Source organism: Delphinapterus leucas, chromosome 7 (genome assembly GCF_059928025.1).
Source record: "Delphinapterus leucas isolate spDelLeu-1000000601 "Yukka" chromosome 7, BTC_Dleu_Yukka2, whole genome shotgun sequence".
Taxonomy (NCBI): Eukaryota; Metazoa; Chordata; class Mammalia; order Artiodactyla; family Monodontidae; genus Delphinapterus; species Delphinapterus leucas.
Window position 1 is genome coordinate 54,015,159 of NC_143135.1, and position 532,954 is coordinate 54,548,112.

Genomic DNA, 532,954 nt, shown 5'->3' on the forward strand with positions numbered 1-532,954 from the left:
CCTGCGCCACCAGGGAAGCCCAATAATCCTATTTTTGTAAAAATAGATGGATGTGTCTATATACAATTTTTTTTTAAAAAACTGAAATAGTAAACATAAAAATGTTAAAAGTGATTATCTCTTGATGATGAATCACAGGGGATGTTTTACTATCTTTATGTATTTTCCTCATTCCTTCGTTGGGAACAAAAACAAATATTACTGCTCTGCTATGTCCTCTGCTATGAAGATACGGATTCTGGACTGACAGTCCCTTAGAGCAACGCCAAAGGGTCTGAAGGTACTTCTGCCCCCATGTGTGTGCCCCCCACCCTGGGTGTTCTGACCAGTGAGGAAGCAGCCCCTTGTGTCTGGGCAGCGGCTGAGTGGCTGCTTCTCTGGGTCCTGAGTGGCACAATCCCTCTTGAGTCTTAGACCCTGGTCCAGGTGGGACAGAGGCCACTAATGAATTGCATCAGGATCTCTGGCTTAGGAGGATGCTGGGGACTCCTTCCAAGTGGGTGAGGAGAAGGACAAAGGAAAGATGCTGTCGAGCTGGCCCAGGAGCACATGACAGATGTGCAAGAAAAATACTGAATGAATTAATGAAGGGGCAAGATCAACTTTGTGAATCTTTTTGGATACATTGAGAATTCTTTTTTTCAGACGATGAGTGAATCAGACAGAATTATAAAGAAATTAAATCATCAAGTACGAGTCACTGTATATTAGCTGCCCCAGATTAGTAGAGCTCAGTCCTAGTAAAATCTAAAGGGTGAGAGACACCACTGACCCCTCGAGATTTCCCTGAGCTCTGGAGCAAGAAGGTCGCCTCTTCTCTCATGGTGGGACCCAGTCCATGGGGTGTCCAGTTACATTCCACTAAGTGCAGAGAAGGGGATGGAACCAGGGGTCTCACTAGCTGTGTCTTGTCACCCCCCTGAGCTCACTAATCTCTCACTATTCCCCCCCAAAGGTTCTGAACACACAGGATGTCCTTGGACACTTGACTGAAATTGACAGAAAGCCCCTGACCTTTTTCTAGTGAGAGCATTATTCATGTCCTCTGATTAGAATGACAGCCCATTGCTTTTTTCTTCCTTTCCTGAAAACCTATTCATGGAGTAGCGTCTGGGGGGTTTCAAAGCTGGACATGACCTTGACAGCTTCTCTCCCGCCACTCTGCCTGGGGAGCCCTCAGGCATTCAGTGGTATTTCATGGGCTCCTGTGAGCCTCCCAAGAAGTTCCACAATTTCTAGGCTAATTTCCATCTAATCACTCTGACGTCTTCTGAGCAGATGTGATTGCCATTTCCTGGCATTTACTCTTTATCCTGCCTCCCTCTGTTGCACACGGCTGTGATTTCTGCCCTCCAGCGTTGGCAGAGGTTTAGAATCAAACACTGGGGATTTCCCTGGTGGCGCCGTGGTTAAGAATCCGCCTGCCAATGCAGGGGACACGGGTTCGAGCCCTGGTCCGGGAAGATCCCACATGCCATGGAGCAACTTAAGCCCGTGCGCCACAACTACTGAGCCTGCGCTCTAGAGCCTGTGAGCCACAATTACTGAGCCCACATGCCACAGCTACTGAGCCCATGCGCCTAGAGCCTATGCTCCGCAACAAGAGAAGCCACCACAATGAGAAGCCCTTGCACTGCAACGAAGAGCAGCCCCCTCTTGCTGCCAACTAGAGAAAGCCTGCATGCAGCAACGAAGACCCAACGCAGCCAATAAATAAATAAACACATTTTTAAAAATACCATCAAACACTGAGTCAAGCACTCATGAAGGTCAGAGGTGGGGTGGTCCTTGGAGGGCCTTGTGTCCAATCCCCTCACACGAGAGTTCATTTCAGTTCTTTTCATCCATCATTACCGAGCTGCTCCTCTGTGTCTGGCTCAGTGCCAGGCTCTGGGGGCTCAGCGCTGGTGTTCTTCAGTCTCCCCAGCAGCCCTTGAAGAATTTGTTCACAGTCTGAGAGTAGAAACGGATGGTAAACTTGCCAAATTCGCTCATTAAGATAAGGCTTCAACAGAGGGCTGGATACAGTCCCGGAGTGGGGTTCAGAGGAGGGAATGGGCAATTGAACATGGTGAGGTCAAAGAAAGCAGCATAAGCAGAGGTGATATTTGAAATTTAAAAGTTGACATTTTTAAGGATAATAGTTATGGTTTTTTTCAGGAAGATGAGGGAGTAACAAACATTTCCAGTAGAAACAGTAGCCTAGGAATTCCCTGGGGTCCAGTGGTTAGGACTTGGCGCTTTCACTGCTGTGGGGACCTGGGTTCAATCCCTGACCGAAGAACTAAGGTCCCACAAGCCATGTGGAACAGCCACAAAAAAAAAAAGAGAGAGAGAGAGAAAGAAACAGTGGCCTGATGGTGCACAGCCTGGGCTCTGGAGTCAGACTGGCTGGGTTTGAATCCACCTCTAACCAGCAGTGTGACCCTGGTCAAGTTATTTATTCATCCTCTCTCAGCTCAGCTTCTTCAGCTGTAAAATTCACAGACACCTGTAAGCAAGTGTGTCCCACGCAGTCATGCAGCATGTCAGGGTGCCCTTCCTAAGGTCGTGCTCTTCCCCACTGAAAGTTGTATGTTTGTTATAACAATTTTCCAGTGGATGGTAGTCAAGTGCTTGCTTTCTCATAATATCATGACACTTTGTGACAGATGCAAGTTAAGGGTCTTGAGGAAGTGTGCCTTTTTCTAATTTGCACAAAGACACCAAGTGGGCTACAGGTGACCTGATACTCATGGTGTTTTTCTTTCTCCTTTCAAAAGTGAAACTCTTTCTAACAGGCAGGGGTCAGAGGAGCTTCAGTCCTCTTGCCTCTTAAACTGTCCACCCAGGAGCACTCCTGACTGTTTGGGCCACTATCCACTGGGCTACAGGTCTCTGCCTCGGGACCTGGGCCATAGCCCCCTCAATAGGACGTGAACACCTTTCTCCACAGAAGCCCTGGAGGAGATGGGAAGGAACGGGGCCCCTTTCCCCCCTTTTCTCTGCCCCTTCAGTCCCCCTAATTACACATCCAATTGGGCAGAGGATAAACCTTTCTGCACAGAAGGATTGGGACAATCTTAAAAGGTGCTACAATGTCCAAGGGGAAGGTCAAGGCTCTCCCTCTCTTGACATTTCCCAGCATATGGAAGGGAAACCCTTAGGATTTTTCATAAAAGAGAGGTTCCCACAGGGCATACCCCAGTTTCTAACCTCCCCTCACTTGCTCTGAGATTCACACCTCTTTTCCTCCAAAAGCCTCCTCTCACAAGCCTCTCACCTGCCTCCATTCCAGTCCCACAGAAATCCAGTCCCCGCCACAGTCACCCCCAGATCCATCTACTCAGTCCACCCTGACCCAAGACCTGCTGAATCAAGTTCCTGGGGGGGTGAGAACACGTATCTGTGCTTTTAACATGTTTCCGGGTAGTTTTTAGATCCGTTGAGGCTTGGAAACTTCTGCCCCTTGGTTCTCTCCTTCAAATGAAGGAGGGGCTCAGATTGACCATTCTAATAAGGATTTTATTCAATACTTTAGTTCTCTTCTTGATGTATGTGAGGTGGGTATGTATGTGAGGTTTGTGCGTGTGACGTGCATGCATGTGAGTGTTGTGGAAGTATGTGAGAGTGTGTGTTTGCGAGTGTGATATATGTGCGTGCGCGCGTGTGTGTGTGTGTGTGTGTGTGTGTGTTGAGGGCAGCAGGCAGGCAGGGGGAAGGTGGATCTTAATAGCTATTTTTCTTTTGCTTTCTCTGTATTTTTCAACTTTCAACAAGGAGAAGTTGCTTAAGTAATAATAAGAAATGTTTTTAAGGAATATTGCACTGTCATCCATCTTGAATCTCTTAGTCCCAGCAAATCCTGTAGGCACCCACTATCCCAGCCTGATACGTCAGTGGGTGAGATCTGACGGACTGCTTTCAGAAACTAAGCTGTTCGTAGGAGCCTTCTGGAAATGTGGACTCCACCCTGTTCTGTCATCCAGGGCTTGCCCAGATGGCGTAGTAGGGCCTTGGCAGGGTCCTGAGCGTTTGATTCCCAGGGCTCCTGGCAGCTTTGGAGCTGGATCCAGGCCAAGGTAGGGTAACCAGGTGCACGTTCCAGCTCTGAGAGAGGCCTGGCGAGAGCCAGGATGGCACAGAGCAGTCCCATCCAAGAGCTGCTCTAGCGCCTCACCTCCCAGTCATGGATTATTCTCCTTGTATTGTTTTTTGAAGTCGGGATGTGTCTGAAAATTTACATGTACGTTTAGTGAAGTGATATTTCTTGGTTTCCCAAAAGGCTCTTATTAAATCTGCAAGTTATACACAGAATGGAGCACAGTGCCTGGCTCATAGTAAAATGTCTGTTAATAAATGAATACACATATGAAAAGGAAAAACTAATATCTATTTTCTTGTAAGAGTAATATGCCTCCCACTCATCCCAAAGTTAGTGATGTTTGTTTTGGGGTCTCTCTGGGGCTTGATTAGCTGGACACAGTCTCCCTGGGAACGTCAGAGAGATACAGTGACCTGTGAGCCTGCCTGAGGAGACAGGCATTTTCCTTCATGTTTTCATACACACAATGCTCCTCGATCATCTCCCCAAGAGCAGGTGAAATTTCCTGGTACAAAGTTGAAGTTCAGTGCAGGGTTCCACCGTGTCCAGGCCGCCTCCCATCTAAGGCACGTGGAATTCCTGTCTAGAGCAGGCCTTTTCCTTCAGGAACACCTCTGCTCACAAAAAGTAAGGGATGGAACTGAGCAGCCACAGCGTAGCCAGATGTTAATTTAAAGCAACAGGCACAAAAATAATTAATTTTTTTAAAAAAGCAACAGGCACCTCCTACTCCTATTGCAGGACAAAGGAGTGGCAATGCTTAAAGGGATACTAAAAAAGAAAAAGGGGATTTATTCCACATGTAGACTATTTCATCACTACAAGAAAATTAAGTGTCTTGAATGATTATCCCTTTGGCCTCAGAAGGGAGTGGCTGAGTCCAGTGGTCTCTAAGTGGGTGCCCTTGGTGGGCTGGGCACCTCCTCTCCCATTCTCTAGCTGCTATTCCCTCCCACCCCACACACGCACGCACACTCTAAACCCCCCTTAGGTGGAAGTGGACGGGAGGTGAGATCCTAGCAGCCAAAGTCAAACTTGACAGGTGCAGACATAACTTGGCATTGGGGCCTTCTTCAAGATAGCTGTCCGATCATTGGCATTTGTCTTGTGGGAGGGTCCATGGGTCCCTCACAGCCCTTCCCCATCCCTGGGGATCTCCCACCTATGGCACCTTGACATGGCTTTGCCTTTCTGACTGACAGTTCAGCTCCCATTCAAACCCGTCTAGGGGTCACCTTCCCTTCTAGAAGGTCCTCTTAACCCTGCTCCTCTCCATGGAGACACACCTGGCCCTAGGAAACAGCCAGGCATTGTTGCCCAGCCTGAGTCTGGGCCCTTCCCAAAGCACGCCATCTCACGACTTGGCCACGAGCGGGTGCTCTAGCCAAGCCCCTCACCCATAGACGTTTTCAGGTGTGGGTCAGGGACTAGTTCTACACCCGTTAAATGTTAAGGCACACAAAACACATTCTCTGGATGGTTCCCTGGAAGCCCCCTCAGTTGGTTTAAGAAAGGAAAAAGTTCCCCTTTACCCTTCCCACATGGGGGTCGGGATTGGACACAGACGGGGCAGAGATGGACAATATTGTCCACTCTCCAATGGAATCTTCATTTCTTCTTTTTCTGTCAAAGTCTCAGCTTTCGTGTATCTTCACAGTGGTTGTTTTAGTCTCTTAGCTTGTCACGGGTAGGTTGTCTTGCCCTTGGTCATTGGTGCCTCCAAGAACACGCCCAGACAAACAGGAAGCTGTCTCAGCCCTGTCAGGCTTCATTGATTCCAGCAGCCCTTAGATGCACACGGAGTCAGTGGGATGTGGATTCAGATCCCAGCCCTTTGCTTAACAAGCCTCTGGGGCAAGTTACAGAACTCTTGGCTTCAAGTTCCTCAGTTGCAAATCAGGTTTAAAAACCCTCAGTTCACAGGGCTTGGGAGAAGTTTAGGGAGATAATATTGCAAGGCATTTGGCACGGTGTCTGGCTTATGATAGATGTACACTAAATAGGAATCGTTATTCTCACAGTCCTGCTGAGATGTGAGCTTCCTGCTCTCAGCCTGGGAGGCATTCAGGCTTTCAAGGGCTGTTCTGCAGCAGAGATAACCTCGTCCATTTTGCTGCCAGTTGCTAGTTTGGCTCCCTGAAGCGCTGGGGAAAGACCACAGGGGTTATCTTCACACAAGGCCTGGTTCCCATCCTGCCCTATCACACCTCAGCTAGATGACCTTAATATCCCCGAGCTCCAGGTTCTTCCCCTGAAAAGTGAAGACAACATCAAACTGTCTTGGAAGTAAACCCTCCTTGGCTTCACTGGGCCGTTGTGACGATGAAATTAGGTGGCATATGGCAGGTGTCTGGCACAAGGCTTGTAGCCTGGGGGCTCTCAGCAGTGGATAATTTCATCACCCTCCCCACTAAGGTGGTATCTGTCACCTACATGTCTTAATCCACAAAACTATTGTGAAGTTTGAAGAAAAGACTATGCCAGAGGGACTTCCCTGGTGGCACGTTGGTTAAGACTCCGCGCTCCCAGTGCAGGGGGCCCGGGGTTCGATCCCTGGTCAGGGAACTAGATCCCACATGCGTGCCGCAGCTCAGAGTTCGCATGCCACAACTAAGGAGCCGGGGAGCCACAACTAAGGAGCCTGCTTGCTGCAACTAAGACCCGGCACAACCAAATAAATAAATACTAAAAAAAAAAAAGACTGTGCAAGAGTGTATCTTATAAAGGGTCACATGCGTTGTAGAGGATGCGTGGGCTCTGATTAGCCCGAAGAATGCAGAGGCCAGAGGGTCTCTGAAAACTTTCTGAAGAAGAAACCACTTTAAATTTCCTTCCTCAAGGAAGATTCAAAAGAGTCTGTTCTGCTGAAGTGTGTATTCCTTTCATAGGAATAGCACACACATGATTGGTAAAGGGGATACAGTGTCCATATTATGTGGAAGTCATATTGATTCCTATGCAGTATATTCCAGCCTGTACATGTTTTGAAGCAATTAGGAGCACACCTTCTCACCACTGAAGAGGAAGTTGTAGCATTTTATGAAGACCTTAAAAAACATGGAAAATCCTGCAGAAGTGCTTTTCTCTGGTACAAGTCGTCACCGGTTTAGTGGCTTCATGAACCACAATCCCTTCCAATGTTAGGCTCTCTGGGGAAGTGGAGAGTACAGATACTTCCTCTGGTATTTAAGAAAAAAAATTTTGTTGTTGTTTCTGAAGAAGTCTAAACCTTAGATTTTGCACTTTGGTGGACCTAGCCTCTGTTAGAGGCAAATGCCGTAAAGATCTTATATCTGGGCAAAAAGAAAAAACCTCAGGTTTAAGTCTGCTAGGACAAAGTGACCATGAGTCTGGGAGCAAATGCTGCTGGTGATTTAGCCCCACTGCTCTTTTATTGGGATCGGTGCTGAGGCTTTTTTTGTTTTGTTTTGTTTTGCGGTACGCGGGCCTCTCACTGTTGTGGCCTCTTCCATTGTGGAGCACAGGCTCCGGATGCGTAGGCTCAGCGGCCATGGCTCACGGGCCCAGCCGCTCCACGGCATGTGGGATCTTCCCGGACCAGGGCACGAACCCGACCACCGCGCCACCAGGGAAGCCCTCGGTGCTGTTTTTGTTAGAGCTCTGCCTACAAAGACCCATAGGTTTTAAATGATCTGCTCCAAATTTGTTTGTTAAACCCTTTCGTATTTACACCATGTGATTTTGCAAAAGGATTTTGTTTTACTTTGTTTTGTTTTGTTTTCAGGATCATATATATGGCATTGTGGCAAAAATGCCCACATCAGGATCTGATCAGCAAATCAGAATTACCTCAACCTCCAAGAAGCAAAACTAAAGTGCTTTGGGGGTAGTTCATTTCCCCTCACCTACACATTTTCCAGGTTTGATGAAAGTCATGTTACCAGGGCAAGAGAATATTCCTCACACAGAAAAAAGTGAAACTCAGATATAACCTCCTCCAGGAAGCCCACCCCCGCCCCCCATGCAGCCAAGTTGGTCTAGGTGCTCCTTCTCTGGTTCCCCAGCTTCCTGTATTTCTCTGTCTCTGCTCAGATTACATCGTGTGGTCATTGCCCATGTCCATATCTGTCCCCACCCCCTAATGTGATGTCACTAGTCTTCCAGGGTCCAGGGCTCAGCATAAGGCCAGCCGCTGGGGTGGCATCAGGAAACATTATGAACTGAACAGAATGATAGAGGAGCACAGTTGAGGGCTGGTGAATATAGTAGTGTAGCTCTTTGCCTGTACGTCTAGCCTTTGACAATTTATTTCAGAGTTTACCATTGTAAGCCAGTTGTAAGCCTGTTGGAACACTTTTTATAAAGCTTGCAAAGTATTTCAGTTTTGTTTACTCGCTCTGGCACAGGCTTCCTCGCAGCCTAAATCTCCCCCTGGGCCTCGGAGAGCTGTGTGGATGCATACAAAACCAGGGACAGGACCCAGAACGCTGCGTGTGAACAATGAATAAAACCAGGGCAGTAGAGAATGGGAGGGGGGTGATAAAAAAGCCCGGGGCTCTAAGTTAAGCCCATCTCTAAGCCACACTGCTATTCACACACATTGTGTGTGAGAGTCACTTTGCCTCCCTGGGCTGTAGTTTCCTTCTCTGTGGAATGAGGGTCTTGGAGTAGGTCCCATTATTTGTTCAACATATACAGGTCTTCAGGACCTGCGCAGTCCCACAGAGGAAAAACTGAAGACAAGGCTGCCCTCGGGAGGTCACAGCCTGGAGAGTGAGACAGGCTCGTGCCCACAAGTCCCTGGGTGGACGCAGGAGGAATTAGCATTTACTGAGCACCAGCTGTGTCCTCAGCACTTTATATCTAGTGTCTAATTTAATGCCCCCTCTAAGGTAGCCATTATTGCCCCCATTGTATAGTGGGAAAACTGAGGCTCAAGAGGTTAAGTGACCACGTGTGCTAGCAAGCAACAGAGCTGGCATTTGAACCCAGGTCTGCCTGACTCTAAAGACCAAGATGGTTCCCACCCAATTTGAACAGTCTATGACTTCATGATTAAAAAAAAAAAATTAATTCAGGAGAATGTATGTTCATTTCCTTCCTTAAATTCAGGCTTTTAACTATTTAAATTAAAAAAAAATTTTTTTTTCTGATTCAGGAAGTGGATAATGTCCTGTTTTAGATTATATGTTACAAAAAGCTGAAAGATGGCTCATTTGTTCATTCATTCATTCACTCAATCATTCAACAAATACTTATCGAGCGTTTACTATGTACTGACCACGCACTGCTCTAAGCACCGCATATACCATGATGCACAAAGACAGACAAGGCCTCTGTTCCCATGGAACTGACTTTGTACTCGGAAGCAGAGGATAAAGATGAGAACAACTAAATAAGATGATGTCGGTTTATTCTAAATTCTAGGAGAAATGTAATCTAGGAGAATTGATATGGTAAATTTGGGTTCCATCTAAGTTAAGGTAGTTAGAAATGGCCTGAGGAGATGAAATTTGAGCTGAGGTCAGGTTGAGAAAGACCTAGCCAAGTGATGATCTAGGGAAAGTGCTTCCTGGGCTGAGGGAATAGTAGGTGAAAAGGCACTGAGGTAGGGCCAAGTGAGAGTCTCTGAGGAACAGAAAGGAAGCCGGTGTGTCTGGAGTAGATTAACAATAGGGAAAGTGGCAGAAAATGATGTAGGAGGGAGATGGGATCACACAGGGCCACGGCACGGAGTTTAGACAGCTAGAGAAAGTCACTGGCGAAAGGTAAGCAAGGTAATGACATTCAGCCTTAGAGATGAGAGGAACAGTAGAGTCATTCTGACCCAAGCATCTCACCTCACATTGGTCCAGCGGAAGAGACCTGCCCAGAGACTAACAGGGTCAGTGAGTGGGAGAGCCAGGAGTTAGTGGGAGACCCCATTCAAGCAGAGCACTCAGCCAAACCACTGACTCCCTGTAATGCAACTGCCCAGCCACTGCCCTGGCCCAGGCCACCAGTGTGTCTTTCTCCTGATCTATTGCACTAACCTTCACTGGTCTTCTGACTGTCACCCTCACCCTCCTAAGGTTTATTGTCCACACAGCAGGCAGAATGAGCATGGTAAACCTTAATTTAGATAATGTCTCACCTCTGCGCAACCCCTCTGACGTCCTCCCTGTACCTGTTCATTTGTCTCCCCACCAACCCAGAGAGCAGGCCCTTGTCTTAAATATCCTTGGATCCTTGGTGTGCTGGATAGAGGATCTGGCACATAAAAGGCACTCAGTAAATGCTGAATGAATAAATAAACATGTAAATATAAAATTTGCAAATAAGCACACTAGGTGATTTAATTTCTGTCTATGTAGGGGAATCTATCTGGCTATTATTTATGGATAGCACATTGGCTAAGAGCATGGGCTTTGAACTGGACCTCCTGGGTTCAAATCCTTTCTCATCCAGTTACCAATGCTTTGACCTTGGATAAGTCATTAACCCCTTTGAGTCTCAGTTTCCTTGTCTATCTAATGGGGATAATAATAGTATCCAACTCACAGTGTTGTTACAAGTATTACACTAGTTGGTATACATAATAAACCATCCTTGGTACCTCTCAACTATTAGTCATTGATATCATTGTTGATATCTCCATATGCAGTGAGGGAAACGAATGCCAGAAAGGTCTAGATGGCTTCAGTGGAGACTCCTGGTATAGGAGACAAAGTGCTGTCTTTGGAAGTTTCCCCTAATGCGCTGGGGCAACCTTGGGCAAGTCACTTCATGCTTCAGAGTCTGTTTCCACATCTGAAAAATGGAGATAATCTTACTCCAGCTGTAGCTTTGAGATTAAGTATATCAAGTTTCTGGCACAGTAACTAGCACCTAATTCCAAAGACAACAAATGTTTCCTTTTGCTCTTCTCCCCACTGGCCTGTGAGCTTGCCAAGCACAGGATCCTTGTTAACCGGGCCTGAATCTGCCCACCCGCTCATGCCTAGCACGGAGTCTGGCCCTGTGAACAGACAGTAAACAGTGAATAGAGAATTAATACTTGTGGACTCCGAAGTGGGCTCCCTTCGCCTGCTTCACACATCTGTCCCTTCAGTTTTGTTTTTTCTGCCAGAAATCTGGTCCAGAGAATCATCATCTCTCACGGTGGCTATGCCAACAACCACCTACTGATCTCCCCATTCAGAGAAGGGCTTGTCCCTCCAGCTAACTGAACATGGTGCCAGATTTGTCTTTCTAAAGCACAGACCATGTCCCTTGCCTTGCGCAGAAGCCTTCGTGGCCCACCAGAGCTGCCCCCCACCCCCAGCTCCTTAGGCTGGTGTTTAAGGCTCACTACAGACCACCCCTGGCTGCCCCTGCCATCATGTCCTCTCCCTCTGCCCCTCTAACCTTACACACACACACACACACACACACACACACACACACAGAGGCACCAGACTGAATCATAGTTCCTTGGCATCACTGTGCCTTTGCTCACATTGTGCCCCCTGTCTGGAGCGGCCTCCCAAGGCACCAAACCCCCATATCCCAAGGTCCCACTCTAATGCCACCTCTTCACCTGGCCTCACCCACACGCACAAGCTAGAAGTGTCCCTCCTGCACCTAAGTTCCCACAGTGCTTCATGGTGCAGCTCCTTGCCCACTTGCTGCCACAGATGTTGTATTGTGTTTACCTCTGTGCCTGGGCTAAGTGGGCCCTCAGTGAACGTGATGGACGAATGCGGTTGGCCTCCCCTCTGTAAGGGTAGGGATGTGTCTCCTTCATCTCTGCACCTTTCCTCTCTCTCACACACACATGTTTTCCTGAACACAGCAGGAGCATGATGCATATTTAATAGATGAGCCACCTAGCCTTGCTGTTCTAGTGGGCAAAGGTGTCTTGAATTGGTCTTTGTTCCTCAGTCCTGCTGACGGCCCAAGGTCAGACCACACCGTCGTTCACTTGGACTGTTAGGCCCCTAGCAGTGTCTCCCTTCTTTCCTTTTGAGCCTGCACAGACTATCAGAGTGACCCTTCTCAAACAGAAATCTCATCATGATGCTGCAAACCTTTCATTAGCTCCAAGTGCCACAGGATAAAGCCTCAGCTGCCTTCCCCTTCAGCCTAGTCTTCTGCTCCCCCAGGTTCCCTTGCCCCCCGCCCCACATACTTCCTCGCATTCCTCCAGAGCTACTGTAATACCATGGCAACGCTGTGTTGTTTCAGGCCTCTGTGTCTTGACATACGCTGTTCCCTCTTCTTCAAATGACACCCCACCTCCACTCACCGTCCCCCAACATCTGATAAACAGCTGCCCATGCCTCAAAATCCAGTTCTGACAAAAGCTTCCTCTGTGAAGGAGGAGGTGGCTCACCACATGAATAGCCCCCAACAGCCATACATCCACCCCACAATACTGGGCATTCACTGTGCACCAGGCATCATCCCCTCCAGGCAGCTGCTGCACTGGCCAGATTCCTGAGGTTGCAGTCGTCACTGTGTCGACATGAACTGTGCTTGTACCTGCCTCGTTTCCTCGCCCGGAGCCCTGAGGTCCGGGCTGCTGCCGGCTGTCATCACTGAGTGCCCCTTGTCCCCTAGTGCTCGCAAGGTGCCGGCACACATGGAAGACCTGTAAATGAGCCACACTGAGGGCAGGGGAGTGGAGGGGAGGAAGTCAAGTGGGGAATAGGGTGGGACAATGACAAAGGTTTGACCCAAGGCTGCCAGGGCCTCTCGAATCTTATTTCAGAGTCCAGGATCCTCCTGGTTAATAGCAAAAGATGCTTCAGCTTCGGCTGTCCTGGGGCTCCTGCTCAGGCTTTGGGTGAGTGGTTCTCAGTGGCAAAGTCCTCAGGAAATTCCCTGCAACCCCCAAAATGCTAGGCCAATGAACAGGTCCCACAGGCTGCTCACAGCTCAGCACAGTGCGAAATGCGGCAAGAAATAAGTCAGTCTGGCATTGGCTTCAACCATGCAGACCCTCAATGTGTCATTCTTCTCTTTAACAAAGCTTTGCCGATACTTGCTTTGTGCTTGGCACCGAGCACAGAGACAGAAATTAGATGCTTCCTGCCCTGGAGAAGCGGCTTGTCTGGGGAAGCAGGCTGTGTGATCCAAGACACTTCCTGGAACAAGTAAGTCACCACGTGGCTAAGTCCCAAATAGCAGGTTCCTGAAGGAAGAAGGAGTCTGGTGCATTCCAGGAACTGAGAACACAAGTGGGGAGCACCTGGAGATCAGGGCCAAGATCCCAAGGTGAACCTGAAGAGACCCTGCAAGGTGGAGGGAGGGAGAGGGGCACAGCCTTGGAACTATAATAACAGCTAACATTTGTGTGGCACTCGTTATGTGCCAGGCACTCTTCTAGACATTTTACATGTGTGAACTCCTTTAATTGTCCCAATAACCTGTAAGGGTAATAATTGTGATTATTATCCTATGAGTCAAGGGAAGACATTGAATGGTGTCAAGCAGGGAAAAGAGATCAGATCTGTGTATGAGAAACTTCCCTCTGGCTCTGGTATGGAGCACTGAAGGGGGTCAGAGTAGATGCCAAGAGACCCATCAGAAGGCCCACACTAGTGGTCCAGGGTGGTGCTGGGGGGCGGGTGGAGAGAAGGGAGCGTACCTGAGAGCTGTTAAGGGGGAGAGTTGACAGAACTGGTTAGCAGTTACTCATTAGCAGTACTCAGCCGAGGTCTCTGACAAACCTCCCCTCCTCCTCTAGGCAAGTTAAGGCCCCTCCCCCAGGCTGGCCCAGGCCTTGCTTCCTTCTAACAGTCCTGATCGTACCCAACACCAGACTCCAGGTCAGTTTTCCAACAAGCAAATCACAAAAAGTCAGCTGCCCAAATGAATAATTCCCCAAACCACCACTTTGCCAAATGGCTTATAAGCCAGAAAATAATTCATCAAAAGCCAAATCATTCAAAGTTAATTCCCTAAGTTTGCTTGTTTCTTTTGAAAACTCTTATGCAATTTATAGCAGTTGGTATTAGGTGGGATAGACATTTTTTTGTATTAATAAAGTAGGCCAAAAAGAAAACTTATAAAATATGCATAAAGTATTAAAAAATGATACAACAAAACTCCTGCACCCAAAACCAGTTTTTAAAAATGAACACTACCAAAAACAATTTTTATATTAGAAAAATGAACATTACCATTACCTTGGAAACCCCCTGAGTGCCCCTCCCTCATCCCATCGCCTTCCTTCTCATCCCGGAGATAATCACTCTCCCAAATGTTCTGCCTTTCTCTCTTGCTTTTCTTTATAACAACATAATTGTATCTTTAAAGACTATCGGTATTTTTGTTTTTGTTTTTGTTTTTGTTTTTGTTTTTGTTTTTGTTTTGCAGTACGCGGGCCTCTCACTGTTGTTGCCTCTCCCGTTGCAGATCACAGGCTCCGGATGCGCAGGCTCAGCGGCCATGGCTCACGGGCCCAGCTGCTCCACGGCATGTGGGATCCTCCCGGACCGGGGCATGAACCCGTGTCCCCTGCACCGGCAGGCAGACTCTCAACCACTGCGCCGCCAGGGAAGCCCAGAGTATTGTTTTTTCAGTTTTGCATGTTTTTAAACTTTATATAAAAGGAATTAGAGCACACCTATTTTTCTGTGACATTTTTTTCATTCAACATTATGTTCCTGAGATTCATACTTGTTAATGCATAGAGTCCTGATTCATTCGTTTTCTTGGTTGTATAGTATTCTGTTTTATGAATACATTATAATTTATGTATCCATTGAGTTGAGGAAAACTTAAGATGGTTCCAGTGTTTTTCCATTACACATAGTGCTAGTAGGAACATTCTTGGATATGTCTCCTAGGGCACATATGCTATGGAATTGATCTAGTTCATTTTTTTTTTTTTTTTTTTTTGCGGTATGTGGACCTCTCACTGTTGTGGCCTCTCCCGTTGCAGATCACAGGCTCCGGACGCACAGGCTCTGCGGCCATGGCTCACGGGCCCAGCTGCTCCACGGCATGTGGGATCCTCCCGGACCGGGGCATGAACCCGTGTCCCCTGCACCAGCAGGCAGACTCTCAACCACTGCGCCACCAGGGAAGCCCCGATCTAGTTCATTCTTTACAACAATCATATGAGGTACATATAATTAGCCTCATTTATAGCTAAAGTAACTGAGGTGCAGGAAACTTCAATGACTGAAGATAGGAGTCTAATAAGAAGTGCGAGGCTTTTATATATTGAGTCTCCCTACCTCATGAAGTGGTCTCTCAGAGGAGAAACCCACCCTCTGACCCATTCCCAAAGCAAAGAGTTGCTCTCTGGACAACTTCTAATCCCTGCCCCCTCCCCCCACCCCCTATCCCATTCCTCACAGCATCCCACCAGTCCCTCCCTCCAAACCTCATTTCTCCTTGTCCCCTCCCTTTCTATGCCTAAACCCCACTACTGTCCAGGTTTCAAATTGATGCTGACCACCCCCTGAGTTAAAACCAAGAGCCAAGGACCTTATCTCCCACCTACTCTTCCCACCTTTCCTATCTCTCAGCCTCTTGCCCCCAGGTAGGCATCTTCCCTCCCCTTCTGACGACGACACACACCTCTTCTGCCCTACTCTGAGAATCCTGATTACTCTGCCTAGGATGCAGCGTATCCCTCTCCCAGATGGAGTTCTTTGAGCAAGGGTCTTTCATGTCTATTTCCACAGCAGCTCCAGAGGACTTCTCTAGTGATATTTACACCTTATATCTCCTGTTATTAAGGACCTGTCTTATTCTCCTTTATCTCCCCTGGGCCTTGCACAGAGTGAGGGACAAATATTGAATGAAAGGATTGATTTTCACCCAAACCACTTCCTGTGCCATGCCTGGATTAATTCCAGTTACTGTTTACTGATCTGCTTTAAAGTACCAAATGCTGTGCAAAGCCCTCCTGCTCTGAGCAAGCCGAGTCATTCTCTCCATCTCATCTCTCCAGGCTCAAGCAAAGGGCCTACCCTGCATTTGCATCTACACTACCTTGCTGGCAACAGTCTCCTCTGAGATATCCTAAAGCTCTAGCCCCTAACAAAAAGCACTAACATTCACATAGCTCTTTCGAGTTTAAGCAGCACTGTCAGACGCATTTGATCTGTCCACCCATTCAGTGCTACCGGTGTCATGATCTCCATTTTGCAGATAAGAAAACCGAAGTCCACAAATATCAGGTGACTCACCCTGATCCACACAGAAAGACTACAGAATTGAAGCCAGGTTTTCTAATTTGAGAGCCCTTGCCTTTCCACTATATTTAGCCATCTTCGCCATGAAGCCTTTGTCAAGGCAATGGAAATTGACATGGTAGAGTGGTGTGGTGGGAAAGGATGCCAGCTTGGGGTAAGTCGGCCTTTGAGTTTGAGTTTGAGCTTCGTCGCTTAGTAACTGTGTGACCTTAATGAGGTCACCAACCTCCCTAATCCTGAGTGCTTCATCTGCAAATGGGGCAGTAGCACCTACCTCACAAAACTACAAGGATTCAATGAAAAAAATGTGTGTGAATTGCCTTACATGTAGTCAGGGCTCAGTAAATCTTAGTCCCTTACCTGGCCCTTCCCCCAAACTCTATGACAATAATCCAGTACTCCAAATTCTGAGCCTTTTATGTGCATGCTGGGGACTGCTCACCCACAGAAGATGGAGACACTGAGTTCAGCACAATGGACAAATGCATAACTTCCTCACTCTTGGGTCCTGGTCTTTTGTGTTCCTCTGGTTGGTTGGTTGCCTTTTGAGACTTTTGAGAGCATATATGTTTGGGTTTGCCCACAGCTTTACGCAGCGTGGTTTAGCTACAGAGCATAGTCTTAGCATTCCTTCTCCCATAATGAACCCTTCACCCTGCCCAACAGCTATCAAGCCACAAAGGAGTTTGTGGTTCCTTGAAGCCCACATCACCTTCAGGGGATTTTTTTGTAGCTGCTTTTCATCTCAGAAATTATCCCCTGGGCTTCCCAGGTGGCGCAGTGGTTGAGAATCTGCCTGCCAGTGCAGGGGACACGGGTTTGATCCCTGGTCTGGGAGGATCCCATATGCCGCGGAGCAACTGGGCCCGTGAGCCACAACTACTGAGCCTGCGCGTCTGGAGCTTGTGCTCTGCGACGAGAGGCCGCGACAGTGAGAGGCCCGCGCACCGCGGTGAAGAGTGGCCCCCGCTCGCCGCAACTAGAGAAAGCCCACGCACAGAAACAAAGACCCAACACATCCAAAAATAAAAATAAATAAATAAAACTTGTACTACATGCCAGACGCAGGACAAATTTAAAGGAGAAAATTAAGAAAAAGAAAAGAAAAGAAATTATCCCCTTCCACACAGATGGTCGGTCTATCAGTCCATTTCTGGAGACTTAACTGTGTGCCAGCTCATGTACCACACATCAGAAATCATTACTATAATGACTGAGGCTGCCAGTCACTGGGCATTTATATGTGTGCAATAGCACTATGTGCGTTATACACATGATCTCATCTAATCTTAATAAAATATTGGGATGGGTGGTTACTCCATTTCAAAGATGAGAAAACTGAGGATTAGAAAGGCTTGGTAACCTGTTCAAGACTGCACTAGTTGCAGAACTATGGTTCAAAACCCTGTCTGATTCCAAAGCTCAGAGTTCTTTCCCTGCCATAGGAATCTCCCCAGTCTCTTAATGGGAGACAGAAACCCAGAAACAAACACCTCATTCGTTGCAGATAGCCCTTTGTTTCTGATTATGAAAACTGGTTCAGAATATAAAGCCCTACTCTGGGGAGGAGGGTTAAGAAACTGGGGTGAGAGGAAGACTTACTTTTTGAGTACTTTTTTGTACTTGGTGAATTTTTGAACTGTGTAGTTACTTTTCTTTTAACCTAATGACGGGAGGCGGGGAGGGAGGCGGGGAGGGTATGCCACCCCCAAACGTGCCACTTTGGCATGTGGGTTATTTTGAGCTGAAGGCAGTCAAGACCCAGCACTTAGGAAAAGCTTTTTACCTCTCCGTTAACTGCCTAAAACAATTTAGAGTGGGGGCCTGTACCAAGAAGACAGCTGTTAGCAGAGACAAGTATTTCATCTGAGAGACATATCATATCCGCATGGCAGGGCAAACATCTGCTCTTCTCACCTTTCTGTGAATTGCTTCCCCCTTTTTGAAGACCCAGACTCCTATCCCCTTCCTTAGCTCAGGATGGTAGATAAACCTCAATTGCCTGGTTGCCTTTGAGTCTCATATATTTGCAGAAATTTGTTTTTCTTCTATTAATCTGCCTTTTTATTATGAGGGTGGGACGTCTCAGCCAAGAACCTAGAAGGGTAGAAGGAAAATTATTTTTCCTCCCCTACACCAGTTTTTTTAAACCAATTAAAACATAGTAGAACATTTTGAAAATACAGCTAGTAATAAAAATCATTCCTAACCCCACTTCACACAGATACTCATATCTGCCTTTTTCGCTAGGCACACGCTAAAAAATGGCATTATATTTACACATGCCGTTTTTTGTAACCTGCTTTTTTTCTCATAATACTATCTTATGACATTACTTTTCATGTCTATGAATATAGATCTAATGGTACTGATGCAGTTCAGGTGGCTTCCAAGCCCCTTTATATGTGAGAATGCTGAGATGAATTTTGAACGGGAGTTTGCAGCACCCTGTCACAGCGGGAGGCAGGGACAGCGGGCTCACCGCAGGGCATGCTGGGCCCTGTGCTGCTGGCTCAGGGAACCGAGAGGCCAGGGGCGGGGCCCGGGCCGGGGGGCGGACCCGAGGGTGGGTCCGGGCCGGGTCAGGGCTGGTGTCCGCTGGTCTCTCCACTTCAAGCTCACTGGCGTGGCTAGAGTTGAGTGGAGTAGTGATCGAGCTGCGGAGGTTCATGGCTGGGACCTGCTCCTGGAGGGTAACTTTGGTTCCCCTCTGGCACTAAACTCGGTGGCACCGGCGGGCAGGCGTCCCCGCCGGGGAGAGTTGCAGACTAGGTTACGCGAGTGCCCAGAGCTTGCTAGACTTCAGACCTGCGGGCGCCCATGGCGCAGGTCAGTCATTTTGACAATGAGGCCCCCAGGCAGCCAGGAGGCTTGCGGAGGCGACCCACTGTCAGGGATGGTGGTGGAGTGGCCCAAGGGGAGATTTAGGACATTTCTGGATCCCACAGTGTCTATTCTCCGTGTTCTTAATGAAACCTTTTAAAAATTAGGAAATAAGACATACACAAAAATAGAATAATATAACCAGTCTCTATGTACTCATTACCCAGCTTAGTCACATCTTAGTATTTTCCTATATTTGCTTCAGCTGTTTTGTTCTTTAGGCAATGAAGCATTAAATATACAGCTGAATGTCTCTGTGTAACCCTCCCTAATTGCATATCCTTCTCTCCCTGTAGGTCGTTGCCATCTTGAATTTGGGGCTTATCAATTTATCAACTCAATGTGTGTTTTTATGCTTCTAGTACATACGTATTTATCCACAAAAATAGATGGCATGTTTAGCATGTTTTAATCTTTATATAAACGGTATTCTCCTGTAACTATTCCTGAATTTCCTTTCATCCCCCCTTAATATTTTTGAGATTCATTCAATATAACTGCTGTATATATTTCATTTTGTGATTACACTCCAGTTCATTTAAACATCCCTCTGTTCAATAAATAATCACACAATGAACATTCTTGGACATGCCTCCAAATACACAGGTGTGATAATTTTTTAGGATATATTTCTAGGAGTGTACTTGCTGAATCATGGTGTACGCACAGCTTCACCTTTGCCAGACAGCGCTCCCCAGTGATCATAAATCATTTTACATTCCTACCAGCAATGTATAAAAGTTCATATTGTTCTATGTGGTTGCCAAACTTGATTTACTTTAATAAAGCTTTAAAAAGTTTCTTTTTTAACCAAGTTCAAATTGCATCTCTTCTCTTTGCTCTCAATTATACCCAGTATGAATTATTTTACCTCTCTAAGCCTGGGTTCTCTTATCTGTAAAATGGGGATAATGATACTTACCTTGCTATGATGAGTAGGAGGATTAAAGAAAATAATGCATATAAAAATGCATACTCAAGTGCCTGGCTAGAATTTGATAGGTACTCCAAAAATAGTAGTAGGAGTAGGAGTAATAGTAGTAGTAATAATAACAATAATAATAATAAATGGTAAATTTGTAATGAGTTCTTGCTATGTGTCAGGCGTTGTCCTAAGTGCTTGAAGCTCATTGTCTCAATTACTTGTAATAGCAACCATATGAGGTTGGTATAAGTATTAGCATAGTTTTTCAGGTGAGGGAGCCAAGGTGTATATAGTTCAAGCAAATTGCTCAAAGTCACAGAGATAGTAAGAGGTACTGCTGGATTCAAATCTCAGGTTTGTCAGAGAGTTTGGACTTTGCAGACAACGGAGAATCACTGAAGGAGAATAATTCATTCATTTGCCTGACAGCGGTTTGTGCTACCCTATAAATAGTGATCATTATTATTATGTTGACGAGGCAGTGTAGAGAGGAGGAAGGAGAAAAGGTTGGAGTTAGATGACCCACTTTGTGCCTGGCTCCGTGCTAGGCATTATGGATGCACTAGGGACCAAAACACTTTCCTTGAGGTTGCCTGGAGTCTGGTTCAGTGTTTCTCAAGACCTGGTTCCTGGACCATCTGCCTGTCAATGACCCTGGCTGCCTGTTCAACATGCAGATTCCCAACTCCCCCCTCCCCAGAGATTCTGATTCTGTAGGTTTCTGGAGAAACATTATGAGCAGAGATTCTGACATTCACATAAGTTTGAGAGTCACTGATCTTGCTGGTGAGGAAGACAAGTAAACAGATGGCTACAATACAGAATGATAAGAGTTACAAAGGCAGGTCCTGGAAGAGTTTCTGGAGGAAGTCTGGTCTAAGCTGAGACCTGTCAGATAAGAAAAAGCCAAGGGGGCAGAAAGGAAAGGGTAGATTCAAGCTGAAGGGAAAATGAGAGAAGTGGCTCTTTTAGAGAAGAGAATTTTAAAGTATTTTAGTGTGACTGGAGTGCAGAATGAAGCAATGAGGCTGCAGAAGTGGGCAGAAAAGTCACAAAGGTCACAGAGCCTTGCTGGTCATGTCAGTGAGTTTGGACTACCCTACAGGGAGTGGGAAATTTTTTTTTTTTTTGGGAGAGGGCATCGATAGTTTTGAATTTAAGAAAGAACCCTGTGGGGACTGCCCTGGTGGTCCAGTGGTTAAGACTGTGCTCCCAATGCAGGGGGCCCAGGTTCGATCCCTGGTCAGGGAACTAGATCCCTCATGCCACAACTAAAAGCCCGCATGCTGCAGCTAAAAGATCCCGAACACTGAAAGGAAGATCCCGCAGGCAGCAACGAAGATCCCGCACGTAGCAACAAAGATCCCGAGTGCCGCAACAAAGACCCAGGGCAGCCAAATGAATAAATAAATAAATAAATATTTAAAAAAGAAAGAACCCTGTGGTAGACACAATGTAAAGAATAGGCTGCAGGACTGGAATAGGGCAAGAATTTCCTCAGGGTAATCAGGAAGGGAACAGGCACTACTGACTAGGACTGAGACAATGGCAGGGAGAGAAGGTGGGAAGTGGACAGATACCGGAATCCATACGGCTGATAACTGATTGGATACGGCTGGATGCGGATAGGAAGGAGTTAAGACTTTCTTTAGCAAACTGGGTCAATGGTTGTGAATTTCATCATAGTTAAAAAAAACACTGGAAGAGAAACCAGTGTGGAGGGAAAATGACAAGATCACTTTAGGACATACTGAATTTGAGATCCTTATGAAATACCCAAGTAGAGCCGTCCAGAAGATAGGTGGAAATCCTGCTAGTTACTCACTCCCTATCCTCTCCCCCTTCTTCTCTCCTAACAGAAGCCAGCTTTGTTTGGGACAGTGAAGTGTCCAATTAAAACATTCACCCTCCTAGACTCTCTTGCCAGTCTTCCCAGACTCTCTGTGGTTGGTTATGAGATCCAGTTCTGACCAATAAGCTCTAAGTGGACATCCTCCAGTGGAGGTTCTGGAAAAGCTATTGTTTTCCCGATAACAACGTACAGGCCCAGGCGGCATTTGCCCTTCACCCTGTCCTTCCCGCTTCCTGCCTCAATACGGTTGCGATGCTTGGACAAGATACAACCATTTTGTAACTTTGAGGATGAAGGCTTATGCTAAGGAAGGTAGAGGAGGGAGACAGAAGGATTTGGACATTATGGAGCTGTTATATGGCCCTGGGCTGTTTACCATCTGAGAAAAATAAACCCTAATTTAGTTAAGCCATGGGACTGGTTTTCTGTCACCTGCACAAAACATGATCTTAATTGATTCAAGGGCGAAAGCTCTGGAGACCGATCTGGGTTAGAGATAGCGATTTAGGTCAGCATCTAGATGGTAACTGACAGTGTTTGGGTCGATACAAGAAAACCAGGCACCCAAAACGCACAAAAGTAAGAGATTCTTATGGGTTAAAGGACAGAGAGGGCTCAGTTTGTGGGCAATGTTGAAAGGCGGAATTCCTGTTCACAGGGCAAGTGTCTTTAGGTTACTTTTTTGTTGTTGATGTTTCCATAACCTCATTCAAAACAAAACAGTCCATTTACAGCTATTCAATTCATACTCAACCCACCTGAAATCTATTTTGTAACAACTTTCCAGGTGCTTAAGCAAGGGCTGATGACTCTGGTCATAAGTGTGGTGACTTACTTCCCAGGGTGTGGCATGTCTGGGGCTCGAGAGCTGACTTGGTAAACCTCAGCTGTCCTCTGCTTTTCCTGGAGCAAGTACCCCTGGAGTTCCTTCTGGGAAGGTTGGTGCGAGGGCTGCTGGCCCAGGACCTGTGTTGCAATTTAACCAGCCTGTCCTATCTTTTGTCACGATTATTTGTCACAGTGTCCTAACTGATTAAGAAGCCAATCAGGCTAATTTTCCTGATTCCTCACTTCTCTCCACCTTGCCCCCAACAAAAGAAATCTCCAGGCCAAAAATCTATTCTCCCCAACACATGGAAACATGTTATTCCCTCTCTTGAACACTTGTGGTCTCTAGGATAAAGCCCAAATGCCTTATTACAGCATATTAAGCCTCAATCTTTCCATCCTCGATCCCTGATAATTGCCTCCACCACTCCCCCATCTGTGCACACATGGGCAGCCACCCTGAATGTCTCATTCTGCCCACATTCCTCTTGCCCTTTCAAGCCCTTGCAGGCTGTTTTCTTGCCCAATAATGCTTTCTCCATCTCCTGCACTGACTGCCTACCCACACATACTCATTGCAGCCAGATTCATTTGCTGGTCTTCCAGCAGCCAGGAGTAGCTGGAAACCCAGGAGCAGTCCACTTCCTACTTCTCCCTCAGTCCCTCTGCCCCCCATCCCCAATCTCTCTCCAACTCCTGTTGATTCTATCCCCTAAACATCTGTAAATTTGTCCTCTCCTCTCTGTCACTCCTGATACTAACCAAATCACTGCAAGTCTCTTTAGGAGCCTCCATGTCTTCAGTCTTTCCCAATTCAATCAATCCATCCTCCCCTCTGCACATTTACCCAGGTCGATCTCTTCCTTAAAACCCTCTAGGTCCCTAAGGGAATCGTCCCTGCAGAACTCTCAAGCCTCATTTTCTACGTTCCAGGAGTTGAGAAAATTCAAATCCAGTGTTGTCCACAGTCCTCTCTGTCCTGCACAGCCCCTCTTCTGAGCTCCTGCAGGACCAGCCTAGCACAGTACTTAAGAACATGGCCGCTGGCACCAGAGTGCCTAGATTCCAGCCTCTGCTCAGCCACTATTAGCTGGGTGCTCTTGGGTGAAACCTCACCATGTCAGTTTCATTATTGGTAAATGAGAGCTAAAGGTAGCCCTCATTCATGGGGTTGTTAGAAAGATTTTAGAAGGTAATGTTGAAAAGTACTCAGAACAGGGTCAGGAACAGAGTAAACATTACATAAGCGTTAACTATTATAATTGTTTGTTACACCTCATTTCTATGCTTGAAATGTGTCTATTTTGTCCTCTTCTATTGTCTAGAATAGCGCCAGAGACACTGGCAGCAGATGGCTGTGGCTAGAGTATGGGAGTGGGGGACAGACTGTGAGAGGAAATACAGGGAGACTAGGGGCCAAGGAAGTTTAGCTACCTCAAGGAGTGTGAAATTGGCTTTTTGTTTTCTGTAATCCAAGTTTCATCTTAGTTTAGAAACAGGTCTTATGGGAAAATCAGGCCCAAATGTTCCCCAGTATCTTCCCTGTGCCTAGTGGACAGTATGATTCCCTGTGCTTCACCAAGGACGCTTTCTCCTCCCTTCAGAGTAATAATACCACAATACCCTGAGATGTACTGACCTCATTCCATTTCCAGGTACTGTATTTAGCAATTATTTTTTGAATTTAATCTAAACATGAAGTGGGTACTACTGCTTCCCAATTTTATAGATGGGGAAACCTTAGAGAGGTTAAATTACAGCTTATTAAGAGGTGAGTTTGGGATACAGGTCATGTTTGCCACTTTCCAAAGCCAATACCCTTAACTGCTATTCAGGTTGCTTCATAAAAGTGGATTTGTCACTTAATCTGAAAAATATCTGCAGATTTGCTCACACGCTAGACCCAGTTCTGGGCACTGGGAACATAAATTGAATATAGGATCCTTTCTCTCCAGGAACTCATAGCTGCCTTGTGGGTACAAACTAGTCAACAGGCAATGAAGCCAAGTGTGGAAAATGCACAGGGATCTAGAAAGCAAGGGGAGGGAAGCACTAACTCTGCCTGAATAGTGGGGCTTGCGGTCCAGCCATAGAAGTGGCAGTTAAGTCTCAAAGTTTGGGATTGGGAGTGATGATCACACTAATGATGTTTCTGGAAACAAAAGCATCGGCAGGTGCATAAAACATTTATTCTTTAATGCTTATCATGTACTGTAAGTGACAACAGGAAGCTCCAAAATGATCTGTATTATTTTATTCTATTTTAACAAAACAAATACATGTCTATGGCTTAAGAAAACATACACACATGGGCTTCCCTGGTGGCGCAGTGGTTGAGAGTCCACCTGCCGATGCAGGGGAAACGGGTTCGTGTCCCGGTCTGGGAAGATCCCACATGCCGCGGAGCGGCTGGGCCCGTGAGCCATGGCCACTGAGCCTGCGCGTCCGGAGCCTGTGCTCCGCAAGGGGAGAGGCCACAACAGTGAGAGGCCCGCGTACCGCAAAAGAAACAAAAAAACATACACACACACAGAAAAATGTTTGACCAGTTATATACCAAAATATCAGTATTATCAGTGGTTACTACCAAGTGATGAAATTTCAAGTGATTCTTTATATATACATTTTTTATTGTGGATTATATTTTTATTTGTATAAATACATTTTATATTATGAAACATAATTTTATTGTAGAAATGTAAATTGGTACAACCACTTTAGAAAACTATTTGGTGTTATCTAATAAATTTGAAGATGCAAAGACACTTCCATTCACAGGTAACATGTTAAAGAAAATTTGCACATGTCTATCAGATTTGTAAAAATGAAGGTTCAGGGTAGAATTGGTTATAATAGCAAAAATGGGAAACAACTTATATCCATGTCAGGAAAATGGATAAATCCACTGTGGCTGTCATACAAGAGAAGACTTTTTTTATTTTTTATTAAAATTTTTTTTTTTTTTTGGCCATGCTGCTTGCGGGATCTTAGTTCCCTGACCAGGGATCGAACCCTGGCCCACAGCAGTAAAAGCACAGTGTCCTAACCACCGGACCGCCAGAGAATTCCCCGGAAGACTTATTATAAAAGACTAAAAATGAAGAAACTACAGATTTATGGAATAACATGGATGACTCTTAAAAGAATAATGTGGAGCTTAAAAAAGCAAATCTCAGAAGAATACTTATTATATGAGTCCACTTTTATAAAATTCAAAAACATACAAAATTTATGCTCAGGGATACATTCATGTGATAAAAGTATATAGAAAAGTAAAGGAATGATAAAAACAAAATTCAGGAAGGTGGTTGCTTCTGGAAGGAGGAAGGTGATGAGATTGGAGAAGGACACACAAGGGCTTAAGGAATCGAGTTCTATCCCTTAAGCTGGGTGGTGGCTATATCAAGATTCACTTCATTATTATTCTTGATACTTTATATATAAGTGATATATTATTTTATATATCATGTATTTCATAATAAAACTTTTCCTCATCTATATTGTTAATTTTTTCATAATGAATGTGTATTGCTTGTTATATTAAACAGAGAAAGTAAATAACAAATGTAGTAACACTTTAAAAATTCTTCTCCTCTTGTACCTTTTCCATCCTTGTCTTTTTATGTCATTCATTCACCACATATTCATTGAGGACTTAATCTGTATCAAACTGTATGTTGGGGATACAGTGGTGTTACATGATGCCTGTACTCGTGGAGCTTACCTTCATGTGTGCCCTCCATATTCCTATAAAATTCTCAGAGTTAGGCTTCATTCTCAATATTTTACAAATTCATTAGCAATTTTTCTTAACATAGCTGTTAAACACCCATGCTCTGAAGCTAGAATGCCTAAATTCAAATCCTGGCTCTGCTGCCAACTAGTCATGTATATTCAGGCAAGTTACTCAACCTCCTTGTACTTTAATGTCCCTAACTATGAAATGGGGAAAAGAACAGTATCTAAATACCTCATAGGGTTGTTGTAAGATTTAACTGAGTTAATGTATATAAAGGACTCAGAACAGGGCCTGGCCCATGGTTAAATGTTTAATAAATGTTACCTTATTATTATTATTGTTCTATGACTATTCCCTGAGCACCAATTCTGTGTCAGGTCTAAGTGAGGGACTGGAGGGAGATACGGAGGTAGAATGCGACAGGGGCTGGACACCAACTCCTAAACAGACTACTGTGAGGGGTGAGAAGGGCTATGGTGGAAGGAAACCCAAGGGCTGCAGGAACATAGAGAGGCCCCAACCCAGGCTGGCTGTCAGAAGACTCTTCCCAGAGAGGCTTGGGGCTGTGTCCCCAGGTTGCAGTCTATTGCATTTGGGTGATGCTCTAATATCCCCTATGAATGGGGGCTAGGAAGTGTTGATAGGCTGCCATGACTGTGCCTCACTGTTAGAGAGGCCAAGAGGTAACTTGTAGATCATAAGGTCGTTTAATCTGTGGTGAGCCTACACACTCAGTCTTGGTGGATTCAAATTTTCCTTTGCAGTTATGAAGTTATGGCGCAATGTATCTCATGTGGAAAAAAATGGATTACAGCTGGGATTTCTTTAGTTGTTTTGGGAACTAGTATAAAGGGTTTCCAGTAGGAATCTGGTTCAAAGCTTTCAAATTTGGGTTCTCATTTGTTAGTTGAAAAATAAATATAGGCTTTGGAAATAACCTAAAAACCTAGAAGTAAGGGAGTAGTAACATGGATATTTAATAATTAAGTAAATGGTGGTTTATCTATAAAATTGAATATAACTATTAATATATTTACAAGGATTCTTTAATGGCATGAGAAATGTTTATGAAAAATATGCTGTACTAAGGCATTATTAGCTCTATCATGTGAAAAAGAATCCATAGATAAAATGCTTGAAGAAAATATACTTAAAGGTTGACAATGGTTATTGCTAGTTGGTGAGATTATAGGTGATTTCCTTTATTTTTTACACTTTTTTGGATATTTTCTAATTTTTCCAACATGAGAATGTATTTTAAAGAAAGCTTTATTAAGACATAACTCACATACCACACAGTTCCACTATTTAGAACATTTAGTGTACAATTTAAAGTACACAATTCAGACTTTCCTGGTGGCACAGTGGTTAAGAATCCACCTGCCAATGCAGGGGACATGGGTTCGAGCCCTGGTCCCGGAAGATTGCACATGCCATGGAGCAACTAAGCCCGTGAGCCGCAACTACTGAGCCCATGAGCCGCAACTACTGAGCCCATGAGCCACAACTACTGAGCCCACGTGCCACAACTACTGAAGCTTGCACGCCTAGAGCCCGTGCTCCGCAACAAGAGAAGCAACCACAATGAGAAGCCCCCGCACCAAGACCGCAACTAGAGAAAGCCCACGCACAGCAACAAAGACCCAAAACAGCCAAAAATAAAAATTAATTAATTAATTTTAAAAAATTATACAATTCATTTTTTTTGTTGTTGCATATTTACAGAGTTGTGCAACCATTACCACAAACTAATTTTAGAACACTTTCATCATCCCCGAAGAAACCAGTGTGTGCCCACTAGCAGCCACTCTGCATTCCTATTCCCTCTCTCAGCCAACAACTGATTTATTTTCTGTTCTATAGATTTGCCTGCTCTGGATGTTTTGTATAAATAGAATCATACAATACGTACCCTTTAGTGTTTGACTTCTTTGATGCAGCTTAGTTTTCTAGGCTCATCCACGTTGTAACATGTATCAGTATTTCATTTCTTTTTATTGCCAAATAATATTCCATTGTATGGATATTCCACATTTTATTAATTCATTTATCAGTTGATCGAATTTGCTTTGTTTCCACTCTTTGGCTATTGAGAGTAATGCTGCTATGAACATCCTTGTACCATTTTTTGTGGACATATGTTTCAAGTCTTTTGAAGTAGAATTTTATATATATATATATATATATATATATATATATATATATATATATATATACCTAAAAGTAGAATTGTTAGGTCATATGGTATCTCCACTTAGCATTTTAAGGTACTGTTTTTCAAAGTGGCTGCATCATTTTACATACCGTCAATGTATGAGTGTTCTAATTTCTCCATATCTTTGTTAACAATTGTTAGTTTGTCTATTTATTTATTTATTTGGCTGCACCTGGTCTTAGTTGCAGCGCGCAGGATCTTCATTGCGGCATGGGGAATCTTTACTTGCGGCATGTGGGAACTTTAGTTGTGGCATGTGAACTCTTAGTTGCGGCATGTGGGATCTAGTTCCCTGACCAGGGGTCAAACCAGGGGCCCCTGCATTGGGAGTGCAGAGCCTTAGCCACTGGACCACGAGGGAAGTCCCGTATTGTTTGTCTTTTTGATTATAGCCATCTTAGTGTGTGTGAAGTAGCATCTGATGGTGGGTTATTTTTTTTGAATTTTAATTATTTTTTATATAGCAGGTTCTTATTAGTTGTCTATTTTATACATATTAGTGTATATATGTCAATCCCAATCTCCCAATTCATCCCCCCCACCACTTTCCCCCCTTGGTGTCCATACGTTTGTTCTCTACATCTGTGTCTCTATTTCTGCCTTGTAAACCGGTCCATCTGTACCTTTTTTCTAGATTTCACATATATGTGTTAATACACAATATTTGTTTTTCTCTCTCTGACTTACTTCACTCTGTATGACAGTCTCTAGGTCCATCCACGTCTCTGATTGTGGTTTCGATTTGCATTTCTATTATGGCAAATATGAACATCTTTTCATGTGATTATAGGCCACTTGTATATCTTGCTTGGGGAAATGTCTATTCAGTTGCTTTCCCCATTTTTTGGGGTTATTTTTCTTTTTTTGAGTCATAGAAGTTCTTTATATATTCAGAATATGTCTCTTATCAGATATATGATTTGCAAATGTTTTCTCCTATTTTTGGTATCATTTGTATCAAAAGTTTTCAATTTTGTTGAAGTCCAGTTCATCTACTTTTTCTTTTGTCACCTGTGTTTTTGGTATTTATAAAAGAAACTATTGTCTAACCCTAGGTTACACAATAGATTTACTTTTATATAAACTTCTAAGAGTTTATAGTTTTAGCTCGTACATGTAAGTCTATGATCCATTTTGAGTTAAATTTTGTTTATTATGACAGGAAGCAATCTAATTTAATTCTTTTGCATATTGATATCCAGTTGTCACAGCACCAGTTGTTGAAAAGGCTATTCGTTCCCTTGGCATCCTTGTTGAGAATCAACTCACCATAAATTTACAGTTTTTATTTCTCGAGTCTCAGTTCTATTCCATTGATCTACATGTTTATCCTTATGCCAGTACTACACTGTCTTGATTAGTGTAGGTTTGTATTAAGTGTTGAAATCGGGAAGTTTAAGTCCTCCAATTTTGTTCTTTTTCGAGATAGCTTTGGCTGTTCTGGGTTCCTTACATTTCCATGCATTGCATTTATACTGGCGGGGGGTAGTTTTTTAGAAAAGAGAGAAAGGAGGACAGACATTGCTGAAGGACCTATGAAATACATTTGTGTTTTCTGAGTGATACTACTGCAGTGCACCTTTTGCCTTGGTGAGAAAAATTAATTTTTCTCCTCTAAATTTTGTCCTGGTCATTGTAGGTCCCACCTCCCTGTAACTGTTGATGTGACAAGGTATTAATTTAGCCAAGACCTCATCCCCTGCTTTGAGTCATTTGGCTGAGTTAGGGGTTCTTTCCACATAAGGGCTCCCGCAAAACCTTAATTTTTGCTTTACTCCTAGCAAGTATTATCACAGTCTACAGTTGTGGTCTCTACAGTTTTTATTGCACCCTCATCAGCAAATCACTTTTAGTATGTATTTCTGCATATTCATTATGAGTGTACAAATATATGTATATTTATTCATTTATAAATTATATACACTTATGATTAATATACATATTAAGAATACACATGAGACAGAAATTTTAGAGAACAAGATAAAAAATGACTAGAAATAGAAGTTTTCCCACAACTCAATTTTATTCTCTCCGGAGACTGCCATCTTGAATCTTTACTGTTGACCTCCATGTGTTCCTAGCACTCAGCCAAAGGCAGGGTACATAGCAGAAGCTCAATGTCGGCTGTTCAAAAGAAAAATTTCGATATCCCACTATTTCTATTAAAACACAGCCTCTATTCCTAGGATTTGCACCCTGCAAGTAAAGGTTCTGCCTGTCATCCGGTAGGGTCACTTTGTAGAGAGGCTGTGTGGGTGCCTCATCTCTCGTTTTTTTTTTTACCTTCAATTACACCTTAATTGACTTATTTCTTTAGAAAATAGCAGTTGTGTCACCCTTAACTATACTCTTCATTTCAAACTGCTTGGTCAGGTGGAGTTCTGGGTGTTAGGACCACAAAGAATGGAAATCAAACTTTCAGATCAGGATGTATCTATCACTGGAGGATGTGAACAAAGGTCAAGGGAGCTCTTGGGGGTGAGAGTCAGGGAGGGTTTCAGGAAGTTGGATTCTAAAGGACCAGTGGAAATTAGCTAAATGGAGAAGAGAGGAATGCAGGCAGTCCCAGCTGAACTGCAGGAGCAAAGGCAGGAAGATGGGAGTGGACCCTGCACATTCTGAGCTAGGGAAGAGTTTGGTGTAACTGAACACAAGGGGCAGGGGGCGGTTGCATTTGTGTTTTAAAAAGATCCTTCCAGCAGCTCTGTGTAGTATTAGGGTCTTGAGGCTGGTAGTAGGGGAGGCTGTTGGTTGCCTTAAGAGTAGGACACAATTATAGGTTGCTAGAAGGTAGAAACTTCTAAGCTTGGAAGCCCAAACGGAAGCAGGTAAACTCTGCTTTAGTGCTCTGGCTGCACTGTTTTTTAGGATCCCTAAGTCCCCCCCCCTCCTTCTTTTTGCTCGGTCCGGGGTTTGTTGCCCTTTCCCTTTGTTCCCAGGTGACACTTATTACCTTTATCAGAAAATTATTATTTCCTGGGAGTCCCCAGTGGGGCTGGGAGTTTTCGGTTTCTGAGCTCCTTTTCAGGCCTGCGGCCGAAGAAAGACACTGTGGTGCCTCTCTGCACTGGTTTCATCAAGCCAGGGCTTGATTGAAGACTTCATCCCACCCCCGCCGCAGTAAAATCAACCCCCCGCCGCACACACACTGAAGCTCAAGCATCCAGATAGAAAACAGCCTCGGGGATGTCAGGAACGCCCAACCCACAGTCAAGGGCGTGTCGAGGCGGGGCCGGTGGCCCAGCTCACACCCCTTCCCTGGGAAGGAGGGGGCAGGGCAGTCCCGGCGCCCTCCGGCTGGGCCCTGCGCCGGCCGCGGTGGGCGGGGTCTCCGGCCGGGCGGGTCTCTGACGGCACTGGGCCCCGCCCCTCGGGGAGGGAGAGCGGGTGGAGCGCGAGGTTAGCGCGCCAGCAGGGCCAGAGCCGGCCTGGGAATCCGCGGAACCAAGCGCAACGAGCGGAGCGCCTGGGCGGCGGCGGCGGCGCACGCTATGGCTCCGGCCGGAGACCGCGAGGGCTACTGGGGCCCCACGACCTCCACGCTGGACTGGTGCGAGGAGAACTACACGGTGACCTGGTACATCGCCGAGTTCTGTGAGTGCGGGTGCCGGCCTGAGGCGGCAGCGAGGGAGGGAGGGCGCCGGTCTGAAGGGGAGACGCCGCGTGAGGAAGGGACAGGGCGGACCTGGCCGCCGGGGGAGGCACGGGGCCTGGCCGGGGGAGGTGGCGTGGGGAGACCGGGCCAGGGGACAGGAACGGGAATGCTGCGGAGGAAGGCAGCAGCTAGGGGAATCCAGTGTGGCGGGTGAGGAGGGCCGGTCTGGACGGGTTGAGGGGGGCCTCGAGGTTGGGGGGCGGAAGAGATGTGGAGAGCCCCTGCTGAACCTTAGGGGAAGCCTGAGGGGCAGGGTTGGGAATGGGGATTTCGCTGCCTGAGGGGCAAGTGGGGGCTGCCCGAGTAGAGCTTGGGACAGTGGGGGACTCTGCTAATTTGAATAAGGGCCCGGGACACCTGCGCCTACTGTTGCTGCCACCACCTTCATCGCAAGGGCACAGGAGAAGGGAACAGGTCCTAGCTCAGTCTTCCCCCAAATACGTGAAAACGCGGTCTTTCCCTTCCTCGTTCTCTGTTCCTGTGAGTCCTCCTTCGGTCACCTCCAGGGAACGGTTTCCCCGGTCTCAGATACCGACCCCCAACCCTTAACCGCCAGCCCAGTCTCACCCAGGATATCTTCGGGTACCAGCGATCACCTCCTTTCTGAGTACGATCATTCAGCTGTCTCCTTGCACCAGGAGTAGAAGGCAGCATCTGGTCTGTACCTTCCGGCTCGTGCCAGGTTCCTAAGAGCACAAGGGATCAAGTCCCTACTCCACCCTGCCTCCTCTCCGACTACCTGACGAAGGTTAAGGTTCTTCTGAGGACGCTACTTGCACTGGTTACACCTTCTGAGGACTTGGGGAAGAATTCTCCTCCAGCTGCTGCCCCTGACTGGCCCCTTGGGTGCTGTGTGTGTGTATTTCCCCAGATGATTGTTCCTTCCAGGCTAGGAACAGGAAAAATCTGCCACTTCTCTTTCTGTAGTTTACTGTGGTCAAGTTTTGAGAGCACAGCATTTGATCCTTCTTCAGGTACCTGCTTCTGGCAAGGTACAGAGGATATTTTTTGACTCACTATTACTGCCTTCTTTGAATTGGCTCAACTTTCTCAGGACATGAAGCAAAACTCTTTTTTAGCTAACCTTTCCATTGTTGGGTCTTTGTCCCAGACATGTGTTTGGCTTTGTAGGAAAGAGGCAAGACTTTCATGCCAGCTGATCCTACTTTATTGCATTCCCAGTAATTGGCTAGGATTAAAAAAGAAAAGAAAAGAGAACTCTTTTGGTAGTTTTTAAGACTTTCAGTACTATTCCCTTTAAACTGTGATTTAGGCTGGGAGTTACTTTTCCTGAACTACTAGCTTAAATTAATAATTTTTATATAATAATGGATGAATATGGGCAAAGGGGTACATTCGTAGTATAATTACTCGGCAGCTCAAATGTTGGCAAAGGAAGTGCTTTATCAGTTTGCTGTTAGATCACATTGGCAAGCCCATACATGGTCCAGAGGAGGTCCACGAGAAAAGGGACTTAAAACTGTGCTTTCTGAACTAGAAATTTGTAATGTGGAAGAGTGAAACTCAGGGTTCTTAAAATGTTGAATGGGCTGTGATATAGAGCAGTTAAGCTTTCTGTATTTCTCTAGAATGTGGAATTAGAGCCTATGGGTGGAAACTGCCTGTAAGGGGAGAGATTTTGCTTCAACGTAAGGAAAATTTTAAAGTTATAATCGTTGAATGGGTTGATTTGAGAGGTAGAGGGCTTGCTGTCACTGAAAGTGTTCAAACAGACCTTGCTCAACTAACTTACATGGATATTTTAGGGGGAATTAATTGTTTGGTAGAGAAAAGGGGTTGGCTTTAGTTGGCCTTTAGGTCCTTTGCAGCTTTATGGGTCAATATAGGTAATAATGACTCTTAGTTTAGAATGAAGGATTAGAATCAAAAGAGAAAACTGGGATTAGAATCAAAAGAGAAAACTGACAGTTAAGTCATGTGAGTTATGAGACAGCAAGATACTACTGTTCTGACAGATAGCTCTGAGAAATGGGAAATGGCTTTAGTTCTTAATGACCTCAGAAGAGGAAACTCTGAGCAGCCGGCAGGGAGGGTTTTGACATAGCAATCAGGGGTTGCAAGAACAGGATGCGTGAGTGTTGGCAACCCTTTGCACTTGTACCTTGGGAGAAAATGATCTGGAGGAGGTTGAGGTCAACCTTCTCAGCCAGCAAGTGGTGTGTGTCTATCATATCTTTGAGTAAGAGACTTGATCTTTGAAAAATAGGCTGATTAATAATGTGTTTAAAACAAATGCAACTTTATCATCATTATAATATTTACAATAATGATAGAAATATTCAGAATAATAATAATGGTGATAATAGCTATATCTAAGTGCTTACTATGTACCACACTTTGCTAAGCACTTCATATATCTTATCTTTTTCGATATTTACCATAATTCCAAAAAGAAGGCATTATTATCCTTATTTCACAGATTAGGAAATTGAAACTCTAACAAATAATTTATCTAAGGTTGCAAAAAGTGGGGTAGAGGTAGTATTCAAGTTGAGGCCTGACTCTAAAGCTACTATACCATATTACTTCTATCACACATTCATTGTTTTGACCCTGCCTGCAGGGGATGAAGACAAGCATGACTAATATACTATCACAGATGACAAATTGAATAACTATTCAGGAAGCCTATCTTTCAGCATTGGGGTGTGTGTGTTTTGGGTAATCTAAGGACAAGTTTGGGGAATTGCATGTAAAGATGGCAACAGTTCTCAGTCACTGAAAAACCTGAAACGCTGTCTTCTTAACGTCATCCAAGATGAGCTCATATTCCTTTTTTGCTTGGGTGGATTGTAAGAATGAGGGGAAAAGGTAGCCAGTTTCTCTTCAGTTGTGAAATACTAAGTGCCTTGATGTGCCAGAAGTTACAGGTACTTTGCATGGTAGTATGGGACAATACAAATGACCATGCAAGTTAAAACCTGGCAAAGAAATCTTCATAATCAATGAGAGAAGTTATGAGTATTCCGTGACCTTTACACATTTTTGTCAAACATTGTAAATCCTCTTATTGTTAGTCATAAATATATGGAGAAATGAAAAAAATGTTAAAACTAATATTTAGTACACTGTAATTTAAAACATTACAAACATTGAGAATTAAAATGTGTTATTTCTTTGTAGAAGAACTTATCTAGAGTAATTTGAGTAGTACTTGCCTTCTTGTCATGTAACTTATCATATGGAATGAGTATTTTTTTCTATGCCTTGGTGGATTGTCATGCTCCTTTCTAACTTTGGATCAGGTTCCAACATTGCATTCTTTGCACTTTCAATATTGTGAAATATTTCTGAGAGTTCCTTTAATGCGGAGTTTTGCTGGTTCACCTCTGTTCCATCTTCATCCTTTTCTCACAATCACTTTCTTCATTTGTGTCGGTAAGTTTGCCTTCACTAAGTTCCTCTGGCTGCATATCTAGTCTCTTGAGTGGCAACAGGGTCAACATTATCATGGTCAGTTATTTCTTCTATAACTCCATTTATGTTTGATTGGGGTTTTATTTCCAACACTATTACTTTTTTTTTTTTTTGCGGTACGCGGGCCTCTCACTGTTGTGGCCTCTCCCATTGCGGAGCACAGGCTCCGGACGCGCAGGCTCAGCGGCCATGGCTCACGGGCCCAGCCGCTCCGCAGCATGTGGGATCTTCCCGGACCGGGGCACGAACCCGTGTCCCCTGCATCGGCAGGCAGACTCTCAACCGCTGCGCCACCAGGGAAGCCCACTATTACTTTTTAAAAAAATTTTATTTTATTGAAGTATAGTTGACTTACAATGTTGTATTAATTTCTACTGTAAAGCAAAGTGATTTGGTTATACATATATACATTCTTTTTCATATTCTTTTTCATCATGGTTTATCACAGGATATTGAATATAGTTCCCTGTGCTGTACCGTAGGACCTTGTTGTTTATCCATTCTCTATATAATAGTTTGCATCTACTAATCCTAAACTTCCAATCCATCCCTCCCCCACCCCCTTAACACTATTACTTTTTGTTTCTTTGCTGCACTTTCATCATTGTTGGCCTGTTCCACCTTTCAATTATCCATTTTTGTAGCATGTCACATACATTCATCACCAGGAGACAAGGAAGCAACTCAGCTACATGCTTTGCCGTCTGTACATGAACTGAATAACAGATGTGCAGTGACTAAACACCAACAGACTTTGCCCTGGTGTTTTATCTGTAGTTAGAAATTTAGGCAGAGGGATATTTTTCTGTCAGCACTTTGAAGATATTATTCCATTGTATCCTGGCTTTTACTGTTACTGATAAGGAGTCCACCAACGGCCTAATTGTTGTTCCTTTGCAATTTATTTTGTCAAATCCACCAACAAACTTTAAAAGAAGTGACTTGGTTAGTCACGGATCGTGATGTGCTTCTATTATTTACATAGTCATTTGTGGATTGAAGATCTAGTAGTGAAGTTTGTACTTTATTCAGTTATTCACAGTTAATATACTATGGTAACTGAAATTTGAATTGTGTTGTCGGGGAATCGGTATTGTTTAACGAAACTGTGGTAACTGAAATTTGTGCATATTAGAGCTCTGCAAAGTGAAGACTGCTTGTGTATTTCTAATCCTAGTAACATTCCTAGTAAGTAGGTGGTGTTATCCCCATTTTATAGGTGAGAGAACTGAGTCTTAGAGAAGTTAACTTGCTCAGTGTCATATAGCTATTAAGTGGCAGAAATGGTATTCAAATATAGGTCTGACAACTCTTTCTACTAAGAAACACTGTAACAGGAAGTGGAATTTCAGGTGCTGTCGTTTTTATGGAAGAAATATTTCCTAAAGGGAAGCAGAAGGGAATTCTGTGTTTTAATTATGGCCTCAAGGGAGAATTACCCGGTTAAATTTTTTTTTTCAGAATGTTTAATTTATTCAGCAAGTATTTATTGAAAACTTATTTTGTCATTGACTTAAAATACAAAACTATACAAAGACTGTCTCTCTGTTTAAGGTAGCTAATAAGCCAGTAGAGGTATGAACAGATAAGTTCAAATAGGCATTTCCTACTTTCAAGGGAAATGCATTCCTAAAAATGTATTTGAAAGAAGAATGTTTAAAATTTGATGTATTATAAAGGAGGGTTTATTTATCAGAAAGCTAAAAAATATTTTTAAATCCTAATTATGGGTTTCATAGGAGCTACTTCAGTCTGAGGGGGTAACCTGGCTAGTAAGACTTTCATGGATGGGGAGAATGGATGGTAACTTCTGGTAGGACCATCTAGCTATCTCCCTTTTGTCCTTGGGCTAGGATGATTCAAGCTAGGTAGGTGTTGTCTCTTCTCACAGGTTTGCTGCCCCTCTCCCCATCCTATTCATAGGAATTGAGCAGAAGGGAAGCAGGGCAACCCTCAGTCTTTACACCTTCATGATGGGATTTGCTTAGATGGGATAAAGGAGTCTGTCTTTCATTGCCAGGGCAGCACAAGACTAGAGAGGCTTTAATCAGCTGCCCCTGCCGTACACATATGCCACTCAAGGCATCTAGCTGCTTGTACCTCCTTGCACCCTTTTCCTTTCGTTTTTTCGGGCCCCTTCCCACTATCTTCTCTGAATAGTAGCCTCAAGGAAGTGAGCGTGCTTCAGGCTTCTTTCGGCCATGGGGTTCTGTGGGCTGGTGGAGTGACATCCTGTCACCTTAAGGAAGATAGTCTTTTTCCTGAGGGTTATTGATGAGCAAGCATCACTGCCTCTGACTCATAGCTCAGAAACACCGTAAGTCCACTGAAGAATGAAGGCCAAATGAAGGGTCAAATTTAGTGTACCAAAGGGTTTAGATTTAATTTATACAGTCAGAGACTGCCAGTAAATTGTTCCGGGTGCTATGATGGACATATGTATATGGTGCTTTGGAATGCAAGGAAGGGGTGCTTATTAAAAACTTAAAGCATAAAGGCTTTACAGTGTTAGTGCTGGAAGAACTGCCATACCAGCTCGCTAGCTGGTTGGTTGTGTATTTGTTTATTTATCAATCATTGTGGAAAGACACACATAACATAAAATTTACCGTCTTAACCATTTTTCAGTGTACAGTTCTGTAGTGTTAAGTACACTGACACTGTTGTGCAGCCAATCTCCAGAACTCTTTTCATCTTGTAAAACTGAAACTCCATTTCCATTTAACAACTCCGTATTCCCTCCTCCCCCGCAGACCCTGGCAACCAATCTGCTTTTTGTCTCTATGAATTTATATAAGTGGAATCAACAGTGGGTTTTTTTGTTTGTTTTTGGTGACTGGCTTATTTCACTTAGCATAATGTCCTTATGTAGCATTTTGTAGCATGTGTTAGAATGTCCTTCTTTCCAAAGGCTGAATAATATTTCATTGTATGTATACACTACATTTGCTTATCCATTCATCCATTGATGGACACATGGGTTGCTTCCACCTCTTGGCTGTAGTGAATAGTGAGGCTGTGACATGGGTGTACGAATATCTCTTCAACCCAAAAGTGGAATTTCTGGATCATATGGTGACATAGTGTCTATTTTAACTTCTTCATTAGAAAGAAGCATTTTATTATTTTCTGTCATGGGCTCCATGAATTTATTATTATTTTTATATAAATTGTAACTTATTATTTCTACATAAATTATAATTATTAATGTACTTTATCCCCATTTCAAATAATCAGAGGCACATGTGACTATCAATTAGAGGAGATCTAGTCACTGTTACTACACTGTATTGATCCATATGAGATATATGAGATAAGGTAATGTATTACCTTAATATATTGATATAATTCTAGTCCAAAGCAAAAGAGCATAATAATTTCATTGCAGCCTTATTTCAGATAAATATGATTTTTGAGATACTGAAAATAGCCAATAGAAATAATAAAAGCTAACATTATGGGACACTATGTGCAAAGCTCTATGTGTATATTATCTTATACGAACCCTTATTATAATCCTTATAAGAACTCTTCTAAAGTTTAAGACGTTTAAGTAACTTGCCCTAGGTCAACACTATTAAGTGGCAGAGCCCAAGGGACCCAAGGGCCATTTGATTCTAAAGCTATGCGCTGAACTATCATACTATCTTGCCTCCCTCCGTTACTACTTTTTCAGACCCCAGTGCGTCCAGGGACCTCAGGTTGGTAACTAGTGGTCTAACCTTCTCATTTTACATGCAAGGAGAAGGACCTTGAGAGTTGACACGATTTGCTCAAGATTATCTTGCCAATTAGTTGTGAAACCTAGACCAGAATCCACGTTCAGTAGTTTCTCAGTATGGGAAATAGTAGAGCCGAGGAGGATGATGTCAGATATTGTTGATGTCATATTGTTAATGGGTTACCAGGTCATAGGGCTTCCTCAGAACAACAAGAGCTCCTAATTAACTATTTTTTTTTATGGTGAAGATACCTAACGTCTGTAGAGTGCTTTATAGTAGTTCTGCTCAGATTTTAATGTGCATGTGAATTCCCTGGAGGTCTTGTTAACATTCATATTCCAGTGCAGTAGGTCTGGAATGTGGCCTTAGATTCTGCATTTCTTATAAGCTATGAGATGACTCCAGTGCTGTTGGTCTGGAGATTATACTTGGAGAAGCAAGACTTTATAGTTCAAAAAACACTGTTAATTCTTTTTTTCCTATGCGGTGTGAGCGTTATCACTGTTTCTATGTAAGGAACCAGGTTCAAAAGGGTAAGTGACTTGTTCAGGATCACAGGGCTGGTACTGGAACCTAGGTTTCTAACTTGAAAATCAAGTTAGGTGTTGATCACTACCCCCCTCCTCCACCCTGCTCCCAGCAGTAACAGGCCAAAAATACTGCATGTGAACTGAAGTTTGAAAATGATTGTTCTGGGTAATGAGCTAAATTGAATTTAAAATTGAACATGTTACATTTTCATTTTAGAAACAGTTTTCTTTCCATTTGTTCCCAATACCTAAGCGAAGCTCAAACCAAACTATCTTTCAGACTTTGGTCTATAGTTAGTAATTAGTTGTAAGTGGATCTGCACAGTTCTAGCCTGTTTTGTTCAAGGGTCAACCGTATGTACTGTGTTTTTTCCTATATATACATACCTATGGTAAAATTTAATTTATAAATTAAGCGCAGTAAGAGATTAATAACAGCTAATAATAAAATAGAACAGTTATAACAATATACTGTAATAAAAGTTATGTGAATGTGGTCTCTCTCAAAATATTGTACTGTACTTACCCTTATTGTTGTGATAATCTGAGATGATAAAATGCCTACATGATGAGAAGGTATTGTGATCTAGTGTTAGGCTACTATTAACTTCTGATTATGCAGAGAAGGAGATTCATTTGCTTTGGGTGATCCTGGATCATTGAGCCGTAATGATGTGGATGGTTGGATGTCGGGAGCAGATGATGTTGACGGCTGAGGATCCTAGGTGGGACAGAGCAGGACGTTGCAAGATTCATTATGCTGCTCAGAACAGTGCACAGTTAAAACCTTATGAATTGTTTATTTCTGGAATTTTCCATTTAATATTTTCAGACTGCAGTTGACTATGGGTATTTGAAAGCTTGGAGAGTGAAACCGCAGATTAGGAGAAACTACCGTACTTGAAGGCTAAGTACAGTTTGAAGTCTAATCTTGATTTAGCATTTACCCAGGTCATCCAAGATTTTAACTAGGAAAAATTGTCCTTTGGTAGCACATGTTGGAAGAAATGATTTATTTTTATTTTTTATTTTTTTGGCTGCGCCGTGCAGCATGTGGGGGATCTTAGTTCCCTAACCAGGGATCGAACCCATGCCCCCTGCAGTGGAAGCGCAGAGTCTTAACCACTGGACCGGCAGAGAAGTCCCTATTTACTTATTTTAGTGGAACAGTAATTGATGTATGGGTAAATAAGGAGAACAAATACCTCAAATTGTAATTTGGGCAACTTTACTAACTGGAATACAGAGAATAGTAAACATTTAAAGTTTTGTCCAGTACACTATTATTTCAGGTTGAAATTTTAAGTTGTTTATTTGATTTTGGGGTTCTACCCTTGTTCCTTTGCCAACTGTTTCATAGTGGGCGGAAAAAAACACTCACCCGGAGAGTTTTCGGTAGTGCAACAAAGAGTGTTTTATAATAAATACGTAAGGGCGGCTTCCCTGGTGGCGCAGTGGTTGGGAGTCTGCCTGCCAATGTAGGTGACACGGGTTCGAGCCCTGGTCTGGGAGGCTCCCACATGCCGCAGAGCAACTAGGCCCGTGCGCCACAACTACTGAGCTTGCGTTCTGGAGCCCGGGAGCCACAACTGCTGAAGCCCACCTGCCTAGAGCCCGTGCTCGGCAACAAGAGAAGCCACCGCAATGAGAAGCCCGCGCGCCACAGCGAAGAGTAGCCCCCGCTCGCCACAACTGGAGAAAGCCCGCACGCAGCAACGAAGGCCCAATGCAGCCCCCCCCCACAAAAAAAAAATAAGGGCATGAAGAAACATTTTAGGACCCAGAAAAATGATTGAGCCCAAAAGAGACAGCAAAAGCAGTTTATGGTGACATGAAACCCTACATGCTTTCCTGTGGGGAAAGTACCTGACATAATGACTTGAAGTCAGAATCAGAATCCTCTCTGAACTTTGCTCCATTGAACATTGTGACTTTAGGCAAATCACTTAATCATTCTTTGTACCAGTTTATTTTCTATAAAATGAGAACAATGAATATCTGGTAGGGTTGTGAGAATTAAATGGCATGATACATGTGAAAACGCACAGGGAAGTGCCTGGCAAATACTAGGTGCTCAATAAAAGTCGAATTGGAATCTAGTCAAGATAAGTTTAAAAAATAAATACTACTTTGTTATAGTTGTGACCTTCTTATCTGTGATGGTTAGTTTTATGTGTGAACTTGGCTTGGCTACAGTATCCAGTTACTTAATCAAATACTGATCTAGGTATTGCTCTGAAGGAATCTTGTAAATGTGGTTAACACCTACAGTCAGTTGACTTTAAGTGAAGATTACCCTCAATAATGTGAGTGGGCCTCATTTAAACAGTTGAAAGGCCGTAAGAGCAAACACTGAGTTTAGGGATTGGGGTAGGGAAGTTAAACCTTTATTTGGGGAGGTCTCCTATCTGACCCCTCACCTTGGTGGACTTCCCCTCCCTTCACCCCTCTTCCCTTTCTTCCTTCTTTGTTTCATTTATTTGAATATTTTGAATATACCAGAATTTTTAGATGTTTTCAGTGGAAAGGTCAGTTGGAGTATCTAGTGTGCCGCACAACCTTAACCTGATTGCTTTTGCATCTGCTGTTCCCTTGTCATTTGTAGCTGCATTCCCAGTCAGTGGATACCTCTTTAAACCTTGAGTGATTACTCCTTACAGAATTAGGTGCTTCTTCTGTTTCCATTTGAAGATTTTCTATTGACTGAAGGACAAAGGCCAAATAGCAAATATGGCATGAAAAGCCCCTTTTTTTAATGAATATTTTCACATGTACAGCAAAGTTAGAAGAATTTTGCAGTGATTATCCATTCACCTATTGCCTAAATCCTACCAATAACATTTTAGTATACAGTACTTTTTTTAATCATATATCTATTTATCCATTCCTCTATCAATTCATTTTATTTTTTGATACATTTTAAAGTAAATTGCAAACATCTGTATACTTTCCCTCTAAATATTTCAACATACATATCATTAAAGTTCAATTCTCTGTTTTTTCTTTGGATGTAAAATTTGTATTCAATGTAAATGCACAAATCGTGTGTATTTGCTGAATTTTAAGAAGTGCATTTATATGCATAACGAAAACCCCTATCAAGATAGAGAACTTTACCTGTCAAACATGAAAGTTCCTCATGCCCCTTCTCTGTAATTCTCACCTTCACCTTCCCTCTTGTCTCCAGGGCAACTATCTGTTCTGATTTTTTTCTTCACCATAAATTAGATTTGTTCATTCTAGGACTGCATGTGAGTAGAATTATATAATATTTACTATTTGGTGTCAGGTTTCTTTCACTCACATAGTATTTTTGATATTCATGTTGTTGCATGTGTTGGTAGTTCCTTTTTATTGCCAATTAGTATTCCATTGTATGAATGTAACATAGTTTATCTATTTTCCTGTTGATGCACACCTGGCTGTTTTCAGGTTTTGGTAACCAATAAAGCTGTGATATACATTCTTGTACAGGTCTTCTTGTGGATATATATTTTCATTTCTCATAGGTAGATACCTAGACATTTAGGTTACTTCCATGTCTTGGCTGTTGTAAATAGTGCTGCTATGAACATTGTGGTAGTTTTTGTCTTTTCTGGATATATGCGCAGGAGTGGGACTCTGGATTATATGGTAACCCTATTTTTAGGTTTTTAAGGAACCTCCATACTGTTCTTCTCAGTGGCTGCACCAATTTATTTACGATCCCGCCAACAGTGTAGGAGGGTTCCTTTTCCTCCACACCCTCTCCAGCATTTATTATTTGTAGACTTTTTGATGATGGCCATTCTGATTGGTGTGAGGTGATGATACCTCATTGTAGTTTTTTTTTTTTTTTTTTTTGCGGTACGCGGGCCTCTCACCGTTGCGGCCTCTCCCGTTGCGGAGCACAGGCTCTGGACGCGCAGGCTCAGTGGCCATGGCTCACGGGCCCAGCTGCTCCGCGGGATGTGGGATCTTCCCGGACCGGAGCACGAACCCACGTCCCCTGCATCGGCAGGCGGACACTCAACCACTACGCCACCAGGGAAGCCCCTCATTGTAGTTTTGATTTACATTTCTCTAATAATTAGTGATGTTGAGCATCTTTTCATGTGCCTATTGGCCATCTGTATGTCTTCTTTGGAGAAATACCTGTTTAGGTCTTCTGCCCATTTTTTGATTGGGTTGTTTGTTTTTTTGATATTGAGTTGTATGAGCTGTTTATATATTTTGGAAATCAAGTCCTTGTCAGTTGCATTGTTTGCACATATTTTCTCCCATTCCATAAGTTGTCCCCATGTACACACATGCTTTTTTAAAGTAGATGTGAGGGCAGTCTGGCTTTGTTGTCTGATATTCTGTTGATCTGTTGATCACTGGAGTTGATTCAATTAGGCTTGCCAATCAAATGGATATTCTTTGTTCTCACTATTCTAGGAATGTCCAATTTAAAGCTTGACAATTGAAGAGAATTATGACCTTGATAAAGGAGGACTATTCTTTGGTTAAGAGCAGCCATCATTGGGTAAACATTCAGCCCCCTATGTGCCCTTCCCTCATCCCATCTTCTTTCTTTTTCTTCAGAGATAACCACTATCCTTAATTTAGTGTTTCATTTCCTAGTCTTTTACCACTTAAGCATTCCTAGAAAATACAGTTTAGGTTTGCTTGTTTTACATTTTATGTGAGTGGAATTTTACTATATATACGTTCTTCTGCAACTTGTCTTTTTCCACTCAAATTGTGGTCCTTAGTATCATCCATGTTTCTGAGAATTATCTACATTGATAGGTTAGGTAGTTCATTTTTTTTCTTACTGTTGTTTAGAATTTCACTGTATGAATATATTGATTTATCCATTCTTCAGTCGTTGGATGTTTTGCTGTTTCCAGGTGTTTGATATTACAAATAATGCTATGAACATTCTTGTACATCTTCTGGTACACACAAGTGTAAGAGTGTCTGTATATATTTAGGAGTATAATTATTAGATTGTAGAGCATGCCTATATTCAACTTTTATTAGATCAGAGGTTCTCAGACTTTTTGGTCTTATGACCCCTGTACACATTTAAAATTATTGAGAACCCTGGAGAACTTTGTGAGTTAAGTCTGTTGGTATTTACTATATTAGAAGTTAAAATTAGAAACAAATCTTTATTAGTCCATTTAAGATTCGTGTCTATGAGAAATGAGATTTGTCCTGCTGTTGAATCAGTAGTTTGTTCCTTTTTATTGCTGAGTAGTATTTCATTATATGAATATACTATAGTTAGTTTATCCATTTACCTATTGATACTAGGACTGTTTCCGTTTTTGCCTATTATGAATAAAGCTGCTATGAACATTCTTATTCAAGTCTTTTTGTGAACATATATTTTTCATCTTTCTTGGGTAAATTCATAGAAGTGGAATTACCAGGTCATAGAGTTAGTTTATGTTTAGTTTTTTAAGGGACTGCAAGACTTTTTTCCAAAGTGATGTAACTTTTCATTCTCATCATGGAAGTTTTGGGTGCTCCACACACTCAAGGACATTTAGCGTTGCCATGCTTTTTAATTTTATCTATTCTGGAGTGTGTATAGTGGCATCTCATTGTGATTTTTTTTTTTATTTTGTTGCGGTACGCGGGCCTCTCACTGCTGTGGCCTCTCCCGTTGCGGAGCACAGGCTCCGGACGCACGGGCCCAGCGGCCATGGCTCACGGGCCCAGCCTCTCCGCGGCATGTGGGATCTTCCCGGACCGGGACACGAACCCGCGTCCCCTGCATTGGCAGGCGGACTCCCAACCACTGTGCCACCAGGGAAGCCCTCATTGTGATTTTAATTAGCATTTACTGATAACTAAAGATGCTGAGCACATTTTCATGTGCTTCTTGGACATTCGTATATCTTCTTTTGTATATTGTCGTTTCAGATCTTTTGCCCATTAAAAAAAGTTGGGTTGTCTTTTTATTTTTTATTTTTAAAATTAATTTTATTTTTGGCTGCGGTGAGTCTTCGTTGCAGCACGCGGACTTTCTCTAGTTGTGGTGAGCGGGGCCTACTCTTCGTTGCAGTGTGCGGGCTTCTCACTGCGGTGGCTTCTCTTGTTGCGGAGCACAGGCTCTAGATGCGTGGGCTTCAGTAGTTGTGGCACACGGGCTAAGTTGCTCCGCGACATGTGGGATCTTCCCGGACCAGGGCTTGAACCCATGTCCCCTGCATTGGCAGACAGATTCTCAACCACTGTGCCACCAGTGAAGCCCGGGTTGTCTTTTTTTTAAATCTTTTTAATTAATTTATTAATTTATTTATTTTTATATTTATTTTTGGCTGTGTTGGGTCTTCGTTTCTGTGCGAGGGCTTCCTCTAGTTGCGGCAAGCGGGGGCCACTCTTCATCGCGGTGCGTGGGCCTCTTCACTATCTTGGCCTCCCTTGTTGCAGAGCACAGGCTCCAGATGCGCAAGGCTCAGTAGTTGTGGCTCACGGGCCTAGTTGCTCCGCGGCATGGAGGATCTTCCCAGACCAGGGCTTGAAACCGTGTCCCCTGCATTAGCAGGCAGATTCTCAACCACTGCACCACCAGGGAAGCCCCCGGGTTGTCTTTTTATTATTGAGTTGCAAGGTTCCTTATATATTCTGGACATAAGTCCTTTTATCAGATGGGTGTTTGGTGACTGTTTTCTCCCTGTCTATGTTTTGTCTATTCATTTTCTAAAAAGTATCTTTTAATGAGGAGAAGTTTAAAATTTTTATGGAGTCTAATTTATCTTTTTTTTATATAGTTATTGCTTTCCTTATCCCGTTTAGAAAAACTTTTGTCTACCCTCAGATTATAAAGGTATTTTCCCATATTCTCTTATAGAAGTTTTATAGTTATAGCTTGATATTTAGGTCTATATCCATCTCAAATTCATTGTATATATGGTATGAGGTAGGGATTGAAGTTTATTTTTTTCTCATATGCATGTCCAGTTGTTACAGCGTTATTTGCTGAAAAAACATTCCCCCCCCCGCCATTGGATTGCTTTTGCTCTTTTGTCAAAAATCAGTGAGCTGTACATGTATGTCTATTTCTGGGCTCTCTGCTCTGTTGATCTATTTGCATATCCTTATGCCATTACCACAGAGTCTTGATATATATAGCTTTATAGTGGACCTTGAAATCAACTACTATAAATCTTCCAACTTGGTTCTTTTAAAATATTGTTTTGGATATTTAGGTCTTATGCATTTTCATATAAATTTTTGAATCAGCTTGTCTATTATGGTGGTTTTAAAAGATGTGCACTTTGCTATTTCTCTGTAGAACTTAATTACCTTCCCCTTGAGTGTGGTCCAAATTTAGTACCTTGCTTCTAATAAAATAAATTAGAAGTAATGTGATGAAACTTTGGATACTAGGTTATAAAAGGCATGACTGCTTCCCTCTTGGCCTCTTTCTTGGATCACTCACTCTGGGGGAAGACAGCCCTCATGTCATGAAAGGTCTATGTGATGAGGGACTGAGGCCTCCAGCCAACAGACAGGTGAATTAGCCATCTCGAAAGTTGACCTTCCAGCTCCATTTAGGCCTTCAGATGACTTTGGAGCTGGCCAACATTTTGACTACATTCCCATGAGAGATCCTGAGTCTGAACTGTTTCCATATTTTTGACTCTCAGAAATTATGTGACATAATAAATGTCTGATGTTTTAAGCTGCTAAGTTTTGAGGTAATCTGTTATATAAAATAGATAATACATCAATTTTTATTTTAAAAGCCTACTGGGATTGTATCATATTATAGATCATCTTGGGGAAACAGACGTCTTAAAAATATGAGTCTTACAATCCACCATGTTATATTTCTCCATTTATGTAGGTCTCCTTTAATTTTTCTCAGTAGTTTTCATTGTAGAGGTCTTAAACATCTTGTTAAATTTATTTCTAAGTACTTTATATTTTTTGATGTTCTTATACATTATATTTTTAAAATTTCATTTTTCTCATTGTTTCTCTATTGCTAGCATAGATATTTAAATTGATTTTTGTCATCATCCTTATATCTTCTACCTTGCTAAACTTATTAATTTTTTTGTCACTAAGTAAATAATCATGTAATCTATGAATAGAAAGTTTCGCTTCATCCATTTCAGTAATCTTTATGCATTATTTTTCTTCCCATACTGTACTGGCTAGGACCTTCCAGTACATTGTTGAGTAGAAGTGATATGAGCAAACAGCTTTGCCATTTTTATTTTTATTTTTTAATTTAAGGAGGAAAGCATTAAATATTTTATTATTAGATATGATGGGTTTTTTATTATTAGGTAAGCTGTAGATTTTTTGTAGGACTTCTTGGTTGAGGAAATTCTTTTCCTGACTTGCTTGAGTTTTATCATGAGTGGGTATTGAATTTTGTCAAATATTATTCTATACCTGTTGAAGTGATTTTGTCCTTTCTGTTAATATGATGAAGTCAATTGATTGATTTTTTTAATGTTGGACCAACTTTGCTTTCCTGGCCCATTTGGACATGCTGTATTAGCATCTCTATCTCTCCTTCTCTATCTCTGTCTATGTCCATGTCCATATCCATATCTATATCTATAAATCTATATCTGGGTTTGATTTGCCAGTACAGTTGCCCCATGAACAACATGGGTTTGAACTGTGCAAGTCCACTTATACAGGGATTTTTTTTCAGTGAATATGTGCTACAGTACTACATGATCCATGGTTGGTTGAACCCACTGATATGGAGCCCATGGGTGCAGAGTGCGGAGTAAAGTTATGCTCAGATTTTCAACTGCTTGGAGGGTTGGCTTCCCTAACCCCAGTGTTGCTCAAGGGTCAACTGTATTTTTGTTAAGGATTTTGTATCTTTGTTCATGAGAGAGACTAGTCTATAATTTTGTTTTCCATTATGTTTCTTTTGTCAGTTTTTTATAGGTTGTATTTTTCAAGAAATTTATTTTATGTAAATTGCTGAATTTTCTGATGTTCTCTTATTGGTCTTTTAATGTCTGTAGACTCTAAGGTGATCTCTGCTCTTTCATTCCTCATATTGGTAATTTGTGTATTCTCTCTTTTTTTGTTGATTAATCATCTTAGTGGTTTATTAAATGTTATTAATCATGTCAGAGGTACAACTTCTTGCTATGTTAATTTTCTCTACTTTTTTCTTATTCTATTCTTTTTTCTTTTACTTATTTTTTATTCAATTTATTATTTTTTTAGTTTCATGAGATAGAAGCTTAGAACACTAATTTTAGACCTTATTTTAAAAAATTAGAATCATTTATAGTTATAAATTTCACTCTTAGCACTCTATAGCTGTGTGTCAACACATTTTAATATGCTTTATTTCCATTCTTCCTGTGATTTCTTTTACATGACCCATAGGTTAAAGAAGAAATCACAGGGGAAGTAGAAATAAACTATAGGTTATACAGAAGTGTGTTGTCTAATTACCAAATATTTGGAATTTGCAAGGTATCTTTTTGTTAGTGATTTCTAGTTTAATTTCATTATGTTCAGAAAACATATTTTTATTTTTTAAGAAAGTATTTATTTATTTAATTTTTGGCTGTGTTGGGTCTTAGTTGCGATGTGCGGGCTTCTCTCTCTGGTTGTGTCACGTGGGCTCTTCGTTGCGGTGCATGGGCTTCTCTAGTTGCAGTGTGCGGGCTCAGTAGCTGCGGTGTGTGGGCTTAATTGCCCTGCGGCATGTGGGACCTTAGTTCCCTGACCAGGGATTGAACCCGCGTCCCCTGCATTGGAAGGTGGATTCTTAACCGCTGGACCACCACGGAAGCCCCTCAAACATATTTTTAATTTAAATTCTTTTAAACTTATTGGCTTGTTTTATGGCTTGTCACATGTTTCACTTGGTGAATGTTCCACATGGATTTGAAAAGGATATATATTCTGTTTATGCATGTAGTATTCTATAATAGTCAGGTCAAATTGGTTGCTAGTGTTGTTCAAGTCTTCTGTATATTTACTGATATTTCTGTCTATTTCTGTTAATTATTAAGAAGAGTATTGGATCACCAATACTATACTACAACTTTAGTAGTATATTTTTCTATATCTCCTTTCTATTCTTATATGTTTTGATGCTACATTCTTAGGCATATACACTTCAGGATTGTCATGTAATCTTGAGGTATTCACCCTTTATCATTGTGAAATGTCCTTCTTCTCTGGCAATATGCTATGTTCTGAAGTCTCTTTTGCCTGATATTAATGTAGCCATTCATCTTTCTTATAATTTGCATTGGCATAGTACTTCTTTTTTATCCTGTTAATTTTAACTTCTCTGTATCTTTACATTTAAAGTGCTTTTCTTGTAGTTGCTTACAGTTGTCTCTCTCTCTCTCTCTCTTTCTTTTCTTTTTTTCTTTCTGGTCTAGTCTGACAGTCTGATTTCTTTTTTTTTTTTTCAATTTTTGAATTTTATTTTATTTATTTTTTTATACAACAGGCCCTTATTAGTCATCAATTTTATACACATCAGTGTATACATGTCAATCCCAATCGCCCAATTCATCACACCACCACGCCCACTCCTGCCCCTTTCCCCCCTTGGTGTCCATACATTTGTTCTCTACATCTGTGTCTCAATTTCTGCCCTGCAAACCGGTTCATCTGTACTATTTTTCTAGGTTCCACATATATGTGTTAATATAAGATATTTGTTTTTCTCTTTCTGACTTACTTCACTCTGTATGACAGTCTCTAGATCCATCTACGTCTCTACAAATGACCCAATTTCGTTCCTTTTCATGGTTGAGTAATATTCCATTGTATATATGTACCACATCTTCTTTATCCATTTGTCTGTCGATGGACGTTTAGGTTGCTTCCATGACCTGACTATTGTAAATAGTGCTGCAGTGAACATTGGGGTGCACATGTCTTTTAGAATTATGGTTTTCTCTGGGTATATGCCCAGTAGTGGGATTGCTGGGTCATATGGTAATTCTGGTTTTGTTTTTTAAGGAACCTCCATTCTGTTCACCATAGTGGCTGTATCAATTTACATTCCCAACAATAGTACAAGAGGGTTCCCTTTTCTCCACACCCTCTCCAGCATTTGTTGTTTGTAGATTTTCTGGTGATGCCCGTTCTAACTGGTGTAAGGTGATACCTTATTGTAGTTTTGATTTGCATTTCTCTTATTAGTGATGTTGAGCAGCTTTTCATGTGCCTCTTGGCCATCTGTATGTCTTATTCGGAGAAATGTCTATTTAGGTCTTCTGCCCATTTTTTGATTGGGTTGTTTGTCCTTTTCTTCCAGGTTGTCCATTTTATTGGCATAGAGTTGCTTGTAGCAGTCTCTTAGGATGCTTTGTACTTCTGTGGTGTCTGTTGTAACTTCTCATTTTTCATTTTTCATTTTATTGATTTGAGTCCTGTCCCTCTTTTTCTTGATGAGTCTGGCTAATGGTTTATCAATTTTGTTTATCTTCTCAAATAGCCAGCTTTTTGTTTTATTGATCTTTGCTATTGTTTTCTTTGTTTCTATTCCATTTATTTCTGCTCTGATCTTTATGATTTCTTTCATTCTGCTAACTTTGGGTTTTGTTTGTTCTTCTTTCTCTAGTTCCTTTAGGTGTAAGGTTAGATTGTTTATTTGAGATTTTTCTTGTTTCTAGAGGTAGGCTTGAATAGCTATAAACTTCCCTCTTAGAACTGCTTTTGCTGCCTCCCATAGGTTTTGGATTGTCGTGTTTTTATTGTCATTTGTCTCTAGGTACTTTTTGATTTCCTCTTTGATTTCTTCAGTGATCTCTTGCTTATTTAGTAACGTATTGTTTAGCCTCCATGTGTTTGTGTTTTTAACGTTTTTCTCCCTGTAATTCATTTCTAACCTCATAGCGTTGTGGTCAGAAAATATGCTTGGTATGATTTCAATTTTCTTAAATTTACTGTGGCTTGATTTGTGACCCAAGATGTGATCTGTCCTGGAGAATGTTCTGTGCACACTTGAGAAGAAAGTGTAATCTGCTGTTTTTGGAAGGAATGTCCTATAAATATCAATTAAATCTATCTGGTCTATTGTGTCATTTAAAGCTTGTGTTTCCTTATTTATTTTCATTTTGGATTATCTGTCCATTGATGTAAGTGAGGTGTTAAAGTCCCCCACTGTTATTGTGTTACTGTTGATTTCCTCTTTTATAGCTGTTAGCAGTTGCCTTATGTACTGAGGTGCTCCTATGTTGGGTGTATATATATTTATAATTGTTATATCTTCTTCTGGGATCGAACCCTTGATCATTATGTAGTGTCCTTCCTTGTCTCTTGTAACATTCTTTATTTTAAAGTCTATTTTATTTGATACGAGTATTGCTATCCAGCTTTCTTTTGATTTTCATTTTCATGGAATATCTTTTTCCATCCCCTCACTTTCAATCTCTATGTGTCCCTAGGTCTGAAGTGGGTCTCTTGTAGACAGCATATATTTATGGGTCTTGTTTTTGTATCCATTCAGCAAGCCTGTGTCTTTTGGTTGGAGCATTTAATCCATTCACGTTTAAGGTAATTATCGATATGTATGTTCCTTTGACCATTTTCTTAATTGTTTTGGGTTTGTTTTTGTAGGTCCTTTCTTCTCTTGTGTTTCCCACTTAGAGAAGTTCCTTTAGCGTTTGTTGTAGAGCTGGTTTTGTGGTGCTGAATTCTCTTAGCTTTTGCTTGTCTGTAAAGCTTTTGATTTCTCCATCGAATCTGAATGAGATCCTTGCCGGGTAGAGTAATCTTGGTTGTAGGTTGTTCCCTTTCATCACTTTAATTATATCATGCCACTTTTTTCTGGCTTGTAGAGTTTCTGCTGAGAAACCAGCTGTTAACCTTATGGGAGTTCCATTGTATGTTATTTGTCATTCTTCCCTTGCTGCTTTCAGTAATTTTTCTTTGTCTTTAATTTTTGCCAGTTTGATTACTATGTGTCTCAGCGTGTTTCTCTTTGGGTTTATCCTGTATGGGACTCTGCGCTTCCTGGACTTGGGTGGCTATTTCCCTTCCCACGTTAGGGAAGTTTTCGACTATAATCTCTTCAAATGTTTTCTCGGGTCCTTTCTCTCTTTTCCTTCTGGGACCCCTATAATGCGAATGTTGTTGCGTTTAATGTTGTCCCATAGGTCTCTTAGGCTGTCTTCATTTCTTTTCATTCTTTTTTCTTTATTCTGTTCTGCAGCAGTGAATTCCACCATTCTGTCTTCCAGGTCATTTATCCGTTCTTCTGCCTCAGTTATTCTGCTATTGATTCCTTCTAGTGTAGTTTTCATTTCAGTTATTGTATTGTTCATCTCTGTTTGTTTGTTCTTTAATTCTTCTAGATCTTTGTTAAACATTTCTTGCATCTTCTCAGTCTTTGCCTCCATTCTTTTCCCGAGGTCCTGGATCATCTTCACTATCATTATTCTGAATTCTTTTTCTGGAAGGTTGCCTATATCCACTTCGTTTAGTTGTTTTTCTGGGGTTTTATCTTGTTCCTTCATCTGGTACGTAGCCCTCTGCCTTTTCATCTTGTATGTCTTTCTGTGAATGTGGTTTTTGTTCCACAGGCTGCAGGATTGTAGCTCTTCTTGCTTCTGCTGTCTGCCCTCTAGTGGATGAGGCTATCTAAGAGGCTTGTGCAAGTTTCCTGATGGGAGGGACTGGTGGTGGGTAGAGCTGACTGTTGCTGTGGTGGGCAGAGTTCAGTAAAACTTTAATCTGCTTGACTGCTGATGGGTGGGGCTCTGTTCCCTCCCTGTTGGTTGTTTGGCCTGAGGTGACCCAACACGAGCCTGCAGGCTCTTTGGTGGGGCTAATGGCGACTCTGGGAGGGCTCACGCCAAGGAGTGCTTCCCAGGACTTCTGCTGCCAGTGTCCTTGTCCCCTCAGTGGGGGGACAAGGGAAGCCCATCATTCTTTTTTTTTCTTTTCTTGTTTCTCTATGTGCTTCAATTTGTGTAGTTTCTATTTCCTTAGGTTCAAGTTCACTGATCCTTTTTTTACAATACATACAATGAATTTTTAAACTTTAAATTTTAAATTTCAGATACTGCATTTTTCAGCTTTAGAAGTTTCATTTGATTTACAAAAATAGTTTATAGGGCTTTCCTGGTGGCCCGGTGGTTGAGAGTCCGCCTGCCGATGCAGGGGACACGCGTTCGTGCCCTGGTCCGGGAAGATCCCACATGCCGTGGAGCTGCTGGGCCCGTGAGCCATGGCCGCTGAGCCTGTGCTCCGCAACGGGAGAGGCCACAACAGTGAGAGAGGCCCGCGTACCGCAAAAAAAAAAAAAAAAAAAAAAGTTTATATATTTCTCTTTGTTGTATTCATGTTTTTCTTTAAATCCTCAAACATATTTTTAATAGGTATTTTAAATCCTCATCTGCTAGTTTTGCTCTTTTCTTCATTTCTAGGTCTGATTTCTTTCCCCTTGTAGTAAGTCACATTTTCCTGATTCTTTGCATGTAGAGTAAATATATAAATATATAAACATTTTTATCTATAGCTGTATCTGCTTTAGTGAAAAAAATATTTTGAAAGCAATCTCCAATGTAAAGAATAGTTTCAGGTACAGGACAAGTAACTTTTTCTAAGCCATTTAAAGTAAATTGCTGATGTAATCCTCTGTTACCCTTCATATTTTATTGTATATTTCCTTCAAACAAGGATATTGTTCTACATAACCACAATACAACCATTAAAATCAGAAGATGAACATTGATATATTACTATCATCTAATCCTATCATCCCATTTAACGTGTTTTGGTTGTCCCAATAATGCCCTTAATAGCAAGAGTATCCAGTCCAGAATCACATGTTACCTGTAGATTTCACGTCTGTTTAGTCTCATTCTATCTGGAATAGTTCCTAAATCTTTTTTGACCATTATGACCTTGACAGTTTTAAAGATTATAAACCAGTTACCTCGTAGAATGTCTGCTAGTTTGCTTGCAGTCTGGGGACACCTCCCCTCACTAGGATTGGGTTAGTTGTAATTCTTGCAAAGGAAAAAAAACTCTTTCCTTCGATCAGATTAAGATTCTACCCTGATCAGACTCTCAAAACCAGAACCCTAGAATTTCAGGGCACAACCCAGATAGTCACTCTTTTAACTCAATACACGTACTATGCATCTTAATAATCAATAGAACCTCAAGATAACTGCAAGAGGAAAACCATGTAATTCTGTTATGCAGTTGCCTTGGATACCTTCTGATAACTCTGAAGATTCTTTCAGTATAAACAGTTTGAAGTTCTGAACAAACAGAAACAGTGTAGAAACAAACTGTAGAAACAGGCAGGCTTCTCCGTGGGACCCCAGTGAAGGTCATTTTTACCTTTCTCTGCCAGCTGTTATCTGAGCCCCACCTTGAGTCATTATTCTTCAGTTGCTGCTCTCATATGGGTTGGTCTAGGCACTAATTGTTGAATTAAATGAACAGCAACCCTTAAACTTTTTAAGTAGGAAATCCATTAGAGTTACAGTTTTATTTTACTTTTAAGTATGAAAGGAGAAGGAAATTCCCAAAGCTCTTGTAACAAAGAAATATTGCAAGTTTTTATCTTTTTAAAAACAAACAAAACCCTGAACAGATAACAATGTAAATATTATCAAAAGGGCAACAGCCTATCAGGTTTACTGCGGTTAATATGGCCAGGTGTGGGTCTGCCATTTTATTATTATTTTTATTTTAGTTTTCTCTGTTCTTTCTTACATTAAAATTCTTTTTGACTATTTTTGAGAATTCCATTTTAACATTCCTATTGGCTTTTCAACTGTATTATTTAGTTAGTGGTTTTTGAGGGATTACAGTATCTATCCTTAACTTTTCACAGCCCACTTCATGAAAAATGTAGAAGCGTGCAGAGTAAGACAGCTGTATAGGTCCATATCCTACTTACCCTGTTCTTTATGTTATAGTTGTTATGTTACATCTACATATGTTATGTTCACAACAGCTATGTGTTAAAAGTAAATAAGTTATAAATAAATTTAAGGAAAACAAAATAATTAACTTTTGCATTTAATTGGGGGTTTACCATTTTAATGCTCTTCTTTCCTGTCTGAGGATCTGGATTTCCCTCTGGTATCATTTCCCTTCAGCAAGTTGAGAGTCTTATATCTATAAATTTCTGCCTTTAAGCATATTTTGGGAAACTTTGTTCATTCTTTAAATATTCTTTTCTGCCTTAGTCTCTCTCTTCTGTCATTTGTTTCCAGTTACAAGTATGTTGGACTGTTTGTTGTCATGTAACAGGCCTTTTAAGGTCAGTTCATTTTACAAAAAAATATATTTTTATCTCTCTGTGCATGTGCAGGTTGGATAATTTTGATTGATCTGTCTTCAGTTTCACTTACCTTTTTTCTTTCTGTCATTTCCATTTGTCTGTTAAGTCTATTCAGTGAATAATTTATTTCAGATACTGTATTTTTTTCAGTTTTAGAACTTGCATTTAGTGCTTTTTTATCATTTCTATTTTTCTCCACAAATTCCCTATCTTTTCATTATTGTTAGCATATTTTGTTTTAATTCATTGAGGATAGTTATAATAGCTGCTTTAAAGCCCTTGTCTACCTGGGTGATCTCAGGGTCAGTCTCAGTTGACACTCTTTTCTCTTGAGAATGTGTTTCATTTTCCTGATTCTTCATATATTGAGTAATTTTAGATTTTATTCTAGACAGTAAGAATGTTAGGGCTTCCCTGGTGGTGCAGTGGTTAAGAATCCACCCGTCAGTGCAGGGGACACAGGCTCGAGCCCTGGTCCGGGAAGATCCCACATGCTGTGGAGCAACTAAGCCTGTGCGCCACAACTACTGAGCCTGTGCTCCAGAGCCCACAAGCCACAGCTCCTCAAGCCCTGGCGCCTAGAGCCTGTGCTCTGCAACAAGAGAAGCCACCGCAATGAGATGCCCATGCACCACAATGAAGAGTAGCCCCCGCTCACCGCAGCTAGAGAAAGCCTGCACACAGCAACAAAGACCCAACACAGCCAAAAATAAATAATAATATATAAGAAAAAAGAATGTTAAATTGTGGAGATTCTGTTCTTCTTTTTTTTTTTTAACATCTTTATTGAGGTATAATTGCTTTACAATGGTGTGTTAGTTTCTGCTTTATAACAAAGTGAATCAGTTATACATATACCTATGTTCCCATATCTCTTCCCTCTTGCATCTCCCTCCCTCCCACCCTCCCTATCCCACCCCTCCAGGCGGTCACAAAGCACGAGCTGATCTCCCTGTGCTATGCGGCTGCTTCCCACTAGCTATCTACCTTCCGTTTGGTAGTGTATATATGTCCATGCCTCTCTCTCGCCCTGTCACAGCTAACCCTTCCCCCTCCCCATATCCTCAAGTCCGTTCTCCAGTAGGTCTGTGTCTTTATTCCTGTCTTACCTCTAGGTTCTTCATGACATTTTTTTCCCTTAAATTCCATATATATGTGTTAGCATACGGTATTTGTCTTTCTCTTTCTGACTTACTTCACTCTGTATGACAGACTCTAGGTCTATCCACCTCATTACAAATAGCTCAATTTTGTTTCTTTTTACGGCTGAGTAATATTCCATTGTATATATGTGCCACATCTTCTTTATCCATTCATCTGATGATGGGCACTTAGGTTGTTTCCATCTCCGGGCTATTGTAAATAGAGCTGGAATGAACATTTTGGTACATGACTCTTTTTGAATTTTGGTTTTCTCAGGGTATATGCCCAGTAGTGGGATTGCTGGGTCATATGGTAGTTCTATTTGTAGTTTTTTAAGGAACCTCCATACTGTTCTCCATAGTGGCTGAACCAATTCACATTCCCACCAGCAGTGCAAGAGTGTTCCCTTTTCTCCACACCCTCTCCAGCATTTATTGTTTCTAGATTTTTTGATGATGGCCATTCTGACTGGTGTGAGATGATGTCTCATTGTAGTTTTGATTTGCATTTCTCTAATGATTAATGATCTTTTTTGGTTTTTTTGTTTGTTTTTTTCCTGGTGAGTGTTGTTTCTTTGGTTTCAGTTGACAGTTACCTTGACTGACTTGACTTGAACTGTAAACTCTGTTTTTGGCCAGCACCTTTTTTGCCTTCAGCTGAACTCCTTTCAATCTGTCATATATACATGCATGGGCCTCTAATGGTAGAGACATGAGCAGACAGAATTTGGGGGTACCTTCTCTGTCTTGTTCCCTTTAAGGATTTCTCCATTCTCTTCAGTGGTCATGTTTCTTCTGACTTCAGTTTCTTGTTTCCCCAGGCTAGAAAGCCTGTAGTATTACATTCCACTGCTCCTTGTGTGTTGTACTTTGCCCAAGGCTGAAAGCTGTGAAAATGGGAACCCAGTTTGTATAACTCCCCTTCTTCAAGTATGTGCTTTCCATTGGAGTCTGTCTGCTTCTCTTTTACTCTCCAGTGCTTTCACATAAAATCTCTTTTTGTATTATTCCAGATTTTACCTTTTTTTATGAGGGAGAATCAGACAGTAGGATCTTACTCTGTCATTACTGGAAGCAGAAATGTATTTTGTCTTTTTAAATTTATTCCATTTTTCTCTTCATTATTTTCATGTTTTTCTTTATGTTCTTGAACATAGTTATGATAGCTGATTTAAAATCTTTGCCAGTTTCACCATCACTGTCATTTCTGGGTTATTTCTTTTGACTGATTTTCTTGCTTTTTAAACTTATATAGCCATTTTTGTTTGGATGTTGGAATTGTGATGTTTGTTGAGTGACTGAATTTTGTTGTCTTCTTTTAAAGGATGTTTGACTTCTTTTTTGGCCAGTGATTAAATTTCTGGTCAGCTTATCTCTCATGGCTTGTTTTAAAACATGTTTTTGGGTGGGTTTAGAGTTGTTGTCTTTATTCTCTTGCTAGTTTTGCTTCCTTACTGAAATGTGACCTTTCTGGGATCCCTATTGAATGCGCCAGGTGTTCAGTGTGATCTGTATTCTGTCTGTGTGCTGTGGTAGTTGTTCATTTTACAGCTCTCTAGTAGCTTTTCTCCCCAGTACTTTTCTCTGCCTAATTGAGTCTTATTCTGTGCATGTGCAGCTTAGTATTCAACAACAGACTCAAGAGGATCCCTTTAAAGTTTTGGACCTCTTTCTCTGCAAAGCTACCTCCTTTGGTATTCTGTCCTATAAATCTTAATGACTCAGTCTTTCTGAAGTCTAATCTCTGTCTCCTCAATTTAGTGAGATGGCTGTGCTATGTTTGGATTCCCTTTCCTTACACCAAGATCTGGAAAGTGTGTCCTCTAGAAAACTGGGGTAATCATATCGCTTACCTCATTTGCTTTCCTTTTCTCAGGGGTCACATTTCTGTACTACCTTGTTGTTCAACATCTGAAAGGAGGTTTTTCATATCATTTGCCCTCTTTTCTAGTTGTTGACAGCAAGGGAAAGTCCAGTCCCAGTTACTCTATCATGGCTAGATGTGAAAGGCCCTCAGATTATTGTAGTGTCCTTATGTCTATTAGTGCTAATGTTTATTAGTTCAAGCCACTTGTGGTGTTAAAATCTTCTGGAACCCTGCTGATTTGGGGCTGGGGGTGGTGTGGAGAGGAGAATGGGGAAAGTTCCTTCATATTTCAAACACTGAGATGGGTATGTTGATGGATATGATTACTTTCCCTATATTATTCTGTTAGTTTTTGCTTTAAGTGTTTTGAAGCTATGCAATTAAATTAGATATGCATGTGATTAGGGTTATGATATCTTCTTGGTGAATTGGATCCCTATTTTTGTAATACTTTTTATTTTAAGGTTGTTTTTTGTCTGATGTTATGATAGCTATACCAGTTGTTTTTTTCTGTAGTAGTTATAGATTATCTTTTCATTCTTTTATTTTCGACTTTCCTGCATTTTCATATCTTATTTGAAACTCTTATGAACAGAACATATCTATTTTTTATTCATCCCTGTATCTTTAGTACTTAGCATGATAACTATTTCTTATTGGGCAAAGAATACATGTTTTACAAATGATTCAATTATTAAAGTGTATTGAAGAATGATATAAGTAAACTCAGTCATGCTAGGAACTGAAAGGAAACAAAAGGAATTTATTCTCCAGGTGATACATTCAACAATATTTGTTGAGCATGTACTTTATGCCAGGCACTTATTTTTTTTTAATTTTTTTTGCGGTATGCGGGCCTCTCACTGTTGTGGCCTCTCCCGTTGCGGAGCACAGGCTCCGGACGTGCAGGCTCAGCGGCCATGGCTCACGGGCCCAGCCGCTCCGCGGCATGTGGAATCTTCCCAGACCGGGGCACAAACCCGTGAACCCGTGTCCCCTGCATCGGCAGGCGGACTCTCAACCACTGCGCCACCAGGGAAGCCCCAGGCACTTATTTTAAAGGTACCTGGGATTTGTTTAATTAGGTATGATAAGACACACAAACATGGAAATGATTGCCATAAAGGAAGAATTTTTTATTACTGTTCCTCAGAAGCAGGAGGCATAGCACACTGTGCAGTACCACATGGGGAAGCGCCAGGATCAGTCCATGGAGGGGAGATGTGGGTGAGAGCCTTTATTGTGGCTTCTGTGGAAAGGAGTGGGCAAGGTAGGGCAAGCAGGCCTGGGATTGGTTAGTTTGAATAATTTCAGTGGGCTCTGGGGCTTAGGGACTGTCTTTAGTTGTCTGGTACATGGCCCAGAAGTGATTAGGGCAGGGGAATAGTGGCCTAGAGTCCGATAAAGGAGGTAGCTGGGGTTATGGGCTGTGATTGTTTGGTTTGCATATGAAGGGTGTGCTTACAGGCAAGTAGTATGCGAACTAGCTAGCCCTGGGAAGAACAGTCCCACCAAGGTCAGCAAGACCCCACATGTCAAAGCAGAAATTACAAAACCCAGAACACATGGCTATTACAAGTACTGTTCTAGGAGTTTGTGATACAGCAGTGAAGAAAATAAATAAGATTGCTATTGTCAAGAGATTGCATTCTAATGAGGGAAGATGACAAATATATAAGTGAGTATATAAAGGCTTCTAATTTTGATAAATGCTATGAAGAAATAAAACAAGGTAATATGATAGAGAATGGTTAGAGGACTTCTTTAGATAGGGTAATTAAGGAAGGCTTCTCTGAGTTTGTAGTATTTGGCATAATATCTAAAGAGTGAGAAGGAATTACCCAGAGATAATCTGGGGTAATGATGTTCCATGTAGTTCTGCTTATGGCCCTGAGACTGGAATGGACTTGGTTTGTTTTTAGGAGCATTAGGAAGGCTAGTGTTGGAATGGGTGGGCAAGAAGAATAGTTAGAAGAGGAAGGCAGAGGTCGATTGTGTTGGCTTTGTAGTCCATGGTAAGGTGTTTGGTTTTTATTTGTGATCAAAAGCATTTGGAAGGTTTTAGCCAGAAGAGTAAATCTTTCTACACTCAGTTCAGAAAAAGTCAGTATAGTACCAATGACAATGACAGTGTAACGCTTGGGAGATATATTAACATGTTAAAATTATGTGATTACAAATGAAGATGTTATTAAATTGGGAAACTTTCATGAAACAGCCATCTTCTAAGGAAAATATTGATCATGGGGGTTGACTAGGATTGATGAAGAACGAGGATGAAATTTGAAAGGAGAAGAATCCAACAAAGCAGGCCTGTGTACTCAGGTACCCTCGCTTTTTAAATGTAAGAATTTGTTATCAAGAAGGACATATAGATGAAGTTTAAATTTTAAGAATGGCCAAAATAAATGATGAGAGAAAGGATCTATAATATAGCTATATAGATCAGAGAAGGCCATTGTCCTCAACTTTCTATAAAGTATTTTCAATAAGAGATTGGGGGACTAAAGCTAAATTAGTTTTAAGAAAGGATAAAGATTATAAGTAGGTGATGAGAAAGCAAAAGAAAACTCAAGGCGAGGATCATGGGGTTGAGTTTCGTGGTTGTCACACATCTTTTTATACTTCTAAGTGAGGTAATTGTTTTTATTGTTTTGTTTGTTTGTTTTTTTGCGGTACGCGGGCCTCTCACTGTTGTGGCATCTCCCGTTGCGGAGCACAGGCTCCGGATCCGCAGGCTCAGCGGCCATGGCTCACGGGCCCAGCCGCTCCGCGGCATGTGGGATCTTCCCGGACCGGGGCACGAACCTGTGTCCCCTGCATCGGCAGGCGGATTCTCAACCACTGCGCCACCAGGGAAGCCCTATTTGTATTTTTTGAATATATAACAGCTTTCTTGTTTGTCTGGGCTAGTGGGTACTTTTCTACTTAACTTAGCTACTGACTAGGTAGTCTCTCAAGCATTTTAGCTTTATGTAGATGATCTCAGATCTAATTCCCATCCTTGCATGGTCGAATGCCTCATCTGCTATTCCTGTGTGAGCATTGAAACTCAACCTCCTATGGTACTGAGTCAGGCATTTCACTGCCCTACCTTTTTCCCTTGGTAGGAGAGTCATACCCAGATACCACATTGATTTTCAATTTACTCTCATTTTTCCCCCTCTGGGAATTACCTTTAGTCTTTCAGGAGCTCAACTGTGCATTTAAAAATAAACGTATTAAATATTATCCAGCATATCTAGGTGTTTGTAAAGAGAGGACTTCTGGGTTGTCTGCCAAATTGCCCAGTAGGTATTTATTCTCTTTTAACTAAGGATTTATATATTTCAAAACTGGAAATGTTGTTTACTATGTATACATATAAATATGTATACTTACATATATGTAAAATAAGAACTTCAGATAATCAGTATAGGCACACATGGAATATAGAGTTGAGAAGTATAGTGTATGAAGACTTTCACAATCTAGCCCTTGATGACTTTTCTGATGTAATCGCTTTCCTTTTTAAACACTTGCACATTATACTTCAGCAGTATAATTCAGCTTTTATTTCCTTGAACACAGAATGCAGCTTCATGGTTTCATGTGTTTGCATACACTGTCTTTTCTGTCTGGAATGTCCTGCTTTCTCCCTCTCATCTCTCTTATTTGGTTAATTCAGCCTTATTTTTTTCCCTCCTAAATTCACTTTTTGTCTTTAGTTTGGTTTTTTTTGTTTTTTTTTTTGCGGTACGCGGGCCTCTCACTGCTGTGGCCTCTCCCGTTGCGGAGCACAGGCTCCGGACGCGCAGGCTCAGCGGCTGTGGCTCACGGGCCCAGCCGCTCCGCGGCATGTGGGATCTTCCCGGACCGGGGCACGAACCCGCGTCACCTGCATCGGCAGACGGACTCTCAACCACTGTGCCATCAGGGAAGCCCTGTCTTTAGTGTTTTTAATTATTATATTTTTTCATTTCTAAAGGTTCTGTTGTTTCTTTTTCAAATCTGCCTGATGATTTTTGATGATTTTTTTTCTTCTTTGGTTCTTTTTGTTGCTTTCATTTCTTTAAACATATTAAACATACTTAATACTCTGTATCCATTAATTTCAGTATCTTTCATCTTTGCATATTTGTTTCTGTTGCTTATTCTTTTACTGATTCATTCTTTATGGGTGCATGTTCCCTCATGTGTTTTTGTGATATTTGACCATGAGTTCATTTTTCTGGAGACTTGGGAAGTCTTTGAGGCCATGTTAAATTATAAAGTCTATGAGGGCAGGGACCCTAGAGTTTTGTTCATTGCTGTATCCCAGGCTTGTTACAGTGTTTGTTACATGAGGCTTTCAATAATATTTACTGAATGAATGATGTGTGTACACTTCACACAGTGTTGTAATTATTTATATATGTGTCTATATTCTCCACTATATTGATAATGCCTCAAGTTAAAAACTTTTTAACTCTAGCCTTGTATCCACAGCACTTAGCATAGTGTCTAACTTGGATTAAGTTCTCAGTAAATGTTTATTAAACCAGTGAGGAATTGTTTGGCATATTCTGCCCATTGTAATCTGCAGAATAAAAAAGATTTATTTTGCCTGGTTGTCATTCTGAAGCCATTTTGATAAAATGGAGAATACTAGAGAAATGATGAACTCAGATAAACAGTAGTGTGTCTTGGTCATGATCGATTAAAATAGAACCATTTTTCAAACTGAACTCCCAAACCAGAACTTTAAGACCAGTGTCCCTGAAGGATAATCATATCATTAGCTATTCAGGTACTTACCGATTTCAAGGCATTGTGAATATACAAAGTTTTCAGCAAATATTTACTAAATACCTACTCTATGTGTATTACTTTGCAGTGCTGTATGATGGATTTTTTTTCCCAATAGGTTATGTGCTAGCTAGTATATAAACTTAAAAATGTGAAAAGATAAATAGTACAAAAGATAAAGGATTCATTACACCAGTGAAGGAATTGTTTTTAAGACAGTATTGTTTCTTTACTCTTATGGATTACAAACGAATAAATTCTGTAGAGGTTCAGATGAATCTAGTATAGTTGCCAGAATTATATGGTTTGCTTCCCTCTTAAGAATTATTAGAGGGACTTCCCTGGTGGCGCACCGGTTGAGAATCCACCTGCCAATGCAGGGAACATGGGTTCGAGCCCTGGTCTGGGAAGATCCCACATGCTGCGGAGCAACTAAGCCCGTGTGCCACAACTCCTGAGCCTGTGCTCTAGAGCCCGCGAACCACAACTACTGAGCCTGCGCGCCACAACTACTGAAGCCCGCACGCCCTGGAGCCCACATGCCGCAGCTGCTGAAGCCTGCACGCTCTAGGACCTGTGTGCTGCAACTACTGAGCCCGTGCACTGCAACTACTGAAGCCTGCACACCTAGAGCCCATGCTCCACAACGAGAAGCCACCGCAATGAGAAGTCCGCACACGGCAACGAAGAGTAGCCCCCACTCTCCACAACTAGAGAAAGCCCGTGCACAGCAATGAGGACCCAACACAGCCGAAAAAAAAAGAGTAAGGCTATTAAAGTTAAAAAAAAAAAGAATTATTAGAGTAGACCAATGCTCATGATTCTGTCTCTTTTGTCCTTTTTCTTCTCTTTTGCTTTTTGTTTTTGCATGATGTGGTAGGAGGACCACAGCTTGTTAAAGAGAAATGGTATGAGATTGAATGTAGATATTTCCATTTAGGAGCAATATGACACTGGGCAAGTTTCTTATTCATACTGTGTCTCAATTTCCTGATATGTAAAATAAGAATGTTAACACCAGCTCACAAGGTGATAGTTTGTATTAAGAGAGATTATGTAGGGCTTCCCTGGTGGCGCAATGGTTGAGAATCTGCCTGCTAATGCAGGGGGCACGGGTTCGAGCCCTGGTCTGGGAGGATCTCACATGCCGCGGAGCAACTAGGCCCGTGAGCCACAACTACTGAGCCTGCGCATCTGGAGCCTGTGCTCTGCAACGAGAGGCCGCGATATAGTGAGAGGCCCACGCACCGCGATGAAGAGTGGCCGCCGCTTGCCACAACTAGAGAAAGCCCTTGCACAGAAACGAAGGCCCAACACAGCAAAAATAAATTAATTAATTAGTAAACTCCTACCCCCAACATCTTCTTAAAAAAAAAAAAAAAGAGAGATTATGTAAATAAAGTCACCAGCATGATTCCAGGCATACAAGTTCAATAGATTTTAGTACTCTGTTTTATTCTTTTTCTTTTATTATCTAATTTGTGTGAATTTTTTCACTGTTTCATTCTCTTTATTGTTTAATATAAAATCAAAACCAAGTTTAAAAAAGTGAATAAATTAGTATTTAGATTAAAGGTTAATGGGAAAGACGATAGAAATATTCCAGTTATATGTGTGTATGGGTATAACAGCACTGCTGTTTTATTTGGATCACAGAGAAACCACTGTTTGCTACATGGCACACTTGTCTTGGCTGGCCTATCTCATTTTCTCTGGCTTTCTTTAAAGCAGGTTTTTTCAGACCTTTAAAAGCTGACACTTGGGCAATGAATACCCTGGAAAAAAGACTTGTTCCAGTGGAACTTGGCCCAAAGGGTTCAGATAGAACTAGAACAGTTCATTTGAGAGATCTGGGAATTAAAAAAATTTTTAAACTTGTGTTTTACCGTCTTTAGTTTTTTCCTTACCGCTTAGGAATTTAGCATTAACACTGTTTAAGAATTTAAGTTAAATGAATTAAATTCATAAACTTATTTTTTACTTAATGTATTCTTTTGGAAAAAATATATTTAGTTGCTTACACTGTTCAAGAATGAGATACTGTTAAACATTAACAACTAATTATACATTTTCCAAAAATTCTGCAACTCAGAAAGCTTTTCATGTTTAGAAAATACATATCTAAATTTAGTTATTTGTTTTCATTATATTGATCTGCAGGCTGACTAAAAGAAATGAATGATTTTTATTTCATTTACCAAAAAACTGTTTAAAACTACCCAGAGGTTAAAGATATGTCATTCAATACGTGTTTAAGAAACATATTTAAAGAAAATGTGGCACATATATACAATGAAATATTACTCAGCCATAAAAAGAAACGAAATTGAGCTATTTGTAATGAGGTGGATAGACCTAGAGTCTGTCATACAGAGTGAAGTAAGTCAGAAAGAGAAAGACAAATACCGTATGCTAACACATATATATGGAATTTAAGAAAAAAAATGTCATGAAGAACCTAGGGGTAAAACAGGAATAAAGACACAGACCTACTAGAGAATGCACTTTAGGTTATGGGGAGGGGGAAGGGTAAGCTGTGACAAAGCGAGAGAGAGGTATGGACATATATACACTACCAAACGTAAGGTAGATAGCTAGTGGGAAGCAGCCGCATAGCACAGGGAGATCAGCTCGTGCTTTGTGACCGCCTGGAGGGGTGGGATAGGGAGGGTGGGAGGGAGGGAGACGCAAGAGGGAAGAGATATGGGAACATATGTATATGTATAACTGATTCACTTTGTTATAAAGCAGAAACTAACACACCATTGTAAAGCAATTATACTCTAATAAAGATGTAAAAAAAAAAAAAGAAACATTTATAGCCATCAGCTAGAAAGAGAAGTAGATCAACTATACTTCAATTAAAAAAAAAAGAGAGCAGAAAACCATCACTAGGACATTTAAATTATTTTACTTTAAATTCTGAATTATTAATAATTATCGTGATAAGCAAATGTTTTACTTAGTGATTTTCATTTTATGGATTTTTAAAACAAAAAGTGAAATAGCACATTTAAATCTAAATCAACATAAGAATAATAGAAGTATAAAGTAGAAAGAAAATAAATTAATAGTACCCTTGCATTTGAATCTTGACTTTGCCTTATACAAGCTATGTGATTTTGTATATATTAGGACAAATTACTTAATTTTTATTTTCACTTTCCTTAGCTGTCAAATTGGATTAAAAATGTCTCAGGTTTGTTTTGAGGATGAAATTAGGCAAAGTAATGACCTTATACACTCTAAAGTACTATATAAATGTTGTTTAATGACTTTCTTAAGAATTTAGAATATCAGATTATGCACTTAAATTCGAACTTTCTTTTCATCCATGAACTGAAAAGGTATTCATTTTTCTTCTTTAAAATGTCTCACTTTTTCACTAAAACTGTAAATTCTACCTAACACAGTGCCTAAGCCCTATAATAGGTGCTCATATAATTGTGGAGTAAAGGGATTAATATGTTCAGCTTCTTGATATCAACATTGTATATTACTATTAACCTCTTTAATCGATGAATGCAGATGTCTTTATGACCTGTTTCAATAAACTTTATCAGGATACAGAGATATTACCTTAAATCCTCAAATTACAGCATAGGCGTGTACAATTGACCCTTGAGCAACATAGGGGTTAGGCTGCCGACCCCTGCATACTTGAAACTCCCTGTATAACTTTATACCTGTGTACAGGGTTCCACATCCACAGATCCAACTAACTGTGGATCGTGTACTACTGTAGTACCTATTTATTGAAAAAAATCAGTGAGTAAGTGGACCTGCGCAGTTCAAACCCATGTTGTTCAAGGGTCAACTATGATTGCTGCAAACACTGGGGGCAGCCTAGTACAGCTGAGAGGCCTAGACCTAGGCTTGAGTCCAGTTCTGCCCCTAACTGGTTGAGCTACTGTGGACAAGTCATTTAATGTTTTGAGCCTGAGTTTTTCTAGTAAATGGTGAGACTACCCCTCTACAGGATTACTTTGGGAATTTAGTGTTAGTGGATGTGAAAGTATTTATAAAATGTAGAAATTTTTGTTTTATTAAGATTGACACAGATATGAGCTGGGTCATGGGGCTTATTTTTACATTCATGAAAGTGTGTAAAGTGTGTAGAAAGTATTATTGCAAGATTTCACAAGTTTGGATAGTTGAAGGACTCACAAATCTCCATAGAGCATATTCACCTAAGGCTTTTATTTAAAGGCAGAGGAGGGGGGCTTCCCTGGTGGCGCAGTGCTTGAGAGTCTGCCTGCCAATGCAGGGGACACGGGTTCGTGCCCCGGTCCGGGAAGATCCCACATGCCGTGGAGCGGCTGGGCCCATGAGCCATAGCCACTGAGCCTGCTCATCCGGAGCCTGTGCTCCACAACAGGAGAGGCCACAACAGTGAGAGGCCCGCGTACCGCAAAAAAAAATAATAATAAAAAAATAAAAATAATAATAAAGGCAGAGGATATGGTGCAGCAAGAGAGAGGGCAGACAAGCATTGAGGATGTGGGGAATGTTAAAGGAAAACTCAGGATCCTAATTTGCACCCAGGTCCCTTTCATCTCTGGATTGAACCACCAAGATCTGTGTAATAAATAAGTCTTGCGTTCAGGAGTGCTCAAGGCAGAAGATCCCAGTGGGGTATTTTTTTTTTTTTTTTTGTGGTACACGGGCTTCTCACTGTTGTGGCCTCTCCTGCTGTGGAGCACAGGCTCCCAACGCACAGGCTCAGTGGCCATGGCTCACGGGCCCAGCCGCTCCGTGGCATGTGGGATCTTCCCGGACCGGGGCACGAACCTGTGTCCCCTGCACTGGCAAGCGGACTCTCAACCCCTGCGCCACCAGAGAAGCCCCAGTGGGGTATTTTTATGTCGCTCTGGTCATGTAGTCAAGGTAGCCTCGCTAATGAGTTCTGTCAGGTGAAAACCATCAGTAAACACAGATTCAGAGGCCACCAGGGCAGTTTTGGACTCTAAACAGCACATCATAAATCCAACTGACCTCATCTTGTCAAAAGCCAGACATCCAGGTGTCTCCAGAGATAAGGATAGAGCTTTCCTAGTCCAACTATAAATTGACTGTATCCTACACAATTATATTGGAGCACCTACTGTGCACAAGGTATATACTATGACCTTGGCATACCAAGAGGAGTAAGACCACTAGAGAGATCAGAGATTAGTGAAGAAAAAATAGAAAATCAACAAAGTGATATTGGCATTTAGAGGAATAAGCAGCTAACTCTGTTAGGGTGTCTGGTAAAGACTTATTTAAGGCTTCACAGAGGAAATAACAATTTAGATGTATTCAAATGATGAATAGAATTTTGCCAGTGTCTAGCACAAGTGACTGACATTCAATTAATATTTGATATATTATAGGTCACCTAAAGTAGGGAACAATATGTTCAAATCCATACATGATGAAAGTGCAAGCTTTTCTGGGGAACAGATAATATAATATGATTGTGCATAGAATGCATGGTGGTAATGGAAAAGTGATTTAGGAACAGATTATTAAAGCTTTTATATCACATCTTAATAAGTTTAATTTTATCTTATAAATAATAGTTTATCCTATAGACCAGCAGTTCTTTCTTTCTTCCTTCCTTTCTTTCTTTCTTTCTTTCTTTCTTTCTCTTTCTTTCTTTCTTTCCTTCTTTTTCTTTCTTTCTTTCTTTCTCTCTCTCTCTCTCTCTCTCTCTCTCTCTCTCTCTCTCTCTCTCTCTCTCGCTCTCTCTCTCTCTCTCTCTCTCTCTCTCTCTCTCTCGCTCTCCCTCCCTCCCTCCCTCCCTCCCTCCCTCCCTCCCTCCCTCCCTTCCTTCCTTCCTTTCTTCCTTCTTTCCTTCCTTCCTTCCGCACCGGGTCTTAGCTGTGGCATACAGGATCTTCGTTGCAGCATGTTTAGTTGCGGCATGCAGGATCTTTAGTTGTGGCATGTCCGCTCTTAGTTGCAGCATTCAGACTTCTTAGTTGCGGCATGCGAGCTCTTAGTTGAGGCACGTGACCTCTTAGTTGCAGCATGCATGTGGGATCTAGTTCCCTGACCAGGGATCGAACCCAGGCCCCCTGCCTTGGGAGCGTGGAGTCTTACCCACCGGACCACCAGGGAAGTCCCAGACCGGCAGTTCTTAAACAATTTGGTTTTGGAACCCCTTATACTCTGAAAACTTAATTGAGGACCTCAAAGAGCTTTTGTTTATATAGGTTGTGTCTATCAACATTTGCCATATTTAGAAATAAACATATCAGCTCACTTCTCCAACCATAGTTGCAAGCTGCTTTGAGTTGGCTCTGTGCATGCATAGTTCAGGGGTCTACCAGAGACTTGGGTAGAGTTCATATGCAGAATTTAGGGCTCCCCCATCTGTGTTTCTCCCCTCACTCTCAGGTGGCAGTGGTTGCCCTGGGCTCTACTCCCTGGTTCCTCAGGCCAAAGTGACTGTAGGCTTTCTCTCTGGAGGTTAGCTGCACGGTTAATGACTGTGGCTTGCCCTTAGGCCAAACTGCAAAATTAGGAAATTCAGTTCATATCTGTCCCTCTGTACAGAAGGATTCTTGCTTTTAAATGTTTGAATCCTTGAAACATGTTTTACACATATACCATCCATTGTATCCTTACTGTCTTACCAAAGCCCAAGTTCTGGAGCTGCATCTGGGGTTTTCATGACATTTTATTCTTCCTTTTTATCCTTCCATACAATGGTTAAGGGGAATAAAGAAGACTAGTAGAATCCTTCCTTCAGGGTTTCTCACTACCGTCCCACTAAGTGGAAATCTTTGAGACAGCAGTGCATTATGGGAACTTGGCTAAAGGAGACCTCCCCGACCTCAACTCCCAATTCTAGCTGTTTCTGAATAGAAGATTGGCTTGGGCTAGTGCTGTTCTCTCCTGTTCTCAAACTTTTTGCTTTCAGAACCTCTTTCTACTTTAAAAAATTAAGAATCCCAAAGAGCTTTTATTTATATGTGGGTTTTATCTATTGATATTTACCATATTAGAAATTAAAGGTGAGAAAAAATTTTAAATATGTTTTAATTTATTTAAAGTAATATATCTATTACATGTTAACATAAATAACATATTTTTATGAAAAATAGCCAAAAAAACAAAATTTACTGATAGAAGTGGCATTGCTTTATGTTTTTGGGGGGTCTTTTTAAAGTATGGCTTAATAGAAGTCATCTAGGGCTTCCCTGGTGGTGCAGTGGTTAAGAATATGCCTGCCAATGCAGGGGACACGGGTTTGAACCCTGGTCCCGGAAGATCCCACGTGCGGCAGAGCAACTAAGCCCGTGTACCATCACTACTGAGCCTGCGCTCTAGAGTCCACATGCCACAACTACTGAAGCCCGCACGCCTAGAGCCCATGCTCCGCAACAAGAGAAGCCACCGCAACGAGAAGCCCGTGCACCGCAACGAAGAGTAGGCCCCACTTGCGGCAACTAGAGAAAGTCTGCACACAGCAACGAAGACCCAATGCAGCCAAAAATAAATTTAAAAAAAAAAGTCACCTGGATTCTCACTTCTGCTTTTGCACTTAATCTCTTGTAATAATGTTTTGATTCAAGTGTATAAAGAAAATCAGGCTTTAAACAGACATATGTAGCTGGAAGAGGGAGAATTATTTTAATAATAGCCTTTACAGGTAATTGTGGATATTCTTCTTTGATAGTGTATCAAAACTTGACAAGTGGCCGTCCTGGGGTTAATTGGAATGTGGAATCTGAGGCTGTATCATTGAACTTTTCTTAACTATGTTACATTAAAACTCATTGGTCTGTCTTGCACTTTGAATGGACTTTTACCCATGCATGATTTTGTAGCATCATGCATCATTGGTCTTACGGAAAATATTGGTTCACTGTTGATGCTGATCTTCCAGATGTTGACATATTTCTTTATATAATATCAGAAGATCACATTTGTTAATATATCATCTCAGATTGCATTGGAAGGTCTTTTAAGTATTGGGAAGCTATCAGACTCACAATGGCAGATGCAAATTTTTCAAAATTCTAATTTTTGCCTGAAAGCTTGAATTTTATCACTGGCAAAAATACTGTTAGTTGTTTTTCTTGAAGTGACAGGCTCATGTTACTCATTTTTAGGAAAACGTCTTCCAAATACCCCAAAATGAATAATCATAGTTTACCTGTCAGTTCTTTTAAAATGGTGTTCTATGGAAAAAGTAGCTAATTGAGATCACAACTCAAAACAGTCACACAGAATTTCTAGAGATGACCATCATGCTTTAAAATCTTCAGTTCTTCATGCAAATTCCCATTTTATTGCAGAGAATATTAAAAAATTGTCTGCTCAAGAGTTGAGATTTAATACAATTAGTAATTTTTATTTTATCAAAATAAAAAGCATTATTTAAAGTCTTCATCAGAATGAAAGCCTTCATCAAAGGCATGGCTGATTGAAACTGCTTTTTTTATTTTAACACTTTTTTCCCAGATTTAATGAGGTATAATTGACAAATAAAATTGTATATATTTAAAGTTTAACATGATGATTTGATACTCATATATACTCATATATATTGTGAAATGATTACCATAATCAGACATCACTTCACATGAAACTGACTTTTAAAAAAACTTTGAATATTCAGTGGTAGGGAAGAATACAATGATTATAGTATAGTTTGGTTGCTACTGCCCTGATTTGCACAAAGGTGCCAGCATTTGTACCCAGAATTACCTTCGTGCCATCAGTGCAAATGTCAATACAGTGAATAAAGTAAATAACTCTCAGCATTATGAAAATAGTTTTGACCTCAAGGACCCCTTGAAGAATCCACAGACCACGTTTGAGAACTGTTGCTCTAACCTACTAAAAAAAGATTTATACACTTGCACATAGTATTTAACATTTCGCTTTTTGAAGTCTAGTACTTCGTAGAAGCGTTTACATGGAGTAAACAGGAAGTAAGAAAATATAATTAATTAGTCGTTTCAGATAATGGGCCCTACTCTATGCATAGACATATTTAAAATGCTCATTGGTAGCCTCCCTACCACTGCTAAATAGTTTGATGTACTTCCTGTTCTATTTAAGGACTCTTTCAGTGATTAGATCTGATGTAATTCCTTATGCCCTAGGCAGTAGGAAGGATTTAAATTCTGAGAACTCAGGCCAGTATTTCAAGGAGGAATCACTATTTGTTAAATATGCAGATGTCCAGGGGAAAATGAGTTCCTTTTGTGGCCTTTTCGATAATATTAAAAACAGCAATATTAATACAGCAGCTCATATTTACTGGCACGCACTGTGTGCCAGCCACTATGCTAAGCACCTTGTTTAATTATAATGAAAAATCTGAATAGGATATATTAATGATGATGGCCCTTCATGTTTAAAGTTATTTCCTCCTTCTATGGAAAGAAAGCAGGTAACTTTCTTCACACTTCTGACATTTTATGAGGTTTTTACATACTTGCATGTTTTTATTTCCTTTTGCATAATCAACTGGGAAACCAATTGGGAGTGCATTCTTTCATTATAGAGAACTCCCTTAGACAAATTTATGCCTACTCTTCCGTTTTCCCCATCTTACAGCCGTCTTAGTTCAAGCCCTCAGCATCACTTATTTGGACTATTGCTGTAGTGTCCTCTTTGTCCCCTTCCTACCATAACCAGTCTGTCAGGCTTATCTTAAAGTTACTTGTCTTTCTGTCATTCTTCTGCATCATTTGCTCTCCATTTGCTCCCTCTGAGATAGAGTTCAAATTTTTCAGTGCGATAGATCACAAACATGTTACCCATGTTTATATTAGTTCTAGTTTATCTTAGTAGCGTTATCTCCTTACACAACTTGCGTGTTAGACATAATATAGGTTATTTCTTGTGGTTTCATAGGCACACCGTGTTCTTTCTTGCTTTTGCATATCCATGTTTTATCTCTTCCCTGAATACTGTTCTCTGCACTTGTCTAATTCCTGTTCACCCTTTAAGGCATACACAAATATCTCTTCTGTGAAATTTTCATCAATTATACCAAACCAAGGTTTAATTAATTGATAATATTTTTTTATCAACCTCCATTATGGTATGTTACATTTTTTTTTACAATTTTATTTTATTTTTTTTGAATTTTATTTATTTTTTTATACAGCAGGTTCTTATTAGTCATCAGTTTTATACACATCAGTGTATACATGTCATCCCAATCGCCCAATTCATCACTCCACCACCCTCACCCCCTGCCGCTTCACTCCTTGGTGTCCATACGTTTGTTCTCTACATCTGTGTCTCAATTTGTGCCCTGTAAACCGGTTCATCTATATGATTTTTCTAGGTTCCACATATATGCGTTAATATATGATATTTGTTTTTCTCTTTCTGACTTAACTTGACTCTGTATGACAGTCTCTACATCCATCCACGTCTCTACAAATGACCCAATTTCATTATTTTTATGGCTGAGTAATATTCCATTGTATATATGTACCACATCTTCTTTATCCATTCATCTGTCGATGGGCATTTAGGTTGCTTCCATGACCTGGCTGTTGTAAATAGTGCTGCAGTGAACATTGGGGTGCACATGTTTTTTAGAATTATGGTTTTCTCTGGGTATATGCCCAGTAGTGGGATTGCTGGGTCATAGGATAATTCTGTTTTTAGTTTTTTAAGGAACCTCCATTCTGTTCACCATAGTGGCTGTATCAATTTACATTCCCACCAACAGTGCAAGAGGGTTCCCTTTTCTCCACACCCTCTCCAGCATTTGTTGTTTGTAGATTTTCTGATGATGCCCATACTAACTGGTGTGAGGTGATACCTCATTGTAGTTTTGATTTGCATTTCTCTACTAATTAGTGATGTTGAGCAGCTTTTCATGTGCTTCTTGGCCATCTGTATGTCTTTGGAGAAATGTCTGTTTAGGTCTTCTGCCCATTTTTGGAGTGGGTTGTTTCTTTTTTTAATATTGAGCTGCACGAGCTGTTTATATATTTTGGGGATTACTCCTTTGTCCGTTGATTCGTTTGCAAATATTTTCTCCCATTCTGAGGGTTGCTTTTCATCTTGTTTATGGTTTCCTTTGCCGTGCAAAAGCGTTTAAGTTTCATTAGGTTCCATTTGTTTATTTTTGTTTTTATTTCCATTATTCTAGGAGGTGGATCAAAAAATATCTTGCTGTGATTTATGTCAAAGTATTCTTCCTATGTTTTCTTCTAAGAGTTTTATAGTGTCTGGTGTTACATTTAGGTCTCAAATCCATTTTGAGTTTATTTTTGTGTATGGTGTTAGGGAGTGTTCTAATGTCACTCTTTTACATGTAGCTGTCCAGTTTTCTCAACACCACTTATTGAAGAGACTGTCTTTTCTCCATTGTATATCCTTGCCTCCTTTGTCATAGATTAGCTGACCATAGGTGTGTGGCTTTATCTCTGGGCTTTCTATCTTGTTCCATTGATCTATATTTCCGTTTTTATGCCAGTACCATATTGTCTTGATTACTGTAGCTTTGTAGTATAGTCTGAAGTCAGGGAATCTGATTCCTCCAGCTCCGTTTTTTTCCCTCAAGACTGCTTTGGCTATTCGGGGTCTTTTGTGTCTGCATACAAATTTTAAGATTTTTTGTTCTAGTTCTGTAAAAAATGCCATTGGTAATTTGATAGGGATTGCATTGAATCTGTAGATTGCTTTGGGTAGTGTCATTTTCACAATATTGATTCTTCCAATCCAAGAGCATGGTATATCTCTCCATCTGCTGGTATCATTTTTAATTTCTTTCATCAGTGTCTTATAGTTTTCTGCATACAGGTCTTTTGTCTCCCTAGGTAGGTTTATTCCTAGGTATTCTATTCTTTGTGTTGCAGTGGTAAATGGGAGTGTTTCCTTAATTTCTCTTTCAGATTTTTCATCATTAGTGTATAGGAATGCAAGAGATTTCTGTGCATTAATTTTGTATCCTGCAACTTTACCAAATGCATTGATTAGCTCTAGTAGTTTTCTGGTGGCACTTTTAGGATTCTCTATGTATAGTATCATGTCATCTGCAAACAGTGACAGTTTTGCTTATTCTTTTCCAATTTGTATTCCTTTTATTTCTTTCTCTTCTCTGATTGCCGTGGCTAGGACTTCCAAAACTACATTGAATAATAGTGGTGAGAGTAGACAACCTTGTCTCGTTCCTGATCTTAGAGGAAATGCTTTCAGTTTTTCACCATTGATAATGATGTTTGCTGGGGGTTTGTCATATGTGGCCTTTATTACGTTGAGGTAGGTTCCCTCTGTGCCCACTTTCTGGAGAGTTTTTATCATAAATGGGTGTTGAATTTTGTCAAAATCTTTTTCTGCATCTATTGAGATGATCATATGGTTTTTCTTCTTCAATTTGTTAATATGGTGTATCACATTGATTGATTTGCATATATTAAAGAATCCTTGCATCCGTGGGATAAATCCCACTTGATCATGGTGTATGATCCTTTTAATGTGCTGTTGGATTCTGTTTGCTCGTGTTTTGTTGAGGATTTTTACATCTATATTCATCAGTGATATTGGTCTGTAATTTTCTTTTTTTGTAGAATCTTTGTCTGGTTTTGGTATCAGGGTGATGGTCCTCATAGAATGAGTTTGCGAGTGTTCCTTCCTCTGTAATTTTTTGGAAGAGTTTGAGAAGGAAGGTTGTTAGCTCTTCTCTAAATGTTTGATAGAATTCACCTGTGAAGCCATCTGGTCCTGGACTTCTGTTTGTTGGAAGATTTTTAATCAGAGTTTCAGTTTCATTACTTGTGATAGGTCTGTTCATATTTTCTGTTTCTTCCTCATTTAGTCTTGGAAGCTTATACCTTTCTAAGAATTTGTTCATTTCTTCCAGGTTGTCCATTTTATTGGCATAGAGTTGCTTGTAGCAGCCTCTTAGGATGCTTTGTACTTCTGTGATGTCTGTTGTAACTTCTCGTTTTTCATTTTTAATTTTACTGATTTGAGTCCTCTCCCTCTTTTTCTTGATGAGTCTGGCTAGTGCTTTATCAATTTTGTTTATCTTCTCAAAGAACCAGCTTTTCGTTTTATTGATCTTTGCTATTGTTTTCTTTGTTTCTATTTCATTTATTTCTGTTCTGATCTTTATGATTTCTTTCCTTCTGCTAATTTTGGGTTTTGTTTGTTCTTCTTTCTCTAGTTCCTTTAGGTGTAAGGTTAGATTGTTTATTTGAGATTTTTTTTGTCTCTTGAGTTAGGCTTGTATAGCTATAAACTTTCCTCTTAGAACTGCTTTTGCTGCATCCCATAGGTTTTGGATCGTCGTGTTTTCATTGTCATTTGTCTCTAGGTACTTTTTGATTTCCTCTTTGATTTCTTCAGTGATCTCTTGCTTATTTAGTAACGTATTGTTTAGCCTCCATGTGTTTGTGTTTTTTCCCCTGTAATTCATCTGTAATCTCAAAGCTTTGTGCTCAGAAAATAGGCTGGATATGATTTCAATTTTCTTAAATTTACTGAGGCTTGATATGTGACCCAAGATGTGATCCATCCTGGAGAATGTTCTGTGTGCACTTGAGAAGAAAGTGTAATCTGCTGTTTTTGGGTGGAATGTCCTATAAATATCAATTAAATTTATCTGGTTCATTGTGTCATTTTAAGCTTCTGTTTCCTTTTTTTATTTTCATTTTGGATGATCTGTCCATTGGTGTAAGTGAGGTGTTAAAGCTCCCCCCGCACCGTTACTGTGTTACTGTTGATTTCCTCTTTTATAGCTGTTAGCAGTTGCCTTATGTTTTGAGGTGCTTCTATGTTGGGTGCATATATATTTATAATTGTTATTTCTTCTTCTGGGATCGATCCCTTGATCATTATGTAGTGTCCTTCCTTGTCTCTTGTAACATTCTTTATTTTAAAGTCTATTTTATCTGATATGAGTATTGCTACTCCAGCTTTCTTTTGATTTCCATTTGCATGGAATATCTTTTTCCATCCCCTCACTTTCAGTCTCTATGTGTCCCTAGGTCTGAAGTGGATCTCTTGTAGACAGCATATATATGGGTCTTGTTTTTGTATCCGTTCAGCAAGCCTGTGTCTATTGATTGGAGCATTTAATCCATTTACGTTTAAGGTAATTATCAATATGTATGTTCCCATGACCATTTTCTTAATTGTTGGGTTTTTGTAGGTCCTTTTCTTCTCTTGTGTTTCCTACTTAGAGAAGTTACTTTAGCATTTGTTGTAGAGCTGGTTTTGTGGTGCTGAATTCTCTTAGCTTTTGCTTGTCTGTAAAGCTTTTGATTTCTCCATCGAATCTGAATGAGATTCTTGCCAGGTAGAGTAATCTTGGTTGTAGGTTGTTCCCTTTCATCACTTTAATTATATCATGCCACTTTTTTCTGGCTTGTAGAGTTTCTGCTGAGAAACTAACCTTATGGGAGTTCCCTTGTATGTTATTTGTCATTCTTCCTTTGCTGCTTTCAGTAATTTTTCTTTGTCTTTAATTTTTGCCAGTTTGATTATTATGTGTCTTGGCATGTTTCTTCTTGGGTTTATCCTGTATGGAATCTCTGCACTTCCTGGACCTGGGTGGCTATTTCCCATGTTAGGATGGTTTTCTACTATAATCTCTTCATATGTTTTCTCAGGTCCTTTCTCTCTCTCTTCTCCTTCTGGGATCCCTATAATGTGAATGTTGTTGCGTTTAATGTTGTCCCAGAGGTCTCTTAGGCTGTCTTCATTTTTCATTCTTTTTTCTTTATTCTGTTCCACAGCAGTGAATTCCACCATTCTGTCTTCCAGGTCACTTATCCGTTCTTTTGCCTCAGTATTCTGCTATTGATTCCTTCTAGTGTAGTTTTCATTTCAGTTATTGTATTGTTCATCTCTGTTTGTTTGTTCTTTAATTCTTCTAGGTCTTTGTTAAACATTTCTTGCATTTTCTCGATCTTTGCCTCCGTTCTTTTCCCAAGGTCCTGGATCATCTTCACTATCATTATTCTGAATTCTTTTTCTGGAAGGTTGCCTGTATCCACTTCATTATTTGTTTTTCTGGGGTTTTATCTTGTTCCTTCATCTGGTACGTAGCCCTCTGCCTTTTCAACTTGTCTATCCTTCTGTGAATGTGGTTTTTGTCCCACAGGCTGCAGGATTGTAGTTCTTGCTTCTGCTGTCTGCCCTCTGGTGGATGAGGCTATCTAAGAGGCTTGTGCAAGTTTCCTGATGGGAGGGACTGGTGGTGGGTAGAGCTGGGTGTTGCTCTGGTGGGCAGAGCTCAGTAAAACCTTAATCTGCTTGACTGCTGATGGGTGGGGCTGGGTTCCCTTCCTGTTGGCTGTTTGGCCTGAGGTGACCCAACACTGGAGCCTGCAGGCCCTTTGGTGGGTCTAATGGCGGACTCTGGGAGGGCTCACGCCAAGGAGTACTTCCAAGAACTTCTGCTGCCAGTGTCCTTGTCCCCACAGTGAGCCACAGCCACTGTTCGCCTCTGTTGGAGACCCTCTAACACTAGCGGGTAGGTCTGGTTCAGGCTCTATGGGGTCACTGCTCCTTTTCCTGGGTCCCGATGTGCACACTACTTTTTGTGTGCCCTCCAAGAGTGGAGTGTCTGTTTCCCCCAGTCCTGTCAGAGTCCTGCAAGCAAATCCCTCTAGCCTTCAAAATCTGACTCTGTAGGAATTCCTCCTCCCATTGCCGGACGCCCAGGTTCAGAAGCCTGACGTGGGGCTCAGAACCTTCACTCCAGTGGGTGGACTTTTGTGGTATGTGTTCTCCAGTTTGTGAGTCACCCACCCAGCAGTTATGGGATTTGATTTTATTGTGATTGTGCCCCTACTACTGTTTCATTGTGGCTTCTCCCTTGTCTTTGGATGTGGGGTATCTTTTTTGGTGAGTTCCAGTGTCTTCCTGTCAATGATTGTTCAGCAGTTAATTGTGATTCTGGTGTTCTTGCAAGAAGAGTGAGAGCATGTCCTTCTACTCCACCATCTTGGTTCAGGCTCCACAGTTTTCTCGTATGTTAAATTTTAAAAATTGATATTGTGTCCATCGACTGATGAATGGATAAAGAAGATGTGGGACATATATACAATGGAATATTACTCAGCCATAAAAAGAAAAGAAATTGAGTGATTTGCAGTGAGGTGAATGGACCTAGAGTCTGTCATACAGCGTGAAGTACGTCAGAAAGAGAAAAACAAATACCGTATGCTGACACATATATATGGACTCTAAAAAAAAAATGGTTCTGAAGAACCTAGGGGCAGGACAGGAATAAAGATGCAGACGTAGAGAATGGACTTGAGGACATGGGGAGGGGGAAGAGCAAGCTGGGACGATGTGAGAGAGTGACATGGACTTATATATACTATCAAATGTAAAATAGTTGGCTAGTGAGAAGCAGCCACATAGCACAGGGAGATCAGGTCAGTGCTTTGTGACTACCTAGAGGGGTGGGATAGGGAGGGTGGGAGGGAGCCGCATTGGGAGGGGATATGCGATGTATATATACATATAGCTGATTCACTTCATTATACGTTTTACAGCAGAAACTAACACAACAGTGTAAAGCAATTAAATTTCAATAAAGATGTTAAAAAATTTTTTTTAAATGATAAAAATTGATATTATGTTCATATGGATATTCTTTGTGAAAACTTTTCTTTTTTTCTTATTAGAAAGTAATTATTGCCCTGTTGTAGAACATTTTTAATTAGTCAGCAAATATTAATTGATTGCTTTCAATATGCCAGGCACAATGCTAAGCCTGAGAGAAACAGTGGTAAAGTCTTTGTGGAGCTCATAGTAGACTTGGGGAAGTATTCAAACAAACAAATACTTTAACTCTTCAAAATATTGTGAAGGAAAAATTAAAGAAGATATAAAGAAGCAGAAAAAGAAAATGAAAAGCACCAGTAATCACTCTGCCCAGCATTATGTTATAAAATGAAATTGGTAAATATGGGACCTGACCCAAGCAGGTCCATGATGCACAATTAAACTGCACAAGCAGGTGGCTTAGATTCCATGGTACCAGCTCCTACTGCTTCACCATCCCACCCTCATCCCATACCTGTGGCCTCATGGAAAACTTCTTAAGACCAGTTAATTATTTGCTATAAATTTTCCAGACTCTTCTATTTCTGTATGTATATACACATATATTTTTTTAAATAAAAATATGATTATGTAATATTTTTGATGTGATTTTCTCACTTAATGAATATAATGAACACTTACATGCCTTTAAAAAGTAATTTACAAGATAAGCTCCTATAGAATAAAAAGAAAAGTTTAAATTTAAAAAAATTGAACCTAAATTTCTCTATCAAAAGTGAAACAATATCTTTTGACTCCCTGCTTGTAAAATAATACTCTTAGCATGCATTGTTCTTTAAGTTTTCACTTACTTTACTTTTTATCATACAAGTCAAGGTAAAGGCCTGAAGTATGGCAGTGACAGTGAAGATGGATGTAAGGGAACTCTACTCCAGTGAGCATTCTCATCCTTTGTCCATTGACCTTCTGCCTCCTGTGATAGCTAGGACCCCTTTCCTCTTTTCCTTTCCTTCTCCCCCAACCAGAAAGATTCTTCCATATGTATATAAAGCATAAAGCAAGACACCTGTATAAATGTACATAAATAAGGATTTCACCGAAATACTGTTTTATAGAAAAACATAGGAAACAACCTAGAATGTCCATTGGTATGAGAATAGATACATAAAATTTGTTATATTCCTGTGATAGCATACTATACAGCAATTTAAAGGAATGATCTAGAGCATCCTTTATCTAATGGATCTCAATTATAATTTTTATTAATAAAAACTATTGGTGGGGCAGGAATATACAATGGAGAAAAGACAGTCTCTTCAATAAGTGGTGCTTGGAAAACTACACAGCTACATGTAAAATAATGAAATTAGAACAGTTTCTACATTGACACATCATAATCACCCAGAGTCCATAGTTAATCTTAGGTTTCACTCTTGGTGTTGTACATTCTCCGGGCTTGGAAAAATGTATAATGACATATATCCATCATTATAATATCACACAAAGTACTTTTACTGCCCTAAAATTACTCTGTGTTATGATGTGTCAATGTAGATTTATTTCTGGTAAGAACTGTACCAGCCTAGTGAGCAATGTGGATAATGGGGGAGGCCTTACATGTGTGGGAGCAGGGAGCACATGGGAAAACTCTCAATTTTTTTATAAAACCTAAAACTGCTCTAAAAAAAAAAACAACATTCCCTAACACCATACACAAAAATAAACTTTAAAATGGATTAAAGACCTAAATGTAAGACCGGATACTATAAAACTCTTGGAGGAAAACATAGGCAGTACACTCTCTGACATAAATCACAGCAAGATCTTTTTTGATCCACCTCCAAGAGTAATGAAAATAAAAACAAAAATAAACAAATGGGACCTAATTAAACTTAAAAGCTTTTGCTCGGCAAAGGAAGCCATCAACAAAATGAAAAGAAAACCCATAGAATGGGAGAAAATATTTGCAAATGAAGCGACCGACAAGGGATTAATCTCCAAAATATACAAGCAGTTCATGCAGCTCAATATCAAAAAAACAAACAACCTAATCAAAAATGGGCAGAAGAGCTAAATAGATGTTTCTCCAAAGAAGACATACTGATGGCCAAGAGGCACATGAAAAGATGTTCAACATCACTAATTATTAGAGAAATGCAAATCAAAACTACAATGAGGTATTACCTCACACTGGTTAGAATGGCCATCATTAAAAAATCTACAAATAATAAATGCTGGAGAGGGTGTGGGGAAAAGGGAACCCTCCTACACTGTTGGTGGGAATGTAAACTGGTACAGCCACTATGGAGAACAGTATGGAGATTCCTTAATAAACTAAAAATAGAGCTACCATATGATCCAACAATCCCACTCCTGGCCACATATCCGGAGAAAACCATAATTCAAAAGGATACATGCATCCCAGTGTTCATAGCTTCTCTATACACTTTAAAGAAACTCCCCCACCCCCACCCCCAGTGATGATACCCTGAGGTACAAATTCAGGAAACAAACATTCTTTAAAATACATTGGGCCAGGAACCAGTTATTATGAGAGATACCAATACTCCCTGTCTAGCAACCTTTGTGTTATTATCCAGTTATTTCTTCTACACTTGCAAGTCTTTGTGTAAATTACAACTCACCAGACACTATTTCAAATGAATCTATTGTGAAACCTGTGTTATTTAGCTAACTTGTTATTAGTGGACTTGCTGCTGGTGTGATTATGTCTCTGTTTCTGTGGTTACCTCTTTCATATTGTTGGCAACGAGGGTAGCATACTCATCTGGTGAGTTTCTTGAGTGCATTTATTTGTTTTCATCTTGATTTTTAACTGTTCAGATTTACAAGATTTTTTTTTTTTAATTTAAAATTGTTTTTCACTGTGTAGCATGCAGGATCCTAGTTCCCCGACCAGGGATCAAACCTGTGCCCCCTGCATTGGAAATGCGGAGGCTTAACCACTGGACCACCAGGGAAGTCCACAAGATTATTTTTGAATCTAAGGAAATAATACCACAATGTCCAGTTTTATAAAACTATTGTTGCTTATCATGGTATACAAACTATAATTTTCACAGATAACCATTTTTTATTCTTTTTTTTTTAAGATTACATGTAATTCCAGTGAATCTATTACTGTCTTTTTTCTAACAAATGATTTATAGTTGTATATTTTTCTAAACTCTTTTACCTTATTAGAATAAAACTGTTTATCTTATTATAGAATAAAATCTTAGGAAGGGAACTAACATTTATTGTATACCTACTCAGTTTACTTTTGCAGTATTTTATCATCATAGCGATAGGTATTGAACCTAATCTACATATGAGAAGATTAAGCCTTAAGGTGGTTAAATAAACTGAATAAACATTTCATAAAATATACTATTAATAAAAAGAAAAATGAATAAACATAAAAGTAATTCAGGGGCTTCCCTGGTGGCGCAGTGGTTAAGAGTCCGCCTGCCGATGCAGGGGACACGGGTTCGTGCCCCGGTCCGGGAAGATCCCACATGCCGCAGAGTGGCTGGGCCCCTGAGCCATGGCCGCTGAGCCTGCGCATCCAGAGCCTGTGCTCTGAAACGGGAGAGGCCACAACAGTGGGAGGCCCGCGTACCACAAAAAAAAAAAAAAAAAAGCAATTCAGTAACCCAAAGAAATATAATGATACATAATTTTTCACCTCTTAAATAAGACATTATATTATTCAATTTTAGGGTTATACTGTGAGCCACTCAGCCTTACACACTGCTAATAGGAGAACGCTTGTTCCAACCATTCTGGAAAGCAGTTCGGTTGTGTTGTGTAATGTACCCACAAGTAAAATGATTAATAAAGTGATTATCATATGTTGGAACATTATACTGCCATCCAAATTATTATTTTCAAGATTATTAATTTACATGGATGAATACTCACGTAATAATGTTAAGTACGAAAATTGGCATTCAGTACTATTGAAGTTATAGTATGATTCTAAATTATTGTACAATTGTAAATTTATTTTAATTAGGTGGAAATACATAAAAATATTAACAGTATGGTGGAAGGCTTATGCATGATTTTGATTTTATATTTCTGTGTTTTCCAGTTTTTTTTCCAATGGACTTATAGTGCCATTATATTCATAAAAGCTATTTTTAGAGCTGTAAAGTTCTTTATAGTTTTTAAGGTTACTCTCTACAGTGTCTGCTACTGTATGGTGTGTCATGTCTGCTACTCTCTGCCCATCTGCCGTTTTCCTCAGAACAACTTTCTCTGCTTCATTATACACTTTGCCTAAATATGGATGTTTTGACTTTAGCTTTATGCTACCTTTCAGTACAAGTATCCAAAAGAGTGTTGCTTTTATTTGAGTCCTAATTTTAATTTTTCAGTCAAAAAGTCTGGAATTTGTGTGAAATTTGTCTGGGGATGAGGGAACGGGGGAAGATCTTGTAACCTCCCATTACCTACTCCAGAAGGGGCTAGGGAGCCAACACTAAAAGGAAGCTGGACACTTTCTCCAAGAGAAGATTCTACTCCTAGAAATTCATCCTGTGAACTTAATAAAATGAATAAACAATTATGTTCAAGGTTGTAGTGGCTTGAAAGGTATCTCCCCGATGTTTATGTATACCCGGAGCCTTGGACTGTGACCTTATTTGGAAATAGGGTCCTTGTAGATATAATTACTTAAAGATCCTGAGATGAAGTCATACTGGATTTAGAGTGGGGTCTAAGTCCAGTGACTGATAGTTTTATAAGAAGAAAACACACAGAGACAGAGAGAGAAGAAAGCTGTGAGGATGAGGGTGAGATTGGAGTGATGTGTCTACAAGCCAAGTAACGCCAAGATTTGCCAGCAGCAGCCGCAAGCTAAGAGAAAAGTATGGGACAGATTTTCCCTCAGAGCCTTCAGAAGGAACCAGCCCTACTGACAGCTTGATTTCTGACTTCTGGCCTCCCGAAGAATAAATTTTTGTTGTTTTAAGTCACCCCGTTTGTGGTAATTTGTTATGGTAGCCCTAGGAAACTAATACAGATGTTTACAGCATTTCTGTTCCGAAGTAAAAACCTGGAAATAACTGTCCACCAATAAGGGATTGATTACATAAATTATAATATATCCATAAAATGTAATACTATGTGATCATTTGTTAAAATGATAGGTCTCTATTTATAGATTAAAAATTGTTCATGTAATATTTTTTCTTTATTTTTATCTTCCAGTTTTATTAAGATATAATTGACATACAACGCTGTATAAGTTTAAGGTATACAGCATAATGATTTGACTTCCATACCTCATGAAATGATTACCACAATAAGTTTAGTGAATATCCATCATCACATAGAGATACAGAATTAAAGAAATAGAAAAATTTTTTTCCTTGTGATGAGAACCCTTAGAATTTATTCTCTTAACAACTTTCATATGTAATATACAGCAGTGCTAATTATATTTATCATGTTGTATGTTACATCGCTAGTACTATTATAGTACAGTTATCGTATAACTGGAAGTTTGTACCATTTTACTACCTTCATCCAATTCCACCTCCCCCTACCCCCCACCTGTGGGTAACCAAAATCTGATCTCTTTTTCTATGAATTTGTTTTTGAAGTATAATTGACCTACAACACTATGTTAGTTCCTGGTACATAACATAATGATTTGATTATTTCTAGACATTTCAGAATGATCACAGTAAGCCTAGTTACCACCTGTCACCATACAAAGGTATTACATAATTATTAGCTGTATTCACCACACTGTACATTTCATACCTGTGACTCATTTATTTTGTAACTGGAAATTTGTACCTCTTGATCTCCCTCAGCAATCCCTCTCCCCTCTGGCAACCACCTTTTTGTTCTCTTATCTATGAGTCTGTTTCTGTTTAGTTATGTTTGTTCATTTGTTTTGTTTTTTAGATTCCACATATAAGTGAAATCGTACAGTATTTGTCTTTCTCTGACTTATTTCACTTAGCATAATACGCTCCAAGTCTGTCCATTTTGCTGCAAATGTCAAAATTTCATTCTTTTTTTATGGCTTAGTAGTATTTTTGTGTGTGTGTGTGTGTGTTTGTGTATATGTGTGTGTGTGTGTGTGTGCGCGTGCACGTGCACGTATCTCACATCTTATTTATTTGGGCTGAGCTGCTCAGCTTGTGGGATCTCAGTTCCTCAACGCAGGAATTGAACCCAGGCCACAGAAGTGAAAGCCTGGAATCCTAACCACTAGCCACCAGGGGACTCCCACATCTTCTTTGTCTATTCATTTGTTGATAGACACTTAGGTTGCTTCCATATCTTTTCAATTGTAAATAATGCTGCCATGAACATTGGGGTGTGTGTATCTTTTCAAATTAATGTTTCCTTTTTTTCAGATACATACCCAGGAGTGGAATTGCTGGGTCATATGGTGGTTCTATTTTTAGTTTTTTTGAGGAACCACTATACTGTTTTCCACAGTGGCTGCACCAATTTACATTTCCACCAACAGTGTATGGGGGTTCCCTTTTCTCCACATCCTCACCAACATTTGTTATTTGTGGGGTTTTTTTAAAAATAAATTTATTTACTTATTTATTTTTGGCTGTGTTGGGTCTTCATTGTTGCACACGGGCTTTCTCTAGTTGCAGTGAGCAGGGGCTACTCATTGCAGTGCTTCTCTTATAGTAAAGCATGGGCTCTAGGCACACAGGCTTCAGTAGTTGTGACGTGTGGGCTCAGTAGTTGTGGCTCGTGGGCTCTAGAGTGCAGGCTCAGTAGTTGTGGCACACGGGCTTACTTGCTTGGCGGCATGTGGGAATCTTCCCAGACTGGGGATCGAACCTGTGTCCCCTGCGTTGGTAGGCGGATTCTCAACCACTGTGCCACCAGGGAAACCTTTTTTTTTTTTTGATGATAGCCATTCTGACAGGTGTGTTGGGTGATATCTTACTGTGGGGTTTTTTTTAAAAAAATAAATTTATTTATTTATTTTGGCTGCATTGGGTCTTCGTTGCAGCGTGTGGGCTTTCTCTAGTTGTAGCAAGCGGGGGCTATTCTTCGTTGCAGTGTGCGAGCTTCTCATTGTGGTGGCTTCTCTTTGTTGCGGAGCATGGGCTCTAGGCGTGTGGGCTTCACTAGTTGTGGCACACAGGCTCAGTAGTTGTGGTGCATGGGCTTAGTTGCTCCGCAGCATGTGGGATCTTCCCACACCAGGGCTCGAACCTGTGTCCCCTGCATTGGCAAGCAGATTCTTAACCACTACGCCACCAGGGAAGTACCTCACTCTGGTTTTAATTTGCACTTCTCTGATGATTAATGATGTTAAGCATCTTTTTATGTGCCTCTTGACATCTGTATGTCTTCTTTGGAAAAATGTCTATTCAGGTCTTCTGCCTATTTAAAAAAAAATTTTTTTTTAATGTTGAGTTGTATGAGCTGTTTACATATTTTGGATATTAACCCCTTGTAAGCCATATCATGTGTAAGTATCTTCTCCTATTTGGTAGGTGGCCTTTTCTTTTTGTTGATGGTTTCCTTCGCTGTGCAAAAGCTTTTTAGTTTGATGTAGTCCCATTTGTTTATTTCTGCTTTTGTTTCCCTTGCCTGGGGAGACATATCCAAAAAACATTGCTGAGACTGATGTCAAAGGGCATACTGCCTATCTTCTAGAAGTTTTATGGTTTCAGGTCTTACATTTAAGTCTTTAATCCATTTTGATTTTATTTTTTTATATTGTATGAAAAAGTAATCCAGTTTGATTATTTTGCATGTAGCTGTCTGATTTTCCCAGCACCATTTATTGAAGAGGCTATCTTTTCCCCATTGTATATTCTTGCCTCCTTGGTCATAGATTAACTGCCCTTATATGTGTGGGTTCATTTCTGGGCTCTCTGTTCTGTTCCATTGAGCTATGTGTCTGTTTTTGTGCCAGTACCATGCTGTTTTGATTACTGTAGCTTTGTAATATAGTTTGAAATCAGGGAGTATGATAGCTCCAGCTTTATTCTTATTTCTCAAGATTGTTTTGGCTATTCAGGGTCTTTTGTGTTTTCATACAAGTTTTAGAATTATGTGTTCTAGCTTTGTGACACATGCCATTGGTATTTTGATAGGGATTGCATTGAATTTGTAGATTGCCTTGAACAGAATGGTCATTTTAACAATATTAATTCTTCCAATCCATGAGCACAGTATATCTTTCCATCTGTGTTGTCTTTAATTTCTTTCATCAGTGTTTTATGGTTTTCCAAGTACAGGTCTTTTTTTCCTTAGTTAGATTTATTCACAGGTATTTTATTCTTTTTGATGTGATTGTAAATGAGATTGTTTTCTTAATATCTCTTTCTGATAGTTCATTGTTAATGTATAGAAATGCAACAAATTTCTATATATTAGTTTTGTATGTTACAACTTTAACAAATTCATTGATGAGTTCTAGCAGTTTTTTTGGTGGTGTCTTTAGGATTTTATGTATAGTATTGATATTATGTCAGTTGCAAACAGTAACAGTTTTACTTCCTTTCCAACTTTGATTCCTTTTATTTTTCTTGTCTTAATTGCTGTGGTTAGGACTTTCAATACTATGTTGAATAAAAGTGGCAAGAGTGGTTATTCTTGTCTTTTTCCTGATTTCAGAGGAAATGCTTTCAGATTTTCACCCTTGAGTAAGATGTTAGCTGTGGGCTTATCATATATGGCCTTTATCATGTTGAGGTATGTTCCCTCAGGGCAGTGATACACTGTTAAAGAAAAAGGTTATAGCACCCTGATCACTCTTTGGGGGAGGGATACCTGAATCTTGATCAGAGTAACTTGGAGGTAGTGTAACAGTCCAATTTTTTCCCCCTTGTGCCTAATATATATGAAAATGAGCTATTTTAAAATATTTTTTGCATGTTTTAAGGCAGTTTGGGATTTTTTTTATGCCACTGGAGAAAACTTAATGAAAATAAATCATAAAAATGTGGACAGTGTCTTTGGTGAGATTTTAATAGTAATAAATAGCTTGCATTTTTATTAAAGTTAATTTAGTCTAAAATTTTAAATGTACTTTACAGGACTTGTACATTCATGATGTTTAAGTGATGTATTTCAACTCTAAGTAAATGAAGGGTGAATGAAAAATTATAGTGAAATTAGTTTGGAGTGAAGGATGAATCTGTTAAATTAATTTCAGAGTAAAGAATGACTCCAGGGCTTCCCTGGTGGCGCAGTGGTTGAGAGTTTGCCTGCCGATGCAGGGGACACGGGTTCGTGACCCGGTCCGGGAAGATCCCACATGCCGCGGAGCGGCTGGGCCCGTGAGCCATGGCCGCTGAGCCTGCGCGTCCGGAGCCTGTGCTCCGCAGTGGGAGAGGCCACAACAGTGAGAGGCCCGCGTACCGCAAAAAAAAAAAAAAAAAAAGAATGACTCCATTATATCATAATTGAACTGCATCTAAAATAAAGTCACTTAGGTTTTAAATATCTTTACTGTTTTGTAAATTTGATACTAGTTTAATTTGCATGAGGGCAGAGTCTTCTGTTTTCCTTTGTATTCCCTAACATACAATGCCTTTCAGAGTAGATGCTCAGTATTTGCTACTGAATGACTGGATTAATGTAAGGCAACTGCTCTTAAGAAGTTTAACTTAAAGAGATAAGACATAAATATCTATACTCTGATTTAGTGAAAAGAGAGCTATCTGTGGAAGGCAATCTGTGCTAAGTGCCAGATGAGAGGTTAGAATAAGTGCTGTAAAAAGAGAGTGATCATTTTCGGTAGGGTGATTAGGCTAAACTAACTTTATTTAGTTGGGCCCTGAAAAGAACATTTTAATAAAAATGGAGAGAAAGTAGAAATTATAAAAGATCTTGATTTCATCAAGTATTTCTCCAGGGAGTTTAAGACTGTCTTATTTCCCTTTTTCTGACTCTTGTCTTCTCCTCCATGTTGATCTGTTATTCTCACTGTTCAGCTCTCATCTTTGAACTTTCTTCAAAGTAGTATTATATACAGGTAATGCTCTTTTTGCTATGAGTCTTTCCTCTCCCCTATAACCTCCGTCTGGTTAGGCTAGAGTTTACCTGAGCCATAATTGATATGGAGCTCCCAGGTTCTTCTCTTATCTCTTTACTGCTATGTATTTGGCCTTTCTTCCCAAATCTAAAATGTACTTCCTCTTGAATGTAATATGATCATTTCTATTTTTACAATATGTGGTCTTAAAATATTTTTGTTATAACTTACATGCAGTATAAGTGCAAGTACATGCAAGTGTAACTTAGATGTTTTTTTAAAATAATGTGAAAAACCAGTTTTCATAAATTAAATAATGTTTTTGAAGCTACTTTCTGTGCTGCAGAGGAAGTAGGGTGCTTCTTGTATTGATAGTGAGAAAGACTTCTTATCTTTCCCTCTTTCAAGGCACAGCTCAAGTGCCACCTGCTTAATGAAGCCTTTCTTGGGTTCCCTTCTTCCATATGCTGTTTGTGCTCTTTGGTCCTGCTTTTCTCCCTTACTTGTTGTTTACCTGTCTGTCTTTTCTACTACATTGTATATATACTTTCTCAGGACAGCAACTATGGTTGCTAACCTTTCTTCCTATCTCCTGATTCAGTGCCTTGCCCACAGAAAATTCTTAATGAATGTTTGTCAAATTGAATTGAATTTGTGTTTATCGCTTTTTAAAGTAAGACATACCTATAATAGTTTCCTGTTTTTATTCTGATATCTATCTTAATTAAAAGCTGCTAAGGAGCTCCTAGTACTATAACATGCATGTATATCATTTTGTTTTTTAAACTTAGTGAATAAGAGTACTCAGCTTTCCTTGTTATTGGTCTGGATTGGAAGACAAACTTTCTCCCTTGTGACAGCTGTTGAGCTGATCCAAGTACCAAGGCAATTCCCAGGCAGCACTTAATTCTTAACATAGCAAGACTGTGGAAGTTCCTATATAATGTTCAGTGGATCTTTCTCATATCAGAAATAATCTTTACATGTGTTATTTGGTCATATTTATTTTCATCATTTTAATTATTTTAAAAGTATTTTTCCCCTTTTTATAGGTCAGGAAACTAAGGCTTAAGCATAAATAAGTTGCCCTCTTCACACAGCTAAAAAGTGGTAGTAGGTATGAACCACAGTGTTGCCTTCTATAATTGAGGAGATTAAATTAGATGATCTCCCTGTCTTTTTCTAGCTCCAAAGACTCTGAAGTTCTGGGAATCTTTAACATTATTTGAGCACTTGCATAAACAGTAAAATATTTGACAAAATGAACTTGCTTTGGGGAAAGTACTCAGTTGCTTTCAGGCTCAAATCAGTTAGTTACTGCTTTCATCTAGCTCATTTGCTGACTGTGCAGGAGGGATCCTCACAGTGGCAATGAAGCAGTATAGATCACTTTTTCAGCTTCACCAGGTTTTAATGCTACTATTTTTGGGGGTGGTGGTTACACAATTGTAAATACAACTGAGCTCTAAATTGTCTACCTGGTTGCCCCAGGGCTCTGTATTTTGCCAAACTTGGGAGCACTTTTAAGACTGCTGAGCACACTAGCTCCACCTACTGTCAGGCTGAGGCAAACATCTTCCTACTGTACCTTCATTCAGAGTTGTTTCAAACTTACTCTTTAGCACATTACCTTTTTCCCCTGACCTTCTTTCTTATACTTTTGATATTTGAGTTTTCTTTTCACGTGCTAAAAGATGGCTTTACCTGTTAAGAAGTCTTGAAATTATTGAAATGTCGTCAGCTTCGTCCATAATTTGTACTGAGGGGAGAATTCAGAGATATTGTGTTTGGGAGTATAAAAATATGGTTTTCAGATTTTTTTAAAAAATCCCATAAGTCCATATCAAAACAAGATTCCCTGTAGAAAAAATAGATTTTTCTTACTTTAAAGTTTTAGTACACTACTGTGTGGTATATGAATGAATCTCTAGTTTTCATTTCTGGAAAAAACCCTGTTTTTTTTTTGTTTTTTTTTTTGCGGTACGCGGGCCTCTCACTGTTGTGGCCTCTCCCGTTGCGGAGCACAGGCTCCGGACGCGCAGGCTCAGCGGCCATGGCTCACGGGCCCAGCCGCTCCGCGGCACGCGGGATCTTCCCGGACTGGGACACGAACCCGTGTCCCCTGCATCGGCAGGCGGACTCTCAACCACTGCGCCACCAGGGGCCCACAAAAAACCCTGTTTTAATTGAATCTTCTAGAAGCACCCCAAACTCAATTAAACTCTTATAGAAGAAATTTAGCCTTTATTTTCTATCATTCCCTTATATTATTAATATTTTAATTTTAAATTACAAGAACAATATAACCACATTGTAGAAAATATGAAGAAAAGAGAAAAAGCCATCACTTTACCATCTTAAGACTCTCTTATTTTGGTGCTTGGGGAACCCTCATCAGGCATAGTTTGGCCCAGCAATGATAAACATACATGTTTTGGTAAAAACAAGTTTTATAGTTGTTATCAGTAATAGTTATCAGTTTATTCCCTCTCTGCTCCAAATTCGTCATTTATCTCATGCTCTGTGAAGATGGACCTGGGCCCTTTAAATTTGCTTCCTTTGCCAACTAGCCGGATGTTAAGCTTTGTCAGTAGAGGGCGCTGGAGAGACGTTGCAAGAGGAAGAGTTTTCCTTCGTGGTTGTTGTGTGCTGGCTTGGTGGCTTCTTAAGTGCCTGGCTCTTGCAGTGCCAGTGGTTCATTCAGCCTCTGTCTCATACAATGCCCAGATCCTGAAGTTTGCTCAGCTTCTCCAGTGGCAGCTCATGCATTACTGCAGTCAGCAGCACCCAGTGGCCAGTAGCTCCCCACTCCAGGTGATCAGTTTTCCCCCGCATCCCAGAGGGCAGATTAAAGACAAGTTCCTAACGGTGGATTTTCACTGAAGTCAGCAGGGGTGGCATCACAGCAACTTCTCTGCTATTTGTTGAGCTGTGGTCATGCCCTCTCCCACAGGGTCCGCATCTCTGCCCTGGCTGAGGCCTCTTCTTTTAGTGTTCTGTCTCCATCTTAGGAGAAGTGGCTGTTCCTTACATCTGCTCTTCCTATATTCTGTAGAGTTCTCTTTACTTACTACTAGACAATCTCTCATTACTCCAGTTCCCTCTTATAGTTAATGATTCCTTACAGTAAACTTTTCCTGTTCAAATTACTCTGTGGCTTATCACTGCTGATTGGACCCAGGCTGATAGCATTTTTTAACCAAAAATTTTCAGCCCATGATAATTTCTTGTGCATTCTTTTTGTTCAGTAAAGTTAAATTAGCTAGTATGCATATATCTCCTTATTTACAAAGCAATTTTGCATCTATTTTTCTTTAAATCCACTTTTTAGAAAACAACCTTTTGGGCTTCCCTGGTGGCGTAGTGATTAAGAGTCCGCCTGCCAATGCAGGGGACACGGGTTCAAGCCCTGGTCCCGGAAAATCCCACATGCCGTGGAGCAACTAAGCCCGTGCACCACAATTACCGAGCCTGCACTCTAGAGCCCCCAGGCTACAACTACTGAGCCCACATGCCACAACTACTGAAGCCTGCGTGCCTAGAGCCTGTGCTCCACAACAAGAGAAGCCACCACAGTGAGAAGCCCGTGCACTGCAATGAAGAGTAGCCCCCGCTCACCGCAACTAGAGAAAGCCCACGCACAGCAACGAAGACCCAAAGCAGCCAATAAATAAATGAAAACAACCTTTTATTCTCCTTGATTTTATCGTCTTAGCTTCTTGACATTTCTAGTCTTTTTGCTTTTGTGGTTCATCCTTTTCGTGTCCTATTGAAAAATTCTTTGCCACTCCAAGGTTGTGAAGATGTTCTCCCATGTTTTCTTCTAAAGATTATACTGTTTTACCGTTCACATTTAGATCTGCAGTACATCTGGGATTTATTTTTGTATAAGAAGTGTGAGGTTGGGGTCCAGATTCCTTTTTTTCCCGTGTAAATATCCAGTTGATCCAGTGCCCTTTATTGAAAAGACTGTCCTTTTCATACTGCATTGCAGGGTCATGTTTGTCGTAAATCAGGTGACTGTAAATGTTAGTTTGTTCTTGGAATCTTATCTGTTCTACTGTTTTGTTTATCTGTCCTTCCTAATAGGTCTTGATATCTAGTAGTATAAATATTCTAGTTTTGTGCTCAAGATTATCTTGGCTCTTCTTGGCCTTTTAAATTTTCATATAAAGTTTAGAGTCAGTTTATCAATTTATACCCAAAAAACCTGTTGGGAGTTTTATTGATATTAGTATTATGTCTTGCACATCTTTTGTTAGATGTGTATTTAGGTATGTGACATGTGTTGAGGTTATTGTAAATTATATGTGTAGCATCACAGTGGCAGTTACAGGTTCAAGTTGTTGGTCTGACTTGAGTAAAAAATGTATTTAATACTATATTTACTTAGCTTTATATAGAGATAGAGTGGATATAGCATCTCTCTTATCTGGATGCCCAGTGGCTACTCAAATACACAGATTCAAGTATAAAGAAAGAATTCATTGGGAGTGCAGGCAAAAAAGCAAGTCATCTGCAAGGGAAAAGTTCAGACTAGCTTCTAACTTCTTCATAGTAATAGTCAATCTGGAAGACAACAGCACAGTACTTACAAACTTTTGAAAGAAAGAGAGACCCCAAAATTTTATAGCTGAGTTATCTTTTGAGTATAAAGGTAAAAGACAATATCCTCGTGCACTCAAGAAGTCAGGGAATACAGCACTTATAAATCCTTGAAAAAACTGTATGAAGATGAATGATGAAATCTAAACAGGTAAAACTTGGTTTAAAAAAAAAAAAAGCAAAATGGAAAGAAAAGCCATGGGGAAAAAGACTGGAGTTTGGCACTATATCCATTTAAATAGATACCTGAGACTAAAAACAAAGATGAACATAGAATCATGATATGACCCAGGAATTCCACTCCTACGTATATACTAAAGAGAATTGAAAACATGACCACACAAAAACTTGTATATGAATGTTCATAGCAGCATTATTTACAATAGTCACAGAGTTGGAAACAACCCAAATGTCCAACTGATGAATGTATAAACAAAATGTGGTATATCCATACAATGAACTCTTTGTCAATAAAAAAGAATGAAGTTCTGGACACATGTATGCTACAACATGGATGAACCTTGAAGATGTTATGCCAAGTGAGAAAAAACAAACACAGAAGCCTACATATTGTGTGATTTCATTTATATGAAGTGTCCAGGATAGCCAAATCCAGAGACAGAAATTAGATTAGTGGTCACCAAGGACTTCGGGGAGAAGAGATGGGGGAGTGACTGCTAATGAGTCTGGGGTTTCATTTTGGGCTGATGAAAATGTTTGAAAATTAGATAGTGATGATGGTTGCACAAATCTGTGAGTACATTATAAACCACTGAATTGTACACATGAAAAGGGTTATTTTTACGATATATGAATTATATCTTGATAAATCTGTTATTTTTAAAAAACAAGGGTGAAAAATGTGGTTTGCAGAACTAAATGTAAATCCTTGACAATGTGAAATATATAGTCCTTGAAAATGTACATATGACTAATAAAACTCAGTACATAGTGGAAGGAAGGTGGGAGGAAGTTTAGGAGTGTGAATTTCTTTGTTTCATGGCAAGGATGCATATGCTATAAAAATTAACCATGTGGGGCTTCCCTGGTGGCGCAGTGGTTGAGAGTCCGCCTGCGCATGCAGGGGACACGGGTTCGTGCCCCGGTCCGGGAAGATCCCACATGCCGCGGAGCGGCTGGGCCCGTGAGCCATGGCCGCTGAGCCTGCGCGTCCGGAGCCTGTGCTCCGCAACGGGAGAGGCCACAACAGTGAGAGGCCCGCGTACCGCAAAAAAAAAAAAAAAAAAAAAATTAACCATGTAAAAATCAGGACTCTAATCTTTCAGTCGTTTCATACTCAGTTTTACTTTCTTTTGTTAAAACATTTTTATAAAAGAAGAGCATGTCTAATAGCCTTTAAAACTTTGTCTTTTCTTTCTTAATTCCCATCCATTCATCTCTCTCTGTATATGTAAAACTTAGCAATTCTTTTTTTTTTTTGAGCTGCGTTGGGTCTTAGTTGCTGTGCACAGGCTTTCTCTAGTTGAGGCGAGCGGGGGCTACACTTCGTTGCAGTGCACGGGCTTCTCATTGTGGTGGCTTCTCTTGTTGCGGAGCATGGGCTCTAGGCACACGGGCTTCAGTAGTTGCAGTGTGCAGGCTCAGCAGTCGTGGCACATGGGCTTAGTTGTTCCGCGGCATGTGGGCTCCTCCCGGACCAGGGATCGAACCCATGTCCCTTGCATTGGCAGGCGGATTCTTAACCACTGCGCCACCGGGGAAGTCCCTTAACAAATATTAATGATGATAATTACTGGGTGTTAGGATATTTGATGATTTAATTTTTTTTACACTTTTCTGAATTGTTTAAATTTTTTTACAGTAAACGTTTGTCACTTTTTAAAAAAGAGTGAAGTTATGCTAAAATAAACAAGCTACCATCTACTATAACCATTGTTAAATCAAAAAAGTAAGAAACACATAATTTTGTGAATAATACCAGGGGATAGAAGGAGAAACTGCTATCCTCAGGTTTCAGTAAGCATGCATGTATGAATTTATTCATTCTACCAGACTTTCCTGAGTGCCTGCTCTGTCCTTGGTATTGTGCCAGTCAAAAGCATACAGATATGAGTAAGACATGGTTCGTCCCTGCCCAAAAGTTCATAGTCTTGTTACTTTTTTTTTTTTTTGGACAGCTCTAATTTTAGAATGTTTTGCCTTGTATTGAGCAGAAATATGCTTCTCTGTAACTTCATTGAATTTAATTTTGATGTTTTATAGCCATAGCAAGCCTCATTCACCTTTAGTTTAACATTCCTTTAAACTTTGAAGTTGATATTTGAAGACAGCAGTCATGCCATTCCTCATATGACATGTTTTGTTTATTAAGTAAATGATTTCTTTGTTTTAGTATCTCTCTCAGTACTTAGGATCTCTGTTTTGTTTAAAGTAGGGTTCCACAAATACGTAAGCATTCCAAAAAGAAGCTGAATTAAAGCAGAGAGAAGTAGGATGGTCACTATCCAGCTCTTTCCATTTTTACCTCTAAGTATTGCTTTGAGGTAGTATATTGAGATTTTCCCCCCAAGAATAGTGTGCTGTCATCTTTCTGTCTTTGGATCTTTCTCTCAGAGTTGTCCTTATTCTGTCTGTCACAGTAGCCTGTATTTGTGGTCTGCAATTCCTCATTCTAATTTGTAAAACTTTGTGTTATCCTTAATTGAATTTAATGTAGTTTGTGGGACCGTCCCATATCCTCTACCTTTAGAAATGTATTTCTGACTTCCAGAGTATTGACATCTCAGCTAAATTTAATATTATCTGGACCTTTGGGCATGTTTCATTTCCTTTATCTCAGTCAACAATAAAGATTTTCATTAGTTTGAATCCTAGGGCTCTCCTAAATGGCATAATATTCAACATCTTCCACAGGTTTACTTAAAGTTATTGATAACTGCTGTTTGGATATATATCTTTCAGTCTGCCTGGCTCCCCACCTTATATTTTCACACTTCACCTAGGCAAATTACTTTGTTATTTGTATAATCTGGAATTTACTTAAAACATTTTTAATAGAATACTCTTTGATATAATTTTTTAAATGTTAATAAGGGTCTTCTTTGTGCAAACACTGTGCTAGTGCATTTAAGGAGAGGAACATTGGCTGTAAGGACAAATAGACCTGGAATAAAATCTTGGCTCCACCATCTGATTATTGTGAGAATTTGGGTAAATTATATAATCCCGTAGCTTGACTTTGTTTGTTTAATTGGGCGATAATATTTCACAATATTGTTATGAAAAGCAAATGTTAGCACGTGTAAAATGTGAATTCCAGTACCTGGTTCTTAATAATAGGCTCAGTAGATTTTATTGTTCCTGTCTCTCCTTTCAGGTCTAGCTCAAATCTTATCACATCTGTGAAATTATCCCCAACTATTTTATTCCCTTTCTAAAAGTTTCTTTAATTTTTATTTTATTAAAGTAATGCATTAAAAATAGATAAAAATCCAGCCTGTGCTAGAAGACTTGTAAGGAAACCAGAAAGCAGTGCCCTTCCCTAACTCTTTCCTCTCTACCCTCCAATTCTAATCCCCAGAGGCAAAACTTTTTTTTTAAAAAAAACAGATTTATTGAGGTATAGTTGACATGCAATAGAAAGTGCCTATTTAAAGTGTACAAATTAAGTTTTGTCATATGTATACACATGTGAAACCATCACCACAATCAAGACAGTGAACAGATCCATCACCTCCAAGTTTTCTCATGTCCCTTTGTAAGTCCTTCTCCATCCTGCTCTCTCTTCTACCCCAGCCCTACCCACAACCACTGGTCTGCTTTCTAACACTATAGTATAGGTTAGTTTGTATTTTCTAGGCTTAAATGAAGTGTTTTAATCCTTGTCTGCCAATTCTAACATTTGTATCAGTTCTGGGTTGGTTTCAATTGAGTATTTTTTGGGGTTGTTTTTCTTCCTTTTTGTATGCCTGGTAATCTTTTTTTTGTGTGTGTGTGGGGGGGCTGTGCCATGCAGCTTGTGAGATCTTAGTTCCCTGACCAGGGATGGAACCCATGCCCCCTGCACTGGAAGCACAGAGTCCTAACCACTGGACCACCAGGGAATTCCCTGCCTGCTAATCTTTTTTTGTGTGTGTGTGGTATGCGGGCCTCTCACTGTTGTGACCTCTTCGTTGGGGAGCACAGGCTCCGGACGTGCAGGCTCAGCGGCCATGGCTCGCGGGCCTAGCCACTCCGCGGCATGTGGGATCTTCCCGGACCGGGGCACAAACCCGTGTCCCCTGCATCGGCAGGCAGACTCTCAACCACTGCGCCACCAGGGAAGCCCCCTGCCTGCTAATCTTTAATTGGATGTCAGATATTGTGCTTCTTACCTTGTTGGGTCGTGGATATTTTTTGTATTACCATAAATAGGCTTGAATTTTGTTCTAGGATTCAGTTAAGTTACTTGGAAATAGTTTGATCCTTTCAGATTTTGTTCTAGCTTTACTGAGGTATAATTGAAATATAATATTATATAAATTTAAGATGTACAAGCCGTTGATTTGATACACATATTCATAAAATGATTACTTCCATAGCATTAGCTAACACCTCCATCCCGTCACATAATTTCCATTTCTTTTTTGTGTTAAGAACATTTAAGATCTTCTCTCTCAGCAACTTTTAAGTATATAATACAGAATTATTAGCTGTAGTCACCATGCTATTCATTAGATCCCCAGACTTGTTAGTCATGTAACTGGAAGTTTGTATCCTTTGAAAACATCTCCCCCATTTCCCCCACCCTCAGCCCCTGGTAACTGCCACTCTATTCTCTGTTTCTCTGGGTTTGGCTTTTTTAGGTTCCACATATACGTGATATCATATAGTATTTGTCTTGCTCTGGCATATTTCACTGAGCGTAATTCCCTCAAGTTTCATCCAAGTCGTTGCAAACAGCAAGATTTACTTCTTTCTCATGGCTGAAATGATATTCTGTTGTATATATATACCACACCTTCTTTATCCATTCATCTGTTGATGGACACTTAGGTTGTTTCCATATCTTGGCCATTGTGAATAATGCTGCAATGAACATGGGAGTGCAGGTGTCTCTTTGAGGTCCTGTTTCATTTACTTTGGATATATACCAAGAAGTGGGATTGCTGAATAATACGGTAGTTCTATTTTTAATTTTTTGAGGAAACTCCGTACTGTTTTACTTAGTGGCTATACCGTTTTACATCCCACCAACACACGTTTTACAACCCTTTTCTCCACATTCTTGCCAACACTTATCTTTCTTAAAAAATTTATTTTATTGAAGTATAGTTGATTTACAGTATTATGTTAACTTCTGCTTACAGCAAAGTGACTCAGTTATGCATATGTATATATATATATATATATATATATATATATATATACACATATATATATATATATATTCCTTTTCATGTTCTTTTCCATTATGGTTTATCACAGGATATTGAATATAGTTCCCTGTGCTATATAGGGGGACCTTGTTGTTTCTTCATTCTCTATATAATAATTTGCATCTGCTAATCCCAAACTCCCAATCCCTCCCTCCCCCACCACACCTACCCTTTGGCAACCACAAGTCTGTTTTCTGTGTCTGTGAATTTGTTTCTGTTTTGGTAGATAAGTTCATTTTTGTCATATTTTAGATTCCACATATAAGTGATATCATATGGTATTTGTCATTCTCTTTCTGACTTCTCTTAGTATGGTAATCTCTAGGTCCATTCATTTTCCTGCAAATGGCATTATTTCATTCTTTTTTCTGGCTGAGTAGTATTCCATTGTGTATGTGTATCATATCTTCTTTATCCATTCATCTGTCAATGGACATTTAGGCTGTTTCCATGTCTTGGCTATTGTGAATAGTGCTATTATGAATATAGGGGTGCATGTATCTTTTTGAATTATAGTTTTGTCCAGATATATGCCCAGCAGTAGGATCGCTGGATCATATGGCCACTCTATTTTTAGTTTTTTTTTTTATTTTTTAGAAGATGTTGGGGGTAGGAGTTTATTAATTTATTTATTTTTGGTGTGTTGGGTCTTCGTTTCTGTGCGAGGGCTTTCTCTAGTTGTGGCAAGCGGGGGCCACTCTCATCGCGGTGCACGGGCCTCTCACTATCATGGCCTCTCTTGTTGCGGAGCACAGGCTCCAGATGCGCAGGCTCAGTAGTTGTGGCTCACGGGCCTAGTTGCTCTGCGGCATATGGGATCCTCCCAGACCAGGGCTCGAACCCGCATCCCCTGCATTGGCAGGTGGATTCTCAATCATTGCGCCACCAGGGAAGCCCTATTTTTAGTTTTTTGAGGCACCTCCATACTGTTTTCCATAGTGGCTGCACCAGTTTACATGCCCACCAACAGTGTAGGAGGGTTCCCTTTTCTCCACACCCTCTCCAGCATTTGTTATTTGTAGACTTTTCAATGATGGCCATTCTGACCAGTGTGAGATGGTACCTCACTGTAGTTTTGATTTGCATTTCTCTAATAATTAGCGATAAGGTGTGAGATGATATCTCACTGTGGTTTTGATTTGCATTTCCCTGGTGATTAGTGTTGTTGAGCATGTTTTTCATGTGTGCTTAAATCTTTAATCCAGTTTGAGTTCATTTTGTAAAATAGAGGTTCAGTTTCATTCTTCTGTGTGTGGTTATCTAGTTTTCCCAACACTATTTATTGAAGAGACTAACCTTTCCCCAGTGAGTGTTTCTGTGGTATTAGTTTTAATATCCTCTTTCTTTTCTCATTTTATTTATTTGAGTCCTCTTTTTTTGAGTTAGTCTAGCTAAAAGTTTGTCAATTTTGTTTATTTTTTCAAAAAATCGTCTCTTAGTTTCATTATTTCCACTCTGATCTTTATTTCTTTCCTTCTGAATTTGGGCTTAGTTTGTTCTTTTTCTGGCTCTTTGAGGTGTTATGTCAGGTTGTTTATCTGCGATCTTTTTTCTTAATATAGGCATTTATTACTATAAACTTTCCTCTTAGAACTACTTTAGCTGCATCCCATAAGTTCTGGTATGTTGTGTTTCCATTTTCATTTGTTTCAAGATATTTTTTATTTACCTTTTGACTTCTTCTTTCCCGCATTTGTTGTTCAGGAGTGTGTTGTTTAACCTTGACATATTTGTGAGTTTCTAGTTTTCCTCCTATTGTTGATTTTTAGTTTTATGCCATTGTAGTTGGAAAGATACCTTCATATGATTTCAGTTTTCTTAAATTTTCTAACACTTGTTTTGTGACCTGTTATATCATCTGTCCTGGAGAATGTTCTGTGTGTGCTTGAGGAAAATGTGTACTCTGCTGCCTCTTGGATGGAATGTTTTGTATATGTCTGTTAGATCCATTTGGTTTTAAGTGTAGTTGAAATCCAACTTTTCTGTGTTGATTGTCTGTCTGGATGATCTATCCATTGTTGAAAGTGGGGTATTGAATCCCCTACTATTGTTGTATTGTGGTCTATTTCTTCCTTCAGATCTGTTGATATTTGCTTAATATATGTAGGTGCTCTGATTTGGGTGCATATATATTTACAACTGATATATCCTTTTGATGAATTAACCCTTTATTATTACATAATGATCTTCTTTGTCTTGTTACAGTTTTTGGCTTAAAGCCTATTTTGTCTGATATAACTATAGCTACCTTTGCTCTCTTTTGATTTTTACTTCCATAGAATATCTTTTTTAATCCATTAACTTTGAGCCCGTGTATGTCTTTAAAGCTGAAGTAAATCTCTTGTAGCCAGCATGTAGTTGGGTCTTGTTTTTTTATCCTTCCAATCACTGTATGCCTTTTAATTGGAGAATTTAACCCGTTTACATTTAGAGCAATTACTGATAGATAAGGACTTACTAGTTTCATTTTATTAATTGTTTTCTGGCTGTTTTGTAGTTCCTGTATTCCTTTCTTGCTGTTTTCCTTTGTGAATTGATGATTTTCTGTAGTGGTATACTTCAATTCCCTCCCTTTTCATTCCCTCCAGCAACAATCTTTTGTTGTGTCTAATGTAGGTTTTTGCTTTGTGGTTACCATGACGCTTACATAAAACAACTTATAGATATAACTTTTTTCCACACTGATAGCAACCTCGCATACTAAAACTCTACCCTTTGATTACACCCTTTTAGGATTTTGATATCACAATTTACCTGCTTTTTATTTTGTATTTATTAACAAATTATTGTAGCTGTAGTTATTTTTAATACTTTTGTCCTTACATCATTGTACTAGACTTAAGTGATTAATACACCATCATATTACAGTATTACAGTATTCTGAATTTGATTATGCTTAGCTTTACCAGTGTGTTATACATTTTCATATATTTTCATGTTACTAAGTAACATTCTTTCATTTCAGCTGGAAGATCTTAAATATAAGCACTTATAGCTGTAAATTTCCCACTCAGCACTGCTTTTACTACATCCCATTAATTTTGGTATGTTGTGTATTAATTTTAATTCATCTCTTAAGTATTTTCTAATTTGATTGGTGATTTATTCTTTGATACATTGATTGTTTAATAATATTTTGTTTAATTTCCACAGGTTTGTGAATTTTCCAGTTTTCCTTCTGTTATTTATTTCTAACATCATTCTTTTGTGGTTGGAGGAGATATTTTGTATGATAGTTTATATCTGCCTTTTTAAGTCTATTGAGACTTAATTTATGGCCTAACATATGCTGTATCCTGGAAAATGTTCATGTGCACTTGAGAAGAATGTATGTACTGTTGTTGTAGGGCAGAGTGTTTTTTATATGTCCATTAATTGATATTTGTCCTGATATTAGCTCCTATGTTGAAAATCACAAATTTGGAATTTTGAATGTTTTGTGCCACTATATTCCCAGAATAAATGTATAAAATACTACCCAGAATCAATATACAAAATAGTTTAGCCATCTTTTTCCCCATTTTACTATTTATTTCTGCTATTACGGTTTCTATTGTTTCTTTGCTATTCATGTTTCAGCTTTGTTTTTGTAAAGAGAGGATCAAAAATCAGATCAAGATCCGTGGCCTTTTGTGTTTACTAGAAACAGAAACTAGGAACTAAAAACATTGCCACAAAAATTAAAGTTTAAGAAGAGATGAAAAATGCAAGCTTTGATTTGTTGTCATTCCTTTCAAGAGACAAATTTACTCAGTTCTGTATTTTATCTTATCATACTGTTATCCATGGACCACCCTTTCAGTAGCATTGGTGTAAACTGCTTTTTCCAACTCACTTTTTGCTTATCTTTGAGGTTCTTTCTGAGATACTTTTGCTTTTTACCTTGAGAATTTAGAAGTTCCTTTAGTGGATGTTCTGGTTGAAAATTCTTAGTTTCATTTGTCTGAAGGTATCTGTATTTTACTTTGATTTTTGTAAGAAATTTTTGTTGAGTAGAGAACTATTTTCCTTTAGCACCTTGTAAATACCTTTTCATCATCTTTCTAAGAAGACACCTACTTAATTTTTGCTAAGGGCTAACTGTGTACATCTTTATTTAAAGTAGTATTGATTAATCTCATTATCTTCTTGTGTGTTTTTTTTCTATAGGGAATACAGTGAGTAACCTGATTATGATTATACCTCCAATTTTTGGTGCCATTCAGAGTGTTAGAGGTGGACTGGAAAAGCGGTACATTGCTTCCTATTTAGCACTCACAGGTATGTATAACACTTCATCTAAAAAATGATGTGAAAAAAAATGATGTACCATATTCAGACAGACTGTTTTTCTCATTCTTCCCTAAAATTGTTTCTCAATTTTGTGTTGTTTATTATACAACTTGAGCACATTCTGAAACTTCTGAATTAAAACTCCACAAATCTTGCCAATATTTGAACTGTATTTTGAATAAATTAAAAAAAACCAAGATATTTCAAGCATCCAGAAAAGAACAGGGATAATATAACAAATATATCCATGTATCTCACCATCCTTCTTTGTCAGATCTTAACACTTTGCAATATTTGTCTCAGTTCTTACTTTTTCTTTTTTAAAGAAATAAACTACTATAGATAAAGTTGAAACTCCCTTTCTACTCCTGCTTGATTTTATTCCCATCTTCCTCCCAGCTCACCCTGCTAGAGTTAACCTCTATACTGAATTTGATTATCATTTTCTCACATGTTTTTGTATTTATACTATATATGTATGTATCCTTAAAAATATGAAAAATATCATTCACATATTTTAAAACTTTTTGTAAAGGATATTCTACTATATCTGATCTTCTGCAACTTACTCCTATTCCTCTACTTGTCTGTGAGACAGGGACCGCGTCTTAGTTATCTTTGTATCCCTATTGCCTGGCAAGTTAGTGGTTCTCAGTAAATGTTACATGGAGGGATGAGTGAACTTTACCAGAGCCTAAGATGGGAAAATCACTCTTTCATGTCCTTGCATTATCATCATAAAGACAAAAATAGCAAAGAAAGTAGATTCTAGTTTGCTTCTTTTATGTAACTTTCTAAATTAAACACAATTTCTTTTGTTTTAGTTCAAGGTAGATATTATTTACACATGGGCAGAAGGGACCTCTAATTACCACAAAACTGTAAGCTGTAGTATATCATATCAGATTTTATATAATTATATTAGTCATTGCATATGAGAGAGTTTAATTTCTGAATCTGTTTCTCATATGTGTGGTGTTGTGAGGAAGTTACTTCATTCATCTTCAAAAGGAATACTTGTCCACAAACTTAGCCCTTTGCTTTAATTCCTGGGATGTTTTAAGAATGTTTATAAAATACCAACAAATCACAATCAGTAATAACAATAAGAATAAAAAGATTTGAGGGACTTCCAAGTTGCCCTAGGATAATACTGACCTCCTGAGTTAGAATTTGTCCATTCATCCTTCTAGAAAACCATACAGATTAAGAAGGAAAGTAAATAAAACCACACTTAGCCCACATTTTCAGCCTTACTAAGGGAAAAAGAATACCATGAACGTCAAATCATTTTTAAACAAGTAATAAACACCACATTCTAGCAGAACTGTCTTTAATATTTTAGACTTGGGGAGGTTTGAAAAACTATATGGAAAAGAGGAGAGAAGAGTTGAGGGCTTAATCTGACAAAACACCAATAGAAAGAGAAAGCTTCATGATAAATGCAAAATTTCTGAAAACGTTATGAGACCTGGTAAATCATAGTACTTGATAAAGTACACAGTACTTTAAAGTACATAGTAAAGGGCTTGAAAGTGTACAAGACCTAAAGTGGCAGTTTGGGAAAGGTATTACTTCTGGGAAAGAAATAACTAGAAAGAGGAAGATAGCCATTGGAAATGTGTAAGTGTAGGGAAAGAAGGAAGTTAGAGTGAGGAATTAAGATCCTACTGAAACAACACAATTATAAAATACATTAGACCTTTCTCCCTGCACCCTGCCCTGCCACCAAAACAAATAAATGTATATGAAAAAGGACACTAACCGTTACTATTCAGAAGGGGGCAGGCTTGAACTTGAAATCTTTTAAGCCACCCCAAACCTTTACTCTTTCCACAAAGTGGAACCCCCGCAAAATCAGTCTACATCCATGCAAAGCTACTGTAATAAAAAAACAGAAAATGAGAATCAATACCTTTTGGCTCATGGATGTTCTTTCCCCACAACTAATTATAAAGCAGAAAGAAACTGCAGCACAGTACTCCTAACTGAATTAGCCTCAAACCAATAAATGAATAAAAATTTAAAAACTAATAACACCTATAAAAATTAATTTAAAAAATTAAAAGTAATAACAGAAATAGCTTCCTCACCCCTCAAAAGAAATAAAATTAGAATTGATTAAACTTAGGAAAGAAATTAAGCCTGAATTACAATGTGTTGAGTATTTAATAAGGGCTATTTAAGAAAGAGAAACAAGCAAGAGAATGAAAATGAGATAAAGAAATAAAAAGGGTCAGAGAGAAAGTGATTGAAATGGAAGACAGACAAAGAAGATTCAATACAACTGTAATTGGATTCCCTGAGGAAGGAAAATAAAACAATGAAACAGATCTTATATTTAAAATTGTAATTTTCAAATTAATTTGAAAGAAGACTTTTTGGAAATGGAAGAAGACCCAAATCTAGATATTGAAAAGTCCATTTTTGTCTCATAAAACTGACTTGGAATGGTCAACTCTGAAAGAGACTAGTAAAATTACTGGATTTTAAAAATGAAAAAAATCCACACAGCTCCAGGGAAAAAGACCAGAATACTTATAAGGGCAAGAAAATTAGGCTGGCACTAGACCTCATCAGCAACATAAAAAGAAAGGCATCAGTGGAACTGCATTTTTAGTGCAAACCAAAGATTTTATATTCCAACCAAATTGTTTTTCAGTTATCCAGGTTATAGAAAGACAGTTTTAAACATACAAGTACTCATTGAAAACTGTACACATGACTCCTTCCTGATGAATCCATGAGTACTGCTCTCTCTGATTTAGTACCTGCTAGCCAAATGTGGTAATTTAAATTTAAATAAATGAAAATTAAAATGCAAATTTCAGTTCCTCTGTCACACTAGCCACGTTTCAAGTGCTCAGTACCCATATGTGGCTTATGGCTACTGTATTGGGCAGTGCAGATATAGAACATTGCCTTCATCACAGAAAGTTCTACTGACTGCATTGTACTAGAGAATGATGTTCATCCAACTAAGAGAAGACTGGGCAAACTTGGGCAAAATGTCTGATGATGAGCATTTAACACATTTAACTATAGATCTAAGACTAAAACAGATGTAATAAGGACTGAAGAATAGTATATGGACATTATATGGTCTGGTAAAGTAGAGAGAATGCAGTTTTTTAAATGGGAGAAGGAAAGGGCAAAGTAGAATAAGTTCATTGACTATTGCCTATGTAGTAAGTTGAGTATTGAAGAATATGATCTAAAAGTAACAAACTAGATAGTAAAAGGTTAAGAAAAAAAGGGGAGAACTCAGGGTTCTATAAAAGGCATAAGTACAAAAGTAACCCCTAGGCCAAAAAAGCCTCTTTTCTAAATACCAAAAGAATTAAGTACAAAAAAGACATTTCACTTAGAGAAATACATTAAATATAAAGTAATATATGGAACTATTTTAATAAAACAATATGACAGAGTTGAGATTAAACATCAGTCATATGAATCAAAATGAATCAGCTTAACTTAATATCAAAAGAAAAAGATTTTTGAATTTCATCAGCAATTAGGATTGAACTTTATGCTATATACAAAAGACACATCTAAAACTAAAGCAAAGTGATTCAGAAAAGTTAGAAACAAATAATAAGAAAGCAGGGGTAGTGATCCTGATATCATATAAAGTGGAATTCCCTTCAAAAAGCATTGTGTGACAAAGAAGGATGTTTTTAATGTTGAAACCATGATTCAAAGTGAAAATACAAGTTTTTAATAACTCTGTACCAAATAATACAACCACCACTATTATATGGCAGAAACTACAAGAGCTACAAAGAGAAATAGATAGAAACATATGAATAATAGAAGATTTTAATATGCCATACTCAGTACAAGACAGATGAAGTGAACAAAATATATCAATAATATCTGGAAGACCTAAAGAGCATAACCAATAAAATAGATCTTATGGCTTTATGCTGAACTTTACACCCTTATAATAGAGAATATACCTTCTTTTGAAGTATACATAGAACATTGATAAAAACAAAACAGTAAGTTCTATTAAGTAGAAATATTAAAACAACATCCTCTGGTCACAGTGCATCCATGCTAGAAATTAACAACAAATTCAAACCATAAAAAAGCTCTTCCTCTTTGAAATTTTAAATCTTCTGTTAACTCTTGGTTGAAAGGGAAAATAGAAATGGAAATTATAGGAGTCCTAAAATACAGTTGTAACAAAAAGTCTGCATATCAAAATCTATGGGGATTTATATAAAGCAGCCATCAGAGCATAATACATAGGCTTAAACAATTAAATAATAATAAAAGATAAAAACTAAAGGTAAAAATTAATTAAAATCCCAACTCAAAAGGCAAGAAAAAGACTGCAGAATAAACCAAATGAAAGTTTAAGGGAGGAAATTATAAAGATAAAAGCAGAAAGTAACAAGATAGAGAACAGAAGAACGTTCTAATTAATGAATCAAAATCTATTTTTTTTAAGAAAAAGTAGACAACTAGCTAACTTTAGAAAAAAGGAAGCAAACATAAACATTAAAATAAGAAATGACAAAGAGGAAATATCCACTGAATCAAAGGAAAAAAGAATTTAAACCTCTATGTAAATAAATAAATTGGATAATTTCCTAGGAAAATACAATTTGTCAAAATTGACCCCAAAGATAGAAAGCTTTAAACAGACCAATTTCTGTATAGGAAATAGAGTAACTTATTAAGGAATTCCTCCACAAAAGTACTGGGTCCAGATAGTTTCACAGAGAGTTCCAATCAACCTTCAAAGACCTGATAGTCCCAATGCTACATAAATTTTTTCAAGCATAGATAATGAAAGAAAACTTCCAAATTCTTTTTATGAGGCAAACAACATTGCTATGTAAACCTAATAAAAATGCCATAAAAAAGAAAATTAAGGACTAATATTGTGAATGAATATCAGTGCAGATATACTAAGTAAATTATTAGCAAACAAAAAGGAATGATACTTTTTGTAAGTACTACTGATACATGTAACAACATGGATGAACCCTAAAAGCATTATGCCAAGTGAAAGGAACCAAAAGACGCAAAGGACCACAGATTATATGACCCTATTCATATGAAATTTCTAGAAAAGGCAAAATTATAGAGATAAAAACAAATCATTAGTTACTTGGGGTTTAGAGTGGATGTTGACTGCTAATAGGCATAAGGGAACCTTTGGGGGTGATGGAATTATCACAGAACTGGATTGTGATGATGGTAGCACAACTCTTTAAATTTACTAAAACTCCTAAAACTGTACACTTACAATGAGTGAATTTAATGGTATATCTCAGTACTTGTTTAAAAAATAAAAACCAGGAAATGGAGGAATGTGCACACTATCTGAAAGAAGGAGGGATATTTAGTCCTTACATCTCAGAGGTGGTGTTGAAGGAAGAAAGAAAATAGTAGAGCAGGAAAAAAAAAAAAATATATATATATATATATATATATATATATATAAATATGTCAGTGCTAGCATGTATAGGTGCTATAACTCTTCCCTAGTAGAATACAACTACTTTCCTTGTCAGGTAGAATCCAGGCAGCCACTCCTGATTGTTCAAGATAGATGAATCCTATTTGTCACTCTGAGGATTTTCTGTTCTCTCTTAACAAGGATCTGGGTCTTATTAAGAGATTTCCTTTGCATGTTAAAGACCTAAAGTTATTTTTTGATCTTATACAGATACCGATGATTTGAGAAACTATTCCACATACAGTAATCTGCCCTCTTCTAATATTCTTGTGAATATATGGAGGAACATATTTTCTAAATTATTTTTTCCTGTAACCTTCTTCCAACTGAAGAAAGTTGGGGGATATTTTTTAGACAGGTCTCTTTGTATCAGTATCTCTTCATGGAAAGTCATCCTTATAAAGTTCATTCTCTGAAGTTCAGAGAAAGCCCTTGAGCTCAATTTCTTTCTTTTAATGTTTTCCAGTTACATCACTAATATACATTAACAAGTCCTTATCCAAATCCTTGGGACCAGAAGTATTTCTGAACTCAGATTGTTTTTGAATTCTAGAAAGTTAATAGACTGTGTTTGCTATAGTATACTAAGCCCACCACAACCTGGGACAGCACCCTGTAGGTGAACATATCCATATTGCTGCTTAACGTGTGCATATTCACAGTAACTAGGCTAAATAATCACTATAAATAGCCTCATGTCCAGTTAGGTCAGGTTTTGCTGTCAGATGAATTTGTGCCAAACTTAAAGGACAAAACATCTTTCGGTTTTAAAAGATTTTTTGGGAATTGTATTATTAAACAAGATATGTAAATTTATCTCTCTGTTTTCTTCTTTTAAAAAGTAGTAAACAGTAAACAGAATCTAGTTCGACATTAGGGAAATAAAACGGTTTGTGCCCAGAATGGAAGACAATTCAAATTTAGGAGATCCATTCATGCAATTTACTATATTAATTACTTTAAGAAGAAAAACCACATGATTATCTCCATAGATGCTGTGAAAGCCTTTGTCAAAATTCAGCAACCATTTCTGATTTAAAAAGAAAAACTCAAGAAAACAGAAATTCACAAATCCTGTCTTAACGTGCTAGTATACACACATCCGTCCTAAAGCTAGCATTTTACTCAGTGTGGAAGCCCTAGAAGCATTCCTATGAAGGTCAAAACAAGGCAAGTGTGTCTGTCTCCACTGCTATTTAACAAAGTACTGGAGGTATTAATCAGTGCATTTATACCAGAGAAAATGATTAAGGACTGGAAAAGAAGGAAAACTATCTCTCTTTACAGCTGTCATGGTATTCCTGAAAACTCTAGCCTAGAAAATCAGTTATCAAGCAAACAATTATTATTCAAACAATAAAACTATTCAGTTCGGTATTAGGTTTAAAATGATCACAAAAAGCAATAGCCTTCATATATACAAACAATATCCCATTAGATATATAATAGAGAAGAAAATCCCATTTAAAATAACATCCAAAAGGATAAATATCAAAAGATAAGTTTAACAAGATATGTGTAAAACGTATATTAAGAAAACTTAAAACATTTCTGAAAGACATGAAAGGAAACCTGAACAAATGAAAAATTGTTCTTGAATAACTTAAGAAAACTGAAAGATGTCAATTATATCTAATAAATAATACTAATAAAAATACCAATAAGTAGGGGGCTTCCCTGGTGGTACAGTGGTTATGAGTCAGCCTGCCAATGCAGGGGACATGGGTTCGAACTCCGGTCCGGGAAGATCCCACATGCTGCGGAGCAACTAAGCCTGTACGCCACGACTACTCAGCCTGCGCTCTAGAACCCACAAGCCACAACTGCTGAGGCCCGTGAGCCTAGAGACCACGCTCCGCAATAAGAGAAGCCACTGCAATGAGAAGCCCGCACACCACAACGAAGACCCAATGCAGCCAAAAATAAATAAATAATTTTAAAAATCCAATAAGTATTTTTTAATTAAACAAGTTGATACTAAAGTTCATATTAAAATATAAACATGCAAAGATATCTAGGCAGTCTTCAAAAAAGAAGAGCTAGAAGGATGTACTAATCCTCCTATATATTAAAACATACCGCAAAACCTGCCTCAGTAAAATAGTAGAGTACAGATATTTTGATAGATAATACAGTGGAATTTAAAAGAAAAAGCATAAATAGACCCAAATCCATATTAGAGTTTAGTGTATGGTGAAGATGGCATCTCTGAGCATTGGGGCAAAGATGAATATTTTAATAAATGATATTTGGAAACATAAAAAAGATGTATACCCTACATTATACATGTGAATGTGTTCTAAATTGATTAGAGACCTAAATGTAAAAACTGAAATCTTGTGGGACTTCCCTAGTGGCGTGGTGGTTAAGAATCGCCTGCCAATGCAGGGGACATGGGTTGGAGCACTAGTCCGGGAAGATCCCACATGCCGCAGAGCAGCTAATCCCGTGTGCCACAACTACTGAGTCCGCATGCCACAACTACTGAAGCCTACGCGCCTAGAGCCCGTGCTCTGCAACAAAAGAAGCCACCTCAATGAGAAACCCGCTCACCGCAACGAAGAGTAGCCCCCACTCACCGCAACTAGAGAAAGACAGCATGCAGCAACGAAATAGATTTAGACAACGCAGCCAAAAATAGATTTAAAATCTTGCAAGTACTAGAAGAAAGCATGTGAATTATTCTATATTTAGTGTGTGGGAAAGTATTTATAACTATAATTCAAAATCCAGATGTAATGTTGGCTAATTAAATAAAACCTTTGGCATGGCAAAAAATACCATATGCAAAGTCTAAAGCAGAAGACCAAATTGTGAAAATATTTGTGACATACACTAAGGATAGAGGTTTAATATCCCTGATACAAAAATGACTTTTAAATATTGAGGATAAAAAGGACCAAACATCCAATAGAAATAAAGACAGACAGAACATTCTCCAAAAAAGGTACTACAGAATAGCTAGCATATATAAGAAAAGATATCCAGCTACACTGATACATTATTTTTCTTTTATCAGATTGACAAAAAGTGAAACACTTGACAACACACTCTTGGCAAGGCTGTGGGAGAAATAGGGACTCTTCACACATTGCTGGTGAGAATGCAAAATTTTTGTAGGTGAATTTGTCAACATCTAACAAAACTGTATATGCGTTTACCCTTTGACTCAGCAACCGCATTTAAAAAATTTTTCTGTGAAGATATATCTCCTGTAATTCAAAATTAAATGTGCGCAAGATTGTTTATCACAGAATTATTTTTAATTACAAAATAATGTAAGCAACCTAGAAGCCCATATGTTGGAAATTGGTTGAATAAACTGGTGAATCTACACAATGAGTATTATGAAGATAACAGAAAGAGTGAGGAACGTCTCTGAACTGATATGGAGTGATTTCCAGGATTTATTGTTAAGTAAAAGATGCAGCATGTAAAAGTACGCGTGTGTGCGCACGCGCACACACACACACACGGTATATAATTTTTTTTCTTGGAGGAAGAGGGGAAATAAAATATACATACATCTGCTTAGTTTTTCAAAAAGAGACATAGAAAGCATGAACCAGAAAAATAATGGAATTAGTTTCTACAGGGGGTGGGTAGAAAGGCTAGAGGAGGGAGTGACAATTCTCTGAGTAAACCCTTTTGTATTTTTATTTTTGCAACCTTGTTATGATTTCACATATTCAAAGAATATAATTAGATCAACCAGAACAGGAGTTGGGGAAATGAGGAAGACAGACCCTAAAATTGAATACAAAGAAAAACAAATGGCAAAAGACACATCGGATAAAGGACTGTTAATCCAAAATACACACAGAACTTTTTTGTACATAAAATATAAATTTATACTCAATAATAAGGAAACAAACAACCTGATTGAAAAAATGGACCAAAGACCTTAACAGACACCTCATCAAAGAAGATACACAGATGGCAAATAATATGAAAAGTTGTTCCACATCATATGTCATCAGGGAAATGCAAATTAATACCACAATAAGATCCTACTGTACATCTATTAGAATGGCCAAAATTCAGAACACTGACAACACCAAATGCTGGCCAGGATGTGGAGCAACAGGAACTCTTACTCATTGCTGGTGGGAATGTAAAATGGTACAGCCACTTTGGAAGACAGTTCGGCAGTTTCTTACAAAACTAAATGTGTTTTCACCACACTATCCAGCAATCACTCTCCTTGGTGTTCACCCGAAGGAGTTGAAAACTTATGTCTACACAAAAGCAGCTTTATTCGTAAAGCCCAAACTTGGAAGCAACCAAGATGTCCTTCAGTAGGTGGATGGATTAGGAAACTGTGGTACCTCTAGACAATGGAATATTATTCAGTGCCAAAAAGAAGAATGTTATCAAACTGTAAAGACAGGGAGGAACCTTAAATGCATATTACTAAGTGAGAGAAACCAGTCTGAAGAGGCTACATACTGTATGATCCCAACTATATGACATTCTGAAAAAGACAGAACTGTGGAGACAGTTAAAAGATCAGTGGTTGCTAGGTGTTGGGGGGAGAGAGATGATAGGCAGAGGACAGAAGATTTTTAGGATCATGAAACTATTGTGTATGATACTATAATGGTGGATATATTTTCCAAACCCATAGAATAGAAGAGTGAACTGTAATGTAAACTATGGATTTGGGGTGCTAATAATGTGTCAGTGTAGAGTCATCTGTGGTAACAAATGTACCATTCTGGGGGAGTGGTGTTGATAATGGGGGAAGCCAGAGGGTTGGGGGGGTGAGGAGGACAGGCATTATATAGGAAATATATGTACCGTCTGCCTAATTTTGCTGTGAACCTAAACTATTCTAAAAAAAAAAAAAGCCTTAATTTTTTAAATGTATTGTACTCTTTATCAAACAGAGAACATCACCACATAAGAAGAAAGTATTAATCTAGTTAACTTTGAAATGGTTTTCTCATATACCCAATTTGAAAACAGAAAGAGAATTCAGTGAGATATTGAACCTTACTTTACTAACTTTATTTACTGTGTATTTATTTATTTACTTTTTATTGTCAGTAATGGTATGAATATAGCAATTCTGAAGTTATCTTTGCATTTTAGGATTAAGCAAATGAGGAAATATATTGATATTGTTGGGGGCTAGGGTTCTCATGTAGAAGAAGGAGATACAAATTTGGATGGAGGAAGGCAAGGAAGAACCCTGAAAGAACATTGAAATCTGAGGTATCAGCATGATTAAAAATAAAAAAAGATTTCACATGTTCTATCCTCTGAAAGGGTCTGGAAGCAATGAATCTTAAGTAGCAATGAACATACCTAGTGCCCACACCTTGGTTCTAAAAATCTTTCCTCACTAAAAGGAACTAAGGCTTCTTGGAGCAATGCCTCATTTCTGGGATAGGGCAGGGAAAGCGTGAGATGAGTCTGGAACATCTTATCACTCCAGAAAGTAAGAAAGGGCTGAAAAAATGAGGGAATAATGTCAAAATGACACAGAAGACAGTTTGGCCAAACTGAAAAATTGAGCTTCCAAATGGAAAATGACTGTAATGGGTTATGTAACACATGGTATAAGAAAAGAATGCACAAGCTCATACTGATACTAACAAACAAATGGTGTGAGAAGCAGAAAGCTTTTTTTTTAAAGAGTAGAATTGCCAACTAATAAATGTAGACAGAATGATAGGGTTTTTTAAAATCATCATTTTGCAACCATCATCGTAATAATTGATTCAGGAGTCATCAGTGAATGCTAAAAATATTGGGTGAAAATGTTTGGGAACATGATGATTACACAGCCTGAAAGTATCTCCTGATGAATTACTTGCTCATTAGTTACAGATGGAAAAATGGTAACAACACAGAAATCTGGCAGATACCACCTTATTCAAGTAATCAATCCTAACATCATTAATAACAGTATAAACTAACAACTGATTCTTCCTGATGTGATGCACTGAAAAGGAAACAACATCATTTATACAATATGATTGCCAGAAGTGCATGACCTGAACCAAATGATGAGAAAACAATCAGAAAAACCCAGTTTGTGAGGGTTATTTTATAAAACAACCAACGTGTTGTGGGTATTTTTTTTTTTTTTTTTTTTTACAAATGTTAAAGTCATGAAAACAAAGGAAGGCTGAGGAACTGTTCCAGATTAAAAGAGACAGACAACTACATGCAATGTCTTCATTGGATCCTGAATTGGGGCACAAGGAGAAGGTCTAAAAGGCAATATGGGGCAAATCAGCAAAGTTTGAATAATAATGGTTTTTAAGTCTGTCCCTTCTACAAGACTAAGCTTTGCTTCCTGAAAGCAGCTGAGTTCTTACTCTTCTGGATTTCTGGCATTCAGCAATACCTGGTGCAAACCAAATACATGAGGCTGTTTGATGAATGAATGGATACTTTATTTTAAACAACAGGAATTTTTGCTAGGACTTCTTTTTCATGTACTTGTTTGAATTTTTCACTGAGATAAGTCTCCCCACCAAAAAAAAAATTTGTATGTGTGTGTGTGTGTATGAGAGAGATTCACATATGCACACACACACACAGGGAACGAACTTTATCTGGAAACAGATTCGATTAACACATCAAGGACATTTACTGAATACCATATAAGATTTTTCAGTATCTTAATTTTATGACCAAAAATTTATAATAACTACTTAGTTGATACGAACTTTTTGGAGTTGAGGGAGATTTTGCAGAAGGAATTGGAAATTTTGGCATTGTGTAGAAATATATTAGGAACAGATTGTTAGTAATTTATGAGAGTTGTCTTCTGGCTTACAGCCTAGATTTACTAAGAATTTAGTCATTTTTAAATTCATTCAACAAATTTTTACTGAGAATCAGTTATGTGCTAGGTCTAGCTCTCAAACCATTGTTCATTGGAGCTTAGAGTTTAGCAGGGGAAACAGAGATTAATCAAATAATTTTATAATTAAGTATGCACTAACAGTGTGGTAAGTGTTATAAAGAAAAGGTACCAAGTACAATGAAGAAGAATTAGGGAAGTTAAGAGTTACAGACATTACTTTTAAAATATTTTTTCCCATCCCATGTCCTTGAGCAATTGCCAGTTCTTCCAATAAGCCTGATTTCAGTTTAGTCCACCTGCCCAGTTATAGCTGCTTTGGAACCACCCAGTTCCTTTGTCTAATATTTTTCTCTTCCTCTTTGTTTATTTTTATCCCAAATATGCACATTTTATGAAAGGAAGAGATGCTCATAACGCATCAATAGAAGAACCAAAAATGTCTTCTCTGATTATTTTTCTAATAGGCCTCTTAGTAAAACATGCTATTAAAAGGTGGGAGGAGCTTCCCTGGTGGTCCAGTGAGTAAGACTCCATGCTCCCAATGCAGGGGGCCAAGGTTCGATCCCTGGTCAGGGAACTAGATCCCGCACGCACGCCATGACTGAGGGTTCGCATGCCCAACTGAGAGTCCGCACGCTGCAACTAAGAGGTCTGCATGCTGCAACTAAGAAGTCTGCATGCCACAATTAAAGATCCTGCATGCCGCAATGAAGATCCCATGTGCTGCTACTAAGACCTGGGGCAGCCAAAATAAAAAAAAAGGAGGGGGGGATTAAGAACCTAATACTTGTTTTAAGTAAACATTTTTAAAATCAGCAAAATTATTTCTGCTTAAATATAGAGAAGGACGATAAAGAATTCAAATGAATTTAATACTCCTTGTCCCATAATAAAACTAGGAGAATAAATTGAAAAGTAAAGACAAGTTATTTGACGCTAAATTCCGCCTGCCTAGTTGCTATTAGTATTTGACGTTAGGACTCTTAACATTTTCCAAGCTTCATGTGGTATTGGCTTAGTCATTACTTTTTATGAGGTCATAAAATTTGCTGCTAATGTTGGTGGAGTTTAGAGAGATAATAGTAATTGTCATTCATAGGGCATTTATTATATACCAGGCTCTGTGGGAAGTACATTAAATTATATTATTATGTCATTTAAAATTCTCTACAATCTATGAGGAACTCTTCGACTTCATTTTATAAAGGTAATATTTGAGAAGAGCAGTAACTTGACCAAGATCACACAATGAGTAAATGGTAGAGCCATACCTTGAACCCAAATATATATGCTTTTAATCATTATGCCATAAGACAGTTATTTACAACTGTGCATTGTGTAAAATAGAACAAACCAAAAGAAGCCCTTGCATGAGATTTGTTTTTTCATGAAATTTAATTTTTCTCTTTACTCCCAAAGTCACAAATTGTTGTTTATCCTACTCCTTTAAAATAGGAATAGGTTCGCTTTCCTTTACAGATAATTTTGAGTACATACTATGTGCCAGCATAAAAAGACAAAGTCTGTCCCCAGAGAGCTTATACTACATTGAGGAGAGATGAATATAAACAACAAAATCTATTTGTAGTTGTACAAATGTATTTGTTATGCAGTTATCTAAATGTGTAGGTAATTGGCAACAAGAAAAAATGAGTGGTAAAATAGTCAAAACATTAATAAGGTAGAGCAGAAAAAGTCTGTTGAAGATAGACTTCAGTGCTGAAATAGAAATATCACAAAGTCATTTCCCCATGGAAAGGACCACTGGAAATTCTTTGCATGGAGTAGCCTTGGGTTTAGTGTGATCATACTTACAGTAGTCACTGCCATACTGAATCAAAGACATCTGAAGTGATCTTAAGAATATTATACCATTTGTCAAGGGGAAAGTGAGTGGACTGCGTACTAGACTAATAACCTTTTAGATTATAGCAATTACACTTAGCAGTAAAACAGGATAAAATCAATATGCTGTGGAAAGGAACTTCAGAAATCATTTCATAACTTGTTTACTAACTTATTTATTCCCCTTTATTTAGTCCCAGTTTTCCAGACATTGCCAGAAACATCAATGGTCTTTTTTTCTAGTTAGTGGAAAAAGTAATATAGTAACATGAAGACAAATTTGGAAGACAATGCAAAATACCCATAATCCCATCACCCAACAGAAATAGTATTTTCTTTTATTAGTTAATAGTTCCTAATCTTTGTGCATATGCATTTGTGGTTTTATATGGGTTTATTTGTGGGTTTACTACACTTTGAATAAACATGCCCAACCTAGAAGCCAAAACCCAGGGATAGGTTCAGCCAGAGAAGCAGGAACCAGTTAGCTAAGTAGCCTGTGTAGTCAGTGAACAGGAAGTGAGGAAGTGAAATGGCCAGGAAAATAGCCTGGTAGAAAGTAAAAGTAGAAAGGTAGAAAGCCAGGTAGAAAATAGCCTAAGCCAGGAAGCGTGAGCTGTAACGGCTCTTCGTCTGCTTCCTGTGGCCTCAGTTGTGGTTTATGTTTCAGTGTTTTAGGCTGGAGCCAGAATAAGACAATAATTGAATGACAGTTATTTTCTAAGAAAATAAGTATAAAATATCATAATGTCATCTCATTTCTCTTATTATTATGTCTGTTATTATTATTGCTCTAGCTCCATTCTCTTTAACATACCTTAGGCAGTCCAAACATTCCCCTCACTTGGCTATAGATATTCTTAAACAGAATTATTTTGGTTCTCCCTTCAATTACCATATTCTGTCTCATCCATTATTATCGTTGTTATTTTGTGTTCTTACTTTTCCTCTACCTGTGGAACGTTTGCTTGTTACTAACTTAACCTGCCTGAAGGCTTGGATAGAGTTGTTTCAGAACCAGTATGAAAAGTACTAAAGCAAATCACTTAAGGTGGGAATATTTTGACAGGCAAAGTATATTTGGAGCATTGCATGTGAAAGTTTCCCCCTCCAAATTCTTTCTTTTTTTAAATTGAGGTGTATTCCGTAAACAGTAAAATGTACAAATCTTAAGTATACATACAGCTCAATGAGATTTTGCCTGTGTAATCGCCACCCAGATCAAGATACAGAAATTTTCAGTCATCCCAGAAAGTTCCCTTGTGCCCCTTCTCAGTCATCATATCCCCAAAATGATAACTGATATTCTGACTTCCATGCCCATAGATTAATTTGCATGTTCTTGAACTTTATATAGATGGAACCACATAGTATGTACTCTGGCATCTGGCTTCTTTCATTCGATGTAATGTTTTTGACATTCATCTATGTTGTTTCTATCAGTTCATTCTTTTTATTGATATATAATATTCCATTGTGTGAGTATAATTCATTTGCCCATTTTTCTGTTAATGGGCATTTGGGTTTTCAGTTGAGACTTTAATGAATAAAGATTCCGTGGATATTCTTGTATATGTCTTTTGATGGACAGTTGTGCTCATTTCTTTAGGGCTGTATGTCTAGAAGTAGAATTGCTAGATCATAGGGTAGTCTGTGTTTAAATTTATTAGAAACTGCCAAACAACTTTCTAAAATGTTTCGACCATTTACACTCCCACCAGTAATATCTGAGAGTTCCAGTTATTCCACATTGTCATCTATACTTGTCTATCTTTTTTTTTAATGTATTTATTTATTTATTTGGCTGCATTGGGTCTTCGTTGCTGCACGCGGGCTTTTTCTAGTTGCAGCAAGCAGGGGCTAGTCTTCATTGCGGTGCACAGGCCTCTCATTGCGGTAGGTTCTCACTGCATAGCACTGGTTCTAGGCGCACGGGCTTCAGTAGTTGTGGCACGCAGGCTCAGTAGTTGTGGCTCGCAGGCTCTAGAGCGCAGGCTCAGTAGTTGTGGCACACAGGCTTAGTTGCTCCGTGGCGTGTGGGATCTTCCCAGACTGGTGTTCAAACCCATGTCCCCTGCATCGGCAGGCGGATTCTTAACCACTGCGCCACCAGGGAAGTCCTATACTTGTCTATCTTTTTAATTTTAGTCATTCTGGGTTGCTATGTGGTGATGTCTCACTGAGGTTTAAATTTGTATTTCCCAATGAATAATGATGCTGAGCACTTGTTATTGACCCTTTGGGTATCATCTTTTGTGATGTGCCTCTACAAATCATCTGCCCATTTAAAACTTGGGCTGTCTTTTTCTATCTGATTTTTGTACCACATTTTCTATATGTGAGCCTTTTGTTAGATATTATATGTATTGTGAATATTTCCTCCTAGTCTGTAGCTTGAGTTTTTACTTTACTTCAGAATCTTCAGATAAGCCAAAGTTCTTAGGCAAGAGTTTTAAGAGGCACTTCAGGTACCAGTTTATTAACTAATAAACTAGCCATCTGTTAGTAATTGTATTGGGTTTCTACTGCTACTGTAACAAAGTACCAAAAGAAGGATAAATTTATTATCTTGCAGTTCTTTAAATTAGAATTCTGATACAAGTCTCATTAGTCCAGGTGTTGGTAAGTCTGTGTTTCTTTCTGGAGGCTCTGGGGGAGAGTCAATTTCCATGTCCTTTCCAGTTTATGTGGCTGCCCACATAATTCCATATTTTCCATCTTGACTTGGGCCATTTTCCTCCATCTTCAAACCTAGCAGTTTTACATCTCTCTAACCATTCTTCCATAGTGACATCTTCCAAAGGTTCCTGCTTTTGAGGACTCAGATGATTAAATTGAGCACATTGTAATAATCCAGGATAATCTCCCCATCTCAAGGCCTTTAATTTAATCAAGTTTGCAGAGTCATTTTTGCCATTTTAGGTAACATATTCACAGCTTCCGGAGATAGGACATAGACATCTTTGGGAGCCATTATTCTGTGTACCACACTAGTGTAGTTAGTATGATAGCACAAGAGTTGCTAAAGTAATGTGGTAGCTCATCTACTACTAATGTTGCAGCATCCATATTGGGTGTGGGGAGAAAGTAATCCAAAATACATTGATAAGGCTAAGTAGGATCTTCTGGCGCATGTGTGTGTGTGTGTGTGTGTGTGTGTGTGTATGTGTGTGTTAGTATAATAAGATTATATACTGGACAAGTGGTAGATTAGAAAAGGGAGTGAGTGATCACTTACCTTTAGGGTAGGTGGGGAGCAATTAGAAAAGTTCTTTTTTAATACCCTAAATTGGCTTCTTATCAGCTTAGGGATAAAGTCCAAACTTCTTAGGACAGCTCTCCAAAGCTCACACTTTTAATTACTACATTCTATGACCTCTCTAATATGAGAGTGCATTTTGTTTCTAATGTGAATGCTAGCTTCACCTGGAAAGAACAGTCATGCATTCCTGTAATTGTAGCTGGCATTGTTTTGACACCACCAATAATACTAAAATGAACTCTGAGTTCATAGGTTTTAAAATAATCACACATTACACTATTAATGCCTTTGATACTTTGGGGTAATATGCCCTTCTCCTTTTTCATTTATTCTAGGTCCCTTCTTGTGCATCATGGTAAATCTTGGTATAATTTAAAAGGAACTCATAGTATTTCTTGGGCCTTTAAATTTGTGTTGTGGCTACTTCCAAAACCTAGTGATTCCATTCTCTATGTATGTGAAATTTTTTTCGTAGACTGGAAAATAAAACTTGTTGATACCTGTTGTATGCCAGGTGCATGCTAGATAATCCTCACAGCAGCCTTTCATGATAAACATTTTTATTTTACAACTGAGGCAGCTGAGTCTCAAAGAGATTTAAGCAACTTGCCAAAGTTGATAAGTAATAAGTAACAGATTTGGGATGCTAGTTTAGGTCTGATTCCAAAGCCCTTGTACACTCTTTCCCCAGTGTGGTCAGTCAAATGGATCAAAATAAATGTGTATCAGAACACATCTGTATTCTGTTGTAACCTTGAAAAAGTTTGGTAGCATGCCAATACCAGGCTCTTCTCAGTCTACTGCCTACAAATCATGCCAGTCTTCTCACTGGATGCAAGTGTTCATGGTCTAAGCCAAGCTCCTTTACTTCTTTGAATGCACTACCTTGCCTCTATGTTAGATGATCCTTCTACGTAGGATGATCTCATTAAAAAAAATTCTTTTCACCTGGTTAACTCAGTTTATTTTTAAGTCCTAGCTTATGTGTTACTTCCCCTGATAGCCCTCTTCTGACTCCCTAGACAAGGTAGTAACTGCTTTGCAAGGTAGTAGCCCCTTTGCATAGCTTTGAAATGGCACCTCTCATATTTTTAGTGGCTTGCTAAAAGTTCTTAAGACAGGAAACATATCTCTCTTGTTCACTCCTTTATCCTAGTGGAAATGCTTGGAACATTGTTAAGAGCCCAGTAAATATTTGTTGAAAAGGGAATGAGGTTGTGGAGCAACAGGAACTCTCATTCATTGCTGGTGGGAATGAAGAATGGCACAGCCACTTTGAAAGATCAGTGGTTACTAGGGTTAGGGGAGAGGGAGAGTTGAAATGACAGGGCACATAGGATTTTCAGGGCAATGAAACTATTCTGTATGATATTATAATGGTGGATACATGTCATTATAAATTTGTCTATACTCAAGAGTGAACTGTAATATGAAATATGGACTTTGAGTGATAATGATGTATCAATATGGGTTCATCAATTGTAATAAGAAATGTACCACTGTGGTGGGGCATGTTGATACTGGGGGAGACTATGTGTGTGTGTGGGAGTGGAGATTATATGGAAAATCTTTGTACCTTCTGCTCAATTTTGCCATGAATCTAAAACTGCTCTAAAACATAAAGTCCATTAAACACACACACACACACACACACAGTGAGACAAATCTGAAATGTGGAACATTTAATAAGAAAAAAAGAAGGGAATGGGGTAATCACTAGGGCAATGCCAATCAAAACCACAATACCACTTCAATCCATTAGGATGGCTATAATCAGAAAGACAACCAACAACTAGTATAGGGAGGATGTGGAGAAATTCATATATTGCTAATGGGAGTATAAAATAGTGCAGTCACTTTGAAAAACACTTTCACGGTTCTTCAGAATGCTAAACATAGAGTTTCCATATGACCCAGAAATTCCATCCTCAGTATATACCCAAGAGAAATGAAAACATATGTCTGCACAAAAACTTATACATGAATTCTCACAGCAGCATTATTAATAATAGCCAAAATGTAGAAAAAGCCTAAATGTCTCTTAGCTCAAACTGCCATAACAAAATACCATAGACTTGAACAATAGACTTTATTTCTCACAGTTCTGGAAGTCCAAGATTGAGGTGCTGACTAATTCCATTCCTGGTGAGAGCCCTCTTCTTGGCTTGCAGAGGGCCACCTTCTCCCTGTGTCCTCATGTGGCCTATCCTTACTTCATGTAGGTGGGGAGAAAGAGTGAAATCCTGTCTCTTCTTCATATAAGGACCCTAATCCCATCATGGGGGCCCTACTCTCTTGACCTCATCTAAACCTGTTTATTTCTCAAAGGCACCATGCCCAACTACTGTCACATTGGGGCTTAGGGCTTCAACATGTGAATTTGGAGGGGACACAAAGGTGCAGTCCTTAGCAATGTCCATCAACTGGTGAATAGATAAATAAAATGTAGCATGTTCATACAATGACATGTTATTCATCCATAAAAGGAAGGTATTATTGATACATGCTGTAATATGAATGAACCTTGAAAATATGCTAAATGAAAGAAACCAGACAGAAAAGACTGCATATTGTATGATTCCACTTATATGAAAAGTCCAGAACAGACAAATCTTTAGGGACAGAAAACAGATTAATGGTTGTCTAGGGCTGAGGAGGGAGGAGGTTTGAAGAGAAATAGGGGTGACTGCTAATAGGCCTGGGGTTTGTCTTTGGGGTCGTGAAAATGTTCTAGTAATGATAACGGTTGCACAACTCTGTGAAAATATTAAAAACAATTGAATTGTATACTTTAACTCTGTAGTTTGTGAATTACATCAGTGAAGCTAATAAATTTTAGCAAAAATTGGTAGTTTTCTTTAAAGTGGCAAAATATAAAATACTGCATGGTGAAAGGTGATGTTCTTCTATTACATTTCTTTGCATTCTAAATGGAGCGTTGAAAGGAAATAAACTGTAGAGATTTTTTAAAAATCAGACTTTTAATGCGATATAATAAACAGTAACAAGAGGACATTTGGAAAGGTTTGGATAAAAACAGTTGTTGAGTGAGACATGAATTAGTGGCCAGTCTACCTTTCAGGATGAAGAGTCATCCACCTCATTTTAAGTTTTTTACTTTATAGTATATTATGTGACTTTAAATAACTCACAGGGTTTGTTTTTTTCCCCTTCTTCCATTAATTTATTCTACTTTGCACCTTCTAATTTCTCCTTTGGAAAAAAGACAGCAACCATCTACTTCCTCACTTCTTTAGTAAGATGAGTGCAATAACTCTTGACTTCTCTCATCTCATTTTGAGCAGTAAATAATGTGATAATGTCTATAATGATTTTTTTAAAAAGCAAGAGTAACAAAGAGTTTGAAATTTTTCTCAAGTGGCTTCATACAAATGATTTGGTAACATCCACATTTACCATGTTTGTTGGGCTGACTCTTACATCCTTGAGGCTAACTCCTCTGACGTCATTTTTGCTTTCTCTGACTTCTTTCATAAGTCCCCTCTTCTGTGCTCCTATAGTACTGTATGCATATCTTTTTTTTTTTATCATATCTCCACATACCGGCATCTTCTATTTATCTGCCTGTCTCCTCCATTAGCTTATAAACTTCATTAAGGCCAATGACTGGATCTTATCTTTGTACCTCAGCATCTGTAGTTGAATTTGGCAAATAGGAGGTATTCAGTAAAGGCTTGTTGAACTAAACTTAATCATAGTAGAAACTGTGTTATCAGATGTGATAGGGAGTGATATTTAGTCCGTTAACTTTTAAAGAGTCAAAGCCATAATTATATTGAAAAAAATGTATACCCACCTTCAAGTTTTATTTTAATTAACAAATAGTTGTATAATCTTTGACGATGATTTGATGTAGGGCGTGACCTTTGAATATGGGACCCTAATTATAGTTCTACTTAGTCTTTCTTGCATTGAAAAACAAACAAAAAATTTTAAACCCTAAAATGAAAACAGTTTGTTTAAAATGGAGGCACTTGGAAAGAACTTTGAGACATGAATACAGAATCTTTAGATATTTACTGTTTTTCCCAATCTATAATAGATATCTTATCCACAGCTAATTCAACAGCAATTTTTATTAGCAACTCAATTCTATTGAGTCTGTTTTAAACATTTTAAACAGTTTTTGTAGAAACAGTAGCTCTCTTTTTGCAGTCATACTTCTGATAACTAAACACAGTGGCATTAACAAGTTTAGGAACAAACAGAAGTGACTGGCTCTTATTAAGCATCCACCTCAGCTATTTGGATTAGAACTAGCTAATCCAAAGGAAGTACTGAAGAGTAGCTAACAAGCTATGATCATTAAAGCTTACCCTGAGCATCTGTAATACATTTTATGCAAAAGAATGGAGAATATTTATTAATCTAATAAATCACTTAGTGGAGGAAATTTACGAGAACTTGTTTATTTCTGTACCAAAATTTTATCAGTTATAGATAGAGCTTAAGCAGGGTCTGCTATATCCTGCCACAAGATTTCATAAATTTGTTCTAAAACTCAGTGCTTTGAAATGTCTTACTGTCTTCTCAAGTCACTCTGGCCACCCCCAAAGAATTTCATGCTAATTGTTTTTTTTTTATTTGTTTGTTTTAATTTCAGTGGTAGGAATGGGATCCTGGTGCTTCCACATGACTCTGAAATATGAAATGCAGGTCAGTAATGACAAAATTGACTTAAATGCTTATTTCTCTTAATCCAGAGACACTTCAAGTTTGAGGAAAGAGCACATTACTAGAGGATGATATTGAGGCAAGAAGAAAAAAAAGATGGAATTTGTAATCCCTGGAGTTTTTTACTTCAGGCCAAAGGATCCAGGTTGAGTAAGTGAAGAGGCAAGCAAATAAGTGTCCATAGAGAAAACAAGCGAGAGCTGAATGGGTTTTTGACCACCTCTGTGCAGGCATGTATGACTTTAGAGTAGGATTAGAAAGTAGAGTCTCATGGAGACATCTTAAGAAGATAAAATCAGTTCACCAAAGTAATGTATTCTTATTCTTGGCTGCCTACATCCCCTTATGTCTCTCTTGTGGCATCCACTTGAATGGTCTGGTCCCTCTAATAGCAAGGTTTTAGAGCTATGCAAGGTTTTTTATTTACTGTCTTTGCTCTAAGGGGGCCATATAGCTAGTCCTCAATCTTGTAACCTCTTTGTTCCCCATCACTAGCCCAGAAACTTCTAGAATAGCACTGTCCAGTAGAAATATAATGTGAACGACGTATATAATTAAAAATCTCCAGTAGCCACATCTTAAAAAGCCACATTAAGAAGAAATAGGTGAAATTAATTTTAATAACATATTTTATTTAACACAGTATATCCAAAGTGTTACTTCAACATATAATCAGTATAAAAATTTATTAATGAAATGTTTCACAGCCTGAAACTGGGTGTATGTTTCACACTTGCAGTGTATCTCAATTAAGATTAGGTTTATTTCAAGTGCTCAATAGCCACATAAGGCTAGTGCCTACTGTGTTGGATAGTGCGATTCTGGAAGGATCTATTTATACAGTAGTCTAGGAATTATTAATTACAGCTATATTAAAATGTAAGAATTAATTCTTAGAATTGATTTTAATATTCAACACATACTTATAACAAGGTGTCATGTTTCTTGTGCATGCCATGCTTGACATGGAGAATACACAAATGAATAAGACACTGGTCTCACTTAATCGAGCATAGAACACATTTCTTACACTCTCTGGCTGGGAAAGAAGACTTATAAACAGTGATATAACATGGAAATTATTTATTTATTTATTTATTTTTTGCGGTATGCGGGCCTCTCACTGTTGTGCCTCTCCCGTTGCGGAGCACAGGCTCCGGATGCGCAGGTTCAGCGGCCATGGCTCACGGGCCCAGCCGCTCCGCGGCATGTGGGATCAATCTTCCCGGACCAGGGCACGAACCCGTGTTCCCTGCTTCGGCAGGCGGACTCTCAGTCACTGCGCCACCAGGGAAGCCCTGGAAATTATTTTTAAAGAAGTGCAAATACGCTATGGCAACACAGTGGAGCTTAGAAGAATCTATAATCGTTAAAGACATTTAAACAGAACCTGAAAGAATTCAGTTGAAACTTTTTAGGTAGTGAAAGGTGAAATGACATACTGCACTTGCATTATGACATAAACAGAAGCAGGGAGTCATTACAATGGTGGTGTATCTGACAACAGTGATAAAGCTAGAACAGTGATAAAGCTAGAATGTGTTTGAAGAAATGACAGGAATGATATTCAAAAATTTTTAACTGTATGGCAAGAATACCAGCAATCAGAATGGTGATACCAGTGAGCAACAGCTAAATAATAACCCTGAAAATAAGGCTTTGCATTTTATCATACTAAAAAATAACTAGAATTTGTCCAGCTCTAGCAATCATTGAATGCTTCCATATATACTATCTTAGATAGTTATTACTCATGTTTTATAAATTCTAGTACTTGAGCTGAAATAGGCTAGTTGATTTGACCAAAATCATTCAGTTTATAAATGATATATACACACCACATACACACACACACACACACACACACATGCATGCAGATTTCTTTATGCACACATACACACACACACACACACACATCCATGCTATTCTCTGACTCTGTCCATGAGAGGACTTAGGAGCTGGGAACCCCAATACCAAAGAGCATACCTATCATCCAGATCGTTCGTCATTAAAAGGAATCTGGCTGGATTCTGACGGTTGGGGCAGAAAAAAAGGACAATATGAGCCTGAAACATCTTTTTGTGCCAGATGGAATGGAAATGATAAAAGAATGATGGGAGGGCTTCTCTGGTGGCGCGGTGGTTGAGGGTCCGCCTGCCGATGCAGGGGACACGGGTTCGTGCCCCGGTGCGGAAGGATCCCACATGCCGCGGAGCGGCTGGGCCCGTGAGCCATGGCCGCTGAGCCTGCACGTCCGGAGCCTGTGCTCCGCAATGGGAGAGGCCACAGCTGTGAGAGACCCGCGTACCGCAAAAAAAAAAAAAAAAAAGAATGATGGGAAGATGTCAAAAGGACACCGAAGGCAACTTGAAGGGCTTCTCTCAAATTTGAGACAATTTGAGCATCAAAATAAGCAATGATAGTAACAGATTATAACAGTTATTAAATCCATTGAAGACACAACCCACTGAATAAAATGGGAAATCATGAGTCCAAACTAAAATAATACATGATATAATAAATGAAACAGTAAGTGATTATGAATAAGTGAATAGATTAAAAGTTTGATGTTGAATTTGCATTGTTTCAAAGTACATTATTACAAAATTATAAAGGGTAAAAGGGTAACTACAGTGGAGGAGACTAGCAGACACCACCTTAATCAAGCAATCAGAATGAGTATCTTCATAATGGGACAAACCAAAATTGTATGCCACCGGAGGATGCAGTGGCAAAAACATAGCATCACTTCTCTGATATTCTTGCCAAAGATGCATAATCTGAATCTAGTCATATGGAAACATCAGGCAAAATCAAATTGAGTGACATTCTACAAAACAACTGGCATGTAGTCTTCAAAAGTATCCATGGTCATAAAATTAAAAGATTGAGGAACTGTTCAAGATTGAAGGATACTAAAAAGATATGAGAAGTAAATACACTGTGTAATTCTGGGCTGGATCCTGTGTGTGTGTGATATGTGTGTGTATGTGTATGTGTATGTGTGTATGCTTATACTTATTATATTATTGTGACACTTAGAAAAACTTAAATGGGGTCTGAGGATTACATGATAGTAATAAATCAATGTTAATTTCCTGATTTTGTTGGTAGTATTGTGAATATGTAGGTGAATATCTTCTTTTAAAGTTGTAATTCACATATCATAAAATATACCCTTTTAAAGTATACAAATTGTTTTAAGTATACTCACAGAATTATGGAACCATCACCACTCTCTAATTCCAGAATATTTTCATCACTCCATAGAGAAATCCCATTCCCATTAGCAGTCACTCCCCATTAATCCCTCTACCTTGACAACCACTAATCTACTCTTTCTCCATGGATTTGCCTATTCTGGACATTTCATAGCAATGAATCATACCATATGTGGCCTTTTGGTTCAATTAGGCTGAAATATTCCAGTGTTTGGATACAGCACATTTTGTTTATCCATTTATTTATTACTGGATATTTGGGTTGTTTATGAGTTTTTGGCCTTTATATATAATGCTGCCATCAACATTCATACACAAGTTTTTGTGTAGATGTACGTTTTCAGTTCGCTTAGGTATATACTTAGGAGTGGAATTTCTAAGTCAAAGGGTAACTCTATGTTTAACCTTTGGAGGAGCTGCTAGACTGTTTTTCTAAGCGACTACACCATTTTACATTCCTGCTGGCAATTCTCCATATCCTTGCCAATACTTGTTATTGTCCGTCCCTTTGATTATAGCCATCCTAGTGGGTGTGATATGGTATCTCATTGTGGTTTTGTTCTGCATTTCCCTAATAATAAGTGATCTTAAGCATCTTTTCATGTGTATATTGACCATTTGTTTACCTTCTTAGGAGAAATGTCTATTCATATCCTTTTGCCTATTTTAAAATTGGGTTATTTGCCTTTTTGTCATTACATGGTAAGAGTTCTATATATATTCTGAATACTAGACCCTTATCAAATATATGGTTTTCTAATATTTTCTTTCATTCTGTGGGCTGTTTTTTCACTTTCTTAATAGCATCCTTTGAAGCAAAAAAAAGTTTTCAATTTTGCTGAAGTTCATTTTATCTATTTTTTCTTTGGTTGCTTTTGCTTTTGATGTTGTATCTAAGGAACCATTGCCTAATCCACGGTTATGAAGATTTATACCTGTGTTTTCTTCTAACATACTTAGAAGTTAGCTTTATAGTTTTAGCTCTTACATTTAGGTCTTTGGTCCATTTTTAATTAATTTTTGTATGTGGTGTGAGGTACAGGTCTAGCTTTATTCTTTTGCATGTGTATATCCAGTTGTCACAAGTCAATTTGTTGAAAAAACTGTTCTTTCCTCATTGAATTGTCTTGGCACCCCTGTCGAAAATCAATCAATTATAAATGTATGAGTTTATTTCTTGACACTCAATTCAACTCTCAGTTCTATTTCATTGACCTATATGTACCTTGATTACTGTAGATTTGTAGTAAGTTTTGAAATTGGGAGCTGTGAATCCTCCAAATTTATTCTTTGTTTTAAAAACTGTTTAATCTATTCTGGGTCCCTTGAATTTCCGTATGAACTTTAGGATCAGTTTATCAATTTCTGCCAAAAGTTAGCTGGGATTTTGAAAGGGATTGCATTGAATCCATACTTTGGAGAGTATTGCCATCTTAATATTAAGTCCTCCAATCTATGAACACAGGATGTCTTCCCACTTATTTAAGTCTTTTTAATTCCTTTCAGTGATGTCTTATAGTTTTGACTTCTTTTGTTATTTATAAGTATTCTTTTTGATGCTATTGTAAATGAAATTGTTTTCTTAATTTCACTTTCTGATTTCTCATGCCTGTTGTATAGAAATACCAATGATTTTTGCATGTTGCTCTTGTATCCTTGCTGAACTTGTTTTTTACCTCTTACAGTTTTATGTGTATGTGTATATAGATTTGTTAGGGTTTTTTGTGTGTAAAAGATCATGTCATATGCAAACAGATATAGTTTTACCTCTTCCTTAGCAATTGGATGCCTTATGCTTATTTTTCTTGCCTAACTGCCCTGACTAGAACTTCTAGCACAGTGTTTTTTTTTAATTGAAATATAGTTGATTTACATTATTATTTTAGTTTCAGGTATATAGCATAATGATTCAGTATTTTTGCAGATTATACTCCATTATAAGTTATTACAAGATAATGGCTATAATTCCCTGTGCTATGCAATATATCCTTGTTGCTTATCTATTTTATATATAGTAGTTTGTTAATTCCATACCCTGATTTGTCCCAGCCCTCTTCCTCTCCTCTTTGGTAACCACAAGTTTGTTTTCTATATTTGTGAGTCTGTTTCTGTTTTGCGTATACATTCATTTATATTCTGGACACTGTTGAATAGAAGTTGAGAGAGCAGACATCCTTGTTTTGTTCCTGATCTTAGGAAGAAAGCTTTCAGTTTTTCACCATTAATTATAATGTTAGCTGGAGCTTTATGTAGATGTCCTTTTTAGACTGAGGAAGTTCCCTTCTATTCCTACCTAGTTTGTTGAGTGTTTTTATCAAGAAAATGTGTTGGAATTTTAAAATGTTTTTTCTGCATCTCGGGATGATCATGTGGGTTTTCTTCTTTATTATATTAGTAAGGTCTGGTATGTTGATTTATTTTCATACGTTGAACCAACCTTGCATTCCTGTGATAAATCCCATTTGGTCAAGGCATATAATGAGTGAATATCCTTGAAGGAAACACGCACTAAAGTACTTTGGAGTAATGGAACCTCATGTCAGCAGTTTACTCATATGATTCAGGGAGAAGAAAATTATTTGTATTGTACTTCTAACTTTTCTGTAGGTTGGAATTGTTTTAATAGTTTCTTTTAAACAGAAAAGCAATATACATATCCTTTGACCCAGTAATTGCACTCGTAGGAATACTTCCTAAGACAGTAATCAGAGACAGAGAAAAGATTTTCACAAGGATGTTTATCACAGCATTACACGTGATAAAGACTTTTAAATGATCTAAATGTTTTAACAATAGGAAGATTGTTTGGGAATTCCCTGGCGGTCCATTGGTGCTGAGGCCCAGCTTCAGTCCCTGGTCAGGGAACTAAGATCCCACAGGCTGTGAAGCATGGCCAAAAAAAAAAAAAAAAAAAATAAGGAGATTGTTAAATATACTATGATATATCTAAATTAATATTTTGAAGACTATTTACATGGGAAAATGTTATAGAGACATAAAACTTATGTAATATGACATCAATTTTATAAATAATAGTGAAAAGACTGGAAGGAAGTACATTTTGCCTCACTTCTTTCCCCTTTTTACAAAGTTTGCAACCTATGGCCCCAAATTAATTATAACTCTTAGCCACCCATACAGATATCCTTAAAGCCCTTGCCCCTTGCTTTTTGAGTATTATTCAGCTCACATCCAGCTCAATTATCTGCCTATTCTGTGCCTGAAACTGAGTAGCGAAGTATTGCTCATAGAAATTACACCCCTTTGTTAAATTATCTCACTTTTAAATTATTGAACAGAAATCGCAAATAAGCACTCAATGCCACGAGGCAGTGCCATTACATTTCCCGGATAATTTCACTTCCCAGAACTATTATTTCACACCTGTTCCTTTCTTTAGATTTCTTTTTACATCTCTTTTGCCTCATACCCCATTCTCCTTGCTGATATCTTCTTCAGTATTTCATGAGAATATAGACAGAATCAGCCAAGAACTCCCTCATCTTTCTATCACCTCCTTCTTCCTCCTATTATTATGGAAGAAATGTATCAAATCCTGTCAAAGCCAGTGTCCCCTTCCCGGGGCTCTAAACTTACCCCCTCCCTCCTACTCAAAGACTTCACCCCTGCAGTTACATACCCCACCGCAGTCTCTTGCTCTACCACAGTCTTTAGGAAGTCACTACATTCAGTCACTGCCATCTGCATCAGACATGCTCAAACAGTTCCTATCTTAAAAATTATTCCGCCATTGACCTTGTGTCCAGCCCTAGCTCTTGAGTCATTGTTCAGTTCCTTATCACATCAGAACCATTTGATTATCTCCTCTCTCTCTCTCCACTCACCTCCCTCTCTTTCCCTCCCATCCCAGTTAGGCATCTCTTCCCTTCACTTCACAGAAACTGCTGTTGTCAAGGTCAACAGTGACCTTCATCTTGCCAGATCCAATAGACTCATTTTTATATTCTTCTTATTTGACCTCTCAGTAGCATTCCACACGTTGTTTGCTTTTTTCTTCATGAAACATTTGTCTTGGCTTCCCGGTTTTCCTTGTTTATGGAAAAGGAAATTCCCCTAGCTTTCTTCCTTACCTCACTGGCTACTCTTTTGTCCTGGGCTACCTTCTCTGTATTCTCTCCAAGGTGATCTTATATAATCTCATGGCTTTGAATGTGATCTATATACTGATGATTCAAAACATCTATCTTCAGCTCTGACCTAACCTTTTAGCTCTAGATTTGTATATCCAATTGTATGTTTGACATATCATAGAAATCTCAACCTTTAATATGGGCAATATATAATTCTTTATTTCTGTTCCTTCCTGGTGTTCCCCTGTGATGCCATCACCCACCCATTTGCTGAAGCCAAAAACCTAGACTCATCCCTGATTTTTTTCTTTCCCTCATCCCTCACATTTAATCTGTTCTTCTGGTTTCACTTTTAAAATATACCTGGATCTGCCTACTCTCCCTGTTTTTACTACTCCTACCTTAGTGTAAGGCATCACCATCCCATTTCCTGACTACTGCAGTAGTCAGCCATTGCCTCTGCAATCAGCCAAGGTGATCTTTGAAACTTTAAATCAGGTCATGTCATTCTCCTGCTTAAAACTCTCCAAGGGGGACTTCCCTGGTGGTGCAGTGGATAAGAATCCACCTGCCAATGCAGAGGACACAGGTTCGAGCCCTCCCTGGTCCAGGAAGATCCCACATGCCACAGAGCAACTAAGCTGGTGCGCCACAGACCCTGTGCTCTAGAGCCTGCGAGCCACAACTGCTGAGCCTGCGTGCTGAAGCTACTGAAGCCCGCACGCCTAGAGCCCGTGCTCCCCAACAAGAGAAGCCACTGCAAGGAGAAGCCCACGCACCACAACAGAGAGTAGCCCCCACTCGCCATAACTAGAGAAAGCCCTCCTGCAGCAATGAAGACCCAATGCAGCCAAAAATAAATAAAATTTAAAAAGATAAAAACCACTCTCCAAGGCATCCATTTGCATTAAAGTGAAATCCAAATTCTTTACCATGGCCTACGTGATCCAATCCAGCTCTAGTTCCGCAGCTTCAGTTTTTACAATTCCTTTGCATTGTTCACTACATTCTAGCCACACTGGCCTTGTTGTTCTTCAGACAAGACCTCATGCCCTTTGTAATTGCTATTTCCTCTGCCTGCAATACTTTTATTGCAAATTTTTGCATGTCTGGTCCCTTCTGACTCTTCAATACAAATGACATCTATTCAGACACGCTTTCTCTGACCATTTTATGTAAAGCAATCCCTTCCGTGAATTGCTTTTACTTTATGTTTTTCATAGCACTTGTTGCTATTCGAAATTATCTTATTTGCACTTTCTCCTACTAGAATGTAAACTTGAGAGCAGGTATCTCACCTCTCTTAAATACTGCTTTATCTTAGCATATAAAATAGTGCTGACATATGCACGATAAAAACATACATGGAAGGGAGGAAGGAAGGACAATTAATCACACGAGTGAATGACTAAAGAGTTCTATTGAAATATTAAATTGTAGTTACCCCTGGTTTGTGGGGTTACAGGCAATTATATTTCTTTCTCTCTGCATTTCTATATTTAGCAAGTTTTCTACAATAAATATGAAGTATTTTTATGATAAGGAAAATACATGTTTATGTTTGTTATAAAGAAAGGAGACTTTAAAAGACTCAAAAGTTTCTTTGGAGGAATAGTAATACTAATAAGCCAATCAGAATACCCTTCATCCTAAAGCAGCCTGCCTCCTATTATTGAGGATATTTAACTCAGTTTTGAGTTTTATTTATGTGGCAAGATTATTTTATTTTCCAAAGATGTTCACACCCATATATCCCATCCCACCTGCTTTTCTTACAAGGTGACACTGACTCTCCTCAAGAGGTGGAATCTCTTGTTTGTTGCCCTTGAATCTGGGCAGGATTGTGACTAGAGTAGACCTGAAGCTATATGACATCCAAGACTGAGTCATAAAAAGCAGTACAGCTTCTGCCTAGTCTTCCTGGGACATTTACCCTCAGAACCCCGCACCATATTGTAAAGAAGCCACTTGGAAGAGCCATGTATAGGTGTTCTTGCTACACCTCACTGAAATCCCCAGACTTCAGCCAGCATCAACTGCCAAAAATTTGAGTGGGTGAATCTGTAGATGATTCCAGTTCCCAGCCTTTGAGCTGTCCCAGCTCACAGTGAGTGAAGTAGAGATGGACCTTCCCTTCCCAACCCTGCTTTAAACACATATTAATGAGTAAAGTAAATATTGCTATTTTAAGCTGCTGAGTTTTTTGGGGGGGGGTTTTCATACAGTGACAAATAACCAGAAAAATTTACAAAGCTTCTAGTCTGATTCTGTGCATGCAGTATTCTCTGATATTCCCTTAACACATGTTTTCTAAGACTTAAATTTTATTATTATTTATTTTTATTTTTATTTTGTTTTGTGGTACGCGGGCCTCTCACTGTTGTGGCCTCTCCCGTTGCGGAGCACAGGCTCCGGACGCACAGGCTCAGCGGCCATGGCTCACGGGCCCAGCCGCTCCGCAGCATGTGGGATCTTCCCGGACCGGGGCACGAACCTGTGTCCCCTGCATCGGCAGGCGGACTCTCAACCACTGTGCCACCAGGGAAGCCCTAAGACTTAAATTTTAAAATCTCAAGCATCATTCTTGCTGTCCACTAGTTCTAAAATGTTTACCCTGGAAGTTAGTGTGTGTCTCTTCCATACATGAGGAAACCGCTGGATCAATGTGCTGATACAAGCTGTCACGCAAGACTAGGCATCTGAGTGAGGCGGGCGGTGTGGGGGGGGGGGCGGATAGACTCCCCTGCTGTGCACTGATCAGATCATGACAGGAATATTGCATTCAGGTCTAAGGCCTGACCTGGCTATGTATTCAAATGAGAGACCCCAGAATGGTGAAAGAATTAAAAATCTAGTCATGATACCTGACTAGGGGAAGGAACTGGGAATGTTTAGCTTGAAGAAGAGAAGACATGTTCAGTTACCCCCACTCAGCTGTACACACCAGGCTTTCTCTCCATTCTAGTTTGTCCTTTAAACTCTCAGGCCGAGTGGCAGCTCTTCTAGGAGGCCTTCCATGGCCCCAGGGTGGCATATGTACCCCTCATGTGTTCTTCCATATCATGCTCCATGTATCACTATTACTTGCCCTTATCAGTGTTATTTTATGTATATTTATGTGTCTGACTTCTCTATCAGAATGTGAGTTCCCAAGGAGCAGGGACTCTCTCTGCTTGACCTTGGCGTATCCTCTACTTATCCCATGGGTCTGGCATATAACACAACATAAATGTTTTACAAATCAGTATTTAAGTGTTGACACGTCAAAGAGGACCAGGTTTATTCTTTGTGGTCCTAGTGGGGTTAAAGACTAAGAGACATCTTGCTCGACATAGGGAAAAATTTTCTGAGCCCATAGATAGTAAGGCCTGCCTTAGAAGGTCTGGAGTCCTCTGTCCCTGGAGGTACCCAAGCATAGGCTAGACAAACACTTTCATTAGTTCAATAAAATTTTTTTGGCATCTGAGTAACAGTTATGCATAGGTAAAGATTATATAATCCTTCTTTCAAGGAATCTGTGGTCTAGAAATGAAGATAATATGCTAGTGAATACAGTGATTGGAAAGAGAAAGTGATTATTAGGGTGGGGAGGTCAGAAAAGGGGTTTCACACAGAAGACTCAGACGCATGTTTGAATTGCACTGTCGAAGATGAATAGGAATTTGCCAGGCCAACTAGAACACACACAGTTGTGAGAGTACGTTTGGCTTCTCAGAGCCCTGCAGGTAGTACATTATGGTTGTAGCCTTGGAGTGGGAGGATGTGGTGATGATGGTGACAGTTCTACCAGTAATAATAGCTAACATTTGTTACATTATTGAGCAGGCAGGCAATGAACTAAGTGGCAGGAGTTGTTGTTTGGGGAACTAACCACAGGCGCATCAAAGCCTCATGGACTTTATCCCCTGTGAACCATTATTTTAACCTGTATTTTGAGCAGAGGTGGGACACACTTTGATTTGCATGTAAACTTAATAGTTGGCAAGATTGTCACCCAGATAACATAGCATTTGGATGGACAAGATGGCCTTTGATCCTGAGATCTTTGACACTGTGCTTTATCATTATTATCATACTGCTTTATCAACTTCATGGACAAATTTTACACATGCCTTATTTCATTCCCCCTTTGGTCTACACGATGGTGGTTTTATGTGCTTGCCTAACGTGGCAGAAATGACGCTTGACCCATTTTCCCAATGATTGAGGAGGAGGGGGGAATCATCAGTCTCGAAGGATTTCTTTAAATAGCTTCTCCATTTCTTTAATCTAAACATAACATGATCGTGGATATCCCTTGCAGGTTCCCTGTCCTGTCTCCTTTCAGGATAAATTTGACTCAACAGTGTTAGGCCATCATTTGTTACACACAATCACTGAAGCAAAGTAAGAAATGGCAGTGTTGCCACTTACCTGCCTCTGGTGGTCCGTGAACCATTTCACCAGCCTGAACTTGGCTTGTTGTAGCTGTAGAGAAATTGGAGGCCTGTTATTTATTCCTGCCTAAACTGAGCACAAGCAGATATTAACAGTTCTGTCTTCAGAATGATTTGGAGCTTGAATGGTATTTTCATCAGATTTATTGTTCCTAGGTGGCTGCTGCATGGGTTCCAGTTATTTATTTATTTATTTTTGTGTGTTATGTGGGCCTCTCACTGTTGTGGCCTCTCCCATTGTGGAGCACAGGCTCCAGACGCACAGGCTCAGCGGCCATGGCTCACAGGCCTAGCCGCTTCGCGGCATGTGGGATCTTCCCAGACCGGGGCACGAACCCGTGTCCCCTGCATCGGCAGGCGGACTCTCAACCACTGCGCCACCAGGGAAGCCCCTCCAGTTCTTATTCTATCAGTTTACTGGCTATTTGAGCATAGACATGCCACCTAATCTTGCTGAGCCTTAGTTTTCTCATCTGTCTAATGGGTCTAATATGCCTGTAGGAGTATTATGAGGATCAGTTGATTGGCATATGTGAAAGGACATCCTTATTTAATAGGATCTATTAAATAAGTGTTTAATAAATGTTAGTTTCCTTCCTTTTTCTTCAGTCAGTCAGAATGTTTGAAACCACCATTATTGACTCATTGCTAGTGATTCATTCCTGTAAGTAGTGTTAAATTATGTGTGCCCCTGTGGAGGGTAACATTTTAAGCTATTACTAACTCCTTTCTCTTGATTAATGTGTCACATTCTTGTGGCAGCCAGCCAAGAGCAATACATTTGGGAGTGAGATTGAGGACAGCATTAGAGAAGGGGTAGAGATAACAGGAGTGAGCAGACGGCCTTCACATAAGGGCTAAAAGGTACCAAAGAACAATTTAGAATCATAGAACTTTAATATTAAAAGAGATTTTTGAAATTTAGTCCAAATCTATAAATTTTATAAATGGAAGAACAGCCCAAGAGAGGGAGAGTGATCTGACTAGAAGTTAGGAACAAGATTAGGACCCACATTTTGTTTTGTATTCTTTTGTTGCCTTTACCTGTTTTAGGATTTTATCTTGCGTTGATGGTGGTAGGAACTTTAAGTTTTTAGGAGACTTCTCCCAGATTTTCTTTTCATCTATTCACTCATTCAACTCATTCTTTTTTGCTTTCACTAACTGATATATACAGTTATTGATAATCACAGGGAGGGTAAAATTGAAGGTAATTTCTTAGTTTTTTCTTTCTGTTTTTCTGTGTATTCTATACTGAGCATGTAATATGTTTGATGTTAGGAAAAAATGCTAGTAAAAAAAAAGAATGTATTCATGTATTTCTCACAAGTAGAAATAAATATATTTATCCTAGAAAATAAAACCCAAAAAACTGTTTTGTTCACTTATAACTTTATTTATAATACAGGAACGAAAATAGCGTAAATGTTAGGTAATGTAAGCTAAGTCAGACTTTATAATGTTAACAGCAGATGTTCTGGTTATAAATACTACCCTTCTTTCTCCTTTGCTCCCTACCTCAGGAAATGAAACCAGCTTACACCCAAAGCCCAAACCAGAAACCCATGATTCATCTCTAATTTCTCCTACTTTTTTCACCTCTACAAACTCTTGATTCAACTTCTGTAATAACTCTTAAATACGTCTACCTCTAGCTGTCTCCACTGCCACTGCCTTAATCCAGATTCCTGTAACTGGTTCCTAATTGGTGTCCCTGCCTCCCCTATCCTTTTGTCACGCTGGAATAGAAATACTCTTCCTGTTTTCATTCTTTTAGCAATGTTTGCTAGGCTTTGTACGAGTGTTGGGGATGAGTTGCATAAATACAGTCCCTGCTCTTCAGATGGCATGTCACTTTTTAAACCTCTTTAATACTTTCCAGAGCTCAAGCGCATGAATTTAAACCACAGGCTTTGTGATCTGGCCTCTGCCTACCTCTCCAGACTCATCTTCAAACACATACCCCACCCCACTCTAGACCTCTGTGTTCTTTTACCAGTCATAATTTTGCTAGTTATGGTTCTGAAATAAGACTTTTGTATTTATATTAACCAGATTTTAAAATCCATGCCATTTTAACATATGCTTAATTCAATTTAGTTTCTTTAAACAAATAAACAGAAAAACAGCCAACATCTGGAGTCCAGACCTTTCTTCTCAGCTACAGATCTGTATTTCTAGTTGTCTGATTGACATTTCCACTTGGCTGTCTCACAGGTACCTCAAACTCAACACGTTGAAAATTGTTCTTGTAATTGTCTCTGTTTTCACAATCTCAGTAAACTATGCTTACCATCAACTGAAGTGTTAAGGCAAGAAACTTGGGAGTCATCCTTGAGAGTTTGTGCTGCCTCACCTTTATGTCAAATCAATCACAAATCTCTGTTTATTTTACTTCCTAAATATTTCTCAAGTCTGTTCACCGAGGTCTATTCCCAATTCTGTTACCTTAATCCAAGCAGCAACTTTGCTTAGTCTGACTTCTGGAACCTCCTAGCTAGTCATCCCACATCCGTGTTTTTTCCCTTCAGAGCACTCTCCACACGTACCTGATCTGGCACCAAATATTTACTACTTTATTGGTCATCTCGGGCTGCCATAACAAAATACCATAGAGTAGGTGGCTTAAACAGTAGACATTTATTTTTTTCATGGTTTGGTGGCTGGAAGTCCGAGATCAGGGTAACAGCATGGTCAGGTCTAGTGAGAGCTCTCTTCCTGGCTTGCAGGCAGCTACCTTCTCACAAGTTCTCTGGTGTCTCTTCTTAGAAGGGCATTAATCCCATCTGAGGGCCCTACCCTCATGACCTCGTCTAATCCTCATTACCTCCCAAAGGACCCATCTACAAATACCATCAGATTGCGGGTTAGACCTTCAACATATGAATTTGTGTCTGACACAAGCACATTCAGTTCATAACAACTATATTATCTTATGTATCTTTTTATTTTTACATCTTTATTGGAGTATAATTGCTTTACAATGGTGTGTTAGTTTCTGCTTTATAACAAAGTGAATCAGTTATACATATACATATGTTCCCATATCTCTTCCCTCTTGTGTCTCCCTCCCTCCCACCCTTCCTCTCCCACCCCTCCAGGTGGTCACAAAGCACCGAGCTGATCTCCTTGTGCTATGTGGCTGCTTCCCACTAGCTATCTATTTTAAGTTTGGTAGTGTATATATGTCCATGCCACTCTCTCGCTTTGTCACAGCTTACCCTTCCCCTCCCCATATCCTCAAGTCGATTCTCTAGTAGGTCTGTGTCTTTATTCCTGTCTTACCCCTTATGTATTCTTGATGTTCTAGCATCTGGGTCCTCGCTGATTAGTGAGAGACTGCCCCTCCCAGGGATAGCCAGTTCTTAGATATAGCAAACAACTCAACCTGGTCTGTGCCTTTCATATGCAAACTAACCAATGCAGAGCCCATTCTCTAAACCACATCTTACACTCCAGGAGGCAGTATTCCTCTGCTCTAATCACCCCAGAGCCAGGTACCAGATAACAAAAGATAGCTCCTATACCCCAGGGCCCCCTGAAGTTATTCAAAGTAGCCAGTTCTAAACCTGCTTACCCTCCCTTGCCTTGCCTTGCCTTTCTTAAGGAAACCGCAATAAAGGGTCTTGCCCATACTTTTCCTCTTGCTCCTTCTGCCTCCTGACTGACCCTGGTGCTTTCCTATGCTGTCCTGAATTGCATGGCGTGCCCCCTCCTCTTGGGAACTGTGAATAACACACTATCTTTTTTTTTTTTTTAAGGGGGAAAGTTCCCCCTTAATTTTTACCTCCTATTTTGTTTACTTCCTTGTTTATTTGTTTTGGCCATGCCACATGGCTTACGGGATCTTAGTTCCCTGACCAGGGATCGAACCTGGGCCCCCAGCAGTGGAAGCATGGAGTCCTAACCTCCAGGGAATTCCTTTTCAGTGCCAATCATCATCAGATCTGTTGGCTTCACCATACTTGAATAATAATAAAATTTATATTTTGAAACATGCTGCCACACTTCTGTGGACTGAATTGTGTCCCCTCAAAAATCACATGTTGACTGTTTGCAGTTGACATGATATATTACACATAGAAAATCCTAAAGCAACATCAGAAAACTGTTAGAGCTCATCAGTGAATTTGGTAAAGTTGAAGGATACAAAATAAATATACAGAAATCTGTTGCACATCTATACACTAACAATGAAGTATCAAAAAGAGAAATTAAGGAGGCAGTCCCATTTACTATCTCATCAAAAAGAATAAAATACCTAGGAATAAACCTACCTAAGGAGGCAAAAGACCTGTACTCCAAAAACTATAAGATGCTGATGAAAGAAACTAACGATGACACAAACAGATGGAAAGATATACCATGTTCTTGGATTGGAAGAAACAATATTGTTAGAAATGACCGTACTACCCAAGGTAATCTATAGATTCAGTGCAATCCCTATCAAATTACCAGTGGCAGGCTTCCCTGGTGGCGCAGTGGTTGGGAGTCCGCCTGCCGATGCAGGGGACGCGGGTTTGTGCCCCGGTCCGGGAGGATCCCACATGCTGCGGAGCGGCTGGGCCCGTGAGCCTTGGCCGCTGAGCCTGCGCGTCCGGAGCCTGTGATCCACAACGGGAAGGGCCACAACGGTGAGAGACCCGTGTACCACAAAAAAAAAAAAGAAAAAAGAAAAATTACCAGTGGCATTTTTCACAGAACTGGAACAAAAAATTTTTAAATTTATGTGGAAACACAAAAGACCCATCTAAAGTTGTTTGATGTAAAGTCATTAGATCCTGGTTCAAAACTTTAAATAAAGGAATCTTCTGTATATCATAAAACTGGTGGTAGATTTACCTGCAGTAAGTCATGATATTATACCAGTTTTTTTGAACATTTAAAGGTGATTCAAATGAATGGTTTTGGAGGCAATATAATATAGAGGAGTCCGTCAGAAATTAACACAACATTGTAAGGCAATTATACTCCAATAAAGATGTGGAAAAAAAAAGTTACTTAAGCCTTGTAAGCCTCAGTGTTCTCATCTTGGAATGTAGATAATAGTTCCTACCTTAGAATTGTGAAAATTAAATGAAATAATAAATGTGACACATTTAATTATAAGACCTTGCACAAATGCTGTCATTTTCATTCCAATAATTTACTAGAATATATCACTTTGCATAAATTCTCTTCCTTCCTAGAATGCCTTTCTCTGCCATCATTTCATTTCCTGCCACCACCTTTTCTGGCTTCTTTGTGACCCCTTTTTTGGAATCTTTACTGTGTATTTATTCACGTTTTTCATTCCCTCTACCTCACTAGACTGTGAATTCCCTGAGGGCAGTGATTATGTGTTGTTTTTATCATATCCTCAGCCCCTAACATGTTGCCTGGCACATAGTAGATATATTATTAAAGAATTCATCAAATGCATATCTAGTGAATAAATTCTATAGGAATGGTTTAAGTATTAGAAATACCCTATCACAACACGTGGCTGGACAATTAGTGTCCAACTTGTAGTTTAATATGTAATAGCTATAGCTGTTATTATTGCTGATAATATTATTTTTCAGAGAGAGACATCACTTAGATTAACTGACTTCCCCAACAATTTCTATCTCTTTTTATGTATATGACTGAACATTTTATTTATCTTAGGTGCTATAGGATGGGGGGAAAACGCAAAAGAATACCGATAGGACCTATCACCTGTAGATGGTGGACATCATTCTTTCCTGGAGGCATGTTATCATGGTTTATGATACTGAATGATCCAAGTTGACCAGTGAGTCAGGCATCCTACTTAGGTGTGTAGATTAGGACAGATGGGTGGGTAAGCTTCTTTGTTCAAAAACAATAAACTAAATATACACACTGAGAATAAATTAGATGATGATAAATATATGAGAATTAGTAAAAGATATCAGATAATAAGAGGTGACCATCTTAATCATTCTGATGTTTTATTTTGGATTCGCATAATTGCAGCTCTACAATATTCAAGTCCTGTTACCTTTGTTTCTTACAGCTATTGGATGAACTCCCAATGATTTACAGCTGTTGTATATTTGTATACTGCATGTAAGTATTTATGTTTAAAATTCATATGCTTGATATATTTTTAAATTCATGTTTGCTTCATAGGGAATTATGTGATATAACTAATCCAGTGGTATTACTGGGAGATTGTAACAGTGTAGAAGATTGTAACTTTTGTGATTTCAATGTAGAGTATAATTTCTGGAAAGTTATAATAATATTGTTTATGAACTTGTTTGATCTCAAAACCTTATAGCCAATTTAGATAGAATCTTACTTAAATTAAGTAAGATTAACTTACACAATTTGCCTTTCCTCGAGTTATGAATATATAAAAATTTAGGTAAAGATTTTATATATTATGCCATAATAACATTTCTCTACTTTGTACCTGTAATTGCGCTGGGCAGCACACGAAATCATCTCTAAATTCTCACAGTTGTGCAAGATAAATAGGTATTGTCCCCATTTTATCTAAGAATATAAGCAGAGCTTATGCTTAGGTGACTTGCTTAAGGTCATGCGGTTAGTAAGTGTCACAGTTGGAAATTGAACTACAAGTTTAATAAACTTAACTTTTAAAATATACCTTCTATTTTCTAGTGTTAATTCTTGAGACTTCTCTGAACCTCTTCTGTGATGGTTATCTGATTCTTTTCAACAGGATCATCATTGCTAGCTCAAGAATATCTTCTAAAGATACATAAAAATAAAAATAGTTTGAAAAAATATATTATTTAAAAGAGCTCATCAGAAACTTCTTCTGTAAAGGGCCAGACAGTAATTATTCTGTTGCAAGTCTTCAACTCTGCTGTTGTAGTGTGAAAGCAGCCATAGATAATATGTAAACCAATGGGTGTGACTGTCTTCCAGTAACTTTTATTTACAAAAACAGGCTTAGGTTGAGAAATTGGTTCTTGCACTGTAGCTTGCCACCCCGATCTAGAAAAATATTTTCAGGTGACTCTTCTTAATAAGTCATCAGCCTATCACAGTCTGCATCTGTGACAAGCAGATCTGGGCAGTTAGAAAACAAGATCAAAAACAAGGAAATCCCATGCACCATTTTCTGAAAGCTGTCCTCAAGACTGAGGCTAAGGTCTTTGCTCTCCTTGACATTGTTTACTGATCTATCTTTTCTGTCAAAACTATATTTATTAAAAGAAAAATCAAGTAACAGCGAGCACTGATATGCTAATGTCCTGATGTACCTGTACCTGCATGAGACAAAGCTGAGAGCAGATACTTAAAAAGTACCCAGACAAGTACTACAAGAAAGGGAGAGCAGAAAGCAGAAGATGACTGCTTTCTTACCTCAGTTAATGTTTTGTTCCAAAAACATCCCTCTCAAATAGTCTGGTTATGTGTCTCATTAAATGAAGCAATACGGTAAAACCGTCAAGCACAACATGCACACACACACAAAGTCATCAAGTCACACAATTTAAAGGTAAAAGAGGTCTTAGTGCTAGTAAGACTTCTCTGAATCCTTTACGCGATGGTTATCTGATTCTTTTCAATATATGATCGCCATTACTTTCCAGCCACCTTTCTTTACAGATAGGGAAATAGGAGTTGGGTCCAATTCCGTTAATTAGTAAACTGAGAGAACTCTCCTGCTGCTTATACAAAACATAGGTTCAAAGGTTGGATACTTAGCTGATAGCCAAATATATGTTCATATTTACTTATTCACTGAATGTTTCCTGTGTCAGACTTTCCTAGTGACTAGGTATATGAAAAAAAGATTTTATCCCTGCACACAGAAAGTTCACAGTCTGGTTGGGGAGACAGATAAGCAAAGAGACAATTGTGATAGAGTGATATTTCCTGTGACAGTGTGCATTAGTCAGGGATCATTAGTTCCAAGATGTGGAAACCTACCCAAGCCAGTTGATTTAGGAGAGATTTATTTACTGTAAGGACATGAGGGAATTATATGGCATAGCAGGAAGTCCAGCTCACCAGAACTGGAAGGGCACCTTCTCTCTCCCTCCCTCTTTTCTCTATTCCTTCCTCTCCACATGGCTTCAAGTCTTTGTATCTGCTTTCTTTTTCTCTTCCTGCAGATCACTTCTCTGCTCACTCATCTACTTCAAGTTAGTTGCCCAAATATAAGCATCAGACCTTGAGTCCACACAGCTTTATACATTGATTCTCTATACTTGATTCAGTCTCTGGCTCCCAAATTCCAAATTTTCGGAAGAGAGCCTCTCACTGGCCCAGTTTAAGTCAGGCATCTACTTCTGGTCCCTGTAGCCTCTTGGAGGCTGTAGGTAGTGTGGGTTCTCTAAGATGAGTGTGTGGTTGAGAGGAAATGATGGGGATCACTAGACCCAGGGGCAAGTATACAAGTGGTAAAACAGTGTTCTATTTGTTTTCCTAGTTATATATTCTAACACAAGTTTCTTTCTCTCTCTTTTTTCTTTTTAAGGTTTGAATGTTTCAAGACAAAGAACTCTGTAAACTACCATCTGCTTTTTACTTTAGTTCTGTTCAGTTTAATAGTAACCACAGTAAGTCATATTTTATTTCTAACAGATTAAGCAAGTAAACTAGCCATTTATGGAGTTTGGTACATTTTGCTTCTAATATTTGCTTCATGTTGTTCAAACTGAAATATTTCTACACAAAACTTACTTATAGATATTGCCCCTTTGTTTCCTGTTTAGGTGTTATTTCTCAACAAAAAGTTGAAACAACTTTTTTAAAAATCTGGGTTTTTTTGTGTTTTTTTTACAGAAGGGGACAAAGTCAAAAGGCAAATATTTACTAGCAGTGGAAAACAATTAACTTTTCTTCATGGATTCACATATTACCTCCTATTTGTTAAAAAAGGAAATTGGTTCTGCTCCGTAGGGCCTAGTGTGACTCTTTTAATGGTTAACCTTTTCCAAATAGGTTGAGATAGCCAATCACTTCTGATCCTACCCTAGCGCTTTTTTCCTCAAGTGAATTACATTTTGTATTAAGAGATATTAATTTCAACAAGCTTTTATCACAAATCTACCATATCAGGCAGTAGAAAATACAAAGATGACTAAGAAGCAGTCACTATGCTTGAGGACCGCATTCTAGTGGGGAACTTAAACATGTAAACAAAGAATTGGATTGAAAGATGATAATTGCAGTCATACAGGTAAAAACCAGTTATATGATGATGAGATAAATGAGGATTAATGAATTGCTTGAGTGGGTCAAAGAAAGCTGCAGAGAGGTGTACTTGAGCTGGGTTTTAATTGATTAGGAGTTCACCAGGCCCCTGGCTAAGAGTGTTATGAAGCACTTCTAAATAGACCATTATGTTGTCCACAGGCCTAGAATCTTGGAACACATAGTGAACTATCGTTTTTAAGTGCTTAGTATGTGCCAGATACTCTACTGAGTACTTTACATTTATTTTCTCATTAAATCATCACTGTCAGTGGAATTGGGAGAGATTTAATATGACTGGATCAAAGTTAAGTGGTGAGGAGTGAACAAGTGTAGTGAATCAGACAAATATCAGATTATGAAGACTCTTATATACCATGTTTAAATTTGGATTTTTATCCTCAAGGTAATATGGAGCCATTAATTGGTTTAAAGTAGAGGAAAAACATCAATAGATACATGTTTTAGAAAGACATGATTATGGATGATGGATTAGAGGAGTATGAGCCTAGACCTAGGGATTTTTGCATTTGCTTAGGCAAGATATGAGACTCAGACTGAAGTAAAATAACTGTCATAAGTAATCCATGGTACTTGTGACCCACTAAGTAGAAAGGGGTAGAAATGGAGTAAAAAGAAGGAATTGTCTACAATGATTCCTCAGTTTATGGCCTGGTCCTCAGAGTACGTAGTAAGTCCTTAACCAAGACAGGCAACTTGGAACAGGAGCAGATTTTTCAGGAAAGATAATGAGTAGGTTTGTGTCATGGGGTAGGGGTAGATAAGTTCACTTTGGAATGTGCTGAGATTGAGGTGCCTGACATTAATGATATCTGAAGCTTAACAGGTAGGTTGGGCTAAAGATGTGGATTTGGTAGTTGTCAGGTTATAGGTAGAACTAGAAATGTGGGAATAGATGAACTGGCACAGAGATAGCATAGACCATTATGATGACCGAAGATACAACCCATGCGGGGGACCTTCAAGGTGGCGGAGGAGTAAGATGTGGAGATCACATTCCTCCCCACAAATACATCAAAAATACATCGACAGGGCTTCCCTGGTGGCGCAGTGCTTGAGAGTCCGCCTGCCGATGCAGGGGACACGGGTTCGTGCCCCGGTCTGGGAAGATCCCACATGCCGCGGAGAGGCTGGGCCCGTGAGCCATGGCCGCTGAGCCTGCGTGTCCGGAGCCTGTGCTCCACAATGGGAGAGGCCACAACAGTGAGAGGCCCGTGTACTGCAAAAAAAAAAAAAAATACATCGACATGTGGAACAACTCCTACAGAACACCTACTAAACGCTGGCAGGAGACCTCAAGACTTCCCAAAAGCCAAGAAAATTCCCACGTACCTGGGTAAAGCAAAAGAAAAAAGAGAAACAAAGGAATAGGGACAGGACCTGCACCTCTGGGAGGAAGCTGTGAAGGAGGAAAAGTTTCCACTCACTAGGAAGCCCCTTCACTGGCAGAGATGGGGAGTGGGCAGGGGGGAAGCTTCGGAGCCATGGAGGAGAGCACAGCAACAGGGGTGCAGAGGGCGAAGTGGAGAGATTCCCACCCAGAGAATTGGTGCCAACCAGCACTCACTCAGAGCTCGTCTGCTCACCCGCCAGGGCAGGTGGGGACTGGGAGCTGAGGCTCCAGCCTTGGAGGTCAGACCCCAGGGAGAGGACTGGGGTTGGCTGCGTGAACACAGCCTGTTGGGGGCTAGTGCGCCACAGCTAGGAGGGAGGGAGTCTGGGAAAAAGTCTGGACCTGCCTAAGAGGCAAGAGACCATTGTTTCGGGCTGCCCCAGGGGAGGGGATTCCTTCCCTGTCTGCACACAGAAGGCAGAGCACTGACTAAACGAGGTCCAGAGATGGTGCGAGCCGCAGCTATTAGCTCAGACACCAGAGACAGGCATGAAACGCACAGGTCAGTATCCACATGCGCCGTCCCCCCCCAGGAGCCACTGCCAGGGTCCCGACACACAGCGCGTCTCAGGCTGTTGCAATGTCATGCTGGCCTCTGCCGCCGCAGGCTCGCCCCACATTCCAATGATAACTACCATACCCCTCCCTCCCCGTGGCCTGAGTGAGCAAGAGCCCCTGATCAGCTGCTGCTCTAACCCTCTCCTGTCTGGGTGGGAACAGATGCCTGCGGGCGACCCATATGCAGAGGCAGGGCCAAAACCAAAGCTGAACCCCGGGAGCTGTGCGGACAAAGAAGAGAAAGGGAAATCTCTCCCAGCAGCCCCAGGAGCAGTGGATTAAATCCCCACAATCAACTTGATGTACTGCATCTGTGGAATACCTGACTAGACAACGAATTGTCCCAAAATTGAAGCGATGGACTTAGGGAGCAACTGTAGACGTAGGGTTTGCTGTCTGTAACTGACTTGTTTCTGATTTTTATGTTTATCTTAGTATAGTTTTTAGCACTTGTTATCATTGGTAGATTTGTTTATTGGTTTCGTTGCTCTCTTCCTTTTTAATTTTTTTATTTTAATAATTCTTTTTTATTTAAATAATCTTTTTTTTTTATTTTAATTTTTTCATTCTTCTCCCTTTTCTTCTGAGCTGTGTTGCTGATAGGGCCTTGGTGCTCCGGCCTGGTGTCAGGCCTGAGCCTCTGAGGTGGGAAAGCCAAGTTCAGGACATTGGACCATCAGAGACCTCCCAGCCCCACGTAGTATCAATCGGCGAGAACTCTCCCAGAGATCTCTGTCTCAACGCTAAGACCCAGCTTCACCCAACGGCCAGCAAGCTCCAGTGCTGGACGCCCAGTGCCCAACAACTAGCAAGACAGGCACACAACCCCACCCATTAGCAGAGAGGCTGCCTAAAATCATACTAAGTTCACAGACACCCCAAAACACACCACTGGACATGGTCCTGCCCACCAGAAAGACAAGATCCAGCCTCATCCACCAGAACACAGGCATCAGTCCGCTGCACCAGGAAGCCTACACAAACCACTGAACCAACCTCACCCACTGAGGGCAGACATCAAAAACAACGGGAACTACGAACCTGCAGGCTGCGAAAAGGAGACCCCAAACACACTACATTAAGCAAAATGAGAAGACAGAAAAATATGCAGCAGAGGAAGGAGCAAGGTAAAAACCCACCAGAACAAACAAATGAGGAGGAAATAGTCAGTCTAAAAAAGAATTCAAAGTAATGATAGTAAAGATGATCCAAAATCTTGGAAGTAGAATGGAGAAAATACAAGATATGTTTAACAATGACTAGAAAACTAAAGAGCAAACAAACGATGAACAACACAATAAATGAAATTAAAAATTCTCTAGAAGGAATCAATAGCAGAATAACTGAGACAGAAGAACGGATAAGTGACCTGGAAGATAAAATAGTGGAAATAACTACCACAGACAGAATAAAGGAAAAAGAATGAAAAGAGGAGAGTCTCAAGAGACCTCTGGGACAACATTAAACACTCCAACAGTCGAATTATAGGGGTCACAGAAGAATAAGAGAAAAAGAAAGGGACTGAGAAAATATTTGAAGAGATTATAGTTGGAAACTTCCCTAATATGGGAAAGGAAATAGTCAAGTCCAGGAAGCACAGAGAGTCCCATACAGGATAAATCCAAGGCGAAACACGCCAAGACACATATTAATCAAACTATCAAAAATTAAACACAAAGAAAAAATATTAAAAGCAGCGAGGGAAAAGCAACAAATAACATACAAGGGAATCTCCATAAGGTTAACAGCTGATCTTTCAGCAGAAACTCTGCAAGCCAGAAGAGAGTGGCAGGACATATTTAAAGTGATGGAAGGGAAAAACCTACAACCAAGATTACTCTACCCAGCAAGGATCTCATTCAGATTTGACAGAGAAATTAAAACCTTACAAAGAAGCAAAAGCTAAGAGAATTCAGAACCACCAAACCAGCTTTACAGCAAATGCTAAAGGAACTTCTCTAGGCAGGAAACACAAGAGAAGGAAAAGACCTACAATAACAAACCCAAAACAATTAAGAAAATGGTAATAGGAACATACATATTAATAACTACCTTAAATGTAAATGGATTAAATGCTCCAACCAAAAGACATAGACTGGCTGAATGGATACAAAAACAAGACCTGTATATATGCTGTCTACAAGAGACCCACTTCAGACCTAGGGACACATACAGACTGAAAGTGAGGGGATGGAAAAAGATATTCCATGCAAATGGAAATCAAAAGAGAGCTGGAGTAGCAATTCTCATATCAGGCAAAATAAACTTTAAAACAAAGACTGCTACAAGAGACAAAGAAGGACACTGCATAACGATTGAGGGATCAGTCCAAGAAGATATAAGAATTGTAAATATTTATGCATCCAACATAGGAGCACCTCAGTACATAAGGCAAATGCTAACAGCCATAAAAGGGGAAATTGACAGTAACACATAGTAGGGGACTTTAACACCCCACTTTCACCAATGGACAGATCATCCAGAAGATTAATAAGGAAACACAAGCTTTAAATGATACATTAAACAAGATGGACTTAATTGATATTTATAGGACATTCCATCCAAAAACAACAGAATACACTTTCTTCTCAAGTGCTTATGGAACATTTTCCAGGATAGATCATATCTTGGGTCACAAATCAAGCCTTGGTAAATTTAAGAAAATTGAAATCGTATCAAGTATCTTTTCCGACCACAATGCTATGAGACTAGATAACAATTACAGGAAAAAAACTGTAAAAAAATACAAACACATGGAGGCTAAACAATACACTACTTAATAACCAAGAGATCACTGAAGAAATCAAAGAGGAAAACAAAAAATACCTAGAAACAAATGGCAATGAAAACGCGATGACCCAAAACCTATGGGATGCAGCAAAAGCAGTTCTGAGAGGGAAGTTTATAGCAATACAATTCCACCTCAAGAAACAAGAGAAATCTCAAATAAACAACCTACCCTTATACCTAAAGCAATTAGAGGAACAAGAACAAAAGAACTCCAGGGCTTCCCTGGTGGTGCAGTGGTTGGGAGTCCGCCTGCTGATTCAGGGCACACGGGTTCGTGCCCCGGTCCAGGAAGATCATATATGCCGTAGAGCGGCTGGGCCAGTGAGCTATGGCCGCTGAGCCTGCGTGTCCGGAGCCTGTGCTCCGCAACGGGAGAGGCCACAGCAGTGAGAGGCCCGCGTACCGCAAAAACAAACAAACAAACAAAAAAAAAACTGCAAAGTTAGCAGAAGGAAAGAAATCATAAAGATCAGATCAGAAATAAATGAAAAAGAATGAAGAACACAATAGCAAAGATCAATAAAACTATAAAAGCTGGTTCTTTGAGAAGATGAACAAAATTGATAAACCATTAGCCAGACTCATCAAGAGAAAAATGGAGAAGACTCAAATCAACAGAATTAGAAGAAAAAGGAGAAGTAACAACTGACACTGCAGAAGTACAAAAGATCATGAGAGATTACTACAAGCGACTATATGCCAATAAAATGGACAACCTGGAAGAAACGGCCAAATTCTTAGAAAAGCACAACCTTCTGAGACTGAACCAGGACGAAATAGAAAATATAAACAGACCAATCACAAGCAGTGAAATTGAAACTGATTAAAAATCTTCCAACAAACAAAAGCCCAGGACCAGATGGCTTCACAGAAAAGTTCTATCAAACATGTAGAGAAGAGCTAACAGCTATCCTTCTCAAACTCTTCCAAAGTATAGCAGAGGGAGGAGTACTCCCAAACTCATTCTACAAGGCCACCATCACCCTGATACCAAAACGAGACAAAGATGTCACGAAACAAGAAAACTACAAACCAATATCAGTGATGAACATAGATGCAAAAATCCTCAACAAAACAGTAGTAAACAGAATCCAACAGCACATTATAAAGGATCATACACCATGATCAAGTGGGGATTATCCCAGGAATGCAGGGATTCTTAAATATATGCAAATCAATCAATATGATACACCATATTAACAAATTGAAGAATAAAAACCATATGATCATCTGAATAGATGCAGAAAAAGCTTTCAACAAAATTCAACACACATGATGAAAACTTTCCAGAAAGTAGGCATAGAGGGAATGTACCTCCACATAATAAAAGCCATATATGACAGACCCACAGCAAACATCATTCTCAGTGGTGAAAACTGAAACCACTTCCTCTAAGATCAGGAACAAGACAAGGTTGCCCACTCTCACAACTGTTATTCAACATAGTTTTGAAAGTGTTAGCCGCAGCAATCAGAGAAAAAGAGAATCCAAATCGGAAAAGAAGAGGTAAAGCTGTCACTGTTTGCAGATGACATGATACTATACATAGAGAATCCTAAAGATGCTACCAGCAAACTACTAGAGCTAATCAATGAATTTGCTAAAGTAGCAGGATACAAAATTAATGCACAGAAATCTCTTGAATTCATATTCACTAATGATGAAAAATCTGAAAGAGAAATTAAGGAAACACTCCCGTTTACCATTGCAACAAAAAGAATAAAATACCTAGGAATAAACCTACCTAAGGAGACAAAAGACCTGTATGCAGAAAACTATAAGACACTGATGAAAGAAATTAAAGATGATACAAACTGATGGAGAGGTATACCATGTTCTTGGATTGGAAGAATCAACATTGTGAAAATGACTATACTACCCAAAACAATCTACAGATTCAGTGCAATCCCTATCAAACTACCAATGGCATTTTTCACAGAACTAGAACAAAAAATTTCACAATTTGTATGGAAACACAAAAGACCCCAAATAGCCAAAGCAGTCATGAGAAAGAAAAAGAGCGCTGGAGGAATCAGGCTCCCTGACTTCAGACTATACTACCAAGTTACAGTAATCAAGACAATATGGTACTGGCACAAAAACAGAAATATAGATCAATGGAACAGGATAGAAAGCCCAGAGATAAGCCCACGCACATATGGTCACCTTATCTTTGATAAAGGAGGCAAGAATATACAATGGAGAAAAGACAGTCTCTTCAATAAGTGGTGCTGGGAAAACTGGACAGCTACATGTAAAAGAATGAAATTAGAACACTCACTAACACCATACACAAAAATAAACTCAAAATGGATTAAAGATCTAAATGTAAGGCCAGACACTATAAAACTCTTAGAGGGAAACATAGGCAGAACACTCTATGATATAAATCACAGCAAGATCCTGTTTGACCCACCTCCTAGAGAAATGGAAATAAAAACAAAAATAAACAAATGGGACCTAATGAAACTTCAAAGCTTTTGCACAGCAAAGGAAACCATAAACAAGACCAAAAGACAACCCTCAGAATGGGAGAAAATATTTGCAAATGAAGCAATTGACAAAGGATTAATCTCCAAAATTTACAAGCAGCTCATGCAGCTCAAAAACAAAAAAACAAACAACCCAATCCAAAAATGGGCAGAAGACCTAAACAGACCTTTCTCCATAGAAGACATAAAGACTGCCAACAAACATGAAAGAATGCTCAACATCATTAATCATTAGAGAAATGCAAATCAAAACTACAATGAGATATCACCTCACACCGGTCAGAATGGCCATCATGAAAAAATCTAGAAACAAAAAATGCTGGAGAGGGTGTGGAGAAAAGGGATCGCTCTTGTACTGTTGGTGGGAATGTAAATTGATACAGCCAGTATGGAGAACAGTATGAAGGTTCCCTAAAAAACTGAAAAGAGATCTACCATATGACCTGGCAATCCCACTACTGGGCATACACCCTGAGAAAACCATAATTCAAAAAGAGTCACTGTACCAAAATGTTCATTGCAGCTCTATTTACAGTAGCCAAGAGACGGAAACAACCTAGGTGTCCATCATCGGATGAATGGATAAAGAAGATGTGGCACATATATACAATGCAATATTACTCAGCCATAAAAAGAAACGAAATTGAGCTATTCCTAGTGAGGTGGATGGACCTAGAGTCTGTCATACAGAGTGAAGTATGTCAGAAAGAGGAAGACAAATACCGTATGCTAACACATATATGTGGAATCTAAGGAAAAAAATGTTATGAAGAACCTAGGGTTAAGACAAGCATAAAGAAACAGACCTGAAAAAAAAAAAAAAAAAAAAAGAAACAGACCTGGTAGAGAATGGACTTGAGGATATGGGGAGGGTAAGGGTAAGCTGTGACAAAACGAGAGAGGGACATGGACATATATACACTACCAAACGTTAAAATAGATAGCTAGTGGGAAGCAGCCGCATAGCACAGGGAGAACAACTCGGTGCTTTGTGACCACCTAGAGGGGTGGGATAGGGAGGATGGGAGGGAGGGAGACGCAAGAGGGAAGAGATATGGGAACACTTTTGCACAGCAAAGGAAACCATAAACAACACCATAAACAAGGCAAAAGGACAACCCTCAGAATGGAAGAAAATATTTGCAAACGAAGCAACTGTCAAAGGATTAATCTCCAAAATATACAGGCAGCTCATGCAGCTCAATATCAAAAAAAAACCCCAATCAAAAATGGGGAGAAGTTCTAAATAGACATTTCTCCGAAGAAGATATACAGATTGAAAGGATGCTCAACATCACTAATCATTAGAGAAATGCAAATCAAAACCACAATGAGGTATCACCTCTCATGGGTCAGAATGGCCATCATCAAGAAATCTACAAACAGTAAATGCTGGAGAGGGTGTGGAGAAAAGGGAACCCTCTTGCACTGTTGGTCGGAATGTAAATTGATACAGCCACTATGGAGAACAGTATGGAGGTTCCTTTAAAAACAAAAAAATAGAACTATCATATGACCCAGCAATTCCACTACTGGGCATATACCCTGAGAAAACCATAATTCAAAAAGAGTCGTGTACCACAGTGTTCATTGCAGCTCTATTTACAATAGCCAGGACATGAAAGCAACCTAAGTGTCCATTGACAGATGAATGGATAAAGAAGATGTGGCACATATGTACAATGAAATATTACTCAGCCATAAAAAGAAACAAAGTTGAGTTATTTGTTGTGAGGTGGATGGACCTAGAGTCTCATACAGAATGAAGTAAGTCAGAAAGAGAAAAACAAATACCGTATGCTAATACATACGTATGGAATCTTAAAATTGTTTTTATGAACCTAGGGGCAGGACAGAAATAAAGACGCAGGCGTAGAAAATGGACTTGAGAACACGGGGAGGGGGAAGGGTAAGCTGGGACAAAGTGAGAGAGTAGCACTGACATATATACACTACCAAATGTAAAATAGATAGCTAGTGGGAAGCAGCTGCATAGCACAGGGAGATCAGCTTAGTGCTTTTTGCCCACCTAGAGGGGTGGGATAGGTAGGGTGGGAGGGAGATGCAAGAGGGAGGGGCTATGGGGATATATGTATTCATACAGCTGATTCACTTTGTTATACAGCAGAAACTAACACAACATTGTAAAGCAATTATACTCCAATAAAGATGTTAAAAAAAAAAAGATACAACCCTTTGTAACACTGGGCTTTTTTTTTTTCTCAGTAAAAACAAAAGAGTATACATTTATGGTATTATACCCTAAAAGTTACGATTGGTTTGTCTGTTTGACATTTAAAACCTGTCAATTTGCAAATTCTTTTTAAGGGGGAGGGATAGATTGGGAGTTTGGGATTGACATGTACACACTGCTGTATTTAAGGTGGGTAACCAACAGGGACCTACTTATAAAAGAATAAAATTTAAAAAGATAAGATAAGAATGTCTCATTTTGTAATGTCTAAGGAATTCAATAAGAGTCAACATTTTAAATAAAAATTTAAATTTATACATTTAAGGTGTACCACATGATGATTTAATATACATAGTGAAAATATTACTACAGTCAAGCTAATTAACATATCACATAGTTACTGTTTTCTGTGTGTGTGATGAAAGCACCTGAAATCTACTCTTTCAGTAAATTTCCAGTATTCAGTCCAGTATTATTGACTATAGTCACCATGCTGTACCTTGGAACATTGACCACTTGAGGGTCAAGTGAAAGAGGTAGAGCCAACAAAGGAGGTAATCAGGTGTAGGAAAACCAGGAGAGCTTGATGTCACAGAGTACAAAGAGGTTTCTAGAAAGGGTACCAGTTGCCTCTGAGAGGCTGAATAAAATGAAATTGAGGTTTGACCCATAAAAAAGACCAAGTAACCTTAATGAGGGTACTGTCCACAGCAGATTGATGAAGGCAGAAGGTAGATTTCAGTGCGCTGAGAAGATGAAAAAGAGATTGAAAGAGCAAAGATATTGTATTTCCTTATGTTTCTACATTGCCCTGTGTAGTCCTTTGCATACATACTTGTTAATCAGGAAAGAGTCCTAGAATTTCAGAGGTGAAAGGAAGTCTTGTTACTATATAAAAGAAGAGACTAATGTCCAGAGAGTTTTAGTGACTCGCCTGACCAACCAAATTTATATGGAGAATTGGTGGTAGAGTCAAGACAACTTATCTTTGTAAGCTAAGAGCTGATGTGGCTGAAAACTTAGGCTTGGGAGTCAGTCATATCTGAGTTTTGACCAACACTGTTACTTAATAACTGTGGGACTTTGGGTAAGTTACTAAAGAGAGAGGTAACTCTCTCCTTTAGTTTTCCTCATCTGTAAAATTAATAATAGCATACAGTTCACATTAGTTGTAAGAATTAATACCTGGCACATAGTAAGGACTCCATAATTCTTTTGCCTTAAAAAAATGCTTTTAAGAGGCATGCCCTTCTGCATTTCTTTTATTAGTAACAATGAGAATCTGAAATTATGTAAAGGAAAATTCGTATTTTGAAATAACAAATTTCAGAGATTAAAAGCATTCTGCCTTACTGAATTTAGAGTTATATAAATGTTCCTACACATCTTACTTAATTTGTTTTTTTTAATGTTTGGCTGTATTGGGTCTTCGTTGCTATGCACGGGCTTTGTCTGTTTGTGGTTAATTGGGGCTACTCTTCGTTGCGGTGCGCAGGCTTCTCGTCGTGGCTTCTCTTGTTGCAGAGCTCGGGCTCTAGGCACGAGGGCTTCAGTAGTTGTGGCTTGCGGGCTGTAGAGCACAGGCTCAGTAGTTGTGGCTCATGGGCTTAGTTGCTCCGTGGCATGTGGGATCTTCCCAGACCAGGGCTCGAACCCGTGTCCCCTGCATTGGCAGGTGGATTCTTAACCACTGCGCCACTAGGGAAGCCCCTACACATCTTACTATTAAAGCTCTATGGGTGCTTCAAGGAAATAATCTCTTGCTGTGGTGAGGGAACTTCCTCCAGGAATGAGAAGTTCTATAGACAAATGATAAAATTACATAAAATTTATGAGATCAGCACTACATTAAATGAGGCTGTAGAGATACATAAGAACCGTCTTTCTGTCAAAAAGATTATTGCCTTGTAGAGGAGAGAAACAAACTAATAAATGCCGTAAAGTTTATATATGGACAGTCAGGTAAAAAGGATGAGTGATGGACTCTGCTTAGCAGAGAAGGAGTCAGAAAAGATTTCAAGAAAGAGGTATAGTTTGAGCTGAATCTGGCAAGATGAGTGTTTACCAGCAGGGGGCAATTTCTGAACAAAGTAAAGCACAGCATGTTTAAAGATACAGAAGCATGAAACTAGCATATTTGTTGGAGCCTAGGATGAGAAAGAGACAAGAGGAGAGGAATAAGACTAAGCAGAAAGGCCGGAGCAAGATTATGGAAGACTTTGAAATTTGGACTTTGTCTCGCAAGTGATGGGAGTCATTTCAGGGTTATGATTTAAATTTTGACTTCTCTCTACCATGTCATTTTAAAAGTGCACTGGTTTTCGTTTTTTTAATTAATATATTTTTGGCTGCGTTAGGTCTTCGCTGCTGCGCATGGACCCCTCACTGCGGTGCCCCTCCCGCTGCGGAGCACAGGCTCCAGGCGCAGGGGTCCCAGCAGCTGTGGCTCACAGGCTGTAGAGCAGGCTCAGCAGCTGTGGCACTCTGGCCCAGCTGCTCCGCAGCATGTGAGATCCTCCCGGACCCCAGCTCGAACTCATGTCCCCTGCACTGGCAGGCAGACTCCCAACCACTGCGCCACCAGGGAAGTCCCTAAAGGTGTACTCTTATAGGGCAATAAATGCATGCAATAAAGAGGCATTGAACTTAATCACCCACATGACACTGGAGCCTAAAACTAGGGCTTGTGTAACTTTCGTGTATCTGCGTGAATGAATTAGAGGTTTTCAGAAGCAGAAGAAAGGACAAGAAATTTGTTTTAAATGTTTTAACCTATTAGCACATGTTATGTGCTAGACACTTGCACGTATTTTGGCTTATTATTGCTCACCACTATTATTCCCATTATCCAGATAAGGAAGAATGAGTCTTTTGGTTAAGTGACTTGCTCAGGCATGTAGCAAGTAAGTGGCAGTTTGAAATTTAGCTCCTGTCTCTAAGTCCAGCGTTCTTGCTGCTGTAGAATAGATCTGCTGCAGGGATTGTCAGCATAACTTCTTCAGCCCTCATGAGTTATCCACGCATCTCTGCCTCTCCTTGATGCTGATGCAGAGGCCAAGAGGCCAGAGTAATCCACAACAGCTTTGAAACATTTAGTTTACCATGATGAAATGAGCCCTGGGGCACACCCACCTGTAGGTAACAGCCCTTTTGTGGCATGCCACCTAATCTGATTGGTTTTACATGGCTGGAGTCAGATCTAAGAAGCAAGACTAGGGAAGCAGGAGACGTTTGAAATTTGCAGAGTAGCAGGAATAGGTTTTCTTTCCCCTTTGTAATGCACTTCATTTACATGTATTTCTTTTAATATTTTTCAGGTTTACCTTAAGGTAAAGGAGCCTGTATTCCATCAGGTAATTTTTAAAAATTATTACACATTTTATTATTTAACCTGCCTTGTGTTTTCCTTTTCTAGTAAATTATATGCATATACAACTTCAGTAAATGAAATGGTAGATGTTTTAGGAAAGAACAGTGTTTAAAACAGAGATTACAAACAAGTTCCCACAGAAGCACATGTAAGCAAAATAGGAATATACCAAGAATAGTCAATGCCCAGGCCGCACTGGCTATCGGTAGATAGTCATGCAGGTGCAACATTGCTCTTATAAGCAGAAAAAAAACCAGGAAGCATTATACACATGCACATGTAAACAGTCTTTTTTATGACATTATTTTCTAGAAAAGATAAGGGGAAAATACTCAAGGAATGTTCAGTCTAACATATTTTAAGTAGTTTTTTGAGGTGGACGATTATTTATATTGAGGGAAACAAACATAGGAAACTTTGGTATAAGAAATAATAACTTAAGTGCATCCTAGAATGAAACCAGAGTAAAATGAAGTATCAGACCCTAAATAAAGAGAGCTATTATTTATTGAGTGCTATGATGTGCCTGGTCACTATGCTTATTACTACATAGACCCTAATCTCCCCAGCAGTCCTACAAAATATGAATTACTGTCTATATTTTAAGGGAAATGAGCTCAGAGATACTAGGTAATTTGTCCCAGAGTTACACAGTTATTAAGGGACAGAGCCAGGGCTGTAACTAGATTTATTTGACCCCTGTCATCCTTCTTTTAACAAAGCGTGTAGATAGATAGATAGATAGATAGATAGATAGATAGATATGATAGATATGATAGGTAGATAGATAAAGGATAAATAACTAAATAAGCATGCAAACAAGCACACATTTCAGGAGGATTAGAGGCCTTGTACTTTTAGAATATTTTGTGCTTATATAAAAAGGTAAATGTTCCTATAATCTTTTAAACTTAAACTAGACAATATCACCTGAAATCTGTTTCTTGAAGAAATAAATTCCAAATCCACGTTATTGTGCTTTGCTTTTTTCCACAGGCCAGCTGAAAGTAGATGTACTAATGTAGATATTATGGGGGGTGGGGCATCCTCACTTCCCTGTTTATTATAGCTTGAAGTGATGTCATTATATATTTACCCCTTTATTAGAAATATTTATTGACACAGTGTAAAAAATGAAGTTTATTTACGTGAAGAATACTTCAGTTTTTATAATCTTCTTATTTGCCTTTATAAGAAAGAAAAATAATAACCACAACAGAACAAAATTTGGAAATTTTGAGTTAAGTTTTCTAAGTTTATTACCATTCAGTTTTCTGTTTTGTGTTTTTGACTTATTTGACACTGTGTTTATGAAGGAACAAACTATTCATATAACTTTTCATGCTGCAATTTCCATGTGTTTTTCCAGTAATAAATATTTTCTTCTCTGTGTATAGGGAAGATACTTAGATATCTGTGTATGATAGGAAGGTAGGCAGGATGAAAACTTATAGCTATGGCTTATATCCTAGGCTTAGAGATTAAAAATCAGGATAGGGAAGTGAAGAAGTAAAGGAATGCTAGGGTGAAGTAGATAAGCAATCTGAAGGTAAGACATTCATTCATCAGGTGTTTACTGTGTACTTTCTCATTACCAAATTCTGAGCTGGAATTTGGAAATAAAGAGGCAGTAGAGCACAGACTTTTAAGATCCAAAGTGAGGCAGACCTGGATTCAAACTAGTCTCTCTGCTTATTCACAGTATACTCTGGATAAGTTACTTAACTTCTTTGAGCTTTGGTTTCCTCGTTATTCAGCAAACACTTTTTAAGTGCCTTCAGTATGCCCAGTGCTGTACTAGGCACAGGAGATGTACAAGTGAGTTAAATAATGAGGTCTCTTGCTCTTATAGAGCTCATAGGCCGCATCTCTAAAGTCGGTATAATAATCTCCTATAGTTGTCTGAGTATTAAATGAAATAATGCATTTAAACCTTAGCACATAGTAAAACACTCAGTAAATGTTAACTAATATTAATATTCTAAAGCACATAAGACATGGCTGCTGGTCTCAAAGAACTCACTATCTGGTCAGGAAGATTGACTTGTAAAAACGTATTTGTAGTATATACGTTTTGTAATAAACATGTAAAAGTAGTACTAATGTAGGCAAGGGCACAGTCTGTCTGTTTAGATGACTCAAAATAGGATTACAAAATACACCTAGTGCGTGTAGCTAAACTATTACTCTAGTACTGAAGAACAAGTTAAGGAAAATAGCCCACTAGTTTGACACAATAGTATTCCTCGCTGCTTTGTAAAGTTTTATTTAAAGAGACCTTTGCTTCAAATGTCTAATCTAATCCTATGCTGGTCTGTAAAGTAATTAGAATTGATACTTTCTATTGATATTTATACTTAAGGCTTAAAAAAAAATCTTTCCCTAATTATTTTCTGGGTATCATTCTTAAGAAAAGAGAACTTTTTCTGAGAATCTTCTAATTGTCAAAGTTTGGAGTATTACTCTCAATTCTTTCAGGTAACTTGATATTTTTATGTGTAGAAACTTAGAAAAATTGTTTTAGAATTTGTAAGTAGAAAATTGTTTTGAAATTTGTGACAAGATTTACAATATTTTTCAAGATCTTAAAAATAATGGAAAAGGAAGGAAAAGCGATGTGGTCTAATCTAAAGGAGCTCTGATTAAGACTGGAATCTTGATTTCTTACCACTTTGATTTCTTGAAGTTCAGAATCTCTATTTCTTGCCATTTTGTTATCCACCGACAAATTTCTTGCTGTACCTATTCTTCAGTATCTTCATCTGTAAAATGTTCAAAACAAGGAAAGGTACTATTTCACAAGGATTATATAAAAATAATTAAGGTAATGCAAAGCACAAGGCAATAAACATACTAATACTGTGTGATACTAAAAGTACTTAGTAAGATGTGCATAAATTTCTGCCTATGATGATCATGGAAAACTTCTAAAAGGAGATATTTGAGTTGAGCTAGAGAGATAAGTAGTGACAGTACAATTAAAAGTATCTGTCACAACAAGGATGATTGTCTTACTAACCAGATTAGCTTCCCTGAGGGAGAATATACTGATAACAGTTCTACTTTACTGTATTAAATCCAAGGTGATCCAAACATCTCCAAAAGAGAGCCAAATGCCATTTATTCATTTTGATGGCCTTGTAAAGGATAATACTCAGATCACATAGCTGTCACATTCAATAGAAACACCAACATATCTCAAGAAAGAAAACAAAAAGAAAAGCATACATGAGAATAGACTAAAAGAACATTTAAGAAGTTATTGAACCCTCTTAAAGTAGCTAATTGACAAATCAGTAGTTGAATATCTCAGATGAGATCTCATCTAATGTCTCAAAGAGTACTGTTGCTTAAAATCTTTTTGCCAAAGTAGATGTCTCTGAAAGATTGTTTCTAGACGTGACATACCAGTATTTTATTAACCGTTCTAATTTGACCTTCAAGATTTGCAAGAAAGAACACTATGTAAACAATTTGAAAAACAGGAACTTAAGTAGATTTTTAAAAATTCTATTATGTTTCATTTGTGCCATTTTATTACAAATTAGGGTAGAAGGAAACACTGTATAAGCACACTTGGAAAAGAAGATGACGTTTTTTAGTATCTACTATGTGCTAAATATTATACATTCTTTCATATAGTTTATCTAGATTGACTCACTCATTATCTTACCAAACTATCAACAAGCCTGTTTAGGAATTATCTTCATTTTATAGGTAAAATAACTGAGAGTCAGAAGGGGTTAAGTAATTTGCCCAGTGTTTCTCAACTAGTTAGTGGCAGAACTGGAAATGGAAACCAGGTCTTTTTTTTTTCCCCCAAAGCCCATATTGCTTTTATGATATGATATGTCGTTACAGCAGATTACTTTGGAATCTAATTTATTGTCAGATGTTTTTCAAAACAATGAAAAATACTGTTTAGATTTTTGTGCAATAATGAACTTGGAAAAATGTGAAGACTGAATATGTAAAACTTAGGTATAGCTGTGGTTTACTTTAAGTAAACCTCAATTCAGTTATCAATTCAAAAAACTGCCCGAAGTCAAATATAAGTGAAGTACTTTGGGAATAAAAAGAGATTAAGTAATTTTTATAGAAGGATTTCAGGAAGGCTTCACATAGGAAATGACATTTGAGCAGGATTTATTTGACCATGGAACCCTTTTTTATTGAATATTTCTTAATATCTCTCAGCATGGTGGTATTCTGGGGGACTGTTTGGGAAATCCTGTGCTAAATACGAGATCCTGCAGAACATGAGAAGAGAAAGAAGGCTGGAACCAAACTGAATCACTGGCTGTCATGCTAGAGTTTGAAACTTATGATTTTGCCATTGACAGAGGCATAAGATTATAATATCTGTTTCAGATAATTCTGGCAGTTGTATGTAGGATGGATTAGAAGGCTGTATAGTTTGGACAGAATTAAGATTTTAAACCAGTTCTGAATATACCTACAAAAACTATGTTTTTACCAATAGACCACATTGCCTTATGAGACTTATGAAATTGTTTTATAGTTAAAAAGTAATATCTACATTTAGCTTACTACTATTTAAACTATCCTCTACGTATGTAGGAAGCACCAACCTTTTAGCCTTATCATATGAGAATAAATTTATATATTAACTCCCAAAATAAAATGCCTCTTACATCCCTATTTTGACTATGATTATAGAAATATGAAACCATAGTCACCTAGTTCAGTCCCTTCATTTTACAAATGGGAGTCCAAGGCTAAGATAAATGAAGTGACTTATTCAAAGACATGTACTGAGGCAGTAATGAGGTGGTAGAAAAATCTAGAATCCCCCAACTGCAGCCCTTGGCTTTTTCTGTTAGAGGTTCTCTTTACTATGTTTGGGCAATTGAATGAGTCCATTACAAACTGCAAATGCCGAAATCCCATTACCTATTACCACCATAGGTTCCCACTCACTGGGGCTTTATCCACAAATCCCTACCTGATCTCCCACCCTAATAAACTGTTCGTGACCACAGGTGAGCCGAGTGCCTTTCTCCTAGAGTGAAAGACTTGAGCTCCCTCTGCACATTCGATGTGAAGCTAATAATTATTCTAGCGGGTTAGTATGGAATTCTTTCTTCATCTTTTAAGTATCTTTTATTCTTAAACAATATCAAACTTACAGAAAAGCTGCAAGAACGATAAAAAGAACTTTCCCACCTGAACCACTTGAAAGTATACTGTCAACCTGTTGGAGCATGATGACTTATGATAGTGTCTATTAGACTTCTCCATTGTAAAGTTATTCTCTGTCCCTTCATAATTAATAAGAACTTTGTAGTAAAGTACTCTGAGACTTACGAAAATGCTCTTAATTATTAAACTTTGAATTTATTTTTATTTCTATGGACTCTCTCGTATTCCTATTTTATTCAATGAGTTATGATGTTACTATCATGGTTTATTTTGGTGTAAATAATTGTCTCAGATTTGGCAAGTGGAGCACTTTCAGGCCGGTGTCTGTGTCCTTTTGACCTGTTCCCATCGTTCTTTGAATATCTCTTACTTTTTGACACAAGAAGATGTTCTTGGCTCATCTTGTTCTTTCCCCGCTCCAGGCCTGATCTCCATGGAGGCTTGGTTTCTTTGAGTGGAGAATGGAATTTAGAAACCAGATCCACGTACTAGATATGTGATTACATGTGTCTCTCCTTTATTAGACTGAGCTCTTTGAGGTCAGGAATAGGGTGTCTTTTCATCTTTGAATCATGAATGAATGTCTCATCCAATGGCTGTCATTCGGTCGGTGTTCAATAAGTATTGGATTGGCCAAAATGTTTGTTCGGGTTTGTCTGTGAAATCTTACGAACGAACCCGAACGAACATTTTGGCCAACCCAATACTTGCTAGAAAATAAACTGGTCAGTTATTTGGAACTCCTTTCCACGTTTTGGCTTAATCCAAGGAATAGACCATAAGGAATGAGTCTATTCCTTAGTGGAGAATGTTAGCTCTGAAGAAATATTGTAAGTCAGTCTCCCTCATTATCAAAATAATTATTGTATATCTACAGTTTCCAAGGTCCCACACTACAGCCCCATCCCACTTAATTTGCCCTCTTTACCTCTCTGTTTCATCTATCTTCAAATCTTTCCACACAGGCATCTTAATGCCAAGTCACAGAACAAAAAATTGTTTTTCTACTTTGCTCAAGATACTTTTCTTTTTACTGATAAACAAAAACACAACATGCTTTTTTCCTAGGCTATAGGCTCCTTAAGGATAAATACCAGGTCTCAGTTTACACACAGCATATTTCTATGATGCTTTAGCAGGGAGAAAACACTAATAATATTTTTATAGTCTTTGGAGTTTGAAGATCGAAAAAATTATTAAATATGGAAAGACATGAAAATTCCTTGTAAAAATATTTTAGATGAAAATTGCAGGGAGTGGAAATGTATGTATTCTATTATCTTTTTATTTAAAAAATGACTTATCTTAAAATATGCATAGAAAAAAGGTTATGTGGGCACCTCTAGCTTCAAGAAAGCCTGGGAGATCAAGATTTTATAGCTGGACATATTGCCAGCCTAATAAAATCAGTCTTCTATAAAGACAGAGGCAAGAATACTGAGTAGGCCACTAGCAAGGTCTGCTTCAGATTCCTAGGGGAGAATCAGAATGTATAGGGTCGAGGTGCTTGTGAAGAGAAGAAAATTCATTTGAAAAATCCCCATTGCACTTCCAGTGCATACGTTCTTATCCAGCATTTGTTATGTTTAACATACTCCCTGAACAATCCGTTTCTTTTGACTTCTCTATGCTGATGAGTCATAAATCTGTTAATTCAGCTCAGTTTTTTCTTCTAAGGTTTAGACCCAGATATCCAACTCCTGCTGGAGATCTCCACTTGGATATCTAACTGGCACCTCAAACTCGAAACATATCCAGAAATGAAGTCAACATTTTTATCCCCTGTCTTTCTTTTCATATTATTCTTTAACACAATAAACAATTTCACTATGCACCCAACTGCCTAAGTCATAAACCAGGCTATCATTGATTTTTCCCAACTTATACTAACTCACATATCAAATTAATTATCAGTCTAAGCCCTAAATATTTCCCTAATCTATCCATTTTTCTCCTTTCCCAGTAACACTACCCTAGTTCAGGCCCCATGTCTCACCTAGGTCACTGCAATACTTTGTCAGTGGTCTGTTTTCCATCAGTCTTGCCTCCTCCTAATTCATTCTCCACCGAACATGACAGGGACATCTTTCTAATACATGAGTGATCATTTTGAGCTACTGCTGAAACTTACATTGACTTTGCATTGTTCTTAAGATAAAGTCCAACTCCTTAACATGACTTGAAAAGCCAGACTTGACCTCTGCTTACCTTTCTGACTTCATTTTTCCCACTCTTCTCTCCAACAATATATTCTAGACAGCATTAATTTTTCTAGTCCCCAGAATGTAAGCTATGACCATTACTGTCTTCCGCCTTCTCTTAATGTTTGTTATTATTAATAATGCTTGTCCTACTAATACTTCAGTTATAAAATTAAACATTAAATCCTCCAAAAAGTCTTTTTTTTCTTCCAGTTTTGTTAAGACATAATTGACATACAGCACTGTATAAGTTTAAGGTGTACAGCATAATGATTTGACTTACATACAACATGAAACGATTACCACAGTAAATTTAGTGAACATCCATCATCTCATATAGATACAACATTAAAGAAATTTTTAAAAATGTTTTTTCCTTGTGACAAGAACTCTTAGGATTTACTCTCTTACCAACTTTTATATATAACGTATAGCAGTGTTAATTATATTTCTCATGTTGTACATTACATCCCTAGTCCATGGAAGTCTTTCTGATCTGCATAAGTTTGGATTAGGTGGCCTTCCTATGTGCTTAGAAAATACTCTGTTCAGTCCCTGTCAGAGTTAAAATACTACATTTTAACTGCCTGGTTACTTATACCTCTCTTTACTAGATTGTAATTGCAGTGAGGGCAGGGATCGTGCCTTTCTTGTTCACGATTATAGCAGCATGGCTGCAATTATTGATTCAGGTGGGCAGCCAGTCTCTAATAGGCTTTCATCTAATACTGTGTTTACTTAGCTTTATTGTAGAATACTAGGTCGAGGATACAGCAAGTGTAATGTTTTCATCTCATCAGGAGATTCAGCGCTATCCTTATACACAGCTTCTTTTGCCCTCTCATCCACATAAGTTGTGTACATCTGCCAGGGATGAGAGCTAAGTGTAGTGGAAGTCACTGTAACATGCAGAAGCTACAGCCCCTTTTTTATTTCTTTTTTTTTTCCCCTACCATTCTTTATAATAGGCATCTTTTATACTGTTCTAATGCAGGCCCCAAGCCTGCAACCTAGGTGCAATCCTTCACAACAACTAAAGCAGACACAACATTCCCCATTTATCTTAACTGTTGTATTCAAGGCTGGAAGACTTGAGGTCATACGCAGCCAGGCCTACATCATCCCAGGCTGGATATTAGTTAACCCTTTACTCAGACCATGATGTCCACAGGGTCTAGTACAATGCTCAATACATATTTCTTGGATTCCATTTAATAGAGAGACCACAAGTAGTAGGCAGGAGTCATAGCAGGGCCTTATAAGAGAGTCCACCTAAAACATCAGGGTATAGAAAGATTGAAGGTGAAAGTATGAAAAAATATATATACCATGCAAACACTAAGCAAAAGAAATATGGTATAGTTATTTTAATAACAGACAAAATAGACTTTAAGGGGAAAGTATTTCTATTGATAGAGAAGGATTACTTTGTAGTATTAAAAGTATTCAATTCAGAAAATTGTATTAATTTAAAACTTGTATGTACCTTTAATATATATAATACCTCAACATATATAATGAAAAAAATGACTGAACTAGAAGAAAAAATAGAAAAATCTATAATCTTTGGGGATTTTAATACACAACTCTCAGTAACTCAAGAAGATATAGAAGATTTAAACTGCTTGATTAAAAAACTTGACCTATAGAGCAAATGTAAAATACCGCACCCAACAATTACAGAAACACTTTGTTTTTCCACATTTACAAAAATTGACCATATACTTGCTCATACAGTAAGTCTTAACAAATTTCAAAGGACTGTAATCAGAATATAATTTCTGACTGTAATGCAATTATGTTAGAATTTAAGTAATATAATTTTAAATAATATAGATCAAAGAAATATAGAAATTTCCAATCATAGAAATTGGAAAATATTTTGAATTGAATCAATGAAAATAAATACATGTTAAAACTGGGGGGACCTTCTGGTGGTCCAGTGGGTAAGACTCCATGCTTCCAATGCAGGGGGTCCGGGTTTGATCCCTGGTCAGGGAACTAGAACCCGCATGCGTGCCGCAACTAAGAGTCCACATGCCGCAACTAAGAAGTCCGCATGCCACAACTAAAGATGCCGCACACCTCAACGAAGATCCCATGTGCAGCAACCAAGACCCAGAGCAGCCAAAACATATATATATATATATATATATATATATATATATGTATGTATGTATATAAAAGAATAGCCACATTAAAAAATGTAGCTATTGGATTCAGCACAATTCATATTTGGAGGGAAATATCTAGCCTTAAAATGTGTGTACCAGGAAAAAAAGTCTAAAAAAGGAAAGATACAGCATATATTTCAAGAAGTGAAAGATAAAAGCAAAAAGGAATACAATAGAAAACAAATATACTATGGGGGAGAATCAGCAAAGCCAAAAATTGCTTCTTTAAACAGACAAGTAAAATTAACATACCCTTGGTGAATTTGATCAAGAGGGGAAAAGGCAAGCACAAACAATATCAGATATGAAGGGACTTCCATGGTGGTCCAGTGGTTAAGAATCCGTCTTGCAGTGAGGGGGATGCCAGTTTGATCCCTGGTCGGGGAACTAAGATCCCACATGCCATGGGGCAACTAAGCCTGCGCACCACAACTACTGAGGCCGTGCATCACAACTAGAGAGCACGCGTGCCACAACTAATCAGCCCATGTGGTCTGCAGCCCGCGCACCACAACTAGAGAGCCTGTGCACCTCAACTAATGAGCCCGTGCACTGTGAGATCTCACATGCCACAGCTAGTGAGCTCGTGCGTCACAATGAAAGATCCCACGTGCCGCAACTAAGACCTGATGCAGCCAAAAAATAAATAAATATTAAAAAAAGAAGAAATGAAAAAGTGATATCACATCAAGTCCTGGCAACATTAAAAAGTTAATTGAATATTATGAACAACTTTATGCCAATAAATTTACATTTTTCATTTTTATTTTTTTAAATGGACAAATTCCTAAAGAAAGTATAACCTGTAGAAACGTACAGAGAATACAAAACCTGAATTGTCCTATAACAATGAAAAGTGGTTCAATAAGTAGTCAGAAATTTGTGTGCAAATATGACTTTGCTAGAATGTTTACCACACATTAAAAGAAGAAATAATTCCAGTCTTACACAGATTCTCATAGTGAATCGAACAAAAAGAAGAGATACTCTCCAACTCATGTATGAGACAAGCAAAACTTTCATACCAGTAAGGAGAGTTTGAAAGAGTTAAAATAACAGGCAGAAGTCCTAGGCAAAATATTTCCAAACCAAATCAGCCAATATAAACAAAAATAGGATAATGACTAAATTAGATATATCCCAGGAGTATCAAGTTGGTTAGACTATTAATCAGTATTAGAAAATTATATTAAAAGATTAAAGGACAAAAATTATATGATTATCTCAAGAGATACAGAAAAAGTATTTGATAAAATATATTAATTCATGATTTTTAAAAACTCTTAGCAAACTAAAAATAAAAGAGGGCTTCTTAATCTGATAAAGATTATTTAAAAAAAATTTTTTTTAATCCTACACTCAATGTAACACTTAGTGATGAACCATTGAAAGCTTTCTCTTTGAGACTGAGCATGAGATAGCAGTACTTGTTATCACCAGTTCTATTCATATTGTACTGGAGGACCAGGCCCACTCAGTTAAGCAAGAAAAAGAAATTAAAATTATTGAATTAAAAAGGGCGAGACAAAACTGTAAATATTCACAAGTGATATACAAATGTATATAGGGAAAACCTAAAGACTCTACAAATAAATTATTAGAAGAGATTTTAAAAGGTAAAGTCACATTATATAAAAGCAGTTTGCAAAAAAATGGTTGTATTTATATATAATAGCATCAAACAGGTAGAAAATGACATTTAAAAATTACTACTTATGATAATCATCTAAAAATATTTATGAAGTACCTAGGAGTAAATCTAGCATAAATGTCTAAGACCTATATATGGAAGAAATTATAAAACACATTTACAGACATTAAAGAATACCTAAATGAATAAATATCTATACCATTATTACAAGACACAGACAACACTAATTTAATCTTAAAATTAAGAACTTACGGTCATAAAAAGACACCATAAAGAGAGTGAACATATAACACTATAGAGTGGAATAAGATATTCACAACACGTATAATCAAGCAAAGACTAGTATATGGAAAGACCTCCTACAAACCAATAAAAAAAGTAGGAGACCCAGTAGAAAAATGGATGAGACATTTCACAAAAGATTATATCCAAATGGCCAATAAACATACAAAGTGGTATTCAATCTATATTAGTCATCATGGAAATGAAAATTGAAAACACAATGAAATACCACTACGTACTCAACAGAATGGCTAAAATAAAAAAGACTTTATAGTACCGAGGGCTGACTAGCAAGGCTACTAAGCAACACTCATACACTGCACGTGGGAGTGTTAATCGGTATAACCACCTTGGAAAAGAGTTTGTAAAAACGACTAAACTTGAGTTTATGCATACGCTATGATCCAGGACCTTGGCTCCTAGCCATATGCCCAGTAGAAATCCCTGAATGTGTACACCAAAAATTACATACATACACACACACACACACACACACACACAGACACATATATTTTTTAACATCTTTATTGGAGTATAATTGCTTTACAATGTTGTGTTAGTTCCTGCTGTATAACAAAGTGAATCAGCTATATGTATACATATATCCCCACAGCCCCTCCCTCTTGCGTCTCCCTCCCACCCTCCCTATCCCACCTCTCTAGGTGGTCACAAAGCGCCGAGCTGATCTCCCCATGTGATGCAGCTGCTTCCCACTAGCTATCTATTTTACACTTAGTAGTATATATATGTCAATGCTACTCTCTACTTTGTCCCAGCTTACCCTTCCCCCTCCCCATGTCCTCAAGTCCGTTCTCTACGTCTGCATCTTTATTCCTGTCCTGCCCCTAGGTTCATGAGAACCATTGGTTTTTTTAGATTCCATATATATGTGTTAGCATATGGTATTTGTTTTCCTCTTTCTGACTTACTTCACTGTGTGACAGACTCTAGGTCCATCCACCTCACTACAAATAACTCAACTTCGTTTCTTTTTATGGCTGAGTAATATTTCATTGGATATGTGTGCCACATTTTCTTTATCCATTCATCTGTCGGTGGACACTTAGGTTGCTTCCATGTCCTGGCTATTGTAAATAGTGCTGCAATGAATATTGTGGTACATGACTCTTTTTGAATTATGGTTTTCTCAGGGTATATGCCCAGTAGTGGGATTGCTGGGTCATATGGTAGTTCTATTTTTAGTTTTTTAAGGAATCTCCATACTATTCTCCATAGTGGCTGTATCAATTTACATTCCCATCAGCAGTGCAAAAGGGTTCCCTTTTCTCCACCCCCACTCCAGCATTTATTGTTTGTAGATTTCTTGATGATGGCCATTCTGACCCGTGTGAGGTGACACCTCATTGTGGTTTTGATTTGCATTTCTCTAATGATGAGTAATGTTGAGCATCCTTTCAGTTGAAAGACTGGTGCCTTTCAACCTGTATATCTTCTTTGGAGAAACGTCTGTTTAGATCTTCTGCTCATTTTTGGATTAGGTTGTTTGTTTTTTTGATATTGAGCTTCATGGGCTGCTTGTATCTTTTGGGGATTAATCCTTTGTCAGTTGCTTCATTTGCAAATATTTTCTCCCATTCTGAGGGTTGTCGTTTCATCTTGTTTATGGTTTCCTTTGCCATGCAAAAGTTTTTAAGTTTCATTAGGTCCCATTTGTTTATTTTTGTTTTTATTTCCATTACTCTAGGAGGTGGGTCAAAAAGGATCTTGCTGTGATTTATGTCAGAGTGTTCTTCCTATGTTATATATGTTTATAGCAGGATTATTATAAATAGCTAAAACTTAGACCCCAATGTCCATCAGCAGTAGAATGGATATATAAAATATACATATTTAAATAATGGAATATCAGATAGTAATGAACACTGATGTACCACAGCTCGTATAACAAGTTGAATGAGGCTCACAAGCACAATACTGAGTAAAAGAAGCTTGACACAAGTTTATATAACAGAGTTCCATTTATATTGAGGTTCAAAACAGGCAAAACTGAACTCTAATGTGAGAAGTCAGCATAGTGGTAACCCTCAGCATAGAGAAGGGTATAGAACTTGAGAGCAGTATGAAGTTGATTTATGGTATTCTGCCAAAGTTCAGTTTTTTGACCTATGAAGTCAAAAATTGCAAAGATATTTGTTTTGTGATAATCCTCAAACAGTGTTTATGTTTTGAGCACTTTGTGTGTGTGTGTTATATTTTAATTTTAAAAGTTTTTTAAAGTTGAAACAGGAACAAGTAAGAAAATGACAGACAACCGAATTAAAAAATAGGTTTGAACAATAGCACATATCAATTGGCCAGTGAACATAACATACAGTGTTCAACCTGTAATCGGAGAAATACATATTAAAAACCACATAGACTTGACAAAATTTTAGAAGTCTGACTATATCATGTTTTGAGTATGTGGCATAAAAGAAACACTCAGAATACACATTGGTTGTAGTAAAGGTTGGTATAACCACTTTGGAAAACAGCTTGACATTTTTAGTAATTTTGATAATAATATACCCTCTGACCCAGCAGTTACATTCCTAGGTACATACCCTGGAGAAACTTCTGTATGTGTGTATTAGAATATATGCATAAAAATGTTCATAGAAGTGAAAACTGGAAATAACCTCAAAATGTCCATCAACACAAGAATTGGTAAACAAATTATGGTATTTATTTATGTGATATCAAAAATGAATGAACTATGACTACGTATACAGCATAATTGAATTCTAAAAGAAAACAAATGTATGTAACATTATTCTATTGTAAATTAAAATTTTAAAAACTTATTTAGGAGTGCATATTTAGGACGCCAGTTTAAGTTAGTAAACACGTAAAGAAAAGCAAGAAAATGTGTTTATTTTAAAAGTCAGGAGAGTGGTTTCCTCTAAGGAGTAGGGGAGAGGGTTGGACTGGGAAGAGATAACATGTGTCTTGACCTGAATGGTACTTTCCCAGTTATTGGCTTTAAAAATATTTAAGTTATACATTTATATTCTATGCAGTTTTCTTGTATTTAATATTTCACACTTTTAAAAGTTAAATTTTCCCACTAGGTTCAGGTTTCCAGGTAGTAGTACCTATCCAGTGCTCAATATAGAAGAGAAAGAGGTTAGTTGTTGGAGCCAAGTCTGGGAAGATGTGGGAGCATATAGAATAAAGAACACAGGGGAGTAGATTAACCTCGGTCAAGAAGAAATGGGCACTTCTTTCTTTAGAAACTAGGAATGGGAGAAAGAATGCAGGGAGAGGATGCATATGAATGCACAAACACTTGGGAGGAGAGTTTAAAAGAGTTCAGATTTATAAGATGGGAAGTAGAATCATTTGTTGAAAGTGAAGCTAACAAGAAGGAAAGGATCTCTAGGGAATATGAGGCAAAAATACAGCATTTGTTCAGGTTTTAGCATATATTTAAAATTTCATGGAACCATTCAGAATTAAAATTGACATGAGACTTCTGATATTGATTATTCACAAGCAGGCTCTTTCCACAAAGGTTAGTATAACTCTTCATTATATAAGTATACATCTGTTCTTTAAAATGTAATGAAAGATAATAAATGTTTACATTTAACTGGGAGGACTATTTTTGTAGGCAAAATATACTTCCTTTGCCAAAGAATCATGATTTTACTAACTTCATTTTCCCTTTCTTCTTCAGGTCATGTATGGAATGTTGGTCTTCACATTAGTAGTTCGATCTATTTATATTGTTACATGGTAAGTAGTTTGGATCATCAAAAGAGTACACTTAGGTGGTAAATCTGTAGCCTAAACTGAAATAACACATAAAACCCAACTCCAGAAGGGATACTGATAGAAAACTTATAACCCAACATTTATTATGGTATATTGCAAGAAATACTAATTCTTTAAGTAAGTTGTTAATAGGCATCACATGAAACCAAGAGTTCTAAAATTAAAGAAATTTGAGGAAAGATGTGTGTGATGGCCTCCTTTTGAATATTTATAATGTACATGAGTTTATTAAAGGCCTTGAAAAATCCTACAGTAGAAAAGAAAATAGTTGTTTTTGTGTTTCTCAAACTACTTAATTAAGGAACCCTTTCTGCAGAACACCCCTCAAGGAAGACTATTAGTGTCACAGAGAAACAGTATTCCAGAAAGATCATTTAGGAAATAGGCATAATATTTATAGAGTTCATGAAAAATAAAATAAGAAATATTTCATGTGAGTACCTGACATAGGGCCTGGCCATATAACAGATGCTCAGTAAGTAAATAGTATGATTTATGGGTTTGTTCCTGTTTTTTTCTTTTTTAATTAAACTTTTTGTTTTGAGATAATTGTAGAAGCACATGCAATTGTAAGAAATATTAGAGATTGTCTGTACCCTTTACCAGTTTCCTCTAGTGATAATGTCTTGCAAAACTATAGTACAATATCATAACCAGGATTTGACCCTGACAGAGTCAAGATACGGAACAATTCTATCACTACAAGGATCCCTGTGTGGTCTTTCTGTAGCCACACCCAATTCCCTCCTACCCTGTTTCCTTACCCCCTATGCTTAACCCCTAGCAACTACTAATCTGCCCTTCATTTCTCCAGTTTTTCAGAGTGTTATATAAATGGAATCACACAGTATATATAACCATTGGGATTGGCCTTTTGCACTCAGCATAATTCACTGGAGATTGATACAAGTTGTTGAGTGTATCAGTAGTTCACCCTTTCTATTGTGAGTAGTATTCCGTGATATGGATGTACCACAGTTTAATCATTCACCTGTTGAATAACATCTGGATTTCCAGTTTTTTATTTCTAGTTTTTTACTATTACGAATAAAGCTGCTGTGAATATTTGTTTACAGGTTTTTATGTGAATATAAGTTTTCATTTCTCTGGAATAAATGCCCAGAGTGGAATTTCTAGGTTGTATGATAATCATGTTTAATTCTTTTTAAAACTTTCAGACTGTTTTTTTTTTTTAATTAATTTATTTTTGGCTGCGTTGGGTCTTTGTTGCTGCACGTGGACTTTCTCTAGTTGTGGCGAGCGGGGGCTACTCTTCATTGCGGTATGCGGGCTTCTCATTGCGGTGGCATCTCTTGTGGAGCATGGGCTCTAGGGCACACAGGCTTCGGTAGTTGTGGCTTGCAGGCTCTAGAGCACAGGCTCAGTAGTTGTGGCGCACGGGCTTAGTTGCTCTGTGGCATGTGGGATCTTCCCAGACCAGGGCTCGAACCCGTGTCCCCTGCATTGGCAGGTGGATTCTCAACCACTGCACCACCAGGAAAGCCCAACTTCCAAACTGTTTTCCAGAGTGGCTCTACCATTTTACATTCCCACCAGCAGTGTATGTGTGACCCAGTTTCTCTGCATCCTTGCCAACATTTGGTGTTGTCACTATTTTTTATTTTAGTCATTCTTACAGATATGTACTGATATCTCATTGTGATTTTAATTCTTGTTTCCCTAGTGGCTAATGATGTTGAACATATTTTCATGTGCTTATTTACCATCTGTATATCCTCTTTGGTGAAACGTCTGTTCATGTCTTTGCCCATTTTCTAATGGGATTGTTTCTCTTCTTTTTATTTGAGTTTTGAGCATTCTTTACATATTCTAGATACTCTTCATCAAATATGTGGCTCACAAATATTTTCTCACAGTCTGTACCTTGTCTTTCATGCTGTTCACGGGGCCTTTCACAGAGCAAAACTTTTTAATTTTGATGAAGTCAGTTTATCAACTTTCCTTTTACGTATCGTGCTTGGGCATCCAGGCTAAGGACTCAATGCCTAACCCTAGGTTTTCCCATTTTTTACCAAAAGTTTTGTATAGTTTTACATTTAAGTTTATGATTTATTTTGAGTTAATTTTTATGTAAGGGGTAAGGAGTAGGTTGAGGTCCATTTTTTAACCTACAGAGGTCCAACTACTCCAGGACCACTGGTTGAAAAGGCTGTTTCTTCACTGAATTGCTTTTACACCTTTCTCAAAAATTATTTGGGTATATTTGTGTGGATGTATTTTTGAGGTTTTTTATTCTGTTGCATTCATTTAGGTGTCTATCCCTCTACCGGTCCTACCCCCTGATAATTGATTACTCTACCTATAAAATACCTCTTCAAATCATATAGATTGTTTCCTCTCACTTCTTTTTCAAAACTGTTTTTGCTATTTGGGTTCCTTTGCCTTTATGTATAAATTTTAGAATAATTCTGTCTATATTTAAAATCTTATTGGCATTTTGATAGGAATTGCATTAAACCTGCATATCAATTTGTGAAGAATTGACATCTTTACTATGTTGAGCCTTCCAATCTATGAACACTGTGTGTCTTGTGTGTCTCTCCATTTATTTAGATCATCTTTGATTTCTTCCAATAGCATTTTGGAGTTTTGATTTTCTTCTTTTTAATTTTTGAATTTTATTTTATTTTTTTATACAGTAGGTTCTTATTAGTCATCCATTTTATACACATCAGTGTATACACGTCAATCCCAATCTCCCATTTCATCACACCACCACCACCACCACCCCGCCGGGGAGCAGCACGCAGTATTGCTTTAAAGGGTCTGCATGTACTCACCCAACCTCACCAATCCTCTTGGTGTCCATACATTTGTTCTCTACATCTGTGTTTCAATTTCTGCCCTGCAAACTGGTTCATCTGTACCATTTTTCTAGGTTCCACATATATGCGTTAATATATGATATTTGTTTTTCTCTTTCTGACTTACTTCACTCTGTATGACAGTCTCTAGATCCATCCACATCTCTATAAATGACCCAATTTCGTTCCTTTTTATGGCTGAGTAATATTTCATTGTATATATGTACCACATCTTCTTTATCCATTTGTCTGTCAATGGGCATTTAGGTTGCTTCGATGACCTGGCTATTGTAAATAGTGCTGCAATGAACATTGGGGTGCACGTGTCTTTTTGAATTATGGTTTTCTCTGGGTATGTGCCCAGTAGTGGGATTGCTGGGTCATATGGTAATTCTATTTTTAGTTTTTTAAGGAACCTCCATACTGTTCTCCATAGTGGCTGTATCAATTTACATTCCCACCAACAGTGCAAGAGGGTTCCCTTTTCTCCACACCCTCTCCAGGATTTGCTGTTTGTAGATTTTCTGATGATGCCCATTCTAACTGGTGTGAGGTGATACCTCATTGTAGTTTTGTTTTGCATTTCTCTACTAATTAGTGATGTTGAGCAGCTTCTTGGTCATCTGTATGTCTTCTTTGGAGAAATGTCTGTTTAGGTCTTCTGCCCATTTTTGGATTGGGTTATTTGTTTTTTTTAATTTTGAGCTGCATGAGCTGTTTATATATTTTGGAGATTACTCCTTTGTCCGTTGATTCGTCTGCAAATATTTTCTCCCATTTTGAGGGTTGTCTTTTCATCTTGTTTATGGTTTCCTTTGCTGTGCAAAAGTTTTAAGTTTCATCAGGCCCCATTTGTTTATTTTTGTTTTTATTTCCATTACTCTAGGAGGTGGATCAAAAAAGGTCTTGCTGTGATTTCTGTCAAAGAGTGTTCTTCCTGTGTTTTCCTCTAAGAGTTTTATAGTGTCCAGTCTTACACTTAGGTCTCTAATCCATTTTGAGTTTATTTTTGTGTATGGTGTTAGGGAGTGTTCTAATGTCATTCTTTTACATGTAGCTGTCCAGTTTTCCCAGCACCACTTATTGAAGAGACTGTCTTTTCTCCATTGTATATCCTTGCCTCCTTTGTCATAGATTAGCTGACCATAGGTGCGTGGGTTTATCTCTGGGCTTTCTATCTTGTTCCATTGATCTATATTTCTGTTTTTGTGCCAGTACCATATTGTCTTGATTACTGTAGCTTTGTAGTATAGTCTGAAGTCAGGGAATCTGATCCCTCCAGCTCCGTTTTTTTCCCTCAAGACTGCTTTGGCTATTCGGGGTCTTTTGTGTCTGCATACAAATTTTAAGATTTTTTTGTTCTAGTTCTGTGAAAAATGCCATTGGTAATTTGATAGGGATTGCATTGAATCTGTAGATTGTTTTGGGTAGTAGGATCATTTTCACAATATTGATTCTTCCAATCCAAGAACATGGTATATTTCTCCATCTGTTGGTATCATCTTTAATTTCTTTCATCAGTGTCTTATAGTTTTCTGCATACAGGTCTTTTGTCTCCCTAGGTAGGTTTATTCCTAGATGTTTTATTCTTTTTGTTGCAATGGTAAATGGGAGTATTTCCTTAATTTCTCTTTCAGATTCTTCATCATTAGTGTATAGGAATGCAAGAGATTTCTGTGCCTTAATTTCGTATCCTGCAATGTTACCAAATTCATTGATTAGCTCTAGTAGTTTTCTGGTGGCATCTTTAGGATTCTCTCTATATAGTGTCATGTCATCTGCAAACAGTGACAGTTTTATTTCTTCTTTTCCAGTTTGTATTCCTTTTATTTCTTTTTCTTCTCTGATTGCTGTGGTTAGGACTTCCAAAACTACATTGAATAATAGTGGCGAGAGTGGGCAACCTTGTCTTGTTCCTGATCTTAGAGGAAATGCTTTCAGTTTTTCACCACTGATAATGATGTTTGCTGTGGGTTTGTCATATATGGCCTTTATTATGTTGAGGTAGGTTCCCTCTATGCCCACTTTCTGGGGAGTTTTTATCATAAATGGGTGTTGAATTTTGTCAAAATCTTTTTCTGCATCTATTGAGATGATCATATGGTTTTCTTCTTCAATTTGTTAATATGGTGTATCACATTGATTGATTTGCCTATAATGAAGAATCCTTGCATCCCTGGGATAAATCCCACTTGATCATGGTGTATGATCCTTTTAATGTGCTGTTGGATTCTGTTTGCTCGTGTTTTGTTGAGGATTTTTGCATCTATATTCATCAGTGATATTGGTCTGTAATTTTCTTTTTTTGTGACATCTTTGTCTGGTTTTGGTATCCAGGTGATGGTGGCCTCATAGAATGAGTTTAGGAGTGTTCCTTCCTCTGAAATTTTTTGGAAGTTTGAGAAGGATGGGTGCTAGCTCTTCTCTAAGTGTTTGATAGAATTCACTTGTGAAACCATCTGGTCCTGGACTTTTGTTTGTTGAAAGATTTTTAATCATAGTTTCAATTTCATTACTTGTGATTGGTCTGTTAATATTTTCTATTTTTTCCTTGTGCAGTTTTGAAAGTCTATACCTTTCTAAGAATTTTTCCATTTCTTCCAGGTTGTCCATTTTATTGGCATAGAGTTGCTTGTAGTAGTCTCTTAGGATGCTTTGTATTTCTGCTGTGTCTGTTGTAACTTTTCCTCTTTTCATTTCTAATTTTATTGATTTGAGTTCTCTCCCTCTTTTTGTTGATGAGCCTGGCTAATGGTTTATCAATTTTGTTTATCTTCTCAAAGAACCAGCTTTTCGTTTTATTGATCTTTGCTTTTGTTTTCTTTGTTTCTATTTCATTTATTTCTGTTCTGATCTTTATGATTTCTTTCATTCTGCTAACTTTGAGTTTTGTTTGTTCTTCTTTCTCTAGTTCCTTTAGGTGTAAGTTTAGATTGTTTATTTGAGATTTTTCTCTTTTTTTGAGGTAGGCTTGTATAGCTATAAACTTCCCTCTTAGAACTGCTTTTGCCGCATCCCATAGGTTTTGGATCATCGTGTTTTCATTGTCATTTGTCTCTAGGCATTTTTTGATTTCCTCTTTGATTTCTTCAGTGATCTCTTGCTTATTTAGTAACATATTGTTTAGCCTCCATGTGTTTCTGTTTTTTATGTTTTGTCCCCAGTAATTGATTTCTAATCTCATAGTGTTGTGGTCAGAAAAGATGCTTGATACGATTTCAGTTTTCTTAAATTTACTATGGCTTGATTTGTGACCAAAGATGTGATGTATCCTGCAGAATGTTCTGTGCGCACTTGAGAAGAAAGTGTAATCTGCTGTTTTTGGTTGGAATGTCCCAGAAATATCAGTTAAATCTATCTGGTCTGTTGTGTCATTTAACGCTTGTGTTTCCTTATTAATTTTCTGTTTGGGTGTTCTGTCCATTGGTCTAAGTGAGGTGTTAAAGTCCCCCACTATTATTGTGTTACTGTCAATTTCCTCTTATAGCTGTTAGCAGTTACCTTATGTATTGAGGTGCTCCTGTGTTGGGTGCATATATATTTATAATTGTTATATCTTCTTCTTGGATTGATCCCTTGATCATTATGTAGTGTCCTTCCTTGTCTCTTGTAACATTCTTTATTTTAAAGTCTTTTTTATCTGATATGAGAATTGCTACTCCAGCTTTCTTTTGATTTCCATTTGCATGGAATATCTTTTTCCATCCCCTCACTTTCAGTCTGTATGTGTCCCTAGGTCTGAAGTGGGTCTCTTGTAGACAGCATATATATGGGTCTTGTTTTTGTATTCGTTCAGCAAGCCTGCGTCTTTTGGTTGGAGCATTTAATCCATTCATGTTTAAGATAATTATCGATATGTATGTTCCTTTTACCATTTTCTTAATTGTTTTGGGTTTGTTTTTGTAGGTCCTTTTCTTGTCTTGTGTTTCCCACTTAGAGAAGTTCCTTTAGCATTTGTTGGAGAGCTGGTTTTGTGGTGCTGAATTCTCTTAGGTTTTGCTTGTCTGTAAAGCTTTTGATTTCTCCATGGAATCTGAATGAGATCCTTGCTGGGTAGAGTAATCTTGGTTGTAGGTTCTTCCCTTTCATCACTTTAAGTATATCATGCCACTCCCTTCTGGTGTGTAAAGTTTCTGCTGAGAAATCAGCTGTTAACCTTATGGGGGTTCCCTTGTATGTTATTTGTCATTTTTCCCTTGCTGCTTTCAATAATTTTTCTTTGTGTTTCATTTTTGCCAATTTGATTACTCTGTGTCTCAGTGTGTTTCTCCTTGGGTTTATCCTGTGTGGGACTCTCTGCGCTTCCTGGACTTTGGTGGCTATTTCCTTTCCCATGTTAGGGAAGTTTTTGACGATAATCTCTTCAAATATTTTCTTGGGTCCTTTCTCTCTCTCTTGTCCTTCTGGGACCCCTATAAACACATTGTTGTGTTTCATGTTGTCCCAGAGGTCTCTTAGGCTGTCTTCATTTCTTTTCATTCTTTTTTCTTTATTCTGTTCCACAGCAGTGAATTCCACCATTCTGTCTTCCAGGTCACTTATCTGTTCTTCTGCCTCAGTTATTCTGCTATTGATTCCTTCTAGTGTATTTTTCATTTCAGTTAGTGTATTGTTCATCTCTGTTTGTTTGTTCTTTCATTCTTCTAGATCTTTGTTAAACATTTTTTGCATCATCTCGATCTTTACCTCCATCCTTTTTCCGAGGTCCTGGATCATCTTCACTATCACCATTCTGAATTCTTTTTCTGGAAGGTTGCCTATCTCCACCTCATTTAGTTGTTTTTCTGGGGTTTTATCTTGTTCCTTCATCTGGTACATAGCCGTCTGCCTTTCCATCCTTTCTAACTTTCTGTGAACATTATTTTTGTTCCACAGGCTGCAGGATTGTAGCTCTTCTTGCTTCTGCTGTCTGCCCTCTGGTGGATGAGGCTATCTAAGAGGCTTGTGCAAGTTTCCTGATGGGAGGGACTGGTGGTGGGTAGAGCTAGCTGTTGCTGTGGTGGGCAGAGCTCAGTAAAACTTTAATCCGCTTGTCTGCTGATAGGTGGGGCTGGGTCCCCTCCCTGTTGGTTGTTTGGCCTGAGGTGACCCAACCCTGGAGCCTACCTAGACTCTTTGGTGGGGCTAATGGCGGACTCTGGGAGGGCTCACGCTAAGGAGTACTTCCCAGAACTTCTGCTTCCAGTGTCCTTGTCCTCTCGGTGAGACAGAGCCACCCCCCACCTCTGCAGGAGACCCTCCAACACTAGCAGATAGGTCTCATTCAGTCTTTATGGGGTTACTGCTCCTTCCCCTGTGTCCCGATGTGCACACTACTTTGTGTGTGCCTTCCAAGAGTGGAGTCTCTGTTACCCCCAGTCCTGTCGAAGTCCTACAATCAAATCCCGCTAGCCTTCAAAGTCTGATTCTGTAGGAATTCCTCCACCCATTGCCGGACCCCCAGGTTCGGAAGCCTGACGTGGGGCTCAGAACCTTCACTCCAGTGGGTGGCCTTCTGTGGTGTAAGTGTTCTCCAGTTTGTGAGTCACCCCCCCAGCAGTTATGAGATTTGATTTTATTGTGATTGTGCCCCTACTACTGTTTCATTGTGGCTTCTCCCTTGTCTTTGGATGTGGGGTATCTTTTTTGGTGAGTTCCAGTGTCTTCCTGTCAATGATTGTTCAGCAGTTAGTTGTGATTCTGGTGTTCTTACCAGAGGGAGTGAGAGCATGTCCTTCTACTCTGCCATCTTGAATCAATCTCCGGAGACTTCTGCTAGGAAAACCACTGACTTGGTACTGAGAAGGAAGCGAACTAAAGCTTTGATTTTCTTTTTAAGCAATTGTAAGTGGTATTGTATTTTTAAATTTTGGTGTGTACACTTTTATTGCTATTATGTAGAAACACAGCATATTAATAACGGTACCAGAGAGATCAAGATGGCAAAATAGAAGGACATGGAGCTCACCTCCTCCCACAAATACATAAAAAATACACCTACATGTGAAACAGTTCTCACAGAATAACTACTGAACACTGGCAAAAGATCTCATACAACAAGAGCCGCAAGAAAGATCACCATGTAACTGGGCAGGGTGAAAGAGAAAAAAAAAAAAGGAATTGGTGTTCAACCTACACCCTGGGAGGGTGCTATGAAACAGGAGAGGTTCCCTCACCCTGGGAACCCCTGTCGGTGGCTGGAAGATCAGCCAGGACAGAAAGGGAGCGTCAGAGGTTCAGAGGAGAGTGCAGCAACTGGCTTGTGGCAGGCAGAATGGAGAGAGACCAGCACAGTCATGGCCACCTTGCTGCATTCCCCAGCCTGAGACATGCATCTGCTGGTCTGTACAAGGGCTGGGTGCTGAAATTCGGGCTTCAGAGGACAAACCTCAGGAGAGGACTGGTGTTGGCTCTGTGGAGACAGCCCGAAGAGCCCAGGGCACAACTTGGGGTATGGGCAGAACTGAGCCCAGGTATGCCATAGAATCCCCATTGTTAAGGCACACGCAAAGGGAGGGAAGGGACCCCGCCACAGCAGCCTCATTTTCCTCATTGCTCACAGCAGGCACAACTCCACCTCTACAAGCTCTGGGAGCTTGCAAGTCCTGGCAGTTGCCCACACCCAGAGGCAGGGCTGAAATCTGGGCTTGCAGCTTTGTGACTGATGGATTTACAACACTGGTACCTTTATTAGCTCAGTGCCTTCTGGCCATCTCAGTGGACTACTGGTGCTCCTGAGCCTGGGGTGGGTCCAGATTTAGCACCTGTTGGCTTTGCGGGCATATGCACACAGAGGCAGGCCAGGGTCTGTGCTGATTCCATAGCTCCCATGGCAGGTCCCTGTGTCTGACTTCGGCAGGTCTGTGCCAGCAGCTTTGTGATCACAGCAGCTGAGGGACATTCAGGCCGATTGCCTGCATTCCCTTGACTGAGACGGGGCCGAAGGCAGTACCAAGCACAGTGTACTTTGTGAGCGCGCACAACCGGTGACAGATGACACCACAGAGCTCACTTTCTGGTGGACAGCTCCTGCGGAGGAATACTTAGTGGATCCTCTTCCAGTGGAAGCGCTCCAGTTCCACCTACCCAACACTGCACTTAAGAATTGGATTTGGGGGCTTCTACTCCAACAGCTGGGGAGAGCAGATCCTGCCCCTGACAGGGCTGTGACAGCCACAGAGCAAAGAGGAGGCCCCACGCAATATCCAGTACGGGCTCTGGTCTCCACAACACAAGTCACACCCCCTGTCAAGGGGATAATGGCCAGCACACGCTAAGGAAAGAGACAGCAGGCATCCATACTAAAAACAGCCCTCACACCAAAAATATTAGACTCACGCAGGCTCCACAGGAATGTTTCCACATACAAACAGCCCTTAAAGACCACAGTAGATAACTGTTTCTCCTAAATTCATAGAGTCAAAGAAATATAAATAAAAAGAACCAGAGGAAATAGTCCCAATTAAAAGAATGGGAGAGGGCTTCCCTGGTGGTGCAGTGGTTGAGAGTCCGCCTGCCGATGCAGGGGACACGGGTTTGTGTCCCGGTCTGGGAAGATCCCACATGCCGCGGAGCAGCTAGGCCCGTGAGCCATGGTCGCTGAGCCTGCGTGTCTGGAGCCTGTGCTCCGCAACGGGAGAGGCCACAACAGTGAGAGGCCCGTGTACCACAAAAAAAAAAAAAGAATGGGAGAAATCCCCTGAAAGAACAATGAAACAGACCTCTCCAGTCTACTAGATCCCGAGTTCAAAAAGGAGGTAATAAAAATACTGAAGGAATTAAGAAAGGCTATTGACCAGAAATACAGATCACTATAACATGGAACTAGAAACTATAAAGAGGAGCCAGTTAAAACTAGAAAACTCATTTGCTGAGATGAAAGCCAAGCTGAAAGCAATAAATAGAAAACTAAATAATGCAGAAGAACGAATAAGTGATTTGAAAGATAGAATAATGGAAATCACCCAATCAGAACAGCAGACGGAAAGACAAATGAAAAAAAATCAAAGCAATATATGAGACCTATTGGATAACATAAAGTGAGTCAATCTATGCATAGTAGGAATCCCAGAAGGAGAAGAAAGAGAACAGAGGATTGAAAGTATATTTGAAGAAATTATGACTGAAAACTTCCTAAACGTAAAGAAGGAAACAGATATCCAGATACAGGAAGCCCTGACAAGATGAACCTGAACAGACCTACACCAAGACGTGTTATAAGTAAAATGGCAAAAGAGAAAGAGAAAGAGAAGATTCTAAAGGCAGCAAGAGAAAAAGAGTTAGTTACAAGGGAACCCCCATAAGTGTATTAGCTGATTTCTCTACAGAAACATTGCAGGCCAGAAGGGAGTGGCAATATATATTCAAAGTCCTGAAAATAAAAAGCCTGCAATCTGGGATCCTCTACACAGCAGGATTATTATCTAGAATAGAAGGATAAAGAATTTCTCAGACAAGCAAAAACTAAAAGAATATAGCAATACTAAACCTAACCTAAAAGAAATATTGAAAGGTCTTTTCTAAATAGAAAAGAAGTAGGGAATTCCTTGGCAGTCCAGTGGTTAGGACTTAGCACTTTTACTGCCGGGGCCCAGGTTCAATCCCTGGTCAGAGAACTAAGATCCTGCAAACTGCGCAGTGCAGCATAATTAAATACATACATACATACATAAATCAATAGAAAAGAGGCAAGAATCTATAGGAGGGCTTCCCTGGTGGCGCAGTGGTTGAGAGTCCACCTGCCGATGCAGGGGACACGGGTTTGTGCCCCGGTCCAGTAAGATCCCACATGCCGTGGAGTGGCTGGGCCCGTGAGCCATGGCCACTGAACCTGCACATCCGGAGCCTGTGCTCCGCAACGGGAGAGGCCACAGCAGTGAGAGGCCCGCGTACCGCGCAAAAAAAAAAAAAAAAAAAATCTATAGGAAAGGGAAAAATCACAATTAGAAAATAAATCCCTTAAATAAGGCAGTACGTAGATTAAAAAAAAACTTTTGTGTGTGCAAGCAATGGTAACTATGATGAACAGCCAATGTATAAACATGAAGATGTTAGAGAGGACATCAAAATCATAAAATGTCAGGGAGGGGAGTAAGAAATTGTAGGGGTTTTTTTTAGGGTGTGTTTGATCCTATATGACTACCAGTCTAAAGCAACTAGTTATAGTAATGGGTTATCATACTTGAAAAACAGGGTAACCACAAATCAAAAACATATAGTTGATTCACAAAAACCAAAAAGTGGAGAACTCAAGCATAGTGCAAAAGAAAAACTTCAAACTACAAAACAAAAAACAGAAAAAGAAAGGAACAAACAAGAAATACAAAATCCACTGGGAAACAAGGTTTAAAATGGCAATAAATACATATATATCAATAATTACCTTAAATATCAATGGACTAAATGCTCCAATCAAAAGACATAGAGTGGCAGACTGGATAACAAAACAAGAGCCTGCAATGTGCTGCCTACACATAGATTGAAAAGTGAGCGGATGGAAAAAGATATTTCATGCAAATGGAAATGACAAGAAAGTGAGACTTCCAGTACTCATCAGACAAAATAGACTTTAAAGCAAATGTTATAAAGAAAGATAAAGAAGGACACTATATAATGATAAAAGGATCAATACAGGAAGAGGATTTTACACTTATCATCATATATGCACCTAATATAGAAGCACCCAAATATATAAAACAAATACTAACAGACATAAAGGGAGAAATTGATGGGGATACAATAATAGTAGGAGACTTTAACACCCCACTAACATCAGTGGACAGATCTTCCAGACAGAAAATCAATAAGGCAACAGAGATCCTAAATGATACATTAGAAAAGTTAGACTTAATTGATACTTTAATTTTGATACTATGACATTACATCCAAAAAACCCAAAATACACATTCTTTTCAAGTGCACATGGAACATTCTCTAGGATAGACCACATACTAGGACACAGAACAAGCCTCAACAAATTTAAGAGAACAGAAATAATTTCAAGCATATTTTCTGACTACAACAGCGTGAAACTAGAAATGAACCATAGAAAGAGAAACAAAAGAATCATTACTAAACAACATGCTATTAAAAAACCAGTGGTCAACTTGAAATCAAAGAAGAAATTTAAAAATACCTTGAGACAAATGACAATGAAAACACAACCATACAAAATCTATGGGATGCAGCAAAAGTAATCCTAAGAGGGAGGTTCATAGGAATATAGGCTTTCCTCAAAAAATAAGAAAAATCTCAAACAACCTAACCTACCACCTAAAAGATTTAGAAAAAGAAGAACAAACGAAAGCTAAAGTTAGCAGAAGGAAGGAAATAATAAAGATCAGACAGAAAGTAAAAAAAAAAAGAGAGAGAGATTAAAAAAAACAATAGAGAAAAATCAGTAAAACCCAGAGCTGGTTTTTTGAAAGGATAAACACAATTGACAAACCTCTGGCCAGGCTCACCAAGAAGAGGTCCCATATAAACAAAATAAGAAATAAAGGAGGAGAAATAATATCTGATACCTCCACAGAAATACAAAAACTCATAAGAGAATACTATGAACAATTATATCCCAACAAATTGGACAACCTAGAAGAAATGGATAAGTTTCTAGAAACATACAGCCCACTAAAACTGAATCAAGAAAAAATAGATAATTTGAACAGATTTATAACTAGAAGTGAAATAGAATCTGTAAAAACAAAAACAAACAAAAACAGAAAAACACCTCCCTGCAAACAGAAGTCCAGGACCAGATGGCTTCACTAGGGAACTCTACCAAACATACAAAGATGAACTTATACTAATCCTTCTTAAAGTCTTCTGAAAGATTGAAGAGGAAAGAAGACTCCCAAAGTCACTCTATGAAGCCACCATCACCCCAGTACCAAAACCAGACAAAGATACTACCAAAAAAAGAAAATTACAGGCCAGTAGCACTGATGAACATAAATGCAAAACTCCTCAACAAAATATTAGCAAACCAAATCCAGCAACACATAAAAAGGATCAGACACCATTATCAAGGTGGATTCATCCCAGGGTCCCAAGGATGGTTCAACATAGGGAAATCTATCAATGTGATACACCACATCAACAAAAGAAAAGAAAAAAATGACCTCAATAGATGCAGAAAAAGTATTTGATAAAATTCAACATCCATTCATGATAAAAACTCTCCCCAAAGTGGGTATAGAGAGAACATATTTCAACATAATAAAAGCTATTTATGATAAATATACAGCCAATATAATACTCAATGGTAAAAAGCTGAAAGCCTTCCCACTAAAATTTGGAACAAGACAGGGTTGCCCACTCTCACCACTCTATTCAACATAGTATTGAAAGTCCTAGCCACAGCAATCAGACAAGAAAAAGAAATAAAAGGTATCCAAATTGGAAGGGAAGAGGTAAAATTGTCATTATATGCAGATGATATGATACTATATATAGAAAACCCTAAAGATTCCACACAAAAGCCACTCGAACTGATAAACAAATTAAGCAAGGTAACAGGCTACAAGATTAACATACATTTCTTTACACTAACAATGAATTATCAGAAAGGGAAAGTAAAATAACAGTCCCTTTTAAAATCACATCAAATATATATATATATATACACACACACACACACACACACACACACACACACACACACACACATATATACATATTTACAAATAAACTTTACCAAGGAGGTCAAAGACTTTATATGCTGACAACTATAAAACGTTGATAAAGGAAACTGATTCAAAGAAATGGAATGATATCCCATGCTCTTGGATTGGAATAATTAATATTGTTAAAATGGCCACACTACCCAAAGCAATCTACAGATTTAATGTGATCCCTATCAAACTACCCATGACATTTTTCGCAGAACTAGAACAAATAATCCTAAAATTTATGTGGAACCATAAAAGACCCAGAATTGCTAAAGCAGTCCTGAGGAAAAAGAACAAAGCTGGAGACATAACCCTTCCAGACTTCAGACAATGCTATTGATGCAAATGTACAATAATCAAAACAGCATTGTGTTGGCACAATAACAGACATGGATCAGTAGAACAGAATAGAGAGCCCAGAAATAAAACCACATACCTATGATCAATTAATCTTTGAGAAATGAGGCAAGAATACACAATGGAGAAAAGAAAGTCCCTTCAGCAAGTGACGCTGGGAAAGTTGGACAGCCACATGTAAATCAATGAAGTTAGAACCCTCCCTCACACCATACACAAAAATAAACTCAAAATGGATTAAGGACTTAATTATAAGACATGATACCATAAACTCCTAGAAAACAAGATAGGCAAAACATTCTCTGACATAAATCATACCAATGTTTTCTTAGGTCAGTCTCCCAAGGCAACAGAAATAAATGCAAAGATAAATAAATGGGACCTAATCAAACTTATAAGCATTTGCACAGCAAAGGAAACCATAAACAAAGCAAAAAGACAACCTACGGACTGGGAGAAGATATTTTCAAATGATGCGACCAACAAAGGCTCAATTTCCAAAATATACAAACAGCTTATATAATTCAATAACAAAAAAACAAACTAATAACAAAAAAAAACAAACAACCCAATCAAAAAATGGCCAGAAAACCGAAATAGGTATTTCTCTAAAGAAGACATCCAGATGGCCAGTAAGACACGAAAAGATGCTCAGTATTGCTAATTGTTAGAGAAATGCAGATCAGAACTACAATGAGGTATCACCCCACACCAGTCAGAATGGCCATCATTAAAAAGTCTACAAATAATAAATTCTGGAGAGGATTTGGAGAAAAGGAAACCCTCTTACACTGTTGGTGGGAATGTAAATTGGAGCAGCCACTGTGGAAAACAGCATGGAAGTTCCTTAAAAAACTAAAAATTGAGTTACCATAGGATCCAACAATCCCACTCCTGGGCATATATCTAGAGAATTGATGGATGAATGGAGAAAGAAGATGTGATATGTGTGTATGTGTGTATATAGTGGGATATTATACAACCATAAAAAAGAATGAAATAATGCCATTTGCAGCAACATGGATAGACCTAGAGATTATCATACTGAGTGAAGTAAGTCAAGCAGAGAAAGACAAATATCATACGATATCACTTATATGTGGAATCAAAAGTATGACACAAATGAACTTCTTTTTTTAAATTTAATTTTATCTTTGGCTGCGTTGGGTCTTCTCTAGCTGCAGTGAGCAGGGGCTACTCTTCGCTGCAGTACATGGGCTTCTCATTGTGGTGGCTTCTCTTGTTGCAGAGCACGGGCTCTAGGCACTTGGGCTTTAGTAGTTGTGGCTCGCAGGCTCTAGAGCGCAGGCTCGGTAGTTGTGGCGCACGGACTTAGTTGCTCCGTGGCATGTGGGATCTTCCCAGACCAAGGATCGAACCTGTGTTCCTTGCATTGGCAGGGGGACTCTTAACCACTGCGCCACCAGGGAAGTCTCTGAACTGTTTTTCAAAATAGAAAGAGATTCACATAGAATACAAACTTATTGTTACCAAAGGGATACCAGAGGGATAAATTAGGAGTTTGGGATTAGCAGATACAAACTAGTATATATAAAATAGATAACAACAAGGTCCTACTGTATAGCACAGGAAACAGTATCTTATAATAAACTATAATGGAAAAGAAAAAAATAAAAAGAAATCAGTGAAATTTATTTTAATCCTATTATATATAACCAGTATGTCAAGATATCATCAATTCATTGTGTAAGCAATATAAAAAATATTGAAAATGTTAAAAAAAATTAATGCCTACTTTGTGAGGTTCTTATGAGGTTTAAATGTAGTAATTCATGCAGAGCATTTTCAGCTCTATGAAGAATACCCAGAGCATAGGAGGCAGTCAGTAAATATTAGCTTAAATTTTAAAAAGAGAAAAAAATACGATTGATTTTTTTACCTTGTATTCTGCCACCTTGCTGAACTTAATAGTTCCAGGAGACTTTTGTAGATTCCTTGAGATTTGCTGCAAGTAGAGACAGTGGTTTATATCATCCTTTATAATGTATGTGCTTTTAATTTCTTCTTTTGCCTTATTGCCCTGACTAGAACTTCTAGGACTATGTTGAATAACAGTGGTGAGAGCAGCTATCCTTGCATTGTTCCCAGTCTTAGGGGAAAAGTATTCAGTCTTTTACCATTAAGTACAATGTTATCTGTATAGATTTTATAGATGCTTTTTATCAAGTTGAAGAAGTTACTCTCTATGCCTAATTTTCTGAGAGTCTTTATCCTGAATTGTGCTGAATTTTGTCAGATGCTTTTTTCATATCACTTGATTTGATCATATGATATTTTTCCTTTTAGTATGGTGTATTACACTGATTAATTTTCAAATACTGAACCAACTGTGTATTCTGAATGAACCCTACTCAGTCACGGTGTAAAAATCTTTATATATTGCTGAATGATACTTATTAATATTTTGTTAAGGATTTTTACATCTATATTCAAGATAGATATTGGTTTATAGTTTTATTTTTGTACTGTCTTTGTCTGATTTGGATTTCAGGGTAATATTAGCTTCATAAAATCAATTGGGAAATGTTCCCTTTTCCTTCTGTTTTCTGGAAGAAATTGCATAGAGTTGGTGTTAATTCTTCTTTAAATGTTGGGTAAAAATTCTACACAGAAACCGTCTGGACCTGTAGTTTTCTTGGGAGACCAGGATATGGCCTTTCTTGGCATATGTTCCATATGTGTGCTTGAAAAGAATACGTATTCAGCTGATGCTGGAGGAACTTTTCCATAAATGTCTATTAGATCATGTTGTTTGATGGTTGTGTCAGGGATCTCCAAGACCACACTCAGGTTCAAAGATTTTCTAGAAAGACTCACAAAGCTCAGAAAAAATGTTATACTCATGGTTACATTTAACCTGAGGTTAAACTGATACAGCGTGGCCCAGCACCCTAAGCAAAGAAACAAACAAAAAAACAGGCATTTACTGTTAGTCACATTATTAGTGTAAACTTTATGGTGTGGCCCTAGGTGTCAGGTATAAAAAGACAGTCTTATAGAACAGGATATTTGAAGGAATTAGGCATTATCTCCCAGGAACCAGTCAAGGGCCAATCCTTTCTTTGGGATGTACAGTATTTGCACAGCCCAACCCCAATGAATTAACCATTTGCTGCACAATGGTGTCTTTGAGTTTTTTTATATCCTTGTTGATTTTCTGGGTAGTTGTTCCATCAGTTGAGAGGGGGGTGTTGAAGTCTCCAAATATACTTGTGGATTTATCTATTTCTCATTCATTCTATCAATTTTTGCTTCATTCGGTCATCTACCCTATTTTGCAGTTCTCTTGTTTGATGCATAGACATTTAGAATTCCTATGTCTTTTTGGTGGATTGTCCCTTTTGTTATCATGTAATGTCCTTCTCTGTCTCTGGTCATTTTCTTTGGTCTGAACTCCACTTCATCTCTCATTAATATAGCCATATCAACATAGATTTCTTTTGATTAATGTTTGCATGATACACTTTTTCATACTCTTGCTTTCAACATGCCTGTATTGGTATATTTGAATTGAGTTTCCTTTTGGATATCATACACTTGGGTAATGATTTTGAATCCACTTTTCCAGTCTCTTTTAATTGGTTTATTTAGATCATTTATATTAATATAATTTTTATATTAAGGATTAATTCTACTATTTTATGTTTTGATTTCTGTTTGTTCTATATTTTCTTTTTCCTGCCTCCCTGTGAGTTACTTGAACATTTTTTAGAATTCCATTTTAGTATATCTCTAGTGTTTGTGAGTCTTTCTCCTTGTATAGTTTTTTTAGTGATTGTTTTTAGTATTACATTATATATACATGATGCCAAAATCTCACCCTGTGTACACTGGTGCCAAGTCAAATATCAGAGACAGAGTTTTGGGTGAAGTAGAAAAGAATAGCTATATTGCTTTCCCAGGCAGAGGGGGACACAGCGGGCTCCTGCCCTGGAAAACTATGTGTCCCAACCTGGGAGGATTTGATGAGGGGTTTTATAGCAATAGTTCAAGGGTGGGGTTGCTGACAAGATTAGGGTGTGTGCAGCGCTTGCACTCCCTTCATCTTGTCTCAGGTGGTCTCCTAATCTTGATGAGCTTCTCTGGTCCCTTTAATCTTGCCTCAGGTGGTTTCTTGGCTGCTCCTCCCTTGATTAGCAACTGTTGGAATCTGCCCTTTAGAACTCAGGGAAGGTCATGGAGGCTGGAGACAAAGCAGGCCTCCATGCCTGGGAACCCCACAGGGCCCTGCTCGGTTTCATACATAACATCACAGTCTAATGGTGTTAACATTTTACCAGTTCCAGTGAAGTGCAGAAATCTTACCTTCCCTTTACATACCTATATTTGTTTCCTAGGGCAGCTATAACAAAACACCACAAGCTGGATAGCTTAAAATAACTGAAATTCGTTGTTCTGGAGGCTAGAAGTCCAAAATCAAGGTGTCAGTAGGGCCATGCTTCCTCTGAAACCTGTAGGGGGATTCATCCTCACCTCTTTCTAGGTTCTGGTGGTTTGCTGGCAATCTTTGGCATTCCTTGACTCTTATCTGCATAATTCCATTCTCTGCCTTTGTCACGACATGGTGTTCTCCCTGTGTCTCTGTGTCTTCACATGGCTGTCTTCTTACAAGAATTTGAGCCATATTGGATTAGGAGCCCATTCCACTACAGCATGACCTTATCTTAACTAGTTACATCTTCAATGACCCTATTTCCAAATAAGGGCACATTCTAAGATACTGGAGGTTGGGACTTCAACATATCTTTTTTGAGGGAAAACACTTCAACCTGTAACACTGCCTTTTTCCTGCCCCATTTAAAATATAATTATCTTAAGTATTTTCTCTGCATGCATTTATAACCACATCAGATAGTATTTTGATTTTTGCCCCAATCATAAATCATACTTTGGAAACTCAAGAGAAGTAAAATGTATTATAATCTAACCAAATTTTTACTCTTTCCATTTCTCTTTCTTCCTGCCTAACATTCCAAGATTTCTTCTTTCATCATTTCCTTTCTGTTTTGAAAACTTCCTTAGCCATTCTCTTAGGGTAGATCTGGCAACATATCCTCTTAGTTTTCCTTCATCTGAGAATGTCTTGATTTCTGTTTCATTCCTAAAGAATATTTTCACTGGATATAGAACTCCAGGTTGACAGTTCTTTTCTTTTAAAACTTGAAAAATGTGCCACATCCTTCTGGCCTTCAAGTTTTCTGATGAGAAATCTGTCATTCAGATTGTTTTTTGCATATGGTGTAGGGTAAAGTATTGTTTCTCTTACTGCTTTTCAACATTTTTCCCTTGTCTTTAGTTTTCATAAATTTGCCTGTGTTGTGTCTTGATGTGGATTTCTTTGGTTTTAACCTGTTTGACGTAGATTTAGCTTCTTGAATCTGTGGGTTATAGTGTTGTTGTTTGTTTGTGTTCGTTATGTGTGTGTGTATGCCAGCTTTGAAAGTTTTCAGCCATTATTTCATGAAGTACTTTTTCATTCCTGCCCTCTTTTTCCTCTTCTTCTGGGACACCAATAACATGGATGCTAGATCTTCCTTATAGTCCCACAGGTCCCTGAGTGCCACCTCATTATTGCCAGGTACTGGTAGGAGTCCAGGTTCTTCCTTGCCATCTCTTGACACACAAATGGGGGAAAGAGCTCCTCATTACTGCTGAGCTGGGGTAGGAATTTCCACTCTCTACTAGGCCTTCCTGATACCACCCTGCCTGGGAAGGGCAAGAGTGCCTAATTATTTCTCACCATGTGGCCTCCACTGACAGCTCAGTGGTATGACCTTGTTACCTCTGGTCAGTGGTAGAAATTCTGACTCCCCAGTAGGTCTACTCTCATACCACCTCGTTATTACCACATGAAGATGGAAGTTCAGGCTCTCCATGTGGTCTCCACTGACACTGCAGGAAGTGGAGAGCTTGTTACTGCTGGGTGGGGAAAGATCCAGCCCCTCTCTGCTTGACATTACTGTGGCAGGAGGTTAGGGCACCTTCTTAAGGCCTGATGAGGAATGAAGTCTAGGCTTCCCACTCAGGCTTTGAGAATGGATGGGGGTGAGGCCACAGTTTTTTCTGTATTGTTTGGCTGTAGAGTGGTTATTATGTAAGTTTTCTATCTTGCTAGACTGCCTTTTTCCTGGTTCTTTGGAGAGAGAGCAGGCTTTTGTTGGGCTGTTTTTTGTCTGTGCCTAGTGGTGTTTCTGGTTTACTAGCTTCTTCAGTTCCAACTCTCGGGTGTCCGAGGCAACAAGAAAACATATGGAATTTATCACAGTAGCATTACTCGGGTCCCAAAGTCCTGAACCAGTCTGCCTCCTTCTCTCCACCTTTCAGAGTCTTCTTATGTTTTTTATATATAATGTTCAAGGTTTTAAATTGTACTTAGTGGGAAAAATAGGGAAGATTATGTTCGTTTCATCTTCCCAGAAGCAGAAGTCTCCAGTTTTTAGTCTAGGCACCTTAGGGAAATGTAAAGAAGCATATAAAACACAGTTCTTGCCTTAAATTCAAGTCTGATAGATAGGGTACCAATACTTTTAGAAATAAATGATGGACCTATATAAAATGGAAATCCTATGAAATAAAAACGTCTTTCTTCCATCTGCTTTACCACAGCTTCTTTCTTATATCTCCATTTTGTGATCATTTTGTACTGTTCATTATTTACTTATCTCTTTGCCCAACTGGATTGTAAGTTTTCTTGAAGTCTTAGTTATCTTGATAACTCCTGGAACTCAGAATAGTGCTTATCAGTAAAGATTTTTTAAATCAAACTGAAACTCTGAAACTTCTGTTTCTTTTATTATGTCTGAGAAGATATGTGAAAATCTCTCCTGTAACAAAACATCTAGAAATTCCAGATAAAATACAATAGATGTTCTTTTAAATGCATAGCTGAGCTCAAAAGAATGTAAAGAAAATTCCAAAGCATTAACTCCAAAGGTGGAGCTGAAGACTAGACTGACAAATGATCATGACAAATCATGATCAACTTGAAGGCATTTGCAGATACCAGGAAATCAGAACTTTAGGTTTGAGATTGAAGGTAGATAGAAGACAAAGCTTAGGGCATGTTTAAGATGAGCAATTGGAACTCCCTCTCCGCCACCACACACACATGTACACATAAAGTCAGGACCATCATAGAGATACTGTCAGTGGAAGCCTGGGCTAGAAAAAAATTTGCCCTTCAGTGACAGAAGATGACAAGGCAACTTGTCTTTCAGCCTCAGTTTTAGGTAGGAAATATTACTTCCCTGAGAATCTATAATCACTAGTATGCCTTCACACATGTTTGAGATTCAAATGTACATAACCTTCATTGTCTGGGAAACCTCAAGATGTAAAATTAATTCAAACTGATCCACCTTTCATAGAGTCCCAATGTATCTAAGAGAAGCAAAAGCAAATTAACTTCAAAGAAATATACCTTAATGTAGGCCCCTCAGGATTTCCACAGATTGGCGCTCAAACATATGCGCACAATCAATAATTCTAAGACCAGAATAGGAAATAAGCTACCATAAGCAAAAGTCAGGAGAAACAGAACAGCAGAAATAACCCCCGCAAATCAGATGCTGAAATATAAAGTAACTATTTTTTAAATATTTAATGAAAAAATAGAGAAAATTAAAATATGACCAAGGAACAGGAGATTATTAAAAATGAAATTACAGATTTGAAAAAGAATCAAAGACATTAAAAATAATCATTGAAATGAACCTATCTACAAAACAGAAACAGGCTCATAAGACATAGAGAACAGACTTATGGTTGCTGAGGGGGAGAGGGAGAGGGAGAAGGATGGACTGGGAGTTTGGGGTTGGTAGATGCAAACTATCACATTTAGAATGAATAAACAACAAGGTCCTAATGTATAGCACAGGGAACTATAGTCAATATTCTGTGATAAACCATAATGGAAAAGAATATTAAAAAAGAATGTCCGTGTGTGTATAACTGAGTCACTTTGCTGTACAGCAGAGATTGCCACAACATTGTAAATCAACTTCAATTAAAAAAATCATTGAAATAAAAAACTCAATGGATAAGTTAAAAGTAGATTAGACAGTTGAAGAGAGAATTAATTAAATGGAGAGACAAGTCTAAAGAAATAAGCCAGAAAGCATCACAGAGAAATAACATGTCTAATTGCAGTTGCAAAGAGAGAGAATAGCAAAAATGGGGAAAGAAGAGATATTCAAAGAGATAATAGGTTATTATTTTCTAGAATTGGTAAAAGACATAACTCTTCAGCTTCAAAAATAATAATTCCCAAACAGGATAAATGAAAGAAAATCTTTCTCAGGTATGGCAGATTTGATAGATTAGCTCATTCAACGTTGTTTCAGCCTCTTTCAAGTAAGCCTTCCTGTAATGTAGATGCTAAAAAGCTAAAACCTCTATTTCCCATCTTACCTTTGCAGGTAAGTTTTCAGGTACATTCAGGTGTTTTGCCAATCACATGTATTCACATGAGTCTTGAATTCAGAACCAAGTTAAGTGGGAAGGAGAAGTGGTAGTTTGTAGGCATCCATTTACTTATATGGATCTAGGGTGTGCATCATAGCTCTGGAACAAACAGGTGTGATGGCAGCTTCCTGACTGTGAATTATAGCTAAGATGGTATGATGCTGGATGCAGCAGTTGGTCCAGAGGCTTTCCAATTCTCCAGCTTCATAAATGTGAAAAAGAAAAATATTCCTTCGGCAAGATAATTCTGTAGTAGTGTTCGTAAGTCATTCCCAGAGAGCCTAAATCTGTTGAGCATTTCTTTCAGAATTGAAACTATTAAATTATTTTCTGCTTTAGATAAAGGTATTATCTGCAGTTGAATCCTGATTGACACCTGTTTTCAAAAAGCACACTAAAATTGCTGAAATCCAAAGACTAAGATCTTAAAAACATCCAGAGATAAAAAACATATTACCAATGAAGGCATAACAAATAGTCTACAGCAGGCTTAGCAGCAGCAACAGTGGAAGCCAAAACACAGTAGACTATTACCTTCAAAGTGCTGAGAGAAATTAAGCATCAAGTCAAGAATTGTATACCCAAATATCTTTCAAGAACAAGGGTTAGGTGAAAACATTTTGAGACAAATAGAAATGATGAAATTTTACTAGTACACCTCACTAAAAGACCTTCTAAAAGATATTCTTTAGGAGGAAGAGTTGAGATACAAGAAAGAACAGTGAAGGAGAAAAAGTGAAAAACGTGTGGGACTATCTGAACAAAATATTATGACTTTAATAATATCTAATTTGAGAGATTTTTTGTTCTTTTAAGGAACTAAAATGATGACAAAGTAACACGTGAGATACAAGAGAATAATCTTAGTCACATAGTTCCTAAGGCCTTTCTTATTTGGGGATAGGGTACATTCAGTGATTAATTTTGGATTTTACATGTGCTTTTTTGGTAACCACTAAAAACAGTAATTGATTTCACAATTTCAATTACAAAAACATGGAGTAAATGGGATTATAAAAACCGAATCCAAAAGAAATCAGAAGGGGGAACGGGACACAGAGAAAAGTGAGGACAAATACAAAGCAAAAAATGAAGGGGTAGAAATAATTCAAAATGTATCAGTAGTCACAGTAAATATAAATGAACAGAGCTAAGCAATTAAAAGACAAAGACTCAAATAGGGAAAAATCCAGGTATCTACTGTTCATAAGAAGCATGGTTAAAATATAAATACATAGTAATTTTTTTTTTTTTTTTTTTGGCATTATGCGGGCCTCTCACTATCGTGGCCTCTCCCACTGCGGAGCACAGGCTCCGGATGCGCAGGCTCAGCGGCCATGGCTCACGGGCCCAGCCGCTCCGCGGCATGTGGGATCCTCCCGGACTGGGGCACGAACCCGTGTCCCCTGCATCGGCAGGCGGGCTCCCAACCACTGCACCACCAGGGAAGCCCAATACATAGTAATTTTGAAAGAAAAAGATACATGCCATACAAGTATTGACTAAAAGAAGGCTGGACTAGCTATTTTAATAACAAAGAAATTTAAGGCATTATTCATAACAAATGTGTTTATTACATTGTTATTATAAGATTCAATTTACCACAACCCAAAACAACTCTAAACTTGTATGGAAAATTTTAAACAAAAATTGACAGAATTACAAAGGAGAGATAGGTAACTTACTCTATCATGATGAGATATTTTAACACAGTAACTCAGCCCCAAAAATATGAATAAGATTGATAAAATTTGAATAACATAAAATGATTTAATATACTCAACAATTAAAGGATGCATGATCTTCTCACCCATGCATGGAGTAATTATTAAATCTGCCAATATTAGCTTTAAAGCAAAGTTCAACAAATTTTAAAGAATTGGTATCATGCATTGCATGTTCTCTGACAATTAGTTAAAACAAAACAGGATTAGTCAAAATAGCCCATATATTGGGAAACCTAAAACTATACTTGTAAATATGAGTTAAAAAAGAAATCATAATAGAAATATTGAAATACTTAGAATGGAATCATAATGAAAATACTATAAACCAAAGTAAGATGTAGCTAAAGTGGTTCTTAGAGGGAAATGTTTACATTAGGAATAGAGAGGCTGAAGAATAATGAACTAAGTATTCAACTTGAGTAATTAGAAAACAGATGAATAGAATAAACCCAATGAAAAATGAAGAATGACACTGATAAAAGGCAGAAATTAATTTAAAAAAACAGGTACAATGTTGAAGATCAACAGGTATCTAATTTTGTTCCTTTCTGGAACCCTAAGACTACAACAAAGGAATTTATTTATAAAGCATAAACCCACAAGGAGAAGACTCAATAAAATTTTAGAAGCTAGAAAGTAAATGGATTACTGCTAACTGCCTTAACTAACCCAAGAAAGCCAGATTCTAAGTCAAGAATCTCCAGTTTACATCAGAGAATTGATTCTTGAGTATCAGGCATTAGCAGCAACAGGCAGTTTGGCAAAGGAGATGGAGGAGGGGTCTAAAATAAAGAGGTTTGGTTAAAAGCTCTAAGAAACTGTTAATTGCTTAGGCTCTGTCACCCAACTGCATGCCATGGAGCAACTGCAGAAGTCTGCAGGTTTATTCTCTGGAAAGGGTGAACAGTATCTCTAGATTGGATTTTGCCAGGCACAACTGAGCATGCAAATACCGTACTGAAATCAGGTAAATTGGGTGACCTTATGCTTTATGAATGCTGAATGCAAAGACGTCTAGGCAGAATATTGAAAGAATCTTCTTATAGAGAATATGAGCAGCCTAAAAGACCTGATGATACTGGGGGTTCCCTAACAATTGGCCCAGAAAAATAACCCTATGGTGAAGGTTACCAGTCTAAAGCCCTCAACCATATGCTTAGAGCTTGTGATCACCTTTTTAGTTTTCTACTCTAAAAATGAGGAGGGGCTTCCCTGGTGGCACAGTGGTTGAGAGTCCGCCTGCCGATGCAGGGGACACGAGTTCGTGCCCCGGTCTGGGAAGATCCCACATGCCGTGGAGCGGCTGGGCCCGTGAGCCATGGCCGCTGAGCCTGCGTGTCCGGAGCCTGCGCTCCGCAACGGGAGAGGCCACAACAGTGAGAGGCCTGCGTACCAAAAAAAAAAAAAAAAAAAGAATGAGGAGACAGTGCCAGACATATGATGAATGCATTCAGTATGAAAGAGGCCAAAACAAATAATAAGGGAATAAATCAGCTTAGAGTGAACAAATTTTGCATGAAGAAACTTCAAAAACAACAAAATGACAGCAAATATTATAATTCATTAATATTCCTAGATATATACTGTATCTATGAAGAGTAAGATGCTATAAAAAAGGAACATTCAGAGAACCCCCCCAAAGAGGATATTAAAAATATGATAAAATGAAATGAATGGTTTGAAAGGTACAGTTAAAGAAGGCACTGGAATTCTTTCTCCTGAATATACATTGTTATTGTCTTATGGTCCATCACCCCCTATTCACCAGCAAGCATCTACCACAGGAGAGGCACTAAACCCATGGTATGGTCCAGAGTAAACAGGACAGCTTGGGGCCTCAGGACCTTGGGCCCACTCACCACCACTGCTGTGGCCAAATAGCAGGTGTTTCCTTAAGTTCATGGACCACAACCTGGGGGCCATCAGAATTATGAGAAAGAAATGGAGAATAGAAGGGACTCAACAGAATTATTACTGAGCCGGAATAGAAGGACCAACATAAAAAAGGGGGAGGGGGTACTGTGCAGAGAATATGGAAGGGAGGAAATCATCACCAAAACAATTCAAGAAAATATCCTACAATTGAAATACATGAGTTATTAGATTGAAAGAACCCATTGGGTACTAAGCATAGTGGGTGGAAATAGACCCATGCCAGTTTAAGAATTATAGACAAGGACACTTACAAGTTTATAGAGTTAGAAGGCAGATATACACACAAAGGATCAGGGATCAGAATGGTTTTGGACTTACCAAAGCAAAACTGGAAGCCAGAATTATAGGATAGTAACCTAGCCAAACTGTCTATAAAATATGGTGACAAAGTACATTTTCATACATTCAAGCTCTCAAAACTTATATTCCATAAACTATTGCTCAGGAACCTGTTGAAGGATGTGTTTGACCAAAATGAGAGAGAAAACCAAAAAGGAGGAAGACATAGGATGCAAGACATAGGAAATCCAACACAGAGAGAGGTGAAGGCAATTCTCAAGGTGAAGGCAAAGGGAAGGGACTTTTCAGATGATAGCAGTACACTAGAGAGGCAGCCAGTCCAGAATGAAGCAGTGTGACTCCAGACACAGATATGTTGAGGGCATTCTGTATTATACTACTCTTGACCTGATAATATATAGGTAGTCTGTCCCCAGAATCTTATCTGTACTTAGCTTGCATGGACCATGTGCTGATGAAGTTCTTGCTCTCTCTCACGTGCCCTGCTACCTGGATAACCAAAGACATTCATTTCACCCCACAGAAGAATTTTGCTTTGAACTACTTCTGAGAGCTGAAGATTGGCCCTGGTAAGTAAGCTTAGAAGGAGAAAATAGAGAGTATCCCACCCCCACTGATCATATCCCTGTCACATCTCAGCACCTGGCCCACACTGCAGTTCTGCCAAATGCCTTCACTATGCTGAACTCTGTGCTTCCTGGGACTCATTCTTGCCTCCCTCAAAAGGGGCAATGATAAACTCAGGAAAGCTGAAGGCGTACTATGACTCTCTTAAGCTCATCTCTGAGAACCTTCATCAAACAATGGCAATAATGTCCTTTTCATGCACAGCCAGGTTTGTGCTTTCCTGATGATTTCTAAGTTAATCACCCCTTTCATTTGTTTATGTGCAAATACTTATAGTTAAAATAACAGAATATAAAAACTACATGGTGATAGCAATAGATTCAGAGAAAGCATTCTGAAAAATTCAGCTGCTATTTATGATCTAAATAAACCACATAAACAAAATAAAACCCTTTACAAACTCAATAGAATGAAACTTTCTCAACCTGTAAACTACAGCATCTAACACATTTAGTCATGAAATGTTTTTAAAAGTTACCTTTAAAATCAAGAATAAAACAAGGATATCCATTGTCACCACTTCTGTTCAATACTACACTGGTGGAAGTCCTAGCCAACATAGTGTTTGCAAATGACATGATCGTGTACAGAAAATACCACAGAACAGGTACCAAAAAACTACTAGAAGCAATAAGTGGAATTCAGCAAGGTCATGAGATTCAAGTCAGTATTCAAAAATCATATTTCTATGTATTAGCACCAGACAGTTGGAAAGTGAAATTTTTGAAAGTACAATTTACAGTACCATCAAAAACATCAAATGTTTAAGGATTAAATTTAGCAAATATATGCAAGCTCTGTATATTGTGGTGAACAGTTTTTTGCTGAGCAAAATTAAAGAAGCCCTAAATAAATAGATGTATCATTTTCATGGGTTAGAAAACTTCAGTGATATTAAGATGTCAGTTCTCTCCAAATTGATCTATAGGTTCAATGCAATCACAATCCAAATCTCTGCAGGCTTTTTGGTAAAAATTGAGAAACAATTTCTGAAATTTACATGGAATGCAAAGGACCTAGAAGAGCCAAAACAATTTTGAAAAAGAGCAACAAAGGGGCTTATCTACAGAACAGAAACAGACTCACAGATGTAGAGAACAGACTTGTGGTTACCAAGGGTGGGAGGTAGGGGTGGGGAATGGATTGGGAGTTTGGAATTAGTGGATGCAAACTATTATATATAGAAGGGATAAACAACAAGGTCCTACTGTATAGCACAGGGAGCTATATTCAATTTCCTGTAATAAACCATAATGGATCAATGCAATCTCTATCAAATTACCAATGGCATTTTTTACAGAACTAGAACAAAAAATCTTAAAATTTGTATGGATACACAAAAGACCCCGAGTAGCCAAAGCAATCTTGAGAGAAAAAAATGGAGCTGGAGGAATCAGACTCCCTGGCTTTGGACTATACTACAAAGCTACAGCTATCAAGACAGTATGTTACTGGCACAAAGACAGAAATATAGATCAAGGGAACAGGATAGAAAGCCCAGAGATAAACTCATGCACCTATGGTCAACTAATCTATGACAAAGGAGGCAAAAATACACAATGGAGAAAAGACAGTCTCTTCAATAAGTGGTGCTGGGAAAACTGGACAGCTACATGTAAAAGAATGAAATGAGAACACTCCCTAACACCGTACACAAAAATAAACTCAAAATGGATTAAAGACCTAACTGTAAGACCAGACACTGTAAAGCTCTTAGAGGAATATATAGAAAGAACACTCTTTGACGTAAATCACAGCAAGATCTTTTTTGACCCACCTCCTAGAACAATGGAAATAAAAACAAAAACAAATGGGACCTAATGAAACTTAAAAACTTTTGCACAGCAAAGGAAACTATAAACAAGACGAAAAGGCAACCCTCAGAATGGGAGAAAATATTTGCAAACAAATCAATGGACAAAGGATTAATCTCCAAAATATATAAACAGCTCATGCAGCTCAATATTTTTTTAATAAATTTATTTATTTTTTTTTATGGCTGCATTGGTTCTTCGTTGCCATGCACGAGTTTCTCTTGTTGCAGGGCATGGGCTTTGGGTGCGCGGGCTTCAGTAGTTGTGGCATAGTTGTGGCTCACAGGTTCTAGAGTACAGGCTCAGTAGTTGTGGTGCACGGGCTTAGTTGCTCCACGGCATGTGGGATCTTCCCGGACCGGGGCTCAAACCCATGTCCCCTGCATTGGCAGGTGGACTCTTAACCACTGCGCCACTAGGGAAGCCCGCAGCTCAATATTAATAAAACAACCCAATCAAAAAATGGGCAGAAGACCTAAATAGACATTTCTCTGAAGAAGACATACAGATGGCCAAGAGGCACATGAAAAGCTGCTCAACATCACTAATTATTAGAGAAATGCAAATCAAAACTACAATGAGGTATCACCTCACACCAGTTAGAATGGGCATCATCAGAAAGTCTACACACAACAAATGCTGGAGAGGGTGTGGAGAAAAGGGAACCCTCTTGCACTGTTGGTGGGAATGTAAATTGATACAACCACTATGAAGAACAGTATGGAGGTTCCTTAAAAAACTAAAAACAGAATTACCATATGACCCAGCAATCCCGCTACTGGGCATATACCCAGAGGAAACCATAATTCAAAAAGACATGTGCACCCCAATGTTCATTGCAGCACTATTTACAATAGCCAGGTCATGGAAGCAACCTAAATGCCCATCGACAGACGAATGGATAAAGAAGATGTGGTACATATATACAATGGAATATTACTCAGCCATAAAAAGGAACGAAATTGGGTCATTTGTAGAGACATGGATGGACCTAGAGGCTATCATACAGAGTGAAGTAAGTCAGAATGAGAAAAATAAATATTGTATATTAACATATATATGTGTAATCTAGAAAAATGGTACAGATGAACCGGTTTGCAAGATGGAAATAGAGACACAGATATAGAGAACAAATGTATGGACACCAGGGGGGGAAAGTGGGGGTGGTGATGGTAGTGATGGGATGAATTGGGAGATTGGGTTTGACATATATACACTAATATGTATAAAATAGATAACTAATAAGAACCTGCTGTATTAAAAAAAATTAATAAAATAACAATAAAATAAACCTACATTAACACATCAAAAAAAAACATAATGGAAACGAATATGAAAAAGTATATGTATATATATATGTGTGTATATATATATATATATATATGTATATAAAACTGAATCACTTCGCTGTACACCAGAAACTAACAGAACATTGTAAATAAGCTATAGTTCAATTAAAAAAAAAAACTTTTTAAGAATCCAAAAAAAAGAAAATGAAAGGCAAGTCACAGACTTGGAGAAAATGTTTGCAAAATATATGTCCAACAAAGGACTTAAAATTAGAATACATAAAGAACTCTTACAACTCAATAATAAGAAGGCAAATAACTTTTTTAATGGGTAAAGATTCAACAAACACCGTATCAAAGAAGATACAGGAATGGCAAATAAACATATGAAAAGATGCTCGGTAGCAATCATTAGGGAAATAAAAATTAAAACCACAATGGGTGGGCTTCCCTGGTGGCGCAGTGGTTGAGAGTCCGCCTGCCGATGCAGGGGACACGGGTTCGTGCCCCGGTCCGGGAAGATCCCACATGCCGCGGAGCGGCTGGACCCGTGAGCCATGGCCGCTGAGCCTGCGCATCCGGAGCCTGTGCTCAGCAAAGAGAGAGGCCACAACACTGAGAGGCCCGCGTACTGCTAAAAAAAAAAACCACAATGGGATACCTCTATACACATACTGAGGCAACTAAAATGAAAAAGACTGATGTCATAGCAAGTGTTAGGTTGTAGAACAAAAAACACTCCTACCCTGCTGGTGGGAATGTAAAATGATAGAATCACTTAGTAAAACAGTTTAGCTGTCTTAAGTTTAACATTCACCTGCCAGACAATTCAGCTCTTCTCGTAGCTTTTTACCCAAGAGAAATGAAAGCATATGTCCATACAAAGAGTTATTTATTAATGTTCATAGCTGTTTTATTTGTTATAGCAAAAAACAAAACAACACAAATGTCCACCAACATTTGGACAGATAAATAAATTGTGGTATATCCATATAGTGGCATACTACTCAGCAGTAAAAGGAAATGAGTGTTGATACACATAGCAACATGGATGAATTTCAGAATAATTATGCCAAATGAAAGAAGCCGTATAACAAAGAGAACATACTGTATTATTCCATTTATATAACATTCTAAAAATATATATAAACTAAGCTTTTGGAGGTGATGGATAAAGCTATAAAAAATACATTAGCTATACCTGTTATTTTGGATAACTCACCAAGCTTCAGTTCCCTCATCAGCGAAGCAAAAAGAATAATACCTGTCTCACAGAGTTCATTTGAAGATTGTATTCATGTGTGTGTGTTTATGTATATATATTGTGTGTATCTAATATACTGTAGTACCTGACTCAGCAAATGACTCAATTAATGTTCTTTCTATTCCACCACCCCTCTGCCTCTTCCAAGTGACTGATAAAGTTACTGGGTACTTTCAGGTTACTCTCTGATACACTTAGCAAAGTCTTAGTGGCACATTTTTTTCTTAGTACCTTTTAATGGCTAAATGTAATAGGCAAATGTATTAGAGAATTTAATAAATAAGTTTGCTTTTAATACTTATGAAAACCTTTTCCTCTCATGACAGTGATGACTTCAAGCTCTCATCATGACATGAATTGACAAAATTTCATTTTGCTTTTTTTTTTACCCACAGGGTTTATCCATGGCTTAGAGGACTGGGTTATACATCCTTGGGTGTATTTTTATTGGGATTTTTATTATGGAACATAGATAACATCTTTTGTGATTCACTGAGGTAAGATATATTTTCAATCTCTGAAAAATATTTTTGGAATCTATTAAGCAGACCATTTCATAGGCATATAGAATTATTAGTGCACTGAAGTGAATTTTTGGCATCATTGAAATTAAAAATGTACATATAGCACAATAAAGCTAAATTCTGGGAATCCTTGTTTAAATTACGTAAAAATTTGGACCTAAGAATATTCCATAACATCTGTAGGAATTTTTTGTGTATGCATTGCAGTACTATACGGTTAATCAAATATTGACTAGGGCTTTGAAATCTGCCTAATCTGCTTTACTGAAGAAGTAAGAAATAGGAATGATTTGTAATAAGCATGTGAAATACGTGTATATAATTTTGTACTTTAATATGCTTAATGTTATTTTCTAAGAAAGGCAAGTATTCCTTTTTACTACCTTTTCAGCAATTATATATTCACTGGAATTTTAATCTTGGGTCTCTGGACTCTAGTCTGTCACCTAAGACACTGTCTGTCTGGGCCTCAGTTTCCATAAAATGAACTTGTTAAGTAGGTTAAACTAGTGGATCCTTCCAACTCAAAATTCTGACCTAATAGTTTTGCATAATCATGGACAACAGAGGAATGTATTGAATAGCACCACAAAAAGGCAATCAGCAAAATTCAAACTGTGGGAACTCTATAGAATGAATGACCTAGTCTCTTCAGCAAATAAATTGCAGAGGGGGCAAAAAAGGGAGGAGGAACATAAGATTAAAAGAGACTTAAGAGATATTATCAACCAAACTCAATGTAATTACTTTTTTTTGGATCTTGATTCAAACAAACCAAGTGTTTAAAAAAAAAAGAGTTTATGATCAGTAATCGAATATCTAATGATGTTAAGGGATTATTATTAATCTTTTAGGTGTGAAAATGGTATTATAGTTATGTTTTAAAGAAGTTTTAACCTTTTAGAGGTATATACTGAAATATTTAGAGGGAAAATGATAACAATATCTGGGATTTGCTTCAAAATAATATGGGAGGGGAGAAGTTTAGATAAGCTGGGTAATGGGTACATTATTATTTTGCCTACTTTTGCGTATGTTTGAAATGTAGACTTTACATGCACATAAGCAAATAATACATCTTGCTTAAAAAACTAAGATCTAAGTGAGTGGTTCTGAATCAGTACCATAATATCCATCAGAACCCCAACTGGGGCTTTTACAATGCAGAGATAAGTCATCATCCTCTGGGTGAGATCCTCTGTTTCTACTAAGAAATAAAGTAGGTTCTTAAAGATGTCTGCAAAATTTGTGGGAATATCTAGAAAATAATTTGGTGTTTCACATTGAATTTCCCCCCTCTAATAAATGAGAATATTAATATGATACACACTTAATCCAAAGATCTAGAATTTGAGACTCAGCTGTACCACTAGCTGAGTGACTGGGGCAACTCAATAATCTCTCTGCGTTTTAGGTTCCTCATCTTGAAAGCAAAGATTATAAAGCCACCTCAAAGACTCACTATGAAGTGAAATAATATTATAAATACAAAAAGACTTTATAGACTGTTTGGTGCTCTTCTGAAATGATGGTTGTACATAGGGCATAGAAAAAGCTCGTGTCTAGTTTCTTGAGTGAATAGCTAAGTTGACCAGTGTTTCCCAAAGTGTTTTTCCAGGAAACACTTGTTCTGTAAGGTGTTAATAAGATATTACCTGAAAGAAGGGTTCCATGTATTAGTAGGTTACATAAGGTGTTAATAAGATATTACCTGAAAGAAGGGTTCCATGTATTAGTAGGTTACCTGAAAAAAATGAAGATAACCTGTTTAGTTATGGTAGGACTTTTTAAAGCCTATAATTTGTTAATATGCATTACAAGTCTCCAAGAGGGCAATAACCTATGTACTGTTTCCTACATTTATTTTGACCAAAGAGTCATTTCTTCATGGAACTTCTGCTAGGAATACTGTTCCTCATAATACACTTTGGAAAACAATACAGCAGACATAAGGAAATTAAATAATTGCCATGTTTGAGAATGACATTTCAAAATTTCAAAATGCTCTAAGACTGTCAGCATTAGTTGTTAAATATAAAAAATAATTGACATGCATATTTTCCCCCCCTCTCCACACAGGAACTTTCGAAAGAAGGTGCCACCTATCATAGCTGTTACCACACAGTTTCATGCATGGTGGCATATTTTAACTGGCCTTGGCTCTTATCTTCACATCCTTTTCAGGTAGGAAATAGACTTTTTTAGCCTAGTATTGGAGTGTTTCTTTCTTTACTCTTCAAATACAACGGTGTCACAGACGGAATCAGAAACTTATGTTCCAACTTTGCCTCTGCCACCGGGTGATCTTAAGCAAGTCGCTTACTCTCTCTGAAGCTGTTTTCTCATCTTTAAAGGGTGACAGCTCTAGTAACTGACCTCTGGCACATGATCTACATTTTAAGTAGATCATTCATCTCCTTTTTTAGTGCAAGTAGGATATAAACATTTCCATTTCTTGTTGATCATCGTATCTTTGTTTATAGAGAACAAATTTAAGGGGAAAAAAGCAGCCAGATCCCCCGAGTAGGGACTGGGAAAGCACGAGTATCTGAAGTCCCCAACTTAATTTGTCTCCTTCCCTGAAATAAATTGGTTGCCACTTTTCTTTCCTTGTTCCCCTAATAAAGAACTTGTTGGGGCTTCCCTGGTGGCGCAGTAGTTAAGAATCTGCCTACCAATGCAAGGGTCATGGGTTCAAGTCCTGGTCCAGGAAGATCCCACATGCAGCAGAGCAACTAAGCCTGTGCGCCACAACTACTGAGCCCACGCGCCACAACTACTGAGCCCACACGCCACAACTACTGAAGACCACGTGCCTAGAGCCCATGGTCCGCAACAGGAGAAGCCCATGCACTGCAGTGAGGAGTGGCCCCCACTCACCTCAACTAGAGAAAAGCCCGCACACAGCAATGAAGACCCAACACAGCCAAAAAATAAATAAAATAAATAAATTCAAGAATTTGTTGGAGGTCAGCCATTTATAGCAAAAATGGAATCAGAATTCTCTCTGATCACCCTGCTCAAATAATACGTCTGTATCACTCTTTCCCCTTAGCAAGCCTTATTTTTCTTCACGGCATTTATAACCAGTCATGTGTTAACTTGTTTACCTCCCCCAACTAGACTGTAAGTTTCTTGAGAGCGAGGACTTTATCTTATTCACTGCTACTCTCCCAAGTGTTTAAATCAATGCCTGTCACATAGTAAGCACTCAGTATATATTGTTAAATGATTTAATGAATGAATGTGTACATATTGATCTCTTTACCAGGGGATCAGTCTATGTTTAATCTCAAATTCATCTCAAGAATTGAGAGAGCCGAAATATTTATGGAAAGGGGAAGAAAATTTTCCTTTGAACCAATGTGAAAATTTACTCTAGTGAAATTTTTAGAATACCTTTTAAAACATTTGCATCTCACCTGTCTAGAGATCAGCTTATTTAGGCAACCTGAATTTAACTACTTGAGAATGATATAAAAAGAACTTCTGGGCAACCAAATAAAGATCACTGAATTCATACTGTGAAGATCTCAAGGTTATTAATTATGGAAGAGTTCTTTAAACTCTGGCTCTAAGTATAATTATTTTATTTTTTGCTACTTCTTACTGCATTGAATATTTGGATTCTCAGCCCATAGAATATTAGAAATAACTATTTAAGAGGGAGGGTTATGGGAGGAAATGCTTGGGGAAACTGGCAAATGATAGAAAAGGAGAAACAAAAATAACTATAAAGCAAACCCAAGAATTAAAAACTTGGCACTTTAACACTGCCTACGAAGTCCCAAGGACATAACTGCAGTGTAATATAATACAGCAATGAATACTTCTTGCCTGACAGATGGCTTGCCTCAGAGGGAGCATCTCTAGAGAACCAGGTGGAAGCAGTGGGGCCTTTTATAACCTAGTCTCAACTCAAATTGTATCACTCTCACAATACTCCATTGGTCAAAGTCATAGAGTCTGTCTCTTGACAGGAGGAGTATTGAAGAATTTGGGGACTCCAAACTCATGTCTGAAAAGGAGGCACTGTTCAGCTGGAGCTGGTATCTGAGCTCAGAGGAAAGTCCCTATGGGGCTGAGACCCAGGACTCTTAAGAAGTGTACTTCTGGGCTTCTTTGGTGGCACAGTGGTTAAGAACCCACCTGTCAATGCAGGGGACACGGGTTCAAGCCCTGGTCTGGGAAGATCCCATATGCCATGGAGCAGCTAAGCCCGCGCGCCACAGCTACTGAGCCAGCACTCTAGAGCTCGCGGGCCACAACTGCTGAGCCTGCGTGCCCCAACTGCTGAAGCCCACGTGCCTAGAGCCCATGCTCCACAACAAGAGAAGCCACCGCAATGAGAAGCCCATGCACCGCAACGAAGAGTAGCCCCCACTTGCCACAACTAGAGAAAGCCCACATGCAGCAGCAAAGACCCAATGCAGCCAAAAATAAATAAATGTATTAAAATAATGGTACTGCTGCTACAGGAAAAAACTGTTGCTGCCACAGTGATGGAGTGTTGTTAGGATGCTCTTCACAAGAACCACAAGCCAGTGGCCCTCATAAAAATGAAACAAAAATGAAAAGTCCTTTCTTTCTCCTCCAGCTTTTCAGTCTCTCTCAAATGCCCTAATTAGCAGAGCCTCTTAGGGAGCATCTGGCAAGACAGGAATGTAGTTTGTAGTCTCATCTCCTTCATCACAAACAGGATGGAATATAGAAGAGTGGATTTGGAGCTGAGATACATTAACTTAACAGCTGACCCATCTGGTGAGACTAAAAGAGAAAAGGGGAAAAGCATAAATAACCAGTATCAGTAATGTAACAAGAAACATCACCACAGATGCTGCAAATATAAGGATAAGGAGGTATTTTTAACAACTTTGTATGATAGGTACTTTTGTTTATGTTTGAAATTTTCCACAATAAAAAGTTTGAGTTTTCAGCTCATAGCCTCATCTGGGCTTGATATATATTATTCCTTTAATACTCACGATGGTCCTGTTTTACACTTGAGGAAAGACAGGCTCAGAGAAGTCAGGTGCCTCACACATGATCTTAGTGTTATTGCCTGGATTTGAACCCAGAGTTTTCTGTCTCCCCAGACCAATCAAGACCTTAGAAATCAACTAATATAACTTCTTAATTTGATGGTGAAGGAAACTGGGGCCCAGAGAGAAGTGACACTCAAGGTCACTGGCTAGTTGGAGTAGAATATATTGGATAATGATTAGACAGCACCTGAACTCAAATCCTGCTTCTAGCATTTACTAGCTGTAGCACCTTGAATGAAATATTTGACCTTTTTTGAGACTTTCTCATATGCAAAACAGGAATAATAATACCTACCTAGTAGGGTAGTTTAAGAATGAAGTGTGTATAAAGCTCTGGGTCCAGTGCTTGCCCCCATGCTGTAGGTACTTAACAAATAGTTGGGAGCGGTGGAGGTGACAGCAAGGGTTGGAACCCAGGGCTTCTCTGCCCCAGTCCAGGACTCTTCACTAAAGAGAAGAGAAAACATGGCAACTTTCTTTTAGAGATTAACATCTGAAAAATTGTCAGAGTAAGATTATATTCTAAGACAGTAAAGTATTCATAATATATGATGCTTCTCTTTACAGTTCCAGGTTTGGGTACATTAGAATGGCATCATAGCCACACTAAGTTACTCAAATTCAAACATACGTGCTCTTTTTCATTCTCTTATTTAAAGGAGAAAAGTTTTCATGCTATACAGTTATGTTTTGCATACGTACTTATACCATATATTACTATTCAAATACAGTTAAATCGTGTACTATATATAAACTATGTATGCTGTTAAGTTATGGACAGTTTAATAAATTTTTCAGAGATAAATTTAACTTTATTTTTGCTGTACGGACTGATATATTAGAATCTGATCTCATCTTTATTTTTTTTTAATAAATTTATTTATTTATTTTTGGCTGCATTGGGTCTTCATTGCTGCACACGGGCTTTCTCTAGTTGCGGCGAGCGGGGGCTACTGTTCGTTGTGGTGCACAGGCTTTTCATTGCAGTGGCTTCTCTTGTTGCAGAGCACGGGCTCTAGGTGCGCAGGCTTCAGTAGTTGTGGCTTGCAGGCTCTAGAGTGCAGGCTCAGTAGTTGTGGCGCACGGGCTTAGTTGCTCCGCGGCATGTGGGTTCTTCCCGGACCAGGGCTTGACCCCGTGTCCCCTGCATTGGCAGGCAGATTCTTAACCACTGTGCCACCAGGGACGCCCAGAATCTGATCTCATCTTTAGAGGTGACTCATTTTAAAGGATTCTCTGAAGAAGTGATACCTTCCTGGTTATTTCATACCTGTATTGTAATCCTGATAGAGCTGGTATAACCGTTTCTAAAATATTCTAGGAATACACTACCTTAATTCTTACTACCATATATCTTCAGAGATGAAACTGGCAATCATGTCATGAATCACTTCAAGCACGAGCAGAATGCTCCCTACTAAACTACAAACATCCTGAGGTTACAGTCTGAGAGCTGATCATTTCTGTCTTCCTTAGGATCTTGCCAACTGTTCTGCATAGAGTAGGTCCTCAAAAAACGGTTGCTAAATGAACAAAGTTTATTTGTCAGTGTTGCTTTTTCTTTGTATATACAGAGGCACTGTGGTTAAATGTGTCAGTAAGCCAGTTTGCGTGAATTTAAAAACTTGTCTGAACTTATTTACAAAACAGAAATAGACTCACAGACATAGAAAACAAACTTGTGGTTCCCAAAGGGGAAAGGGGGTGGGGAGGGAGGGATAAATTAGGAGTTTGGGATTAATAGATACACACTACTATAAATAAAATAGATGAACAACAAGGATCTACTATATAGCACAGGGAACTATATTCAATATCTTGTAATAACCTATAATGGAAAATAATCTGAAAAAGAATATATATATATATATATATATATCTGAATCACTTTGCTGTACACCTGAAACTAACACAGAATTGTAAATCAACTATACTTGAATTTTTAAAAAATTTGAAAAGCTTTCCCCCCTCCCCTTTTCTTTCAGTTTATATACAAGAACACTTTACCTGAGATACAGGCCAAAGGTGAAGGTAAGTCCACTTCCTAGGGTGTGTGTGTGTGTGTGTGTGTGTGTGTGTGTGTGTGTGGAGGACAGAGGTAATGGGAGGATGGGATGGAGGTGGAAGAAGGGGGTGGGGTGGAGATGTAGCAGAGAGAGAGTACAGGCTTTGGGACCAGATGCTCTTGGATCTTAAGTCTTCCACTTACTGCTCTATGACCTTGGGCAAGTCTCTTTTCTTTAAGCCTTAGTTTCTTCAGTAGTAAAATGGAGCTGTTAATAGCTACATTGTAGAGTTATTTTAAAGATCTGAGATGATTTAAATGCCCAGCTCTATGCTTGACAAAGTAGATGCTTAATATATTTAAATAAATTAAATAAAAATAGTTTCTGAGATCTGGTGTAGACCTACAAAGAATATGCTCTGCTCAGGTTATTAATACCAGGGCAACCACTAGCAAACCACTGTAGTCATAGCCCATGGGTTCTTTTTCATCCTTTTTCAAGGATAACATGGAACAATTTTATCTTCTTTCATTTTGTCCTAACTTGTTTCCAAACAGTTTCTCTTCGGAATCTGGCCGGTGATCCTGTTTGAGCCTCTCAGGAAGCAGTGATGAATTATTTCACCAGTAAAACAAAATAGCACGTACCATAGGCCGGGTCAAATGATTAAGGAAATCTTTAGAGATCTACACGTTCAAATATATCATGACCATCGCAGCAAAGGAGTGACTTTCTGACTAATGCTGCCAGCCATACAGAGAATGAGGAATGGGGCTTGTTGGATGTTTAGCTTGTGTCTTTATCTCATTTGTCTTCCCCCTCCTCACCATCACTCTTAAGATGTTTCAAAAGAAACAGACATGATGTGTATGTATATACTCGAATGCTGGAAATATTGGGCTTTTCTTAACAGGTTAACAGTTTGTGCTGATCATAGGAAATTAACCTTTTTCTCTTTTTTGACAAGGCTTGCATGTGAATTAAACTTTTCTTAATATTTGATTAAATAATGAAAACAGTCAGCTAAGGACTGGCAAAACCCCATATCCAGATGGCCAGCTATGAGGCAGCACTTAGCTATTTCAGCCTTGATTTATATTTTTGTCATAGTAACCTCATGGATGGTTTCCCAAGGTAAAAAAAAAAAAAAGAAAAAAGAACTATCTGTGGGATTCTGGTAGTTCTTCATTGTCTGCCTCTGTGCTGGTCCGAGTGTTATAAGCAAGCTCAGACCTGCCACTGGGTTCTATACTTGTCATATTCCAGATTTGCGGTGGGCTCTGGGATGTCGTTTGTGGTCACAGCCCGGCAGGGTGGGTGGGTCATCTTGTAACCTTTATGAAGGTCACCAGGACACCTGTAGAATGTTCCACCTCCACCCAGTTAAAGGTGGTTGCTCCGTTTCCTTTGATCTTTGCAGATCTTTAAGTTGTCACTGTTTTTTATGGCTAGGCAAACATGATTGGTGGGCAAACATATTTCATCCTCCTAGAATAACTCATTTGAAGTTACCAGTAAATGTCGTTATACTCTGACTTTTAAAATTATGCAATATTTTCCAGTTTTCAGAGAGGCCATGGTTATGCCCAGGGGAATGTGTTGGGTGAACTAGAGCTAAAATGATCAGGATCTTATGTACATAAAGCTTATTAGAATACCTGCTCCTTCATTTTGTTGAAGGAAAGAAATATAAGGGTTGAAAACAGCTCTAACTTACTTGAACTTGTAACAGAACTACCAAAAATTAAAGTGCTAAGACATGGCAGTGAAATCTCATTGTAAGGCAGCTAGTTCTAATGTGGATTTGAATGTATAACAAATTGAATCACTCTTCACAAACATAACACCTGCCTGGAATAAAAACCTGATTTGACCCCTTTGCTCATATATCACCATATTTGTAGCTCTGTACCATTTAGCATTTTTACAACTTTTCCCTGCTTATACATTATTATAAAATCCAGATTGTTTTTACTACATGGTGTCATTACCCCAGACTAAATTCTGAGCTACAGCTTCCAAAGGAAAGTCACTTTTTTTTTAAGCAAAGGTATAAGACACTTCTGTTGTTTTTCTAGTATTCAGTAAGAAGCCTTGGTACAAATTTAAAACGAATACAGATTTTGTTGTTTTTCTTCACTTGCTGGCCTTAGTTTTAGTCCAGGTACTCTTTTCCTTACTTTAGCATGCCAACATGCCATTAGGCAGATACTTCCCACCTGCTTTTATGATCCTCCAGCAAGAAAAACACTTGCCAAAATATAAATCTAAAAGAACTTTGGTTGTGCCTTAGGAAAATATAAACTAAACAGTTCCAACACAAGCCTGTAAGACTGTTGTTTATTTTGCCACAAGATTCTGGTGTCTGGCTACATTCGTGTGCAACTACGTAGGCTGTCAGTCATCTAACAATTTTTAATGAGTTCATTTGTTTCACACCATTGTCGTTTTTGTACTTTTCACTAAGAAATACTTCTGTACAAAGAACCTGTATAAAAACAAAGGTACATCCTTCCTAACAATGCTAAACGCTGTGAGGCTAAGGTTCTGCAGTATTAAGGTCAGATTAAGGGTACAGAGAGCATGCCCTGACACTGAGGCCCTTTAGAGCAGTTTGTTGAATGAGCAGTTCAGCCACTGCCACCTGTAGTTTCTTATTGAATAAAGCTGTCCAGCACCTTAGAGACTTGTAACACTGTGGCCAAGTCTTCAAAGACCCTTGTTTCTGTTGTAAAAACAAACGGCATGAAACTGCTCAGCAAATAAGTTTTAGAAGGGTTGAGCAGAAAGCAGAGACTAAATCCAGGCTCTTTAATTTTCCAAGTTAGTTTTTGTCTCACACATGGCTCCCTTTTTAGCAACCTAAGTATTAGCACCCTCAAGACTTTGTATCTGTGCCATATCAAGTATTGTGGAAATACTGGGGACCTTTAGGATATTGCTAAATTGTCTTTATTTCAATATGGCTTAATTTTTTTCCCTTCTAGGACTCTGGGTTGTATTATTACAGGGTTGGGTTATTACCATTCCCCCACACACACACTTTATTTTCTTGAGAGAGTCGCTGTTAACTAGAGTGTACAAAAAAACCTGTTTCCTTTTGAGCAGATGGTGGCTTGTGTGCATATCAACTGATGTGAAAGGTGCTCGTCTCTGAGCCCTATAGCAAATTGTATTCTAGAAGACATTAGTACTTTATGAGGATGTGAAAGAAGCAGTTAGCTTGCACATTTTATTGTACTACCTATGCTGCCATTTTCACTCCAGAAAATTGAGAGCAGTTTGACTCTTTTTAAGGAAAAACTAGGTGAAAGGTGGTTGTGTTCATCTGATTGGTCACTCTACCTGCCTACCCCTTCACACCTTGGTGCTTTCATGAAACATTGCCACTCCTGAAGTGATCTCTTTTATCCTTGTGATATTATATAAATTAATGATGAACAGGAGAAACATTTGTTTGTGAATAATCCACAAATAAGACCCCCCAAATAGTGGTATTTGGTTTAGAATTAGATATTATGGTTTAACCTCAGTGCAAAATTTCCAGGACTGGGCTTTCCTTACACCAAGAGGGTTTTTCATATACCAAGGAGAGGAAGAGGTGTGAGTCAAAGAAAATCAAGAGACCAAAAACTTCAGGTACACGATGCATGAAAATCTTTAAATGCCTGAAAAAAATTAAGTTCTGTTTTAATGCCAACACCCTCAGAGTTTAACCAATGTCCCTAGAGGTGACTAATAATTTAGTTCAAGGGTTTCTTATGAGTCCGATGGGTTGCATATTACTTTGCTCTTGAAAAAAAATCATCTGTTGCTAAGTTTAACAGTTTTAGCTCTCCACATTTACATGACAGAAAAAATTATTCTAGCCCTGTGGTTTATGACGTGCTATTGGATAAGTGTTTATGTAAAACTGATGTTTCAAAGAGAACCAGTTCTAATTGGAATTTGCAACTACGTGGCAATTTGCAGATCTACCTCTGTCTTACATTGTGCATCATATCAATACCATAATATAATTAGTTTGATCACTTTGTCTTATTTTTCAATGTCTAAAATTACGCTTACTCACCATGCTGTAAACATTTGGAAGTAATGACTGAAATTTGGCTAAGTGTCCGTTGTGCAGGGGACAGGAAGTGAAAAAAAAGGAACCGTCAAGACCCATCTGAATGGAAAATTTCAGTGCTGTTTTTTAAACTCCTGCACTTCCTTTAAGAATAAGGAAACGTTTATGTCTAATTGGAGTTGCTGGCTGGCGAAAAGCTGCCAGTGTTCCTGAGGTTTATGGGAGCGTGCCACTGTACTTAATGGGGGAAGCCTCTCCTCTACCCTCTTAGATTCAGTTGTTGAGGCCTGTGAAATAAACTGACAAAGGACAGATTAGCAAGAGAAAGGGCAGATTTTTATTTACATATGTAAATGTAAATTCAGAGAAAAATGTAACTTGAGGCAGAATTTACAGCTTATATACCATCTTAATAAGAGAAGGGGACATCGAGAAAGGGCACTTAAGGGAAAACAAATGACTTTTAGGAAAGATAAATGGGCCCTTAGGAGAATAGGTAGGAGAAAAGATAGTTCTATGACAGTGTCTTTTTAGGTGTGGCACTGAAACTCCCAGGAGAGGATTTGACAGTTGAGTCCTTTAGGGAGGTTCTGCTTTTAGTCAGATAAAGGGAATTCAGGAAAAAAGCCTCTTCCTGCATCTGTTGATTCTCAAATGCATTCAGCTCGAAATGCTTTTTATGCCACAGCGGTGTATTCTGGACCCTTTTATTTCCCCTGTCTAAAACTTTCCAAGAAGTTTCACAGACCAGAAGCCAAGTTGGTGGCTGTAGAGAGAAGATTCAGGTTAGAAGTTAGGAGAGAAGAGATCTGCAAAGGGAAGGAAGGCATAGATGTATGGAGAAACACAAGGAAAAGCAAAAATTAATAGTTGGAGCAGATTATATAGACTCAGTTTTTGAGTACAGAGGGCAGTCAATCCAAAGGATTTCTAGATGTTGGTCTTAAGGCATCTTTATTTAAACAGTGGAGTCAGGATAGTAGTGGCAGTCTCACACACGTGGTTATTTCCCAGAGCTCAAAGGACCATGTTCTGGTGAACTTCCTGAGTGGCCCAAACTGTAGTGGTGGTAAATCCCTTAAAGTTACATCCAGCTTCAGCTTGCAGGGCTTCAGGAAAAGGGCAGTTTTTGTTCTTAGTAATGCCAAGTCAGAAGGATGGTAGAAAATTGGAAATGTTAATTAGTGACAAAATGCGCAAGATGGCAGGATCCGGCTTACAAAGAGGTGAAAATAGCTCAAGGAGAATGAACAGGACTAGAATCTGATAATCCACATGGGTATATTATACTTTTCCATTGAAACATAAAATTTGTCTTTATAATCACCCTAGTTTTGTCAAAGATAATCAAGGTAAGACGGTTTTTGTTTGCAAAACGAGTCTAGTCTCATCAAACTTGGCCTGATTGTTTATATAAGTGCCATGAAAATAGTAATTGATGACATAGGCCTTTTGAATTTTTATTAGGAATCCCAGATTGGACTTTTAAATTCCTCGAGTCTAGTAAGCCAAGCTGAGAACTTGCCATCAGACTTCCCTTGCATGCCTTCACATTTGGATGAATCCCTCCTTCTCCAGGTCCCCAAAATATCCTTAGCTTTCTGGTCCTGCCAGGAAGTGGCCTTCCTAACTCACCCGTAAGGCTGGGACCCCTGTAACCCAGGCACTAGGCAGCTTTCCAGGAGGGCTTTGTAAGCACTGGCTCCTTAAAGTCAGCCTTATTAATTCCTTAAAACTGGTCATATCTATGCACATAATCCTCAAATATGACATTCCAGTCAAAGCCTTGGTAATATAATCAGTGTTTCCAGTTGTGTCCTGTTACAGGGAGAACAAATTCTTATTGAACTTGTTCAAATAACTATATTGCCATGGAAATAAGTATTCAATAAGAGTTTTTTCCAAATTTTGGAGAGTTCAGACAGGGAGAAAAGATAAATGCTTCATTTTTGTTTACAAAGATATGATCTGCTAAATTGCTGTAAGTGCTAGATAGCTTAAGAGAAAAGGCATTCCTTAAGTCCAGAAAATAGAACATTAAAGAACCAGTAATAAGGGACTTCCCTGGTGGCACAGTGGTTAAGACTCCACACTCCCAATGCAGGGGGGGCCGGGTTCCATCCCTGGCCAGGGAACTAGCCAGGACTAAGGAGCCTCAACTAAGGAGGCTGCCTGCTGCAACTAAGGAACCCGCCTGCTACAACTAGGACCCGGCACAACCAAATAAATAAATAAATATATATATATATATATATATATATATATATATATATATATTTAAAAAATGAAGAACCAGCAATATTCCAAGCAAAAGTCATAGAAGGAATCATAATCATTCTTCATCGCTCTACTCAGTCCCATGTGATAAATTCAGGTCTTTCTTGATTTCGTTTAGCAATTTCATGAACCCATGAGCTTCTCCGTTAGTTCTGGAAATCCTTATTAAGTCCAGTGGTGTGATCTTAAAGTTATGTAAGCCTGTACCTCAGGGTACCTGTTACAGTCTTTTCCATGGATCTCTGAGAAGATCTTGAAAATGAAGCCTGTAGCTGATTACAAGAGTTTTCAGGAAGGCTTCAGAGTAAAACAATATCTGTGAATGACGAAAAGCTTAAAATGGCTATGGTTAAAGGTCTGATGAGTTCATTAAAATGTAGTTGGAAAGGAAATTTGGTTGACTCTGTGACATTCAGCATTTCAAGATAAATGGAGTTATGATATACCAGGACATATCATGGACAGCTATGACATTAACAAACTTCTAGAAATTTCATACAGTTTCTGAAATACTTACATTAATAACACATACCCATGGAACTATAATCTAGGGAAGGTTAAGCATCACTTATTTGACAATGCTTGCCATGCAATTTAACATATCAAATAAACCTAATTAGTTTAACACCTCTCTTTTTACGAAGTGAGAGAACAAATCCTTTGAGGTTTTCCAGGGGCCCTCTGGGAAATCTCAAAGTCAGAGGTCAAGAAGACTTCATTTAGAATTTGATTTGGAGAAGTTGTTAAAAGGTTTGAACGCTTAATTAAATAATATTATAGGTCACTGTGAAAAAATACTTACCTTTGTAACCAAAGTGACAGTAATTGCTTTGTCTCATTAAATACAGACCAATAATCCAAGAAACTCTGTCCTTTTAACAGGGAATTTCAACCTCTAGTTTTGCATTTGTACACTATTGAGCTCTTCGTCTGTGTGTGTGTGTGTGTGTGTGTGTGTGTGTGTGTGGTGAAGGCAAGTACAGCATTTATTGCAGGCACCAAGCAAGGAGATCAGGCAGTTCATTGAGCTCAGCATTTTAAAATTATAAATAAATGCATTCAGTCTTAGCCAGCTTGACCACATGAATAAGATATTCTCCCCGCCCCCATTCCCTTCTCTACCTCTCCTCCTCCCCCCACCATCTGCAGACCCTTTACAACTTTCTATACCCATTCAGGTTTTTGTCTTTACTTTCCTCTTTCTCATTCTGGTAAACCATTTGACAACCTCTAAGCAGCTACTTTAGGACAAAATTACTCTCCTTTTTTCCTTAACAAAAACACATCCTTCATTTCTTTCAGACCTTTCAAGATTGCTTTCCTTCTTTATTGTTTCTAGTATTTTTATGTATATTGATTAGAATTCTTAACCCTTAGTAATCTTAATTCCCAGTGAAAATGAGGAATTAGACAATTGTTAACTGTCAGATCAGAATTCTGTAGTAGATTAACAAATTTATGAATACACCACCTCAATTTATAGAAGCATATGTTTCTTTTTTTTTCTTAATTAATTAATTTACTTAGTTTTGTCTGAGTTGGATCTTCGTTGCTGCACATGGGGCTTTCTCTAGTTGCAGCGAGCGGGGGCTACTCTTCATTATGGTGCACAGGTTTCTCATTGTGGTGGCTTCTCTTGTTGCAGAGCACAGGATCTAGGCATGCAGGCTTCAGTAGTTGTGGCGCACGTGCTTGGTAGTTGTGGCTTGCGGGCTCTAGAGTGCAGGCTCAGTAGTTGTGGCACACAGGCTTAGTTGCTCCGCGGCATGTGGGATCTTCCCAGACCAGGGCTCGAACCTGTGTCCCCTGCATTGGCAGGTGGATTCTTAACCACTGTGCCACCAGGGAAGTCCCAGCATATGTTTCTTTATAGTACAGTTTTTGAATGTGGTAAAAGGACATGTTTATCAACAAACCCAAACATGTTTAGTCCCTCTGTAAAAATAAGTCAAAAGTAGATAAATTTATGCTTCGTAATTAATGTTTCAGTATTTTATCTTTTTTTTCAGTATTTTATCTTATTTGGACATTACCTAGACCCAGATAAAGACACTTCTTCACTTGAAATTCACACTGAAGATAAAACTCTAGCTTTAGACCATAACCTTTCACCTTGGGTAATGAAACCTTGACATATTTGAGGGAAAGGTGGAAAACAAAGGTGGCAATCAGAGCAGCTAAGGAGAAGACAGATCACTAAGGAATTTAAGCGGTATTGTTACCTACAGAATTTCTGCTGTTGTTGACACACATTTGGAATAAGCAGACTGACCGCCATCTTTACACACTTTAAATATCTGGTATTGTTTCACAAGACCTTCATTATCATTAAATCAGCAAATTGCTCCCTGTTTTGGTTGGTAGCTAGCATAGAAAATGATCACAAGAATATTTCCTACTAGAAAACCCTAAAACCCACTCGATTACAGGCCTGCAAGTGACCTAAAATTGTCCCACTCTGTTTAGCTCAGCAGCTGTCAATATTACAGCACCAATCACAGGTCACACTTTGCTCTCAGTTCCTTTTTAACCCTTATTACGAGACCTGCTTCATGGCTTTTAAGGAGCACAGTGTTGCAGTGTGCACCAGATTTAGTCATTGGTAATTTAAATATTTACGAAAATGTCATAAAGCTTCTGAAACTTCTCTGGCAAATGTCAGATCTGCATATCATCACTTTTAAATCGAGTGTGCAGAAGTAACTCTAAGGTTGCAGCAGAGCACATTTATTAGAGAAATCTTTAAGCACAGAAATATGGTTCCCTACAAATATTCATCCTGACGTCATCTGCACCTAAAAGAAAACGATGAAAGTTCTATGATATCCAATGGCTCTGGACCAGGGGTTGGTGAACTACAGGCCACAGACGAAATCCAGTCTGCGGTTGTATGGCCTGCAAAGTAAGAATGATCTTTACACTTTAAAAGCATTGTTGAAACATACAGTAATAAGGAGAGGAGGGGGCTTCCCTGGTGGCGCAGTGGTTGAGAATCTGCCTGCCAGTGCAGGGGACACGGGTTCGAGCCCTGGTCTAGGAGGATCCCATATGCCACGGAGCAACTGGGCCTGTGAGCCACAACTACTGAGCCTGCACATCTGGAGCCTGTGCTCCACAACAAGAGAGACCGCGACAGTGAGAGGCCTGCACACCGCAATGAGGAGTGGCCCCCGCTCGCTGCAACTAGAGAAAGCCCTCTCACAGAAACGAAGACCCAACACAGCCAAAAATAAATTAATTAATTTAAAAAAAAAAAAGAAGAATATGTTACAGACATGTGTGTGTCCTGCAAGGCCTCAAATGTTCACTATCTCGTTCTGGGAGTTTGCCCCCCTCCGCCATTCTCTAGACCTTCCGCAAATATGGAAGGTCGAAAGTCCTTCCCACTGCATTTCTCCATGGGGTGATTCCAGTGTGTATTTGTCAGAATGAAATATACATTTGAGACATCGCTCACTTCTTTGTTGAATGTAATCATAGGGTTTGTGTTTAAATATTTACACTATAAAGTATTTCTTCATACCAGTTTTACTAGATTGGCAACAGCCTGCTGCAAAGTGCCTAAATCTTTGGGGAAAATTACATGATTTTGTTTTCGTTATAAAGGAAATTCCATTCCCTGCTATAAAGTCCAAAAATGCTACTTGCATTCAGCTTTTGAGTTGACTTCCAGAAAGATGAGACCATTTGACCATTTTTTTCTCATGCCATGTAAAATGTGTCATGTGGTAATGTCAAGGAACTAATAAACTATCGTAGTCGTGTACACTTTTTTTTACTTTCCAAAAGGAGAAGTTCGAAATCCTTTCCACAATTAGTACTTGTTTCTTTTGGCTCTTTTAGAGCTAAATTACTTAATAGCAATTAATAAATGAATCATTTTAAGAAATAGGTATAATTTTCGTTTAATGTATTATAAGGCATTGTTTACTCTCAGGCATTTCCATACTTTGGATATCTCTGAGTCATTTATCAGTGTGACCATTAGGTAAACTTTCCAAGCTAATACAGGGTTTCCTGGTTTCATCTTGGTGCAGTTATTTGTTCTACTAGCAATTATCTAATAAACATAGGTGGTCGTGAATCTATACAAGGAACTAACCATTTTCAGGTGATCTCAGACTTGCTTATTCACTTTTTCTATTTGATTTGCCAATGCCACAGTTATTTTTCTAGAAGATAGAATTGTGTAATTTTATACACAATTCTGCTATAATCTAGGCTATATTTCAGCATTAATCACCTCGCTATAGGTGAAAGTGTTAAATGATACTGTTCTGAATGAGGCTTCTGGTAATGTTTTATCCCTGGTTTATATTTAATGTATCTGTACACTTATATAAAGGCAGGGCCACATGTTTAGCTATACAGTTTGTGCACTGCACAATGGTACCCAGTTGGGGGAGGGGGTTAGTACAGGCTGAAGCCTCACGGTATGTGCCTTGGAAGAGTTGTGTCTCACGACACACTTTTTTCCAATTTCTGAGTGAAGGGGGCTGTATAGGCCAGCAGCAATCCTGTTCATGGGAAGGATGTTTAGTAATTATGACTTTTTTTGTCATTAGTCTTAAGTGATACTGCAGTAAATTTCTACTCCAAGCCTGGGTGATTTACAAGGTTAAAAGCTAATAACTTTTCAATTAAACATTAATGATCCATAAGCACACAGCATTCTTAACTTTATGAGCTCTGGAGTAAATGCATGAACCTTCCAGCTTCACACAATGAAGGGGGACATATTGGAAACAGAAAAAACTTACTGCATAAGCCACATATGTCTAGGGTCCTATCTTTGGCAATGACCAAAGTGCCTTATAAGATGTAAAACAAATTAGAATTTCCGGGCTTCCCTGGTGGCGCAGTGGTTGAGAGTCCGCCTGCCGGTGCAGGGGACGCAGATTCATGCCCCGGTCCGGGAAGATCCCACATGCCGCGGAGCGGCTGGGCCCGTGAGCCATGGCCGCTGAGCCTGCGCGTCCGGAGCCTGTGCTCCGCAATGGGAGAGGCCACAACAGTGAGAGCCCCGCATACCGGAAAAAAAAAAATTAGAATTTCCTACAACTCACCTAGTTTTCCAAACAACAGCTTTTCAAATACTAGCTTTCCTAGCCAAGCCTGCATGAATTGAATGTTTCTCTCACTGCCGACCATATGATATTCTTCAACTAGTCCCTCTTTTGTGTGTCAAGGAGGGGCAGCCTTGCCTGGATCAACAGATAGACACTGGCAAGAGGTGAGCCAGGATCCTTGCCTGAGGACACAATTTGGACTGTGCTTTGTAAAAGGGATGACTGAAAAGGAGTTAAAGATTGCTTCAATTCCACCTCTGAAGAGTACACACTTTGCTTTTTTAAAGAACCTTGATAGATGGACTTTTTAAATATATATTTTATTTATTTATTTATTTGGCTGTGCCAGGTCTTAGTTGCGGCAGGCAGGCTCCTTAGTTGTGGCTCGTGGGCTCCTTAGTTGAGCCATGTGAACTCTCAGTTGTGCCACGCACATGGGATCTAGTTCCCTGACCAGGGACCGAACCCGGGCCCCCTGCATTGGGAGCTCAGAGTTCTTAACCACTGGACCGCCAGGGAAGTCCCAAGTACTCACTTTTCTAAAGCCATCCTGCCATACACACACCCCCAACACACACACAAAGGCACAATCATTTAGTCTATTGGATTTTTATTAGGCTTACTCTGGGATCAGCTGTGGCATGTCTGAGATACTTTTTCCCCTCTTCTTCTTTTTCTTTTTTTTTTTTTTTTTTTTTTTGCTTCAACCCTTGACTAGGATGCAGAGGGGATCTACCTGAATGAGAGAGAAGTCAGGACCTGCTTCACTTGGTAAGGTGCCCTAGCCCCCAAATAAGGCTTGATTCTCAAAGGAAAATGTGGAGAAAGCACAAAAAGAGACAGAGGATTCATTTCATGAGCCCTACTATGTGGAAACCATACGGCACTGTGCCCTCCCGTCAACAAACTGGAAAGTTGTGTCGTGATAGGTGCTAGGAGTACAGTGAATAAGACACCTTGCCCTATGGCACTTATGTAGTGTCTGACAAATAATTGTGACAGTCACGTTTGGGATGGGTGTCACAGAGAAAGGGTATAGGGAGCTCTGGGAGTGTGCACAAGGGAACCAGAGAAGGGAAGACTTCCTTGAAGATGAACAGCACGTTAAGAACTGAAGGATGAGAGGAATCAGGAAAGAAAAAAGAGGCTGGTTATCGCAGAAGAACAAGTGATGGGTTTCTGAAGAGATGAACAGGAATTAAGTCACACAGGGCTTTGAAAGCCATGTTAAGAATTTGAATTTGGAAAGCTCTTGAAAGGGTGGAGAATGGAGTAAAAGGAGGAGGGATACCAGGGAGGAGAATGTGGTAGTTCAAGTAAGAGATAATGGTGATAGAGGCACTGGAGATAGAAAATCAAATATATCTGAGTTATACAGAAAGAAGCAGGTATGGGGTGAGTTATCATCAAGTAAGTTTGGGATTTGTTGAGTTTGAAGTCAGGGCGAGATACATATCCTGGTGGAGAGCTTAAAGAGAGTAAAAAATGCGGATCTGGAGCTCAAGTGAGAGATCTGGACTAAAGATACAAATTTGAGAATCAGAAGCATACATGGCATTTGAAGCTATGTGAGTGGATGATTTATGGAAGAGGGTCTCAGACTGAGTCCTAGAAACCAGACTATATAAGGACCAGTTAGAGGAGTGTTGAAGGACATGGGCACCTCCAACCAAAGAGAGTCATCAGTCACTTGAAAAGGAAGCCTAGGGTAGAGGCCTGAGTTCTAGTTCCTCAGGGTCTATGGATGCCAGCTGCTGGGCTGGGCTCAGCTGTGGCTGTTGGCAGGGCTGGCTATGTGGTCCTTCACGAGGCCTGAGGGGTGGAGGGGAGTAACCTGACCCAGCACTGCATTGAGGCAGCAGGCGCCGAGTTGGAGCCTGTTGGCATTAGTCCCTGCGGAGTGCTGTTACATATTTCATGTCCTGGTTGGTGTCTAACAGCCCTAGCTTAGGATCCTGGCCCTCCACTGAAAAGCTGTGTGATTGTGTCCAAGTCACTTAAATGTTGGATTCTATATATGTGAAATGTAGAATTGTCTTAAGGGTTAGCGCCATGGTGTAGTATGACTCTAATTACATTGGGTTTTCTGAATAGGAGCATTCCTGTAAGAGTGCCTGCCCAGGCTTGCCAGGGGTACTTCAAAACTGCTGGACAGGGCTTCCCTGGTGGCGCAGTGGTTGAGAGTCCGCCTGCCGATGCAGGGGACACGGGTTCGTGCCCCAGTCCGGGAAGATCCCACATGCTGCGGAGCGGCTGGGCCCGTGAGCCATGGCCGCTGAGCCTGTGCGTCCAGAGCCTGTGCTCCGCAACGGGAGAGGCCACAACAGTGAGAGGCCTGCGTACCGCAAAAAAAAAAAAACTGCTGGACAGAACTGAGGGGTCAACCCCTCTTCCACTGGCCAGTTCAACCTGGAACAACCAACTTTCCTCCCCTTCCTGGTCATCTGGCTGACCTGTGCCCACAGAACCTCTTTGTCTTGGAGGTGGGGACGGGTCCCTCTGCCTTATCCCATCCCCCGTTTTTCTGACGAAGGTGTGGTAGGGCAAGCAATAGACCAAGACCTTTCACACTAGGTGAAAGCAATCACCCACTGTAAAGGTGAGGGCTGAGAAGGAGTTAGGATTGCTTTAATCCAGCTCTTTTGTTCCATACATACATCTCACTCAGTTCCTCCCTGGCCATTCCAGAACCTTCCTAGAGAGGTCATCACTGCCTGTCCTAAAGTCTGGTCACTTTATTCCAATAAGCTTACCACCATTTAACTTTCTCCCCACTTCAATTCACCCCCAAACTTCCCGAAAGACATTTCTGCTAAAGAGAAAAGATGAGTTTTTAGGGAGCTTGGAGAAAGTGAGTTAACAACATTAAGTCATTGGGCCAACCTGGATGGATGTCTGCTCTGTGTCAGGCCTTGGACTCAGCCATGAGTGGGACAGGAGTTGATCAGTCTGGGGAGGAATACGGTCAGGCCCGTCCCACCACTCTCCCCTCATACGTATCCTCACTCTTCTCTCATCCAGACATCCCCCTTGCCCCTGCCCAGCCCCTCTAAATTAGCAAGGAGAACAAGGAACCTGAGAGGTGGAACATTCTTACAGAATCCAGTAAGTTACCAAGCTCTGAGGACACCATCCCTGCCCTTCTGATGACCCCTGCCCAGTTCAGGCCTGGGCCTCACCTCTCTCTCATGGATCACTGTACCCGTCTCTGGGTTCCCTTCCTCCACTATTTCCCTCTTTGGCATCTATACCACATATGGGCTGCTACAATGGACTCTTTTTTTTTTTTTTTTTTTGCAGTACGCGGGCCTCTCACTGTTGTGGCCTCTCCCTTTGCAGAGCACAGGCTCCGGACGCGCAGGCTCAGCGGCCATGGCTCGCGGGCCTAGCCGCTCCGCAGCATGTGGGATGTTCCCAGACCGGGGCACGAACCCGTGTCCCCTGCATCGGCAGGCGGACTCTCAACCACTGCGCCACCAGGGAAGCCCTGGCAAGCGGATTCTTAACCACTGCGCCACCAGGGAAGCCCTACAATGGACTCTTGAAAACAAATACGGACTGGTCAAAACTTTCAAAGGATCAAGTTAAAACTCCAGGTACGGCATTCAAGGCCCTTCTCAGGAACCTCTAATTTATCTTTGCACCTTCAACTCCCAATATTTACCCTTCCAACGACACAAAACGTGGAATGTTTCCCAGACATGTCCTGTTTAGTCCCACCTCTGTACCTCTGCCCAGAGTGCCCTCTCCCTCTTTACACCACTCCTTACCTGCTGGGAAAACTCCCTACCACCTCAAATGCCATGTGGTAGGTTAAATATGGCCACAAATTTTTGGAGCTCCTCCTCACCCCTTTTATCTGGGCTGGTCTTGTGACTTGACACTATTGCCATTTGGGGTAGGGCGGTTCCCGAGCATGAGAGAGCATTTAGCCGTATGCGTGTCGTCTGCCCAGTAGATGCCAGAATCACACCCCGAGTCATGACAGCCAAATATATCTCTAAACATTGCCAAATGTACTCTGGTGAGCAAAGTCACCTGTGGTGGGAACCACTGGCCTAGAGGAAGGCAGGGAAACAAGAGGGCTTCCCCGTTCACTCCAGGGAGCGGGACTGCCCATAGACTGACCTGGAATACTCAGCTCAAACTATTGAGAAGAACAAAATAAACCTTTATGTTTTTTGAGCCTCTGGGATTTTGTCAGCACTTTGTTAGGGCAGCCTTGCCTTATCCCAGGTAACCTAATGTGTCCTCTCTGATCCCTGTTTCCCCGCAACCAGACTGGCTGCTCCCAGAGGGAGGTACCATGTTTGAATCACATCGGGTGTTACCCCGCGGAGGGAGGCCCTGGCATCTTGCAGGCTCACTCTTGGCTCTGGGAGGTGGAAAGAGCAGGAGGAAAGGCATCATCCAAACACCCTTTCTGCAGTCCCGGTGCCTTAGCCACTTGTCCCTTGCCGGCCTTGCTTCTGAGCAGGGTCTGGCTCATAGTAAGTACTTCCTAAATGCTTTAGGGGTGAACAAATGAATGGATGTGCCCACTCATTTGTGCCCATCTGTCCGAGTGGCTTGAACTGTATCCATCGGGAGAGTGTATCAGTTTCCTATTGCTGCTGTAACAAATTACCGCAGACTTTCTGGCTTAAAAACACAAACACAGTTATTATAGCCCTACATATCAGAAGTCCAGAATGAGTCTTGCTGGGCTAAAAGTCAAGGTGTCAGCAGGCCTGCATTCCTTCTGGAGGTTCTAGGGCAGAATTTATTCCCCTGCCTTTTCCAGCTTCTAGAGTGTGCCCACATTCCTTGGCTTGTGGCCTCCCTTCATCTTCAAAGCCAGCAGTCACATCATTCTGACCTCTGCTTCCACTGGTCCCATATCCTCTGACTCTTCTGCCTCCCCTTTCATTTATGAGGACTCTTTGATCACACTGGGTCTGCCTGGGTAATTCAGGATTATCTTCCTGGTTTTTTTTTTTTTTATATAAATTTATTTATTTTTGGCTGTGTTGGGTCTTCGTTTCTGCGCGAGGGCTTTCTCTAGTTGTGGCAAGCGGGGGCCACTCTTCATCGCGGTGCGCTGGCCTCTCACTGTCGTGGCCTTTCTTGTTGTGGAGCACAGGCTCCAGATGTGCAGGCTCAGTAGTTGTGGCTCACGGGCCTAGCTGCTCCGCGGCATGTGGGATCTTCCCAGACCAGGGCTCGAACCCGTGTCCCCTGCATTGGCAGGCAGATTCTCAACCACTGCGCCACCAGGGAAGCCCCATCTTCCTGTTTTGAGGTCCGCTGATCAGCAACCTTCATTCCATCTATAACCTTAATTCCCTTTTCCCATGTAACCTAACATATGCATAGATTTCAGGGATTAGGGCCTAGACATCTTTTGGGGGACATTATTTCTCGTATGACGGTGTCCAATAAATATTTGTTGAATAAATGAACAATAATGAAATAATGAACAAAAATTAATAAATTAACAGATGTGATTCCTTCACACAGACCTCCGTGATGTGAACTCATTCTGGACAGCTAAGTATCATTAACCCTGAATTCTCTTCCCACTTGCCATTTATCAAGTGCTTGTAACAGACAAGAAAACAAGAATGCTGAGGGGTCGGGAGAGGACACCTCTGTGTCCTTGGAAAAGTCTGAATTCTGTGCTGTGACAACTTCCTCCCATTTTCCTGACAGGCAGGTGGATTATCCCCACTTTATGGGTAAAGAGATTACGATTCAGGAAACTCACAGCTCAGAAGAGTCAGGACGCCACATTTATAGGCCTACTTTGTCACTCTGGGTCCTGGTCAACCCATCTCTGAAGCTGGGCTGCTCACTGTCACCAGGCCCAGCGAAGGCCCACGGCCCGCGCAGCCCTGGCACCCCCTGATGTTACCTGGTTTCCTTCCCCTCGCCTGGCTCATCGGGCTCTTTTGCGCCCCGCAGCCGCCAGGGGGCGCGCCCTGCATACAGTTTCCGCGCGGAGGCGGGCGGCTGGTCTTTGGGTCTGGGTAAATCTGGGCCCCAGGAGCCTGTGCTCCCAACTCCCTTCACCAGGCCGGCCTAGCTGACAAGAACCCCACGAGCAAGGAAGATGATAGGGCTGTCTCACTAACAAACACAGATGCAAAATCCTACACGAAACGCTAGTAGACAATGTGGCAGTATGTAAAAAGGATGTCAGAGCACCTAGATGGATTTATCCCAGAAATTTGAGGTGGGCTTAGCATTAGAAAAGGAATCAGAATACATGTATAGTAAAGGAATATCTGTCAATGTGGCACATCACATCAAGAGAAATATGAATATCTCAGACGAGGCGGGGGGAGGGAATGTTTGATAAAATTCAACTTCCTTTCGTGATTTAAAGAAAATCTTGGTTAAGAGGTGAAAGCATTTCCTTTAAGAGTCAGAAAAGACTAGACGTGTCCATCATCACCACTGTTCAACATTGTCCAAGGCTTGAGAGCACAGCAAGGAAAGATAAAGATTTAAAATGATAATGAGGGAATTCCCTGGTGGTCCAGTAGGTAGGACTCCACACTTTCACTGTCGAGGACATGGGTCGTCCAGGAACTAAGATTCCACAAGCCATGCAGGGCAGCCAAAAAATAAAAAAATAAAATGATAATGACTTGAAAAAAGAAAGAAAATTATCAGAACTTCAGAGGCTTGCAACCCTACCAGATCCAATTTCCCCACAAAATTAATGCTATACTCCCTATCCTGAAATGAAATTCTTAAAGAATATAATCTGTCCACACATATATTTTCCAAAAATCAATATAATTCTTTTATTGCAATATAAAAGGTTAATAAAAGACAAATAAAATTGTATGAATTATGATGTGTAAATTCTTGGGCACAACAAAAAACTCCCTCACAAATTTTCAAATCTCCCCCCAGGGGGCAGTACACCTCATTGAGAACCATTAGCCTACTTAGAAAACCCACCAAAACACACACAAATCCTACAGTTAATTAATTAAAATAATTTTTAAATGTACCAAGTCTTCCAGTACAAAATCAATGTACAAAAATCAATTTAACTTCTATATAGTAGTAACAAGCGATCAGGAAAAGTCATTTGTAAAAGTACCATTTATAATAGAAATAAAAATGTACCTAGGACCGAATCTAAAAGCGATGCAAGAAAAAAATGTTAAGATATTTTTAAACATCTAAATTAATATGTCGAGATATGTTATAAAGCACCTCCAAGCCCCTGACTTCCTTGTACCCTCCCCCCATCCAGGGAACAGGGATTATTATCATCCCCATTGGGCAGATGTGGAGACTGAGGACCAGGTAAGTAAATGACCAGGCCTCCTGCCTGCCATTCCTGGGCCCTGACCACTGCCCCGGGCACCGTGCCTGACGTCCACCACACCCAGAGCCGAAGGCTGCAGCGGCACAAGGCCAGAGGCCAGGTCTCTAGGCTCCAGAGAGAAGGAGGCAGACAGCAGTTTGCCACACACACACACACACACACACACACACACACAGCCATGACATTATTTGTGTCTTCAGCAAGGGAAAACCCCCTCAACCCATCTCAGCGGCACTTGGGAGCAGGAGGCAGTAACCCTTCGAGGCAGGAGGGGAGGGTGGAGCTCAAAGGTAAGGCCCTACCTCAGTTTCCTCCACCCAGATGCCATACCTATCCCCTCCCTCAAACCCGGAAGAAAAGAGCAAATAATGACTCCGGGGAGACCAAGTCCGAGCCTGAAGGGCCCGGAGAGATGCCTTCCCTGCCCCCAGCCCCAGTGGAAGGGAAAGCGGGCCAGAAAGGCGCAGTGGCTCCAGCGTCGCACAGTGAGGGCCCCAGGCCCGACCCCAGCTCGGAATGCAGCCCTGGGGAGCGGACGCTCTGGGGTTTGAACGATAACTGCTTCGAGTGTTTGTCTGCTCGGGCCCTGAGTGAAGCCCCACCCGGAGCTGCCCAAGCAGAGTGAGGACTCCGCCCGTCAAGGCTGGGCTCTGAGCCGGAGGCTGAAGCCGGGAGAGCAGAACCACCGGCTTTGAAGGGGCCTCCCGGGCTGACTGCCCGGCTTTCGCGGTGGGGGTGGAGAACTCTCAATGTGTTAGCCTTGACTCAACGTCGTAACAGTTGTTAGAGCTGGCCTCTCTCCACCCTGGGACGGTCATTCGCAGAATGATTCTGTAGTGGTGACGACCCTCTCCTCCCCTCCAGCCTAGACTCAGCCTGGCCTTGGAGGAACAAACAGGCCCATTAACCTATTTTCCCAGCTGAAGAGCAGTCTTTCCGAAAGGTTAGTTCTCATACTCCCAAGAACACAGAAACGACGTTTTTAAAATGTCTTTTTTTTTTTTCTTTCTTTACTCCTGGTCTCAAGAGTTTGAAGCTATAGATAAGAGATTGGATTTGTATTCTAGAAAGTTCAGTTGGCTGTGGGAGAAGGGATCTGAGGGGCAGAAGGGGTCCTGGGGAGAGTGAGGCGGTTGTTTATTTATTTGTTTATTTTATTTTTGGCTGCATTGGGTCTTCATTACTGTGTGTGGGCTTTCTCAGGTTGCAGCGAGCGGGGACTGCTCTTCGTTGCGGCGCAGGCTTCTCTTGTTGCGGAGCACAGGCTCTAGAGCGCAGTCTCACTAGTTGTGGCACACGGGCTTGGTTGCTCCGCGGCATGTGGGATCTTCCGGACCAGGGCTCGAACACATGTCCCCTGCATTGGCAGGTGGATTCCTAACCACTGCGCCACCAGGGAAGTCTGCCACCCATTTTATTTATTTATTTATTTATTTATTGCTGTGTTGGGTCTTCGTTTCTGTGGGAGGGCTTTCTCTAGCTGTGGCAAGCGGGGGCCACTCTTCATCGCGGTGCGCGGGCCTCTCACTATCGCGGCCTCTCTTGTTGCAGAGCACAGGCTCCAGACGTGCAGGCTCTGTTATTGTGGCTCACGGGCCCAGTTGCTCCGCGGCATGTGAGATCTTCCCAGACCAGTGCTCGAACCCGTGTCCCCTGCATTGTCAGGCAGATTCTCAACCACAGCGCCACCAGGGAAGCCCAGCCACCCATTTTTAATTATAGAAGCTTTTATTGTTTTATGTCTGCTAAAGCTATTTCCTCCTCATAGTATTACTTTTTCAGTGTTCCCATTCTTGCATGTTTATCTTTCCATATGGACTTTGCATCTTGTCTATCTTTTTAAGAGAGCTTGCTGGTATTTTTATTGGGATTGTATTGAATTTACAAATTAACTTAGGGAGAACTAACATCTTTATAATGTTGAGTCATAAAATCCAAGAACAGGGGATATCTTTCCATTTGTTCTTAGTTGGTGTCTTTCAAGAATGTTTTAAAATTTTCCTCATGTAGGTTTTATGCATTTCTCATTAAATTTGTTCCTAAGCACTTAATCTTTTTTTGTTTTTATTATGAAATGGGTTTTATCTACCCTTATGACCTTTGTTTATTATTTGTATATATAAAGGCCGTTGAATTTTGTATTTTAATTTTGAATCCTGCTACTTCACTGAACTCTTTCACTATTTGAATTAGTTTTATCATTGGTTCTCCGGTTTTTCTTTTTTTTTCAGGTATAACATTATATTATCTGCAAATAGATATCTTTTTTTTTTTCTTTACTCAGTCTTAGGCCTTAGGTTGATTTATTTTGTTTAATTGCATTGGCTAATACCTCTAGTACGATGTGGAATAGTGGTGTAGATAGAGGTTATTCTTGCCTTTTTCTGGTCTTAGTGGAAGTGCTTCCAGTGTTTCTTGATTAAATAAGATGTCGGCCTTAGGACTACATTTTATTGTGTTGAGAACGTATCCCTCACTTCCTATTTCATTGAATGTTTTTATTGTGAATCAGTGTTGAATTTTGTTAAAGGCTATCTTGGCATCTATAGAAAAAAATCATGGTTTTCCCCTTAGGTTCATTAATATGGTGCATACTTGTTATGGGTTGAATTGTATCCCCCCAAAGATGTTGAAGTCTAACTTCCAGTGCCTCATAATGTAAATTTGGAAATAGGGTCTTTACAGAAGTGATCAAATTAAAATGAGGTCATTAGAAGGACCCTAATCCGATATGACTGGTGTCCTTATAAACAGGGGAAATTTGGACACAGAGATAGACAGACACACAGGGAGAACACATGTGAACATGAAGGCATAGATCATGGTGTTGTGTCTACAAGCCAAGGAGTGCCAAAGATTGCCAGCAAACCACCTGAAGCTAGGAGAAAGGCACGGAGCAGATTGTCCCTCACAGCCCTCAGAAGGACCCAACCCTGATGACACATTGATCTTGGACTTCTAGCCTCCAGATCTGCGAGACAATAAGTTTGTGTTTAAGCTGCCCAGTTTGTGGTACTTTCTTATGGCAGCCCTAGCAAACTAATGCTATTAATGGATTTCCTGTTATTAAACCAACTTTGTATTCCTGAATAAATCCCACTTGGTTTTGGCTGGTTCTTAATAATATCCAGGATACTAACAAAATATAAGCAGTGTTTCAGAGTAGCATGGAATTAAGAGCAACTCAAAGTTCATTTTGTCCTTCATATCCCTATTTTCCATGGTGTGTGCTCTCCCCTGGAGTCCAGTGTGACTCTCCCATTTCCCAAACTCTCAGGAGAATACTATTAGTTCTGCATGTCCTGAAAAGTTCTGTATGTCCAACTCCACTCCTCTCCCTGCGATCCCGTTCCCTTGGCTAGATGGGTGTGGGGGAACTTGAATGGTTACTTGAATATTTTACCCCAAGACACCAGGCGTTAGGAGCCTTCATGTTGAGCCATTTACCATGCCAAGGGACTTCCTTTAGGGTTCTCAAACAATAGCTAGACAATTAGATCTGTTGGGATTTTTTAAAGAAATTATTATTATAAGGATTTCACTTGGGAAACTCGTTACATACAGGAGCAGTGAAGATAGGGGTTTGCTGGCCTGTAGCAAAGAAGATTCTCTCCAGGGCTCTGGTGGGGTGGAGGCTATGGAGTCTTGCAGAGCTAGGAAGAGGGAACTAGGTCACAGCTCTGGGTGACAGAGACTCTCCCAAGACAAGTAGAAAGGGCTTCCCTGTGAGGAAATGAGCTCCCAGTTACAGGGAGATGCAGCAGAGGTTGGACAGCCAGTCAGGAAGCCATCAGAGGTGGGCTTTCCCTGGGGGAGAGAAGAGGAGGAGGGGGATAGAGGAGGAGGAAGAGGGGAAGGGCATGAGTGGAGTCAGACAGGGTAGGGAGGATCCCAGTTCTTCCATTTCCTGATTGTGTGACCGGGGCATCTCCTGAGGCTCAGTTCTATCATCTGTAAAATGGGGCTAATGAGGGCTCATGCCAAGGGTGGTTGTGAGAATTACATGGGAAAAGCACCTGCACAGCAGGCACCATGATGGCACCATTTGGTGAATCAGTTTATAGCAACCGACCAGCAGGGACCTGGGGCCAGAGCATCATCAGAGCTCCGCCCCTTCCCCCAATTTTTTGGGAGACCAAGCTCTTCCTGGCTTGTCTGGAAACCTCTCCATCTCAACCTCCAACAAGAGCAGGGTCAATGCCTCCCCCACTACACCAGGCTGGGTGCCCTGGACAGGTCACTGTCCCTCTCTAGGTCTCTTTCCTCATCTGTCAGAGAAGGTGGGAGCTGCCAGAGATGGGCTCTGAGGTGGGCCCTTCCAGTTCTAACATCCTAGGATGGCTGGGCTTCTAACCATCTGACAAGGGCCCTCCTTGTGACTCCTGGGGTCTGGGTCCCGCTCCTCCATCCAGAATCTTGGGGATGGATATGGACATGGAGATAGGGAAGAGATGGGCGCTCGCCTCTTCGAGTCCTTCTTTTCCCAGCCCCCTGCCTCGGTGCCGACCTAGGCTGGGCTCTGGGGAGCTCCCGGAGATGCTGGGAGGGAGGGACCGGAGAACGCGGGCCCGATCAAGCCGAGAAGGGTCGGGCTGCGCCGCGCAGGCCCCCAAATCCTCGCCTACTCTCCAGCGGGAACTCTGCAGCCACCTTCCTGCCCGTTCACCTCACAGCTCGGCGCCACTTCGCATGCGCTGCAATCCTGGCCCTCCCGCCCTGCTGGAAACCACGCCTCTGTCCCCCAATGGGCGGAGGCCGCTGGGCGGGCCCGGCCGCCCGGGAGTCCTAGCTCGAGCCCCGCCCCAGGCCAGCCCCAGCTGATCTCCGGCCGGAGCCAGAGGCAGCTGAGGGGGCTGGTCCAGCTTCCGCTCCAGTGCCAGCACCGAGCCCGGCATCCCCGAGTCCGCTGGACCCGCGGCGGCGCGGCAGGTAGGAGGCGCTGCGCAGAGGGAGGCGTGTGCGAGCGCGCGTGTGTTCATGTGTGTGTTTCGGAGGTGTGTGTGTGTGTGTGTGTTACGGGTGCAGCGAGGGCCAGCGCGTGCCCTGTGAGCGCGAATCGGTGGGTGTGGGGTTGCACATCCTGCAGCCGGGGAGGAAGGAGGTGAGCGCTGGCTTTAAGGCCCGGGGGGGGGCGGGGACCTCCAGGATCCGCCCCGGCCCCGGGGGTTCGTCCCCACCCCCGCTCGAGGCTAGGGGCCTCTTCCCACTAAACCCGAGTGTCCGGAGCTGGTTTCATGGTGCTTACGCGCCGGGGTTTACCTCCCGGGGCTTGACCGGCCCTTGCCCTCCTCTTCCTCACAGTTCCCCTTTCGTGTCCCTTCCCAGGCCTCCACCCATTCAATTCCACAGCCCCTCCCGGGTACCTCCCCATCCTCCGTCCCCCGGCTTGGGAAAGGGGGCAAGGCCACAATCGATTTCCTTCCTCACCATCTTCCCAGGTTGAATAGGGGCCTTTTCTCCTGGGCTGCTGGGCTTGGGTGTGTGTGTGAGGGGGCCAGGGAGGCAGGGACAGCTGGGGGAGAATGGATCTTGGGCTGCTCTGATCCTGCCACCACCTTTCAGAGTTGGGAGTCTGAGGAGACCCACCTGGGTTCCAGAGGTGAAGCAGGACGGATCGTTAACAGGTGCCAAGTTCTCGCCAGGCTTCATTTCCTGTGGTGGGATTCAGCCCCAGACCCCACAGGGTGGAGGAGAGTGAGGCACAGAGGGTGAAGTGACCTACTCTCTCTCTCAGGGTTGCTGAACCAGAATTTGCAGCTGAGTTGCCCTGGCTCTCAAACCAGAATCCTCTCTCTACACCAGCATCGAAGAGAGAAGTGCCCAGGGCAGTTATTTGTAGGATTCTGGGGAGGGAGAAATCTGGGCAGACTTCCTGGAAGGGAGGGTGTTTGAGTGTGGGGCTCAGCCTACCCTATGAGTGTGAGGCCTCCTGAAGAAACTAATGTATTCTGCTGCAAGGATTGAAAGCCTCCCACCCAGGGTCTTTGGGCCTAGCCCTTGCTGCAGTCCCCAGAGTCCTGGGGTGGGGGTGGGGAGGCCTGGCTGCTTTCCCAGGCTGAGGGTGGGGCAAGCTGGGCCCAGCTGTTGCTGCTTCAGGCCAGAGCTGGGAGCCTGGACGTCGATGTGCTTAGGTGGGGTCATTGCCCTGAGGAACCTCTCTTCTGACTGACGAGGCAGATGGGTCAAACCGAGAAGCCCCTGCCCAGAGTTGCACCCAGTGCTGGGTGCCAGTCCCTGCCCAGGAGCTGGGGAAGGTTTCACTGCAAAGGATATATTGGTGCTGGGTGCTGAAGGATGAAAAGTTCACCAAGCAGAAAAGAAAGGGCAGGGCACTGTAGGCCCAAGGAATAGGTGGGTAGAGGCCTGGAAACATGTAACTGAATGATAGCCCATGAGGAGGGGCATTAAATCATCAGATGTGCATCCCAGAAGTGTCATCTTTGGCTCTGTGGTGGGTGAGTTGCTAGGGAGGCCCAAGCAGGGAGAGGCCCCTTCCTCTTTCCCCTCGCCTCTCCCCTCCCCAGCTCCGCACCCAGGGCTAGGCTTGGCACCTGAGGAGGGCATCTGATAGGGCTTCCCAGAGCCGGCACAGGAGGGGGTAGTGGAGCATGGGGAAGGGTGGGTAGAGGAGCCCTATCTGATATGGAGCCACCACTGGGGGTGGAGCAGGTTTGGGGGAAGTCGATGAAGTGTGAGAGGCCTGTGGGCTTTTGGGGATGACATCCAGGCCACTGCTCCCAGGCCAGTGCTGTCTCTGGCTGCTTCTGCCCCTGCCTTCCCTGTGGGCTCTCAGGACAGCCCTGAAGCCCTGATCCCTGAACAGGTGGCCCTCCCGGAGCCCCCAGTGGCCACAGGGAAGCCTGTCTCCATGACCTCTCCTACCTGCAGGGCCTGTCATTGTGTCACGCCTCCTCCTCGCTGAGACTGGCTCTGCACGTGACCTTGAGGCAGGGAACTTCCCCTGTGAGTCTCAGTTTCCTCATATGCAAAATGGGGGTAAATGCTGCCTATAGGGATTTAGGGGTTGATGATGAAGTTAAATCACATCACTAAAAGTGCTTTACGAAGTACATGGTGTCTGGTAGTCATTATAACTAATAGTACCTAACAGTCAGCACCACTTAATCCCTTCTTCCCTGGGGGAGGGACAACCCAGAGGAAGGAGGGGCCGACTTTGGGAGGAGAAGGGTGAAAGGAAACAGGGTCTCTCCCATTGAAGTGGAAGCCCCTCTTGGCTTCAGTGGTTAAGAACTGTGGCCTTCTCAGCCCTCCTGTGGCGGGGCTCACTATCTGGGGCCTGGCAGGTGAGAAGTCTGTCTGCTGCTGGTCTTCTCACCTCACGCCTGACTTTCTCTGCCCCAGGGTCCTCAAGTGTTTTGAGTGCCTTTAGAACCCCCTCCCCTCCACCCCTCTAGCCCCTCCGGAGACCTCTTCTGCCCCTTCATGCCTCGCCCTTTCTGCTCAAAACATTCCTTGGCTCGCAGTGGTCCTCCCGGGCCTCGCCTTGAGGGCCCCAGACTCTGCAGCTTCTCCTCCTCCCTGGGTTGATGGTGATGCCCTGGGATTGCCTCACTTTAGTTCAGGCCGAGCTGCTGACTTCACTTTGGCCTCAGGCCTTGCCTTTCCCTGTTCACTAATGGCAAAATGGGCCAAGTCCCTTTGGGGTTCTAATCCAGGTTTTTTTAGGAAGCCAGCCTTCAGGCTTGGACGTAGGAAGTTGCGAAATGTGAACATTTGCTGGCCTGTAATGGCCCGAGCTATTGCTCCCTGTTCTAATTGTTCAGGGATGTGTTTCTAGGGGTCTCAGCTTTCCCAGGACTAGGGGTATGAGGGTGCCACTGGCTGAGGCTATGGTGGCTTGTGGGCGTGGACTGTGGTTTTCTGCCACAGTGGTGCATGTGGTCAGCTGTGAGACAGGGGACTGGTGGCCGGACTAGACCAAGCCCATTCATTGGTACCCAGCTGGCCAGCACTTTCAGGGTACGCCCAGGATGGCCTCAGGATCTTGCAGCCTGGGGGACAAAAGGCAGAGAGCCTGCTGGCCTGATCTGCCTGCCCCTGCCCAGCCAGCCCCTGCCCCGTTGTCCACTGCTGGGTAACTTCTGCTAGTCAGGGTGAGGTGTGTTACTAATAATATAGTAACTAAGACACTGAAGTTTGGGGTGGCTTTGTTTTCCATTGGAGCAGTTCATCCTCGCTCACTCACTTCCTTGAGCAGGAGAGAGGTGTGAGACTGTATACTTACCCACAGGAATGATACTAATGGTGTTCATTTCCTTTCGCTGCTGTAATAAATGAACACAAATTTATTCTCTTGCTGTTTTGGAGGTCAAAAGTCTGAAAAGAGTCTTATGAGCTAAAATTAAGGTGTCAGGCTGGCTGCTTCTGGAGGCTCCAGGGGAGCCTCTGTTCCTTGTGGCTGTCTGCGTTCCTCATGACCTCATCACCCCATTCTCTCTACTTCCGTAACCTCATTGCCTTTTCCTCTTTTGGAGTCAAATCTCCCTCTGTCCCCCTCTTAAGGACACCTGTGATTACATCTAGGGCCCACCTGGATAATCCAGGATAATCTTTCCATCTCAAGATCCTTAATTACATCTGCAAAGTCTTTTTTGCCGTATAAGGTAACATTCTCAGGTTCCAGGGACTGGGATGTTGACGTTTTCGGGGGCAGTTATTCAGCCTACCACAGGAGCCAACTGCAGTGTCATTGCAGGCGCCATTCTCAGAGATCCCCCTCCTGGGTGCCCACAGCTGATTCCCCGAGGGGGTCACCCTTAGTGTCTGCTTCCGCCTCAGCCTAGGAGCCTTTGCCGGCAGAGCCTGGGCTGCTGCATCTCTGGCCCTGAGCCCAGCCTGAGGCAGAGCTCAGGGATGTTTGGAAGAGGGGAGCGTGCTGGCGTGTCCCCACGGGTTGACCCAGAGACCAGACCCCATCCTGGGGTCCTTAACATAAGAGTAGGTTAAGCCTTCCAGAGTGGAGTGCATCTCAGACATTCATTCACTAGCCCCAGTGCTGTGCAGGGTCACTTGATCCCCACCGTCACCCTGTGAAGGCCAGGCCGGGAGCCCCATTTTGCAGATGGGTATACCAAGGACAATTGGGGCTAAGTCCTGCCTAGAGCAGAGATGTGTGAGGGGAGCCAGGGGTGAGGGCAGGTTGAGCCAGCAGAGCGGGAGACCTGCATTTCATAGATGAGAACTCTGAGGCACAAAGAGGTAACTGTTCTTGTCCCTTTCTGGCCTCATTCTCCCCATCTGAAGATAAGGATGTGGACGGGACATTCCGAGGCTCTGATTTCTCCTCTGGGCATGGGGAGGAGGAGGCACTGGCGTTCAAGGCTGCTTCGGGCAGGAATATGACATGGGGCAGAGCAGCGCCTGGAGCCCGGAAGTGCCGCCAACACGCCACTTGCCCAGAGACGTGGTTGTCATCCTGGGAGGTCGTGAGCCTCCTGGTGCCTCCAAGGAAGGACCCCCAGCCAAACTCCCAGACAGCGCCTGGCTGTGTGCTGTGGACCCTGCCCCAGTGTGGGTCTCCATTGGATCTCCATGGCCAAGGCCATGCTTTGCAGGTCCATTTCTACAGCCTGGTCTCCCTGCCTGCGTCCTGGCCTCCTTTCCATCCAGACTTCTTGTGAATCCTCCAGGAGCCCAGCTCACACCCTGGCACACTCCCGAGTCCTTAGCCTGGCTTTCAGGGTCCCCATAACCTGGCTGTGGCAGCGTTGCCGTGCTAGCCCTTTCTTCCTCTCCCCTGCACCCTGTCCTCCCGCCTTGCCTAAATGGTTTCCTCCTCCCAGGAGGTTCCGTCTTCCTCTGAACCTTCCACTTCTGTCTCTTAAAAATCACAGCCCACCCTATGAGCTCCTGCTTAGATGCCGCCTCCTCCTTGAGCCTTTCCTGCCCCGTCTGAACGCATCACTGCCCTCTTAGAGCAGATCTCTCTGGCTGGTGCTGGGGTTGCTGTCTCTCCTCCACCAGGCTGACCTCCCGGGCTGAGCCTGGTCCGACTTTTCGCTGCCCCCTTGGCCAGGCACAGAGCAGGTGTGGGAAGGTTGAATGGGGGCATGCAGCTGAGTGGGACTCCCTGGAGCTGATGAGTGGGTCACTGCCTTTGCTTGAGGGAGGGAGTGGTGGGCCAGGCAGAGCAGAGCTCTGACATGAGACAGGCTCCTGACTGTCCTGAATGCACCTCTTTCCCCCTGGGCCTCATCTGTGCAATGAGAACAGTACAGCTCATTTCTGAGGGTGTGCAGGAGTTTGACCTAGGAATTGAGCCTCAGTTTCCCAGTCTGAGAAATGGGCACCACCCCACCAGGTTTCCAGCCTTGATTCTTGGAGGCAGGTGGTGCGAGAGGCACAGAGTACCTATGCAGGAAGCAGAAAAAGAGGCTGTCCTGGTGACAAACATAGCTGATTGGAAAAGAGCAAGAAGTGTCCCCCTCTCCACCTTTCAATGGTGAGAGCCTGCAGGCCAGAGAGGGCAGGGTCTTGCCTGAGGTCACACAGCCCAGTGGAGCTGAGGCAGCTTCAGTGACCTGATCAAGTCTCATTTTTGTAGGTTGTTTCCCCTGTGGGGAGTGAGCAGCACCTGTGAGCTGCAGGTGTCAACCCTGCCCCAGTAGGGTAAGGAAGAGCCGCTGCTGCTCCGGAGCTCAGTGGCACCTGCCCCTCCCTCTGCACTTTCTCACCAGATATGCTGCTGGGCTGGGTTTCCCAGGCCCAGTGACTTTCAGTGCCCAAGCCAGCTGCTCACCCTGCCCGATGCCGAGCCTTGGCCAGCCTGCTGCCCACGAAGGTTCCCAGCTTCTTCCTGTCCCTGCTGATGCCCGGCAGATCCAGCTGGATCTCACCTGCTTACTGAGGCTCCCCGGCCCCCTCCTCACAACACCCAAGTCCCAGTGGGAACCGCTGAGGGGCAGAGGCCTGGGGACTCAGCCAGGGCCACACAGCGAGCCAGCCCCGAGGCTAGCTTTCCCCTCATATACACGGCCGGCCGGGGGACATCAGCACCCCAGGACCGCTATCCCCCAGGACCAGCGAGGGACCCTGAGCCCCAAACATGCCTGGCCCTGCCCTCCAGACCCACTTGTCTCTTAGCACGGAGCGCTTGGTCGGGTTTAGTATTAGAAAGATCACTGCAGCTGGGTGGAGACTGGATTGGACACAGATAGAAACCATAAGGGGAGGGCAGTGGAGAAGAAAGACAGGATTTCCCAGTCCCGGTGACGCCTGCTCGGCCTTGGCCAGAGTGACTCACTGGGCCTGCCCCCTGGTTCTGCTGCCAGAGCCCCCGTGGCCCCGGCGCAGCTCACGCTTCTCGCCCCTTCTCCCCCGCCACCCTGCCATCCGTTCCTCAGCACATGGTGCATAGGGGAGATGGGGTCCTGGGAGGCCACAACACAACCACAGTCGACAGAGAGAGATGTGTTGAGCATGTTATTGAAACGGTGGCTCGTGGGGCAAGAGAGGAGTGGGAGTGGCTCTACAATAAAAGGGAAGGAACTCATTGATAAAACCCAAACTCTGAGGCTCCAGGCCCCCTCCCTGGCCTCTGGCCTTCCCTGCCCTGGCTCTGGCTGAGGCTCTCCCTGGCCCGCGTTACTACTTCAGCACCTGACGCTCGGTCTCACCCCTCCCTGGCTGCCCCCTGCCCTCAGTGAGAGCCCACTTCCCAAAGCCGGCATCCCAGTCTTGCAAAGCCGGTCCTGCCAGCTTTCCCCGCTCAAAGCCCTGCACCCTGGCCTTCCCTCCACCTGCAGTGCATCCTGCCTGCGTGCTCCCCCTGCAGGTTCCCGCCTAGCCTTCCAGCCCTGCTCTGTCCAGTTCCATCTTGGAGAGACACCACCATTCTTCCTGCCCCTATAGCCCCACCTGCAACATGCATTGCTTCTGGGACCACTGACCACAGTGTGTCTGGCTTAGTTCTTGGTCTGTGCCTGTCACCCTGTGCCTCTCCTCCCTGGGACTGCCGTGAGGATCTGACCGCCTCGTGTCAGCTCAGGACCAGCCCAGAGGGGTGCCAGAGAAGACGAGCGCGTTGGAATTGACTGTTCCCTGAATTACAAGCTGTAGCTGTTCAGCCCTTCCCTGGTCGTGTGGCATAGGGGAGGGGCTCTGTTGCCTGGAGTGGGATGTGGTGGGAGGTTGAGGGAGCGGGGCCGGGGTCAGGGAGCTTTGTCTGTCGGGCATCCTTGGCTCCTTCAGCCGGCCCTGGATGACACCCACTCTGCCAGGCCATGCTGCGCCATGGGCACCCACTGTGGGGTGTGGGAACTGCGGCACAGAGGAGGGACCCGCAGCAGGCCTCCTGCAGTCTCCTTTCACTCCCACAACTGGCTGGTCCCCAGGTAGAGTTGGGCCTGCCTCCCACCCAGCTCTGCGTTCACACGTGGGCACACAGGCTCTCTGGCCTGCCTTCCGGTTTTGCTGCCCTGGTCGTGTCCTTTTCCAGTGCATTCTCCATGTGGCAGCCAGGTGGATCTCAAGTCCCTCCCCTGCTCAGCACCCTTCCCGCTCTCCATCACCTCAGGATGAAGCCCGATCCCCGCGCCTGGCCTTCCGGGACCTCTGGCTGGGATCCTGGGCAGCCTTGCCTGTGGTCTCCTCCCGCACCCACACCGCCACTCTGCCTCAGCTCAGTTCCTTTCTCTGAGCGCCCTGCCTGCCCTCAGGACCGAGAACATCTCCTGAGGATGGGGCCTGGCTGGTTGGTACCCCCTCCTCAGAGAGGAAGCTTTGGAGGTGTGTGCCCAGTGGGGTGTGGGGCTGCCACCCCGACCTTGTGGGATCCTCTCTTGGACTTGAGCACCTCAAGGGTTAAAGCCACAGGTGTCCTGAGAGACAGAGGAGGCGGCTCGCAGGAGGTCACAGCCTGTGCATGAAAAAGGCCGAGCCCGGACTAGTGCTGTGATCCAGCCCGGGCTTCTTCCCTGCTCTACACCCCCTGGGTCTTCCCACCCTGGGTGCCAGACAGAGCCCTACGGGTATGTAATGTCCCCAAAACTGGTGGGATCGGGGTCACTAGATTCAGCTAGGCCTTCTTCCCAGGGCCCCTGCACAGGCTTTTTCTGTTTAAGATTTTATTAAAGCACAACTGACCTACAGAACAATGCTTAAGTCATAGATACATAACTCTGTGACCCTATCCATGCAGCCACCACCCAGATCAAGGAGCAGTGTTACTGGAACCCCGGAAGCCCCCCTCCTACCCCTTCCAGTCACTACCCGCAAAGGCAGCCACCATCCTGCCTTCAACTCACCATAGATGGCTTATATCTGCTTTTCAGTTTTACATCAGTGGAATCAAAGTATTGTTCTCTTGTCTACTATTGTGCTCATGAGAGCCACCCATGAGTTGCATGCAGCAATAGTTTGTCCATTTTCATTACTGTATAATATTCCATTAAACACCATATTCATCCTTTCTTCTGGTGATGGACATTTTGGGTTGTTTCTGATTTTTATCTGTGACAAATACTACGACACTAAACATTCTTGTACTTGCTTTTTGGTGAACATGTGCACGTGTTTCTGTTCAGTATCTACTAGGAGTAGAATTACTGAATGATAGAGTATGCATTTGTCCAGCTTTAATTGATGCGGTCAGATGTTTTTGCAAAGTGGTTGTATCAGTTGACACTCCCACCGCCAACGTGGAAGAGCTGGACTTGGGGGAGAGAGAGAGAGAGAGAGAGAGAGAGAGAGAGAGAGTGTGTGTGTGTGTGTGTGTGTGTGTGTGTGTGTGTGGTGTTTTCCCCTGCAGCCATTCCGGTCAGGGCGTAGTGGTATCTCATTGTGCTTTTAATTTGCATTTCCTTGATGATTAGTGAAGTCCAGCACTTTCCTTCCATCTGTTGACCATTTGGATATGCTCTTTTTCTAATATTTTCTTCAGAAAGCTTCACTGTTTTACCTTTCGGTTAGATTTGCAGTCTATGTGGAATTGCTTTTGAGTGTGGTGTGCGTTCAGGGTCAAGATGAAGCTTTTCCCACACGGATAGCTAGTCAACTGAGCACCATGCATTGAAAAGACCATCCTTTCCCTAATGCACTGTGATGTTACCTTTTGTCAAAATCAGGTGTCCTTGTCTTGGAGGGCTTTCTAGTCTGTTTGTCTACCCTATGCCAGCCCCACACTGTGTCAATCACTAGAGCTTTGTGAAAGGTCTTGTCACCTGTGAGTGTGAGTCCTCCAGCTGCTCTTTTTCAGATGGGCTTGGCTGTTCTTGGCCCCCTGAGTGCTGGCTCTGTTATCCCACCCCTTAGAGGAAGCCCCAAGGCTCAGAGAGGTGAGGTGACTTTCCCCTGCCACACAGTTCTGGAACGCAGTCTTGGCTTCTTCCTGGGCAGCACCCTGCCCTCCAGGTGTGATGTAATGCTGCGGTTCCGGTTCCCGCCTGCACCACCGGGAACTTAACAGATTTCTTGAAATCACCTTCCTTCTTCCTTGATATTTTTGAAAGGAAGCTGTGCATTTACTCTAAATGGAAAGTCAGTATTACTCTCTAAGTACAAGGTAACTGGAAGAATCTTAAAACTGAATGAAAACAACAGAAAAATCCATTCCGTTGCAGCCAGGTGCTGTTGCTGTGAGCCTGGGGCTGCCTCTTCCTTTGTTAAGTAGGTGGGCAAGGGCCGTGAGGGTTTCGAGACTTGCTGGACTGAACTGAGTTCTCCTTGAGAGAGAAGTGGATGGGGAATAACTTTCTTACTGACTTATTTACTGCCACGTAAAGCAATGTAGAGCGACCCCTAGAATGATCACAGCACTAACGTGGGGGCTGCCTTGGGAAGCCCTGGTGTGATGAGAAGGCTCGAGGCTTGAGGTCCAGCTCATGGGCTGCAGGTTTTGTACATGTTCCTTTTATGTTCTCATCTAAAAAATGGGACTGAAACTGTCTCCTGTTTCCCCCTGGCTGTGGTGGCTGAACTGTCCCGGAAGGCTCAGTGCTATCTGCCCCCGCTGTAGCTGGCTCCTTGTGGCCTGCTGCAAGATGAGCCCTTACTCTGCCCACGCACCCCTGGCCTGTCCCTGCCACCTCCAGCAGGTCCAGGGACAGCAGATCAGGGCACACCCTCCCGGAAGGAGGTACACACTGTTTCCAAGGTGAGGATAGATAGAGCTCCTATGGGGCAGGCCCCGGGGCAGATGCCACCTTAGAGGCTGGAACCAGGAAGGGCTGATAGCAGTTCAGAGGGGTTAGTAAATTGCCCAAGGACACACAGCGCTAAGTCGCGCAGCTGGGATTCAAACTCAGGTCTGACTGACCTGCTGGAAGACTGGGTTCCCTGACCTCCCTGGTGGGTGCTCCCCTGCCCTTGTTCTGACCCGGGTCAGTGCCCCCATGCTCAGTCTGTGGAATCCCACTGTGCCAGGCTGGGTCTGAATCAACTTGTGCTTTCCTGCCTCTGAGCCTTTGCTTGAGCTATTCCCTCTGCCTGGAGTGGCCTTTCTCTCCTAAAGCACAGCTGAATTCTGGGTCCAGGCCTTTGTGAAGGCTTCTTTGTGTCCCTCTTGCTGGAATGACTCATATTCCATGCTGCCTTGTGTCTGTTGGCTGCAGTAGACCATGAAGTTCCTTGGGGACAGGAACCCTGAATTGTTGTAACCCTCCTGGCAGGGGAGGCACATAGTAGATGTGACCCAGACATCCGTGCTGACATCCCGCAGGGACACAGTGCATTGAAGTATGCCAAGTGCTAGTCCATGCGGCCGTGTCTCATTTGATCCTCCCAGAGGCCCTGGCACATTATCTCTTCCTTCCACACAAGGACCATGCAGACCAGAGAGGTGACATGGCCTGTCCAGGTCTCACAGCTTAGGGGGACATTGCGAAACTAAAGCCAAGTCTCCGTCAGGAGCTAGAGAAGGGCTGGGCCACAGCAGAGAGCTCCAGGGCTTTAGCTGAGTCTTCCACGGACAGCATCAGGAACAGGAGGGGAGGAGGGGAGAGAGAGAGAAAGAGAGAGGCCTGATCTAGTGGGAAGGGGCGAGCCCTGGCCTTCAGGAGACCTGAGAGCTGGTGCAGCTCTGACATGGAAAGCTGATCCCCCTTGGGAGTCCTGGGCACTCTTTGAACCTGTTTTTCCCATCAGTGAAGGAATTCCTCATGCATCATCTGTGTTGGCTCATTCAACCCAAATTCACTGAATCCACCCCCGCTCCCCAATGCTGGGCACTAGGGATACAGAGAGGAGCTGGACATGGGCTCTGTCCTGGAGGGGTGTAGGCTGGGGAGACAGACGAGTCATATGCAGATGGGGTACAATGTAACGGGCGCTGTCACAGGGGTTCCAGGACTGTGGAGGTAAGGGGAGGAACAATGTCGCACAGGTGGGAGGTACTTGGGCTGAGTCTTGAAAGGTGACCAGAATTCTCCAGGTGTGCATGTGTGGATGGAACAGTGTGTGCAGAGGCCCTGAGTGGACCACAAGGAGCTCGTAGCACTGGAACCTAGGCCCAGGGTGGAGAATGGCGGGGGGAGCGAGATTGGCAGGGGCAGAGGGAAGAGGGCAGGCTGGGGGGCAGCTGGGAGGCTCAGGCTGTCCTGGTAGTGCCTGGCTCAAACTTCAGTGTCCTGAAGACAGGACGTGCCCCAGCCCCAAGCTCAGACCCAGGGAGAAGAGGCCAGGGTTTAGAAGCTGGCTTTCCTGATTGCTGGTTTATCTGTATCTATCAGTGGTTATGCCTGGAACTAGAGGGAGAGAGCAGAGCTCAGAGGCTGGTGACTCTGACCCCTTGGGCGTGTTGACTCAGTGGATGGAGTGGGAGGCGACCTTGGGGCAGATGGAGGGTGCAGGAGGACAGTCGGCATGAGGTGCAGCCTGTGCAAAGGCCAGGGCCAGAGGGCCTGGCATAAGTAGGCCAGGGTCAGCCTGGCGGCCAGGGGTGAGGCTGGAGAGATGGCTGAACTGGGTCAGACCCTCAGCCAGCCAGGCCTGGTCCCGGTTCTGGACCTGGGCCGAGCCGAGCTTCCCCCTCTCTGTTCGCTCCTCCCTTCTGTCCTAGGAGCAAACCTTCCCAGCAGCGCTGGCCGCTGCGCGGCCTGGAGGGTGGCCAGAGCCCTCATTCTCCACCGGCCAGCTCGCTCCTCCTCCCTGGGTTCTGGGCTCTGAACACTGGAATTGCTAGAGCTGATTTCTGGGCTCCTGCTTTCAGCTTCTTTGATCTAATTCTTGCAGCTTAAATTGCTTCCTAAACAGGCCTTTCAGGAAACTGTGAGGCTCATGGCGCTCCTGGTGGCTGTGTGCAAGAGCCCAGGGGCTGCCTCTCCAGCCTCCCCCTTCTCTTTCCCTCAAGCCCCCAACGCTGGGAGGGTGGGTGGGAAGGGGCAGGGTTATTGGCCTTCCCAGGTAGAGGGATGGCCAGAGAGGTTAAGGGGGTTGGCCCGAGGTCACACAGCAGTGGGACAGATGGGCCCTGTATGACGTATGGGCAGAAGCTGAAGTGGCTGTGGGTCCAGAGCAGGGGACAGGCCAGCCCTCAGACCCTCGGCAGGCGGGGACCATCAGCCCCGCTCTCCCTTCTGTCCGTCCGTGTTCCACCCTCACCCCTCCATTCTCACCTCCTTCCTTTCCTGTTTCTCCCCTCCATTGAATCCCCTCATCTTTCCTTTCCTGTGGGGCTGGCTCAGCCAGGGCGTGTGTGGGGTGAGCCCTGCCCGCGCTTTGGAGTCACCAGGCCAAGATGGAGGCTCCAAAGTCAGAGGATGTGTGTTCAAGTCCAGACTCTGCCATGGAACTCGGGCAAGTTGCCTCCCCTCACTGAGCCTCAGTTCTCTTTTCTGAAAAATGGCAACAGTGAAAGGCCTACCCAGCAAATCCTAAACGCCAGCCTCTAGCCAGGTGGTTTGCACACGGCAGGTGCCAGAGACACGGAGGTTCTCTCTTGGGAATGAGAGGGGCTTTTCTACTTCTGTGCTTCCTCTTCCCTCTGGCCTGCTAAGCAGTCTCCACAGCCTCTGGTTAATTTTACTGGCATCTTCCAGTTACTGAAGCAAAGTTGTTCCCGTCTTGGAGATGAGAAAATAGGGAATCAGAGAGGTTGAGTGACTTGTTCAGGGCCACACAGCAGGTGAGTAGTACAGCTGGGACTGACACCCATATCAGTTTGCTCACAAACTCATGTTTGCCCTAGAAGCTGGCCTACCTTGCCTCAGTTTCCCTCAGCTAGGCTGCGAAGTTGGGGCCTGTGTCTTGGGGGTTCGGGATTGCAGCGTTGCCCTGAGCGGGCCCAATGATAAGTAGGCCCGGGGGTGTGGAGATCCCAGCTGGAGCCTGCAGCCCAGATGGAGTGTGAGATACAGGGCCATAGATGGGGCTGTCAGTCAGGTGCCTGGCTGTCCCAGCCTCTGTCAGGGCACCTGGCTGCGGCTCCCTCTCCTCCCCTCCCCTCCCAGAGCCCTTTCCCGAGTCGGTCCAGTCTGGGTCTCTTGCATTTGGTCAGCACGCGGCTACGAGGTTCAGGGTGCTGGACTGCGGGGCGCTGATAGGCGCAGCACCTTCGTGTGCCAGGGCTGCGTGTGGATTCAAGTCTAGACTCTGCTGTGGAGTTTGGGCCTCGCAGGAGATGGGCCAGTTGGAAGCCTAGAAGACAGGTCCAGGCTGAACAGAGGGATGTGGGGGTCATCCATCAGCCAGGGGACCCCTGAGGGGGAGGGAGGGTCAGAGGGGGAGTTGGGTCCGGACCAGCGCTAGATGCCCCCGAGGCCTAGGAAGAGGAGACCGACCGTCCAGGAGTGTGAGACGCTGCAAGGTCTGGGAGGCCGTGTGGGAGAGTCTGGCTTTGGAGACTGGAAGGTCACAGGGTGGGGCTGGGAGTCCTCGGGGGAGGTTAGGTCACCAGCGTGGAGGAGAGCGCTCCCTACAGAACTGGAGGCATTTATTCCGAAGTGCGGTGGAGAAGGCAGAGTGCTGGAAGGAGGCAGTGAGGAGGGATGTGACTGAAGGCTGGAGGGGCCTCCAGGGCCAAGGGTTTTCCACACAGGACAGAGATGATCTTGCGGCTCCAGGCTAAGGCGTGAGGCTCCGGAAGAGGGTAACTTGGAGACAGTGCTGCCGCTTTCCTGTGGGTGTGACACCAGCCAGGGAGCTGCTGGGTCACCACTGGTCTGATTCTGTCTGGGAGCTCTAGGAAGGCTGGTGGAACAAAGGAAGGGAGGTCGTGGGTGCGGCCAGGCAGCCCTGAGCGCCATCGTGGTTGTGCCCTGTCGGCCCACGGGCCTGGCGTCACCTCTAAGCATCAGAAATGAGGAAATTCAGGCTGTGGAGTTAGTCGGTTCCTCTCCCTGCTCTGTGCGTACCAGCTGTGTGACCTTGGGCAGGTCTCTCCCCCTCGCTGAGCCTCAGTTCCTGGCCTGTGCAATGGGGATGAGGGTGCCCACTTCCCAGACCTGTGGGGAGGGAGCACGCGGGGACCACCTCACTCAGCATATCCCTCGGGGCCTGCAGTCCTCAGGAAGTGATGCTCTTCTGATTTTCTGTCCTCCCAGGTGCCCCAGGAACTGCCCTCTGCTGCCTTGTCTCGGCCTCCCCTCCCGGGTCAGCGGTCACCATGTTCTCCTGTGTGAAGCCCTATGAGGACCAGAACTACTCGGCCCTGAAACGGGCCTGTCTACGCAGGAAGGTGCTCTTTGAGGACCCGACCTTCCCCGCCACCGACGACTCACTGTATTATACGGGCACCCCAGGGCCCGGCGTTAGGTGGAAGCGCCCCAAGGTCAGTGTCTGGTCCGAACTGGTGCCGAGGTGGGCAAGCCCAGACCCGCCCAGTCTGCGGGGACAGTGGGTGACCGGCAGGGGTCGCTCTGAGGCCCCAGGCAACCGAGAGAGCGGAGTGGCTGATGCTGGGCCCGCCTGCTGTGGGATTTCATCTGGGTGGGGAGCCAGGAGAGCGGCCCCCAGTTCCGTGGCCACCACTGCCCAGCCAGGACCTCTCTGGGCCTCAGCTTCCTTATGAGGAAAGTGGGGCCCTCTGTTCTGCCAACCCTCCTGCCAGGGTCGTTTTTCGGATACAAATGAGGTGACATGGATGTGCCTCTTTTTTTTAGTACAACGTAGAGTGACGTTCAAGTAGAAGGAATTTACTTTGCTGATCATTGCATAGTGAGTTTGAAATAGTCATTTGCTGTACGTGGAAGGTATTTATTACGATGGATAATCAGTAATAATAGTAATAGTAAAAAATAATAGCACCGCATAGAGCTGTGGGCATTAAAAGAGACGATGCATGAACGCCTGGCACCAAGCCTGGCACCCATAAGCCAGCTGTCACCGTTATTGCTGGGATCCGTGAATTATGGAGCATCTATCTGGCGGCTCCCTCTGTCCCAGCCTTGGTCGCTGTGGCTGGAACGTGTTGAACAGAAGCTTCTGGCCTCATGGCATGATCTCATTCTCTTTAACCCCGATTCCTGAGTGTGAGAGTGGGTGTCCCGGGGGCCTGGGTGACGGAGAGGCTGCTGAAGGCCAGTGCCCCAGGCCCCCTCCCCAGTCTCCGCGGCTGTGCTGGTGACACTGAGAGTTGGTCACACCGGAGGGACTTCAGTGCAGGAGACGGTGCTGGACCGAGGTGCCTGGGGCGGGGGAGACTCCCCCTCCAGTACTCAGAGGAGGCATCTCAGAGTTGAGGGGTGAGAGCGTGGGGTGTGAGAAAGACACGAGCTTGAAACCTCAGCCTTATTTGGGACGTGGCAGGAGCGTGGGGTGTGTGGGGTGAAGTCAGGGGAGAGGAAGCCCTGGGGGCCCTGGGGTCGGCAGGGCTGGGCCAGGGCAGCTGTGCTCTGAGGCAGCGGGGATCTTAGGCCAGGCTGTCAGCAGCGTGTGACGGGGGAAGATTTGCACGTTACAAAGTGCCTTCCAGCCCCGCTGGACATTTTGGGAAAGTGAAATTCAGTTTTCATGTTCCTCTCACAGGCCAGGCTCTCAAGTCCCTTCCAATGCACAGAATCTGATGTTCTTGGACTGGGGTGCTTAAGAGGTAGGGAAACCGAGTCCGGGAGGGGCAAGCACGTGCCCCGATCGCCCAGCGGGGCGCAGCAGAGCAGCCTGCACTGGTCCTGCAGGCCACTGGGCTGTCCCTTCCTCCCCGGGCTCCTGCCCGCCCTGGCCCGCCTCCCCGGTCCCAGATAGAGGGTCCTTGGTGCCCCCTGGGGACCTCAGCCCCATGAGCTGCGCTGCCTTGGTTCTCCGAACTCCCAGCCTCCTCCCGGCCTGGCCTGAGACTCCTGCCCCTTGGTGAACCCCCAACCCCCATGGCTTCCTCCCTCTCCTGTGTTTGGTGGGTGGGGAAGGAGGCCGGCCTCAATAGGCCTTTGTGAGGCCTTGGGTGCTCGAGCTCTCTGCCCTCCTCTCACTCCACCCCCTCGCTGCTCCCCTCCTGGCCCTCTGCTGCCCTCTGGCCATCACTCAGACATTCTAGATCCTGTGGCTCTGGAAGGAGGCTGGTGAGGCATGGCTGGGGATGGTTGGGCTTGCTGCAGTGAGAGGAGGAAATGCCAAGCTGGCTGGGCTCAGCATCCCCCTGCTGTGTGACCCTGCTGGAGTCACCTGCCCTCTCTGGGCCCTTTGCCTGCCAGTTCAGGAGTCCTGCCATGGCACACTGCACCTTCGCTGCCTTTCTCACTGGGCTTGGTGCCTAGTTGTTCCTAGACACATAAAGAGGAGGAGCGGAGCTGCCCCTGCCTTGGATGTGGAGGCCAGTGACAGGCAGCTTGTGGTGGTTGGCATTGAGACGGAGACGACTGAGCGGGGCCCAGGGGCGGCGGTGGGGGCCAGTTCTGGGTTGGGAGGCAGTTCAGGGCCAGGCACTTCTGAGTGGTGTGGGATGACGGGGTGAGACGGTGTGGACTGGGGTGTGTGTGATGGACGGCCCTTTGTAAGTGGGGCTGTAGGTGGTGGCAGGGTGGGATGGCGGGCAGGCCCTGCTCCACAGGATGCGGGATGTAGGGTTGGTGGAGCAGGAAGTCAGGCTCACTTGTCTCAGGCTGGTGGGGTGGGGCCAGCCCAGTGGGGTGACCATTAACTCCCTTGAGGTGGAGCATGGCCCGAGGCAGCCGTGTTTCTATGGAGTCCCATTTCCTGGGTCCTGTGTGTGACCTGACTGTTTACAAATGGAGCAAAAAGCCAACTTTCTCGAAGGCCCAGGGGAAGCCCGTCTTCACTCCCACCCCTCCCCTAGCTCCTTCTCTTGACATTAGTTGTGGCCTCCCTGCTCTTGGGGGGATCTCCTCGGCCAGCCTCCCTGCCTGCCAGCCTCCCTCTTCTTTCTCCCAAAATGGAATGAGGAGGCTGGCTTTTGAGCCAGATGGCCTTGGCCCTACCTTGCAGGAGGTGTGACCTTGAACAAGTCACTTCCCCTCCCCGGGCCTCAGTTACCTCATCTGTGAATGGGGAGAATAGTTCTCGCTGCTCCTGGTTTCTGGAGGTTGAAGTGATTTGAGGTATATCTGTGCTGTTCCACACACAGGGGGCAGATGACAACCTGCCTGCTCTCACCACCTGCTCCTGCCGGCCTGGTGTTGGGGACCCAGAGCCAGCCCTGCCCGGAAGTCCCATCTCTTGGACTCTCTGGTCCACTTCAGTCCCACCCAGGGCACCTGCCTCAGCCCACACCCTCCTCCCAGGTCCAGTGCTTCTTTGTTTTTTTTCCCATTCAGTAAACACCTGCTGGGGGCCTGGCCAGGGACATAAGAGGAGGTGAGAGACTGGAGGAGGCCTGTGACTCTGGGGGAATCCCAAGGGGATGGGTGGATGGGAGGCTTCCTCCTCTGTCAGGCCCAGGGCCTTAGTACCGCCGCTTCTCATCCCTGCGTACCACTCCACCCCATGTCCCGCCTTGCTGCACTGTGCCTTGTCCCATCTCTGGGGGTGATAAGCCTGCAGGTCCTTTGCTGGAACCAAGAAGGGAACAAATAGGGATCCCACAAACAGACGTCAGTTTTGGAACCTCCCAGAATTCTCGCAAGGTGGCCTGGTGGTCCCCGGCCCCATCTGGGGCTCATGCTCACACCAGCACCTGGAGAAGGCCCCGCTCCTTGGCTGTGCTGAGCATTAGGCCCCTTTATGCCGTGAAGCAGGCAGTTTGCGTCAAGTCCAGCCACCTGGGCCTCTGCCCTGCCCTGCCCAGGAATGATCCCCTCCCTGGCATGTGCTGCGGTGGCCTTGAAGGATGGGAGGATGGGGCGGGGGGGCAAGTCTGTTGCAGAGGGGATGGGGCACAGGCTGTAACCCCTGAGAACACTGCCCTGTTTTCGGTCCCAGGCAGAGATCCTGCTTCCTTCCTGGGCCTCAGTTTCCCCATTCTAATCGATTCCAGCTGTGATCTTAGCTTCCAGGAGGGAGGTGACTGGGGTGAAGGTGGATGGATGAGGAGAAGCGGGGAGAGCGGAGGGGCTGAAGGCGCCCTGGATCCGTTGACTAGCTGCCTTCCTGTTTCTGCACCGGGCCTGGAAACCTGAAGTTCTGGTTCAGTGAGGAGATGGTTATGGGCTGTGACCTATGTCCGGTGCAGCTGGCCTGGCAGGCTGGAAGGGGCCGAGAGGTGAGAGGTGACCGCAGGAGCAGGAGGCTGTGCCCCACAGAGATGTACGTTGACCGGAGGAGTGGTCACCCCAGCCCTGTCCTGCAGGCCACTCTGCTGTCCCTTCCTCCCAGGGTTCCTGCCCGCAGCAGAACCTGCCAAGTCCTGTTCCTGACACTGGAGGTGGGCAGAGCCAGACCTGGGCCCTGCCCTGGAGCTCTCAGGCTGGTGAGGGAGACCCAAAGGTGAACTTCAGGGAGGGCAGCGTTGGGAGGGAGCACAGCTGGCTGGGGGCCCCGGGGAGGATGGCATCAGAGGTGGCATCGGTCTCGAGGCTGTGGCTGGATCCCATCTTGGGGGGCAGTTTGGCGTCTCCATTCCCCTCTGGAGCCTCCCTGCCCATCAGCCCTCTCCATGCCTGTTCTGCTGGCGTCACCGCCTCCAGGCAGCCTCCTCTGATCTCTCCCTGGGTTCCTGCTGTCACAGCTGTGCTCACATGGAGGGTTACACTCAGGCTTCTCCTCCTCAAGGGCTCTGCCTGTGGGCTGGGAATTTTCTGACTGGCTCTGCCCTCTGTGCTTAGCCAATGGCCCAGGGAAGGTGGAATGACAAACACTGGTCTTGAGAAGCCGGGGCTCTATGGTGACAAAGGTGAGGGTCTGCGCTGCCCCTGACCCCTTGGTCTCATTGCCATATAGCAAGTCCCCCAAGCTGGGCTAAGGACAGGTGCAGAGGATGGAGAAGGGATGGCAGCTTTGTCACTCATAAGTCCTGGCCCAGCTGGAGGCTCTGGAGCTGACTGTCTGAATTGGAATCTCAGTTCACCTCTTCCTCTGTGGCCCTGTGCAAATGACTTACCCTCTCTGTGCCTTGGTTTCCTCATCTATAAAATGGGGATGCTAACCATACGTGTCTCACAGGGTTGTTCAGCACAGCTGGGCACACAACAGGTGCCCAGTCATTGCAAGCTGTGTCTGATTGTTCCATTCAGGGTGTCCCAAGGTGGCCGCTGGATTCCAGGGCCAACCCCAGGTACCGCCGCCAACCTCAAGTCGTTTCTCTATCTTGAGCTGGCAAACCCGCGCCTCTCCTGGCAGCGGGAACACACCCAGACCACCATATCCTCTCCGCTCCCTCCCAGGCTGGCAGATTTGCCCCAGGTCTCTGCTCTATCACAGGGAGTCAGGGCAGTGCCGAGCCTGGAACCAGGGACTCCGGAGCCCTGAGCTCAGTCTCTCCCAGGAGCCAGAGAAGTGTCTGGGACAGGCTGGGGTGGCTGGACCTGCCCACAGGCTGCCCTGGCAGTGCCGCTTAGTGGGAAGGAGAGCTCTATTGCGGGGGCTAGGCTCTGTCTCATCCATCCACTTGCCTCATGACCCTAGGCGTCCCTGCCCCATCCTGGGCCTCGGCATACTCCTCTGTGGAATGGGTGGTCCTGTCTCTGTGCAGGGCCCACAAAGGGGAGGGGTGCCTCGGAAGTCACTTCCTCTGATGCCAGGCGGTAGCTGTCTCTTTTCCCATGGTGGGGATGTGGCTGGGGTCCTCCAGGTACGAAGCCCCCCTCCACCCTTGTCCTGCCTGCTCTTCCGGACCCCAGGGAGGCAGATGCTAAGTCATGGCTTCCTCTGGCTCAGAATTCTGAGCTGGGCCTGGGAGATAAGATAAGGACGGCAGCTGGGTGGGAGGCAAAGCCACTGCTTCCTGAGAACTCACTGGGTTTCCAGCCTCACTGGGTTTCCATGACCTGGGGCAGTTCCGCAGTCTGTACTCTGGGGGAGCCTCTTGCAGCTTGGCCCTGGGTCACCCTGAAATCCCATCTGGAGTGCTCATGCCCTCAGGGGAGTTACAGCGCTCAATGGCCCTCCCAAACTCTGGTTTTCCTAGGCAGAGGTGGCAACAGGAGTCCTGAACACCTTAGTGAGACCTGATGGCCCTTTGCCCTGTTTTCCCCTGCCAAGTGCTCTGCCTGCATGTTCTGTGGAGTCCTTACACAGCCCTGCAAGCATAATAATCTACTTCCTTTGCACGGGGAGGAAATGGAGGCTCAGAGAGGTTGAGCCACTGGCCCAAAGTTGCACAGCCGGTAAATGGGGAGCAGGAATTTGAATTCTGACTTCCTGACTCTGCTGCCCTCTGCTGGCTGCCTCCGGTAGGCCCTCAGTAGCTCTGTTGTGATTGAACTGGTTCAGGAGCACCAGCTGAAGTGGAGGCAGGCCAGTGCTGTGTGGCTGGGGTATGTTGTTCAACCTCTCTGGGCCTCAGTTTCCTCATCTGTGAAATGAGCACAATGCTCACCTCTCAGGATAGATCACAGTGCCAGCAGGAAGGAAGGCATGTCTCAGTGTTTACCTCCCCCAGCCTGTATTGTCGCCCCCCTTGGAGCGCAGTCACTCGCTGTCAGCTCTGTAGAGTGAAGATGCTGGTGGGTGAGGAGGAGGGGACTGGGGTGGGCACTCGGGGAGCTCTGGGGGTGTCTGCTCAGCTCTGCTCAGCATTTGCTTGCTGTGTGTCCTTGAAAGTCACTGCCTGTCTCTGAACCTTCATTCCTCGTCCATAAAATGGAATAAAAATGCTACACTGCTCGGGTGGAGTGAGGGTCAGATGAGACAGCCCGAGGATGTGCCCACATGGGTCCCGGGATGGTTGTCTCCTCGCTTCTCCCTGGCCCTTTGCACTCGTCATGTGCAATTTTGATGTGTTTCTTCCCTGCACCTCACCCCACTTTGTGACTGTGGGCCCCTGAGAGCTGGCTGGGATGGGCCCTGCAGGGCTGCTGGTGCTGGAGGACGATGGACACTGAGCCCTTGCTGGTCAGGGAGGACCACAGAGGGCAGGAGGAAGGTGGTGGCCTGGGTCCAGCCCCTCGAAGTCCTTCCACAGTATTTGCTCATCATCCAAACTTCAGCAGAAGAGCAGAGTTCTTCAGCCAGGGGAGGGGAGAAGGGCTTTCTGGGCAGCCCTGGGGGAAGCTGGATTTGGAGAAGCTGACCCAGGGCCCCAGTAGGCAAGGGGAGGCGTGCGAATCTCCACGCAGACAGTGAGGTCTCCTCTCGGCTTCTCCACAGGACATATGCGAGGACCCCCGCCTCTTTGTGGATGGCATCAGCTCCCACGACCTGCACCAGGGCCAGGTGGGCAACTGCTGGTTTGTGGCGGCCTGCTCGTCCCTCGCTTCCCGCGAGTCACTGTGGCAAAAGGTGAGGCCTGGGTCAGGCAGGGGTGCTGGGGAGACTTAACTCCACCTGGCGCCCTCCCCATCAGATGGGGGAGGTGCAGCCTGAGTGAGCAGGTGAGACCTTATGACAGCCTGTGCGGGGATGGGGCGGGGTGATGCCAGGGCTCCCCAGTACTGACTGAGCATCAGAATTGCCTTCCCTGCCCCCGCCAGCTCAGGGGCAGGTGCTGGGAATCTGCAGAGCTCCCAGCTCTGATGCGGCCGCTCTTGACTGTTGGGGACCCACTGAGCAGGATGTGCACCTGTGAAACGTGGAGGCCGCCTAAAGCATGTGCAGTGTGGAGATACCACTAACTGCGGCTCAGGAGAGCCCTGCTAGGATCTGCTGTGCGGCTTGGCCAGCTCTTGCCCTTCTCTGGGCCTCGCTCCTCTCGCTCTGAACAGCTGGAGGGATCCAGACAATCCTGTTTCATGATTCATGGTTCCAAGCAGCTGATATTCTGGACCAGAACCACAGGGTTTTAGGTTGGGAAGAATGGGCTCCGGTCCTGACACTTCGCCCTCTTGTGGCAGCATTCGGCGGTGCAGCCCTTAAGTCCAACACTCAGAGCTCCCTCCTTGGGGAAGCAGGGAGGCTGGAGTTGTGGTTTCTAAAGAGTAACTGATGGGGACTGCATCCTGGGTTCCCATGCCAGCAAATACAAGTCATTGCCCCTATCTCATCCCTGCCCTTTCTGCTCTTTCTGTAGGGACTAGCAGTAGGGCTTAAGAACACCGGGCATCCGAGTCTGACAGGCTCAGGTGCGAGTCCCAGCCTCGCCGTTTCATAGCTTTGTAATTAGCCTCAGGTTACTCATCCAGAAAGTTGGGATATCAGAGTAGCTCCCTCTCGGGGAGCTGTGAGGGTGGAACAAGGTACTGTGCTTAAAGGGCCTTGTGCAGTGCAGCGCTGCGGTGACCCCAGTGTTGTGATCATTAAGATTCATGGAACATAATGGGTGTTCCTAGGCAAGCAGGGTGCAAGGGGCAGATGAGTTTGTTCTCATCCTCTGAGGCGTCCCTCAGCCATCAGAGGGAGCTGTGCCCTTCGCCGAGGCTGGGACTGTGGTAGGTGTCCTGTTGTCATGTCTTCTGAACAGGGGTGTGACCTCTCAAAGCCACCCCCAAGTGGGCATCCCTGGGGCCTGGCCCCGGTGGTCCTGTGGGATATGGGAAGCTCTGTGCTGTAGGCCCCTCGGCAGAGGCCACTGCTGAGATCCGTAGACATGGGTGGTCATGGGGCGTCCAAGCTGGGAGGGCCTTGGAGAGCCTCATGGCCCACAGAGGCTCGGGATCTGGCGCTGTTCTTCGGGTGTAGAGCTGTCCTCAGCCCCCTGCCTCCAGGCTTCAACCCCCTTCTCTGAGCCCAGAACAAGGTGCCCCGGTCAGGGCTCCGTCTAGGGCTGGAGGTGGCACATGGGAACTCTGTGGGGCTGGCCCTACACCTCCCACCCGGTCCTATAATTGCCTGTTTATCTGTGATCTCCCCTCTCGAGCTCACAGACAAAGCTGGTCTATATCTTCCTGCTGAGCCCAGGAGGAGCCCGGCACAGAGAGGGCTCAAGAAAGTTTTGAGAACAGAGTTCCTCCCCAGTGACTGGCCAGCAGCCCCAGGCCTCCTGGGGCCTGCAGTGGGGCCGGGGCCTGGCCCTCTGTGTCCCCTCCTGGGGAACGGGCTGTCTAGTCATTTGTAGAGATGAGCCTCAGCTTACTGTGTGCCCTGCCCTGGGCCCGACCCCTGGGACAGCTCTCCACCTAGCAAGTGGAAGAAGGGGCCCCGGACCCACAGGCAAGAGGTTTGTTGTTGGTGCTTTGTGACCATGGGCAGGCCTGTGTTTGTCTCTGGGCCTAAGGTTCCTCCTGCAGGGTGTTGGGGCACCCAGCCTGGCTTGTCTGGAAGCTCAGGGGCAGATCTCCAGGAGCTTAGGTCCCTGGGAGGTTGGGCGAGTCAGGGCTGCTCTGGGCTAATTGCATTCTGCCTTCTGGTGCTGCTGTGGTGACAGACCCTGGGTCCCGGCAGCAGGCACGAGGTCCCGGGGAGCTCGTTACTGTGCCTAACCTCCCCTCCTGTCCCTGCTGACTGGGCCCTGTTTGTTGTCACCCCTCACTTGCTGGGCCTGTTGCCCTGCAGGGCCTCCCCTGCCCCACCCTGTTTTCTCCATGGAATGGGGGCGCTCAGCCTGAGCTGCACCCCTGCTCCCTCCACCCACCTCACACTCTGGGGATGCTGAGCCTCAGATGCAGGCACATCACGCCCCTGACACACATGCCCCCTTCTCCAGGAAGCCACCCCTTTACCTCTAGTACTTGACATGGCCTGGGGCCGACAGGCAGGGGATTTGAAGCCAGCGGGTCCTGGGTTTGATTCTGGCTGGGTTTCTCGCTAGTCGTGTGACCTTGGTCAGGTCATGTTTCTTCTCTTGGCCTCTGTGTAAACCTGACTTTTCCAGTCCCCATGGTAGTAGGAGGATTAAAGGAGCCCACGGGGTAGGGGTGTGGGGCAAGCCCATGGCATTTAGCAGCAATCTAAATCCCTCTCTGCCCCTCCTCTGGCCTCCCACCTATTCCTCTCTTCTGCCGGACACTTCTAGGAAGCAGGCCTCTCTGTCCTATGGCATCCCTGATGGGGGCATTATGGTCTCCCCAACTTGACAGTGCATTCCCTGAGGGCAGGGCAGTGGACTTTAGGTGACCAGGTTTTGTGGACCAGACGTCAGATGTGACAGTGGGGTGGAGCATTTGCCATTAGCCTGGCCTGGCCCAAGCCAGGTGAGTTCACCTTCCCTACAGCCTGGCGTGGCCCCAGGCGCAAGGGCAGGCCTGAGCCCTGCTCTGAGCCATGGGGTACCTGGGCCCAGGAGGAGATAGCCATGCCCCCGGTGGGGGGAGAGCAGAATTGAGCAGAAACCCAGCGGGGTGCCCGAGTGTCTGAGAGCGAGTTTTGGGGGGTGGGCATCCCGGGCCGGGGCCTAGGGGAGGCACCTTGTGGCAGGGCCTCGCAGTCTTTTAGTTCCACTTAAAAACGTTTCCCATCCCACCCCTGCCCATGTTATATGAGCAATCCCCGCCCTTTAACATAATAGCAGTTCATGCACCACACGATAATTGAGCACCAGCTATGCCCCAGCACCATTCTAGGTACCGGGGACAGGTGATTTTAAAAAGTACCTGGAAACAGCCAGTGTTGAGGGTTTTCTACATTTCCTTCTAGTCTTTTTTCCATTTGGGGTTAAAAGAGGGGCTTGTTCATTTGTTATGATCACGTTTTTGCAGTCACGGATGCAAGTCTGGACGTTGCTTTTCTCTTCTCTATTCATTCCTACGTCCAGCCTTTGGTGGGGCCTCCCAAGGCATCTGGTGGCCAAGCAGAGGTTTGTGGGAAGCAGTGGGCCAGCCCCACCCGCAGCCTCCCGCCTGCCCTTCCTTCCCCTCTGGCCGTCCTTGGTCCCCACGACTCCCTCCCTCCTGCCCTGCCTGTCTGTGAGGCCCCAGCCCTGGTAATAGCTTCCACCTTCAGCCTCTTCCTGCCGGTCGGTAACCCTCTGCCAAGGCCGAGACCAGGCCCTTCCCCAGGGTCCTGCGGCCTCTGAATCCTCATTGGTAGAAGCTGGACACCTCCGACCATGTCCTGCAGGCCCGAAGAGGTGGCGGCATTCTCTCCCTTCAGTGATGCATCCAGACCACACCCTCCCCATATAGACCCCTGCAGGCTCATGCCATTTGTCCCCCACTCCCCCCACCCCCGGCCCCCACCAGCAGCCCACCTTACTGCCATCCCCTGGCAACCAGCTACCGTGGCACCCAGGCATCAAGGGCTCAACACCTCCAGTTTCCCAGCCTTTCCCACCCCAAGTACTGCTGCGTCCCAGGGGTTACTGTACCTGTGTGGCTGACACCCTGCCCTCATCACCCTGGCCCAGTTCTTGGTTCTGTTCCTCCATCACCCTCACCTTCCAGCCATCTCCCTCCTTCCTGTGCCCGATGCACAGTTGTCTCTAAACCACATTTTGACTTCAGTCAGTGCCCGTGTACTCTCTCCCCATGTGCCCATCTTCCTCTTGTTGTCCTGGTCCTTAGGCCCCAGGATCCATCACATCAGCTATTCTCTTGTCGGTGTCACTCGTTCATTCATTCATTCAGGAGTTCTGGGGCTCCTGTGTGGCAGCCCTGTTCTAGGTAGTGACTAGAGTGATGAACCAGACAGCCACAGTCCCTGCCCTCTTGGCGGGGAGACATCACAGACAAAAAAGAAGCAAATGTACAAATAAAAAGCTGGGAAGGAAATAGCTCCTCCTCATGAAGGAGAGAGAAGCTCCCCGAACAGTCACTCCCCAGACACATTGTTCCCCTCTCCTCTGCTGCTCCAGCTACAAAGTAAAAGGCTCTGTGAGGGACAGGCAGTTTAACATTTGCTGCCTGGTTTTCTCGAATACCATCGGGGAATTGCTGTCAGCAGCCCCCAGAACTGACCCAAGGGCTTGAGGTGTTGTCTTAACAGGATCAGGTGCGTGGTCCCCTTTGGTGACCCTCTTGCTGTTTGTGTAGCCCAAGACCCCACTGACTTACTTAGCTTCCATCTAGCAATTGACTGTGCTTGTGGTCCACTGGGCCCTTCAGATTGTTTTCAGTTATTACACTTTGGCCTGTGCTTCTGTCCTCTTTTCTGTGTGTGGCAGTGTCATGGCAGCTTCCCCTCTCCCTCACCCCCACCCCCAGTTACGCTCACATTTCTTCCATTTGCCCACGTATAACAGCTGAGCTCCTGGTTCCCCCTCAGGCACCGGGGATACAGACGTTTGTCAGATTCTTCCATGGCCTCAAGTCTCCTGGGGGAAACTGAGGCTCAACACAGGGGTAATAAGTGGTGGGATTTTAGTAGAAGAGCTTCCTGGGCATGTGGCTGCTATGCGGCACAGGGTTGAGGCGGGGCCAGCGGGCAAGAATCATCCAGGTCAGTGATTCTCAAAATACAGCTCCTGGACCAGCGGTATCAGCATCACCTGGGAGGTTGTTAGAAGTGCAAGTTCTCAGGCCTCATCCGAGACCGATTAAATCAGAAACTCTGGGGTGGGGCCCAGCAAACTGAGTTTTAAGTCCTGCAGCTGGTTTTGATGCTCCCTGAAGTTTGAGAACATCGGTCTCGGTGAGAGATGATGATGGCTGGGCCGGGGTCCTGGCAGTGGGATTGGGGAGACGTGTTTCCAGGGTAATCCACAGGCCTTGCCGATTGGGCATGGAGGGGTGCGGGTGAGGCCGAGTCAAGGAGAGCGCCAAGGTTCGGCTTAGGTGACTTCAAATCTCAAATCGGTGGGCCCCTCTGGGCCTTATTTCCCACCCTCCTGCCAGGGGGTCTTCAGCCTCTCCTGATGTGTCTCCAGTGAGCGCTTGCCCCCCGCCTCCTGCCCTCTTACTGCCTGTAAGCAGTGCTCCCTCTTCACAGCAAGCCAGCTCTCAGCCCATCCGTGGTGGCCAGCGCGGTTGCCACAGCATCTGGTCCCTGAGGAGCCTGCCACCCTCCTGCCTGCCTGCAGTACCTCCATTACCGCTTCTGCGAGGAGTAGAGAAGGAGGCATGTGGGGACGCCCGCCCTCCTGCCCACTCCGTTTTGAGGACGGGGTGGGGCTGGGAAGAGCCAGTGGCAAAGAGGGGCGGGACGAGGAGGGGGGCGAAAGGGGAGACGGGGCCCCTCTTTGGTGGCCTCTCGCCTTGGCCGTGAGGCCCCAGTCCACTCGGCTCCTGGACGGTGGAGGCGGCAACAGCAAGGGGGCCATGGCGGAGGACGAGCCGAAGCCGACCCAGCTGGACATGCCCCTGGTCCTGGACGAGGACCTGACCAAGCAGATGCGGCTGCGCGTGGAGAGTCTGCAGCAGCGCGGGGGGAAGCGCCAGGATGGCGAGAAGCTGCTGCAGCCGGCGAAGTCCATGTACCGCATCGACTTCATCCAGCAGCAGAGGCTGCAGTCTGAGCGCTGGGACGTCGTGCTGGACAAGCCGGGCAGGGTCACCGTCACGGGCACCTCCCAGATCTGGACGCCCGACCTCACCAACCTCATTACACGGCAGCTGCTGGACCCCGCTGCCATCTTCTGGCGCAAGGAGGACTCGGAAGCCATGGATTGGAATGAGGCTGACGCCCTGGAGTTTGGGGAGCGCCTGTCCGAGCTGGCCAAGATCCTCAAGGTCATGTACTTCCTCATCACCTTCAGCGAGGGCGTCGAGCCTGCCAACCTCAAGGCCTCCGTGGTCTTTAGCCAGCTCTGATGGCAGCTGCCTGCTGCTACCCTCTCCCTTGGCCCACCTGCCTGACCCCTGCCCATACCCCTTTCCCCCATGTGTGTGTTTGGGGACATTCTTCTAGCTGCTGGCCTGTACTTGGCTTGGCCAGGACCCCTGAGCCTGCGTCCTTCCTTCTCTCCTTTCCCTGGTGCTGGTGCTCCTTTTCACGGGAGGAAGATGCAAGGGCTCCGTAGTCTAGAAGCTGACCTGGCTGCCGCTGCTTCTGCCGTAGACCATGGAGACCTGGTTGGGGCTAGTGTGGGAAGATGGAGAGGCCTTGGGAGATGGTCTTCTCTCTGCTCCGTTGTTGGGAGAGAGACTGAGAGACCAAGACAGAGACAGACACAGACCGAGAGAGACACCTCTAAAGAACCAGCCATTGGGCTTCCTCCAGAGACGGGCCCAGAGATGACAAAGAGATGACAAAGCAACTTCCTTGGAGAGTCTGGCACACAGGCATTTGCTGCCCTCCTGGCCACGATGCCCCTTCCCGGTGTCCGTGTCTGGAGGTGAACACTCAGCCTGCTGCTCCGGGCACCTTGTGTGGGCCCACGACACCTCAGGGCTCTTAAGACATTGGGCAGGGTTGCTGTGAGGGCTGATTTGGGCAGTGGGCAGTGGCTGGCACGCTGGAGGCTGTGCAGGCCAGCTCTTGGTTTTCTGGGAATGACTTCAGGAGGGGAGAAGTGAAGGGGGAGATCTCAAAAACGTTGCATAGAGATGTATCTATCTATACATACACATATGTATTGAGAGATAGCATGCTATATTCATATGGTTGTATTCCATACCTGCCCTGTGAATAAGTCTGAATTGCCTAGCTGGTTCCCTGGTGGCCCTTAGCAGGGGCTTGATCAGGATGGCCTTGGGGAGGGGAAGCTCCTGAGCCGGGAGACTTTGAGGTTCATGCAGAGAAGTGGGGAACAGTGTAGTAAACAGGTTTCCCTCTGCCTGGGGGAAGCTGGATAGAGGGGGTCCAGAGCCCTGGAGCTGGAGACAGTAACATCTCTGGGGCCTGAGGTGTCCCCTCCTGGGATGTCAGGCTTTTCCTGGCTAACTGGTCGGAGAAGGCAGGTGTGTCATCCTGGTGCGGCATCTTTGGTGGGGTTGAGGGGTAGGAATCGGGGGCAGCAGCCTTGGAGGGGAGCTGTGATGGATGGTGGTCAGCAGTGGGCTGGAGGTGACAGTGTGGTGTGACGGCGGAACACTGGCCTCAGAGGTCACAGGGCAGAACCCACTCACCAAACAAAGAGGGAAACTGAGGCACAATTGCTAGCAGATTCAGTTCCAAGCCCCAAGCCCCCCTCACGCTGCACAGGCCCAGTGAGCTCCTCTGAGGCCTGGCACCAGCCAAGGGCACCTCAGGAAGCGCCCCCAACACCGTGTCTCCAGGTCAGCCCTGTTTTGTGTCAGGGACGTGCCTGTGACATTTCCCTCGTGAAGCAGAGCCGTCGGGGGGCTGCAGGGCCCTGGGAGCAGAGGCACTGAGAGATGGAGGGTCAGAGCCAACCCTAGTGGCCAGGGCTGCCGGGAGGGCAGGCCCCCACTTTGGAGGCAGGCAAGCAGAAGCATTTGGAGTCGATTCTTCAGTGGGAGATTTGGCCGTGGTGTGAGCGATGGTCCTTTCTAACCTGAAGCTCGGGTGTCTGTTCCGGGACATGCTTGGATTCCTGCCTGCTTCTCTCCTGGCTCCGGGGGAGCCTGGAGGCTAGACCCCTGTGGATGGCCCTGTCCTTCTGCCTCTCTGCCTGACCCCTCCCTGCAGCTCTGGGGCCCCTCTTGCTGCAGACTGCTTGTACCCGCACCCTAGCGCGTCTGCTCTGTGCAGGCATGTGAGTGCCTCTGCCGTGCTCACTGTGTGTCCCCGGTAAAGCCTGTGTGTCCCCGCCTCATGGTAAGTGTTCTCTTCCCAGGAGCCACCCCTCCCTGGGCCCCCTCCACACCCCTGCCCCCTCCTCCTGCCGCTTTCAGGGCTGAGGCCCAGAGCAGGTGGTGACTGGCCCAAGGTCAGACATCAGCATGGGGTTTGAAACCAGGTCCCGTGACACCAAGCCAGGAACCAACAGCCCTGACAGTTTTTTCTCCAGTGGCCCCCAGACCAGCCTCTGTATGGGGCATGGAGAGAGCCATGCTGAGGCCTCGGGGAGACACTTGGGGCCCACAGGGGATGGTGGGGACCCACCAAGCCGTGCTCAATCTGGAGTCTCCCTCCCTTGCAGGGTGGCCGGGCAGGAGGCAGACGGGACAGGGGAGTGGCTGAGAGGTGGGGTGGGATCAGGCCTGTGCCCCGATTTCCCTAACATGCTGTATGTCCTCAGGCAGCCCCTGACCCTCTCCCAGCCTCAGACCTTCTAAAGGGAACAGCCTGGTTCTCTGAAGCCCCTTGCAGCCCTGCCGCACTGACCAGAGAAGACCCATGTCACCACGTCGCCTTAGTGCCCCACCTGACCCTTTGTGGACGGTGACAACAGAGGCCCAGGGAGGAGGCTGCCGGCCCACAGTCACAGAGGGTGTGTGGAGGGGCCGGCGACGGGGTGCACGTGGATCAAGCTCTGGGTCTGTGGACCTTCGACCCCATGACCCTGGCCCCCTGGGACGGGAAGGGCCGATGCCCCCATCCCATCTGAGGGCTCAGGCCCGGGCAAGGCTGGCTTCTCCCCCAAGACAAGGGCAGGCCCCGCTTCCGAGGCCGCTCTTGGGGCTTTGCTTGGGAACAGCCCCCCGGGCAGGTCTCGCATCCCGTCTTCCTCCACCCCAGGGCCCTGCCCAGGGCAGCTGCTGCTGCCTCATTTCCCTTCCCCAAGCCCTGCCCTCCAGCCCCAGCCTCCACCCACTCCTGGAGATACTTCTGGGAGGGGTGGGGGGAACAGAGACGGGAACCCAGGCTTCCCACCCCGAGGACAGCAGTAGAAGGCCTGGTTCTGCTCCTGAGACTGGGCCGGGGGGAGTGCAGGGAATGGGAAGTGAGGACCTGCTTTCCACGGAACCTGTGAGAAACCACCGAGCAGAGAGACCTGCCATTTCCTGAGCTCCTGCCTCCCACTGAGCCAGTGTACGGTAGTGTGAGGGACCCAGCCTGGCGCTGCCGCCAGCCACCACCCGTGTGACCCTGAGCAGCCTCTCGGAGCCTGTTTGCTCATCTGTCGGTGGGAATAGTAATGGTTCTTTCCTCATCGGGTCACTGTGAAGATGGAACGACTTAAAGCTAGTGAAGCACTGAGCTTCCTGAGAGGCATACGGGCTTCCTCTCTGGATTTCCTCCTTGTACTTTTTCCAATCGCTGTAGACACAGAGTCTCACTTTGCACCATGATTCTGAGAGGAGGGTGTTAGGAGAACCTATTTACTAAGGAAGAGTGTAGGGTTCAGAGAGGTGTAGTGAAGGGCAGCAGGCAGTGTGGGGTGGAGGGAGAGGCAGGGTCCAGGCCTGGCTCTGTGGTTGGAGAGAGTGGTCATGGGGGAGTGGATTCTCCTCACCATTACCAGGCTTGGAAGGGCCCAGCTGAGGGAACCTTAAGCCCTCACAGTCTAGCCTGGGAGCCTAGCCCGAGGGGCCGCCCTGGTCTCTGAGCGTCTGGCTGTGCTCACTCCTTGTGAACAGGGATCCCGGGGCCCCCTGCGGGTGTGTCAGCACCCCACGCTCCAGGTGGTGAGCTGGAGGCACTCCTCTCCCAAGGGGCTGGGGGTGGGGATTGCCCAATCTTCCTGGCTTCTTCCAGCCGTGGCGTCTGAAACTTGGGAATTTGAGACTCTTGGAATCAGAAGCTGAGAACTGAGAAACTTCAGATACTCAGAACCAGGGACCCTCTCGTTCTGAGGATCTGGAGAGGTCTGTGGCTCACCTCCCCCAGCTTACGTAACACAGGAAACTCCACTGTAGTCCCTCAGCCTTCAGCCCTGCTGGTCTTGTTTAGAAATGCTCCTGGCTGGCCCTCTGGGGTCCCAAGCAGAAATCTGTGGGAAGCTCCCTCTCTGCCACATGGACAGACATACACGCACACACTTGCACATACACATGCATGCTTCTGTGCACACACTCACACACGGGCATTCACTCACTTGCCCAGGGTCCCAGCAAGATTTGAGCCCAGCCACTTGGGTCTGGGTGGGAGTCCCTGAGGGAGAGCACCGAGGGGGTGCTCCAGGTGCTGGGGCACCAGGGGGTACTGTGGCACACCCATCAGTGGGACTCTGAGGTTTCTGGGTGATTCTGCAGTGGGTGGCTGTTAATGGGCACACGAGGGGCTCCAAATCCCACAGAGTTCTTGCCTCACTGCCCGGTCAGCCCAAGGAGGTGCCTCAGCCCCTTCAGGCCTGTTTTTCCTGTCTGCACAGTGGACTGTCATTAAGGTTTTCCTTTCTCCTCTTGGGAGGGAGGTTGACCAGGTCCCCCCGAGGTTTGCACACACCATGTACTCCACACACCAGCGGGGACGACCCCTCATGTGTACCCAGCCCTCCACAGTTGATGCAGTACAGCCAAGGCCGTTCTCCACCTTCGTTCTCACAATAGCCTTGGAGGGAGGGTAGGTAGATGCGGAGACACTGAGGCTCCGAGAGGTGACCTAGTCGAAGCTTAAGTCCCAGCCACACGCCGAGGTTGGTAAATTGGTGTCCAGCATCAAACGACAATCAGTATCAAGGCTACAGAGGACAAGGAGCTTTATTTGCAGGTCTTAGGAATTGCAACGGGGGAGACACAGATTCAGGTATAACCAAAGAGCGTTCCAGGGAAGAGGAAGTCGGGCTTGTAAAGGCAAAAGCCATAAGGTCGTTAAAGGAAATATTTGTCCTTGAGGCTGTCAAGAGTTATTTTAGGGTAAGGATCCAATAAATATCTTGAGTTTCTGGAACACTGGGCAAACGTTCTGGATGGCTGCGTTAAGACAAGAAGTGGTCAAAGTTCAGATTCCGTGCAGGTGGTGACGTGAAGAAATCACACTTTCTCAGTGGCCTCCCAGCTCCGTTTTAGAGCGCTGTCTTAGTAAAACTGACTCCATTTGTATTTTCCTTTCACACCAGTAGTGTGTACAAGCTCACCAGCTGTCCAGGCCCTCGCTGCGGCCGGCATTTGGGGATTTTCCTCCCAGAAAGACTCAGCCAACTGTGGAGCTGGCCCTGGCCCTGTGCTGGGCGGTGGGGATCTGAGCAGGAGCTTGGGGGAGGGGCTGCCGGACGGCGCCCAAGGGGAGGGTGGGGTCAGGAGGACCCTGCAAGCTGCTGCTCAGCTGGCCCCGGAGGGACAGGGACGGGGATGAGGCCGGCAGAGGGAGCCACCCGTGCAAAACTGAGGTAGCCTGAGGCATCACAGGGTGTAGATTCCTATAGGGCCTGAGGGAGGCAGTGTTCAGGGGTGAAGCTGAGAGCTGCCCGCAGGGCTTTGAATGCCGGGCCAGGGAGCTAGTGTCCCTGGCTATGGGGCTTTTCAACTGTAGTCACGCGAGAGGAGAGACAGCCTAGTGAGCCCTTGGACCCATCCCTCCACCTCAACCACTGCCAACTCATGGTTGATCTTGTTTCCTCTACAACCCCGCTCCCCCCAGGCAGCATGTCATTTCATCTGTAAATATCTCTGGATGTATCTCTGAACGATAAGGACTCATTCAAAACCCGGAACCATAATATCGTAACGTAACTAAAATAACTTTATAATAATTCCTTAATATCATCAAATGCCCAGTAAATGTTCTGGTTTCCACTCTGGGTCACAAATGTTTATATGTATATTTTACAGTTTGTTTGAATCAGATCCAAAGGTCCATTACTGCAGTCCGTTTGTTCCCCTTCATCTTTTCATTTTTTTCCCTTGCAATCTAGTTGCTGAAGAAGCTAGTCATTTGTCCTGGGAGTTTCCAACCATCTGGATTTTGCAGGCTTCGTTTTCATGGTGTCGATTAATATTTGTCTGTGCCCTGAGTTTCCTGTGAGGTAGCACTCACCTCTGGAGGCTTCATAAGATGCGGCACAATTTTTTTTGCACAACTGCTTCATAGGCGAAGTTCTCTCAGGAGGTACATAATGTCGGGTTGTCTCTTATTTTGTGACATAGGAACCATCGGTGATCCTAAATTGATGTTCGAAGCCATGATTGCCTAAATCCATTATTTGTCAGTGGTTGCAAAAGAATAGGAGTCTGGGACTTCCCTGGTGGCACTGTGGTTAAGAATCCACCTGCCAACGCAGAGGACACGGGTTCAGGCCCTGGTCCGGGAAGATCCCACATGCCGCGGAGCAGATAAGCCCGTGCACCACAATTACTGAGCCTGCACTCTAGAGCCGTGAGACAAGTACTGAGCCCTTGTGCTGCAACTACTGAAGCCCGTGCGCCTAGAGCCTGTGCTCCGCAACAAGAGAAGCCACCGCGATGAGAAGCCCGCCCACCACAATGAAGAGTAGCCCCCCGCTCGCCGCAACTAGAGAAAACCTGCCCACACAGCAACGAAGACCCAACACAGCCAAAAATAATTTCTTCTCACTTCTTAGATGGAATTCATCACCAGATAAAAACCTCCCTTCATCTGCTATTGGTTACTCTATGGCACAGTTTGTATAGAAAAGTCAGGTTAAGTCTTTGATTTTTTTTTTCCTTTCGATTTCCAGTTTCAAAAAAATGAGTTGTTTCCCTGCCACCCTCCAATAGTGACTAATTATTTGTTTGTGTTAATATCATCATGGTCTCATGGATTTGAACATATTGGATGTGTTTTCATTCATCACTGTCATTATCCTTTACTGCTGCTCCAATTGGCCTGTCTTTGGCTAGTGGGAGCCTCTTCAGATTGGTCCTGAATCCTCTGGTTGCTTCCTTGATTTCTGGCATGACCGGATGTGGTGTGGAGGGTGTGTGGTTTGTGTGCCCGTGGGAGCACACCTCCCTGGACAGACTGCTTCCTCTCGCTTGGTACCCTGGCTGGCAGCAGAGAGGGGCTGAGGGGTGAGAAGGCTGGCCTGGGGCTTCCTTGAAGGGCTGTGGTGTGGGAGGGAAATTGAGGCCCATGGAGATCGCTGACTCTGTATCACAGGCCCTGGAGCCTCATTAGCTGCCTTTTGAGTAATAGAGGGTTCAGAGCCAAGCCCTGGGTTTATTGATCCTCCCGTGGCCCCAGTGGTACCTCCCAGCTCCTGGGAGGGCTCCTCTTCTTCCCTCCCCCCTCCGCCATCCTTCTTCCACATCCCGTGCAATCCAGAGCTTTCAGAGCAGGGAGGAGTGGAGGAGGGTGCAGTGGCCAGGCCAGTGTTCCCAGCTTCCGACTCTCCATTGCTCTGTGCCCCTGCATGTACCCCCTTTTTTGCAAAATAAATTTATTTATTTATTTATTTATTTTTGGCTGCGTTGGTTCTTCACTGCTGCACATGGGCTTTCTCTAGTTGCTGCGAGCAGGAGCTACTCTTCGTCGCGGTGCGCGGGCTTCTCATTGGCTGGCTTCTCGTTGCAGAGCACGGGCTCTAGGTGTGCGGCTTCAGTAGTTGTGGCACATGGCCTCAATAGTTGTGGCTCTCGGACTCTAGAGTGTAGGCTCAGTAGTTGTGACACACGGGCTTAGTTGCTCCATGGCATGGGGGATCTTCCTGGACCAGGGCTCGAACCCGTGTCCCTGCACTGGCAGGCAGATTCTTAACCACTGCGCCACCAGGGAGGTCCCTGTAACCCATTTTTGATACACTTTTCTGTCCTGAAATCAAGTGTCAGGGAACCTGCCAGGGGTCAGGGCAGAGGCCGGCCTGGGAGTCTTCACTGAGAAAGGACACACAGTTGACTGAAAAGGGACCAGCTAGTAATCAGCCCTTGCTGGGTGCTAGACTCTGTGTCAGGCTCTGAAGCCCTGAGTGTGAATCCTGCCTCCCTCACTGGTGCCTGTGGGTGGCCTTCTGCAGCGACTTCCTGCCCTACCCCTCAGAAGACAGCCCTGAGGGTTCAGGCGCTAAGGCACTTAGCTGGGCTCCATTAGTGGCTGTAGCGCCTCTCACTGTGCTTATCATTTTCATTGTCTTGGTCGCGAATGTCCCACTAGGGAGCATTTCTCTTTGCCAGCATCTCTGTTGATGGTTAGAGGCGTGTAAACAGAAGCATCCTTAATGAGGGTGGGCGTTGGGAATGGCTTTTGGCTGAAGTCTCTGTGCTCAGGCTGCTCCGGACCTTGGGATTTATTTACAGCCTCCTGATACATCTCTGGCTCCTCAGACGGATTGCCTGCGTGCCCACCCCCATACCTGGGAGTGATTTTCTTCTAGAAGATGGTTCTTCTGGTCTTGATGGGGTTTGGCTCCTCTGGGTCCTTGCCCGAAAGGGCCAGCAGGTCCCCCTGACTCAGCAGGTGAGGGTTTTTTCCCCTGCCTCCCCACCTCCTGCTGCCCCAAATTCCTCTGTTCGTCCTAGTCTGCTGGGGCGATGCCCACTGCCAGCTCTCAGGACACCTGCTCAGAAGCTACTGCTTGTCCTCCAGGGTCAGGCCCACCACTCCCTCCTCTCCACGGCCCCGCATGTACCCTGTGTCAGCCTCCGCACTTGCCTGTGTGCCTGCCTCTCCCACCAGACTGGGAGCCTCCCGAGGGCAGGGACCATGTCTGAATCATCTGGGTCCTCAGTGCCAGTGTGGGGCTGGGTGCAGAGTGGTCCACACTGATAAAGAACTCCTTATTTGGAGGCAGATAGACCTGCGTTTGAATCCTGGCTTCAAACCCAGGTCTGCCTGCCTCCAAAGAATGTGTATTTTCTAGCTATGAGATCCTGGACAAGTTACTTGCCCTCTCTGAGGCTTGATGTTCTCATCTGTAAAGTAAGGATGGATGTATTAGTAATTTCATGGGGTGGTTGTGTGGATTGAACCGAGATAACCCATGGCAGTCACAGGCTTGGTATCTGGCATTTCCAAGATGCTCCATAAATAATCAATTTTATTAAGAGTCCCAGTGGATGCCTGTGAATTTATTCATTCAGTTAACACATGTTTATTGAGGACCCTCTCTGAGCCAGGCCCTGGACTAGGTGCTGGGTGGATAGCAGTGACCAAGACTGACGTGTCTCTGCCCTAAGAGAGTTGACATTCCAGTGACAGTATCAGCACTGAACACAATGTCACACACTTGTGTAATTATAACTGGGGAAAGTGTCTCAGAGGAGAAGTGCCAGGGGCCGTGAGTTGGATGGACGGGGGTCCTGGCCTAGTCTGAGGAGTCAAGGAGGGCTTCCTGGAGGAGGAGGGTAGGCCCTAAAGGACAAGTGAGAGTCAGCTGCAGGAAGAGCAGGTGCGGAGCTCCTGACCAGAGAAAGAGCCTGGAGCAGGGCGCAGTAGGTGGAGGCTGGGGTGGGTGAGGGTAGAGACATGAGCCTGGGGACAGAGCATATTAAGGGTTTGGGCTTTATTTTCCAGGGGACCTAATCAGAAAGATCACTTTGCTGCTGTGTGGGGCAAGAGCAGATGTGGTTGCTGATGCTGTTAGTGTCCCGGGGCGAGGAGATGGGGGACCGGGCCAGGGCGGTGCCGGGGGGCTGGAGAGGAGGAGATGCATTTTAGCAGAATGTGGGAGCTCAGATTGCATGGAGAGAGGGAAAGTGGGGAGGCCGGCATGGCTGCCAACTTCTGGCTCGGGCAGGACAGGGGGCATGGTGGCACCACTGACCAGGCAGGAACTTGCGTGGATGTGCTATATTTCTGAGGGGGAGGATGCAGATGGAGGCATGAGGAAGGGAAGGGGAAGCTCATAGAATCTTAGAATGACAGAGCTGGGAGGAGCCTCAGGGGGCCTCCAACCCCTTCAGGGATGGGGAAACTGAGGCCCGGAGATGAGAAGGATTTGCCCAAGTCCCATACTGGTTCATGGCAGAGATGGGAATTGAACCCAGTATTCCTTTCCATTTGATTCCGTGGAGGCACGCAGCCCCACTTCCTCAGGAAGCCAGCCGTGACCCTCAGTGTGTCCCATCCTGTCCCCCTCCCCGTCCAGGTCATCCCAGACTGGAAGGAGCAGGAGTGGGACCCCGAGAAGCCCAACACCTACGTGGGCATCTTTCACTTCCATTTCTGGCGCTTCGGGGAGTGGGTGGACGTGGTCATCGATGACCGGCTGCCCACAGTCAACAACCAGCTCATCTACTGCCACTCCAGCTCCCGCAATGAGTTCTGGTGTGCCCTGGTGGAGAAGGCCTACGCCAAGTAGGTGCCAGGGTTGGGCGGCCAGGCTGGGGTGGAACTGCTCTTGGGCTCTGTGCGGGTGTTCCTCTAGCTGGGGCTCCAGGCACAGAGAGGTGAGGGGCAGGTGCAAACACACACAGCGAACTCAGAGCCCGGCACCCAGAGCACAGTCAGGTGTGGTGGAGGCCTGGACTGCAGGGCCTCTGGGTACCTGGTGTCAGGTCCCCACAGTCAGCCCACATAGGGAAGCCCGCTTCTACCTGGGAAGATGGAGGCCCAGGCAGGTGTCCTGCAGGTAGCTGGGGGCAGAGCCAGCAACCATATTCAGGTCGATGGTTCTTTTCCAAAGATCCAAGTTGCTGAGCCGTCCCTGGAGGCCTTGTTGGGCATGTGGTGTCTCCGAGCCTGGGCTGGTCGAGGAGCCTGGGACAAACCACTGCCTTTCCTGCTGGCTGGGCCTCCCCTTCACCCACCCACTGGTCTGTCTACCTGACTGTCCAGCCATTCTATCTTTGCTGCCCCTCCTCCTGCTCTGTGCCAGGCCCTGGGTTCCCAGCATGGGCATGAGCAAAGGTTTGCTGAGCTGTGGAGGGCTTTGGGGCAGAGTGACCTGCCCAGGCCCCTGCAGGACAGGTGCAGGCCTGGTGCAGGAGGGCCAGTGGGGTCAGAGACCAGCTCTGTGGGAGCGTCTCCTTGATTCTTCCTCCCAGGCTTGTTTGTCACTCTCCTTGGATAGTGTGGTGTGTGTGTGTGTGTGTGTAAAAGGAAAAACAAAAACTCCATCATCAAAAACAAACCCATGGAACCCTCTTGCACTGTTGGTGGGAATGTAAATTGATACAGCCACTGTGGAGGACAGTATGGAGGTTCCTTAAAAAACTAAAAATAGAATTACCATATGACCCAGCAATCCCACTACTGGGCATATACCCAGAGAAAACCATAATTCAGAAAGACACATGCACCCCAATGTTCACTGCAGCACTATTTACAATAGTCAGGTCATGGAAGCAACCTAAGTGCCCATCGACAGACGAATGGATAAAGAAGGTGTGGTACATGTATACAATGGAATATTACTCAGCCATAAAAAGGAACGAAATTGGGTCATTTGTAGAGACATGGATGGATCTAGAGACTGTCATACAGAGTGAAGTAAGTCAGAAAGAGAAAAACAAATATCATACATTAATGCATATATGTGGAACCTAGAAAAATGGTACAGATGAACTGGTTTGCAGGGCAGAAATAGAGACACAGATGTAGAGAACAAACGTATGGACACCAAGGGGGCAAAGTGCCAGGGGCTGGGGTGGTGGTGGGATGACTTGAGAGATTGGGATTGACATGTATACACTAATATGTATAAAATAGATAACTAATAAGAACCTGCTGTATAAAAAAATAAAATAAAATTGAAAAACAAACCCATGAAAACATGTCGGCAGATTCCATTTTCAGTCCTAAGAAAGCAAAACCCGCCCCCGGTGGTCAGTTGGTCACCATCGTCCTTGGTGCAGGCTCCTCTCCTCCCACTCTGGGAGACCCACTCAGTGACTCAGTGGGCTAGCTCTTTTTTTTTTTTTTAAGTAAAATTTTTATTATTTTAAAAAATTGTCCAAAATATAATATTTATCATTTTGACCATGTGTAAGTGTGCGATTCAGTAGCATCAATTACATTCACAATGCTTTGTACCCATCACCACTGTCTATATCCAGTATAGATGATGATACTTTTCATCATCCCCAACATAAATTCTGTTACCCACTAAACAATAACTCCCGCTTTCTCCCTTCTCCCAACCCTGGGAACCTCCATTCTGCTTTTTGTCTCTATGAATTTTTCTTTTCCAGGTAACTCATGTAAGTGGACTATTTGTCCTTCTGTGTCTGCCTTATGTCAATTAGCGTAGTGTTTTCAAGGTCCTTCCATGTTGAAGCATGTATCAAAATTCCATTCCTGTTTATGGCTGAATGGTATTCCCCTGTATGTGTGTGCCACATTTTGTTTATCCATTCATCTGTTGATGGACACTCGGGTAAACTGTTTCCACCTGCTTGCTGTTATGAATAATGTGGCTATGAACATTGATGTACAGGTATCTGTTTGAATGTCTCCTTTTAGTTCTTTGGAATATATACCTAGGAGTGAATTGGTGGGTCGTATGGTAGTTCTGTGTTTACATTTTTGAGAAACCACCAAACTGCTTTACACAGGGGCTGCACCAGTTACGCTTTTTTTTTTTTAATTATTTACTTTTAAAATTATAAAAAGAATGCATATCTGTTATAGGAAATCCAGAAAATATAGGAAACTATGCAGAGGATAATAAAACTCTCCTATACTCCTGCATATTCTCCCAGGTTGCTGTTCACCCCTTCCCTGTTTTGGGCCATCTGGGTTAATGGGGCAGCTCCTCTGTTCCAGACAGCAGGACATTGTCCCCTCAAGGCCCCACCCCCTCTCCATGTCTTCCGTTTCTTCCCTTTGCTCTCCCTGCACCCTCCCCCACCACTGGCAGGTCTTTTAACATCTTTGATGGCTCTTTTGTTTGTAGGTTACCTTGCAGAACCTGTGCTGGTGTTTTGTGGGCGCATATTTTCAATTTATGGAAATGGTATTTTGTCATATATCCCATTCTGCTTCTCATGTTCACATTTGACACTCTGCCTTTAAGACCCCAACCTTTTTCCTAACATTTAAATAAGGAGCCACAGCTGTGTCCTAGCACCTGATCTATTGCACATAGTAGATGCTTAATCTTTTTGAAATGAATTATTGCATACATTTTAGACATAATTGGAGTCCGGCTGTATTGCCTTTTCATATGTAACAAGCAGGCACTAGCATTTTCCCTGCAGTAGGAATTCCTTTACAGTGTTTTCTTCAATGGCTGCTTGAGATGCAACATTAGCTTTTAAAACGAGTTCTCTGTTGTTAGACGTTTAGGTGATTGCTAGTTTTACATTGTTATAAATAATGTTACTCGTCCAGAATTATGTCAAAAGACATATGAACTTTTAACACTTCTGAAAAGAATTGCTGGATTTCTGGACAGCTAATTTTTGAAGATGGGGCTATGAAGGCCAAGGGGAATTTGAGTGACAAAATGGTGTGGTTCAGTGGGACAGACGTTGGCCTGGGAGCCGGAGACCTGGGTTGGCTCTGTTGTGTGGCCTGCTGTGTGACCTTAGCAGCTCTCTTAACCTCTCTGAATCTCAGAAATCTCCCCTATCAGGTGAAGGATTTAGACTGGCTGGGGAACATGAGCTGGGAGTTCTTTCCACATTGCTTCCAGGCTGGCAGGCTGTTACCAGGCCCTGGATGGAGGCAACACAGCGGATGCGCTGGTGGACTTCACAGGTGGGGTTTCCGAGCCCATCGACTTGACCGAGGGTGACTTTGCCAGTGATGAGGCCAAGAGGAGCCAGCTCTTTGAGCGCGTGTTGAAAGTGCACAGCCGGGGGGGCCTCATCAGTGCCTCCATCAAGGTGAGAACACAGAACCGAGCCCCGGAGGCGGCCCCTCCCCTTCACTCACCCTGATTGGGGTGGGAGGTGACTGGCTTTTCAGGGAGAGCCCCTGCCCAGGTTGGATCACAAATCCAGACCCTCAGCCTCATGGCGGGAGGGGAGCAGTTAGAGGGTGCAGCCCCTCCCCAGTGCTGGACAGCACAAGCCTCAGGCCCCCTGCCCTAACCTTTACACTATGAAAGGCCTTGCCCACACTGTTCAACTAGCGTCCCCCTTTTCCAGCCCTTTCATAACGGAGTGATAGGTCCTTTGGCCAAGGTTTAAGGCATCACAGTTGCGAGGCGATGGGAAGGGCGAGGGAGCCCCTACTGCCTGCTGGCACAGGCCTGGGCTCTTCAAGAAGATCGTCTTATTTCATTGACTGCTCACGTTTTGGGTGGGAAAGTTGGGACTCAGTGAAGGCAGAATTTGAACCCAGGTTTGGCTGACCCAGTGGTATGTTGATAAAAGACTGGAAAATTAAAAAGCCCTGGTTTGCTGACTTCTGTGGTGTCAATACTCCCACCGTGGTTGATTTCAGGCTAACGTTTTCACAACCAGATTGCAAAACTGAGCCAGTGCTAGTCGACTCCAACACAGCCCTGGGCTGATCCCATTGCAGGTCCCTTCCTTCATCCCCCACTGCTGTTCCCCGGCTTTGTAAGGGGCTGTGAATTCGGAGGTCAGTCCCTAACCTCAGAGGAATGAGGTCTCCCCTTTGTGCAGGGCTGCCATTCCCTCCCCGTCCTGTAGGGGGTGGTGTGGCCTCTGGCTCCAGGTGGAGCCTGCCCTGCCCTGCCTCTGAGCAACTGTGTCCCACAGGCAGTGACAGCGGCAGACATGGAGGCCCGGCTGGCGTGTGGCCTCGTGAAGGGCCACGCGTATGCCATCACTGATGTGCGGAAGGTGCGCCTGGGCCGTGGCCTGCTGGCCTTCTTCAAGTCAGAGAAGCTGGACATGATCCGCCTGCGCAACCCCTGGGGCGAGCGGGAGTGGAACGGGCCCTGGAGTGACACGTGAGGCCCGGGGCTTGGGCAAGGACAGGGGGCAGGCACCGGGAAGACCCCAGGTGGGTGGGCCGGGGTACGAGGACTTGGGCAAGGACAGGGTGGACTTCCTGGAGGAGGTGGCACCAGGGCTGGGCCTTAAAGGATTTGGGGGAAGGATGACATTAGGAGAAGACTTACTTTGGAGCAGGCATGTGTGTGTGGGGGGGGTAGATTCAGCATGGGCAGAGGTCTGGAGGTGGGGATGAGCTGATTCCTATAGGGGATGTAGAGACCAGTCTTGGTGCTTGAGTGGGGAGGAAAGCAGGGAGGGAGGCCACCAAGGGTGGGAATGGGGGTGACTGCCCTGTGCTTGGCTAATGGCCCTGGTGAGGCCAGGAGAGGAGCAGAGCCTAGGCCCCCAGTGAAGGAGCTCCCTTCACTGAGGGTCAGTCCCCCCACTTGCCCCAAGCCTGCAGCTTTGCTCCCAGACCTCCGGATCCCCGGCATGGTGGCAGCCCACGGTTGCCTGCGAGAGTGGGCAGACAGCACTTCCTGGAGAGGGGCCTGGGCATGGCCCTGGGTGCCCCCAACTACACCCACACTGATGGAGGCCTAGTGCTGAGCTGTCCCTCATGCCTCCTGACCCTTGCCAGAGTGGCCCTGAGGGCATCCCTCTGATACTCCTCTCTCTTCCCTCCCCTGTGCTCACATCCCAGCTCAGAAGAGTGGCAGAAAGTAAGCAAGAGTGAGCGGGAGAAGTTGGGTGTGACTGTGCAGGATGATGGCGAGTTCTGGTGAGTGTGCTCTTGCCCTGGGCAGATGTCCAGGGCTGGGAGGGGAGCCTCCTGTGTGCCGGGCAGGAGGTGCTGGACAGGGAGGCGGGAGCCAGGGCTCTAAAAATGCCCCACCATCAACTTGCCGTGTGGCCTCGGATAAGTCACTGCATCTTTTTGGGCCTGTTTCCTCCTATGTAAAGTGAATTGGGCAGAATGGACCCTTTCGTCCCCATAGCCTCCACTGCCCATGTCAGGGGACCCTGGGCTGCTCTGGTACCCAGGCTGAGCCCTCGGCAAGTAGGCCAGGGTACCAGCAGGTGGGGAATTGACCAGAGGGCAGAGGGCATGCTGGCAGCCTGATGCCGAGAGCAGGTAGGAAGAGGAGAGGCCCTTTGGAGGAGCTAAGACTCAGGGTGCAGAGGAGCCCTTTGGCGAGGACAGAGACCCAGCCCAGAGGCAAGAGAGCACACTTGGGTTTGGGATGGGAAGAGTGAGTTCAGGGAGGTGAGGAGGTGAGCTTGGAGGATGGCAACAGCCTTGCTTAAAGAGCGTGATAGTGACTCCTGCATTCATTCACTCCTGCATTCATTCATTCTGCATTTAGCCCTGTTTGCCAGGTTCAGTGTCTTTCTTCAGCAGGACACTTGATTTGGGGACTGAGCCACTTCCTGGAGGGATACAGGGTACCCTGTGTGTGGGAGATGTTGTGAGGGCCCCAGGCAGATCCAGACGCAGATGGCAGTGATCCTGGCACCCCAGTGAGGTCCCCTCCTGCAGGTGTCAGGGGAGCCGCTGCAGGAGGCCCCCCAGGCCTTTTGGTCTGGGCTCCTGTGGATGAGATCCACTTTGCCCAGTCTGGCTCAGGGGCCAGTCGAATTAAAACATAGCAGTAGAAAACCCTCATCAGGAAAGGGCTTCCTCCTAAGGCCTTTCTCAGATATGTTCACCCTTGATGCATATATGTGCACACTTGAAGGTGGGTGGGCACTTCCCTTCCCCCCGCCCAGGCTCCTGGAGGTGTGGCAGTATCCTGGCCACTGCAGCTCGCCTACCAAGGGGTTTCCACCACTAGCTGTGGATGATAATGGATGGAAACTGTAGAGGGCTGTACACGTTAGTTGTTCATACTATTAATAATTGTATCGGCTAGCCTTTGGCAACTCCTGTCTGCTGGAAGTTCTATTACATGCTTTTATTGTTATTGCATTGCTTAATTCCTGCACCATCTCTGTGAGGTAGGCAGCTGTCATTAGATTTATTCCCGTTTTACAAAGCAGGAGACTGAGGCCAAAAGAGATGTGAAGGGTCCGTGTGATGCCACGTCCACACTTGCTGTGTAGGCTCGTGGTGCAGAGCATGTGGGGCGAGTGGGCAGGCTGGTGGGCGGGGTGGGGTGGGGAGACCGGCCGGCTCAGCCCCTTGCCACGCCCAGGATGACCTTTGAGGACGTGTGCCGATACTTCACGGACATCATCAAGTGCCGTCTGATCAACACGTCTTACCTGAGCATCCACAAGACGTGGGAGGAGGCCCGGCTGTGTGGCGCCTGGACGCGGCACGAGGACCCGCTGCACAACCGCAGCGGGGGCTGCATCAACCACAAGGACACCTTCTTCCAGAACCCGCAGGTGGGCCTCCTTGGGGATCCCCACCGCCCCCACCCCTTGAGCAACTGTGGGGCCCTCGGCGCCGTCCTGCCACGGACTCCTGCACGACCTCGGGTACATCCCTGTACCTCCGTGGGGTTCGGTGCACCGTTTGTACAGCGGGGTTGGATGGGCGTGTCTGGGAGGTCGTGTCACCCGCAACCTCACAATATGACCTGCAGGCTCTGAGGACTAATGAGTGCCCTGATAAGAGTTACGGGGACATTTTATTTAGAGGCTGAGCTGGGGCCTCAAACCCCTTGTTTCCACACATGGTGCTGCTCCTTCTGGGGAGACTTGGCCAGGCTGGATCCCCACGGGACTCCTCCCCTGCGGCCTCCTCGGTCATGACCCTGGCACCCGCCTGGTCCTCACGCCCGGTGTGCCTTCATTGAGCACCAGCTGCATGCAGGCTCGGAGCTGAGCATCCATCGTTTCCCCGAGTCCTCCCACCCCGCATGCAGGGTGGACGTTGCCAGCCCATCTCACAGATGAGGGACTGAGGCTCGGAGAGCTGATGTGACTTGCCCAAGTTCACACAGCTGAGTTCTGGGCTGAGCTTTGGGAGCCACCGAGCCCGTTTTCGGTGCGGTCTCACCATGTGCCCCTCTTCCTCTGCTGCACCCGCAGTACATCTTTGATGTCAGAAAGCCAGAAGATGAAGTGCTGATCTGCATCCAACAACGGCCCAAACAGTCCACCCGCCGGGATGGCAAGGGTGAAAATCTGGCCATTGGCTTTGACATCTACAAGGTGAGGCCAGCTGGGACCCCTGCTCTGGGTAAGGAGAGTTTGGGGAGAACACTCTAGAACACTTTGGTCTCCGACACCACCCCTGTCACCTTGGCCACATTGGCTGATGCCATGGTTGTGCTGTGACACAGGTCCTGTTTCGATCCCCACAGAGGCCCAGCCTGCCTCGGATTGGTCCCACTGGAGCTCTCAGCCTGATTTCTTCTTGCCCAGACCCACAGGCTGTTTGGACGGGGAAGGGGACGATTGCTGGTGGTCGGGCCTGGGCTCTGGGGGGCCCCCCACGGCTTCCTCCCTCAGGGCTCTGGCCCCCATGAGTTGGAAGCCTTGCTGGGCACTGGGGAGAAGCATCCTGGGCAGAGCCAGGAGGGCTTCCCACTGGCCGCTCCCCTGGCCTGGGCCCCAAGGCCTTCCACATGTTGTGACGTCCCGTGTGTGATGACACGCAGCATAGCGGGGCACCGTGGGCCTGCCAGACACCAAGAACCTAATGAAGCCAGGTGCATGTGCTGGGCCCACGGCTTGAGCCGAGGCCCTGGCATTTGACGTGCTGGGTCGTATTGTAACCGTTTGTTCACGTCAGCATGTTGGAACATTCACTGCGTGCTGATGTTGTGACTCTGACGTGACATGACCTTCGCTGACGTGACTACAGCTTATCATGGCACTTCTTCCAGGAGTTGTCCAGCATGTCCCGGCAGCTGGTGATGTCATTTCATGGACACATGCTGTGTCCTGCACAGATAGTGGTACTTGATTCTGTTGTGATGTCAGAAACCCCGCAGACATTGTCACCAGGGGGATTCCCGTTGCCACCCCTCTCAGTAGCTTTATGAGATCTAATTCACATACCATATGACTCGCTCACTTAAAGTGTATGAGTTGTGCGGCCATCACCACAGTCAATTTTAGGCCACTTCCATCACCCCAAAAAGAAACCCCACACACTTTAGCCGCCACCACCCAGTTGCATCCACCTCCCTCCCCGCCAGCCCTAGGCAGACAGACGCTCATGTACTTCTGACTCTGTAGATACGCCTTTTGTGGCAACGAGGGGGAGATGTGCGGTGCGGGGTGGGGTGAGGGGCTCTGTGTGACCCAGTGTCTCCGCCCCCATCAGGTGGAGGAGAACCGCCAGTACCGCATGCACAGCCTGCAGCACAGGGCGGCCAGCTCCATCTACATCAACTCCCGCAGTGTCTTCCTGCGCACGGAGCAGCCCGAGGGCCGCTACGTCATCATCCCCACCACCTTCGAGCCAGGACACACTGGCGAGTTCCTGCTCCGAATCTTCACTGATGTGCCCTCCAACTGCCGGTGCGTGGGGACTGGCTGGGGCCCTGGGTTGGCAGGGCCCAGGTCCACACCAGGCTGGCCCGCAATCTTCAGCCCAGAGATCTTCAGTGTCGTCCTAAGACATGGAGCCTGGGCCTCCACCCTCCCTGGCCTGACATTAGCATCCATCCCCTTTCTTTCCCTTCCTCTCCTCCCCTGTCCCAGCCTCTCTTGGCCACACGAAGGAGCAGCTGCTCACGTGTGCAGAGTGCTTCACAGTTTACAAAGAAGCTTTCACTCATCTCATTTGCTCTTCCTGAACCCTGGGGTGGGAGGCCTGACCCCTTCATTTTACAGATCAGAACTGGGGATTGACGTTGGCTGGGGGTGGTTTCTAAGTCCGTGCCACCAGTGGCAGAGTCCGGCTAGGTGGACCCTGAAACCATCCCCATCCCTGCTGCAGTGCAGACCTGTGCATCCCACACTGCCCTCCCACCTTGCTAGGCAGCCCAGAGTCGGTGCTCCCTGCCCACGTCCCAGACTGGGGGGGGGCAGCTTGTGGAATTAGCGGACCTCGGTCCCGCCAGTCTGTGCTGTGTTGGGCAAGCCCCTTCCCCCGGCGATCCTGATGCTTCCTAATCCGTAAAATGGGCAGAGTGGCAGTCACTTATCTCCCAGGGCTTTGTGAGGATTAGAGATAATACCTGTAACATCCCAGCAGAGCGCTTGGCACACAGTAATGCTCGGTACATTGCTTTTCCCTTGGGGGAAGAGGGGGCACCCTTGGGTAGGGATGGGGCAGCGGGAAGCTTATGGAGGTTTGTTTGCCCGAGACAAGCATTGCCTGGACTAAACACTGCTCTTGACCCCTGCCCCACTCTTCTTGAATCCCTTGACCTTCCGTCTTCCCGGACCCTCTCCATCACCTCCCGCCCCTTCTCTGCCCTGCATCAGGGAGCTACGCCTGGATGAGCCTCCCCGCTCCTGCTGGAGCTCCCTGTGCGGCTACCCCCAACAGGTGACCCAGGTGCATGTCCTGGGGGCCGCCGGTCTCAAGGACTCCCCAACAGGTGAGCTTGCCTGGAGAAAACCCCCAGCCCTCCTCCCCTCCCAAGCCACAGACACAGCCTCCAGAGCTCTCCTGCTCTCACTCATTGAATGAGCAAACCCATCCTGACATCCACTTTGGGCCCAGCCCTGGGATGAAGCTGGGCGTATAGAGAAGAACACGCTCTGCCTCCTGCCCTTGGGCGGCTTCCAGTGTGGGCAGTCAGACACAGGGACAGGTAGCTAGGAGGGAGGGCTCAGGGAAGGCTTCCTGGAGTGGGGGGCCTTTCTCCAGGCTAAGGAGGTATTAAGGTATGAAGCCTGGTGAAGGAAGGTAGGGGAGAAAGGTGCTCCGGGCAGGGGGAACAGCTTGGGTAAAGGTCTGGAGACCAGAGATTACCAGTGTGCCCCCTCCTGTCTCTGGAAGTTAGGGAGCTGGCTAGGCTCTGGTCTCCCTTCTCCTGAATACATGAGCCTAGGCTTCTGCTTCCAGACATCTGTCTCATCCGGGACCTGTCCCAGCCTCACCCTCACCCCGTTGCCCACTCCCTCTTTCTAGGGGCTAACTCATATGTGATCATCAAGAGTGAGGGGGACAAAGTCCGCTCGGCCGTGCAGAAAGGCACCTCGGCGCCTGAGTATGATGTGAAAGGCATCTTCTACCGCAAGAAGCCAAGCCAACCCATCACTGTGCAGGTGACCCACCTGTCTGTGGTCCCTCCTGGGCCCCCCGCCTCATGCTTCCGCACTCAGAGTGGCTGGGCCCCACGTGGCAGGGCCTTTGACAGGGACCTAGGAACACTGGGTTCTGGTTCCCACTCTGTCCCCGACACGGTGTGGCCTAGGGAATTCTCTTACCTACCCCTCCCGGTGCCCCAGAGCCCCCTCTGTGGGGTGGGATGAGTTGGATTAGCTGTAGGGATTGTGGGACACAGCAGGGTCAGACTCCTGGCCAGGGACAGTGGGCATCTCTGCCAGCCTTGCCCCAAAGCCTTGGGAGTTGTTCCTTAAATTCCCCTGGTGGCAGATGGTGGGGGTGACTATTGCCTGAGAGCAGGGGATCAGAAAGCCAGTGTCCTGGGCACAGGCTTCCTTCCCCTCTCAGGCCAAGGGGGCCACAGTTCTGAGCTCATTGGCAGGAAGCCCTCTGTCCCTGGGGTCCAGGCCAGCATCTCTCCCGGTAAGAAACCATCTGTAAACAAACGCTTGGGTATCCTCGGGGAGCTACTGTAGGGTTTCCAAGTTTTTTAACACTGAGTCCTTCCGGATCAAATCACAGACCCATAGATGTTTGGGCTGGAAGCACCCTTAGGAGCCGTTGATCCAAACCTCATGTTGAAGATGGGGAAACCAGAGCAGGGGGTGTATCACTTGTCCAAGGTCACCCAAGGTCAACAGCAGAGCTAATAATGACAGATTTAACTGTATACATGGAAGGGAGCTTTGACATATGGGAGGAAGCCTGAGGCTCTGGCAGGGGCATGGCCTTGCCCAAGGTCCATGGTGAGGCAGATGCAGGGCTCCTTTTCCTCAGCCCAGCTTGCATCACAGGAAGGGGAGTCAAGGCTCTGCCGCCGCTGTCAGCAGCCCTCACAGACCCATAGTCCTTGTCTTGGAGATGGCCCCCAACCATCCTCTGTCTCCTTCCAGATCTGGAACTACCGAGTCCTGAAGGATGAGTTCCTGGGCCAGGTGCACCTGAAGGCCAGCTCGGACGACCTCCAGGCCCTGCACACCCTCCACCTCCGAGACCGCAACAGCCAGCAGCCCAGCGACCTGCCGGGCACCGTTGCCGTGCGCATCCTCAGCAGTGCCTCCCTCACGGCCATCTGATACCTGCCCATCTACCTGCGCCCACAGTTCTCACCACCACCTGCATGTCCCCAACCAGGCCAGGGGCTGACCTGGGAGCCGGGACACTGGCGTCCTTTTCCCAGCTTTTCCACTGACGTGCTGTGTGACCTTGGGAGGTCTCTGTCCCTCTCAGGGACACTTGCCTCAGCGTCCCGAGGACCCCAAAGCATTCCCTTCTCATAGAGGAGTCGTCTTGCCTGAGATTTAAAATAGCCCTCCCTACCCCAACTGCCACCATGGCTAAGGGACTCTATCCGTTGAAAACCTTCTCCCAAGGCCCTGCTGTCTGCCAGCAGAGTGCCAAGAAGATGTCACTTGTTTACACACAAACTACCACATCCCCAAGGCCCACTCCTGCCCCTTGTGTCCCAGACCTGCCCCAGTGTCCAAGACTTGCTTTCTTTGTCACCTATATCTGGTTTTCTAGCCACCTTGAAAGGACTCTTGGCTATTGGGTCCCTGCCCAGGCTAGAATTTGGGAAATGTCCAGGTGACATCTGTCCATTCTCGAATCACATCCACTCACCCGCCCATCAGGTATTTATTCAAAGGAGATTTGCCAAATGAATAAACGATGCCCATGAGACCCCGTGTGGAGCCGGGCCTCTCCTCGCAGCTCTGGGAGACCCGGCGTCCGTCCTGGGCCTCGCCTCTGCTCTCAGGTCCTCTCAGATACAGACGCCCAGAGGAGCTGCAGCCACCTTCTCCTAGGTTCTGATTGCGTTCCCAGCCTCTGGTTTAGGGTCCCTGGCGAGGTGGTGGAGAGGAAGGGCGTCCTGCCTCCACTGCCCTGACGCGGGAAGGAGTGTGTCTGATGTAGTGGGCCAGGCGGGGAGAGACCTGAGGGGTCTGCTGCAAGACCTGGGCTTTTCCCGGGAGCAGGGACTCTGGAGTGGTGATCTCAGGCCCGCTGCCATCAGTTTGCGCACTGGGCTTGACAGGAGATGGTAAATCCATTGTCTGACCAGAGGCCCTTCCACCAACATTCCCCTCAAAGCGTAGCCGAGGAGCCATAACCCTCTTGCTGCCTGGACCAAAACTCTCCTTCTAGTCCTCAACGTTTTATATTCTTTCCGTTTAAACTCTCAATTTTAACCAGGGGTTTTTAAAGGAAAACTGAAAGCCAGAACCCTTTTTTCTTCTTAAGCTCCAGTTCCTGTGATCCTCTGATTTTATTTTGATCTGCTTGGGGAGGGACGTGGCGAGGTCATACCTTCTCAGAGGAGGTCTGGAGGTGGATGAAGAAGATGGGGGTTTGTACTTGGATGTTTTACAAGCCAGCACCTACTGTGTTCTTGGAGAGTGTTGGCGCTGTGACCATCTTTGGATCTCCCTGTGCCCTTCTCAGGCTCCAGACCAGGTGATGTCAGTGAAAAAGTCCAGTTGGTTCAAGATCAGGAATTCCTGTGGCCTTGCTGGGAATTCCTTTGGGGAACCTGACTTTTCAGCTCAAGATCTGGCTCTTGGGTGCGGTGACCTGGCTGGATATGCTGGATTCTTGACCCCTCGCTCTGGCTGGCTCTGCTCCTGTGTCCTGGCCCTGGGTCACAGGAGGGGCCAGGAACTGAATGACAAGGAGAACAAAAGGATTCCTTCTCGAAAAGCTGGGACTTCTCAAGAACCCGAACCTAGGGTGAGGACTTTGCGTGTGACCAGGAGCAAGTTGCTTAAACCTCCTGTGCCTCGATTTCCCCCTCTGCAAAGTGGGGCCAGTGATTATCGTTTGTCAGCACTCTTACTAGCAAGTGCTGTATAAGGGCAAAACAATACCCTTTCTCTATGTATCTTTGTATCCGTACACACTATACACAGTCATGTAATCACCACTTCTCAGTGTCTGTTTGAAAGGAAGACTCCTGAGTTGGGTGGAGCGTCGAGGGCCGGATAAGCCAGCTTGGGGCCTCTGGGGCCGACACACGGGTCTTTGCTCAGCCGTGTCCACCTGGGCTACGGGGGCAAACCAGGACCAGCTGGCAGACCTGTGTGGGCTTTAGCCTGGGGGCTGGGCATTGTGTCCCTCGACTCCCTTCTCAGAGAGAACTGGTTCGGCAGCCCTGCCTTTGCTCCCTGCCCCTCTTGGTTGGCTCCTGGCTGTGTGGGGATCCTGGTCCCCCGGAGGCCCTGGGGACTGGGCAGGTGAGGATGGAGCTTTTTCAGGCCGGGACTGGAGGGTGAGTGGGGAGAGCAGCTGCTCTGTTTGCCTGGTGCACCCTGCAGCCCACAGGGGCCTCAAGTCCCCATTTGCAGATGGGTGGGGCCCCTGCTGCACAGCACCCCGAGCTGGGCTGCGTTCCCCTCAGGGTCAGGGGAGTGGAGACCTGTTCTGTTCTCAGAATAAATGTTACCACAATTCCAGAAAGGCCTTCCTGTGTCTGTCTGTCCCTCTGGGGATATGGGACAATGAAGGGAATGTTTCCCAGGCCTGGGTGACTGTCTGGTTAGAGAGCCACATGAAGGAGTTACAGCTGAGGCTGGACCCCGATGCCTGCCTGGTGGGACCGTGCTGGCATCATTCGGCTGTCCCTTCACCTGGCCTTTTCCCAAGTCCCGTCCCAGGCACGGGGGCGGGGGGAGCAGCCACAGTGCCTGCTCCGGGGCAGTGTACAAACTGGTGGGGAAGACATGCAGAGAACCAGTGGCGAGGCAATGTGGGAGCTACTGGGTGTTCCCTGAGCCTGCTGGGGGCAGGAAGGCCTCGCCCTGAGACAGTTGTGGAATAGAGGGGGGCAGCCGCATGAAGGGCAGCCAAAAAGGAGATGGGCTTATGGGAGTACAGGTGGATGTAGGGGATCAGAGTGGAGGCTGTTGAGGGGGAGATGATGGCAGCTCGAGCCAGAAAGCTGGGGGTGGCGGGGAGGAGAAACCAGAGAGATTTCAGAGGTAGAGTGGACAGAACTTGGTGGCTGGGTTGGGAGTGGGGAGTAAGGGAAAAATAAATGAACTAAGACCAAGATTTCCTCATAAGACTGTGAGAGAAGGCTGTGCTGAATGATGTGCCCACCTTAGCGTAGTGCCTGGCCACTGGTGGGTGCTGAGTAGCTGTAGCTGTGCAGCATCTGGAGGGGACCACATACCCCCGCGCCACTCCGCACCCATCCTTCACGGCTCAGACCTGCGTTCTGCCTGGGGCACCATTTCCTCTTCGGGCCGCAGCTCTCCCATCTGTGTGAGGCTGATACCACTCGCCCACCCAGTCTGGCCGGCTCCTCAAGAGATGATTAGAGGGGTGGTAGGTATCAAGTGCGGACGGCAGGTGGGAGTCCAGCAGTGGGGACTGTTCAGGAGCAACTCCGGTCATGGGCACCCAACCAAGCACACTCCAGCATCCAGGGGTCTTCAGGGGTCAGGATCGTCGGGTCAGAGGGAGCCCCAGCCTTGGCAGAGCCTGGGTCCCAGCGCTGTTGCTTCCCACCCGCTGCTCCAGGCAGAGGCCGGATGCTCAGCCTTGCTCTCCAGGGGGCGCTGTCGGGCAGCTGTGCCCGGGAGGTGGCGCAGTTGGGCCATTGGTCCCTCCCTGGGTCCCCCACCCCATCCTTTGGGTGGCAGCCAGGTGGCCCCTTCCCTGCAGGCACAACCCAGTTACAGAGACTCCAAAAGAGTACCTCCCTCCGCCCTGGCCAAACCTGTCCCGGAGAGGCCTGCTTGGCTGGGGCTGCTGCCAGGGTCGCTGCAGGCGAAGGGCCACGACGTGCAAGGGCCAGGTCTCAACAGGGAGTCCTCGGTGTCACTGTTTTCGCTGATGCTAATAACGAACATTTTGTTCACTCTCTTCCTCGTTTACCCTCCTCCCCTACTGTAAAATCGCATTTTCCACCTCAGTTTGCACGAGTCCCTGGTACATGCAGCGTTGCTCCCAGTCAGCTGCTTTGAGAAGGTTTCCTAGATGATTAGAGACAGCAGGCATCCCGCGCCCCAGCCCCCAGAACAAGCTGTGGGGCAGTGGTGAAGTGATGAACTTCAGGGGGACGCATCTGCGGCGAGCCCTCGGGAAGTGGCCTGGGGCAAGGGCAGTGTCTGTGTGTGGGGGGCGCGGCAGGGTGGCAGAAAGGGCCAGGGGGCATGGCTTGCTACCTCCTGCCCTGCCTCGCCTGGTCCTTTGCTCTGAGTCGCAAACAGCCATTTTGTGGAGAAGGAAACAGTCTTGGCAGACAGCAGGCAGGGGCCAAGACTCAGCAAATCAGTGACCAAGTTGGGATCAGAACAAGGTTTCCTGCCCAGGTGCTGAGAGCAGGTGGTGGGCATTACTGCAAATGACAGGAGGCAGCTGAGGTTGGGATGAGTGGCTCCGGGCCTGCTCCCACGCTGGTCGGCAGCACAGCTGAGAAAGACCCCAGTGCCCCGGCCTCCCCGCTGGGCGGCCAGGGCTCCGCCAGGGCCCTGGGCAGCACAGCCCGCCTCCCATGCTGATGTCACGACACCCAGACCTCGGAGGGCCCTCCAACTCCGCCTCCCGGGGGAAGGCTCTGGAGTGGGGAGGAGAGGGCAGCAGTGCCGGCCGGAGAGCTGCCCTGGGCAGGAAGGAAAGGGAGAGACCGAGAGAGAGAGTCACACAGTGAAAGACCGCAAGACCCAGAGAGACCCCCAGAGCAAGTCACGGAGCAAGACAGAGGAAGAGGGGGCTTGTGTCTGCAGATTTTCCCACACCTGCCACCCCAGCTTCCCGAGCCCTCTGTGCAGGTGGCAGGGGCAGCCAGGCCGGTGGGCAGCAGGGACCCAGGTAAGGATGGGCTGCCCGCTGTCCTGAGCCCTGGGAGAAGGGTTTGCTGGACTCTGGGGGAGTCATGGGCTCAGGCCACCCTGGAGCCACTGTCCCCACAGCCAATTGCTCCTGGTCTGGGCCCCCTGCCATCTCTGACCAGAGCTGGGACGGGGGGCAGACATGCTGGGGGTGGCAGACAGAGTCCTCTGTCCCTGACTCTTTGTCTCCTTAGGCCTCTCTCAGCCACTATCTCTTTCTTTACCTCTCTCCTTGGATAAGTCGCTTCCTTCCTCTGTGCCTCAAATTTCCCATCTGTGAAATGGGAGATGAAGCCCCATCAGCCATGGTTGTTGGGAGGACAAGGTAAAACTGAGCATGGGTACAGAAATGTAAATACAGTTCTGTGTTCTCTGTTGTCAATTTAAAAAGCAATTAACTTGAACAGGGATTAGTTATTATTTTGAAGAAAAAAAATGTCTATTTTGTAGCATTTTCCTTACACGTGGCCCTTAAATTCTATGCCCTTTCAACCCCTTTCCACCCGCCAAGGCCCTGAAGGCCCAGGTTCTGCCCCTGGCTCTCGGGGCTCACACTGGTGCAGGATGCCAGCACCACAGCTGGGCATCCTCTTCACGGACGTAGCTCCCCACGGCAGCTGCCTGCTGGCCTTTGTTGAATTCCCTTCTCAGCTAGACACCCAGGCCAGGTGCAGGTCTCCAGAAGGACGGTGTGCCTGCTGTATCCCGGAGCCCCAGGGCAGGGGTCAGGGCTCGGGTGTCAGGTAGTGTCATGGGCAGAGGATCAAATGTCCCAGCGCCTCTGAATGCACCTTGTGAAAAATTGATGCTCATCCTGGGAGGCAGGTAGGGGGCCAGAGGGGCCTCATGCTGGGGCCAATGGGCTGGGGCTGCTTTTGATCACCACACTCAGTCCCACGAGTCCTTCCTGAGCTGTCCCTGTGCTGTGTGAGGTGATGGCTGAGCCCCACACCCTACCCTGTATCAACTCCCTTACTTTGGGAGCAGAGGTGGGGACAGACCCTGACCAGACAACAAACGCATATAGTCAGGGCTAGATAGAGGGAAATACTGGGGCTCTTGGCAGCCTGGGGACAGTCAGGGAAGGCTTCCTGGAGGAGGTACCATCTAAACTGAGCCGTGAAGCATAGGTGGGAATTTATTAGTCAGAATTCCAGGCAGAGGGTCCAGTGTATACAAAGTCTAAGAGGTATAAAAAGGGCCAGCATATTTCAGGAAGAGTGAGTGCTGAGAATGGCCCAAGGGCAGGGGTGAGGAAGGAAGAAAGCAGAGAGAGGCAAGACTGAGACGCATCGTGCTGGGCCTTAAACGCTAGATGAGGGAGGGATTAGAGCCCCCATCCTAAAGGCCGGGGGTGCTCTGGAAGGGTTTTAGGCACGTCGTGTCATGAGCAGGTCATGTACAGCCTGACCCTCCTCTTGGGCCAGGCTGTCCCTGTCACCTGTACTCCTGGGGCAGCTCTGAGCTGGGTGGCCAGAGACCAAGTCCTAATCCTGAATTTGTCCTGTCCTGCTGTGTGACCTTTGGCAAGTCTTGGTCCCTCTCTGGCCCCTTTGTCCATATGCCCAGGGGAGGGGGCTGGACTTTCTACTTCTTAGGAGCCCTTTGGGAATCTCTGAATAACAGTAGTAAAAAGGGAGCTCAGCTGCTCTGGGCAGTGGAACTGGTGATGGTGGCAGAGGCTCAGGTCACGCAGGCTGGGCTGTGGCCAGAGGGAGAGAAGCCAGGGAGGGTTCCTCAGGGAGGAGGGGCTGGGGCTTTGGGAAGAGCCCAGGTGACCCAGCCAGGCTCAGTGCTTCCAGGGCTGGCTGGCTCAGAGGCTTGACATGGTCTCTCTTCCTGCAGAACTGTGTCTGGCCAGGCGGGCAGTAGGAGCATTTGACCAAGGACAATGGTGATTCTTCAGCAGGTGAGGGCTCCTTCATCCTTCTATCAGGAATAACCCTGTTGGGTGGCTCATCCTTCCCTATCCCATATTCTCTTATCCATGTTCTTAGGTGTAGAATCCCCTCCCTAATCCTTTCTTCTAGAAAACTCCTATCTATTCTTCAAAACCCAGGTATGAAACTTTCCCTGACTCTCTCAGGGCCCATTCTCCCTGTGATGTGTCTGTTGGGGCCTCCCTTTCTCATTGCACTCACCCCACTGGTCAGAAATTACTTATTTATACACATCTCTGAATCCCCAGGTAGTCCAGGCAGTGGAACAGCATGTGCAAAGGCCCAGATGTAGAGAAGCCCTTGGAGAAAGGGAAGACGAAGTTGGCAAGTCTATTGAAGCCAGACCAGGAAGGGCCTTGAGCCTGACTGGGGAGAAGTGAATGGGGGATGACGTAGCCAGAGCTACAGGCTCCGAGGGTAATATGGGGAAGAAGCAGAGGTGCTGCCCCCGGCTGAGTCCTCCAGCCCCCCTTCCTTCCCAGGGCCACAGTGGCCCCTGACCCTCAGCCCTTCCCCGTGATCAGCCTGAAGCTCTAATGAGCTCCTGGTCTCCAGATTCAGGAATGTGGGCCCTGAGCCAGGTTGGCCTGGCACCGGGCCCTTGGGCTGGTAGGGGTGTGTGCTGTGGAGGCTTGGCCAGTGGCTTCATGTCCTCCAGGACCATGTGGGACCAATGGGCAGCCGTGCCCTGCAGCTGCGTGTTTGAGTGTGAGTTACGTATATGTGTGTATGTGAGAAGGCAGGCGTCAGGGCAGGATCAGGATAGACAGTCTTCTGTCCTGGGGCTGGAGGAGCCACCCTCTAGAGCCCCTCGGCCTGAGAGTCTCTTCAAAGGCCCATCAGAGATGGCCAAGACCAAAAACAGAAGGAAAAGTCACTGTCACTGAGTGTTTGCTGGGTGCCAGGGCCTGGGCTGCAGGCGGGGCTGGGTGGATGGGGACATTTGCAGACCCCAGAGGGAGGGCCTGGGCCACTCATAGCTCCCACAGCCGCTTTCCCTCGGGAGGCCTCTGACCTGCTGTCCACCCTCCTCCAACCAGCCCCCCTGAACACTGGCCCATCTCGTCTGGCAGCCTCTGCTGGGAGCAGGTATCTGCAGGTGGACCTGGCTCTGCCCACCCCTCACACAGAAAGCACATTTCTGTTACTTCTTTGGTCCTGAATGCAGTCCCAGCTCTGGGGAGCCAGCCAGCCACACAGCTCCACAGGCAGAGCCCGCAGCCCTGGGCTCATCGTGGGCTTTGCTGTTGATAAGTGTGTGGACCTGGGGCACGCACGTCCTTCAGCCTTCCTGAGCCTCAGTTTCCTCATCTGTAAAACGAGGATAAAAACCCTCCTTTCCCAGGATGGTTGCTGTGAAGATGAAGTGCCACGAGGGGTTCAGTCAGAGCGCTTGTCTTTCACCTGCCTACCAGGTCCGCCTCCTCCCGCCACGCCTTCCCTGTCCTGAAAGACGGTCGGTCAGCCCGAGCACTTGGTCCCTCTTCTGGCTGACTTCTAAGTCCTCGCTGTGGCCATGACTCCCTTTGGGACCCTTCCCTCCTCTGCGCGCACTAGAGTCTGACCGCACGCCACCTTCTTCCCCTGCCTTCCTGGGGCGTCCTGGTGAGCCCAGAAACGGGGGCAGGCCTTCAGCCTGCTCCCCACGGCCTGCTCAGCTCCAGCGCCAGCACGCGCAGAGATGGAGCTCTGTGCCGAACGAATGAACGATTGTGATTTCACCCTCATTTTGTCCGAGGGGCTGGAGCGAGCATGATACCTACCTCAAAGGGATGTTGGAGAACAAAATATCGTTAACACATGTACAACGCTCAGCCCAATGCTGGACACAGCTCAAAAGAGTTTAACGGCCGTGGCGACCACTACTAAAATCATATCAGTAGTGTTCCTGTGTATGAGAATTTCCCATTCTTTTCTCTCTTTTACTTTACTTGGCATAAATATTTATTTGGGATAAATTATATGAGGAGACCTCAGAGAATATGATGTTTCTTGCCCCGTGTGTAGAGTGGCCCAGTGTAGGACATATCAGTGACAGATACTCACCCATCCCTCCCTCATTCCTTCCATTCATCCATCATGCCAGCCTTTCTGAGCCCCACAGAGCACCAGGCACAGAAAACACTTTCATATAGTTGTGCTCAGAATCCAAATCTCTTCATTATGAAAAAATGTTATTCATTTGTTGAGGGTTCTAATTCTTCAAAAGTAGCATTCACATTGGTCCTACTATGTGCCGGGTACTCTCTATACATGATCTCATTTTATTGCCATAAGGCTGTAGGGTAGGGATCTTTGTGCCAATATTGCCGGTGAAGAAACTGAAGCCCAGATAGGGTAATTTATTTTTATTTTTAATTTTTTTAAATTTCAGCTATGCTTTTATTTATTTATTTATTTAACATCTTTATCGGAGTATAATTGCTTTACGATGGTGTGTTAGCTTCTGCTGTATAACAAAGTGAATCAGCTATACATATATCCCCATATCTCCTCCCTCTTGTGTCTCCCTCCCACCCTCCCCGTCCCACCCCTCTAGGTGGTCACAAAGCACTGAGCTGATCTCCCTGTGCAATGCGGCTGCTTGCCACTAGCTATCTATTTTACATTTGGCAACGTATATATGTCCCAGATAGGGTAATTTAGACATGAGCTGGGGCAGGTCCAGACAGGATAGGGAGCCATGCTGGTGAGGGGGGCAGCATGCAGGGAGAAGAGACCTTGGGAAGAGGCTGCTGTGTAGGGCACAGGGCTGTGGCACAAGGAGCAGGCACAGGGCTGTGGCACAAGGAGCCGGCACAGGGCTCAGGGGAGGAGGTCAGACTTCCCCTGCTGGGTGGCATTCGCAGAGCATGAGCTCTTTCCCAGGCACCCTGCGGTAGGCTGGGCAGACCCATCATGTTGATGGCTTTGGGAGTAGGTGGGAGTGTCTGGAGGTTCCTAGTGTGCCGGAAGCCACCTCCTCCAGCCAAGTACTCACTCACCCACCCAGCAAAGTGGCACTCAGCCCCTTCTCTGTACCGGGCAGGGCACAAAGGATACAGAGATAAATTGACTGCTCCCTGTCCTGGAGGAGTTTCCAGACCAAAGGGGGAGGCAGCTCCGAAACACAGCAAGGGTGCCCATGAGCAGAACTGTGATAGCAGGAGTCCTGGGGGTGGAGTAGGGTGGGAGGGAGTCTGGGGCTGGGGGAGGCTTCTGCCCCGCCTGCGGTACGGCAGGGTGGGGTGGTGATGTCAGGGAAGGCTCTGAGGCTGTCGTGGTAGCCCCTCACATACAGATGGGGGGCTGTGGTCTCAGGAGGAGGGACTTGCCCCACGTTGCAAGGCTAGCTGGTGCTTGTGAGAACCCAGAGATCTGTGGTACATGTGACCCGCTTCTTTAGGACCTCAGGGAAGTCTGCTGTGCTTCGGTAAGATGTGATTTCTGGCTCTGTGGTGAGGCCAGTGTAGGGACTAGATGTACTCTGCCCAGATTCCTGGATCAGAGTGAAGTTTGAAAATAAATCTGTGGACTGTTGATAACAGTTGGATTAAGTCTTCTATTAAAATATAACGTTCTTCTTTGTCTGTTGTAACAATTCCTGATTTAAAGTCCATTTTGTTTGATATTAGTACAGCCACCTCAGCTCTTTTTTGGTTACTGTTTTCAAGGAGTATATTTTTCTATCCTTTCACTTTCAACCTATTTGTGTCTTTGGATCTAAAGTGAGTCTCTTGTACAGAGCATATAGTTGGATCATGTGTTATTTTTTTTAAACCTTTTCTGCCGACCTCTACCTTTTAATTGGAGAGTTAAATTCATTTCCATTTAAAGACTTACTTCTGCCATTTTGCTGTTTTTTTATATGTCATATCTTTCCCCTGTCAATTCCTCTATAATGACATCTTTTTTTTAATTGAAGTATAGTTGATTTACAATGTTGTGTTAGTTTCAGGTGTACAGCAAAGTGATTCAGTTATATACATATATATATATATTTTTTTTTTCAGATCCTTTTCCCTTATAGGTTATTACAAAATATTGAGTATAGTCCCCTGGGTTATACAGTAGGTACTTGTTGGTTATCTATTTTATAAATAGTAATGGGTATCTGTTAATCCCAAACTCCTAATTTATCCCTCCCCCTCTTTCCCCTTTGGTTACCGTAGTTAGTTTGTTTTCTACGTCTGTGGGTCTATTTAAGTTCATTTGTATCTTTTTTTTTTTTAGATCCTACTCTATGATGCCTTCTTTTGTGTTTGATTTTTTCCCCACTCTACTGTTTTGGTTCCCTTCTCATTCATTTCTCTCTCTCTCTCTCTCTCTCTCTCTCTCTATATATATATATATATATATATATTTTTTTTTTTCCCTAGTAGTTACTCTGGGGTTTACAATTAACACCTTACATTTATAACAATCTAGTGAGGGTTAACACCAACTTACCTTCAATAGTACATGAAAACTCTGCTCCTATACAGTTCCATCACTCTCTCTTTACAGTATTATTGTCAGAAATTACATCTTTATACACTGTGTGTCCATTAACTTAGATTTATAATTTTTATTTTATGCATTTGTCTTTTAAATCACATAGGAAAAAAAAGAAGTGACAAACCAAAAATAACAATAAGGTTGGCTCTTATATTTACCTTTGTAGTTACCTTACTGGGTTCTTTATTTCTTTGTATGGCATTGAGTTACTGTCTAGTGCCATTTAATTTTAGCCTGAAGGAATATTTTTGGCATTTCTTGTAGAGCAGGTCTATTAGCTACCAACTCCCTCAGTTTTTGTTTATCTGGGAATGTCTTAGTTTCTCTTTCACTGTTGAAGAATATTCTTGCCACATACAGAATTCTTGTTGGAAATGTGTTTTTTTCCTTCCTGCATTTTAAATATATTATCCTACTGCCTTCTGGTCTCCATGGTTTCTGATGAGAAATCAGCAATTAATCATATTGAAGATCCTTCATATATGATGAGTCACTTCTCTCTCACTGTTTTTAAGATTCTCTTTTTGTCTGTCTTTTGATAGTTTGATTATAATGTGTCTCAGTGAGGATCTTTTTGAGTTTATCCTACCTGGAATTTATTGAGCATTTTAGATGTGTAGATTCATATCTTTCATCAAGTTTGGGGAATTTGGGGTCATTATTTCTTCGAATATTCTTTCTACCTCTCTCTCTCCTCTCCCTCTGGGATTCCCATTGTGCATATATTGGTCCATTGGATGGTGTCCTGTAGGTTTCTTAGTCTCAGCTCATTTTTCTTAATCCTTTTTTGTTTCTGCTCCCTAGCCTGGATATCTCAGTTAAGCTATCTTTGGTTTGCTGATTCTTCTTTCTGCCCTTTCAAATCTGCTGCTGACCCCTCTAGTGAAATTTTCATATCAGTTATTGTACTTTTCAACTCCAGAATTTCTATTTGGTCCCTTTTTATAATTCCTGTTTCCTTATTGATAGCCTGTACTTGGTGAGATGTTGTTCTGGTTTCCTCCAGTTCTCTGAGCATATTTAAAACAGTTGATTAAAGTTTTTGTCTATTAAGTCCAGTGTCTCGGCTTCCTCAGGGAAAGATTCTATTAATTTCTTTTTTTCCTATGAATGGACCATGTTTTCTTCTTTCTTTGCAGGTCTCATAGTTTTTTTTTTTTGTTATTGTTGTTGAAAACTGGACATTTTGATTACTATAATGTGATAACTCCGGAAGTCAGATTCTCCCCCTCCCCAGGGTTTGTTGTTACTGCTTATTGTGAATTGTAATTTTGTTGAGTGACTTTTCTAAACTATTTTGTGTGTGTGTGTGTGTGAAGACTAGATTCTTTGTTGTGTGTGGTCACTGAAGTCTCTAAAACCCCTGGAAAAAACAACAAAACAAATTTAAAAAATCTCAGACTTTGCAGTTGGGCTGTGTGTATGTTGGCGCATGACTTCAATGCTCAGTCAGGACATTTACAACTCTGACTTAGCCTTCACTCCCTGTCTGCATGGAGCTTGAGGTCAGTCAGAGGTGAGAGCTTAGGGTTTCTCATGCTTTTTCTGAACACTTGTCCAACCCTGGGTGTGTACGTGGTCTTCTAGATTCCCCAGTATATGCTGAAGCTTTTACAAAGCCCTTTTTCCCTGACGCATCTCATTCCCCTGCCTTTCTTCCAGGCTTTTTGGAGTGTCTATTGTTTGCTCCAACTGGTTATTTTTTTCCCCAGGTGGTAGTTCATTTGCCTTTGGATGTTTTTGACCAATGCCCTCCATAGCTACTTCTCTACCCTGGGGTCCCTAGTTAGGGAATAAAGACAAACCTTTAGCATTATTCCCTCAGGGGTCCCCCAGACAGGTTAAAACAATCAAAATTCTTTGATAACAAGGTCTGTTCTGCTCCCTCTGACCCCAAAAACCCACACCAGGGATACAGGCTGCCATCCTCAAGGTGGGGAGTGAGGGAGGATGGGTGGGTTAAAGTACCACAAAGCTCTCCTGTGGGGTTTCAGTCATCTTCCTCTTCCTTAAATGTTCAAATGGTTACTGTAAACCTTTGCATATTTTCTAGAGTTCCAGTAAAGTTGACTCTGACAATTTTTGCTATGTTTTTTTGTGTTTCTGTAGAGTTCTTGGCAGACTTCTCTACTCTTTGCTGATATCACTTGCTGATAACAACTGGCACAGTTATTTCCTGAAAGCTTTTCTGTTCCAGCTTGCTACGTATACTTGGATAGGTCCTTTTGCCCCTTCTGAACCCCAGTCTCCCCATATGTAATATGGGTGGCCAGAATTGGACCAGATGGTGGTATGGTGGAGGTGACAGCAGCACTATGGGTGTGAGGCATGAAGGGAGGAGAAAAGAAGGTAGTGAGGTGTGGGGACCAGGGGGCACATAGCTAAGTGGAGCCTTGGTGGCTAAGTGGGGGCAGGGAAGAGTATGGTGGAGGTGGAGCATTCCTAGCAGAGGACTCAGCATAAGCAAAGGTAGGAGGCCCTGTCCTGCGTGGCCAGGCAGCAGGAGACAAGGCTGGGGGAGCAGTGAGCCCTGGCTCTGGGAGAGAGTCTGGTGTGATGCCAGAGTGGGTCCCAGGGGCATTAGACCTGCCTCCCAGACCTGGTGTGCAGCCACCTGCAGGGAAGGGACCTACTCCTAGGCTTCATCTCAGGGGTGGCCTGGGTGCAGGGTGTTGAGTAGTGGGTCTGGGTCAGGGAGGGCCAGTCTCTCAGTACTTTACTAGGTCTCTCTCATGAGGCCTCTCTCCATCCACCAGACTTGTTTCACCATCTCTTCCTCCTTACCTCTGCTTCTCTGTGCTTTGCTGTTTTCTTTTCTGGAACACCCTTCTCCCTCATATCTGCCTAAATAATCACAACACCACAACAACATGACTTGCTCAGTTAATAATAACTAACACTCACACAGCATTTGCTCTAACAGGCACCGATCTGAGTGAGTTACACACGACCTGTTTAACCCTCACAAGCACCTAATGAGGTACTGTTATCCTGTTATCCGACAAATGAGAAAACAAAAGCACATGGGGGTTGAGGAACTTGCCCAAGATCACACAGCATGTGAATGGCCTTGTCATCATTGAACCGGTGTTGTCTCCAGAGTCCAATCTCATAGGAGCCATTCTATCCTGTCTCTCCAGGGTTAATCTGTCCCTTATCTGGTGGTACCATCCTTATCTGTGTCTGGGTTTGTCCACCCCCAGGCTGGAAGCTCTGAGGACGGTGTCCCCTAAGCTTTAGCCTGAGCCTGTGTAGGTTTTTGTTTTTTTTTAATTTTAAAAATATTTATTTATTTTTGGCTGTGTTGGGTCTTAGTTGCAACATGCAGGATCTCTCGTTGCGGTGCGTGGGCTTCTCTCTAGTTGTGGCGTGTGGGCTCTGTAGTTGTGGCATACGGGCTCTCTAGTTGTGGCTCTTGGGCTCAGTAGTTGCGGCGTGCTGGCTTAGTTGCCCTGCAGCACGTGGGATCTTAGTTCGTGGGATCTGACCAGGGATCGAACCCATGTCCCCTGCATTGGAAGGCGGAGTCTTAACTACTGGACCACCAGGGGAGTCCCTGTGAAGGTTTTTTTAAATAGACAGATGGAAGGATGCCTGGAAGCCCAACTCTAGCACCTCCCTGGGTCTGAGGGTCTGGTTCCTGTCCCCACGGACTCTCCTAGGAGGGTGGGCAGGGGTAGGTGTGCTTGTTCTGGGCTTAACTCTGGAAAGGACCCCTTCTGAGAGCAGGGCCCCTGAGAGGGCACAGGAAATGGGTGGGAATCATTGCCGACAGTCATCTGTGTGCTGGGTGGCAGAGCGCTGGGTCCTCGAGGCTGGAAAAGAGGGGGGCGTGTAGAAGGAAGCCCAGGTCCAGAGGGGCAGCTCCGAGTTCTGTGTGAGACATCACTGTCTCCTTCCTTGTCATTCCCTCTACTCCCCGCTGTGGCTTGCTCCTCTAGAACAGAAAGTTGGGTCTTCCAGGATTTCAGGCAACGCTGAGGGCCAAAAATGAGACCTTGAAGAGAGAATAGGAGAAAAGAGGGGAGAGGATAAAGATAAGTAGGGAGAGAGAAGGAGGCAGGTGTAGGAGGAGAGTCACAGGGCCTGGGCATTCCACGCCTTCTGGATGGGACAGTGGCCACTGTGGCTTGCAGCCCAGCATGGACCCAGGCTGGCACCCAGTCCTGTGTGGCTGCCAGGACACAGGAGCCCAGCTTGGCGCCCACTGTGGGGTGAGCTCTGAGCCATTAGGGGTGACTTGCTGTCCTGGGGAACAAGGGGACGCCCCTCCTTTGGGCCTCAGTGCCTCCTCTTTGACCTGGAGATCACCAGCTGGCTGGCCTCAGAGGCTGGGTGAGGACCAGAAGAGACTCTTCCAGGGCTTTCCCCATAAAGTCCCCTCCCAACCTCAAGGCTTTTATCTGCCCTCATTCCCCAGAGGCAGCCAGTGGGCCAGAAAGATCTTTGACGCACCTTCCCTTTAGTCTTAAAAAATTTACGAAGTTTATTTTGTTCCACTCCATAACATCCCCACGTTTCTTTCCGCAGAAAACATACTGATTTTCTCCAAAACTGCGGTCAAGGTGAGGTTCCAGGTGCCTCGTTTTTGCCGAGGCCCCGCATCTCGTTTCCTGGGTGCCGTTCGCAGAGGTCCTGGTGAGGCGGGCCTGGAATCCCCGACGATGTTGGGTGTTGGGGTCGCGCCAGGATGGGAGGGGGCTGGGGCGGCGCGGGCGCCCCCTCCTCGTTCCCGCCAGCGGGCGTCACCTAAGCCGCCGTTGCCATGGGCCCGCGGCAGATGGCCGGGTTTAGGGTTCCCTGGCGGGCGGCGCGCACGGGATTAGGTGAATTAGGGAGCTCGAGACGTGTTGCCACCGTAGCCGCCGCTAGGCCCTCCGCGCCATGGAGCCCCCTGCCCATCCCGCAGACCCCGCCAGCCCCGAGGACGCCGCTGACCCCGGCGACCCTGCCGAGGCGCGCGCCAAGCAGCCGGGCAAGTGGGCGCTGTTGCGTAGCCTGAACCAGGCGTTGAAGACATACGCGGTCCTGCCGGTGAGGCCCGGGTCGGGAGGGGGAGGACGCGCCCCGCGGACCCGGTCCTGGGCCTCGGTTTCCCCGCCTGTCTGGAGCCAGGCGGGCCGCAGGGTCGCAAAGCCCCAGGGTGCACGCACACCTGAGCCCTCTGGTGCCGCGCGGCCCTAGACGCCCGGCGGGAACTTGGCCCCCAGCTGCCCCTGCCTGGGCGCGGAGCTTGTGCAGTTGGAAAACGGGAGGTGGATGGGCCAGCGCTGGGAAGGGGCTTCCCTGCCCTTGCCCGGGTCCAGAGCAGGGGGTGACTCCAGGTGCACGGAGGGGGCTCGGGGAGACGTTTGTGGACTGGCTGACCGGCTGGTAGAAGGAAAGCATGGCCCGCGGGTCCCCTCCTCCACCGAAGATTAGCAACCAGACACTTCCTTGCTCACTGGCGCCCCTGGCAAGTCAGCTGGCCCATCTTTCTCACCTGTGAAAATGGGGCTAATGTAACCAATGTCCCGGAGGGACTATGAGGATAAGTGAGGGTGGGGGGAGTGTCCTGAGACAGACTCCTTTTCATTGCACAAACGGGGACTGAACCTCAGGCCCTGCCCCAGAGGAGGAAAGAGGCATGTAAGGCTAAGGCCCTGCGGGGAGTTGATATTGATCTGATCCTGGGCTCATGCCTAGGAGGGATGGTGGGTGGACAGCAAAGACAACTTCCCTTTGCATGGGTCTCTCATCTTCACAAGCACTGACTCCTTTCCTGTTAAGGTTGTTGAACTCTAAGGCTCAGAGAGACTGAAAGACTTACCCAGAGTCACACAGCGTTAGTGGCAGAACTGGGACCTGAACACAGAACTCTTTACCTTGTGTTCATTGTGGATGTGGGCCAGCTTCCCTGGAGGAAGCCCCCACTAGGGTTGTGGTGTACCCTTGAGAACATTTAGGCAAATCCATCTAGGAACTCACCGTTCTGGGGCTGGGAGCCACTCAAAACTGACAGCAGAGAAGCTGGAACTTGCCCCAGGTTACACAGCCACACAGAGGCAGGTGTCTACACAAATGGAACTTTTGATTCCGGGTGAGGTCCCTAGTGGGGCACCCCTCACAGTGGAGTGGTAGGAATGGGGCCAGATACAGTCATGGGCTGCCTGGAATCCAGCTGTGGGGAGGGGCTGGTGGGGTTAGATCTGAGCCCAGTGCCCCTTTCCTCTCCTCCCCTCTCCTGCCCCTCAAAAAAGTGTCATGTTCTTTTACATCTTCCTTCCTCTGCTCCTTCCTTCGTGCATCCAGGGATTCCTACATCTTCCCTCCTCTGCTCCTTCCTTCGTGCATCCAGCGATTCCTGACCTACCCTGTTTTGGGTTCAGGCTCTGCCCTGCAGATGCTCACAGTCTCGTCAGTCACTGATTTGATGAGTGACTATGGCCAAATCCCTTTCTCACTTTCGGCCTCAGTTTCCTCATCTGTAAAATGGGGACCCTTACAACCCAGCTGCATTCTGATGCCCCAAGTGCTTTCCATGGGACCATGGGAACTGTCCCCCTCAGAGGTTCTCAGGCCCCAGATTCCTCCCTGAAGCCTCTTAGCTGCCATTTTAGCCTCTTTCCTCAAGTTCAGACCAAGAGAAGAGAAAGTTAAGTTGCCACCCTCCTGGTGACAGTCCTTGGCTAGGAGGGTTCTAGACATTTCTGTTTGCTTTGCTGCCCTTAGCTGGAGCTTCCAGTTTGCCTTTTAGGTCCACAAACCATCTCCAGCCAGGGACCCTATCAGTGCTTCCTGTTCTGCTTGCAGAGCTGGGTTCAGGGTGGGGCCCAGGGGATGTAGGGAGAGAGCACTGAATTTGGAGTTTGCCAGGCGTGGGCTTCATTCCCAGCTCTACCACAAAACACCCGTGTGACCTTGGACATGTTTCTTGACCTCTTTGAGGAGATGAAGTAGAGAGAGAATGCCCTGCCTAAGCGTTGTCATAAGGTTCAATGAGACAGTTAATTACAGGGAAGCATGTAAGTCACTACCTGGCCTGTTGCAGGGGTATTGAGTTTGCATAGAGCAATGTCCTGGTGCCACTGCCCGCCACCGCTGGCCTCTGGGAATCAGGTAGTCTCTCTCTTTCTCTCTCTCACACACGAACTCTGTCACATGCTCCCTCTTACCTACTCACACACATGCTCACATACACGCTGTTTCACATTCTGATTCTCTGTCTCACTGAGAGAAGAACTGTTTCTCTATGTTTGGTTCTGGGGAGTCACCAATGGAAGACTCAGACCAGCCCTGCCCTCACGGGGCTGCAGGCTAGCGGGGAATGGACACCCATGGTGATGACCCAGAGTGGTGCTGGCTGTTAAGGGGCAAGTCCAGGGGCCCCGAAGACTGGAGGAGAGCCTGTGTTCTTTACACAGCAGCCAGGGGAAGTTTTGAAAATGTAAATCCATCATGCCATTCTCTCCTGCTTTAAAACCTTCCAGTGGCTACTTGTCCTACTTGAAAGAAAGTCCAACATCTGTCCATGGCTCCCAGGGCCCTGTGTGCCCTGGTGCTGCCCATATCCTCCAAGCGCCCCCTCATCTAGCTCCAACCTGGGCCGGCCCTTACTAGGCCCTCTGCTTTCCCCTCTGTTCACTGCTCTGGCCGCAGGGTCTGGAGTGAAACTGGCCCACAGCGGACTCTCCACAGATATGTACTGAATGAATGAACTAACTCTTTAGGAATTGGGAAGGAGGTAGAAGTTGCGGCAGTGAGGAGGGGCCAGGGAAGAGTTGCTATTTGCTTTGGGTGTCCACTCAGTGGAAAGGTGGGGTGAGATTGGGGGCAGTTGGAACAGAACAGCCTGAGCAGGTGTGTGTCAGGTGGTCCTGGGCTGGCGCTTAGAGAGGGCGAGGAGTGTGGCCGGAAGCACAGCTTGGACTTGGGACTAAAGCAGTCGTGAGGATTAAATGGGAAGCAGTCATGCAGCCTGGGCACACAGTAGATGCTCAGCAAACGCATGAGTTCTCCTCCCATCCCAGATGCTCTCCAATTTTTCTCACTTTCTCTGGGAGACAGCTTGGGTTTGAAGCTAGCCTGTTTCTAACATGTGCTAACCTCCCATGAAGTGAAGGCCCATAATGGCGGCTGTGGCTGAAAAGTAGTTGGTTCTGATGGGAACAGGAGGAGGCTGAAACAGTGAAGAGTTGGCCTTGGGACTCACCAAGCCCACGCCTCACTGAGGCATGTGGAAACTGAAGCTCAAAGAGGTCAGCGATTTACTGGAGGCCAAGTGGGTCCTGGATCCCAGTCTCATATCCCAGAGCTGTTTCCCCTGGGCCATCCCCATGGGCTTATTTCATTGTGAAGCAGTTTTAGCAGCTGCTCTGTTTTTAACTGCCGTTAATAGGAAGTTATATTTTTATTAGGATGTCTAGGTTCTCTTACCCTTCTGGGGAACTTGGGAACCACCCCAAAAAAATACTCTTATTAAGATTAGAATAAGGGCTTCCCTGGTGGCACAGTGGTTGAGAGTCCGCCTGCCAATGCAGGGGACACGGGTTCGTGCCCCGGTCTGGGAGGATCCCACATGCCGCGGAGTGGCTGGGCCCGTGAAACATGGCTGCTGAGCCTGTGTGTCCGGAGCCTGTGCTCTGCAACGGGAGAGACCACAACAGTGAGGGCCCGCATACCGCAAAAAAAAAAAAAAAAAAAAAAAAAAAGATTAGAATAAAATTCAAACTTTTACCTCCAGGCCAATGAGAGTCTATGAGTCCTGAATCTTGCCCATCTCTCTCTCTCATCAGGTCCTGCAACAACCACCTCTTTGCGGTTCCTTCCTGCCTCAGGGCCTTTGCACTTATCATTTCCGCTGCCCAGATTTCTACCCTTGCTCTTTCCTAGCCTGACTGGTTTTCGCCCTTCAGGTCTCAGCTCAGAGGTTTCCTTCATAGAGTGGCTTCTCCGGCGAATGAGTCTCCGGTTGGCCGGCTCTGTCTTTCTCCAGCGTTGGTAGGCTCACTTCCGTCACAGCACTACCGCCATCCCAAGTGACCGTGTACTTGCTCAGTTGTTTGTTTTCTGTCTCCTCCCCACTAGAATGTGGGCTCCATGCTCACTGCTCGATCCCCAGCATTTAGATCCCTCAGTGCCTTGTACCCAGTATGCGCTCAGTACATGCATGTTGAATGCATCAGTGCTGAAAGTGGTTGTTCTAAGTCCATTTTCCGACTCTGGGTTGTAGATTTGGCTTCTGTGAACCCTTACTGAGCGTGTAGTGGGAGCCAGGCCTTTTGCTGAACGCTGCAGGGGACACAAATATAATGCTCCCCTGGCCCCAGATCGGGATGTCCCCACAAGCCAGGAGACTGTGGCTGAGAGCAATGCCCACATACATCATGGGGCCTGGCACAGAGCAGCATCACTGCAGGGAAGTCATAACTGTGACTGTGGGTGTTGACCAAGGAGGTGACAGAGGTTGTTTGAATGTCCTGGGGGTACGCCTCCTTTAGGACAGAGGGGAAGTGTTTCTGCCTGAACTTCAATGAGTCTGCTGTACATGTGTGGGATGTAGCGTCTTGGGGAGAGGTCAGGGCTTTGGACAGGCCTGGGCTTGAAGCTGCCCAGCTGTGTGGTGTTGGCTCTTCCCCTCTCTGAGCCTCTGCTTACTCATTATAAATTGGGGACAGTAACAGCTGCCCCAGAGGAGGGATTGGTGACACTACATCGTGCCCAGCCCAGGGCCTGGCACCATGACTTCCACAGTGCCAGTTCCCTTCTCTTCCCTCTTCTGTGGTTGGCACAAGAGCCTCTGGTGGTGGAGGGGTGGGCACAGGACTGCTTGGAAGGAGTACCCGATCCCCCTCCCTGCTCACCTGGCCTGGGCCTCTCTCACCCACAGGGGGACTATGTCTGGATGGACCTGAGATCCGGGCAGGAGTTTGATGTGCCCATCGGGGCAGTGGTGAAGCTCTGTGACTCTGGGCAGATCCAGGTGCTGGATGATGAAGGCAATGTGAGTAGCCCGCGGCCACCCCGCCCCCAGGCCTTGGGGGGGACACAGGCTGACAGGTGACCTGCCTCAGGGGGATGGAGGCAGTGCCTGTGCCCCGCTTCTGCCTCTCAGAACCCCCTTCCCCCATGGAGCTTTCCCCATCACCCCCATGGGAGGGAGCCTCCCCTTCTGCCCCAGGCTACCTGTTCTAGTTCCACCAGCACTTCAGTCCATTCTGCCTGGTATTAGAAATGTGTGTCTGTGTGGGCATACCGGTGTGTACAGTGGGGCAGGGGGTGGCACCGGGCTGGGAGCTCCTCAGGTACAGGGGTGCTTTCGGGTCAGACAGACTGGATTCAAATCCCATCCTGCCCACTTGCTAGCTATGCAACCTTGGCCAAATCTCTTTCCCTCCTGAACCCTCACAGGGTTATTGATTCATACTTGAGATCACACGTGAACGCCTCAGAGGAGGGTGAGGGGGTCTGAAAACGCCCGCTCTCGTCCTGTGGGGTTACGGCATCACACGAATTCACGGTCCACCCTGACGCTGCCCTGGAATTAGTCTAACATTTTAATGCTTTCTCTCTTGTGGCCCTGAAGAAAAGGGTCACAGGAAGTGTACGTTTGATAGACAGTGAGAGCGGGGCCTTGGGGAGGGAAGAAAAGGTCTTAAGTCAGGGTCCTGCCTTAGAGAAGGTGGCCCTGATGAGGGCCCAGAGGGGAAGCCTGGGAACTCTGGACATGTGTGCATGTGCATGGCATGTGTGTATGTGGCAGGGGCACATGTACAGCTTAGTGGGGACATGGAGGACCAGAGAGATTAGGTTCCACCGTAATCTGGGTTGTGCCTGATGCTGTGGCCGGCACTGCGGGCATAGAGACAGTCCCCATCTTAACCTCTTAGTTTGATGGGGGTGAAAGAGGGTGCAGTGACTTGGAGAAGAAGGCTCTGTTGAGGGCCAGGGGAGGGCTCAGGACGCTGGAGGCCTGGTACTGAACGTGGAGGAGGCAGGGGCATCACTGTTATCCTTGCAGCCCCCAGGGATACCCGCCTTGGGGTTTGCAAAGCCCTTTGACCGAAGTTCTATCTTTAGGTCCTCACAGTGTCTGTGAAAGGCAGGGAGGACAGCAACTGTTACCCCAAAGTGAAACTGGAGTCCAGAGAGGGACCCTCAGGACGAGTCACACAGCTAGTGAATGATGGTGCTGGGGTCAGGATCCGGGACTTCTGGGTTCTGTGTGGGAGTTTCCTCTCCCAGCATCTCAGGGGCAGCTTTAGAGCTCAGGTTCTGTTAACCACACTTTTGTCCCCTGAGCTTTTAGAAATGGAATGCCTGCAATGTCATTCCAGAGGCTCCAGTTCCAGGGCCTTCTAGGAAGCCCCTGTGAGGTTGCAGCCTCAGAAGGGGGACACAGATTTGGCTGGCAGCACACACAGGTCCACAAGCTAGCCTGGACCCCCCGGGTGGGGCCCAGGGACTCTGCCTGCAGGCTTGAGTTTCATCTGGGTCATGTTGCATGTCAGATGGTGTCCCATAACTGTGTCACCGGATCCCAGAGGTCCCCTCCCACTTGCCCCCTGAGAACGGGGGCTGCAGAAGGGGGAGGGATGTGGCTGGCTGGCTGGGAGCAGGTTAGGGGGCTGGGTTTGCTTCAGTGGCATTGGGCCCCTAGCGGCTTCTGGTCTCCCCTTTCACCAGCCTTTCCTACTCCCACTCCCTCCCCACACCCCACCTCCAGGCCATCATCTTTGACCCCTCTGTCTGCCCACAGACTCCCTCAGCTTGAGGGCAGGGACCAGGTGAATCACATCTGGTTCCCCAGAGCACAACAGAAGGTCTCCCAGAGAAGGTCCTCTGTAAAGACCTGCTGAATGAATGGAAGGTCATGGTTCCGTCCTCACTGGAGTCCTAAGGCTCTGCTTTTGTCCAAGCTGTCCTCATTGGCAGATGTACCCCTCCTTCCCTTCCTCTACAGAGCACGTGGTCCTCGCCTGTCTGAGCTCAGTGCCAGGCCAGCTCTTTCCCAAATGTGCCCCCAGGCCCTAGAATTGGCCACGTTCCCTCTCTGTCTCTCGCTGGTATGCCTTCAGGACCAGGCCTCAGTTTCTGCCCTGGTTACACTTTGATCTGTGCTGTAGGTGTCTGTGGACGTTGACCTGAGCGCTGCTGACCTCAGCCGGGCAACCTTCCATGCAGGAAAGGGGCGGGGAAAGGCTCAGCTCTGCCCTCTAACTGAGCTCGCCACTTTACCTCTCCAATGTGACTCCTCACTGTAAAACGGGACTGGTAATTCCATGACGAGCTGTTAAGAGAAACAAATGAGAACATACATCTCTTTTGCAACAAAAACTGGAAAACATTAAAGTGATAATACCCAGCACTGGTTGAGCAATTATCAGGCACCAGTGCTTTTTAGACCTGGCAGGAGTGAAACAGAGGTTGGCCATTATTGTGTCAATTAACCCTCCCAACATCTCCAAGAAAAAGGGATTGTTAATCGCATTCCCATTTCATAGATGAGGTTGTAGAGGTTCAGGAAAGCAAAGTGATGTGCACAGGGCTACAGGTCTTACAGTGGCTGAGCCACCTCTTAACTCTGTGCGGAAGTGTCTTGGGGAGGAATTATGGGACCAGAGGCTGGGGTCGAGCAGGGAAGGCAGACAGCCTGCCCAACGTCCTCTCCCCTCTGGCCCATTCCAGGGCTTAGGACCGAGTCAGGGAAAGGGAATTTTCCAATTGGATCAGCTTTTATCAAGAAATAGGGTGGGAGAGAGGAATGTTCCACACGGGATTGGAAAGTCGGCAGGTTCTTTGATCTCACCACCAGGCGCATTCATGTCAGGGCTGTCTGAGGGCCTGACCTGGAATGTAATGCCCTGGCCCAGGAGGTGCCATGAAATGCCAGGGAAACTGGAGTCATGAGCAATCTCTGGCCTGCCCCTCACCTCTCTGAGGGCCGTGGTCCTCTGATCCTATTTTCTCATGTGATGTGAGGGGGCTGCAATAGGGGACTTCTGAGGTCTCTCCATGACTAGGACTCTGCTTTTAATTCAGACTGGTTCCTAGTAGTCCCCAGCCGGCCATCTGTCTCATCGGGGATCCCCTGCCACGTCATTTGTGCCTGGCCCCTATATGAGGCACTGTGAACCAGGCGTATAGCAGACATGGAACCAGCCTTGGGGAAAATTGAGGGGTCAGGGCCAGAACTGCGCTCCGACAGTGGCAGTGACCATTGCCTTGCAATGGGAGACCTAGGGTATGTGGGAGCCCAGAGGAGGCATCGACCCCAGCCTGGGGAACCAGTCAGCTTTCTGCCTGGTCCTGAGGCTCCCAGGGTTCCAGCCTTTGGGAACAAGGAGGGGGCCCCAGAGGGCTTTGGAGGCTTGACTCAGGTTGTAGCCACACTGCAGAGCACAGGAGAGATTCTCACTTCTCTGAGAAGCTGGGGCTGTGAGTAGAGGGTGCTGGAGACCACCTGGGGGAGGTCAGAGGAAACCACGGCTTCACAAACGTGTTGAAAGAACAAAGGCCATTGCCCAGATGTGCAACCATCTGCCCCCCGTGGCAGCAGGAAATATTGCACTATCTGAATAATTCTTGTGCCTTCGTTTATAGGAGTTTGGATTTGAAGCCAACTCTGTCTAACTCCAGTGATTACACTTTCCACTCCATCCTGTAAGGTGACTGGAGAGACTAATCCCCTTTATGACAACCATGAGGTAGGGCCAAAATCCCTGCCATGCCCACCTCTTAGGTCTGCAGAGAGAATCCCCTAAGAGGAGGAAGAGTGGTCCATGAAGGGTAGGGGTGGGCGCTAACATCCTCATAGATGTTAGAAATGATAGTGTTTGGCCGCAGGAGAGGCCCTTACGGGGTCACAGGTACCCGGGGTTCCCGTCCCTCCCGGGACTCTTCTCTAGCAAAGTGCAGCCAGGAGGACGCAACTAGCTTACGTTAGCCACTGTGCCTCCCCGCAGGAACACTGGATCTCCCCGCAGAATGCCAGGCACATCAAGCCCATGCACCCCACGTCGGTCCACGGCGTGGAGGACATGATCCGCTTGGGGGACCTCAACGAAGCTGGCATCCTGCGCAACCTGCTCATTAGATACCGAGACCATCTCATCTACGTGAGTGCCGCCCCGCCTGCCAGCAGCCCCGCCACTTTCAGTCCCTCTGACTTGCAGCCAGCCCCGCCCAGCCTCTGCAGCTGGCCACTGGGGACCAGGGACTCAGCCCATGCCCACAGCCGCTCGGGTCTGTGGCTCATCCTCTCTTTTGGGCTGTGGCTTGTGTGGTCTGTGATTGGAGAACGGGGAGGTTTTTTTCCAAAGGTTCATGTGCCTCCGTAGGGCTGAAACCGCCAGGAGGCCAGACCAGGGAGGGGACGGTGACAGGCTCAGTGCTTTGCCCAGAGATGGGGGATCTGCTGCTCTCCCTGGGTTTGCTGTGGGGTCAGGACCTGCCACGGGTCCTCAAGGTCAAGAGGGGATGGGTTGGAAGTCTGTGTCCTCTTGAAGGGGATGGAGGATGGACATGCTCCTTGATTCCCCAAACCCTTGAAATTAGAACCAGTCATACACACACCCACACACTTCCCCACCTTGAAACTCAAGAGGACAAATAAAGAGCATCTCACTCAGCCAGGAGTGAGCTGATCCCAAGAGGTGAGCTGAGAGACCATGAGAACAAGAAGGGCCCATCAAGATCATTCAGTCTAGAGATTCTCACACTTTCTGGCCTCAGGAATGCTTTATGTTCTTAAAAATTATTGAAGACCTCAAAGAGCTTTTGTTTATGTGGGTTGTATCTATTGATATTTAACATATTAGAAATTTAACTGAGACATTTAAAAGTAACCACAAAAAATCCATTACAGGATAATGTATTTTTATGAAAAATAACTATATTTGCCAACATAAAACAATTAGTAAGAAGAGGGGCATTGTTTTACTTTTTTTTCAAATATTTTTAGTATCTGACTTAATAGAAGACAACCCGATTCCCGTATCTGCTTTACATCCAGACTGATGTGATATTGTTTTGGCTGAAGTGTATGAAGAAAATCTGTCCTCACAGATATGGAGGTGGAAAAGACAAGACCTTATGGACTTCCTGAAAGGGTCTCTGGGACCCTCAGGGGTCTTTGGACCACACTCTGAGAACTGCTGACCTAGTCCCATTTTACAGACAGGGAAACTTAGGCTCTATAAGGCTTAGCCAGGCCCAGAGCTGTGTGCCCAAGCAGCTCAGGGGTGAAGGAAGCTGTGGGTGTACAACAAGGAGAGAGCAGGAGGGAGCCCCCTGAGCCAGGTCCCCAGGCTGGGCATGCTCAGGGGAGGCGTGGGGTGATAAGTGCCTGAGAGATGTGCGGAGCTGGTTCCGCAGGGTCTGTAGGAGTGAGGTCTCACTCCCAGGTCACTTCCTGACCGCTGGTGGAGATGGCGTTCAGGAAGGGGCACTTCATGAACAGAAGGCCTGAGGCAGGGCCGTGCCAAGTGAGTGATTTGTCAGGACTGTGAAGGGGAGCCAGGGAGACAGAGCTGGGAGAGTCTGAGGGAACCTGAGGAAGCACAACAAGGAACTCTCGGGCCCTCAGAAGTCCTGGAATTGTGGTCCCTCAGCTGCTCGGGAGGCCCTCTGCCAGCCTCCCCACTCTGGGTCCTCCTGTAGCTTTGAGCTGCCAAGAAGAGGCTGAGCTTGGGCCCTTGACGTACGTTGATTGCATTGGCACAGCAAGCAGCTTTCTCAGGGAGACCCTTAGTACCGACAAAGCCCCTCTCACTCCTTTCCTCACCCAGGGGGCAGGGCGCAGTGGCACCTCCAGATGTGAGCAGTGTCACCTAGACAATGGTGGGGGGGAGCTAGGACTTGAGCCCAGGCCAGAGATATCCCATGGGACCCACTGGCGTCTGCACCCCAGTTCTTGGCGGTTCCCTCCTCCCTCCTCTCTCTGGACAGCAGGTGGACACAGGATGGTCCAGGGGCTCTCCGTGGCCAATCACCCAGGCCTGGGTGGAGGCTGACACTTGGGTCTGGAGGTGAGTGGGAGCCTGCCTACTTGCCTGCCCAGGGAGACCACTGCAGAACTGACGTCCTGACACAATCTCCTTTCGGGGGTGAGCATCACAGGGGGGAGCTGAGTGAGGTGGGAGTTGTTTCCACCAGGGGCCCCGCGGACAATGTCTAAGAATAATTCAGAGGCATGTAGTTGGTTATTTTGCGTGTAGTTTAGTGATTCTGCCGGCAAACTGGTTCTTTGTAAGTGAGGGAGTCGGTTGGTAGACTGAATCAAAGAACAAAGGCAAACACAGGATTCAAAAGGGAGAGAGGAGGACAAAACTTCAGACAGTCCAAGATCAGTGAATCTTGTTTGTGAAATTTTGAGGGTAGACTGGCAGCCGGCAGAGAAATCAGCCTGAACATTAGGCCTTACCTAGGTTGACTGGGATCAAAGAAAAGAATTCTAGAGGTTTGTGGATTCTCCAGAGAACGCTGAGATCTGTACCATTTACCTCATTAGAAGTTTCACTAGTAGCCTTTCTGACTGATTTTTGGGTGAGGGTGGGAGGGCATGGGGGTGGAGCCCACACGAGGTGTCTGAGCTATCTTTCTCCTTCAGAGACTCATGGCTGGAAGTCAAGTCGTGGCGCCTGGAAGGTGCCCAGCTTGGATAGTCTGTGGGCCTGAGATGCTGGGTGTCTGCTGGTCTGGGGAGCTGTGCTCCACAATTGTAGGGCTCAATAGTCAGCTCAAATGACTCTCCGACTCTATGATTCTGTGACTGGGTGCGTGAAGTAGGATTAGAGCAGGGCTTTGAAGAAGCAGCCAGGCCATTTTCCCACCCAGAAACCATACCTGTCCCTAACCATGGCAACCCCTGGTCACTTCATGGCTTGGGTTACCCTGGGCACACCCCCATGCACCCAGGATTTCCTCAGATTACCACGGCCACTCACAGCCTTTGGCCCGGAGGACGCTCTGTCCCTGACTGTCTGCCCAGGGCTTGCCTGCTCCAGCTGGCCTGGCCCCAGGTGCGTGAGGGACAGCACCCCAGGGCCGTAAGTCAGCCCGAGGCACCCTACATGGAGCAGAGCCTTCAGAGGACACCTAGCAACCCCTCACTGGGTGGTCCCAGAGGCCAGGGGTCGTCCCTGGGTCTTGCGGGCGACAGGTGGCAGGGCTGATGCTGAACATGGGCTGGAGCCCTGGTCTGGGGGCTGGGGGGCCTGGATCCAGGTCTTGACAGGTTGCCTTTAGGGAGTCCCTACCCATTTCTGGTCTCAGCCGTCCCTTTGGCACAATGGGGTGGGTGCCTCTGTGACACTGGGAAGGTGTATGTGTCTAAGATGTATGTCTTGGTCTCCATGGTCTGCTAAGGGAGAGGCCCCAGGGCTAGCAGGCCCGGAGGCTTCCTGGAGGAGGTGGATTCCTACCATATCACCTGGGGTGTGTCTCTGGCCCAAGAGAGGCTCCTTGATCTCCACCTGGGGACTTGGGGGCCCCTAGGGACCTGTGTGCTGTGTCCTTGGCTTGGGAATAATCCTTCTCTCTTCCCTACTCCAGCGCATGGGCCCACAGGGCAGGCTTTATTACTGGAGAAGAGGCCTGTGCTGGGTAGTTGGACATTAACTCTCTGCTGACCATGAACCCTTGGAGAGACAGAGCCAGAGGGCCTCAGGGAGCAGCGCCTAGAACCTCAGGGGACGGATGGGTGCTAAGGCCCAGAGAAAAGCAGGATGGGCCTGGGTCTCATTGTCAGCCGTGGCCAAGCCCCTCACTTCTTTTACCTCCCCCACTGCCAGCTCTGCAGTCTCACAGGTGAATTCCTGGGATTTGGGGGAGCCCAGGTGGGGAGGCGAGAGCTGGGGTTCTGGTGCCAGGGTCCCTCCTTCATCCCACTCCCTGCTTATCTGCTGTGCAACCTTGGCAAGTCCCGCCCCTTCTCAGGCTCAGTTCTCCCATCTGAGAAGGGGTGTCATGACTACACCTCACAGGGGCCTTCTGACAATACAGAGAGAGATGGCCTGGAAGCTGCAAGTCCTGCGCCCGACAGGGATCTTCCTGGCAGGTGGTGTGTCCTTGTTCTGCTGGGCCGGGTCCTCTCGCTGAAGGAAAAGGCTTCATTTTTATTATTTAGTTTGAAATGGGTATATGTGCTACAGATTGGAAAATATTCCTTCTGCTACAGAGATGACCACTGCTACTCACTTCTTATCTAGCCTCTAAGAGAAAGACTATATATATATGATATATATGATATTAAATTATATATATATATATAATTAAAAATTTTTTCTACACAAATGATAGCATTTCTCCTCACACTTGTGTGCTTTTTCCACTAGCCCCAGCCCGGGCCATCCTTCCTGTCAGCGTAGGCAGGCCCGCCGCAGTGTTGCTGACAGGCCTGTTCCCTCAGCTCCTTTTCTTGCTCTTTCCTGTGGACAGCAGTGAATTTCTTCTCCATCCATTAATTTAGTGACTCATTCGTTCACTTGCCAAACATTTGCTGAGCGTGTCTTACGCACCATGCACAGTATTGGGCCCCAGGTAGAGAGAGGAGTGAGGCTGGGGGGCAGAGGCCTTGAACCAGAATTATGGAGGAGTCGGGGGCCAAGTGAAGGGGACCATGGAGGCTGTGATGGGTCACACAGGAGGGTGCCTGGCTTCCTGCGGGGGGAGCGCTCATCTCCGTTTGGACCTGAAGGATGAGCAGGCATTAGCTGGGTGAGGGGGCAGGGGATGGAGCTTGGTGCTTTTAACAGAAGGTTTAATATGGAGGGAGCCTCTGGCTGTGGGATGCAGCTAACGAGGGCCAGGGCTCGGAGGTCTTGTGGGCAGGGGAAGGATACTGACTTTGTCCTGAGGCCATGGGGAATCTCCTGAGGGTTTTCAGGAGGGGGATGACACAGTCAGATTTTCAGAGCTGACTCTGGTTCCCAGTGGACGACAGATTGTAGGGGCCAGTGTGGAAGCTGGGAGCCCAGAGGGGAGGCGCCTGGCCAGGGAGGTGGCCGTGCCCACGGAGTGAAGTGCATTGTTATGAAGGAGAGGGAGGCCTCCCGGCGTCCCGCCCTGGTGAAGGTCCGCCCTGGTGAAGGTCCACGGTGAAGGTCGGCGGTGAAGGTCGGCTGTGAAGGTCAGCCGTGAAGGATGGTGGTGGTGCTATTGGCCGAGCCGGGAGGCAGAGGAGGAGCAGGGTTGAGGGGACAGTGAGCTCCCGTCCGGACAGGCTGGTGGACATCAGGTGGGGGAGGGGGCTGAGGGGTCTAGTGCTCAGGAGGGCCCTCTGGGCTGTGGGCAGAGTAGACAGGGCCATGGGAGCTGTGAGGGGGAGAAGAGGGTCCAGGCCCAGCCCCTGGAAGGCTGCTTGTGGCATCTCAGCGTTCCCTTTGCCCTGTGCTTGGTCTGTCCTCAGGGCCACCTCGGTCTGGCTCTGACTCTCCCCCGTCGATCGGTTCATTGGGTCTGAAATAGTGTCTCTGCCTCCTGCGTCTGTAGCTGCTATGCGTTCTCCCCAGCTGCCAGGGTGACCTTTTCCCAGCAATCCTCCCAAGTGTCCTGTCCTTTTATGCCTCTGTGCTTGATCCCCACTGACGAGCCCTCCACTCCCCCATTCCCCGCCACCACCACCCCCCACCCCCCAACCCCCCCCACCCCCCACCCCCCCCCCCCCCCCACCCCCCCCACACCCCCCCCACCCCCCCCACCCCCCCCACCCCCCGCCCCCGGCCAATCTCAAGGAATCCGTGTGCTTGGTGCGAGCTGCCAGGGCCCCAGGCTCTCCCTCCCTGCCACCCAGCGTGTGGCTGTCAGACTCCCCACGCCTCAGGGAAGGGTTCTTGAATGACAGCACGGAGCCTAGCTGGCCCGAGGCCACATGAGGATGATCACGGGCCAGGTCCTTGAGCATCGCTTTGTTAGGGAAGTATTCAGAAGAAAGGAAGGGAGCATTTGTGGACAGCTGACTCTATACCAGACACCTGTCAAAGGTTGTGCCCTTTGGTCTCTATGACAGCCCTGGGAGGTGGGTGTTAACCATCTCCCTTTTACAGATGAGCAAACTGAAGCTTAGAGAAGCAAAGGGATCTGCCAAAGGGATGTTCCTTGTGGCTGTCTCTCCTACCTGGTTACCAGAGTCTAGCTGGTAGGAAGAGCCAAGGGGAGAGGAGAGTCCACTGGGGCCCAAAGGGACAATGTCTGGCAGGAGAGAAGCCTGGGTCTGGGGCGCTCAGCCCAGGGCAGCTTTGCATGGCCACACCTGCCCCCGGGGTGGGCACTTGCCCTGGCATGCGGTGCTGGCAGCAGCGCCTTCCCTGCACGGCCACCTTGGGCTGAGGCTGCTAGGGCGTGACTGGGGCTCTGGTATGATGCACTGGGCCCTGGGTGGGAGGGGATGGGCAGAGCTGTCGCCTCCCCTGCACAGTCACATCTTTCTTCAACCCCTCCGGGCCCAGATGTCAATAGATCCATCACCATTTATAAGCTGGGCCTGACCTTTCTGAGTTGGAGTGGGGAGAGGTGGGGAGGGAAGGAGAAGTAACCCCTGAGGGCCTCCCTGTGTCCTGGTGGCAGGAGGGCCAGGTCTTGTGTCCCCTGTGTAGTAGGGCCCACAGCAGGAAATTTTGCACATACGTGCCCTAACAGAGGAGCCCGAGGAGAGAAAGCCCCCAGAAGGCTCTCTGAGGTGCGTCTGGCCTGTGTGTCCCCACTGCCCGGGATGGCTGGAGGCGCTCTGTCCCCCAGAGCACAGGGGCAGTGCTGCAGAGACTGGGGCCCACCCAGCCCCTTTAGCTCTTTATGGCTTCATTCCACTCCCCCCTCACCAACCCAACTCCTCCACTCTGGGAAGGTCCAGTTTGTGAATTTTACTCTGAAAGTTTGGGATGCAGGGTTTGGAGGCAAAAGTGGGAGCCAGCATTTGAGAATTACCTACAGTGTGCTATAAATTTTAAAGTCCACCATCTTCTTTCATAAAGTTATATTCTGCCCATTTTACGGATAAAGATAAGGAAATTGAGGCTTTGAGACCCGCCTTCCCTCCCTCCCCACTTCCTCCCTCCTTTCATCAAATGTCTCTGAGAACTTACTGTGAGCCCGACCCAATGCTAATCTGAAGGCCTCACCCCCAGCTCATAGGGTGGTAGGATTCTGACCCCAGATCCATGGGACTCCAAAGCCAGTGCTGTCCCTTCCAGAGGGACGGAGCAGGGCAGAGCCTGAGAGCTTTCTAGAGTCAGAGCCTCCCACATGGGAAGGAGTGAACTCCCTGTTCCTTGTTGCCCACAGACCTACACGGGCTCCATCCTGGTGGCTGTGAACCCCTACCAGCTGCTCTCTATCTACTCGCCAGAACACATCCGCCAGTACACCAACAAGAAGATTGGGGAGATGCCCCCACATATCTTTGCCATTGCTGACAATTGCTACTTCAACATGAAGCGCAACAGCCGTGACCAGTGCTGTATCATCAGGTGGGCGGCCCAGGACCAGCATGGAGCTCCAGGCTTGGCCCCTAGAACTCCTGCTCTGTGCTCCCGCTAATGCCTCATAATATAGAGAATCACCTCCCCTTTCCCAGGCCTTATACCTCTATTAATGCTACCATAGCTCATGTTAACTTTTGAGACCAACCTTGTTTACTGCTGGCTCCTGTTAAATTATGGTCAGTTGCAACCTCAGGCTCCTGTTATCTCTTGGGCAGAGGGTAAAACAACAAAGCATTGATCAGGCATCTAGTTCGTGCCATGCTGTGTGGCAGTATGGATGGAGGAGTGTGTGTGTCTGAATAAGGGGAAAGAAAGTAACCTTTAGCTGTGGCAGGGCACTGAGCTCCTTTCGCCTTCCCCAGACCTGGAAGGTCCTTAGTGTCAGCCCATTCTACAGATAGGGAGCTGGTTGGAGGGGGGGCCATAGTTTAGGGCAGTAACAGGTCTTGCCTCTGCCTGGGGCTCCTCTGCAGTGGGGAGTCTGGGGCAGGGAAGACGGAGAGCACAAAGCTGATCCTGCAGTTCCTGGCGGCCATCAGTGGGCAGCACTCATGGATCGAGCAGCAGGTGCTGGAAGCCACCCCCATCCTGGAAGGTAGGGCCGGGCTCTTAGGGCAGGGCTGGGTGGCTAGGTGGCGGTTGACATTGACCGTGACCCATGAACGTCTGCCCACCCTGCAGCATTTGGGAATGCCAAGACCATTCGCAACGACAACTCAAGCCGCTTCGGGAAGTACATTGACATCCACTTCAACAAGCGGGGCGCCATCGAGGGCGCCAGGATCGAGCAGTACCTGCTGGAGAAGTCACGTGTCTGTCGCCAGGTGGGCCTGAGCCCCTGGGCAGAGCTGCACCTGTGCAGGAGCCCCAGCCTCAGGGGGGTGTGGGGTGCACACCGTCTGCATAGCCTTGGTTGTCCCTGTGTTGCTGTTCGCTTGCCTCAGTGCCTGAAATCCCAGCAGGAAACCCACCCACGGGGACTTTTTCATGAAAGGCACTTGTTAACATAGTAAACTGTTTACAGTCTGCTTGTCTGTCTGGTTCCAGATGGCCTCCTCCCGCCCTCCCATCCCCCAACACCTTGTGCTCCCATTTTTAGGCCCCCGATGAAAGGAATTACCACGTGTTCTACTGCATGCTGGAAGGCATGAGTGAGGAACAGAAGAGGAAGCTGGGCCTGGGCCAGGCCACAGACTATAACTACTTGGCCATGGTGAGGCCCAGGTGGGGCACCCGGGGAGGGGGATACTGTCCCAGCCCCTCCCCATCTCCAGGCCTGGTGGTTAGGAACTTCTCTGTGGGCTTTCTTCCATCCTCTGACTGGCCCCAGCCCACCATAAGGCCTGTTCCCCACCTGGGCACACACCTGCTTATACACACATCTAGATGAATTATCACCACAGACACACACATTCCTAAATGTGTAGACGTCCCAGACCCAGGGACGCAAAGACACACACATGCCCACGTGTATGCACACCCGGCCCTGTCTGCACACGTGTGAGGTGATACGTTATTCTTTGAGGACGTGGAGACTGTGACCTCTGCCAGGGCCCCCAGGATTGTAGGGTACAGCCTGCTGTGGCTTCAGCCCCAGGGGCTTACTGGTTGCAGGACCCTGTTGCCAGCCTCTAGTTGTCTGGACATAAAGGAAAAGTGGGCCTGAGATCATTGCTGCCACTCAGCGCCAGTGGTGGGCCACGCACACAGCAGGCTGGACTGGGGGGCACCAGCTTCCCTAGCCCTGGGGGGAGCCCATGCCTGGTTGTCTGGACCTGAGGTGGGCCAGCCACGTGGACACAAGTGTGGGCTATGGCAGCTGAGGGATGTGGGTCAGCCAAGGGGTGTGTGTGTGTATGTGTGTGTCTGTGTATTGTAGGTGTGGCAGGCCTTTCTGGACACTTCCGTTAGCTGGCTGGCACATTTGGATACACACACACACGTGCACACACGGGTCTCATAGGCACACACAATGGGGCAGACCCCAGGCGATGCCCTGCCTGTCTGTAGTTACCACCTCCCACCTTCTACCCCAGGCTGCACCTTGTGAGGGGTTCAGGTTCCTGAGGGTGGATGTCCATGGGGGGAGAGGGGTAAGGTAAGGCCTTGGTGCTGTGACTTGCCAGGCGGGGTGACGGGGGCAGGCCTGGCATCAGTGACCCGGCTCCTCTCACTCATGGGAAGAAGGGGCATCCATGCTCCCCAGATGTGGGCAATGTATTCTTGAGAAGGCCAGCCAGAAGCTTTCTAGACTTCCTGGAGGAGTCATAGGTGAAGTCAGTGCTCAGAAACCCAGGCTGGCCTGGCCAGGCAGAGGGCCTTTCAGCCCAGGCACTGTGGGTACCTGTGGCCTCCCCGACACCCGTCTGCACCCCACTCTCCCACCCACTCCCACCAGGGTAACTGCATAACCTGTGAGGGCCGCGAGGACAGCCAGGAGTATGCCAACATCCGCTCGGCCATGAAGGTGCTCATGTTCACAGACACGGAGAACTGGGAGATCTCAAAGCTCCTGGCCGCCATCCTGCACCTGGGCAACCTGAAGTATGAGGGTGAGTGACTGAACAGCCATCTTCAGAAAGGAAAGCAGGCTAGAAAAGGGAACACGTTCACTCATCTGACACTCCAGCGATGTGCCAGGCTGGGAGGAGGTCCTCTGAGACAGGCACCAAGTCCACTCTGCTCTTGCCCTGGTGTCCAGCATGGTCCCAGGACAGAGTAAGAGCTCTGGGAATGTTTGCTCAGTATGAATGAATGATCCCAGCTCTAAGGAGCCCACAGTCTAGTGAGTCTTGAAAGACTAAGAGACGTGGAGAAAGCACGCACCAGGCAGAAGGAACAGCCTGTGCAAAGGTCCTGAGGCCTGAGAGAGCAGGGCACATTTGGCGAAGGGCAGATGGTATCAGGCACAGAGCTAGACAAGTTCTCCAAGCATGTCTCAGGAGCCCCTGATTGCTCTGGGGGTCTGGAGTGAGGGTCATGGGAGAGGGGGCCATGACTGCCAGTGTCTGCTACGTGGATGTCAGGCGTGGAGCCAGATGCTGGGCATACATGCTCCCTACCCTCCTGGTGCCCGTGGCTCACGGTGACAACATTCATCAAACTGATATTAACCCAGAAAAGCATTTAGTCATGGTGCTGATGCCCTCTGTGGGCAGGGCAGTCCCCCTGAGACTCGAGACAAGAGCCGCCTTGTCCTGCTAGACTGTCCCTTTCCCCCCACGCCCACCCCCTCTTGCCTGACGCTGCGCCCTGGTGCTGCTGACAGACCGTACATTTGAAAACCTGGATGCCTGCGAGGTCCTCTTCTCCCCATCCCTGGCCACAGCTGCGTCTCTGCTCGAGGTCAGTGAGAGCTTTCTGTCCCCTTGCCTGCTTCTCCCTCTCCCAGAGGAGCAGTTTTGACTTCAGGCTGAGGGAGCTGGGGCCCTCTGCCTGGATAGTTCTAGAAGTTCGACGTCGAGAACCGGTTGTGTGCAGGATCTGTGTTGGGCACGGGTCCCAGAGGAGGAGTGGGGACCTAGTGTGGCTGCCCCTGGGGAGGGTGTGGAGCATGGGGGGCCCTGAGAAGTTCAGTCAGTCTTGTAGTAAAGATTTACTAGGCTCTGCCTCGAGTTGGAAAACTGGTATAAATAAAGCCAGAATCAAAGCCGGTGCCGGAGGGACAGGGGACATGCTGGGGGGATGGGAGGGGGCTGTCGAGGAGAGAGCAGTTCCTTCTCAGCCGCCCTTGGGTGGGTTTGATGACTGGGGAGGATATGGCCGTGTAGGGCAGAGTCTGAGTCAGGCCTGGTGGAAAGCGGGAGGGGTTCTAGGTGTGATGGAGGGAGGGGCAGGCTGGCGGGCGGCTGAGTGGGTGCCTGGACGTTGCCCCACTAGGTGAACCCCCCAAACCTGATGAACTGCCTGACCAGCCGCACCCTCATCACCCGCGGGGAGACGGTGTCCACCCCGCTCAGCAGGGAGCAAGCGCTGGACGTGAGAGACGCCTTCGTCAAGGTGGAGTGGCTGCCGGCCCTCCCCGCCCCACGGGAGGTGGGGTTGTTCACGGACAGGAGCTGAGGGGTCCACAGAGCTGGAAGGACGTCTGGGCCCTGACCCCGGTCTGCCCTTGGGTCCGGCTCCAGCCACTGGCTCTCTCTGGGGCTTGGGCAAGAGCCTGCCTTCCCCGGAGCCTCATTTGTCTGTCCCACAAGGGGTGGGAGTTGTGCTCTTCAGCGGCCCCAACAGCTCTGGTGCCCTGAGGCCCTCCACACCTGGTCTGCTTCATGCTGAATCATAACCTTTGGTCACTCGGTCTGCTGTGCTATTCCCAGCCCAGGGCATACCCTCTCTGATCTCTCCAACGAAGACCGCCGAAGAGGGGCTGGGTCGGGTGGAGGGGCCCCCCAGTCCTGCCATTTTGTCATCCGTTGAGCCCCTCCGCTGTGCCAGGCCCTGTGCTGGGCTCTGGGACCCTCGTGATAATCAGAGCTGAAGGGGAGACAGAGATGGTTGGGAGAGATGGGAGCCGAAACTGCGTGAGGTCAGGAGAAGTTTCTTGGTGGAGCTGACATCTCCACAGAGCTTTGAAGGACAGGCAGGAATTGTTCTGGCAGGAGAGGGTGAAGCTTGGGGGTTTCGTGCTGCAGGAAGGGGCTGGAGCGAGGCCATCGAGGCCCAGGAGCCTGGCCGGTCCTCCTGCAAGGCTGTGGCTGCACCCCGTGGCTTACGTGGCTGCCTCTCCCCGCAGGGGATCTACGGGCGGCTCTTTGTGTGGATTGTGGACAAGATCAATGTGGCAATTTACAAGCCTCCCTCCCAGGAAGTGAATAACTCTCGACGGTCCATTGGCCTCCTGGACATCTTTGGGTTCGAGAACTTTGCCGTGAACAGGTACCACACGGGCTGTGTCCTGTGGGGATTTTCTTCTGCAACATGGGCTTCAGTGTCAAATCTCTCCCTTTAAACTACCTTTAGCTCCGAGCACACTCTGCCAGGCTGTTGGAAAATTTGACTCCAGACACCCTCTGGGGCCCTTTCCCCTTCTCCCCTGTCCCCTCCAGTCCCTGGGCCAGCTGAGGCCAGCTGGGGTGGTGGAGCGAAGGCTCTTACACCATCACAGACACTCTAGTCCCCACCGCCCGTCAGTCCGGTGTCCAAGCTCCAAGGTGCCGCAAAGCAGGTGAGGCCGGGCCTGAGCCAAGCTTGAGATGGGGTGTTGGCCATAGCTGGTGTCCCACTTGGGGGCTGTGTGAGGGGCAGATCGATGGAGCAGGCCCAGGTGGACACTGGAGCTTGAGGCAGCCAGCCCTGCCCCACTTTTTAGCTGTGTGACCCCAGGCAAGTCACTTCAATTTCTGTAATGTTCAGATGTCTCAAAGCCCTCCACACCACCAAAACACTCACACTGAACACATGAAGTGTCTGTCACCTGGGAGAGCACTGAGTTGGTGGCTCAGAGATGTCACTGTCAAGGCCCTTCTTGCCCAATCTCATGAGCCCGCTTCCCATGTCTGCTGACGCTTTGGATCTCTCTTTGAGGCCCCTCCCCAGTGCCTTGGTTCTTCCTCTCCCAGATGCTCTGCCAGGGGTGTGGTGCCCATCCACCAGCCCTCTCTCAGGGCCTGGTCATGCAGGGAAGAGGGCTCCAGCCTTAACTCTCCTTCCGACTCACTGAGTGACCTTGGGTACCTGTTGTGCACTCTCTGGGCCTCCGTGTCCTCTTCGGTAATGGAGGGGGTTGACTTGCAATGCTGGTTCACCTCAGAGATCGGAAGTCCCAGGGGCACACTGCACACCAAGCTGGGGCCAGCCCCTGAGCGGCAAGGCAGGGCCTGAACACCCCCCTGCCTCCCGCTGCCACCTGTGCCCTGCACCCCTCCCTGCAGCTTCGAGCAGCTGTGCATCAACTTCGCCAATGAGCACCTGCAGCAGTTTTTCGTGCGGCACGTGTTCAAGCTGGAACAGGAGGAGTATGACCTGGAGAGCATCGACTGGCTGCACATCGAGTTCACAGACAACCAGGACGCCCTGGACATGATCGCTAACAAGCCCATGAACATCATTTCCCTCATCGATGAGGAGAGCAAGTTCCCCAAGGTGGGCCTGCAGCAGAGTGGGGCAGACACGTCCCCTCCACACTCTGAGCCTCCGCTTTCCTCATCTGTGGAATGGGACTAATGATACGCGCCTCTCAGAGCAGCTTTGGGGCCGGTTCAAATGCGCTCATCTGACATTTGGGAATTACCTACGGTCCAGTGGGTCCTGGACCAAACTATGAAGATCTAAGCATGCAGCTGGTGCAGAATAGGTGCTCCAGACACAGAATATGTCTTGGAGTGGGGGAGGGGCTGCTCTCATGATTTTAATCATGGGAAATAGATTTTCTAAGCTGGAATGTACTTTCAAGGTTGTGTAATTCCAATTCACCCACTTAACAGATGGGGAAATGGAGGCCCAGAGAGCTCCTGTGTGGGGAATAAATAAAGGGAGGGAAGCTGTTGGGAAAAACAGAAGAGGGGGTGAAAAGACAGGGGGCAGGAAAGACAGTAGGGCCTGGTAGAGAGTGGGACGACGGGGAGGAGTGGGTGGGCTTGACAGCTGCTGCTTGGTTCCCACAGGGCACAGACACCACCATGTTACATAAACTGAACTCCCAGCACAAGCTCAACTCGAACTACATTCCCCCCAAGAACAACCACGAGACCCAGTTTGGGATCAACCACTTTGCAGGCGTTGTTTACTATGAGAGTCAAGGTACAGGTGGGCCCTCTGGGGCTGGCTGTCTCTCTTTGCTTGTGTCCCCTCCCTTCCTTCCCCTTGTCCAGCCCAGGACAGAGACCAGGGCCCTGGAATACAAAGAGGGAAGGGATGTTAGGAAGCATTGGGCTCAGTGCTTCTTTTTTAGGGATTTAAAAAAAATTGTGGTAAAATATATGTCATATAAAATTTACCATTTTAACAATTTTTAAGTCTCCAGTTCAGTGGCCTTAAGTATATTCGCAATATTGTACAACCATCAGCACTCTCCAGAGCCTAGTCATCACCCCCAATAGAAGCTCTGTACCCACGAAACAATAACTCTCCATCCTCCCCCCACCCGCTAGTGCCTGATAACCTCTACTCTACTTTCTGTCTCTATGTATCTGACTATTCTAAGTACGTCATATAAGTGGAAACATACAATATCTGACCTTTTGTGTCTGGCTTATTTCACTTAGCATAATGCCCTCAAGGGTCATCCATGTTGCAGCATGTGTCAGAATTTTCTTCCTTTTTATGACTGAATAATATTCCATTGTGTGTGTATGTGTGTGTGTGTGTGTATATACACCACATTTTATTTATCCATTCATCTGTCGGTGGACATTTGGGTTGTTTCCACCTTTTGGCTGTTGTGATAGTGCTGCCATGAACATGGGTGTATACCTATCTTTTTGAGTCCCTGCTTTCAATTCTTCGGGTGGGCTCAATGCTCTTTTGCACATATGGGGAAACTGAGTCTCAGAAGGGGCAGTTAACGTTTTTTTTAGATCATACAGCCTATTGGCTGCAAAGCCAGGCCTAAAACTAGCCCAGTTACTCACCAAAACTCTTTGAGCAGCAAGACCAAGTTTGGTCTTTGAAGGAGATGTATCTTCTTTTCTCCTGGGAGATACAATTGGGCTCATTTTAAAGCTAGAAGTGAGGAGGAAGGTCAGAAAACGGTCAAGTTTTCTCCACTTGGAATCCCTACAGGGTCTGTCAAAAGCGGGCAGACTGCCCTTGCCAACCGCAGGCCTCACACCCTGGTGCAAAGGGCTGGCCTTGAATGGGCATCAGCTGTGGGATGTATCTGCCCTCCCGCCTTCAGTCCCAAAGGGTCCCAGCCACAGCCAAAGCCAGTGAAATTCCAAACGAACAAGCAAAGAGCCACTGCTTTCATACTTCCTTGTTGAGTTGGTCCAGGAGGCAGAGAGCAAGCCGTGCGGCAATTATGCAATCAGAAGGCTGCTCAGCCCTCATTAAAATAGTGGGTGTGAGATCCGCCCCACCTGTTAGAAAGAAGAAAGCCAATGTTAAGTTTGAAGGAGTGTTGGACAAACAAATAGATCTGTTGTTTGCAGTAAGAGAGGGTTTTTTTTCAGTGCCGTCCAACCAGCGTTCACTGAGCATCTATTATGTACTAGGCTTCATGATGTGGCTGAGGAGACGAAAATGAAAATTGAGCAAACTCTACTCAGTTATAAAATTACAGAATATTATTAGATCTGGAGGGAACATACGGCTCATCTACTTTTATGGATTTGGAAACTGAGGCCTCGAGAGGGAAATGACTTGCCTAAGGTCACTAATCACTTTTGAGCTACTTTAAACAATTGTGTCAGCATTTTCTGTTTACAGAGCACTGTTTCAATTCAGTAAATTTTATTTATGACATGTGTGGTGCTAGGTGATCCAAAAAGAACCTAGAGCTTATGGGTGCATCATGCTCATTCAACAGATAAGGAAGCTGAGGCCCAGAAGGGGACCTCCCTAGGGTCCCGTAGTGAGTCTGTCATAGAGCTTTAGTTAGGACCCTACAATTCCATCCCAACTTCAGAGCCCCCCTTCCAGTACTGAGTGCCACCTGCAGCTCACCCCTCCCCAGATGCCAGGTGGGCAGCTCCGCACTGGGTCTCTGTGCCATCTGCCAGCCAGGGCAGCCTGAGTCCTGGGGGAAAGGGTGCTGCTTCTCTGCAGGGTTCCTCCTCCTCAGGCATCCCCAGCCCTTGGGCTCCGCATCTGCATCCCCGCGCTAGCAGGGCCCCCCATTAACCAGTTCCTAAGTCCTCAGGCGCTGGTAATGGTAGCCTGCTTTGGAGTCTCTGTGGTGCAGGGGAGCCTCCCTGGGCTGGTGCCAGGGCTCCTGCGCTCAGGTCTTAACTCTGCCCGTGGCTTGCTGTGTGCAGTTAGACAATTTACTTAGCTTCTCTGAACATCAATTTCTTCCCTTGTGAGAGTGGGGAAGATAGTCTCCACCTGTCCTGCATATACAGGGGGAGCTGTGAGCCTTCCAGCTGTGAAGCCACTATCCAAACAAGGTATTTTAAATGCATTCCTTTACTATTAGCTGGTACCAGATGAACTTGTATTCTCTCCCAGGGCACACACTTAACAAGGGCTTTTGACACCTTTGTCAGTGAACTTGGGTCCTTGGACTTTTTAATCAATAGAAATTGGTAAGAAGCCAGACGAGAAATTCAGGCAAGCTTTACAGGGGCTCGCGCTGCTTTAGCACGAGGGAGTGAGAACAAGAAACAGGTGCCTTTGCTCACGCCCTGAGCGGGGGCGGGCTGGTTCCTTAAATGAGGTGAGGGCGGTGGCGGATTGGTGGGTCGGGCTGGAGGGGGTGGGGCGGCTTACGTGGTCAGCTCACCCTCTTGGTAGTGCTGTGTGCTGGGGTCACAGGCAGTTCCCTGCTTTTGCTCCCAGAAGCTCAGGAATGGCAGTCGGTTTGTGTCCTTTTTGTATCTTATTGTTCACAATTGCTGGCACCGCACATGCGTGTGGTTATTTTTAGTCCCTAAGTTTCTTTGTATTTTGTTGCTGGAGGAGACGTTTGTCCAGGTGCGAGCACTCCGGTAGAGGGTCCCAGGTCCCAGCCTATCTCACCTTCATCCAAAAGACTGAAGCTGGCATTTCAGGTGTTGCGGTGGTTGAGCTGGCAAGGTGCCCCGCTCCCTCCCGGGGCCTGAGACTTCCTGCCCTCCGCTTTGGCCAGGCCGGGAAGAGGTGAGCTGTGAGGCTGGGAGACGAGTTCCAGCGCTGGCTCTGCCCCTCGCTTTCTCTGGGACCTTGGGCAAGCTACTGTCCTCTACAGGCCCCAGAGTCCCCAGCTGTAAAGTGGATGTGGTTGAACTAGGTGGCTTTTGAGTGTCTTCCTGGACCAGGCGTTGTGGCTTCGGGGAAGGGGTGAGTCTTGTCAGGGGGAGGCTGCCGGAGCTGGCGAGGTGTGACTGCTCTTTGCCGCCGCCCAGGCTTCCTGGAGAAGAACCGGGACACCCTGCATGGAGACATCATCCAGCTGGTCCACTCCTCCAGGAACAAGTTCATCAAGCAGATCTTCCAGGCTGACGTCGCCATGGTAATGTCGGGGTTTGGTTTTCATTGGGCAGGAAGGGCCCCCAGAAGCCAGGCCGGTAACTAGATGCCCCCTTGTCTAGTGGCTTCAGCTGAGCTCCTCTGGCCATAGAGCAGGGGTGGTGCTTTGCTGTGGTTCCGGGAGGGGCTGGAGGGCCTCCAAGATCCTCCTATCGGGTCCTCTTGTACTAATGAGGTAGAATGGGTGGGGTGCAAGGCCCAGAGAAGGATCACGTGGGATGCTGCGGAGCAGAGCTTGATCAGGACTCGGTTTTCCATGGGGGGGCCCCTCCCCCGCCCTGACCTCCAGCAGCTAACAGGGAGCACGGGCAAAGAGGGGACATCCAGCCTTGAGGACGCGGACGGGTGTGGGTGTTCAGAGAAATGGGCACAAATGGCATATTTGTACCAGCCCTGGACCTCAAATTGGGGGGGTGGGTGGAGAATTTTCCCACCCTCGACATTTCCTTTGTCCCTAGCGTTTTAGCCTGGACTCTGTAGTAGTGGGCTCAAGCCAAATTCAAATCCCAACTCCACCACCTTCTCAATGGGTGGACTTGTTTCTTGCAGGATTGTATGCCTTTTTATCTCATATTTTCCTCCTGTCCCATGGCTTCCTGGAGAGTGCATGGAGGGGCTCAAGGGGAGGGCAGAGCCGCTGCCCCCTCAGTGCCTGTCCTGCTGCCTGTGTTGCCCCCAGCCTCCCAGAAGCCCAGACCACTGCCCTGAGGGTTGTCCTCTTTCCCTGGTGGATTTTGCTCCCTGTTTTCTGACCCGCCACGTTCTCCTTGCCCCCCACCCCATCTCGCCGTGCACTGTGGTTCCTGTTGTAGTTTCTCTGTGGTTATTCATCGGGCACTCTCCGCCAGTCAGCGGCTTCTGCGAAGGTAAAAGACCCCAGCCTGGGGCCGGAGGATGGCGGGAGAGGCCTCAGCAGCCCTTGGGGCTGGGCTGTGTCCTCAGCCCCTGAGGCACTGAGGCTTGGGGAAAGGGCCCTTTTTTCTTTATTGTCTTGGAGTGTGCGTTTTTGTGGAGTGGTTTGTGGAGTGCTTTGATTTTTGTTTTCTGAGTTGTGTGGACTTCAGGCATCTCAGTTTCTTAAAGGAGGAAACTGAGCCCTAGAAAAAGAGGTGAGACCTGCCCAGTGTATCGGGGCAGGGCTGGGACTCGAACCCTTCTCTCCCAAGTTCTCTGCCTCCACGGAGTCTCTTGGAGGCATCAAGGCCTGCTCCTTCCATCAGGCCCTACTAAGGGTTTCTACGTCCATGACTCAGTCAGATCCTCTGATTAACCTTGTAGATCAGGAGAGACAGGTGGTAGTATTTTCTGAATTTTGCAGATGGGGGACTGAAGCTCAGAGATGGAGTGTGGTTCACTCCCAGTCACAGCATCTGGGGGAGCTGGGACTAGAAGCCACTCCCTGCCCCCTGACCTCCTTAGGCCCGGGAACACCATCCCTGGTGTGTCCTGACCACCAGCTGCAGGTCATGCGTGGCTCCCAAGGCTCTTTGGACCCCAAAGATGCTGGGTACCCTTAGCAGCAGCATAGCTCTGGCGTCCCTTCGCCTTCTTTTTCTCTTCTCAGCCCTCAGTTTCCTCTCTGCCTAATGCTGACATCCTCTCACATTCGCTCTTAACGCTGGGTCCCCCTTCCTTCCTGCATGTCTGGCATCCCCCTGCTGCCTGGTGCCTTGCAGAGTTCTGGCACAAATCACAAAACCACTGGTAGTTCAGGGCCCCCAGCACATCAAGAGCAGGGAGGTCGTCTGGAAGGAGGCCTCTGTCCTCTGCCCACGGTCGGCCCCAGGCCAACACTGTGGCCCAGCTGGTTGATGGGATGAACGTAGGGCCACCACCAGAGAGGGGCCCAGGCGCCTGGAGCTCCAGCACCGGCAGTCCCCAACGTGAAGCCCACAAACTGCCGGTCGCAGTGTTGGTGACACAGGTGTGGCTCTGGACTCTCCCCCAGTCTCTCCTGTCCTTCTGTGGACACCAGCCCAGCCCCTGCCAGGCCTACCCACTCGCCCTGGTCTTGGGCAGTCCCGGAAGACACTGAACCCATCTTTTCCTCCTACTTCTCTTTCCCAAGCCCGTGGAGGCATGTGAGGACCTCTCCATGAAGTTTCCTGTTCTAAGCCCCCTTCCCTGAACTCTGGGAATAGAACCCACTTGCTGAGGAACCGTGGAGAGGTCCAAGTGTGAGACTGTGGGGTGTCCAGAAGTGGCCCGCTCCCGAGGGAGTTTTTGGAGCACAAAATGAGAACATGGCAGTGACAGATTTGATACCAATTACATCTACTCTTCTGGCCCACTTAGGCACCCCCGTGAGTAATTACTATTGCCCCTACCTTACAGGTAAAGCAACTGGGGCCCAGAGAGGCCAAGGTCTTTGCTAGAAGTCACACAGCTGGTGACACACAGGGATGGGTTCCAGGTCTGTCTCAGGGAGGTGCAGGGACTTGGCCAAGGTCACGTACAAGTGAGGGCTACAGTGAGGCTTTCTCGTCCCTGCTCCTTTTCACTGTACTGTACTATCTGCAAGCTTTGCCTCAAGGAAAGAAAAAATACTTTGTAACTGTTGGAAACATGATGGCTCCGTTAAAGGAACAAGGAGATGGGCTTGGTGAAGTGTGGATGCTGAGCCAGTTTATTGGATGACAGTGTACCAGCCGCAGCGCTCTCCTTAGGGTGAGGGCCCACGTCCTTCCGGTGATCTGACCTGTGTCCTGTGCAGGTCCCCAGCCCCTGAATTTCCACCCTTTTGACTCTTGTGTCTGCCTCCTCAGGGCGCCCCAGGCAGCCCCACCCCAATCGTTGCCGCTGGAGGGAGCAGCAGAGCGGGGCGGCTCTTCCAGGGCGTGAACACCACCCCACCCCCAACCCCAGGCACATGACCCAGGCGCCCTGAGTCCACAGGACGCTGGTTCACTCCTTATGCAGGTGGCTCCTCCTGACAGTGACTTCCCAGCCCCGATCACATCACGCTCAGGTGCCTGTGCCTTACATCCCCTCTGAGGCATCATTTAACGCTGACCTTTGGACTTCTCACTTCTGCCTTTACCCCGTCCCTAGTTATCTGCAGATTATCCCAGAAAACAACAAATGTCGGAAAAGATGACCTTTCCCCTCAATGAAATAAAACCAAATCAGAAACCAGGTGGCCAGGGAAGTGAGAGCAGATCCTGGGATCATAGGCCCCATTCACTCATTCCTTCCTTCCATCACAAATACCTACTGAATGCCTGTTATATGTCAGGCATCGTCATATGTGCTGGGGACACAGTAGTGAACAAAACAGAAAGAAAGCTCTGTCCTCGTGGAGCTTGTGCTCTAGCAGAAGGAGGAAATAGTTAATAAGCAAATAAATAAGTGTATTACATAATGTTAGATGGTGACTTATGAGATGGGGAAAAATGAAGGCGGGAAGGGTGCTGGTGGTGGGGCTTTGCAGTTTTGAATAGGGGATCAGGAGAGGCCTTACTGAGAGGTTGGTGAGGAAGTGAAGAAGCCAGCCACATGCTTTCTGGAGGAAAAGCATCGCAGGGAGAGGGAACAGCAAGTGCAAAACCCTAAGGTGCTTTTTAAGCCCCAACCTGCCCTGGGAAGAGCATGGAGGCAGGGGTGGCTGGAAGGGAGGGAATAAAGTGGTGGAGAGGCTGGAGGTAACTGGGACCAGGTCCCGTGGGGTGGGTTCTTACAAAGGACCTTGGCATTCATGCTGAGTGAACTGGGGAGCCACTGAGGATTTTGAGCTGGTTGGGGGAGGGGAGACATGACTGGATTTGTGTTTTAACAGCCTCACTCACTCAGTATCACTGTGTCGATAGTGGAGTGGAGGGCGGTGTGGAGAGTGGGCAACAGAAACAGGGAGACCGGTTTGGAGGTTATTGCAATAACGAGAGAGCCATGCAGGCAGCTTGGACCAGGCTGACAGTGGAGGAAGTGGTAATAAGGGGTCAGATTCTGGGTCCATTTTGGAGGTAGAGCCAATAAGATTTGCTGACATATTGGATATGAGAGAGGAGGAGTTGGGAATGGTTCCCAGATCTGTGGCTTGAGCAGTGGGACGATTTCTCGGAGTTCAGCACCACTTCGGTTCAGCAAAGCGTTGTTGATTGTTGCTGTGCTGGGCCCTGGGGCACAGCAGTAAACTAGGCAGACCCGCCTGTTCTCACGGGGCTCACAGCTCAGCAGGGAAGACAGAAAGTAGTTCCATAGTGCTGATCGAAACCGAAGAAGGGTGTGTCCTATGTGTGTGTATGTTGTTTGTGTGTATTGTGCATGTGTGCATGCTGTGTGTGTGGGTGTGCTCTGTGTGTGTATTTCTGTGTATGTGGTGTGTGTGTTTTGTGTGTGTGTCTGGTGTGTGTGTGCCGTGTGTATTTGTGGGTGGCGTGTGTGTCTGTGTATATGTGTGTACATTTGTGTGTTATGTGTCTGTGTGTCTATGTATGTGTGCTGTGTGTGCACACACGTGCTCCTGGCAAGGCCTCTAATGCAGGCTGTGTACAGCCCACCCTGGACAGCTTCCCCCCCTAACTGGGGGTCACCCAGTGCTACTGCTAGATCAGGTTCTGGGGCAGATTTGGGGGCTGAAGACCTGACATTCACCCTACCCCAGTGCAGATACTCCTCAGCTTCTCTTGGCAAAATCCTAATATGTTCCAGATAATACTAAAACAGAAAACATGGCAAATTTCAGAATAGCAAGCATTTGCTGTTTCTTGGCAAGTTTCATTTCATTCCGGGGGCGTACGGTCTAACTTTAGAATGGGTTAAATGCCTCTCCCTTCCCCCACATATCTCACACATTGACATCTGCATCCTTGGTTTTTGGTGCTACAGGATATCAGATAAAATGATGACTCATTTAAAATAGAAAATCTTACAATAATAATCAAATTCACTAATAAAAAATCCTCACCCCAAAGCAATTGCCAGGAAAACAATAACATCAAAATGCTTTGGGATCGAATGTTGTTTCTATATCCAATTTCTTGGTCTGAGAGGTTCTACTTCCTGTTTGCTTGTTGCTCAGGTCCTCCCCCAGGACCCCAACTCATTTCATAGTCTTCTGAGAGGGGGACCCCAACAGGGCAGGGAGGTGCCATGGGGTCGCTGGCCGGCTCACCCACATAGTGGCTGGTGGAGCATGGGGCCCCTGGGCCTTGGTGCTGGACGGCAGCCAGAGGCCAGCTGTGTGCCTTCTTAGGAGGCTTATCTGGGTCTGCCCCGCCCCCCTGCTGCTGACCTGCTAATCCCACAGGGAGGGCAGAGGGTGTAGGTAGCACCGCCGCCCTCACGGAGCAGTTGCTGTTTACTGAGACAGACTCTCACAGCCTGGTCAGCTAGATAGGTGGCACTATCAATCACGGGTTGCTGTTTACTGAGACAGACTCTCACAGCCTGGTCAGCTAGGTAGGTGGCACATTCCCATTTAGGAGACTAAGGCTCAGTGTTGCTTAGTGACCTGCCTAAAATCACGGGACTCGGAGGTGGTGAGCCAGGGTTTGAATTTAGGTCTGTCTAACCCGTCTCTAGAGATGACCCCATCGTCCTGAGGCTACCAAGTCTGGCCACTCATTTATACTGGGAAGGGAGGATGGAGACTCAGAGAGGGGCTGCGTCTTGCCCAGAGTCATCCAGCACACCAGGGCGTGTGCCGCGCTCCTGGGCCCGGGATCAGGGAGGCTTTCCAGAAGGGGGTGCGTCTGGGATCCAAGCTCCAGCGCAGACCAGGCGGGTCACAGGAAAACCCATGTGCCTGGCCAGCCTGCTTCCTTGGGCGGCTCTCCCTCAGGCCCTGGACCAGCTGACCTCTCCTCTCCTGCTTCCCTTCCGGAGGGCTGGAGGGGTACGGGTCAGCCCCTCCCATCGCTGTGGTCCATCCCCCCAGGGCGCCGAGACCAGGAAGCGCTCGCCCACACTCAGCAGCCAGTTCAAGCGGTCCCTGGAGCTGCTGATGCGCGCGCTGGGTGCCTGCCAGCCCTTCTTCGTGCGCTGCATCAAGCCCAACGAGTTCAAGAAGCCCATGGTGAGCAGCCCTGGCCTGGGAGGGGGCGAGCGGCAGGTGTGTGGGACCAGCCTGGGGGGTGGGAGGGGCTGGGCCATGTGAGACTTTGTGCTCTGTGGGGAATGGCAGGGCCCCTGAGGGGCTTAAAGAGCAAAGTTCCTAGTTACTGGAGGCAGCAGGTGCCCTGGAAAGAGCCTGGACTCTGTAGTCGTGGGCTCAAGCCAGATTCGAATCCCAACTCCACCACCTTCTCACTGGGTGACTGTAGACAAGTCACTTCATCCTCTCGTGCCTCAGTTTCCTCACAGATGGAAATGGGACTGATCATACCCACCTCCTGGGGGTATTCCATGCAATAATGCATGCAAACTGCCTGGCGCCTAGGAAGGCACTCAGTAAATGGCAGCTGTGTTTCTTGCTGCGGCCCTGACTTTGAAAGCCTTCTCTCCTTTGGTCCAGCCAATGACCACCTCCTCCTGGAACCCTTCCTGGATTCCTTTGACTGGTTGGGAACATTTTCGTTTTTGGCTTTTCTGAATAACATCTGTTGAGCCCTTTCTGTGTGTCCGGAGCAGAATGGATTGTCTCTCCAGAGCCTCATTTAACCTTCCCAACAGCCCAGGAGGGAGGGACGTTTATGGCCCCATGTTCGAGATGTGGAAGCAGAGGCTCAGGGAGGTTGAGGGGCTTGAGGCTGCAGATCCAGGAGCCTGGGCCGCCCCTCCCTGGGAGCCCTCTCCTTCCCCAGCTCTGGGAGGTGTTGTTTACCACAAGCCTCTTCCTAGAGATAGGAGGGGAGGCCCAGGGGAAGCTGGGGCCTGAGGGTCTGGGGAGGGACGGAAGGCGGGAGGCCAGTACTGGGCCAGGGAAAGTGCCTGTAGGGAGAGGAAACAGGTGGCGGCAGCCAGCCTTCCGCATGCTAACACTGTCCCCTGTCCCCTGCCTGGAAACGTTCCCCAGAGTGGGCTGGCCAGTCCCCCTGGGGATCAGGACGGGGTCTTCAGGGGCGTGAGAGTCACAGAGGGCTCCAGCGGGCTCCCCTCTAAGGCAGGAGGTCCAGGGGACCGAGACCAGGGCCCTGTAGTTGGGCACCATCTCTCTTGCTCTCAGATGCCTCTGGAACCTTCTTTGGGCTGACCTCAGCATCTGTGGCCTGGCCCTTGGCTGCAGGACCTCCTCCCTGGGCCTCCTGCCTCCTGTCCCCCACTCCCGTCCTCCTCCCCATTGCACTGAGAGACATGGTTCTCAAACACAAATCTGACCCGGTCACCTTCTGCTTCCCTAGCCTGGCCTCTCAGGTCCTTCACAGCCCATCCAACAACCCTGCTGCTATCACAAAAATGACTTTGTGCCAATTAGAAAAATGTATCTCTTCCTTAAGGAAGGTACTTTGCTGTCAGCAGCCAGAAAGTTGTCTGAAAAACTATCAATCTAAGATGGCTATAATATGAAGGGCAACCCCTGGGGTTGTACAAGGCACCCACCACCTGCACAGCCATAATCCTGGCATGGATTAGCCTCCTCAGTCCCCATAAAATCCCCCAACATGTCCTGTGCTTTCAGGCTTGCTCACCTTTGCATGAGCTAGCCCCTCCAGCACCCTCTCTCCTGTCAGGGTTAGAGCAAAGGTCCTCCACGAAGCCCCCTCGAGATGTCCCAAGGGGAATTAAGCTGTCTGTCCTCTGTGCCCTCAAAGCACTCAGCTCACCCCACATGAGGGCCTCATTCCGTGCTGCTCCATGGGGTTTGGACTGCAGAGCCGCGTCTGGTCCCGCCTTTGCTTCTCATCTGCTGTGTGACCTTGGCCTCTCGGGGCCTTTGTCTGGGGCCAGGAAAATACAGAGCAGGGCTAGCCTCCCAGCGGGAGCCTCCAGCCCTGACGCCCTTGGCTCCTTGCTTGGCAGTTATTTGACCGGCACCTGTGTGTGCGCCAGCTGCGGTACTCGGGGATGATGGAGACCATCCGAATCCGCCGAGCCGGCTATCCCATCCGCTACAGCTTCGTGGAGTTTGTGGAGCGGTACCGAGTCCTGCTGCCCGGCGTGAAGCCAGCCTACAAGCAGGTACGGAGCTGGGGGCATAGGCGGGCGGGCGGGAGGGTCCCAGCCCTGGGCTGGGCAAAGGCCCCACTATTCTCATTGGAACAGTGTGCTGGGCATGACATCACCTCGGCCACCTCAGGTATGGCTGGGAAAATTGGGGTCAGGCAGTGGAGTGCATCTGAGAGCTTCCATCGCCATGCTTGGCTGGTGCGGACTTAACACGTGTGGCGAGTGGGCCCTGGCTCTTAGCTGGAGGCAAGGGTTTTATAATCATCGGGCCAAGCTAAGGAGAAAAGTGAGTGTCAGGGCCCAGCTGCGACCACACAGAGTTAGGGCCAGAGCTGGAGCGAGAGCCCTGCCTCCCAGCCTTGGGAGGGACACCAGGTGGCCTTTCCACTGGTGAGGCCACCCATTCTCTTATGTACCCCACAGGATGACCTTCAGGGGACATGTCAGCGCATGGCTGAGGCTGTGCTGGGCACCCACGATGACTGGCAGATTGGCAAAACCAAGATCTTTCTGAAAGTGAGCACGGCCTCTGAATCCGGCTGCCTTGATGGGGCTGTGGGCTCCCCGTCACGGTGGGAACAGGTCCTAGGGGTGTGCTATAGAGGAGTTGCAGCACCGAATGGAGTCAGTGCTGGGCCTTTGTGACCCTCCTGCCCTGCAGCTGTGGCTGGTTGGAGCGGGTAGTGGAGGGGCAGTTGGTATTTGAGAGCATCTATGACCTGGACGTGGGGTTGGAGCAGTGACCCCGGGCGAGGAAACCGAAGACCAGAGGTCAGCTCATCAGGGAGGCCTGGATTCAGTCCTGACCCCGTGGTTGTCTGTCCTGGGAATTTGGGCAGGTCACTGGCCGTTTCTGAGCCTCATTTTCCCATCCGTAAAATGGGATGTGCTTGTGGTAGGGGGCTCTTGAGTGTACCTTTGGTCCATTCCCTTTTTTCCTGCCAGGCGGGGCTCATGCTAGGCTGTGGTCAGCCGTGTGCTACTCACCTTGCTCTCTGGTGTCCCCGGGCCTGTTCCCGCGCTCCCCAAGCAGACACCTGGGGCCCTCTGGCTCCCACCACAGCTTGGGCAGGACTTTGGGGGCTGGGCGGTCAGGGAGGGGCCTGGGCTGGTGCCTTCATATCTCTGAGCCTTCATCTCCTCATTGGAAAAATGTGTTGACTGTTCCCTGCCTGTGTGTCTCACAACTGCCACCTGGAGAACACGTTCCGTGGGCCAGGCCCCAGTGGGGGCTTTTTGTCCATCATCACTCATTTAGTCGTCACAGCAGCCCGTGAGGTAGAATTATTATGCCCGTTTCAGAGGCTTCGCACGTAGAGGTGAGGTGTGCACGGTCAGGCGCTACCCTGGAGTGGAGAGCAGGGCTTCCAGACTGTGGTTCTGATGCCCAGCCCACATGGGTACGGGAGGGAAGGCATGCGGCATGATGGCATCTAGTCCCAGAGACGTCATTGTCCCCATCCTCCACATCCTCACTTTTCTGGGCTCTTCAGAAACCAGTAGTGGTTTCTAGACCCCAAACATCCGCTTCTCATTCATTCCCTCACTCGTTCAGAAAGCCTTGGCTGAGCAGCCCCTCTGTGCTGGGCCCTGTCCCCAGGTGAGGCGTCCTGTGATTATCTGATGCATGTTCCTCCCCCATCAGACTGAGATTCCCCAAGGCAGGGCCCAGGTCTGCCTGGTTCATTGCAGCCTCACCCTAGCACTTAGCACATGGCTGGCACATGGAGATATTTGATTCATGTATTGAATGAACCATGAGTTTTGTCCAACTGGAGTGAGGGTTAGGGGCTCAGGGGCGAGAAGGAGAGGGGGCTGGAGAAGTGGGCAGGGCCTGATGGTAGAGGACCCGGGTGCCAGGGGAGGAGACCCCGGGAGACAGTGGGGTATCTCTGTGAGATCTGTCCTTGAGGGAAGGCCAGAGGGGGAGCAACAGAGGACAGGAGACTGGTTAGGAGGCTGTTTCTAAGATCCTGGAGAGAAACGACGGTGGCCTGGCCCAGGCCAGGGGCTGATGTGACAGAGACACCTAGAAGAGCTGGGACTTGGGTAGAGATGGCCATAGGACGAAGCCAGTGTGTGTGCGTGTTGGGCCCCCGACTCCATGCAGTCAAATTAGGCGCCCCCTGCTCCCTTTGTCCCTCCCAGGCCTCTGGCATCCACCACGACAGTACCTGTCTGTACTTGTGGCTGTGAGAGGCTGCCCCATGGGGCCAGAGCAGGGTTGTGAGCCTTTGGGGCCCAAATGAGCCCTAGGCCTGGGCTCTGAGTGAAGGAAGAGGGGGCCCACCTGGGGCGGCCTCAGCTCTGGGACTGGAGAGGTTGGTAGGGGCGCCGCTCAGGAGCTCTGCCCTCCAGGACCACCATGACATGCTGCTGGAGGTGGAACGGGACAAGGCCATCACTGACAGAGTCATCCTCCTCCAGAAGGTCATCCGGGGCTTCAAAGACAGGTTCGTACCTGGACCAGCTCTTCCCCACCTCAGCCCGCATGTGTGTGTGTGTGTGCGCGTGTGCCTGGCTCACCTCCGCTCCTCCCACGTGAACACGGAATAAACACCCATGTGCACACACAGAAACATGCACACACGTGCACAGCATGCACACAGGGTCATGCGAATAGGGTTGAACACTCAGACATGTGGACCCATCTGTGCCCCCGTGCCCAGTAACACAGTACCCCCACCTACACACAGGCTTGCACATGTGGGTACATAAGGCACACAAGTGGACCCTCTGTTGGTCTCAGATGCCCAATGAAATTTCCCAAAGAGGAAATTTGAGATTTTGTGAGTGACAAAGTGTGTCCCATATTCCACATAAGGGGCATGTGTACAGCTGTGTCAGTTCTCAGATGGGCAGGGCTGACTCTGGAGTGTGATTCAGGCTCCACAAAAATCCCACAGCCTGCATCTTTTGCAGTTCATCTGGTCACTCCCTTCCTCTATCCGCCCACCCACTTGTCCATCTGTCTGTCCATCTGTCTAGGCATTCTTTGTCCATCCATCCATCTGTACATCCATCCACCTGCTCCTCCATTCGTCTGTATGTCCATCTGTCCAGCCATCCTTTGTCCATCCATCCACCTGTCTGTCCATCAACTTGTCCCTCGTCCCACGGCTGTGCCCTCGTTTGTGCGTGTATCCAGGAATTGGCTTGCTGGCTCACCCACACTGACGTAGCCATCCTTCACTCCTCCCTTATTCATTTCTACGTTCAGGAGACACCTGCTGTTTGATGTGTGGTCTCTTGTCCTCCATCAGGTTGAAGGTGACTGTCGGCCTGTAGAAGCTGCCTAGTGCACACAGGGAAAAGCACGGTGCTCAGTCAGTCAGAAGACGAGGGCTCCAGCCCCAACCTCATCAAGTCTCAGTTTCCTCACCTATAAAATGAGGGAGTTAGGTACTCAGTAATAAGTGATGTTTACAGTTTTCAAAGTGTTTAATCTTTATTTACTGACTACTCATACATTTATTCATGAGTAACCTTCTGAATGTCCACCTTACTGGGTTTATGTGACAAGGCTGTGAGGCAGGCAGGGCAGGTATTATTCTGCCCATTTTACAGATAAGGAAGCTGAGGTGCAGAGAAGTTATATGCCTTTGCCCAAGGTCATGGAGCCAAGGAGACACAGAGCTGGGACTCAGCCCTGCTCTCCTAATTCCAAACCCCGCCCCCTGGACCCTGGCAGAGGTCCTACTGCATCACACTGCTGTTTTAGGTCCAACTTCCTGAAGCTGAAGAGTGCTGCCACGCTGATCCAGAGGCACTGGCGGGGCCACAACTGCAGGAAGAACTATGGGCTGGTGAGCCTCCTTGAGGGAGCTGCTTGTTGCCTCACGAAGCCTTTGAACCTGGCCCTGTTGCCATAGCAGCAGGACTTACCTGTTTGCGGGGCCTGGCTGACCTCTTGCCACCCTGCCAGCCCCTACCATTCCTCCAGCCCAAAGTCCGAGTCTGGTTTTTGCAGCTCTCCCCATCTGGTCAGCAATGTTTGTGCTTTTCTTCTGGAATGTTTTGGTGGGTGATGAACACCTGGGTTATTAAACACCTCAGAGGGGGCCAGGAACGGGTGTGTCACATGGACCCCTGTGGAGGAACTGGCCTTGGGGCTGGGGAGGTGGACAGGAAGGAGGCCCACTCCTGGTCTGAGGATGGGAGTCTCTTGGGGGGACTGCATCACAGGGGAAGCCAAGGCCACTCCCTGGGAAACTTTGGTCTGAGAGGAGACAGCTGTGCCTTCGGGGCATGCAGGTTGGAGAGTGGAGCCCGGGGCAGTGACCTCCACTGGGCAGGGTTGGTCTGGAATCAGGGCCCTGGTTCTCAGCAGGTGGCCATCCTTGCAGATGCGGTTAGGCTTCTTGCGGCTGCAAGCCCTGCACCGCTCCCGGAAGCTGCACCAGCAGTACTGCCTGGCCCGCCGGCGCATCATCGGGTTCCAGGCCCGCTGCCGCGCCTACCTGGTGCGCAAGGCTTTCCGTCATCGCCTCTGGGCTGTGATCACCGTGCAGGCCTACGCCCGGGGCATGATCGCCCGCAGGCTGCACCGGCGCCTCAGGGCTGAGGTAAGGGTCCCAGGTCCACAGCAGCCACAGCTCTGAGCCCTGTGACAGCTGTGTCCTCCGAGGGGTGCTCTTCCACCTCAGGCAGACATATCGCCCCCACGTGTGGCCTGAGCCTGTTGGGGGGTGGGGATGTAGGGCTCTACCTCTTTGGAGGCATGCACAAGACTGGATCCCTCATTTCCCTCTTTCCAGCCAGGGGCAGGGCAGGGGCCCAGTCCCTGTTGTGACTCTTTGGGAGGCCAAGGTGAACCTGCTTTGGCTTTGGGATCAGCGGTGCCCCCAACCCGCTGTGGCACCTGGAGGGTTTCTCATGTGCCTCAGTTTCCCTCTACCAAATTATTTGGCAAAGTCATTCCCAGTCCCAGAACTCAGTCGGGGTGGGGTGGGGTCGAGCTGGCGGGAAGCACCGTGAGGGTCACACACGGTTTGATGCGCACCCTGCCGCCCCCTCCCCCAGTACCTGCGGCGCCTGGAGGCTGAGAAAATGAGGCTGGCGGAGGAGCAGAAGCTCCGGAAGGAGATGAGCGCCAAGAAGGCCAAGGAGGAGGCTGAACGCAAGCACCAGGTGAGCTGGGGATGTGCCGACTCCTTAGACATCCATTCACTGGTTCAGCAGCCCTCAGCCAACACCGGCTGTCCAGCCTCTGTCCACACGACCTTCCTTCCTTCCTTCATGCGCTGGGTGCCTGTTCTGTGCCAGGCCAGGCCAGAGGGCTGTGGCTCCAGAGTGAGTGGGTCCAGGCCCTCAGCTGTGTTGTAACAGGATAAACAGCCTGAGCCGGGGTGGGAGCCCCCAGCCATGTGTAGCTACAGAGCACTTGAAAGGGCAAAGCATGGTCAGTGCAAAATACAGACTTGATTTCTTTTTCTTTTTTTTCTTTTTGGCCACGCAGTGAGGCTTGTGGGATCTTAGTTCCCCGACCAGGGATCGAACCCGGGCCCACGGCACTGAAAGCACCAAGTCCTAACCACTGGATTTCCAGGGAATTCCCAATTATACACTAGATTTTGAAGACTCAGTAAAAAAAAAAAAAAAAAAAAGGAATATAAAATATCTCAGTACTATTTTTTAATATTAATTACATGTCAAGATAATTCTTTGGAAATATTGGGTTAAATGAAATACATTATTAAAGTTGATCTAACCTATTTTTTGAAAAACTATTTTGAATGTAGCCACTACATATGTGGCTTGCATTATATTTCTATTGGACAGCGGTGGTCTAGAGCCTATACGCAGTGGCTCTTGGATTTTGGGGTTGGTGTGGTCCCCTTCGGGTGGGCAGACCTGAGCAGGCTTCCTGGAGGAGGTGGTCCCAGCTGAGCCTCGAGGCAGGCAGGTGACATTACTGTCTGAGCTTGTTGTGAGCTGTCTCTGGCTCAGCACCGGGCATCTGTCTGCACTGAGCTGTGAGGGCTGAGCAGGTGTGTCCCAGGGTGGAAAGGCCCGAGGCTCCGTCCTTCCCAGTGGTCAGGAGGGCCCCGAGGAGGTTAGGACTCTGGCCTGGCTGCTGCAGGGGCTCCCGTGGGCTCCCCACGGGGGGCTTGCTCCCTGACGCTGCATCACCCCCACCTCGCAGGAGCGCCTGGCCCAGCTGGCCCGTGAGGACGCAGAGCGGGAGTTGAAGGAGAAGGAGGAGTCTCGGCGGAAGAAGGAGCTCCTGGAGCAGATGGAGAGGGCCCGCCACGAGCCGATCAATCACTCGGACATGGTGGACAAGATGTTTGGCTTCCTGGGGACTTCAGGCAGCCTGCCAGGCCAGGAGGGCCAGGCACCTAGTGGCTTCGAGGTACCAAACTGGGGAAGGGGCTGGGACAGGCCCCAGTGTGGTGCCGTCCCTCCTCTTGTGCCCCTCTGTGTTAAAGTCCACGTGGTCCCCTCTGAGCAGAAGGCAGCTGTGATGACCTGGGACGGGGCTGCAGTCCCAGGCCCTGTCCAGCCACCAGCCTGCCATATGACTTTGGGTCAATCACTTCCTCCTTCCTCCAGGGCCGTTCACAAACCTTTATTCATTCATGTGTTGAGGAGCTACCTTGCACTGGGCTCTGTCTGGGGAGTGAACAGGATGAACAGCGCCCTACACTTCTGGAGGAAGAGCTGGCCCTACAGGGACAGGCTGGGGGACTGCAGCCCAGCCCCATTTGCCCCTATGGTAGGGAACCCCTTTTATCTCCCCAGGACCTGGAGCGCGGGCGGAGGGAGATGGTGGAGGAAGACCTGGATGCGGCCCTGCCCCTGCCTGATGAGGATGAGGAAGACCTGTCCGATTATAAATTCGCCAAGTTCGCTGCCACTTACTTCCAGGGCACGACCACGCACACCTACACCCGGCGGCCGCTCAAGCAGCCACTGCTGTACCACGACGATGAGGGCGACCAGCTGGTGAGGGCTGGGGCTGTCCGTGCTGGCAGCGCGGGTGCCGAGGGGCTGGGGCCCAGCTATGCAGGGACCAGGGCTGACCTCATCCCGCACCCAGCCTGCGGCCGGGCCACAGGGCAAGGCCCCGAGGAACACCCACAAGGCACTCAGCTCAGTGGTCCTCCTCCGGTTGGCGGGAGTGGGGTTCTCCAGCCTCTCCCCCACCCCTGGGTCATTTTGATGGCTTCAGCCACATCCTGCGCTCAGGCTTTCTGACTGGTATGGGTCTGTCCCCAGGCGGCCCTGGCGGTCTGGATCACTATCCTCCGGTTCATGGGGGACCTCCCTGAGCCCAAGTACCACACGGCCATGAGTGACGGCAGCGAGAAGATTCCTGTGATGACCAAGATTTATGAGACTCTGGGCAAGAAAACATACAAGAGGGAGCTTCAGGCCCTGCAGGGCGAGGGCGAGGTGAGTCGCAGGTGCCCTCTGGCCAAGGTCCCTTCCAGGCCACCCCCAGCCTTAAGGTCCTCAGCAGAAGGAGCGCCCTAAAATTTGCCTCTGCCTCACCTCCCTGACCCCTGCCCTCCTCCGTCTACTCCTGGGAACGAATAGTGTGAGTTTGATATAAACTGTAAAGTGCTGACCACGATTGAGGCCACGTGGCAGGGCAGACAGGCTTTGCAGTCAGAGCCAGCTTCAATTTTGACTTGCTGGGAGGCGGTGGGTGGGTTACTACACTTTTCAGTCTCAGTTTTCCCATTTGTCACTGGGCTGATGGGCTGGGGTGATACACGTTAGTGTGGAGGTGAGACAATTCTAACCACATTGTCAGTTGCTCTTGTCATTACTTTCCGTCCACTCGTTTGACTCTGACCCCTGTTTGTCCGGCAGGCCCAGCTCCCTGAGGGGCAAAAGAAGAGCAGCGTGAGGCACAAACTGGTGCACTTGACCTTGAAGAAGAAGTCCAAACTGACAGAGGAGGTCAGAAGAGACCCTGCACGGCCTTGGTGGCCCAGGCTGGGGCAAGGCTGGGCTTGGGACCAACAGGGACAGGAGTGGAGTGGGTACTGTCTATCCTCAGGGGACCAGGATGGCCAGCAGGACAGCGTTGGATGTGATCAGGCAGACAGGATGCAAGGAAGAGGGCACTGTTCTCAGGCTGGGGTCGGTCAGGGAGGCTTCCCGGAAGATGGGCCACGAGAGCTGGGGAGGGCTGGGGTGGCAGATGGTGAGAGGGAGGACATGCCAGGGCATGGACCCGTTGCCTTTGATCCAGGGACCTTTTTTTTTTTTTTTTTTTTTGCGGTACGCGGGCCTCTCACTGTTGTGACCTCCCCCGTTGTGGAGCACAGGCTCCGGACGCGCAGGCTCAGCGGCCATGGTTCACGGGCCCAGCCGCTCTGCGGCATGTGGGGTCTTCCCAGACCAGGGCACGAACCTGTGTCCCCTGCATCGGCAGGCGGGCTCTCAACCACTGCGCCCCCAGGGAAGCTCTGATCCAGGGACCTTTTAGTTGATAAGAATTTTCTGTGGGATAACAGTGCCCATGGGGCATTAACACTATTAGTTTGTTTGTCATTCATTTAGTCACCTTGTGTTTTCTGAGCACCGTCCTGGCCCATTGCTCCAGGACTGTCCAGGCTGGGAGGGCCGACAGACACGAACTAAGGCATTCACGGTGCAGAGGGACTGGTTCCTCCATGCCCCTGCTTTTGTGCACACCGGTCCCTCTGCCTAAAATTCCTCCTTCCTCTTCTGTGCCTGGGGGGTCACCTCCTCCAGGAAGCCTTCCCCTCTACAGCAGAGTCAGGCTGCTCCTCCTGGGATTCCTCAGCCTGCTTTGTCTTTGTCCTCATTTTGTTCCCCATCTGAGGCTCCAATCCAGTCTTGTAGCTATGTTACCCCAGATCTGAGTCCCAGCTCCACTGCTCGGTATCCAAGGCACCCAGGGAAGAAAATGCCTGCTAGTGGATTCCTGGGATGATGGCGTGAGATGATGGCCGTGGGTGCTCAGCAGACATGAGGACTGCCTGCAGGGGCGTGCTTCCGCCACTCACCCTGTCTCTGGGCAGAGCACGGGGCTGGCGTTGTGGCCCATGTGGAACCAGAGAGGAAAAGCCCATCTATAAGAACCCAGGCCCAAGGCTATTCACACAGGAGCCAGGGAGTTAATGACAGGTGATGGTGGCCGGGTGTTTGGAACCCAGGTGTACTCTGGGTGTCGGAGTGGTGTGTGGCCCACCTCAGAGAGATAGGGATCCCATCAGGAGTCAGAGGAGCCCCTGGCCTGGCTGAGGTGACTTCCCTGGGGTAGGGCTGGGGGTAGATGTCAAGGAGGCTGCAGAGGAGCCTTATCCCCAGAAGCGCGTAGCACCGGGCCAGGTATCCACCCAGCATCTGTTCTGCACGGGCGGGGCTGTGACAGTGGTGGGGAGCCAGCTCTCTGGCTACTCCCAGGATTCTGCTCTCCGGGGGAGTGGGCAGACTCAGGCAAACAGCAGGGCCCCGGCCAAGCCTTACCCCTCCCTGTGGCCCAGGTGACCAAGAGGCTGCATGACGGAGAGTCCACGGTGCAGGGCAACAGCATGCTGGAGGACCGGCCCACCTCCAACCTGGAGAAGCTGCACTTCATCATTGGCAACGGCATCCTGCGGCCAGCACTCCGGTCAGTGCCTGAGGGGCAGGGGCACAGGGAGGGGGCAGCTATCAGGGGAGGCATCCCGCACTTCCAGACCTGCAAGGCTTTTGTTGGCTGAGTGGTAGCTCTGTCACTTTAAGAGCTACCAGGCCTGGGTTTAGCTCTGCTGCTAGCTGGTTGTGTGACCTTGGTAGAGTGATTTCAGCTCTGTAAGCTTCAGTTTCTTCATCTGTAAAGATGGAATAAAAAAAGTACCTACCTTGTAGGCTTGTGGGCAGATAAAACTATGGAAAGTGTGACACAGGACCTACACAGTGGGCACTCAGTAAACGGTAGCTGTTGTTAGCATTATCTGACATACATCTTCTGCTGTAACCCTATCCCTGCCGGCACCTTCGGTGTACCCAGCCCAGGCCCGTGGTCAGGGTTACTGTGGTCAGAATGCCTGGGATCCTGCAAGTGGCTCCTTCCCCACGCAGGCCCAGGAGAGGCCTTTGCTCAGGTCCCTGGGGTGTTGGGGAGGAGCTGCGATGATCCATGACTTTCCAGGAGCAATTACGGAATCAACTCAGCTGCATCAGCGGAGGGAAGGCAGATAGGGTTTCTCCGAGAGCTCCATCTGCACGGATGGCTGGTTAGGAGAGCTGATCCCATGAACTTGTGTGTGCTGGCTGGGAGGACAGCAGGATGGGCCGGGTGGGGAGGTCAAGTGTCATTTTCCCAGTGGGAGACATGAGGTCCAGAGAGGAAGAGGTTTGCCCAGGGGTCACTGGCCTCCCTTTCATTGCTCCTCGAGGCCAGTGACTACCTCGCTCGCCAGAGATGTAGCACTTGGGACCGCCAACCTCCAGGAAGAAAAGGTGGCTGCCCAAGCTATGTTTAAGGGCAAGAATTTGCCTCCCAGTTATCTCACCATCAGACCTAAAGGGGTACTTCTAGAGAACACAGTGCCAGGAGCCCTGGACCGTTAGAAGCCTGGGGTGCCAACTCCCTGAGGGGCCATGGCTAATCCCTCCCTCCTCCCGGCCTCCGTCTCCCTGTCCATGAATCGAACGGGGTCAGGGGCTCCCAGCTATGGGTGATAGTTGTCACTGGCCTGTAGCAAGATGGGAAAAATAAGGATGTTTCTAAATTTAACTTATTTAAAGCACTGTTCTTTGTTCTGAGATTTTGCCCTTCCTACTTTTTGGATATTAAAATTACATTTGTTTTATAAAATGATTGTGATATAGATAGTGGGCAGGTGCTGTGTGTGTGGTGTGTTTTAAATGTCCTTATTGTCTTGATAATAAGTTAGCGACGTCCACAATTTATTTTGAGGTTGCATTGGTCCATGAGCTCTCAAAATTGGGGAGCCACTGAATTAGATACCTGCCCTTCACAGAGGGAGGAGCAACAGTTAGTGCCCCCTGGTGGTCACTCCATCTTGGTGGGTCCCGCCCTTGGCCCTGAAGGGGGCATGCAGCATCTTCACAGCTGCAGCTAGGCTGGCATCTGCGGGGGGTTTACTGTGCTGGGCACCGTGCCAGGTGCTGTATAAGCCTTGGCTCATTTTTCTTCACAGAAATCCTGTAAGGAAGGGGTGGTATCATTTCCCTTTAAAATGAAAACAAAACAAAAAACTACCTTCATTGCTTTAATCTGATTGCAGAAGTAAAGCATGGCCATTTAAATATTCAGATATTATAGCACTATGTCAAGAGAACGTCATTCCATCCCCCAGAGAAACTCCCCAGCTGTCCTTCCTGTTTCTGCTCTGCCAGTTACCATTAGTAGAAATTGTACCTGCTGCCGTGTCTGTGGGCCAGGCTCAGAGGTGAACTCACCTGCCCAGGCCGTGCAGCTTGGTGAGGGATGAGGCATGTGGGGAGCCTGTGCTTCTCATCAAAGTGGTCACCAGTGACTGGGGCCACTGTGCCCAGGAGCAGGGTATGCACCACCCTCTGGATCATGGGGCCCCGGCCGTGGACTCTGGACTGGAGTCAGGAACGTGCGTGCTTCGTGCCTGATGAGCCTATCTCCAAAGCCAGACCCCCTCCAGTAGCTGCAGAGCCCTGGGCTCAGCCTTCCCCACCTGGCCTCACCTGCCTCCTCCCAGGTGGTCTCTGGCAAGCGGGAGAGCAAGCATCCTACCTGCTGCTGGGAGGGGTGGGGCTTTCCCTCTGAGGCAGTGCGTCTCCCGTCCTTGCCCCCCACCCCCGCCTGCCTAGGGATGAGATCTACTGCCAGATCAGCAAGCAGCTCACTCACAACCCCTCCAAGAGCAGCTATGCCCGGGGCTGGATCCTCGTGTCTCTCTGTGTGGGCTGCTTCGCCCCCTCTGAGAAGTTCGTTAAGGTAGGGGAGGCTTTTGGCCTCCGGGGGTGGGAAGGGGAGCCGCGCCCGGTCCCTGGGGTTGAGGGGCAGAGCACGGGGAAGAAACTCAGAGGGGCTTGGCAATGAGGCCCTGCCCGGGTCATCTCCTCCCAGGCCTCCCCACCTCCGCAGGGCCCATCTTCCTGGCCCCCTCCTCCTGGGCACGCACCACTGCACTCCATCTCCTCCGAGCCCCATTTTATTTATGTGTTTGCTGGGCTTGACAATAGCGCCCCCTAGACCCTCCACATGCTGGTCTGAAGCACTTCCGTTCATCTCAGGCCCTTTCGTGACTCCTCCTTAGTGTCAGGCCCTGGGTGCTGGGGACACAGAGGCAGAGCAGGTGACAGCTGGATCAACCCAGCTGGTCAGCGCTGCGAAGAGGGGGAGGGCTCAGGGAGATGGGCCCTGGAGGAAGAGGAGCAGTTAAGCTGGGTGAAGGGGGTATGGTGTGTGGGGTGAGGCAGGAGGTGCAGCTGAGACTAGGCAGGGCCGGATCATGGTGGCCGTGCTGCCAAACGTGAGGGAGGTGGACTTGATCTGGAGGACAGTGGGGAGGCCTGGAAAGCCGAGGAGGGACAGGGATGGATGGGCCTTGAGGAGCGGGTTCAGTGTGGGTGGAGGGACCAGAGGCAGGAGACCCGGTGAAGCTGCTCTGATGGTCTGGGTGTTACCGACCTGGGTCCTCTTTAATCGATAGAAGTTGATAAGAGGTCAGACAAGAAATTCAGGCAAGGCTTTACTGGGACTCATGCTGCTTCAGCACGAGGGAGTGAGAACAAGAAACAGGGGCCCTTGCTCACTCCCTGAGCGGGGGCGGGCTGGTCCCTTTAATGAGGTGAGGGCGGTGGCAGATTGGTGGGTCGGGCTGGAGGGGGGGCTCAGGTGGTCTGCCCACCCCCTTGGTGGTGCTGTGCGCAGGGGTCATGGGCAGTTCCCTGCTTTTGCTCCTGGCAGTTGGTTTGTGGCCTTTTTGTATCTTATTGTTCATAATTGCCCTGACTGCACATGTATGCAGTTTTTAGTCCCTTTTGATTTCTTTGTATTTTATTGCTGGAGGAGACGTTTGTCCAGGTGCAAGCACTCTGGTAGAGGGTCCCAGGTCCCAGCCTATCTCACAGGTGGGGAGGCCGAGGGAGGCTGGAGTGGGGCCCCCTCAGCTGGTCCTCTGTCCATAGTACCTGCGGAACTTCATCCACGGGGGACCACCTGGCTATGCCCCATACTGTGAGGAGCGGCTCAGGAGGACCTTCGTCAACGGGACACGGACACAGCCACCAAGCTGGCTAGAGCTGCAGGTGTGGCCCCCAGGCGTGTGTGTGTGTGTGTGTGTGTGTGTCGCCAGTGCACCCCAGTGCCCCAGAAACTTTGCCTACTTTGGGATTCTGTGGTCATTCAAGCACCCACCCTCAAGTTCTGGAATTTCAGGCCTACTGGAACGGGAAAGCCCACAGTGGTGATGACTCCCATCTGCTGGCTTTATAGTCAAAGTGACTTGGGCAGGGGGTTTCCTCTGTGTCTCAATGGCTTCATCTGCAACATGACAGTAAAGATGTTCATTTCACAGGATCTTGTGATGGTTACATGACAGGAGGGCAGAAGCCCCTGAATGTGGCAAAAGCCCAACCACCCAGCCCTAGTGCCCCACCTCAGGGACCCTGAAGGTCCTTTCAGGGTGGGGAGCACAGCAGGGCTCCCTGGGCACCTGTGACCAGGGACAGGCAATGTGCCGTGGGATGCAGAGGTCCGAGGGCTCCAACCCCATAGGGAGCAGGGAGCCAGGAGCTCAGAGGGAGTGAGATGTTCTGAAGTGAAAGGATTCCCACAAAGCCTTGGATCACTTTCAGGCCACCAAGTCCAAGAAGCCCATCATGTTGCCTGTGACGTTCATGGACGGGACCACCAAGACCCTGTTGACAGACTCGGCAACCACGGCCAAGGAGCTCTGCAACGCGCTAGCCGACAAGACCTCGCTCAAGGACCGCTTCGGGTTCTCCCTCTACATCGCCCTGTTTGATAAGGTGAGGCTGGCCCTGATGCCCTCCTCCTGGAGCCCCCAGGGTCACCCACCAGCTCCCACCCCAGTGCTGCCACCTACTGGCTCAGGTGCCCTTGCGTGGTTACTGACCTTCCAGGGCCTCAGTTTCCTCCTCTGTAAACCAGTGGTAACCCTGGTCCTGCCCCAACTCCTTAGGATCGTGGAGAGGTCCTAAGCACCTAAAGAGAAACCCAACAGCACACTGGTGATTGAAATCCAGGGCTCACTGCACTCGTATGTGCGCAGGTGGATTCAATCCTCTGCTGGTGACAGCAGAAGAACATGGCAGAGAGAGAGACAGCCACTGGCTCGCTGAGATTCAGTTTTCCCATTTGCAAATGGCCATGTGATTCCTTATCAGGTTGCTATGGTAGTTCCTCTTCACTTGTTACTGACCAGCCAGAGTGTATACCTCCCGGGGCACATCTGGGCTTGGAGTCTTCTCTGCTGAGCTGGCCCTGGGAGTGGGTGATTTTGCCTCCACACCCAGCATCACCACCCACAGCAGAGGTGACCCCCAGCCCTCACCCCATGCAAGTCCAGCGATAGGCACATGTTGTCTGATGCCGTTTGCCTGGACTTTTCTCACCAACAGCTACCTCCCGTGTTTTCAGTGGCCATTTGTCCATCAGAGTTTCACCAAAGGCTTGTACTAGGAAATGGAAACTCCCACGTGGCTGTGCCAGCTCAGAGCCCATGAGTTAGGATCCAGGGGTCCCATGCTGGTCTGCCTCCTGGGTGACCTGGGCAAGCCCCTCCTCTCTCTGAGCTTTGGTTTTCCATCCGAATGAGAAGAATTGGCACAGTCAGTGGCTCCTTGTGGTCCTTCCCGGCCTGCTCACCCTTCCACTGGGTGACCTCCAGCCCTGTGCCCGCAGGTGTCCTCCCTGGGCAGTGGCAGCGACCACGTCATGGACGCCATCTCCCAGTGTGAGCAGTATGCCAAGGAGCAGGGCGCCCAGGAGCGCAACGCCCCGTGGAGGCTCTTCTTCCGCAAGGAGGTCTTCACTCCCTGGCACAACCCCTCAGAAGACAATGTGGCCACCAACCTCATCTACCAGCAGGTGGTGCGAGGGGTCAAGTTTGGGGAGTACAGGTGTGAGAAGGTGAGTGAGAGCTAATTTTCTGGCTGAGTTTGTTTGGTCAAGTCACCTGTGTGCTGAATTGGGCTGAGTGCTGCTGCCCTTGACTCACCATCAGCGAATGTGGAGGTTAGCCAGATGGAGGCTGGGCATTATCTAGGCTTCTCCTGGGTTTAACATGATCTATAGGAGCAAGGGCTTTGAAGAGTAGCCTGAATTCTGCAAGTAGGAGCTGTTCCTGCTTTGCTGCAGTGACTGTACATGCTTCAGAACTTGCTGTATTGTTCTTTTCTTTTTTTTGACCTCTTTAGATCACTTATTTAATTTATTTATTTGTGGAGTATATTTGATTTACAATGTTGTGTTAGTTTCAGGTCCATCCATGTTGCTGCAAATGGCATTATTTCGTTCTTTTTTATGGCATCATTTGCAAATATTTTCTCCTATTCTATGGGTTGTCTTTTCTTTTTCTTTATGACTTCCTTTGCTGTGCAAACCTTTTAAGTTTAATTAGGTCCCATTTGTTTTTGTTTTTATTTCCATTACTTTAGGAGACGGGTTGAAAAAGATTTTGCTTCAATTTATGGCAAAGAGTGTTCTGCCTATGTTTTCCTCTAAGAGTTTTATAGTATCCAGTACATTTAGGTCTCTAATCCATTTTGAGTTTATTTTTGTGTGTGGTGTTAAGGAGTGTTCTAATTTCATTCTTTTACATGTAGCTGTCCAGTTTTCTCAGCACTACTTATTGAAGAGATTGTCTTTTCTCCATCATATAGTCTTACATCCTTTGTCATAGATTAATTGACCATAGGTGCATGGGTTTATTGCTGGGCTTTCTATCCTGTTCCATTGATCTATATTTCTGTTTTTGTGCCAGTACCATACTGTTTTGATCACTGTAGCTTTGTAGTATAGTCTGAAGTCAGGGAGCCTGATTCCTTCAGCTCCATTTTTCTTTCCAAAGATTGTTTTGGCTATTTGGGGTCTTATGTTTTTCCATACAAATTTTAAGATTTTTTTCTTCTAAGTCTGTGAAAAATACCATTGGTATTTTGATAGGGATTGCATTGAATCTGTAGATTACAGTGGGTAGTATAGTCATTTTGACAATTTTGACTCTTCCAATCCAAGAACATGGTATATCTTTCCACCTGTTTGTGTCATCTTTGATTTCTTTCATCAGCATCTTATAGTTTTCAGAGTAAAGGTCTTCTGCCTCCTTAGGTAGGTTTATTCCTAGATATTTTATTCTTTTGGACGTAATGGTAAATGGGATTGTCTCCTTAATTTCTCTTTCATATTTTTCATCATTAGTGTATAGGAATGCAAGAGATTTCTGTGCATTAATTTTGTATCCTGCTACTTTACCAAATTCATTGATTAGCTATAGTAGTTTTCTGGTGGCATCTTTAGGATTCTCTATGTATAGTATCATGTCATCTGCAAACAGTGACAGTTTTACTTCTTCTTTTCCAATTTGTGTCCCTTTTATTTCTTTTTCTTCTCTGACTGCCGTGGCTAGGACTTCCAAAACTATGTTGAATAATAGTGGTGAGAATGGACATCCTTGTCTTGTTCCTGATCTTAGAGGAAATGCTTTCAGTTTTTCACCATTGAGAATGATGTTTGCTGTGGGTTTGTCATATATGGCCTTTATTATGTTGAGGTAGTTTCCCTCTATGCCCACTTTCTGGAGAGCTTTTATCATAAATGGGTTATGAATTTTGTCAAAAGCTTTTTCTGCATCTGTTGAGAAGATCATATGGTTTTTCTTCTTCAATTTGTTAATATGGTATATCACATTGATTTATTTGCATATATTGCAGAATCCTTGAATCCCTGGGTTAAATCCCACTTGATCATGGTGTATGATCCTTTTAATGTGTTGTTGGATTCTCTTTGCTAGTATTTTATTGAGGATTTTTGCAACTATATTCATCAGTGATACTGGTCTGTAATTTTCTTTTTTTGTAGTATCTTTGTCTGGTTTTGGTATCAGGGTGATGGTGACCTCATAGAATGAGTTTGGGAGTGTTCCTTCCTCTGCAATTTTTTGGAAGAGTTTGAGAAGGATGGGTGTTAGCTCTTCTCTAAATGTTTGATAGAATTCTCCTGTGAAGCCATGTGGTCCTGGACTTCTGTTTGTTGGAAGATTTTTTTTTTAACATCTTTATTGGAGTATAATTGCTTTACAAAGGTGTGTTAGTTTCTGCTTTATAACAAAGTGAATCAGTTATACATATACATATGTTCCCATATCTCTTCCCTCTTGTGTCTCCCTCCCTCCCACCCTCCCTATCCCACCCCTCCAGGCAGTCACAAAGCACCGAGCTGATCTCCCTGTGCTATGCGGCTGCTTCCCACTAGCTATCTACCTTACGTTTGGTAGTGTATATATGTCCATGCCTCTCTTTCGCTTTGTCATACCTTACCCTTCCCCCTCCCCATATCCTCAAGTCCATTCTTTAGTAGGTCTAGTAGGACACAGTCTTTATTCCTGTCTTACCCCTAGGTTCTTCATGACAGGTTTTTTTCCTTAAATTCCATATATATGTGTTAGCATACGGTATTTGTCTCTCTCTTTCTGACTTACCTCACTCTGTATGACAGACTCTAGGTCTATCCACCTCATTACAAATAGCTCAATCTAGGTTTTTTTTATGGCCGAGTAATATTCCATTGTATATATGTGCCACATCTTCTTTATCCATTCATCCGATAATGGACACTTAGGTTGCTTCCATGTCCTGGCTATTGTAAATAGAGCTGCAATGAACATTTTGGTACATGACACTTTTTGAATTATGGTTTTCTCAGGGTATATGCCCAGAGTGGGATCGCTGGGTCATATGGTAGTTCTATTTGTAGTTTTTTAAGGAACCTCCATACTGTTCTCCACAGTGGCTGTATCAATTTACATTCCCACCAACAGTTCAAGAGTGTTCCCTTTTCTCCACACCCTCTCCAGCATTTATTGTTTGTAGATTTTTTGATGATGGCCATTCTGACTGGTGTGAGATGATATCTCATTGTAGTTTTGATTTGTATTGCTCTAATGATTAGTGATGTTGAGCATTCTTTCATGTGTTTGTTGGCAGTCTGTATATCTTCTTTGGAGAAATGTCTACTTAGGTCTTCTGCCCATTTTTTGATTGGGTTGTTTGTTTTTTTGTTATTAAGCTGCATGAGCTGCTTATAAATTTTGGAGATTAATCCTTTGTCAGTTGCTTCATTTGCAAATATTTTCTCCCATTCTGAGGGTTGTCTTTTTGTCTTGTTTATGGTTTCCTTTGCTGTGCAAAACCTTTGAAGTTTCATTAGGTCCCCTTTGTTTATTTTTGTTTTTATTTCCATTTTTCTAGGAGGCGAGTAAAAAATGATCTTGCTGTGATTTATGTCATACAGTGTTCTGCCTATGTTTTCCTCTAAGAGTTTGATAGTTTCTGGCCTTACATTTAGGTCTTTAATCCATTTTGAGTTTATTTTTTTGTATGGTGTTAGGGAGTGATCTAATCTCATACTTTTACATGTACCTGTCCAGTTTTCCCAGCACCACTTATTGAAGAGGCTGTCCTTTCTCCACTGTACATTCCCGCCTCCTTTATCAAAGATAAGGTGACCATATGTGCATGGGTTTATCTCTGGGCTTTCTATTCTGTTCCATTGATCTATATTTCTGTTTTTGTGCCAGTACCATACTGTCTTGATTACTGTAGCTTTGTAGTATAGTCTGAAGTCAGGAAGCCTGATTCCTCCAGCTCTGTTTTTCGTTCTCAAGATTGCTTTGGCTATTCGGGGTCTTTTGTGTTTCCATACAAATTGTGAAATTCTTTGTTCTAGTTCTGTGAAAAATGCCAGTGGTAGTTTGATAGGGATTGCATTGAATCTGTAGATTGCTTTGGGTAGTAGAGTCATTTTCACAATGTTGATTCTTCCAATCCACGAACATGGTATATCTCTCCATCTATTTGTATTATCTTTAATTTCTTTCATCAGTGTCTTATAATTTTCTGCATACAGGTCTTTTGTCTCCTTAGGTAGGTTTATTCCTAGATATTTTATTCTTGTTGTTGCAATGGTAAATGGGAGTATTTTCTTGATTTCACTTTCAGATTTTTCATCATTAGTGTATAGGAATGCAAGAGATTTCTGTGCGTTAATTTTGTATCCTGCTACTTTACCAAATTCATTGATTAGCTCTAGTAGTTTTCTGGTAGCATCTTTAGGATTCTCTATGTATAGTATCATGTCACCTGCAAACAGTGACAGCTTTACTTCTTCTTTTCTGATTTGGATTCCTTTTATTTCCTTTTGTTCTCTGATTGCTTTGGCTAAAACTTCCAAAACTATGTTGAATAAGAGTGGTGAGAGTGGGCAACCTTGTCTTGTTCCTGATCTTAGTGGAAATGCTTTCAGTTTTTCACCATTGAGTACAATGTTGGCTGTGGGCTTGTCACATATGGCCTTTATTATGTTGAGGAAAGTTCCCTCTATGCCTACTTTCTGCCGGGTTTTTATCATAAATGGGTGTTGAATTTTGTCAAAAGCTTTCTTTGCATCTATTGAGATAATCATATGGTTTTTCTCCTTCAATTTGTTAATATGGTGTGTCACGTTGATTGATTTGCATATATTGAAGAATCCTTGCATTCCTGGAATAAACCTCACTTGATCATGGTGTATGATCCTTTTAATGTGCTGTTGGATTCTGTTTGCTAGTATTTTGTTGAGGATTTTTGCATCTGTGTTCATCAGTGATATTGGCCTGTAGTTTTCTTTCTTTGTGACATCCTTGTCTGGTTTTGGTATCAGGGTGATGGTGGCCTCGTAGAATGAGTTGGGGAGTGTTCCTCCCTCTGCTATATTTTGGAAGAGTTTGAGAAGGATAGGTGTTAGCTCTTCTCTAAATGTTTGATAGAATTCGCCTGTGAAGCCATCTGGTCCTGGCCTTTTGTTTTTGGGAAGATTTTTAGTCACAGTTTCAATTTCAGTGCTTGTGATTGGTCTGTTCATATTTTCTATTTCTTCCTGATTTAGTCTTGGCAGGTTGTGCATTTCTAAGAATTTGTCCATTTCTTCCAGGTTGTCCATTTTATTGGCATAGAGTTGCTTGTAGTAATCTGTCATGATCTATTGTATTTCTGCAGTGTCAGTTGTTACTTCTCCTTTTTCATTTCTAATTCTATTGATTTGAGTCTTCTCCCTTTTTTTCTTGATGAGTCTGGCTAATGGTTTAACAATTTTGTTTATCTTCTCAAAGAACCAGCTTTTAGTTTTATTGATCTTTGCTATTGTTTCCTTCATTTCTTTTTCATTTATTTCTGATCTGATTTTTATGATTTCTTTCCTTCTGCTAACTTTGGGGTTTTTTTGTTCTTCTTTCTCTAATTGCTTTAGGTGCAAGGTTAGGTTGTTTATTCGAGATGTTTCCTGTTTCTTAAGGTAGGATTGTATTGATATAAACTTCCCTCTTAGAACTGGTTTTGCTGCATCCCATAGAATTTGGGTCGTCGTGTCTCCATTGTCATTTGTTTCTAGGTATTTTTTAATTTCCTGTTTGATTTCTTCAGCGATCACTTTGTCATTAAGTAGTGTATTGTTTAGCCTCCATGTGTTTGTATTTTTTACAGATCTTTTCCTGTAATTGATTTCTAGTCTCATAGCGTTGTGGTCGGAAAAGATACTTGATACAATTTCAATTTTCTTAAATTTACCAAGGCTTGATTTGTGACCCAATATATGATCTATCCTGGAGACTGTTCCATGAGCACTTGAGAGAAATGTGTATTCTGTGGTTTTTGGATGGAATGTCCTATAAATATCAATTAAGTCCATCTTGTTTTATGTATCATTTAAAGCTTGTGTTTCCTTATTTATTTTCATTTTGGATGATCTGTCCATTGGTGAAAGTGGGGTGTTAAAGTCCCCTACTATGAATGTGTTACTGTCGATTTCCCCTTTTATGGCTGTTAGTATTTGCCTTATGTATTGAGGTGCTCCTATGTTGGGTGCATAAATATTTACAATTGTTATATCTTCTTGGATCAATCCGTTGATCATAATGTAGTGTCCTTCTTTGCCTCTTCTAATAGTCTTTATTTTGAAGTCTATTTTGTCTGATATGAGAATTGCTACTCCAGCTTTCTTTGCTTTCCATTTGCATGAAATGTCTTTTTCCATCCCCTTACTTTCAGTCTGTATGTGTCTCTAGGTCTGAAGTGGGTCTCTTGTAGACAGCAAATATATGCGTCTTGTTTTTGTATCCATTCAGCCAATCTGTGTCTTTTGGTGGGAGCATTTAGTCCATTTACATTTAAGGTAATTATCGATATGTATGTTCCTATTCCCATTTTCTTAAATGTTTTGGGTTCGTTATTGTAGGTCTTTTCCTTCTCTTGTGTTTCTTGCTGAGAGACATTCCTTTAGCAGTTGTTGTAGAGCTGGTTTGGTGGTGCTGAACTCTCTCAGCTTTTGCTTGTCTGTAAAGGTTTTAATTTCTCCATCAAATCTGAATGAGATCCTTGCTGGGTAGAGTAATCTTGGTTGCAAGTTTTTCTCCTTCATCACTTTAAATATGTCCTGCCAGTTCCTTCTGGCTTGCAGCGTTTCTGCTGAAAGATCAGCTGTTAACCTTATGGGGATTCCCTTGTGTGTTATTTGTTGTTTTTCCCTTGCTGCTTTTAATATGTTTTCTTTGTATTTAGTTTTTGACAGTTTGATTAATATGTGTCTTGGCATATTTCTCCTTGGATTTATCCTGTATGGAACTCTCTGTGCTTCCTGGACTTGGTTAGCTCTTTCCTTTCCCATATTAGGGAAGTTTTCAACTATAATCTCTTCAAATATTTTCTCAGTCCCTTTCTTTTTCTCTTCTTCTTCTGGGACCCCTATAATTCGAATGTTGGTGTGTTTAATGTTGTCCCAGAGGTCTCTGAGACTGTCCTCAGTTCTTTTCATTCTTTTTTCTGCTCTGCAGTAGTTATTTCCACTATTTTATCTTCCAGGTCACTTATCCGTTCTTTTGCCTCAGTTATTCTGCTATTGATCCCATCTAGAGTATTTTTCATTTCATTTGTTGAGTTGTTCATCATTGTTTGTTTCATCTTTAGTTCTTCTAGGTCCTTGTTAAATGTTTCTTGTATTTTCTCCATTCTATTTCCAAGATTTTGGATCATCTTTACTATCATTATTCTGAATTCTTTTTCAGGTAGACTGCCTATTTCCTCTTCATTTGTTAGGTCTGGTGGGTTTTTATCTTGCTCCTTCATCTGCTGTGTGTTTTTCTGTCTTCTCATTCTGCTTATCTTACTGTGTTTGGGGTCTCCTTTTTGCAGGCTGCAGGTTCGTAGTTCCCGTTGTTTTTGGTGTCTGTCCCCAGTGGCTAAAGTTGGTTCAGTGGGTTCTGTAGGCTTCCTGGTGGAGGGTACTAATGCCTGTGTTCAGGTGGATGAGGCTGGATCTTGTCTTTCTGGTGGGCAAGTCCATGTCTGGTGGTGTGTTTTGAGGTGTCTTTCACCTTATTATGGTTTTAGGCAGCCTCTCTGCTAATGGGTGGGGTTGTGTTCCTGTCTTGCTGGTTGTTTGGCATAGGGTGTCCAGCACTGTAGCTTGCTGGTCGTTGAGTGAAGCTGGGTGCTGGTGTTGAGATGGAAATCTCTGGGAGATTTTCACCATTTGATATTATGTGGAGCTGGGAGGTCTCTTGTGGACCAGTGTCCTGAAGTTGGCTCTCCCACCTCAGAGACACAGCACTATCTCCTGGCTGCAGCACCAAGAGCCTTTCATCCACACGGCTCAGAAGGTAAGTGTGGAGTATGGAGCTGAAAACAGGAATGGTGGGAAGTCTGTGTATCAGTCTCCCACGTGTCCTCCTTCACCCTGAGCAGCCTGGAAATGATTGTTCCTTTACCCTGGGAGATGATTCGGCATCTTTTCTGTGGCTAGTTTGAAAACCTGCTGGTCTTGGAGAGTCTCCTGGAGAGGCAGAGGGCAGCTGCAACACATACAGGGGAGCTCCTTCTACTGCACAAATCCCATGCTGGCGGGCGCCATTGCGGAGGCTCCTCCTGTTGGAAGATTTTTAATCACAGTTTCAATTTCATTACTTGTGATCGGTCTGTTCATATTTTCTGTTTCTTCCAGGTTCAGTCTTGGAAGGTTATACCTCTCTAAGAATTTGCCCATTTCTTCCAGGTTGTCCATTTTATTGGCACAGAGTTGCTTGTAGTAGTCTCTTAGGATGCTTTGTATTTCTGTGGTGTCTGTTGTGACTTCTCCTTTTTCATTTCTAATTTTATTGATTTGACTCCTCTCCCGCTTTTTCTTGATGAGTCTGGCTAATGGTTTATCAATTTTGTTTATCTTCTCAGAGAACCAGCTTTTAGTTTTATTGATCGTTGCTATTGTTTTCTTTGTTTCTGTTTATTTCTGCTCTGATCTTTTAAATTTCTTTCCTTCTCCTAACTTTGGATTTTGTTTGTTCTTCTTTCTCTGATTCCTTTAGGTGTAAGGTTAGATTGTCTATTTGAGATTTTTCTTGTTTCTTGAGGTAAGCTTGTATTGCTATAAACTTCCTGCTTAGAACTGCTTTTGCTGCATCCCATAGGTTTTGGATCATTGTGTTTTCATTGTCATTTGTCTCTAGGCATTTTTTGATTTCCTCTTTGATTTCTTCAGTGATCTCTTGGTTATTTAGTAATGTATTGTTTAGCCTCCATGTGTTTTTTTACGTATTTTTCCCTGTAATTGATTTCTAATCTCATAGTGTTGTGGTCAGAAAAGATGCTTGATATGATTTCAATTTTCTTAAAATTACGAGGCTTGATTTGTGACCCACGATGTGATCTATCCTGGAGAATGTTCCATGTGCACTTGAGAAGAAAGTGTATTCTGTTCTTTTTGGATGGAATGTCCTATAAATATCAATTAAATCGATCTGGTCTATTGTGTCATTTAAAGGTTCTGTTTCCTTATGAATTTTCTGTTTGGATGATCTGTCCATTGGTGTAAGTGAGGTGTTAAAGTCCCCCACTATTACTGTGTTACTGTCGATTTCCTCTTTTATAGCTGTTAGCAGTTGCTGTATGTATTGAGGTGCTCCTGTGTTGGGTGCATATATATTTATAATTGTTACATCTTCTTCTTGGATTGATCCCTTGATCATTATGTAGTGTTCTTCCTTGTCTCTTGTAACATTCTTTATTTTAAAGTCTATTTAATCTGATATGAGTATTGCTACTCCAGCTTTCTTTTGATTTCCATTTGCATGGAATATCTTTTTCCATCTCCTCACTTTCAGTCTGAATGTGTCCCTAGGTCTGAAGTGGGTCTCTTGTAGACAGCATATATATGGGTCTTGTTTTTGTATCCATTCAGTGAGCCTGTGTCTTTTGGTTGGAGCATTTAATCCATTCATGTTTAAAGTAATTATCAATATATATGTTACTATTACCATTTTATTAATTGTTATGGGTTTGTTTTTGTAGGTCCTTTTCTTCTCTTGTGTTTCCCACTTAGAGAAGTTCCTTTAGCATTGGTTGGAGAGCTGGTTTGGTGGTGCTGAATTCTCTTAGCTTTTGCTTGCCTGTAAAGCTTTTGATTTCTCCATCAAATCTGAATGAGGTCCTTGCTTGGAGAATAATCTTGGTTGTAGGTTCTTCCCTTTCATCACTTTAAATATATCATACCACTCCCTTCTGGGTTGTAGAGTTTCTGCTGAGAAATCAGCTGTTAACCTTATAGGAGTTTCCATGTATGTTATTTGTCATTTTTCCCTTGTTGCTTTCAATACTTTCTTTAATTTTTGTCTTTTTGATTACTATGTGTATTGGCGTGTTTCTCCTTGGGTTTATCCTGCCTGGAACTTCCTGTGCTTCCTGGCCTTGGGTGGCTATTTCCTTTCCCATGTTAGAGAAGTTTTCAACTGTAATGACTTCAGATATTTTCTCGGGTCCTTTCTTTCTCTCTCTCTTCTCCTTCTGGGACCTCTATAATGTGAATGTTGTTGCGTTTAATGTTGTCCCAGATGTCTCTTAGGCTGTCTTCGTTTTTTTTCATTCTTTCTTCTTTATTCTGTTCCGCAGCAGTGAGTTCCACCATTCTGTCTTCCAGGTCACTTATCCGTTCTTCTGCCTCAGTTATTCTGCTATTGATTCCCTCTAGTGTATTTTTCATTTCAGTTATTGTATTGTTCATCTGTTTGTTTGTTCTTTAATTATTCTAGGTGTTTGTTAAACATTTCTTGCATCTTCTCGATCTTAGCCTCCATTCTTTTTCTGTGGTCCTGGATCATCTTCACTGTAATTATTCTGAATTCTTTCTCCGGAAGGCTGCCTATCTCCATTTAGTTGTTTTTCTGGGGTTTTATCTTGTTCCTTCATCTGGTACACAGCCCTCTGCCTTTTCATCTTGTCTAACTTTCTGTGAATGTGGTTTTTGTTCCACAGGCTGCAGGATTGTAGTCCTTCTTGCTTCTGCTGTCTGCCCTCTGGTGGATGAGGCTATCTAAGAGGCTTGTGCAAGTTTCCTGATGGGAGGGACTGGTGGTGGGTAGAGCTGGGCGTTGCTCTGGTGGGAAGAGCTCAGTAAAACTTTAATCCACTTGTCTGCTGATGGGTGGGGCTGGGTTCCCTCCCTGTTGGTTGTTTGACCTGAGGTGACCCAACACTGGAGCCTACCCAAGCTCTTTGACGGGGCTAATATCAGACTCTGGGAGGGCTCACGCCAAGGAGTATTTCCCAGAACTCCTGCTGCCAGTGTCCTTGTCCTCATAGTGAGACACAGCCACCCCCTGCTTCTGCAGGAGATCCTCCAACACTAGCAGGTAGGGCTGATTCAGTCTCCCATGGGGTCACTGCTCCTTCCCCTGGGTTCCGATGTGCACACTACTTTGTGTGTGGCTTCCAAGAGTGGAGTCTCTGTTTCCCCCAGTCCTGCCAAAGTCCTGCAATCAAATCCCGCTAGCCTGCAAAGTCTGATTCTCTAGGAATTCCTCCTCCCGTTGCCGGACCCCCAGGTTGGGAAGCCTGACGTGGGGCTCAGAACCTTCACTCCACTGGGTGGACTTCTGTGGTATAAGTGTTCTCCAGTTTGTGAGTCACCCCCAGCAGTTATGGGATTTGATTTTACTGTGATTGCACCCTCCTAGTGTCTCACTGCAGTTTCTCCTTTGTCTTTGGATGTGGGGTATCTTTTTTGGTGAGTTCCAGTGTCTTCCTCTTGATGATTGTTCAGCAGTTAGTTGTGATTCTGGTGCTCTGTCAAGAGGGAGTGAGCACACGTCCTTCTACTCTGCCATCTTCAAGATTGTACCTTCCTAAGAATTTGTCCATTTCTTCCATGTTGTCCATTTTGTTGGCATACAGTTGCTTGTAGTAGTCTCTTATGATCCTTTGTATTTCTGTGGTGTCAGTTGTAACTTCTTTTTCATTTCTAATTTTATTGATTTGAGCCTTCTCCATTTTTTTCTTGGTGAGTCTGGCTAAAGGTTTATCAATTTTGTTTATCTTTTCATAGAACCAGCTTTTTGTTTCATTGATATTTTCTATTGTTTTCGTTGTCTCTATTTCATTTATTTCTGCTCTGACCTTTATGATTTCTTTCCTTCTACTAACTTTAGGTTTTGTTTGTTCTTTCTCTAGTTGCTTTAGGTATAAGGTTAGGTTGTTTACTTGAGATTTTTCTTGTTTCCTGAGGTAAAATTGTATTGCTATACAATCTTAGAACAGTTTTTGCTGCATAGGTTTGGATTGTCGTGGTTTTGTTGTCGTTTGTCTCTAGGTATTTTTTAAAAATCTTTTTGGCTGTGCTGCGTGGCATGTGGGATCTTAGTTACCCGACCAGGGATTGAACTCACCAACCCCTGTGGTAGAAGCATGGAATCTTAAGCACTGGACCACCAGAGAAGTCTCTAAGTATTTTTAAATTTCCTCTTGATTTCTTCAGTGATCCATTGGTTGTTTAGTAACATATTGTTTAGTCTCCATGTGTTTTTGTTTCTTACCGTTTTTTTTTCTTGTAATTGATTTCTAATCTCGTAGCATTGTAGTTGGAAAAGATGCTTGAGATGATTTCAATTTTCTTAAATTTAGTGAGGTTTGATTTGTGGTACAAGATGTGATCTACCCTGGAGAATGTTCCATGTGCACTTGAGATGAATGTGTATTCTGCTGCTTTCAATGGAATGTCCTATAGATACCAATTAAGTCTATCTGGTCTAATGTGTCATTTAAGGCTTGTGTTTCCTTATTAATTTTCTGTCTGGATGATCTGTCCATTGTGGGTTGTTAAAGTCCCCCACTATTACTGTGTTACTGTTGATTTCTCCTTTTATGGCTGTTAGCATTTGCTTTATATATTGAGGTGCTCCTGTGTTGGGTGCATATATATATACAATTGTTATATCTTCTTCTTGGATTGCTCCCTTGATCATTATGTAGTGTTCTTCCTTGTTTCTTGTAACAGTCTTTATTTTAAAGTCTATTTTGTCTGATATAGGTATTGCTATTCCAGTTTTCTTTTGATTTTCATTTGCATGGAATATCTTTTTCCATCCCCTCACTTTCAGTCTGTATGTGTCCCTAGATCTGAAGTGGGTCTCTTGTAGACAGCATGTATACAGATCTTGTTTTTGTATCCATTCAGCCCATCTATGTCTTTTGGTTGGAGCATTTAATCCATTTATATTTAAAGTAATCATCAATATGTATGTTCCTAGTGCCATTTTCTTAATTGTTTTGGGTTTGTAGGTCTTTTTTCTTCCCTTCCTCTTTTGTTCTCTTGTGGTTTGATCACCATCTTTAGTGTTGTGTTTGGGCTGCTTTTTCTTTTGTGTGTGTGTATCTATTGTAGTTTTGGGTTTGCATTTCCCGTGAGGTTTTGATTTAGCAGTGTATATATGTACCAGGTTGTTTTAAGTTGCTGGTCTCTTTCCACCTAGAGAAATTCCTTTAACATTTGTTGTAAAGCTGGTTTGGTGGTGCTGAATTCTCTTAGCTTTTGCTTGTCTGTAAAGCTTTTGAGTTCTCTGTTGAATCTGAATGAGAGCTCTGCTGTGTATTCTTTTTCTTTTTTTAATAAATTTATTTATTTTATTTATGTATTTTTGGTTGCATTGGGTCTTCATTGCTGTGCCTGGGCTTTCTCTAGTTGCGGTGAGCGGGGGCTACTCTTCATTGCAGTGTGCAGGTTTCTTATTGCGGTGGCTTCTCTTGTTGTGGAGCATGGACTCTAGGCATGCGGGCTTCAGTAGTTGTGGCACACAGGCTCAGTACTTGTGGCTCATGGGCTTAGTTGCTCCGAGGCATGTGAGATCTTCCCAGACCAGGGCTTGAACCTGTGTCCCCTGCATTGGTAGGCAGATTCTTAACCACTTCACCACCAGGGAAGTCCCTGGGTAGAGTATTCTTGGTTGTAGTTTCTTCCCTTTCATCACTTTAAATATATCATGCTACTCCCTTCTGGCCTACAGAGTTTCTGCTGAAAATTCAGCTGATAACCTTATGGGGATTCCCTGGTATGTTGTTTGTTGTTTTTCCCTTGTTGCTTTTAATATTTTTCTTGTCTTTAATTTTTGTCATTTCGATTAATATGTGTCTCAGCATGTTCCTCCTTGGGTTTATCCTGCATGGGATTCTCTGTGCTTCCTGGACTTCAGTGAGTTTTTCCTTTCTCATGTTAGGCAAGTTTTCAGCAATAACATCTTCAAATATTTTCTCAGGCTCTTTCTCTTCTCCTTCTGGGACCCGTATAATTTGAATGTTCACGTGTTTAATATTGTCCCGGAGGTTTCTGAGGCTGTCCTCATTTCTTTTTATTCTTTTTTCTTTATTATGTTCTGTGGCAGTGATTTCCACCACTCTGTCTTCCAGCTCACTTATCCTTTCTTCTGCCTCATTTATTCTGCTGTCGATTCCTTCTAGAGTATTTTTCATTTCAGTTATTGTATTGTTCATCTCTATTTGTTCTTTAAATCTTCTAGCTCCTTGGGTTTTTTAAGTAACTAATTAAATAAATAAATAAATTTTAAAAATTTATTCATTAATTCATTCGTTTATTTATTTATTTATTTATTTCTGTGTTGGATCTTTGTTGCTGCTTGTAGGCTTTCTCTAGTTGCGGTGAGCCGGGGCTACTCTTCATTGCAGTGCGCAGCTTCTCATTGCGGTGGCTTCTCTTGTTGTAGAGCACAGGCTTTAGGCTCGTGGACTTCAGTAGTTGTGGCACGCAGGCTCAGTAGTTTCACCTTGCAGGCTCTAGAGTGCAGGCTCAGTAGTTGTGGCGCATGGGCTTAGCTGTTCCATGGCATGTAGGATCTTCCTGGACCTGTGATTGAATCTGTGTCCCCTGCATTGGCAGGTGGATTCTTAACTGCTGTGCCACCAGCAAAGTCCATAGCTCCTTGTTAAACATTTCTTGTACCTTCTCGATCTGTGCCTCCACTCTTTTTTTTTGAGATTTTGGATCATCTTTACTATCATTACTCTGAATTCTTTTTCAGGTAGATTGCCTATCTCCTCATCATTTAGTTGTTCTTGTGGATTTTATCTTGTTCCTTCATTTGCAACATATTTCTCTGTCAACTAATTTTGTCTGACTTTCTGTGTTTGGGGTCTCCTTTCCACCAGCTGCAGGATCATAATTCCTGTTGTTTCTGGTGTCTGCTCCCTGGTGGATGAGGTTGGTCCAGCGACTTGTGTAGGCTTCCTGCTGGGAGGGACTGGTGCCTGCCCTCTTGTAGGTGGAGCTGTGTCTTGTCCCTCTGATGGGCAGGGCCGTGTCAAGGGGTGTGTTTTGAGGTGGCTGTGAGCTCAGTATGACTTCAGGCAGCCTGTCTTCTGATGGATGGGGCTGTGTCCTTATCTTGGGCGTTGTTTGGACTGAGACTTTCCAGCTCTCAAGCCGGGTCTTGGTGCTGAAATGTGCACCTCTGGAAGATCTCACTCTGATCAGTATTCCCTGGGCCTTCAGTGTCCTAGCCTTCACAGTGAGTGATAGTTGACCTTCGCCTCCCCAGGAGACCCTCTAAGACCCCTAGGTAGGTATAATCCAGGTTTCTATCAGGTACTGCTTTGTGCTGGGTCCCAGTGCACGTGAGACCTTGTGTGCACCCTCCAAGAGTGGAGTCTCCATTTCCTCCAGCCCTGTGGAGCTCCTGCCCTCAAGCCCTGCTGACCTTTGGGGTTAAATGCTCTGGGGGTTCTTCTGCCCAATGCCAGACTCTCACACTGTCTTGGAGGGCTATTTTATGTGGGAATGTCCATGTGTAGCCTGCGTGGGTTTAATATTCTTTGGTGCGAGGGTTGTTTTTAGTATAGATATCTGCCACTTCTTTCCTCAGTGTATTCTGGCCATTAGCCCCTTTATAGGAGGTATGACTGATGTTGTGGTGACCATAGCCTGTACTGGAAATTGAGTAGAGCATCCCCTTTGCTCTGTGGTTGTCACTGCCCTGTCAGAGATGGGCTCTACTCCCTAGTTGTTGGAGTAGAGGCCCCCAGATCTTCTTCTTAGCTGTGGTTCTGATCTGCACTGTGAGGTAGGCAGGATTGGAGCACTCCCACTGGGAAGGAAGCCACTGAGTATTCTTCCTCTGGAGCTGTTCACCTGTGGGGATGCTCTGTTGTGTCACCTTTCACCTGTTGTGCGAGCTCTCAGATTACACCATCATTGGCGCTGCTCTCAGCCCCACCTTAAATGTGGGTATGCCAGCAATCGGGCCTGGTGTCTCTCATATGTTGTTTTCACCAGGCCACCAGCATAGATCTACTGAAGTCAGGTCCTAGGATTGCAGTAATCATGGATCTGGACCTGCTGTGGATGCTATGGGGGCAGGTCCAACTCTAGGCCAGCCCAACCCTCATGTGTATGTGCCCACAAAGTCTACAGCTGCTAAAGCTAGACCTGCCTTGGCTGCAGGAGCACTTATTGTCCATTCAGATGTTCTGTAGGTGCTAACTGTACAAGGCCAGTCACGGGTGTGTCAATTCAGGGTTTGTGCAGCTGTGAAGAGAGATTTCAGCTTTTCTTCCTTAGTTGCATGTCCCCTGGGGCTCAGCTGTCATTTCAGCCCCACCTGTGTGTGGGCCACCCACAGGGGTCTGCTCCTGAGGCTGCCCTGGAGCACATGAGTCTGCCCTGGTGCACATGAGTCTGCCCTGGTGGCGATGGGCACATGGGGGTGCCAGCAGTCACGGGCACAGGAGAGCTGGCCCCAGCGGGGGCCCTTCTTAGTGCCCAGGGAGGCAGGGGCTGGCACATGGGGAGAGAGGCTGCAATGGCAGCTTCGCCCCTTACGCATCACTTAACTATGGCTCTTTGCTTCTGTGGCAGTCCAAGTTTCCTCCACAAGCATTCCCGGTTGCGGATTTCCTCACTTCCACCCCCTCAGGCTGTCTCCTCACAGCCAGCAGAAGTCCTCTCCTGGGTCTGCTCTCCAAACCGCATGTTCCAGCACTCAGCCTCTGCACACCAGTGGACACCTGTCTCAGGCTGGGGCGCACAGGGCTGTGGCACAGACCATCTGTGTAGGTTTCACTCTGTCCTGCTTGGCTGTTGGCACTCTCTTCCAATAGCCCGTGAATTCCCTTCTGTCCCAATTCATGTCCCTGTCTATGAGGGGGCTTCCCCGGATGTGGGACCCTCTCCTCTCCTTTAGCTCCCCACGACCCAGGGGTGCCGTTCCCATCCCGCTTCCTCTCCTTTTCTTTTTCCCTTTTTCTTTCTTTCATCCTACCTGGTTACACGGGGATCTTTCTTGTCCTTTTAGGTATCCAAGGTCCTCTGCTAGTGTTCAGCTGGTGCTCTGTGAGAATTGTTCCATTTGTAGATGTATTCTTGATGCGTTTGTGGGGAGAGATGAATTCCACGTCCTCCTACTCCTCTGCCATCTTGCTGACCCCTTTGGATTTTATATTACTATCTATCAATGAGTTAATCAATCAATTAACCTTAATTATTTCTTCTTCTAAATGAGTATCAGTTGATTTAATCTTGCCCAAAAGAATGGGTCTCTTTTGGTTGGTCAATGCAATACAGAAACTCTGCAGGTAAGAAGTATCCAAGTCATTCCACTATATCTGGGGTGGTGTCATAATAGTAATGTCCACCTTTTCCATGATGACTGAAACACCGAGGGTGCTCCAACCTCAAATCAAACCCTGGGTCTCTGAAGACAAAAACCAGCAGACAGACCAGAGGAGCCTTCATCTTGTAAAAATGCAACAATTTGTTCACGTCTTCATCAGAGTTCAATGGGCAGGAAGACAATTCTGTGGGTATAATGTGAGTCTTCACTTTTCTCTTCTGAATCACGAAAGTACCCCCCATCCCCACAGGCTTATCTCCATAATCATTTTCAAGAGTCTGTCTCATACAAGTCACAAAGTTAAGTTTTCCAGTTCTTCTTTTGGCTTTCATCTCAGTGACCTTTCCAGGTTGGTCCCCACTGACAAAAAGATTAGCCAGTAATGCACACCCCAAATCATGATATTCTCACTGTATTTCTCTAGTAGGCACCCACCATCTTTAGGGTTAACACGAGCAAATTAACTTCAATACACAGGAGGTTTGTGTTCACTTTCTGTTTGAACAACTGACATAAACTCAGAATTGAATCCAAGAGTCTGAAATGGGCCTGCTCCTGCTCTAAGAATAAAAGCTCTGGGAAGTTGGATTTCTTTTGCAATCTTATTTAGGTTATAAACTTTTTTTTTAATTTACAAGAGGCAATAAGTAAGGCATACCTCCTACTTCTGCAATTCTAGTTTTCCCACAGATGCCTTTTACAGGAAAGGTAAATGGTCCTTAGTCAAATCAGGGCACTCAGCTACAGAGACCTGGACATCAGCAAAGTTATCCTTTAGCACCTTCTGCAGAACTCCAACGAGCTCCTCTAGACTTGAAAGATGAAAAGAATACTCAGCACAAGCCATCTTCCTTAGGTGTGAATGAAACAAGAGGGAAGGGGGCAGGGCACAACCTTGAATGGTGGTTTTTATTCTTCAATTTGTTAATGTGGTGTATCACACTGATTGATTTGCAGATACTGAAAAATCCTTGCATCCCTGGGATCAATCCCACTTGATCGTGGTGTATGATCCTTTTACTGTTGGATTTGGATTGCTAGTATTTTGTTGAGGATTTTTGCATCTGTGTTCATCAGTGATATTGGACTTTCTGTGTGGTATTTTTTGAATAGTTTCAGAAAGATAGGTGTTAACTCTTCTCTAAATGTTTGATAGAATTCACTGTGAAGCTATCAGGTCCTGGACTTTTGTTTGTTGGGAGTTGTTAAATCACAGTTTCAATTTCAGTACTTGTGATTGGTCTGTTCATATTTTCTGCTTCTTCCTGGTTCAGTTTTGGGAGACTGTACTTTTCTAAGAATTTGTCCATTTCCTCTAGGTTGTCCATTTTATCAGCATATAGTTGCTTGTAGTCGTCTCTTATGATCCTTTGTATTTCTGTGGTATTGCTGTAACTTCTTTTTCATTTCTAATTTTATTGAGGCCTCTCCCTTTTTTCCTTGATGAGTCTGGCTAATGGTTTATCAATTTTTTATCTTCTCAAAGAAACATCTTTTTGTTTCATTGATCTTTTCTATTATTTTTTTCATCTCTATTTCATTTATTTCTGCTCTGATCTTTATAATTTCTTTCCTTCTACTAACTTTAGGTTTTATTTGTTCTTCTTTCTCTAGTTGCTTTAGGTGTTAGTTTAGGTTGTTTATTTGAGATTTTTCTTGTTTCTGGAGGTAAGATTGTGTTGCTTTAAACTTCTCTCTTAGAAAAGTTTTTGCTGCATCCCATAGGTTTTGGATCATGTTTTCATTTTCATTTGTCTCTAGGAATTTTTTGATTTCCTCTTTGATTTCTTCAGTGATCCATTGGTTATTTAGTAGCATATTGTTTAGCCTCCACGTGTTTGTGTTTTTTACAGTTTTCTTCCTTGTAATTGATTTCTAATCTCATAGCATTGTGGTCAGAAAAGATGCTTGATATGATTTCAGTTTTCTTAAACTTATCACGGCTTTATGGCGCAGCATGTGATCTATCCCGGAGAATGTGCCATGGACACTTGAGATGAATATGTATTCTGCTGCTTTTGGTTGGAATGCTATATAAATATCAATTAAGTCCACCTGGTCTGATGTATCATTTAAGGCCTGTGTTTCCTTATTGATTTTCTGTCTGGATGATCTGTCCATTGATATAAGTGGGGTGTTAAAGTCCTGCACTATTATTGTGTTACTGTTGGTTCCTCCTTTTATGGCTGTTAGCATTTGCCTTATATATTGAAGTGCTCCTATGTTAGGTGCATATATATTTACAATTGTTTTATCTTCTTCTTGGATTGCTCCCTTGATCATTAGTGTCCACCTTTGTCTCTTGTAACTGTCTGTCTTTCTTTTACAGTCTATTTTGTCTGATATGGATATTGCTACTCCGCCTTTCTTTCGATTTCCATTTGCATGGAATATCTTTTTCCATCCCCTCACTTTCAGTCTGTATGTGTCCCTAGATCTGAAGGGGGTCTCTTGTTGACAGCATATATATGGGTCTTGTTTTTGTATCCATTCAGCTAGTGTATGTCTTTTGGTTCGTTTGCATTTAAGGTAATTTGATTCATTTGCATTTAAGGTAATTACTGATATGTATGTTCTTATTGATGTTTTGTTAATTGTTTGGGGATTGTTTTATAGTTCTCTCTTCTTCCCTTCCTCTTTTTTTCTCTTTTGATTTGATGACTAGTGTTGTGTTTGGATTCTTTTTTGTGGGTATCTCTATTGTAGAGTTTTGGTTTGTGGTTACCATGAGGTTTTGATATAGCTGTCTATATATATACAAGATTGTTTTAAGTTGTTGGTCTCTTAATTTCAAATGTGTTTCCAACATCCTGCATTTGTACCCTCTTCTCACCATTGCTGTGTGTGGATGGTTTCCCACCTTTACTGTATGCTTGTCTTTATCAGTGAGCTCTTCCATTTGTAATTTTCTTACTTCTAGTTGTGGGCTTTTCTTCTCTACCTAGAGAAGTTCCTTTAGCATTTGTTGTAAAGTTGGTTTGGTGGTGCTGAATTCTCTTAGCTTTTGCGTGTCTGTAAAGCTTTTGATTTCTCCATCGAATCTGAATGAGATCCTTGCTGGGTAGAGTAACCTTGGTTGTAGTTTTTTCCCTTTCATCATTTTAAATATATCGTGCCACTCCCTTCTGGTCTGCTGACGACTCAGCTGATAACGTTATGGGGATTCCCTTGTATGTTATTTGTTGCTTTTCCCTTGCTGCTTTTAATATTTTCTTTTTGTCAGTTTGATTAATATGTATGTCAGTGTGTTCCTCCTTGGGTTTATCCTGTATGGGATTCTCTGCACTTCTTGGATTGGGTGACTGTTTCCTTTCCCATGTTAGAGAAGTTTTCAGCTATTATCTCTTCAAATGTTTTCTCAGGTCCTTTCTCTCTCTCTTCTCCTTCTGGGACCCCTGTAATGTGATTGTTGGTGCATTTAACGTTGTCCCAGAGGTCTCTTAAACTGTTCTTTTTCTTTTCTTTTTTTAAATAAATTAATTTTATTTATTTATTTTTGGCTGTGTTGGGTCTTCGTTGCTGTGCGCAGGCTTTTCTCTGGTTGCGGTGAGCAGGGGTTACTCTTCGTTGTGGTGCTCGGGCTTCTCATTGTGGTGGTTTCTCTTGTGGAGCATGGGCTCTAGGCACACAGGCTTCAGTAGTTGTGGCACATGGGCTTAGTTGCTCCCTGGCATGTGGCATCTTCCTGGACCAGGGCTCAAACCCATGTCCACTGCATTGGCAGGTGGATTTTTTTTTTTTTTTTTTTTGCGGTACACAGGCCTCTCACTGTTGTGGCCTCTCCCGTTGCGAAGCACAGGCTCCGGACGCGCAGGCTCTGCAACCATGGCTCAGGGGCCTAGCCACTCTGCGGCATGTGGGATCTTCCCGGACTGGGGCACAAACCCACATCCCATGCATCGGCAGGCAGACTCTCAACCACTGTGCCACAAGGGGAGCCCAGGCAGGTGGATTCTTAACCACTGTGCCACCAGGGAAGCCCTGTCCTCATTTCTTTTCTCTTTATTCTGTTCTGTGGCAGTGATTTCCACCACTCTGTCTTCCAGCTCACTTACCCTTTCTTCTGCCTCATTTATTCTGCTATTGATTCCCTGTAGAGTATTTTTCATTTATGTTTTTGTCTTGTTCACTTCTGTTTTTGTTCTTTAGTTCTTCTAGGTCTTTGTTAAACATTTCTTTTACCTTCTCAATCTTTGCCTCCATTCTTTTTCTGACATCTTGGATCATCTTTACCATCATTACTCTGAATTCTTTTTCAGGTAGATTGCCTATCTCCACTTCACTTAGTTGTTCTTCTGGGGTTTTATCTTGTTCCTTCATCTAGAACATATTCCTCTGCTGTCTCATTTTGTCTAACTTTCTGTGTTTATGGTGCCACAGCCTGCAGAATTTTAGTTCCTCTTGCTTCTGGTGTCTGCCACCTGATGCATGAGGCTGGTCTAAGAGGCTTCCTGGTGGGAGGGCCTGGTTCCTGCCCACTGGTAGGTGGAGCTGGGTGTTGTCCCTCTGGTGATCAGGGCCATGTCCAGGGGTGTGTTTACAGGCAGCTGTGGGCTCAGGAAGACTTTAAGCATCCTGTCTGCTGATGATCGGGGCTGTGTCCCTGGCCTTCTGGTTGTTCAGCCTGAGATGTCCCAGCATTAGAGCCTTCGAGCTGTTGGGTCGGCCAGGTCTTAGTGTCAAAATGGCAGCCTCCGGGACAGCTCATGCCAATGAGTACCCTGTACCTCCACCACAAGCGTCTTTGTTTCCACAGTGAGCCACAACCACCCCCCGTCTCCCCAGGAGACCCTCTAAGACATGCAGGTAGGTCTGGCCCAGGCTCCTGTGGAGTCACTACTTTGCCCTGGGTCCCAGTGCATGTGAAATCTTGTGTGTGCCCTCCAAGACTGCAGTCTCTCTCTCCCCCAGTCCTGTGGAGTTCCTGTGATCAAACCCAGCTGGCCTTCAAAGCCAAATGCTCCAGGGGCTCCTCTTCCCGTTGCCAGACCCCCAGACTGGGGAGCCTGACATGGGGCTCAGAACTCTCACTCCTTTGAGAGAACTTCTGCGATACGATTATTTTCCAGTTTGTGGGTTGCCCACCTGGCTGGCATGGGATTTGATTGTATTGAGAATGCACCCCTCCTACTGTCTTGTTGTGACGGCTTCTCTGTCTTTGGAAGTAGAATATCCTTTTTGTTAGGTTCCAGTCCTTTATGTTGAGGTTGTTCAGCGTTAGTTGTGATTTTGGTGTTTTTGTGAGAGGAAGTGAGCTCAGGTCCTTCCACTCCACCACCTTGTCTGTGCATCTTGCTGTATTGTTAGTTAGTCTAGAAACTCTGCTCTAAAGGAGTAAGAGATCCACTCGTTTAGACCACAGTTTACAAACGTGTATGCTTTTATCTCCTGAGGACAGGATTGATGTGGTTGCTTTGTTTTTGATGGTGATGATGGTTTTCATGACACTTATGGTTCTGTTGGTTATTATGATGGAGGAATAAGGATGGAGATGATGGAAACGAGGGATGATGGTGGAGGTAGTGATGGTGTAGGTGGTGGTGGAGGTAGTGGTGGTGTAGGTGGTGCTGCTGATGGTGGTGTTGGTGTTGGTAATGGTGGTGATGATAACAGTGGTGGTTTTGGTGTTGGTGAGCTGATATTCAAGCAGAATGTGTTAGTACAGCCATATCAGTTGCTAAAATTCCAAAATACTTTGAACTCGTTGGAAAACATCTACTGCCTTCAAGGTGCCCAAGACCCTTTCCCTATTGCCCCTGCTGCCATAGCCCTGGGGAGCCCCAGGCAGGCATCACTGGGGCTGCCATGTACCAGCCTCAGACAGAAAAGGGGCAAATGCTCAGTGCCCATCTGGCTCTCTGCAGCCTCTGCATTATGGCTCACTGGTTGTTCAATGCCTTGACTGTCCCCAGGGTGTGTAGTGATGGTGATGGAGGTAGTGATGCACCCCGTTCCTCTGATAGTCTCCAGCGGTACCCAGGTCCCCCATTCTCCAGGGCAGCCCTTTCTCATCAGGCTGAGAAGGTAGTGGCTGACCCATTACCAATGGGCTGGCTGGTCCCTCTGGGTCAGCTCATGTGCCCCTGGGCAGAGTCCAGCTCTGTGCTGGTGCTGAGGAAACCCAGGAGCAGGTGAGTGTGGCCCTGCCTTTGCAGTGCTCATGGCTCCACCAAGCAGACAGGAGGAGGTCCTGGTGAGTCAGGGAGAGCACAGGGTCCCAATGGCAAGGGTCTGAAAGCTACAGGATGCAGGGCCTGGGGGCTTTGGTGGCCCGGAATGGCTTCCCAGAGCATGGGTGAATGAGATCTCCCCACACCTAGGAGGATGACTTGGCCGAGCTGGCCTCCCAGCAGTACTTTGTGGACTACGGCTCCGAGATGATCCTGGAGCGCCTCCTGAACCTCGTGCCCACCTACATCCCTGACCGCGAGATCACACCCCTGAGGACGCTGGAGAAGTGGGCCCAGTTGGCCATTGCTGCCCACAAGAAGGTCAGAGGGCTGGGGTTTTGAAGGAGGGGCTTTCTGATGACCTGGCTGGAAGGTAAGGACCTGAGAAATCAAAGAGGTCACAGCTCTTACCTGACATCTGTCTGTCCATGGGGCTGGGAGGACAGGATGGCACCCTTGACCTCCTGGCTCCCAGCAGCCTTTCTCCACCATGGATATCAGTTCACTTGTGTTTTCTGCCCTCTACTCTGCACTGGGCGCCAGGGACACAGAGATGGATCAAATCTAGCCCCATGGCCTCATGAGGGAAACCATGGGTTCATGGGCACTGGGGGGTCCCAGCTCCTGGCCTCCCACCAACGCTTATTAGTGCTGCAGCTCAGGAGAGCTGGTGCATGCTGGAGGAGCTTCTAGGAAGTGCACTTCCTTTCCCCTAAAAGAGCTCTGGCCCAACTTCCTGTCTGGGAATTTGAGGTACTGGCCCCCTCTGCCTCTTGTTTAAGGCCCCAGGCCCATAACCAGCTCTGAGTAGCTCCCTTCTAGGCTAAGAGACCCGCCCCAAGTAGAGCAGGGGTACCCTGGTGGGGGTGGGGGACCCTGGCTGCTGGAGGGGACCCATGGGCCTCCCCATCTCCAGGCCCTGGTTGTATAAGAGCAGAATCCTCTTTGCACACAAGTTGCCAAGGGCTCCAAGATCAGTGTGTCTCAACCCCTACGCCACGTGGCCTCTTCCCTAACCCAGGAGCCCCATGTGTCTCCCCCTGAGCTCTTTGCCTCCCCTTGAGCTGCCCACAAGTCTCCACCTGTACCTGAATGCTCCCTGCACCCCCTGTGCTTCTAGGCCTGGCTCACCCCCGAGGACCTCCCTGTCCTCAGCCCCCTCCAGAAGAGATGCATGTACTCCCTCCCCCACTCTTTCTGTTCTTGGCCACCTCCTCTCCCTCACCCCTCACACTTGGTTAGCTGCTGAAGCCCATCCATTCCACCTGCCAACAGCTCCAGCCTCCATCCCCACCTCCACTCCTCTGCCTTCCCTGGGTCCTCGGTGTGCACTGCCAATGTGCATGTGGCACCTGACATGTTCTGGGTTGGGTGCCATCACTCATGAATTCCCTTTGTTTTGGGTGCTTGCCATGTGCCGGGGCACTGCACCAGGCCCTGGAGACACAGCTGCGAGTACAACAGATGTGCCCTCTGCCCTCTCAGAGCCCATGACCGAGCTCGTGTGTCTCCCCGCTGGACTGTAGTGCCCTGGCCTGTGCATTCCAGAGCCCTGGCCCCGGCCTCTTGTAGAGTGGACAGGTCCAAATTAGCATGATTATTAGGGTCAGAGGAGTAAAAACATTTTATTTTGAAATTTCAAACTTACGAAAAAGTTGCAAGTTAAAAAGCTAGGCCTGCTGTGTACAGTATACACTTCACCTAGACTCACCAGATGTTAACGGCCCTCTTCGTGCATGGAAATGTGACAGCACAGGGGCTGGCACACACACATGTCTTCATCTATGTTTGTGTTCATAGATGATAAAAACCATGAGTTCATTCTGATCCCTCCAATTCTACTCCAATACCACCAAGTTCTTATTAAAGCTCGGCAGAATATTTTTAGATAATAAAACATCCGTGCATTAATTTCTTGCCAGGAGCACTGCATTATTCCCCCATCTGCTTGCCCACTCCAGGCTCCAACCCTTCTCTACCCTGCAATCTTCCTAACTCCCAAGTTTACCTGTCAGTTTCCACTAAGAGACCAGCCTCACAGTGGTGGCCTCGCCCATGGTTCTCTGTGACCTGGCTCCTACTCACCGGTTTCCCACTCCCTCTTCTTGGTCAGGCCTGGCACCCCCCCGGCCCCATCCTTAGCCACTCATGTTCCTGTTCCCAAAACTCCTTCCCTGATCCCTGCCCTTGTGCCTTGCACATGCGCCGGCTGGGATTGTGGGCTTTCTTGTCACTCTGCTGAATCGGGAGCTCCCTGAGGGGGGACCCATGTTCCTCTAGCAAGTGCTCACTGCTGTTGATGGAATCGGAGGTGGAATCGGAGGAAGATGGAGTGACGGGGAGGCTGTGGGCTGGGGGGGTGGGGTGAGGCCATGGTGTACACGAGGACACGGTGGCCTGGGGCCCACTTCTGACTTGCAGACAGGGACATTTGATTTCCAGATAGAGCTTGTGCCAAGTCTTTTGTCCCCTGTCCCTCTCTGTGCCCCTCCAGGGGATTTATGCCCAGAGGAGAACTGATGCCCAGAAGGTCAAAGAGGATGTGGTCAACTATGCCCGCTTCAAGTGGCCCTTGCTCTTCTCCAGGTTTTACGAAGCCTACAAGTTCTCAGGTACCCCTCAGCCCACCTGCCTCCCGTCCCTCCCCCGATGGCTCTGGTCCGTGGCAGAGGGAGGGGGATGGCCTGAGCCAGACTCCCCAGTCAGCCAGCCTCCTGCCCGCAGGGCTGCTTGGCCTCCAAGTCAATGTGCCGAGTGGGTCCTGCCTCCCTGCAGCCCAGTAGGGCTCCGTGGCACATAGTAGGTTCTCAGCAACACACTGGGTCAAACAATTGACTGAGTATTGTGATCATTAAAGCACCTACTATGTACAGAAGAGGGTGGCCCAGAGCACAGGCTGGGCCGAACCCGTGAAGCTGAGAGTAGATGCAGCCGACAAACCTGTACTGGCCACTTGCTGAGCCAACCTCAGGCCACTGGTACCAGGCACCTGCTCCGTGCCAGGCCCTGTGCTGGTGGTGGCTTCACAGAACCACCAAATATCAGGTTCGAGGGAACGTTGGGGCTCAGTTCGTCTGACTCCTCCCCATATCCCACCATACCGCACGGCAGGGACTTGTCCCAAGCTGCACAGGCCAGTGGCAGGAATGCGGCTCCAACCCAGTTCCTTAATCCAACACTCTCTTCCCACCGCACCTGGCGTTTCGGCTTGTAGGGAGGTTGTGTTCTCCGAGCCTCAGTTTCCCCATCTGTAAAATGGACATCAACATACCCCACCCTGGCCACCCCCCTGGTGGTTATGAGGATCGAGAAGGGCTGGGTTCGGCAGCGGGCAGGTGCCCTCTCAGCGCCTCTGTCTCTGCCCCAGGCCCCAGCCTCCCCAAGAATGACGTCATTGTGGCCGTCAACTGGACGGGCGTCTACTTTGTGGATGAGCAGGAGCAGGTGCTTCTGGAGCTGTCCTTCCCCGAGATCATGGCCGTGTCCAGCAGTAGGTTAGTCCATCCCCCACTCCCCGCGTTAGTGCAGGGCGGGGACTTGTCCAAAGCCGCATGAAGACCAGTGGCAGGGATGGGACTCAAACCCAGGGTCCTGATTCAGCACCTTCTGAAGTGAGGAGGGGCAGATGGAGACACAGGCAGACACACGGGGAAGGAGAGAGCTCCCGGGGCTTTTCTGCGGGTCATGGCGGCCTTTGAAGGAAACCTAACAGAGGACATCACCAAGGTGCAGAGACACGCAGTGGCCTGTCCTGGTCACATGTGACTGAGCAGGGCTGCACCCTGCAGACCCCTCAGGCACCTTCCTCCCTATAGGGTGTGGGGGGGGGGCGGGTATTTACAGCACATTCGTGGCTGTTCTGAGATGGGCAGGGGTGGTTAGGACAGTCAGGGACAGTCGAGCGTGTACAAAAAGCTGGCCTGAGATTCAGGGCTCCGTGTGGGACTCACCTCCATGGCCTCATCTCTAAAATGGAGGTCTTAACTTTCCATCAGTACAGTGGTGAGGAATACATGCAATAATTGATAGGAGAGCTCTTTGTAAACTGAGAAGTGCAGTGCACATGGGAGCAACATTGGGAGTGGGTCCTGGAATGGACTGGCATTCCCAGCAGTGCCTCCTCCCCGCATCTGGGGCTTGTAGGAGTGTCTCTGGGCTGTGTCCGATGTGGGCAGGGGTTGGGTCATGTCCAGCTCTGACCAGGCACATGGGATGCAGTGGTGACAAGATAGTCCTTGTCCTCTTGCAGCTTCACTTGAGAGGGGAGATGGGCATCGCATAAGCCATTGTAAAGTAGGGGCCAGTGTGCTGAGGGCTATGGGAAGGCAGGGAGGGCTTCCTGGAGGCAGTGGTTTCTAGGCTGAGCCCTAAAGGGTGAGTGGGAATTAGACAACAAAGGGGAAGTGAGCTCCCCCTGCAGGCCTCCCAGGACCATGTGTGACTTTGGCCTGGCCGTGGCTGACTCAGGCTGAGCTGTGGCTGCCTGGGCCCCATCTCACCCTGGCTGGGCCGGCCTCTTTCTGGCTGGGCCACATCTGACTGGGCTGGCCTTGGTCTCCTTCAGGGAGTGCCGTGTCTCGCTCTCGCTGGGCTGCTCTGACCTGGGCTGTGCTGCATCTCACTCGGGCTGGGCAGGAGTGACCCCGACAGGGCCCTGTTCTCCGTGTTGGTCCTGCAGGGGAGCGAAACTGGTAGCCCCCAGCTTTACGCTGGCCACCATCAAGGGGGACGAGTACACCTTCACCTCCAGCAATGCTGAGGACATCCGTGACCTGGTGGTCACCTTCCTGGAGGGGCTCCGAAAGAGGTCTAAGTATGTGGTGGCCCTGCAGGACAACCCCAGCCCTGGTGAGTGGCTCCTGGCACGAGATGCCAGTCCCCGGGGTCAGGGTGCTAGGCAGATTACGTGCCCTGGCCTTGGCCTGGCGTTCAGGATCACGAGAGCCTGCTACCCATTCTTCCCCAGACACCTTCGGTTCCAGCTGGACCAGATAGCTCAACCCCGTGCCTTCGATCTGTGCCCCGTGGGGAACCTTCCTCCCTCTGGTCTTAAATACCTGTTACTTGCCAACTTCTCCAGATGAGATCAGGGGTTCCTCCTCAGTGTTCCCCCAATACCCACCATCTTCAAATGATGACAGTGGTAACAACTATGGACCGTGCATCCCCGGGCCTTTGAGGTCCCGAGCAGAGCGTGAGAAAGAGACGAAATGAACCCAGCCCTGCCCTCAGTGGGGAGGGGGTGGGAGCAGACAGTGCCCATCCCTGTGATAGTGCAGTGACCCGGGAAGCCCAGAGGCTGTGGGAGCCTGGGGTTCGGGGAGGACGTATGTGTGAACAGAACGTTTGGGGCAGAGAGGGGAACCGAGCAGAGGCTGGAGGGGGCAGTGTCTGGGAACTGTGGGCAGTTTGTTTCGGCTGGAATGGGTGAGGTGAGGCGGGAGGGGCAAAAAGTGAGGCAGAAGACGTCAGGAAGGCCATCTGCCAGCAACAGGCCTGTAGCGTGTCGAGGAGTGTGGGATTCCTTTAAGGGCAGTGGGGAGCCACGGAAGGCTTCTGAGCTGGGAAGTGGCCCCCTCCGATGGCTATCTGTGTTGGGGGTTGTGCAAGGTAGAGGCAGAGTGGCTGCTGAGCAGATATGGGACAGGGCCTCAGTTCCAGTGGGGAGGAGGGGCTTACAGGTCATCAACCCAAAGAGAGGTGTTCCAACCCAGCCTCTCTCTCTGCCCCCATGTGGCCCTGCACACCCATGCCTTCCAGCGGGCGAGGAGTCAGGCTTCCTCAGCTTTGCCAAGGGGGACCTCATCATCCTGGACCATGACACAGGAGAGCAGGTCATGAACTCAGGCTGGGCCAATGGCATCAATGAGAGGACCAAGCAGCGTGGGGACTTCCCCACCGACTGCGTGTATGTCATGCCCACTGTCACCATGCCACCGCGGGAGATTGTGGTACGTGGCCCGGGGTGGGGCAGATGCATGGGAGGCTCCCCTGGCCCCTCCTTGTCTTCTTCCCACGTAAACGGAGTGAGGGGTTACAGTAGATTCATGCTTTGCAGCTTCTGTGAAGATGATCTGGGGGTCTTATGGAACCATAAACTGAAAGTTGGGGGCAACTATCAAATGTGTGCCAGGTGGAGAGGGACCTAGAAATTGCATCAGGGGAGGAACTGTCCAGGGGTAGGGGATCAGAGAAGAGTGGCCTAGGGGATGGGGGCGGGGGTAGGGGCTTGCACTGTCCAGAAAGGCAGTGAGGGCAGAGATGGGAAGTGAGGCCCTGCTTCCTCTGGAGCCCCTTGAGCCAGCACTGAGGACTCGGAGCCCAGCTTTCCAGGCAGCTCCAGAGCCAGGCTCTGTTGACGGGGCAGTTCTCACACTGCATCCGCTGCCTTGTCCAGGCTTTCTGACTGACCCAACTTAGTTCAGACACAGGGCACCAAGGGAAGGGTCCTAAGGCCAGCATGATGGAGGCAGTGGTAATGTCAGAGATCCCCCAGGAGGAAAGGTGTTCCCAGGGTCAGAATGGGGCAGAGGGCCCACCCCCAGACCCACTTAAGAAGGCTCTGGGCTTTACCATGTTGATCCAGGGGCCCGGGGTACAGATCCAGGGGCGCCTGACCTCAGCTCCCCGTCTCTCGGTCTCTAGGCCCTGGTCACCATGACCCCCGACCAGAGGCAGGACGTTATCCGGCTCTTGCAGCTGCGAACGGCAGAGCCTGAGGTGCGCGCCAAGCCCTACACGCTGGAGGAATTTTCCTACGACTACTTCAGGTGATGGGGGAAGGGGAGAGAGGGCCCCAGGACAGGGAGCTGCAGGCTTCTGCTACCCTCTGGTCTGCGTGCTGGGGTTGCTTTGTGGTGTCCCCGTCTGTGAGCAGTGCCCAGGTCAGAGGGAACCAGAGGGCAGTCTCAGTCCATCGAGATGATGCTTCTCATGCTGTGTCATCTTATCCTTCCTTCATTTAAGATACTGTGACTGCACCCACCCTAGGTGGAGTCCTGGGCACTCCTGACTCAAGGCTGTACCTGCCTCACCGATTCACAGTCCTGGTGGGGAGACAGGCATGAGGCCAGGCGGCTGTTATTCTGTGCGCCCAGTGTTGTGATGGAGATGCTGGGTCGGGGTGGAGATGGAGGCTTCGTGGAGGGAGTGGTATCTGAGCTAAGCGGGGGTGGGGGGGTGCGGGGTGAGCCGGGTGGAGGAGCGCCACAGCTGGAGCAGAGCAAGCAGAGAGAAGCAGGCGCGAGCAGGCCGGGGAGGCGGGCAGGGCTGCCGGGGCACAGCCAGCCTTGTTAGTGTCTCTGTCTGTTGGCTGAGAAAGTAAGGCCCAGGCAGGGCTGGTGACTCATCCCAGGTCACGCAGCGCAGCAGGGAAGCCGGTTCTCTCCGCTCCGCTTCCTACACGGGGCGGGATGGGGCTGGAGTCTCACAACCTGGCCGTCAGTGCGGACTGTCCTGTGCTGTGCAGGCCCCCACCCAAGCACACGCTGAGCCGCGTGATGGTGTCCAAGACCCGCGGCAAGGACCGGCTGTGGAGCCACACGCGGGAGCCGCTCAAGCAGGCACTGCTGAAGAAGATCCTGGGCAGCGAGGAGCTCTCGCAGGAGGCCTGCATGGCCTTCATCGATATCCGCACCCTCAGGGGTGGGGGGGGCATGGAGGGTCAGGCAGGGGCCACGGGGAGGGGGCGCCTAGGGCAGGGGAGGGCTGGGCTGGGCCTGGCCTATAGGGTTTTCGTCTAGACACTTACTTCCTTCTGAGGGGCCCAGCTGGGGCCTGGGCAGACGTGGGGGGATGCTGACGGAGCGGCTCCCTCTGTGTGCCCGGCACCTTACAGCGTGCAGGGGGCTGCCTCACCCGTTGTCTCCTCACACCCTGTCACTTGGTTGACAGATGTATATCGTGCCATGTGCTGGGCCAGGCATGGAGACATGGCGGTGAGCAGACCCAGTCCCTAGCCTCATGGTGCTCATAGTTGAGAGTGGAGATGTGCTGATCGGGGTCAGTGCTGTGATGGGACCCGACAGCACATTGACCTGACTTGGCCTTGGAGGAGGGCAGGGAGGACTTCCTGGAGGAAGTGATATCTAGGCTGGAGACTGGGTAGGCCTTGGCCAGTCAAAGGGGAGATGGGTGGGGAATGTTCTTGACAGAGGGAGCAGCATGTATAAAGGCCCTGAGGCAAAACAGAGCAGGGCTGTTTCAAGGGCAGAAATTAACTCAGCACAGCTAGAGGCTAGAGTTCAAGAAGGGAATCCCAAGATGTGGGCTGATGGATGAAAGTTTCCCAAGGCCTGTTCAGAAGCTTGGACTGTGTCCTGCGGTGCAGCCATGGGGAGCCACTGGGGCAGGGGGTGGCATGGTTAGATCTGTGATTTGGAAAGTTTATTCTGGTTGCTGTGAGGACTCTGGTAGTGGGGCTGGGGCCTGGAGCACGATGGCCAGTGAGGAGGTGGCCAGAGGAGTTGAGGAGAGAGGGTGGGTAGTGGGCATGGAGAGCAGTGTGGGCAGATTATGCCCATTTCCTGGGTGAGTAGCCTGAGGCCCAGGGCCACATGATCAGGGGTGGCAGACCCTGTTGGAGAGTGTGGCCGCCTGCCTCCCGGGCCATTGTTCCCCGATTGGCCACAGCCTTCCTTGACAGCTCCTCACCCGTGCTCAAGTACATGGGTGACTACCCGTCCAAGAGGATGCGCTCCGTCAATGAGCTCACAGACCAGATCTTCGAGGGTGCCCTGAAGGCTGAGCCCCTCAAGGACGAGGTGTACGTGCAGATCCTGAAGCAGCTGACTGACAACCACATCAGGTAAGCCGGGATGGTGGGAGGGTGAGGGGCAGGCCCCCCCCACCCCTAGTGCTAACAGCTGAAGGTAATCGTAAAGGTCCTCCTCCCACTGTGAGCTCACTCCCTGCCGAGGCAGCAGCTGGCTCTGCCTGGGAACAGTCCTTCTTCACTCAGAGCAGGAAGCTGTCCTCAGGCCCCTCATGTCCTAGCTCTCCCTCAAGGCCCAAGGAAGAGGGTCAAGAACCAAGAGGTGGTGGCTGCGCCCTCAGTCTGTCCTCCCCGCAAGCTGAACAGCCCCAGCTCCTCCTAATTTCCCGCTGCTCTCTGCCTGAGCCTCCTCTGGATACCCCTCCCTGGCCCAGATGCCACTGTCTGCCTACAGGTGCGTCTCATGAGCACCTGTCCCGTCCCTGGCTCAGGCTGAGCTGGCTGTCAGTCAGAAGATCTGGATAAAAACTCTCATGGGGGCTTCCCTGGTGGCACAGTGGTTGAGAGTCCGCCTGCCGATGCAGGGGATGTGGGTTCGTGCCCCGGTCTGGGAGGATCCCACATGCCGCGGAGCGGCTGGGCCCGTGAGCCATGGCCGCTGAGCCTGCACGTCTGGAGCCTGTGCTCTGCAACGGGAGAGGCCACAACAGTGAGAGGCCCGCATACCGCGAAAAAAAAAAAAAAAAACTCTCATGGGCTGGGGGTGTTGGACCCCAGAGGGTGTCACTGCCTCCCTGATGGCCCAGACCATGGCAGGAGGGGGAAGTCAGGCACATGCTCATCTCAGAGCCTGAGAGAAGCCCCACCCTCTCCCTTTATTCCCAGACTTCCAACTCCCTCCCCAGCTTTGTCACTCTCTACATCTCTTATGCAAGTCTACCATTGGACCATGCGTCAGATCTTTTCGCACATTCTGTGCCCACAGCCAGGAAAACCTTTCTTCTCCTTTGCATATCAGAATTTGCCTCAGTCTTCAAAGCCTAGATCAAATGCCACCTCCTCCTAGAAGCCCTCCAGGCTTCCCTCCTGCCAGACCGAGTTAAAGGGCTGCTGCCATAATATAAATCACACACTGCTTCCGTCATAGGAAAGTCTTTCTAAGAAAAAAAAATCTTAGAGTGCTTGGTGACACAGCTGATTTTTATTCTGACACAAGCACCTTACCTCCACCTGACTAGTAAGTGTGAGGCCTGGGCTGGGGTTGGCAGACCAGACTTTGAGTAGCACTAATGGGATCAGGCTGTCAGCGGGGTGGGTCCGTGTTGGTCCTCAGACAGGGGTGGGGGGTGAGGGCAGGCATGTGCTGCCGTGTGAGGAGCTGAGGCGTGTTGGCCCGCGGTGGCCCTGCTGGACACCACACCTCTTCCTGCAGGTATAGTGAGGAGCGGGGCTGGGAGCTGCTCTGGCTGTGCACAGGGCTCTTCCCGCCCAGCAACATCCTCCTGCCGCATGTGCAGCGCTTCCTGCAGTCCCGCAAGCACTGCCCACTCGCCATCGACTGCCTGCAGCGGCTCCAGAAAGCCCTGAGGTACAGCAGGGGCTGCAAGGGGCAGAGGGGGCAGTGGGCATAGTGCGTGGCGGCAGGCACTGGGATGGGCTTCCGGCCACCCTGGCTTGCGAGACGAGTCCCTTGGGGATGCTGAGGTCCTGACCCATCTTTGGGGTTGGGACCCATCTTCAGGGTCCCACAGCTGCCAGGTAGACAAAGGTGGCAGTGCCCATTCTGGACAGTTTGAGAGTCTGGTTGCTCAGAAAGTTATTTTCTCATACCTTCAAGTCTGCTGGGGAGGCAGACACCTGGGCCACACTCCATACTCTGCAAAGCCCACTTGTACCCTTTGCTTCATTCGGTCCCCTCCACATCCCTGTCTGGTGGGTACCATTATCATCTCATTTTACAGATGAGGAACTAGAGGCTTGAGAGTTTGTCACCTGGTAGGAAGTGGTGGCTGGGGATTAGGACTGGGTTTGCCTGTCTCCAAAGTGCCCTCTGCTCTCTGCTCCCCATGGCCCCAGGAATCTGCTGCCTCCTAACTTGCCCCCCTTCCATCCCCCCCCACTCCCCTGGTTTTCAGAAACGGGTCCCGGAAGTACCCCCCGCACCTGGTGGAGGTGGAGGCCATCCAGCACAAAACCACCCAGATTTTCCACAAGGTCTACTTTCCCGATGACACAGACGAGGTGAGGGACTCTGGCTTCTTGGTCTGTGGGTGGCCCTGAAGGACCAGGCTCCCTCAGGGACACGGGGCAGCCCTGATGTCTCTTCCCCACCACCCCCACCTTTGCCCCCATCCTCCTGCCCCTCAGTGGAGTCGGGGCTCAGTCAAGAGGCCACAGACTCCTCGGGTCAGGAGCCCTTGGGTTCCTGGTTCAGCCTCTCACTTCTTTGATCAGCTTCCTTGAGAAGGTCACCCCTGTCTCTGAGGAGCCTCTGCTTTAGAGAAACGTGCTTTCTCCTTCTGAGCTGAGCTCTGTGTTGATGTCATCTCCCTGATGCCAGCTCTGTTCCTGGGCACAGGCCTGCCTGCTCCGCAGCCCAAGACCTCCCCCATTGCCCCGAGCCCACTCTCCCGCAGACTAACACTTCCTTCTCACCTGACCTGAGTGTGAGTCCCCTCCACCATGGTCCCCTGGGCAAAAGTCCTATTTGTCTTCTTGTCATGCCCATTTGGTCAGGCTGGCTCCTGATCTACACCCCCTGCTCCATCCCAGCACAGCATCTCATTCAGATAAACAAGACCAACAGTGAAACTTTCGGTTTGAAAAGCAGTTTAAAAACTTGTCTAGAGATTAGAGACTCAGAAATACCACTATGGGATTCTAGTCACAAGGACAGAAAAACTTCCTAAAATCTTTTCCTGTCCCCTATGGAGGGTTACATGGAGCACCCCCCACCCCTCAAATCGCACTCCTCCCTCACCTGAGCTTCCCCAGACCCTCCCATCCCTCTGGGAAGACCCAGACAGGAGTTGCTTTTCCTTCTTTAAAAAAAATATTTATTTACTTTTAATTGAAGTTTAGTTGATGTTCAATATTATGAGTGTCAGCTGTACAACACAGTGATTCACAAATTCTAACGGCGGTGTTCCATTTATAATTATTATAAAATATTGGCTATATTCCCTGTGTTGTGCAGTATATCCTTGGAGTTTATTTTATACAGAGTAGGTTTTATACTTCTTCCTTTTCTTAAGCATGGTGCCCAGCTCTGGGGAAGCCCCCTCAGAAGGAGGGTGTCTTGCATGGGAGGGGGCTCCGTCTAGCTGGAGGCACAGCCACAGGGATGCGAGAGGCCCTGCCAGAGGCAAGCAAGTGCTCCCCTGCCACCCCTTCCCCCAGGCCTTCGAGGTGGAGTCCAGCACCAAGGCCAAGGACTTCTGCCAGAACATCGCTGCCCGGCTGCTGCTCAAGTCCTCCGAGGGATTCAGCCTCTTTGTCAAAATTGCAGATAAGGTGGGTTGGTGGGGGGCACTGATTGCTTATCTGCCTGCTCTTGGTCTGTCTCACGGGAAATTTGCTGGCGCCCTGGGAGCTCATGGGGCAGCGGGGGTGGGGACAGAGGAGGAGGGACGGGGAGAGGAAGAGGCCCTCTTGCACACGCCATCTGATTGTGCCCGTCTCTTTCTTACATCCCGGCAATGGCCCCCTTACATGCAGCAGCTATGCCTACATCTCTCTCCTCTGAGGCATTGCACAGCCTGGCCACAGACCTTTTGGGAGCACTCTGTGCTCTGAACACACTAGGCTCCTCGCCCTGCCCCAATACACATGTACTTTCCAGAGTTGATTTGACTGGTCCCTCAGCTGCCACGCTGAGGTCAGTTCACCTCTGAAAAAGCCCTTGAAGTGAGGATGACCATCCCCACCTAATAGACCACAAAACCTGGACTCAGAGGTGTTAAGTGACTTATCTCAGGTCACACAGCAGGGACTCAGATCCAGGTAGGTCTGACTCTGAAGCACAGGCCCCTGCCTTCACCCCACATTGCCCCCCGCCCCATTTATGTCCATGGGAGTCAAAGGCCCAGCTTGAAAGCCCCTTCCCATGGGGGGCTTCCCTGACCCTTGCAGGCAGGTCAGGTGCTCTCTCCTGTCGCTCACCCACAGTTCCCTGTGCATCCATGTCTGTCTCCTCACTTCATGTCTGTCCCTGTGCCAGACACTGTGACCCAGAGGTGATCTCAGTGAGGTCCTGGACCCAGCGGGGCTTAGAGCCTGTGGGAGGAGCAGGACACGGATACCAGAGAATGTCCAAAGCAGGGACTGGGCCCCTTTCTCGGCCTTTTTTCCAGGGTCCTAGAGCAGCAATCAGTGACTCTTTGCTGAATGACTGAAGGGAGTCACTGTCACTGGACAGAGACACTCAACAGGCACAGTCGGGGCAAGATGAGGTTGATACATGGACACCCCCTCTGGCTGCGAGCAGGAGTTCTTCTGGAGAAGGGGCTGCCGGGGAGGCCTTGGGTGGGAAAGTCAGAAAACTCAGTATTGCTCCAATTAAAATGATTGGACTAGAATGGCCATGTCCCTAGGTCATCAGCGTTCCTGAGAATGACTTCTTCTTCGACTTTGTACGACACCTGACGGACTGGATAAAGAAAGCACGGCCCGTCAAGGATGGTAACGTGAGGCTGAGTCCTGGGATCATCCGAGGCCTGGGGCCAGCAGGTCCTGGCTCGGGGCCATACCTGAGTGCCACCTGGGCGGGGCCCGAGTCAGGCCTTCCTCCAGGGCTGGTGCTGGGCCGGACACCCTTCTGTGCTGGGATCTTCTGGGTGACCGACTGCCCTCTACCACAGGAATCGTGCCCTCGCTCACCTACCAAGTGTTCTTCATGAAGAAGCTGTGGACCACCACGGTGCCAGGGAAGGACCCCATGGCCGATTCCATCTTCCACTATTACCAGGTGAGCTGCCCAGAGCCTCTCTGCTGTGGTTGCCTGCTGTCCTTGCCAGGGGAGGGGCAGCAGCATGGACTGGAAGCCATTCCTGCTGGGGTCTCCGGAGGTGCCCAACCTCAGATCCTTCTCCTTCCCAACCCTCCAGCCCTCGGGCTGAGCTCTCAGGCCCTTCCCTTGGTGAGGGGCTATGCTCTGGATTTGGGATTCTGCTGGTACACCTGGGTCTGTAGACGTTTTCCAGCAGGGCATGGGCCTGCGGGAAGCCAGCAGGGTGGCTCACAGGCTGAGCCTCTATTGTGTGTCTGGCAGCTTGTACTCGTTCTGTCCTCCCAACAACCCCCAAGAAGGAGGCATGCTGTTCCCATTTTACAGAGAAACCCTCAGATCAAGTGATGTAATTAGGATCACAGGGCTGATGGAGCTGGGGTTTGATTCCAGGTCTTCATGACTGCAGCCTCGGTGGTCTCTTCCGAGGTGGCCGTTTACCGTTCTGTGGGATAGACAGACCAGGATGCTGGGAGGGGCACCAGTGGTGGGGAAGGCAGCTGCCCTGGTAGAGAGAACCCTGGCCTGGGAGCCAGAAGGGCCGCCTTCCTTCAAACCCAGGATCTCTTCCTCTCCCCTTTCCCCTTTGCCCCATGTTGCCCGTTTAGCAAGTGGCACCGTTAACTCCCAGCTCCCCCAAGGCAGAAACCTGAGTCAGCGTGGACCTCTCCCATGTCCCAAATCACTCACCTGAAGACTTTACCTCCCGAATATCTCTTATCTCTGAAACGCATTCACGTCTCTCCATCACCACCTCCACCAACTTGGGTCGGTCCACCATCTTCTCTCATCTGGAAGAAGCCCATAACCTTCTCTCTGATCTCCTCCATCTGCCTTTTTAAATCTGAAAAGCAGTGAATCTGTGTGGCATAATGCTGTTTCCCCATAGTGTGCCTTCCCCCCTTGGGGAGCAGTGTCAGCTGAGGTTGGGGAAGCAGGTGGGCCCAAATGTGGGGTAAAGTAGTAGACCCGGCCTCACGGGGGGGGGGGTGCTTAAGGGAAGGAACCCACTTCCTCCAGGTGCTTCCACTGCCTGTGACCTGCTCTGTCTCTGGCAGGAGTTGCCCAAGTATCTCCGAGGCTACCACAAGTGCACGCGGGAGGAAGTGCTGCAGTTGGGGGCACTCATCTACAGGGCCAAGTTTGAGGAGGACAAGTCCTACTTCCCCAGTATCCCCAAGCTTCTACGGGAGCTGGTGCCCCAGGACCTCATCCGGCAGATCTCGCCTGACGACTGGAAGCGGGTGACCGTGGGGGAGACAGTGGGAATAGGGGCCCCCTGAATGGTGCTCTGGGTACCCTAGGGTCAAGGGGGCAGGTGCTGGACAGCAGCCCAGGGAAGTATCCCTTGTGGCCCCTGTAAATTCAGCTGGCCGCTTGGCAGTAATTTGCCCTGTCCTGGTTACCATGGTGACCGGATTTTTTTTAATTGATACTATTTGGCCTGCTTGCTTTGGGGAGGGAAGGGCTGTCAGGAGTCCATTAACTGGTGTAAGTGGGGAGGCTTCAGAGCCTCCAGGGCTCATAGACTGCTGCCAGTGCAGATGGGGCAGGAGCGGGGCGGGGGGAGAGGACTCTGACCCCCCGCTCCCCCTGCAGTCCATCGTCGCCTATTTCAACAAGCACGCAGGGAAGTCCAAGGAGGAGGCCAAGCTGGCCTTCCTGAAGCTCATCTTCAAGTGGCCCACCTTCGGCTCAGCCTTCTTCGAGGTGAAGGTATGCCGTGGGTGCGTGCTTCTCAGAGAGGACGAGGGGGAAGTAGATGGCACAGAGACTCCTCCCCCTGGCTCTGGGAAACGGCAGTGGTCTCTGCCAGGCAAGGAAAGGAGGAAATGGCCCTCCGCTCTGTCCCAGCTAAGCGCTGGGCCCTGGGCTTCGTCCTGGGACACTTGAGGGGCCGTTATCTCAGCCTGGCAGGGGAGGCAGATGTGTACAAAGGCCAGAGTAATGCAGGACGATCTGCACCGTGACAGTGGGGTGGCAGAGCCTGGGAGGCCCAACCAGACGGCAAAGGCTGAGGCGGCTTCCTGGAGGAGGCAACGTTGAGCTTTCCAGGGAGACCTTGAGGGGAGGGTTCCTGGCAGACGGCCTGGCACGAGCAAAGACCCAGAGGTGTGAGAGCTCAGGCCTGGGCAGGAAGTGCGAGTGGGTGAGTGTGGATGGGCGGGGGTGTGAGGCGAGCAGACTGTGGTAAGCAGGTTGGCGAGCAGGAGAGGCTGGTAGGGTTCCTCCTGCAGGTGGTGCCCAGCCTGGACGGTTTTGCACAGGGATGATTGATGGGGCCAGAGCCCACTCTGACTTCAGGGCTGGGGTGGATCTGAGGGGCAGGACCAGAGGCAGGAGAATGGTGAAGTGGCTGGGGCGAGGGGATAGGTCAGGATGGAGAGGGGGGAATGGCCTTGCTACACACTGAGGAGGGAGCCCCTTTGAGAAGCCTGGCTGTGCAACGAAGAGAGAGGTAGGTAGGTACACCTGGAGGCAGGTGTAGGGTTCAAGGAGGCTTTTTAAAGATGAGGGGCTTTAGGGCTGAGAGAGCAATAGCAGAGACTCCTAGAGAAGCAGGACAGAAGGGCTGAAACTGCTACCGGGCTGGTTGGGGACCCGTGAAGGGAGTTGGGGTAGCTCTGGGGGCCCAGCAGAGGTATTGCTAGAAACCATGAGGTCGTGGCAGGACCACGAACACCAGTGCACCCCTGGCATCATGCAGGCAGCAGGAGAGGTAGACTTAAGCCCAGCTGGGGGCGGCTCCTGGGGGCGGTTCCCCACCTGATGTCTCTGGCTTTTTTTTTTTTAACTAGCAAACTACAGAGCCAAACTTTCCTGAGATTCTCCTAATTGCCATCAACAAGTATGGGGTCAGCCTCATTGATCCCAGAACCAAGGTGAGCAGCAACAGGGAAGAGGAGGCGGGGGTGGGCTTCTCTGTTTGCACTTCTAACAAAGACCCCCAGACTCAAACCCCGAGAGACCCTATCAGCCACCACCATCCTCGCTTCATCCACCCACCTGGCCACACATCTTGAGAGGCTGACCGTGTTTGCTGCGTCTACTTCCTTACCTCTCATCTCTCCATCAAAACTGCTGAGTTACTAACAAAGCCCTCGCTACTAAATCCAATCACTCTAGTGCTTGGCCTTTCAGCATCACTGGATACTTCCAAGCACTTCCTCCCAGAATGCTCTCTGTCCACACTGGTCAGGGTGGGAGGCTCTACTGGGGTAACTGCTGCTCGGGTTTGTGGGCCGGAGCAGTTCCTACCGAGGGGGCCGGGAGATACCGAGGGGAGACAAGTCCTGCCACTGACACAGGAGGGTACAACGGGGGCTGTTGGCGAAGGGGGCAACGACCACCATCTTCCCCTTGGCTCTGTGTGCCCACTTTCCTGGTTTTCCTCATATCCCCCTTGGTCTCCCTCTCAGGCACTTCCCTGGGCTTCTTCTCTACCCAGCCCACACACTGTGTTCCCCCAGTCTGTGTCTTCTTGTCTCCCCCCTCCAACTCTGCTGGACCATCTCATCTGTGACCACAGTTTCAGTTCCTTCAGGCTCTCAGATTTACAGTTCTGGGCCCCATACACCTGACGGCCTCCTGGGCTTCCTTGGTTGTCCCACCAGCCGGCCCCACCGAAGACCTCGAGGGGGAAGGCATCTGCTTCCCACAGCAGCTCCATAGCACAGCTGGACTCTACCCTTTGCTCCTTTTCTCATCTGAGAGTCTGAGGTCCTTCGCGTGGGTGGTGTCTGTGGGCTGGAGCTGAGGAGTGAGGTCAGACGGTCCAGGCCGTGCAGCTTCAGACTCTCTGCTCCCCTAGGACATCTTGACCACCCACCCCTTCACCAAGATCTCCAACTGGAGCAGCGGCAACACCTACTTCCACATCACCATTGGGAACCTGGTGCGCGGGAGCAAACTTCTCTGTGAGACGTCACTGGTGAGAGCTCTTCCTTCCAGGCCTGGCGGGCTCCCCTGCCTCACCTGCGGCTTCAATTGAGGGACACACAAATTAGCACCTTAATGTGAGGTCGCAACAGCTTAGAGCCCTAGATGTCTGGCTGGATGAATCCAACCCTTCAGCCGTGTGGCTGGGGAGACTTAAGTAAGTCCAGAGGAGGGGGCAGGATCTGCCTTTGTCCGGGCTTCTGTCCACTGCAGTTTGCTGGGAGCTGTGTCCTGGGTCTGAGTGGGCGGCCGTGTCCTACATCTGTTTATCTTCTTGCTGCTGTTTCCAGGGCTACAAGATGGATGACCTCCTGACTTCCTATATTAGCCAGATGCTCACGGCCATGAGCAAACAGCGGGGCTCCAGGAGTGGCAAGTGAACAGTGGGAGGTGGTGCTGGCTCTGTGCCTGCTCTCTAGGCAGCAGCTGGCTCAGGACCATCAGCTACCTCTGCAGCCGGGGGAAGACCTTTGCCATCGAGGCAGGGAGGCTGGGCCGGCTGGCCACCACTGACCGTACCATCGTGGCCTCTGACCCTTCTTCTGGTGCAGTGGCCTTACCGGGATGCAGAACTCCCCTCCATCCACCCCTGAAGCACCTGGTTGGTTCTAGTCCTGGCTTGCTGTGGCCTTCCCAGTTGTAAAACCCTGTGCTCCTTGGATGCCCTTCTTAGCTCAGACTAGCCCTACTATGTGGCCTCTTTTGACTTTCTGTGCACCACCAGGAAAGGTACCAAGAGGACTACCTAGTTCTTCATGCTGGGAACAACCAACCAAGGTTGTTCTGAAGCCTAAGGGACTGGCTTCATTCCCCTAAGTCCAGGAGCCTAAGCTGGGGTGAGGGAAGACAGGCCACTTTTATATATTACAGTGTGAGCGAGTGCTGGGCCCCTGCTCGAGGCTCCCCCGATCACCTCAGGCATAAAGCATGTGTTCCATCTTCTGGCCCTGTAGTGTCTTTGCTGGGGGGGGGGGGGCGGGGGCAGGGTGTGGGGCCAGGACAGGGCCCTTTGGGGGAGTGGCCTATAGAACTGTCTCTTTGGTCTGGGTCTGGGGGTTGGTGGGGGGTGCTTAAAGGACTGGCTGAGCCTGGGGCAGGCTGAGGGGATGCTGCCCTGGGAGGTGGTGACCTAAGTGTGGATGAGCTGGAGATCCAGAGGGGGGAACCAGCTTCTGGGCCTTACCTAGGGCCAGTGGATCAAGAGTGGCCCTTGCATCCTGCCAGAAACAGCTCCTTAGCTCATCAGGAAACCTCCAAGCACCTCAGGAACCATGCTGCCTTGGGATGAATCCTTACGTCCAGTGGGTGCCTGTAAAATATTACTTTGTGACCTAGATGGAACATACAAGTTTGGACAGGACCTGGGCAGGTCCGGGGGTGGGGGATTCAGGCAGGTGAAGGTGTGATCTGGGGGTGGGCATGCTTCTGGGCTGTGGCTGGGATGAGCACCTAGAGAAATGACAGGGGAGAGGTTGGCATGTTTGTGATCTGTCCTCAAGGCCCCCCTGGTACTTCAGCACAGCCAGCCCAGCTCCACTTGCCCTCACACACTCAAGGGTCTGGGGTCACCTGCATGTAGGTGACAAACCACTCCACAGGGAGTGCTAATCCTGTTCTCTCCAGATGCCTGTGCAGGAGGTGGAGGGGCTGTCTGGTGAAATGGAGGCCCCAAACCAGACAGCCCTGCTTTCTGGGAGGACAGTGGTGCCACCTGAGGCAGCCCTGCCCCACCAATGTTCACATGACTCCACAGTCAGCCCGGGATAAATCTGAGCCCCAAGGAGGGTGCTGTGGTGTCTGCCCCTACACATCATCAAATACGTGGGAATATGAGCCCTGGAGGAGTGTGAATACCTGATGGGCACATAATGGAACACAACTTGCTGCTTCTAACGCTGGGCTCCCAGACAGGTATTCTCAGTTCTAGTTTCCTATCAAGACCAAATGCCTTTGGGTGGACATGGGATTATGCCCATCACCCCACTGGGGAATCAGCCAATGACAAGCTATTAGGAAGCACCCGCTGCACACTGTACGACAGGATGTGCGTGTGGGATGAGATCTTTACCCCCAACGTGTGCCCATGCCACCTCTCCTTCTCTGACTCACTTTGTCACACATCCCCTAGTCTTTGTCAGCCTGAGTGACCACAGAGGGTCTAAAGATTGCATCACTTACCTTCGGAGTTCCTGAGATGTTGCCTTTTTTTATTAAACATCTTTATTGGAGTATAATTGCTTTACAATGGTGTGTTAGTTTCTGCTTTATAACAAAGTGAATCAGTTATACATATACATATGTTCCCATATCTCTTCCCTCTTGCTTCTCCCTCTTTCCCACACTCAATATCCCACCCCTCTAGGTGGTCACAAACCACAGAGATGATCTCCCTGTGCTATGCGGCTGCTTCCCACTAGCTATCTATAATACGTCTGGTAGTGTATATATGTCCATGCCACTCTCTCACTTTGTCACAGCTTACACCTCCCCATATCCTCAAGTCCATTCTCTAGTAGGTCTGTGTCTTTATTCCCGTCTTACCTCTAGGTTCTTCATGACCTTTTTTTTCTTTTCCTTACATTCCATAGATATGGGTTAGCATACAGTATTTGTTTTTCTCTTTCTGACTTACTTCACTCTGTATGACAGGCTCTAGGTCCATCCACCTCACTACAAAAGACCCCAAATAGCCAAAGCAATCTTGAGAACGAAAAATGGAGCTGGAGAGAGCAGACTTCCTGACTTCAGACTATACTACAAAACTACAGTAATCAAGACAGTATGGTACTGGCACAAAAACAGAAAGATAAATCAATGGAACAGGATAGACAGCCCAGAGATAAACCCACGCACATATGGTCACCTTATATTTGATAAAGGAGGCAAGAATATACAGTGGAGAAAAGACAGCCTCTTCAATAAGTGGTGCTGGGAAAACTGGAAAGCTACATGTAAAAGTATGGGATTAGAACACTCCCTAACACCATACACAAAAATAAACTCAAAATGGATTAAAGACCTAAATGTAAGGCCAGAAACTATCAAACTCTTACAGGAAAACATAGGCAGAACACTCTACGACATAAATCAGAGCAAGATCCTTTTTGACCCACCTCCTAGACAAATGGAAATAAAAATAAACAAATGAGACCTAATGAAACTTCAAAGGTTTTGCACAGCAAAGGAAACCATAAACAAGACCAAAAGACAACCGTCAGAATGGGAGAAAAAATTGGCAAATGAAGCAACTGACAAAGGATTAATCTCCAAAATTTACAAGCAGCTCATGCAGCTCAATATCAAAAACACAACCCAATCCAAAAATGGGCAAAAGACCTAAATAGACATTTCTCCAAAGAAGATATACAGATTGCCAACAAACACATGAAACAATGCTCAACATCATTAATCATTAGAGAAATGCAAATCAAAACTACAGTGAGATATCATCTCACACTGGTCAGAATGGCCATCATCAAAAAATCTAGAAACAATAAATGCTGGAGAGGTTCTGGAGAAAAGGGAACCCTCTTGCACTGTTGGTGGGAATGTAAATTGATACAGCCAGTATTGGGAACAGTATGGAGGTTCCTTAAAAAACTAAAAAGAGAACTACCATACGACCCAGCAATCCCAGTACTGGGCATATACCCTGAGAAAACCATAATTCAAAAATAGTCATGTACCAACATGTTCATTTCAGCTCTATTTACAACAGCCAGGACATGGAAGCAACCGAAGTGTCCATCAACAGATGAATGGATAAAGAAGATGTGGCACATAGATACAATGGAATATTACTCAGCCGTAAAAAGAAACGAAATTGAGTTATTTGTAGTGAGATGGATGGACCTAGAGTCTGTCATACAGCGTGAAGTAAGTCAGAAAGAGAAAGACAAATACCGTATGCTAACACATATATATGGAATCTAAGAAAAAAAATGTAATGAAGAACCTAGGGGTAAGACGGGAATAAAGACACAGACCTACTAGAGAATGGACTTGAGGATATGGGGAGGGGAAAGGGTAAGCTGTGACAAAGTGAGAGAGTGGCATGGACACATATACACTACCAAACGTAAAATAGCTACTGGGAAGCAGCCGCATAGCACAGGGAGATCATCTCGGTGGTGTGTGACCACCTAGAGGGGTGGGATAGGGAGGGTGGGAGGGAGGGAGACGCAAGAAGGAAGAGATATGGGAACATACGTATATGTATAACTGATTCACTTTGTTATAAAGCAGAAACTAACACACCATTGTAAAGCAATTATACTCCAATAAAGATGTTAAAAAAAAATAATCTTCCAACAAACAAAAGCCCTGGACTAGATTCCTTCACCGCCAAATTCTATCAAACATTTAGAGAAGAGCTAACACCTATCCTTCTCAAACTCTTCCAAAATACAGCAGAGGGAGGATCACTCCCCAACTCATTCTACGAGGCCACCATCACCCTGATACCAAAACCAGACAAAGATGTCACAAAGAAAGAAAACTACAGGCCAATATCACTGATGAACATAGATGCAAAAATCCTCAACAAAATACTAGCAAACAGAATCCAACAGCATATTACAAGGATCATACACTATGATCAAGTGGGGTTTATCTCAGGAATGCAAGAATTCTTCAATATATGCAAATCAATCAATCTGATACACCATATTAACTAATTGAAGGAGAAAAACCATATGATCATCTCAATAGATGCAGAGAAAGCTTCTGACAAAATTCAACACCCATTTATGGTAAAAACCCTCCAGAAAGTAGGCATACAGGGAACTTTCCTCAATATAATAAATGCCATATATGACAAACCCACAACCAACATCATCCTCAATGGTGAAAAACTGAAAGCATTTCCACTAAGATCAGGAACAAGACAAGGTCGCCCACTCTCACCACTATTATTCAACATAGTTTTGGAAGTTTTAACCACAGCAATCAGAGAAGAAAAAGAAATAAAAGGAATCCAAATCGGAAAAGAAGTAAAGCTGTCACTGTCTGCAGACTACATGATACTATACATAGAGAATCCTAAAGATGCTACCAGAAAACTACTAGAGCTAATCAATGAATTTGGTAAAGTAGCAGGATACAAAATTAATGCACAGAAATCTCTAGCACTCCTATACACTATTGATGAAAAATCTGAAAGTGAAATTAAGGAAAGACTCCCTTTTACCATTGCAACAAAAAATAAAATATCTAGGAATAAAGCTACCTAAGGAGACCAAAGACCTGTATGCAGAAAATTACAAGACACTGATGAAAGATATTAAAGATTATACAAATAAATGGAGAGATATACCATGTTCTTGGATTGGAAGTATCAACAGTGTGAAAATGACTCTACTACCCAAAGCAATCTACAGATTCAATGCAATCCCTGTCAAACTACCACTGGCATTCTTCACAAAACTAGAACAAAAGATTTCACAATTTGTATGGAAACACAAAAGACACCGAATAGCTAAAGCAGTCTTGAGAAAGAGGAACGGAGCTGGAGGAATCAGGCTCACTGACTTCAGACTATACTACAAAGCTACAGTAATCAAGACAGTATGGTACTGGCACAAAAACAGATATATAGATCAATTGAACAGGATAGAAAGCCTAGAGATAAACCCACGCACATATGGTCACCTTATCTTTGATAAAGGAGGCAAGAATATACAGTGGAGAAAAGACAGCCTCTTCAATAGGTGGTGCTGGGAAAACTGGACAGCTACATGCAAAAGAATGAAATTAGAGTACTCCCTAACACCATACACAAAACTAAACTCAAAATGGATTAAAGACCTAAATGTAAGGGCAGACACTATCAAACTCTTAGAGGAAAACACAGGCAAAACACTCTATGACATAAATCACAGCAAGATCCTTTTTGACCCACCTCCTAGAGAAATGGAAATAAAAACAAAAATAAACAAATGAGACCTAATGAAACTTCAAAGCTTTTGCACAGCAAAGGAAACCATAAACAAGATGAAAAGGCAACTCTCAGAATGGGAGAAAAAATTTGCAAATGAAGCAACTGACAAAGGATTAATCTCCAAAATTTACAAGCAGCTCATGCAGCTCAATATCAAAAAAACAAACAACCCAATCCAAAAATGGGCAAAAGACCTAAATAGACATTTCACCAAAGAAGATATACAGATTGCCAAGAAACACATGAAAGAATGTTCAACATAATTAATCATTAGAGAAATGCAAATCAAAACTACAGTGAGATATCATCTCACACTGGTCAGAAGGCCATCATCAAAAAATCTACAAACAATAAATGCTGGAGAGGTTCTGGAGAAAAGGGAACACTCTTGCACTGTTCGTGGGAATGTAAATTGATTCAGCCACTATGGGGAACAGTATGGAGGTTCCTTAAAAAACTCAAAATAGAACTACCATATGACCCAGTAATCCCAGTACTGGGCATAAACCCTGAGAAAACCATAATTCAAAAGGAGTCATGTACCAACATGTTCATTTCAGCTCTATTTACAATAGCCAGGACATGGAAGCAACCGAAGTGTCCATCAACAGATGAATGGATAAAGAAGATGTGGCACATATATACAGTGGAATATTACTCAGCCGTAAAAAGAAACGAAATTGAGTTATTTGTAGTGAGGTGGATGGACCTAGAGTCTGTCATACAGAGTGAAGTAAGTCAGAAAGAGAAAAACAAATACCGTATGCTAACACATATATATGGAATCTAAGAAAAAAAAATGTCATGAAGAATCTAGGGGCAAGACCAGAATAAAGACACGGACCTACTAGAGAATGGACTTGAGGATATGGGGAGGGGGAAGGGTAAGCTGTGACCAAGTGAGAGAGTGGCATGGACATATATACACTACCAAACATAAAATAGATAGCTAGTGGGAAGCAACTGCATAACACAGGGAGATCAGCTCTGTGCTTTGTGACCACCTAGAGGGGTGGGATAGGGAGGGTGGGAGGGAGGGAGACGCGAGGGGTAAAGGATATGGGAACACATGTGTATGTGTGACTGATTCACTTTGTTATGAAGCAGACACTAGCACACCATTGTAAAGCAATTATATTCCAATAAAGATGTAAAAAAACAAAAAAAAACGTAGCTAGTCCCAATTAGTACATATTGTGTGATCCGATTTATATGAAATGCTTGAAACAAAAATCTCCAGAGACAGTAAATAGGTTAATGGGTACATAGGGCTGGGAGGGTCAGGAAGCCAGTTGGGTGGGGAGTGACTGATAATGGGTATAGAGTTTCTTTTTAGGATAATGAAAGTGTTCAAAATTGATTATGGTGATGGTTGTACAACTCGATATACAAAACTCATTAAATTACATACTTTAAATGAGTGAATTATATAGTGTGTGAATTATATCTCAATAAAGTTATTTTTTAAAAGGAGGGTGATCTCTATGGGAACTTAAGGATAACAGTAATGCCACTCATTTGGGTAACACTTAATTTTTTTCCAAGTTCTTTTTGATCCATATGGCACCGCTAAGATACATGCAGTATGAATGTTCTAATTTACAATTTAAAGATAAATAATTTGAGGCATATTGATTTCCCCAAGCATACATTTGCATGTATTCTCTACCAGTGAATGTCAATTCCTGGGGTGAGTGAAAAACATCTTAGATATTCCAATTGTTGTGGCTTTCCAAATGGCCACAGGTATATAGTATAACTATGGTATCAAATTTTATGTGATTAGGAAGCAATGTCTTAAAAGGCTCCTGGGGCAGGTGGGGGCGAGTGGAGACAATAAAAAAAAGTCAAGAAACACTGTCTTAGTGGTACAGCAAAGAAAATAAGTCAGATCTCCTAAGCATCCCAGGCCTGTGTTACTTCCATTAACGTGTGTGTGTGTGTGTGTGCGCGCGCGCGTGCACGTGCGTGTTCTAAATCTCAGGGGTTTTAATGCAAAGGTGATCATATTTTCTAGGACAGTAACAATTTCACATGATTTTATTTTTCCTAGTATTGATTAAACATACAACTACAGGGGCTTCCCTGGTGGCGCAGGCTCAGCGGCCATGGCTCACAGGCCCAGCTGCTCCGTGGCATGTGAGATCTTCCCGGACCAGGGAGCGAACCCGTGTCCCCTGCATTGGCAGGCGGATTCTTAACCACTGCTCCACCAGGGAAGTCCCCAGACCTTTAATTTTTAATAGCAATGAGGAAAAAGGCGATACCGATTTAAGCTTTGTTTTCTATTTCTTTTGCCTGGAAGTACTTTACCCTAGATTTCTGCTTGGCTTGCTTCTGCATACCATTAATATCTTTAGTCAAATGTATGGCAAAACCTTCCCTGACTACTCTGTCTGAAATAGTACCCCCTCTGTCATTACCTTCTTTCTTTTCCTTATATCCTTCATAGCACATGAAGAAAGTAAAATTAAAATATGATATAAATATATATCCATATAAAAGAGATAATGGAAAATATTACAAAGTGTTTACAGCAATTAACATAAACAGGTTGAAATTATGAGTGAAAAAAATATACATGGTACTTCCCAATTTGTCTACAATGTTAACATAATTTTGTTTTCAAAATAAAGTTATCATTAAAGAAAATATTATGTTAACAGAAATTTCAAAACAGGTGTAATAAGAGAATGAAGGGGGAGTTAACTTCTCCCACCTCTACAGTGCCCAGGCTGAGATCTCATCAGGTGCAGAACTTTGAGATACGTAGATATGGAGGCCACGTCCTGCTCAAGGCCGGTTGGCCTCTGGCCTTACCTCATGGCACACAGCTCCAATCTGGCCTTCATCCATGTGGGTTCCCAAGTATTCCATGTCAAAGAACCTCCAGCCAAGTATCCCATTACGACTATAGCCCATCTCCCACAAGGTAACTGTAGGAGTAAAGATAACGGGTGAGAAGGAATAGAGTACCCTGGGCCATAGCAGTGGTTTTCAATGGACAAGAATACACACAGAGTGACTCTGCATTTCCCTCAGCTCTGGAAGAATCTAGGGCTCTTTTTTCTAAGCAAAAGCAAAATCTGGGGGACAGGATTACTAACTTGACACCTCTGAAGTATTCACCAGGAGAAAACAAAGTAGACTCTTCTGTGAAGCCCCAAAGGGCAGAACTAAAATCGAGAGGCTGAAGATATAATAAAATTTTATTTCGTCACAACACAAAGTAGTAATTCCTAAAATTAGGCATGACTCCCAAACCTCTAAAAGCATGAAAGCAGAGAGCACCCAAACATTTGACAAAGTTGGGATTTGGAGTCCATGTTACCAATATTAGGGAAAATCACTAAACCTCCTTTAGAGTTCTATTAGATTTGAGATCCATGAGACCCGCACTGGGTCTTGTTCAAAACTCCATACCCAGAGAGTCCAGCACAATAGATGTCAGTATTTACTGAATAAATCAAATAAAAGATAATTGTAAATACTAAGTGAAATAAGCATCATAAAAGCCACTGAAAAGCTGTAGAGTTTTATACACATGTCATCATGCTGACAATGATATCCATTTTGAATGTCTCTGATTCTAGGAATGGAATGAGTTCAGTAAGGGCTGCAGAACCAAAGCCTCTTCTGGAAGCCAAGGGCTGCCGATTAAGTACTATCGGAGAGATTATGGGGCTGACACGAGTTAGAACTGATAGCTTCACTCAGAGACTGGATCACTCAGCCCTACTATGTGATAAATAGAAAGGTCACTTGGCCTGTCTGGTCAGTTTCCTCAGCAGTAGAATAAGACAAATAACAACAAAGATAGTCCAGAGCTCTACAGACTCTTGTGCTCGCTTTAGACAAAGAAGCTAGACTGGACTGACTTATGCTGTGTGGTATGTCATCTTATCTTCATCCAGATATTGGGACTATTGCTGGGCAGATAGGGAGACTACTGGAAAAAACACATGGTCTCAACCAAAGGGTAAGATTTGAGCCCTATTCTCTTGACTATGATTCAATCCAGTCCTCTTTCCATAATGTTCTTCATTCTTTATACTTGAAAGTCATGTAGTTTTTTAATGTCCATGAAGAATAAATATGACAGATTGCTTTTCTCTTCAACAATCACTTCTGAGAGAGAAGACTATGGGAACGTGGACCAAAAGAGAATCGGGACTGGGTAAAGAGCCTTCCACTTGCAGGAGCCTACTTCCTCACTGACAAAGAATACACATTTATGGCCTGTCACCCAGCACGTGGAGAAGACATCTTCAACTTGGACTGACTGGGGGAAAATATGAGGGTCCAAAAGACTATCTCTAGACACTGACAAAGCTGATTCTCTTTCCTGGGTCCGATATGTCCCTGTCAAAAATAATACAGTGCAAGACCAGATTCAGGTTGTCTCAAACACTTTGTGACTACACACTGTGCCAAGGTAACTTCTAAAATCACATCTCAGGGAATTCCCTGGTTGTCCAGTGGTAGGGACTCTGCACTTTCACTGCTGAGAGCCCGGATTTGATCCCTGGTCGAGGAACTAACATCCCACAAGCCGAGCAGCATTGCACAAAAAAAGAAAAAAAAAAAAGCAGATAGCCTTTTCATTGTATGATTAAAATCACATCTCAAGGTAAACCCTCAGAGCATCACATATTTTGAGAAGAAGTAATATGAATGGAGTTCTCTTCTGGGAACTCACAAAAGCCATAGACTCTCAAATGCAGTACCTTCACTGAGTGCTCAGGTTAAGAGCACCCACTTTGTCCTCCCGCAGGAGCTCCCCGGTATTCTTTTCTATGCCAGACTAGGAGCTATCTGATGGCAGGGACTGAGCCCTATACTTCTGATTCCACAGTAAAAGCCTCTGGAGACACCAGAAAAGGCACGATCAATGAACAATTTATAAATCTTCTAATCCCTTCCTAGAACACAAATTCCTTCAACAACATTGTCATGTATTTACTGTTTAGATAACTCCAATGATGGGAAACTCCCTGTTTTATGAGACAGGCCATAACTCTATTGGACAGCATTCATTTTTGCTTATCCTGAGACAAAATCTGGTACCTTATAACTTTCAGTACTTTGTCCACACACTATTCTCTGTATGAGTTCATAAAAGAGATGAGAAGATGGAAAATAACTTTCAGAGGCTTTTTCAGAGCCAGTCATGACCCACATTGTGGAGAGACAATCATCCCCCAAGAGGATAAGGCTCTATTTTCTACAGTTATCAACATCATGTGTTGGAAAGATCAAAGTCCTCTTAAAACAAAACAGAAACTTACCAATGTTTTAGATGCAGAACAAGAAATCTGGCAGCATCTAGCAGAAATGAAATCTAGCAGGCAATGCAGTATAAACAGTAAAGGAATTAGAGTCCAAGACTTGGTCCAATATCACCTGCACCTGTGACATCTCTGAGCTGGGCAAGAAGCTCACTTTCTTTTTTATATTTGAAAAATGGAAAGGGAATGGATGTTGATGTAGGAATATTCAAATCCAAAACCCTCTTTTGCTACTTACTCTGGCTTCCTGATCTTGGACAAGTTATTAACTTCTATGAACTTTAGTTTCTTCATCTGTAAAATACAGATAATAAACCCTGCCTCACAATGAAATACTACTGTTCAGGAAAGTGTTTAGTACAAAGTAAAGCATGACACAAATGTTAGCTACAGCCCTTATTATTATGCTGAAGAACAGAACTCTGATGGGCTGGAACAATGGAGTGGAATATTCAAAATGGGATTTAATGAAGATAATTAAAAAGTTCTATGTTACCAGCTTAAGGCAATCTCATGTTTAAAAAAAGGGTCAGAGATTTAAATTGGCTACAACTGTACCAGGGGTCAACAATGAAAAAGACCACCTAAAAAAAAAAAAAGCCACAGAACAATGAATGAAATCATTAGGTTGTGTTGAGTTTCCAACAAAAGCTGAGTCCCACCCTCTCCATAATGGTCAAATCTCAAAGGAAACTACTGAGTGTCACATTTTAAGAGAATGCAGACAAACTAGAAGTTATTCAGCAGGGTAAGCAGGATAAGGAAAGATTTGAGATGCAGAATGATTTAAAGACCTATATGTTTGACTCAGGCAGATGGGCTGAAGGCGTTCCCTAGGGCAGAACAAACAGTACCAGGACCAGCTGTGAGAAGGTACACGGTGGTAGGGTTCAGCCTAACCCCAGAATACTGTGCAGCAATCAGAGGTGTCCACCAACATGCAGGGTCATTGGCAGAGAGCCAAGCATCATAGACTAACCTTAAATGAAGGCAGTTCTGAGCACTGGTGTTGCCTTCTCCTCTAACAGCTCCACCATCCATCTGTCCCAAAGGCCCTATTTCTCTGGCAGGACTCCACTCCATAAGTAGTTGACAATATTTGGGCTCTTGCGTTCCCTCATGACCAGGATCTCATTAACAATCAGGTCTCTCTTCAGCTGCTGCTGAAGGTTCATCTGCTTAATGGCCACCTGAAATCAGAGTACATTCAATGTACAGAGTGACTCGGTATGTACGAAGCACCTACTAAGTACCAGACCATAAACACTTAGGAGACAGAGATGAATAAGATATGGTCTTAGCCCTTGACGAACTCACAGTTTATTATCGGAAACCAGTGGTACTCAATGTGAGGTCCCCAGACCAGCAACATCAACATCATCTGGGAATGAGCTAGAAATGAAAATTTTCAGGCCCACCCAGACCTGAACCAGAAACTCTGTGATTTAATAAGCTCTCCAGGAAATTCTCATGTGCACCAAAGCTTGAGGATTAAACTTCATACTAAATAAAATACTTATATTAGAAAAATACTTTTAAAAATCACAATATAAAAGAGGCTCACTACAACAAGAGTCCAAAAGGAATCCAAATTGGAAAAGAAGAAGTTAAACTGTCACGAATTATAGATGACAGGATACTATACATAGAAAATCCTAAAGATGCTACCAGAAAACTACTAGAGCTCATCAATGAATTTGGTAAAGTCTCAGGATACAAAATTAATACACAGACATCTTGCATTTCTATAAACTAGCAATGAAAGATCAGAAAGAGAAATTAAAGGAACAGTCCCATTTACCATCACATCAAAAAATTAAAATACCTAGGTATAAACCTACATAAGGGACAAAAGACCTGTACTCCAAAAACTATAAGATGCTGATGAAAGAAACTGAAGACAACACAAACAGATGGAAAGATATACTGTGTTCTTGGATTGGAAGAATCAATATTGTCAAAATGACTATACTACTCAAGGCAATCTACAGATTCAGTAATCCCTATCAAATTACCAATGGCATTTTTCACAGAACTAGAACAAAAAATCTTAAAATTTGTATGGAGACACTAAAGACCCAAAATAGCCAAATCAAACTTGAGAAAGAAAAACGGAGCTAGAGGAATCAGTCTTCCTGGCTTCAGACTATACTACAAAGCTACAGTAATCAAAACAGTATGGTACTGGCACAAAAACAGAAATATAGATCAATGGAACAGGATAGAAAGCCCAGAAATAAACCCACATACCTATGGTCAATTAATCTACAACAAAGGAGGCAAGACTATACAACAGGGGAAAGACAGGCTCTTCAATAATTGGTGCTGGGAAAACTGGACAGCTACATGTAAAAGAACGAAATTAGAACATTCTCTAACACCATACACAAAAATAAACTCAAAATAGATTAAAGACCTAAATGTGAGACCGGACACTATAAAACTCATAGGCAGAACACCCTCTGACATAAATCACAGCAGTATCTTTTTTGATTCATCTCCCAGAGTAATGGAAATAAAAACAAACAGATGGGACCTCATTAAACTCAAAAGCTTTTGCCCAGCAAAGGGAACCATAAACAAAACAAAAGAACAACCTGCAGAGTGGGAGAAAATATTTGCTAATGATGCAACCGACAAGGGATTAGTCTCCAAAATTTACCAACAGCTCATGTAGCTTAATATCATAAAAACAAACAACCCAACCAAAAAATGGGCAGAAGACCTAAATAGACATTTCTTCAAAGAAGACATACAGATGGCCAAAAAGCACATGAAAAGATGTTCAACATCACTAATTATTAGAGAAATGCAAGTCAAAACTACAGTGAGCTATCACCTCACACCAGTCAGAATAGCTATCATCAAAAAATCCACAAACAATAAATGCTGGAGAGGGTGTGAAGAGAAGGCACCCTCCTACACTCTGGGTAGGAATGTAAACTGGTAAAGCCACTGTGGAGAACAGTATGGAGATTCCTTAAAAAACTCAAAATAGAGCTACCATACGATCCAGCAATCCCACTCCTGAGCATATATCCAGAGAAAAACATGGTCTGAAAAGATACATGTACCCTAATATTCACTGCAGCACTATTCACAATAGCCAGGACATGGAAGCAATCTAAATGTCCATCAACAGAGGAATGGATAAAGAAGATGTGGTACATATATACAATGGAATACTACTCAGCCATAAAAAAGAACGAAACAATGCCATTTGCAGCAACATGGATGGGCCTAGAGATTGTCACACTGAGTGAAGCAAGTCAGAGAAAGACAAATATATGATATTACTTATATGTAGAATCTAAAAAAAATGATACAAATGAAATTATTTACAAAACAGCAACAGACTCACAGACTTAGAGAATGACTTATGGTTACTAGTGGGAAAGGTGGAGGGGAGGCATAGTTAGGGAGTTTGGGCTTGACATGTACACACTGCTATGTTAAAAATGGATAACCAAAAAGGACCTACTATATAGCACATGGAACTCTGCTCAATATTATGTAACAATCTAAATGGGAAAAGAATCTAAAAAAGAATAAATCCATGTACATGTGTAACTGAACGAAAAAAGCTACCTGACTTGCAAGAGGATTTGTTACCCAGCCCTTATAGTCCTGCACTATAATCACTTTAATTTTGACAAAAAATACCAGGAAAGAATTTGCCAAGACTTATCAAATGACTCTTAACTGTAAATTATTTTTTTCACTTAGAAGCACCTCACACTCAGAAAAGGGAGGGAAAATTGGAAATATTCTTAATTTCAATACTTTCTTCCAAGTACAGTATTTTAAATAAAGTTTATTTTTATTGAAAAAAAAAGTTCCACATATTGAAGTTTATGATGATTAGTTAGGGCGTGTCTCTCGAGAAGCTTGAGAGCTCATTTGAAAGCTCAGAATCCCTGCTGCCAAGCACAGGGCCTGGAACACAGTGGGTGCTCAGCAAACATTTGTGGAAATGAAGAGGGAAAGAGATAATTCAGTGGGTTGATAAGTACTTTGTTGTTAAACAACAAAAAGCATCAGGAATAGGCTACTCTATCCTATAGGACTAGACTATAAATTACTTGGTAAATGTTTATTCCCTAAAGATATTTTCTCTTTTTCTTGCTTAACAGACAATAACATGAACAACTAACAGAACAACGAAATTAGTCTTTCCAGAATCAGCAAAACGTGTAGAGATGAATCATTCAAATTTTTATGGGAAAATCCTAGACTCTATTATTTCTTCAAGTCAAGTATAGACAATCTTCTGCCAAGAGCCAGTTCATCAGTGAGAATAGAAATGATTTTTTAAAACAGTTTGAGCACCTCCATTCCCTGCCCCAAGTGAGAAAAAATTGCTTTGCAGTGGAGTCTCCTACCAGGTTAGGCTTCTGGTCTGGCTGCAGCTTTGCTATAACAGCTGCTGATCAGCTTTTTCTAATGTCTGAAGAGGAACACAGTGATCTAAAGACACATTACACTAAGACTGTAAGCCCTTACAGCACATACTAAGACCTGGAGCCTCTGCAGTTCCTCAGGCCATCCTGGAGGATGGGACAGTGCTAGTGAACCTCACAGAGGTCACTGCTGGCAGCAGCAAGGGAGAAAAGAGGCAGCCTGTGGGTAACAGACGGGGTGGCAAGACACCAGGAATCCTTTTCAATAGCTACTAGGCTAAATGCCCTTCACCTAATCAGATCCCTCCTATTCAGGCCAGCAGATAGCACTCCTATAACAGAAAAAGAACTGGACTTGAACTCTGGGGGCCTAAGCTCTGGGGCTGGGTCTGTCACTTACTAACCTTGACTAGTCACAAGCTCTCTGAGCCTCGGTCCCTTTATCAATACTGAGGATAATAATCCCAACCCTGAATCCCCTCCTCACAGGACTGTTCTGAGAACTAAATGAGACCGTGGTCAATGTGTTACTCATACATAAGAAATGTAAATAATACAGTAAGACAACAATGAAAATGCTAATCATTGTCATAACTGCACTTGATGAGTAATTGGCACAGAGCAGCAAGAGTGACAACGTTATCAGCAGGAATGACAGCAAAAACAAACCACCCTCCCACCACTACTGTTTATTGAATGCCTACTCTGTGCCAGCTCTGTGTTAGGTGCTCTACTGACATTATCTCCGTAAAACCTAACAACAAGCCTGTCGAGCAAAAATCATTATCTGGGGCTTCCCTGGTGGCGCAGTGGTTGAGAGTCTGCCTGCCGATGCAGGGGACGCGGGTTCGTGCCCCGGTCCGGGAAGATCCCACATGCCGCGGAGCGGCTGGGCCCGTGAGCCATGGCCGCTGAGCCTGTGCGTCCGGAGTCTGTGCTCCGCAATGAGAGAGGCCACAGCAGTGAGAGGCCCGCGTACCGGGGGGAAAAAAAAATCATTATCTGCATTTTCAGGGAAGAAAATGAAGACTAAGACTTACAAGAAAGTTGCCCAAGGTCATAATCAATGCTTTCAGGTTCATATGACTTCAAAGCCACTTCCAGTTTACTCTATTACACACATTCCCTCTAAAAAATGGGCTTGAAAATTAATTGCTGGATCTGTAACTGGAAGATTTCCAGCACTAATATGCTAATCTTCTTACATATGACAGACAATAGCTCTCCTCTTCTCAGCTGGATAACTCCCAATAGGCACTTGCTCACAAACACAGAGTATCCCGCTAGCTCCACTAAAGATTTACACTCCCTGGGGGAGGAAATGAGGCCTTCCTGGCTACACTGCATTAGCCACCCTAATGCACTTGCTTTCACTCATAGTTTTCTAACCACAAGGCAGGCACATAGTGAAGTCAAGTTTGTTTCCTGTGGCCAGCTGCTCACACATGGAGCCTCCAGGCCTTCCAGGAACCGGCCAGCCCCAGCCTGCCTCCCATCAAGGGCTGTGAGGCCCCAGAGGCCAGAAACACGACCAGGGGCCATGGTGCCTAACCTTAGCTCTGCTGCGGCCTTGCAGCCCAGAAAGCACAAGTTAAAATTTTAGAATCAAAAGATTCTAACCCAGCCCTTGCTAACTGCTATTAGCACAACCCGGCCAAAGTTACTAAACTCCCGAGTCTCAAATTCCTCATCAGTAAAAAGGAAATAATATTACCTACCAGGTAGGGTTCTTTTTAGTATTGGTATAATCTCATTTTTAGGGTTCTTTTTAGAATTGGTGTCATCTCCTCTTCTTTATTTCTGCCTCCAATTAGCCATATTTAAAATTGGCAGAGTGATACCATGCTAACTTCCTCAGCATTATTTTACACAGGTGTCTTGTCAGCACTACAACAGTTTTATATGTACCTAATGGAAAATATGGTTTCTTACATTTATATACTACATGATTATAATGTCTGACTCTAACAGTTCCTAGCACAAGGTGTAGCATAAAGCAAATGTTCAGTAAATGCTTTATGGAACAAATAAACACAAGCAAAAATTAATATATATGTAATTCTTAGTTTATGATGCATTTTCACACGCATTACTTTACTCAACTTTTTCAGCACTTTCATGAGGTATATGTTATCATGCACATTTTACAAATAAACAAAATTCAGGCTCAGGAGGTCAAATGACTTGCCCAAGGTTATGTAAGTAGGTAAAGGTAACATCTAGGTTATTGGATTCTTACATCCAAGAACAATTAATAAATCTTTAAACATAATAATTTTTTTTAAGTTGACTTACCTTCGATGGAGCCTCAATATTTGGCTCAGACACTTGTAAAAGCCTGACAAGAGCACAGTGAGGTACGTGCTTTCCCTATTAAGCATGACTTCTCCACTACACCATGGGGTTTCAACCACCAAACATATACAAGCAGGTCCTAGTAGCCTCCCTCAGAGGAGCCCAACTCTATTTTCACTGGAACAGGAAGTACCTCTTTTCATCTCTGAGCCCCAATAGTCTTTGAACTATTAGTTCAAAGACTTGGTCTTTGATCTAAGAACATCCCCAGGCAACTCCCACCTGCCAACCTTCTCACTCTACAACCAATGATTTTGATGGATAGAAACCTCAGGTACTCTAGATTCCCTTCATGTCTTCTTCTGCTGAAGATAAGATCTTGGGTCATCAGGCCTTAGCAATAAGATCAGAGCCTTCCCAGCTTATGAAATGTGAGAGACAAAGAGGTGCCTCCAAATGAGAACTTCCATGTCTACTGGAATCCTGGGCACAGAGTAATGGAAGGACCACTAGATTGGGAGGCAAGAGACACATGTTTAAATCTCTTCTATATCAGATTTCTTTCCCAAGCACCAGACTTGTAAAAATAATTGTCCAGGAGTGATGTCAGCATCAAGATGGAGAGAAAGATGTTCCCTTTGTCTCTCTCCTCAATCTCTAACCAGTAAAATATCCATAACTCAACAAAGGTGCCTCTGCCCAACACATCACAATGGTGGAGAATTCTACACATCTGTATATCTAAAGGTGAAGATATGGGAACACATAGAGGAGGTGGAACCAGGGGAACCATGGAGGCAGTGAAGAATCCCAGCTCCCTGGCCTCAACAACTGAGTCCACATTCCCAGAGAACCCAGTAGCAGCAGGGGAGGTGGCACACATGAGTTTGGCTTCCCAGCTACAGTGGCACCCATGGCCACAGGTAATTAGGAAGCAGTGAACCCTACCCATCCAGCCACAGAGGCACCCACAACTCCACTCCACCCCTACACACAGTAGTGGAGCCCGAGAACCTGACAACAGGAACATGGCAGAGGTGTCTACCTGACCCAGCTCCCTGCCAACTCCCACCCCCACCTGCAAGAGTGAAGCCTGAAGCTCAGCAGGTCCCAGACACAACAGAAGAGCCCATCATCTTGGTGCCCCAGGCAGCATCACCAGGAACAGTGGCAGCAGCATGGCACCAGTGACTGTGGAAGCACAAGAAATTATAGTGAGTGCAAGGGGCCAAACTTCCAACAGACATAAAGTGGAGGATGTAAAGTGTGGACTCTCAAATATAATCAAAGGCAGGTCAGGTAAGTGAAACCAAAGACATGTGCTGTAGTGCCACCTACTGGAAAACAAAAGAAAGACCTCTAATTTCTTATCTGTTGAATTGTTAGAAACAAGTAGAAAGATGTTCACTACTTCAAATGCACTGGTAGAGGAACAACTAATCAAGCACCATGAAGAACCACAGTAACACTGTAACACTGTAACACACACACACACACACACACAAATTGACAATTCTTCAGAAACCAAGCTTAAAGTCAGAGAATATTGCAATCTAACTGATAGAGAATTCAAAATGGCTGGCATGAAGAAACTCAACAAGCTACAGGAAAACTCAGAAAGGCATTTTAATGAGCTCAGGAATAAAATTAATAAACAGAGGAATAATTTATCAAAGAGACTGAATATCTGAAAATAACAAAACAAATTCTAGAGCTGAAGACTCAGTAAATGAGATGAAGAATGTATTAGAATGCATTGGAATGAGAGCAGAACATATGGAAGGAAAATTAGCAAGCTCAAACATAGAAATCTAGAAATTATAGAAGTAGAAGAGGAAAGAGAAATAAGATTTGAAAAAAATGACGAAATTCTACTAGACCTATCCCACTCTTCTAGGAAAGGCTGCATTAGGGTAATGGGTACAGCAGAAGGAGAAGAGAGGGAAAAGGAAGCAGAGAGATTACTGAAAGAAATAATAGCTGAGAAATTCCCAATACTGGGGGACAACTATACGGTCCATGAAGCTAAGAGAATACCTAATTACATCAACACAAAAAGACCTTGCCCAAGACACATTATACAAAAACTATCAAAAGTCATTGACACACACACACACAAAAAAAGTCATTGACAACTATACTACCTAAGGCAATCTACTAACTCAATGCAATCCCTATCAAATTACCAGTGGCATTTTTCACAGAACTAGAACAAAATTTTTTTAAATTTCTATGGAAACACAAATACCATGAATAGCTAAAGCAATTCTGAGAAAGAAAAATGGAACTGGAGGAATCAGTCTTCCTGACTTCAGACTATACTACAAAGTTACAGTAATCAAAACAGTATGGTACTGGAGCAAAAACAGAAATATAGTTCAATGGAACAGGATAGAAAACCCAGAGATAAACCCATGCACCTATGGTCAATTAATCTATGACAAAGGAGGCAAGGATTTACAATGGACAAAAGACAGTCTCTTCAATAAGTGGTGCTGGGATAACTAGACAGCTACATGTGAAAGAATGAAATTAGAACATTCTCTAACACCATACACAAAAATAAACTCAAAATGGATTAAAGACCTAAATGTAAGGCCAGACAGTATAAAACTCTTAGAGGAAAACATAGGCAGAACACTATTTGACATTAATCACAGCAAGATCTTTTTTGACCCACCTCCTAGGGTAATGAAAATAAAAACAAAAATAAACAAATGGGACCTACTTAAACTTAAAAGCTTTTGCACAGCAAAGGAAACCATTAGCATGATGAAAAGACAACCCTCAGAATGGGAGAAATTATTTGCAAATGAAGCAACTTACCAAGGATTAATCTGCAAAATATATAAACAGCTCATGCAGTTCTATGTTAAGAAAACAAACAACCCAATCAAAAAATGGGCAGAAGACCTAGACATTTCTCCAAAGAAGACATAAAGATGGCCAATGAACACATGAAAAGATGCTCAGCATCACTTATTGTTAGAGAAATGCAGATCAAAAGTACAATGAGGTACCTCCTCACACAGGTCAGGATGGCCATGATCAAATAATCTAGAAACAATAAATGCTGAAGAGGGCATAGAAAGAAAGGGAACCCTCATGCACTGTTGGTGGGAATATTAATTGGTACAGCCACTATGGAGAACAGTATGGATGTTCCTTAAAGAACTAAAAACAGAGCTACCATATGACCCAGCAATCCCACTACTGGGCATCTACCCAGAGAAAACCATAATTCAAAAAGACACATGTACCTCAATGTTCATTGCAGCACTATTTACAATAGCCAGGACATGGAAACAACCTAAATGTCCATCAACAGAGGAATGAATAAAGAAGATGTGGTACATATATACAATAGAATATTACTCAGCCATAAAAAGGAATGAAAGTGGGTCATTTGTTCAGGTGTGGATGGACCTAGAGTGTGTCATACAGAGTGAAGTAAGTCAGAAAGAGAAAAACAAATATCATGTATTAACTCATATATATGTGGAATCTAGAAAAATGGTACAGAGGATCTTATTTTCAAAGCAGAAATAGAGACATAGATGTAGAGAACCAATGTATGGATACCGAGAGGAAGGGGGGGTGGGAGGTATTGGGAGATTGGGATTGACATATATACATTATTGATACTATGTATAAAATAGATAACTAATGAGAACATACTGTATAGCATAGGGAACTCTACTTAATGCACTGTCGTGACCTAAATGGAAAGGAAATCCAAAAAAGAGGGAATATATGTTTATGTATAGTGGATTCATTTTCCTGTACAGTAGAAAGTAACACAACATTGTAAAGTAAATACACCCTAATAAAAATTAATTTAAAAAATAAATAAAAGTAAAATTTTTCAATTTTATTTAAAACCAGTTATGTTCTCATTATATTTTAAATAATATAGAAATATAAGGAGTTAAAGGTGAGTATTCTTCAGGGATGTGGTAAAGATGGCAGGTTGAACATAGGCATGGTCTTTTAAAGTCATTAAACCTACAAGTTTGGGGTGAACAGGAAAGGAGACAAGATCAGCATATTGGTGAGCAGTAAATAACTCAAGGAGGAATCCAGTGCTGACAGTGGGCAAAACTGAAGACCAATTTATATATCTATGCTTCAGAATCCTCAAAAGGTTCAGGAATTGGTAGCACAATATGCTTCTGAAACTGGAGGAGTGGAGCAGGGGTGGGGGGTACTAAAGCCAGATTCAATGAAAGTTACTTAAATGCAGTTAGATCCCCAAACTCTTTCCCTACTCTATAACACTGAGTGATTGCCTACACCTTCCTCAGCAGAAAATTGGAGGTTTATTCTCTGGAGATGGAAAAACACAGGATTTCTGTATTAGGCAATGTAAAGTACAGTGAAATATACGAGTATCATAGGAAAAACAGGGTAATAAAGTAAATATATGCATACTAATGTTGAGATCCCTAACCCTCTTATCTTACTGTGCTCCTGAAATATTACTCAAACTTTTATTCTCAAAGCAGTAGATTAGAAGATTCTTTGCTGGATCTGACCAGCCTAAATTCTAAACACAAAAATAAAGAAAACTGGAACTTCCCTGGTGGTCCAGTGGTTAAAAATCCGCCTTCCAATGCAGGGGCCTCGTGTTTGATCCCTGGTCAGGAAGCTAAGATTCCCGCATGCCACAGGGCAACTAAGCCCTCATGCTGCAGCTATTGAGCTCATGTGCTCTAGAGCCTGCTCACCACAACTAGAGAGCCCATGCACTGCAACTACTGAGCCTGCATGCTCTGGAGCCCACACACCACAACTAGAGAGCCCACATGCCACAACTACTGAGCCCACATGCTTTGAAGCCAGTATGCCACAACTAGAGAGCCTGCGAGCTGCAACTACTGAGCCCGCATGCTCTGGAACCCACACACCACACCTAGAGAGAACCCAACGTGCCGCAACTAGAGAAGCCCATGCCTCAATGAAAGATCCCACATGTCACAATGAAGATCCCACATGTCGTAACAAAGATCCCCCGTGCCGCAAATAAGACCCAACACGGCCTAATTAATTAATTTTTGAATTTTTTATACATAGTATCCTGTCATCTGCAAACAGCGACAGTTTTGCTTGTTCCTTCCCAATTTGGATTCCTTTTATTTATTTTGTTGGATTCCACTGGCTAGGACTTCCAATACTATGTTAAATTGAAGTGGTGAGAGTGCACATACTTGTCTTGTTCCTGATCTTACAGGAAGTACTTTTAGCATTGCACCATCGAGTATGATGTTAGCTGTGGGCTTGTCATATATGGCCTTTATTATGTTGAGGTATGTTCGCTCAGTAGCCTCTTTGTTGAGAATTTTTATTATAAATGGATATTGAATTTTGTCAAAAAGTTTTTCTGCATCTATTGAGATAATCATATGATTTTTATTCTTCAGTTTGTTAATGTGGTGTATCACACTGAGTGATTGGTGGACACTGAACCATGCTTGCATCCTTGGGATAAATCTCACTTCATTATCACGTATGATTCTTTTAATGTATTGTTGAAATTAGTTTGCTGATATTTTGTTGGGGATTTTTGCATCTATGTTCATCGGTGATAGTGGCTTGTAATTTTCTTTTTCAGGGGGTCTTTATTTGGTTTAATATCAGGGTGATACTGGTGTCATAGAAAGAGTTCAGAAGCAGGCCTTCCTCTGTAATTATTTTTTAATACTTTGAGAAGAATTTGTGTTAACTCTTCTTTAAGTGTTTGTTAGAATTCACTTTGAATATATGATGGCACTCCCTTCAGGCCTACAAAATTTCTACTGAAATTCAGCTGATAGTATTATGGGAGTTCCCTTGTACATAACTAAAAATGCCACAAAATCTAGTAGAACTAACATATGAATCCAGAAAAGTTGCGGAATACAAAATTAATATACAGAAATCTTGCATTTCTATACAATAACAATGAACAATCATAAAGAGGTATTAAGAAAACAGTCCAATTACAATTGCATCAAAAGAATAAAGAGGAATAAATCTAACCAAGGAGGTTAAATAACTGTACTTGGAAAACTGCAAGACACTGATGAAAGATATTGAAGATGACGCCGACAAAGGGAAAGATACACCATGCTCGTGAATAGAAAAATCAATATTGTTAAAATAAACTTACCACCCAAGGAAATCTACAGATTCAAAGCAATCATTGTCAAAATGCCAATGGCATTATTCACAGACCTAGAACAAATAATTCTAGAATTTGTACAGAAACACAAAAGACCCTGAATATCCAAAACAATCTTGAGAAAGAAGTACTAAGCTGGAGGTATCATGATCTCTGACTTCAAACTATACCACAAAACTACAGTAATCAAAACAATGTGGTACTAGGCCAAAAACAGACACATAGACCAATGCAACAGAACAGAGAGCCTAGAAATAAACCCACACTCATATGGTTAATTAATCTATGACAAAAAAAGGCAAAAGTATTCAATAAGGAAAAGACAGCCTCTTCAATAAATGGTGTTGAGAAAACCAGACACCTACCTACAAAAGAATCAAACTGTATTACTTTCTCACACCATATATAGAAATAAATTCAAAATGGATTAAATACTTAAACATAAGATATTAGACCAAAATACTTCTAGAAGAAAACTTAGGCAGTACACTCTGTGACATTGGTCTTAGCAATATTCTTTTTCTTTTTTTGTATATGTCTCCTTAGGCAAGGAAACAAAAGCAAAAAATAAATAAAATTGATTATATCAAATTAAAAATCTTTTGCACAACAGAAGAAATTATCAACAAAAGGAAAGGACAGCTTACTCAATGGGAAGAACTCTTTGCCATGACATATCTGATAAGGGATTAATAACTAAAATATATAAAGAACTCATACAACTCAACATACAAAAACAAAAATTCAGAGGTCCTTAATAGACATTTTTCCAAGGAAGACATACAGATGGCCAACAGACACATGAAAAGATGCTCAGTGTCACTAATCATCAGGGAAATGCAAATCAAAACCACAATGAGATACCATCTCACACCTATCAGAATGGCTTTTATCAAAAAGACAAGAAATAACAAGCATTGGCAAGGATGTGGAGAAAACAAAAAACTTGTACACTGTTGGTGGGAATGTAAATTGCAGTCCTAGTGCAGCCACTAGGAAAACAATATGGATATTCCCCCAAATATCAAAAATAGAACTCCCATATGATCCGGCAATTCCACTTCTGGGTATTTTCCCAAAGAAAACAAAACCACTAATTGGAAAAGATATATGCACCTCTATGCTCATGGCAACATTCTTTACCCTAGCCAAGATATAACAAGCTACCTAAGTGTCCATCAATAGATCAATGGATAAAGAAGACACACTCACTCACACTCACACACACACACACACACACACACACACAGAGGAATATTACTCAGCCATAAAAAAAGAACAAAATCTTGCCAAATGCCACAACATTGATGGACCTAGAAGGTATTATGCCAAGTGAAATAGTTCAGACAGAGAAAGACAAATATCATATGATTTCACTTATATGTGAAATCTAAAAATCAAAACAAACATAGATAGAAACAGAATAGACAAACAGAATAACAAAATAGAAACAGCCACATAGATACAGAGAGCAAACAGGTGGTTGCCAGGGAGGAGGCGGGAAGATGAAAAAAATGTGAGTGAGATTAAGAGGTACAAATTTCCAGCTATAAAATAAATAAGTCACAAGGGTATAATACACAACATAGGGAATATAGTCAACAATATTGTAATAACTTTTTATGGTGACACATGGTAAGTAGTTACCATGGTGATCATTTTGTAACATGTAAAGCTATTCAATCACTATATTGTACACCTGAAACTAATATACTATTGTAAGTCAATTATACTTCAATGGAAAAAGGAAAAAAATTATCTGGTATAAGCTTGGAATCCAAATTCTGCTACCTTTTTCTTACTGCAAAATGGAGACTGTGGGACTTCCCTGGTGGTCCAGTGGTTAAGACGCTGTGCGTCCACTGCAGGGGGTGCAGGTTCGATCCCTGGTCGAGAAACTAAGATCCCACATGCCACACAGTATGGCCAAAAAGTAAAAAAAAAAAAAAAATGGAGACTGTCCCTGCTCTTTCAAATGCAGAATTTTAATTAATTTATCCATGAATATAACCCAGGATTCATTCCTGCTTCTTATATATATTCTCTCAGTCCATATTCTCTGGAATTACTCTTATCTTCTAGGATTTTTCTCCTCTACATAATTAAGCTGTGGTTTCCTCTGCTCCAATCAGACTTTACCTGCTTCCTATCTTCCATGAACCTTCTGACAATGGTCCATTTATGTTCTGTTTCTGTTTTGGAGCACTGTTTTTTTTTTTTTTGCTGTACGCAGGCCTCTCACTGTTGTGGCCTCTCCCGTTGCGGAGCACAGACTCCGGACGCGCAGGCTCAGCGGCCATGGCTCACGGGCCCAGCCGCTCTGCGGCATGTGGGATCTTCCCGGACTGGGGCACAAACCCGTGTCCCCTGCATCGGCAGGCAGACTCTCAAGCACTGTGCCACCAGGGAAGCCCTGGAGCACTGTTTTGAGTTCATTTTTTATGTATCTTTTCTGAAATTAAGAAATTTAGCATAACCAGAGAGAGACACATGAATTCACTCTACTACCCTACCCTGATCAAAATTCTTTCTAATATGGTAGTTTAGACTAAAATGCCCATCCAACTATATTAATCTCCCATCTAAAATACTTCCTCAGCTTCAGCACAAAGTCCAAGTTCTTTGGCCTGACATGATGAATCTTTAACTTGGCTTTTGTTCATGCTACCTCACACAAGAAACCACTGCCCTTCTCTCTGGCTCGTATCATTACCTGTGTTGACCTGACACCGTATTATAAATCCTTATTTACATGTTCTGAGTCCTCACTAAATTATAAGATCAAAAGCAAAGACCTTACCAGTCCTTGAGTCTTCAGCACCCAAAGGGCCTATCACATAGTAGTTGTTCATTTTATAAATAAGAATTTGGGCACAAAAGTGCTATTGAAAGAGCTGGATCTCAGACCAATGAGCCACAAATAAAAGAAGTTTAGAGTGGAAAGAACCTTAAATATCATGTTTGTTAAATGAACAAATAGTGAGGACCCAACGATTCCATACAAATTTCCTTGTAATACCAGACAGAATAAGTCACTCCATCAAATATGACCCTCATTGTACATTATTCATGTACCTCTCTTGCAGCCTTTATCCCTCTATTCTGTTGTTAATTTTTTCTCAAAGACTAAGAGAGAGCATATTCAATTTTGTATCACCAACACCTGGGCACAAAGAAGGTGCTACACAAATATTTTTGGTATGCATGAATAAATAAATGCTTAGGAGAACTGGATTTGGTATTGGTCTCTACTACTGACTCATTCAAGGGTACAGAGCAAGTCATGTAAAGTATCTGAGTCCCAATTTCTTAATTTGTGTCATGGAGATAACAATCCCAACCAATTATTTTACAAATAAAATGGAATGATTTGTGGAAAACAATGCCATGCTCCCACAATACAAAACCACATGCCCCACATAAAACTAGCAAGGAAATAAAGAGGCCTGAGCCACAGGGACAATATTCTGAACTGGGGGAGATAATGTCCTTGACAGCCTGAGTAGTTTTAATTGTAGATACTAAATCAGTACAGGATTTTACCAAGCAGGTGTCATCCTCTCTGCCATATGGCATGAGCCCCAGGGCCCCTCCTCCTCACCAAGGAACAACAGACCTAAGGCTTTACTGCAGTCTCCTTTATAAGACCTCTCTGACATCTTTCTCAGTTCCCTGCCACAGTGAAAAGAATGCTGGATGGGGACTCAGAAAACCCTAGATCTAATCTGGTTCTGCCACAATAGCAATTATGAGCCTTCAGGAAAGTCTGTTTTGTCACCAGCAGAGAGGGGAGGATAATACTTTCTTCACAAGGTAATTGTGAGGACTAATTATGCTAACATACATAAAGTTATTAACACAATGCCTAGCACATATTAGCTACTCAATAAATAACAGCTGTTACTCCTCCTATAAAGGCATAAACACATTTGAGCCACAAAGCACAGCTCAGCTTTGTTCTGACCCCTTCTTCAATAATTTACAGTTCAGCGATGGGGAGAAACTCCCAAAGATCTCAACATTTGCACATTCTTCCCCATCTTTTAATTCCATCTCTTCCATTTGATGAAAGAGTGGATCAGGGGAAAGTGACACAGACTGCAGATCAGATACCTTATTGTTATTAACCCTTCTTGATTTCAGTTTTATCATCTACAAAACAAAGATAATAAACCACCTCACTAAATTCCAGTGAAGATTAAAAGAGATAGTGAATAAAAAAGGACCTGGTATGCCACAAGGCATTAGATATGTGAATACTTTTTATAATTGATAAGTGTATAAATGACTCAGAGCAAACTTCCCCACTTCTGGAAGCATGCTTCAAAGTATTTGGATGGTTACTCAGTATTGTATTAGAACGTATGACCCCCACTTAAAATTTTTCAATAGCTTCTCATTACCTTAAAGTTATAACTCCTATATGATCAGACCTGTCTACCCTCCTCATCACCCACCTCTAGTCCCTTCACACTTCACATTCTAATCATAACAAACCACTTGCAGTTCTCTGTGTAAGCCTACCTCATGAACCTTGTTACCTTAGAACATGCTAATTATTCTGTCTGCAATACTCTCATCTCTCCTTAATTCTCAACCTAAATAACTCATTTAGCTCAGACTCTACCATCAAGAAGCCTTCCTTATACATCCAACCTTTCATTCAGTAAATTGTTCCTTGCCAGATACATGGATCCGGCAATTAACAAGTGAGACACAGCCCCTGGCCTCATGAAGTTTTAGCATGCTGCACTGTAACTGTGCCTTCATGTTGTTCACAAGACTGGGAGATTCTTAGGAGTTGGGACAATGCCTGATTCATCCCAATATTGTCACTTCTCCACACAGGACCTGGCAAAGTGTAGGGACTTTGCAAATGTTTAGTAAATCAATATGATTTAGTAAATCCATATGATTACCACCTTCGTACAAGAGACAATATCAGGTATAAAGAATAGCAGTATTCTTTTTAATGGCTGAGTAATATTCCATTATATATATTACCACATCTTCTTTGTCCTCTGTCCATGGACATTTAGGTTGCTTCCATGTCTTGGTTATTGTAAACAGTGCTGCAATGAACACTGGGGTGCATGTATCCTTTCGGACCATGTTTTCCTCCAGATACATGTCCAGGAGTGGGATTGCAGGATCCTATGGTAGCTCTATTTTTAGTTTTTTAAGGAACCTCCATACTGTTCTCCATAGTGGCTGTACCAATTTACATTCCTAGCAACAGTGCAAGAGGGTTCCCTTCTCTCCACACCCTCTCTAGCATTTATTGTTTGTGGATTTTTGATGATAGCCATTTTGACTGATGTGAGGTGATATCTCATTGTAGTTTTAATTTGCATTTCTCTAATAATTAGTGATATTGAACATCTTTTCTACAGATTGTCATACTGAGTGAAGTATGTAAGGCAGAGAAAGAGAAATATTGTATGATATCACTTACATGCGGAATCTGAAAAGAAATGATACAAATGAACTTCTTTACAAAACAGAAACAGACTCACAGACTTAGAGAATGATCTTATGGTTACAGGGTGGGGGAGAGGCGGGGGGGGAGTGATAGTTAGGGAGTTTGCAATTGACATGTACACACTGCTATATTTAAAATAGATAACCAACAAGGACCTATTGTATAGCACAGGGAACTCTGCTCAATATTATGTAACAACCTAAATGGGAAAAGAATTCAAAAAAGAATAGATACATGTATGTGTGCATATATATATATATAACTAAATCACTTTGCTGTACACCTGAAACTAACACAACACTGTTAATCAACTCTACTCCAATATAAAATAAAGTTAAAATAAAAAAGAATAGCAGTATTCTCTCAGTTATGTCACAGCTTATAAGACCCTTTCAAGTACATCCACATCTCGTCTTATCTGCTCTGAAAAACAGAATTTGTAAGTTGAGAGAGACAGAGGGATCCTTGAGGTCCTTTAATCTTACTTTCTACCCAATTCATCAATGGTTCCTATAATATCCCTTCAAGTGACAGGACATGCACAACAACTTCGGAATGAATGACTTTAAATTCATAGAATCCGCTCCCTTCAACGAGTAGCCCTAATCCTAGTTTTGTAGACCCAACAAACCCAAAAGAAGGAATTCTCTTCTAAATTCAGTTATTTGAAGACATGTCAGGAAAGGCAAAGTGTATTACGCTCACTTTATTGATGAAAACACTGAAGCTCAGAAAGGCAAATTGGCTTTGCTAATGTTCAAATCTATAAATGAAAAATTGAGTCTAGCAGCCAGTTCTTCTGGTTCCAAGGTCAGGATTTCTACAACATTAATAAACTAAAGCTGGAAGGGATGCCTACTGTTTATTAAGTCCAAGTCCTTTACTCTGAGGCCCAGGGTGGGAGAGTGACCAAGATGAGTACCCCCCAGCCCAGGCTCTGCATCTACCACACTGACTTGATCCCTAAAAATCATACCTGCCCATATCAGAATAGAGGAAATAAAGGCTTACCAAAGTGTCAGAAGGACTATAATCCCCAGCTAATTTACCTCCAAAGGAAAAAGGACACTGGATTTAGTCAGTAAACAATTACAGTTAATCCCTTCTTGAGAGCTAAGGAAGCCTATTCAGTCAAGCACTTGCTAGGCTCAGAGAATAATAATCATAGTGTTATTGGTACTATAGGCCCAACAGCGTGCTAAACATGTTATACACATTATGTCCTCTAATCCTCACTACAGCTCTCAGTACTATTATTATGTCTACTTTTATAGATTTGGAAACTGAGGTTCAGGGAAGTTAAGTAATTTGCCCAGTAGTTATTTAACACATAGATTGGTAGGAATCAAGAGTTGAATCCTGGTGTACTTCTAAACACTATGCCAGAACTGTATCCGTATCAACAACTACATCCTCATCAGGCCTCAGTGGCCAAAGAGATTTCCTGCATTATAAGTGAAAGGGAAAGAATTCATGGCTGGCACTGTGCTGAGCCACCCGTAACAAATGATGACCAGACCTCCTCCTACAGAGGACCCTTCTACATCCATGTCTATTCCCCACAGGGAGAGAAAGACTAAGCCTTAGGAAAAGAGAGGCTTTAATCATCTCAAGTTTAATCAAAGGCAGGGTCTTATTTTCTAAGAATAGATCCAACTTCCTGAAAGCAGATAATTACCATAGTTCACTGATTCTTAGATGTATATTTTTTCACATTAACACGTCTCAAACAGAGATTTGTCCTACAATCAAAGGCATTCCATGGTTCAACTATTTTTCTTTAGTGGCATATAAAATAATGGTGCATTTTACAATGAATGATAGCTTAGATTTGATGAAATATGAAACATAGATCCAATGGAGATCATAGCAAAAACATAAGTTTAAAGACCAAGTATTGTGTTTCTTTTATTCTTTAATTCCTAAAGGTCTAAGAAGAAACCGACTTCACCAGTTCATTACCAATGGAATTAAGGAGGAGAAAAGTCTACCAAATTCAACCTATTTCTCAACAAGAACCAAGCCCAAAGAATGTCCAAGATCCCAATTCCATCAGATAAGAAATTACCAGGTACAGCTTCTTGGTCCTATGACAAATCAAATCATGAATACATAAACTGTGACAATACGTTCTTAAAATAAACCTTGAACATCCATCTGTACCTTGGAGAAATCAATTCAGGATTGATTCACATTTTTTTCTTGTCCAAAAGTACATCACCTTAGACAGAACAAAGTATAATACTACACCTTCATCTTGTGCACTGGATATTCTGGTATTAAATATATCACCGCTCTACAAAAAACAGGCAAGCACTGCTCTTTCTAAACGTGATTTACAATTTCTATGTAGCAAAATCACATTCCATAGCCCAGAATGACAGAACAGAAAGTACTTTCAATCCCTTCATTTTATAAATGAATAAACTAAGGTTCAGAAGAAAAGAAACTGGTACAAGGTTACATAAATCAGTGGCAAAGTAGGGCTAAAACCCAGAACCTTGGGTTGTCTATCTAGTTTAGGTTTTGCTCATCACATTAGCTACTAATTGGTACAGAATATAAAGTGCTAAAAGAAATAGGAAACGTGACAAAAATTGGCATGAAGGATTGTGCTTGGATTATAGACAGCAAACTGTTTAAGGGCCCAAGTTGAAAACACCCTTCCATCACATATCAGTTGAGTCGCTCTGAGTAAGTCACTTACTTTCCCAGAGCCTAATTAATTTGTCTGAGTCTGCAAGATCGGGATAATAATCCTTTCCCTACCAATCTCTCAAGGCCATCATGAGGATCAAATGAGATAATTCATGTGTAATCACATATAAATTGAAGTACTTTTATCATAATTAGTAGTATGAGAAGAGGGGAAAGTTAGCCCTGGACTTCAACTTCTAGAAAATTAAAAATCCTTCACATGTGTGCATGCACACACATGCACACATACACACATGCACATATACACGTTTGCACAAATTTATACACACAGAAGTAGCTGTATGGGCACATATCTATACATATACACTCAATGTTATTCATTTATGCATGCACAGATGAACATACACAGAATTACCTGAATGTGTATATCTATACCCATATTTAGTCATAAATACTTAAATGGACTTTCATTCCAAACATAGGCGAACCCACAGAGCTATGCTTCCATATACATAAATGGCATTTGTACATATCTACACACATACACATAAAAACAGACTCTTCCAAAGACTTTGCCGCTGAGGCTTTCAAAGCCGTCTTCTAATCTGTTGTCTCCATGACAAACTTTATAAAACACAAGCCTTAATCTCCTGACCAGAAAACTTTGCTACCCAGCACCCCTCAACCCCAATGACTCCTTGGAATGATCCAGGCCTTCAATGAAAGAAGTGAGACAGACCCAGCAGGCCAGATGTCAGGAAGGAAATATGCTAGGATCATGCATGACCCTCTCCAGGGCACCACTATGCAGCATGAGCAAAGCTGCAGTCTGTCATCCTCACCATCTGTGCCTACTGCTGCAAGCCAGATACTTGCTGGGGAAAGCATCCTTCAAAATTAGCTAGTTTCATCCCGGCTCTCACCTTCCCCAACAATACTGCCCTTTGAAAGAGACAGCATGAACACCAGAAAAAGCACTGGACTCAGAGTTAAGACCAGTGGTTAAGAGATCACTAATTTAGCCACATTAGAAAGGCATTTTGGGCTCTAATGTTTGCAAAACAAGGGGAAACTGGAAGTGGTATATACTAAAGATACTTCTTGCCCTAACATTCTAAGATGCTATATACAAGGCAAGTTTCCAGAAATGTAGGCCTTCCTATGACTTGCCTAAGAAAAGAAAAATCTCTCTGCTATGGAGGTGCTCCAAATAGAGTTACTAGAAGCAAGTGGTAAACTGAAAAGGTACTGGTCAAGGAATTAGGAGACCTGGATTCTAATCCCAATTTTGCAATTAAAAACATTCTGAAAAACATAGTCCCTTATATATATAGAGAGAGAAAGAGTACACCTAAAGAACATTTATTATTACTGGCCTATTTTTCATTTGATAAAAATCAGTTTCTTGAGGAAGAAATTGCGTTTGCCTGCTTAAAAGATACACATTAAATGTCATCACATAATTCATTAATATTGAAAACAAAGTTTATAATGATGGCTACATTTCCATGGTTCTGTTTTACAACCTATAAAGAACTGGGACTTCCCTGGTGGTGCAGTGGTTAAGAATCCAACTGCTAGTGCAGGGGACACAGGTTCGAGCCCTGGTCCAGGAAGATCGCACATGCAGCGGAAAAGCAAAGCCCGTGCGCCAGAACTACTGAGCCTGTGCTCTAAAGCCTACAAGCCACAACTACTGAGCCCACGTGCCACAACTACTGAAGCCCGTGTGCCTAGAGCCCGTGCTCCGCAACAAGAGAAGCCACTGCAATGAGAAGCCCGCGCACTGCAAAGAAGAGTAGCCCCGGCTCGCCACAGCTAGAGAAAGCCCACGAGCAGCAACGAAGACCCAACACAGCCAAAAATAAATAAATAAATATATTAAAAAATAAAAAGAACTTCTACATCAGTGAGCTCATTTATCTGCACTACAGACTCTGGAGATTGGAATTATTATTCCCATTTTGAGCTTCGAAGAAATGAAGTGACTGTTAGAACCTACTGAGTGTCAGAATCTACATCTTCTAGCACAAAGTCTACGTTCTAAATATACAAAATACACTACTTTTAAAAAACCTGCAGTTTCAGGGGATTCCTTGGCGGTCCAGTGGTTAGGACTCTGTGCCTTCACTGCCGAAGGCCCAGGTTCAATCCCTGGTTGGGGAACTAAGATCTCACAAGCTGCACAGCACAGCCCCCCAAAAAACTAATAAAATAAAATGAACTAAAATACCTGCAGTTTCAGAGTAAAGACTCCATTTGATGCAAAAACCCATCATCTTGGCTCTCAAATTCCAAAATTCCATCTCAGTGAAAGTGCCATCTCCACTCTTTCCGATACTTTCTTCCTCCACCCCACACCAATAGGCATCTACTAAGATGAAAACCTCTTTTTTCCTAGACTGCCCTGGACACAATCCCCATACCTGTAAAGCTCTGGCTATTGGAGGTCTTCTTCGAGTTATAAAATTCCAATACACCCAGAACAGCCTGCGGGTTTTTCTTCTGCTCCAACTTGGTGATATTTGATGTCTGAAGCAAGCGGGCCCACTGCTCTGGCATCCCCTACAAGAGAGACATGCGAGGCTGTCAGCAAGGCATAATCACAGGGGATCCTGAATGAAATTCAGAACTAACTCTGATAACTGATGGCAGCTAAAGATGGGTTTAGTCATTCCTTTCTCTCTCTGCCCTCAGAGTTCCACACAGGTCTCTCTTATAATACATCTCTTACTATATCTGTCATTTCTTGTGGTATTTGCCCCTTCACCAGGCTATTCCTCCTTTACGGCAGCAATCATGTCTGATTTGTCTCTGGATCATCAGTGCCCAGCACAGAGTCTGACGCCAAGGGGCCACTTAACCGAGGTCTATTTAAGGAATGGAGATTCAAAGGCTTCTCTAGTACAATTCTGGAGGGGAGGAACGTGTCCCTCTCAAGAATATAAGAAGATAGTAATGAGGGTCTTGGGCAAAGAGAGAGGCATCAGGCAGTCTGGAAAGGATTAAATCTAACAGTGCATAGCCAGAACTCTGTAAGACCAAAGGTCTTTCTGTGACCCAGGACTTACTGTAAACTCGCCTGTGACAGCATCAAAACCAATGTGAGGGCTTCCCTGGTGGCGCAGTGGTTGAGAGTCTGCCTATTAATGCAGGGGACGCGGGTTCGAGCCCTGGTCTGGGAGGATCCCACATGCCGCGGAGCAACTAAGCCCGTGCGCTACAGCTACTGAGCCTGCGCATCTGGAGCCTGTGATCCGCAACAAGAGAGGCTGTGATAGTGAGAGGCCCGCACACCGCAATGAAGAGTGACCCCACTTGCCACAACTAGAGAAAGCCCTCGCACAGAAACGAAGACCCAACACAGCAAAAATAAATTAATTAATAAACTCCTACCCCCAATATCTTCTTTAAAAAAAAAAAAAGTGAATCGTGTACTCAAAATCTGAAGGAAGAGAAATCTCTGACTGTTCCTTCTCCTGCCTTTTTTTTTTTTTTCTGCAAGAGAAACAGGGAAAAGTAGATAAATCCAGGACATTATTATATTTTTAGGCTTATTTAGCTATTTGTTGAGCTCTTAACTCCTTTAGAGGCCAAGGACTGTGATTAAAAATTCACATGTGTATTTACAGAGCTCAGTGTTGGATCTAGGTTGGAGTAGAGGAGTAGTAAATTAAGCCATGATTAAAGGCTTTTCATTGATCTAAAGTGAGGGAGGGGCAGAAAGCACTTTCATCAGAGTTAATAGTCTTGGTTCTACCACTAATGAGTCAGTTGATCCGGACTCATTCGTGGTAGGTCAAGTCACTTCCTCTCTCTGAACCCTGGTTCCCTCACCTGCAGAACAAGAAGCCTCAAATAGATGGTCTCTAAAGACCCTTCCAGCCCCGGGCATCTTACATTCTATGAGCTTCTATAAGCTGCGTCCCACCATTTTGGTCCTTGATTATGGGCCATTGTAAGGTTCTCTAAATTACAGCATTTTAGATTTGGAACTTGTTTTAATAATATGAATCGCTAATATCATATCAGGTGTTCAGTAGACAGTGACTCAAGTTCTTCACATGTATTAACTTGCTTCAGCCTCACAGCAACCGTACCAATTAGATGCTATCATCCTTATTTTGCAGATAAAGAAACTGAAGCACAGAGATTCAGTGACTTGTCCACAATCACACGATTAGTAATTGGCAGTAGCCAGACCCAAACCCAGGCAGTGTGGCCCAGAGCCTGAGCTCTAACCACTATGCTATGCTGCCTCTCTTGCTAGGATCCTAAAGAATCATGAAGTCCAAATACTTGTAGTCATCCCTCTCCCATCAAGAGTCTTGCATACAGTAGATGTTCACTAAGGTCCTGATGACCTGACAGGGAAAACGTCCAATATTTAAGGAGTTGTATTGCTGAAGTACCCTTGTTAGGGGATGAATTGTGTTCCCCCAGATTCCTATGCCGTAACTCCCAGTATCTCACAATGTGATCTTATTTGGAAATAGGGCCTTTGCAGATATAATTAGTTAAGTTATAATTAGGTCATACTGGAATAGGGTGGACCCCTAATCCAATAATTCTGGTGGCCTTATTAGAAAAAAAATTGGAGACAGGTGCACACAAGAGAACATCGTAAGATAAAGGCAGAGATCAGAGCAATGTTTCCTCAAGCCAAGAAACACCAAAGATTGCCAGAAAGTCACTAGAAGCTAGGGGAGAGGCATGGAATAGATTTTTCCTCACAGCTCTCAGAAGGAACCAACCCTACAAACACCTTGATCTTGGGCTTCTAGCCTCCAGAACAGAAACAATAAATTTCTGTTGTTTAAGCTCCTGGTTTGTGGTAATATGTTGCAGCAGCTCTAGCAAACTAATATAGCCCTCTTCCAACTAAAAAGAGTTTCAGGTTCTTGCTATTAGCTAGACCTCAGCAAGCACCTGCAAATGCAACCCAGCTGAAACAGGCTTAAATACCTTCCAAGGCTCAGCCTGATAATCTTTCTTCCTAGATGGGGACCTACAGAGCCAAGATTTTATACATCTGTAGAAACCCTCCCCCTTCCTTCAGCCAAGGTTCTTCTTCCTTCAATGTCCTAGGGAAGAGGTAGAGGACAGGACCATGTGGTCTAAACTCACAGAGAACTCCCTACATATCACCTAGGGGTACTGGTTTCAGAGGGTAACTGCAAAAGCTACCATTTATGAAGCTATTAGTATGTGCCAGGCATGCATTAAGAATTTTGTATGCGTTATTTCACTGAATACTCATGAAATGCTGCAAAACAGATATTAATATCCCCATTTTATAGTACTTCTTTTTAATAATTTGCTTAACCATTCCTATCAGCGACAAGCATGACCTGAAAGTATCCAACTTGCCATATACTCAAACCAGAAACACATTGCAGGCTTATGAGGTAAGACCAGAATATCCCCTCTTTAAGGCAAGTGAGCGAGGAAAGGCCAGGAGCCCTGAGCCTCTGGTCTTCCCCACTACCAATCTCCCAAGAAAACCTCCAGAGTTTCTCTTTGTAGGAGAAGTTATTCTCCACACTATCACAGTCATGTCACAAAATCCTTGGCTCCATGACAAGGTAGACATTTTCCCTCCTAGAAATGCCCAGGACCATACACCAGCAAGGCTCAGCGTTAAAGAATGGAAGCCCCAAATTCACCTCTAAAAGAATTCAATGAGGGCTTCACTGGTGGCGCAGTGGTTGAGAGTCCTCCTGCCGATGCAGGGGACGCGGGTTCATGCCCCGGTCTGGGAAGATCCCACATGCCGCGGAGCGGCTGGGCCCGTGAGCCATGGCCGCTGAGCCTACGCGTCCGGAGCCTGTGCTCCACAACGGGAGACGCCACAACAGTGAGAGGCCTGCGTACCGCAAAAAAAAAAAAAAAAAAAAAAAAAGAATTCAATGAGCAGTATCTGGGCTGGGGTCAGACAGGGGCTGAATGCCAGGCTTGTCTGGGCCTATCCTTGGAGTTCATATTAAAAGTATAGGCTAGGGCTTCCCTGGTGGCGCAGTGGTAGAGAGTCCGCCTGCCGATGCAGGGGACACGGGTTTGTGCCCCGGTCCGGGAGGATCCCACATGCCGCGGAGCGGCTGGGCCCGTGAGTCATGGCCGCTGAGACAGTGCGTCCGGAGCCTGTGCTCTGCAACGGGAGAGGCCACAACAGTGAGAGGCCCCCGTATAGCAAAAAAAAAAAGTATAGGCTAAAACCCATGGGCTAAAATAAGGCTCCCAAATCCACAGTTAAGGCCCCAGTGCCCAAGAAGAGCTGGACTGCATTTACATGAGCCACTTATTCTGTAACACTTATTCTATTGCCCTTCCAGGTTGAAATGTCTGAGCCTCACTACCAGACTGAATATTCCTACAGGCCAAAGAAATTATCAGTATGTCACCGGCAAAGCCCATTAACCATTCGCAGGAAATAAACATGGAATCGGGTAATAAAGTCTAACCTTTTTTTTTCCTTTGTGCTGCTTAGTCTAGCTTCACTTGCTCATTGGGTACCGTGTGCAGAAGCCCTGCACCAAGCCCTTCAGACCAAAGCTCCTAGTGGGAAACGGCTGGTCCCGACACCGCAGCTCCGCAGGGCCACGGGCAGAAGCTCTGGCAGGACACCGCATCCAAGATGGCAGCGATGGGCCGCGAACCGAGACGCCGCGCCTGGCTCTGCAATCTTAAGCCTGAGCTGCGCAGTAGTGCCCGCCCACAAGGACTCCTCCCGCTTCCCTGCTGAGAAGAACCCTGTAAAGCAGCCCCGCCCACCGCCTTTCAGCTGAAGCAGGGTCTCTAGAGCACAGGCTCACACCTCTCCATGCTTTGATCAAAGAATAAAACTTTCCTTGGCTTCTAAACCAAACTCAGTCTCATTCTGTTGGTTCAAATGACACTGGGCAGGAGGACCCTTGTTGGGGCCTGACTCAAAAGGGTCAGTAACAAGTATACCCCATAGCACTTTAGATTTACATTTCATAGTAATTACAATAATCACCTTCATCCGTGTCATGCTCTCGTTTACATTTCATAATAATTACAATAGTCACCTTCATCTGTGTCATGCTCTAGCTTTGACAAAGCACTTTCACATACCGTAGTTCATTAGCACCTCAAAACAACTGTGTGACAACAGGGCAGTGATTATAGTGCCCAGCTGACAGAAGAAACAGAGGTCCCAAGAAATTAAGTAGCCTGCCCCAGTTTACATAGCAAGTTAGCAGCAGATCTGGGGCCAGGACTGAGGTCTTCGGACTCCCAGCCCCAAGGCCTCTGTATTCAGTCCTGCCTCCTCTGGACAGCTGCTGCTCATGATGATGTTATTTCTCCTCTCTCTCCCAATGCATTCCACTCACCAAGTCATTAATGATTTTATCTTCTATACAGTGATCAAATTTACCCACCTTTCTCTGTCACCATGGCCACCACCCTATTCCAGCCATTGTTATCTGTGGCCTGAATCATTCTAGCAATAACCTGTCACCTGCATTCTGGTCCCCTCCAATGTAAACGGCTGCCAGGGTGATCTATAGCCTTGCTATCAAAGCAGCAACAGCATCACTTGGGAGACTGCTGGAAATGTGGAATCCCAAGCTCCACCCCAGACCTACTGAATCAGACTCTGAATTTTAATAAGATCCCAAATGATCCATGTAACTTTTACATGTGCATATAAAAGTTTGAGAATCAAGAGAATGTGAAGAAAAACCAGAGACAGGAAGAAAATATTTGCAAAAGATACACAGTTGGCCCTCCATATCCATGGGTTCTTTATCCATGGATTCAACCAACTGTGGATTAAACATATTTGGAAAAATATCCAGAAAGTTCCAAGAATCAAAACTTGAAACGCTGCACTGGAAACTATTTACATAGCATTTCCATTGTAGTTACAACTATTTACATAGTATTTACACTGTATTCATTATTATAAGTAATCTAGAGATGATTTAAAGTATAGGTATAGGTTATATGCAAACGCTATGCCATTTTATATAAGGGACTTGAACGTCCATGGATTTTGGTACCTGTGGGGTCCTGGAACCAATCCCTCATGGATACTAAGGGAAGACTCTATCTTATAAAGGACTATTATCCAAAATGTACAAAGAACTCTTAAAACCCAGCAAGAAGAAAACAAACAGCCTGATTAATAAAATGGGCAAAAGATCTGAACAGACGCCTTACCAAGAAGATATACAGTTGGAAAAAATGCTCAATATCATATGTCATTAAGGAACTGCAAATTATAACAACAGTGAAATACCACTTCACACCTGTTAGAATGGTCAGCATCCAAAACTGACAACATGCTGACAAGGATGTGGAGCAATAAGAACTTTCATTCTTTGCTGATGGGAACGCAAGATGGTTCAGTCCCTTTGGAAGACAAGTTGGCAGTTTCTTACAAAATTAAACACACTTTTACAATACAATCCAGCAATCACACTCCTTGTTATTTACCCAAATGAGCTGAAAACTATGTTCACAAACAAAAACTTGCACACGGATGTTTATAGCAACTTTATTAATAATTGTCAAAACTTGGAATCAACCAAGGTGTCCTTCAGTAGGTGAATGAATAAATACACTGTGGTACTTCCAGAAAATGAAACATTATTCAGCACTAAAAAGAAAGGAGCTATCAAGCTATAAAAAGACAATGAGAAACCTAAAATACATATTAAGATCAGTGGTTTCCATGGGTTAGGGGGGAAGGAGGGATGAATTGGTGGAGTACAGAGGAACTGTAGGGCAGTAAAACCTATACTATAATGGTAGATACCTGTCATTATACATTTCTCCAAACCCACAGAATGTACAACCTGTGTAAAATGTTGTAACCCTAATGTAAAATATGGTCATAAATTGAATATGATGTATTGATGTAGGTTCATCAATTATAACAGATATGCCACCCGAGTACAGGATGTTGGTTGTGGGGAAGGTTGTGCATATGTGTGGCCAGGAGGTTTATAGGAAATCTGTGTACTTTCCACTTAATTTCACTGTGAACCTAAAACTGCTCTAAAAAATAAGCTATTTAGGGCTTCCCTGGTGGCGTAGTGGTTGAGAATCTGCCTGCTAATGCAGGGGACACGGGTTCGAGCCCTGGGCTGGGAGGATCCCACATGCCGCGGAGCAACTGGGCCCGTGAGCCACAACTACTGAGCCTGCGCGTCTGGAGCCTGTGCTCCGCAACAAGAGAGGCTGCGATAGTGAGAGGCCCGTGCACCGTGATGAAGGGTGGCCCCCGCTTGCCACAACTAGAGAAAGCCCTCGCACAGAAACGAAGGCCCAACACAGCAAAAATAAATTAATTAATTAATAAACTCCTTCCCCCAACATCTTCTTTAAAAAAAAAAAGCTATTTAACAAATACATTGGGAAGCTCTGCTCTGCACACTTGTATCCTCTCTTTCATCTCCCACTACTTATGCTTCATACACTCTACACCCACTACACTGAACAGTGATGGTTCACCAAACATAATGGGCTCTTTCACATCCCTTCAGTTTGTCTCAAGTTGCTCCCTTTGCCTGTGAATCCTGCCTTTCTCTTTCCCTTCCCTTGCCGGCTCACCACACAAGCCCTTTTATTTATCCTTGTCAGGTCTCAGCTTAAAGGTCATCCCTTCTGTGAGGTCCTCCCTGACCTCTAGTTTGGGCCGTTCTTCACCGTCTCCTCCTCAGACGCCAGTATGGTCTCCCGCAGCACCATACTAGTAATTGTCTGTTTTAAGGGTTTATCTTCCCAGCCAAACTGAGTTCCAAGTGCAGGGGCCACATACAATTTACCATGAATCCCCAGCGGCTAGCAAGGGTCTGGCATAAACCAGGTGCTCAGACAATGAATGAAGAAAGGAATAAATGACCAGGCCCCAAACTCAACTGGCAAGGAGTCTAAGGAATCAGCCTAAGACATGCAAATTCTCTCCAGAGCAAGAATAAAGGTTTCATTTTTACCAGCTCTGACCTGACCTACACAATCCTGTTTTAAAACCTGCTCTATGGGAGCTTCGCACACTGGCCAAAAGATATTCTGAAGTCCTCGTGCCTCCAGGGACCCAGCACAACCCTGATGAAAGGCAGCAAAATGGGGGGACAAACAAGAAGATCTAGAGTCCAGGCCAGTTTTGCCTCTACCACACCATATAGTCCAGGTGTTCATCTCTCTTATCTGAACCATGGAAAGAATGGACTAGATGATTTTTTTATTATTGAAGTAAGTTGACTTACAATATTAGTTGCAGGCCTACAACAAAGTGATTCCATATTTTTACACATTACAAAATGATCACAGCAATGAGTCTGGTTACTATCTGTCACCATACAAAGTTATTACAATATTATTGACTATATCCTCTAGGCTGTACATTACATCCCCAGGACTTACGTATTGTATATCTGGAAACCTATCTGGTCTAATGTGTCATTTAAGGCCAGTGTTTCTTTATTGATTTTTCTGTCTAGATGATCTGTCCATTGAGATAAGTGGGGTGTTAAAGTCCCTTACTATTACTGTGCTACTGTCAATTTCTCCCTTTATGTTTGTTAATATTTGCTTTATGTATTTAGATGCTCCTATGTCAGGTGCATATATATTTAGAATTGTTATATCTTCTTGTTAGATTGATTCTTTTTTTTTTATATTTCACTTAATTTTTATTCTCAAATTACCTATTTTTATTCAATGTGTCAATAATAGTTTAAATTTATTGATGTATTTATGAAGCTTTATGCTCATTATTTCTTTTTGAATCTCATTCCTTTATTCTAGCTCAAGCTTTGTCTCCTGAAATGTAACCCTTTGATATAGATTTTTTAACATCTTTATTGGATATAATTGCTTTACAATGGTGTATTAGTTTCTGCTTTATGACAAAGTGAATCACCTATACATATACATATATCCCCGTATCTCCTCCCTCTTGCGTCTCCCTCCCACCCTCCCTATCTCACCCCTCTAGGTGGTCACAAAGCACCCAGCTGAGCTCCCTGTGCTATGTGGCTGCTTCCCACTAGCTACCCATTTTACATTTGGTAGTGTAGATTGATTCTTTTATCATTATATAATGTCCATCTTTGTCTCTTGTTACAATTTGGCATTATACGTGTCGCTACCCTTGCGTTTTTTGTTTCCATTTGCATGCAATAACTTTCTTCCATTACCTCACTTTAGGCTGTGTCTTTAGATCTGAAGTCAGCTTCTTATAGGCAGCATATATATGAGTCTTGTATTTTTTTTTTTTTTTTGCGATACGCGGGCCTCTCACTGTTGTGGCCTCTCCCGTTGCGGAGCACAGGCTCCGGACGCGCAGGCTCAGCGGCCATGGATCACGGGCCCAGCCGCTCCGCGGTATGTGGGATCTTCCCGGACCGGGGCACGAACCCGTGTCCCCTGCATCGGCAGGCGGACTCTCAACCACTGCGCCACCAGGGAAGCCCGAGTCTTGTATTTTTAATCCATTCAGCCACTCTGTCTTTTCACTGGAGCATTTAGTCCATTTACATTTAAATTGATAAGTATGTACTTATTGACATTTTATTCATTGTTTTCTGGGATTTTTTTTTTAGTACTTTTTATTCCTCTCTTCTTCTTTTGCTCATGTTCCCTGTGGTTTAGTGTTATGTGTGGATTCCTTTCTCTTTTTTCTGTGTATCTATTATAGATTTTGGATTGTGGTTACATTGAGGTTCTTATATAACAACATATATGTATATATAGTGCTGATCTTAAGGTGATGATCTCTTAAGTTCAAATGCATTCCAACAAGCCTGCATTTTTACCCTGCCTACTTTAATTTTTTTTATATAATATTTTACTCCTTTGGTTTTATGTGTCCCTTAACCTCTTACTGACTGTGGATATAGTTGATTTTACTATTGATACTTTTGTCTTTTAATCTTCCTACTAGCTATAAGGGGTTGATCTATTACTTTTACTGTATGTTTGCCTTTGCAAATGAGATTTTTTTTTCTTGCTTAATTTTTGTTTCTACTTGTGGTCTTTTTTTCCACTTAGAGAAGTCCCTTTAGCATTTCTTGTAAAGCTGGTTTAGTGGTGCTAAACTCTTTTAGCTTCTCTCATCTGTAAAACTTTTATTTCTCCTTCAAATTGGAGTGAAAGCCTTACCAGGCAGAGTATTCTTGGTTGTAGTTTTTTTCATTTCATCATTTTGAATACATAGTGCTACTCCCTTCTAGCCTGCAAAGTTTCTACTGAAATTCAGCTGGTAGTCTTTGGGAGTTCCCTTGTACATAGCTAGATGCTTTTCTCTTGCTGTTTTTAAGAATCTCTATATTTAAATATTTTGGCCATTTTAATTATAATATGTCTTGGTGTGAACCTCTTTGGGTTCATCTTGTCTGGGACTCTCTGTGCTTCCTGGACCTGGATGTCTGTTCCTTTCCCAAGTTAGGGAAGTTTTCAGCTATTATGTCTTCATGTAAGTTCTCTGCCCCCTTTTCTCTCTTTTCTTTTCCTGAGACCCCTATAATGTGACTGTTAGTATGCTTGATGTTTTCCCAGAGGTCTCTTAAACTATTCGTATTTTTTAAAACTCTTTTTATTCTTTCTGTTCAGCTTGAGTGATTTCCACTCTTCTGTCTTCCAGTTCACTGATCTATTCCTCTGTATCATCCATTCTACTGTTGCTTCCTTCTTGTGCATTTTTTATTTCAGTTCTTCACCTCTTTCGGTTCTTCTTCATATTTTCTAAGCCTTTGTTAAACTCTCACTGTATTCATCCATTCTTTTCCCAAGTTTGTTGTGCATCTCTATGATCTTTTCCTTGAACCCTTTATTGGATTGATTGCTTATCTCCACTTCACTTAGTTTTTCTTCTGGGGTTTATCTTGTTTCTTCATTTGGAATGTATTCCTCTGTCTACTCATTTTGCCTAATTCTCTGTGTTCTTTTCTATGTATTACATAGGTCTGTTACACTTCCCAGTTTTGGAGAACTGACCTCATGGAGGAGATGTCCTCTGGGCTTCCCCTCTGGTCACCAGAGCTAAATGCTACAGGGGTGCCCCAATGTTGGTTTTGTGGGTCCTCCTTTCATGACAAGGCTGACTATTGTGCATGCACTGGTGTGTGGGGCTGGACTCTGGCCCAGCTGGCTGTGAGGACCTGCTTCCTTCAGTGGCTGCCAGTCACAGGAGGCAGGGCCTTGTCCTAGCCTGGCTGGCTTGCAGACCAGGGGATTCTGGGTCTTGTTCCGACCTGCTGCTGGGCAAGGCCAGGTCCGATTGTGGCTGGCTTCGTGGCCATGTGGTTCCAGAGACCATGTCTGCCTGCTGGTCCTGGGGTGGCTGGCTGTGGGGCTCTGGAGGTCTTGTAGCTGGTGTCAAGACCCAGGAGGGCTCCAGGGCTGGTGCCAGCACACAAATGGGTGAGGTCAGGTTACTATTCGGCTTTCTGTTTGGCCTTGGGGGTCATGGACCTGGTGCTGGTACACTGACTGTGGGCAAATTCCCGGCACTAACAGGCTAGGGGGAGGACTCCAAAATGGTGCTTGCCAGCACCAGGGTCCTTGTGGTATGATGAGCTCCCCAGATGGCTGCCCCCAGAGTCTGTGTTCCCATGGGGTATCTCTGTTGCCTTCTGCCTCTCTGGGAGGCTCTCCAAGGTCAGCAAGTGGGTCTGACCCAGGCTCCTTTAAAATTACTGCCTCCACACTAGACTTGGAGCTTATGAGATTTTGTGCATGCAGATTTTGTGCATGCCCTTTAAGAGCAGAGTCTGTTGTCTACAGCCCTCCACCCCTCCCATACAAAAGCTCCATTGGCTTTCAAATCCAGATATTTTGGGGGCTCATCTACCTAGTGCAAGACTCCTGGACTGGGGAGCCTGATGTGGGAATCAGACCCCTCGCTCCTTGGGGGACACCTCTGCAATTGTGATTATTCTCCTGTTTGTGGGTGGCCTACCCAGGGGTGTGTGGTGTGTCTTGACTACACTCATCTCTGCCCCTCCTACCCGTCTCATTGTGTTTCCTTCTTTATCTTTTCAGTTGTGGAAAATCTTTCCTGTGAGTCTTCAGATTGTTCTCATCGATGGTTGCTCTGTAAATTGTTGTAATTTTGGTGTGCCCGTGAAAGAAGGTGAGCTCAGGGTCTTCCTCCACCTTCTTGGCCTACCTGGACTAGATGATGTTAAATGCCCTTCCAGCTCCTACTTTCTAAATGTCTGTGAAAACAGAAAGGTCAGTACACTCAAAGCTCTGTAGCTATATCTCTTCCTGACACAGCATCCCACAGTCTTTAACAGGTACTTCACACACATCATTTCATATAATCAACACAATCCTGAGGCTCAATTTTTCCTTGGAGATTAGGAAATCGAAGTATGGGCTTACCTACAATTATTTAAGTAACTGAAATTCAAAATGTCTGGCATCACAGCCAAGGCCCTTTACATTTCTACTACTTTAGCTCCCTTAAAAAAATTTCAAGTGGAGTCAAGAAAACATACTTTGGTATGATGAGAAGAAGAAATAACATTAAATAAGAACTTACCATGTATAAGATACCATTCACAACTATTTTCCAATCCTATGGGATACATTATTACTACTGTCATTTTACAGATAAGGAAACTAAAAAGCAGTTAAATAATTTGCCCAAGCTCATACAGCTAGTAAGAGCTGGGATTTGAACCCAGGTCTCATTCCTAAGGTCCCTTCCTCAATATCTTAATGAGAACTATTTGTCTACGTGCCAGTTGCTAGTGTTTAAGTTATTTATATAAGTGGCCATTTCCACTCCAGAAACAGCTGGTTTGAGAAAGGGAAAGCTAAGGGTGTATCAGGACCCAAATTAAGCTGTCATTTATGACATAAGCACATCTGTCTTACTCATAGCTAGAATACATGGGACATGCTTCAGGGCTTTGGAATTGCTGTCTCTTCCTAAATTTCCTCTCATCTAGTCACTTAAAAGATTTTAGGGGGCTTCCCTGGTGGCGCAGTGGTTGGGAGTTCGCCTGCCGATGCGGGGAACACTGGTTCGTGCCCCGGTCCGGGAAGATCCCGCGTGCTGTGGAGCGGCTGGGCCCGTGAGCCATGGCCGCTGGGCCTGCGCGTCTGGAGCCTGTGCTCCGCAGCGGGAGAGGCCACAGCAGTGAGAGGCCCCCGTGCCGCAAAAAAAAAAAAAAAAAAGATTTTAGGAAAAAAAAATTATGTTTATGTTCTATTTAGATTTTTGTTTTATATTTATATGCTTTATATTTTCATATTTTATTTCCATTATATGTTATTAATATACTATGTAATATACAATCATAGGCATGAAATGTCAAATACAAAAAATGCACAAGGAACTTTGGTAATAGTGACATGAAAGAGAGTGGCTCAGAGGATAAAGTAAGTGTATAGAAAATAGCCTCAGGGAAATGAAATCATTTAATGCATGAACAAACATATAGGGAAATGCTAAAGTTGGCTTTGCTTCCCCAGGTCACTTTTCACCCCACAACCTTTGCATATACCTCCCAGATCCCCACCTCCAAGTTTTTGCTTACTTTTCCTTCTCCTTGCTTAGAACGTTGTTCCTTTCATTCTCCCTGTCAAACTCTCAACCACCATTTAAAGACTGGTTCAAGTGCCACTTCTCCCTGGAAGGATTTCCTGACCTCTCCTCTCTCTGTGAATTCCCAAGACATGGAGTCTGCCAAACCACCATGCATTTAGTCATTTCCTGATTTGTATGATTCTTTGACGTTTTTAAGACTTACCTCCTTACCTAAAATGTAATCTTCTTGAGGACCAAAATCATGGCCTACAATCATGGCTTCTTATTATGATCATTATACTTCTGAATCTCAAGTAGGACCCAACACCAAGCTTACTTAGTTCAGGAACACCTCAGAAAATATTAGGAAGTGACCTCAGAGACTAGGTTACTCTACTCCCCGAGGAAAGAGGCTTGTGTCATAGAGCACATAGCGGTAATACTCAGTTTACCTGATCAAGTCTTTTACCCTTTGTGATATCCCGGCCCCTACTGGCTGATTTGACTGGAAGCAACTACTGACTGACAGAACAGTTGAATACAGACCAGTCCTGAGGAATAATATGAGGAAGAGCTTGGCTGAAGTGGGAGAGGAGGGAAGTGTGGGGAGAAATGAAACTTAGCTGCCAGGACTTATGAGTGCTGTGCAATTTAGGCTGAGTACTTACTGGCTGGAGGCCACAGCAGAAAACTGGGTACCTGAGGCAGGAAAGCAGGAGAGAACTGGAGAAGCCATGCAATCACAGAAGCGTCTGGCACTCAGTAAATATCTTCCTGGAAGTAACAATCACTTCCCTCACATGTGTATAGCCCTTCACAAACCCCATTCACAGTCACTGTCTAACTGGCTCCTCACAAATACTCCAGGAACTGAACAGCATGAGTTATCTCCATTTTACAGCTAAGAATACTGAGGTCAGGCAATTAAAAGAAATACATCTTGCCTAGTTCATCCATCTGTAATATTGCTGTCTTTCGTTGTTTTAGTTTACAACCCCGAAAACTGTAGCAAACTGATGATAATACAAATGATCCTTGTCCATAAAAAAGAAAGAAAGAAATATATCCTGGACTAGGAGCCAGAGGAAGATGGATCCAGTATATCCTTGCCGTTAACTCACTTTACGAACCTGGGCAAGTCCCTTTCTTTCTCTGAGTTCAAATCCTCAATCTGTAAAACAGGTCAATGATCCATGCTCAGGCTAGAGAGAAAGGTAAGTAACAAATCACCTTTCTGGAGAAGATACTACCTCAAAGAACTCGCGAAGGATAAACAGGAGTTGGTCAGGCAGAGATGGGGAAGGCCATTCCAGAAAGAAACAGAATAAACAAAAACCCAGAGGAGTAGTGACAGGGATCTTTGCCCCAGCTTTCTGCCTGTCCAGCAAGCCAAGCAAATTTTATAAACTCTTACTAAGGGAAGATAAAATAAAGAAAATGAAGCAAACTCAGGATCCTGTTAGTCCCATATCCCCAGGCCACAGACATCAGGATCCCTGGGACTACTGCTGCTGCAAGCAGATGACTGGTTTTGGTTTGTCTTATGGTGACAGAAGTATGAGTCTAGAGGCATCTGACGAAAACTTGTGTCTACACAAAAACATGGAAGTGAATATTCACAGCAGCATTAGTCAAAAGAGTCAAAAAGTAGAAACTCAAATGTACCTCAGCTGATGAACGGATAAATCAAACGTGGTATAGCCATACAATGGAATGTTATCTGGTCCTTAAAAAAAAAAAAGAAAAAAGAAATCCAGATCCTTGCTACATCATGGATGAACCTTTAACACATTATGCTAAGTGAAAGAAGCCAGTCACAAAAGGCCATATATTGTATGATTTCATTTATATAAAATGTCCAGGAAAGGCAAATCCATAAACAGAAAGTAGATCAGCGGTTGGCAAGGGCCGAAGGAAGGGAGAAATGGGGTATGGATACTAACAGTTTCTTTTCAGGGTGATGAAAATATACTGTAATTAGATAGTTGTGATGGTTGTACAATCTTGTAATGTACTAAAAATCACTGAATTGTACACTTTGAGATGGTGAACTATGTGGTACATGAATTACATCTCAATGTTTTTAAAAAAGTAAATGTAATTTACCATATTAACAAAATAAAGAAGACAACATATGGAATCAATTAATGCAAAAACGGATTTGCTAAAATTCGACATCCAACTGTGATTAAAACCTCTTAGTAATCTAGGATTACAAGGGAATTTACTTCATCTAGTAAAAAAAGCTAATTACCAAAAACCCTAGAGCAAAAACCATACTAAGTGGTGAAATGTTGACAGTTTTCCCTCTTAGATTAGAAATAAGACAAGGATGTGCTACCACTACTTCTATTCATCATTATACTGAAGGTACTAGCAGTACAATTAGGAAAGTAAAAGAAGAAAATGAAGGATTAGAAAGGAAGAAACAAAACTATCACAGTTTATGGATAATATGATCATGTATACAAACATAGAAAATTCTAATAGAAAAAAACTTCATATCTTAGAGTAGGTAAAGATTTCAGATATAGAACAGAAAGCATTAGAAAGGAAATAATTAATAAATTTGACTATATTAAAATTCTATGAAAGACACCATGTCATGTATCTATCAAAGATACCATTAAGAGCATAAAGAGTACTCCTGAGCATATATCCAGAAAAGACAAAAACTCTAATTCAAAAAGATACATGTACCCCAATGTTCATAGCAGCACTATTTACAATAGCAAGGACATGGAAGCAAACTGAATGCCCATCAACAGATGAATGGATAGAGAAGATGGACATATATACAATGGAATATTTTAAGCTGTAAAAGAGAATGAAACACAGTAAGTCCCCTACATATGAACCTTCAAGTTGTGAACTTTCAAAGATGCGAACACGGAGCTTACTAATGAAGACCTGACAGAATTGGAGGCCCAGAGAAAGGACGAAGACAGACAAGAGGAAGAAGAAGTAACCGAAGAGAGTCACGACGCAGGAAATGGCAAGGGGATTTTCTTTATCTGAGGAGGCACTGTTAGTTTTTGAGGCATAGGACCCAAACGTAGAATGGTACACGAAGGTTGCAGCGGCCGTTCAGAACGCAATCCAGTGCTACCATGTCATCTATGATGAGAACAAAAGAGCTACTACCCAGACATCACTGGATCATTTTTTCAAGAGGGTAGATAGAATTGAATCCAGCAAGCAACCAGAACCTGTGCCATCAACGTCAGGCATCAGTGAAATTGCAGCTTGCCCTCCGTCTCCTAAGGTTGATGATCCTTCAGCTCTACCATCTTCCACCCCCTCTCCCTCCTCCAGTCAGTAATTCTTCTTGCCTGTTCACTCGATGCCAGCCCCTGTATGCCAGCTGTCGTACTGCACTACTGTACTTTTCAAGGCACTGTACAGTAAGATTAAAAATGTTTTCTTTATTTTTTTGTTTGTTTTTTATGTATAATTTGTGTGAAAAGTATTATAAACCTATTACAGTACAGTACTATATAGCCGATCGTGTTAGTTGGCTACCTAGGCTAACTTCGTTGGACTCAGGAATGCGTTCTTGTAACAGAACGTTCTTATGTAGGGGACTTAACTGTAAAACTATTTGCAGCAACATGGATGGACCCAGAGATTATCATACTAAGTGAAGTAAGTGGGACAGAGAAAGATAAATATCATATGATATCACTTATATGTGGAATATTTTTAAAATGACACAAATGAACTTATTTAGAAAGCAGAAATAGACTCACAAACATAGAAAACAAACTTAAGGTTATCAGTGGGGAAAGGGCCAGGGGAGGGATAAATTAGGAGTTTGGGATTAACAGATACCCACTACTATATACAAAACAGATAAATAACAAGGACCTACTGTATAGTACAGGGAACTATATTCAATATCTTGTAATAATCTATAACTGAAAAGAATCTGAAAAAGAATATATATGTGAAAAAGTATCCCTGAAACTAATACAATACTGTAAATCAACTATACTTCAATAATATTTAATTTTTATTTTTAAAAGAGTCTATTACTGAAATCAACCCTATATTCATCAATACTACAATGGAAGATATTCTTATAAGAGAATATTATATAGCAATGAAAATAAACATGTATGTAAAAAAAATAGAAATATCTTATAATCAATGTTAATCTAATGAAGGCAAAAAAAATAATATACACTGCATGATTCTATGCATAGAAAGTTCAAAAACAGGCAAACTCATTTATGATGTTTATCTTCTGAAGGAGACAGATGTTAGTGCCTGAAAGGGAAAACATAGGGAGCTTACAGGGGGCTGGTTATACCCTGTTTGTTGGTCAAGGTAGTGGCCACACAGGTGGTCAATGTGATAATTCATTGAGCTGTACACTGCTGAACTGTGCGTTTTTCTATATAAAGATTTAACAAATGCAGTGGAGGAACATACAAGAATCATGGTTCATGAGCTACATATGACCTTACAGAGCATTCAGTCCAATTTATTCATTTTACAGATGAGAAAGAAACTGAAGCCCAGAGAAGGTCATGGAGTTGTCACACAACAAGTGGAAACATTGCAATAGGGACAAAGCCCCAAACAAGATATTTTATATTTTTTAACAGATGCATGTATTATTTTTTAAATAAATTTATTTATTTATTTTTGGCTGCGTTGGGTCTTCATTGCTGCACGCAGGCTTTCTCTAGTTGCAGCGAGTGGAAGTTACTCTTCGTTGCGGTGCGCGGGTTTCTCATTGTGGTGGCTTCTCTTGTTGCGGAGCATGGGCTCTAGGCACACAGGCCTCAGCAGCTGTGGCACATGGGCTCAGTAGTTGTGGCTCACAGGCTGTACAGTGGAGGCTCAGTAGCTGTGGCACATGGGCTTAGTTGCTCTGCAGCATGTGGGATCTTCCCAGGCCAGGGCTCAAACCTGTGTCCCCTGCCTTGGCAGGCAGATTCCTAACCACTGCACCACCAGGGAAGCCCCAGGATAATTTTAAGTGTTATTACTTAGAGAATCGTGAACACATAGTTGGTTGATAAGCCTAACTCCTGGTATATCGTATGTACAGCAATGTTTCCAACCCTGTTGACAACAACTATGTAAGTGAATTAGGAGAACACAGAGGAAGAGAAAGAAAGAAAGGGAAAAGGGAGATGGTTAGAGCAAGAAAGACAAAAGAGTACCTGAGATTTGTAGTTTTAGAGGCTTACCTTTTTTGACCTCAGTTTCAAATACAGTATTTGTTCCAGAGGCCCAGGCCCGTGTCCAGAGCTTAGAATCCTGCTCCTGACATTACACAGAACTCTTGGGAACTCCTTAGGAAGCCTCTCCTTGGGTCTGTTTAGCCTCAGTGCACAAAATTCTTTAATCTGGCCTTTCCAATAGCCCTATCTAAGCCAACAGGAAATACAGCCTATATGTAGGAAGAGAAAGGCTTTTTACCCCAGGACAATTCTTTAATTCTATATTGGAGGAACTCCACTAAGAGTTGTTATTTCTTAAATCTCATAACAACTCTTAAGTGTTAATCACAGATTCCAAAAGAAAGCCATGACTGCAAGCAATAATAGCCACAAAATTACTACCAACTCTTAATAAGGCCACAGTTTGCATAACCTTTTTCACACCTTTAGCCTTATAATCCATTCAGCAACTCTATGAGGTAAATATTATTATGTACCCATACTACGGGTAAGACAACTGAGGTGAAGGAAGGTAGAGCAACTTACCAAAGGTCGCAGAGTCAGGGATGGTCAATGGTGATAACCTCAAGTGCTTGAACTCCAACGTAGCTGCTTCTACATGCTCTGTGCCTTCCCCATATTGAAGACCAGGTGAATGTGAATGGATGTCATTAAATGCAAATTTGGTTTAAAGTTAAAAGAACTAACTAACTCATTTCTACTAAAGGCATTAGTCTGAACATCTCTAGGATGGGGAAACTTCAAATACTATATGGTGTCTGAGGACTTAGAAGAATTAAAGAGCACAGTACAGAAATCAAGAGACAATGGTTGAAATGCAGACTCCATGCACTGCAACCATGCAGCATGTGACCTCGGGCAGGTCCTTGATTCTCTGAGCCCAAGAGTATCACTGTTGTACAGTGGAAAGGTGCTTGGAATCATAGAGAAGAGCTAAAATCCCAGTTCAGCCATCTTAACTAGAAGACCTTGGGCAAGTTACTTTAAAACTATGAACCTCAGTTTGCTGTCTACAGAGTGAAATATTTATCTCCCTGAAAGGATCAGTACATTTCACAAACATGAAAGTTCCTAGTATAATATGTGGTAACTAACAGGCATTCAATAAATAGTAGCTTGGTTATTGCTGTTTCTATTTTATGGTTATTACTATTGTGCTATTGCTATTTGTTATTCATACTTTTATTATTGCTGTTCTTATTATTTTGAGGATCAACTAAGGTAAAGAAAATGTATTTACTTTGTAGAAGCTAAAGAGATTTACAAACATGAGTTATCATTAAATGAAGGAAAGGGTCAGAGTAAGATTTCCCAGCCCACTCATTAAGACAGAGAAACTGTGGCTGAGGAAAAAGAAGAATGAATCACCTGATTTCATGAAACTAGAGATTAAAGGCTTGAGGAAATAAAGTGGAAAAAGAAGCCTGCAACCCTATCCATCCTATATTTGGCCAAATCTATTTGCTTCCTGGTAGCATGGGAAATGAGGCTGACATTGCCAAATCCCAGGTTGCAGTACAGCCATCCAAGTGTCATCACAGATCACTGACCTTGTTTATTTTTTCAAGATTTATTTTTAAGAAGCCCCTCTCATTAGTTCAGCTGAGCTAATCTAAGCTCAAGGCAGTAAAAACTCCAAACTGGAGAGAGAAACACTGACGTAGATCAGTTTTTAAATCAACTTTGTTAAAATCTTCCCAAGCTTGGAGAATTCCACCTTCGTTGTGAAAACGCAGCCAGAAAAGAATTCTAAACTACATGCTGTAGGACTTCTTAGAATAAACCAAAGGCTCCAGAGCCTAGCCACAGGAACCAGACTTTCCCACGGGGAAACTGCAACTCAGCGCAACCTATCACAGGCCCTCAATTACAGCTTCTTGCGATGATTTACGCATCCCCCCAGGTACACACTGAAGCCACGCTGGAGGTCAGCATTAGGTAATGCCCATAGACATTCTACCCATTGCCAGCTCAAATCTCAACCACTAACGCAGCTCACAGAGGGCTCTTCTTTCTCATCTCCCAAATCCCCTTAGACCCCAAAACTACAACTCTGGAAATTCTGATGCTGAAAGTCTGGGTGGGACCCAGGCAGCTGTATTTCAGAAAAGCACCATGAGTGAGTCAGTTGTGTAAGCTGGGCTAGGAACAACTAACAGAGGTAGAATGTTGTGACATAATCTTTAGGAAGACTTAGTTCCACACTCATCCCTGCCACTTTCCAGGTGTGAGACCTTGATCAATTTACTTTTCTCTAAGCCTCAGCCTCCCAGGTGAAAATGAATTGTTGTGGGTATCAGATAAAACAAGAAATGAGGTTTCCTTTAAAAATAAAATAGTTCAGGGCTGGATATGGCCAAGACAGTGGAGTAGGAAGACCCTGAACTCACTTCTTCCCACAGACACACCAAAATTACAACAATTTACAGAGCAACTACCTATGAGAATAACCCGAAGACTAGCAGAAAAGATTTACCACACCTAAACATGTAGAGAAGGAACCACAGCAGGATGGGTAGAAAGAGCAGAGATGCAGTATAGTCAGGATCCACTCCCCTGGGCCAGTAACCCCAAAACAGGAGGAATATCACAATTGCAGAGGTTCTCCGCAAGGCGAGGGGTTGAAGCCTCACATTGGGCTCCGCATCCGGAGGGTCCTGAACCAGGAAGATGAGCCCCCAGAAAGTCTGGCTTGGAAAACCAGTGGGTCTTCTGTTCAGGAGAGCTGGAGGAAAGAGCCTACACTTTTTTTTTTTTTAACATCTTTATTGGAGTATAATTGCTTTACATTGTTGTTAGTTTCTGCTGTATAACAAAGTGAATCAGCTATACATATACATATATCCCCATGTCCCTCCCTCTTGCATCTCCCTCCCATCCTCCCTATCCCACCCCTCTAGGTGGTCACAAAGCACTGAGCTGATCTCCCTGTGCTATGCACCTGCTTCCCACTAGTTATATATTTTACATTTGGTAGTGTATATATGTCCATGCCACTCTCTCACTTCATCCCAGCTTACCCTTCCCAATCCCCGTGTCCTCAAGTCCACTCTTATTAAAGGGGCACACTCAAAAGCTCACACACTCTGAGTTCCAGTGTAGAGGCACTGGAAAGACCCTGGATATATACCCTGAGAAAACCATAATTTTGAAAAGACCCTGAGTCAGACACATTTGCTAATGTTGGAGAGCCTCACAGAGAGTCAGGAGGCAACTGGGACTCTCCTGGGGGAAAGCGTTGCTTCTCTGGTAATTCAGAGGAGAAATGATATCTTTTTATTGAAGCATAGTTGATTTACGATGTTGTGTTAGTTTCAAGTGTACAGCATAGTGATTCAGTAGTTTTGCAAATTATATTCCATTATAGGTTATTACAAGATATTGGGTATAGTTCCCCTGTGCTATACAGTAAATCCTTGCTGCTTATCTATTTTATATATAGTAGTTTATATCTAGTTTGTATCTGTTAATCCCATACCCCTAATTTGTCCCTTCCTCTTTCCCTCTCCCCTTTGGTAAACATAAATTTGTCTTCTATGTCTATGAGTCTCTTTCTGTTTTATATACAGATTCATTTGTATTATTATTTTTTTAATTCATACTAAATTTTTTTTCTTTTGTTTTCTTTCTATTTTTTTTTAACATCCTTATTGGAGTATAATTGCTTAACAATGCTCTGTTAGTTTCTGCTTTATAACAAAGTGAATCAGCTATACATATACATATATCCCCATATCTCCTCCCTCTTGCGTCTCCCTCACACCCTTCCTATCCCACCCCTCCAGGTGGTCACAAAGCACAGAGCTTATCTCCCTGTGCTATGTGGCTGCTTGCCACTAGCTATCAATTTTACATTTGGTAGTGTGTATATGTCCAAGCCACTCTCTCACTTCATCCCAGTTTACCCTTCCCCCGCTCCGTGTCCTCAAGTCCATCCTCTACGTCTGCATCTTTATTCCTGTCCTGTGCTTAGGTTCTTCAGAAACACTTCTTTTTTTTTTTTTTTTTAGATTCCATATATATGAGTTAGCATACAGTATTTGTTTTTCTCTTTCTGACTTACTTCACTCTGTATGACAGACCCTAGGTCCATCCACCTCACTACAAATAACTGAATTTCGTTTCTTTTAATGGCTGAGTAATATTCCATTGTATATATGTGCCACATCTTCTTAATCCATTCATCTGTCGATGGACACTTAGGTTGCTTCATGTCCTGGCTATTGTAAATAGAGCTGCAATGAACATTTTGGTACATGACTCTTTTTGAATTATGGTTTTCTCAGGGTATATATCCAGTAGTGGGATTGCTAGGTAGTATGGTAGTTCTATTTTCAGTTTTTGAAGGAACCTCCATACTGTTCTCCACAGTGGCTGTATCAATTTACATTCCCATCAACAGTGCAAGAGGGTTCCCTTTTCTCCACACCCTCTCCAGCATTTATTGTTTTTCTTTTTTGTGTGTGTGGTATGCAGGCCTCTCACTGTTGTGGCCTCTCCCGTTGTGGAGCACAGGTTTCGGACGCGCAGGCTCAGCGGCCATGGCTCACGGGCCCAGCCGCTCCGCGGCATGTGGGATCTTCCCGGACCGGGACACGAACCCGTGTCCCCTGCATCGGCAGGTGGACTCTCAACCACTGCGCCACCAGGGAAGCCCCAGCATTTATTGTTTGTAGATATTTTGATGATAGCCATCTGACCAGTGTGAGGAGATACCTCATTGTAGTTTTCATTTGCATTTCTCTAATGATTAGTGATGTTGAGCATCCTTTCATGTGTTTGTTGGCAATCTGTATATCTTCTTTGGAGAAATGTCTATTTAGGTTTTCTGCCCATTTTTGGATTGGGTTCTTGTTTTTTTAATATTGAGCTGCATGAGCTGCTTGTAAATTTTGGAGATTAATCCTTTGTCAGTTGTGTCATTTGCAAATATTTTCTCCCATTTGGAGGGCTGTTGTTTTGTCTTGTTTATTGTTTCCTTTGCTGTGCAAAAGCTTTTAAGTTTCATTAGGTCCTGTTTGGTTTTTTTGTTTGTTTTTATTTCCATTTCTCTAGGAGGTGGGTCAAAAAGGATCTTGCTGTGATTTATGTCATAAAGTATTCTGCCTATGTTTTCCTCTAAGAGTTTTATAGCATCTGGCCTTAAATTTAGGTTTTTTAATCCATTTTGAGTTTATTTTTGTGTATGGTGTTAGGGAGTGTTCTAATTACATTCTTTTACATGTAGCTGTCCAGTTTTCCCAAGCACCACTTACTGAAGAGGCTGTCTTTTCCCCATGGTATATTCTTTCCCCCTTTATCAAAGATAAGTTCACCACATGTGTGTGGGTTTATCTCTGGGCTCTCTATCCTGTTCCACTGATCTATATTTCTGTGTTTGTGCCAGTACCATACTGTCTTGATTACTGTACCGTTGTAGTATAGTCAGAAGTCCAGGAGCCTGATTCCTCCAGCTCAGTTTTTCTTTCTCAAGATTGCTTTGGCTATTCGGTGTCTTTTGTGTTTCCATACAAATTCTGAAATTTTTTGTTCTAGTTCTGTGAAAAATGCCCTTGGTAGTTTCATAAGGACTGCATTGAATCTGTAGATTGTTTGGGTAGTATAGTCATTTTCACAATATTGATTCTTCCAATCCAAGAACATGGTATATCTCTCCATCTGTTTGTATTATCTTTAATTTCTTTCATCAGTGTCTTATAGCTTTCTGCATACAGGTCTTTTGTCTCCTTAGGTAGGTTTATTCCTAGGTATTTTATTCTCTTTGCTGCAATGGTAAATGCATTGCATTGCGGTGCACAGGCTTCTCATTGTGGTGGCTTCTCTTTTTTTCAGAGCACAGGCTCTAGGCACACAGGCTTCAGTAGTTGTGGCTCGTAGGCTCTAGAGTGCAGGCTCAGTAGTTGTGGTGCACAGGCTTAATTGCTCTGTGGCATGTAGGATCTTCCTGGACCAGGGCTCGAACCTGTGTCCCCTGCATTGACAGGCGGATTCTTAACCACTGCGCCACCAGGGAAGCCCTTGTTTGTTTTTTATGTATTATTTGTGTGAAAAGTTACTATAAACCTATTACAGTATAGTGCTATATAGCTGACTGTGTTAGTTGGTTTCCTAGGCTAACTTTGTTGGCCTTATGAACAAATTGGACTTAATGAATGTGCTCTCGGAACGGAACTTGGTCTTATGTAGGCGACTTACTGTACTGGGAGGTGCACTCTGTGGTATCACCTGTCACCCATACACTGTTTTTGGCACTGCCCTCAGCCCGGACTCATCCATGGGAATTCAGGCAATCAGCCCAGGTGTCCCTCAGGCACTGTACTCACAAAACCTCTAGCACAGATCTGTTGGCACAGAACCACTGAAGTCAGGCACCGAGACTGCCACAGTCACTCACCTGGACCCACCATGGGAGCTACTGAGTCAGTCCAAACCTTGACCCCGCCTCAGTGTGCTTGCACGGCAAAGCCTGCAGCCACTATCGCCGGATCCGCCCCAGCCACAGGAACACCAGTAATCTGCTTGGATATCCCAGACAAACTGAGTTTACATAGCTACGTGTGTCGCATTAAGTCCCTGGGTTGCAGAACCACTGCACACTCAGATTTCAGTCCTGCTTCTGAAGTCGCTCAGCCTCTGGGGATCAGCTGGAATTTCAACCCCACCTCCACTTATGGGCAACCTACCAGCGCTTGCGTGCTCCCAGAGCTCATAGAGATGGAGCCACTCCTGCTGTGAGCAAGTTGAGTAAAGCTGCTATGGCGGGGCCCATCCCTCCCTTCGTGCACATTGACAGTGGGGCTTCAGTGGCAGAGCCCTGCCAGCTGTGAGCACGCTGAGAATGAGGCTGCTGTGGTGAGCCTCACCCCTCCCTTCGAGCATGCATGTTAACAACGGGGCTTCAACGGTGGACCTGGGCTCCTTCCTGCACACACCCCCAGTCGCAGCTTGGACCACACTCCAGCCCCTTCAGGCTGTCTCCATGAAGCCAATCCATCTTCTCTCTGGGTCTGTCCTCTGAATCCCAAGCTTCAGCACCTAGCACCTCACACACACCAGCAGACATGTGTCTCAGGCTAGGGAGTGCAGGGAGGTGGCCAGACCCTCTGTGCCGGTCTTTCTCTGTTCTGCCTGCTGCAAACTGGCTGCTGCACTCTCCTCCAAGCCTCTGGAGCTCTCTTTCTGTTCTACCTGATATCCCCACCAGTGAAAGCGCTTCCCAGTGTGAGGGAACATTTCCTCTTTCACAGCTCCTGCCCAGGGCACAGGTCCCATCCCAATTCCATTTTTTTTCTTTCCTCCTACCCAGTTATGTGGTGATCTTTTTTGTAATTTTGGTTTTATGAGATCTTCTGCCAGCATTCAGCAAGTATTCTGTGAGAACTGTTCCACATGTAAATGTATTTTTGATGTATTTGTGGGAGGAGGTGAGCTCCCCATCTTTCTATTCCACCATCTTGATCAGGCTCCCCTTGTTTTATTTCTGATCTTAGAGGGAAAATATTCATTGTTTCACCATTAAAATGATACTGGCTGTAGGTTTTCTGTAAATATTTTCCATCAGATTGAGGAAGTCTCATTCTATTCCTAGTTTGCCCAGAGCTTTGATCATAAATGGGTGTTGATTTTTGTCAAATATGCTTTTTCTACTTTATTTTGTTAATATGGTGGATTATAATGATTAATTTTCAAATGACATATTTATCTGGCACTGTTGGGATAAACCCCACTTACTCATGATGCATTATCCTTTTTATATACTGATAGATTCAATTTGCTAATATTTTGTTCAGGATTTTTGTCTAAGTTCATGAATGATATTGATCTGTATATTTAGTACTTGTAACATCTTTGTCAGGTTTTATATGAGTTTATTGCTGACCTCAAAGAATCAGCTGGGAAGTGTTCCTTCCTCTTCTTTTTTCTGAGTTGGTATGGGATTTCCTTCCTTCCTTCCTTCCTTCCTTCCTTCCTTCTTTTCTTCCTTCCTTCCTTCCTTCCTTCCTTCCTTCCTTCCTTCCTATTTCTTAAATATTTGATCAACCAGTGAAACTCTTTGGCCCTGGACTTTTCTTTATGGTGAAGTTTTTGATATACAAATTTGACTCTGACAGATAATAGGCTATTACAAATTTATGTATCTTTTCTCAATTCTAGTAAGTTTTGTATTTCAAAGAATTTCTCTACTTCAAGTTGTCAAATATAATGGCATAAAAATGTTCATAATATTCCTTTTTATGTCTAGGATCTGGAGTGATATTTCCTCTTTCATTCATCATTTATCATATTGGCAATCAAACTCTCTCTCTCTCGCTAAAAGTTTATCAATTTTATTTATCTTTTCAAGAACCAACTTTTCATTTTCTCTATGTTTGTATCTTTTCTATTTCATTGATTCCTGCTGTCTTTAGTGTTTCCTTCCTTTTACTTAGAGAAAAATTTACTTTTCTTTTTCTAGATTCTTAAGGTAGAAAATTAATCAATATTAAACCAATCTTCCCTCTAACATTTAAAGTTAGAAATTTCCCTCTAAGTCCTGCTTTAGCTGTACCCCACAAATTCTGTTGTTGTATATGCATTATCCTTTAGTTTGAAATATTTTCCAACTTCCCTTGTGATTTATTCCTTGATCAATGGGGTGTTAAGAAATACGTTAATTTCCAGCATCTAGAATTCATGTTTGTTTCTAATTTAATTTTGCTGTGGTCACAGAACATACTCTGTAAGATTTCAGTCTTTTGAAATTCATCTATTGATGACACTTTTCACACTTTTTAATTTTATGCATTCGTTAACTAATTATTGCAATTTTAGTTATTTTTACTTTTGTCTTTTAACCTTCATGCTTGCTTTTAACCTTCATGCTTGCTTTATAAGTGATTGATCCCCTACCTTTATTATATATTTACATTTTCCAGTGAGATTTTAAGTTTTGTATGCTTTCGTATTATCAGTTAGTGCCATTTCTTTTCAGTTTAAAGAAGTCCCTTTAATATTTCATGTAGAATCAGTGTAGTGGTGATAAACTCCTTTAGCTTTTGCTTATCTTGGAAACTCAATCTCTCCTTCATTTCTGAATGATAAACTTGCTGGGTAGAGAGTTCTTGGTGAGATTTTTTTTTTCTTTCAGCACTTTGAGTATGTCCCACCACTCCTTTGTTGCCTCAAGTTATTTTTCTCTTGCTGCTTTAAGGATTCCCTCTTTATCCTTAACTTTTACCATTTTAATTGTAATGTGTCTCTTTGGGTTCATCTTATTTGGAGCTCTCTGGGCTTCCTGGACCCAGATATCTGTTTCCTTCCCCAGATTAGGAAATTTTTTAGTCACTATTTCTTCAAATAATTTTTCTGGCCCTTTCTCTCTCTCTTCTCCTTCTGAGACCCAAATGTTATTCCACGTGACGTTTTCCCAAATCTTCCATATGATATCTTCACTTTTTAAAATTCTTTCTTCATTTTGCTGCTCTGTCTGGGGGAGTTCCACCATTCTTTTAGCTTGCTCATTAGTTTTTCTACCTCATCTACTCTGCTGTTGAAGCTGCTAGTGCATTTTTTCAATTCAGTCATAACTTCTGTTTGGTACTATCTTATATTTTTTATCTCATTGTGAAAGTTCTCACTATGTTCATCCTTTCCTCTCCCGAGTTTGATGAGCATATTTATGACCATTACATTAAAGTCTATCAGGTAGATTGCTTATCTCAGTTTCATTTAGTTGTTTTTCTGAGGTTTTTGTCTTGTTCGTTTGGTTAGACCATATTCTTCTCTCTCCTCATTTTGCCTAATTCTCTGTTTCTTTCTATGTATTAGGTATATCAGCTGTCTCTCCCAGGCTGTTGTATAGATTGTCATGTAGTCTATTTGGGGAAATATGCCATGTACACTTGAAAATATTCTGCAGTTGTTGGGTAAAATGTTATATGTCAATTAGGTCAAGGTGGCTGAAAGTGCTGTTCAGACTTCTATATTCTTTTTGTTTTATTTTTTGTGTTTAATTGTTCTTTCAAGTACTGAGTAAAGAATGTTAAAATCTCCAACTATGATCTCTCTTTCAGTTGTTGTCTAATATGTTTTGAAACTCTGTTATTAACTGAAAACAGAGTTATAACTATAATGCCTTCCTGATATACTGACCTTTTCATCATTATGAAATCTATCTCTGTTTCCAGTAATGTTCCATGTTTTGAAGTTTATTCTTTTTCAGAAAATATTTTTATGTTTATTGTTTGCATGGCATATCATTGTCCCATCCTTTCACTTTGTAATCTATTTGTACCTTTGTATTTGAAGTATTTCTTTTGTAGACAGCATATGGTTGGGTCTTGTGTTTTTCTATCTAGTCTGACAATCTCTACTTTTGATTTGAGTATTTGATCCATTTATACTTAATGTAAGTAATTAAATGGTTGAATTAATGATGACCATGTTTCAACTTGTCTTCTGTTTGTTTTGTCTGTTATTTTGCCTCCTTTGTCCTTTTCTTTCTGAATCCATCTACTATAAAGAGAGATTCTCTTGCTGGCATTGAAGAAAAATCTGCCACATTGTGAGTGGGCCAAATGGCTAGGACTGGATATGGTCTCTAAACTCAAATCAAAACCCAGTCAACAGTGATCACAAAAAAAGGGACATTTCAGTTCCTGTAAGGAACTAAATTCTGCCAACAACCAGTGATCTTGGAGACTCTAAGTCTCAGAAGAGATTGCTGCCCAGGCCAACACCTCAATGTTAGCCTGGAGAGACTCTATGCAGACGACCCAACAAACCCATGTCTCCACCCGTGACCCACACAAACTGTGAGATGATAAATTTGTGTTGTACTGAGCTGCTAAATTTGTGGTAATTTTTTCTATAGCAATAAAAACTAATACATATGGTAATAGAATCTATCCAAAATGAAGCAAAGAAATTAAATAGGCTACAAATAAACATGAACAGAGTTTCAGTCACTTATAGGATAAAATGAAACTGTCTAACATCTGTGTAATTGGAATCCCAGAAATAAGGTAGAGGCAAAAAAAAATTTGAAAAATAAAGACTGAAAATTTATCCAGTTTGATAAAAATTATACTCTGACTGATCTAAGGAGCTCAAAAAACTCCAAGCAGGATGGACACACACACACACAAACACACTCACTCACTCACTCATATACACACTCATATACAACAAGATAAACTATAATCAAATTACTGAAAACCAGTAATAAGAGAAACAATCTTAAAAAGCAGCCAGAGAAAAAGGACATATACAAGTAAAGGAACAATGATTTTTTTAAAAAAATGGAAGATCTTTCTGCAAGACTTTTCATAAGAAACTATATGAGACAGAAGACAAAAGATCAACTTCTTTAAAGGTCTGAAAAATATATCCTAAAGCTAGAGAGGTGATAAAGCATTCCAGTGGCAGCAGTAGGTGCAGCAGTACATGCCCATCTTGGAGATGGTCATGGTGCAAGATGTGACACTATGCTTAGTGTTCAAGGCTCTATTCTCCCCAAACTGAATTGGTCTGGACTGTGTTTTCAGCTTCTTTCCAGTCTTCCTTGTTCCTTGCCTGATTCCAAACTTGGTCCACCCCTTCTAGGTATCTCTTGGAGGTACTCAAACAGCCTTCTCATGCATTTACTTAGTTCAGGCAAAATTGGTTTCCCTAATTGGGCAACTAAAAGATCTTAAAAACAGGAAAAATCCTTAATTTATTTCCTACTTACCTTACTTTCCTATCATCATTCAACACAGTTGGAAGTTGGGGTCAAGTTAACTGAGTACTTTTCTAAGGCATTATAGCCATGTCTTTTATCCCAATTTAAACAGCTCTTTGAGCTTTCCTTTAAAAGTTCTCTCCATTCATGCTTTCCTCAACATTCCCATATTCTTTTCATTTCTTCACTGGATTACTGTTATGGGCTAAATTGTGTCCCACATTCATATGTTGAACCTCAAAATCTGACTATATGGAAACTAGATTAAAACGAGGCCATTGGGGTTGGCCCTGATCCAGTCTGACTAGAGTAGAGAAAATTTGGACACACAGAGAGACATGAGGCAGGGGTGGGTAGAGGTGTGTGCACAGAAGAAAGGCTGTGTCAGGGCACAGAAGAAAGTGGCTATCTGAAAGCCAGGGAGAGAGGCCTCAGTAGAAACCAAACCTGCTGACACATTGATCTTGCACCTCTAGCCTCCAGAACTGTGCGGAAATCAATTTCTGTGTTTTAGCCACCCAGTCCATGGTATTTTGTTATGGCAGCCCTAGTTACTAATAAAACTACTAAAAGTCATAAGGGAGCTGGAACATAGCCTTCAGACTTCTTAACAGCCAGCAGGGTGATCTAAAAATCCATGTAACTCAGGGTTATTTGAGATCTCTCTGTCCCTTAAGAGATTTGAGTGAGCTTGGTTTAAACCTTCAGTTTCACAGAATGAAAGTCCATTTCCTTTCATTTAATTTATTCAAATTTCTGAACTTATTTTTTCATGGTCCCTTTGGATCCATTGCTGCAACTCTAAGTAATGTATGAGTTTAACCCTCTGCCAGCTGGCACATGGCATCTCATGATCTTTACCATTGTCCACAATAAATTAAATTAATTCATGATTTTGTGACTGTATCAACTTTACTTAAGGCTCCAAGAGCTATGGGAAGAAACTGTATCTGGTACTGCACAGTCCTCTGCTTCCTAACTGGTTTTCCCCTTGACACTGCACTGGCTTCCCAAACCTGTAACTCACTGTGTGATTATACCCACAACCACCTGAATAATAAACTCTAGCTTCCATTCCCTTACCGGACCTATCTCACTTAGCCTCTGAGTTATTCTGCTGAATAATAAGTTATTCTGCTATTCCATCCCTTTACTCAGAAGTCTGCACAAGCTCCCTTGTTTGAAATTCACTTGCCATCTCCTGATTGCTTATATGCAGAGCCTAGACTCGATTCCAGCATCCCCCCTCCACAGTTTTCTCTCTCCACCTTCCAATATGCATCACCCACAACTGAAGCCACATAAAGCACATTCAGCCCTGGTAAGCATGGCACCTTCTCTGTCCTGGACCTAGGGGCCTAGCCTAATGGCATCAATTGCTATGCCTCTGCCTGCTTCGTCACTGCTCTCTGTGGGCCAGAACCTCTGTTCTTTTGTGTCACCCTACATAGACGGCTTTCAGTTACTTCAGTCTCTCTCACAGTGCCTGGCACAAAGTAGGTACTCAATAACTATGTGATAAATGAATATATCAACAAGTGAACAAAAAATACCCGTGTTCAAAATCTTCCAAGGAGTCTCATTGTTTAGAGGATAAAGTCCACAATGAATCCTGATGCCAAGGGCCCTCCAGAATCTGTGCCCAGCCTCTTTGTCCCAACTTCTCACTGGTCCCCACTCTTTCAACGCTTGTCAAAAACATTAAAGGCAGGCCCTGTATCCTGGAGGCAATGGGTAGGAATTAAGAGAGTGGGCTAGGCCTCTGATTTACCTGTGTGAATGCCAGTGCTCTGGAGTAATTTTTCTTTTTGGCTCTCTCTCCACCTGGAAGGAAGCAGACTATCCATGAGCCTCACAGACCTCTTCCAAAATAGGCCATAATTCAAGGCAGTGGCCAGAAAAGAACATTATCCAGTCAAATTCTACCTTAAGCAGAGGGTTTGTAGTTTCCGCCTTTAAAGGAGAACTCAAATGAGGAAATGATGGGCATGATGAGGTCTAAACAACCATGGACTCTTCTAGCTAAAATTCTTCTACCAGATGTCCCCTCTCCCACCCTGAACCTTGCAATCTTGAAGCATTTTCCCTCAAGAATTCTCAAATGTTATTTTCTTGGACAGATAAAAAGACTATGGTCTGGAAAGGGGCAGTGATTTTCCCAGGGTCACCCAGAAACTAAGGGCAAAGCCACAACTAAAATCCAGGCTCCCCAGTTTGTGAACTTGCTCTTTACACAGCACTCTGCATGTCCAATTTTGTGGAAGGTGGGAAGGTGGAGACACTTGTTCTGAACAACCTTCAATCCCTGTCCTATCCCAACTGATCCACACCAAAACAGTAGTAACAGGATTTGATTAAGCTTTAGTGAGAGTCCTTATTCTTAGAATATGGTCTCATTTTTAGGAGGTAGAAGGGGTGTGAGGAGCTGCAAGCAGCATGAGAAGAAATGGGAGGTTCAGATGATAAAACCCTGTCTTCCTGAGAATTCACCATATAGAATTATGGGGAAAATGTAACTGTTTTTTCTCAAATTTACATAAGGACCATTTATATTTTTATTTTGGGAAAAAATCATTTAAAATTACAAACATATGCTTACCAATGAAAATAAAATATGGCAACAATGAAAACTGCAGAAACACAATCCATGAGAATCCACATGAACTTATAGTAACTTGGTGTCTGCAAAATAGAAAATAGTTAAAGGATTTACAGCTAGAAGGGATTTTAGATCATGTAGGCCAGGTCCCTTGCTTGGCTGCCAGGGAGGAGAGGGGGCAGACCAGGCAGAGGAACCTTGATGATGGGGTTGGTCTCAAACACAGAGAGTACCTGCTGCTATCCTAACAATCCCCCCTTACATGTGCCAAAGGCTCTACAAAGGATAAAATACTTCCCACACTTCTCCCTGGACCCTCAAGACAGGTGTTTGAGGGAGTCCCAGAGATGTCACAGAGCAAGTGTATTCTGAACCCAGGACTACAGCCCAAGTTTCTTGACTTCCAGTGTTCTATGTTTTCATGGCATGGCTTCCCAAACCTGGCTGTGCATCCAAATCTACCTGAGCAGCTTTTAGTAATACAGGTTCCTGGGCCTCACTACAGACTCAGGAATTAGAATTTCTGTATTGTTAACAAGCTTCCCAGGAAAAAGCAACCAGTCTGTGAACCAGCATTTAGGAATCCTTCTCCTAAATCATCATGCTTCAGATAAATATGTTGAAATTATAATTCTTAACTAACATGCCAACTTCGCCAGTCTCCTTGCCTGAATCACCCATTTCACAGAGCTCCATCTTCTAGGTTCTCTTGTATGAGTTTTTCATTTCGCTAGTTTACTCATCCCTTTCCACCTTCATTGTCCCCCTTCTAGTATTACTTGATGGTACTGGGTCTATCATTTTTATTTTTTCTTATGCCGTTTCCACCCTATCCCATGGTCTTTCCTTGGACTGATTAACGATGATAATAATAACAATAACATGAACTATAATGATAAGGATGAGAACAACAACTAACATTAATGAGAATTTACAGGAGTTAAGGAAGCATTCCAAGCACTTCAAAGGTATTTTCACAGTTAATCCTCACAACAGCTCTACTAGGCATGTACATTAGAAGCTCTTAACCAACTTCCACTAAATTGAGGCTCTTAATCCTCTCTGGGAACCTAACTGACCTGTGCTTTGGCCTGCTTCAGGATGCCCACTAAGTGAGCTGTACCGTCACCAAGAATCAGATGTTCTTACTACCCAAATGGCTTAGAACAGCTGTACCAGTTGTTTAAATTGCGCAGTGTAATTCAGTGTTACTTAAATCTGTAAAATCTGAGTTTAAAAAGTATGTCATTTTCAAGGAAACTAAGTCGATGCTTTGAAAAACTTGATGAAGAAAGAAAAGGTCATTAAAAAATAAACTGCTTTTGATTTAGGTATGAGAGAAACACTAGGAGATGAGGGGAGGATTATAAAAAACTGGGTGGCTTCCTCATTCCCATCATTTCTCCAAATGACTTCACGTTGTTTTATTTTTAATTTTTTAAAGTATTTATTTATTTATGTATCTTGGCTGCGCCGGGTCTTAGTTGAGGCATGCAGGATCTTTTAGTTTCGGCATGCAGGATCTTTTTGTTGTGGCATACAGACTCCTAGTTGCGGCATGCGGACCTCTTAGTTGTGGCATGCAGACTTAGTTGCAGCATGCAGGCTTTTTGGTTGTGGCATACGGGAATTTTTAGTTGCAGCATGCGGGTTTCTTAGTTGTGGCATGCAGACTTCTTAGTTATGGCATGTGGGCTCTTAGTTGTGGCATGCAGGATCTTTTAGTTGCAGCACGTGGGCTTCTTAGTTGCAACATGCGAACTCTTAGTTGTGGCATGCATGCGGGATCTAGTTCCCTGACCAGGGATCAAACCCAGACCCCCTGTATTGGGAGCGCAGAGTCTTACCCTCTGGACCACCAGGGAAGTCCCTCAAGTTCTTGTTGTGCTTTAAGGAAACAAAACGTAGAAATCATAGATGGTTCATTGGAAAGTATACATAAGCAAGAGAATACAGAATTCAATCAGCTGAAATACACTCAAAGGAAAGACATTGAGTCTATGTCAAAAAGTGAATGATTTAAATTAAAATGTGTGAGCTATGTATGTGGTAGATTGTTTATAAAAAAGACCAAAATATTCCTCCCAAAATGCAGGTCTATATGCAATGTGACTTTGCTGTTCCTCTCCATCAAAAGGTAAAGTCTGTTTCTTCCCTGCCCCACCTTGAATCTGGACTTGACCATGTGATTTTCTTTGGCCAATGGAACATTAGCAAACATCACACTGGGATATCCTTGAAAAGTGTATGTGCATTGGGACTTGACCTCTCTTGCTGCTGAGAACCCAATGCAACCAGGTGAACATACACAAGCTGGTTTCCTTAAGGATGACTGACCAAACGAAGAGAGACCACAGTCATCTCAGGTAAGACCATAGACATATGAATGAGGCCATCCTACCACTTAGTCCAACCAAACTGGCTGAGCACAGAGAAACCACTCAGCCATCATAGAGAATGTGACAAACATTTGTTTGTTTTAAGCCACTAAGTATTAGGTACGTTTTTTTTAATGTAGTAAAAAGCTAATACACTGTATATCATTTATTTCACGATTCCCCATTTTAAATTTTTGAATTAACAGACCGCTAAGCAAACAGGATTATTTTGGATAAAATTGCTTCTATTGTAGTATTTTTTTAAACATCTTTATTGGAGTATAATTGCTTTACAATGGTGTGTTAGCTTCTACTGTATAACAAAGTGCATCAGCTATACAGATACATATATCCCCATATATCCTCCCTCTTGCAGCTCCCTCCCACCCTCCCTATCCCACTCCTCCTGGTGGTCACAAAATTCCAAGCTGATCCCTCTGTGCTGTGTGGCTGCTTCCTACTAGCCATCTGTTTTAGATTTGGAAGTGTGTATATGTCCATGCCACTCTCTCACTTCGTCCCAGCTTACCCTTCCCCCTCCCTGTGTCCTCAAGTCCATTCTCTACATCCGCATTTTTATTCCTTTCCTGCCCTTAGGTTCTTCAGAACCTTTTTTTTTTTTCACATTCCATATATATGTGTTAGCCTACAGTATTTGTTTTTCTCTTTCTGACTTACTTCACTCTGTATGACAGACTCTAGGTCCATCCACCTCAGTATAAATAACTCAATTTTGTCTCTTTTTATGGTTCAGTAATATTCCATTGTATATATGTGCCACATCTTCTTTATGCATTCATCTGTCGATGGACACTTAGGTTGCTTCCATGTCCTGGCTATTGTAAATAGAGCTGCAATGAACATTGTGGTACATGACTCTTTTTGAATTATGGTTTTCTCAGGGTATATGCCCAGTAGTGGAATTGCTGGGTCGTACAGTAGTTCTATTTTTAGTTTTTGAAGGAACCTCCATACTGTTCTCCATAGCGGCTGTATCAATTTACATTTCCACCAACAGTGCAAAAGTGTTCCCTTTTCTCCACACCCTCTCTAGCATTTATTATTTGTAGATTTTCTGGTGATGGCCATTCTGACTGGTGTGAGGTGATACCTCATTGTAGTTTTCATTTGCATTTCTCTAATGATTAGTGATGTTGAGCATCCTTTCTTGTGTTTCTTGGCAATCTGTATATCTTCTTTGGAGAAATGTCTATTTAGGTTTTCTGCCCATTCTTGGATTGGGTCGTTTGTTGTTTTAATATCGAGCTGCATCAGTTACTTATAAATTTTGGAGATTAATCCTTTGTCAGTTGCTTCATTTGCAAATATTTTCTCCCATTCTGAGGGTTGTCTTTTGGTCTTGTTTATGGTTTCCTTTGCTGTGCAAAAGCTTTTAAGTTTCATTAGGTCCCATTTTTTACTTTCGTTTTTATTTCCATTTCTCTAGGAGGTGGGTTAAAAAGGATCTTGCTGTGATTTATGTCATAGGGTGCTCTGCCTATGTTTTCCTCTAAGAGTTTTATAGTGTCTGGCCTTATATTTAGGTCTTTAATCCATTTTGAGTTTATTTTTGTGTTTGGTGCTAGGGAGTGTTCTAACTTCATTCTTTTACATGTAGCTGTCCAGTTTTCCAGCACCACTTATTGAAGGGGCTGTCTTTTCTCCATTGTATATTCTGGTCTCCTTTGTCAAAGATAAGGTGACCACATGTGCATGGGATTACCTCTGGGATTTCTATCCTGTTCCATTGATCTATATTTCTGTTTTTGTGCCAGTATCATACTGTCTTGATTACTGTAGCTTTGTAGTATAGTCTGAAGTCTGGGAGCCTGATTCCTCCAGCTCCGTTTTTTGTTCTCAAGATGGCTTTGGCTATTCGGGGTCCTTTGTGTTTCCATACAAATTATGAAAGTTTTTGTTGTAGTTCTGTGAAAAATATCATTGGTAGTTTGATAGGGATTGCATTGGATCTGTAGTTTGCTTTTGGTAGTATAGTCATTTTCACAATGTTGATTCTTCCAATCCAAGAACATGGTATATCTCTCCTTCTGTTTGTAGCATCTTTAATTTCTTTCATCAGTGTCTTATAGATTTCTGCATACAGGTCTTTTGTCTCCTTAGGTAGGTTTATTCCTAGATATTTTATTCTTTTTGTTGCAATGGTAAATGCGACTGTTTCCTTAATTTCCCTGTCAGATTTTTCATCATTAGTGTATAGGAATGCAAGAGATATCTGTGCATTAATTTTGTATCCTGCTACTTTACCAAAATCATTGATTAGCTCTAGTAGTTTTCTGGTAGCATCTTTAGGATACTCTATGTATAGCATCATGTCATCTAAAACAGTGACAGCTCTACTTCTTCTTTTCTGATTTGGATTTCTTGTATTTCTTTTTCTTCTCTGATTGCTGTGGCTAGGACTTCCAAAACTATGTTGAATAATAGTAGTGAGAGTGGACAATCTTGTCTTGTTCCTGATCTTAGAGGAAATGTTTTCAGTTTTTCACCGCTGAGAATGATGTTGGCTGTGGGTTTGTCATACATGGCTTTCGTTATATTGAGGTAAGTTCCCTCTATGCCTACTTTCTGTAGGGTTTTTGGCTGTTTAATTAGGTCGAAAGCTTTTTCTGCAGCTATTGAGATGATCATATGCTTTTTCTCCTTCAATTTGTTAATATGGTGTATCACATTGATTAATTTGCGTACACTGAAGAATCCTTGCATTCCTGGGATAAACCGCACTTGATCATGGTGTATGATCCTTTTAATGTGCTGTTAGATTCTGTTTGCTAGTATTTTGTTGACTCTGTTCATCAGTGATATTGGCCTGTAGTTTTCTTTTTTGTGTGACATCTTTGTCTCGTTTTGGTATCAGGGTGATGGTGGCCTCGTAGAATGAGTTGGGGAGTGTTCCTCCCTCTGCTATATTTTGGAAGAGTTAGAGAACGATAGGGTGTAGCTGTTCTGTAAATGTTTGATAGAATTCGTCTGTGAAGCCATCTGGTCCTGGGCTTTTGCTGGCTGGAAGATTTTTAATCACAGTTTCAATTTCAGTGCTTGTGATCCGTCTGTTTATATTTTCTATTTCTTCCTGGTTCAGTCTGGGAACGTTGTGCTTTTCTAAGAATTTGTCTATTTCTTCCACGTTGTCCATTTTATTGGCATAGAGTTGCTTGTAGTAATCTCTCATGATCCTTTGTATTTCTGCAGTGTCAGTTGTTACTTCTCCTTTTTCATTTCTAATTCTATTGATTTGAGTCTTCTCCCTTTTTTCCTTGATGTGTCTGGCTAATGGTTTATCAATTTTGCTTATCTTCTCAAAGAACCAGCTTTTAGTTCTATTGATCTTTGTCATTATTTCCTTCATTTCTATTTCATTTATTTCTAATCTGATCTTTATGATTTCTTTCCTTCTGCTAACATTGGGGGTTTTTGTTCTCTAATTGCTTTAGGTGTAAGGTTAGGTTGTTTATTTGAGATATGTCTTGTTTCTTGAGGTAGGATTGTATTGCTATAAACTTCCCCCTTAGAACTGCTTTTGGTGCATCCCATAGGTTTTGGGTCATCGTGTTTTCATTGTCATTTGTTTCCAGGTATGTTTTTATTTCCTCTTTGATTTCTTCAGTGATCCCTTGGTTATTTAATAGTGTATTGTTTAGCCTCCATGTGGTTGTATTTTTTACAGATTTTTTTCCTGTAATTGATATCTAGTCTCATAGCTTTGTGATTGGAAAAGATACTTGATATGATTTCAATTTTCTTAAATTTACCAAGGCTTGATTTGTGACCCACGATATGATCTATCCTGGAGAATGTTCCATGAGCACTTGAGAGGAAAGTGTATTGTTCTTTTTGGATGGAATGTCCAAATCAATTAAGTGCATCTTGTTTAATGTGTCATTTAAAGCTTGTTACTTTATTTATTTTCATTTTGGATGATCTGTCCATTGGTGAAAGTGGGGTGTTAAAGTCCCCTACTATGATTGTGTTACTGTCAATTTCCCCTTTTATGGCTGTTAGCATTTGCCTTATATGTTGAGGTGCTCCTATGTTGGATGCATAAATATTTACAATTGTTATATCTTCTTCTTGGATTGATCCCTTGAGCATTATGTAGTGTCCTTCTTTGTCTCTTGTAACACTCTTTATTTTAAAGTCTACTTTGGCTTATATGAGAACTGCTACTTCAGCTTTTTTTTGATTTCCGTTTGCATGGAATATCTTTTTCCATCCCCTCACTTTCATTCTGTATGTGTCCCTAGGTCTGAAGTGGGTCTCTTGTAGACAGCATATATATGGGTCTTGTTTATGTATCCATTCAGCCAGTCTATGTCTTTTGGTTGGAGTATTTAATGCGTTTACATTTAAGGTAATTATCAATATGTATTTTCCTATTACCATTTTCTTGTTTTGGGTTTGTTAGTGAAGGTCTCTTCCTTCTGTTGTGTTTTCTCCCTAGAGAAGTTCCTTTAGCATTTGTTGTAAAGCTGGTTTGGTGGTGCTGGATTCTCCTAGCTTTTGCTTGTCTGTAAAGGTTTTAATTTCTCTGTTGAATATTAATGAGGTCCTTGCTGGGTAGAGTAATCTTGGTTGTAGGTTTTTTCCCTTTCATCACTTTAAATACGTCCTGCCACTCCCTTCTGGCTTGCAGAGTTTCTGCTGAAAGATCAGCTGTTAACCTTATGGGGATTCCCTTTTATGTTATTCATTGTTTTTCCCTTGCTGCTTTTACTATTTTTTCTTTCCATTTAATTTTTGATAGTTTGATTAATATGTGTCTTTCTCCTTGGATTTATCCTGTGTGGGTCTCTGCACTTCCTGGACTTGATTGACTATTTCCTTTCCCATATTAGGGAAGTTTTCAACTATAATCTCTTCAAATATTTTCTCAGTCCCTTTCTTTTTCTCTTCTTCTTCTGGGACCCCTATAATTTGAATGTTGGTGCGCTTAATGTTGTCCCAGAAGTCTCTGAGACGGTCCTCAATTCTTTTCATTCTTTTTCTTTATTCTGCTCTGTGGTAGTTATTTCCACTATTTTATCTTCCAGGTCACTTATCCATTTTTTGCCTCAGTTATTCTGCTACTGATTCCTTCTAGAGAATTTTAAATTTCATTTATTGTGTTGTTCATCATTGTTTGTTGCTCTTTAGCTCTTCTAGGTCCTTGTTAAATGTTTCTTGTATTTTCTCCATTCTATTTCCAAGATTTTGTATCATCTTTACTATCATTACTCTGAGTTCTTTTTCAGGTAGACTGCCTATTTCCTCTTCATTTGTTTGTTCTGGTGGGTTTTTACTTTGCTCCTTCATCTGCTCTGTGTTCCTCTGTCTTCTCATTTTGCTTAACTTACTGTGTTTGGGGTCTTTTTGGAGGCTGCAAGTTCGTAGTTCCCGTTGTTTTTGGTGTCTGCTGCCAGTGAGTAAGGTTGGTTCAGTGGGTTGTGTAGGCTTCCTGGTGGAGGGGACTGGTGCCTGTGTTCTGATGGATGAGGCCGGATCTTTATTTTCTGGTGGGTAGGACCGTGTCTGGTGGTGTGTTTTAGTGTGTCTGTGACCTTTTTATGATTTTAGGCAGCCTCTCTGCTAATGGGTGGGGTTGTGTTCCTCTCTTCCTTGTTGTTTGGCATAGGGTGTCCAGCACTGTAGCTTGCTGGTCTTTGAGTGGAGCTGGGTCTTAGCATTGAGATGGAGATCTCTGGGAGAGCTTTTGCCATTTGATATTATGTGGAGCCGGGAGGTCTCTGGTGGACCAGTGTCCTCAACTCGTTTCTCCCACCTCAGAGGCACAGGCCTTGACACCCAGCCGGAGCACCAGGACCCTGTCAGCCACATGGCTCGCAAGAAAAGGTAGATGGGAAAGAAAGGAAGGACGGAAGGAAGGAAGGAATGAGGGAGGGAGGGAGGGAGGGAAGGAAGGAAGGCAGGAAGGAAGGACGGAAGGAAAGAATAAAGTTATTAAAATTAAAAATTTTTTAAATATTAAAAACTAAAAAAATTTAAAGAAAGAAAAGGAAAGAAAGAAAGAAAGAAGAGAGCAACCAAACCAAAAAACCAATGATAACACGCGCTAAAAACGACACAGACACACACACACACAAATGGACAGATAGAACCCTAGGATAAATGGTAAAAGCAAAGCTATACAGACAAAATCACACAAAGAAGCATACACATACACACAAAAAGAGAAAAAGGAAAAATATATATATATATAAATAAAAAAGGAGAGCAACCAAATCAATAAACAAATCTACCAATGATAATAAACTCTAAATATTAAACTAAGATAAACATAAAACCTGAAACAAATTAGGTGCAGAAAGCAAACCCCAAGTCTACAGTTGTTCCCAAAGTCCACTGCCTCAATTTTGGGATGATTCGTTGTCTATTCAGGTATTACAGAGATACAGGGTACGTCAAGTTGATTGTGGAGATTTAATCCACTGCCCCTGAGGCTGCTGGGAGAAATTTCCCTTTCTCTACTTTGTCCGCACAGCTCCTGGGGTTCAGCTTTGTATTTGGCCCCGCCTCTGCGTGTAGGTCGCATGAGGGCGTCTCTTCTTTGTTAAAGGAGCAACTGATTAGGGGCCTCTGGGTCACTCAGGCCGGGGGGGGGGGGGGGGGAGGGAGGGTTACAGAATGCAAGGCGAGCCTGCGGTGGCAGAGGCCAGCATGACGTTGCAACAGCCTGAGGCACGCCCTGTGCTCTCCAGGGGAAGTTGTCCCTGGATCACGGGACCCTGGCAGTGGCGGGCTGCACAGGCTCCCGGGAGGGGAGGTGTGCATAGTGACCTGTGCTTGCACACAGGCTTCTTGGTGGCTGCAGCGGCAGCAGCAGCCTCAGCGTTTCATGCCTGTCTCTGGTGTCTGCGCTGATAGCCGCGGCTCACACCTGTCTCTGGAGCTCGTTTAGGCAGTGCTGTGAATCCCCTCTCCTCAAGCACCCCGAAACAATGGTCTCTTGCCTCTTCGGCAGTTCCAGACTTTCCCCCAGACTCCCTCCCAGCTAGCTGTGGTGCACTAGCCCTCTTCAGGCTGTGTTCACGCAGCCAATCCCAGTCCTCTCCCTGGGATCTGACCTCCGAAGTCCAAGCCTCAGCTCCCAGCCCTCACCCACCCCGGCGGATGAATAGACAACCCTTTCAGGCTGGTGAGTGCTGGGCGGCACCGATCCTCTGTGAGGGAATCTCTCCGCTTTGCCCTCCACACCCCTGTTGCTGCGCTCTCCTCCGTGGCTCCGAAGCTTCCCCCCTCTGCCACCCGCAGCCTCCGCCAGCGAAGGGCCTTCCTAGTGTGTGGAAGCTTTTCTTCCTTCACAGCTCCCTCCCAGAGGTGCAGGTCCCGTCCCTATTCTTTTGTCTCTGTTTTTTCTTTTTTTTTTGCCCTACCCAGGTACGTGGGGAAGTTTCTTGCTTTTTGGGAAGTCTGAGGTCTTCTGCCAGCGTTCAGTAAGTGTTCTGTAGGAGTTGTTCCACATGTAGATGGATTTCTGATGTATTTGTGGGGAGGAAGGTGATCTCCACATCTTACTCCTCCACCATCTTGAAGGTTTCCCTATTGTAGTGTTTTTATTCCCAATTTACAAATAAACAAATAACCTGTCTGAGGCCCAGACAGGTTAACTAACATTTCCAAGGTCACACAGTAAGTGGTAGAGCCAAGATTTGAATCTGCATATTCTAACCCAGAGTGTGGGCTGCTTAGGAAAGTCCTTGGGATACTGGCCCCACCTCCCTGAATAAAGTGACTGTGGGTCCTTTAAAAAAGCCCAGGCCAGGTGTAGAAGGAAGTTTTTTACTTACATTCTTTTATACTCTTTGAATTTTGAATCACATGAATTTATTATCAATTCAAATATTATGAATTAAAATATTAAAATGAAAAGTCTTACTTAATAAAGTTTTATTTGATATATACAAAGGGACAACTTTAAGACATTACTGATTTAGGGGGGATAGGATTATGGAGGAGTGTACTGCTTTCTAATTTATAGATTTTCATAATGAGTGGATTTTATATAATGAACAAGTTTACTTTGCAATCAATTTTAAAAAACAAAAATGTTAGAAAAGTATATAGTACATACATGAAGTGGGATGGTATGGGGACAGACAAGTGGAGAGGCTTTACCTATGCCAAGGGACCTGCCATCCAAGGTTTCCTTGAGGGTCATCTATAGAAAACTGCCCGAGCCACCAAGAAAGAAGAGGTAAGCAATTTTACACTGCCACCAGAGGGCCTCAGTACAGCACTGGCCCTGTGAGATTGTGCCCTTGGCCTTGATCCCCTTTCTCCTGCTCCTGACCCTGATCAAGACAGAAACAAGGGCCAGTGAACCTGGAGTTATGGAGAAAGCAACAAGAAATATTTAGGCCTCTCATTTAAAAAGCTTTAATTTTCAAGGCAGTTTAGAGTCTGGGTTATTCTCTGGACTAGACTGTTGATGCTGAACTGAGGCTTTTTGGTGACTAAACTGTACTTTAAGAAATTATCTAAGAATGACTAGAAAAGCTATGGGATCTGAGTGAGACCTCATTCAAGGGCAAGGAAAGATCTAGTTCACAGAGCAGTTTAAAGAGTCAGTGGAGAGAAATTAAGCTGTTTTCTGTTATAGATGTCCGACTCAGTCAACATACTCTACACTGATTTGAAAAACAGCTTCTGTAGCAGTTAACTGGTTAGCTGGGGTTCCCTCTACAGACAGTAAGTGGTGGGATTTAGCTGGGATTAAAACACAGGTCTTCAGGTCCCCACACTTCTGGCCATAAGCAGTAGCAGGACAGAGGTGAAATCAAGCTCGGTGGCTGGACACTCACTCTCCTTTGCTCAGGACACACAGTTTTCACTTTGGAATCAAGTACACTTGATTTTCTCCCCACACCCCATGCCACTGTCATTGTTGTTGTGCCTACAGGAAGGTGTGGCTGCAGTAACAAAACTCTGGAGTCAGACCTCATTTTGAATCTTGTATCATGTGAAGCTACAAACTTCAGATCCCCCATGGGGATACTCCTAGTGGCTAACTCAGAGGGTTAAATTACATAATGCATGAAAGGCAGTGTGAAGATTCAATATTAATTCAATTATTAAAACAACATTAATTTTTCCCTGAAAATCACAGAAGGATCTGGGTGAGAGAAAGGGGAATGCCATTTCCAATGTCACATAAATCTCTGCTCTTAAGCAACTTCCCTGGGGACTGCACAGTAGGCAGTGTAGGGGTGGGGTGGGGGACAGAGACCCCTATTATACCAGAGTTGGAAGAACAATCTGGACCATCAGCTCACCATGAAGAAGTAAGGGTGATTTATCTCATTTAGGACCTGAATGTTGTCTGTGGTCACTGAATGAATGCTGGAGCACCAGGCCAGTGAGAAAAGCCAAGGTTCATTGACGATGTATAAGTTGATGTTGATGTTAACTGCTTTATATTCTCTGGGAAGAAAAAGAACCCACAGGAGATTTAGACTTAATCTTACTCTCATCATGTAAAAGGGAAACAGCCACCATGTCTGTGAAAGGCTGTTGCTTAAATCACCAGAAGTAGTTGGTAGTAGGACAACTTATGATATGACATGCAGAATGAGCTCATGTTACGGTGAGATAAAGGACTGGATTTAATACCTTTCCTCCTGTACCAACAGTAGTATTTTAGTAAACTGGCTTCCTAAGGGAAAGAGGAGGGAAGGAAGGAAGGAAGGAGGAGAGGGAGAGTGGGAGGGAGGGAGGAAAGAAAGGGAGATGGAGGGAAAGAAAAAAGAAGAAAAGCCCTAACTGTAGAATTTGCCAATTTCCATGGTGTAAATACTCCCACAATTTGCTCCCATAAGCTGAAATGCACCAGCTCCAGTACACTGTTTTGTAGTAAATGTACTTCCTTCCATCAGAGTACTTACCACACTCTACTCTATTTATCTGCTTTCCTATCAGTCTTCTTTACTTGACTGTAAGCAAATTAAAAGCAGAGACTGTGTCTTACTCATCTCTGTATATCCAGTACCTAGCATACCTGCCTTCAGAAATAGTTAAAGGAAGGAATGAAGAAATGAATACCAATTTGGTGAATATTTAAATTTCAAATATAAAGAATTTTTATAAGCATTGAGTAGGGGGAATGGAACACAACACTTCCCAATGTCAGAACTTCAAATGTCAGTAAATATTTGTGCACTATCTACAGAAACAGTAGAAGAACACCTAGTCAAGTTGTTATTTTCAGAGATTAAATTTCTCAGAAAATACACCATGTAAGTGCCTTCAAAAGACTTTTTAAACCCTGAGATGGTATAGCATATTGAAAACAGCTCTGTACAAGCCTGGGTTTGAATCCCAGCTCTGTCACATACTAACCTGGCAATTTCTTAGGCTCAGTGTATACACTGTAAAATAAAAATAATCATACCACCTTTACAGGAGTGCTTGCCATTAGTTACCCAATATGTTAGATTGTCTTTAAGAGAATTCTACAGATCACCTAAAGATAAATTTAAAAAATAGAAATAAGGAAATGGTTTTTAAAAACCTACTTTTTATACTTTTTGAAACCAACACATAAAAACCAAACACATTTCTTTATATTAATAAACATATAGAAATTGAAATTTAAAACAATACTATTAGCAATCACTCCAAAGAAAATTAAATACTTAGGTATAAACTTAACAAAACAAGGAAGGATCTGAAAGCTGTAAACTGCATAATAGTGATGAAAGGATATGTTTAAAACATAGGAGAAATCTTTGAGATCTAAGAGCTAGACCAAGAACTCTTAGACTTGACACTAAAAGCATGATCCATAAAAGGTAAAATATAACTATTTTGTAACTATGGAATCTATTGAAGGCTTTCAACTTCCAGGGGAGTTTTGGATGGTAAGTTATAGTTAACTTTGGTTGATTTCATCACTTGGCACAGTAGCAGTTACAGTACACCAGCCCCTAGCCCCATGGCAGGCAGCTGTGCCCATGTTCCTGAAGCAGCTTGCACACACCTTGTAGGAGCCAAGGTGAGCCAAAAGGATGCTATCCTTCATATATTAGGTATCTGTGCTCTGATCACTGATTGATGCTTCCATCCAAAGAGCTGTAGACAGAGTAGGGAAGCCATGATTTTTGTACCTTCCCCCATTGTTGCAAACCCCTCCCACTCCCACTGAAGTGACTACCAGGGGTTAAAAGGGCCAGCACTCTTTCCTCTCCACCTTTTATTTTTCTTTTTTTCCCTTTTTGGGAGTCATACATTAAAGACTAGGACATGCAAAAGCAACTTTATATATGGGGAAAATTAGAAAGTGACATGTATGAGCAGGGAAAGGAACAGAAGAGATCTGAGAAGAACTCAGGCTGATCCTTGGCACAGAGACAGCCAACAACAACAAATAAACAAATAACAAAAATACAGCTTACCTTGAGGAAGGGAAGAATCTGATTTCCAGAGTTACCAGATTATTAGATTGAAATATACATTTTTCAACAAAAAAAAAATCACAAGGCATACTAAGAAACAAGAAAATAGGGTCCATTCAAAGGAAAAAAAATAACTTGATAAAAAGTGTTCCCAGAAAAGAGCTGTTGGCAGATATATGCTAGACAAGGACTTGGAAACAAGTATTTTAAAGATACTCAAAGAACTAAAGGAAGATGTAGATAAAGTTTAAAAATGTATAAACAAAATTTAAATATTAATAAGGAACATAAATCCTAAAAGAGAAACCAAAAAGAATTCTAGAACTGAACAGTATAGTAACTGAAATGAAAATTTTATTATTAGGATCCAAAGGCAGATTTGAGCAGGTAGAAGAAAGAATTGGTGAAGTTGAAGACAGGCCAATAGACGTTAACCATTCTGAAGAACAGAAAGAAAAAAATTGAAGAAAAATGAACAGCCTAAGATGTCTATGGGACACCACCAAACAGATCAATATATGCATTCTTGGATTCCCAAAAGGAAAAGAGAAATAGACCAGGACAGAAAGAATATTTGAAAAAATAATGGCTTAAAACTTCTCAAATTCGATCAAAGACATGAAGGAAAACATCCAAGAAGATCAACAAACTCCAAATAAGATGAATTCAAAGGGACTCACACTGAGATGCCTTATAATCAGATTTTCAAAAGCCAGAGAGAGAATGCTGAAAGCACCAAGAGAGAAGCGACTTGTCTCATACAAGGGATCCTCAACATCACCAGCAGATTTCTCATCAGAACTTTGGAGGCCAGAAGGCAGTGGACCAACCTATTCAAAGTGTTAAAATACTGTCAATGAAGGATCTTATATCCAGAAAAACTGTCATTCAGAAGTGAGAAACAAATTAAGATATTCCCAGAAGAACTAAAGCTGAGGGAGTTCATGGCCACTAGACTCACCTTGCAAGAAAAACTAAATGGAGTTCTGCAAGGTGAAATGAATGGACACTAGACAGTTACTCAAAACTGAAGGAAGAAATAAAGATCTCAATAAAAGCAAATATATGGGGAATTATAAAAGCTAGTACTATTGTAACACTGGTTTGTGACAGTACTTTTTATTTTCTACATGATTTAAGAGACTAATATATCTAAAGAAAAAAAATTATTAGTCTAAAAGTTAGTATTATTGTAAATTTGGTTTGTAGCTCCAAAAGTTGTTTTCTATGTAATTTGAGACTAATGCCTTTTTTTAAATTACTAGTTTATGTTTTGGGGCACACAATGTATAAAGATTTAATTTTCTGATGTTAACAACCCAGAAAGGTAGGAATAGATCTGTAAAGGAAAAGAGTTTTTCTATATTATTGAAATTAAGCTGATATAAATTCAAATAAGAGTGTTAAAGCTTTAGTATAGTAAATGTAATTCCCATGCTAACCACAAATAAAATAGATATAGAATATACACCCCCCAAAAATGAGAAAAGGATTTAAACATTTCACTATAAAAGGTCAACAAAACAACAAAGAAACTTGTAATGCAGAAACCAAAGTGACAAAAAAGGTATAAGGCATACAGAAAGTAAAGAAAGAAAAAAAACCAGATGACAGAAACAAAATAACAAATACTTACAGAAATGACAGAAGTAACAGTGTGACAAAAGCCCTCCTTGTCAGTAATTATTTTAAATATAAATGGGTCAAACTCTCTAAGTAAAAGACAGAGACTGGCAGAACAGATAAAACATATGTTTCAATTCATGATGTCTACAAGAGACTCACTTTATATTCAAAGACACAGATAGATTACAAGGGAAAGGATGGAAAGACAATCCATGCAGATAGTAACCAACAAGAGCAGGGGTGGCTATGCTGATGTTAGACAAAATAGGCTTTATATCAAGGTTATAAGAGACAAAGAAGGACATTATATATTAATAAGAGGTTCAATACAGCAAGAAGATACAACAATTATAAACATTTACACACCTAATGACAGACCAGCAAAATTTACAGAGCAAAAACTAACAGAATTGAAGGGAGAAATAGACAGCTGTACAATAATCATTAGAGATTTCAATATCCCACTCTCAACAATGGATAGAACAACCACACCAGGTAAGTAAGGAAATAGAGTACTTAATCAACACAAGGACTAACTATATCTAACAGACATATACATAATACTCAGCCCAACACTAACAACATACACATTCTTCTCAAGTGCACACTTTGCAAGATAGACCACATGTTAGGCAACAAATTAAGTCTCGATAGATTCAAACAGATTGATACCATACAAGTATCTCCTCCAACCACAACAAGATGAAATTAGAAGTCAATGACAGAAGGAAAACTGGAAAATTCACATATTCATGGAACTTAACACACTTTTAAACTACCAATGGATCAAGAAAGAAATCACAAGGGAAATTACAAAATACTTGGAGACAAATGAGAATAAAAACACAACATACCAAAACTTATGGCATGCAGCAAAAGTGGTGCTGGGCGTAAATTCATAGTTATACATGCTTACATTTAAAAAACAAGAAAGATCTCAAATCAGCATCCTAACTTTGTAACTTAAGGAACTAGAAAAAGATGAACCAATTGATCCAACATAGCAAAAGAAAGAAAATAATAAAGATTAGAGCAGATATAAATGAAATTGAAAACAGAAAACCAATAGAGAAAATCAATGAACCCAAAGGTTAGTTCTTCAAAAAGATCAACAAAATTGATAAACCTTTATCTAGATGTACTATTAATAAAAAGAGAAACCCAAATTACTGAAAGCAGAAATAAAAGTGGGGACATTACTACCAATTTTACAGAAATAAAAAGGATTATAAGGGAGTACTATGAACAGCTGTATCCCAACAAATTGGATAACCTAGATGAAACAAAGTCCTAGAAACACAAAACCTACCTTTTAATCATAAAGAATTAGAAAATGCAAATAGACATACAATGAATAAGGAGATTGAATCATTAACCAAAAACCTTCCAACAAAGAAAAGTCCTGGACCCATTGCCTTCACTGTTGAATTCCACCAAACCTTTCAAGTAGAACTAATACTAACCCATTAGGATAGCTACATCAAGAAAAAAAAAACCCAGAAATCAACAAGAGTGCAGAGGATATAGAGAAATTGGAACCCCTGTGTACTGTTGGTACAGCTGTTATGGAAAGCAGTATGACAGTTCCTCAAAATATTAAAAATAGGATTACCATATGATCCACAAAGTCCACTTAATGGATATATTGCCAAAACAATTGAAAGAAGGGTCTTGAGATATATGTACACCCATGTTCATAGCAGCATTATTCACTATAGCTAGAATGTGGAAGCAACTCAAGTGTTCATCAGCTGATGAATGAATAAGCAAACTGTGGTGTATACATGCAATGGAATATTATTTAGCCTTAAAAAAGAAAGAAATTCTGCAATGGATGGATTTAACATGGATGAACCTAGAGCATTTTATGCTAAGTGAAATAAGCCAGTTGCAAAAAGACAAATACTACATGATTCCACTTATATAAATCAAAATCAGAGAAAGAATGCAGAATGGTGGTTGCCAGGGTCTGGGGGTGGGGGAGTTGGTAGGGATGTTATTGTTTAATGAGTATAGAATTTGAGCTTATAAGACAAAAAGAGTTAGGTAGCTTGATGGCAGAGATGGCTGCACAATGTAATGAATGTATATTAGAATGACTGAACTGTATGTTTACAAATGATTAAAAGAGTACATTTTATATTATATGTATTTTTACCACAGTTAAAACACTTTTTAAAAATGACTAAAATCTGAATAAACTATAGACTTTTAATTTAAAAACCTTATGTTCACATGAAAACCTGTACACAAATGTTCATAACAGGTTTATTTATAATAGCTCATAAACAGAAACAGTCAGATAGCCTTAAGTTGGTGAATGATTAAACAAACTTCAGTACCTCCACATAATGGAATACTACTCAGAAATGAAAAAGGATAAACTATTATATACGTAATAACCTGGATAACTCTCAAAGGGAATTATAGTGAATGAAAAAAAGCCAATCACAACAGGATATATACTCTATGATACTATTTATATTACATTCTCAAAATGACAAAATAATAAAAGTAGAGAACAGATTAGTGATTGTGGGTTTGAGGTGAGGGGAAGTGGATGGAAGTAAGGGGAGTGTAGTTATCAAAGGGAAACAAAAAGAATACTTCCAGTGATGAAACTAGTCTATGTCTTGGTTGTGGCACTGGATATACAATCCTACACATGTGATAAAACTGCACAGAGCTATATATACAATCACACACAAGATGAATATAAGTAAAACTGGGGAAATTTGAATAAGATTAGTGGATTGCATCAATGTCAATACCTTGGTTTTGATATTGTACTAAAGTTTTACAAGTTTTACCATTGGAGTAAACTGGGTAAAAGGTATACAGGATCATTTTGTGTTATTTCTTACAGGTTAATATGCAATTATCTCAAAATAAAAAGTTTAATTTAAAAAATACAATTTTTTAACATCTTTATTGGGGTATAATTGCTTTACAATGGTGTGTTAGTTTCTGCTTTATAACAAAGTGAATCAGTTATACATATACATATGTTCCCATATCTCTTCCCTTTTGCGTCTCCCTCCCTCCCACCCTCTGTATCCCACCCCTCCAGGCGGTCACAAAGCACTGAGCTGATCTCCCTGTGCTATGTGGCTGCTTCCCACTAGCTATCTACCTTACGTTTGGTAGTGTATATATGTCCATGCCTCTCTCTCGCCTTGTCACAGCTCACCCTTCCCCCTCCCCATATCCTCAAGTCCGTTCTCTAGTAGGTGTGTGTCTTTATTCCTGTCTTACCCCTAAGTTCTTCATGACATTTTTTTTCTTAAATTCCATATATATGTGTTAGCATACGGTATTTGTCTTTCTCTTTCTGACTTACTTCACTCTGTATGACAGACTCTAGGTCTATCCACCTCATTACAAATAGCTCAATTTCGTTTCTTTTTATGGCTGAGTAATATTCCATTGTATCTATGTGCCACATCTTCTTTATCCATTCATCCGATGATGGGCACTTAGGTTGTTTCCATCTCCGGGCTATTGTAAATAGAGCTGCAATTAATATTTTGGTACATGACTCTTTTTGAATTATGGTTTTCTCAGGGTATATGCCCAGTAGTGGGACTGCTGGGTCATATGGTAGTTCTATTTGTAGTTTTTTAAGGAACCTCCATACTGTTCTCCATAGTGGCTGTACCAATTCACATTCCCACCAGCAGTGCAAGAGGGTTCCCTTTTCTCCACACCCTCTCCAGCATTTATTGTTTCTAGATTCTTTCATGATGGCCATTCTGACTGGTGTGAGATGATATCTCATTGTAGTTTTGATTTGCATTTCTCTAATGATTAATGATGTTGAGCATTCTTTCATATGTTTGTTGGCAGTCTGTATATCTTCTTTGGAGAAATGTCTATTTAGGTCTTCTGCCCATTTTTGGATTGGGTTGTTTGTTTTTTTGTTATTGAGCTGCATGAACTGCTTGTAAATTTTGGAGATTAATCCTTTGTCAGTTGCTTCATTTGCAAATATTTTCTCCCATTCTGACGTTTGTCTTTTGGTCTTGTTTATGGTTTCCTTTGCTGTGCAAAAGCTTTGAAGTTTCATTAGGTCCCATTTGTTTATTTTTGTTTTTATTTCCATTTCTCTAGGAGGTGGGTCAAAAAGGACCTTGCTGTGATTTATGTCATAGAGTGTTCTGCCTAAGTTTTCCTCTAAGAGTTTGATGGTTTCTGGCCTTACATTTAGGTCTTTAATCCATTTTGAGCTTATTTTTGTGTGTGGTGTTAGGGAGTGATCTAATCTCATACTTTTACATGTGCCTGTCCAGTTTTCCCAGCATCACTTATTGAAGAGGCTGTCCTTTCTCCACTGTACATTCCTGCCTCCTTTATCAAAGATAAGGTGACCACATGTGCGTGGGTTTATCTCTGGGCTTTCTATCCTGTTCCATTGATCTATCTTTCTGTTTTTGTGCCAGTACCATACTGTCTTGATTACTGTAGCTTTGCAGTATAGTCTGAAGTCAGGGAGCCTGATTCCTCCAGCTCCGTTTTTCGTTCTCAAGATTGCTCTGGCTATTCGGGGTCTTTTGTGTTTCCGTACAAATTGTGAAAATTTTTGTTCTAGTTCTGTGAAAAATGCCAGTGGTAGTCAATTTTTAAAAATATAATAAAAATGTACTCTGGGTTTATAACAAAAATATTATTTATAACAACAATAGCACAAAGGGCAGCAGTCAATGGAATTAAGATTTTAATATTCTATACTCTATATTATGGAATAATTTAACTCAAGGTGGATTGTAATAAGATAAGGATACTTTTTATAATTCATAGAGCAACCAGTAAAAAATAATTTAAAAATGTAAGAAGCCAGTAGAGGAGATAGAATAGAATACTAAAAAATAATTGATTAGCTAAAAAAAATTAAAAGGCAGGAAAAGAATGACCAAATAAACAACCTAGAATAAAAAGGACAAATAGAAAAAAATAGTATGATGTAATATAAACCCAAGTATATTAATTATTAAACTAAATATTAATGGGCCAAACATTCCCATTTAAAAGCAGAGACTGTCCTACTAAATATAAAAGCAAGAACCAATAATATTTTATGAGATGTTTATAAAAGACGTACTTTAAATATAAAGACACAAGGCAGTTGAAAGACAGGAAACAAAAAGAAATATCACACAAATACTAATTATAAGAAAGCAAGTGTGGCAATATTAATAAAAGTAATCTTTAGGCAAGAATTATAACCAGAGAAAATGGACATTTCATAATGAAAGGGTGGATTCACCAAAAAGACCTAACAATTCTAAAATGCAAATACACCTAATAAAAGAGTTTAAAATATGAGAAGCCAAACAACCATAACAATCACAATAACAGCAATAAACAGAGCTAACGGGAGAAATATACAAATCAACAATCATAGTTGGAGATACTACACCCCCTTCTCCATAACTGACAGATGATGCACAAGGAGGCCTTAATTTCTCTCTGACTGAAGAGGTTGCTCCCAGAAGAAAGAAGGAAGAAGACATGGTCTAATCTCCTTGTCAACATGATACCTACATATTTTCTAAATATAATAATAATATTTACCAGGAAGAGAGACCTTATGTATAGAACATTTTTTAAAAGGATGTTTCTGGTTGAGTATTTCTTTATTATATATTTTGTAAATAAATACAGAATGTGGATTTATGAGGCATGCGTCCCTGGAGAAAGTCACATAAGCCATACAACTCCCTGGGAGTATTAAATGCAGATGTTCTGTAACTCAAATGCTCTCCTTCTAAGTGAAATAACCCTGCAAACACTCACTTGGAGGCCGTATGTATTACTGTGGGCCACAGAGTATGGGTCCAATAAAGGAAGAAACCTGCAAAGTTGAAATCAATGTCTCTAACCTCTCCTTGCTTTGTCTGAGCCTCTTGATAGACTGCTGTATCTTTGAAATTAATAATAAAACTTCATAGTAGGTAAGTTCTCTGATGTGTGTGAGTTTGATCTGCAAACTAATGTTTCGTGTTAACTGAATAGAAAAAGCAGGGGGAAGATGCAGTATAAAATGCTTAAAAAGACTATCAACCAATTTAAACTAATTGATATTTATAGAATATCACACCCAACAAATGAAGAGAGCTCACCTTTCTCAGGTGGACATGGGAAGTTCACCAAGATATACAGCATAGTGGTCTATAAGAAAAGTTTAAATACATTTAAAGTATTGAAATCATGTGTTTTATAATGTTCACCGAGCACTCTTGATTAGCACCAAGGTGAGCTTTGGTGAGATTTTTTGTCATTTCTATGTGTCTGGACTACAGGAAGAAATCAATGGGGAGGAGATTTATAAATCAGCATTCATGTCAAGACAAATCAAAATAATGCCTCTATTATTTCAATCAATAAACCATCTTTATTCCCAACATCTGATATACACATTGTGTCCATCTGTTTGTATTTCAAATTGGCAGCTTTGCCTTATACCAAAACAAACCTTTCAAAGGCGTGTCAATAAAATTAAAAATTTTAAAAGAAAAAAAATAAAGTATTGAAATCATATAGAGCTGTTCTCTGGTCACAGTGACCTTAAATCAGAAGTCAATAACACTAGATAGACGGAAAATCCTCAAATTTTAAAAAAGTTAGCAACATGTTTCTAAATAATCCATGAGTCAAATGGGAAATAAAAAAACTTTTAAATATTTTAAGTTGGATAATAAGAATATATCAAAATTATTTGTGGAATGCAATTAAAGCAATGCTTGCAGGGAAATTTACAGCCTTAAATGTTTACATTAGAAAGGAAGATCTAGAATCAATCACCTAATTTTCTGCTTCTAAAAGAAGAGCAAATTAAACCTAAAGGAAATAGAAGAAAGAAAATAATAAAGATAACAGCAGTCAAAGAAATAGGAAAGAAAATGTGCAACAGAATAAAGCTAACAAAGCCAAAATTTGGTGTTTTGAAATGGTTAGTAAGATTCATAAACCCCAGGCAAGACTGACCAAGAATCAGAGGGGAAATAAAAATGTTCAGTACCAAAATGTATTGGAACTACAGGTGACAGTTGCACAACACTGTGAATGCACTAAATGCCACTGAATTGTTTACTTTAAAATGGTTAACTTTATGTGAATTTCACCTCACTAAATTTTTAATAAATTAAAAATTTTTAAACACTTAAAAATTCCCACATCAGAAATAAAACAGAGGGCATCTCTATATTCATATAAGTTTGATCAAAGTAATGTATTTAAAGCATTCTCAGTCAAAATGGCAAGGTCACAGTGTCTTGTGAGTGTGGTCTGATGGAAGTAAGCACTGCTCACAGAGAATGTATTGGAAATGTGATCATAATAAGTATTCTGGTCATGAACAGTATACAAATAACAAGTTACAACCGCTTAACTTCTTAAAATTTAGTGTTTCTTGAGGGGAATGACTTGGAATAAAGTCTGCTCATGAACTGTCACAATCAACCTTGTATTATAGGCATATGGAAGAAACCCTTATTCTTCTTATTAGAATATATAGTTTCCTTAAGAAAAAGGATGATGCCTCGCTTATGTTGACTTTTCACATAAAACTAGCATGGCGTGCTGTACATATTACTACTCAGTGAATATTTGCTGAGCTAAATTAAACTGCTTGATTTTCTAATAGGACTCAGGATATGATCTCTCTTAAGTCTGATGCCAGCTGAAACTACGCCCATATAACTACGGCCAATGAATAACTAAAGGCTTATTAGTGAAAGAATTTGGACTCTGGAGTCTGTCAGGCCTATATTTAAATCTCAGTGTGGTCCCTTACTGACCAACTGTATTGACTTTGGTGAATTACCCAACCTCCCTGAACTTTTCCTCTTTAGAGGCAAGATTCCTCCTTCGCAGAATGGTGGTGATGATAATTTCCAGGGCACAGCATGTAAGGATGGTGATGATAAAAGCAACATTCATACAACAACATATGAACAACATTATGTTCATACATTTGCCCAGCATTTTGCTCTGTGCATATATGCATTATGTCACTTAATCTTTTAACCATTCTATCAAGTTACTGTTATCCTTAATTTTCAAATGAGAAAACTGATTATTAGAAACTTGTCCAAAGTCACACGTGTAGCTGATGGGTAAGCCAGAATTTCAAAAAGAGCCTGTGGTCTACCAACAGAACTTGACACATAATAAAGGCTCAATAGTGGAAGCTATTATAATTATTTCCAACTACTAGATTAATCTAAATTATGGTTAGGAGAGAAGGAAATCATCTTGGAGCCATTTTCTCTTTGATAAAAAAGTAAAAGGAAATAGAAATACACTCAAAACAGAGGAGTAGTTGGGCAAAGAGAAATCTTCTGAATGGGAAAAAGAGGTAAAACATGTATAATTATCTAATTCTAAAAGAAAAAAGACATACTTTATGATCATCTCCCCCCATGGCCAGAGAGGCTGGAAAAGTCGGAACATGAACAGAGGTGTATCCAACAGCCTAGCTCATGGCTTGAGATACAGAAAGATATCTAGGGGAATTTTTACTAGCTCAAGAGATTTTGGAGATATATATGTATATCTGAACAAAATACATATACATGTTCAGACTGTCTCTGAAGCCTTTACAATTATCTGGAAAAAATTATTTTTAATCTAAGAGAAAGGGAATATGGATTAAATTAAACAGTGATTAATAATAGTTAAGTTTGAAAAAGTTACCACTTTATTCCCAGGTGCTTTTAATTCTAAAAATCTGTCTCTGATTATATATTTATAAATGTGGTGGTTAAGAATTTCAGTTTCTTCTCATACTTGGCTGTTTTAAGGGTTTTTCTAATAATGATTTAATTATGTTCTGAATTATATCTATAAGAAATCTGGCTATCTGGATTACAAAGTTATTTACAAGGTACTGCAATCCATCTAGTAATGGCAGAAGGAAATCGACAACTTTCTGAGTTCTGACTTTTCAATGATCAATTTATATAAAAACAAAAACACCAAGCATACAGAAAGGTGTGTTGAATGATGAGAGATTGAAGCATGAAGGAGGAGCTGAAGAGTATGTTCCAGGAAGAGTCTACCCTTGATAAATGTTTGTTGGCAGAGATGGAGGGAAGGGTAAGGAGATGAAAACAGGAGATTCCAAAAAGATAGCCACACACAGAAATCTTGAGGTGGGAGGGGGAACCTAAGTAGCTTGGTTGGGATACAGATTTCGTGCAAGTAAGGCAATATATGCCAAAAGAGATGTGGTCAAACACTTTCCTCAATCCACTGTAGAACAGCCTCTTGTGGTCAACATTTATTCTACTGATATTTTCTTTTGTGAGGCGTTCAATGGAGAATAACTGGTCCACTTGCTGAAAACCAGGAGCTCTTTTCCTGACATACTCCCTATCAAAACCAGGCAACCAAAAAATCTGTAAGGAAAAACAGGAAGTCCTTCAGTGGATAATCCAGCTGTTTAGGTACAAACAGCCCCAAGTAGAATGGCTGGAGCCCCATTCCAGCATGGGTAACAGTCTATAGGGAGCAGAGAGATTCTAGCCCTTGGTGATAGAGTCAACCTGGCCTAATATTGTCTAATGAATTCTTATAATGGGGCTTTCACCCAGGTTGTTCTGGAGCTGAGTTTTCCCAGTTAACATCATGGGACCAAGGGTCCACTGTGTCCTCACACTGGCCAGAGTGGATGAGGAGCTGGTACGTGTGGATGAAAGGTGGGAATCATAAACATCTCCTCTGGCTAATGATGCTAAAAATCATCTTTGCAGGGGGTCATTTCCTGCCAACAGGGAATGCTACTATGACTCATCGGTGGAAATAGTTCTATTTGCAAAAAGACACATATTTGTTCCACTCATAGCTTTCTTCTATATTCTGAGAATTTAAGACATTTGGAATGACTGACTGCCCAAATGCAGAGTTGCTTCTGAAAAACATGATGAAAAAGTCTCTGCTCAAAAAGTCTCTTTATATGTCATTAACGAAAGCCAAGTCCTCAAAGCCTTAGTGTTCCATACCAAGGCTCTTTCTTTTTTCTCTTTTTTTTTTTATAAGGACCAATGGCTATAGAACTTGAGTGGCTTGGCCAATTAAATAAATTATTCCCCCCAGTGGGGAGCAGCAACTAAGAGAAGAAAGATGGGGTAGATTCTTTCTCCCCGTTACCTCGAGGCTCCTTCTAATAGCTGTATGCTGGTGATGGTGCAGGTCACATCATATAGCCATTACACACATTCCCTTTTAACAGAGTGGTGACGTTTCATTTGGTTTGTAATAGCAAATAGCCTCAATGTTTTTCCCCACTGATGTAAATTTCATTGGGTCATTCTTAGATGGCCACATATAGCTGTATAAAGTAGTCATCTCCATTTTTACAGGGAGCAGAATTATTTTAGGATCCCAGGGAAGATCTACAAGGTAGGTCAGATTCAGCTGCTATGCTCCTGGGACATGCTACCCACCTCCCAACCTCTACCATAAATACTAAGACAGACATACCAGATGTTGCTCAATCTTAGAGTCAAGGATCACGCTTACTACATGGCGGACATACAAGCTTCTGTGAAAATGTCTTGGTGCAGGGGCATTAAGATCAAATATCACAGATTTTTTTTCCTTCTGTGCAAGTTCCAATAATTCAGTTAGTTTTGGAATCTTCTGATTTCCTGCTTTTTCTCTATCAGCCTCTGATAGGGGCTTCATATTGTAAAATGGTTTGAACTAAAAATAAATATATCAGAGAAAACACTGGCTCCTATCAAAAGCATTTTCCAATTCTCCTGCTTTTAGTCCCATACTCAGCCCTACCTCCATGTTGGTCCATTACCATTCAACCCACCAGGCCCTCCAAAATACTGGTCCTGAGAGAAGATTTGCCAAGAAGAGATATTAAATGTAATCTCCATAGGTAATCATGGTATTTGGATTGATTTATTCTATATTGTAGAACCTGCTGTATTTGTACTGAAGGTCCTTCATGTTCTTGTCTTGAAGTTCCTTTTCAACCTTTTTTTAACTATAACTCAAAATATTACAATCCTCTTTCAGTTGCACTGGCTTCCACATTTTCTCTCACTGTTCTAGTTTTGTGTAATGGAAAGAAAATAGGCTTTGACTTCAGACTGAATTGAATTCAATCCCAGCTCTATCACTCATTTGCCTTTGTTACCATATCCACCTGTTAAAATCCTATCCTCAAACTGCAAAGCCCAGTTCAAATGCTACCTCCTTAATGAACCCTCCCTTAAATATTCCTAAACTAAAGAGACTTCAATGGTGCTAAACCCCAATGACCCATTTTTAGGCCTTTGTAATTGTATGTCTCATTCTGCCTTCTTCAGTCATTTGTACATATCCTAGACCAGATTCAAATCCTAGCTTCACATACTTCTTGCTGTGTAACATTGGTAAAACCATTTAAAATGTCAAAGTCTTCATTACCCTAATATAAAGGGGAAGGGGAGAAGTAATCTATGTATTCACAGGATTATTCTGAAGATCAAGTATGATAAAATATTTACCAGGTCTAGGAGCATGTCTGGTACACAGAGAAGTGCACAATTCACAGTAGTTCCCTCACTCTCTACTGCTTCTACTGCAGTGCAACTCCCTAATGGCAGGAACTGTTATAATTTCTTTGCAGTACACAGCATTTCATCTTATACCTCAGTCCATACATATATTAGCTATATTAACTTTAATAGATGGCTACTTTTATTGTCATTTGCCAATTTGTAGGTAAAGTCAGTGATAACAGGCTATCATCTCTCAGGAGAAGGAAGCAGCAGCTACCTCACATTTTACCAAGACTCAAATAATCTCTCTTTTTCTTTATACAACTTTATCTTCATTCTCCTTCTCACACTTTCCATTTCTTCTCCATCCTTTGACTTCCTAAGCAACCTGCCCTTTCTCACCTTTTTCTCAAGAAAGAATCAATCACATTGCACAATATTCCCATGCTATACCTGAAGGCAGATCGTAAGTCTGGAATTAAACCATGGTCTACATCTGAGTAGAGGTTTATAAGTAAAGGTTTTCTTAATCCTCAGGAAAATAGAAATTTGCTTTGGAATAAAAGCTTTTGTTAGATTCTACCAGATCTAGACCAACTGATGCACTTAATCATTAGACCTTCATGAGGGGAAAATTGTTAAAAGAACAGGATGGGAAAGACCAAGAAAGGATTTAAATAACTCAGCTGTGCATAATTTTTAAAATGTCCCTGAATGGGCAAAAGGAATAAGAAATGCACTATACAAGGAATTTATTTATGAAACCTTTACTTTAATGATAAAGTGGATGAAAAATTCAAAATAGTAAAACTATAAAGATTAATCAATAGGAGAGTTTAAAACTAGATTCCAGTAATCTCTAAATAGCATTACAGGGTAGATCTAATATCTGAAGTAAGTTGAGCCTCTTTTTTATATATAAAATGGGAGGACTTATTCAGAAAAATAAACTGGAAAGGGACAATGCCAGTTTAGACTATCTCCAATGTAAAGTTGAACATTTTCAAAACAGTACTAAAAAGTCCTTGGTTCTCTATTCCTATGCTTAGAAAAATTTCAAGTAGAAGAGCCAGTGGGTGATTCAATGTATCATATTGGTTTAGAAGTAGGAAAATTACCCAAAATCTGCCCAATGATGCCACTTTGAGGGAAACAATACCACTCAACAGACAATTATGAGAACTATCTGTAAATATCAATGAACAACAATACAGTTTTCTTGTTGATACAGGTACAACTACCTTTACTATTAATGTCACTACCATAGAAAATCACATTTCTCAGAGCACTAAAACCAAGAAGTGGGAATTTTTAACAATCCTAAGTCATTTTCCATGTCTTTATCTATAACTGTCAGAAGAATACTACTTTCTTCTCTATGGCACATTCTTATAAGCTTTGTTAGGAACCTACTTTGCAAGAACCACCAGAAGAAATGTACCACAGAAAAATTATTATCAGGAGTCATAGAAAATTCTACTGCACATTATCAAATTATAACTATGGACTTGAGTATGTTGATTCAAAAAAATAACCAAATAATTGTCCACGGTACCAGAACCTAAGGGGAAAAGAGGCAGAATAATTGGAGTTAAACCCACAAGAGTTCAGATTGACTCTGTTGACACTGTTGCCTAAGATCCTATTAATGCTGAAGTTAGAAAAGATCTAAGCCAACTATAACAGGCAATATAACAAGGCTTAATTATCCCTTGCATTAGTCCAAGCAATATGTCTATTTTACATGTTTTTTAAAAACCCCAAAACTGAGATGGTGGTCTGCCACCAATATCTGTGAGCTATTAACCAAAGAGTTATACCTCATTTTCTAGCACTGCCTAACCTGAATGTACTCTCTTTGGTCCTATCTTTACTTTCTTTCATTTCCTATCTTATAAAGACAGCCAATATTTATTGCTTTCACCAGAGCAAAATCAACACTTCACCTGGAAAGTTATGTTTCAGGCATTTATGGAAGTCCCATCCTGCTTATCTCAAGTCTTAAACCAAGATCTTAAGGATATGCAGTAACCCATACCCATCTTGAAATTCTAAGACTGACTCTATAATTCTATTCACATAGACTCTAAGGAGAAATTTTAACTCTACAAAATAACATTTCATTATCCAGGAATCAGCAAACTTACTCTGTGTGAAGGGCCATACACTAAACATTTTTGACTTTGTTAGACATATAGTCTATGTCACAATTATTCAACTCTGCTATTATATTGCAAAAACAGCCATAGACAATTCATAAGTGAATAAGTATGGCTATGTTCCAATAAAACTTTATTTATGGATACTGAAATTTGACTTTTATATAATTTTTATGTGTCATGAAACATTATTCTTTTGATTTTTCTTCAACCATTTAAAAATGCAAAAACCATTCTGAGCTCACAAGCTATAAAATAGTCAGTGGGCTGGATTTGAACAGCAGGCCATAGTTTGCAAACCCCTGACCTCAGCCATGACCTATTGGCTAAGGAGAGACATAATCTAGTGAGAGATTACAAATTAACCAAAATTATCCAAGGCCAAACACTCAAGAAAATTAAGATGATTTCTGGGATTAACTGGATGTTTTAGAGTATAGGTAGCAAGCTTTTTTGAAACAGCTCTCTGTATGATTTGACTTACATCTTGGAACCATTCTCACAAAACACAGAAAGACCTTCAGTGATCTCAAAATATTTCTTCAACCATCATCTTTGCTGATCTTCCAGATCATCATAAATCTTTCTTTTTGAAAGTAAAAGGGAAGGCCATAGTCTATGGGTATTAATTTAACGACAAGACATACATCAAAGACTCTGCCTATTAATGCCTATTCCTTGATCCAAGGGTTATCTTTGCCTCAGAAAAACATGCAGTCTTTGCTAAATTAGTCTAATAATCTTCAGATCTCATAATAGGTTCATCTATTTTATGGTACCACATTCAATATAATACCTCTTGTTAACTTAAAATATCCAGTATTTTTATATTAGTTGATTAATTACAAAATACCTACCTTCTCTTTCTCATATTACCAGTTACTAATGTAACACGCTTAAGAGCAACTGTATTATCCTTATCAACAAAGGAGAATCTCATCATTTCTATAATTTGAGAACTGTCCATACCTGGAACAGATCTTTTGGATGCTCCTATATCAAATCTTGATTTAATGTTACTTATTGATAGGTTAAACTTAAAAATGAAAAAAGGTAATAATAGGCTGATTATGCAATAATTTTTCTAGATTCCCTTATAGAATCTCAGATCCATTACCAGATATCAAATTGGCTCAACTGGCCAAAATTATGGCTGTCTCTATGGCATGTGGGATTACTAAAAATAAAAGGGTAAATATATGCATTGCTTGTTTGCCTTTCAAGTGATTCACAACTTTGGAATGTTATGGGGGAAAAAATGGAGATTTTTAACCTCTTCAGTTATCTGTATTAAAAATGAATAATAAATACGCATATTACTAGATGTTTTGGAACTCCCCAAACAAATTGCTGCCCTAAAGGTAGAGCCCCACAGTAAAACAGACATTAGAGGAAATACTTTGACAGATCATCAACAGATGATCTAAACAGAATGCTCTGATTAATGTCCTTAGACAAGGGCCTCTTATAGAAAAGAAAGACCAACCTATGGAATTCAAGAATTCCATCATTAATGCAAACTTGGTAATTGAAGAGAAATTTATTCTCTCACAGTTTGGAGGCCAAAAGTCTAAAACCAAGGTGTTATCAGGCCCATGCTCACTCTGGCGGAGAATCTGTCTGTACTAGCTTCAGGTGACTGCTGACATGCCTCGGCCTTCTTTGGCTAATAGCCACATCACTCCAGTTCCTACCTCCATGATCACATCGCTTCCCTTCTCTGTGTGGTCTCCTCTATATGTAAGTCTGTTCTCCCCTTGTCTCTCCATTACAACAATACATGATTATATTTAAGGCCCACCCAGATAATCCAGGATAAGCTCCTTCTTTCCAGATCCTTAACTTAATCACATCTTTTGCCTTTATGATAATGGTCACAGGTTCTAGGGATTAGCATGTGGCTATATCTTTTCTGGGGTCACCAATCAACCTACTACACCAACTCAATAATGATTATTTGTGTAAGTAATACCTAAATGAAGGGAAATATACTTAAGCTAGTAGAAGATTTTTTAAAATGCTTAGGGTGTAATAGCGAATGTTTGTCATGACAATTCTCAGAGAAAATATACATAAAACTTCACTAAAGTTGGTTGTGTCTCTTGTATAATTTCTGTCTTCTTTTAATATGTGGGAATCAAGCTTTTTGATGTTAACCCAGGACAAGGTTAAATGTTCTATGGGGCTGTTAGACCTCTCCAATTGTAGGACTCCCCAAACCCTTAGAAAACAATGTCTGCTTATAAAGGCAGACATTGCCTTTATATATATATATATATATATATATATATATATATATTCACACATATAGGTTTTCCTAGGAAACAGCCTTCTAAGGATATTGATTCCATCAACAGGAATTGAATAATTTGAGGTAATTATCAAAAATTTGTCTTTCACTTTGGCTGATACAATAAATATATAATTTATTATAGTATTATAAATAACATAGCCCAAGCCCTTGGCATACAACATCACAGTTTAAATTCTTTAGCCTGAGTAAATATAGAAAATAAAAAAGCACTAAATTTACTTTTAACCAACTAGCACCATTGTTAACACTTTGTGTTGTAGCTCCATTGGGTGGGTGATGTTTATTAAATGCATTTATAAGGACTTGCATTGGACTTGGTTTTGTGGCAGTGGATGGTACTTGAAATGCAGTGTTTCAGGAAAATTAATTTATCAATGCCATTAACTATACATTTTCAACAACACTGAGAGAGAAGAAATGAGTATGACACACAGATTTGCTTACTAACCCCTGGATAACCATTCATTCAGCAAGCTTATGCTGTGTGTTCATAAAACACCAATCCTGCTCTCAAGATATTCACAGTGTAGTAAGGGAGATAAGACAGACAAACAGACAAATAAAACATGATATAAGTTCCATGACAGTGGTCACTGAAAAAGTGACCTTCTTAGAGTTGGACTACAGTAACAATAAAATACAATATTGTTACAAATACAATGTCTGCAAATACAATTTGCGGAAAACTTCAAATGCATTATTTAATTCAACCACAGAACACTACATTAAAAATGAAAAAACTGAAGCTTGAAAGGATAAATGACATGCCCAATGGTTCAACTAATAGGTAAATGATAAGTGACACCCAACTGTTCAACAATTGATGAACAATTCCAGGCAAAAATCTAACCCTGATGCTGGGATTCTTTCCTCAGCTGTATTATTTCCCACTATAAATATGCTAGAATAAGGGTACTCAAAGTACTGGTTAGTAATGAGGTGGGGAGCTTGTACCAGGATATATTTTAACCAACTACTTTCTTCACCAAGAAATCTTGCTATGTAAAGAAAAAAGTCAACTGAACTAAACAGTGTGTTTAGTGACACAGCTGATTTAAATTAGCCGGTTGTTCTAGAATAATAATAATTAAAAACAAATAGGTGGGTACAATAAGTTACAGAAGATTTGAGAGAAAGTGAACTATAGTTGCTTTAGTTTATGATAACTGAAAATAATGAATGTGGTAAGAATCAATTAAATACATTAAAATTTTGACAAAGTTGGTTCAGAAACAAACTCATTTAAGATTTTTTCAAGCCTTGTGAATCCTTTACCAACAAATGTTATATTATTGCAAGATTGTAATTCAGTTTTCTCTTTGTTAAAATGACAAAACTGATCTTTGAATATTCAGTCTTTTCCTTAAAATATGGACTAAATCTTTATTTACATTGTGGGTCATCTGCCCAAAATATCTGTCCTATTTTTCCCCAAAATAACTGTGTACTTTGTGGTAACCTTGGCATGCCTGGTATTATTTTTAAATAAAAACAGAAGTTCCTCACTTCTGAAGGAACTCAAGTTCCTTAAAATTATGTTATCTTCTGCTATTTTTATTTTAAAACATTGTATTACCAGTCTGCTTAATAGGTAGTAAAACTACAAACATTCATTGTTCTCAAGTACTTAATATTCTTAAGTGACCAACCCACTACAATAACATTTTTTATATCACCTTTCCAGTATAGGACTCTAAATTCAGAAAAACAGAACTCCTTGAATAACGCAGGAGTTAGAGGTGCTGATCCCTACGCAGTCAAAAATCTGACTGTAACTTTACAGTCGGTCCTCTTTATCCACAGTTCTGCATCTGCGGATTCAACCAACCACAGATGGTGCAGTACTCAGTATGCATTTTTTTTTAAAATCTGCATGTAAGTGTACCCATGCAGTTCAAGCCCATATTGTTCAAGGGTCAACTGTAAAATTATTAAATACTTTTACAACCAAATTACGTGCTGTTTCTTAGATAGCAAAATATCAAAGGTTGAATTCTTCATGCTATATGCCATATCCTACTTACAAGCAAGAAGGATGCCAGAAACACTTAGATATGTTTGGTACGCTCTGAATTACTTTTAATCTTGGCAATATTCCTTGTTTACAAATCTATGGTAAGTGTATGTTTATCATTATAAGCAACAGCCAAATGGTTTTCCAGAGTGGCTGTATCATTTTGCATTCCCACCAGCAATGCATGGGAGTCCGATGGATCCATATTCTCACCAGTTATTGCTATTCCCAAGACTTTCTTTTTTTGAAGTCATTCTATAGGTTTTACCATAGTATCTCATTGTGGCTTAAATTTGCATTTCCTTAATGATTAATTAAATTGAGCATTTTTTCATGTGCTTATTTGCCATCCATGTACTTCTTTGGTGAAGTAGCTATTCAAATATTTGGCCATTTTTTAAATGGCTTAATTTCTGATTTTTGAGTTTTGGGTTTTTTTTTAATTATTCTAGATAAAAGTCGTTTATCAGATATGTGATTTGCAAATATTTTCTCCCAGTCTGTGACTTGTCTTTTCATTCTCTTAACAATGTATTTCACAGAGCAAGTTTTTCATTTTGATAAGGATCAACGTATCAATTTTTTTCTTTTAAGGATCATGCTTTTGTTGTTCTAAGAACTCTTTACTAATCCAGGGTCACTGCAATTTTCTTCTACACTTTCTACCAGAAGTCTATACTGAATAATAAAAATAGAAGATTTTATTTTTAAGTGTCATTTATTCCTTCTCTGATTCTCTTTCTTTCATGTCGATCCAAGTTTCTGACCTATGTTATCTTCCTTCTCTCTGAAGAAATTCTTTTGATGTTACTTGCTAGGCAATTCTCTTGGTGACAAATTACCTCAGTTTTTGTTTGAACAAGTCTTTATTTCTCCTTTAATTTTGAAGAATAATTTTGCTGGATATATAATTTTAGGTCAGTGGGTTTTTTTCTTTCAACATTACAAATTGTATACTCTTCTTGTTTGCATGGTTTCTGATGAGAAGTCTGATGTAATTCTTATCTTTGCTCCTCTGTAGGTGAGGATTTTTACCCCTCTCTTTGGATTCTTTTGTCTTTGGTTTTCTGCAGTTTAAATATAGTATGGCTAGGTATAGATCTTTTGGGTATTTATCCTGCTTGGTGTTCTCTGAGCTTCCTGGATATGTGGTTTGGTTTCTGTCATTAATTTTGGAAAATTTTCTGCCATTAGTACTTCAAATATTTCTTCTGTTCCTTTCACTTTTTCTTTCTCCACTTGGAATTCCTATCACATGTATGTTATACCTTTTGTAACTATCCCACAATTCTTGGCTCTTCTGTTCTTTTCTTTTTTTTTACATTTCAGTGTAGGAAGTTTCTAGTGATATATCTTCAATATCACTGATTTTTCCTTATCATTTTCCAGTCTACCAATGAGTCCATCAAAGGCATTCTTTATTTCTGTTAAATGTTTTTGATTTCTAGTGGTTCCATTTGATTCTTTCTTAGAGTTTCCATCTCTCTGCTTACACTACTTATTTTTTCTTTCATGTTGTCTACTTTTTCCACACTTCTGTTAGAGCCCTTAACATATTAATTATAATTATTTTAAATTCTCTGACATTTCCAAAGTCTGTGTTATATCTGAGTCTGGTTGTGATGCTTGCTTTGTCTCTTCATACTGTGTTTTTTCTTGTCTTTTAGCATATCTTATAATTTTTTTGCTGGAAGTTGGATATGATGTAAACAGTAATAGGAACTGAGATAATCATGCCTTTACTGTCAGGTTTTATATTAATCTGGCTAGGACCTGGACTATGTTTAATGTCTGCTATAGCTATAGGTACCAGAGGATTCAGTTTCCTTCTTTTATTTTGTGCCCTATCCTATTTCTCTGGGTTCCTTAAGAACTTAAACAGAGTCTGTTTAAGTTCTCTCAGTCATAATCCACTTTTATTATACAGAAGCCCTGTTCATGTAAGGTGCTGAGGAAGGGAAGTATACTATAACCTTATGATTAAATCTTTGTATTTTTTAGTGGGTCTGAGTCTGGGCTATGACTTTCAAAAGCATTTCTTAGTATTTTTTTTCTCTACCTTTACATGACAGAAAGGCTAGAGAGGGCTTCAGTTGACTGATTTCCCTCCCCATGTATTTGATAAGGTTATGGTAATGTGGTTACTTCTGGAGACTAAGCCTTTGTAATGGAGAATACTCTGGATGTATTTCAAAAGGGTTATATTCTCCTTTCCCTGTTCAAAACCGGAGATGATTTTGTTTTCTTGATCTTCACTGTAAGAACCTGATGGAGTTCCTGGAGGCAAAACCCACAAAAATGTGGGGGCCTGTATAAAACTGGGCCCTCAGGGGTTTTTAAGACTCAAACTAGTTCACACTCAGCCTTCAGCAGTTACTCAATATTACCACTTAAACTGCTCCTACCAGTTACTGGCTCCAATGGCTTCTGCTTCTGGTAAGCTGATCTTGGCTGTGATTCTCTATATTCACTTGTCTCTCCAGATTTCAGAGTAACGGTTTGCCCTACAGCTTCAATTCTCAAATGTATCCAAGAAAATTCATTGATTTTCAGTTTGCTTGGATTTTTTCTTGTTTTAAGGAGGGCAGTGACAACTTCCAAACTCCTTATATATCAAAGTTGAAAACTGGAAGTCCTCTCTGATTAGATTAAGGCAGTTTGGGGGTTTGCTTTCTTCAAATATTGACTTTGTATCCTGTGTCCACCCTAAACTCACCTATTAATTCTTGGATATTTCTGGTAGATTCCTTGGGATTTTATACATAGACAGTCAGGTCCTCTGCAAACAGAAATAGTTCTCTTTCTTCCTTTGCAATCTGTATGACTTTTTCCTTACTTATTGCACAGGCTAGGACTAACAGTATGATTTTTTTTTTCATTTTAACATCTTTATTGGAGTATAATTGCTTTACAATGGTATGTTAGTTTCAGCTTCACAACAAAATGAATCAGTTATATATATACATATGTTCCCATATCTCTTCCCGCTTGCGTCTCCCTCCCTCCCACCCCTCCAGGCAGTCACAAAGCACCGAGCTGATCTCCCTGTGTTATGCGGCTGCTTCCCACTAGCTATCTACCTTACGTTTGGTAGTGTATATATGTCCATGCCTCTCTTTCGCTTTGTCACACCTTACCCTTCCCCCTTCCCATAGCCTCAAGTCCATTCTATAGTAAGTCTGTGTCTTTAATCCTTTTTCACCCCTAGGTTTTTCATGACATTTTTTTTCTTAAATTCCATATATATGTGTTAGCATACAGTATTTGTCTCTCTCTTTCTGACTTACTTCACTCTGTATGACAGTCTCTAGGTCTATCCACCTCATTACAAATAGCTCAATTTCATTTCTTTTTATGGCTGAGTAATATTCCATTGTATATATGTGCCACATCTTCTTTATCCATTCATCCGATGATGGACACTTAGGTTGTTTCCATCTCTGGGCTATTGTAAATAGAGCTGCAATGAACATTTTGGTACATGACTCTTTTTGAATTATGGTTTTCTCAGAGTATATGCCCAGTAGTGGGATTGCTGGGTCATATGGTAGTTCTATTTGTAGTTTTTTAAGGAACCTCCATACTGTTCTCCACAGTGGCTGTATCAATTTACATTCCCACCAACAGTGTAAGAGGGTTCCCTTTTCTCCACACCCTCTCCAGCATTTATTGTTTCTAGATATTTTGATGATGGCCATTCTGACTGGTGTGAGATGATATCTCATTGTAGTTTTGATTTGCATTTCTCTAATGATTAGTGATGTTGAGCATTCTTTCATGTGTTTGTTGGCAGTTTGTATATCTTCTTTGGAGAAATGTCTATTTAGGTCTTCTGCCCATTTTTGGATTGGGTTGTTTGTTTTTTTGTTATTAAGCTGCATGAGTTGCTTATAAATTTTGGAGATTAATCCTTTGTCAGTTGCTTCATTTGCAAATATTTTCTCCCATTCTGAGGGTTGTCTTTTGGTCTTGTTTATGGTTTCCTTTGCTGTGTAAAAGCTTTCAAGTTTCATTAGGTCCCATTTGTTTATTTTTGTTTTTATTTCCATTTCTCTAGGAGGTGGGTCAAAAAGGACCTTGCTGTGATTTATGTCATAGAGTGTCCTGCCTATGTTTTCCTCTAAGAGTTTGATAGTTTCTGGCCTTACATTTAGGTCTTTAATCCATTTTGAGCTTATTTTTGTGTATGGTGTTAGGGAGTGATCTAATCTCATACTTTTACATGTAGCTGTCCAGTTTTCCCACCACCACTTATTGAAGAGGCTGTCCTTTCTCCACTGTACATTCCCGCCTCCTTTATCAAAGACAAGGTGACCATATGTGCGTGGGTTTATCTCTGGGCTTTCTATCCTGTTCCATTGATCTATATTTCTGTTTTTGTGCCAGTACCATACTGTCTTGATTACTGTAGCTTTGTAGTATAGTCTGAAGTCAGGGAGCCTGATTCCTCCAGCTCCGTTTTTTGTTCTCAAGATTGCTTTGGCTATTCGGGGTCTTTTGTGTTTCCATACAAATTGTGAAATTTTTTGTTCTAGTTCTGTGAAAAATGCCAGTGGTAGTTTGATAGGGATTGCATTGAATCTGTAGATTGCTTTGGGTAGTAGAGTCATTTTCACAATGTTGATTCTTCCAATCCAAGAACATGGTATATCTCTCCATCTCTTTGTATAATCTTTAATTTCTTTCATCAGTCTTATAATTTTCTGCATACAAGTCTTTTGTCTCCTTAGGTAGGTTTATTCCTAGATATTTTATTCTTTTTGTTGCAATGGTAAATGGGAGTGTTTTCTTGATTTCACTTTCAGATTTTTCATCATTAGTGTATAGGAATGCCAGAGATTTCTGTGCATTAATTTTGTATCCTGCTACTTTACCAAATTCATTGATTAGCTCTAGTAGTTTTCTGGTAGCATTTTTAGGATTCTCTATGTATAGTATCATGTCACCTGCAAACAGTGACAGCTTTACTTCTTCTTTTCTGATTTGGATTCCTTTTATTTCCTTTTCTTCTCTGATTGCTGTGGCTAAAACTTCCAAAACTATGTTGAGTAAGAGTGGTGAGAGTGGGCAACCTTGTCTTGTTCCTGATCTTAGTGGAAATGCTTTCAGTTTTTCACCATTGAGGACGATGTTGGCTGTGGGTTTGTCATATATGGACTGTATTATGTTGAGGAAAGTTCCCTCTATGTCTACTTTCTGCCGGGTTTTTATCATAAATGGGTGTTGGATTTTGTCAAAAGCTTTCTCTGCATCTATTGAGATGATCATATGGTTTTTCTCCTTCAATTTGTTAATATGGTGTATCATGTTGATTGATTTGCGTATATTGAAGAATCCTTGCATTCCTGGAATAAACCCCACTTGATCATGGTGTATGATCCGTTTAATGTGCTGTTGGATTCTGTTTGCTAGTATTTTGTTGAGGAGTTTTGCATCTATGTTCATCAGTGATATTTGCCTGTAGTTTTCTTTCTTTGTGACATCCTTGTCTGGTTTTGGTATCAGGGTGATGGTGGCCTCGTAGAATGAGTTGGGGAGTGTTCCTCCCTCTGCTATATTTTGGAAGAGTTTGAGAAGGATAGGTGATAGCTCTTCTCTAAATGTTTGATAGAATTCGCCTGTGAAGCCATCTGGTCCTGGGCTTTTGCTTTTTGGAAGATTTTTAATCACAGTTTCAATTTCAGTGCTTGTGATTGGTCTGTTCATATTTTCTATTTCTTCCTGATTCAGTCTTGGAAGGTTGTGCCTTTCTAACAATTTGTCCATTTCTTCCAGGTTGTCCATTTTATTGGTATAGAGTTGCTTGTAGTAATCTCTCATGATCTTTTGTATTTCTGCAGTGTCAGTTGTTACCTCTCCTTTTTCATTTCTAATTCTATTGATTTGAGTCTTCTTTTTTTCTTGATGAGTCTGGCTAATGGTTTATCAATTTTGTTTATCCTTTCAAAGAACCAGCTTTTAGTTTTATTGATCTTTGCTATCGTTTCCTTCATTTCTTTTTCATTTATTTCTGATCTGATTTTTATGATTTCTTTCCTTCTTTTAACTTTGCGGTTTTTTTGTTCTTCTTTCTCTAATTGCTTTAGGTGCAAGGTTAGGTTTTTTATTCGAGATGTTTCCTGTTTCTTAAGGTAGGATTGTATTGATATAAACTTCCCTCTTAGAACTGCTTTTGCTGCATCCCATAGATTTTGAGTCATCTTGTCTCCATTGTCATTTGTTTCTAGGTATTTTTTGATTTCCTCTTTGATTTCTTCAGTGATCACTTCGCTATTAAGTAGTGTATTGTTTAGCCTCCATGTGTTTGTATTTTTTACAGATCTTTTCCTGTAATTGATATCTAGTCTCATAGCGTTGTGGTCGGAAAAGATACTTGATACAATTTCAATTTTCTTAAATTTACCAAGGTTTGATTTGTGACCCAAGATATGATCCATCCTGGAGAATGTTCCATGAGCACTTGAGAAAAATGTGTATTCTGTTGTTTTTGGATGGAATGTCCTATAAATATCAATTAAGTCCATCTTGTTTAATGTATCATTTAAAGCTTGTGTTTCCTTATTTATTTTCATTTTGGATGATCTGTCCATTGGTGAAAGTGGGGTGTTAAAGTCCCCTACTATGAATGTGTTACTGTCGATTTCCCCTTTTATGGCTGTTAGTATTTGCCTTATGTATTGAGGTGCTCCTATGTTGGGTGCATAAATATTTACAATTGTTATATCTTCTTCTTGGATCGATCCCTTGATCATTATGTAGTGTCCTTCTTTGTCTCTTCTAATAGTCTTTATTTTAAAGTCTATTTTGTCTGATATGAGAATTGCTACTCCAGCTTTCTTTTGGTTTCCATTTGCATGAAATATGTTTTTCCATCCCCTTACTTTCAGTCTGTATGTGTCTCTAGGTCTGAAGTGGGTCTCTTGTAGACAGCAAATATATGCGTCTTGTTTTTGTATCCATTCAGCCAATCTGTGTCTTTTGGTGGGAGCATTTAGTCCATTTACATTTAAGGTAATTATCGATATGTATGTTCCCGTTCCCATTTTCTTAATTGTTTTGGGTTTGTTACTGTAGGTCTTTTCCTTCTTTTCTGTTTCTTGCCTAGAGAAGTTCCTTTAGCAGTTGTTGTAGAGCTGGTTTGGTGGTGCTGAACTCTCTCAGCTTTTGCTTGTCTGTAAAGGTTTTAATTTCTCCATCAAATCTGAATGAGATCCTTGCTGGGTAGAGTAATCTTGGTTGCAAGTTTTTCTCCTTCATCACTTTAAATATGTCCTGCCAGTTCCTTCTGGCTTGCAGAGTTTCTGCTGAAAGATCAGCTGTTAACCTTATGGGGATTCCCTTGTGTGTTATTTGTTGTTTTTCCCTTGCTGCTTTTAATATGCTTTCTTTGTATTTAATTTTTGACAGTTTGATTAATATGTGTCTTGGCGTATTTATCCTTGGATTTATCCTGTATGGGATTCTCTGTGCTTCCTGGACTTGATTAACTATTTCCTTTCCCATATTAGGGAAGTTTTCAACTATAATCTCTTCAAATATTTTCTCAGTCCCTTTCTTTTTCTCTTCTTCTTCTGGAACCCCTATAATTCGAATGTTGGTGCATTTAATGTTGTCCCAGAGGTCTCTGAGACTGTCCTCAGTTCTTTTCATTCTTTTTTCTTTATTCTGCTCTGCATTAGTTATTTCCACTATTTTATCTTCCAGGTCACTTATCCGTTCTTCTGCCTCAGTTATTCTGCTGTTGATCCCATCTAGAGTATTTTTCATTTCATTTATTGTGTTGTTCATCATTGTTTCATCTTTAGTTCTTCTAGGTCTTTGTTAACTGTTTCTTGCATTTTGTCTATTCTATTTCCAAGATTTTGGATCATCTTTACTATCATTATTCTGAATTCTTTTTCAGGTAGACTGCCTATTTCCTCTTCATTTGTTAGGTCTGGTGGGTTTTTATCTTGCTCCTTCATCTGCTGTGTGTTTTTCTGTCTTTTCATTTTCCTTATCTTACTGTTTTGGGGGTCTCCTTTTTGCAGGCTGAAGGTTCGTAGTTCCTGTTGTTTTTAGTGTCTGTCCCCAGTGGCTAAGGTTGGTTCAGTGGGTTGTGTAGGCTTCCTGGTGGAGGGTACTAGTGCCTGTGTTCTGGTGGATGAGGCTGGATCTTGTCTTTCTGGTGGGCAAGTCCACGTCTGGTGGTGTGTTTTGGGGTGTCTGTAGACTTATTATGATTTTGGGCAGCCTCTCTGCTAATAGGTGGGGTTGTGTTCCTGTCTTGCTAGTTGTTTGGCATAGGATGTCCAGCACTGTAGCTTGCTGGTCGTTGAGTGAAGCTGGGTGCTGGCGTTGAGATGGAGATCTCTGCGAGATTTTCGCCGTTTGATATTCTGTGCAGCTGGGAGGCCTCTTGTGGACCAGTGTCCTGAAGTTGGCTCTCCCACCTCAGAGGCACAGCACTAACTCCTGGCTGCAGCACCAAGAGACTTTCATCCACACGGCTCCTTAATTTGGGATGATTCATTGTCTATTCAGGTATTCCACAGATGCAGGGTACATCAAGTTGATTGTGTAGCTTTAATCCGCTGCTTCTGAGGCTGCTGGGAGAGATTTCCCTTTCTCTTCTTTGTTCTCACAGCTCCCAGGGGCTCAGCTTTGGATTTGGCCCCGCCTGTGCGTGTAGGTCGCTGGAGGGCGTCTGTTCTTTGCTCGGACAGGACGGGGTTAAAGGAGCCGCTGATTCGGAGGCTCTGGCTCACTCAGGCCGGGGGGGTAGGAAGGGTCACGGAGTGCGGGGCGGGCCCGCAGCGGCAGAGGCCGGCATGACGTTGCCAGCCTGAGGCGCGCCGTGCGCTCTCCCGGGGAAGTTGTCCCTGGATCCCGGGACCCCGGCAGTGGCGGGCTCCACAGGCTGCCCAGAAGGGGGGCGTGGACAGTGACCTGTGTTCGCACACAGGCTTCCCGGTGGCGGCAGCAGTGGCCCTAGCATCCCATGTCTGTCTCTGGGGTCCGCACCTTCAGCCACGGCTCTCGCCCGTCTCTGGAGCTCCCCCAAGCAGTGTTCTTAATCCCCTCTCCTCGCGCACCAGGAAATAAAGAGGGAAGAAAAAGTCTCTTGCCTCTTCGGCAGGTCCAGACTTTTCCCCTGACTCCCTCCCAGCTAGCCGCGGTGCACTAACGCCCTGCAGGCTGTGTTCACGCCGCCAACCCCCCTAACAATATGATGTTAAATAGAGTGATGAGGCATCCTCCCTTTTGCCAGGTCTTATGGAAATGAATTCAGTCTTTCATCACTCACTATGATGGTGGCTATAGGTATACTGTTAAGAAAGTTGCTTTCTGTTTTTAGTTTTCTGAGAGAGTTTATCAAGAATGGAACTTGATTATATTATTTTCTTCTTTGTGTATGTTAACATGATAAAATTCATTCATTTTCAACTGTGAACCAGACTTGCATTCTCAGGATAAAACCCCTTTGTTCATGACATGTTATCCTTTTTATATATTACTGGATTCAGTTTGTTAATATTTTGTTGAGGATGTCTACATTTTTATCCACAAGGGATACTGTTCTAAAGATTTTTTCAAATGGCTGGGACGTCCCTGGCTGTCCAGTGATTAAGACTCCATGCTCCTGATGCAGGGGACACGGGTTTGATCCCTGGTCAGGGAACTAAGATCCCCCATGCCGCACAGTACAGCCTAAAAAAAAAAAAGGATTTCTTCAAATGCCTTTTTATGGATTTGTTATCAGAGAAATGCTGATATCATAAAAATTCATTAGAAATTATTCTCTCCTCTTCTATATTCTGGAAGGTATTTGTAGAATTGGTCTTATTTCTTCCTTGTGCATTTTGTAGAATTCACCAGTGAATATGTAACCAAGCAGGACCCCATGGGGGCCTTCCCAGGACAGACCCTCCCCCATATCCTCTGCTTTAGCTCCTCTCTGAAGTACCTAGATAATAGTATTTGATGCACATTTCCTGAGTTGTTTTGCAGATGTAAAAATCCCCCCTCTCCAACAAATGGAAGGTGTTATCTACTTGAGACCATGAGCACATAGCCCCAGGCCTTCTGGAGCCTAAGGACTGATAATGTTAATCCCTGTGACACCACCCTTATACCTCACCATCAGCCAATCAGAGAATTGTGCACAAGCTGATCACATACCCTTCAAACCCCTGCTCCCTCACCTGGCTTTTAAAAGTGCTTTGCCGAGGGCTTCCCTGGCGGCGCAGTGGTTGACAGTCCGCCTGCCGATACGGGTTCATGCCCCGGTCCAGGAAGATCCCACATGCCGTGGAGCGGCTGGGCCCGTGAGCCATGGCCGCTGAGCCTGCGCATCTGGAACCTGTGCTCCACAACGGGAGAGGCCACAACAGTGAGAGGCCCACATACCGCAAAAAACAAAACAAAGCAAAACAAAACAAAGAAAAAGTGCTTTGCCGAAACCCTTCAGGGACCTCGGGGCTTTTTAGGGCATGAGCCACCTTGTCTCCTTGCATGGCCTTGCAAAAAATCTTGCTCTGCTCCAGACTCTGACGTTTCAGTTTGTTTGGCCTCAATGTGTGTTGGGCACACGAACTTATGTTAACAAATACATCAGCAACTGGAATCTTCTGTTGGAAGTATTTACACTACAGATTCAATTTATTTAATAGATATAATACTATTTAGTTTGTGCATTTCTTCTTGAGTGAGTTTTGGTAGTCTGTGTCTTTAAAGAATTGTTCCATTTCATCTAAATCGTCACCTTTATGAGCATAGAGTTGTTCATAGAAAATGGTGTGCTGCTACATGTTTAACAATGGGCTCTCCATGAATATAAAGGCCTGATCTGTACTGTTTGCCAATTTTTGTTGCTTAAATACTACAACCATGCCTAATATCATAACTGGTTTAACAACTAGTTTCAAAAAGTTCTGAAATGTAATAACTGGCCCTCATGAGCCAATATGAGCCAGCTCCACAGTTCACACTATTTCATTATTATCCTTTTTTAATGTCTGGAGAGTCTGTAATGAGGAACATTCTTTCTTTCCTTAATATTGAAAACTTGTCTTCTCCATTTTTGTCTTGGTCAGTTGACTAGAGGTTTATCAATTTTGTTGGTCTCTTTAAAGAATAAGTTTTTGTTTCACTGACGTTTTCTATTTGTCTGTATCTATTTCATTGATTTCTGTTCTTTATAATTTCTTCTGCTTATTTTGGGTTTAATTTGCTCTTCTTTTTCTAGTTTCCTAAAGAGAAAGCTTAGATTATTTATTTGAGACTCTTCTTTTCTAATATAAGCAGATAATCCTAGGGTTTTTCCTCTAAGAAGTGCTTTAGTTGTAATCCACCAATTTTAATATGTTGTATTTTTATCTTCTTTCAGTTCAAAGTATTTTCTAACTTTCCTTGACATTTACCTTTTATCTATGGGTTATTTAGAGGTGTGTTTTTTTAATATTTGGGAATTTTCCAATTCTAAAAAAGAACCAAACAGAAATTCTGGAGTCAAAGAACTCAACAAATGCAGTAGAATGCACTGAAAATAGAGCAGATCAGATGAAAGAGAGAGCAGTGAGCTGTAAGATAGGAGTCTAAAAATAATTTGGGTAGGAGATAGAACTAAGGTTTTTAAAAAGTAAAAAAAAATCCCTACAAGAGCTATCAGACTCCATTATTAGAGCCAACATAAGAATAATGGGTATACCAGAAAGAGAAGAAAAAGAAAAGGGGACAGAGAGTTTACTAAAGGAAATAATAGTTGAGAAATTCCAAACCTGGGCAAAGACCTGGACATCCATGAAATTAATTGATCACCTTATTATCTCAGTGCAAAAAACCTTCTCCAAGACACACTATAATGTAGCTGTCAAAAGTCAATGATACAGAAAAAAAATCTTAAAGACTGCTGTTGGGGGTGGTAGGGAGTAACCTTAAAAAAAAAACAACCCCCTAGACTATCAACAAATTTCTCAGCAGAAACTCTACAGGCCAGGAGGGAGTGGAATGACATATACAAAATATTGAAAGATAAAAATTGCCACCCAGAAAACTCTATCCAGCAAAGTTATCCTTCAGATACGAAGGAGAAACAAAGGCTTTCCTAGACAAACAAAAGCTGAGGGAATTTGCTACCACTAGACCTGCCTTACCAGAAATGTTGAAAGGAACTCTTCTATCTGAAAAGAAAAGACAAAAGTACACAAAACTCTAAGTAAGGTGATAAATAGGATTAGGAAACTGTAACTCTATTTTAGAATAGGGTGTTAAACATTTGATTATAGCATAAAGGTTAATGGAAAAGAGCAATAAAATGGACTGTAGCCACTATAATTCAGTAATGAACTCACAGTATAAAAAGAGGTAATTTCTGACAGCAAAATTATAAAAGGAGAAGAACAAAAGGACAGAACCTGTATGGGCAAATGAAGATAAGTTGTTATCAGTAGAAAACGGACTAATTTATTTATGAGACATTTTATTCAAACCTCATGGTAACTGCAAAAGGAAAATCTAGTGCAGAGACATGAAACATTTAAAAAGGGGGAAACTGAGCAAACTATCATGGAAAACCAATTTTAAAAGGTATACGGAGAGCTTGGCCAAGATGACAGAGTAGGAAGACCCTCAGTTCACCTCCTCTCATGGGTTCACCAAAATTACAAATATTTACAGAGCAACTATTGATGAGAAAGACCAGAATCTAGCAGAAAAAATCTTCTATAGTTAAGATATAAAGAAGGAATCATGAGACATGTAGGAGGGGTGAGGTTGCAGTGTAAAACCATACCCCCAGGTGGGAAACCCACAAATGGGAGGTTAATTGCAATTGCAGAAGTCTTCCCCAAGAAGCAATAGTTCTGAGCCCCACATCGGGCTCCCCAGCCAAGGGATCCTGCACCAGGAAGATGACCCCACAGAGCATTTGGCTTTGAAGGCCAGCAAGGCTTACTTTTGGGAGACGCAGAGGGCTGTGGGAAATGGAGACTCCATTTCTTCTTTTCTTTTTTTTAATAAATTTATTTATTTATGGTTGTGTTGGGTCTTCGCTGCTGCACGTGGGCTTTCTCTAGTTGTGGCAAGTGGGGTCGTTGTGGTGCGCAGACTTCTCATTGCAGTAACTTCTCTTGTTTCAGAGCACAGGCTCTAGGCGTGTGGGCTTCAGTAGTTGTGGCACGTGGACTCAGCAGTTGTGGCACGTGGACTCAGCAGTTGTGGCTCCCAGGCTCTAGAGCGCAGGCTCAGTAGTTGTGGCACATGGGCTTATTTGCCCCGCGGCATGTGGGATCTTCCCGGACCAGGGCTCGAACCCATGTCCCCTGCATTGGCAGGAGGATTCTTAACCACTGCATCACCAGGGAAGTCCCAGAGACTCCATTCTTAAAAGGCGAACAGAAAATCTCACATGATCCAGGACCCAGGGCAGAAGCAGAAATTTGAAAGAAGCCTGGTTTAGACATACCTGCTGATCTCAAAGAGTCTCCCAGAGAGGCAGGAGGCAACTGGAGCTCATCCTGGGGACAAAAACACTGGTAGCAGCCATTTTCGGCAGCTCATTCTACCACATGGACACTGGTGCTGGCAAGCACCATTTTGCAATCCTCCCTCTAGCTTATTAACACTGGGACCCAACCCAACCCAACAGCCTGTCAGCACCAGTACTGAGACACCTCAGGCCAAGCAGCTACCTGGGTGGGGACACAGCTCCACTCTCCAGTAGGCAGGCTGCCTTAAGACTCCCTGAGCCCACAGGTGACCTGGGACACAGCCCACACACCAGTACACAGGCACTAGACCCAGGACCCCAGGGCCCTGCAGCCAGAAACCCTAGGACACACCTCTGCCAGTGAGTGGACTGGCACTAGCCCCAGGACTCAGCTTCATCCACTGGTGGGTGGGAACCAGCAACAGGATCCCTTGGGCCCTGATCCCACCAACCAGCAGGTGGACACCAGCCCCAGGACCAATGCAGCCCCAGAGCCTGCCATAGCAGGACCCAAACCACCTACCAGCAGGCTGGTACCACCCCAGGACCCCCTGGGTCAGAGCCCTACCTACCAGAAGGCCAACACCAGCTCTGAGACACCTTGGGCCCCTCACCCAGCTATCCCAGGATAAAGCCCCACCCACCAGTGGGCTGACATAAGCTTTTGGACACCCTGGACTCCAGAGCCAGCTGTGTAAGGAACTGGCTCCACCCAACAGCAAGCCACACCAGCTCCAGTACCCCCAGGACCCTGCAGCAAGAGATTCTGACACCCACCTCTACCCACCAGTGAACTGGCACTAGCCCATGATACCCTATGCCCTGGCCCCACACCAGCAGGCCACACCAGCACCAAGATACCTTGGACTCCTCAGCCAGCCACTCTGGGGTCCAGTACCACTCACCAGCAGGCCAGTACCAGTTTTGAGATACCTCGGAAACCACAGCCAGCCATGTCAGCACCCCCACCAGCAGACCAACAAAAGCAGTAAAATCAAATACGTCTGCAATTAGCATTAAAGGATACAAAACAAAAAGCAGTAAGATATGATATCAAAAACCATGGGGAAAGAAGACTGAAAATGCAGAGTTATTAAAATGAGTTAGAAATTAAGAGATTAGCAACTTAAAATATTTACATATATATATAAGTATATATATAAATAGATATATGTAAATAGATATACATATATACACACACACACACACACACACACACACATAAACACACATTGCTATTATACACCTCATGGTAACCAGAAACCACAAATGTATAACAGATACACACACAAAAAAGAGAAAGGAATCCAAACATAACACTAAAGGTAGTCATCAAATCACAAGGAGAGAGGAAAAGAGAAGACAAAAGGAACAAAAAAGAACTATAAAAACAATTAACAAAATGACAATAAGTATATACTAATCCATAATTACTTTAAATATAAATGGCCTAAATGTTCCACTCAAAAGACCTAGAGTGGCTGAATGAATACAAAAACAAGACCCATATGTATGGTACCTACAAGAGACTCACTTCAGATCTAATGACACAGACACAGAGAAAGCAGGGGATGGAAAAAGATATTGCATGCAAATGGAAACAAAGAAAAAGCCAAGGTAGCAATACTTAGACAAAATAGACATTAAAGCAAAGACTGTAACAAGAGCCAAAGAAGGACATTACATAATGATCAAGGGATCAACCAAAGAAGATATAAAAATTGAAATATGTATTTACCCAACATAGGAGCACCTAAATACATAAAACAAATATTAACAGAAAAACAGGTAGAAAAACATAATAATACTATGAGAATTTAACACCCCACTTGCATCAATTGACAGATCATCCATAGAAAATCAATAAGGGAGATCAGCTCAGTGCTTTGTGACCACCTAGAGGGGTGGGATAGGGAGGAAGGGAGTGAGACACCACAGGGAGGGGATATGGGGATATATGTATACATATAGCTGATTCACTTTGTGATAGAGCAGAAACTCACACATCACTTTAAAGCAATTATACTCCCATAAAGATGTTAAAAAAATAAATAAATAAAAAGATAAGTGTAAAACATGAAAAAAAAAGAAAATCAATAAGAAAACACTGGGCTTAAATGACACATTAGACGAAATATGTATCTATTAGACTTAATAGAATACTCCGTCCAAAAGCAGCAGGAGACAGACACATTCTTTTTGAGTGCACATGGAAAATTCTGCAGGAAAGGCCACAAAACAAGTCTCAATAAATTTAAGAAGATTGAAATGATATCAAACAACTGTCCTGATCAAAATGTTATGAGACTAGGAATCAACTACAAGGAAAAAAACTGCAAATACACAAACACATAGAGACTAAACAATAAGCTTACTAAACAACCAATGGATCACTGAAGAAATCAAAGAAATTTTAAAATACCTGGAGACAAATGAAAACAAGCCAACATCTATGGAACACAGCAAAAGCAGTTTTAAGAGGGAAGTTTATAGTGACACAAGACTACCCCAGGAAACAAGAAAAATCTGAAATGAACAACCTACCCTTACACCTAAAGGAACTAGGAAAAGAAGAACACACAAAACCCAAGGTTTAGAATGAAAGAAATACAAAGATCAGAGCAAAAATCAATGAAATAGAGACTAAAAAAATAAACAAAAGAAAAGATCAATGAAACTAAGATCTGGTTTTTTTAAAAGATAAACAAAATTGATAAACCTTTAGCCATAGTCATCAAGAAAAAGAGAGCGTCCTTAGCAGGTGCAAACTATTATATATAGAATGGATAAACAACAAGGTTCTATTGTATGGCCCAGGGAACTATATTCAATATTCTGTAATAAATCATAATGGAAAAGAATATGAAAGAGAATATTTTATGTGTATATATATATATATATATATATATCCAGAAACTAAGACAACATTGTAAATCAACTATACTTCAATAAAAAATAAATTAAAAAAAAAGAAAAAGAGAGGGCCCAAATCAATAAATCAGAAATGAAAAAAGTTACAACTGACACCACAAGAATATAAAGTATCACGAGAGATTACTACAAACAACTGTATGCCAATAAATTGACAATCTAGAAGAAATGGAAAAACTCCTAGAAATGTAAGATCTCCTAAGATTGAACCAGGAAGAAATAGAAAATATGAACAGACCAATTACCAGTAGCAAAACTGAATCAGTATAAAAACAAACAAACAAAAACAACAACAACAAAAACCCAATTCCCAATAAACAAAATCCAGGACCAGAGGGCTTCAAAGGTGAATTATACCAATGTTTAGAGAAGAGTTAACGCCTATCTTCCTCAAAATATTCCCAAAAGTTGCAGAGGAAGGAATGCTTCCAAACTCTTTCTATGAAGCCAGCATCACCCTAATAGCAAAACCAAAGATACAACACACAGAAAAAATTACAGGCCAATATCACTGAATAACATAGGTGCAAAAATTCTAAACAAACTATTAGAAACTGAATTCAACAACACATTAAAAGGTCCATACACCATGATCAAGTGGGATTCATCCCAGGGATACAAGAATGGTTCAATATCCACAAACCAATGTGATACACCACATTAACAAATTGAAGAATAAAAATCATACGATCATTTCAATAGATGCAGAAAAGCTTTCGACACGGTTCAACATTCATCTATGATAAAAACTCTCAACAAAGTGGGTATTGAGGGAACATATGCCAACATAAGAAAGACCATGTATGATAAGCCCACAGCTAACATCATTGTCAAAGGTGAAAAGCTGAAAGCATTTCTTCTAAGATCAGGATCAAAACAAGGATGCCCACTCTCACCACTTTTTCTATATACTAACAATGAACTATCAGAAAGAGAATTAAGAAAATAATTCCATTACTGTACCAAAAAGAATAAAATATCTAGGAATAAATCTAACTAAGGAAGTAAAAGAATTGAACTCAGAAAACTATAAGATGCTGATGAAATAACTGAAGACAACACAAACAGATGGAAAGATATACTGTTCATGGATTAGAAAATTAATATTATTAAAACGACAATATTACCCAAGGCATCTACAGATTCAGTGTAATCCCTGTAAAAATACCAATGGCATTTTTCATATATCTAGAACAAATAATTTTAAATTTTGTATGGAAACACAAAAGAGCCTGAAGAGCCAAAACAATCTTGACAAAGAAGAACAGAGATGTAGGAATCATGCTCCTGGACTTCAGACTATACTACAAAGCTACAGTAATCAAAACAGTATGGGCCTTTCCAGTTTTTATAGCAGGAGGTGGTCCTGTCTCTTAAAGTAGAGGACTTCCCAAATACAAGAACAGTCTGGGGCTCAGAGTAGCCTGCCCAAGATATGCCATAATGCACATTATTTTGAATTAAAGTTACTTGAGAGAGGAGATTCAAGATGGCAGAGGAGTAGAAGGATGTGGAGTTCATCTCTCTCTATGGAAGCATCAGGAATACATCTATAGATGCAACAATTCTCACAGAACACCAGCTGAAAACTAGCAGAAGACCTTGGACCCCGGAAAGAACTATAAAAATCCCTACATAACTGGGTAGGATGGAAAAAGAAGGGAGAGGAGGAGGAGAGGAAGTGGGACAGGGCCTACATGCCAAGGCAGGGGAGCTGAAGCAGAGGAGAGATTCCCGAATTCGGGGAAACCCTCTCTCCAACACAGAAATCGACTGGGACAGAAGGGAAGCATCTGAGGCTGTCGGAAGAGGGCCAAGTGGCCAATCTGTGACAGATGGGACAGAGTGAGAAATACACAGATAGTCTGTACCATGGCCCAACGCGCCCGGACTTGGAGGTGTGTTCACAGATGTGCAAGGGGGCTGGGAGCTGGAGTGTGGGGATTTGAGAAGAGGCCTGGAGCAAGAACTGCTGTTGGCTGTGGGTAGACAGACTGAGGGGACAGGAGGGAGGAAACCCGCAGCAGGGAATGCCTACAGAGGAAGACTGGACTGCCTTGGAAGCAGGGCATTACTGCTGAGTCACACACAGGGGAAGGAGCTGCTACTGTAACCTCTCTCTCCCCACATGCCAGCGCTTGCTGCTGAGCAATAAAAAAAGCCCCCTCAGAGCTGGCCTCCATGCACTGGCTGCAGGGCAAAAAAAAAAAAAAAGCCCAGGGAAGGGACCTTCACGATGGCGGAGGAGTAAGACGTGGGAATCACCCTCCTCCCCACAAACACATCAGAAATACATCTACATGTGGAACAACTCCTACAGAACACCTACTGAATGCTAGCAGAAGACCTCAGACTTCCCAAAAGGCAAGAAACTCCCCCACGTACCTTGGTAGGGGAAAAGAAAAAAGAAAAAACAGAGACAAAAGATTAGGGATGGGACCTGCACCTCTGGGAAGAGGAAAACTTTCCACACACTAGGAAGCCCCTTCACTGGCAGAGACGGGGGGTGGGAGGGGGAAAGCTTCAGAGCCATGGAGGACAGTGCAGCAACAGGTGTGCAGAGGGCAAAGCAGAGAGATTCCCGCACAGAGGATCGGTGCCAACCAACACTCACCAGCCTGAGAGGCTTGTCTGCTCACCCACCACGGTGGGTGGGGGCTGGGAGATGAGGCTTGGGCTTCAGAGGTCAGGTCCCAGGGAGAGGACTGGGATTGGCTGCGTGAACACAGCCTGAAGGGGGCTAGTGTGCCACAGCTAGCTGGGAGGGAGTCCGTGAAAAATTCTGGACCTCCCTAAGAGGCAAGAGACCATTGTTCCAGGGTGTGTGAGGGGAGGGGATTCCTTTCCAGTGTGCCAACAGAAGGCAGAGCACCACCTAAACAAGCTCCAGAGATGGGCACGAGCCATGGCTATCAGCTTGAACACCAGAGACGGGCATGAAACGCTAACACTGCTGCTACAGCCACTAAGAATCCTGTGTGCAAGCACAGGTCACTATACACAGCTCCCCCACCCCGCCCCAGGAGCCTGTGCAGTCCGCCAATGCCAGGGTTCCGTGATCCAGGGACAACTTCCCTGGGAGAACACAAGGCACACCTCAGGCTGTTGCAATGTCGTACTGGCCCCTGCCGCTGCAGGCTCACCCGGCATTCCAGTTATAACTACTGCACACCTCCCTCTCCCCGGCATGAGTGAGCCGGAGGCCCTAACCAGCTGCAGCTTTAACCCCATCCTGTCTGGGCGGGAACAGAAGGCTGAGGGCAGCCTACACGCAGAGGTGGGGCCTAAACCAAAGATGAACCCCAGGAGCTGTGCGAACATAGAAGAGAAAGGGAAATTTCTCCATGCACCCTCAGGAGCAGTGAACTAAATCCCCAAAATCAATTTGAGGTACCCTGCATCTGTGGAATACTTGAATAGACAATGAATCAGCCCAAAATTGAGGCAGTGGACTTTGGGAGCAACTGCAGACTTGGGGTTTGCTGTCTGCAACTGACTAGTTTCTGATTTTTATGTTATCTTAGCATAGTTTTTAGCACTTGTTATCATTGGTGGATTTGTTTATTGGTTTGGTTGCTCTCTTCTTTTTTTTAATTACTTCTTTATTTTTGTATTTTAATTTTTTTTTATTTTAATAATTTTATTGTATTTTTTTCTCTTTTTTTTCTCCCCCTTTTCTTCTAAGCCATGTGGCTAACAGGGTCGTGGTGCTCCAGCCTGCTGTAGGCCTGAGCCTCTGAGTTGGGAGAGCCAAGTTCAGAACATTGGAACACCAGAGACCTCATGGCCCCACGTAATATCAATCAGCGAGAGCTCTACCAGAGACCTAAGTCTCAACGCTAAGACCTAGCTCCACGCAACAGCCAGCAAGCTCCACTGCTGGATGCCTCATACCAAACAACTAGCAAGACAGGGACACAACCACACGCATTAGCAGAGATGCTGCCTAAAATCATAATAAGACCAAAGACACCCCAAAACACACCACCAGACGCGATCCTACTCACCAGAAAAACAAGATCCAGCCTCATCCACCAGAACACAGGCACCAGTCCCCTCCACCAGGAAGCCTACACAACCCATTGAACCAACCTTACCCACTGGGGGTAGACACCAAAAACAACGGGAACTACGAACCTGCAGCCTGTGAAAAGGAGACCCCAAACACAGTAAGTTAAGCAAAATGAGAAGACAGAGAAATATGCAGCAGATGAACGAGCAAGGTAAAAACCCACCAAACCTAACAAATGAAGAGGAAATAGGCAGTCTACCTGAAAAAGAATTCAGAGTAATGATAGTAAAGATGATCCAAGATCTTGGAAATAGAATGGAGAAAATACAAGAAACGTTTAACAAGGACTAGAAGAATTAAAGAGCAAACAAACAATGATGAACAACAAAATAAATGAAATTAAAAAATTTCTAGAAGGAATGAATAGCAGAATAACTGAGGCAGAAGAACAGATAAGTGACTTGGAAGATAAAACAGTGGAAATAACTACCATAGAGCAGAATACAGAAAAAAGAATGAAAAGAATTGAAGATAGTCTCAGAGACCTCTGGGACAACATTAAACACACCAACATTTGAATTATAGAGGTCCCAGATGAAAAAGAAAAAACGAAAGGGTCTGAGAAAATCTTTGAAGAGATTATAGTTGAAAACTTCCCTAATATGGGAAAGGAAATAGTCAAGTCCAGGAAGCACAGAGAGTCCCATACAGGATAAATGCAAGGAGAAACATGCCAAGACACATGTTAATCAAACTATCAAAAATTAAATCCAGAGAAAAAATGGTAAAAGCAGCAAGGGAAAAACAACAAATAACATACATGGAATCCCCATAAGGTTAACAACTGATCTTTCAGCAGAAACTCTGAAAGCCAGAAGGGAGTGGCAGGACATTTTTAAAGTAATGAAAGGGAAACTCCTACAACCAAGATTACTCTACCTGGCAAGGATCTCATTCAGATTCGACAGAGAAATTAAAATGTTTACAGACAAGCAAAAGCTAAGAGAATTCAGCACCACCAAACCATTTACAACAAAAGCTAAAGGAACTTCTCTAGGCAGGAAGCACAAAAGAAGGAAAATACCTACAAAAACAAACCCAAAACAATGAAGGAAATGTTAATAGCAACATACATGTCGATAATTACCTTAAATGTAAATAGATTAAATGCTCTGACCAAAAGACACAGGCTGGTTGAATGGATACAAAAAGAAGACCTGTATATATGCTGTCTACAAGAGAGCCACTTCTGACCTAGGGACACATACAAAGTTAAGGGATGGAAAAAGAAATTCCATGCAAATGAAAATCAAAAGAAAGCTGCAATAGCAATTCTCATATCAGATGGGGAATTCCCTGGCTGTCCAATGGTTAGGACTCCGTGCTCTCACTGCCGAGGGCCCAGGTTCAATCCCTGGTCAGGGAACTAACATCCCACAGGTCATGTCGTGCAGCGAAAAAAAAAAAAAAAAAAGGAAAAAGATATACCTTTTACATGTATCAGTATTCCATTACCAGGATAATGCTATGTACCAAGCATGGACAAAACCTTAGTCACACATAACAAAAAGCATCTACCACTCACACATCTGAGTTGATTGGCTCTCAATTCTGCTTATCTAGACTGGCCTCAGCTAGAATGACCAGACAACTCTGCTCCATGCGTCACTCAACCAGGTTGGCCTGAGTATGTTCTCATGGTGATGGAAGTTGTCCAAGAGAACAAGTCTCAATGTCAAGCCCATCTCAAGCTTCTGCTTCAAGGGGTGTCTTGAAGTCAAAGTCAACTCATGGTAGAGGGCACTGTAAAGTTGCATGGCAAAGGGTGTGAACACAAAGAGTGTAATTAAAGGAAGGGTGAGAATCGAGGCCAAATGATATAATCTACCTCACTATATTATCAGCAAATCAAAACACCTTGAGGCAAAAAGCATTAGCAAAGGGGCTTCCCTGGTGGTGCAGTGGTTGAGAGTCCGCCTGCAGATGCCGGGGACACGGGTTCAAGCCCTGGTCTGGGAAGATCCCACATGCCGTGGAGCGTCTGGGCCCGTGAGCCATGGCCGCTGAGCCTGCGCGTCCAGAGCCTGTGCTCCGCAGCGGGAGAGGCCACAACAGTGAGGGGCCCGCGTACCACAAAAAAAAAAAAAAAAAAAATCATTAGCAGAGACAAAGAGGGACATTTCATAATGATGAGAAATTACTTTTAAACCATTTTCCATTTATAGGCACCTAATCACACAGCCTCTGTAGGAGAAACAGACAAATCCACAATCATTGTGGGAAATTAAGCACACTTCTCTCAATAAAAGATATAATAAGCAGATAAAAAAAGTCTGTAAGGTTATAGAAGATTTTAACAACTTAATAAATTAGTCTTAATAAACATTTATAAACACTGTACTCAATGACTGCAGAATTTATATTCTTTTCAAACGGAAATGGAACATTTATCAAAAGTACAATTAAGCCAGAAATCAGTAAGCAAAAGAGAACTAGAAAATCCCACATTTGGGAATTAAACACCATATTTATAAAAACCCATGGGTCAAAGGAAAAAGACCACGATTGAAATGAGAAAAGAGTTTGAATCGGTTGATGATCAAACTACATGAACTTGGTATACGACTAGCTGCAAATATTGGAGCGTCTAAGAAATATGCTGTGAACAAAAGTTCTGTGACTGGGAGGAAGGGGAGCTGCTTGAATACTGAATAAAAGGGAGCATTTAAACCAGAATCATTACCATAACCATTTTCCACATATCTACAGATCTCTAATTTTGTGTTCAACAGCCAGAGTAGGCAAGTTCACATGAAAATCAACAATATTTAGGGAAAGATCAATAAATATTGTTTCCCTTGAAGCTCCTTCTCTGATTTCCAAACCCATGTATCCAACAGCCTACTGAAATCCCCACCTGGATTTTTCAGGGGCATTTCAAAATTAATATGTCCAAAGCTGAACCCTTGACTTTCCTTCCAAAACCTATTCCTCTTGAAGTCTGTCCCATCTCAGTAAAGGGCACCACTCTTCACACAGTTGCCTGAGGCAAAAACCTGGGCTTGCCTGTCAGGATTAAGATACCAGAAAAAGACTCACTCTCCCCCCATAAAAACTAGAAAACTGGACAAAATGCATGAAACAACTACTTTCAGACATTGAAAAGGCAGCCGTGAGCAGTGACCGTCAAGAGAGGAACAGACGAGCGCGCCCTTCACACCTGCAGGGACTTCCAGATAAGCCGAGCCACCGGGCCTGCCCAGGGGGTGCGGGGCTTGGTACCGCTGTGCCGAATGGGAACTGGGGGCCGGCTCAGGTGGAGCCCTTTGTTTTCAGCGTCGTCCCTGGGGCAGGGGTCACAGTGGCAGCTTGCAGCTACAGCTTCACCTGACGTGGTGAACTGACTGGGTAGAGGGCCTCAGGTGTGCCTGCCAACTTGAGAGTATTAATGTATTAGAGTATTTTCTAGAGATGCTTACGGGGGAAGCACGGAACTGGCCACGGTACTTACAGTAACTTCACAGCCCCAGACCTAAACCTGGAATTCAGGCTGGAGAAGCCGGCGTCTCTCAAGATGGAGGCCAGGCGGAAGGAGGAGCCCAAGGCTGCAGGGGCGGGTGGGCGTGGCCAGGGGCCTGGCCCCAGATGCCCAGTCAGACACTAAGACTGAATTTAAAGCCGACACCCGACCTTAGCTCCGAGCACCACGCTTTAAATGTCTTTTAAGGTTTACCCTGTTTGTTTTGTTTTTGTTCTTCTAAAAATAACATAAATATAAACTTAACTCTTGTTAACATTTAGTTCAGGCATTATTTTCCAGCCCACTTATTCATAGATTGTCTTTTTTTTTTTTTTTTACTATTTTTTCTTGCCTTTTTTTCCCTAAGCTGCTTCAAAAATAGACCTGTTTTAGTCTTGTTTCTTTGTTTAATCTTTGATTCATACAGCTATTTCTCTAGCTCTGACCTCATTTCTGAGCTCTAGATTCTTGTCTCCAACTGCCTGCTGGTCATCTTCATCTGAATGTCCTGCTGTAGACACCTCAAACTCAGTAAACCGTAACCTAAATTATCTTTCCATCTCCTGTGGCTCCAAATTGCTAAATAACAAGATCTGAAACCTACTCCTCATTCTTAGCTCCTCCTTTTCCTCCGCAAACCCCCTCCCACCTTATACCAACCAAATTCTGCTTATTATATTTCCTTATTAATATATGAATATATTAATATTCATTTCTATTCATTTCTCCTAGTTGTTCTCTTGTTAACTTCAATGCCCACTAGGCCCCTAATCACCTCCCTGGGCATCCACTGCTTAGTACTCTGCTATCTATGATAAGCGCTAAGGCAGGTACTACAGTAGACTCCCAAAGAATCTCACTGCTTCCAGTTTATCTTTCACAAAATCTACCTTTCAAAGATCAGGTAGTGAGCTTGTTAAAATGCAAACCTGAACATGGTTAAAGTTCATTCCTAAGGTTAAAGTTTAAGCTCCTTAAATTGGATCCTGCCTTTCTCTCCAGCTTCATCTTCCACCCACTCTCCTTCATCCCCACTCATATTGAAACTCCAGCAAAACCAAACCACCTGTACTGCTCCCCTACACCACTGTGTATCTTTCTTCATGTTGTCCCTACTGCCAGGCTGACCCACTTCCCACCCCCCAACTTTCACCTGTTAACTCCTCTTGTTGGTGGAAGACTCAGCTCAGGAAGCCTTCTTTGATCATCGCCACCCATTCCTCACCACCAGACTCGGTTAAATACTTCTTCCTCTTGTCCCATACGTCCCTCCAAATGATTGCACCCACTGAGATTAAGTAGCAATCAAGGGATTAAGCGATCTTTTGCGATATGAAGATTTTCTGAAACTTCATTCTGACTTTTTCTTTAGACACCTTTTCCTCTTATCAACAGAGAATGAAACAAGCTGTAGAGGTTGGTTCCATGTTAGGGCAAATACAGACCTGATCCTATCACTCTTGGTTTTAAAGCAGAAGCATAAAACTAAAGCATGCAATACAGAATATAGAAAAGGCTACCAAAGAGCTTATCAAATAAGTCTAATTATCACATTATTATTTCAAAGAACATAAGTATTCAATTAATCTCTGTGGGAGGCTTTAACTTTTAACTTGCCTGTTAAAAATCAGTAATGAAAGTTGACTTGGGGACATGAAAGTAAGAAACCACAGATTTCCCATTGATATCTAGGAAGGTTATTTTCCCAGCTTTATTGTCCCAACGAAACGGACTCAATTTTGTAAACTCATTAATCTAATTAATTTGTAATAAATATTGTTTTAAGTGTGGTGGGCCCTATCTGATCCTAGACAAAAAGTATGATGAACTCAAACAAGACTGTGTCGGAAGAACTTAGGTTTTTTTTGAAGACTCTTTCAAAACTACAAACTGAAAGTTTGCTAGTCATTTCTTCAAAACTCTACTTTCCTTCTGTAGAATATAGATTCTTAGTCCAATAGCTTCCATAAGGAGCAAGATGACCTGAGATGGTTTTTTCTAGTGATCATTGTTACACTATCATCTAAGGGAAAATTCTGCATAAAATGACATAAGAGAAATTGTAGTTTGCTATGGACCATAAAGTCTAATTCAAATACTTTGCAAATGTATATTCTCCCTCTCTGTCTCTGTCTCTGTCTTTGTCTGTCTGTCTGTCTCTCTCTCTCTCTCTCTCTCACACACACACACACACACACACACACACACAAAGCTGTATGCTATTTAAACATCTAGGATGGCACATGGTCACCTAGGCCTTTGCATATAGGAGAGGTTTCTCAGCAAAATATAAGAAGCTAGTAGTAGTATAAAAACACAGCAAATTCCTAACTTTGCCTGCATCCTAAAGTCTAGTCAATATCTATCTCAACTTTTTGTTTTCTAATTACTGTAAAAGCAATTTTATTGCTCACTGCTTGGAATGAAGGATGAGTCAGGGGTTGTTTTAAGTACCAGTTACCTAAATCTGAAAAATGATAAAATTGACACAAAGAAAGAGATAAATTTGAGACCTATAGATAAATGTCACCTCATCAGCTGAGTGCCAGCCTCTGATTTCTCTTTCTTGGCGGCATGCTGGGGCTTGATGCAGATTCTAGTCAACTGTGCAGCAGTGTATCAACCCCAAAGTTTGGGCCTTATTGCTGCTAAATATATATGGCATTCCTGTTGTAACAAATGTCCTTATTAAAAGGAATGAATCTCCTTTTAAGTGGAAGGTCACTGAAATTAATATTTTGCTTTTTTTTTTTTTTTTTTTGCGGTACGCGGGCCTCTCGCTGTTGTGGCCTCTCCCGTTGCGGAGCACAGGCTCCGGTCGCGCAGGCTCAGCGGCCATGGCTCACGGGCCCAGCCGCTCCGCAGCATGTGGGATCCTCCCGGACCGGGGCACGAACCCGTGTCCCCTGCATCGGCAGGTGGACTCTCATCCGCTGCGCCACCTGGGAAGCCCAATATTTTGCTTTTAATACACCCATAACAAAGAAATATTGAACTACAAGTCTGAAAGAGATACTAAATACTAACATTAGGGCTTAATCCCTTAGCAGCTTGGCAAGAAAGAAAAAGAGGTCCATGCTTTTGAACAGAGTATCCTCAAGCAGCCTCAAGTGGATACAGGTTTTTATCAATGTTGATTGACCTTTGATTCTGTGGACCAAAACCAGTTACTGGCTAACAGGCTCAAGCACAACTTAGACTCCTAGTTGTTGGTTCTTCTATAAAACCTTCAATTTAGTGCCAATAAAAGAGTACGAGGCATAAAGTCTCCTGACAGACCAGGTAATTCCAAGCATTATAAAATAGGACTGCATTTGCTATGTGACAGGGATCGTGTTAAATGCTTGCACACGTCTTATTTCCTCAGAGTCTTAGAGTTAAATACTATAATTGTACTCATTTCACAGGTCTAGAAACTGAGGCTCAGAAAGATTAAGTAGCTTCTCCACAGTCACACATACCTCTGACAGAGCCAAAAATTAACCCAGCCCATTTGACTCCAATTACACTGTGCTACTTTGTTTCCTTAGACCTATGTGGTTCAGTTAAGTGGCTACTAGCCACCTATGGCTATTTAAGCTTTAATTAATACAAGTTAAATAAAATGTAAAAGTCAGTTCCTTAGTCACTAACCAAATTTCAAGTGTTTAATAGCTGCGTGTGGCTGGTGGCTACCATACTAGACAATACAGTTATAGAATTCATTATTGCAGAAAGTTTATTGGACAGTGCTGGTCTAGAGTCTCTGGTAACTGGGAAGCTCTCTCTCTTTTCTGATCATGAGAATTACGTAAATTACCTCGTTACTTGACTTCCAGGAAGTCAAGTATACTTTAGCTCAAGTATAGCAATACTTTAGCCCCTGTGGTCAACATATTTGTGTTCATCTTTTTTTTGGTCCTGATTTTCTGCCTGTATTTTTTTCTTATTGTTTCACTGAAAATGTTCTGTTTGCAGGTTTTCTTAAATTATTTATGGAAAAGGCAGGATATAAATATAAATAAATAAAAATCAGGACACATGACCTGATTTTTGTATGACCTTTCTGGTATAAGGTGCAGAATAGGACTCATGAGCCAACTATATGCTGTCTTCAATAAGCTCACTTCAAATATAACAATATAGGCTGGATTAAAGTAAATGCATGGAAAAAGTTTTATCATGTAAGTTTTATCATGAATCAAAGGAAAGCAGAAGAGGCTACATTCATACCAGATAAATTATATTTCAGAGCAAAGATAATTACTAGAAACAGAGAAGGACATTATATAATGATAAAAAGGTCAATCCACAAAGAAGATATCGCAATTCTAAATATGTATTTGCAGCAGACAACAAAATTACAAAGTATGTGAATGAAAACTTGATAGAACTAAAAGAGAAATGGACAGATCCACAATAACAGTTGAAGTCTTCAACACCCAACTCACAACAATTGATAGGACAATTAGACTGAGAATCAGCGAATATGTAGAATTCAACAACAACATCAACCAACAGGATCTAATTGATATTTACAGAATACTCCACCCAAGAGCATCAGCATATGTATCCTTTTCAAGTGTGTATAGAACATATAATAACATAGACCATATTCTGTGCTTGAAAACAAACCTCAACAAATTTAAAAGGGTTTAAATCATGCACAGTGTTTTGTCTGATCCACTGGAATCAAACTGGAAATCATAACAGAAGGATAACATAAAAATCTACAAATATTTACAAACTAAACCACATACTTCTAAATAATCTGTGGGTCAAAGAACAAATCTCAAGGTAAATTTTTAAAACACACTGAGCTGAATGAAAGTGAAAATACAACACAAAAAATTGTGGGACACACCTAAGGCTGCACTGAGAGGGAAATTTATGGCACTAAATGCATAAATTAGAAAAGAGGAAGTCTCAAATCAATAATCTAAGCTCCCATCTCAAGAACCTAGAAAAAGAAGAGCAAAATAAACCATAACATAGAACAAACAAAGCCAGCAGAAAGAAGGAAATTATAATAAAGAGGTATGAGGCAGGAGGGAAGTAGATGTGGCTATAAAAGTAATATGTGGTAATAGAAATGTTTACATTTTCATTATATCGATGTCAACATTTTGGCTGTGATATTGTTCTATAGTTTTGCAAGGCATTACCAGTGGAGGACACTGGATAAAGAGTATGTGGAATACCTCTGTATTATTTCTTACATTTCATGTGACTACAATTATCTCAAAATAAAGAGTTTAATTTTAAATACAAACAACAAAACAAGAGTATTTTATAACACAAATATAAAAAGAATAATTATCCAGAATATACAAAAAATTTCAACAAATAAAATATTTAAAAGATGACAAAGTAGAAAAAAATGAGGAAAAGATTTGAAAAGGCACTTCACAAAAGAGTAAAAGCTATATGAAATACTGCAGTACACACACCAGATTGGTTATGATGAAATAGTCTGACAATATCAAATGTTAGCAAGGACTGACTCAGCAATGTGAAAAAGGTTGAGCAATGTGTATGATCTCCAACACTGGTGGGAGATTAAAGTGGTACAACTTCTTTGTAAAACTCTTAGGCATTATCTTAAAATAATTGAAGAGATACATGCCCTGTGATCTAATAATTCCACACCTAGGGTATCTTCTAGATAAATGTGTGCTTGTGGGCACCACGATAAATATACAACACTGTTCATAGCAGCATTACTTGTCATAGCCCCAAATAGCAGCTAACTTACATGCTCAACAGAAGAACGAATAAATGATACCTGCACATCCATACAACTGAATAACATAGAGCAAACAAAGTCAGATGACCAGACAGCACACACACCAGGCCTTTAGAATAGGATTTATAGGAGGAAACCAACAGCAAGTTTGGAAGTCCCCTGTTGCTCACTGCAATTTGGAGTCAGCACACAGGGATGAAAGGGTCCTGGCATGAATATGGCTGTACAGTGTCTCCTAATCAACTCCCTCCTCTCTCACTGCCAATAAGGAAGGTTGTTTCTTCACAAAGGAAGAGATTTAAAACCATAGAGTGGCTGCCTGACAAGGGTTGTGGTCCAGTACATGCATGACATGGCAGACCCATGGCTTCTAGCCCCATTCACCACTTTATCATACATCAGGTAGGAGTGCACAGGCTGTTTCCTGACGAGGGGCAAAAGGACATGTCTTGATATGGTAGACAAGCATTCCAGTAGAACTGATTTCCTTAAGCATTCAAATGTAGCTAGTTCCCATGGAGCTCAAAGGCCATGTCTTTTCTAGGAGGCCAGCCTGCAGAGAATCTTGGGAAAGTTAGCCCTCATTTCTCAACCACTGAAGTTCTCCAACTCCAATCTCGGTGTGGCCTCTATGCATTATACCCCATTCCATCTGTAATATATACCATTTCAATCTATAGGCAACCCTGGAGAATGGTTACTACAGTGACTAGGGCAGTGGTTCTCAAAGTTGAGCTGTTGGAATCACCTTGGGGGCTCATCTGCAGAATGCAGATCCACGGAGGTCTCTGAGAATTTGCAGGAGTTCTCAGGTAATGCTAATGTTGCTGGTGCAGGTACCACACTTTGAAAATCTCTGGAAAAAGGAAAGCCATGAATAGTCCTTTCCTAAATCAGGGGCTAAGGGAGCTTAGACTCAGACAAGAAATGAGGTACCGGAGTTCTGACTGGGGTACATTGGATAACTATAGTGCCTTTCCCCATATGCAGAATACAGATTATTCTACTTCCCACTAATCATGATCCATAAAAACAGGATGTGTTGATTAGGGCACAGACAGCCCTTTGGCTATAAGCTTATGAAGATCAGTTCTGTGATCTAAATCCACCTGGTTAAAATAATAATAATAACAATAATAAATAAAATCATCCTGGCTAAGGAATCCAGGCTAATCCACTCAGTGACTAGAATGGTCTCTAGTTAAGAGACTCTAGGACTAGAGTTAAGCTATAGCATAACTGGCAGATTTCCTACTGTCTTCAGCCACAATTACCCCCAACCAGGAGTACGACTATGTAATGTTTCCTAGCCCTCCCCGCCACTGCCAACTGGGAAGTTTTCTCCTTTACATCTCAGCCAGGTGGTGGCTATGGGCCTGAGAATCACAGAAAACATGAAACAGCTGTGTTATCACCTCAGGTTCTAGGTCATGGTTAATGGAGGGAAACAGGTGACAGCCATTTGACCACACAGGAAAATAGCCTAGGAAGGCCATATTATGCAGTCCATCGTTGTGTGTGTTTTTGTGTGTATGTGTGTACATTGTGTGTAGTTAAAGTTAACATTCATAGTTACAGGGCTTGAATAAAAATTAACCAAGACCTGTAGGATTGCTCCCAAGTCTTTCCCAATCACCAAGAATCTTGTCATCCCAGGAGGTAGGGAAAGAACTAAACATGGAACTTAAGTGTCCATTGTTCACAGTAAATTTCATAGGCAGGGAGTGGGTAGTATAATTCAATGGAGTAACATAGGAAACTGGGAGTAGATAAGTGTTAGGAAACACTGGAGTGCTTCAAGCTCCCTTTGCTGCATCCAGTAACTGATGACTGATTCAGCATTGTGACAGATTAGCAAAGGAGCCACTGTCAATAAGTGATGCACGGAAGAATGGGGTGGCCTGGGTGACAATCCTCCGAAAGGGATCCAAGTATAAGATAGTATGTACTTCCTCCAAATGCCTCCCATGGTTTCAGGTATTCCCTTATTTCTGGTGAGAGGCTTCTTCTGAAAACATCTATAACTGGCCCAACATAATCACCTTAACAGGAACCCAGGAGTAGCCCCATCACCACCAATCTCCTTGCTCCATGGTCCCATAGGAGTTGGACTGCATTTACTTACACCCAGAGGTGAGGACACCTAGCACAATGCTAGGTGGCAAAGTTTACAATAATATCAAATGCAGGATAAAGATATTACTGTGACCTCAGTTGGATGGGCCGCCACTACCCAGCCTCATGGCGTAGCAGTGCCTTCAGGTTGGATCTGCTCACTCTTAGTACAGGGTATTGTGCAGACTTCCCAACTACCAAAGAGAATCAGGGTTTAGGAAAAAGTGCAGAGGTGTAGAAAGGAACATCTAGGTTCAGGTCCATGTACTACTCCAGTTATTTCCCCATCCCCTAACTCCTGGGTCCCTAACAGATGGCTGAGAGCATATAGACCCTTGCAGGGTTTGCTGGGCAGAATTCTAAGATGGCCCTTCTACGGTCTGAATGTGTCCCTCTCCCCCAAATTCATATGTTGGAATCCTAATGCCCAATGTGATGGTATTAGGAGGTGGGCCCTCTGGAAGTGCTTAGGTCACGAAGGTGGAGCCCTGATGAATGTGATTAGTGCTCTTATAAAAGAGACCCCATAGAGCTCCCTAGCCCCTTCCACTATGTGAGGACACAGAGAGAAATTGGCAGTCTGCAACCTAGAAGAGGGCCTTCACCAGGACCTGACCATACTGACACCATGATCTTAGACTTCCTAGCCTCCAGAACTGAGAAATAAATTTCTGTTATTTATAAGCGACCCAGTCTGTGGTATTTTGTTATAGCAGCCCAAACAGACTAAGACAGCCCCCCAATATTCCCTGCCTTTGGTATACGTGTACCTTTTCCCAGTTGTTCAATACATACAGTAATATAGGTACTATAGTGAAGGGATTTTGCAGATGTAATTAAGTTCCCAAATCAGTTGACTTTAAGATAGGGTGATTATCTAAATAAGGCTGACCTAATCATATAAGCCCTTTAAAAGCAGTTTTCTCTGGCTAGTTGCCAAAGTGGATGTCAAAGAGCTATGTTCTAGCTGGTATAGAAGAAGGCAAACATTCATTTTATGAACTGCCTATGGTGGCCATGTGGCAAGAAACTTCAGGCAGCCTCTAGGAGCTGGGTCCTCCGCTGACAGCAAGAAAGTGAGCACCTCAGGAACTTCTCTGGTGGCGCAGTGGTTAAGAAGCCGCCTGCCAATGCAGGGGATGTGGGTTCGAGCCCTGGTCCGGGAAGATCCTATATGCCACGGAGCAACTAAGCCCATGCGCCACAACTACTGAGCCTGCAAGCCACAACTACTGAGCCCGTGTGCCACAACTACTGAAGCCCATGCGCCTAGAGCCCCTGCTCCCCAAAAAGAGAAGTCACAGCAGTGAGAAGCCCATGCACTGCAACAAAGAGTAGCCCCTGCTCGCTACAACTAGAGAAAGCCTGCATGTAGCAATGAAGACCCAACACAGCCAAAATAAATAAATTAAAAAAAAAAAAAAAGAAAAGAAAAGAAAATGAGGACCTTAGTCCTACAACTACAAGAAAATGAATTCTACCAACAACCAGTGAGCCTGGAAGATGACTCCAAGCCCCACATGAACTACAGCCCTGGCTAACACCTGGACTTTCAGCCTGATGAGACCTTGAACAGGAAAACCAGCTGGAACCGAGCAGAACCCTGCGCCCCCCTCCCAAGTACACATCCCCTCTACGTCTCCTGCCTCTTCTTTATAGAAAAGCTGAAGTCTCCAGGCCTTCCTGAGTCACAAAAGAGTAGGCTCAAGCAGCTAATGATTAGGACAACAGAGTCACAGACTCAGTGTCTGATGCACATTCCTGAGCTGTTTTACAGACACTGTAACTGCCACCAGAGGGAAAAAGCTAACTGCGTGATGATCAGACTGCAGCCATGACGTGAACTGCTCCATCTTGAGCAATATTGAACCTATGGCTAGCACAATTCCAAGAACTGGCCTTAAGAGAATGGGATTAACACTATTGCTCATAATAATCTATATCCTTGTGGGCATCAAAATAATTTAGCTTTCTCTGCCTTTCTATGTAAATGAGCAACTACAATGGTCAGCAAAGAGATGGTACAGACCCACGTCAACATCTTCCACTCTGAGAACATGACGCCCTATTTCAGCGTGAAGAGGTTACAGAAGACCGACCTTCACTCATAATCCCATAGAAATGGAACGATGTTCTGACAAGCGGGGATTTGTAAGCAGCTTTTGGCAGGAAAGAGCTCTTTGCAGGAAAAAGCTCTCCGCAGGAGGCACCCTTTTGTCTTGTCACTAACCTTAAACCAGGCACCCCCATGCTCTACTCATCTCTGGCCCTAGCACACCTTTCAAATCTTTTGATCACACAATACCTTGTCTAATCTCTTGGTTCTTTCTGTAGATCAAAGAAGTAGAAATGAAGTAATTAACAGATGACCAGATCTCTTCCCTAGGTTCCCCTTCAGTAATATTGTGAACAAACTCTGTGAACAAGATAGCATCTAAAGAAAAATCACAAGAAGTCAACAAGCCAGCACACAAGCCTGCACAGTGTGGGATGGCGACGACTCTGACCTCCATCTCAACGATTAACTGAGATTATGTCCCTTTTCCCCTTAAAAAACTTTCATGGCTGAGCAGAATCTTTGGAGATGGTTTTGGGGGAACAATGAATCCACCAGCTCCCCGGATTGCTGGCATTCTGATTAAAAGCAACTTTCCTTTCTACCAACATCTGTCTCTTTCTCTCGAGTATTGATTTTTGAGCAACAACCAGATGGACCTGATTCAGTAAAACAGCCACATCATGCTCCAACTTCTGACCTATAAAAACTGTGAGACAATTTGTGTTGTTTTAAGCCACGATGTTTGTGGTAATTTGTTATGCAGTAATAGAAAACTAACACATAGGGGATAGATGTGTTCAGTACTCATATAGAATTAGGCAAGCAGTGATTGTCTATGAGTAGAGAGTTTCAGAGTTCTGTTTCCACACTCTGCAGGCAAGGAAAGGCATGGAAATATGCGGTTAAGCTGCATGGACCTGAAGAATATTCCATTATCTGAGTGGATGTCTAGATATACCAGTAGTAAATGTTACCAAACAAAAGTTTGAGTGTCAGACACACAGTAAGGCCAAACAAACCGAAACATGAGAGTCTGGAGCAGAGAAAGGCTTATTGCAGAGCCAAGCAAGGAGAATGGGTGGCTCGTGCTCAAAAACCCCGAACTCCCCAATGGTTTTTGGAGAAAAGTTTTTACAGGCAAAATTTGGGGTGAGGGCTGAAGGGTTGTGTGACTTCTTCTGATTGGTTGGTGGTGAGGTAACAGGTTGATGTTCCAGGAATCTTGCGCTCAGCCTGTACCATCCTCCACCTGCATGGGGGCCTTAGTTCCTGCAGAAGAACTCAAAGATGTTGTTACGTATATCCCTTGAGGAGGAACCAGGATCCTGCTTTAATGGCTACATTACAGTTTCTTTTTTTTTGGCTGTACTGCACAGCATGTGGGATCTTAGTTTCCCAGCCAGGGATCAAACCCACACCCACTGCATTAGAAGTGTGGAGTCTTAACCACTGGACCACCAAGGAAGTCCTGCACTACAGTTTCTTGATTCTTCCTCCTTTGTTTCTGCATTTCCTTACTTCACTGATTAGAAACTGTTTAATCTGCTCTTTGGAACTCAGTAAGGTCTAGAAGGCTGAAGCCTTGATCCTGCAAATAAGAAAGGAGGGGACATGGAACTGCTTTTGTGCCCAGGTGGGCCCCACAGGGTCCTGTTCGGTTTCATTAACAGTCATCCCTCTAATGCTTAAACTGAGTGTTGGAAAGTTCACAGGACAGCCAACACTGGGGTTTTAAAACCCAACCAATCAGATAACTCTAAGATTCCAGAGGGGTAATTAACTAACAATTCCTCAGCCCTCATCAGACTAACCAGTTTACTTCTGCAATCTCAAAGTTAGGAGGTACAATCTTTGGGTCTTCATCATTCCTGTCTTCTGATGGGCCATACCATCATCTAACATTCCTTCTACCTTATACATAAGCAATCCAATTGTACTTGTCCTTTCAGTAACTGCACGGAGGTTCTCCTGTGCCTGTGTATTTTTTTCATAATATCGGGGGTCACCAATCATCACTTTTGACCCCTTAATCTAAACGCCATAACCACATAGCTTTATAAGAGTTGTTGGCTCACTCAGTCCTCACTGGAGTTACCTCCTTCACTTGGAGGTGGGGATGGGGAGTGTGATGGTTAGTTCTGTCAACTTGTCTGGGAAGCCCATTATCTGGCTAAATGTTATTTCTGGGTGTGTCTTTGAGGGTGTATCCAGAAGAGTTTAGCATTTGAATTGATGGACTGAACAAAGCAGATGGCCCTCCCCAGTGTGGGCATCATCCAATTAGTTGATGGCCTGAATAGAACAAAAAGGGAGAGGAAGGCTGCTCTCTGACTATACAGCTGGGACAT

At 43.7% G+C, this 532,954-nt stretch overlaps 5 protein-coding genes and 1 pseudogene across 8 annotated transcripts; 4 read left to right on the top strand and 2 right to left on the bottom strand.

The window, feature by feature from the left end:
* Positions 1-32,086: 32,086 nt before the first annotated feature.
* On the top strand, positions 32,087-219,729 carry ACER3 (alkaline ceramidase 3). Of its 2 annotated transcripts, XM_022593886.3 has the most exons (11): positions 32,093-32,254; positions 104,636-104,746; positions 126,786-126,838; positions 144,624-144,676; positions 147,069-147,150; positions 160,553-160,588; positions 175,756-175,814; positions 208,519-208,620; positions 210,727-210,831; positions 215,678-215,723; positions 216,256-219,729. In XM_022593886.3, exons 1-11 carry the CDS (start codon positions 32,152-32,154, stop codon positions 216,307-216,309), a joined length of 804 nt encoding a protein of 267 aa, XP_022449594.2. In that variant the 5' UTR covers positions 32,093-32,151; the 3' UTR covers positions 216,310-219,729. The 2 variants fall into 2 exon arrangements, with proteins under 2 accessions (XP_089771463.1, XP_022449594.2); XM_089915337.1 differs by lacking the exon at positions 210,727-210,831 and having other exon boundaries at positions 32,087-32,254.
* Positions 219,730-234,742: 15,013 nt separating this feature from the next.
* Positions 234,743-291,812, top strand: CAPN5 (calpain 5). 3 transcript variants are annotated; one of them, XM_022593891.3, is made up of 13 exons: positions 234,743-235,383; positions 253,937-254,163; positions 261,030-261,161; positions 277,399-277,607; positions 280,888-281,080; positions 281,924-282,117; positions 282,807-282,884; positions 284,299-284,494; positions 285,143-285,265; positions 286,386-286,582; positions 287,495-287,610; positions 288,147-288,283; positions 289,238-291,812. In XM_022593891.3, exons 2-13 carry the CDS (start codon positions 253,999-254,001, stop codon positions 289,418-289,420), a joined length of 1,923 nt encoding a protein of 640 aa, XP_022449599.1. In that variant the 5' UTR covers positions 234,743-235,383; positions 253,937-253,998; the 3' UTR covers positions 289,421-291,812. The 3 variants fall into 3 exon arrangements, with proteins under 3 accessions (XP_022449599.1, XP_022449600.1, XP_089771462.1); XM_022593892.2 differs by lacking the exon at positions 234,743-235,383 and adding an exon at positions 239,207-239,369; XM_089915336.1 differs by lacking the exons at positions 234,743-235,383; positions 261,030-261,161 and adding an exon at positions 239,268-239,369.
* OMP (olfactory marker protein) lies at positions 261,168-273,725 on the top strand. Its single transcript, XM_022593893.2, has one exon. It carries the CDS (start codon positions 266,750-266,752, stop codon positions 267,437-267,439), a length of 690 nt encoding a protein of 229 aa, XP_022449601.1. The 5' UTR covers positions 261,168-266,749; the 3' UTR covers positions 267,440-273,725.
* Positions 291,813-304,601: 12,789 nt separating the features above from the next.
* On the top strand, positions 304,602-397,092 carry MYO7A (myosin VIIA). The gene is given in 50 exon segments (XM_089915338.1): positions 304,602-305,628; positions 310,463-310,576; positions 314,538-314,690; positions 321,853-322,037; positions 322,526-322,647; positions 322,734-322,876; positions 323,152-323,265; positions 324,451-324,604; positions 325,321-325,397; positions 325,932-326,051; positions 326,785-326,927; positions 327,923-328,133; positions 328,655-328,790; positions 332,033-332,139; positions 338,032-338,169; positions 340,053-340,211; positions 340,623-340,715; positions 342,558-342,652; positions 343,921-344,005; positions 344,546-344,764; positions 345,222-345,329; positions 346,345-346,554; positions 346,944-347,147; positions 347,421-347,597; positions 348,021-348,110; positions 349,667-349,794; positions 351,978-352,104; positions 353,301-353,420; positions 353,970-354,143; positions 355,039-355,266; positions 378,646-378,816; positions 380,990-381,107; positions 381,863-381,989; positions 383,060-383,343; positions 384,256-384,446; positions 385,141-385,265; positions 385,964-386,121; positions 387,148-387,301; positions 388,641-388,796; position 388,950; positions 389,253-389,309; positions 389,312-389,449; positions 390,608-390,721; positions 391,801-391,888; positions 392,068-392,174; positions 393,272-393,457; positions 393,813-393,929; positions 395,012-395,095; positions 396,025-396,144; positions 396,443-397,092. Coding segments are annotated over 50 exon segments (6,870 nt in total). The 5' UTR covers positions 304,602-305,478; the 3' UTR covers positions 396,533-397,092.
* Positions 371,376-373,142, bottom strand: LOC149748747 (beta-keto L-gulonate decarboxylase pseudogene; annotated as a pseudogene).
* A 65,997-nt stretch (positions 397,093-463,089) lies between the features above and the next one.
* On the bottom strand, positions 463,090-489,588 carry GDPD4 (glycerophosphodiester phosphodiesterase domain containing 4). Its single transcript, XM_089915866.1, has 5 exons — positions 489,583-489,588; positions 489,274-489,495; positions 488,029-488,189; positions 475,048-475,195; positions 463,090-463,465 (listed from the first exon to the last, which is right to left on the bottom strand). Exons 1-5 carry the CDS (start codon positions 489,586-489,588, stop codon positions 463,379-463,381), a joined length of 624 nt encoding a protein of 207 aa, XP_089771992.1. The 3' UTR covers positions 463,090-463,378.
* Between the last annotated feature and the right edge of the window lie 43,366 nt (positions 489,589-532,954).

Excerpts from the sequence above, each read along its gene's own strand:
- CAPN5 (XM_022593891.3), top strand. The coding sequence starts at position 253,999 with ATGTTCTCCTGTGTGAAGCCCTATGAGGACCAGAACTACTCGGCCCTG. Across the intron at positions 254,164-261,029 it reads TTAGGTGGAAGCGCCCCAAG|GACATATGCGAGGACCCCCG; the intron begins GTCAGTGTCTGG and ends GCTTCTCCACAG. Across the intron at positions 288,284-289,237 it reads GCCAACCCATCACTGTGCAG|ATCTGGAACTACCGAGTCCT; the intron begins GTGACCCACCTG and ends GTCTCCTTCCAG.
- OMP (XM_022593893.2), top strand. The coding sequence starts at position 266,750 with ATGTGGGGACGCCCGCCCTCCTGCCCACTCCGTTTTGAGGACGGGGTG.
- ACER3 (XM_022593886.3), top strand. The coding sequence starts at position 32,152 with ATGGCTCCGGCCGGAGACCGCGAGGGCTACTGGGGCCCCACGACCTCC. Across the intron at positions 32,255-104,635 it reads CTGGTACATCGCCGAGTTCT|GGAATACAGTGAGTAACCTG; the intron begins GTGAGTGCGGGT and ends TTTTTTCTATAG. Across the intron at positions 160,589-175,755 it reads AGGAGCCTGTATTCCATCAG|GTCATGTATGGAATGTTGGT; the intron begins GTAATTTTTAAA and ends TTTCTTCTTCAG.
- GDPD4 (XM_089915866.1), bottom strand. Across the intron at positions 488,190-489,273 it reads CTAAGATTGAGCAACATCTG|ATTTTTTGGTTGCCTGGTTT; the intron begins GTATGTCTGTCT and ends TTTTCCTTACAG. Across the intron at positions 475,196-488,028 it reads TACAGTGGATTGAGGAAAGT|AGAATATAAAGCAGTTAACA; the intron begins GTTTGACCACAT and ends TTTTCTTCCCAG.